Consider the following 503,939-nt stretch of genomic DNA (forward strand, 5'->3'; position numbering starts at 1 on the left):
GAAGGAAGGAAGGAAGGAAGGAAGGAAGGAAGGAAGGAAGGAAGGAAGGAAGGAAGGAAGGAAGGAAGGAAGAAGTCATTTCCCCATTTGGGAACACAAGAAGAACAAGGCAACCATTTTACAAATCTGCACTATAGATCCAAGATGTCAGATGGGCACAGCCAACTTCTCCATTTATTTTGTAGTAAATTAAATAACTGTATATATATAGGATATCCTCACTATATGATTAAATTCGTAGTTATTGTACAGCAGTTCAAAGTAAAAACACTCTCTGAAAAAAATGGTCTAAACAAAATTATTTATAAATAAATAAATAAATAAGACTAAAGTACTTTTTCTATATCAAGAATTTACCAGTGGGATAAAGAAAACTTTAAATTATTTATAACAGCACAATTAACTAGTCAAGCAATTAATAATAAATTTGCTTTTTCTGTAACTTTTATTGCTGAGAATTAAAGTGCATGGGTATTAAGTAAGGTCTTGTTTCATGGCTGTCACAGCTTTTATAGTGCATGAGGAACTACCTCATCTGTAATTTAAGCTTCTATAGCATCTAACTTTTCACTTGAGCCTGCACAGGATCAGCAGTATTTTTTGTATGCCTCTATGAGATTACAAAAAGAAAGCCATTTTATCTTGTAAATGAGTATTTACTCATCTTACAGCAAGTGGTTGAGGGTACACCTTCTTCATTAGCACAATTACTGACCTAGCTATAAATAAATTAACTTTGCATTTGAATAATTTACAAATGTACAGGAATTGCAGAAATGTATTTTGGGGCTGTATAAGTGATCCAGATTTTCTCACAGCCCAGATGTTGGTTCTAAACATTATTCATGTACTTGGACATCCTAATGAAAAGCACAAATGTGGAGGCGGGTGTTCTTAGGCTCTCTAAAAATGTTGGTGTAGTGTGGGAGCAATTACAGGAGAAGGTCTAGAATAAGAACGTCTAAATTAGGTTCAAACTGGGCAATGTGAATATCCCTTCTTTCTCTTTCTCTGTGCCTCTCAAAATTGTAATTTAGATGACACAGACCAATCACTTAGGAGAAAGGAAACCCTCAACTTTCAGGACACGAGGCTGCTCTAGGTACTACAGTGGTACCCAAAATAAATTGGCGTAGGCCTAGAGCCTATATAATACTACTGGCATAGGCCTATAAAAATATTAACCTTGCACTGCTTTTGCACTGGTGGAGGTCTGCCCTAGCCCCTTCAGTCATAGCATCCTTCTGTAGTTTGTATTCTGGAATTATGATCTAAAGAGTCCTGAAGGCTAGAGACAGCACAACCATTGGTTGCTAGTTTCAGACAGCAGCCTCCAAGAACACTGTCCTACCTGCAGAGACCCTGGCAGGCAGCCTCCACAGGCTGTAACTGAAGATCCAACCAAAAGACACTGAGCTAATTCATAGTTCATAATTTCAGGAACAAGAAGACACTCCACTGACAGCATTTTGTAACCTTTAACAAGACAAATCTCTACAGTCTCAGGCTTGCTCATTGCTTCATAAGGTAGACTCCTTATTAAACTGCACTGGAAGTTTAGTGCTTGGAAGGACAAGGTGCTTGTCCTGAAAAACCCTTTGGAGCAAGCCAGCGGCAGTGCCTTTGAAAACCTGTCTTATTTCAATCAGTATTAAGAAAGGATCTTGTATAGTTTACAATACAGTGTAGCTTAGTTGCTTGTGTTATTTTTTCCTCTAACTCTTTCAAAATGAAGGTTGGATACTAGGAATAACCTCTTCTCTGAAAGAGTGATCAGGCACTGGAACATGCTGCCCAAGGAGGTGGTGGAGTCACTGTCCCTGGAGCTGTTCAAGAAAAGAACAGATGTGGTGGCTAGGGACACAGTTTAGTGGGCAATATTGGTGGTAGGTGGATGGTTGGACAAGATGATCTAGCAGGTTTTTTCCAACCTTTATGATTCTATGTTTTTCTGATATAGCCTCACAGGCTATATGCCATTAATGGTCATCCAGGCCACAGCTCTCTATTTCTGTGCACAATTTCACAATGTCTCTACGAAGTCTTTACTTTTTAAGTAAATCAATCCTGTCTTAAAAACAAGAACAAGAGGTCAACTGATTTGTTACCAAAAGTAATCAAATTCTACAAGTATCTGTACTGTTTTATACACTACTTTTGCCTCTAAGGACAGAAGTACTTTTTAAATGTATGTGTTAAAGCAAGTCAGAGGTAGGAAGGTGAATCAACTAGGCACTCACATTAGGATGAGATAATTCAGTGCTTTCATACTGCAGGGTAGCTATTTCATGATCTTTTGCTTGCAAAGGGAAACAGCAGTTCTGATTAAACACTATTTTATCTGTGCTCTTTGTAAACATAACTCAGTGAAGATGACGGTATGATATGGCTGAGTTTCGAAGGTTTGTGCTCAAAAGACATATATCTTTAAGGCTAGTACCTAACATGGATTCTCTTCTAATTAAGAACACCTGTAGGGGCCTGACCAGAACCTGTAGTTCAGCAGCAAAACTGCCGAAGGGCTCTGAAAAGGCAGAAAATTTGTTTTGTCTTTTAACCTAAATTATAAGGGTTCAAACCTGTGCCAAGCAGAGTAGAGCTATATAATTTACGAGGGCAGCTCTTAGGCCCCTCTGAGGTGATTTTTATCAGAGCAATAGCATAAACAGTTCTTTACTTGAACGCTGGGGAAAGAGAGCACTGGGATGCAGTCTGTATAAAGGGAATCCAGCCTGTGCTAGCATCTATGTAGCCCACGGATGTTCAGGTAAGTGTATTTGCATTCCCCAATTTCTTTTTGGAGCAACGGGAGAGGAAGAGGTTGTGCTGAGCTCTTCAAAAGTATGTTAGGGAGGGGATTGCAGGCTCTGGGCTCCATGGCTCCATAAGGATCAATTAGAACACACCAATTTGTTTTCTGCTGTTAAAATCTTAAGCCTGTTAGAGAAGATTTCTTCTGCTTTGTTTGATTCATCGTCTGCCTTGGCTTTGGAAGGGTCAGGAATGCCAAACCTCATGAGTGGTGTAACAGTACTACCCACAGTAATACAAACTGTACTCAGCTGTAAGGACACATTTGGGCCCTTTTCAGCTTGTGTTTTAAAGAAGTCTTATTCCTGTACACAAGCAGGTGTTATTTAAGGGCTGGTCGTTGAGTCAAGTGGAAGACAATTAGATATAACCAGGTCATTATTGAGCATACTTTACAAGTATAAGGAACATATAAAAATTCTTTTATGTGTATGCTATATATCATTAATATAGTCATCTCTGAAAAGATGACTGTGTAGAGCAAAACCCATTAATTATTTTTCTTCTGTTAGGGTATGAGGAGCTTTGGGAGACTTAAATAAAATACTGCAGCTGAATGTTCTTCTCAGCAAATACTAGACAAGAGGTGAGAGTAGCCAAGAAGTATCAGCTAACTAGGAGAAGAACTAGGGCAATGCCCAGATGACCCACCTCCAGAAACAACACAGGCTCTGGGATCATCTGGATTCTGTTTCTGTCTCAGAAGGGTTTTGTTTTTGTGATTTTGAGTGTAACAGTTATAGGAAAAGAGATGCCTTGAAAATGTTAGTGATTTTTGTGGTTGCTTTATTTCTAGTAGTTTCGGTTCCTTTACTTACAACTCTTTCCTCATGTAGGTGCATACCATTACTGTAGTGAAGTGGCACAACCACCACTATGAGTTATTTTTTTTTCCCCCAATGCTTTTACCAGGCAGAGAAAGGAAAATCAGTTCTGAAGTAATAGAACCTGGGCTTTACTCTGTTCTTTCCCCTCATTCAAAGTATTGGAGCTTGTTGTACATCTGATGAATCACAACAACTGAACCAATTCTCAGACAGTGTAAAAGCAGTGTTGCAGTGTATCGATGGGCTGTTAGGATGTATAGGTGAATGCCCATGCTTTTACGCTGCATTTCTTGAGAAGAGGCTAATTTGATGGGTTATTCCTTCCTCTGTAATGAGTCACAATGTTTCTTTGACCATTCTCCCCATCACTTCCATTCTCCATGTCTTGATACTAGCAAGTCTAGACTTTACTTTGCTGTCATTTTGCAGATGCGAGAGAACAGTACTGCTAACAGAGAAGTTTGGATATGTAAGCAGGACAGCATGCTTTACTTGAGTTCCATAGAAAATGTGAATTCCAAAACATCTGATGAACTTAAGACCCTGAAACCATACTTACAGTCAATAACATTTTTATTTAGTGCATATAAGAATGATTTGTTGTGTATTGTTTGCAAGTGCAATGTAGGCAGATACACTTAAGCCCAAGAAAAGTCAGAGGGCACAGGGAAGCAGTCTTGTTCCTTTCTTTGTGCACAATCCAGGTCAAATACAGCAACTTGCCCAGGATCGCATCTGTCTGGCTTTTGAATATCTCCACAGACAAAGATTCCACAGCTTCCGACCTGTTCCAGTTCTTGACCGCACTCATAGGGAAGGGAAAAAAAAAAAAAAGGAAAAAGAAAAAATAGTGCTCTTGTTCAGATTTAGAATCATAGAATGGCCTGGGTTGAAAAGGACCTCAAAGATCATCGAGTTTCAACCCCCCTGCTGAGTGCAGGTTTGCCAACCTCTAGACCAGGCTGCCCAGAGCCACGTACAGTCTGGCCTTGAATGCCTCCAGGGACAGGGCATCCACAACCTCCTTGGGCAACCTGTTCCAGTGCGTCACCACCCTCTGAGTGAAAAACTTCCTCCTAATATCTAACCTACATCTCCCCGTCTCAGTTTAAAACCATTCCTCCTTGTCCTATCGTTATCCACCCTCATGAATAATCGTTCCCCCTCCTGTTGATACGCTCCTTTCAAGTATTGGAAGGCCACAATGAGGTCTCCCTGGAGCCTTCTCATCTCCAAGCTAAACAAGCCCAGTTCTGTCAACCTTTCCTCATAGGAGAGGTGCTCCAGCTCTCTGATCATCTTGGTGGCCCTCCTCTGAACTCGTTTTAATTTTATTTTATTAATTTTAATAATTAATTTTTTTATTTATTTAATTTCTTGTATTTTAATTTGTGGTCATGGCCTCTTGTGCTATCACTAAGCACCACTCTAAAGTGTCTCCTTTATCCCCCCTTACAGTTTGCTATAGTAATTTCACTGGGAAAGACACTTGTAATGGAGATGACTTAGGTAAGCTAGCACTGCGTTGTTCTGTTTGTTTGGTCCAAAGCAGCAACTACTTCTGTAAATAACCGAGTGTGCCCCTCTGCTCTAGTTCACACCAAAGACAGATGTTTGAAATACCCAGAATAGGTAAAGAAAAGAAGATGGCCTTTTATGCTTCAGTAGTTTGGAAGCAGTAAAACTTGATCATTTCCTGGCATGACTCAAACAATCACCATGTTCAAAGCAGGAGCTGTCTTTCAGTTTCTTGGGGACTCTTGGTGTTTCTCAGTTTAAAACTTTAGGAACTTCTCAGTTCTGCCTGCCTTCATCAGATTAGGGAAATGGGTCATCTAAATCTCTGCAAACCTTGACTACCGCAGAGATTCCTTATTACTTATCTCCATCAAGAAGAAAATGTAAAAAGACCTTAAAAGCCTCTGTTGGGTTTGGTTCCCGATGTTGAGTGTTAAAACAGCTGCAATAGTTGGAGTCTGTTTTTAAAAGTAAATAAATAAACAACAACAACAAAAACCACCACAACCCCTACCTCTTTGAAGTAACTCTTATTTTCTTAATTTCTCTGTAATGTTGCATGCTGACTGCTGCAGAGGGAGGGATGAGTATATGTTTCAAGTTCAGCCTGCCATTTGCAGCAGCAGAAGATATTTAATTTAAAATAACCTTTTTCCTGATGAAAAGCTGGAGCACTACCCTCCACTGGAGCACTGTCATTTGGCCTAACTCTCTCGTGCTACTCAGTTATGTCCCTTAAAGTCTAGGGTAAGAAGTGTTTCCTGAAAAATGATTAAGAGGAAGAGTAATTTCTACTCTTAGAAATGTTTTACAACATAATGTAAGAAGTGAGTCAGACTGTAGGTTACCCTTTGATTTAAAAGAAACGGGGCTACAGTTCCAAGCCTAAACATGAGCTTAGTGCTCTCAATGCTCTCATCTTGGTATTCTTCAGAATTTTAAGCCATTATGGTTTGTGACTAACTCTGCAGCTTAGATTGGCACAGTCTCAAAGGCAGGCATTTCCCTACATGTGGAAAAAAGTGGACTCTTTAAATGGGCTTTTAAACCATACTGCAAGAATTCTATACAACAGCTAGAGGCATCGTGTGTAGGCCGTTTAATTTCTTTAGCATTATTATCCTTTTTGTGGGTGTGTGCAAGTACCGTAATTCTCCTTTCAGAAATCCAGCAGAAATTAAGCCAGTGACTTGTTATGGGATCTGTACTGTTTGTTGTACATTTAATGTAATGAGTTTGGTCTGTAAAGAGAAGATCAAGGTCCGATTTCTCTTCTAGGATCTAAACATCAAGAAAAGTAAAAGTAGCTTGTGATTAAAAACATAATATCTGAGTTATTCTATCTAATTCTGATAAAATTGCTGATATTGTGATTGTATAATAGCATAGCTTTCTACTACTTTCAAAATACATATTATATACATATTTAAAAAAGCATGAGTCTAGTTTCACTGGGTGATTATGCAGGTTGTAACACCCACGGTGGCTCACACTTCATTTTCTTTACACCTTTCTTCTCATTGTGAGTCTGCTTAGCTTTGATCCAGAAAGCAAAATGAGTATTTGCAGTAATGAACAGAAAAGGAAAAATATTATCAAAGACAGTTTGGAAGCTGCCCCATTTCTTAAGTTCTGCAGATGGGATCGGGGATGGATATTTCCCTTTGCGAGAAAGGAGAAACAGGAAATTGTGCCTCAGAACAATTTAATGCTGTATCAGACATGCTTTGTCCTTAAAATAAGGTAAGTTACAATAGTTAAGGTACGTATTCATCTTGTCAATCAAAAATCACAGAACACTGTGGACAGATGAACCTGACAGCATTCACCTTAAATGTTTGCAAATAGCTGTGTGTTAGCTGTGCTGGATTTTTCTGTATTGCTTTATGAGTTGTGTCTCAGAAATACCATAATGTAGAAACTGATTATTCTATTTTTTCCCCAAGTCATCTATTCTTTGCCACCTGAGAGACAACAACATTTGTGTAAGGGTTTTCTGTTGCTTTGTATAGGTCTTCATTAAGCAAGCTGGTCAGGTCCCAGTATATGCATGGATCAGGAACAGATCATGCCAAGGAAGTTGTCTAATGTCTGTCTAGATGTTATCTATATCAGGTTTTTTATTTGCATCATTGCTCACCTGACAGTTGTGGTGGTCCTAGTATCTGTCAAAAAAAAATGCATAGATCTCTATCTAGTTTGGGTTTTTTGTTTGTTTGTTTTCTTCAGCTTATTTTCTGTAATGCTTGCATTCAAGACTCACTGCTGTTAAAAGAGAATTGAGCTGGAACTGATCTTGAGTTGAACATCTACTATTCTCTTCCACAATGTGCAAAGTATTTTACACTTCAATAAAGCCTCTTGAAAGGCTATTTGTGCTTAAAGTCAAGGTACTGTTTGAAACAGTTCTTGCAGTAGGACTGGAAAGTGGAAATCTTCCCTCAAGAGCTCCTGTTGGAGAGCCTCTTTCTTGACCTGTACCCTTTCTTGTACCTGTACCTCAAGGAGAGCCCAGCGTGTATGCTGATGGTCATTGTACTGCAGCAACTCTTCTCCCAGTTAGACAGAATAAGTATCTTGCCAGACTGGGAAAACACCATGAAACATCACACTATGATATGTGCTATAAGGAATATGCATTCTGTAATGTGAATGGTATTACTTTTTCATTTAAGATAACTGCTGTGTGTTGGAGAGTACAGAGGTATGCTCACCTTAAAACAAAGTAGTGTGTGGTGGGGTAGCTGTGGAAAAACTACAGACAGCTGACACAGAGAGCAGGAATGCATCTTCAAACACACAAAATCCCTGCAAGTGAAACTAGGCTGTGATGTAAAAAGGCCAAGGAGTCATGCTGAAAAAATACATATCTGGAAATCATCAGCTTGAATCAATCTGCAGTTTGAGGCAGGAGAGGAAGCAGGCTTAGGAAATCTAAGCATTGTCTGCTTCGCATTCCTCCTGATGTAAAGCCTTAGGGAAGGGAATAACTTTCTGTAATGGTGGAGGATGAGCTGGATGCTTCTTATAACGCAGTTGTTCTTGGTTAGCTGAAAAGCTGGCTGCAGTATTACACTGGCTGGAGTCCTGAGGGTTAGGAACTGATAGCAGTTACCAGGCAGAAACAGTGTCTCTTGTGTTGAACTTCTGTAATGTGCTTAGTCCCTAAGAAAATAAGAAGAAATACAGCAGAGAAGGAAATTAGTCTTAGGTTGGCAACCTGATTTAGAGGGATAGGGATTACTATACTGTTATAATTGACTTGAAATGCAGCTTGGTTGATTGTAATGAAAGGACTAGGAAAACTGGAAAAATCAGTTGTATTCTCCAGAAGACTTGTGCCATATTCGAGACAAATATTTCAGTTTTAATTAAAATCCATGCAGTTTTTATATAATGCTGCTACCCCTCTCTGTCATTAGCAGTGTAAAAGTCTAACCTTGTAAACTTCTGTTGAGAAAAGTTCTTCCCTCTTGCCCTTTCAGCTAAAATTCCACATGCATGAAGTAGTTCTTGTGTTTTACAGGATCAAAGCCACACAGTTCTAGTAACTTGAATCTGACAAACTCTTCAGTACTGCCAGGGTCTGTCTTCCTCAGACGCAGCCTTTGGTGAGCACTGCATATTCACAGTAAGCATCAGTTCAGTTCAGGTGGAGCTGCTCTATTTTGATCTATTACACAAATGTCAGTGAATTTCCCTGTTAGATTTGATGTATGATTTCTTTTTAATCTGTGCTAATTTTTGGGCCCCTTGGCAGTAGTACATAGCTTGAAAAATAGTATTAGTGACTCAAAAGCTGTTACCAGGTTTCTGTGGTTTGCTTTTGACTATGCTAAGCATTAAGCAATTAATCTCATGGTCTTAGGCATGGCAAAACAAAACAACCTAACAGATGTGGTTTACTGTCAGTTTGAGAAAACTTTCCTTTGCAGTGAGGAAGATGAAAGAAAAAAAGAATGAAGTAACACAAGCAATATGTTACGACAAAATGCTTCTGTAAGCAGAGACAAGACTCAGTATTTGCAAGCTTTCAACCTGTTTTCCAAGTGTTCTGAAGCACAGGTAACCTGATAGGTCAAATGAAAGAGCTTGTAAGTACTGTACACAACTCATACACATAGATTTTTCTGAGATCTTTCTGAAAACTACATGATTTTTTTTCTTAAAGTATTTTTTTCATTTGAAGTTTGACAGACCTGGTAAGGTGAAAGGTTTTCTTTGAATTTAGTGCCAGGTTTTGTGCAGATAAATTAAATAGCATATAACAAACATTAAATGAACAGTGGGTATTCAGCATACAGCTATCCATACGTAATCAAAGTGATTTTTCTTTTTGTGGATACAGAAATCACACAGCACCCACAGTGCTGGAAAGATCTGATGAGATATGTATGTGCATATGGCTGAAGAACTGTACTGAATGTTTTTCATGCTGCTCAGTGGAGAAACTTTCTGAAAACAATAGAAAAAGACCACAAAGATTTTTGTGTTTGTTCTTGCTCTATGCCATTGTAATAAGTTGTGTATTTTTAATTATGTGAACTAGAATAAACCAGCTATAGTACTATGTCCAAAGTGTTGTTGGATGACATAGGACAGTAGCTACTTGTGTATCTGAGCCAGCCATAAATCTGCTTCATGCGAGTATTTATAATGGGTCAAGCTGACCAAGATCACATAGAAGCCCAGAAATAGACTGACCAATGACCAGCATAAAATGCCAACACTGGGAGGCCAAGCAACAGCTCAGGTGTAGAAAAGCACTTCTATCTGTTTGATGTCATTCTTTGATGAGACCTAGGATGAAGTGTGGGTGTACAAAAGAGCATATAAAACAAAGACTGTTTAAACCACCAAATGGATTGAAGTAAACAAACACTGTGAGGATGCAAGTTGCTTTAAAGATACAACTGTGCCTTCAAATATGAACCAGCCCCAGCACTTCTCCTTCCCACCTGTCTAGGCATATATTCTGATTTCATGAAGGATTGGAAAGGTTACTATTTTTTTTGTGCATTTTTCTTTTCTGATAAGTGATTGGGCTTTAGGATAAAACATTTGAGCAACACACTTGAAAGTTATAAGCAAGTTTCTTGATAATGATAGTTCAGAGAAAACTTAGCAAAATGATAGCAGAAGTGTTAAAGGAAGCCAGGTGAAAATGTTTTTTGCAGAGAAGGTCACAAGTGCTTTTGGATTTCCTTTTAAGTTCTTATGTAATTTAAATCAAAGCAACTGAGAGAGGAAGCACACCCACTTGCCAAGTACTTTCAGTGCTTTTGACAGGTGTGCAGAAGGAGCATAATCTCTGCTACAATTTTTGTAAGCTTCATTAGAATGCAAAATTAAAGACCTGAAGTAAACAAGGCTTGTATATTGTATTGCTTCACTTACCAGTGAAGACAGAGGGATAGAGTTTTCAAAGATAACAAAGTTCACCAGCATTTCATGAAAGTCATTGTGTGACTTTCATGTGTTAGGAGGGAGAAATGTTCCTATAGCTAGTGTTAGAGGTGTGCCCATTGATTTGTTAGGTGTTGCCCATGGTGGTCCTAGTAGAGATCTGAGACAAGCTGCAGAGTCTTCTTCCAACAAGCATTGTGCACCACAAGAAATGCTGGAAGGAAAAGCAGGAGAAGCTAAGGGGGCGGGTCTGATGCTATGGATACGGCTTCTCTTTTTCCAACAGGATTGTTCTACGTTGTTAATAAAGCCATTGTTCCATCTTGCTAATAAGGCCACTTTAAACCAGCTTTTCATAACAGCTCACCAGTGTATACACTATGCATGCTGTAATTGTCCAAACTAACATTTCATGAAGTGTGAGCATTTGGGACTGTCACTAAGGGGAATTATATGTCACAATATATTGAATTGATTTATATGTGCAATGCTTTCTTTCATAGGAACAAACTTGTAAATTCTAGCTTTTTCTCTGAGAATCATTAACTTAAACTCTCTGGAGCAAAACATTCTCTATAACTATTATTTGTACCTTAGCTTAGTAGCTAGCCTAAAGCTTTCAGCTGTCTCACTTCTGACATTGTTATGCCTGTTCTATGGCTTTCCCTCCAGCCATGTCTGTGCAAAGCCTTTTCTGCCTTGCACTGCTCCTCTAAAGGCTGTAACAGTGCCCTCACTGGGGCCTGGGCCATGGTCAGCGGTGCCAATGTGTACCTGGAGGTGGCTATCACTGGGCAGTTTACAGTTCACCCAGAGAAAATCTTCCCCCAGTTGCTGTTAGGAGGTGGAGGGGAAAGAGGATCACAAAATAGGGATCATATATGTATTCATGTGTAGGCTGTATGGATCTAAATCCTGTATAGTTGGGGTTGAGATTTAAGGCCTGTAAGATCACAACTTCTTCATGGGACAGTATTTGTAGTTGGGCTGGGAAGCAGGAGGTGCTGGACAACTTAAGTCAACAAAGTATCTGGAGTACTTAGGTGTATTCTTGGCAAAGTAAGGTTTGAGATTTACAGTGTTATGACTGAAAGTTTTCACAGCTTCCCTACAACATAAATATGTCTTGTGGGTACTATGGCTGTTCACAGTAGTTGCATCTTCTGCTCATGGGGCTCTTCAGAAGTGCATGATGCACTCTTCCCTTCTCTCACTTAGTGGTTTGGAGAGTCTGCTGTATATCCTATGCTAAGCTTTATGTATCTAATGCCAAAGATACTGTGAATCCTTTAGTACTCATCTTACAGCTAGCAAGAAGATGATCATAGTAATCTGTGCTGGAGATTGCATTGTCTGGATGTCATCTTCTCTTCAGCCACTGAAGATTGTGCTAGAAGTACAGTAATTTGGGCTTAGAGGCAGAACTATTCCCATCCAAATCAGCAGGACTGCTCCTGCTGCTAACTAATCTGAAAGCAGAATTTGCTCCTGTAGGACAGCAGTGGGCAAAGCTGTCTGCACCACAGCAGCTTGAAGGTTTTTGTATCTCGCATGGCAGAGAGCCACAGTCAGTACTGAGGCTAAAAGGTCCTTAGCTGCAACTGGATTTGAGCTCAACACCTTTCCCAGTTGTAGCGGGGCCTTCTCTCCAAAAATCAAAACATACTTATTCTACTGGGGAAAGAGCTGCTCCCTCCTCTTAGCTGTCCTTCTATTTAACAATTGAAAATCCAGGTTTTCTCCTACTGTATGAAACAATGGACCCTGCTTTCTTACAGACTGTCGGCAACACCAATTTCCCATTTAATACACATAACCCAAATAAAGCTCACCTATGCTGTTCCCCAAAAGCTCTTCCGCTATCTTCACGTTACTTATCATTCCATTAATTTTAAATAGTTGGTCTCCACAATTACCTCTTATCTTTATCCTCTTAGAGATCCTATTTATCCTGCAGTTGTAGGCCAACTGAATTCAATTCCTGAGCCCTTAGCGGCCTCCACACCTTTCCATGTACCTGTTTACAAGTTACTCCTGAGGGCCTAGCTGTTAGACTAAAGGCTGAGTCCAAAATTAAGTAGATATAGCTGTTCCACATGGCATGATAAAGCTATCAAGCTACAGGAAAAAATAAAGAAGTAGAATGTTAGTTCTGTACAGCCAAGAGCAATTAATTGTATTGAAACAATGGCTAAACCAACTGAATAACAAAACAAAGTTCAACATAGCCAGGAAAAAAAAACAGTGCAACAAACTATTTTAACTAGATAGTGCTGTTCAGGCTGCCTTGCCCTCCTTCCTACTTAAGTAACTGAAATGTAGTCTGGGATTTTGCCAGATAGGCATTGGGGTGGATCCCTCAAGGAAGGAGACATGCACTGTGGCTGCTGTACTAGCACACCTGTGGTTATGGTGGGTGTCTGCTACAAGAGGGTCAGGAAGGATAGCTACTTCAGTAGTAGGAGGCTGAGGAGTGAGCAGAAACTCGCATGTTTTCCAAAAGACTCAGCTGTCCCATTCTCTTGCCTCTGACTCTGCATAACATTATGACCAGATGCTACAAGTTCACAGGGAGGAAGGAGGGATTGAGGTAAGCAACAAACAGCAGCTTCCACATGAGAAGTCTGGCTGTATGGGTAATGAGTATATCATTATTGAGAATAGCGAGGGGGGAATCTATATTTTTCACATGAAGAGGAAGAATGAACTTGTACGTATACACTGCGTGTCACTGGAAAGTAAGGGCTAATGTAAATAACATGCTGCATCAAAGTCATTGCTACTTCTGTCTATACTGTCCACATACCTGGGAATCTCCTAATTCACCTCCATCTGAATTCTAGGGTTAAAGCTGGGTGCCTTTGAGGAAGTATATTCCATAGATTCACCTCGGTTTATGGGGTTTGCCAGGGAGCAGAAGGGAGACAGTAAATGAAGAGTCAGTTTTCTTTCTATGGTTCTCATCCTGTAAGCAATTTGGAAAAGACAGATGAAGTGGCTGCCCTACAGTAACTTTGGTCATTTGTAGTGGAGAAGCTGATGAGGGACAGTCATCAGGAAATAGATTGTAATAGAGACGGTAGATAAGAATGTACTGCAAGATACTACAAATTTCACAGTTAAAATACTGGCTAGGGATCGAACGGTTTGAATTACTTGATGTGCGCTTAATTGTCAGTGCAGGTATTCATTTTCATATTGCTGAGATTTCAGTAAGATTTAGAAAATAAAAACCTATGCAACCCATTTTGCTGTTCTCCCTTTGTTAGCTTGTTGAGCTAAAAGGAGGGCTGGGGTTAGAAGATATATACGGTTTGTATTCATCTTGCTGGATGTATCAGCTGATGCTGATACAATTTTAAAGTCATTCATGTCAGGGAAATAAGATTTTCCACCAAAAAAAAAAAAAGGAATAGGGAAGCTTGTAGACTTCAGTTTCCCACCAAATCTTGCTAGAACAAGTGCTAGTTTGTTTCTCACAATTAAATAGCTTATCTATTCTTGCAGATCCTTCCTTGACTTTCGTTTGATTCCTCTTCAAATTACTTTCTGGCCTTCTGCCTTAAAACTGAAAACCTTTTTCCTCCACCTCTTTATTTTCCATGGAAGAACAATCTTTAAGAGTTTAGGGAAAACTGACAGGCTTCTCCTGATTTCAGTGCCTGCCCTGGTCCAATATTAGCTTCACTAGGAGTGGCCATCTTTGCCTTTTGTGTTAGGGATATGCTTTCTAGACCAAATAACAATGAATAGACACAGTCAGTGCTAGGAAGTATAACAAACCTGAGCGTAACCATGGACTGTGAGCCTATACCGCTGCTAGATACGCAGATTTTAGGGCAGGCAGGAGCTGTAGGGGCATCTATGTGGCATTTATGAGCTTATAACTTGGCAAAACTTGGAATAGACTTCTTAGAATGGACTTCGTTTTTTTTTTTTTTTCCTTGGGACACTACAGGATCCCTTCCTGCTGTTTCCTTCTCATTCTGTTTTTCTATGTATAGCCTACTGCTCTCTACTATAATGTATTATCATAATTCTTTTATTGCTGAAAGCCGATTCTTGGTAAATTGCTAGAATTTACAGACCTTTCCACAGGAAAAAAAAATAGCAAATGCATTAACTTTTTTTTAAATCTCATCCATGTCTTGAGCATGGAATATTTCAGCCCAAGTGGCTGAAATCTTGGAGAATTACAAGCAATTGTTAATACATCTTGTGAGGAAATAAGTGATTAGCAAGCTTATTAATAAGTAATATTACAGGCATTCCAGTAACTGATTTACATTATACCTTATGTGCTGTGTTTGTGTATTTACCTGTTATGAGACCAGTTAAGTGAAAAATACAAATGAGATTTGATTCCCAGGGGTTTTAAATCTTAACTGGTATAGTGCAGGTTGCTTTTGAAGAGTGGTTGGTACATATTTGAAAGCATTATAAAACACCGTACCTGTTTCTTTAACTTCACACCAAATATTATTAATCTCATAAAACAGTAATAATAAGTTTTTTTAAGTATTATCCACAAATTATTTCTCAGTGTTGAAAGACAAGATGGGTTCTTTTCTTCTGGTTCATCATCCTTAATAAAATGCATGTAGGTAAACTAGACCTTCACTGACAATTGCATAACCTTATAGAGTTGTGCTGACTGAAAATAAGCAATTATCCTCCCACTCTCCTTTATTTTGTGTGTGTTTTTCTAATGAACTACAAGGAAAAAGGCGAAGCTTTAGCATATTCTTGACTGCATTTATGGAGCTGAAAATGTAGAAATATCAAAATTATTACATTAGCAAAGGAAACTATTAATCTATCAAGACACAGAATTCATCAAATATATGACCTAACAGTGAGAGTAATTAATACGGAATACCAGATACTCTGGCATGTGGTGTTGATACTGATTTGGTATTGTTAGAAATGCCTACCCCAAACAGTGCAATGGTAGTGGAAATGGTGAACAAATCAATATTGATAAAAGTGTATTCTCTTCTTATCTTAGAAGTGACAGCACAGAAACAAAGGCCAGGGACTCAACTAGAAGTAATGTACCAAGTATATTTTTCCCTCTAGGTAAATCAAGAAACAAATGTTTTTTCCTGATAAACTCTCCAAAGTTAATCTTACTGGTTCACATACCTACCCTGTGCATAGTAATAGAATCAAGAAGACCTGTGTGTTTTGCATACATCTCAAGCCTCCAGTTATGATTTGTAGTCCTAAAAGAACATGGCTTCTTATATAGCCTGTATAATCAAGAGATTACAAAAAGTCTGAGCTTTATTGTTTAGGAATTTAACTTTTAGCAGTAGAAGTGAAAACAGGACGTAAACCAGCACACATTCTGCAGCACAAAGTGTGCTTACGGTAACAATCCCCTGTGGGACTATCCACACTTTTGGGCTAGAGGGAAGTTTGATGGATGAAACAGTAAGTTTTCCTTACTCTTGTCAGCTTCTCTGGTTTCCCTCTGAAAGAGGGAAAAGCTTTGAGCACCTATATGCCATAGCAGATGCAGTGGGGGAGTCATTTATTGCAAGGACCAAGTATTCTTTTAGCTACATTTACTAATTTCTAGTAGTATACCATCTCTATGTACTGTCTTCAAATATTTATTAGCATTATAACTGAGCTACAGATGTTCAGTTTAAAATTGTTGTAAGGAAATTTTGGGCTGGAGGCAAAAAGCTTTCGATTCACAAGTTTTAGGAAAATAAATAAGACATGAAGACAAAATTAGGCCAGCACAAAAGAATATGCAAATACCAGCATGCAAGCAACACTTCAGGAATCTCCTGCAGAGCAGGAAATTACCTTAAAGCTCTTAGAACTCTCCCTGCTCCAGTGAAGTAATGGAAATGGAGGGCAGAGAAGAATTTGGCTTCCTTGAGCTAGAGGTGGCTTTTGCCTGCCTATCTAGTAGTGATCTAGTGACATGAAGTTGTAGTCTTCATTTGTGGAGATACTGAAAGCCTAGCTGGACACTGCTGGACAACCTGCATAGCTGACTGCTTAAAAAGGGGACTGGGTGACCTCAAAAGGTCTCCTCCAACCTCAACTACTCTGTGATTCTCTAGTAATGTAAAAACATGTCTCTACAGCAGTTTTCAAAATTAGATAGAAGGAAGTGAAGCATGCACTCCCAAGAACAACTTCCAGAAATGACAACTCGAGTTAGATAGGGCTATACATTCTGTTTTCTCATAGATTTAGAGCTGCGTGGGACATGAAGATTTTCTGTAAGTGCTCAGGTCTTAACTGTATGCTTAACAAGATTTTTGCTCTGTTGTAGCTCTGGAGCTCTAAATAGTCATTTTAAGGTCTGGTGACTGTATGATTGAAGCAGTATAAAAATGAAGCACTGCTTACTTGAAGGAATTATGTACATGCATAAATCCTTGAAGAATAGCCTCCAAGCTACATGTGTTTGCTGTGGTACTTGGCTGAATCTAAGACAAGAGATTTGAAATCTTTAAATGGGAATGAAGTGTACAAGGGACCAGGGAGTGAGAATCCAACGTGCCTTGGGAAAAGAAGGGTAAGGACTTGAATCTGCAGCCTTTAAAGACTTTCATATACCTTTATTTTATGCACATAAATAATCTTTTTACTTCATTGGAGTACCTCATATGTAAACCTAAATGAGTCTGTGTGCAAGTAAAATGCATTCAACTGCTCCTGCAGGGACTTAGGCTGCTTCTTGTGGAGCAGAATTCCTTGCAGGCTCCTATTACTGAGTTTAATCCTCTGTGTGAGAGCATTGTTATGTGGCAGTGCTGCAACCCGTAAGCGTTCCAAAGCATTAACCCATTCCTGAGAATACATTATTACAGACCCAATGGTAAGCATATACAAAGAAGGAGAAATGAGCCACCAGTCTATACGCTAACAGATTTAATAAAAAGGAGTTTTCAGTCATGCTGCAATAAATATTGAGAATATTCAGTACAATACATCGATCTTATGCTGATGTGAAGCCTAACCAGAGTGTATTTTATCAAAATTATAGCCATTACCAGCAGTATTTCTTGCTAGAGTTACACTGAAAAAAAGTGAATAAACTTCAGTAATTGAGCCTTTACTTGAAATGTAAAGCATATGATATAACAGATTGCTGGAACTGATTATATAAGAAAACGAAACTGAATTGTCTTACTACTTTGGAATATTAACAGCAGCCACTGTATGAAGAAAAAGAAATTTCCCAGGATTCCACTGTCAGCAGTTTAAATGCATTCATCATTAATTTTATGTAACAACCATACAAACAACTAACCCCAGTTGGAACAGACCTAGAAGATGGGTTACTGATTGTGTTGATATATCTCACATTGGTTTTTCACTTGAATTTTGAGAATTTGATTTTCCCTGGTATTGCCATGCTAGTATAAAAGTAAGGGCAATTATTACATCAAACTTAGAGCACTTGCCATCTTCCAGGTGTTAAAGAAGTGTTATATTAGTTTAAACTCCAAAATGAACATTGAATGAACTTCAAAAGAAATAATTTTATAAGTACATTCTAGCTTTTTCATTCCAAATGACTTGAAGTAGAGAAGACAACAAAACAAACCAAAAGCCAAAGGCTGTTGTGTCCTGTTCTGTCATTTAGTCATGTCTGCTACCAATAGCCATTACCACTCCTGCAGTCTTTCTGTCCATGCTCCCAGTTGCGCTAGTCATTAATTAAACCTAACATGCAGGCTGTATTTAGAGCATCCGTAGGGATCATTCAACCCTGAACAGAGCTACTTGATCATGCCTTCATTCCTGAAACCAGTCTGTCCACTGAAAGTTGCATTGCTAAACAGACCTTCCTTTTCTGTTTTTCTCATTTCTCTTTATCTATTTTACATAATGTTTCGGTGTTTTCATTTGTTTGTTTTTTAAAGTAGCAGTAATTTACAGATCTGGTTTGTAAAGTAAAAGTAATCTTAAATCTCAGGAAGGCATAGCGCTGGGTTGCAGTTGTTTAGGTTGTGTGCATTTTTAAGTATTCAAATACCCCATAATGTTTGACTATTTTTTTTAATTTAACAAATGTTTTACAGACAAAACTTAAAATATATCCAGTAGTTTACAAAAGCATAATGACAAGGCTTATTTAGAATTGCTTCTATCTGTACAAAAAAGTGAGAAAGTCAGAGATGCTAGTTTTTAAATTAACTACCTGAACCATGTGATTTAGAAAAGCTTCCAAGGAATGAAAAGTATGTTTAATCTGGTAATGACTTGTTTGAGCTGTTGCTACCAAAGCAGCATAGTCTGTGTCACTTTCTCGAGAGTTTCTCTCTCAAATCCACTTAACTATTTTTTCAGTAACTTGAAAAAATTCTCCCTTACACTTCTAAAGCAAAAATTTAAGGCTGAAATTTTCAGAGTTCAGTGAAGCCCAGGTGCCCACCTACTGAATTCTAGTGGAAACAAAAGGAGTTTTAACAAGATGCTCAGCCGAGTGTGATCCCTTTCCAATTGGCTATATATTTTTGGCTTTACTGCGGCTGTAAGTTAAAATGGATCTCCACAAGTTAGTAACTGTCAGTGTTGCACCTTCCTGTCACTTTGATTTCCCTGCTCTTTCCCCCCACCCCTTAAAATCCACTGCAAACACTGGGAAGAAAAGCAGAAGGGCATATGCAAAGGGCTGGCACCTTCAGTATCTGGGGCAAAACCCACAGAAGTGAGCCTAATGCAGCTCTTCTCAAGCACGTTATTTTTTTTGTTCTGAGCTATGCTTCTGCCTGGGCCTACTGAGGTCTTTTGCCACATGAGAAACTTGCAGCCAGTGCTCAGTCTGGCTCTCAGGTGCTGGGTTCTCATCAGGACTGCAGTGTGTCCTACATAGAATGGATAGACATGGTTAGTATCTGAACACCTCATTTGTGTCATTAATTCACTCAAGAATTGAGAAGGAAGATTACCTTCGTACTTTTTGTCCAGCCTCTGTTTTAGAAGTTGCTCTGCATTGTAGCTGCCTAGTGGCTATGTTTGATGTCTTCTTCATTTGTTACAGGGAGGAGATCTCATTCATAGCTATTGTAGGGTTTTGTGCGCTGTGTGGTGGTTTTATGTGGCCTGTAATTGGCTGTGCACTTTCAGTAGCTTTATATTTATCTGTAGTTAGCATGGAATCTTTCAGCATTATAATGCAAAGTATGCATTTTTTTTACTAGTTTCTCCCAACTTAGTTCATCTTTATGGGATTTGATAAGTTATATCATACAAAGCTGATAATATAGCCATTCACCATTTCTTCTAGATTCTTCATTGGCAATAGATGATTTATTACTTGTCAAGTTTGGGATTTTTTTTCTTGTTATTTTGTAATAATCCTGCTAATCTGTTGTCATTAAATCAAGATTGTGCTGGCAAGTGTGATAACCTTTATCTGTTAGCACAGGTATTTCTCTGTTCTTATTTTTCTTTCCTTCCACTTCAACATCACTTCAAGCTTGTAGCTTTGCCTCTTACAATCAAAAGAATATAAAAATTTATAACCTATTTCCTGCTGTAGTACCAGTGCTCAGGTCTGAAATCTGATATGCTACCATCATAACTGTGGGGCTTTTCTGATTTGAGGACTTGAAAGTTTGGTAATCCAACACCACTTCAACCGCCTCTCTCCACCCCACAAACTCAATGTTTCTAATTCATATGCTAATAAATGCCAACATGAATCTGAAACATTATTTGTTGTCAAACAATAATAAAAAAGACTGTAATTTCCTTGTATTTCCCATCTACACTAGTGTGCAGTCCTATTTTAGCCCCTTGTACATCCTCCTTGCAAGAAGCTGTTTAAATATTTGTCATGCAGTAGTAACATTCAGTAAAGGAGGCAGTGAATGTAATAGCTCTGTGTCTTCAGACCTGTAGCTTGATTCTCACAGATGCCTTCCTACATGGTATATGGTGCCCAGCTCTATGAAGATCACTTGTCTTCAGCCCATTGTTTAGGGCAACTGTTCTGAATGGCAAAAATTCCTATATCAAGGGAAATCAAATGAATGTGTGTACATATTTGTGTGCTTGTTTGCTGTCTCACAAATGCATACATATGCTGTACTACACCATTTTTTATGTTGAAAAATAATACATATAACTCAGTTAACATTGATCCTGCAGAGCTCAGATCTGTAACTAAGATTAAGATGCCTCAAAGCTGAAGAATTGCTCAGATTTTGCTTGGGCCTATTTGAAATAAATCCATGCTAACAGAAATTTTCTGTCTTTCTTCTTCTGCCACACCCCCAAAGCACTTACAATATTTGTTTACCTTGGGGCTTGGGAGGGAAGCAGTCTCTCCAGCCAAACTGCTTTGTTAGCCTTTAATCAGTTATAGGGAGGAGTCAAAGTTAAAACTTTTACCTTTTTCCATGACTGATGAATTCCTGGCTTCTCTTCATTCTTTGTTTCCTACCTATCAAAACATGTGGATCCAATGTTTCCAAATACAAGCTTTGGATCCAGTGAGCTCCAAAGGTACACGATGGGCTCTGAGGCCCATACAGCAATGGACGTTTCTTTCATTTTAGGAGCTAAGGAGGACATCAAAGCCTGTAATCAGGAGCCCGGCTCTTGGATTAATCTGCTTTTATGAAAATGTTTCTAGTCTGTTTCTAGTGGCGAAAGTCTAAAAAAAGGATATAAATTGATCAATGGATTTGAAAGGTTGATAGATTCTTTCTTTTCTCAAAACTTCCTTTCCCAAAAGCACAGGATAGCTTTCGAAACTGCAGTCACGATCCCTTCATGCTTCTTAGAGGTCAGTCCAGTCTGCAGCAGAACTAGCACTTGTGCTGTTTCCATCTTCTTTCCATTTTAGTCATGATGGATTGAGAGCCTGAAGCAGCGCCATCTTAGTAAAAGTGTTGGCAAAAACTCCTGCTCTTTGACAACCTCTAAAACTGCCTTAGTGAGGACAACACAATTTTTGGTCCAGCTATCTCTTAGTAGCAGGACAGGTAGGACCTTCCTATTGACAGGTGCTCGGGCTTAATAGCCAGTTAAAAATGATAGTCATAAAGCTGGGGAAGCAGCTGAAAGAATCAAAAGAACATTTCTAAGTGAAGGGAAGAAAATGTTTTCTCCCCTGGAAGACATTTCCAGTTTTACCAGTAATCACCTATCTCTTCCTGATCATTAACCAAACTATCCAAAACTGAAGTCCATTGCCTGTGCTATCCTCCCTGTCCCCTACATCCAGTCACAACCAATAGCAGTGAGAAGCAGCTAAGAATTCCATTCCTACAGAGCCCAGTTTGCCCTACTGCACTGCCTTCAGCTCCTGTACTGGCCTTGGGATCTTTGCATTGTGTTCTGGTACAAAACATAGATGTCCTCAAAATATCAAACTGCCTCTTCTTAAAGAAGTGTTTTTTATGATTTTAGGATTATTGATTCCTTCATCTTGAATCTTTGGAAATGCTGTCACGAGTATATTCCTTCAGAATAGGAAAAAAGGCACCATATATTGCTGCTAAATCTATCAGTCTCTATAAACTTATTATGAACATAAGCAATTTGCAGTGGCCACTTTTAATTAAGCTGATTGAAGAGCCTGCAAACAAATACGCAGTTTTGAATATATATATTTGTATATGTGGCTGTCAATTTTAAAAATGGAAGACAGCACAGCAAGTTGTAAACTATACAAGAGCTCTAACCAGGAGTCAAAAATTGTACTTTCCCTTTGGCGGTGGGCCCAGAGTAACCATATTTTGATCTCTTGGCATGAAACCATGTCTCTTACAGTTTAATTATTCTGTGAATGACTAACACTTCACCAAAAGCTTTATTTAACCACAAGAGAATGGATGACCTTCAAACAAATCATTCTTCGGTATCTGAGAAGCTGGCTGGAAACTACCGGACACATTGCTGAGCTGGGCATTGTACCACTAGCACAGTTGCTTCCTCTTCTTTCTTGTGTTGTCCTTGGGCCTAACCTGACCACTGTCATTGAAGCAACATATCTCTAGATCATTCTTTGTGAGAACAAAGGACTGCACAACCTGGTTACAAACCAGGTTACTTTTTGTTCTGGAGGTGGAAAAGCAGTTCTCAGCAGCCTCTGAGCGGTTCTCCAGATGGCAGTTTTCTTGCCAAAAGGGAGGCAAACTCGGCTCCTAAGGACCTTCAGACTCACCAGGAAGTTGGAAATGCTGGATGCCCTACCCGTTCTGGGAAGCAAGATGTGCCCTTGCTTACCAAATATTTACTTTTTAGCGTTACCCTTAGCTGCAAAGGTACCCTTAGCTGCTCACTGGTAAAAGTGCTGGGGGGGAATCCCAAACAGGAAAGTGATCATTTCCGTGTTCACGTGAGCTGTTTCCTCGCTCACAGAGGCATAAGTTCCAAACATGTTGTTATCATGATCTTTTGATGCTTTCTGCATGGGAGTGAAATAGCTTTTGCAGTACTCGGGGAAGATACATATCTGGTCTGGAAAGCAAGGTAAAAGATGTCTGCAGTATCACCTGCACAATTCGGAAACTGTTTTCTCCAAACTGTGAACAAGCTCACATGCTAGCAGCTTTCTCTATTTAAAAAAAAAAAAAAAAAAAAAGGAAACAGTTTCACAAGGACAGCTACTGACTACCAAAGAGCTCAAACCAGGGAGCCATCCTGTCCTTGTGATTCTGCTGAAGCCCCAGATTTCAGTGTGCTTCTGTCGCATTGCTGAGCTCTATGTTGGCACCACTATATGCAATGAATTACTCTGTTCCCTTTTTCGGTGCTAATCGGCCAAACTCAGCTAATTAGCAACACTGCTGAGTGAAGCAGTTCCAGGTAGAGACTTGCAGAGGTGACTTTGTCCTCAGAAAGCAGTCTAGATTTTGAACATGCTATGTAGGTGTCTTAACGTAAATGTATTCCTTACTTAGTTCCTTCAGCTAGTTGACAAATATGGGCCAATGTTAATCATCCAGACTGTTCTAACAGCACGGAACTTCACTGAACTTCAGCAGCTGTGTTAGTGAAAGAACACAGAACGGTTATATTTCTGGGATCCTTCAACACTGAGCTTCCTGGTTATGAAAAGCAGAGGTATTGCAAAAGATGTGCTTGATAATAAGCATATTAACTATTAAATGTGTACCCTACAGCATAATGTTCTTTCCAATAAAACAGGCACTAACAAAATCATGCTATTCCAGATAGGGAGTGTTGAATAGCGCAAGCTGGATTTTGGCAAGAAGAACAACACAAACAGCAACGTGGCTCATCTTGCTTAAAAAGAAAAAAAAAAGCTAGAAAAAGACATTAACTTTTTAATGACCATATGCAATCAGAACTTTGATCTTGATTCCAAGAAAAGGCACCTCAAGCCTTTAATTGATATCTGAAATGCAGGCTCAGGCATTGGTTTAATAACGACATAGACGAAGCTTAATGATGCTGTCTGCTGCTGGGTATGCTTAGCCTATACCTACCTATTTAGTCTTTGACACCTAAGTCTGTTTGATGCTTACTGATAACCAAGACCCTTATGTTTTTTAAATGTATTGTACAAAACAGATGGTGACCCTCTGTCTATCAAGAAAGGACGTTCCATGATAGGAAGTGTCAGTATGTTTAAACTGCAGTGAACGTTTGTTGTCAGCCCAGTTTGATAATGGTTGACTTTATTAAATAATGCCTGTCAAACTTGGGTTCCAAAGTTCCTGTTGAATATGAAATCAGAAAATAATAAACAAGAGGCTAAGGGAAAGAAGAGCAGCTTGTGTGCACGAGATTTCACTGAGGAGATATCACTGAGGAGATTAACTGGAATTCCCCTGAGAACAATTCTGGTGAAGAGCATGAGATGGCAGAGCAGAGGGATGGAGAGAATGAAAGAGAGGTCCGTGGCCTTCTGAACAATGCAGATCATGACCTAGAAGGCAGTGGACTGCTCCCGTGTGAGCAGAGACATGCTGGATGCCAGCTGAATTCCCATGTGCCCAGATGATGTTCCAGAGCAGCTAGACACTGCCCCGTGCAATGAGACTATCTGTTGTGCAGCGGTGTGCTATAAACATGCAATGCAGTCTGTGTATAGTCCATCTCGTACACTGTCAAACAGATTTCCAGGGCAAAGATGAGTTGCCACCAGACGCATTGCAACTTGCAGTGAGATACACAGCTACAGAGGGCACAGTTTAGCTAGACTGAAGCAAGTAGGCAACCTAGCTTAAGTACCTCCAGAAGTGTTAGCGAAGGACAAAAAGGGAGTGAATATAGTATGACACCTGCTTCGCTTCAAAGAAAGATCAAAAGGGAAGAGGGAAGAATGATGAAAGTAGAATAAACGCTTTGGTTTTATAGGTATGATTAGTTGTTACCAGCTAAACCATTGGTGTGGCAAGTATAGAGCTCATGGGAATTGCTGAAAAAAGTACAGGTAGTACCATTTTCAAAGATCATTATCCTGTTCAAGGTAATGAAAGCTGAATGTCTTAAACTGCACCTGAGGAGTGAAAGTCTAAACGCCATCATAGGTGTACCTAAGATCTTGTCCTAGGTCTTGTAATCATATGATTAACCATCTTTCCTAAGAAAATGCATATCAAGCTGTAGGGGCTATGATGGTCTGTAATTTTCACCGTTGTAAAACTAAGACAAATTACTAATGGTATTGTTGCTCATGGTATTAGTCCTTCTTTGGTCATAGGGCCTGTCCTACTGATTTTTACAAGATACCTGGTGTGTTTCTGTTGATATTCCTTTGACTGGCAAAATAAAACGTGGCGTGTGTCTTCCCTCTACTTACCTATGGGACACATCTTTAGTAATTAACTGCAGATCTCTTTCAGCCATCATTCACCTTGATTCCTAACCAGTTCTGAAATGATCATACTAAGGTTTGCTTTCAAATGAAGTAGCTAATGGAGAGTTCTGTGTGGGTTTCAGGAGATTATTTGCTTTTGCCTTTCAATTACACATTCCACCTAAAATTCTAAATGTTTCAAATATAACCTTCCTGGCCATCCTTCATAAAGCTAACAAACATGGCTCCCAGGGCTGTAGATTTTAGGGTATGGGGTTTTTTTGTTTTTTTTTTTCTGTTAGACAACTATAAAACTCCTGTAAACTAACAGGGTTAGTTAACAGGACAATTGACTGGGTGACAGAAAGGAAGGGAAAGATTCAAGTGAGGCATCGAAATGAGTAGGATGACAGTAAAAGTCAAGTCTTATGTGTCTTCAGAATTCATGCCTTAGATAATAGTTTTGATTTTGATGCAGAAGATTCCTTGGATAGTGGCTGTTTATTTCCTGAACATTTTAAAATATATTCACATCTCCAATCTGTTTTGTATATATTTCAGAAAAGGGGTTGTCTTCAAGACAGATTTACAGTGCAGAATCAGGCAGCCTCTGCCATTTATTATGTAGGAGACAACTCTGGATTTTCTTTGGTTCAATCTGCCATATTACAAAGTGGTGTTCTCTCTAATCGTTTTGGCCATTTTAGGTGCATCTTGAACAGAAGATGTGTTTATTTTTATTTCCCTTGCATTCAGATATCTTTTGTTTGTTTCTTATCAGCAAGTATCTATTCATTGGTCCTGTCTCATTGTTTTACATTTATTTGCATTAAAATATGTGTTGGTCATTACCTCAAGGGTTGCACTTAAATTAGTTTCCTGCATCTAGCAGTTTTCCTCTCTCTACTTATTGTGTCACCTAGAAATAAAATCATTTTCTTGTATAGAAGGTAACTATAGCAGCTACCTGAAGTTCTATCCCTTATTTCTTCAATCAGTCCATTTTTGTAATTAGCTGGTGTGGAAGTCCCATAAGTGTGACAGAATAATTGAAACCAAAATGTTCTTCTCTTTCTGAAGTTGGGGAACTTAGAAATTGGAGAACACACACAGAAGGTTTTTTTTATTCTTTTCTAACAAGAGCTTTAAGAGTGATTTGGATAGAGAACTCCCAGGTTTACGAGGCAGAGCTGTATCAGCCTTCCTTACAGTACAAGTACAGTATATAGAAGGCAGTTCCTATCTAAGTGTATCTTTCTAATGAGCTCTGTGTTATTGTTTTCTCTCGTTGGAATCTCCTTCAGAAAAAGTCTTTGAGCAGTCCTGTTACCCACTCAGTAGTTCTACTGCTCTGTAACCGCAGTGGTTTTTTACTTCTGAGTACTAAAATACTCCACATGTAGGTGTATTTACATTAATTTTTTTCATGTAATATTAAAATCTTACTGTACAGAATGCAATCTCTCATAATAACTTCAGATGTTCAAAGCAAAATATTAAATGATAAGGAGAACACAGTGCAAAAATGAAAGCTAAATTTGGTTATCTAAATTAGGTCTCGATAATTAATGCTGATCTCTAATCTTTGCCTGAGAGGTAAGTAATAAGCCTTCCCAAAATAGTTTTCATCAGATTTCTAGCATTTGGTTCCCCCCTACTATCATATGACCATATAATCATATGATTATTTAACTGAAAAGCCCGCTGATGCTTCTAGAAAGACCTGGAAAAGCAGGATGCCCAGAGGTAGTACTGACATCTTCCTGCACGGAGGAACATCTCTTTCCTCTCTAGCAGAATGTCCCCTTTTGTCACCCACTGTTGCTGTTTCTGCAGGCTGAGCTGCTGCCAGGGAATACATTACTCTCCATCAGCTCAGCTACTTGGACAGGTATAGGTGTGGAGGGAATTGTTTATTCCTGGTGTAAGGAAAGTGCTTCTCCATCACCTGGTAGTGCCTTCTGGGAATCATCAGATTCGATGGTGACAGAACCAGATTAGGACTACCTGAAAACAGACTTCAAAATGTAGAATAAATAGCCTGACTTTAGTTCCCAGCAGTGTCCCAACTTTTCAATTAAGTGTATAACTCTGTCCCAGTTGAACAATTGAATATTTAGTCCTTAAATATGGTTTTGTACGTGGAAAGTTTAATTTGTTTCAGCTACCTGTACAAATAATTCTAATTTACAAATCAGTTGCCTCTGATCTGAATAACGTGCATGGATAAAACAGCAAAACGTGTCTAAACTTAACTTGCACTGATAGAGCAACTTAATAAAACAGCCGGATTTGACAGGCACTGAGTATCTTAGATATCCACTGCTGATAACTGAAGTTTATCATACTTATTCTATGTAGTTAAATGTACCAGTTTTTCGGTAGAAACACAAAGAATATTAGTATCATGTCTGAACAAATCACCTGTAATTACTTCCTGTCAAAACTGACGCAAAAGCAACAGGAAACAAGTTAAGCCTCTTAATTGTTTGATTACTGGATGTTCTATTGTCTGATGCAAGGGGAAAAAAAAAGACATAATTTATTACCACCATCATTTTATTTCTGTAGAGCAGAATTACTTCACAATATCGTCACCATGTCCTCTGCACACTTTGGTGTCTTTTGTTTGTAAATCATCTCAAGGGAACTCACAAAGCCACTACTGGCAGTCTCTGATAGAGGCAGGAATTTTATATAGCTTTTGTGACAAACCTGTTCCCATAAGTGGACTCCTTCGTGGTCAGTTCCTGGTAGCAGTCTCGTGATAAACATCCTCCACGTGTTTTGAACCTCCATGTCCATAAGATCTCACCCAGTAGTCTTCTGTGGCACTGCTGTGGATGATGGGTTTAGGGAATGCTTTAAGTAGACTAGACACCAATATCTTCTTTCCCCTTTGAAGACAGAATCCAGTCATCTTCAGGATAGTCAGTAAGTATAACAGGATATTTAATTTCTGCTGTTATCCTAACTGAGCAAAGAGCATGCCAGCAGACAATGAAAGGGTGAAATATCATCAAATTCAACAGCAGAATTGTAATTAAAGTTGTAGCTGCAGAATAAGAATTTGAGTCTGCTGTGATCTCCATAGCTCTTGGTCTGTAGGTGGAAACTCGAGGGCAGAATTTGGATACCTTACTAATCCAGGAGTCACAGGAAGTCAGCTTTTCCTTCCCCACACTCTGTTTATGAAAATTCAGGGGGATCAAAGAAAAGTATTGCTTGGGCACAGAAGCAGTAAGCCTGGAAATTTAGGACGATATTTTTATATTAAAAATTCATGTGGTCATAAAATATTCTTCCAGGAAACTGGTAGCCATGGTATTAGATGCAATGACATTTTGGACCATCTCTTTCATTAATTCAGAAGTGTTGTAAGATCTGCAGCCGCTTCATTTATGAAGGTTGGGAATTCTGAACATGGTGGTGATGGTGTGAAAGCCTGTTGCACACTAAATGCACTTGGCATCGATAAATAGCTTGCAGCTGGGCTAGCAGTATATATCATTTATTTTTTAAAACAGGCAGTTTGATCAGTGAAGAAAAAAAAATGGACACATACCAAAGTAGTGAGGGGTGCAGCTGAATCAGTGAGGTGTATTCAATACTAATGAATGAAACATGGTGCTAGTATGGTCATCACTCATCTTTAATGACACACAACTATTTTCACGCCATTCAAATATAGAGTGTTAATGGCATACAATCAGAAGAAGCTCAAAAAGAAACAAATTACAGCATTTCCTCTTGAACTGCTCTTACCTAAAGTTGTTTTAGACATTAAGCAGGCAAGTAATAATGTGAAACTGGTAGAGCAGAAGCTAACTTAGCTGTCCAAATGGATTCACCAAATGCCTGTACTTAAAAAGGGTTATGGTAAATTTGTTACACTCCTATTAAGCAATGAATGTTATATGGTGGGTTTATGTGTTTTCTTAGTTTAAGAAAGGAGTTGTATAACTGGAAATGTACTTCGCTAGTGATGGACCATTGTAGCTATAGCCAAGCAACGGTAAGAGGTGCCACCTCATATTAGATATGTAACCTGTGGGTGGAAAAATCATGGTGTCACCCAGAAACAATTTTTGAAGGGAAACAGTTTGGGGTGCAGAAGGGTTTGTCTTAAACCCAGTGCCAAAGCCTGCAGCTGTGTTGGATTTGACATAAAATCTCATCTTGGATAAACTGCAAGTAAACTGATTTATGCGATTATATCGAATAAGACTGGCAGGTTGCATATGCACATTTAAAAAAATCAGGTTCTGTGATAAGAAGCATGGAAAAAAAAACCTCAGCCTACATCTCAAACTGCTTGAAAAGTATTTTGCATCACAGGAGGTTAAAACTTTGTTTAGGGTTTAACCAAATACTGGAGCACTATTACCATAATCTGTTTACTGTCTGGGCAGATGATGATTGCTCCCAGATAGGCCTAAGGGAAATTACCATTTTGAAATCATGAAGGAGCACTCAGTGGCAAGGAGGGAGGAATACTGAACTCACCTGGGACTGAATTAATATTAAGAAATCTGTCTCAGTGGGGTGGAGTGAGTAAGAAATCTTGAACCTTAATAACTCCCCAAGAAGGGTGTTGGTAGCACAAAAGGGAAGGATTCCCAAAGTTAGCCTTCCTGTATCCCTCAAGATATAAGGTATGCAAAAGGACTGAATCCCTGAACATCTGTGCAAAGAATGTAACAGCACGTTGGCTGAATAGAGAGGAAGTCGAAGAAACTTCTGGTATTGCGATAAGTAGATTTTGTGCGGCTCACTCTAATTTCTGTCCTGTCTATACCTGTTTTGTAATTCAGTTATCTGTTTCAGATTTAGTATAAAAATATTTCTGTCTGTTCTTAATTTGCTTGGATTTGAATGACTTCAAGACACTTAACTGGTTTCAGGGTATTCCATCCTTTACAGGCATGGTGAACTTTAAACTGGAATGCTGGACTGTTTTCATAATGTGTCCTCCCCTCAGATATTGCTCCAAGTTATCCGAAGAGTAACTAAGTGTACCTCCACTGAGGTGCATGGGCTACTCTAGTGATGACAACTCAGGGCTGTGTGTCAAAGAACCACCTCTGGATTGGCAGCATTAGCCAGGAAGCTCCTTGATATGCATTAAGATAGTGAAGCCTGTGCAACTAGAAACATTTACTGTTTCCTATCAGTGAATCGTAGCAGCTTTAGTGTATCAGCTGCTATGAACCATTTTCCACAACATATAGGAGCATGGATTTAGGGAGGTCTTAGGGAGGTTTTAGGGACTTGATAGAGTTGGGCACTGAAACATTCACCACTTACTTTTTTATGAGAGAGAGAATATCTTGTCCTAGATGATATTGAGGCTTTTAAAAGTGTTATTATCTTGCTTAGATTTTACTCATGTAAATCCTTTTACACATTTACGTGATGAATATACAAGTACATGCTCCTAGCCAAAGCTGGTAACTGATACTGTAGCAATTCTACCTACAACATCAAAGGTATAAAATAATCAACAATAGGGTATTTCAATATTATGTGTTTTGGTGATTTTCAGGTAATTTCAGGGGATTAAGGAACAAAGTCATAATCAGAAGGGTTTGATTTGTTTTTCTTTTTTTCCTGAACTGCTGCTGGTACCATGCAAATTCACATCCTAATCAGAATTGATCTTCATCTGTCTCACCTTTTAAAATGCCTCCTTAAGATTTAAAGTATTTCTCAGTCTTTATCAAACTTGTTCTTTTGAGGTCACTGTCCTTGTTGAGCCAACAAACTTCCACATCACTTTCTCCCTATTTGCTTACACTGTCTCTTTCTCAGTTCCTTTTTTCTTTTCATCTCATATTTGCATTTTTAAAGTCTACTCCTATTCATCCAATTATACTCTCATCTTTACACCAGAATACCCTTTTCTTATATGATTTTTTTTCTTTTTTTTAGAATTTCTTATCTTCATCTTCCCCTTCCACTATCATCTGGTCTATTCTCTTCATTATTCTAATTTTTGCATTTATTCATTAATATGTCATTCCATCTGCATCTATGTTAAAGTAGTACTGGCCATTACATTATCTTAAATTAATAGGAAAAATTTGTACTTTTCTCCTAAAGAAAAAAAAAAAGCAGCTCTATTTGTTAATGATAATACTGTCTCAGTTTCTCTAACTTTGAAGCACTGAGTGCTGTTCTAGGTCTAGACGAGGAATTTACTAAAACTCAAAGACAGTAAATTCTTTTTAGAATACGTAAATACATCACATGGCTTCTACTTTTGCTTCTCTTTTCTCATCACTAGTTTTAAGTCACTTTTACTGCTTCTACCATACAGCTGCACTAGCATCAGAAATGACAATGTGCTGTTCATTTTTTATTTCATCCATCATTTATAAAGCAGTTAATATCAAATTAAAATGTCAGATTAATGGTTTTTTTTTTGTCTAAAATAAGATAATCTGGACTCCTTTGGAAGAGAGCTTTAGAAAATATTTTCCTTTAGTGTTTCTGTTGGTTAATAAGGCTCAGATTTCCATTCGGATTACAGTGAAAAGAAATCATCTTTGTGGTTTTAAGCAGGTTCAAGAGCCTGTATTTAAACATATATTTAAACTGTCATACTTCAGGGTTATTGTTTGCCAGTAAAGTACATCTGAGTGGACTATACTGCAAGGATACCAATGTCACACAATAAATGTGACGTCTGCCATGTAGGGAACATCAGGCTTCCTGCTTGTAGGCTGCAGTAGGATGCCTATTCAGTGGATGCCTCAGGTTTCCACACAGAGGCAATCATGGATGAAAACCTCATGCTGCTGAATATGTCTGCAATAACTGCACATGAGAAGGAGGCCTGGTGTCTTTCACTGAGGACAAGAGCAATATACCAAAGTTGTTTGTTCTCTCAAACAAGCCTCCATCTAGGAGAAGAACGCTCTCCTGCAAAAGATAAGAGTATAGTTGGCTGATCCTCTCAAGCTGGTAGATCTTCTAGGGGATCTCTATGTACATAATACATGAATATTGAGCCTGTTACAGTGTTTGCCATTGCTGAGGTAATTCTCTATTGCTAAAGCAACTTCTTTTCTCAGAGATGTAATTGTGGGAGAACTCTAGAAACAAGAATCTTAAATTTAGCTGGGGCCTGAATAGTGGGAAGAAGGACGTATGACTGACAAATAGCTAAAACTGCTTTCTGAGAGCTTCAGGCACATTACAATACAGTATGGTTTGTTAAAGCTGAAGAGAAAAGGATGTCTCATAACATGTGTCACTTCCAAAACTGGTTCAATGTATGAAATGAGCTGCTTTGATGTTCACAGATGCTTTCTTTCTGGCATTCTCCCAGCCCAGTAAGACTTCCTGAATTTTCCCTGAAGTACTGCCTCAATGTATCTGCCATCCACCTTTCCAAAGGGGGAGGTGGGAGCAGAAAGCTTTTCAGCACTGCCAATTCCTCCAGGCACCTAACTCAAGTGCCACTTGTCCGTTCCAGATTAGCTTCCATTTTGCCTCTTTTCAGGTCAAACCTTTTAATTTCTACTATTAAAACAGTGAACGTATAATCATATGCTTTTTCCACTCCTTTAATTTTGCCTGAAACTGATTCTGCCCCTTTGGTTTTAATTACTCTAAGACAATCCTGACCTACCTTTAAAAACCCTCTGTGAAGCAAACCCATTCTATTCATCCTAATTGTATTTTTCAAATTGATGATTACTCCTGCCATCCAGTCTTCAGGTACATTTGAACTCTCACGGAGATTTGTAGTTAAGCTCCTAGAAAGTCTTCCCACAGAGTAGCACCTCCAGTTAATAAGAACTCAGTCCAGGTTCAGATGCAAAGGAGCTAGTACACCATTACCCCTCCCCTTCTGTCAGTGAGAGCAAGGCAGTCCGTCTGGTTAAGAGCATTAGCTATTAACTGTGCATGTCTTCTGTTATGATTTTCAAATGTGTACCCACTGTTACATCCAAGGTTTGTTCTGCAGAATACCAGAATTTCAAACCTTGAGGTTTTTTATGAGTCTCTGTATTGTTTTGGTCAAGAAGAATTATTGCTGTAATTCCATTTGGATAAAGGATGCTTACCACATCTTCAACAATTTGTTCACTATGGCTTTTATAGGTATGCAATCCCATAGCCTTCTCCAATTTCTCATTATTGATTGCTAACTCTTGAAGAAAACTGCAAGAAGCAGGGACTAATGGGAGAGAAATTTGCCCAATTTCACACTCTACCTTCAGTAAATCTGTACCTGAATAGAGGTCTTTGGTAGCCAGAAGGAAGAAGAGAAGCACAGAAGAAAACTGAACTTGTAGCTCAAGTGAGACAGGACTGTGCTGACTCCCCAGATGAAGGACACTGCAGGTATTCTTTGCACAGATGCTCGAAGTCCATTTCCTCTCTTACTGCAGGGGAATGTCAGACACAATGCTACTCAATCCATATCTCTTCATCTCTTCAGCATAATTACTGTCTTAACCTTAGGCCTTCCTCTCTCATAAAAAAGAACAAAGCACCCTGGCTTTGTGTAGACAGGTTGTCAATGCGCTACAGAGAAGCATTACTCTTGTTCCTGCAAGAAACCTCATGTAATAGTGGAATTAAACTAGTCTGAAAATGCAGCATCTTCCTGCTAACAGAGAAAGAAAGATCACTGTTAGACTTAAAAACTCAACTGTCTCAAAGGGCTTTTTTTTTTCCCTGCCTTTCATTCTGCCCAGAAATTCAGACCTTTAACAGCCTGTTGTAATGACCATAATAAAAGCACATTTTGTGTTTATTCTTCAATGTCAAGTAAATAAAATAGCCCTTTACTAATTTACCTCTTTATTCTTGAAATGTTAGATTAGTCATTATTAATCCAAATCACTGTTTGAAAACATTATCACTGTCCTCCAAAAGTAAATGGAAACCATCCCACGGACTTCACAGCACACTGAAACAAGTAAAGTAACAATTATTATTCTACTGTTCATTTGTCTATTTTGGGATATACTGAAAGCAGTGTTCTTAGATGTTCCTTCTAAAATAATTCAGAAGAAGTCATTTTTGGAAATTTTTTTAACATTGCAGTTTTAAATTTGCAAAGTCTCTTAGTAAGTAGCTTACAGTTGAATGTCTGAATAAATGTTCTGAGTAAGAAAAGAGAAGAAAATACTATCATTAATTTTAGTTCACGTGCAGCAGTTGAGAGTAATCATAAACTGTCCGGTAACTTTCACAGCAGACATCTCGCTCTGGAAAAAGCATGGTAATCCGTACAGATCTATATATGTAACACATGTATTTCCAGATTTATACCAGGTAACATGAAAATAAATGACAGCCTTTCAATTTGTTCATCATTTAAGCCAGCTATAATGTCCCAACCTTTTAATGAAAAAAGAATCATTTGAGAAGTGTCAATCAAAGGAGACAGAGTGTATTAGCAAGCTGAATGCTGCATACCTAATTCGGTCTGACTGATCTCTGTGAGCACATCTTCTTGTGCGTCAGCTAGAAAGCCATCTTCCTAGAAAGCCATCCTCAGGGCACAGATAGTTTTCTATTTCTGCTGAGCTGCCTTAATCAGTTCAGAGGTGGAAGCTCATCAGATTATAATATTTTATTTCCTTAATTACAACATGTTTGCTCCATTCTTCTCTTGCAAGACCATTTACCCTGATTCCATCTCTGTATTAAATGTTTTTGGATACAAAGTTATTTAGGCTTTAGTGAAACAGAATCCATTTTGACTGTGAGTAATTAAGAGAAAGTGCACAACTGATCCCTGAAAAGGAGCTACACTAGTTTCTGAGCTAATGCTAATTAGACTTTCTTGTAAGGCTGCAGACATTGCTGGAGTAATGATGGCTTAGCTTTGGAAAAGATATTTGTCCAGACTAATAGCTCTTCCTGATAGAATCAGAATTATTATAAACTGCTCTACAGCTGTTAAATGCAGAATTACAATAGTTAGACCCAGTTCATTTTTTCACACAAATTCTAGTCAGGAGGAGTGTGAGAGTGTCAGGTTTTGTTTATTATTCAACAGCATAAATGGATGAACTGCAGCAAAGTGGCATTAGGCTTTGGTTCTTAGTGTCAGTAAAGTCCCTGGATAGGGCAATCTTGTATGGCTGGTTTGGTCTTCTGGAAATGGCCGTGATCTTACTTTTCATGTTGCACAACTTGATTTAAAATACATCTTAAAGATTCCTGTAAACATTTGCAAAGGTCAGACTAAAATGGCAGGATCAATCAAACGTGAGGCAGCTTCTGCAGTGTGATGCTTTATGTCTATGGCCATGTCTCAGGAATTCCATGGAACCAGTATCAGTGGTTTCTGGTGGATGTGCTCTAGCGTTGCCTCCAGCAAGAAAGCTGAATACCTGAAAAATTGAATAGTTACCTATGTCACAGTTTGAAGAGTTAATCACACAACACCCCTTCCTCCCCTCAGGAGGAAGGTGGGGAGGGGAAGGAAGAGGGAAAAAAAAAAACAATTGAGATAGAAAAGACTAATTTATTAAAAGGAATGTGAGATAATACAGAATAATTAAGAATAGTAAATCAAAACAAACCAAAAATAAAACCAGAGGGGAGAGAGAGTCAGTACAAGTCTTTATTGGCAGGCCCTCCAAGGCTTGCCTCCCAAGAAAGAGCTGTTCCTGTCACCCAGAATCGGAAATCATGTGGCGGCTCCTGGGAAATGCAGAACATCCCAGTGTATCTTCCTCTTGGAGAGTCAGAACTCACGTGAGGCTGCTAGAGAAACCAGGGAACAGCTCTGCAGTGCACTGTCCCTCTGCACCCAAACAGCCTGTTGCATGATGTCTTGATATGGAATGCTGATAAAACCAGGATATACTTGATTTTCAGTCGTAAGAATGAGGAGGAGGATGGAACTGGCTAACCAATGTTGTATTTAGTGTTGCAAAAGTGCATAAATATAGTGCTGCCATCCCTTTCAGCACTCTCTTATGAAAGATCAAAGAACTCATTGCTGGTTTAGGCTTGTGTTCAGGAAGAAAACACTGAGTTTCTAACTAGCGTTTTGTAAAACAAAGTGCCATTTTTGTAATAGGCATCTCCAGTTCCAGGACTAGAGCACTGGAGCTGAAATAACATGTATTGCAAATGAAGTTTGATAGAATTTCATATGATACCAGTGTGCCGCTCTAAGTAGAAATTTTGTTTTTTTTCCCCTGTAGATCTAGAACCAAGAGATTTTGGTGGATTTAAAATTAACAAAGTTAACATAAACACAAAGTAATAGTAAGAAAATTCTTCAAACTTCTGAAAAAATGCAAGTACACATGCTTTTGGACATATCACAACGTATGTCTGTATTTGCACTTGGTTCTGTTCCAGTTTAACCTGGCAGGCAGCTCAGCACCATGCAGCCATTTTCTTACTCCCCTCTTAGTGGGATGAGGGAGAGAATCGGGGAAAAAAAAAGTAAAACTTGTGAGCTGAGATAAAAACAGCTTAATACAACAGTGTAAGCACTGCTTGGCAACTCGAACATCGATGTGTTATTATTTTCCTCTCAAATTCAAAACCCAGCACCTTTTCAACCACTAGGAAGAAAATTAACTCTATCTCACCTGAAATTAAGAAAGGTTCATATTATTTATTTTCTCTTAGGTATTGTTTTACATATAGTGGTAGTTTGCTTATACGTTTTACTTCGAAATTTTTGGGGAAGATGCCTGTACTTAATGTATCTGCAGACAGTAGGCTAGTATATGTGACTCCATTTGGCTCCTCCATGCATGACAATATGGACGACAACAGTTTGATTCACTAGATACTTTTGCTGGTTCCCAGTTAGACTTCTTCATATAGCTGGTCTACAGGAGTGCACCCTAAAGTACATTTTTCTACAAAGTGGTCAAACAAGAAGAACTTGCTATGAAGTGTAACTTTTTAATAACACCCTCCAGGCCCAGAAATGAAGGTAAAGCAAAGAGGCAATGTATTTTAAAAGGCAGACAGTACATCATTTCTAGAGCATTTATAGTGCATACTTTTCTGCTGCTTCTGACAGTTGAAAGCACCGAAACATGTTGCTTACAATGAAAGAGATAATTCAAAGAAGTAAAAGCTAAAACAATTTTCTTGAGGGTGTAAGATAGAAGAGAGCCTTTCTTCATTGCAAGGATCTCTATGGGAAAGAAAGCAAGCCATGCCAATTAAGTTACAGCTGTCCACTACTCCTTCATCATAGATAAGAATTTTTTAATATATTTTTCTCATCCATTTTATTTTTAATACATTATTGAAACTGTGGAACTTGAGAAATGAAGTTTGGAATTTAACCCAGATATTATGGAAGTGAGCATATTTTAGCAGTTTTGAGATAAGCCCTGCTTTTTTCAAAGAGTCACAGAGTATACAGATACTTCTCAGCATAGTGGAGAGATCTGAAAGTCTCAAATAGAAAGAACCAATGCAGTCTTGGCTCATAATGAATTCAGTGTGTATGAAGTATTTAATTTTTTTTAAAAAAGCAGACTTATATCGTTACAGTGTTGCATACTTGACAGAAATCAAGATTTTCTTTTAATGTGTATGCAGTGTACCTAACAAATGGATATGGCTTTCAAAATGCCTGGCTTTTTGCTTCTATGATTCTCCAGAAGTGGCAGAATCTGGACAGGATGGGAATGCTTGGCAGCGTCCCTACACACACATACCAACTTTGTGTCTTACCAAGCTCTGCCTTCCACTGTCAACACTCTGCCAAATTTGGTGTATGATCACCACCACGTTTTTCAGTAATGATGAAGGACATGATTCATCGATACCCTAGAGCCTGTGCCTCACTCTTAGCGTATTTGCATTCCCATTGATTTGAAAGGGCTGCTAAGCATGTGAGTCAAGGCAAATCCTTCCCTGTGTAAGCCTGGGAACATTCTTTAAACTCCTGAATTGGAGCCTGACAAAGCTTAAGTACTGTGTTCCTCTATAAACTTGTTTAATCATCCTTTTCAGTGAACAGTGAAAACCAGCCCTCCTTTAGGCTCCGTAGGTGACCGTGGGAGATTATTGCCTTAGGGTAATGGAAACCAAGTAATCTTTCTTCCACATTCTCTTGGAAGTTTACCAACCACCAGCACAATGGGGGGTGGAGGGAGGAAAGTCACATCCCATTGTCTGAACAGGACTCGCTGTTCCCTATTGAACATTAGTGTACATTTTTCTAGGGCTTAGGGATTTATCAGATGGAAAGCTGCTTTCTGCCAAAGAAGTTCTGAGTGTATGTGTAGTGAAGAAAATTCTGTCATTTATGTATCATTTTCCTCATTTTTAACTACTTCTGTAATCATTTCTACCTTGTAGTCTGTGGATGCTTTGCAGTAGTTAAGACTAATCTGTATTACATTTTAGCTTAAAACATCTCAGCAAAGTAGTCTTGCTCTAGATAGCTCAAAGTGATGCACAAAAACTTTTAAACCCTTTTTAAAGGCATAAAACCAGTGTTGAAGTAAGTTCTCTAAAATAGCTCTAGCAGTCAGCTTTTTTTTTTTTTTTTTTGGTGGGAGCTTACTGGTATCTGGTTTTGCTTCTCCAAGGACATGACAGTGAAACAAAAGGAAAACATTTTTTGTTTCTTTTCTGAACTTATATTAACAACTCGCTTTCTTCCACAAACAGAAGAGAGTTTCAGGACCACATAAATATTATTGCTAAGCTTTAAATGCCCTGAAAACAATGTCAGGCTAAAGCAAACAAAGTCCTCAGAGGAGAAGCTTTGTTTATTAGAATGTTGGCTTTAGCTGCACCATGACAGTGTGTGTCACTGTGTCAGCACCAAATAGGAAAACCTTCTCAAACCACCTCTTCCTGTGTGATGTTGAAGAAAAACTGTTTTAAAACTTAATTCTGGGAAGATTATTCCTCATCAGTACCTCGGGAGCAGAATGCATATGTACTCCATGTCCCCTGCCTCCCTGGACAGGCAGTGTGAGGTGCCATGTGACAGCAGTCTCTGGTCAGTCACGTTGGAGGCCTGTGCTGAGGAGAGCCAGTGAGCTGTGGAGACAGAGCTTCAGCTTTACATCTGAGCTCTTATCAGCAGTTTTTCTTACAGATTCCTCTATTCCTATCACTATTTAGTTACAATTCCACCTTAACTAATGCTGGTACTGATAAGACGGGAAGACATCAGCACTGATTTAACTGTTTTAAGAAATACATTTCTTGACATTCTAAAAAGAAATACTTAAGTGGCAATTTGGTAATGTCCTAACACTGACATGACTTTTCTACAGCTGCGCTGGTAATGGCAATGGGCGGAAATGAAGAAATAGTCTACTTTAAAGGGGAAATCTGCCTTTGAGCACCCCCTAAATTCAGTTATGATGTGATATCATATGATGTGATCAAATAATGTGATCTCCAGCATTAAACAGCAGTGGTCAGTTGTGAACGTGTCCCTGTCTTGCAAACATCGCTGTTGACCAGATAATGTTAGCATAAGGAGTGATTCTGTTTTGCCTCAGGAGTTCATTGTTCCTGTGCTGTTATGCAGTGTGACTCAAACGGTGTTTCAAAAGAAAAAGATACACTACTTTTTATACACCCCACTCTCTCCTGCAAAAATCAGTTTTCTCTGCATTAAGTTTTGGATTACGTTGAAAACTCACAGCATTACCCTCTGAAAAAGCAGCCCTCTGCTGCTTCTCTGTTGGCAGTATCTGGCCCTTTTGCACTGCACACGCCTCAGTGCTTGACGGCCCCAAGTTCTGTGAAGTGATTTGAAGTGTCCTCCTGTGAAAACAGCAGCTCTGGTTTTAGGACTACAGCACTGCGATAATATTGGTTTTACTAGCTCAAAGTTCAATTTCAGTGTAATAATAAATAAAAAAGCCCTGCTCATACAGCTCTTTAAAAAGAAACTGCATAGATAGCAGCTCATTCTGTTGAGGGAAGTGATTACAGGCCATGCAAGTGAGGAAGAGGAGAAAGAGGGAAATGACAAGAATCAGACACTGCTGCCCTGCATGATGAATTTGGCACTCAGCACTGTGTAAGTGGATGGATCTGCTCCTTAGGGGGAGGGGGCACATGACTGGCAGTTCTTTTTCTGATTTCACTGCTTTTTAGAAGTGGCAATAACCAAGACTATTTTCTTCTAATTAGTGGTACCTGTGATATTGTTAATACTGTCTATATTGATGGGCCAACATTAATATGCCTTCATTTTAGGTAGGGAGTATAAATTACGTTAAAACAGAAATCCTCTCAGAATAACAACAGGGAATTCCAGTCATTCCTATGCTGTAAATTTGACACAGTCTGTATATGCATGATGTTATCCTGGAGTTGGACTGTCCTGATAGCTACTTCTTGGTTGTTTGCGATAAACTTGAGATACGCTTGTGAGCAGGTTTTAGGATCGGTATTTCCTAGAATCTGGCCTCTGCTTTACATGGGAATTTGGCAAGGAGTCAGCCCCAACCAGGTATGCCTGATTTAGTGGTTGGCAGCCCTAACCATGACAGGTTCTGTGATTCTATGATTCTATGACCTGTGTAACCCTGAGCAGTCTCTTTTCAAGTAACAGGCTTGCCTAAAATGTTCCCAGCTTCTTTGCAAAGTATTTTTAAGTACTGACTTGAGTTTTAGCTTCTATTTAGCTTTAAGAAACAATGTCTTGGAGTTCCTTCTTTTCATTATATATGTTTATTTGCCAAAGGATGCTATGTTGTGCTTCAAAAATTAATTCTCAGTATTTTAGTGAATTGGAAATTAGGTAGATTAAGGGCTTTAAAATTTTAAATTTTATTTGCAGTTAATCCATCAGATTTGTCTCTCACATATTTAACCTTTAATTAATAGAAAAATGATTCTGAAAATATTAATGAAAATACACCATTACAGAGTTTTACAAGCTCTACTTTATAACTATTCATTATAAAGAACATCTTTTGTCTGTTTACCATTTAGTTTTAAATATCCTTTTCCAACCGCTTTACCAACAAAAGGTGTGAATTCAGTCTTGTATGTTTTTCTTGAGAAAGTCCACGATTATTTCATTGGTGGTACCATGGTGGCACAACACTGTGTATATAGGTATGAATTTTCAGTTGTAAAGGGGAAGGTAAGGGATAAAGGAAGGGAAGGTTATCTGAGAGAGGTAGAAAAACCTAAATATTATGAATGAAATCAAGAATTTTCAAGCGTAACTTTTTTTTTTCAATTTCAGTGTGGTCAAAACTGGCATCAAGCTTTCTTGAGGCTTTTTTTGCTTCCCTTGAGTTTGGCAGTCCATTTGTTATCTCTGTAATTAATGCTATTCCAATCCAGCCATTATTTTTGTTCTACTCGGTTACTGGCATTCCCACTCTTGAGTCTTCTCAGAGCTCTCTCAATGCCCTTATACCTGCCAAATGCATCATCTGACATGTCAGCAGAGATTCATGACCATGTCCCCTCTTCCACAAGCAGTCTGTCTAGCCCCATGCTCATTTGAGGATGTGGTTTAAATCTCTGTTCCTTTTCTAACAGAAAATGGGATATGTTCATCACTGTTACTCTGTCCCGATGCTATAGCTCGATCGCAGTGGAGTTCTGTTTTATATAAGCCATCAAGTGAGGCTGCAAAATCATACAGCTGAAAAATGGTAGTGGAGCAGGGCCTCCCCATTTCTCAGCCACTCTTCCTAGCTTTTAGCTGTGTGTATGTGAAATTACATGACCTCCATGTAATTTCAGTGGTATTCATCTCCGATTTTCACATTTCTTGTCATTTGAGCCATGTTCTGTGCATGACTGTGCTTCATTGCTACGGAGACCAGTCTCGGGGCAGGTAAGACTGCACTGGGCAAGGGTTCTGAAGCAAAAAGGGCCACAAAAAAAGCTCTTTTTAGGGCTTTTTGAAGCCAGGAAAAGCGCGGTGCTCGTGCTGGGGGGCTGGCAGCTTGTGGGCGGGCTGCCGACCTAACAGGGGTGGAGCTGGCACTACCCACTCTTAATCTTATCTGTGACCTTGACCTCTGGCCGTTAGGCTATTAGTAGCTTTGGGGAGGGCGGGAGCTAGCTCCTTCTCACAGATCACGCACAGCTAGCGAGGTGCTTAGCTGCTACAAAGGGAACGGGGGGGGGGGTGGTAATCAGTGCGTGAGCACAGCCCACACTGCCCATACTGCGCTGCAGTGGGTGTGAGAGGTGGGTCGAGGAGCAGGGTGTGTAAGTGCTGTCCCTCTTTCGTCAGGAGACCTGCTCTCACATTCGCAGTCTCTGAGACCTCAAGTTTAAACGTAGTCTCCACCAGGCAGCGGGCTCACCTCAAGAAGACTGTGGCGACCCAGACGGAGGGCCTGCCCAGAGATGTAGCAGTGGAGTTCTGTTTTATATAAGCCATCAAGTGAGGCTGCAAAATCATACAGCTGAAAAATGGTAGTGGAGCAGGGCCTCCCCATTTCTCAGCCACTCTTCCTAGCTTTTAGCTGTGTGTATGTGAAATTACATGACCTCCATGTAATTTCAGTGGTATTCATCTCCGATTTTCACATTTCTTGTCATTTGAGCCATGTTCTGTTCAGGTCTCAGGCTGCAGGGAGTGCCTGAGACTGCAGCTGCCGGGGGAGGGTGGCAGGGATTCCACCTGTGTGAGGTGTGAGCAGGTGGATGAGCTGCTCAGCATGGTAGTGGAGCTCAAGGAGGAGGTAGAGAGATTAAGATCCATCAGGGAATGTGAGCAGGAGATAAACTGGTGGTGTAATTCTCTGCAGGGAAGACACCAGAGTGATACCTCCCAGACGGTGGCAGATCCTCTCGCCTGCCATGATCGAGCTGAGGGAACTGGGAGGAGGAATGGAAACAGGCCCCAGCTCGGCGATGTAGGCAACCCCCATCCCGGCCTACCTCAGTTCCCCAGGTGCCTCTGTGTAACAGGTTTAAGGCCCTGGAACCTGAGAGAGAGGTGAGTGAGGATGCAGGAGGAACTCCGCCTGCAAGGTTGCCAAAGTTGCCCAAGGTGAGGCGGTTGGCTCCACGCCTTGAGACTGCCTCTGCCAGGAAGGACAGAAGGGTGATTGTCGTAGGCGTCTCGCTTCTGAGAGGAGCGGAGGGCTCTATATGTCGGCCTGACCCTACCCGTAGGGAGGTGTGCTGCCTCCCTGGGGCCCGGGTTAGGGATATCTCTAGAAAACTCCCCAGTTGGATCCACCCCTCTGATTATTATCCTTTATTAATAGTTCAGGCTGGCAGCAATGAGACTGCTGATAGAAGCCTGAAACTTATCAAAAATGACTTCAGGGGACTAGGGCAATTACTTCAGGGAATAGGAGTACAGGCGTATTTTCTTCTATCCATTCATTGACAGAGAAGGACACTATAAGGGGCAGGAAAACCCATCTCATAAACACGTGGCTGAGAGGCTGGTGCAAATGCAAGAATTTTGGATTCGTTGATCATGGGGCAGTTTACTCGGCACCAGGCCTGAGGTCTGCTGATGGGTCTGGCCTGTCTCAAAGGGGAAAACACATCCTTGCCCAGGAGCTGGCAGGGCTTATAGAGAGGGCTTTAAACTAGAGAGGAAGGGGGAAGGGGATAAAACCAGCCCTGCAGGAGGTGTGCCTAGGCGGGCATCCGGACTAGGGGTGAGGCAAGGGGCTCAGCTGAAGTGCGTCTATGCCAATGCCCGCAGCATGAGCAACAAACAGAAGGAGCTGGAAGCAGGCAAACTATGACTTAGTTGCCATTACGGAAACACGGTGGGATCACTCCCATGGCTGGAGTGCTGCGATGGATGGCTACAAGCTCTTCAGAAAGGATAGGCAAGGAAGGAGGGGTGGTGGCGTGGCTCTCTATGTTAGAGACTGTTTTGATGTTATTGAGCTTGCAACTGGGGAAGACAACGTTGAAGCTCTGTGGGTTAGGATCAAAGGAAAGGCTGACAAGGCAGACATTGTGGCGGGGGTCTGTTATTGACCGCCTAACCAGGATGAAGAGACAGATGAGGCGTTCTATAAACAGCTGGCTGAAGTTGCGCGATCACCAGCCCTTGTCCTCATGGGGGACTTCAACTTCCCTGATATATGCTGGGAATACAACACGGCGCAGAAGAAGCACTCTAGGAAGTTTCTAGAGTGTATGGAAGATAACTTCCTTCTGCAGCTGGTGAGAGAACCTACCAGGGGAGGTGCCCTGCTAGACCTGCTGTTTACAAACAGGGTAGGTCAGGTGAGAGATGTGGAAGTTGGGGGCTGCCTTGGACAGAGCGACCACGAAATGGTAGAGTTCTCAATTCTTGGTGGAACCAGGAGAGGGGACAGCAAAACTGCTACCTTGGACTTTCGGAGGGCAGACTTTGAATTGTTCAGGAGACTGGTAGGGAGAGTCCCTTGGGACTCGGTCCTGGAGAGTAAAGAGGTCCAGGAAGGCTGGTTGCTCCTCAAGAAGGAAGTCCTGAAGGCGCAGGAACAAGCTGTCCCCCTGAGCCGCAAGATGAGCTGGTGGGGAAGGAGACCAGCGTGGATGAAGAGGGAGCTTTTCCTGAGGCTCCAGGAGAAAAAGAGAATCTACCTCCTGTGGAAGTCCAGGTGGAGTGGTAGGTATCTGACCGTTTCCTCCTGAATCATGGGGGGTTTACTTCGCTCTCCGTGATTCAGGAGGAAACGGTCAGAGACCTACCACTCCACCTGGATTGCCACAAGTCCATGGGGCCAGACAAGATCCACCCGAGAGTACTGAGGGAGCTGGCAGAGATAGCCAAGCTGCTTTCCATCATCTATCAGCATTCCTGGTCAACTGGAGAGGTCCCAGAAGACTGGAGACTTGCCAATGGACTCCCATCTACAAGAAGGGTCGTAAGGAGGATCCGGGGAACTACAGGCCTGTCAGCCTGACCTCGGTGCCAGGGAAGGTTATGGAGCAGATTGTCCTGAGGGAGATCATGCGGCATTTGCAGGACAACCAGGGATCAGGCCCAGCCAGCATGGGTTTGTGAAAGGCAGGTCCTGCTTGACCAACCCGATCTCCTTCTATGATCAAGTCACCCGCTTGGTGGATGAGGGAAAGGCTGTTGATGTGGTCTACCTAGACTTCAGCAAAGCCTTCAACACGGTCTCCCACAGTATTCTCCTGGAGAAACTGGCAGCCCGTGGCTTGGACAGGTACACTCTTTGCTGGGTAAGGAGCTGGCTGGAGGGCCGGGCCCAGAGAGTGGTGGTGAATGGAGTTAAATCCAGCTGGTGACCGGTCACGAGTGGTGTTCCCCAGGGGTCAGTTCTGGAGCTTGTCCTCTTCAATATCTTCATTGATGACCTGGGTGAGGGCACTGAGAGCACCCTCAGTAAGTTTGCAGACGACACCAAGCTGGCAGGAAGTGTCGATCTGCCTGGGGGTAGAGAGGCCCTGCAGAGAGATCTGGACAGGCTGGATCACTGGGCTGAAGCCAATGGGATGAGGTTCAACAAGACCAAGTGCCGGGTCAAGTGCACTTTGGCCGCAGTAATCCCAGGCAATGCTACAGGGTTGGGGCAGAGTGGCTGGATGGCTGTGTGGAGGAAACAGACCTGGGGGTATTGGTTGATGCTCGGCTAAGCATGAGCCAGCAGTGTGCCCAGGTGGCCAAGAAGGCCAATGGCATCCTGGCTTGTATCAGAAACAGTGTTGCCAGTAGGAGTAGGGAAGTCATTGTCCCTCTGTACTCAGCCCTGGTGAGGCCCCACCTTGAGTACTGTGTCCACTTTTGGGCCCCTCACTGCAAGAAAGACATTGAGGCCCTGGAGCGTGTTCAGAGGAGGGCGATGAAGCTGGTGAGGGGTCTGGAGCACAGGCCTTATGAGGAGCGGCTGAGGGAGCTGGGATTGTTCAGTCTGGAGAAGAGGAGGCTCAGGGGAGACCTCATAGCTCTCTATAACTACCTGAAGGGAGGTTGTAGTGAGCTGGGGGTCGGCCTCTTCTCTCTTGTAACTAGTGACAGGACGAGGGGGAATGGCTTCAAGTTGCACCAGGGGAGATTTAGGCTGGACATTAGGAAGTACTACTTTTCTGAAAGAGCGGTCAGGCGCTGGAATGGACTGCCTAGGGAGGTGGTTGAGTCATCGTCCCTGGAGCTGTTCAAGAAACATTTAGATACAGCGTTGAGAGACATGGTTTAGTGGGGTTATTGGTGGTAGGTGAATGGTTGGACTGGATGATCTTGTAGGTCTTTTCCAACCTAGCTAATTCTGTGATTCTGTGATTCATCACTGTGTATCTCAGCTGAACTTTACTTTCTCCTCCATAGCCATTTATGCTTAAATTCACACTCCCACTTGTGTCATTACAACTGTAATTACCATCCAACTGTGCAAAGCATTTTTGGGCAGCAACGTGCAAAATAAAGCTACAACACCTAGTAGTACTGTGAAATGCTTGTAGTGAAGGATTTAGAAATTGAGGTTTTTCCTAATGTAATTCATAATCCTCCTGGCACTGAGGGCTTTAACATGCTTTTTCATTGCAGAATACAAGTGGAACAAATTCTAAAATAATAATAAAAATTATGGGAAAAAAAAAAACCAAAACACAACAACTTCAGTACATGCCAGCATTTCAAAGAGAGATGGTGTACTTTTAAAGCTGATAGGACCCTGAAGGCCAGCATCCATCTTCTCCCTTCAATTATTATATATGCCATTATCAGGCATAGAAAAATCAACACAGCAAAGTTTAATCTAACTCTTTTGTGAGTTAGCTGTGCTCCCTAAACAGAAGGCTAGTTAACAATAATTTTGAGTCTTCCTGTTGGTTTTACATTTTCCTGCTGGTACAGTTATCTTAAAAACAAGCAGGCATAAGAAATATTCCATTCATAATTTGTTTTATCTCTGCAAACAGCATCCATGGTGATTCTTTTCCTTGAGAGTTCATGTTCTCGTCTTCCCTGTGAATGATACTTTGAGGTTTGAGTACTACGAAAAAGAAGAGGTGAGGTATCAACAACATCCTCTGCTGTCCATACAAGCTTATGTTTCTGAAGCATATCCATAGTAGCTCCTAGTAACTCCTCTTCCACTGTTGAAATTGCATAGTCCCTCCTCAGGTATTCAAAACAGGTAGAACAGAAACTTAAGGATACCTTGGCTTTCCAGTTCCACCTGCTGATGTTGGAGGAATTGCATTCATTTAAAATTTGTCATTTCCACTTCCATGTGTAACAGAGGTGCCAGAAATGGGGAACTGCACCCTAGCTGCTGACTGAAATCTAGCTTTAGAAGAGCTGTGCTTTTATGGCTCATTTAGGTCTTGGTTATACATAAATACTGATAATCGTTAAAGCAGAGGATAAAAATTGGCAGGGACTGACATAAAAGATACTGACTTTCATTTTCTTACTTTAGTCTGTTCATTGATTCTTTCAGATAATGTCAAGGAGAATATTGTTAGTTTTTTCCATTCTATTTGAGAAGAGGGTGTAAAATTCCTCAACATGTAAAGAGATTACATTAAAGTCAATATTTCCTTTTCAGCAAGGCGGGTCTGTTCTGGAATCAATCCAGTTTTCTTTTACAAATACAAGCCCTTAGAGGAATTTTCAGTCCATTCCACCTAGCCAGCTAACACAGCTTTGTTTAATGTTTTGAACCCTGCATGGCTCCAGCAGAGAATATCCCGTATTTATTGATACAGAGGCTTTCTGTGGTTGGGAACATGAGTTCTTTGTGCTCAGCAGTCTCACCCTAGTCATGTGCTGGAGGAAGCAGCTGACCACAGTGCCTTTTCATCTCATTATGCCTTTTTACTATCTTGCCTTAAAAAGTCTTACAACCTTATGAGATAGGTCAATCAAAAATCTATGTTCTACTTGCTTATTATAAGAATTGAAAGGCTGAAGAATAACTGGTGTGACAGAGCAGTGTGAACTGTATGTTTGACAATTCATACAATACAGCAGATGGTCTGGGTCATATCCTCATATTCTTTGGTATGAAGATAGACTCTAAGTGTGTCTCTGTATACCACAGAGAACAGGTGTCTTCAAAAGGTAGGAAGGAAAGAGAAAAATAAACACAAACTTTCCAGACAGGAACAAGGTTGTGACACGCTGTCCTTACTTTTAGTATCTTCCATTTTAAATCTTCTTGCATCCCTGCCACAGCAAACCTGCTGAGTCTCAGATCCAGTGAAGGGTTTTGGGCTGCCTTAGGCAGCAGGTCTAGCAAATTGTGCTAGAAGAAATAAGAACACAGTAAAGTCAGAGTCATTTAAAGAAATGAAGTTTTCCCAGCAAAAGTCTTGCTGTGGATAAGTCATACTAGCATTTGCTAGCTTTGCAAAACTAACGGAACATCTACAAGTCAAACTGGTTTCTTTCCAACTGCAGAAAAAAGTCTGTGTGAGGAACAAATACTTCAGTTGTTGCTGCAGCATCACACACCTTTTTGCTTATGTCTTTTGATGTTTATGTAACTATAAGTCTACAGCCAATGAAGAAGGTTTTAACTTCTTTTCAATAAAAATGTCAGTGCATGTTTAAAAACAAAAACAAACAAACAAAAAGAAAACACAAACAAAAAGCCAAACCCCTTCCCACCATAGTCTAAAAAGTTCTGAAACAAACTTCTTTAAAATCTGTTTCTTGTTCTGGCATGCTTAAAAAAAATAAATCACAAGCTTCTGTTTAAATGTATTTCCTGTCAATATTTACACTAGTGCCATATTTAAAATTACACACAGCAAGTCATTGGCATTAATACTTCTGCTTCAAAACCTACACGTGCCTATACACGTATATATGCTGTCCTACATACACTGCCCTTATGGGGGAGTATGTACATGCTGTTGTAAGGGAAGAAGGGTAAGAACTGTTCTTTTAACAACAACACAGCTCAATATATTTTCCCTTTTTGTCCCATCTTATAAGTAAAGAAACTTTCAAATGGTCCTTTTTGGTTGGAGCAAAACCAACCAGACCTACTTCGAATTATCGCTCGAATTTCTACAGACGAAACCAATTAGAACTTAATAAACAAACCTACCAAACAAAAGCTTAAACAAGATCACCCACTTCAGCAGGAATATGGAAAAAAAGCATATATAGTCTCCGCTAAAAATGCCATTTTTACATACTGCCCTGAAGTAAGTAAACTTGGCCTTTAAATTCAATGCAAACAAGTCGTTGTGAGGCACTGAAATCCCCTGGAGAACATCACTGCCTATTTCCAAGCATGAGCTTTAATCTTAGAATCACTACTTACTTGTGGTGATACTTAAGCTTATCCAGATGCTTAAATATCTTCACTTATGTCATTGCCATAAGCAAAGCTTCTTTCTGTGTCAGTACCCAATTTCACTGTCCTCTGGGAATGAGTACCTACCAAACTGCTATACTGAATATTGAAACTACAGGTAAACCTGCACAGTAAAATTAAATACATGTGATTATATAGTACATTGGTAAGTTCAAAACAGAGGAGACAACTGTCAACAGGTCATACTTTGACATCCAGGCTAGGAAATTATGTAATAAGGAAAGAAAACATATTCTGTGTGATTCCCTGATATTTCTTTTCAGCAGTTTTTGTTAGCATACTTCTAAGTAAATCCTCCTGTTGTAAAGCTCTTTTGTTCCAAAGAAATTTGGTAAAATCTCTCTGCTTGACAAGTAGGCCTTGCCCTGTTAGCCATTCTGTATTTCCTCAGGGTTAATTCTGCTACTCACTATCTCCATGAAAGTCTCTAACAAACTGAACAGGTAATGGTCAAATAAGAAATAGCACTTCTGACTTTGATTCAGGCTCTCAGAATAAATGAAAAGCAAGAACAAAACCTGTAACAGTAGTTTAAAGAACAGGAAATAATGTAAACCACAAAACCAGGTACACTGGCACTCAAATTGCCCTGAATTCTGCTGAAATCCTTGGACCAACGTTATAGATGTTTGTGAATGAAGGAGGAATTTGATTCTTCAAGCCATCATCTCGGCTGCTTCTTCAGACATCAGTATTTCAGACATAAGAAAAGGTGAATTTGGCAGGGACTTTTGCTGTAATGGCACAAAACAATTTTGGCAGCAGATGGTGACAATGGAAGATGTGTCAACACCTTTAACTACAAGCCTTCCAAGCAAATTTCTCTTGGTTAAGCGTTTTTTTTCATTATTATTGTTCCTAATCCCCAGCGGATACTTCCCCAAAGACTCTTCGTTCAGCTTACAGTCAGAAGCAAAATATAAGAACTGAAGCCTTGTACAGAATGGGTAACTTGACATAAGAATGTAAGCGGAAATGAAACATAAATTCTCTTTTTAAATTAACAGTGTGTAAAAACTTCTTTCTAAACAAACTACTTATATGTATGCATATATGCCTCCTTATATATGTTTTCTATCCCCTGCATGAGTTTTACAAAGGGAGAACGGGAAATCAGTGTATGAGATCTCTCAAACTCTACCCAACCTTGCACTTCTCTTTAGGCCTGTATCTTGTATTCAAAACATAACTCTACATCCTTTCTCTTCCGTTATTGTCTTCTGTGGCAACACAACTAGCTGACCTAAACCCAGATCTGATGACCAAGTCATCAGTTCTGTAGAATACAGGAAAGGGGAACAGGGTTGAAGCACTCTTCTGAAACTGGAGATGTATCTAGACAGAACCTCATCTTGAGAGGAGCCCTACTTGAAGCCCTAGTCTGCTTTTGCAGCATTGTACCACAAACACATCCACATCGCTTAGCAGGATACATTCCCATACTGCAACCAACATAAGAGCATGTACTGTTCAGTTGTACTCAAAAAGTGCCCCATGAGAAAAGAGGGGGGAAAAAAGTGAGTTCTTTTGTAAAATCATGGTAACATATCACTCTGTTCGTAAATCCTGAAGAATCAATCTGCATCTGCTGTGTGCATTTGTGTTGTTCCAAGCTATCAGCACTCCCGCAGTGCTGGCTTCCCAGCTTTGTTGTACAAGCTTCCCTGCAGCACAGAACATTGTTCCACATGCTTTACAGGGAAGCGTACTTCTCATAGTGATGTGTGATTTAAAAGTTTTTGTTCTTGGTTTGTGAAACTGAGGTATAGAAACTTGTACTTCCCTGCAGGGGAGTTGGAACTAGATGATCTTAAAGGTCCTCTCCAACGAAAGCCATTCTATGATTCCTTCAAGTATCTATGTACATGCAGCTCATGTACTAAAATATACGATTAACACTAGGGAGAAGTAACCTAACTGCAAGATATGATGTACCTTATGGTAGGCATCTAATGACCAACGTCAGAATCAGGTCTGTATTGTATTTGCTGTGCAGAAATGCTGAGAGAATGAGCCTGCTTTGAGGCAGAAATTATTCCAACTACCATAAAACAATCTGGGACAGTGTTGTGGTGTAGGACCTCCAAATCACTTTAACAGTCTCCAAACCTTGACCTGAACAGTGGTTCTCAGATAGCAATGAATATTCATTGAGAAGTCATCTTATCTGGAAAATCTTGTTGGTGGTAGTTTTGTTATTGTTTTGTTTTTCTCCATGCCTTTAGTTTTAGGGCTATGTGATTTTTTTTGAGACACAGAGATACCAACTTTCTTCCATGTTATGTGCATGTTGTGTTTTTGGTATTTAAAACTGTCTTTGTATTCCAAGGATATGCCGTCAAGCAAAAATTTACTTTGGAAGGCTATTGGGGTGAGATGAGAGTTGGGCTGAGGTAGGACTGCGGGTAGGATTGGCCCTGGCTCTGCCAGGCCAGACCTAGGGCAGCACAGATGTGCCAGCCAGCTCAGCAAAGGGACGTGCTTGGAAAGGATTAGGTGGATTACTTCAGCTCAGTCACAGGAGTCTGTGAGAAATATGCCTCCTGCACCAGGAAGGGGGGAGGTTTGTTGCAGCCTGAAGCCTGCTAGGGAAGAATCACTTGGTTTTGGAGGAAAAACATGCAAATTTCTCAGAAATAAAAAGGAAATAGCTTAAATCATACGTGACGTGTTCAACTGCACTTCAGCCTTTGAGTAGGCTTTCTATAAATGGCCATTACAAAGTAAGCTAGTTTATTTAAGCAGCATTTGAGGCGAAGAGTTGCTGTATGTTCTGGGTCTTACATTGTAAACCAAAATGTCTGCTGAGCCACGGTACTGTTCCGGTAAAGGTTTTAATTTACATAAGGCATTATGTATGTTTTTTGAGTCCTACAGCTGTTAAAGCTTTGTTGAGAAATCAAATATATTGTGATCAGGGGCTGCATGTCGCGTAGGGGACACGTTTATCACGCAGATGCAAGTTTTACTTCAGAAGCAAGCCTGACGGGACTCGCTGCGTTCAGTCAGTCAGGCCAGTACGTATCTTTCCTGGAACGGTCCCGGGGTGACAGACAAGCCGTGCCCCCCGAACACCACGGTTTCCCGGCGCCGCCGGCACTTCACTCAGAGGCTGCTGAAGGAAGGCCCAGCCCCGATGCAGGCCCAGCCGCTGGCCCCGCCGCCACGGCAGCGCCCAGGCCGCCTGCAGCCGGGCACGAGGCTGCCGGCCGGGGGCACGCCCGGGCCCCGCTTCGCTTAGCCGCCGCCCGGGGGGAGGCACAAGGCTGCCAGCCGGGGCTCGTCCGGACGATCCACCCGTCGCTCCGTGATAGCCGGTATCGCCCGGCAAGCTCCTCTCGGTGCGAGCGGCACGGCCGCGGCACAGAGCGCGGCCTCCGGGAGGCTCCGACTCCAGAGCTGCGCTCCTCTCTGCGCCGCCGCCCGGCCCCGCTCGCTTGAGTGATGAGCGCAAGGCGCCGCAGGGAGGGGAGGGGGGAGCGCTACGCCATTTTCGTAGCTGGTGGCGGAGCAGGGAGGGGGGAGAGAGGCGCGGGGGAAGGGGAGGAAATGGCTCCGCATTGGGCCGGGCAGGCTGCGGGGACGCGATCCGCACGGTGCGTAGGGGAGAGTGTGGCGAGCGCACTGGGGGTTGGCGTAGCGGCGGTTGGCGAATAGCGTAGCGGCGGCGGCGGCAGGAGCTGCAGGAGGAGGAGGAGGAGGCGCCGCGGCGGTTTGGTACCGAGCGGAGAGGGAGATGCACACGGCACTCGAGTGAGGTAGCTATAAAACCCCATTTGTTTACATTCCCTCCCCCACAAGCGGCCGGCGCGGCGGTGCGGGTGGCGGCCGGCTCGGGCCGGCGGTGGCGGGGGGGCCCGGGGTTGCGGACGAGGAGTAGGAGCCGGCGGGCACTAGCGGACACCTCCTTCCCCGCGATGCGGAGCGGCGGGCGGGGGGCACGGCGGCGCGGCCGCCTCGTGACGTGGCGGTGCTGGACCCGCCGGGTGGGCGAGGGGCTGGGGGCGGCGGGGGCCGCCGTGCCCTGAGGCGGCCGGCAAGAGCCCGCCCCGAGCCCGCTCTCCACATCCTCGTGGGGCGGCCACGCGGCAGGTAAAGCCGCCCGCCCGCAGCGGGGGCGCGGAACGCGGCGGCTGCAGGCCGTTGCAGGGGGCGGGGGGCGCCGTCGGGCCCCGCAGCGGCTGGCCGGGCCCGCTGCCCCGGGAAGCGGTGCGGCGCTCACGCCTCGGTGCCGCGGCTCGATACCGCTTTCCTCGCCTTCCTTCCGAGTGTAAACGCGGGCTGGGAGCGCCCCGTCCCCCGGAGCCGACTGCCTGCGGCCACGTGGAGGCCCCGCGGCCGGCCGCGAGGTGCTGCTCTCTGCCAGATAGAAGCGCACGCAGATAGGTGTGAGAGCGGGCTGCGGCCCGCGGGGCACGGCAATGGGCCCTGATGGGTGGGGGCGGTGAGTGAGGCAGGCTGCATCCTCCTCGGCCTGAGGAGGATAGCGTTAGTAAGGGCAGAAGCTGCAGCTAGGCTGTGCAACCCCAAACAATCAAGGTAAGGTCGAGGGGAGGCAGGAGGTTCTGTCTTTGGCTGGCGTATAACGTGCACGGAAATTAGGAGTTTCCTGCTCTCACCTGTGCCTAACCTGTACCCTGCCATCAGTGGATGCTTAATGCAGAGAATTTGGAATAAAGCTGTTCCAAGAAGTCTTCTGTTATCTTTTGTCTTTTTTGCTTGGTGTAATTTCCATATCTGCTCATTCTTAATCTCATGTTTCTGATGTGTAAATACTTGAATTTATAAAGTACAAGCAATTATTGTGCTGAAAATAATTTTCTTGCACTAAATGTATATCTGTATAACAGTAATTTGTTGTGTTGTTTATTTTTTTTAACAATATGTCACGTCATAGTACTGGGGGAGCCTGTGATAGATGAAGGCTGGTACAGCCTTCAGAACTGCACAAGAGGAAGGCCTGGCTTTCAGAAATGTGGAAGTGATTGTCTCATTAACAGCAGCAGTTCCTGGGGAGTGTTCTTGGGAGTGTGTCCTGGTGTTCCTCTGGGTAGTAGTAATGGATACAATGACATTAAAGTAAAAAACACAAGAAAATGGGTCCTAAGAGTTTCCAAAAAAAAAAAGTGCACACTAGGGTTTTACTTAAGAATGAACTTTCCACTGGATGTGCAGAGGAATAGGAATTCTCTATGGACTGGTGAGACATGCTGCTCTAATTCCAAATCAGATATTAGGCTTACTGACAGTTATTTCATAGGCTGATACTCTCTTATGGCTATAGGAGAAAATTTTGTGAAAAAGATCAGTGGTTCCTGAAAACTTTAAAAAAAAAAAAAAAAAGTGATGTAAACTTTCCTAATCAGGTTCTAAAGTAAATGTTTAAATTGTTGTATTGTCTTGTAGGACTTCTTAAACTGTTTCCAAAGCATTCATATATGGGAGGAAAAAAGAAAGCATGCAGCCATGCAGTGTATTTAGAGAATAGGGCCTGTATATAAGCCACGAATAAATTGTGTATGTTCTATGAAATTGGTGGCAGTTCCATATGGATGTCTGCGTTAGTGTCCACTGAAGGTGCATGTTGAAGAATTGTACACAGTTTCCTGTCTGGAATAGGCAACATGAAAGGAGAATCTGCCTGAATAACTTTCTCCAAAACAGTGAAGTTGTTTTATTGAATATGCCTTGGTTTCATGCAGATTTTCTGTGCTTTTCAGGCTGTCTTAAACAGATGCATCCCTAGGACAACATATATCCACATAGAAAAGTAAAATCAGGTTACAAAAAGCAGTGCATATATATTCACAGGCTCAGCTATTGCACGTTTGTTTCTCCCGTTACAAAGAAAAAAAATTCCAGTGAATCATGGTAATTGGAAAGCAAAGGTTCCAGAACACTCCCCATAAAAAAGCACAAATGCCTATGAGGATGATCTTTGTCTCTTCCGGTGACTGGTCATGGTCTGATTTGAAACTTAAGATTTATGTGATGTCGCAATATGCATTTTCTAAAGTTACATCGAGGGGAGGCAACAGGATATTGCTTGCATATGATACGTGGGTTTTACACATTAATAAATCATTCCCTTTGAATATTCAATAGGAAACCTTGGTAAGATACAAGCTTTGTGTAGTTTGACTTGGGCAAAATAAAATTTATATTCACACATGGGAAAATTCATACATTACAACCTGGCATAGATTTCTTTTATGGTCTTCACTAAGTAAATCAAGCAGCTGTTATTAAGCTACTTACATTCATAAGAGATCATCTGCAAAACAGTAGCTGGTCCAAGTAGGACAAAGCTTTGAGGTGGTACACAGATCACACAGGAGTTAAGCTTGGGTATATATACAGACCTAGAAGATGTATGTTTGGGTTTGTTTATTTTTACTGACCTGGTTTAATGTCATTTGGTCATGATTTTGTCTTCTGTTGCGAGTTCACTCTCATCTTTGCCACAGTCTTTACAGAAATGGAAGTTAATTTGAATATATGATGGACGTTTGATAAGATAATATTGCTTTGGAAATAGTTACTGTTTCTTTTCATCAGATGGAATTACCAAATTAGAATTACACAAGCCACTTAAAATCTGAGCTTAGTAGAAGTTTTCCTGTAAGCTAAGATGTGGTGAAACTTACGGAAAAGGTCATGGTATCTTTACAGACCGCAGTACGGAATTGGGGTATGAGCAACAAAATGATATCAGAAAAGAAATCTTAATGCCATTTTCTTCGCAGTTTGTCAATCAACTGTCAGAACATCTGCTATGTTGTGTTTCAGCCTGTTTCAGAATTGTCAAATGAATGTCAAATTCTGACTTTCTTCTTAACACACCTAAAAATGTCATCAGAAGTTTCCAAGAAGGAAAGTTGAATTACGATTCTATTGTCCTTGTGGAGGTATGCTTTTCATAGAATTGAGCTTTATGTGCAGAACGAGTTCTGACGGTACTAAGAATTTAAGAAATGCCTTTGGGGAAGCTATTTCTGTTCTAATTTAAAAAAAAAACAGTATAATTTCCTCTTGTTCTGTGAGAGTCCAACTTAAAGAGCAAATCCTTGAAATATAATCTGATTATATGGAGAGTATTTGTCTTTGGGCTGCTGAAGTTATCCTAAATGAGGACTAGTAATTTTACATTGCTGATAAGGGCTTAGCGATGTGGAAAGAATTTAGACTGCTTTTTCTTAAATTGCAGCTGAGATATTAAAGTATACCTAATAATGTGTGATAAAGAAATATGTGCCAATTAGATGAAGCTAATAAAATCAAATTTTAAGTTTCCAAACCTGATCAAAATACTCATAACAATGTCCTGCCAACATTTTAATCTCCTAGGTGAGAGAAGGATGTGCTCTTCTTTTGTACAGCTGTTTAGAATATTCTATGTGATACTGCATCGGTACCATTTCTCCAAGGTTGTTTTTGATGTAATATAAATCTGAGGAGTAAAGAAGAAAGGAAAAAGTATATATTTTAAGTCACTTAAGTTTTTTGTTACTACTTATGCCAGTCCAGTCCCTGTGCAGATATTAATGTCCACAAGCAGGAAGCCAGTGTGAAAGATTGCAAAGATCATGATTTCCTGATGTTTGTCTCGAAAGCATAAGAAGGAGGGATGTTGAAATTATATGTAGGGTGTTGTACCCGTGCTGGTGAACATACTTTATTACATTAGAAATGTTTACATCTTCTGGATATTACATTGTGGTGCCTCATCTTCAACTTTCCATTTTTTGACTTGCCCCTTTCTGCAGAGGAGTGACTCAGCTGTCTTTTCTGTCTCGGCCACTGCTGACCTATGAGCTTCATTCTTATCTCACTACCACATTTTCTATAGCTTGCTGCTTCCAAAAACAGTATGATGAGAGTGAAGAGAGTCTGCTCATTTTACTAATGCAAAATTAGACTGCTGTGGAAACTGATTAACCTGTTACGGTATTCATCCCGGGTAGTCTGTTGGAGAGCCTGCATGTAAGAAACAGAATCATAGTATCACTAAGGTTAGAGAAGAGCTCCAAGATCATCCAGTCCAACCATCCAGGAATATTTCCCCACTAAACCATGTCCCTTAGTACAACATCCACACAGTTCTTGAACACCTCCAGGGATGGTGACTCCACCACCTCACTGCACAGCCCATTGCAGTGCCTGACCGTTCTTTCAGAGAGGAAATCTTTCCCCATGTCTTACCTGAATCTCCCATGGTGCAACTTGAGGCTGTTCCCCCTAGCCCTGTTGTTAATTATGCGGGAGAAGAAGCTGACCCCACCTCACTAGAACCTCCCTTGAGGTAGTTGTAGAGAGTGATAAGGTCTCCCCTGGGCCTTCTCTGGACTGAACAATCTCAGTTCCATCAGCCTCTCTCCATAAGACTTGTGCTTCAGACCTCTCACAACTTTGTAGCTCTTCTCTGGGTATGCTTCAGGGCCTCAGAGTCTTTCTTGTAGTAACAGGCCCATAACTGAACACAGTATTCGAGGTGTGGCCTTGAACATCAGCAAAATGAACCTCACAAGCTGTAGACAAATTTGCTTGTGTTTGTTAGAAATTTTTAACAGTTGAGGAAATTAGTAAATTGAATCTCCAGTGGTTTTTGGTTTGTTTTTGGTTGTATTTTTTTGTTTGTTTCTTTGTTTGTCCTAAGCAGCCTAAGATACTCCTAAGAGTATCTCCTAAGATACTCCTTGTTTTTACAATTGTAAAAAACTACATTTGTAGTTCCCCCATCTTTACTATTCTTTTTTTGGTTGGCTGTTCTCAGTAACAGGTGTAAGGTGTGTACAATTTGGAGGCATTAACTAGAGATAAGTGAGAAGAACATAAAGTTCTGAACTCTTAAGAGGTACAGAAAATTGTAGTCCTCATACATTCAGTCAGTGCTTGAGTGACGATTTAATTTAGTAGTCACTGGTATTAGGTAGCTAAATCAATGTTGAATTAAGATAGCCTGCGTAATAATGGAAGTTATTGAATAACAGTGTTCATGTCTGAAAGTCGTACATCAAATGAAGTTCTGTAAAAGTATTCATTTTCTAAGATAAAAAGTCAGTGTAAGATACAAACTCTTCAGTTTGTGTGAAGGAAGTTCTATGCAAAAGTGCAGGATTTGCATAAAGTTAGAAATGTATTCCAGCAGAGATCTTGTTCACCAAATTTTGGCTCAGCGTTTCTGCAGGTTGTTTACTTTATTTCTGAAGTTCCTAATCACAGCTCCTAGTAAACATAGTAATAAAACTTTTGTTCCTAATAGGTGCTCCTACAGTATTGCATGTAAAGGTCCATGTCTCAAGGTGACTTGATCTTTACCACACTCATAAAATGATCTTTGTGCATTTTTATTGCAGCTGCATTTTTATTACTGTAGTGCAATGATTATTAATGGATGAAAAATATGCTTTCATTACTGGGGGATAAGTGGAAATGATAATGATAATTGGTTTACAGCTGATGATAAGATATCTATAATTAGTTCCTCTCCTAACCAAGCTAGTTGCTGATGATAGAATACAGCCATACGTAGTTTGGAGCATCGAAGCAAAACAAAGCAAAAATATGCATAATCTTCTTTAAAGTAGTCTCTCATAGATGTTACCCAATGTGATTCTTGATGTGGATTTTTTTGGAAAAGTAGTTAAATCTTTGTTAATTCTGATTTGCATTTTAAATAGTACTGTAGCAGTGTATCCCAGAATGTGGTTCTGATGTTGTTCAGAGTTGTAACCATAGGTCATTTACACAACTGAATGCTGGATTTAACTCGCGTAGCAAAATGACAGTAGTAATAGCACAACCAAGTGTAATACCACTGCCAAGGGAAAAAGCAAACAGGTATGCATCTTATGGCTAACCATGTCTTACTGTATCACCACATGCGCTTCTTCATTCGTACCAGGTACAGAACAGTACAGAAGAGCTTCCTTACTGTCAAGTGGAATATTGTACTCTGTTTTAATGAGTGGCTGTGCTACCTACTTCTCAAGGCTCTATGTAATTTATGTAATGCATCATTGTAAAGGAAGGCCTCTTTTCATCAGGCTCCACTGCCTTGATAATTGCTCTATGAAATGTAAGCCATATCATTTTGGCTGTATTTGTGGCTAGTTTTGCTTGCAGAGCATTTGCAGGAGCATTTATTTGTGACCTGAATGTCTGTCTATAGAAGACAATATCTCAGCCTAGAAGTACATTTCCAAATTGTACTAGCTTACATAAAAACATAACAAATGTATGACTTGACTGTAGTCCAGATAATATTGTATCCTTGCATTGCTACACTTACGTGCTAAAAATAAAAAATAAAAATAGTCCCTTTTATGTAATACTTGATGTGGTGCATAAACAGGCTAGAGTTCCAGTCATTCCTGTTCTGAACTGTGCATGAGGCAATTGTCTAGCAGAGGTGTATTGCCAGTGCTTGGATTGTTCATTCTCAATGCTTTTATACCATATATTTCCATTAATTTCAGTAAATACACAGTAGTTACGGTAGTAAATATGTACAGCATGTAGCTTTTTAGTCTAATATGCTCATACCTAATTTCTTAATACTTTATAACATATTCTGGACTATTATGTTTGCATGTTATCAAAGAAAAATAGCTTTCATTGGTTCATGTGGTGAAACTTAATTTTTTTTTTGCACAAAGTTGTCTCTGAACTACCCTTAAGAAATTGAGTTATGTTAATGTGTAGCATACGTTTATGCATCTTACTCTGCAAGATGCAGTCCCAACGAAAGTTCATTCTTAACATCTCAGGGCAAAAATTCTCCTGCTGACTTTTACTAATCACATTAAGTTCAGTAGTTGGGAGAAGAATGTGGGGGGGTTTATGCTGACTCTTGGAATAATGGATTAGGATGAGATGCTTTACTAAGAATGCAACAGTTGTACCAAATTGGTATTACTGCTGCTTTGTTTGTGTCAGACTTTGTGGATTGAATTAGTTGCAGTAAATCAGTGTCTTTTTAGAACACACTTGGTCTTCTCGTATTCCACATAGAAACTGCTCATTTGTCAGCACTAAACGGCTACATTAGTCTAATGAAGGAATGTATTGTGGTACTTCTTAGCCTTTGATGCATGAGAACACATCTCATAGCCTAAAAGTTCTACAATTTAAGCCAAAACCCCTTTAAAAATATATGGATTTAATATTTGAATGGTTTTTTTGTTGTTGTTAATTGGACAATTGACAAATCAAAATTATGTTTTAGAAGAAGATAATGTACTGCTTCTTAAAATGAATAAAATTGAAAAATGCAAATTGTCATTTTGGAGGAAACATAGCTTCTACAAATTCATTTTCTGGAATTTACTCTCTTACTGCTTCTTGATTGCTAACTGTGAATTTGGAGTATGAACATGAAAGAGGCCAAGGATTAATCATTTTAGAAACAAGGTATTTTCAGTGGGAAACAAAGAGGAGTGCATTGTTCTTCAAATGAAAGCAATGTATTTCAACTATGAAGAAAATGTGAACTTTTCAGACAAATCCTTGCCTGTATCTTAACAAATATGTTATGTAGAAGTTCCAAGCAGTGAATGACTAACAGTGGAAAACTGTACCTCGAGTGCTCTGCTGTTTTGTAGTCTGTATGTGCAGTTGTGCTTTTGTGTTTTGTTTTCACTTTTCTTGACCATAAGCAAAGCTTGATCCTTAACGTTTCTTCCTCACAGTCGTATTACTGGTAACACACATTTAAAATGTCACATATATATTATAAAAGTTAAAAGTTGGGTATGAACAAATATGTGTAGTTTAATCAGAAACTGATAAATAGTGAATTTAGCAAATCAGATATGGAATGGGAGGGAGTATTTCAACCTTCATTATTCAGGACATCAGGTTATGAGATTTTCTGTTTTCTGGAGATTTTTCAGATCAGGAGCTGTGCTATAGCTGCAGCTAGTTTTGGATGCCAAATGCAGGTTTCAATGCCAAATAGACAGCCTACCTACTGAAGTATTTCAGTTTCATAGCCTGGCAGCTTGATAGGAGATGGCATATTATTCCCATGACTAAATACCTTAACATCTTCAATGACTAAACTGTTATGCCTCTAGAAATACAAAGAGCAAAGCCTCAGACTCCTTAACAGGTCACTTAAATGTTAGGTACCTTCAGCTGTGGTTAACCGTGGAATCAAACGTTATGTCTCTTTTTGAGATTAAGCTGTCAGATTGGTAATGTTTAATAATAATTTGAACTGAGCTACTTCGAATGTTAAATGTAGAATACATTTGGAGGTGTAGATGGATGTAATTTTGCAGAAAAGGTGTTCAACCCTGATCTTACATTGTGTGTTACATTGGGTAGCTGTAGTATGATCAAAGTGAAGTGTTTTGTAACATGCCTATGAGTGCTCAGCAGTCTGTGGAAGAGGGTAAAGTACTGTCAGTTACAGTAGCCAGAGGAGAGGGAAAGAGGGAGGATACTTCTACTGGAAAATGCTGACTCCACTGTCCGTGGAATAAAACATGTTACAGAAACTCATCTTTACATTCTGTGAATGTTAAGTATTTCTGACATGGAACCCGTGGAGTGATGGTCACGACCCGCTAATGGCCCCTGGAATTTAGCGGCAGAGGCAGTCTGCTTTTCATTTGGTTTCAGCTAATCAGTGGAAAGAGCATAAAACATCTTTCTCAGAGAAGTCAGGTAACACGGTGTCAGTGGTAGGCTGCCAAACCGTTTCCGTTACTCAAACAGTGGAAAAACAAAAGGAGGCTTTTTATGCTACTCTGTGTGGAGTATGTGTCGTCGTAGTTAGGATGGGCCTTTCTTCCAAAATCCTGGATTTGTTTCAAGATACTCTTATAATCACTCGTGTTAAATGTTAGAGACAACAAATAGCCCATTTCTGTTGTTGTTGTTCCCTTGCTTTTTATGCATTCTAAAAAAAACAAACGTCTTCTGATTTCAGGTTATGGGGAGAATGTGTCAAAGCAGTGATAAAATGTGGTATTTATTTATCACAGCTTTGAGAAGTAATGGAACCACGTAAACTGAAGAAAGCTGCCAATAGCAGGGGAAAAATAACATGAAGATGGAAGATCTAAGTGAAGTAGAAGAGAGTAACATCCTATTGATCCCACTGAGAAGGATGGTGACTGCAATAGTGTTGAATCAAATCAGCAGTTAGTCCAGAAAAATCTGTATAATTTAAATTAAAATAGAGAAGGAACGGTGATGCTCAAGGAGGTGATAGGGAGCATCCATATTTCAGGTGCTGGAAGTAGAGCGTACAGAGTAAAAACAAAAGCCAGCAACTGCTATTAGATCAAGTTAGAATGCTACACAGCATGTTCTAGGCAAGGTGCCTCTGACTGTAATGCAGTTTTTCTAAAACTGATTGTGCAGCCTTACTCTTCACGGTATCTCTCTTGCTCCTTTGTGTTGCTGCTAGACCGTATGTGCACTTGTGAGATGATGGACACAGGGAAGTACCTACAGACAGCAGTATTTCTAAGACAACTTTTTGTGCTTCCGTTTATTTAAAATTGCTTAACTGAGAAGACAACCCTACTTGCACTTTAGATTAAGTCCATAAGGGTTCTTCTTCCTTTCTCCTTTTCTGTCTCTAATATTGCAGTATAAATACTGTTGGCACTAAGTACAGTGCTTTTGTTCAGTCACCTGGAAGCTGTGCGCTTGCAAAGTTGTTTTAATAACTTGTTAAGCAAAGATCATAGTTCATTGTGAGTGATTTTTTTGTTTTTAAGGCAATGATTGTTTCTGTCAGTTTGAGTGTAAGTCATCACACAGTCCTGTAATGGGTAGCCCTGCGGAGTTGTAACATTAATCTTGGCTCAGATGAATAAGTGCTAGGCGTCATGTCTTTTGTTGAAGTCTACTTGGAATGGGATGGAAATGGCACATTCTGATTCAGCTGGCTAATCATTAGACTGATCTTCCCGTTGAAATATGTACAACTATTTTTTGTCACAGGTCAGGCAGGTTAAATGTTATTCTTGAATCTGCCGAGATGTCTTTATGAAGACCTATTTGCTTTTAGATTCTGGAAATGATCATTAAGCATTGTAATCTGGCAGAGCACATATGAGGGAAGCATGCCTCGGTCCTATTTTTCAATGGACTTTTGTACTTGGTGGCTTTTGTGAATGACGATTTTTAGGAAAAATGAGATAAGCTATCAGCTTAATACTAGACATATTGAATTCCTTCTTGGACCGTAGCTGCAATAGATTGTTTTAATCGTGATAATTTAGGAATTAAAAGCATATCAAAGATATGCCTTTATGCCCTTTAACATCATGCAAGTATTCTAGGGTACTGTAAGGATGAGATAGATAATAGTGGTTTAAGTTATAGCAAGAATAAACTTACTGCCACTGGTCTTAACTAATTGTAAACATTATTATATTCTGTGTTGAGGAGAGAGTTAGAGAAGTTTTTCGAAAATGACTTTCAGTATGAAAGTTGTTGATTTTTTGGTGTTATTTGAGTACATTTTGAGGTGGCCAGTTGTACTCATGCTGTAGCTGACGTAGGCTGTTGGGCTGCAAATCAGCCAGCTCTGGTGCTGCCACCAAAGGCAATGTTGCTTTTTCTTTTTTTTGTACGGACTGCAGTGTTTGTGCAGCTGCACAGTGAAGCAGATAGGAGAAGTAATCTGTCTTGAAAATAATCTTTTTTTCTTTTTCTGAGCTGTTTTTCAGCAGAATCTAATTGTACAGCTGCACAGTGAACAGATCAGCAAACAAATCTACTGGTATACTAAAACGGTTTTATGGGAATGAATGAATGAAGCAGTAGGGCAGGGCAGGACTGCCGTAGGTGCAACAGCATCTTAAAATATTTGTTGAAGTTCAGCGTTAGTTCTGACAAAAGCATTTGCTTATTTTCAGCGGAAGAATAAAGTACTAAAATGCAAATATACCTGGTTATTGTTTTCAGGTATTGCATTCTTACAAGCTCAGGCATTATGGAACCTAACCAAACAACGGAGTGCTGACACAAGATGATGCCAGCTCCATTGTAAATGTTGTGCATTAATAATGTGTTGTAAACTATATGAAGTTTATATACAAAACACAGGAAAGTAACTCACAGGTAAGCAGATCTGACACTTAAAGAACTTGAGTTGTTTTGATGGTTTTTATATTATTTTGCGCTATGAGAAGGATCCCGTATTCAGCAATTCATTACAAGTAATTGTCCTTTTGAAGAAGGCAGCCTGGTTATTTTCTGTTTGAAATAAAACAAATGCCCCTTTCTGTACAACTGAGCTACTAGATGACAACTGCGTTAATTTGGGATCATTTTCTAGTGTGCTTGGGCTTTGGTATTTCAAATCCTTCAGATTTCCAGTTTTGAGAATGTGTTCACAATGTGTTCAGTTATGCATAAATGCTTTCTGTGCTATATGTCTTATCTGGTATTAACTTAGCAAATATGTCTTAGATCAGTTAGGTGATGGTCTGTTCCTACAGAGTGCCCCTCCTACTGGGCTGTAGATTCTCAACTGAATGAGTTTCACTTACGTCCACCAACCTGTTTCACTGAATTTGGAGAGGGAAGAAAATACAGGAGATGGGTGAGAACTACAAGTTAGAGATTGTGAACTGTAACTTCTTATGTCTGTAGAGTGTTTTCATGTTTGTGTATTCAGAAGCTCACATCAGCAAAAGACTGTTAAAATGAGACTAGTATCTGTTTAAGTAATTTGTGGATTTCTTGAAGTATCTTTAACAGGAATACTTTGATTTCTTTTTGAGATACATTTTTTTAAATCCCTTACCTTGAAAATGAGTGTTGGATGAGTAGGAAATGACAATCTGGTGTTTGCTTAAAACTGGAAACTTAGGAAGTGGAGAGTAGTTTATGTGAATTTTTAGATCCCAAAGTTTGTGGACAGAGGAATAGTGTGGAATGTTGCAGGTAGAGGAGGTCGGGGGGGACTGCAGACATCTCTTTTGCATGTAAATTTGAGTAAACATCTGCAATGTGAGAGAGAATTTTAAATTCTAGGAAGTGTAAGAAAGTGCCTTTATGTAACCAGTACTTTTACTTCAAGAAATGTGTATCTCACATATATAGAGGAAAAAAAAAAGACATTTCTCATACTGCTTTTACTCTGAAAAGTTGTTACTAGAATCTAATGACAGAGGTGCTTCAGTGTTCAGTACTGAACAAAGAGAACATCCTTTTGGTAAGTTTGGTAAGAATATTGCTTTGTCTTTAAGTCCGTTTGTCCTTCTCAGTCCTCCCTTGTTTTAGCTGTTGGTGTCTGTTTGGTGTCTGTGTGGTCTGCAGCTTCTGGAGGTTGGTAAAGTCCTGGTAAGGTACTCTGGTCATGGCAGCATTCAGACTGAGTGCTCTGAGGAGTCTAGCTGTCCTTCAAATCGTTTTTGATTCTTTTTCAGATAGTTTCAAGAATTTGATCCTCTGCGGATCAAATAAAAAGGCAAAATGTTGTTGCAAGAAAGCATGGAAAGAAATTTAAAAGAGAGAAACTTAAATGAATACTTGCAAGGGCAGAAATCCAATACATTTATTTCAAATGTTTCTGTTAATTAAAATTGTTGGGCACTTAGACTAGTCTGTGTTTATATACTAACAAAAATGCTGTTATGCATGGGTTGTGAGCACTTCAGTGATATACCCAGTTGTCAGCTGAGCTTAAATTTTATCTGACTGCGTTATTGGAATCCAAGGGTGCTGCTTTAAGTCAAACCTAACTGTCAGACTAGTTTTCTACTTTCAGTGAAGCAGTTGATGATAAAAATATCCCCCCAAATAATGTTCCTATTCCAGGCTTTAAATGAAATGATGTGAAAGTAAACCGCTACAGTTACGAAATGGAAGACCGGTTGAAATGGTAGGGACTGTGGAAACATTTCAGGAATTCAAGGGAAAATGAGTGAAATAATACCCACTTTGATTAGAGGTGTATTTAGTGCAGTAGAGGAATGCCATTGGGAACAGTGTCGCGTAAGAGATGGTGTGAGTTTTCCTTACAGAACAGGTAACTGATGCTGATGTACTGCTCAGGTTCTTTGACCTCAAGCCTCCCATGTAAAAGCTTTTGTCTGTAGATGTGCAGTCTGAACTGCATCAAATCAGAATGATTTGCTTGCACTGAAAGAGGAGACAATGGGGTGTGTTTGGCAGCGCCATTTGCATTTCCTTAAATGTTAGTGGGCATGGCAGAGCTATCTTACCCATTGTACATGTGCATATTTATTCTCACTTTGAAGAGTGACTTTGGGTGGGGTTGTCCCACCGCCTGAGCACATCCCAAGAGACTTGCCTTGTTTTTGCTGGCAGCACAGCCCAGCCCAGCAGGTGCCAGTAGTTCCCGCTCTGGCCTGCGGGTTCTGGCTGCTGTAGTTTCTGACCCAGGCCACAGCTCAGGGATGTTTGCTCGTGTACCTGTCCCTGCTTGGTGCCCGGCCGTCCCTGTGCTATTGAGGAAAGGAAGGCGGGCAGCAGGAGTGCGTAAAGTAAGGCCAAGGCTGGCAGCCGTAGTAGCTGGAATCTTTTCCACCTTTGTAGCCTTGTCCTCAGGCTGCCTTTCCATGGTCTTTTGAAATGATTCAAGGGTCTTAATGTGCTTCCACTGAGATGAGCTGTATACAGTTCTGTGTCACTGAAGTGTGTCAGATTTGGACTTCTGCTTTCTGGTGTTATATACGTATGAATATTGATGGACATCTTGCCTGGTGAGAGCTATTTATAATTGCCTAGCTACTAAAGAAGCTTGTGTAACAAAATAAATAATCTATTCTTATTAGTTGTTCTATTAGAGACTTCTTAGGATATGCGTGTTTGTTTTGTAAGCATCTTCTGTAAGATAAGAATTAAAATAGGAGATACAAAAGACTATCTTAGACTTAAAAATACTGTGCCAATGTTATTATTCTATTGAAAATAGACATCTAAATTGATTTTGAAATAAGTCTGATAATGCTCAGCTCTAGAATTTGAGCAATGAATCATGATCATAGATTACAAACTTTTAACCGTTAGGGCATGAAGAAAAGGTACCATTCAAAGTTAAATACTGCAATTAGACATGCATGACTGAAATTTCAAAGTAATGTGTTAGTAGTATTGTATGAGACAGTCACATGAAAAAGATCATGAGGTTGTGATAAGGATTATGATCATGCTTATCATGCTTTAGTCATGAATTTCCTGATAGAGACATTTTAATCTGGATTGTGCTGCTTTAAATGAGAATAGATTTGCTTTGCTTGTTCTGGTTATAATACATTATGTGGCGAAGGGGAAGAAAAAGTGGCCTGCCTACAAACATAGTATACTTTGGGCAACTGAATTTTGCTTATAGTTGAGGTTGTGTTTTTGGTACTGAGAAACTGAAGTTAAAGAAAGACTAAACAATTTACTAAAGAATTACATTATGCTGCATGCGCTTACCTACTGCTGCACCATCCAGGCAAGCATGTGTACATGTTCATTTTTCTCCCAGAGCTTTCACTTACCTTGGGTATATCTTAACTTCTTACTCCACCCCTTGAACCTGCTCTTCACATTGAGTAACGTTCCACATTGTAAATCCTCAGTTGATGAAAATCAGCGTATTCCTATAGAAATGCGGAGCTCTGCTGATCTGTAACCAGCCGCGTGCCTGATCCTGTACCTTTACATACTGCCCAAGCGTTTCTGCTTACAAAGATGACGCAAGTCATAGAGCCCAGGCACCCAGCCTGTATGGAAAAGAGCACGGGTCTTTATCTCAAGGCTTTGGAATGAGTTTCCAGGCAGTCGTGCAGTCTGAGGGTTGGCTCAGTCCAGTGATTCTTGGATAGAGGTTTGTAACCTGTTTCTTTCTGCTCCATCGGCAGCAACCTCTGTACTTAGCCATTTCTCAAAGGACAGTGGAAGAACTTCCAGAAGGCGCTTTTAATGTTTCTTGATTAATCCCACTGTTAAATAGACTATGAGTGGGAAAAAAAAAAAAGACTGTGTGAAAGTCTTCACAATAAATTTTGGGGGTGAACTCATCCTACTAATCTTCCCGGAAATGTTTGTCACAGTCCTGAACTCAGACTGCAGTGATTCCAAACTCCTGATAGAGGAGCTGGTTATGAAGGTGTCATATAAATGATTACCCATGGATCTTTCTGATGTTCCTTGAATCAGTTTTGATGCAGGTGGCTCCAGCTGACACATACTCTTCTGATCTTACATCTATTACTAGGCCAGCATTGCAAAAGAAGATTCTGTCCTTTTTTTTAATTTTATTTTTTAAAGCATTTAACGCTCCAGAAAAGGTGAATTTTCATCTTTTGTATTTATAGAGGTTAATGGGAGAAAAGTTCTTCCCCAGTATAAAGTGTTAACACATTTATTTGCTATATAAAGTTATGGAACGGCAACCCTTACATGTTTTGAGTTCTTTTAACTGTCGACCTGTTGCAGTTACAGATTTTTGTGATGTCTGTGCTTGTACAGCAATGTGATTGCAAGTACTTCAAGTATTAGCCTGATGCTTTGCATTTAAGAAATGAAAATGGATTGAAAGTGTTGGTGGTTTATTGTAAAGCAATTTTCTCATCGGTTTCACAGAACACAGCATCAGGGCTAGAGAAGGACAAGTACATACACCGTTAGTTGTGTGAAACTCAATCGCATTTTAAGAGAGACTGATCAGCTCACTTGGCATCCGAAAGTAGGGTCAGTCATACAGTTGTAGTTGAAGCGCACACAGGGAGCAGAAATTGCTTTCAGTGTAAAACAGGATCAAAGCATACTTGACCTGTTTGCCTCATACTTTGCTGGAGTGTCTTGGCAGCATCTGGATGTATAAAAATCAGGGTGGATGGAGTCCTGTGCTTATCCTTCCTCTCAGCTCTCATTTCCTCCTCAGTCATATTGAATATGTAAGTAGTTATATGTAAAAACCCTACTTCTGTACTTATTTATTTATTCATTTACTTAGTCAGCAAACTGTTTAAATTGATTGGGAAGCTCCGTACTTCTATCTTCTTTTTGTATGTTTCTTTCTTGAGCAAGGGCTTCACAGAACTCTAGGGGTTGGAAGGGATCTCTGGAGATCACCCAGTCCAGCCCCCAGCTAAAACAGGTTCCCTGGAGTAGGTTGCACAGGAATGCATCCAGGCAGGTTTTGACTAGCTCTAGAGGAGACTCCACAGCCTCTCTGGCAGCCTGTTCCAGCACTCTATCGCCCTCGCAGTAAAGAAGTTCTTCCTTATGTTCATATGGAACTTCCTGTGTTCCAGTCTGTGCCTGCTACATGTATCTAAGAGAAATGTTGTAAATGATGCACATTTTACTTAGTCTTGTACAAAAGGGTACAAATGAAGTGTTGCTAGAAAGCCTTGGCAGTGCTTGAATCATGCTTTTAACTTGTATTTTAGAGAATATTCTCTGCCCAAAATAAGTGTCTAGAACTTTGACATCATAAAATGTAGTTCTTGGTTTATCTTCAGCTTTCTAGTTTGATACGATCTTAAAGTAAACTTGGATCTTTTTTCCTAATGTTTCTTCTGTAATAATTATTCAAATATTTGCATTATTTTTGTTAGCAGATTTTAGAAAAATAAAGCTAACATTTTGTGAAGTAGTGAATTGTTTTCAACTCTGAATTCGCCTTAAATCTGGTGCTGTGTCTTCATCGTTACCTGATGTTGAAAATTAAGTTTCTTATGCTTAATACAAGGTAGAAAATGACATGGCTTTGATGTTGTAATTTCTGAAAAAGAGTGCAAATTACTTCGAATTTGAGTGTCGGCATAACAGTATTTTTCAAGTTATGTAGGGGGCATCCTTTTATATAGAACCTGATTTTTAAATCAACATCCGCATAGATCTTTGAGATCAGTAAATTTATGTAAGTAAAAAGTACTGAAAATAAGAACAACATCCATTAGGAATACTGTGAAGTTGGTTTATGTGAACTTATTTTGAAATCACTGTTCACCGATGTAAGTTAGGAATTGTGCAGTGTGTGTTTAGTGGAAGCAGTTTAGCAGCACGTAAGAGAACAAATGATACTTGAGTTTTCAAATCTCTTCCCATTATCGCCATAACTAAGAAAATACAGACTATGATGTTATTTCAAGACCTTTTTATTCTTTGACTTATGCTTTATTGAGATTTTTCAGTATTACCAGTTATTGTAGGTGCAGATGCTTCTGAAAACGTACACAACAATGTTCTGTTATGACTGACTGTAAATGCTGAACTTTTACTTGTAACTGCCTCCTGTAAGTGTGGCATACAAGAGTGCATATCTAAAATACACAGAGCCTGTCATCTTACAGTTGGATAAGAGAAGTACATTAATACAGTACCGGAAGTAAAAATTGTTATTCTGTTAATGCTAATATCTAGAATGATTTGAATCATTCAGTTGGTGCAAAGAAGTACTGGAATGACCATAATACTTACTGTTTTTACACTTAACTGCTTCCCCTTGTGTTTCTTGTAGGAAACAGAGATGAAGGTACACATGCACACAAAATTTTGCATCGTTTGTTTGCTGACATTTATCTTTCATCAGTGCAATCATTGCCATAAAGATGGGCGTGACCATGGTCCTGAAGAGGGACATGAAGACCACCATAACTGCTATCAGATCTCAGAGACACCGTATCACCAGAGCGCAGGATCAGAATCCATGCCGAGTAAATTTTCAGCGTCAGAAGCTGAAAATGAACAGAAATACTACATTGAAAAGATTTTTGATCGTTATGGTGAAAATGGAAGATTATCCTTTTTTGGCCTGGAAAAACTGTTAATAAGCCTTGGTTTAGGAGAAGTAAAAGTAGTAATGATAAATCATGATGATATTGGCCATGATCATGTTTCTCACCTGTATGCTTTAGAAGTACAGGAAGGGAAGCATTTTCACTCTCATAACCATCCTCATAGCCACTCAGATTCAGAAAACCAAACCGTGGTTGGTATGGCTGAAAAGAAAAATCATAAATGTAACTCTGAGAGAGATGCAGTGGTGTCGTCTATAAAAGGTGATGGTAAACGTATTCATGACCAGAGTCACCATCACCATCATCACCACCCTCATCCGCATCATCATCTTGCCCATAATGGTACGCACCATCCTCGTAATGATTCAGTTATTCATAATGAACACGGAGAACAGAATCATGGACCTTCCACAGAAACAAACACGACACAGGATCAGCGTGAAAGAAAACAGCGGAAACAGAAGAAGAAACGAAAGAAAATCAGTGAGACTTCAGGAGATAATACACAAGATTGTCCTCCAAATCATCACCTAGGTGATCAGTGTGAGCACAATCGTGTTCATAAACATGATCATGTACACGATGCATCTCACTTTCATGTGCACCATCGTGAACACAATGGCGATCGTTCCACTAATCACGGACATCAGGATTCCAGTCTAGGTGGTGAGGACGGGCATCACCATACCAGCAAGCGGGAGGCGCCCTGTAAGCACACGGGTGTCAGAAAACACACTATTTCAGCACGTAGTCGTAAGGATCATAGTGAAGATGAACGTGATGGTGAAGAGGTGAGTATGAAATGGAGAACTGGTAGGTTCACTTTCACTGTCATTAAAATTAAATAATTAAATAAAATTAAATAATACTTGAAGATGCTTAGCCACAAACAAAGCAGAATGAACTGTTTGTTCTGCCTGCCGTCGCTCATCTTTCTCAGGTTATCCTGCCTATTTATCTCTGTTTAAAGGGCGTACTTAAAGCATTCTGACATACCTTGCTTACAGGTGGTCGTTTTTCTTACTGTTGTTTTTTTTTCCTCCAATATTCATGAGTACTTTTTTCCCTTTCTTATGTATTTTGGACTTTTTGCTGAGTCTGAGACTATTTACATTTTTGGAAGCTGCACTGAGACTTCTTCCTAAGAGAGGCACATGCATATTTTCCAGTGTGCTTGTTTCTTTGTTCTAAAGGATTGTAAAGCAATGTAGATGCATCTTCTGTAGTACTGTGCATGGTGTAAGCTCTTTCTTCCATTTCTCTTTTCAGCATCCAGTATTTCTTCCAGGTCCATAAATTTACTATCCCTATCCCCTCCCAGTTTGCAACACAAGCAGGATGGTTTGATATCATGGTTTTAAATATAGCAGTATAAAAAGGGATGCAGTGAGTGATGAATTAGTTTTTAAAGTAAATTTAAAAGGGAAACTCTAAACAAAGAGTGTTAATGGATAAAGAGAAATATTAGAAAACCTAGCTTGGATTGATTTATGTTCTTCTGTTCCTTTTTTTCTTGCTCTTTCTTTACTGCTTGTACTATGTAACTGTAAAGAATCAGGAAACTTGCTTTCACTGACATTTATCAAAAACTATATAGATGTTTGGGGGCTGAGTTGCATAATGCAGATACTCTTACAGTTTGTTCCTCTTACAAACTACTTAAATCAGCTTAGGCTGATTGAACATTGATGGAATGTTTTGGACCAGAGTTTTGCACTCCTTCTGTGTGTGTTCTGAAATCATATGCTATATTTTCCACAACTGTAGATTTTTTTAGTGAAATAGTTGCTTTCATATTTAATTTGTTCCATTTGCTTGCAGTGCTTAAATGTTACTCAGCTGCTACGACGCTATGGTCTGGAAACCAGCTCTCCAATATCTCCCGAATTTTTTATATACATGTGTCCTGCTCTGCTATACCAGATTGACAGAAGGCTTTGTATTGTACATTATGATGAGCTTGAAGATTTTATGAAAAGTAAAACTGCATCAATTGAGAACGAAGATAAAACAGGTGCTTCAGGTAGGTGTGTTGTATCCAAAGCCTTCTGATTTTTTTTTTTGCATTGTCAATATTAACTTTTCTTCGAAGTTTGAAACATCATACAGCTTAGCATTGACTGCAAAGTAAAGCAATGTTTAGAAGAAATTTGAGATGGTATGCTCCATTAAGTCAGTAGACAAAGCATAATTTTTAGTGGCATTGTAGCTTCGCCAAAGTAAAGAGGACTCTGGCAGATACCCACTAAATTGGGCTGCCCAGGCCCCACCCAGCCTGGCCTTGACTGCCTCCAGGGATGGGGCTTCTATGGTATCTTCTCTGAGCTACCTGTTCCAGTGCGTAACAGATAGAAGCACTTCTGGAGATCAGCATGTCTGCCCACAGCTTGGATTCTTTACATCATGTAAAATTTTATGACTTGTTTTAGTGTGGCTGATATGGCCCATACATTTGTCCATAACTTGAAAAGTTACAGTTACACTGGCACGAACTTTCTCCTTAAGTTTGATTTGTATATATTAGTTTAGGAACAGAGAACAGTACTTTCATTAGTACATTCTCTAGAAAAAGTGATTAAAGGTGTTTTCTACATTATTAAGAAAGATAAACTTGTTATACATTAATCTCCTATAGTGGCACAGTATGTTGTTAACTGCTAAAAGATTGCTGTAAACTGAATATCCTTTGTGTTTTATGTGGCAGCAGATCGTTTGTTTGTGGGTAGTCTCACTGTAGTAAGTTGACCCTTGTCTTGCCTTACTACCAAGAGGATTTGTAGAACGGCTTTAAGCATTTTCTGCCAATTAAAATATGGAAAATGTGCATAAAACTGTCACCTTGCACATGTTTTGAATCAGTTTAATTAGAAAGTTTATGCGTCTGAGTGCTTCTTTTTAAAATAATGCATTTTCTTTCTCTGTAATGAGGAAGAGAGTTGATGAGTAGCTGAACTTTTGAAGAAACTTTAACATTTTAAGAGACTTAATTTGCAAAATAAGCGAGCCTTATTGTGGACAGTAACATACCATGGTACCTGGTATTTTGCATATAAGCAATATTAGCTAGTTAATTGTAAAAATATGTAGGTTTTTTAACTTACTAATTTGGTTTTGAAAACAAGCAGTAACCTCTGAAGAAGGTCAACTCGATGAGATGATGATAAATGGTGAAATCTACCAGAGTCGTGTATACAATGTTACTAAGTAGAATGAGGCTTCAGGTGATGTAATAACATTTTTGCTTGTTAAGGAAGTGAATCAAAAAATAACAAATCTTAAGTGGTATTTGAGGATTGTGGAAGATGTGCTTGCCCCAGCTCATGTAAAAATTCTTTACTCCATACTTAGCACATAGGCCTTTTTAAACACGAGATATTTATGCTTTTCTTTAGTTTTACTTAAAAGCTTTCCAAATGTATAATAGACCAGTGCTGCTTCTGTTCGCTTATGCTAACCTGTAAGATTTTTACTAGGTCTCTCACAGTGCAGTTATCTAAAGCAAAGTAACTTAATTAAATGATGACCAAAAGCTTATAAAACCATATTGAGTTTTGTGCCTCTTATTACAGATAATTCTGTAACATTTTCTGTTAGGGAAGTTTCAAAGTCTTCTATGTACAGCTGAGTTTTCATAGTGTACTGATTGGAAGAGGTCGCATTATTATAATAGAGCATTTCTACACAACTTAAAAGGAAATATATGCCCTGCTGTGAATCAAACTAATCTCTTTGATTACTAAACTTATGGACACACCTGAGAGAGCAGGCAGAGGGCTGTATGATGTGTGTCATTTTTCCTCTTTGCCTTTGCCTCACAGCCCCATCTGTTCCACAGCCATCCAGAGGCCACATGGACTGTCCAGCTGCTGACGTGCAGTCAGTCAGAGAGGTTGATCCTCCACGTGGTGTAACTAGTACAGCTTTTTATTTCACTTTAGTCTTTCAGTTGGAATGATCTAGAGTCAGTAGGTAGACACATTTTTCAGATTGGGAAAGAGAATCTGTTTTCCACATCTGAGAAGCACTGTGGTTCTCCTAAGTTTTATAATTATTTGAGAATGTATGTTGCTGTAGTTACTGGACAAACTGACAGTTGTGTTTTTTCTTTTCTAAGTTCAGTTCACATAGATCTTAAGATCTACTGTTGTCATTTGGTTGACTGAACAGATTGATGCTGCCCTGCATGCTTAATTCCATTCTTCTGAAGCAGGGCCTGAAGTTGTAGCAGCTTGCTGTTTGCATGAATGGTGGAATTACCATATATATTGGCAAAGGTCTTTTAAGTGTGCTTGTACTGCGTATTTATAGAGTAAAACTGTATACATCTGAAGTGAAACAAGGTGGTTTTGAGAGTATAATTGCCCCAGTTTGTCTATCAGTACGATAATAAATACCTGAACGAGAATCTAGCCCCTTACTAAAGGAGCTGCACGGAAAAATGATACAAATAAACACTGAGCAATTTTTTCAAGCCAGGGATCAGTTAGAGCTGCTGTTGAAAAGTATTTCAGATCACATTTATCCCGTAAAGCTGCCTGTACAGATGCCAGCATTCCCTTGGAGTTTACCATTCTGTGAATCTAGGAAAGCCGCAGTGGAGCCTTTCTTAAAGGTTGCAGATAGCTAGCCTTTCTCAGCTTTCTAAAGAGGCTACCCTTCTATCTTTTTAGTCTGTTTTAACTTACAAATAGCTGTGCAGTGTGGTGCAGAGCAGCCATTCTTCGTTTGCTACCCACTGTTTGAAAGGAGGCCCCTTCCAGAGGAAGTTGTTGGATCACCTCCCTCTTGTTTTTTCCACAAATATTTTATGAGCCAGTACATAATAATTTCACTTCATTGACTGAGCCTTAAATAGTATTCCTTGTTATACCCCAAGGTCTTTTATTACTTCTGAGCTCTTGCAGTGCTTGTAATATTGCATATTAGTTCCACTTCCATAACATTTTAGTGTTTCGGTCACTACGAATGTTTGAAATCTTTCAATAAAATTTTGTACAGAGTTATTAATAGTACTTTCATCTCAGGATTTAGCTTTATCAAAATCGGTTTGTATGTGTATGTAACTGTGGGGTCATACCCTGCTTTTGTAGGTAGTACTTTTTGTGTGACTCAGTAGCAATCTTTTGCTGATAATTTTGGATCCGTACCACTTTTAAGAGTTTAAATAGCTCTTTTAACAGCTTCTGAAGCTGATGGCCAAAGTCTGAGAGGGGCACAGATTCTGTATCCTCATTCTCATGTGCCTCATCTTAATCATGGTGCTGTGTTTAGATACTGTATCATTCTTAAAAGCATGTAAGCTGTTCAGAGATGTGTTTGCCAAATCTACGCTGTGATAGATGAAACTTCAGCCAGTTCACATAATCTCCATTTCTGGTGTCCATGTAAGGCTGTTGGTCATTTAACTTGGCGCCTAATATTGTAACACCTGTGTCTAGATTGGAGATTCAGTTTCTTGCCAAAGGGCTGTAATTTTAATTTGGGCAACTTGGACATGCACTTTATGATTTGGTATTGAGTTACATCATTACTTGTCCCTGTCTCTTTCAGCAGGGCTTGTTTGTTGAGTGTACATGATTGAAGTGCTCTGGGGATGAATCAAGGTTGTGTAGTGACAGTATTTTTGTCTGCAGGGTCTTGCTTCCACTCTAGATCTACTTCTGAATTCCTGTTTTTCCGACCTCCAGTTCTTCACTTCCGCATCTGATTGCAGGCCTTGCCTTTTCACCAATTCCTACTTTCTTCACACTGTCAGTGTCCATTCCAGTATATACTGCATGCTTTCCAAAGCTTTTTCCAGTCAGTTTCTCCTAGTGGATATGTTCTTATAACCTTTGCATTTGAATAGGATTGTTTCCTTTTCTGCACTGTCACAGGACACATGCACACTTTGTATGAATGAATATCCTAAAATAAAATCTAAAACATCAAGTGGTGGTGAACCAGACAGGCTGCGGCAGCCAAGATTCTAGTGGCAAAACCTTGTTAAATCTGATCTGTTGCACTTCTGGTAGAAATAGAATTCTTGGGACATTTGACTACTAACTTAAATATTTCATTGAGCAGCTGCAATATATAATATTCCCTCTGCTCTTCTCCTCTCCCCACACCTATTTCCCAAGGTATTTTTCCCTACTTGGTCAAAAATGAGTGGGCCTTCACAAACATTAAAGAAGTCATATCCTGTACCTAAGTACAGAGATGCTAATGCTTCTAAAATCAGAAGTTGCTGACTTTCCTTAAAGTTTACAAATTGGTAGACATTTATGATTGAATGAAGCTAGTAAGAAAACTGGAAACACCTGAAACATTTAGGCTGAAACTTGAAAGAAATAAAAAGTTCAACTTGAGGAAATTGTGTTCGCAAAACTTCTCAGCCCAGGCAGTTAACATTTGTACAATGGGAGCCTGTAATGAAAAGTTGTAGAGATACATCTTTGCTCGCTCCATGCCACTGTAATATGTTACTCTCCATAGTGACACTGATAGTTTTCTTGTTCAACTTTATTTACTATATATATCTGACTCTTAGTTTAATAAAGCTGCATGTAAATCTCTGTTTCATTTTGGAAGTACGTTTATTTTATGTGTATTGCTGTGATGTCATTGAAAAGAGGCTTCTCATTAATTTTGCAGCCACCAACTATTCCTATCTTTGAGACTGTGAAACTTAAGAACTGTACTGTTGGAATCAAACAGTTTTTACTGTTCTTTGAAGTTTCTATGATGGGACAAAAAAGAAAGTATTTTATTAGGGCGAGATACTGATTGCAAGAGGCATGTTTCCTTGTTCATAGGATCTCTTTCTTGTGTAATTCCTTCTTTTCCATGTCATAAAGCAATTTGCATGTCTCCAACTCACAGGGTTGTGTCAATTTTAACTTAACCATTATCACTTTTTCTTCTAAGGACAACAACAACAAAAAAAACCATTCTGGTTTTGTTAGTAGCAGCTGCTTTCAGCTCTTTAAGCTCTTATTTTAGCATTTGTTTTTAAGGTTCCTCCAACAAAAATTGAGCATAACTCTTTTCTCATAAGTAAAAATGTGTGCTTCAGAGCACCGCATGAAGAGAGTGGTGTGTAGCTGAACATGTTATTTCTACCAAAGGGGAGAAATATTTACTCCAATTTAAATTTCCATCAGATTCTTGTTAATACCAGATGTTAAACATGAGTGAGTGCCTGCAAAGTCATAGCAAGTTAAGAAAAATAGCTGAGGTTTTTTAGTTCCGACATGAAATCATCTGCTTTCTATGTTTCATTGGTGGGCTGCAGAGCTAAGCTGGGAACTTAAGTCAGAAGGACTAGACGGACTGTTTTGTTGTTAGCTGATTGTCTTCTGGTGTTTTTCAATCTTGTGCGTAGCGATCAAGTCTGCCTAATTTTTGCTGTGGACTTGAATGCTGTCTTCATATTTTTCAGCATATTTTTCTTTTGAATGATCACACAACTTAGGTTAAAGGAGAGTCACCTTCTTAGGAGATAGTAGAAAGTCTTTAATCATACTTAGAAGTTTTAGAAGTATTGTTCTGATAACCTTTCTGTATCCATTTCTTCCCACAGCCTGGGTTTGTGGTATCATCTCTATCACCGTCATTAGCCTGCTTTCCTTGCTAGGTGTGATCTTGATTCCCATCATTAACCAATGGTGCTTCAAATTTCTTCTAACTTTCTTGGTAGCTCTGGCTGTAGGAACAATGAGTGGAGATGCTCTACTCCATCTTTTGCCACATGTAAGTATTGCTTTTCTTACTTTTCATTCTAATTTAAGTGCATATAGAATTTAGAAATGCTTGACAAGTACTGACACACAGACGTTCACTGATGTAAACTATCGTAGGTACGTTCTGAAACAGCATTTGAGTCTTGTCATTAAAAACAAAGCAGATTTCTGAAAAAAAAAAACCTTATAAAATTGTAGTTGTATGTTCATAGCCAAACTTCTTTCAAAATGTTTTAAAACACCTGAGACGAACAGGAGTATTTTAAACTTAGCAGCATTACTGTGTCTTGTCAATTGATACTTCTGTATCAGTACGACCTAAAAGTATTTCAGGGGATTCAGCTTCCTGATTACTAGCTTTTGGGGAGAAAATAACTTCTAACTCAATCAAGAAACTGTCCAAGCCACTGGGAAGGTAAGCATGTTTTCATTTGTGGCAGTATAATGTAATTCTTTGAAAGAATGAGAAATATTTCCTATCTTTATCCTTTTAACAAAAAGAATGATGTTTTCTTTGTGTAAACTTTAATACAGTTTATTTGTTGTTGTTGTATTCCAAAACTGGCTTAAGACTGAAATTGATTGGAATAGTTAAAAACATGAGGTTTAGTTTTTAGTGGGAGTGCAGCAGCTGTAATTTGTGTGATGTTCCTGAGTGCTCCTCTGATTTATTTTTCTTTTACCATAGTGACAGAAAAAAGCTGGAAATTTTTTTTTTCCCCCTTTCTAAAAATTAACCAGAAAAATATCAGAGTAATGAATAGTCTAACAAACATTTTCTGTGGTAAGATGTGTTTGTATGAAAAGAATCTTTTAAAGCACTGTTAATAATACTTTTTGGGCGAGGTTACACATTTTGCCTTCTAAGGTTAGAGCTGTGTCAGTCTCCAGTTGCACCAAGTCACACTGTGCTCTTACTTTCTTTGTAGTCACATGGAGGCCACAACCACAGTCACCACCATGGCCAAGGTCACATGCATGAACACAAGCATTCTCATCGACATGCCCATGGACATGGAATAGAGAATGAAGGCTTTCTGGAAGAAAATGATCCAGTATTGAAAGGTCTTGTAGCACTTGGAGGCATTTATGTTTTGTTCATCATTGAACACTGTATAAGAATGTACAAGCATTACAATAAACAAAAGGTATGCGGTAAAATTGCATGCTATTTTAAAAATATTTCAGCTTCTGAGTTTTGAAGGAATTGTCTGTGTGATGACCGATTACTCTGAGCATGTGCTGCTAATCCACATTCTATTTGATTTCACGTGAGGAAACCCCTTCTAAAAGTGGTTGCATTTATAACAAGGTAATCTGGGAAGACAAAGTAGGAATCTGATGGGGGAAGAATCATCTTTTCAGCCAGATGTATTTGGAAGTAGACCCAAGCAGAAGAAATTACAGCTCTATCTCTACTCTCTTTGCAAAAATAGGAAGAGAAATACATAAGAGGGAACTGATAACAGAGCAAGACAATTCCCTGACAATTGACAAGGAATGTAGCTGTACTGCCAGTTGATGGTGCCAGTGTAATAGAGATACTCACATCAGAAAATGCCAAAAAATTGCAGACGTTCTGTATTATGTAAATAATCTGTTAAATTGTATCTTGCATCCCAGATAAGAAAGGATTGGATTTTTAGGTCTGGAAGTAAGCTGTATTTATGATAATAGAATAAAAAGAGTTTCAGTACTTGAGGGCGTATGTGACAATCATTGAAATTCAAACCATGAAAGAGCCATGTTGTTTCAGCAGTCATTATAAATTTTTATCGTTTGCTTCCATCTCTTGACTTTGAGGAGGAAATGAACTATAACGGTTTCTTCCCAAAAGAGTGAACAAAAATATCAAGTTCTTTGGTTTTGTATCAAACTTGCTGCCTCAGCTGGACAGGTAGCAGATGATTTTCTGTGTTGGAGGAAGCGTTTCTTAGATCTTGTGATAAAGAGATAAAAGCTATTACATTGTGTGTGTCGTCTTTGAGGTTAATTAAATAGTTAAATCCCTTAGGCTGCTTTGGCAAATCTGTGATCACTGTTGTATGGGCTGCGGACAGGGAAGTAGCAAGCTTTTATCTAATGGAAAATATGAGGAAGTTGTAGGAGTTTGAAACTTAAAATTGAACAAAATAGGAGCTGTTCTTGCCATGTGCTTGCTCTCTTGAAGAAAGTAAGCAGGTATGATGACTCTGCATACATATGCTTCTTGGCTATTACGGTATTCTTTGTCTCTGAATTGTATTCTGTTAAAGAAGTGAAATTGTGTGTGTTTACTAAGATTTTTGACAATATTTCAATTTATTTTATTTCCATCAATGTCCTTTTATAAATCAGATGTTAAATCTTTCCTGTTGCAGAGTAAGCAGAAATGGTGCAAGAATAAACCGAGTGAAGAATCACCAATTGGAAGGAAACTTTCAGATCAGAAATTAAATAATAGACCAGATGCTGACTGGCTTCAGCTCAAACCCCTTGCAGGTAGGCATTTATTTTCAGCATTTTCTCTGTGAGATTCGAAGTAATGACATGTAACTTGTGGCATGTAGCATGTAACCTCTTGTACAGTTGCGCTCCTATTATGCAAATCATTGTTAATAAGACTTAAGAGGCTTTCCCTGCACTGTATATTTTGTTTTTCTTAGATCTGAGAGCCCTTCCTAATATGCCCTGCAAGTGGTTCTCAGACTGTTGAAGTAGTCAGGGTTTTGGGTGGCTGTGATTCTTTGGTTCTGGGAGGAGTTTTCTGGTTAAGCTAGTTCAGCCCTAGTAAAAACTAAACCAAAAATTAACACATGCGACCTGAAGGAGGATAATCTGTTACACTTTGAAGATTCCAGTCTCTGACCAACTACCATTTGGCTGAGAAGGCCAAGCAAAATTAATTTCTTCTGATAAATATAATCAAGTGTCTCGAGTATTTCTCAGGTATCGAAAACAACTTTCACATACTGTGCCTTCGTGATAATCTGAATGCTCATGCAGTATACACCTATATGGAATGCCATAGCACCTGTCTCGAAGGGATGAGAGAAGGGGAAGAGCTTTGCTTCATAAACTTCCCGTTCTGTTGCCAGAATGGCTGCTGAAACTCATTTGTTGATGAAGAGTCCACGTGCTGTATTTGTACCAATGCAGTTTGTTCATTTGCGTGGTTTATAGAAGGAAATGTTAGGTCTCCATTCAACCAACTTAAAATGAGATTTGGAGAACTGACATAGAACGGGAAGATTTTTAACTGTGAGCATGGTGATACATACATTTGAAATGTCTTCATTTTCCTTTAATGAATGATAGAGGAGTTTTGCTTCTAATGATACAGTTTCATAGCACTGTTCCTCTGAAAGTATATTCAGTAAACCATTTGCAATAAAGGCACTGGAAGCCTCTGCTGAATTTGAATTTGGACTGCAGCGCCCCTACCACAGACACGAATGGTCGTTCCAATTTTTTTAAACCCTCCAGATTATGTGTAAGAGCCTCTCTATCTAGAAGTTGTCTCGGACACTTTTTAAAAATTCCAGTTACTGTTGAGTTCTACTTACATTTCTGTTGAGTTCTGTTAAACTAGTAAATTTATTGTCTAGAACTGTGTTTTTGTTGCTTTTTGTTTGTTTTCTATAACTGGTTTTGTTTCCTGGAGCATAGATTGCCAGTTTTATTTATTTATATTTCAGAAATATCAGGGGACTCAAAATTCATGCACATACGCCTTCTACATCATTTTTTACTTTTATTTCTCTGTAAAAATAGGTTTGAGTGATTGCAAGCAGGGTAATGAGCTACATAAGAGGAGTTTACTGTATGACACCAGTGTCTGTCCCAAAGATGTATGCAGTACAGAAACTACTTGAAGATCTGTTGTGTCATAGTATGCTTCAGTGACTTTTGTACGATGGAATTGCATGCACATACAACATTGGTATAGTCCTGGCAACTTTCCTCATCCAGTGTTGAACCGTATATTTTGTCAGTGGCAAATTTACATGTACAGTCCTGTCAGGCTAAAACTGTGGATGCTGCCTTACAGTGGAGACTTGTAAATGCTGTTTATGCAAAGTACTGAAAGACAGGGTAGTGACATCGGTATATTTACTTTTGGCAGAACGTTGACCACGCAGTTATTAGATTGGACTGAGTTAAAACACTGTTTTTGCTTTCACAAAGCAGTTAAATTTTTAGCTCAGAGGTGTAGTAGGTGCTGGTGATATTTTAAATAAGAATTAATGCAATGTTTCTCTCAACTGACTTCAATGTAGGAGCAGATGACTCAGTTCTATCTGAAGATCGACTTAATGAAACTGAACTGACTGACTTAGATGGCCAGCTGGAATCCCCTCCCAAAAATTTCTTGTCTGTAGAAGAAGAGAACAACATGCACCATTCTCACAACGATGTCTTACATGCTGCTCAAGAACACGATCTTCACGACTTAGAGTACGACAGCCATGGTGAAGATAAGATGATAGCTAGAAAACACAGTCACCACTGGCATCACAAACATTCCCATCATTCCCATGGCCACTGCCATTCTGGAAAAGACCTGAAAGATACAGGGATAGCTAATATTGCTTGGATGGTAATTATGGGAGATGGCATTCACAACTTCAGTGACGGCTTAGCAATAGGTGAGCAAAACCACTGAGCGTTTCTCAGCAGTTTCTTACCTTGAGTAACTTCGGTAGTATTTTACTTATCAGTGATCACAGGGAAGATTTCCAGTTGTCTTCTGTGGTTACCAGCACTGTAAATCTCCTTCATAGCAGGAATTAAAAGGTCGTCAGTCATAATAACCTTCACTTTGTTAATATTAAGTGACTGATTCCACCAAGATTACTGTAATGATATTAGCAACAGTAGCAACCTCTGTCAAATAAAGATAGGTGCAGACAAAACTCCTTATGGATTAAGGAGTACCTGTAATGCGTATTTATTGTTTGGTATTGTTTAGTATTTGCCTTAGAGTAAGAAACAAGAAGTGCTTTATAATGATATTTATTTAGAGTTTTACTTATTTACAGTAATATTCTTTGATATTACTAATACATATACAGTATTTGTAAGTAATGAACTGTGAGTCTGGTTGTCATGCCATTCCCCCTCCTCTCCTAAAAAAAAAAAAATACTAAGTGAAGCATTATTTTCACTTACAGTTAATATAGATTAATTTCCTACACATTTGGCTAGAAATAAAACAGAGAAATTAGAACAATTACAGATTTCATTAGCTTATTTAAATCAGTTTTGATTCATATAAACCTCTACATGTGATTTTTAATTTATGAGTTATTTGTTTTACTAAGGTAGCTACAAAGAACATGCTGGGTTCTGAACTACTTGCAGAAGGGACATATTTACCTATTTGCCTGTTTTAAAGGACAAGGGATAAGCTACTTAGAAAGGTTTTGAGTTAACAATGAATTCTTCTACAGTATCTCCACTTTTCTCCATACGATTTTGAAGTGAAGCAAATTCATTACAAATCTTGTTCCATTTTAATGTTAAACACGTAAAACATTTTGGCAGTTGCTTCTAAGGCCTAACGGGATCATTATGCCATGTGCTGAGAGCTTCACTGTATTAAAATTCCATTTCTAAATATTCCTGTGTCAAGCCAAAACAGCTGATTCTTGAGTACACTGTAGACTTTAGACTTTAGAAATGCTTGTATAAATCTTTGTAATATACCAAGTTATAAGAAATCTATAGGTTTCTAAGGGAAGTTAAATTTTCTCTCTGTCTTAAGTTTGTGCCTTCTCTTTCTACTTTTATTTTTTCTGTTTGGCCTTTTCTAACGTACAGAAGTTTATTGTCAGTTTTCTCATCTCTAAATTATTTAAGGTACAAACTTAAAGTCAATTGAACTAAATTAGTTTACACAAAAGTTACTTCTAAAAAGTCTTACACAAATGTTTTTCTTCTTATTGTCTTCCAGGTTAGGCTTGCTCATGTTGCTGATACTGCATTAGAAATAGGCATTAAAGAACTGTTACATGTTAGTTTGGATTTCCAACTTGAAAAGGAGAGCACTAGACTGTTCTTCTTGTGCATTCTTAATTACCCTAGTGTGCTTGAAATGCCCTAAACATGTAAAAGTGGTGCTGTTTATCTGCTTGCTGCCTTTCTGTCTGTGTTCTCTTCTTTCAGGTTTTGCTGTTCAGTTGAACTAGGTAATAAAGTATGCAGCATTAATGCACACCCAGGGTACTTCCAGTATAATCAAAAAGTATTAGTGTGTGTGTTTTAACAAAAAGGTGTAATCTTGGCAATTCTGTTGAATAAATTTCCTGATTTGAAAATAGTAACATAGCATTTGTATCTTTTTTTCTTTCAGGAGCAGCTTTTAGTGCTGGACTGACAGGAGGAATTAGTACATCGATAGCAGTATTTTGTCACGAGCTTCCCCATGAATTAGGTAACCAGTTGTATAAAACTGATACTTCATACAGCTGAAGACTGAGTGCATGTGTGTAAATGCTGCTGTGACACTCCTCCTGATAGGCGTGATGCAAGGCAGTTGCAGCAAGGGTGATCAGAACTTCAGAGAGTGATTTAGCAGCGTTGTTTCAACGTACATAATGAGACTATCAAGATCAGTTTGACAGACATTTAGCTACAGCGTTCTGTGAAGTTTTTTCAGCTTGCTTAAAAATGTATTCAGGAGTACAGAGGATACATTTTTGGTGTTACACCTCAGCATTCTGTATAGAGTTTCACACTTGTCCGTTGCGTTGTCTTCAAAAATGTTACATATCCTATGACATATTACAGAAAGTTAAATGAATTAGCAGAAGTCTTTGTGTAGATGTTCAGAAGATGCTTTGTACCAATTATCACTGAGTCCAGTAGATGTGAATGGCTATTTGGATAAAGCCTGTAAGCATTGTTGCTGGTGCCTTTGACTCTTCTTGCCCCTAACTGAAACATTGTTTCTTGGATGCTAATGATGATGAAACCTCTATTTCTGTGAGCCACAATCCGCATCACATGAAATATTAGTGCATCGCGAGATTTACAAAAGAGCAGCCAGAGAGAGGAGCTCTTGGTTGTTTTTTTTGTCCATAGCCTGAAATGGTGCCTGATTAAACTGTGTATGCTATCACAGTTTGCTTACTTGATAAGCTGCTAGCCCTGAACAATCAAAGGTAAGGTCAGGCTTTAAGACACTTGCTGTGTCTTAAACTAGCACAATGATTCAGCACGAACACGAAATCATGTTCTCTGAACGTAACTGTTCATTTCCTAGTACCCTGTTACTCAAATTAATTGTCACCTTTTGTGGGAACTAATGCCTCCTGATCCTCCTAGTGAATTTGAAGAATGTAGATAATAGTTACTGATCAAAACTAAAGCTCTATGTTCGTGTGCTATCACCTACCTTTTTGAAGTAAACACAAGTCTGTGCACACATATTCTGCAGGAGGACCAGATCTAGACTGCCCTGTTTGCCTTTAACAGTTAATCACTATTACCTTTCTACCATTCAGTGTGATGAATTGTTACCTTTAAATCATATTTTAAGCAAGGACTTTCCGCACACAGAGGTGTTACAGTAGTTGTTGTGTCCTATTGCCCGTCTTCCTTTGAGTCTCTGTTGCAGCATTTTACTTTGGCAATGCCTTGGGTTGCTGATAGTAAATACAGGATAATCTAGCTACTTGCTGTCCCAAGGAGCACTGATACTAAGCCACTGCATTTTCTCTTCACTTCAGGTGATTTTGCTGTGCTTCTTAAAGCTGGTATGACAGTAAAGCAGGCTATTGTGTACAACCTCCTGTCTGCCATGATGGCTTACATAGGCATGCTGATTGGCACGGCGGTGGGACAGTATGCGAATAACATCACCTTGTGGATCTTTGCAGTCACTGCAGGCATGTTCCTCTATGTGGCATTGGTTGATATGGTAAGATTCTATGATTATGATTGTTCTTTTTGCATTCCAGGTGGGCCAACTGTATTATTTCCCTGGTGCTAACCAAAGCGGTTGACATTCTGAAAATCCCTCTTCCCTCAGCTGCTGTGGCCAGCAGCTCCCAGTTCCTAGCCAGGTTTCTCTGCCTCAGTGGTATCCTTGAAGCATTAGTGAAGACCACTGAAAGAGAGGGTTCAGTTTCTGCTGAATTTCCTGGTATCGGCAGGAGCTGTCTTGCAGCTTAGCAAACTTACCTCTGCAATTACTGCCACACTGGGCTCAGGAAACTGAGTGTCAGTGGAGCTTCCAGCTTCTTGCCTTTCAACTCAACTCAGCGTTGGTTCTGGAGGTCCTGTGGTAGTCCTGCTTACCACTAGGACCTCTATGACCAGGACTCATGAAAGCCAAGCACTGATCATCACTGTATTATTTTCTGTCAATATTAAGACAGCCAAAAATGGGGTATTTCTCTTCATTATGGAGAGCTTTAATTAGTAAATAAGGTAAGTCAGTCCTTTTGAGGTCTTGCTGAAGAGAGTGGCTGTATAGTAGAGGATAACTGTTCTTGCAAATGTAGATGTTCTGTGATAGCCTGTAATTACTTGATACCACTGGCATGTAAGTTTTGTGGCTGGTATTTTTTTTTTCCTTTATGTACTTTGACTGAAGACAGAATGTATAAAGGAAGGCAGTATTTTTATTCTTTTATTCTTTGTCTTTTTCCTTAGGCACAGTAGCATCCAATACAGTCTGATCTAAATAAGAGCAGGAAAGCCTCTGTGTGATACACTTGAAACCACACCACATTTTTGTTCTGATGTTTTCCTTCCTCTCAAAGAACCTCTTTTCTGACAGCTAATAGGAACAGAATTTAACCTTTTCCTAGCTTAGCTGAGGCCCACTAAGGTGCAATGGACCTTCTGGTATTCTTGCATCTGATTGAAGTTCATCTAATTAGGTATATTCCTGTATTTATTTCTAAAAAATAGTTTTCTCCTAGTAGAGAGGAGGTAGAACCTGAATTCAGGACATTTTAAATCCTTCAGGCTTTTTCTGTGACCACTGCTGTCACTTGATGTGGAGAACTATTGAACTATTTTCTTACTGGAAAATAAATGTATATGTCATATTTTTTTGTTTCTTGCATCTCTGACAGAAACTATACATTTTCAACTCCAATAAGGTGTTGGTTTTTGTTTGTATTGACAGGACCAGGCTCAATATATGGTCACTGAAACTGGTCATATCAAGAGCTTATAAAGTGAAAAGTTAAGTGAGTCTACCAGAGAGATTAATAATTTTCATACCAGTATATTTTTTTATATTCAAATTTTCAGTGGATCAAATTGTCAGTGTATGTATCTTTCTGAAATAAATATAGTAATGCAAGACCAGATGGCTAATATATTCATCTTTATAGCTGATCTGATGCTCTGATAATTTGTCAGTGTTTGTTGTACAGTATTCAGATATTTGGAATAACCAGAATAGTTAGAGACCTGTGCTGTGTACTGCCTGAAGTTTCTGTTTGTTCTGTAGAATGTTTTTTTTTTTCCTTAAAATGATTTATGCAGAAACTGACAAAAGCGTAAGGTAAACAAAGGAAATCCTTTAAGTTATTTTTGTCTTGCCTAGGTGGTTTTGTAAGGCACTTTGGAAGATTTATTTTTACATCTTCCACGTCTGCATCTATTTGATGCTTTTGTCAGTACTATTTGACCTTTTCCTTATAGGTGAGGAATAGCCAGAGCTTTCAGAACTTTCTACAGATGTGCATAAAATTCATCCTGAATTATCTGTGGCATACATGATCGTTCCTATTATTCCCATGCTTAAAATGTATGTGAATACGTGTAAAGCATATAACATGATGAAGGGCTGAGTTAATCAGCCAAGTCTTTATAGCAATGTAATTACTGTTTGGGGCTCAAAAAAAAAAAGCTTTTTATTATGTTTATTTGAGCATGGCTAGCTTTAATTGAGTAAACCAACTTGAAACAGCAGAGCTCAAAGAATACTGGGCTGGTCCTTAGCCTGATAAATTTGAAGTTCAAATAGACGCATAGTCCTGGAAGAGCTCTAAAAGTGCCCAGCAGAAAGACATTTTCAGTTTGTCTAGTAAATACATGTGTTTGACGCTGTTTTTCAAAAACACAGGGATTGGATATAGTTTTAACTATGTCTTGGTGGATTGTTTTTATAACTAAAACCTAGGTTGTTTATTCTTGATCAATAAAAATAATCTTGTAAATTTGTCAGTAATTAAATAGAATAAAGGTGAAATAACTTTTTCTAAATTACTTTTCATTTTAGCTTCCAGAAATGCTTCATGGAGATGGAGATAATGAAGAGCACGGTTATTGTCCTGTGGGGCAGTTCATTCTGCAGAATCTAGGTCTGCTCCTTGGATTTGCCATCATGCTGGTGATTGCCCTCTATGAAGATAAAATTGTGCTTAACATCCAGTTTTGACCTTGTTCTGGTAATCACTGTGGATACAATATTATTACTGTATGGCTTTGAGTCTGCACTGTTTCACTGTATGCACATTGCTTAGAGGAAAAGCAGTGGCTTGCACTACTTACTTACACAAGTACAGCATATTCATTTCTGTGTAGATTAACTGCTGCTTTTTTTCTGATTCACATCAGATGAGGCTGCCCAAATGCATCTTCTAAACTCCAGTAACAGGCAATTTGGAAATAGTAAATACCAGAAATAAATGCCAAGTTCAATGTGCTGCTTGCTTATATAAAAAAATTACAGTGAAGGATGTAGGATTTAGGAAAATACCATTTCATACTACATTTGAGAGAACCCAGAAAATTTTACAGCTGAAATTCATACCTATGCAAGGAACCTGAGTACACATTTAGTACCACACAAGTCTTAAGCAGAAGGCATATATATGTATATATCTTCTTCTGTCTGTGCATATATATGTGTATATACACATAGTGCTGGTTCCTCTGCATAGTGGTGACTTTTTAAGTATTAAATCTTAACAACAATAGATGACTGGAAACCACTGTGCTGTCTTAAATTTTAAGAAGAAAGAAGCCCAAAACCTTAAGGCTGTTTAAATTCCCGCATTTTAAACTTCATGTGTAAGAAGGCAGGCTGTTGCAATATACGCTGCAAAGTGCTATGTCCTGTCAAGCATCACTTTGATGATGTTTTCCTGACAAAAATTTATTTGATGTTTGTTCTTTGATATTAGTAGGAAAATGCAAAATGCAGTAGAATTAGTGCTAGCTTGGGGAAATCCCTGATGTTGGAGTTATTGAGCTATTCCTGGTTCTTTTCTACAGATGCTAAACATGTATCGTGTGCCACTTGCAGCATAAACTACTGAAGAATTGTGGCTGTGAATGTGTGCAAACTCTTAATTTAATAGAAAATCAATATGGGTTTTTTCGTTTTTTTTAACAGTTATTTTGGAATGTTTTCTCCTATGTTAAAAAAGCAAAAGTACAACAAACATGCTAGTTACTGAACATGGGCACAAAGGTTAAATTATGCTATGTGCATGTAGGGTTACTTACTGTACTCTGTTTCTACAGTGCCTCAATATCAGACATTGTGGCACCAGCCATTTCTGGTGGTCAGGTGTAAGCAAGAAAATTGCTACTTCCAGCATAAATGAGTTCATTTCTATGATATATATTTTTTTTTTAACAATTTTGGTATTTGATTATTGAAAAGCAGATGTGATGGATCTGTTGTATGTGTGATTTGGAAGGATAGACTGAAAATGTGGGCCTTAATATGCTGGGAGCATGTCCTGGATCAGATTTTCCTGGAGTGATTATACTGCCAGACATGAGTTAGTTCTTCTTGTACCCATCCATCCCCTTAAGAAAAAAAACAGTGAGTTCTTGAGGAGTGCAAATTCATTCTGCAGTCTCACTCATAAGCATGGAAGTAGCCTTTTCTAAAACATCCAGTTTGCCGTCTCCTTTGTGTCTGCCAGGTAAGCTGTTTCTTGACAATGTGCCGTAAGTTTTGTTTCAGTCTGCTTGGTGCCAGTGTAGCTGCTGAAACCGTACTGATCCTAACAGCTTAAAAGAGCACCAGCTGGTATCTTCATTCCATTTCAAGTTTGTGTGTTTCTTGTGGCCTGTTACTTTCTGAAGCTTCTTTGGTCATTTTAGTTTTTAACAAGAGCAGCTTGTATATTTTAAAGGTAATGGTTGGTTCTTGCCAGTATTTCTTCCTAATGCAGTATCAAGGAACAGTATTAAGGGTCCATTTCAAAGTAGAGCGCAGTTTCTTCAGTGAAGAAGCCAAAGCCCAGAGTTCATGCATGCAGCCATTTGATGCTGAGAAGTCAGGCTGGTTGGTTTGTTTTCTTCTTTAAATATGTTTACTGTTGGACCCTAATTAGCAAACGCACTGTTGTTAGCTTCAGTTTGCTGAATTTGTGCAGTGCAGAGATCCTAGGTGACTCTTCTCTGGTGCTCATGCTGTGTCCCTGGGTACCATTTTCAGAGACTGAAGTCACTGGTTAATTTCTGAGGATCCTAGTTTAAACAACTTATGTTGCCTATGTATTGAACTGACCCTTAATTTTAATTTTCTGTTAACTCTGTCAAGTATAAGGGGGCCATGTCGTCAAACTGATGTTTTTGTCAAATCATTTTTTTAAGAAGTTTCTTTCTTTTAATATTTTTCAAATGAAAATTTCTTTATTTCAGGTAGTATATTTACTTTTGTATTAGTTGGAGTATGGTTTTAGCTTAATACACTGCCTATACAGGAAAATAGTTAACAACTTCCTTTCAAGACCATCTTCAGACAAGGGAAAAATATGGTCTTTCAAGGCAGGTACTGCATTTTTTTCCTTAAATACGTATGTTGTTTTTCTTTCATTTTGTAGTATTTATTACAACTTATGAAGGGCAGTGTAACAGCTGTGACTTCCTCTGTAGATTTTCCACCAGTACTGAATTCCAAATTGTTATAATGTACACTTTTAAGTCATGTTACAGACAATCTGAATTCCACTACATTTCTACTCGGTTTGTACATTCCATTCTGCTGAATCCAGAGTCTCATCTAACTTGTACTTGTTGGAGGGCATGTTATTTGTATATTACAATGCTGTCACTGTGTGACATCCCATATGAATTTTGATGTAGATCACATTGCACTCAATCTGCTGTGATTACGCTTAGAAATATTGTAGTTGCTAGATGCAGTGTGATTTTTTTATTAAAAAAATCCCCTCCTGTTAACAATTGAGTCTGTTTTCAAATGTGATTATGGTCCTATGAGATACAGCTGAGCTATCAGTCTTTTTGTTATAACTAAGTCTTTTTTTTTTTTTAATTTTATAAACTGGAAAAGATCAAATGCTGTTCTGTTCATTGTCAACAGTGTTGTGTTCATTTTTATGTATGTTCCTTATAAATAAGGAGCCTTCAAAAAATAAAATTATTAAAGGAGCAGATACTCTTGTTGGCTTTCATGATGTTTTATTGTGCACTTTTATATTGTATATTTCATGAAATGCAAAATGTAGTTTTTTAAATGCTTTCATATGTACGTTATGTCGACTTCTGTTTTGATATGGCCTTTCAGAACTGACATGCATTCCTTGTAGGTGATCTAGAAAAGGAACCTCCATTAATTATGATAGGTTTACGAATTAAGCTGACATAACAGTGCCACCCCCCGTTTGATCCAGTGTTCTTGCGGTTTGTCGGAAGGGAGGGTCATTGCAATGACAAAGTTGGTGGAATGGCCAGTCGTTGATAGGGTCCCTCTTCTCTCACTGGTCTTGTACACTGGAGCCAGGTAACTGGGTCGCTGTGGAATGTCTGTTTTCTTACAGGGCTTTAGCCATATCTGCGGCAAAGAATAATCCTTTTCACATCAGTTAAAAAAAAAAAGGGGGGGGAGGTGGGAAACATTCTTGGCAGGGCCAAAGTACTGTTGACAGCAGTGTTTGCTTTTTTACAGATAGTCCTGAAAACATGGGTTTTGTTTACTCTTTTCTTAGCAGATTGCTTCCTTTCAGAAAATCTGCAGCACCAACTATAGTGTTGCCATTGTTATTAGTAGAGGACTCTCAGCTCCTCTCATGCAATTTCTATTTCAACAAAAATCTTTTTCAATGCCATTAACTTTCAAGAATTACCCTCTTGCTCCCTTCAAGGCTACAACTTCAGTATTCATTCCACAGAATTTGTTCATGTATAATACTATAAAAATGTTTCTGAATGAAATATACTGACCACAGGTACTGTATCATAGAGGATTTTCGGACGAGATTCTCCTAGCTTCTTAGTTTCTCTGTTCCAGCGTGCTCCATCCAAGAACAGTCCCTGGATGTAGACCCCTGAATCAGTTGTATATGAGAACGTGTTACATAAAAGCTGAAAGTGTTTTCTAGCTGAGAGCAGCAGCTGGTGCAGCACGCTTTGCTGTCAGCTGATTAATTGTGTGGGCCTTGGTCAATTTTTTGTGTTACAAATGACAATCAGATACTTACTTTTAACACAATCTTTCTTATACGGCATTACAACTTTTTATAATTACAGTTCTGTAAAGTTTTAGAAAGTTACAATGTCTAGCAGTATCATAGTGTATCCAGTCTTGAGAGGAGGGAAGTTTAAAAAAAAAAAAAAGTGAAAGTACAGGACAGTATTTTCACATTTGTCATTATAATCTTTTCTGTGTATAGTATACATTATGAACTTCAATCAGTTTTTCCAAAGGAGGAGATCTGATCATGTCTTAAAGAGTCTTTTGGTAGGTAAACTTAATTGTTTCATTGCTTGTTTTAAATTCTAACTCATTTATACCTTTAAATTAAAGGATTAAAGGTTTGGGGTTGTTTTTGTTTATATGTTAGTTTTTAAACACATATTAAAAAGCAATAATTCTATTGACATCATCATGTCATCAACTCTTCTGAGTTGAAGAAGTTACAGCAACATCTGTTTTTCCTCAGACTTGCACTTTCCTGCTGTATAGACTGAAAACTGTAACTTAGAAATGCAAAAAATAAAGCTGTCTGAACAACAACGATGGAAAGTTGATACTGACTAGGTGATGTTTTCTTAGGCAACCTGCCAAACCCCTCTTTGTACAACTTCCAGTCAAACCGATCCTCATGGAAGTATTATAAAGAGGTTGATGTATCTTTAAGGTCCTTTCCAACCTAAGCCATTTTATTAAGAACTGTTCAGTTTAATCCTTCATTTTTCTGAAGAAGGGAAGTTGAGAAAGGCATCTGTGACTGCAATCCTGGGCAATATACAAAGTAGTTTTTAAGAATGTAGTTATCTACTGCATATCCTGATCATATCCATAACCTATTTTACTATGGCTAGCTAAGCAAGCACAGCTAGCAGCAAATAGTTTTGCCTTCACTAGTTTAGGAAAATCTTGAGACGTGTGTTACTGGGGGTTAAAAAAAAAAAAAAAAGAATGGGCAAGCTAGTATTGCTTGAAAGTTTTAGCTGTCATGGGAAGTTTGGGGGTAAGAAGTGTCCTCTGTTGGTGATATTCTATCCCTATGGGCAAAAACAGAGTGTGCTAATCTCCTGCATAGTATTTTGCCTCTTCACTATTTTGTGCATCTCATGGGGAACAGTGCATATCTGTATGTTATGTTTTCTGACTGACTGAATTCATTAATTACACAACTCTTGAGTCTGCAAATTCATATTAACATCTGGATTGCGTTTACTTACCATCTTCAGGAGCAAGTTCATATTCCTTATCTTCGAGCACTTCATAGTCAAATGCTAGCAGGTCTATTGGAATAGTGTACTTTCTGGCATAGTTCTGCTGGGCACCCGTTAAGAATGCTTGCGTGAAGAAGAATCCTGAAATCCAGAAGACGGGTGGCATTCCATTTTCATACCACAGCTGCAGCACCAAAGAGAGGTGGGAGTAGGGAAGCTTTTGTTTTTTGTAGCATTTAGAATGCAACTTGTATAATAACAGCCAAAGTAATTTCTGCTTTCATGCATCCAGGGGTGACTTGTTTATTTCAGAAAGCAGTGGTATTTTTTGCACTGCTCAGCAACAACTAAAACACTGGTGTGTTATATCAACACTGTTTTTTTCCTAAAGCTGACACTGAAGAAAATAAATAACTGTCCCAGATGAAACCAGAACTCATGCAAAGGCATATTTTAGTGTTTATGGTCTCATAGTCTTATTAGATGATGAACATAAGTCACCTTCAGTTGACTGAGGTCCCTAAGCCACAGGACAGTGCTGAGCCTCGAGGTTACTTGCTTATTTAAAGTCAGTTTTGGGGATCTGTAATCTTACAGGTGAAGGGACCCCCCTGCTTGTTGCTCAGCCAACTTCCTTCTACTGAAAGCTATTATTTGACTTAAACGTAACAGATTTTATGTTATAATGCTTTGCTGATTGATTAGAAAAGGATCTCAATAGGATCTCTTAAGAGTTCTTCTTTATTTAATTTCACTACTGCCACAAAGATTAATGTGCATGTTAAAAGGTCTGTAGTAAATTCACTTCAGAAGGCCAATTCCGGCATCTGTCATACAGCGCTGCTGGGACACTGCAGCTCGCTATGTGTTGTTAGTGTGTGTAAAATGTAGTGCTTCATTAGATGCTGTGATGAACTAGTGACTATACAAAACAGGTGCACAAATGAACTGAACATTATTTGCCAGTTATTCAGTGTAATTCACACGTGTGTTCACTTACAGAGATGCCACCTGGCATTGAGAGACAAAAATAATAAGCAGCATTCAACAACTCTATGTAACTCTATGTAAATGGAGTGTGCTTACCTGTAGGAACTTCAGTCTACTTAGGAAATCATTCACATAGCTGCCCAGAGGCTTGAGGCTTGGGTAGGACTTACTCATCCATAGTCCTGGAATTTTGCCTTTCAAAATGCTGTTTACCACTTCTTCCAGTTCAGCAGACATCACTACTAGCCCCTAAAATAAAGAGAAGGGAAGATGGCAGAATACTTTTAACAGCTTTGCTTTAACAATTAGCTTTAACATAGCTCTTTGTCCAACAGATGTTTCCTCCTTGTAGCTAAGTCAGGAGCAGCGCTGAAAACACAAATGGACATAATGAATTTTGTTTAAAAGTTACAGTGGTCTGAGCCAGTAGTTAGGCGCTGGACTTATCAGAAAAAAAGGGCTACAGACTGTTTCAGAGAAAAGTGCCAGTACTGGAAAATTCCCCCTCATCATCCCTCCGCAGAAACGGTCTTCCCAGAGTACTTGTTACTGAGTATAACTGTTTTTATAGTATTTATTATTTAAAGTTTCCTTGAAACAGGAACGTTGTAAGTGCCTTACTCTAAATTGGCAGGCTTCTCAGCCTCTGGGTTGGCTTCTGGAGGGACGGGGTGGAGGTTTTTTCTTCCTTTCTTAAAAAAGTAAAAAAATCACCTCATCAATCTTAACCCACAATAGGATAAAAAACTATCCAGACTGACTTTTCTTTCCTTCCCCCTTGTCACGGAGTTATCTCTGGATCTATGTCTGTGGCAGGGGGACAGCAGGCCCACACGCCCACCAGCCCAGAAAGGAAAGAAAGAAAAGAGAAAAAAATAAGTGTCGGCAGTTTACTGGCTGGCCGGGACAGGTCCTGTGACTAATGAGGCAGGGGACCCACAGACCCACGCCCTGGGGAAAACAAAGGGGAAAGGGGGAAGGGAAGGGGAATAGTAGACGGGTCTAATACAAAACAGCAGCAACGATCTGAGGAGGAACATTAATTTATTAAATATGATACTGGAACATACCAGAACATTAACTCTTTAACTCCAGGTGCTTTACATGATGTTATGATGTGGAATACCAACAACAACAAAAAAATCACAAAACCATGGCACCCCTACCCCCTCTATTTTGCACAGCTGTAGCTTTTGATTCCTGCTGAAAACAAGCACTAGCTTCAGACTGCAATGGCTTGGTCAATTACTGCTGGTAAGGGTTCCAGTTATTTGAAATATTGAGAGGATCTACCTTCATCTGTGAGAGAGTGTGAGCCAGCAAGGTACAAAAATAAATATAAACGTAGGTATTGCTTGTCTTATTTGCTAGCAAAGCTACAGCTAAAAGAACTTTCTGATTTGGTTTTTCTAGGCAGGCACACTACTATTTGTATGTTCCATTGTACTCCCATCACTTTTAAGTAAATAAACTTAAATAATAAAAAGTAAATAAGTGATAAATTAATCAGATCTGTTTGGAATTCAGACTTTTAATGCTGACCTGAATCAGGCTTTGGGGTCAATTCTCTAAGGTACTTGCACTGACAGCTCAGTATCCTTACAGGTTATCTTTGTCTCACCTTTATTGCTTTCTGGATGTTAACACAGGAGTCGCGTATCGTCTGCAGTAACTTGTTAAAGCGTCCCATCTCTTGGACAAGCACAGTATTCATGCTTTGAGTGTAAGTGGTGGGATATTTTCTCATTGCTGCTTCAATGTCAAAGTCTGAAGGAAGTTTACTCAGGATGTCACCTGTGACTTCATGAACAACATCATCGGTGGATTTTGTGCCACTACCAGATGTCCGAGACTAAAGAGAAAAAAATTAAGGCTTATTTGAGAAATCACTTAAGAGAGTGAGTAGTTAAAATACAGGAAAAATAAAGCTGTTACAAAGGCATTGTTTAAAAGATTCTTACACTTCCAATTCTCTTCCCTGAGAATGCATTTGTATCATTATTGCAAGAAGTGATTAACACAGAACTATTGGGGGTTGGTTTCCTACAGACTTTTGTCCCTTTCATTTTGTTTGCCAAAATTTTGCTGCCACTGTAAACCAAGGTTTCTGCCCAAATCTCTGAAGGAGCCACCAATGCCATTGGCTGGCCACCTGCTGTCAAACAACAAAGAGTAGTGCCAAGTTCTGTCTCAGTCTCACCCTTGGTCTCTACATTCAGCTCTTCATTTTTCTCATGAGACTTACAGGAACTACAGATTGTACCTGGCTTACAAATTGGTCTGAAACTGGCCAAGAATTTTGAAAACTTGAAAGCTGGGGAGAGTGGAAGAAATGTAAACTGACTGTACAATCACAGAAGCTGTGTTTCCTTAGGAAGCTAAGCAGGAAAAAATAGAAAAGCAATCCTTAAAATATTCTCAAGTGAAATAATAATTTCACCAGAAGGAATATACAGAACAGTAAGGCACAGTAAAAACTGAATTAAAAGAATCTGAATGTAATAATGTGTAAATAGAGGAAGAGGCTATTTAAGAAGGTATCTTTTGGTCTTTTTACATACCTGTGTAAGAAGAATGTTGTCAAATAGTAGCTGTGTTTCTGATTGATCCTTGGTAATATCAGCATTTGCATTCATTCCAAATATCTCTGGGGAAGGATTCAGTGGGAGTGTCTTTGTATATTCAATATAGCTTTCATGCTGGAAAAAGTAAAAAAGGGAAAAAAAAAACACTTGAGAAGCAGAAATGGCCAAACAGCTCATGACAGGCCACAAGCTGTATTTCAATACCACTGAAAAACTTTCCTCGTGGACAGTATCTAAAGTAAGATGCTATAAACAGATGTAGACAGGAGCTGACTGCGCCTCTCAAATTCCTTTGGTCCATTCACTTCCTCTGAAATCAGGATTGCCCTTACTGAAATAAGCTTTGACATTTTTTTGGACAGCTGTTGCAAGAGACTCCAGGCCCCTTCTGAGCCCTCTGCTTGCTGAGCTGCCCCTGTAGGTAGGCACTGCTGACACTTGGCGTAACTCGCCTGTGTGATGAGCTGATTACTAGGTCCTTTCTACCTCCAGCAGCTATGAACAGCTAATTCTTATGCCTATTTTATAATGCTTTTAACTAGAGCAGGCTAGGTTTCTCTCTTCTTGTCCCCCAAGTGTGTAGACTGCGCAGAGCAGTCAGTTTAGTTAGCAGAAGTAGTTTGGGGTGGTTTTTGTTCGGTTGTTTTTTTTTCATTACTTCCATTTCTTACAAGTCATTGAAGAATGGCCCAATAGAATGTTTGAGCAGTGAAGCACTAGTCAACATGAGCAAAGGTAGAACTATTATATATTTTTTTTTTTCTTAATTAGGCTATTTATTTTTTAAAAAGGAAGCTGTTTGTAATTAATTGCTCTCAGACACTTACGTCTCCTTCAGGAGGAACAAAATAAAGGCCACTTGAATCAAATTTGTAATCTCTGTTTATAATGATTTCTGATGAGAAGAATGTGTTCAAAACACTACGGAGTGTACGCCGATCCCAGTCATCAGTGACTCTGCCACCATAGTTACATTCCCCAGTCATATAGCGAAGGGCATCATATGGTACCTCCTAGAGAAAAAAAAGAACTATCTGAGCCACAGCCTAGCACTTACCCTGACAGCCACATTGGTGTTCTAATTGATTTCTAAGTGATTCAGAATTCTCTTAAGAAACTTTAGAAACTGGTATTTACCTCTGATAGTTCATGCTTGTACCATGGATCTCCTGATCTTCAACTGCTTTAGTAAGCCATCAAATCAACAACCATTTATTCTTTAGAAGAATGGCAGCATTAAAAAAAAATCCATACCAATGCAAATGGAAATCCCTGAGTACAGATTTATGAAAAACTTATCCACAGTGATCGGTACTTGTTTGGCTGTTATTTTAAAATAATTATGTGTACTGTGAGAGGGCAATAGCTATGCTGTATTCAGTCTTCAGCACTGCAGTGAACAAGAAACGGATGCGTGCTTCCCAGCAAGCCTCTTGGGCTAATACAGAGACACAGATTGTTTTGCTTTTGAGAAAATAATAAAAAAAAAGATTAAAATACTAAGGTTCGGAGCAGCTGGACTCTTAAGAGCATGAGTGGAAGAAATTGTGAAGATAAGAGAGAAATTCTCTTCAGAAATTCAGGGCAACAACTAGTGATATGATAAGGACTGGGATAAAGAAAACCAGCTGGAAAACATACAAAGCAATGTGGTAACTATATACAAGGCATTAAGCTTTCAAAAAGAAAAATACTTCTCTCCCAGCTAGGCAATGTATTTGCTCATAAGATGTCATACAAGAGGATATTCCACCCACATGCAGTTGACACCCCTAAACCACCCACCCTCAGCACATCACTTGTTCATTCTGTATCATTTTGCCTATCAACCATACTGATAACAAAAAATACACCAGGCTGACAGCAGTTTGACAATAGCACCCCTAGCAATACCTTTAAAGGGTTCTGGCTATTGTAGTTTGCTTATGAAGCTTAAACACAAGCGTCATGTTGTCTGCTAGCAAATTGCAGAGACTCTTGTACAAAACACTGCTTAGCTCAGCAAACAAAGAAGTCAGTTGTGCTAAATTTACACAAATCAAGCTCATGATTAATCTGCAGTACTCTGGAGTCTAGTATTACCCTTATGACTAAGTAAGTCACAGTTACTGACTATTTCAGTGTGATGTTTCACAGCCTGCAAAGACATCTCCAAGAGCTGAACCCACAGCATCTACCTAGAGATGGTAAGATTCTGAGAAAAAAAGGCAACAACATGGAACATAATCTACTATGTTTTGCATGGCAGAAAGTCTAAACTGCAATCTGAAAGCTTCCCATGTAAGTTACATACTGATCATGACACACCGATCTCTTAAAATGTACACAGTGCTGCAAATAGACTTACATTGCTCAGTCACTGGCCCCTACTAAACTGCTGCTAAGGGACCACTCAGCTGCCTTGGTACGTGCACTAACTGCTCTAGGCAGTGTGTGAGAAGCACACTTGGGGCTCGGGGAGGTTGCTGTACCTCGTACTGGTTGAGGAAGATGTGCAGTTGCTGCACGCTGATGCGCAGATCAGTCTCATTGAACTCATATGGAATGTTCCAACCCAGTGGCCCAAACTTCCGCCTTTCTTGCACCAGTGCGTGGAAGAAGCAGAGGCCGTACAGCAATGTCTTGAACTCAGCCTTCAAACCAAATACAACTACATTACTAATTAATATGTACTTTCAATTTAGAGTTTCATTTTTCCTCATGTCCTGTGCACAGCAGTGCTCTCTCTGACTCACTCACACCCCAGCAGCTCCTGCCTCAGTAACATACTGTTTGTAATTCATGAGTAGCTTTTTTTTTTCCAGGCATACAGGGGCCTTCAGCAGGAAGTCATCAGATGTTCTTTTAAGCCACCGTGAGCCTTCAAAGCAATTATATTTTTAAAGCTAGACTCCTCTGTGTGTGTGTGTGTGTGTGTGTGTGTGTGTGTGTGTGTGTGTGTGTGAGATACATGCCATTCCATAAGACCTTTCAACTCTTTTTACACTGTTGTATTATAAAACGGTGTACAGACAGTGTTCCTGTGTTCTTTCTCACGAAAGATTTCAGGCCTTTAAAGAAACCTGCAGGTAGGAAGCTCAGGTTTGGTTTCTTTGCAATTGAGAATATTTTAGAAAAGTATAAGACCTCATTTAAAAGAGCTATGCTATTTATTATAGAAAAATAACGTAAAATATTTTTTCAGTCAAATAAGCTTGCACACAGAAATCTAACCCTGAAAACAGTGGTTTCTAAGTCTCAATAAAGGTGGTAGGAATTAGGAAGGGTATTTACATACGAATTCCGTAAATTACATTGGGCCTCTCAGGTCAACAGAGGAACCAATTTTATGTTTCAGATAAAAGCCGTGCTAAAAACAACCTTGCAGATTTGCAATGGCAAATAGTGTGCTTTTTACTTTTTTTCTTAGAGAGGCATATTACTAATGCCATGCCACGAAATCACCATTGAAGAAGTAGGAGATGAGTAGTAAAATAAAGTTTACTCTGCTGCTGCCAATAATCAAAAGTAGTTTACTAGCAGTGAAAGACAACTATTTAATTCGGTACATTTTTTTCCCCAGAGTTTACATACACAGTCATGGTCCTCTTTAACTAACTGCTTTACTAAGTAACACCACCACCACTGCATTACTAACCGTTTTTTTGCAGCTGTTGAAGAAGTTAGGGTCAGATATTGGATCCATCAGGTACGAACGAATTATATTGGCCCGTAAACCTTTTGGTGCTTCGTTAGTCATTTTCACTCCATTCTGAAGTACGGACACTGGAAATGTGGGAGACGGGTAACTGGTGAGCCAAATTCTGAAATCTGGATGCGTCGTGTCAGGGTTAAGCTCCTAGAATAAACACATGTGAAAGCAACAAGAAGAAATGGTAGATTAACATACATCTCCACTGTCATTATGAAAGCAATTTTTTTTTTTAGGAACTTGAAAAATATACCAGTGCAATGTTTAATTTCTTAAATGCTTGCAAATGATGATGGTAAGATTCACAATTATGACAACTTCTGTTCCACTGGATGCTGGAGCAGTTTTATTCAAGGCTTCAGAATTTTGAGCTAAAATTTGTTCTCCATTTGTGTAATACATGAACAAAAATGAAAGCAGATTCTGCACCTCAACAGCAACAGAATGTGTACTTTGCACATTTACTGTTGTTATAGTTCTTCTCAGAAGGGCTATAATAATAATATCTACACATCAGAAATGTATTAAGTATACTGGCAGATGGGAAGCAAGAAATATACTCTAGTACTTGTTTGGAAACCTGTAGCTGTTCAATTGTAAAATTCTTTAGCACGCTGCTTTTTTGCAGCAGTAGGCACATGAAGAAAGCTCTTGACCTAAGGAGGCTGCTGTAGTGCTCAATTTACCATTGAAGGAATAGGCCACATCCACAGTATTTGTGGGCACTTCCTACTGCAGTAGGTAGAAGGAAAAAGACAAAACCAATGCAATGATTCTAGTTAATTAATGGGAATCATCATGAAGTATTGTAGGCAGTCTGTATGGATCAGACATACTTTCAGAAGTATGGTGAAGATAATAATTATTTTTACCTCACAGACTCTTTCCAGTGTTGGCATCCACGAGCTTGCTAGATGGCAGTTTTGCAGAACTATCCATGTTCCTTCCTTTACTGCCTTGTCTATCATTTTCATGGCGATTGGGCCTTGGCCTTGACCAAGTGACAGAGAACTAAGCTTTGTGTCACTGTATCCCTGCATATATAAAGTACACCATAAGTAAGAATAATAATGTATAAATATAACACATTTTCTGGTATGAGAGTTCACATCTATACGTATTCTTGAAATACTTCATGTATCATATGCTTTAAAATACAGTTTAAAACTTTTTTTCATGTCACTCCAGTTGACTGAAACCTCTGATCTATCATCTGCCAATGAAATGCTCCAACTACACATCCATTTAATTCTGAGCTTTACAGTTCTAACAGTTACAAAATACTCCTGAAAACAGGATGCTCTTCAGGGATGTAGACAACCTGCTATAAAATGGAGGATGCATTTACAGCTTGGTGGCTGGAAATTTCATAGAATCATAATCATAGAATGGCCTGGGTTGAAAAGGGCCAAAATGATCAGGTAGTTTCAACCCTCCTGCTGTGTGCAGGGTTGCCAACCACTAGACCAGGCTGCCCAGAGCTACATACAGCCTGGCCTTGAATGCTTCTAGGGATGGGGCATCCACAACCTCCTTGAGCAACCTGTTCCAGTGCGTCACCACCCTCTGCGTGAAAAAATTCCTCCTAATATCTAACCTAAACCTCCCCTGTCTTAGTTCAAAACCATTCCCCCTTGTCCTATCACTATCGACCCATGTAAACAGTCATACCTTCTCCTGTTGATATGCTCCCTTCAAGTACTGGAAGGCCACAATGAGGTCTCCCCGGAGCCTTCTCTTCTCCAAACTAAACAAGCCCAGTTCCCTCAACTTTTCTCTCAAGAGCAAAGAATTCTGGCAGTCACAGGCAAGCAGTGCAAGAAATATACCTTACCAAAACCTAGCAACTTTATATTAACAATATTCTTTTACAAGAGAAATTTTTTTCTCTTGTAATTTATTCTACTGGGATTTTTTGTTTGTTTTAAATGCCATGTATGTTTGTATTAAATGCCATAATAATAATAGTCAAAGCCAACAAAAATCCACATTTGAATTCTGAGGTGTAAATGCCACCCACGATCCTAAGATCCTATATTACTACATTGTCTGTCAGTTAAGTTATAAAAAAAAGAGCATATTATGCTTATTCGAAAAAACACCCTTTTCAGATATGATTCATTACAGTGAAAGTTTAAGCCGTTATCTTTTTTTTTCCATTTTCCATTTGAAATTACACAAGCTAATTAAATAGATCAGGACATCTCAGCATTATAGAATATACCAAAATATTTAATATAAAAATACTTCCAAACAATAGACAAACGCTTCCTAAAAACAATCCACCTGCATTATTTAATGTTTTGTGTTAAGGAGAACCATGAGATCAGTTTCAACGTGTTTTGAAGCACCTAAGAACAGGTTTCTGAGCTTACTTTGGCATTTCAACTTTTATTTAAATAGTTGTTCATAGAAACATGCAAACACACACACAAATACATCATCTATCTTAAAAAAGTCTAGAGATACTACAACACCTGATCATCAGCAAACTTAACGAGTGCTGCCATGGGGTCGGCACCAGGAGAAAGTACAAATATCAGTGGTGCACAAGAGTGGCTGTCAGAAAATGCTCCTGACAAATCAAATGGAGGTGGCTCAATAAATGGGCGGCCCAGGTTGTGAATGATGAATTCCTGCACCATTGGTATTATCTAGAAAAAGGAGAAACAGAATTTGAATATCCTATTTATGTATAAGTATTAATATGTTACTTTGAACAGTTTAATATAAATGACAAGGAGAGTACTGCAACACAGAAAATTAGGCACAAGTAAAGTCCCAGAGAAATCATGATTTAGTATGTATAAATTGAGGCCAAAATAGTCTCATAGCTATGTCAAGCTCTAAGATGGTTGAAATAGGAAGTCCTATACAAGTGACCCTTAGTATCATTTCTGTCCCATATCTGGACAGACTAATGTGTTGGTATAAGAAGCTAGAATTCTTCCTGCATGCACTCCATCTGTATCATGGAGAGGATTTAAATTTTCAAATCTCCTAATTGAGTTTGTTTCAAAAGTGACAATATCCTGGCTTAGGAAGCTGCTGTGTATGACAGCGTTCTACACACTGGTCTTTTGATTTCCTACTGAAGTTAAGCAGGCTCAGTACCAAAAATGAGAGACAATTTATAATAAGACAGTTTGAAGCTTTGATCCTGTAAACACTTACAGATAGATTTCTCTTACATATCACTTTGTTTTATCTGTCTGTTGTTTGGTGTACCTCAAAACACATGCTGAATATTGTATAATTACCATTTCACCTTTAAAGAATTCCAACAGTATCTGCAAACATAGTACTAAGATTTTGATCTCTGAACATGAAATCCAAGAAATACAAAACATTTCAAAAACACCAATATTAGTTCAACAATTTTTGTTGAAATCAATGTATTTTTAATTGTTTCAATGTAAACTATATGTGAAATTGCTGAATTTCTATGAGCTTTTCACTTATATTTTTGACATTTCAATTATAAATTCTGTAGCTTTCATACTGCATTAAAATCATTTCAGTTAATAAATATACGGTGTGAGAGATTACATACATATGACAGGAAACAACAGCAGGTTAATTTCTCAGTTATCACACTCTACACTCACCTGTGTTTTTACTTACTTTAAAGCCCACTCTGCTTTACAGGTGCAATGTGTCACCAATTAGTACAGTACCTTAAATTGAAGAGCAAGAAAGTAGTGGGCTCTGAGCTGTACTCCTTGCAGGCTGTAGAGATGGAGGTGCTTTTGAAAGAGCTTGTTTCGTCTTCAAGGCTTTTGAGTGATTTTAAAGAGATGTATGACTATGAAAACCGTTTAAAAACCTTCACCAATTGGCCTTTTGTAAAGAACTGCAAGTGCACTCCAGAGAATGTAAGTCTGAATATGGATGCTTTGACTACATCTTATTTTTGGTATACTACGTGACTGAATGTGAAGTCACTTGCGTTAGTATGTTCATGTTCAAGGAAAGTTGTGAACCTCTATTCAGCCTGAGATTAAAAGCTGAATGCTCCATCCTCCCCCTGCTCGGAGGTATTGTAATAGGATGACTGCAGGTTTATGTGTTCAGCTCACTGGTCTAGCTTTAATTTTTGTTTTTGTAACTTTTTGTGTTGCATGGTGTTTCTACTTGCAGATTTTTGTTTCTGAAATCTGCCTAGTATTCATCCAGCAGGAAGGAAGAAGTAGCAGAATGATTACCACTTAAATCAGAAGTTAAAATCATTTTAGTTTTAGAAAACTTAATGCTCATGTCCCTGCAGATTTCAACTTGAACATTGAAAAAAAGAGACCATGCTTCTGTTTTGGCACGTATATCAAACATCTGGGCTAGATCTCAGCTAAGTCATGCTACAGGAGCTCTCTAAGATGTGAAGCTTGATAACTGAAAAACTATTTTTAGTGTTCTCACCAGATGTGATTCTAAACTGACAGGAAGATGTAGTACTTTACTCACATAGTTCATATTTAAGGGTTCTCTGTGGCCATGGCCTTATGCTATGTTTTTTCTCTGAAAAAAAAATATATATCTTTTTATTCCTGGCTACAGCAGGTCTCACGCACTGCTAGCAGAATGCTTGTGTAGGTTCACTAGCTAATCACTGAAACAACAAAGGTACTCTAGTAGCCTGCAAACATAACAACAATGCAAACAACTATGCAGAAATCTGTTCACTACTCCTAAACTATTCCTTGTTCCTTTACTAGTTGATGATTTCCCTGCTTGCAGTTCTTGCTCTTAAAACTTTTTTCAGCTTGTTCTGCGCTGATAAATATGGTGGGGAAAGGCATTATTGCAAGTTCTCTGGAACATCTTGATGTGAGTATGAGCAGTGTGTTGGATGAAGCTCTAAACTTCTGAACTGTCACTTGCAGATGGCAAAGGCGGGCTTTATCCACTGTCAAAATGCAAATGAACCAGATGTGGCAAAATGTTTCTTTTGCTTGATAGAACTGGAGGGCTGGGAACCAAATGATGACCCATGGTAAGCACAGGTGTAACAATGTTCTTTATGTATTCCTCCAAATTTCCTTGACAACATCCCCTTATTCATTACAAAATTAGCAGTTTCTCTAGCGTTTCACTAAACTGAAGCCTACTGGAAGCTTATCATACCTTGTACCTTGTAATACTTGTTAATTATACTCCATGCAATTTTTCATTTCTCTTTTTTTCATCCAAAGAGAATGTTTTTGATTCAGAAAGCAGAAGATGGTTTCTCTCAACATTGTAGAGTCAGTCTAAATCTTGCCTTGTACTCTTTCTCACTCACAATTCATGTAACTAGTTTTTATCTGAGATCTGCTGAAATCTTTTTCAGATGTTTTCTGTGAAATACCTCTTCCACTCATAGATAGAAATACTGAGGAGACCTGTCCAGTTTTTTCATCTTGAAGTGTAACTTTCCTGATTTTAGTATTTGTTCTTATTCTGGGCTTACACTGCAGGGAGGAACATGCCAAACGTCGCAGCTGTGGCTTTCTATCTCTTACTAAGCGGTTTGATGACCTGACAATGGAGGAGTACTACATGCTAGAGATGACACGGCTAAGAACCTTCCTTGTAAGTGTTAACCAAATAATGTTAAGATGGAAGGCTAGACTGTTTAAAAAAAAAAAAAAAATTCCTTTTTTAAGATAGTTGAACACTGGGAAAGGAATGATGGTGTAATGCCAGAATGGGACTAACTCTGAAGTGATAACTAACATGCATTACTGACTAAGAAACCTGCACCTATATCATTTTCAAAACCTAGTCTATTGCTCATCTTCTGGAAGAAAACTTGGTTCCATTAGAATTGTTTGTCCAACAACTCAATACACTAGAAAAATTATCTTGGATGTGATAATCTTTCCTAGAAACTACAATTAGCAGCTCTATCTTTCTCAGAAAGGAAGTATAACACATGTACACAGACATGTGACACGACAAAATTTGGTCAGACTGCTGCTTTTTGTCTAGCTTTACACAAAATCACTGTCAAATTACGCTGTGAGGCTTTCAAGCTTATTTCAAATGATTCACAGTTCTAAGTTCTAATCCTCCCTACAGTATTTGTGCAGGCCATAGTGGTGACATTTACCAAAGCACATGTAACTGAGCTGTTTTAATTAATGGCCTTTGATATATGATCTCTTAATCCTATGGATAATAATAGAGAGCCAAGTGAGCTAAAATCTCTGATGGGGCACAATTACTGTTCCCCTTATTCTTCATCTAACCTCTCGATGGATTTACACAATAGATCTTTATCTTGCTGATAATGTTCAATATTGAAAACATACCTGGTGGTTGTCAAGATTTTATCAAGTATAAATAACATGCAAATACCTAAAAATAGGAACAGTCTGCTTTAGCGGAAACAGTCTGATATCTCAGGTGGACTAAGAGTAAAAGAGATATTACCTAACTATACATGAGGAGTGGATGATTTAGAGCAATTTTCCAAGTACAAAAAGGGTCTGGGTTTTATGTACAGAATTCAGAAAACTAGAGGTGGCAGGCTCAAGTATGGACACTTTCTCCCCAGTAATGCCTTAACTAATAGCTTAGAGTGCTACCTGCTAGGGATAATCCACAGAAATCTGCTATCTTGAAGCACTGATATCCTAATGTATTTTTCCTGAGAAGGAAGATCAATTTAGTTTTCTTCTGTGTAGAGAGGCATGAAGACTCTCTCCTGGACGCAGTTTAGAACATAGCTCAACAATGGGCTCATGACATGCATGTATGCTAAATATACCCAAAAAATGATCACTGAACTGAACACCACTGGCAAGGCTGGTGGAAGAATTTCTGAATGAAATAGCAATATGCATATGAAGTATCTGACAAACCACTGTGCACTGTTCAGACAGTGGTACTGGTCATCAAAAGTAGACTTCTAAGCTAGGATTACTAGGAGATTAATGAGTTCTTGAGGATCTAAGTTCCGAACCAATTTGAATTGGACAGTTAAGTTACTCAGCTGAAAATCTCAATCTTCTGCTTTGCTTTAAGTGCAAAACTGGCAGAAGCATAATAAACTCCTTTGAAGAAGAAGTTGCCGCAACTAGGAAGCGTCTTGTGGATAACTTTGTCTCCAAACATCAATATACGCCACAGCTGCCAGTGCCTCTCCAAGCTGATCCAACTTGCCAGCCTTCTGAAAGTTCATACTACCAGTCCAAACAAGTCCAGAAGTAAAGTGTAATGTCTGACTCTGACATTTTTTATCTTCTTTATACAGTAAAAATATTTTTATTCTTATTTAAATACTAATATTAAGCTGAACAGTTGTGTGAGGAAGTGTAGAGAAATTTTTAGTAGACTCTCTAGACCAGAAGTCATAATTGTTTATACTCCCGTCTTTCACAAAATGCTTTGTCAGGGCTAGGCATGGGCTAATACTAGTCCCAAAAACCTGTGAATATATGAAAAATATATAAGCAAATACTTGTATCTTGGTTTTAGTAGGCTGATTTTTCTTGAATAAAGATGAATAATGGTGAGCACCTGTTGCGATCTATGCCATATTCAAGCCTTTGAGCTAGACAGTCCAAACAGTGCAGCATAAAAATACTTTCCAAAGAACAAAATGGTCTTGGGTGTCTGCAGTATTTACTACTTAAGTGTCTATGCTACTGTTAAATTATCTTCCTAGAACAGTCTAATTGACTATAGATAGTGACATTAAAAAATCATGCAAGCCAAATTGTCAGACATATTAAAAAAGCAAAGTCTCTAGGCTTGTAAGACAACCTTGAACTGGAAATGCTCAGATTTTGGTGTACACACTGAAATTTAACAAAAGCTGAAGGCTTATCCTTCTGTATTAAGAAGTCTGTTCATTGCGCTTTCAATTTTCTGGGAGGGGATGTGGCTGGTCCAGACTAACCAGAGGTATATTCCATGCTGTATTGTCATGTTCAACCATAAAAGTTAGAGTAAAGAAGGAGGAGAGGGTATGTTTGAAATGATGGCATTTGATTTCTACCTGGTAAACAGACTACTTCAGCATGAGCTTTCACAGTCTTACCCTTCCAGTTCTCTCCCCTATCCCATAGTGAGTACTGAGCAAGTGGTTGCATAGTGCTTAGCTACCTGCTGGTGCTAAACCACTGCAACTCGGTTGAAATACATACTTGCACATTCTTTTGGTTTCTAAAACACACATGGATTTCTTTTCAATAAGATGGCAGCCTTGTACCTACCTTGTCAGGTCTCAGACAGCGAATGACAAGCATCCTTTGGAACTCTCCCAACTTTTCTTGCCACTCTGCAGGAAAATCCTCATGCTGAGGATCCTAAAAACATATGTATTTCAGTTTTCTCTAGAACATTTGTGAATTACCAAATATCTTAACTTGATACATCAATTCATGATGTACTTCTTATTAATTTTCAGGAATGGGACTGATTTAAAAAAAAAAGCATTAAACATAAGGAAAAAAACACACTAAATATATCTAGGAAGTTTCTACTGCAGTAGAGAAGTTAATAGTTTTAAGGTGTTTAAAATACAACAATCCCAGTTCTTCCCTTCTCTAGGAAGAAAGTAGAAGAGTGATAAGATGCAGGAAACCTGAAACTGTATTCCACCTCCTTCCTGCATGTTGGAGCTTAATTATGATGGTAATCTCTTATTTTGCAATGATAACCTTATCAATCGAAATCACATTCTATATTACTTGATAATCAGGATTTAGGCTGCATCTCAGTGAAGAGAAAATGGAAAGCTGAGTCAAAGAATGCACTGGAACTTATTCTGTAAATGGCTTATGAATATTCCAGCTATATGACAGCACTTACTAGATTGGAATACCAATAAGCGTGTGGTGTATGTTAACTTACTAAGTACAGCACTAGCTGGCCATTGGTATTACAGCTGTGCTGGGGAACCTCTTAGGCTTGATTGTAGAGGTCTGGGCACAGAGGTATGCTGGCAGACCTGCACGAACTCCAGATTCTGAGCAACTTTGATTTAGCAAATCAAGTCACAATAGAGCTTACATTTAGCAAAGGACCTGGACTATGACCCTCTCCTTCACCCATCTGCATAACACTTAAATTAAGATTGGAATCCAGAACGCTGTATTATTTTTCAATTAAAATATGGGGAAAATAAGTACCTCACAATTAAAAGTATAACAACTAGTGAGCAGTTTGGCTAGAAATGTGCTAGTTTGATGTCACTGAGACTGTTAAGAAACACTAAGGAGCAAAGGCTGCACTGAAGACTGTATTGAGTCGTGCCACTGAAGAAAATTGAGTATAACAAGTCACAGGCTATTTAGCTGTATATTGATATACTCTCCTCATTTAAGGAATGGTAAGAAAAGTGGTTCAATGGACTAGCATAAACAGACAGTATGATTTCAATGTTGGAAGCAGTTATGGTCAGGCATAGTTACTACTGGAAAATAGTAGCTTTTAAAATCCTTTTGAGGCCAGACTTTTTTCAGTGGTGTGTGGCAACAGGAAATGGCCACAAACTGAAGCAGAGGAAGTTCCGCACAAATGTGCATAAGAACTTCTTCACGGTGAGGGTGACAGAGCACTGAACAGGCTGCCCAGGGAGGTTGTGGAGTCTCCTTCTCTGGAGACGTTCAAGACCCGCATGGACACCTACCTATGCAACCTGGTCTAGGGAGCCTGCTTTGGCAAGGGGGTTGGAATCAATGCGATGATTTCTTGAGGTCCCTTCCAGTCCCTGCAATTCTATGATTTGATGAGGAACTATGTGTATGAGCACTCAGTGTATCAAGAAGAGGAGCAGTATGGTAAAACAATCACCAAGTAAAGTTGATAGTAAGACAAAGCAAGTGACAAAATGTGGACTGAAATTCATCTAAAGAGCTTAGACTTTAAGCAAACAGTAGTGAAAATGTATAAAGAAATCATTCATGCCTATCTGTCACTCTCCAAGCTGGAATAGAACACAGGTCTCCTAAATCCCACCTGAGTGTCTCTACAAAGTAACAGTTGTTTTTGTTGTTATTGTTTTTTTAAATTTACCCAGAAAAGCTGAATACTACATAACAGTACAAAAAGGCATCCTCAAAGCATGGTGAACAAAAGGATAGACTGACAAGACACAGTGGTTGCCCTCAATGTAACAAATTTCACTGTCACCTTACTTCTGCATCTTCTGCTGTCTTTTATGCCAGCCCAATTCAAATCATAACCTGCTATTCAGAAGCAACCTGACAAATTGGCAATAATCTACCACTACACACCATTTGCTTAAATTCATACACGCAGGAACAGATGCTATAAAATGACAACACTTTATTTTCCCTGAATAAATATATTCAGTGTGTTAATTAACTTATGAAAGCAAGCAATCAGGAATGTTAACATACCAAGCTGTCATATACCAATTTCCATCCATCTTTAAGTCGTATAAAATCCTTACGAATGTTTGTGAAGCATGGCAAGTCTTCAAGCCGACAAATTTCATCCCATGATTGTGGAGGAAGCCAGGTGCATGGATTAGAGAAGGGATTGTCCAAACCTATGCCACCAGTCAACAGAAATTTCCACTCATCCTCATTAATCTACAGAGAAAAACACTGTTCTCAAAACTAAATAAATAAAATCTAATCACTTTAGTACATTCTATAGGAAATCAACACACTTACCTGATTTCTTAGACTAGTTGAAAAAGATTCCTACCCAAAGCGTTTAGTGTATAGTTTTCAGTTAAAAATGAATTTGAAGAACTTAAAAACTTAAGATATAAGATGATTTTAGAATCCATCTGCATTCCTAAACTGGAGGAATTAACAGTTTTAGACAAAGCTGTCTTTGTTAGAGTCATTCTTAATTCCCAAAATTCTGAAGTGGAAAAAGCAAACAAACAAAACAGAATCCATCCTGGTAATATTTCAGGGAACAGTGCAGTTTGACACCTTTTTTACTATAATGCAAGTCCAAATATGAGAAACAAGTATCAGTCCATTTCCTGTCTCATTCCTTTCTCAATATTCCTTTATCTCAGAACTTTGATGGCTTGAATTGTGTAAATCCAAGTCACTTGTCCATTACTGTCAGCTCTTGAAAGTATTCATTTAAATGCTTCCATTATACTGTGAAACCACCAAGCAATTTTAAGTACTGCTTTGCAGATAATGAGGTTAAAACAGGTGTATTTCATCATGAATTAAAAAGGAAAAAAAAAGAAAAACCCTAGTAAAGAAGTATTTTGTAATGAATTACTAAAAGTTAATAAAATTCAGACGGTACAAAGGTTTGCTTTTCAGGAATTCTTTGTAAAAATTAAGAACATTTAACACTTTAAGTGAAAAAGATGAGTAATTTCTTAAATTACGGGTTACAATTTATTTTATATGCTTTTAGAACTCACAATACATTATAGTAAAATTTTGTAAAACATTAACCCTAAGAATAATGTAGGCTGGACTTAGGTTTAAATAATGTCTAGAAAAACTATTATCATCTAGTACAGTTTTGCCAGATCTGTTTGCCTTATATTTATTTTATTCTAGAGAATCTTTTTCAATTCTTATAATTATTTATTAAAATCAAATACAACAATATTGTGGATTAAATATTATTATTATATATAAACTTATTTTCCTATTTTATCCTCCGAATTCATATGGCTGGTAGTTTGAACATGCAATCTAATATGTATCAGACTAAACTGCATATCATTTTTAATTACTTACCAATTTTTCATATTTCAGGAGATTCACAGTTAGACAAAAAGAGAAGAGCAGCTTGTCCTTTTCAAACAGTGAGCGACAGATATTGACATAAAGTGAGTAAGTGAAATGATCCTTGAGAATCTTCAACCTACAAGTGTCAGGAAAAAAAACCAATCTTCTATTAATATCATACTTAAAACCTGTGCATTTTTGAAACCTATTACAAATAAATTGGATCCCCTTTGTTCTAACAAACTCTCAATCATTAAATGTGTGTATCAATTTGTGACCAAATAATAAAAACCAAAAACAACAACAACAAAAAAAGAAAACAACATTACGACTCCACAACACATTTTTGGAGGAAATGAGAGGTCTCCTTCGGAAGTGCACAAAAGAACAATGATCTTAAAATTCATTATGAACAAAAATATCATGGCCGAAATCCAAACAGCTGATTTTTAATCACCTTCTGAAATCCATTCCCCATTCTACAGACACTATGATGCAAATATATGGAAAAATTATGACTATCAATAATTCTTTTTTTTAAAAAAAAAAAAAAAGGAGGCCACCTATACAGCTTCGGTGGTCATCGTTTCAGCAAGATGTAAGTTAGAATAGTCAAAATAGCAAAAAAACCCATTCAGATGGTTGGAAACTGAGTGCCTGAATTTGCATGATTATTTCAAACAAAGAAAAGAATGACGAAGAATATAAGAATCTCAGCTCAGAGCATGTAGCGAAAAGCATCTGATTAGTGGAGACAACCCAAGACAAAAAATCCTACGTGAATTATTAACTGACAGAGTTTTCTGTTCCTTGGCAGGTCTGCCTTATTACGTCTTCGCTGGGCAAAACTGTGAAAATGAGTTTACACTAATCATGCCCTGGGAATGCATACTGTTCAGCTGGAATTCAGGTCCCATATCTTTATAGTTCTGCTGGCACAAAGTTTTTGTTTCAAATAAGATAAGTAAAAAACTTTTTTTTTTTTTTCTTATTGCTCACTCACTTTCATTTAGGCACATAGGCATACAGGGCTTTTTTTGAGACAAGAACATGTAACATTTAAAGTCAAAGAGATAGGTGTATAGAACACAGACTATCTTATTTGCAGAAGGATAACTTGAATGTAGTTTCAAATATGATAGCAAAATACTAACTCTGACTTAAATGCTTAGCATCTTTGATAAAACAGGTATGCTGACCTTAAACTGTACAGACCTTGACTAAATTCTAATGAAAAAATAACCTTCATAACACAGTATGCCATTAAAACAAATGCTATACATTAAGTACTACCTTTCCAGGTACTATTCCTTACTTGAATTTAGATAAAACATAGACTGTAACAGGTAATTCAGAAATTGTAATTTGCAACACTAACTACATAGGAGAAACTACTGCAGAAAAGCTATTTTTTTGTTCACTGAATGAGCATTCAGTTAGCTAAGCAAGAGAAGCAAAGCTCTGCACATTTAATCCACAGATCTCGAGATCAAATAAGCCACTAAAGTAGAATTTACTAATTAATGTGATGGAATACTGAAAAGATCTATTAAGAAAATCTCTGTGTACATAATTCACTTCAATGTTATATTTTGAATAATCCTAATGTGATCATAATTGTGATGGTGATCACATGTAAAATAAATCCAGGGCTTGTTTTTATTAGCTCTACAGCCAAGAACCCCCATCACAAGACTTCATTCTCTCTAATCAGTTGTGTGAAAAAATTTCTTATCTGTTTCTGGAAGGCATACAAAGTCAATACGTTAAATATAAAATTAATGTGAGTGGACCATTTTAATCTATCTAATACTTTGCAATTTCACACATGGCCTAAGTTAGCAATTACTAAATACAAATATTGGAATATGTTGCACTTGTATTATATCATACCATTCTGTTTCTATGAATAAATTATCTTCCAGAAAAATATCTGGCAGATATATAAAGAATATTTCAAAATGCAATGCCTGACACAGCACACCTTGGAGAAATGGCAGTAACTTTTCTAGAGTAACAAAGAATACATCACCAATTACAAATGGCAAATGATCACTCTTACCTTGTTTGTAAATCTTCTGATTTCTCTGAGTTATCTATAGACATGATGAAAAGGTTAATAAACCACATGAGAGAATATTGATACATAGGCTCAATGTTGGCTAGATCAGTAATAGAAAAAAACAAGATCGATGAATGGACAGAAATAGGACGATAGCCCATACGAGTGGCATCAATCTTCTTTTCTGTTTCTTCAGCTACAGATTGTTTTTCAGAAATCTCATTAGCTAGAACTTTAGAAGAAGATAATATCTTAATAGCAGTCTCATCCTCCAAAATATTTCCTTCTGAAGCTGAAAGAACTTCTAAAATCTTGTCTTCTATTTCTTTTAGTTGCCTAAAATAAAATACAAATTTTTTGCATATTAAAATCAGTCATTTTCTGCTAGTTTCCATAAAAGAAGATAATGTGTAGACTCTATTCATGTTATGCAACTTACATAACAAAACCTTTTTTGTTCTTGTTATTAAGTATTGGCTTAAATTTCCGAAAAATAAAGCTAATTTCAGACTAGAAATGGACATTGTTCATGTAAATGCAAAGGAAGAAAGCGCCACATTTTGAATGCTACACATTTCATGTTTTGACCTATGGGAAAAGATGTCTTCCACAAGTACAATAATTGCAAACCTAGCATATAATGAAAAAAATCTGTAAAACATCAACATTTGTGAGGACAGCAATTCATATGTTAATAACATCTTGAAAGGGACATATAAAAACAGACAACAGGATCAGAAGTTTGCTTATCAATGACACATCTCCCTATTTAAGTTTTTATTTTCTTAAACTGCAATCTGCTTCTGTCCCTAGCAAGGGAAATTATCTTGATACCTTTTATTCGCAGCCCCTTGAAGGATGAGGGCTTGTTTTTCTCCTTCAAGATCTGGTCTTTCTCTTGCAACTACAATTCCAAGAAGCTGATCCTGCATTCCTTCTGAAGTTATCATGAAATTCAATAATGTTACCTGTTAGAAAAAAAGACGTTTTGAGAGGTGACCATATGCAATGTTTACTCATTTACAGGATGAGGCTTGTATAACATCATGTCATACCAAAATTTGAGAGTAAATGAATTGCAGATGAGGGTTTAAGATTGTGTGTTGGAAAGCTAACACGAGGATTAACTCACAAAGTTAACCATAAAACTATTTCATTTCATTCCTCGAAATTACACTGACTCTAAATATTAATGCTTCAAATGACTGGTCCATGTAACATGAATAAACACTTGTACATAACAGAACGATCTTCCCATTTGATACCTTTATGCATCAAATTGCTTTCACAGAGAGATTTCTAAGAATGGAAGATTCAACTTAACGTACAAGTTCTGTAAATAAATTTGTTAATGTTTGTTCTCCACATCTGTTCAATCTGAACATCCCTCTACAAAAGGGATGCTGTCAAAGTATTTTAGAAAAATACAAATACAGACCACTTTTTAGAGTTTTAAGAAACTTCTTACTTCTTATTATAAAATCTTTGAAATTTTCATAAAGTAAGTGGTAACATACACACTGGAGTGTAGTATTGCCCCTGCAGCATGTATTTTCCCCCTTTAAAGGCCCTGTTCACATGTAGTTTGTGCTCTTGTTATTGCCACAGATATTTGTACCTTAGAAATAGCATAATGTCATCTTCTCTCTTTCATGAGAAAATAACAGTAACTGAAAAAAAAATTAGACTTAAAAAAAATATATTTATTAAAAGAATTTATGTGCCATTACATATTTAGAACTGATCCAATAAATGACATGCTCTGGTTGAAACACCAAAAAATGCGTAATATTTTACATGTGAAAGATAAAGAATACATTACCAGTAGAGGCTAGAAAACAGTTGATGCATGTAGTTTAAAACCAAGAAAATCAACTCATCAGTTTAAGACTGATTAAAGTCTTGGCTTGAAGGAACTATCTTATAGTGACTACAGATTCTCTTTCGGCTTTTTTGGAAGGCACAGATGATCACTGACTTGTATTTCAAAAGAATGTTCACCTTGAACCTCACAATTAGTTAGGGTACAGAAATACCTGTAAAATCAATTTGTCTTAATCTTCTTCCGCTAATAATATCAAGTTGTCAAAGACTTTTTTCTATAAGCTTTGCTTGCAAAGTTAGGAGGGGTAGTATTCTAACTTTCTTAAAATACATCATTAATAGGTATTTGTTACAGTAAGCCTCATTTGAGGTTCTTTCACTGCTTTTTCACACAGGAATTTTGAGAAGAAGTTCAGTTATATATGACACCACGAATCAGTAAGATCTTCACAAGCATTGTGGCCTACTTCTTCCCCATCTTCTCTAGCAATTTTAATACTGGTAACCTAAAGGGAAATAGAAAAGGGATCTAAAGTTTATTAACAGAAGGAGTATTTCAGAAACTCCACTTCCATTCCTCAAAGCAGAAAGTTTGCTGCAAGCAGCTGTGTGAGATAACTTTCAGTCAGAGCTGCCGTGCTCTGAAACACGCTGGTTCAGATACCTGAGCCTCTGAGGATTAAGCACAAAGAGCTGTCTACGTTCCTCCTTATTCTCAGAGGGATGTAATGATATTTTTAATGGACATGAATAAGACAGCTTTCCTAGAGCTGAAAATTATGGGGTTTTTTAGTGCTTTTTTAATTACACAATTTCTGATAAGTAATCTTACAAATGGAGAAAAGATACTCTGAATGGCTAATAACTGCAAATATATATCTGTACTGCAAATACATGTAATATATTCTATACGTGTCTTTGAAGGCTTCACTGTATAAGACATCAGAATTCATTACAATCATTTCCACAAAATACGATAGCCAAATCAATAACTATTTTCTCTAAACTCTTTTTTCATTAGCTAGCTCCAGGGTAATCTTCAGGTCTTCAGGACAATTACACCAATGGGTGTTGCAATTATGTTCAGATCAAGATATTTAAATATTACTTTTCAGCCTACTTCTTCCTGTCTATTAGCCAGTTTAGCTGGCTAGTGTGCAGCTAAGTGTATATCCAGCAATGTCACAGAGCAAATTGTCCTTGTTAGAGCAATTAACAAGTGACTGCATGGAACCCAACTAAAGATTCATCTTTACAAATATCTCATATCCTGGAGGTGGAAAGAATTCTGTATCAACTGCTGATTGGCAACTGGGAGATTTTAATTCTATTAAATAAAAAAAAGCTTAGGAAATTATTTTCATATAATTTTAAATGCATTCATACTCTAAGACTAAATCTTTTGGAAGCTCTCTTCCTTTTATATTTCATCTTCTTTTCTGAACCTGAAACTAATTATCTTTTTTGAGAAAAGAACTGAACAAAAGTTATTCCGTTTCATGCAGTTTTGTTCATTTTTCCTGCTTTCAGTACTCCTTCAGAGTTGAAACTTAACTTAGTCTTCCACGTTGCTGAATATCATGTTTACCAAGTTTCATTTCAAGATTCTGCATTTCAGTACAGTGTTTAACCACAGTGTAAATTTGCAATATTTTTCTATTAAAAATTCTTTAAAAGCAGTGGTGAATAAAAAGTGCAATACTTCTCTCAAGCAATTTTGAAATGAATAAACCACCAATTTCATTCTTGAAAACAGGAAACACTTTTTTTTGTTCCTTGAATATAAGGATCGTTATCAAATACAAAAATCTGGAAATAATTTTTATATATTTCATAAACAAGGCACAACATCAGAAATTAACTATACAACAAATAAGAATCTTGAATATGAAAGTCTAACTAGATTTTGCATGTGATGTGAATGCTATATTAAATCTCTGTCTACACTTTTGTAATAGAGGTTACTGAAAAGCATCAAGAGATACAGACAAGAAAAGGTGTTAAAATAAAAAAACATTTTCTTAGAGTATGAAAATACTCTTTTCTCCTATTGCACCTATTGCAAGGTGAAATATTAGATATGAGATATGACACCAGTCTTCCAGCAATACCAGAAGGAAATAAGTTGGCAAGTGGGGAGGAATCAACAAATGCCAGAAAATCTTCCCTATTGTAGCCAAGGAATCATTCTAAAATTAAAACAGAGTTGTACATTTGCTTTCAAAATTCTCACCTTTACAGATATTTCAGGAAGATAATGGGGATTTCTCAGCTTAGTTGTAATATAAAAGCGGAATTCAGGAGCATACTCAATAGTGGAGTCTCCGAGGCAAATGCATATACTTCCTGACTGCTTAAACGTCTGTTTGAGCAATAGTGGCTCTAGAATAGGATCCAGTTCTTCTCCAATATTTTCTAGAAGCACTTCAACATAACATAAGAGTTACTAGGGCTATCTTGCCGTTTATGTTACTTAATGACTGTTTTTTGCAATATGCACATTATTAGTAAGCAGCGTGCAAAAAATAAAAATATTAATCAGGCAGTATTTACAGATATGCTTAATATTTCTTAGAGCATTCAGCCAACTGAAAACTGAATTAAAGAACTGTACCCTTAATATTTTTTCCTAATGTTATATTAAATTGCAAACAAGCAACTGAAACTTGTATTACTGCCGCCAATGGATTAGAACAGCAGTTTAAAATTACCATTTTTAAAAAGGGACCAAATCATATGCCACATGCCACCGAAAGAAATCACTTCAAGTATCCAAGTCTGCTTCTCTTTCACTTTAAGTCTATGAGAATCTCAAAATCATGAGAGATAATGGAGAATAAACAATCCATTTCTTTACTTGAACTCCAGTTATCCATTAAAAATGGCTGCAATTATCATGATGTATTCTATTAACTAACTTACTTATGTTTGAGGGTACAACAGTACAGCAGCTGCAGTAAAATTACTATACAGGATAGAGAAATCATTAAGTGATCCCAGCCTAGCAATCTGGTAGTTTATACTCTTAAAAAAACATAAATAAAAACAACATTCCTTTTTAGAAATCAAATGATTGTAACGTGAAAATAAAGATGTGATAAATCTTACAGAGCAATTAAAAGATAGCAATTAAATTGAGGATTAGAATCATTTTCTCCTGAGAATTATCTTATAACCTGAATCGAGGGCATCAACTATGATAGTTCTAATTTGATTCCAAAACAGAACCATTTGACACTCACTGGCGTTCCATTTTTTAGTTAATTGTGCCCTCTCCAGGTTCTTCCACAATTTACACTTTCATTATTCAATAACTTACCAGGGCTGCCAAACTGAATGCAATTTTCCAGCGTTGTAACAAATTGAGGGTCACTGAGCTTGATTACATGCAAGCTATTGACTTTTTCCATATTCTTTATCCATTTATTTGCTTGACCCTGAGGATCTATCATAAGAGGCCATCTTCTTGCATTACTGACGGGAAAAATACAAATTTCAAAGCTGAAACATAAGCTCTTCAGTGTTACCTCAAAGTAGTTTTTAAAGCAATATTTTTCCTTTTTACATTAAAACAACAGCATGTAAGTCCGAAATCCTAGTAGGCATGTACTCAGCTATAATTTTTAGTGGATTAAGAGGAAACATGACTCTTCAAGTTATTCGCTCACAAAAAATTATTTCCCCCTTTCAACGAAAGTACTTAGAATAATAATTCTTAAATCCTAGAAAGATTAATCTCATTTAATTTTATAATACTTTCAAAATAAAAGGATCGCTCTGAGTTTTGAAATTTTGAATAGCTTCAGTATAGTAGAAATAAGTCAGGATTTCCAAGTGAACTAACAGAATTTTCGATGCAAGAGACTTTTTATACTTCAAAGATATCACCTTTTAAACCTAATCCTAAAGCGCAATGGACAGGCAGAACTTCCAGATTTTATTTTTGCCAGACTTAATAACAACTTTATCAGCTTTTTTTACAGTATTCTTTACCACATGTAGGTACATTAACCAAAGAAGGATTCTCTAATAACAGCCAACCACAGAAGGCTTCATCGCTGTTAAGATCATTTTTTATTGATGAGAATGCATAAGCAATCACTGTGTGTATTTCCAAAAATATCTCTGAATAGCTCTTAAATTCTCCTTTTTAATAAAAAATATGTGTACTGTTATAAAAAGCTGGAGTTGCGTTTTATATTCTCCTTGAGGTCGTAAAAAAAATGTAGGCATATACATATATTGACAACCATAATACGTATTTTCAACCTGAGGTAAACTTATCTCATATTTCAAAATTAAGAGATATCATTATTTAGTTTTAAAATGCTAATCATCTTTTCCTTAGTTCAAAGAGAATTTTGATCAAAGCTTTATAAAAGTGATGTGATGGGATGTACTGTGGAACTGTTGGATTCATTAACATTTGTCAACTTTTGAGCCTAAGTGATTGAATTATTAATACAGTAATTGCTTACAAAGTTACTTACTGCATTTATAATCCTAGCATACCTCTGCAAACTTCAGCAAGAAGTTTTGCTTCCAGACGTACAATCAATTCTAATTTTAAAGTTTAGTGAAAATATGTTGAGGTTTTTAGCTAGTGAATTATTCTTTGACATCTGTTTAGTATTGCACTCACAGCACCTGCCTAATTACCAAAGCTGAATTATTAACCACACATCTACGTTTCTAAATGTTAGCTTAATATACAATATTAGTTAAGCGTGAAAATATTCACTCTGCAGTAAAAGAAGTATCCAGTCACCAGTGTTACACAACATTAGCCTCCTCAAACAGTGAGAAGAATTTTCACGTAAATGGTAATAACAATTAAAGATTTGTATCAGTAAGTTCATGCAATGCAGTACTGCAGAGAAGATGTTACGTACGTGTTATATAGGTACATGCTAACAGATTTGACAGCCACTAGACTGGTTATAAGAATTTTTTATTCTTTGTACAGAAAATACAGAGCCAAGAGATGTGAAATGAAGTAAATGGGTAGAAATCACAAACAGAACACCAATCAAAACAAGGTGAATTCAGCTTCAGTTGCCCTAAGAGCAACACCTAGTAGCTGAAAATCGGTAGCTATGAATTGGCAAGCATACTGGAAAGAAGTGACAGGTTCTTCGTCTAGTCATAACAAGCCTGGATGTTGTGCTATTTGGCAAAATACTGTTTGTCAACAAGTAGTTGAGATCTATAACATCTCCAGTGAGATCTGAGGGAAAAAGTAAGTTATTCTCAGAGAAAGATTTATAAAATAATCTTCAGTAGCTCTGCAGAACCACCCCTTGGTAGTAACAGATAGCAGGTTTCTTTAAAATTAGAAGAGCTTTAGTTTTTGAAGGATGATTGCTTCCATAGCTACTGATTATACTACAATAATAGAATTCAAAATTCTACTCTTTCAGTTCTTGCATTGTTCATGATTTTGAAATAGTGATAAAGCCAAGCTTGAGAATAGAATGTTTATCACTTTTCATTTCTTTTGTGAATAGCTTCTAGTTACTCGATCCACGGTAAAGTATTGGTCAACAACAAAAATGCACTGTCATAAATACTTGGCAGATATATATATTTGAAGGTTAATATAGTTTTTTGGTTTTTTTTGCCCTGTCTTTATGCATATCGGGAGAAAGTCCAAAGCACAGGTGAAGCACTTTAGGATATCTCAAACTGAAGAGTAATCCAGTATGCAGCATGTTTGTGAAATATTATGGCATTGTTACAGCAATCCACAGGAGTTAAAAAGGAGGAGAGTGAATTCACAGATTTAACAACTTTACTTTATAAAGGGTATTATTAGTATTTCTTATGAATTGAAATATTACAGTCATTTATTTATTTTATAACTTTGATGGTTAAACCAGCTATGCAATTTAAACAGTAGAAAAACTGTCCACACAGGTAGTTAACAGAAAAACACGTTGTAAGAAAGCATTTAAGAACAATTATCCATTTTAGGATTTATTTATTTTACTTACGAGATAATGATGCCATTATCAATAGAAAACGTGTCAGAGGGTAACCCAGCAATATTCCAAGCTCTAATTTCCACTGGCTCTCCCAAGGTAGTTGTTAAGGAAAAATCATCAGAACAAGGAATGTTTTTGGCTTTACATAGTAATGTCCAATCTTTAGTTTGCATCTAGACAAGAAAAAAGCAAACATTAACTAAAGTTCTGCCCATTTACAACATTTCCAGAACTATTAAAAATGCATTTTTCAACGCATTTTCTGTACTATGTGCTGCAGACAGGATCACTAAAAGTCCACATTGAGAGAAACTCATGCTTCTGTATAGGATGTCTAAAAACGTCACTAAAAATGCTATATATGAAATACACATTTATTTGGTGAGAGATGTCTCTACATATCTCTTAGGAATATCATCTGCACTAGAATTTACACGTCAGGAACACAGTTCAGAACCCTTTACAATATTTCACCAAAAATAGTCCTACTTTCCCAGACACAAAGTGAGAGTTACTTAAAATGCACTTATAAGAATAAAGCAGAAGACTCTAAAAATTATGTAAATGGGATTTGTAAAACCTGCATCTATTTACATTCTAAACAATCTCTATAAAGATTTAAAACAGTAATATCAAAATATTTATGTTATGAAGAAAACAATATTTTGTAACAGTACAAAATTTTCTAGAGAAAAATGAACAAAATAAGTACTTTGATTAAAAATGAGAGAAACAATAAGTAAGGTTTATATCCACATCTAGCGTTCAAATGAGATGCGTGGATTTCTTTTTTTCACTGAGAGTTACAAGCACAAATTGTGCTATATAACAGAGCTACTTTTTATATAGAATTAAAGAAAGAGACACTAATTCTATCTTCCCTGAAAGTAAGGATAATTAAACCACTCAGTGGAATAGAACTGACCAGAGCCATGAGGTATAAAGTTACTGGCAATTACTTTGGAGCAAAAAAAAAAAAAAAAAGCCAAGTATGAATACAAGTCTGAATGAATAATCTCCCATAAGATTCTTACACACAAAACTCAATATTCTATGATGGTTTCAGTTCTATGAACTCTATGAAAAATAATTTCAAAATATAAACTTTATATTAGAACAAAAATGAATTAAATTTAGATTATTACAAAACACATGGATGAAATTACAGTGCATATTACTTTTCTGTAGCTGGATGTAAATGCTCCTAGGTAAGCTACAATTCCTGATGAAATAAGCATATCTCCAGTCAAATTGATGTACTGCCTTGCCAGCTCCAAAGCAGACTCATTCCACCGAGTTTTCTCACCACCAAGGCCTCCAATCAATTCCTCTGCTCGCTGCATTTTTTTGCAGCATAAGTCGACCTTAGGGGAAAAAAAAATTGATTATATTACATGATCACTTTAAAGATAAATATTAAAAGCATTCAAAATTAATTTTTCTGTGCAGGTGTTTTCTAACACAATTTCATGAAACATAAAGAAAACATCTAGTTACAATGGAAATGTTTAAAGAACAAAAACAATCTCACTACCAGCACAGGGAATCCCATTAAATGTCAGCTGTGTTTTCATCAAAATTAAGAAAGACAACCAACGTAAAACATGCAATTCATAATAGCTCCAAATGTGACATGGAAAGTTTTAAGTCAACAAAATGATCTACATGACATAAGAAAATCAAAAACACCTCAAGGAGATCACTGTCTCATTAAAGCAATCAAATTACTTTAATGTTATTTCCTATGAGAAAAACATCCTTATGAATATATAATCTGCATTTCTGTTACTGCAGGTTTTTATCTAAAACAACTTTCCAAGTTTTTTCCAAGTTTTCCAATTTGATTTAACAGGCATTTAATCTGGCTTTGTTTGAGTTCTTTGCTATCTAGTATGGACACATTTCAAGCAAAGAGGAAAATGTTGCCAGCTCTCATTGCTGTTCCAATCCCTTCTCTCTCCTGCTAACCACAGCAGCCAATTTACAGTATGCCAGTAACAACTGCTCATGCAGTTTACTCCTTCCTTTTTCTTCTGAACTCTACCCTATCAGGATACATAAGAAATACACAAAGAGATGAGTTTAACTAGAGACAAGAATTCAGGCTCCATTTCAAATTCTGATAGTATCCTTGTAACAAAACATTATGATGTTGTACTACAAATCTTAAAAACATAAAATAAAAATACTGTCTTCTAAACATTGCCTGTCTTTGCACACATAATAGCTATGCAGTCAAGAACAGAGTTTACCATGAACAATCTCAAAATTGTTTTGGCACAGACAGTTTAAATGTACTGGTCTGCAAGTTAATGATTAAGCAAACCCACTGAAATGACAGAAAATTAACCACTGCCTAAGAAAGCAGATATGAGTGAGGATGCAGGAGAGCTGTGTCAGTAAATTCATAACGTCTGCATTTTTCATTACTTTAAAGCATTCATTCCCCATGCTTTGTCCATTCAAAACTTCAAGACCATAACACTGAAATAAAAAGATGCTAATCTAGAAGACAACATATTGGCAGTTAAAAAGAAAAATACCATTTGATAAATTTCAAATAACTCTGCTGAAAAATCAGTGGAACAACAGTTCATATTTTGCATCATGTACCTGATTTTCTAAGTCAGCTTTCTCCTGTTTCTTGGATTCCAGTGTCTGCTGGAGTACAACCAATTTATCCTGGACTTCTTTCAGGTCAGCTTGTTTCTTTCTTAGACCATCCATAGCAATGTTTAATTTTCCTTCAGCTTCATTCAACTTCAGCTTTTTGGGTGCAACATTTTTTATCACTCTAAACAAAGCCAAAGAATAAATTAAACACCTGAAAGTTACACCCTCATTCCAGAATTACTACTAAAAAAAGTTCCCTTTGTTTCTCCTGCGTTAAACGTCAGCAACTCAGTAGTTACGCAACATTCTGTTTTTCATTATTCGATAGAAAGTGAAGACAACTGGTATTTACTTCATTATTTCTGTGCTACTACTGAATGACTTCAGCAGTTTCTGGAAAATATTCCATAATAACTAATACCTTAAAGTGAAAATGGTTATCCTTCCAAGCTGTGTCTCATTTGATCACAATTTAGAATCCATTACAGATGGATTTATGCCATTAGAAACACATAACTGTATTGAGTTACCTATACATGGCACACATGCAAATAGCTAACCCACAAAAAAATTAATAGCTTTTCATATCCAAGGATATATTTTCCAGTTTTGAGGATTCTGGTGTCTTCCACTGATATTTCAATGAGGAGAACACTGGAAGCAACACAAAACTGAAAACATACTGCATATCTTCCCAAAAAAGAAGACAATGTACGTAGCTGAAATGAAACAGTATTCCACAAGTATCAGCATCATAATTAATTAATCCTCTCTCTTACTTTTAAGATGCATATCCTCTTTAAAGACCACATTTTTAGTTAATTTTCTCTCAAAAAATAGGTTACCATAACGTTTGAAGTTGTTCTCAAACGCAACACTCTACCAAGTACGCATTTCCTAGTATTTTAGTCATTGACTAACATTCTGTCTAGTGAAGGCATGCACTACTTACCATGACTCAAATTTCAAATTGACTTTAGTCACCCAATGGTGATTTACTGCTAAATGTGGGTTCCAGATATATCAAAGAAGGAAACATTATCAAAACTACATATATTTTTTCAGCGCATCAAAAACAACATGCAATATAAGGTATCCTTGGGGCTTGATATGGGTCAGAAACTTCCAAAGACATTTCAATAATACCTCTGTTCACTATGCAATACTCTAAAAAGGCTAACTTTATTTGCTAACTGAATAGAATATAAATAAAAAGGATTTAGGAAAAAGGATAAATACACCTCAACATTGGATATTTTCTATGAATGAATCTTTATGACTGCTTATTTGCACAAATTTTGCATTGGTAAGAAGTAATACCAAATCTCTTTTGGTGTAAAAAAAATCATTTCTTCAATAGAATTTATTTTAACTATTGTTTTTATATATACTTACTTATCATAAACATCCATGGCTATGACCCATTTGCACAGACCCTCTGCTGCCGTGGAAGCATTTCGAATCTTGTCTGGTACAAATTCAGGATTTGTAAGGTACTGTTTTCTTATGATAGCCATGTAAGCTGGGGGAATATTATCCTTGTCATATTCATGAAGAGACTGAAGAAATCTTATGTCACCCAGAAGTCTCTTAGCTGGACCCCAGAAATCCTCAATTTTTCTTCCAGAACCTGTTGGATCTGGAATCCTATCTGCCTTGATACCTTTAAGGATGCATATAGCTTCCATTACAAGCTTGACACCAGCAGGAGGACTCTTCATAGACTTAACCACTGTAATATCCTTACAAACAAACATACAAACAAATAAAACAAAACAAAGAAAAACGTCCAACTTTTAGAACTCTGAACATAGGTTTGAATTAATTCCTCTATTACAGCAGAAATAATAAGCCTTTTTCTGTCAGGATATTTTTCCATGTACATTTACTATTTTCATTCTTGATAATTTGAAACATATTATGATCTCAAGTTCATACCAAAAGCTTGTGTAGTTCATATGTATATACAGCTCACTTTCATTTTGAAAAATATATATATATATTTTACCACTCTTTTTCTCTCTTTAAAGTGCTATGGATGTTAAACTAACATTGACTTCTAAACAAAAAGACATGAAATCTAGTCAACAATCAATTTGGAGGATTAAAAAAAAGTCTCATCGGTAACTCATTTTTATATGTACTTTTTCTGCTCCTAAATCATCAGTGGGCATTGCACTTCAGTTACGGAGTTCAGATGTTCCACCGTTAACCTTGAGTTCAGACTCTATCACAGTATTTCCAAACTTACAGAATCGATTCAACAGTGGATTAGTAGATTTAGGGTAACATAAGGTAAAAACTGTCTCCAACCATAATGCTCTCCAAGTACAAAATTAAATAAGCAAAGTTTAAAATGCAAGTATAGAAATATAATGTAAAAGAACAAAATAATTCTACACATACAAGCACAACTAATTAAACAGAAGTTTAGTAAACTAAAGATTTCTGTAAGAACACTCCTTCTCAAAGAAAAACTCTGCATGGAAATTCAAGTATTCTTTCTACCAGCCTTTCTCAGAGAATACATACCTTACACATTAAAGGATTTCTAGAATCTCACCATTGTCTTGCCAATTGGTGTTAGATTTCGACAGTTTGCCCATGAGTTTTTTTGAGTTCTGAGACCTTGGCAATTTGGATAGAAAGACGTATCTTTCATGTTCTGGAAATTTTTACTCATGCCAGAGAAACACAGAAATGATTAGACTAGATGAAAATATAAAGAAAATAATTTCTTTGCAACAGTGAACTACAGTTGAAGGAGCTTTAAGCTTTGTTTTAAGACCAACAATTCCAATCATGCAAGTGCTCAAGTGAGAGAAAGGACAGCAGACAAATAAAGCCAGGGAATTTCAATGAGGTAGTCAGAACAGGTTGATAGAACTCCCAGGAAAGGAAGTCTAAGAGAACAAATATCAAAGTTAGCCACTCCATGAAATGAAATTAAGGACAAAATACAAATTAACTTAATATTGATGAGGGTTTTGAGTAAAAGACTATTTTAAAGACTAAATGCAAACTATTTTGCAGCTAAAAGCAAAATGAACTCTAAGAAAATTTCTGTAACTGTAAGACTAACTGTAAGAAAAGCAAGAGAATTGCTGTTTGTGAAAAGAGGGAGATATCAGTACGTGATATTAAATGCAAAATGTTAATGTTCTTTGTACGTGGTATGATGACAAGCACACTTTATCAGACTTTATCAAAAGATAAAGAGTTTACCAAAATTACAGATTCTAGCTCCAGAAATGCAGTATTTTCATTAATGAAATGAATGATGGAAGAGAACGATACTCATTTCAGCAGTACTGAATTATGTATAGATCTGTTTCTCTAAACAAGGAACTTACAAGCGCATTTATGCATGTGGGTTTGTGGGCACAATATGCAACATGTGTCTTGCTCTGATTACCATCAGTGGAGTTACGTGCAAATCAGAAAGTCCAGCATAGGTACTCTAAGGTCTCCTACCTGCACTTTTTATTTGTTTTTGTCATGCTACTTAATTACATTTTGAGGGAAAACCTCTTACTCCCCCACGTTCCCACTGGATGTTCCTACTCCTTTTTTTATTCCTTCTATATTATTATACACCTTTTTTGATACACTAGGCATTCAAAGGAGCTGAAGAATTATTAACTGGCCTTCAAACCACGTTCTCATTTCATTGTTCACAAACATGCAAAAGCCTTGAAGTGACTAAGAAGTCATCTACTATTTTCACAAACCATGCCAATGATCTGACAATGACCTAATCTAAAACTATCTAAATCTGTAACAACAGTAGCTGTAGATAACAAAACATTTGCTTTCATGTAAGATTTCCTTGAAAGTATTTGAAAATCTTGTTTTTAACAGTAGCAGAAGCACGCAGTCCATCCTCACTTTTACAGTCTGGGAAAATTCCTCTCATCCCACTATGGGCAAGGGAGAACTGGATATCCATAAAACTAGAAGTTGGCTGCTTTGAATTCCTATGTCATACTCCCTTAAAATGAGGAGACATAGAATCTCAATTCCTAGACTCTGAAAGACTAGATGTAAAAATATTAGTAGACAGGCTGAAAAGTTCTGAATAAGAAAGTGAAAAGTATACATATCTTTTCCTAATTTGACTAGCTGAGTCAAAATATTTTTATAGCTTTGAATTTTGAAATGTCTAGTATAATATTTGATCCTGTAATCCACAAAAACAGCTTTATCGTATTTTTGCTACAGAATACAGTAATGTTTTATTTTTAAAACCAAAAGATCTCCAAAAGTTTAAAAATTATGAGAATTTTTGTTAGTATAATGTAAAATCTGAAAAGTAGATAGCTTTTGTTTCTCCAAATACCTCTCTAGTGCATAAATATGTACAGTTAGATGTACCTGTGCAGTGAGAGTGTCAAGAGCAGCCAGAGCAGCTTCTAAATAAGGCATTGCTTGAGCTAAGTCAGCATCACATTCATCTTTGATGGCTTTGGCAGCCATAGCTTGCTCATTTGCCACTGCTTCATCAGCTTTCACAATTTTTTCAGTTTTGGCTACTTCCAAGGATTCTTTTTGAATAACCACCATCATCTCATCAACTTGCTTGCTAGCTTCTCGTAACTGAGGCTGCAGAGCTTCCAGCTCAGACTGCATGCAGGCGACTTGAGATGTAGCAGAGTTCAGTTTCTCCAAGCCAACTTCATATCTTCTTTTCATTTCCATCACCTTGCTGAAAATACAATAGCTCTTTATTATAAAAACATTTTATCAGTACTCGACCACCGCATTCACTGGTGCCCATTCCCCAGATTTCTCAATACATCGAGTAACCAAATACTCCATCATGCTTGTTTTATCTGCTCAACAAATAACAATTATAGCAGGAATTACTTAAGCCATAGTCTTTAACTGCTCCACTATGCATACACAGAGATTGGTTTATAGATAAATATATTATCACTTCAATATAAGTGAGCAATTATTAAGCTACTGCCAACAGAGTGCCAGGAACTACAAAATCAAGATGATACAGTAGTTAAGAGAAAAGGAAAGAAAAGGGAAGAGATTATTATTTGAGGTGAGCCTGGAATAGAATTAATATAATTGAGAAAATACTTTTAGTATCAGAATATGAATGTGGAGTATTTCACAGCATGTTGGTGAAACTGAGAACTTGTCTTAATTTTTATGGCAGAATCCAATTAGTGGGAACAAAAGGAAAGCAGAAGAACTTCCTCTCACCAGACATGAATGAACAGCTGCACAGATGTGCAGAAATCCTTTCTGAATGAGCACAGCACAGCTGTTGCCCACTACCAAGCTGGTGGCACCTATCAACTCAGAAGCTGATTTCCCAGATATCTTTCTTACGGCCTCCATTAAATCTCAGAGGAAGCAGGCAGTATCAATTATTATAATTTTAATTATGTTTTATTTTACTAGAAACAATTCCTTGTTTTGTTCAGATTAGCTACAGAAGATAGAAAATAATATTTTTTGTGAACTTGGGTTCTGTTAGTAAAGGATGCATAAATTCTTACGTGCGCTTCTTTTCAAGCAGAGTTTTAAAAGTGGAGATCAATTCCAAGTATGAAGTAGGTGTAACATAGTTGTGTCTTTGAAGCTCCACATGGTATAAATCAGATAAAACAATGGTAGATGTATGGAAGCTTTTACACATATCAATACACCCACTTCGAGTTTCTTCTGACATTTCAACATCTTCCAAGAAACGAGAGGCAACTGCTTCTAATGCATCTTCAGGCCACGTCTATAACAAATGAGTAAACGCTTCTCTTATTCAGTACTTCACACTTATAAATATCAAAACGTTTTAAAAAAAAAAAAGAATCTTTATCCTATTTCATAGATGAAGATACTGAGACATAAAGAAATGGCCTGTATCATCATTATAGAAGAGGACAATAACATATCTAGAAAGAACTCAAATTCCTAGAGATTTAGTTCAAGCCCCCTGTCTTATCTCATCTAGAGGAAACATTGTTACTTAAAGGAAAATCTCACATTTTCAATATGTCCATATTGGTGTAAGGTTGTTATTCCTCTTTAAAAATTCTTTTCAAGTTGCAGTAGGACCTTTTAAAACTTGATAGACTACACTTTACGTATTGTATCTAGAGTCTTTAGCATGGCACATCCAAAATACAGTCTTATTGCAGAGTAATTGGGAAAAAATGGTGGTCTGCATCAAAAAGTTTCAAACTTTTTCACTTTCAAACTTTTTTGGGGACACAGATTCTGGTAGTACTTGTAATAATAGAAAACAATTCATTTTTAAATCTATAATGTCTACAGTACTATGTTCATTCAGTTATACTCTTATACCACAATCAGACATTTATTTTATTGATGATTTTGTATTCTTCCTATATTAGCTTTTATTACAGTCAGGTTTATTCTAAGTCGGTAAACAATTTAAAGCATAACACTAAAAAAATCCAAGGTATTTTTCACTGCTATCTTAATCAGAATTACTTGCCACAAAAATGGCTGAAGTCATGTTTCTATTGCATTTCCATTAGAAAATTAAGCCAAATAAAATTTTTCTTTTTACCTGAAACCAGTCTAGCGTGCAGCAGTTGACAAGAGCAGGAAATTTACGAAGGCGATTACGGAAAGCATCTCCAATTGGACTCATTGCCAATACTATATGAAGCTGATCTCGGCAGCGATCAACAAACATATTAAAAAGAGCTATAGGGCTACCATCCGTTTGTTTTGTCCTGTCCCTCTGGCGATCTATTTGACGCATTTGTTCACAAATTTCTTGTTTCTCATCTACAGCAAAGAGGTTTGGCACTTCGCCTGCATTTAGTAAGTTGTTAATGTCTTCCAAGAATGACTCTTTTTTTATCTGTGTATCAGTGAACAAGAAAACTCCCTGCATTTCCGCTTCTGTAGATTTCCTTAGTATGTCTTTTAAGTCTTTGTGCCATTCATTGATACCATAACTTTTAGTTATTTCAACCTGAAAAAGGTTGTACTCAGCCATGTGGGCTGCTAATCGAGTAAGAGATTGTCGACCACTCCCTCCAACACCAACAAGGAGGGCATGGCTGCGAGGCTGTTTCAGAATACGGGAAATTCTACAAATATGTTCTATAGCAAACTGGAACAAGACTAGCTGCATTGGCTTTTTGCTTAAGTTATTAAACTCTTCAAGATGACTCTCTACAACTAATCTCAGCTGATCTGCATCAGTGATCTCTCTATATTTAGTGTCATCTCTTTTAGGGTCATGAAAATCACAAAACATTAAGGTACGCAAGTCATCTTCTTCCACTCTGCCATCACTATTGGAGTCCAGATTTTGGAAAAGTTCATGAAAGTCTTCATGCAAGTCTTTATTCATAATCTCTTGGATAAATCCAACAAGCCAAGCCCTATCAGGATTGTCCACCAAGCGATCGTAATATACTCTAAGGACCTGTATGATCAAAATAATTACATTTTAGTAGTTGCTTCTGCTCTTGAATTTATATTTATTTTAATAAAGATAAACCAAATACAAATCAAAGAAAAAAAAAGATTTCAGAATATAAAGTATCTTAAACTTTAAAACGTAGAAATAAAGAAACAGATATTTAGAATCAATTGGAACAGTTGAGCCCAATATTATTATCTTGGAATTAAAGTAGATACCTGTGTGGAAATACATGTGTATATATATATATATATATATTTGCTATGCACATTCTAATAAATGTTATGTGTTTATTAATATATAAATGTAGAAAAGGCTGCTGCAGAGAGGTAGGAATTCTGATCTTTCTGATACGGAAAAATAGGACAAGTTATGGGTTTGTATTTCAGGAAAGAAGACCGCAGCTGGATAATAGAAAATCTTTTTAATTAATAAGATGGTGAAGAACAGGAATGGATTGCCTGGAGTGGGTTGTATTTGTACTCAGAGAACTGTAAAAAGCTTCTAGAAAAGCTTCTTCAAAATTTGCTATTGTTCCTTTCTTTATGTGATCCTGCTTTGAGGAAGGATAGTTGATGGGCTGACTACCAAAGATCTCTTCTGTAGTTACTTTATGTTGATTCTATAAACTACTGCCAAATATTTTAAAAGCAACAATTACAAACAACCTTGCTTTCCTTTAATTCCAGAGGAAAAATAAATAAAAAAAAAAAAGCAGCAATGTTTCACTTGAGCTCCTCTAAGGTGTCTATTCTACTATCACTGATGGGAAGCATTTGCAGAAGACCGAAGGGTTGGAAGTTTCTTCTAAAGGAAGATCAGAAGAAAAAAATAATAATAGTAATAAAATAGGGCTCAAACTTCAGATCACTAAAATTTCCAGGACTACTTGCTGTTATTTTCATGATTAATTTGTCTTTTTTGTGAGGAGGAAGGAGAGAAGAAATGGAAAGGACTGTGTAAGCATTCAAAGGAGCAACCAGAGACCACATAGTCGCATGGAAGTGAATCAACAGTCAACTTGTCTATGAAGATATGATTCATATTTCCATAGAATCACAGAATGGTCTGGGTTGGAAGCGACCTCAAAGTTCCAATCTGCATGCCACAGGAGGAAGGGTTTCCAACCAATAAATCAGGCACTAGATGAGGTTGCCCAGGGTCACATCCAACCCAGCCTTGAAAATCTCCAGGGATGGAGCATCCAGAACTTCTCTGGGCAGCCTGTTCCAGCACCTCACAACACTCTCAGTGAAAAACCTCCCCTTACCTTGTTTAAACCAGTCTCCCTTGTCCTATCACTATCTACCCATGTAAGAAGTTGACTTCCCTCCTGTTTATAAGCTTCCTTTAAGTACTGGAAGGCTGCAATGAGGTCTCCCCACAGCCTTCTCTTTTCCAGGTTGAATAAGCTCAGCTCCCTCAGCCTGTCTTCACAGAAGAGGTGCTCCTGCCATCTAATCATCTTTGTGACCCTCCTCCAGACCCACTCCAAAAGCTCCACATCCTTCCTGAGGTGAGAATTCCACACCTGGAAGCAATACTTCAGATAGGGTCTCACAAGGGCAGAGTAAAGGAGGACAATCACCTCTCTTGCTCTGTTGGCCACCCTTCTTTTGATGCAACCCAGGATTCTGTTGGCCTTTTTGTCTAAAAGAACATGCATAGTGCTACTGGCTCATAAAATCATAGTATTAGCTAGGTTGGAAAAGACCTACAAGATCATCCAGTCCAACCATCCACCCACCACCAATAACCCCACTAAACCATGTCTCTCAACGCTATATCTAAACATTTCTTGAACACCTCCAGGGGCGGTGACTCCACCACTTCCCTGGGCAGCCCATTCCAGTGCCTGACCACTCTTTCAGAGTAGTAGTATTTCCTAATGTCCAGCTTAAATCTCCCCAGGCACAACTTGAGGCTATTCCCCTCGTGCTTCTCCAGGAGAATACTGCGGGAGACAGTGTCGAAGGCTTTGCTTCATGTCCAGCATTTCATCCACCAGGGCCGCTCTCAAGGAGTCCTTCTCCCAGTCTGTACACATATCTGGGACCTCCCTAACCCAAATGCATCTTAAATACAATTATTTCTTAGTATTATGTGATTTACCTCATGAACCCAGAGACGTTTCATCATTCCTGTAGACTCTGTTGTTTCAGGCCTTGACAGGCAAACACCTTGAATAACACGTGAAAAATCACGGAGATTGAACAAATAGTGTGATTTGGCTGGGGTAGGAAGTAGATTCTTCATAGCTTCTTTATACATATGCATGGTTCCATTAATAATTTGCGGAATCAGTTCTACATATTGTGATGGAAAGCTGTAACTGATAACGTATAAAAGGTGGTAAGAACAGAGTGGCTCTCACAATTCTATCACATGCTAATATGAATTAATAAACAATACAATAATGCAGACTTCGATTTACTCCTGAGTCCATGCCAGTTTTGAAATTCTGTAATTACATAATCATAAAATCATTTGAACTGGAAGGGACTCTTCAAGGTCATCTAGTCCAACCCCATTGCAATGAATAGGGAACACCTACACTAGATCAGGGGGCTCAGAGCCTGGTTCAAACTGACCTTGAATGCCTCCAAGGATGGAGCATCCACCACCTCTCTGGACAACCTCTTCCAGTGCCTCACCACCCTCACTGTAAAAACTTTCTTCCTTATATGCAATCTAAATCTCCCCTCTTATAGTTTGAAGCCATTTCCTCTTTTACTATCTCAACAGACTCTGTTAGAGAGTCTGGCCCCTTCTTTCCTATAGCCCCCATTCAGATCCTGGAAGGCCACTACTAGGTCTCCCTATGAAACCTTTTCTTCCTCAGGCTAACAGCCCCAACTCTCTCAGTCTGCCTTCACAGAGGAGGTGTTCCATCCCTCAGATCATTTCTGTTGCACTCCCATGAATGTGCTCCAACAGGCCCACATATCTCCTGTACTGAGGACTCCACATCTGGAGACAGTACTCCAGGTGAGGTCTGACCAGCACAGAATATTTATACTTCTTCATGGGCAGTTTTACAAATATTAGTTCTCTTACTAGATTAAAAGACTAACCTTATCTATGAATCAAATCTAGTAACCGTGGTACATGCTGGAAAAATTGCCTACATTAGACATAAACAATTATACCCTTCCCCCCCTCATATTTTTATGACTAACAACAGCAACAGAAAAGTTGGTCTAATAGTCCTTGCTGTCTTCCTTCTATCTCCCTCTCAAAGGGTCAGAAGCTGTCAAGCATAAACCTAGTCAAGAAACAGGATATTACAATTTTCTGAGACTTTGCTGTTAGAATGGATAGAATAATGGAAGTTAAATCAATAAAAATATAAAAAATTCTAATAATACAATTTAAAATTTTGCAGCAGTGAAAGGCTAAAGATAGAATAAACCTTGTCAAACCAGAGGAAATTTAAGAACAGATTCTGGTTCTGTTCTTTGAACAATTACTAATCAAATTCTATTTACACATCAAAGAACACTGTATTAATAAAATATCTCAACTAACTTACTTAGCCTCAGCTAATCTAAAACTTCGTTGGAAACTTTAGAAGAATAACTTCTCCACTATTTCAGCATGATCACTAGTTCAGTTGGAGTAATGAATGCCACAAAAGGCACAGGATATAAAAGATGGTCATTTCTTTAAAAGAGAAAGTTCCTACAAACATCTTTCAGATTTCCTAGTAACATAATTTTTTTTTATTTTTTTCATACAAAAAGGTCTCTTACCATATAGTCAGATGCCACTCTAAGATTCTAGAAAATATTGTGTACATGGATTCATCATCAAACTCATTAATGGTAATTTTATTGAAGTGTCGCAAGAATCGTGGTGTTACTGGGTTTCGACCACCACCTAAGTATTAGAAAGCACTACTATTGTAAATAACAGAAAAAATTAGAGTAAAACAGTAAAAGCCTAGCAATATTTTTTTAATATTCATCTTTCATTCAACTAGCAGTGCCTCACTGAAAAGTACTTCACCACGTCCTAAACTCTTGTGAAAAACAGCATGCAAAATAAAGACTGAAATGTTCAGGTTATAGATAAATAGACCTGAAATTATTTTAACCACATGTCTGTTGCAGAAGAAAGTTTTTATCATAAACTCTATGTGTATATTCTTGATTTTGAAAGCATCCTCATGTAAAAAAGCCTGAGAAAGGAACAAAGGGAAGCTTTACAGAAAAAAGCGCCTCCAAGATTTGGCCAAAATGAAAAATAATTTCTAAAAAGTAAGATGTACAATTAAGTTGGGCTTTTCTTTCACAGTTTCCCTCTGTTCAGTTCCACAGACTAATGGTTTAGATAAAGTGCTTTGAACTGTGGATGAACACTGCTGTCCTGGCTTCAGCTGGGAGCTGATATTCTTTTTTTCTTCATAGTGTCTGGTATAATGCTATGTTTTGGCTTTAGGAGAAAAAAAATGTCGATAACGTATCAGTGTTTTAGTTGTTGCTGAACAGTACTGCACAGAGCCAAGGACATTTCAGTTTCTCAGCTTTTCATACTGTCCTACTAGTGAGGAGGGCTGAGAGCACACAAGAAGTTAAGGAGTAGAACCAGGACAGCTGACCTAAACTGGCTAGAGGATATTCCATACCAGGTGACATGATGTAGAAAAACCTGAAGAGGATGGGGGTAGATGGCAGAGTGTGCAGCTGCAGCTCAGGGATTGCTCTGAAAGTAATGTCTCCCATTTTATTATGCTGGCCCACAACATCAGAGGCAGATGTTGGTAGTATGGCAGTAGAGGTTGAATCTGCCAACCACTATCCCGTTACATGTTGTTGCCGTGCGACATATGGCAGCAGAGGGGCAGTCTGACAATGGCGTCTGAAGTGGAAGAGCATATAAAACAATGGTATGTCAATGAACTCCTCCATGCAGAAAAAATGGCACCCACTGACATTCACTGATGCTTACAGAACATTTAAGGTAACCAAACAGTGGATGTGAGCACAGTGGGGGGTGGATGGCATGCTTCAGCAGTGGTGACAGCCTGTCACCTCTGCTGATGCAGATTTTTATGAGCATAGGGCGCAGGCTATTCATTGCTGGTAAAAATGCACAGATAATGGTGGTGACTGCATTGAACAGCAGTGTTTTGTACCTGAGAATTTCCTCTATCAGTGTTACTGTGCTCTTTGTATTTGTTGTATTTTCCATAGAAATAAATAGGAGGCATTACTGTTGGAGCACACTACATATATATAGTCAACATGTAAACAGGCTATGAGAAAGATGACCTCCGTACATCATGTGATTTACTTCATTTTTGTGCCAAGTAAAGTAAGGTTTATTTGCTGCTATTTTTAAAAGTTTCAAAGAAGGTTTCATTAGCCCAGAAGATTATCAAAAATACTGTCCAGATACACTCTTGTCTTCCTACAAAGCAATATTTCTTCCTGTTAGGCTTGTGTAGTCACTTTGCTGCTCTTCAACCACTTTAATGTGACTCCTGCTCGTGTTTCCTACAAGAAAGTCCTATTCCTAGCCATAAAGACTGAAACTAAAGCAATAAGCATTTAGCATTTGAAAACCAAAGAAACAGGGAAAAAAATGTACAGTATACATCTCTTACCTGGTGGTCCCATTGCACAAACAATCTGAATATCTACAAGTTTAATCATTGAGCAGTCTTTAAGGTCATACCAATTCCAGTGATCTAACCACTGTCGTAGTAATTCAACAGGAGGTTGAGCACCATAGACCTCTCGGGCTGGCATGTTTACATCATCTACAAATACAACCTGAAAAGGGAAAACAAAGGAATTTTGTATTTATTGATTTTGCTGAATTGGTATAGTACACAAGTACAACCTTTTGAGAATCATCACAAAGTTCTTACTGTAGTTGCTGTCAAATTAAATGCAAAACAACTTTAAAAGTAGCTGTGCCAATTCTGAAGACATTCCAAAACATACTTACAGAGGAGAGAGAATCTGTATTTCTTTTCTTGTATCTGAGAACATTTAATGAAAGATGGCAAATACTTAAGCCTTCTGTGCCACTTATTAGCCTTTTCTTGTTAAAATTCAAGAGTCAAGAAGAGCCATGAAAATTTCAAACTTCACTTTGACTATCAAGTCTATTAAGCATTATATCATTTTTAGCACTGCTATTCCTAAAGCACATGCCACCGCTGATCAGGAAACATCTTCACACAGCTAACCTAATACAAATAATGCAAGTTCTAGAAACACATTTATGCCTTTTATCCCTCTTTCTTCTCTTTCTTTAATTGATATGGAGAAGAAATTTGGTCAAAATGAAAACAGGTTAAGCCACCAGCCTTTTTCTTATTTAAAATTGTAATCTGAGCAACAAACTGAGATGGCTTTGAATTAGTGATCCTTCAAAAGAAACCTGACTTGGTTCCTATATCCATTTTTTTCACTCCAGAGTTCTGTTTGCGTCTCCATTGACAGATGCCCATGCAAATGAGCAACAAGGGTGAGCAAGCTTCTTGTCTCCATAACATAAAAAATCCAAATCTACAACAAATGACAAACCCTTGGTAATTCCACTTTTAGATGTATATAAAACTCAGAGACCACAACACTCAAGAGCTGTCAGCAGCACCTTACCCATAAAGAACTCTTGTCTTAAGAACAGTGTCACAAAATATGGAGGAGGAAGTATGATATGCTGTTCACCGTTATTCATATCATATATATCTATCATATCCTTTTCTTCAGTTGATTAAAATGAGATGCATATTATTGGTGAAAGAGAGAAATAAGATAGGAAAATTCTGCATGTAAATTAGAAAAATTAGAACTCCAAGGGTTTATCAATCTTTCTCAATATCACTTGAGAAAATAACACATTCATATATTTTTGTTTGCATTTAAACTCTTGCTTGCATACAGAAATGTATCAGTTACCATTCTTTTCCCCAGAGGAGGCCCAAAAATTCCTTTTCTCCTTTTATCCAGCTTTGACATTATAATATTCTGAGTCTGAGCTGCCGTAGTTTGTGCTGAAAAGTTAATGAGCAGCGGCTTATAGACTTCTTTATTCAAACTATTTAAAAGGAAATTCTGGAAGAATTGAGGAGAAAGTTAAAATACATATGTAGACAAATGTTAAAGCAATTTAGCAAGTAGCAATTAAACAAGCAATTTGTGCCATTTTTATTTCATTTAATATGAGAAAGTAGTAATTTATCTTTAAGATAACACTTTAATCATATTTCGTCAGATAAATCAATATTCTTGAATAATTCAAAATAATAATGAACTTAATTCAGATAAAAATTTCTACTTCACATTATGGACATTTTCATGTATTCTAAAAAAAAAAAGAAAAAAATGCCCAGTATATTATATAAATTCAGTATGTTAGTATTTTATGCAAACAAAACACTTCACCATATTATTGATTATTAATTAATAATAATAATAATAATTACATATGACTATTGATTTATAATACCTGTGCTAATCCACACCAAAAAATGCTAAGCTAGCCACAGGTCAAAATACTCATGCTTAGTTTTGATGAGTTTCCAGGAATATTTCCTTCAAAGGGCATACAAAAACAAATGTAAAAATAAGTTTTATGGTCAAGACTGATCTTATTTTACAATGCTAGCTACCTTCCAAAGTCTCTTTTTTATTAGTTTAAATGTAATCTCCAGAGGAAATCTGGATCCAAGTCACTGTTTTGAGTAAGACTGAATAGGATTCATTTCTTACCCACACATAAGTAAAATCCCAGGGTTCTAAGTTATCCTTTCAGACATTGCTACAGAGCAATGCTGCATATAAATTAATGTCTCTAGTGACTTGCTTCATCTCTTATCAACAGATCTTGGAGTTTTCAGACCTTATGATCTTGTAGTAGAAATAACATCTAATTTCTACTTTTGAATGAAAACAATGAACTTCTGCATGAAAGTATAATAATGACAATATACAAAAACCAGAGCAATGTAACTCAATAAGCACATTTCTTTCTCTTTTTATCAATACTGAACTCCCAAGAAATACTACATTCTTAACTACTACTCCCAGAATTAACAAGGCAGTAAAAATGCACCATATTCTGCATTATGAATAAATGCTTTATTTATGATTTATTGTATTTCTGCATTTCCAGAACAGTTTTTATGACCACACCTTGTTCCAGTCTTAATCTTTTTTTTTAATTATTTCAGAATAGTAACTTAAAAATTGAAGTAGGTTACATAATCCTAAGTCAGTAACTTAATTTGATGATACAAAAGGAAGAGAAAATTACAGCTTCAAAAACATGAACTGAACTTATTTATCTCCTTACATAACGTTCAAGTCTTACTCTCTGCAAAACAAGTGTACACAGGTTTTGTGCTGATGGCATGAATCATCGAAAGCATAACTCTCTACAAAAAGACATGATGGGGAACCGGCTTCTCTCTTATGCATCATTTAGAGAATCTCAGTTAAAAATGCAGTAATGACTTTGCCATATCTCCACTGAGTTAGAACACTTTTTTCCTCAAAAATAAAGAATACTTTACCGTGGATCTAGATGGAACACAATGAAAAAAGCTGACTTGGAAATTTCCTTAAGTGAACCTCAACAGCAGGACCACTATATTGCTACAGTTCCATTACTTATCAGGTTTTAATAGACTCCCAGAAAGATTGACAGCATCAGGATTTAACCCACCAGTATCTGTCCGATCTATCTGAAGATTAAGTTATCTAAACTTTTTAATGTCATACATTAGAATTCTTATCTATGTCATCCATACTATTTTAAAAATATTTTGAAAAAAAAACTATCATTTTTCTTCTTTCTTTAGCTTAAAAATCCTGAAACTAGAACAAGTATTACCATTTTGCCAAAAACATTTTTTTTCAAAAATAGCAGAAATGGCATACCACCAAAAACTACAGTCAGTCTAGTCTGATTATCAGCATCATTTGTATTTCTTTTTCATTTTCTCCCAAGGACAAGGATATAAAGAGTATTTCACATTCCAGAGAAAGAACACTATTATTTTGATATATTTTTTAAAATTTTATTTCTTAATGTGCAAATGTTTTTTATTGTAATGAACATATATGCAGCCAATTGATTTTTTAAAGAAAACCGCCTGGGACGATTTTGACAAGCTGATTTTCCCTTCCCACTACAGTCTGTTTCTATAAAGAATTCTTTACTAATACTGCTTCTAATTTTTTGCCTTCAGATGTCTTTCAGTGACAAAATTTTTGTTCTCCACTGTTTGCTAATCCATGGAATTGCCATAGTATAAACGGAATAAAGGTTATTATCTCCTAAACTTTTCCACAATAACAGTGGCACACATTTTTGCTGCTTCTAACTCTAGAACATAAATATTTTTTTGTTGTTGTTTTGACTGGATGAATTAGTGAATAGTTTTTCGTACACCAGTGTCTCTGTGGACCATGCCAAGTATATGCGAAATATAATCACAATGCAAAATAAATCAATAAAGGAATAAAATTGGAGAGTCTTGTTTACATGGTATTAGCAGCTTTTTTCACTGGATATTTGAATGCTCCTTAAGAATGTAGTCTCTAAGTGTGAAGAAAAATAAAGATAAAATAAGAAAAAAATACCACACCTACATAACTTCTTTTTTTAGTTGCTCATAATTTCATTTCATAATATCCAAAAGATCCATGTCTCATTTTCTTCATGTCATCAATTTACTCCTCATCTAACCCCTTTCAATAATCTCTAACATCTGTTTTAAAAGTACTTACAGTGATATAGGTACTTTTTCCGGTTCCTGTTGGCCCCACAAATATAGAAGGCTTTTGATGCACTGTCAGCAACTCCATCAATGCCATATATCGAACTGTATCCAGAGTTGGCACTATTATTTCATTAAACGTCAAATCCTGAGGTATAGGAGGAGCTGATTTGAGCATTTCCACCCAAGGTTCCCAAATTCCTGATCCCTATTTTAATTTATATGAAAGTCAAATTTTTATAATAGAGAGGGAAAAGCAGAATAAAACCAATGCAAATAGAAATATCAAAGTTATATGAATTAATGAATAGAGTTATCAGCTAATTTTAAAAAGTATTGAAAATAATTTCACAGGTTTCAGTATTATAAATATATAAATATAATATAAATATTTTTATTTAACTTGGATGCAGTGCAGTACTGCCAATTCAGACTACTTACACAGAAACATCATGCTAGTGCCTAAAGGGTACATTTATTTTATTTTAGTTTCTGGAGCATACTAGATAGAACTTATGCAGTTTTCTTCTCATCTGGGAGAGTCATATCATAGATTAATATCTCAATCTCAAGGAAAAGGGACAGATGAGAAGGCAGAGAAGTAGATTTTCTGCTAACAACTTCTCTACAACAGGCAATTACTATGGCAGCTGAAAAGACAGGCCTTGATACTCAAAGTCCCAGACAGAATGCTGGACCTTACTTTGGCTCATAAAGAAGGACATCCTGCCTATTCTGTGACAGAAACATACAGAAGAACAAAAAATAAATTACAATAACAATACACACCTTCTAATATTCATAAAAAATTACTTGACAATGTAATATTTGAGGCCACATCTTATTTTGCAGTCCTCACCTTTTTGACAAACCGATAATCATAAATTGTTCCTTCTGTTGGAAATGGGACTGTGAATGCCTTTGAAGCACACTGATCAATACTGCTCAACAATTTATATTGCTCTCTTGTTTCCTCACTAATTGGTCCTTTAAGCATTTCTCGAACAACTTTGTCAAATTTCAGACGATCATCCTCCTTACAGCTAGCTCCTACAGACCATATCAATGAAAATAAAAAAATACCCTACAGTTGGAGAATAAAAGAAACAAATTCAGTACGTGTAAATTACAAATCTCTTATTCACTAAGCCAAATAAATTTTTGCTACAGATCACAATAGAATAATACTTGACCAACTTAATTTTATGTATAAAGCTTGGGACCATGCTTCTGGTAAAACATATAATGCCATTTATGGTAAATAGAACACTGTTTATGCTGACTATCAGCATCTGATCTCCTTTGCTGTGCAGCAAAATCCCTGACCTACTCAGTGCAAAGCCCTTATTTTGAGAAAATTCAAGCATAGATTGGCTTTTATTAGTCCCAATTTGAACGTGCTGATTCTTTACATTGAACATACTGCCTACCTCAAGCCAAGAAAAAATGTCATCGTCATTCATAGCTTTAATTTTGGCTTCATCTGCAAATTCATCCATCATGCAGTCCATCAGATTCATTAGGGATTGAATTAAGTTTGTATCTGAAGTAGGAGATAGTTCCTGAAACGAAAGAAGAAATGCTCTTGATTGCAGGTATGTTTTACTCAATGAAATTAGAGAGTGGTTGGGGTTTTTTTGGTTTTGTTTGTTGTTTTTTACTTTTTTGTTCTTATGCCTGAAATACATTCAGAAGCAAGTTAATCCTTTGAACATCTTGCTCACAAGCCTTCATCTTAACAGCAGTTATGAAAAATAAAAATAAATTGATATTGTCCTACTGAAATGATTTATTCCTTGGAAGTAAAAATAATTCCTATGCTCTTTGTTTTTCAGAAAAGCTCTTTACCTCACCTTTGTGTGTTTCCTAATAAACTCAAGACACAGAGGAGCCATTGCATCAAACAGGCCTACTATAAATTCTTTATGAGTAGAGCTGATTCCTGAATGCATTGTATTTAGCCAAGACATCATTAATGGTCTCCAGCCTAACATATGGGGCTCCATATAGACCATACCACACCTCGAAACCTAGAAGTAAATGAACAAGGTACATGTTATATTAAGTGATCTACAAAGTCTCTTTTCAAACTAAAAGAAAGAAACTTTAAACATTACAATATTCAATTTCTAGGATTATTAAAAGATAATGAGAAGATAACACCCAGGGAGGTGGTGGAGCCACCATCCCTGGAGGCATTCAAGAAACATGTAGATGTTGTACTGAGGGACGTGATTTAGTGGGAAACGTTGGTGATAGGTGTGCAGTTGGACTGGATGGTCTTGCACATTCATTATTTTTTCTTGTCACGCTTTTGCAAGGATCGGGCTCCAAACAGTTATAGGGTCCTTGGAGAACACACATAATCTCTCACATCATATTGTGAGATTATGAAAAATTTGAAGAAGAAAACCAAGATGCAATGTCTTCCACCCTAAACAAACATCAAATAATTATTTTTCTCAGTTAAGTATATCTAATTAAAAAAAAATTAGAGATCTTCACTTTACCCTCCATAATGAAAGATAATTGTAATCAGCAATTGAAGTACAGGTACTTACAGTAGCAGGAGAAGCAACTTCCAAATCCATTGGTTCAAAAATAAGGCTCATTTGCTGTGACATTGTGATGATCTCTCCACTCATAAGGCACAACTTTTTATTATCATCAAGCACAGTATTCATATTCTCAATCCATACCGCATCCACTGGTCCATCAAAAATTAGCCATTTCCTATCTGGAGTCTGGTTAAAAGATAAAAAAAGAATAGAAAAAACACAGATATTTGTATTTTATTTTATTATGTTCACTGTAAAAGAAATATTTTAGAACTAAATTTTTTTTCCACAAAAAAATTAAAAATATTCTAAGTACAGAGCTGTATTCAATAGTTTCTGAAATTACACGTACAATCTGTGTTCACAATTTAGGTGTATTACTTTGAAGCATATACTACAGATAGCTATAGAGGGTTAATATTTTTTACTAGAAACTTTCAGTTATACTTGCAAAGCAGTATATTGCTTCATTTAAACTACAACACATTCAAATACTTATGACAAAATTAAACTATTAATGCAAAAATACAAAACATCAGTAATACATATTCCACATTCACCATGGAATTCAATAGGTCTAACTTAATATATTATTTTACCAGATAAGTAAATAGTCTAAGGTATTCATCATATTTCTTACGCAACAAAATACAAATCACTTCTGCAGTTCTACAAATACTACTAGAGATAGTGAACTTCACAGCAGTTAACTTCAAAACACTATTAGCTCAGTGAAGTTTATAGTGGTTAAGTGTCAGATGCTACCATCACTAGCAAAAACTCAAGTATCTGTCAAGTAGATACATAGAATCATAGAACCATTTGAATTGGAAAGGACACTTAAAGGTCATCTAATCCAACTCCCCTGCACTGAACAGGGGCACCTACACTAGATCAGGGTGCTCAGAGTCCCGTCCAGCCTGTCCTTGAATGTCTCCAAGGATGGGGCATCTGCCACCTCTCTGGGCAACCTCTTCCAGTGCCTCACCACCCTCAAAAACCTTCTTCCTTATATCCAATCTAAACCTCCCCTCTTTTAGTTTGAAACCATTTCCCCTTGTCCTGACACAACAGACCCTGCTAAAGAGTTTCTCCCCTTCCTTCTTAAAGCCCCCCCTCAGATACTTGAAAGCCAGTATTAGGTCTCCTCAGAGCCTTCAGGCTCTGAACAGAGCTTCTCCAGGCTGAACAGCCTTCTGTTATTATACTCAGTCAAAATGTTTCAATGAACTTTAATGGAAGTTCAGACATAAGCCACACTCAGGAAGCAGTTGCTTCCACAAACTTAACATCAAAACTAACATCAAAATTACCATATACATAAATATTGGAGATCTGGATCCAAAACAGACAAAATAAGGTAGTACAATATGGTAAAAAGATTAAATGTTCATTTATCTGTAATAGATGCAAAGAAAAACAACAAAATTTGTTTTTACATAAGGGCTTCTGAAACACAGATCTTAATTTACCAGCACCCAAAAAGTCACGTGCATGGAGCAAAGCAGAACTAAAACAAACTGTAGTCTCTGCATTCAAATGATTAAGCTTATGAACCCTACAACGGTTCTCAACATAGCACAGAATTGAACTCCTAAATGCATGTACTGAAAGGTCATTTTTCCCAGAATTTTTTAATGCTGTTAGCACTTACTTGGGAAGAAGCAAATGCTCTGAAACTCACTGCTAAGATGCCATCTGACCATTCATGTGAAACTGGATCAAATTGTCCATATAGCTGACCCATTGTTATGGATTTGGGATTTAAAACTGTGACCTGAACTTTGTTTTCATCCATCAGCCCCTAATGGTACAAAAGTAATAAAATCACATTAACATTAAACATATCATTTGGTATATCATGTTTTATTTTGAATTTTAAAGATTTATTAAATCTTCATAAAACCTTCATCAAGTTAGAAAAGGAAAAATATCATAAACATTACATTTCAAAGATGGTTTTCAAGTGTATAAAGACAATTCTCCCAACTTTATCACATGTAGCTGGAAGTATAATTTTAATACTGAACAGTGGCTTGATATATAAAAATGGATTTTTTTTTTTAAATTTAAATCTTAGTGAATAGGACATTAGGCAGTCAGTCAAGATACCCAAGATCTATTCTTACACATGCAGGGATGAAAACAGGTCAAGCTCTTTCTCTGTCTCATTTATTCCATGTTTAACAAAGGAATAAGTATGATTGCTCTGGTAAATTTCTGAGATTGACATCAAAACACCACTACAAAGAGGTTTTTTGTTTTATTCACTTCTTGTGTTTTGTTTTAACTTAAACCACGCAAAGATATCTGATTTTATTTTTTATTAACTGAACTGATTCTTTTCTTGCATACTTGTGATTAAACATGATGTAATATTGCACAAATCATAGATTAGGTGGGTAAAAACTACCATAGGACTGAATTTCAAGCAAAAGTGACTAATTGCAAACACTCATTTGGCCAACTTACTGGACAGTGTGTCACAGAATTAAAAGTTAACTATTGTTATATTGGACTGACAGACAGGAACAGAATTTCTCTTACATACCTAAAACAAAAGCTTCACAATTTGAAGTATACTAGAGGAAACAAATAAGCAAATAAACGATCATAAGAATACACTTCTGTTTGATGGCAATGCTAAATCTAGTCAGCCTAGTCTTACTGATATCTGCACAAAAATACATGTCCACCTAAGGAAATTAAGGAAATAAAAACATTTTGCTAACGTGTTGGGTTGCATGTTTCTAGTTAGTAAGCATGATGAAATTCAGTGTCCTGAAGATCGTGTTTGCTTCAAAGCTATACTTATTCTTACTGACAGTATCTGGAACTCTTAGAAAATCCTAATAAAGAAATTAGATTAGACCAGTGTATCTAAATAAACAAATGTTTTTTTAAAAAGTCCCACTTTAATTCTTTTTGAATAATAGAATACATCCTCTCATCCACAAGATCAACAGAATTCAACTGACTTAATCTCCCCTCTGATGTGCAGAGGTTATCACATTTCCACGAGCTGATGACTGGTAATTATTTTCTTCCCGATCCAAATAAAGTTATTTGCAAAAAGAGGGGAAAATGGGTATGGATACTGCCAGCCTCAAAAACAGTATATTTGTTGCTGGGCTGAAAGTGAATATTCTGTGAAGAGGAAGACATGAAATGAAAAGTTTGAATGTTCACCAGTCCAGGGACTGGATGTTTCAGTTCTTCCAAGCTTCTCAGGCATGGGTTTTGTCTTCCTCAGCAGTTCTGACAATCAATCTGCATAAAAGCTGAAGATTTCTATGTGATAAACTTTCAAAATCTAGACTGTTAAGTCCTTGAGGCTGGGAGCAACTGATTACTTTTAGAAGTATCATTTGATAACAAAACTTTTTTACAAGCTTCCATGAGAATACATGATACGGAATAAACAAGAGAATAAGCAACCTGTCAGAGATGTTCAGATTCCTAACTTCCTCTCAGAAACCACGAATCTTAACTTCTCATGTGATGGTGTCACAACTATGATACTTGATCCCACTTATATTATTTCTCCTTGAAAAAAGTAATTGGTTCTTTGAAACATAATAAGAACAATTAGCTGAAGAGGAAATCTTTCTCCTAGCTATACTTTTATAAAAATTCTTCTTACTTCCCATCGCTTTTGGAAGGCGTGCATTTCAGAGTTTTCTTGATTCATAAAAATGACCTTGGGGTTGGCTGCATGACCAAGCCTATCATGGATTTACAAATTCTGTGTATTTGTACCAAAGCCTATAGTAGGTTTTTGCATGATTGCAGCTATCCTTCACTGATATATATAGCAAGATTGCTGTGCACGGAATTAAAAAAAATGGATTTTCTTTACATTTTCACATTCACTTTGCACTGTTATCTGACAGCACAGTGTGGCATTTTCTAGGACATAATGCAGTGAAAAACTGAAATTATGAATATGCCTAGAAGCAGATAAAAGAACTAAATCATTTAGCAAAAAACATATACCGCTGCTAGACTCCACTGATGTATTTTCTAGAAGTATCCCTTCCTTACACTTCCCTATACTACATGCTAATAGCAGGTGGTGCTACGAAAATATGTCTTACTGAGAAGAGATACTTTTATATGAGTAAATGGAGATTATAGATAACTGCATCTTCTATGGCTCAAACATGACCATGACTGTAGGACCTGTGCCAACAACTGGAAAGTTTATATGAAAGGAAGAGAAAGAAAAAGGATGAATTTTATCAAAAGGATGATCAAACACTTGCTCTTCTCTGTTTCCATCCGAGCACGAGCACTCTGGTATAAATTGGGAATATGTAGTTTCTGGCTTTACATGGATGTATTATATTCTTATCAGAAGCCTTTCAAAACTTTGCTGATGAAGATCAATTTGTTTCGTGTAATTCTAAACAGAATAATCTCTTTCAAAATAGAGTTTAAAAGCTCTCATGAGTAAGTTGGAAAGCTGGTACAAAGCTTTCACAAGGGACAGTGTATCTTAATTTTAACTAGCTAACTAATTCCCTGTCCAATGTCATGAAAGAATTCAGATAAAATTCCATGTGTAGAAACATATGAAATATGTATATCTAAAATTGGGTCACCCAATCTTATATAAGTTTGAAAGTACAGCTTCTCAATCAATCAGTTTTCCCTTAAACTTCCCTAGAGATCCCTCGGGTAAATTCGATATTTAGTACAAATACTAAAATATTTTTATAAAATTTGTTTGAAAATAGATTTCACAAGAAATATTTATAAAATATGTTTAGCTACCTTCTCGCATATGTCCCCCAGAGCTCCTGCCAGAACTCGATATGCACAAGTTTTTCCACCAAAAGGCTCTCCAACTATCATAAAGCCATGACGCACAATCATCATCTCATATATCTGCAGGATCTTCATAGTAAATACATCAGTCATTTGCAAATTCATAGCAACGCAGTTTGCTCTGATGGCTTCCAACAGGTCATTGTAGTCTGGTTTTGGCAGCCTCACACCAGGAAACAAATCAGAGGTAATACCCTATTCAAACAATTAATTGAGAAGTACATTTATTTCCACAGTCATTTGGTTTGAAACTTGTGGAATTAATCCTTTGTCCTTTAAAATTAGGCAAAGTGATATTTATTTTGATTAAAATATAATTTGATTTAATTATGAACGTCTCATAACTTTGTCTAAGCCAAAACTTTGTAATTTATTATTGATGTTTATTTCATGAGCCTTTTTCATGTAATGTGTGTACACAGAAAAGGATTTAATTACCTGTTTAGCTTCTATCAAACTACTTCACAAAACTTTTATTTACAAAGCAGAAAAAGCTTTCTCAATAACCAAAAACTAGTTAACAGAAATATAAATTAAAATGCAAAGTTTCCGCATTTTTGCTTACAACACAACAAGAAAAATACAAAATAAGTTGAAGACAGAACAAATGACAAAGAAAAATCTCTGGATTGTCATTTCATTAAGACAGACCCAAAGTATGAATCCTGAAAGCAAACATTACTTAATGAGAATTCAAAATAAAACTTATTATTTAGAAATGACAGTAACAAGAATTTCTGGTGAACTTAAAATTGCATTAATTTGACATGTTTCCTTTTACCAGGCAACACTGGTTTCCATCTACCATGTGCCTTAGTTTTCATTTAGCATTGTTAGCTTCCACTGTTAAGATGTTAATGACCATAACACCTGACCTTAAAAAATGCGTATTATTAAACTGTATGAAAATATATATTTAACTTTCTGTGCTACCAGGGACATACTTTCTAATTGATCATGACAAAAAGAGGGCTTTTCTAGTAAAAACAATCATACTTCCAAAACAGAAATATCAAACTATGTTCAAGGTGAGCAACTTTTCTTTTCTGAAACACGTTTAATGTAAAATTTCATGTTCACCTCATGTACTTTTCTTCACGAATTCTGTTAAAGAATTAAACAATATACATACTTCTGCTTCAGTATGGTCTCCTATGCCTATTAGATTTTATAACTAGAATTATATATATTTTCTTTTCTTTTTTTTCATTATTTTCTTCTTACAAAATGGATGACAAAACTATGGGGAAATGGAGGGACACCATAACACAATAAACTAGTTAGTACCAATGTAAGTTTTACTGCCGGGTAAAAAATGTTTTCTTCTTTACAACAAAGCAGGATCAATGTTACAATTAAATACTGGGGCAATAGGCACAATGTAGAATAATACTCAACATTTGGAATTAAAGAAATATCTGGACTAAATTTTAAAAGTTTAAAATAAAGCAAAGTGGCATTTTTAGTAAAACAATACATAGAAAGAGCGTACAATTTACACGCTTTTACAGAAACACAGAGGAGTTACTGTATATCTTAAGTCAAGGGTATCTGGCTACACTGGAGACATGAACAATGAAGGCAAAATCTGCAAAATGAAAATGAATGAGGAAGAACATGACTGTTTATACATTTCTGCCAAGCATGACACATAAATGAGGGAAGAAATTAATATTTCTGACAGGAAAATGAACATCATGTTTAAAATTTAAAGATGAACTTAAATCTTATAATTCCATCTGTGTCATGGTTTTGTGATTTTCGGTTATTGGTATTCCACATCATAACATCATGTAGTGGATGTATCTAGTTCTCAGAAGAGAGGGCTACTACAGTCCCCACGGTACTTTTCTCCTCTGTTACCATTTCCAGCCAGAGGGAAAAGATAAAAGCTCGCAGTATAAAAACTTGCAGATCACGAGACCTCGTCCCTTTTTTTCCGCCGTCTCTTGTCTTGGCAGCACCTCGCTCTCCAGCCGTCTTATCGTCGGTAGTAGAATAAGGCCTACCTTGATTTTGGGACATTCTCTCTCTCTGTATTGGATTTATCAGCTTAAATTGTAATTATATTGTATTATAGTGTGTTGTTTTGCATTCCGATATCTTATTTAGTAAATTAGTTTGTTTCTCCTCAGATTGTTGCCACTGTTCTTTGCTCTCAGGGCCATCTCCTTACCCTTTTCCCCTTTTCCCTTTTCCCGGGGCGTTGGCCCGTGGATCCCCCATCCCCTTCGTCACGGAACTGGGCTGAATGCCCGTAAACCGTTGACAATCTGTATCTCATATTTCAAACAAAGCTACTTTATTCCAGAACTAACATAATTATGCTATTAATATTCCCAAATACTCTAGGCATAATATACTGTTGATCCTTAAAACTGCACCATCAGGAATAACTAATTATGGCAACATGCTTATTTGTCAATGCTTTTCCTTGTAACAGACATGTATTTTGTATCGACATAATCAGCTACTTAAACTCTTAGCTTCCTTCTACTGTTTACAAGTTGATAATGTGATGCTTCCTAGTTTCATCTTGTAAAATTGGTCCTATTTTTGAGATACGCCAACAAGCAAAATGTATTAGTATGAGCAATACTAATACAACAATATATATTTGTCACTCTATGAAAGTAAAAAATGTATAGTATTACTCATAAACATGCTTAATTTCTGTATACAAAATCATTAACAGTGCTATTTTTGTTATTAAAGAGAGAAATTTAGAGAAACAACTAGTGAAGATGCTTTCATTTTCCTAGACAAATTTTCTAAACTTATCTCCACTATTTTTAAACATGAAAATATGAAATCTCCCCTCATTTACGTGTCTCATTTTCAGGAAAAGGTCTGTAATGTGAGCACAGCTTTAACTGGAATCAGAGTATCAGCATCCAGAGACATATGTTCGGTTTCTAATTCATTACTTTGCCGTATAAATTTGGACAAGCCAATCACCCTTTCTGTACCTCTGATTTCTAGTTTTTATTTTTATTTTTATAAAATTCCCAAAGGAAAAAACTTCCCTATTACTTTCAGGGATGTCTTCTTACAAAAATTCTCATTATATTTAGCTAAAAATTACAAAAAGTAAGTATGAGATACCAAAAGTGTAATTGCAACTAACTTGACTGTAAAAATACACCCATTATTGTTCAAAAATCTTGCAATAATTCATGCTCTTGTGAGTGTATAACAGCACACAAATTCCCATGGCTGTAAATGAAGAAACAACATCTTTCCACTGATGTTTAAAAACTTTCCAGGCAGCTATATATACCAGCTCAGATCCTTTCTTCTTTTTCTAACAAGTCACAGAAACCACACAACTACGAAAGAAGATCCAATGACGTTGGGAGCTCATTTTTGTGTATGGTTCAGTCAGACATATATTCAAGACACCTATGCAGCAGTAAAAGATCTGAAGTCCAATCCAAAAGGCACATATTGTGAGACAGAATGACTGTGCTGATGCATCCTACAAACCAGGGCCGCTAGTTACAGATAATTTTCTCCACCTCACTTTGATACTGAGATCAGCTCAGAACAAGAAACAATGTGAGCAACTCCATCTATTTACTGTTTCATAAATGGCTTAACTGACAATCCAAATTTTGTATTATAAAAAGGAAATGATTTGTACTTCCCTATTTCCCAAGAATATTTATAAGATGCTATTTTTATATAGTCTATATTCAAGATTTCAGAGTATGCCATCACTTCAACCAGTAGACCCAGATGCTCAATGTATTTGTAATGAAAGAACAGTTAAGACTGTTTTAAAATAATTATGGGCTAGACTGAAGTCTTTGGGCTATTTCTCTGATAAATCTGTTGTATAATATTAGTATTTCTAACAAGTTTTTTTGAACATTACTGAAAATCTGTATTTTTTACCTCAAAAAGTGGTAAATCGTGAGACAAGAATTTAGGCAGGTTGACATCTGTAATGGATCTAAGTAGCAAAATTTCTTCATCTTCCAATGGATATTTCAGCTAAAAAAAATATTAAAGAGTGTTAGTTCTTTTTATAGATTCGGAAAGCCAATGTTAAACACCTGTTTTACAGAACAGTTCTTCTTGTGCATCTGTGTTATTATTCTTGGCAGGTGCAGGTCCACAAACAATAAGATATATTCTGAATGTATGTTTATATTTTGATATCAGGGCTTTTACAGTGGCTTTCTATAGTCAAGCCAATTGAATTTATTTTATGCCCACTTATGGGTATTATTATAAATTGTATTTTTTTCCTATACCATTGAATTCTTGCTTTATAATGTGCATTTATTTTCTTCATGAAAGGAACAATTTTCCCTTTTTTGAGGTAAACCTTTAACCTTCAAAATAGAAAGTCTAAAAGCCTGCACAGAGATATGTCCACCAAAAGGATATATGATTCTGTTTGCCATGATACAGAACTCATTTACTTTTTTGCTTTGGGGGGGGGGGGGCTGGGGAGGGAGGGCAAGACTGATAATTGGAAGATTAAATGTTAAAAAAATAAAATAGAAAAGAATTATATATTATTCTGCCTAAATTAAAAGAACTGAATTAATAAAAAGACATTTTTGATGTCATTCATTCACAATGCACATCAAAACAAAATACTGTATCCTAAACAGTTTTTCTTAGAGAGACGAGAGAGACCAGAGTCACATTTGGCAGACAAGCCAATGAGCTAGGGGAAGGTGTTAACCTACTATGGCAAAATCATCTAAGGGTGTAAACAAAATAATGCAAAGCAGTGGTCAACATGCCAAATACAATTCACAAAATTTGCATTGAACTAGAATTCTTGAAAGATAACTAGCACACTTAACATGCTTGCTATACAGAGCTAATTGGTGATCCACCCATGAACTTCTTGAATTCTCTCGGCTTGCTCCCTAAAACACACGCTTTTCATCTCAATGTGCATCACTGAGAGCGTAATTGCCATTATATACGATTGTGTCCCTTCTATTATGAAAGAGCAAGTTACTGGGTTACAAAGAAAATTTAAGAAATCATTTACCTTCAGGTTGCCTGCAGCAGTAAGTACTGACTTCACAGCTCTCATTCCATAATCATAATGGTGCTGAGATGACAACTGCTCAGAGCACAGACGGTACGTAGCTACAATTTTTACAGACAGAGGTCGTGCAGAAACAAAACCACAAGAATACAGAACTATCTCTGCAATCATGGCATAATCAGGAACCATCATAGCTACTGTTCTGAAGAGAGCCTATTAAATACGCAAATGAAAAAAATCACATTTGAAAAAATAACACATTCTTATATATAACTTTTTCTACAATTACATAAAATACTACATTTCCATTATTTCCTTCATAAAGCAGGAGCCAATTAAAGTTAACTACCATAATTGTGACTACACTGTAATATGTTTAATTAACAGTTTTCCATAACTACTCAGCAAAACGTTACCATTATGACAATTCATGGCTGTAGTTCTTCATTCAAGATTAAAAAAAAAAAATACAACACACAAAATGCCACAAGCTTTAGAAGGAAGATGGGAGTGCAATTCAAATACGATAAATAAGGTGCTGCATTCAGGCTCATCTAACTAGCATTGTTTAGCTGCAGCCAGTGCTTCAATTTTACCATATTTTAACCAAACAAGTATCAGAATATTTTCAAACAGACAACAATTTTGCTGCTTTTCACAGTTTATCAACAAGTTTTCCAAATTATACTTTTTCTTTTACAAAAGTAATGTTTTTCAACCTTCTATTCATAGTATGTGCTAATGAGTAAACTTCCAAGGAGTTCTGAGGAATATTCACAGAAGGTTGTACAGCATCAACTTATCAATATCAATACTCAGACTTCTTTTCTTGCTGTGGACATATGCCAACTGTATTTAAGGGGTAAGAAAGGATGTAGCAGTCTTGTAACAATCACTCAATAATGAACTTACAGAAGACAGAAATCTCGAACATTAAAAACACTACAAACAATACATCAGGTCTTATCTTGATTCTTTGTCAGAAGTAAAAAGAAATTAGTCAAAGATCAATTTTTTATTCAGTATGAAGATATTACTTACTATAACACTATAAAGTGTTCCTTTTATTTTCTCAACTTTTAGGTGTGCAGTCAAAAAACATTAAGCTTTTTTAAAATCAGTTGTTTTTCTTTAATCTTGACAGACTGATAGACCTTAAAACACTCGACAATTTCCCGATGTATTTAAATTTAGATTATTCCTATTTTTAGACCTGATTTTCTTTAATAATTTCTTTTTCAGAGATTATTTTTACATTAGTGTAATATAAAAAAAAAAAAACAGTTTAGAAGACCTGAAGTTAACTGATATTAAATATTCTTAATTTTTGTATTTGACAAAAAGCTATGTCTTTTTTCACTTTCTGTGTTATTTATTAAAAACAATAAACTGCCAAATGTTACAATACCTTAAGATTGTCAGGAAGCTCTGAACGCCCAGCATAACCAGGATTCATGGTAATGAAGACAGCACATGTAGGGTTAAGTTTCAATTCTGTTCCTTCAAATACTAATATATCAGATCCTGAATTAATGCCTGTAAAGAAATAAGAATTACTGTCGTTGTTAGATTTTTTTTTTTTTTTTGCATCTTTGTCATATGTAAAAGAGAGTTACGATTAAAATAACAGCTTACCTCTTTGGATAGTAAAAATCTGCTGAGCAACCACAGAGAGCACTTCCAAATCAATTCTGTTGAATTCATCAAAACAAGCCCATGCTCCACAAGATAACAAACCCTAGAAGAGACAGACATAAGATTAATTGATTGTTGCCTATCTATTTCGAACATACCAGTGCTGATCAAAATAATTCAGTAATGAGAAAAAGATTTAATGTGCAAAGACAGAGCTTATATTCATGAAGCAGGGCACTAAGGTCTAATCAAACTCAGGCCAAGTAGCAGAAATCTCTGAAAAGAACAGAAGTTTAAAAAGTAAGTTTGCTTGGGGGGGAGTAAACAAACTCGTACAGTGTGAACTGAAATCCTATTTCTTCTGTCATATGCAAAGTGCTATCAAATGCATACATTTTGCATGTTTTACCTTTACAGTCAGTATTTTGGAACTGGACAAGGGGGAAGATTTCATCTCAAAACAGGCCTCCAAAAAACCTACTCATTCTTTTCTTTCATGTCTAAGCCTGTCAGGGTTCACAATGACAACAGGCATCATAAGGAATTCTGCAGGGCTAAAATCAACCATTTTGTTTACAGTACGAATGAAAATTACTGTCTTTTTTTTTTTTTTTTTTTTTTTTTTTTTTTACAACATATTATGGCATGACATGTTACCCAAAGTATAACTAAAGAGCAATTCTCTTTTCCTACAGTTCTTGTTAATTTATAGTTCGTTTTTGATCTGTGCTCCCTAAATGCTAACGTAATGGCTCTGCTGCACATGTAGTGTTTAGACAGAATCTTGTGATTTGTTAATGGTTGTTCTAGAATTCCTGTTGAAGACACAGAATTCTGTTTTAATCATTTTACAGAAAAAAAATAGTTTTGCTTATTTGTTTGAATTTTTTGTCATGTTGAATTTCGAAGCCATGCCATGTGGTTCTGATGCCACTTAACACAAATGAAAAGAAGAACACCAGAGAGAAAAGCATAATTGCTCTATTTTTGTACCATTCCAGTCAAGAACAGGACATTGTTTGGAAAGGTCCAGATGCCATGCAGAATATATTTTCATAAGACAGAGCTGTCTACTCAGGCTAATACCAAAATAAATACGTTTTATTTGTATAATATAATAGTTCTTATTAGTTTATATTTAGAGTTTAAATTAAATCCCAAGTCCCCTAAATTTGCAATCAGCTGTTAAAAATATTCTCATTTAACTGGCATCTCTGTTGTCCATATAGAACAAATAAAATTATTATGGTATGTTTCATTTTTAAAGCACAGAAAAAAACATTTTGATAGTTCAGGTGGATTCTTAGCTGAAGACAGACCTATATGCACAATACTAGCATTATATAGTGACCTGGAAGTGGAAGAAGTTACATTTCAATTACCAATGTAAATAAAAGATTTTAATGTAATTGAAAATATGACCCTCAAGACTTTTCCAAACCTTAAAGAATTTTCCTAATGCAATGTAATCCAATCCATCAGAACAGTTGAAAACCACACACTGCTTAGCTACAGCCTTTGCCAAATCTTTTGTCGTTTCTGTTTTTCCAGTTCCAGCGGGACCTTCAGGGGCACCTCCAAGATGTAGGTGTAGTGCACCAAAAAGGGTTCTGAAAATAAAGTAATAGAAAAAGAAAAAAAAAATTGTACTAATTTTATGCTATTTGTCTAGCTGTTCCAACTTTTACCAGAAACTCTTAAAAATTTGTTTCATGTCTGTATTTTCCTCAGATTGTACAGTTTGCTTGCTTATGGTAGCTGTAGTCTACAAATACATAGTGATGTTTTAAGTTTACTAGAAGTTAAAAATAGAACATAGCTTACTATCCATTTTCAAACTTTAATTCCTCTTGTAATTTATCACTACCCATAGTATCACAAAAGATTAAATTTATTAGAAATTAGAATATTCATACAAAACTAATTCTCATCAATTAAAGCAATTCTAATTATGCCTACTAGAACATCATAAATATAATCCTGAAGTCACCCATTTTAGGACTAAAACATCTCAACTAAACAGATTCTTGCTAGCACAGCACATTTACTAACAAGTGCTTTTACCTGTAACATCTGTCTGTAAGTGGAGTAATAACCAGCCTAGGCGTATTGCCAAGATATTCATATCCATATCTGAGTCCAGCATTGATCATTCTTGTTTGAAGATGCCCTTCCTATGAAAAAAGGCATTGATTTTATAGATGAAATGATTAAAAAAAACCAAAACACGATTCCTCAAATTTGTAAATGAGCACAACACTTTTAAAACAATTGTTACATTGCTCTGAGACAACTTGTGATTCAATTAAACAAAAATATCACCATTTAATAGGTACTACAGTATAAACACAAAAAAATTTTTCCATTAACTTTTATATAAAAAAAAGAAATCCTACTAACCATATTGCTGAATAAAACTATCTTGTTTAGCTACATAGAAAGATAAAGGTCTTCCTAAAACAGAAACAGAAGTAATTGTATCACAGAATCTCAGGAAGGTTGAGGTTGGAAGGGACCTTCAGTCTATCATTCTAATCCAACCTCCCTTCTCAGGCAGGGTCCCCTACAGCACACTAAGCAGACTTGTATCCCGACAGCTTTTAAATATCTCCAGAGTAGGAGACTCAACAACTTCTCTGGGCAGCCTGTTCCAGAGCTCAGTCATCCTCACAATAATGAACTTTTTCCTCGTGTTCAGTCAGAACTTCCTGTGTTTCAGTGTCTGCCCACTGCCTCTCATCCTATCACTGAGCACACCACTGAGGACAGTCTGGCCCCATCCTCTCGACATCCTCCTTTCAGATACTTATATACATGGATCAGATCCCCCCAAGCCTTCTCCAAGCTGAACAGGCCCAATCAGCCTTTCCTCATATCACAGATGCTCCAGTCCCATCAACGTTTTAGCAGCCCTTCACCACATTTGCTCCAGGAGCTCCAATGACCAGTAGTTGAATTTATAGTGAAACTAATGGCAATAAAATAGATTTTAATTTTAGGTGTAATGTCTTCTGTAATACAGGAAATCTTGTCCTGACAAATGCAAATATATTGTATACTACCACCATACAATATAAACATTACTTTTCCAAGAAAAGTAACACACAAAATAATACTGATAATACATCAGATTAAAATCTTCAGTTGTTATCCCTAAAATATTTTGTACTCTTCAGAAATAACAATAATGGTGTTAATAATAAAAATAGTGTTTGAGTGAACAACAGCAATCTCTCCTGCAGATTCAGCCAGTGTTCTGAGATTCAGCAGTGATGAAAAAGTGATTTTCATTAAAAACAGTTTTTACTTGGCTACTAGCCATTTTAGTTAGCAATCCACAGAATTGCCAGTTAAAGGTATGTTCTTATCAGCAGAAATTACCACATTAGAGTGACTATCCTCTGTGTCAGAAAGCAAACAAAAATTGAAAAGCTGTGAACAGAAATTACCTTCTAATAGGATTAAGAGGTCTCACTTACCTCCCAGTAATATCTAAGCTGACTTAGCCATTCGAAGTCATTCTCATCTTTGATTTTCTTGCTTACTAGAGATGCAAGAACATCTCTAGCATGAACATCAAGCACAACAAGTGCTCCAAGCGTCACTCGATTCTGCTTAGACAGCTTTCCTCGCACCAAGGTGACAATGTCCTCAATTTGCCTATTATTCTGATCCAGAAAATCCTCTAGTGCCTGGAAGAATTTTTACAAGTTAGGCAACTGCAGGTCTAGTCTAGGGCATGAGGATTTTTTTCCTTATATTACTCTTATTTCTCTATATCAAAATGTTCCTTCTCATTATTATAATAGTAAACTATGATTCACAGATATAGTTCATCAGGGCATTTATCTGTTTTTGTATCTTGTTTTTTTATCTGTATCTTGATCCGATTTTTTTAACGTTACAGAACAATACATGAGACATCAGTTACACGTATCAGGAAACACAACAGCATACTTCTTTTCTTTCTGGAATACAGGAATTACGCCTTAGTTTTTTATAAATTTCACATTAAGAAAATGAAAATGACATAAATTTTAAAGACTGGTTTATATGTATACAATTCATTTCTGTGCTTAAGGAACATTACAATACTAGAAAAACACATTTATGTTCTACAGTAGTTAGGAACCGTCTGGTTACAATCTACGTTCAGTTAGTTTAATCATTTTCATGCTCATAGGTTGCAGTAAATAGAAAGGGTCCAATTAAGGAAAGCACTTGTATCAAAATTGAGAAGTGATAAGTGCCTCACTAAACTGAAATAAAAAAGAAAGACATTGGAAGCTGGAAATTGTTAGAGTTCACTACATAGAAATCCATATCTTCTGCACTCAAATGCATGCTCTTTTAGAAAGCTGCATTTACTGAAGGTCCGCAGTAAGCTTGAATGCTCTGAAACTTTACAGAAAATGTAGAGACTACTGCTATTTGTCTGGAAAAAAACTTATCTACATCTGTTTTAGATTTTTTAGATTTTTCTCCACAGTAGAATATTGTTCCTCTTCACATACACTGGCAGCGGTAACCACCAATGGATTCTTCTTATTTTGACATCTCTCATCCTAGCTAATTATTTCCCAAACATTAAGCTTGATTAAATCACCCGCTTAGAATTATTTATTTTTAATTTATGTATATAAAGGAGCAAACAAAGTTCAAAATCACTTCAATTTCATGAGTTGCATCAAAAGTTCCAATCAGGACAGCATCTGAAATACGTCACTCAAGTCAGGGATAATAACCCCTTTGCTCACCACCAAGCTTTCCAAGCTTTCAGCAAGCAAACTTTTAAAAACCTGAGATATTAGTATGTTCTCAACTTCCATTTCAGTATCACTCCTTACTACTATGCTTCTGACTATATATTTCACTGAAAATGAACATGGTCCACAAAACATTACTCTTAAAATTTATGACACTCTTTTGTTTCTTAGTTCACTATTTAATAAAAACCTTGTACCTTTATACAGTTATCTGTTGGAAACACTTAACTAAAAAATATTTGAAAGAAGCCTGTGTGTGTATGCACGTGTATGTGAATAAATTTTAAATCTTAATGAGTGACTTTAAATAAGATTGGTATCCTGTCCCCGAAAAGACTAAAGAGCTTCTGTTAAAAAAAGTTTTTTGTCACTGTGTGCACAGAATGCCTTTGATGTCATCAAAAAAAATATGCTGTAGGTAGGATGCTGTTTATTTTGCCCAGGATAAAGCTGCAACTTCATGCAGAACGTAATATTTCTGGCCTCTCATGTGGTCACTGACTACCTGTCATGTTTCTTATGCTTTAGTAGAAAATAGGAATGGTATAGATAAAGAATCTTGAATGTTCTGAGACTGAGAGTTCTACTTGTCAAAGATTTGTGACAGACTGCTAGGAGATGCAAAACTTCCCAGTCCTTCACTAAGTACAAGTCTCTTTCCCCAGCAAAATGAAGATTCTTGGGCTGGGGCCAGATGGGCAGAACTACCACTACAAAAGAATTTGAGTAAAGCCTATAGAAGTGACAGGTTTCCCTGAATATCCAGGTATAGAGAAGGCTTAATATATAAAGCAAAAGAGCCTTGTCCAGGCTCAGAATTGTGCAACAAACATTCCCAAAACCAAGTGAATTTAATCATTGTTTAACTTCCTCTTTTTATTCACTAAAAACCTCATTAAGATGATGCTGGCTTTCATTATCTTAGAATCTAAAATCTGTAAGTTTAGAATTTGTTTCTCCTTCCTGAAAGATTTTCACCAAGAGAGGATAAATGGTGCAGTATGAGGAAGCCTTCTTTCTTTCCCCAGAGAACTGAAGATCTCCTTTACTACTACAGAAACAAAAATGTTTTAAATCTTTTTCAAATCTTCCAGTCTGTTGCAATACTTATTCCTTGTATTAGAAATACTGTCCTCTTCTTCCTTTAGTTCCGTCCACTCAGAAGCTTGAAAGACCCGCTATTATCAGAAGCTATTGCTTCCACTTGTGAATAAGCAACAAATTTTATATGGCCTTGAAATACTCCTCCATATATAAAGTTTAAAGTTTGTGTTTGTGGTATAGTTCAGCTATATATGAACAGTGAAAACACCAGAACACAAATATTGCAGAAGTTTCTCCAGTTGATACCATCTCACTGCAAAAATTGGTAAGAGAAAGTATAATGAAATGTCAAAAAGATGCAATTTTATGTAAATCCTGATGCCCCTTTCTGTCCTAACATCAGACAATGAAAATCTAGTTGCCTCATCTGGTAATGCATATCCAGTAACAATTCTGGAACATTTCCCAATGTAACAGGTAAGAGCATTAATCCTTACTGATAAAACAGAAGAAAGTTTTTGCAAAACACATATCCTGAATTAATTCAATCTTAATTCAATGCCTTAGGTACCTTTCTTCCCACAACCAAGCTAACAGATAATATGTTCTGTACTAGTCTTGTATTCATTATTTGACAAGAGTGAGGATGGTACTTATCTTCTGTTAGTCCTAGCCCATCTTTATAAAAAGCAGTAAACATTTAGGAAGCTAAGCTGAAGTTCTGAGCCAGAGACAAACTGAATCTATGCTAGTTAGCAGCACCTGAAAACACCAATGACCTGTTTTCAGAGAAACATGTAATATACATGTTAAGCTACACAGAATGTACTCCTATATTGTGCTGAAGCATGCCTACGTTCAATAGGAAATATTAACTTTGAAGTCTTCAAGAATCACAGCTCAAGTGCACCTTTAAAGCAGATATTAAAAAGATTAATTATTACACTGAGCAGCTATTCATTCAAAAAGATTATCATCAAAGGCTGGATTTACCACTGCATTACATCCACTTGACAAAATTTACATATACAGTGAATATTCATACCTTTTGGCCATTTCTAATAGACATCTCTACCTGCATCGTCCAGAAAGTTTGGGATACACAAAGGACTGTTTGTCCAGGCCACTCTCGTACCCAGTCAACACGTGGAGTTTTGGGATAAGCTTCAATTGCATCCTCAATGACCTAGATAGGAAAGAAGGACGTTGTAGCTACATATGAAAATAAGTAATGGTTAGCTTCAGAATTAATTTAAGATAGGTTGCAATAGCAAGAATCAAAAATAAATCAGCCTCAACTTTATGACACTGACATCTTGCAAGAAAAACCTCTCCAAGACTAAAAAAAATGAAAACATAATGACAGAACCAACTGATCAGAAAAAAAATTCTGAGAACTAATTTCACAACACATTCTAATATGATTCAGGCCACTGGAAACATAAAATTTCCTACCTCCATCTATAATGGAACTAGAAAACAAGCACAAGTACAGTTTAGTTAGAACTAACAACTCAAACTGCAAGTTCTTCTTAAAATTCAGTTATTCTGCTAAAAATTCAGAGCTTTTAACTTTGCAGTTCATATTATTTAAACTTATATCTAACTTCAAGTACATTTTCTAATAACAGAATGATTAATCCGGTTATTACACAATGGATAATCACAATGAAATCAAAACTTGGAAAAATCTTTCTGTCCATACTGTTTTGTATTTTTTTCTTCCTCCCATTAACAAAACCTGAGTTAGAACACAGCAAAAGCTTCAGTAAATTTAGATGTCTCCTCAGAAAGTCAGTGTACTTGCAAGTCTCTTTACTTTTAACAATCTACACATAGAATAGCATGAATAACCCATTATGGAAAAAATGTATCTGTACTGACATCACAACTATGTAAATATTATGTGTTTCAGATCATTATAGAAGTTTTACAGTAGAGAGTGAATATAGACAAAGGGTGTTTAACCATTTCTTATTTATACAGTTCACTTTTCCCATGTCTGATATGCAGCAAGTAGGTGAATTTATTCACTTTTATTTCCTGATATGCTATTAGTGTACTTAAACCATCATACTGTTCAACAGCGTTATGAGAAGAGTGTACATTTGATTACCTCACTTGACATTGAAGAGGAACAAAGAAAATGACAGAGATAACAAAATACATGACACGATGATGTGATGCTGTGAATACTAGAATAATATAACCTGAAAAGAAGAGTTAGGAATCTTGATTAAGGTAGTCAGAATTAAGAGGAATGTTAAAAGGAATATTAAAAAATAAGGGTATACTTTCAGTTGAATCTTGTCCTTTAATACCACAAACGGTGGAGAATAACCTCTGACAAAAGAATCCTTGGGACAAGTGCTTTTCATTTTAAAGAAATCTAGAGCATTATAAATCCAGAAAACTGACACCAGATTATTATTATTATTATTTTAAATTTTAAAAAGGTATAACCTGAATAAAATAAATTCATTGTTTTAATGTTCATGCTGTGCAAAAAATAAAAAGTGATTCCAGTATATGTGAATATTAACTGAAGAAATCAAGGCTAAATGATATTAGCCTAAAGAATTATTAAATAACTTCATTAGGAAATGAGGACCAGAAATATCAAATGCCAATATGCCTAAATACATTATAACTAATACTTCCAAGTATCAATCACAGATAAAGGACAAACCAAATTGCAGTTGAGGTGACATGTAATCAAGGTGGTTTTCTGTCTCCAGAAAACACTATGCTTAAATACTTTAATTCAACAGACTACTTGATATTTGCTTAACTTCAAGCAAGAGTTTCCATGGACTTTATTTCTTAAGATTCCCAAGACTCCAGCACCAAGACAAAATACCACAGAATCATTTAAGTTGAAGAGGACCTTTAAGATCAAGTCCAATCATCTACCTAACTACCAAGTCCAACACTAAACCACATCCCTATGCACCATAGACACATTTCTTAAATGCCTCCAGGGATGCAGACTACATCACTGCCCTAGGCAGCCTGCTCCAATGCATTGCCACTCTTTCAATGAAGAAATTCTTCCTAATATCCAATCCAAACCTCCTCTGCCACAACTTGAGGCTGTTTCCTTGCATTCAGTGAGCCATCTTCTCATGTCCTAAATATAGCTGTTTTTGCATTGGATCCAACACACAGCACAACTAACACAACTAAGTACTTTTAGTCTTTAAACAGCTACACATCAATCACCTTACTATTTTTGTCATGCTTCAGCGAATAAAAATTAAAAGCATTAAGGTTTGTTACCTTGTGGACAGAATTCAGCATAGCTGCCTCCAGTTCAGCAAGCCATCTTTCAACTTGACCTCTAGCTTCAGAGGTTGAAATTGTCCGTGTGAGTTTCACAGTCTCCCCTTCACTACTTTTAATGTGTGTAATATCTAGCAAATCAGTAAACTCCACTCTTGCAATTCCTTCAAAACACTTTTTCAGGTGAGGTTGTACTCTAGGAGGCAAAACTAGTATTAAACAGCTTCTGACATTATTTCCCTTCCAATCTTAGAAAAGTAGATCTAACTTTTCAAAAAAAATGTTTTTGAAGAAATTACTTAAAAGATCATTTTAAGTTTAATAATAAAATCATTATCCTCAACAATAATTCTTTTCTATTACACCTACAAGATGCCTACTGCACAATTTTTGGAGGATCGATCAAAGATGTAAAATATTCCTTACGTTTTCTGTAATATATAAGCTAAAAAAGACAAATAGGAATCCTTTCTTTAACAGCTGTTCCACCTAGAGTACATGAAGTTTCATTATTTATGCCTTCCCACAGAACTATACTAAACATTAACAAATTTAAGTAAAACAACCCTATTCATTGCGTTGTATGAGTATTTCTTTGCAGTGAGATGTCTGTTTATTATTTTAATTCTTATCCTTGCGTGGCCTTGCACTGGACACTATCAGGTCTGCACACTGGAAATAAAACTGCAGTGTACGAATCCTACCTGACGTTCAATTTTCCACTGGGACAAAAAAAACAGTATGTTATTTTCACCATTAATTATTACTTGGACTCTTGATTTTTCTGAAAAACTGTACAAAAAGGTTACTAGTTTAGAAAACAAAGATGAATTTGATTACTTGCATTAAAAATCACCCTGCATTTGCCTAATACAAAATCTAACCAAGTACATTCGTAATGCCATAGCTGTCAGTGGGGAAAAAGAAAGTTACAGGCTCAGAGAAACAATATGACAAGCCTGTCTGCATGCACGAGTCACAAATGCATCTATTAAATACTACTGTACCGGGCAGGATCTTTGGTCTCTGAAAGAATCTCAAGGAGTTCATCATTAGATAAAAAAAAGAATCTGGGGAAAAACAGGCGCTTCTTCTCTAGGTATTCATTAAGTCCCTTGAGAATTATCTCCAGAAATTCATTGCACTTCCTCAGTTTTTCTAACATCTTGTCTATTGTTACTACTGTCAGCACATGTTTGTCCTGAAAAAGAAATTAAACCAAATAAAAACATTAATGTCTACTCACACAGCACAGTTTATAATCTTCAGGTTCTGGCTTCACTGGAAAAATAGTTAGGCAGTTGGTATTAAACTGCATTGTTCAAACATTAACTATTTCTGAAAATAATTTTCAAAACAGAATCAATTCATTAGAGTGACTCCTGTCATTTTGTTGGAGCAACAGTAATCTATCCCAGCCTATATAAAAGGATTATATAATTAAGTAAAATGAACAAGGAAAAGATTTTGATGGGTTTTTAAGTGTACTTTTATGGCAACAGTAGTTACACACACTTTAACTGGTAATCTATCAAATTACAATGCAAAAAAAATCTCTTTTACATATAAAATACTTAAATATATACACAAGATCCTGAGTTGAGACGGCAAAATTCCAAGTAGTCAGCGCTGCCGCTGTCTATAAGATTTCAGTACTAACATTAACTAGTCATATGCTCTGAAAAAGACATTCTCTGATCCTATTTACTAGCTAAATACATATTGAAAGATTTTTGCTAATATGAAAAGTTATAGATTCCTTAGAAGTATCACAAATTATGTTTTTATTTCTTTTTACAATAGCACCTGAATAACACATATTAAGATACACTACTTGATAAACAGTTTCTTATATTTTGACATAATGTTAGCAACATCTCTTAGCTACTGCTTTTCAAATTAACACCTTAAGTGAAAAGAACATAAATGCTTAAAAAAAAACTACTGCATGAGTTGAAAGTTGTTTCAATTAATACAAATACAAAAAAAAAAAAAAAGGGTTTTGCAAAAGACCTGAAGATCATCAAGCTAAAAAGCCTGAAAGAAATACCACTGTCTCAACATCAAACTCTAGCATTTAATATGCCTTGTGACCAGTTTATAGGCTGACATTAAATTTTTTAAGCCACTCACCAAGTATGGGATTTTTGTAGCAAAATGAGAGACACATTTCAAAGTAGGAAATGCAGATTTGCAGATTTATGACAGTGGAAGTCAAACCAAACAAATGCTTCTACTCAGTTCCTGTGTGGGCTTGGGTTCATGTATGACTGAATTTATTCTAGTACTGTTCTGTTCAGGCCCAAACTGATACATTACCTGACTTGCTAACCATGAATTGATTCAAACTTGCTCTTGTTGCAATACATAAAATTCTACAAAATCCTGAGAAGGGAAGGGGAAGTGATTAGCCCTGGAACACAATTCAATAGCTTTTCCTTTACCACCTGTGTTTCCCTGGAATTTGATTGAGGACACAGAAGAGAAGGAAACAGAGCTAACTAGAAATCTTAGTCACCACTTAGGCTCCCCTCTGCATTGTCCAGTGAGTCTGTACCTGTAAGAGCACTGTATACTACACAAAACCAGGATTAAAGGGGGAAAATGTAAGAACATAAGTAACTAAACAATGAGAAACAGCTAAGAAATTAGTAGGGAGTATTTCAGGCTAACCAGTCTATCAAGGACATGTAAGAATTCCTGGCAGTAGAATATTGCAGCAATGGGAGTAGAAACTATTTCCAGTAGGGAAAGTTTTGTCAGAGTCCATTACAAATTACAGAATGTTTCATTCAAAAAACTCCTGATAGGGTTTGCAGAATTACACAGTATCACAGGGGAGAACCGTTGGTCATGCTGCAGGGACAGATGATGAGAGGCAAGAAACAAATTCCTCATAGGGCAACAATGCAGATTTGATCGAGCAACCCGACTGCAGCTCGGCTTCAGTTTGGCACATTCAATAACAAATTCCAAACTCAGCTTCAGTTCAAAAACTCATAACATTTTGAAATGATTTGCAGTTTGCATTTAGCTCTGGTTCAATTCCCTGCTCATGATACAAACATGCTTCTAATCTACCAAAAACAAATAAAGAAACAACAACAACAAAAACATAACTGTACGCTTATCTAATTAATTTTCATATGTTGTGCCTCTCTAACATCATAATCAGTGCTCTTTTGTACATGAAATACATTTACCTTCTGTAACTTCCCTCTTGCATCATACCAAAACAGAACAAAGTTAATTAAGTACTTATATTTTTCATCTATACATAGATAATTAATCTGTCAGCATGAAAATGCAGTTAATCATCTGTTTTATAAAAGACTTTGTAATGCATAACTAGTGCAACAGAGAAAGGTATTGTTCCCTTTCTCAGCATGTTTATAAGTGCAGCTTGTTGAGAAAATCAAAGCCAGCACCATAAACAATTCTTCCTACATGGTTATTCCTTCATATGAGAAAAAGGTAAGTGAGGAAAAAAACCCAAACATTTTATTTCTCAACACAGAATTCCTATTTACAGTTCTGCTAAGGCATGGAGGGAAAAAGGGAATGCCCTTACTCCATATCTTTCAAAACTTCAGTGTTCATTTTTTATTGACTTGAGGAAAAAAAACTGTGTCACAAAAACTATAAATCAAGGGTATGAAAACAGTTCTAATACCCTGCTAAAAGGACATTACTAACTTTAGTTTTAACACATTACACATTGCAGCCTTGGATTTTTCTTTTCTTTATTCCTCAAAAGAAATAGAAATGCTTCTGTATTCTAGTTTTTGGGGACTCGTTTTTATTTTTTTAATTTAAGACAAGTGGAAAATAAATCCTTTAATCCTCATTAATGCGCTTTGCTTAAATTCAATATTTTAAATTAATTAATAATATATGATTATTCAAGTTACTGTGGAAAAGCTAAGGAAATAAAAAAAGTATTTTGATTCCACAAGAATTTTATAATACAGTGGCATATAAATGGAAAAAAGCAGACTCAAGTTTGCATTATTATTTAAGAAAGACCATTCATACTGACTGAGAAACAACATTCCTCTAAGCTATAAAATAGAAAAAGTGTGTTAGTGGAAATAGAGTGCCATCTTCTGGAACATAAGGCCTACTTGTTTAGAGAAAATAAGCTTCAGTTCATTAAACTACTCTTCTGGCATTTATACTTTCCTGCACAAACAAAAAAATGATTCTGTTTTCAGCCAGAGATAAGATACATCACATTCAAAAATAATTCACAATTGATTAGCACTGAATATTTAAATTAGAAGATTTTCTTAAAAAAGATAATTTAGCAGACACAACATTTAGAAATATATTACTCAACACAATTCTGAAATTCTTGCCTTTTTATTATCACTATTTTTACCCGATTCTTCCCTAGAATTAATACTACTGATCTCACATTACCTTGATAAGTTTCTGATCTTTCTTCTAAATGAGAAAGAGGAAGAGAGAAAGAGCATGAGGGGCAAGGCTGAGGAAGGAGAGTGCACGTGCAGAAGGAGAGAAAATGCAAGGGAGAAAAAGGAAGGGAGAGAGAGAAGGACAGAAAGTATACAATTTCATTGATTCAGCATTAGACATCATGCCAATTGCAGTACAGCATCAGGATCACCTTACAGGACTTCTTCACCTTAGTTAAGAGAAAATTAATGTAAAATTTAACTTCAGCCGGGAACTACTTGAAGTGCAATCAAAGAACAAAACAAAAAATAAAACAACCACCACCCAACCGAAAACACAACAGACCCAACCTCTTCTCCGTAGTGACAACTGGACAACAAGGAGCAACAGGTACAGACATTTGCTTGGGATGTTCATCTTAGACATTACAAAACACAGCATAAAAGTCTCAGGAGGTAATCTCCAAAGAATCCCTGTCCTAGGAGGTTTCCAAAACTTGGCAAAACAAAGCTGTGGCTCGCTTGATCTAGCGCTGGCAAATGTTCCACTCTGAGCCAGAAGTTAGACTAGTTGAACTCCAGTGATCCCTTCCAAGCAATACTTCTATAATTTTATATGAAACAATTCTAAAAAATCATTTAAAAAAGAATCTAAGAAATGGAGCAAAGAAGAAACAGAAAACAGATTACTGTGCTATCAGAAGCAATTTTCTAGTACATACTACAGATTCAATCCATATTCTTAAGACATTGACACTTACCTGAAAAACTGATCTCATTAAGTCTTTCCATGTTTTAAACACAGTATTGAATTGTCTGCTTTCCTCAGGCATCTGAGCCATGATGTCAGGAGAACTGAAAATTGGCTCCAAATAAAGCCAAGTAGCTTGAACCTTCAGCCATTCATCCAGGATCTCCTGTAATAACAACAGCTTTCCTTCCCATTCCCTGTGGAACAGTATTAGTTCAAATGCATGAATTGATGCTTCCAGAACATTTCTCTCACACTGTTAAGACCTTTCTGGCAACTTGCATATTCAGCAGGCATACGTTTTAAGACTGCAATGGAATATCTTATTCATCTACCTGGTTTCCCGCATAACAAAGTCCACACTTGTTTCTGGAACAGGATCATCTGTGTGTGTTTAAACTATTTTTTTTTTTTTTTTTTGCAAGATTGATTGTAGGATTTCATAGACTAAATCTAACAAGAAGACTAACAGTAGCAGTGAATGAACAGAGCATGCACTTCAGCACTTAGTCTACATGGACAAGTTCAATTTAATTAATAGAAACTGTGTATTTAATCAGGTTATTGGCATACACAGAAGCCCAGATTATTACGTCTAATTGTGTGCTAGGTGCAAAAGAAAGCCATGAAAGTAACATAAACTTTAAAATTAAGCCACAAATGTGTAGCTATTGTCCTAGGAAGGCATCCGGCCTTAAGTAAAAGAATTCAAGCAATAAGTAGTCCAAGGCCAATAAGTAGCCAATTTAAGGCACTTAAAGCATCACTTATTATTTCTGAATTCAAATTCCTAATGTGTATGTTGAACATATTTGTTGATAAAGACTTCATTGATATTATTGCCCAAAGTACTTACATAATTTTATAATTCAATAGTTAGTCCACCTTCAGTCATTTAATCTATCATTTTTCTGAGTCTCCTCAGTTTTTTTGCATCATTTAAAATCATTAACAGCAAAATTTGATAGTTTTCACTATCTCAGCAATATCACAGACATAATATTATCAATTCTCTAATGTCATTAGTATTTCTAATATGTTGAGACAGACAATTTGAAAGAATTCTTTACAAAACCAGTGCATCATTTTGCAATTCTCAGATCACTGTGCAGTGCAGATGGAAGCATTATAAAATGTGCACGCTGTTGAAATATGCATTGTATAAAACAACACAATAATTTTCTCAACAGGACAATCATACATGGCCTGCACAGAATTCAGTAAAATGATACACGTGAAAATATACCTCTTAATTCACTCATTTACCTACTACAGATTCTAACCAACAGCTATTCTTGCATGTACTTTCTCCATTCTGGAACTCCCTCTTTCATCTTTTATGGATTGGCGTTTGTATATCATACATATCCTTTTACCAAAGGCAGAGAAAAATGCAGCTTTCCAAGAGGAAGTTAGACAGTCAATTTTGTTATACCAAAAGTATGCAAAATTGAAACCAAGGAATTTGGAAAACTCTCTCACAGGAATCCAGAATTCTGCATGCTTTGTTAGGCTATTGAGAAAGCAACTATTGTGTAATCACCTAGATCTCCAAGATGGAAGTTGTTTTTATACCTTGTACTATTACAAATGCCATCAGTTACAAAAAGAAACTTAAAAAAATTAAACATCACAAAAAAGAACACCAAAACTCAGATGAAACTACCATAGTGTGTTTACTCTTTTCCTAAACATAATTATAGTTAAATAGGTAAAGACAACCATTTTACATTAGTAAGGAACTATGCACTATATACTTTATACTGTAGTGCAGTAGTAATAAGAAAATTAGTACTTATTGGAATGTATGTGTATATATGTATAAGTATACATACATATTCATTATGTGCTGAAATCAGAAACTGCTTTTTTGCATGCTAATGGGAGTTTGGAGGTACTTTATACAGCTAGATAATTATAGCCAAACTTTACATGAAAGATATTATTCTTCCACAATATGGCTATGCTTGAGAAATTCATGAAGCAGGTAAAGGATTTATTGAAGAAAGAGACAAAATCACATTTAAAAAAAGGGCTTAGAGATAAAAGTACAGAATTTTTAACACATAAAGGTAAGTTTTGGACTTTAAGTTTCTGCATTAGAATAAAAAAAAATCTTCCATTCCTTCCCTAGAATTTGTCTTGTTTACATTTTTCTGCATCTCCCTTTAAAAAAAGCTAACATTTTTAATTAACATTTTTAATGATTCAGCAGCTTTAAAATTTATGTAGAAAAGTTAATCAAGATTTTCTTAGTTCACAGTCTTTCCTTCTATAACTCAAATACATAGTATTTGGTTAAACAAAAGTAATGTTACAATGTATCTGCCTACCTTCGGTACCACAGCAAGTCAAAATTTTTTGCAGCCTCTCCAATGTATTAGCACTTTTAATTAAAAGTAAAAATCATGCTTAAATGTAAATAATGCTTTCTTTGGCATGGACAAAAGCCTTAGCCCTTTAAGATAAGATTAATTCACTGCTTAGGGAGGATAAAAACAATTGAAGGCCCTATATTCTTGATTAACCAGAATATATCATTTCTTTTTGGTAACATCACTTAGTGACTTTCTATTGGAAAACAAAACAAAACAAACCCTTACCTTATTCTCTTTTCATAATGCTTAATGAACTGAGAGCCTCTCATAGTCTGCGTTTTGACAATGTGATCATCCAGTAACAACTGAATATCATCTACAGATGACAAAATATGGGTTCCTGTTTCTCTGTAGGCAAGAAGAGTGAACTCAATTTGATCCCATTCAGAAACCATTTTTGTTAAAGCTTTCTCAAGAGAATATTCTTTGCTAGCTGTTTCACTGATAGTTTCAAATTTTTCTAGGAATGGTTCAAGGTGCAAATTAATGTAAGACAAAAGATTCGAGTCTTCAGAAGGAGATAAAGGGAAACCGGCAATTTCTGACATTTCTTCCCAGTGCCTTTCTTGCAAGCCAGGATTGCAAATCACCTGAATTAGAGGAATGTGGCCTTTGAATTCCTCTACTTTTGATTTAACCTGTCGTGTTATTGCTAAAGCACATGGACAATTTTGGAAAGTTTTTTCTAGCTTATACAATCCATGCCAGTAATTTCCTACGTCTCCCTCTACTTTGTCTGGATCCACTTCCTTAAATGACCCCTCCGTCCAGTTTTCGTGTTTTCTGTTGAATTCAACAGTCATTTCATAGAGACGTAGATAAGGAGCAAGAAGATTCCGGATTGTTCTATGCTGAGGGTACTGAGATACCGGCCATCCAAAGGACTCTTCTTCTGCATTAAATTGATCAATCTGTTGAGAGGCAATTGAGGTATGAAATATAAACCAAGCTATACGTGCTTTACCACTGGTATTAGAGAGGTTTTCTAATGTCTTTGACAAGCTTCAAACTAATTTCTGAGTTACTAAACCAGTCAATTATATAACTGCTGCCACTGACTGCAGTTAAAGCAATCCTTAACACTGATAACTCAACATTTATACTTGTCAATAGAGGAGTACAGCCAGAAGTTTAAAACAGTACCTGGACATTCCTCTATAATTTGCACCAGAACAGAGGCTATAACAGACAGGAAGTAACAATAAGCATCAGAAATTACACTTTACAGAATATAGATATAGAATCTATGCAAACCCACACAAACTTAATCCACTTCTTCATGCAAAGTACTAGTTTGTTAACTCAAGGCCATATTAGCAATAATTTATTATGCTCAGTAAATTTGCTGTTTAAATCATAAATTGCATAAAATGCTTCAGAGTTGAATAGGAAATTATTTTGCTACTTATCAGTAACTGCATTACTAATTAAACTCTTGGCTCTGACAATACAAATATTAAACCTTACAATTCATCCTATTGGACTAGTTTAGACTATAACCTGTACCTTTTCAGCAGCAAGATCCAACTTTGTATTTAATGCTTGAGCTTTCTTCAAATATCTGTTGACTTCTTGAACATCTCCAAATGTGCTAAGTTCTTCAACCTGCTTAAAATAGCTTTTCAGGTCCTCCACAAATTGTTCACACCGTATCTAATTGAAGCATATTACCAAAAAAAAAAAATCAGAATAAAGTTAACTTTCTGTAAAAAAAAAGGAATAACGATTCTGATTCACTACATTAGGACACTTCCCACTTGCAGATATGCAACATCTTTGCATATGAGATTTTCAGTATCTATTCCACTCACATTACACAATTTGCCCTGAATCCTACTACTAGCTGCAATGACTTATTAGGCTAAATGACAGAAGTGGCTTTGGTTTCTCTTTACTATACCATAGTGTATAGTCAGACACAGAAATTTCAGCTTTCTGTGATGGACATAGTTGGTATGCTAATAATAGAAAGCTAAATTCAAATATCTAGCATAACACAGATTACAATAATAGGATGAGCTTAATCAAATGACAGATGAAGCTAAACATTTTCACAGGACATAAGTTTAACTTGTCTTAAAGCCAGACAGTTCAAGGACAGATTTTTTCCTCATATATACCACTTGACCCCAAACATGTCACAGCAGGTATCAGTAGTGGTCAGTGTCTGAAACCAGGCATCAGACCATGCAAAGCAATAATCTGTTCCAAGATAACACAGTCCATGCTGCACATTTATTTGTAATACAAAAAAAAACTTAGAAGCTCCTTCTTTGAGCATACTGCATAAACACAGAAACTCACTATCTCAAAATATGCATGATCTAAGACAAAATAATGATGAGACTAGGGAGCACAAGAAAGCCAAAGCAGATGGTTATACAGGTAGTAACCCTGACACATCAGCAACCTAATAATTAGCAATTCTTGTGGACATAGCCTAGTACTTGGATAGTGTAGCAAACTGTAATGTAAAAGTCTTGTAAATATAATGGAAAAAAAAGAATGCAGCAGAGAAAAAAATACATGTTAAAAATAAAACAACAACAAACCTGAATTAAGATGTAATTATGTTATAAAACAGACATATTTGCCATTATGCTAACAGTGAAATCACACATAAATTAATACATTTTATTATTATTTTCTTGGGCCTGTAACATAAATTTAATATACTGCAATTGACTCCAAAGGAACTTCTCAAGGCATACACACGTCTTTAGAAGAGCTATCTGAATTTTACTATTTCATATACAGACAGTCTTCATCAACATCAACAAAAATTCTGTAACCAAACAGCTTTCAGAAAGCAAAATACGAAATGTGGCTTGTATTTTATAATTAATGACGTGTGAAATGTGAATGAGTGGAAAACAGACAAAAAATTAGTTGATATTGACAATACTATTAAAAAATATATTGAAAGCTTTTTCTGAATATATGAGAAAATAAAAGGGGTTACTTCATCCAATAATCTCATGTTATATACGTCACTTAAAATCAGTAACCAAAAGGTTTTAAAAAATGTCATTACAAACCTTAAGACCATCTTGAAACTGTACTGTTTTTTCCTCAATTATCTTTCTGTGCTCTTCAAAGATATCTGGCATTCGTGCATACCACTGAAAAACATTCCTGTTCAGTCGAATGTCTGCTGGTGAAAAGCTGACACACTCTATCAGGAAAGCAATATAATTTAAAGCATCCACTAACTTCTGCTCCAATTCAAGCATGTCTTGTGTTTCCACTTTTTGTATACAAGCCTAAAAACAGAAATTAAAAGGAAAGATGTAATTTATAGAATTTAATGCCAAAACAAACAGCAAATATTTAAATCTTTCAAAGCTAACTTTTTACTAGGAAAATTTAATAAATTTAGAAATACATGATACGAAAACTTGTTTACTTGGAGCAGCATGGTACTATCTATTTTTACAGTGCACAACATGTGAAGACAATTGCCTGACTAGATATTTTATTGAACAAAACTCAAAAGAATGGCTGATATAGTACGCACAAATCTTGGGACCAATGAAAACCAATCCAGACAGCTTACTGTAAGCAGTGTAAATTTGGGCAAAATGCAGGGTGCTACCAACTTAAAAATAGTAAAATAAATATAAAGAAAGAAGGGCACGCTTCAGAAAAGGAAGCATTGGATGGCCCAGTTCAGATTAGGTCTTCCTTAGAAGTAAGAATATAAAGAATATTGTCAGTTATTGTACTGCTCATTGCGATTAAAATAAAAATTACACTCTTATTTCAAATCTCAAGAGTTGGCAGTAAACTGTGCTGATAAGTGCGTACCACATGGAATGCTACATGTAACAGAACTGTAACACAGCTCAGTTTAAATGACAATCTGTAACAATGCTTTCTGAAAGCCTCTGAAAGAGCTGCATTAGTAAAAATCTCACCAATTTGACAGATCAGGAACATAACAGCATGTCTAAAAACTGATATCTATTGAAGATAAGGAAAATTTTAATATGACACAATGTGAAATTATTGGAAACAGTTTTAGGTAGAGATAAACTACCCATTAAATCTACGCTTCTGCTCACTTTTAATAGCAGTTTTTATGCATCAGAATATATTTATTACTATGGACCTAGAGAACGTTGATCTATTAAAAGAAAATCCCAAACGGAGACTGATACAAACTTCCAGCAATTACATGGAAGAACTGCTGGAAGGAGTTTGATGCTGGTTAAAATATTGCACATTACATGTAAGTATGATAACTTGTGAATTTATACCTCCAACAGACACGTGTAGTATTATATGTATGTATTTTAAAGGTACTATATTCTCAGCACAGATTTCAACTTCTGAACACATTATTTTTTATTCAGAAAAAGATACTGCTCTTATATTCTGTGTTTAGCTTCACTGTGATAAAGTTCAAACCACTCAGATTCAAGCCTAGCCAACCACTCAGGTACCCAAATTATTTTAAGCACACATCACATTCCACACATTTAACAACAAGCACATACCTCAGAACTTAACTGAACAGCAAGAGACTAAGACACGTTGTTTTAACTGTGTCTGCAAGTGCTTTGCTGAACTGGAGCCTGAATACATCAAAGCAACAGTAGGGTTTTGATTACAGAAGTGGTATTTGTAAGAGAGGAGATGGGATTTTAGTTATCAAACTGTAAACCCTAATCTACAAAATTTTAAATGATAATTCAACACAGCATGTAAAGGCAAAATTACTTTATACAACTTGCCAGTGAGTGCTTTTTAAAGGTTTCTTGTCAAGAACTAAACACACATTTAAGCTCCTGCCACACTACTTCTAATGCAGGCCAGGATGGCATTAGCCTTCTTGGCCTCCTGGGCGCACTGCTGGCTCACCTTCAGCCAGCTGTCAACCAGCACCCTCAGGCAACTCTCCAGCTACTCTTCTTCAGGCCTATAACTCTCCATGGAATGGTTATGACCTAAGTGCAGGATCTGGCAACTTAGCCTTGTTACATGTGATTAGACTGGGCCCATCAGTCTAGTCTATCCAGATTTCCCTGCTAAGCCTTCCTAATCTAAAAAATATAACAATCCCACTTAATTTGGTAACTCCTCTGAACTTACTGAGGACGTACTCAAACCCCTCATCCAGATCATTAATGAAAACAATAAAGAAAGCTGGCCCCAAGACTGATCTCTGATGGATGCCATTGATTATCAGCCACCAACTGGATTGAACTACATTCACTAGGACTCGTTGAGTCCAGCCATGCAGCCACTTCTTCACTTGGTGAACGATGTAACTGTCCAAGAAATGAGAAGCCAGTTTCTCTGGGAGAACACTGTGGGAGATGGTGTCAAATGCTTTACTAAAATCAAGGTCCACAACATCCATAGATTTTCTCTCATCTACTCAGCAGTTCATCTTGTCAAAAAAAGAGATCAAGTTAGCCAGGTAGGGCCTACACTTCAGAAACCCAAGCTGGCTGCTTCTGATCACTTGATTGTCCCATACATGCCATGTGATAGCACTCAAGGTGATCTGCTCCACAATCTTCCCTGCAATTTAGGTCAGACTGACAGATGTATAATTCCCTAGATTCTTATTCCTGCCCTTCTTGTAGACTGGGGTCACATTTGCTAGCCTCCAGTCAAACAGGATGCCCCAAATTAGCCAGGGCTGCTGGTAAATTATCGAAAGTAGCTTGGTGAGGGCTTCCACCAGCTCCATTAGTATCAATCTTGTCCAGTTCCAAAGACTCAAGAAATTTCAAAACAAGGAGAAGCTCACTTAAAGCTTCCCATTGAATTACAGGGACTTATCTCTATCACCATTTTCCAACTCAGGGGGCTGAGTACTCTGAGAACAATTGGCCTTAGTAACAAAGACTGACATATATAAGGCATTAAGTACCTCACAGGATGCCTATGATTGATGCAGTGAATTAATTTCATGAATTTCTGTTATGTTCCCAGAATCTTTTTTTTTTTTTAAATTCCAGTCAAATCAGCAGCTTTTTTTGCCAATTTCTTGTCAAATCTGATTAAGTCACCATTATTTTTCCTTATGACATGGCTGACAGAGAACTTGTACCAAAAGTGTCAGCTCTGCCATATTCTTGTTCATTCCTTGTGCTCACATTATTAGCACTATTCTCAAGATGCAGTTTCTCTATGGAAATCTTTTTAAGCCACTTGTCCATTTTGTGGGAGTTAGTTAAAACTGGACAATATAATCTGTAAATCCACTCTTCTGTGGATTTTTGTGCCATTGTAAACATGCAAACTGCAATGCATTAATTATAATATGCTGAAAGTGAATGAATGAGTGAGGGTGCTACGGTAACCCTTCACACTGTGGAACATCCAATATTCCCTCAGAACACATACATACACAGCACGAGACCTTCTGACATATGGACCAGTTGAGGGCATCAGTGTAAATCTATATGTTAGATACTGGTAAAGCTAAATTTCTTCCTCAATTGTTTAGATAAAAAAAAAATAAATGTAAGTTTTAATATTTCCTTCATGCACCCCAATGGATCATCTAGTGCAGCCCCTAGTCTGCACACACCCCACTTGGGAGATCACTGCCTTACAAAGTTTTGGTCCCTATCAACAGGCACTCACTTTCCAACAATATCACAGTGCAGATGACTGCAGAGACAAAGGACTGTTCCAAATGGGCAGTCCAGTTACAAGTATGATGCTTTGGTGAGGAAGAGTTTCGATGTTTGTGAAAGAGCCAGGCTATGACATTTGGCCTCAAAGCTAAAGATGACATGTCCTTTTTAATTTTGTAACAGATACATCACCAGTGACTTCAAGAGGGCCAGAATCACACCCATTAAGCACACAGCTTGCATATACTACTACTCAAGGACAGAATAATAGCATTCATAGCTATTTTTGCTTGGGCTCGTTAAAGATAAGAGAGTACCTTAATTTCCATTAGTTCTTGTGTATTAGATGGAGTAGTAAGGGCCTTTTCTGATATTCTCTCAAATTCATCACTTAGTCTGAAAAACAAACGATTTGACAGGTGCGTTTTGTTTTAGCCATCCTTAAACAAAGCACATACATCTGAAACAGCAAAAATTAAATTAACATATGCTTTAAGTTTTATGGAGTTCAACACTGGAAGCAAAACTAAAACAAAAATGTATTTTGAAATGTGTTGAGTTACCTCAAACTTATATCCTGATGATCCTTGAACATTTTTGCAATAATTTTTTCACAATTATTATCTGCTCGCTTTGCCAAAGCGTTTATTAATTCATCACAATGCAGTTCAAACATTCCTAGACGGAGATACTGCAATACAAATTTAAGTTATCCAAATGTTGAACAGCTTTCACCTATAATCATTCACTATCTTCAGAATAACATCAAGGCTCTAATCTAGGATTTCACTCAAGCCAAAAAGGGCTCTTAAATCTTTCCAGTGAAGAAAAGAAAAAGTGCATACTTATGAATAACTTTTCTTTGTGCATGTCAAATTGTAACTAAATCTTACTTCTATCATGTTTGGTCTTGACAATCTACTGCCTCATACAGGAAGGGCATCTATTCTCTGTAAGGAGGCAGTGGTGTGAATGTTGTCTGGTGACATTACAGAGTTTGAGATGCATCTAAAATACAGTAATCTTGTTTTTCTCTTAGAAACACATGAACGTGTAATATTCCTTAGAATTAAAACAAGGGGGCTTTGCCTCCCAGTGAGTCTCAGAATCCAGTGATTTCTTTGATTAGCGTGCAAGTGAGCTTGACTTCCATACGCAGGAGCCCTTACAACTAGTAAGTACTAGTTTCTCCAGAAGTTTTCACTGAATGCGAGAAGCAATTTACAGAAAATCACTTAAAATTTCAAGTTACTTTTCAGAATGTGATAATAAAGAATTATTACCACAGAACATCCCTATAGAGACAAAAAGAATGACATTAAGGATCATCTCACATACTTAGATGACTGGAAGGAATATGGGGGTAATCAGATCCACACTACCTTTTGTGCTTTCACATCTGGAAGGAGCATACTGTGAAAGCCTTCACAAGGCCCCCAGTGAATATCTACCAGGATGCTCCAAAAGTAATGCCTCCTGTTTTATTAAACTGGCCCATGGTGTCAGAGGTGGATGTTGGTGGTATGGTAGCAGAGTGTGAACCTTCCCGTCAATATCTCATTACATGCTGTTGCCACATGACAGACGGCAGCAGAGGGGCAGTCTGACAAAATGGCATCTGACATGGATGTGCATATGAAGCAAAGGTGTGTCACTTAAATCCTCTACACGGAAAAAAATGGCACCTACTGACATTCACGAATGCTTACTGAACATTTATGGAGACCTAACGGTGGATGTTGGCACAGTGAGGTGCTGGGTGGTGCGTTTTAGCAGTGGCAACAGCAACAGTGGGTCATTTTTTACAAGTGCAGCATGTAGGCTCTTGTTCACTGCAGGTTTAAAAGCACTGTTAATGGCGGTGACTATGTTAAAAAACAGTGTTTTGTATTTGCTCTATTTGTATTTCAGAATTTGCTCTATCAAATATTGTTATTGTGCTCTTTGTATCTGTTGTTTCCATGGAAATAAATAGGAGGCATTACTTCTGGAAGGATCAATGCAGTAAAAAGCACTACGTCTCACTGAAGCAGGGCAAATATAACACAGAAATGCTAACTTTTGAAAAAAGGGTTTTTTTTCTCAAAAATTAATTTTATTTCACTTATCTCACAATTAATTATTATCAATTTTGACTAACTGTTCTCAGAGGAAAAATCAACATTAAAATTAGGACTATTATTATAATTTACCTTTCCAGAAGTGTATTTTAATTCTTCACTGAGTTTCTGATACTTTATAATTTCCCCTTTCATTTCTTCAAAAGTATGCTCCTCCAGTAGGAACTGATCAGTATCTTGTTCAGCCTGTTTGTTTATCAGGAAGCTGTACTTCTCATAAAGCTTGACATGTTTCACAGGTGCAGCACTTTCTTTGATAATTTCTTCTCTGATCATCTTCTTATGTTCATCCAAGATCTCATCAAGGATTACAGGTTTCAAGACAGCTGATGAGGACTCGCATTTTGGCTTTGGAAAAAAAATAGAAAAATAGGATAAATGAATAAATAAACAACAATCAGAAGGACACCATATTTCCAATTTATGCTGATTTCTGTAGATTGGTTATACTACAGAAGATTAACAGGATGGAAAAAAATTAAATGCTACTTCAATTTTCTCCTAATTAAAGTTTGATTCCAAACTTTTTTTTTAATTTCACAAGTATTCACCTAGAACTATCAATTTTTTTTCAATCTTAAGTTATGGAAGGTTATCTCCAGCAAGTGAAGAATCAGAGCTCTTCATTCAGGAACTCAGAATTCTAAACAAAACTCCACTCTAAACAAACTCATCAACAATTCTAGTCTACACTGACTTTTTTCCTGAGTCGCCAGCACAATTTCAATTTTGCTATCAACCACTGATTCTGTAACATTAGAAATGTGGAAAGCGCTGTCCTGTAACACTCCAGACGCTATAAAACCTTGTTCTTGTGCATTTAGACATGCTTGAGATGCTTCTCATTTGTCTTCTTAAGGGTTATTGATTAGTATTTTTATAAATAGCAGTACAGCTATTCAAGTTTCTGGCAAGACAGAAACTGCTTTAAAATTATGGTTTCCATTTTTTAAAGGACAGTCTATTCAAAAGATTCTAGATTGAAAATGACAATAACTTTTCCAGTGTCAAAATAGAAGGCCTTTTCTCGGAATTCTGCAGAAATGTTTTAAAATTTGAATGCATCAATTTTGTTTGTAGTATATAATACATTTGTAGTAGCTACTGTAGGAAAAAACACAGATGAAAATAGCTGATGGCTTTTTATTTGCTTAGTGAACAGTAACTGGGTCTTTTAGTAAAAAAAGATGACTTCAAAAAGTTCAAAATATCCCCGAAGTGTATTACTGTATTACTGCGAGTTCTGACACGAGGACTATTCATTAAAATACTCAGGAACTAAAACCATGAGTATTGTAATTTCTTACCAACTTAGAAAATAATTTGGTCTCCACTCTTGGTATATCACTGACAGCATTAATCATAACAGCATAAATATTCAGAAATACATCCTCATAGTCATTAAAATCAGGTTCAAATTTAATACAGTCATTCACAAGGGTTGCCCTCAGGATGAAACCTGGGTGTTCATAGGCTCGAACAGAATTCTAGCAGGAAAAAAAATAAAAGAAAAAAAAAGATTAAAGTATTATTTAACCAAAATAATGCAGAAAATGTCAAAGGATCATCAGGAATTACTCAGGACTTTAACTGCACATTATAATTACTAATCCTATTAAAAGTACTACTGCAAACACAAAGTATGTCTCTGATAATAAATACCTGTTTCACATGAATTCTAAGATGAAATACAGTATTGTTCTTAGTGGACATAAGAAGTATCCTCTAAACACCAGCCAATAACTTTTATAAGTTGCTTGCACAGACTGATGCAGAGTAGTTTTACAGCAGTAGCCCCCAGCAGTGTATGAATATACAAATACAGGTACAGCAGTACATGCATCCATCATCTGCACCAGTCACTGTGGTTCTACTTATCTTGAAAAAAGTATTATTTCTAATTTTATTTGCTAAACAAGAATCTGATCTGAAAAAACTTATCTGAGAAACACTGTGAGCTATATTTGCAGTAAATAGTCTCTTTTGCAGTACAGATTCCTATGTATCCCAACATGAAAAGTTTTATATGCTTTTGTCCCTGGTGGTGTAATTTGATTTTATATGGTACATTTAATCTGAATTAGGTATTGCTTAACTTTTCTGTATCTCTGATATCTTTTAACTATAGTAAATTTTAATTAGGAGACATAAGGAAGCATTTAATCATTAAGTAGCTTAGGATAACCATTAGGAAGCATAACATTAGAGAATACACACATATTACTGATAATAGAAAACAGAATCATGGACATCAAATCTCACTTAATTCAAAAGTACACAAAACAGCGTGGGGAAGGAATAGGAAAGAAAATCATATACTCTATTTCCGCAGTATGATCGCTTACTTAGATTCTGCATGTATTTTTTTCATCAATATTATCTGAAGCTAGAAAAAGATTCAAAGGTTCAAAAGATAAATTCTCTCTCTCTCTTTTTTTTTTTTTTTTTTTTTTTTTTTTTTTTTTTTTACACAAAACACGTAATAGACACCTACCGACAGTAGGGAAGAAAAGCCTTCAACACAGATGGAGATTATACGGAGGTAGCACTAGAACACTGCAAGATGTACATGGCATTTATACTAAATAATTTCTACTTTAAGCCTAACTAACTACATAATGTTCCTATAGGTTACCAGATTTAAAATGTCAGTATTTCCTTTCTGAAATAAGTTGTTGCAGCTTTTAAACTCTATTTAATAAACACTGCAGATCTAAAATAACACATCTTTTTTCCTCAAGAAAGCAACTGACACCAGAATTCATATATTTTTTTTTTTCCCCAGAAGCAAAACAAACGGGAAACAAATTGTAGGTACAAGGATAGGCAATGCTGCTAGTACGAGTATGAAAGAGTACTTACTGCTGGTTGAACAATTAAATCTGTGAAGTCCTGAATTGATTGTAAAAGTAATTGTTGCAGTTGACGAGTCATTAAGGTGGCAGCACATCTGAAGAAAGACTCCAATTTAGCAGTGCTGGTATTGCTGGGTACTTGCTTTCTTTTGTTACCTTGGTAAAAGATATTCTGCACTTCTAGAAGCCACCTAAAGAGAACACAATATTTCCAAATTCTTCAAGTGATTAGCACGAATGAACCTGTGTTTTTAAGTTAATTGCTGTTCATTAACATATTGCAAGCATTCAAAGGATGCTGCAGTATACTTGGGAAACCATAACGTAATAAGCTCATATAGTAGTAGCTTTAAATTCAAAGGAATCGTGTATCTGAAAATGTTATCTACTACTATGGAACCATATTTAAAATAAAAGATATCATGACAGACAAATCCACTGTCTTGCATTAGTCTCCTATTTCTCAGGTCAGCAGAAACAGAAAGCCTTCATAGGCAACACACTTAAGTCCCAGAGGCTGCACAGTTCCTTACGCATCTCTGAAACCTTTGTAAATCTCTGTAGATTTTAGATGTGAAAGTTTTCCATAGGGAATTCTGCCCACCCATCCTTAGCCAACACCAAATTGGCTCTGGCACCGGAGAGAAATAGGAAAGATGAAAGCACAGAAGTGTGTAGCCTTCAGTTAAGAACACAAAGATATTTTCAGTGTCAGGAAGAAATGAAAATAGTTAAGGCAGTAACTAACACAGTTACAGACAAATGCTGAAATAAAAACTTTCCATACTATGAAAAAACAGACAAACAAACAGACAAGAAAAACCACAACCCTAAATATTTGGTAATATAGTAATTTCAACAGTTGTTCTTCTTAGTTAAAATCTAAAATAGTAAAAAAGCAGTAGTAAATAATTGTGGGAAGCAACCATTGGGGGTTGGACTCGATGATCTCTAGAGCTCCCTTCCAACCCCTGCAACTCTGTAATTATTGGATAAAAATTGGATGCATACAAACAATACAGCTTGGCTACAAGTATCTAAAAATGACCTAGTAATTACATTGCTTCTACTGCAGTATATTGAGCATAATGACAAGAAAATTGCCCTCCTTTTAGAAATATTTCTGGATGGATATACAAATACTATGGTATTCAAACACTTTGTTTTTCAAAAACCCTTTTATACTCTAATGTCAATGGATGTCATTAATAAAACAATTTATCTAAAATCCTTTAGATGACTCCGGTTTCAGAAATGGTTAAAAAGTGAGAGTATACAAACTGAAATGCCAAGCTCATTAACAGAAGTTCTACACAGGTAATGTTATTAACCTAATACAAGGACAATCTCAATTACTCCTATCCATAGGAGGCACTTTCTTTCTTTGATGTAGAGATGGAGCAAGTCTTACTACATAAAAATTCCATCACAATTTACTTTTTTTAAACGTCATAAATTACTGACAGTAGCAACATTGTACTTTTTCAACTTATCTCTTCAGAATTCAGTATTTTAGCTGTTTTCAGTGGCCGGAAAACTGGGAAAGAGAAAAAACAGAACAGGGAAGCTTTAAAAAGCAGACTAATCTGAAATAGCTCCAACAATTCTTTGAAGAAGAGCAAGTAGATGACAAGGGAGTCCTCAAAATAAAAGCTTTTCTCAAAATACACTAAAATACTGATAATGTCCCACTAATCATCTACTTTTCAATGAATCTGTATCCTGTAGGAGATAAAAACCAAAGCACAACACACCAAAATTCAGAGCAAGAAAACGATACAAATCATAGTAAGCTCAACATTTACAAAAATATTTCATTCATTGGCCTCAAAGCATTTCAAAACACTGTATCTCTTCACTGAATATGTATTATTAAAATTGGTCATTCCTTCTCTCTCCGCAAAGTCCAGAATTTCAAAAACACCCAAAGAAAAAGATTTCCCTGTAACATAAAATATATGGATACACTGGACCATACTTCCTAGATAGAACAGCTTTGGATTTTCCAATTTCCTGGATGACTTTGATCTGGAAAGATGCAAGTTCCTCAGCCTCCTGTTTATTGTGAAATATTTCCGTATCTAGAAGGCGAAAATTTCTGAAACAGAATATAATATGAGTATTTTAGAAGTATATTCACAGTGCCTTATTATTTCCATAAAACATTTTTTCATATTTCAAATGTTATTTTAAATGTTATTTCAAACATTTATATTTTATTTTCAGAAATCAGCTTCTATTTTTTTCAGAAACACCAAATGTAAGCACTGCAGTACTATCCGTACACATAATCTTAAATAGAGATAACAATTACTACATTTGAGTATATTAAGAAGTATTTTCAGAGTTAGAGTCCATGTATATATTTGATCCCATACTGCACATGGGATCAAACGTTAAAACTTCTAAATGTTTTAAACAGTGATCTTTTCTAAGACTTGATGGATTTTTACAAATATTATGAAATAATGTAGAAATATATAAAATAGTTATCTAAACCAAGCTTGGAAGTAATTGCCGGTACTTTTATTTCTTAAAGAAAGAGTTTAATTTTTTCTGTTCCTTAGCAGATACAACAAAACCAAGAAACCCACTCTGGCAATTCATTACAGCACTTAAGAGGTCAGTTCATTGTCTTTTTCATCACCAGTCAAGAAATAAGCAAGCAGTTTGATCTGCCACAGGAAGCAGAAAATAATGACTCAGCTAGTGCCTTTTTCCTTTGTTAATCAGATTTGAGGATGGAAAAACAGCAACCTTACTCTTCTTGGGAGACAGACTGTTTTGAATATTCCTGACTAAAAGGAAAAAGCTTCTACATTACAAAAAACTAAAATGACTATTTCAAAAATGGAAGCCTTTTTCAGACATGTCAGAAGCAGGAAACTTGCCAGACTGTAAGATAACAAAGAGAAAAAAAGGGAAAAAGAAAAAAAGAAAGCCTTAGAGAACATAAGATTACAGCAACTCCATTCTGGAGCCTTTCTGTACAGGGGACATGGCGGCTCAAACTGTAGTTTCAGTGGAAGAGCTATAGAAAGAGAATGACAGACAATCACAAATTGCCAGGTCCAGATGGCATTTCATCCAAGTACAAAGCTAACAGTCTAACTTCCATTTGCAATTTCTTGCTTATTAATGCCTAGACACATTTTTTTAAAAATAATTCCCTGTGATTTCTGGAGAAATACAGATAAGAAATCTTGACCTGTACAAAGGGAAAGTTGGCAGAAACTCTTTAAAGCATAAAGTCAGAGGTCACACAGACAAATACAATATGTTTGGGAAAATGGCTTTTGAACAAAGCCATAATATTCATGATCTGCATTCAGATGTAGATATTGTACCTGTCCCAGATTCAGTAAGCCAATCTGGAAATCTTAAGATATCACCATCTACTATTTCCTTACACGGATTCTGAAATCATTGAGCATCTGAAAACCTAAGAGATATAGATAACACTTACTTAAATGAAGTCTCCCATAGGTTCAGAACAGCTAGCATTGAAGGATTTATTGCATGCAAGTTTTCTTTTATGTAACTGTATGCTGATATGAAAGACTTTCTCCAAGGTTTTGGGACTACTTCTATTCTAAAAAGCAAAACAAAACACAAACACACATAAAAAAAAATACAAGAAACAGAGTAGGATGAACATAGTTGTTCTAAGAACCAAAATATTTATACATTTGCGTTAAGATAATTGTTTTCCATCTCAAAAATCTTAGATAGCTTAAGTAGCTCAGACGATAAATCTGGCTTTCTATTCAGATAATAAAAATACTGTCAACAAATACTGGTCAATGTATATTAAAAAAAGAGAGAGAAAGAGAGAAATATTGGTCTTAGGACTTTTAAGAGATCTGTAGCTTATTCACGGTTCCCTATAATTAGAATATAATTAAATCATCATACATATATATATATAATCAACTAATGAATACAAATTTTTCTGTAGTACACTGTGTCTAGGTCTACATATCATATTCAATTGGTAAACATTTATAAAAAGGCTCTATATTCATGAATCTACTTCGTCTGCTTTCAAACTTTTAAGAACATAAAGCTATTTCGGTGAGGTTTTTTTACATATGTATAGGGGGTTTTTTTGCTTTAAAAACTTAAACATGGTCATTCCCCATTTTTTGCAGACAAGTGAATTTTACTATTAAAATACTGAGTACTACAATTAAAGAAATAGATATTGCAACCTTTACTATTTTTGTTTTAACTTGTATTACATTGCACATTTGTAACTACTGTTTTTCACAGAATTAGCTGCACAATTCCATTCAGTAATCAATGACAGAACTATTTAGTTTTGCATAGACAAAAACATACCTTATGTCCTCAATTGCTTGCAACTGTTTCATATCTCTCTGAATGTTCTTGCAGTGATATCACAAAATAGAGTACAATACTTTCACCTGTCTCAGATCCTTATACTTTTCATCAAATCTCAAGATTGATAATGAGTTTCCAAGCAAAGGAAAAGGTTATATAGAGATGTGACTATGCAGACTCCACATCAGAGCACTATGGATCTGCATGAACACCTTTCATTTCCTCTTTAAGTGGTTTCTGCATATTCACATCATGAAATAACCTTCTAAATGATAATGTCCTGAAAGTATGGTGGCAATGAACTCATAATTAGAGCCTAAAATACTGCTTTGTCATATTGAACATCAAGCTTGGACAACAAATCTGATCAGAGGTATTTCCTAAATCTGCACGTGAAACTATGTAAACTGCACCAACAAGGAACTGGTAATTCTGATATAAAAGTTTTATCCACTTCTCAATTAATCTGTATCCTATAGGAGATTTTTAAAAAATGGCTTTAGGAAGTTAAAAAACTTTGCTGAGTTTCCACATCTACCTGACATATTTCTCTAGAAGAAAATTCCATGTTTCAAGTACTCTTAATGAAAACAAATCATTTTGCCAATTATTATTCTAGTAGGAGAACGCTGAACTTTGGGTCTAGTAAGCAAGGATGTGACATAAGCTTACATAAAAACTACTGAGATGTCCTACAAAATGACAGTTCCTAGCAGGCGTGGAAGATCTACAGTCAGAAACTGTAAGATGGCCTCTTATCAGGGGATACAGTAACTATTTAATTATACATTACTTCTCTTTCCAAGATGTAAATTGACTTGGCAACATCCATTACAACCACCTTTCTGTATACTTTAATGCCTGCCATTTGGTATTTGAAAGCATATACCTCAAACCACCTCAAGCATGTACCTCAAAAAGCAATGATTTGCCCTTCCGTATCCTATTTTCAAATGCTGCGGGATTAAATGTGGGACTTCTTACCAGTTAAACGCTGCAAAACAAAACTAATTCCAAACAATTATTCATGGTAGACACATTTTTTCCAAGTTTTTTTTTTTTTCTCAAAGAAGTTGTATAAACATTACTTGAATTGAGATAATTAATAACTAAAACATATTTACTTCTACTGTTTTGCACAGCGCTCAAGCTATCACTGAGCAGCACTACTTCAGATTATTCTTTATGCATGTTATTCTACATCACCGCTCTCTAGTCAGTGTTTTTGAATAAATATATTTTCTTACTCTGCACGATGAGGTAGAAGAGAATCCTTCCTCTTGTCTTCATCTTTTTCTCTGGTGTCTCTTAAAACAAAGTCGACTGAGAAAGGTGTTAAAAAAAAAAGAAAAAAGCCAAAACAAAAATAAAAAATAAACTTAGCAAGGAAATAAAGATAAACAAAATGTCCAAATGGACAACTCATTGAGATGAATGGTTTTACTTGGAAATACATGAAAAGAGATTTAGTAGAAAGTCATACAATTAAATAGGGGTTTAGAAAATAATACCTTGTTAAACTGTTGGAAGATGAAAAATACTGAGTAATATTAGCTTTCACTATTACAAAGGTAAGAAAAACATCATATTCTTTTCATTAAAGAGCACCTTTACCATCTAGGAGAGCACTTTATGGTAGCTCTCTCACGTATGGTAGCTCTCAGCAGTGACCAGCGCTCAAGAACAAACACTTCTGCGTATTATCAACTTAGGATATAAAACAAGAGTAAATATTAAAAATCTACCTATAGCCTTCTTTACACTCAGAAAATAGTCTTCTTTCATTTCATCAGTCAGTGAACGTATACTTTCATCAAATGCTTTCAGATGCTGTGGAATTAGAACTAAGACACGATCCAGCCAGGCTTCATCCAGTGGGGCTACATTTGCCGTATCAATTCCATGGCGAATGTAATAGTAGTATTTCTGCAGGACAGAAGAATGCATTGGTCAAATCCAACGATAGTAATTACTAGTGCAGGTTTCAGTGAAGCATGGGCTTATTTTGTAAAAATAAATGTAATTAGTGCCAAGTGCTTTTTTGTTTTCATAATTCTGTCATTTTATCAATCATCCTGTCTATATTTACAATAAATAACTGGCACTGTTTTAAATTTCATATTCTTGAAAATAGCCTTTCCCTACCGCAATATCTCTCTCTATTGGTGTAGAGGAATCCACTCTTGGAGGCTGGTTTTCACTAAGGGGTTCTTCAGTGAGGTCCTCCTGCCTGACATAAAAAAAAAAAAAAAGAAAAAGAAAAAATCACAACCAAACATCACATTCTATAGATACATTTTAGTGGCATAAACACTATATAGCCATCCGACACATCAGGTATGAATAAGCAACACAAAACAAATGTGATTGGCAAAACTTTACAATGAACACAAAATATTTTGATTCAAAAAGAACACCGAAGCATGCAACCAAGTTTGTAAACAACCTGCTAAGGTTCAGATTTTAAAGTCAGTGATATAATTCATAGTCACATAAATATTTTCTTTTGATTTGTAACCTTCAAAATTTTTGAAAAGACTAAAAAAATGGGTACATCAACAGGAGAAGGTACGTTTTTGAAAGATAAGTAAACTCACAATAAAATGTTAACAAGAGCACTTCTGAAACGTTCCTGGCTTTTTTTCAGATGACTGCTGCTCTGCAGTTTAGAAGTTGACGGCTCAGCTTCGTTATCTCTAGAATCCTGTATCTTGAGTCTCTTACATCTTGCCTTCAAATATTCACCTCACAGAAAGCACATTTTGAAATTAAGTTTTAAAAAAAGTTCAAAAGGCATTACACATTTGCTTATGTTTCTGAAAGACTTTCTTTAGTAGCGCCAACTACTGTTAACCTTACCAGATGGATACTCATTTTTTACAGTAAACTCATCTGGCTCATCGTCTTTCTGTTCTTTACTCAGATGGAATGAAGGACAAGTCTGTTGCCATGGTGGATGAGACCTTGCCTGGAATAAATATTTTATGTTTTAGTTTTACACTTATTGTAAGTGCTACTAGCGCTTCAAGATATTTTAAATCTAAATAAATAAATAAAAACATAACCTAATATATATTAGGAACAAGGCAGCATAAAAATCATACAGTAAACTATTACCTACATGCTGCCCTCAACTTCAAAATGTTCAGCCCAGTAGAGATGAGCATACTAAACTTACATGCAAATATTTGTGTACCCTCTAGTTTTCTACTTCAAATGCCTACAAATTTGTTCAAATCTCTACTTTCAATGTTTTGAAAATATTGAGATATATTTCCAAAGACTTAAATATGACTAATACAAGTATATAATGCAGAGAACATACACATATTACACTTCAGTATGTTCTGAATTCTTTATATAACTCTGCCATGCACATACTTGAAAATGAAAACTTAAAAAAATCCAACAAAACTACCTGAGGTAACTGTGGTAAGTTCACTGTCCTTTTTGCAAACTTCCCTTTGACACTTGGACCGGCCTTGGGAAAAATCACAAATATTTTAATTACTATTAATATTAGATTTCTGGGAATACTTAGGCTTGTAAACAAGCTATAAATCCATTTTCATCTCCAATCCGTAGATTGCTCAGCAAGTAATGCCTCCTATTTATTTCCATGGAAACTACAACAGACACAAAGAGTATGGTAACACTATCTGTTAGAACAAATTCTCAGCTGCAAAACACTGTTTATCAACACAGTCACTACCGTTAGCTCTGCATTTTCACGAGCGATGAACAAGAGCCTGCATGCTCTGTTCACAAAAACCAGCACCAGCAGAGGTGACCGCTGTCATTGTCGCCACTGCTGAAACGCACCACCCACCCACTCCTCACTGTGCTCCCATCCACTGTTTGGTCTCCATAAATGTTCAGCAAGCATCAATCAATGTCTGTGGGTGCCATTTTTTCCACATGGATGAATTCAATTCTATCTTTGACACCATTTTGTCAGACTCCCCCTCTGCTGCCATCTGCCATGCAGCAACAACACGTAACGGGTCACTGGTAGGAAGGTGCAAACTCTGCTGCCATACCACCAAGATTCGCCTCTGACATCATGGGCCAACAGAATAAAATAGGAAGCATAACTCTCAGAGCAGCACTTGCACAATAATTTTTGTACGTACAATTTCATGTCACTTCTCCAACTCTTTCTAGCCTGTTTCCACGTAAAATTTAACTTTCCCAGATGCCTTTTACAAATCACAGCCTGGAAAAATCAATTTTATGCTGGGAAGCATTTGAGGTACATTTTTGCCAGTGTAAACATTAAAGTATTAAAAGATACCAAGAGATAATACAAATGTACAGTTAGTTTTTTAATTTAGATTTGTCAGTTAACACATATTGGTCCTTTATCCTAACCCACAAACTTCCATTAAAGAGTGCCCAGTACTCTCTGCCCTTCCACGAGGCTGACCCCTCAGCATCTAACAGAAATGCTGGCTGTCCAAAAGCACCCACTGACCATGCCCAGAATCCTGGCGAGCGTGTTTCAGTACAGCACCTCACTGTGCGCAAATATGGCAGGCTAGCTGTACAATAATTTAATACTGGCTAACATGAGCACCTTTGGCTGCTCTTCCATTTGTCTTCTGCTTCAGCATGGCACCAGTGCCCAGCATCACCCACACTGCCTCTCCTCATGCAGCTGCACTTGCAGTAACGCTGAATCTATGCCACAACTGTCCTCACTGTGCTTTGTTTCTTATGCAAGGGTTGTAGAGCAGAGAAAAGCAGCAGAAGCTTGTGTGAGCGTACCTGAGCTACCCTTCCACAAGTCGGCTTGCAGTGCAGCTGCTGTGCTATAGGACTCTCTCAAGTTTTGGACACTTACACAATTACAGGAATTTTGCAGTGAAGGATAAACCGTAGTGATTCACTTGCAAGTCAAAAAGTCAAACCAGGTTCCAAAGAAAATATCTGTCAAAATTCAGGAATTTGACAGAGTGATAAAGTATGTACAGGCATGCATACCAGCTGTTTTTAATCCGTTCATAAACCAGCTTGCTGTGCAAATACACAGCCCATCTTGTGAAAGAGGAGCAAACTCACTCCAGCTCTACAGTGCCCCTAAACATGACAGGATATTAGGAAAAAACTTCTCAGACAGAGCGGTGAGGCACTGGAACAAGCTGCCCAAGTAGGTGGCGGAGGCACTGTCCCTGGAGGTGTGTTCAAGAAAAAGGTAGATGTGGCACTGAGGAACACAGTTAGCGGGCATGGTGGAGATAGGTCAGTGTTTGGACTAGATGATCTCAGAGGTCTTTTTCAACCTTAATGATCCTATGACTCTGTTCTCCATGGAACAAGCAGTTTCCTGCCTACATTCCATCCTCCAGCCTCCTAACTATCCCACATCTACTAGACCCTGGTTTGTCAGCAGCTTTCTTACTGCTGGACCAGAGTCAGAGTCACTTCAGCTGGTTCTGAGCTTTGAATATAGACACGCTCTTCATTCTCCAGTAATGAGACTGATATTTAGAACTGCACTAACACCAATACTCCTTAATATCTTCATCAATTACATTGACAGTGGCAGGGAGCGCACCCTCTGCATGTTTGTAGAGGGCACCAAGCTGTGTGGTGTGGTCAACACACCTGAGAGATGTGGTAATATCCAGAGAGACCTAGATAGGCTCCAGCAGTGGACCCAGGTGAACCTCACGACATTCAACAAACTGCACCTGGGTCATGCCAATGTAGCAAAAGGTTTTTTGTTGTTGTTGTTATTTGGTTTTTTTTTTGGTTTTTTTTTGGTTTTTTTTTGTGTTTTTTGTTTTGTTGTTTTTTTTTTTGCAGAGAGTGGTGAGGCACTGGATGACTTTTGAGTTGAATGTCTGATTGTAACTCTATATGCTCCATTTGAAAATTCCCAGATAATGTATTTATGTTGACCGAAAATGGTGTTGCAATTATAAACAAAAAAAAATTTTTTTTTTGCGATCTTTAAACCTGTTCTTAAACTCTTTTATCAGAATGAAAAGCGCAGATACATATTTTTTTTGCTGTTTAGCCAACGAATCCAACCGCGTGCAGTTACTAGCTGTAAGCGAAGCCGGCACGGCGCGCGCCCTCCCCATGCCCTGCTCCCAGCGCAGGCAGCGTTAGCAGCGCCCCGCCGCTGTGCCGTTGCTAAGCCCGATGGCTGCGCTGCCGCGGCCGGGCTGCCCCAGACACGCCTGACCGGGCGTAATCCCCTGCTAAAGCAGGTTCCTACCGCAGGCCCGATTCCCCGCTAGGAGTGACTAACAGAAACCCGAGTGTTTTTTTCTACAAGTAATAGGAGTAGAAAAGTTAATCACATGCAACGTTACACGGATTTTTTTATTTTGTTAAAAAAAGCGAAACATTCCACGCGGCCATCTGTAACCCCGAGATTCCAACATCTCTAACGCGACTCTGCAGAGCAACGAGAGCCACTCAGAGCCCCGCGGACCGGACAAGCATCAACACACGCCCTGTCATACGCACCTCAGAAGAAAAACACCCAATATAAGAAATACTGGTGAACCTCGAATCCACCGGAGGAAACCGGCGCAGTTACAAGGACTTAACGTTGCTTCGAACAAACTCCGACTGGAAGAGCTCACGGCACGGACGCCGCACCCCTCTTCCCCCGCAGCCGCACCGGAGCGGCACCCCCGGCCAGCCCGCAGCCCCCAGGAGCCGGCAAACTGTGTCAAAACGGCGCCGCAGCCGCTCAGCCCCGTACCTGCTCGGTGCCCATGTCCGCTCGGAGGGAGCGCGGCCGCGCTGAGGAGACGCCGTTGCCCCGCAGCGCCGTGCACGAGCGTGAGGGTTGGGCGCCCCGCGCGCAGCAAAGCTCAACGGCCGCGCGCGAGCGGCACGGGGAAAGCGCGCGGCCCCGCCTCTCCGCCCGCGGGCGCGCGCGCCGTGCCCCGCGCTTGGAGCAAATGGTCTGTATTGAAGAGCGCGTTTTACCCGTGCTTTGTTTGTTGCATTTTTGTTAGGGCGAGGCCAGGTAACCCAGACGGCGGCGTGAAGATGCAGCCAGATCCCGCTCCGAGGGCAGCGCCGTGGCGTGGAGGCTGCCCGCAACAGGTGCCGCTGGGGAAGTGCAATTTACTGGCTGAGCAGCGGGGCGGGAGCACAGCTGTGAGGGCTGAAGCTGCTGCAACGTATCTTCAGCTACAGAAAACTGAATTTAAACTTTATTCACTGAGATTTCAACTTTATTTATTGAGAATATCTTCTAGTAAGATGTAGGTGATGCCCTTTTTGGTGTAGCAGCTTCAAGAAAATAAGGGGGGCTTAAATTGCTCTGCACTGTACTACTTGCTGCAGTTTAAGCAGGCATTCCTTCCTCATTTTTAACTTAGCAGATGAGGGAATGCAGCTGCTTGTGTCCAGGCAGAGCTGTGCGACATGTACTCCAACTAAACATAATAGAACTCAGCTGTGCTTTTAAAAGTATTCTCAATAAACTAATCTCTGAACTCTTACCTGTCTTGCAATTTGAAATCAGCCCATCCTTTGCACAACAGATCTGTTTAAACAACCTGCTCCTGCCCTATGCAAGTACACAAGCAATAAACAATCTCTTTCAGTTTCACTGGTGGTGAATAGCTGATCCCTGCATTATTAAGCTGATGCGCTGACCAACGCAAGTAAAATACTATAATTGGTGCAATGCTGTAATGTTATGGAAAGTACAGCAACAATAGTAGGGTGGCACAATCCCAGGCTGCAGCAAATGGGAACAAGCCCAAATGCAGCAGCCATGGATGCAGAATCACAGGAAGGAAAACTGCTTACATTTGGAAGGTCTCAAGTAGGCAGGGATCTCTACTGAGATCCCCTTGCCTCCACTGCCAACCCTTAAACGAGGTCTGGAAAGGGGTGGATCCTGGCTCCATCCCTTCCTGTCACTCAGATGCATTGTTTGCACCTGAGCTCCCCTGGGTTGGCCCTGTCTTCCCACCAGGTGCTCCATCACTATTTCAGGCTGTGACTTAGCATTTTCCACTACAATTGGTATCATCTCTAACATTTTGCTGTGATCAGGTTTGGATTTCAGTTGGATGTGAGGCAGCTGTTGGAACATGAAGTAATTTGTGTGATTTTTAAATGGGTCTTAGAGTGCCTTCATGCTAGTAACTCCAGAAAGGTAACGCTGCAGTGGGCTCAGCCTGCTGGAAAACACCTGTCAGCGCCCTCTGAGCCAGGCCTGTTACTGGGGAGCTATATGTGGAACACTATGGCAGGCTCAATGCTTAGTTTTAAACTGAAATCTCAGAATTTTAAAGTAATTTCAGGAAGGTTTAATTTTCCCTTCTGCAGAGGCACCTGTCAGTGCCTTTTTTCATTTTAAAGTCCTGATTTACTCTCAAGACTATCATAATACTTAAGTAAACATGAGTACTTTGTGGTCACTGTAGGCATGCTGACTTACTGACTGGCTGTAAATTGCATCCATCACTGGAGGGCAACTGTTGTGTCGCAGATGTTACTGGGTCAGAAATCATCCTTTATCTTCCCGTTGTATTGCGATTACAATAAAAGCACTGTCATAGCAAATGATTGATTCATTGACCACTTTATGCATTAGACTAACCAGCTAAGAATTTTTATGCCATAACTTGTGTACCTGCTTTTGATTAAGGATTTTCATTATACTTTCATCACTGCAAGGTGGCCTGGCAGTTCAGCTTTGTTATTTACCATTGATAGGTAAACTCTCAATTCACTGATTTATCTTGTATTTTTTCAACATCAGTATTTTTCAAATCAGCTGCCAGGTTCGTAAGGCACAGGATGATTCCGATTCCTTAAAAAATTGCATGCTTTTATCTTGCCCTGACTTTACAATGTATTTTTTCCAAGCGTAACTTACCTTATTTGGCAAGAGTACAATCACAGCTGTCATGTTAGGAAGATGAACAGCTATAATCTAGACTATACATTTTTCTAACACCTCCTTTCTTAGACTAGAAAGCCTTTTGAAAAGGCAGAAATCTCAAGCTGTCTCACGTCACTAGTAGTATTAAACAGGTTTTTTTGATGTCTTAAAAATAAGTAGATGGAGCAGCATTCTTTAGAAGAACTTTCAGTACAGGAAACAAATATTCAAATTATTTCTAAACTTAATGCTGTAAGCAACACTGAACTAATGAATACACTATTTCTTTCACCAAAACGAAAGCCCATTTGTGCTTTTCTAACAACGAGGGTGCTTTCATTTCAGTGAAATGTGCCTTTGTAGGAAATAGAGTATCCATGTCACAACAAGTTGCCACTTCTTTTGAATTTAACAAGTTTCCTAAAGGCTTATATTTCCAGTTTAGCCTTCTACTTGAAAATTAAACAGATGTCCAGTTAGTGCCCTAGGAGGCTAATATTTGTGTAATAAACATTCTATTTAAGTTTACATGGTCATTCTGCAAAAGCCATTAGAATATATCAATTACCATCTTCATTAATTATCTGGATGATGGGGTAGGATGCACCCTCAGCAAGTTGGCAGATGACACAAAACTGGGAGGAGTGACAGATGGGGTTGCATTGCTATCCACGGGGACCTCAAGAGCCTGGAGAAATAGGCTGATAGAAACCTCGTGAAATTTAACAAGTGCAAAGCCCTGTATCCAGGGACAGACAGCCCGAGGAACCAGTATCCTCAACATCAGGGCCCACCCAGCTTGGAAAACACCTTTGCACGAAAAAAGGAGAGGTTCCCTTGCTGCAAAGAAGGTAATGGTATCCTGAGCTGCATTAGCTGAAGTCTTGCCAGCAGGTCAAGAGAGGTGATCATTCCCTCCCTTTCTGGAGATAGAAAACCAAGCAGACATGGTCTGGGAAACCAGCTCTAGGTGGCCCTGCTTGAGAAGGCTGGACCAGATGACCTCCTGAGGTCCCTTTCAAACACAGTTCTGCAAGGCTGTAAAAAAACGAAAACACAATTTTGTAAAAAGGAGAAGTTTATTACCATTTTTTTTTAATATAAAACAGTCATGAACTGCATAGAAATATGTCTTCAGTCATCTTAAAATGTTACGCATCACTCACTGGATTATCTCTCCAGTAATATGGCAGGAAGCAAGATGGGCTAAAAATTGTCTACAATGCATGTATTTACCTTCAACCAAAGCTGTGTGTGCATAGTAATATTTTTAAAATAAACTCAATGCACTGATCCAAACAAAATTTGATTCAACGTATATTTTGAAATTACATGAAGTACAAACTTCAAAACTTAAGTTCCTTGAATAAGACAAATTTTCATTAACTTAAAGATAAGTTAACTCTAAAAGTAGTAAGAAATGTAAACATCAGATAACTTGATTTAAGAACTTAAGGAACGATAACTTCTTCATAAAGTGCTATAGCATATACCTTCAGCTTTATTTTTCAAACACTAAAAATAGAAAACTAGTAGAAAGACTTCCACAAGCTCCCCAGTTACAATTTCAGGTCAGTGATAATTTTGGAGAATTTAAGAGTGTAACAATTTTAGAAAACATTTTTTTACCTTTGACCATTACAATTTTGACGTTTTCCTCTTTATCTTGAGTGAATGTTAACTGCATAGTAAAATAGTTTGTATTTTTAATTTGCCCAGTTCAAATTTAGACTCCATGCTAGTGAGGAAAAAGAAATAATTCTCTAACTGGGAAAGGCCAAGGACTTTGAAAAGTAAAAGGTATAGGGTGCCTGGACGCAATCCAACAACTACCTCCAGCGAAGTCATTTAATAATTGTAAATGTATATATATTATCATTACCACCATAAAAACTGCATAAGAACACAGAGGAAAATCAGTGCAGTTTGTTCATACTTAGGCATCTGAGCTTCATCCATGCTATTATTTCATTTCATTTATCTCAAGTCTTGGAAATTTTTTTACTTCTGCCAAACAAGCCGAAGACACCGCAGTTGACTTTCCACAGAACATCACCCAAAATGAAAGACAAAAGTCCTGAATCTCCCCTATGCTTTATAGCGAAAGCTTGCACTAAAATCTATTTGTAAAAATAACAAAGTTGTTCCTTCCTTTTGTGAAGAAAGCTAAAATACAACCGTTTACCAATTATTACCATTCACTTCTCAGTCACACAATGTTCCAAAACCTCCATCTGCTTAACTATTGTTAGATCTGCAGCCGCACTTGAAAAAGATATTGTGATATTTTAGTATATAAAATAAACCAAATTAAGAAAGAATAAATCTGGGATTTTCTAATCCTCAGAGCTTAGAACTACTTTTGCCATTTACTTTCAAAATATTTATTAAAATTTTAATAGATCCTCTACACAAACAGAGTTTTAGCCTCAGTGTTATGATTAGGATCTTATCTTGTCAGTTTTTCAGTGGTAAACTGTTAGTTTCAGGCTGTTGAGACATGATTGGTATTTGCTCTAAGCTGAAGTTTGACTTATGTGTTATTTCGCAGAGCCTAGAAACAGAAATTGAAAGGGATATAACTTGAACACATAACAAACCCACTAACCAAAGCAAATAAAAAGGCTTAAAGTAACTATTGGGTAGTTTGCCTTTAAATAGTAACACACTGCAGTCCATTTCTCAAGGCAGGCATGAAGCTAAATTATGTGAATAACAGCACTTGACAGAAAAATCCACTGCACTTCTACATTAAAAAGGCATAATGAAAAGCTTTTAACTGCAGCTTTACTGGCAAAAAAAAAGTTATTTTCAGTTTATTCAGTTATTAATTTGAACTTAAAAAGGGCATTTCATTGCTTCGGGTTTATTTTTTGGTTTTAAGATAAGGAATAGATCAACACATGTAGACAGTACTACTTCAGATATTTTATGAAAGCAAACTAACATGTATCAAATAATCACAACAGAATGGGAAACTTATCCTAGCAAAGGACCACTAACACAAGGACTGACAATCTACCCGTTTTCTGTTCAAGCATTACACACATCCACAGGAAACACAGGAAAAATGCCACACTGAATATGCATTGCAGTCGCTAGGTGGACCAGATCTGTAAGACAGAAACATTTCCTTAACTACTAATGATACCAGAGAAAAAGCAGTTTTCCAGATGGCCCCAGCAAATCAGTCATATTCCCAGAACGCTGCTTTTAGCTGTCTTTTAAATCTATGAGAATGGTCACAGAGAAGCCCACTAAGACAGTTAGATTCAGTTTCCCTGCTTAGATCAGCTCCTACAGGCTAGTCATAAAAATGTACATGCTATTCAACCACTGTTCAGCAAGGCTCAAAGTTAGGCAAAAACTCAGGAAAATGAGTTTATTTAAACTCACGTTCAGGCTTAATTTGGCATCATTTTTGGATTAAAACTTAAAAAGTGCAAAAATAATTATACCTTCTTAAAAAAATAATTCGTTTTACTGGTGCTACAACTCCAATTTCTCAGGAGTTAAATCCATTGCCAGCAATGGATAGAAAAGGAAACACCAGAATAAAGAATCAAAGTGCATTTTCAGTATAGCAACACTGCACAAATCGGCAAGCCAATCTTGCATTCACCGCTGGAATAGATTACACTAAATCCATTTCTGTAAAAGTCTATGTTGCGCATTAACATACAAAGTCTGTCATGAAGTCTTGGGGATACTGCAATGAGTCATCAAACCGGAAGCGTTTGGAGACTGTACTACTGTCCTCTGGAATGTTTTCTTTGTCTTCCTTGTCACTGCAAGTACCATTACAACTGGATTTCACGTTCCACTCTTCTGAGCATTTTGTTGCATGTCCTGGCATCAGAGATGGGCAGCAAGATTCTTCAGGGCTGCACAAGAGTATGAAATCCCCTTGCCGCAACCAGAAATGAGAGAGACAGGCTTCTGCTGTGGGTCTTTCCCTTTGAAAGAGAAAGAAAGAAACTGTTAGTTGCTTATGTTAATGTCAGAAATACCAAAACTATAATTAAAATATATCTTAGAACTTCTCAGCATACATGAGAATTGACACTACAGAATTCATTGTGCTGTTTTTCCCACCCCCACTGCTGCTGCTAAAAAGTGCATTAAAACCTACTACGGTTCAGGATTAAGTGTTGGCAACATGCATCTAGATTTCAGTTGATAATTTCCCCTGCTGGATGTCCAAACTGATAAGCTTTTTATCAGAATAAGGAACAGCCAGCATTCAGTCCCTTGGAATGTTTTCAGCATTATTTTTGTATATATGCTTGTGTTTATGCCTTTGAAGTTCCACGTTTCATACAGACTGTTATAAATAGGCTAATGAATATTCAGGCATGAGGTTTTCAAGAAATCCAAAGGACATGTTGTCATCAATTCTATCAGACATTTTGCAATGTTTTACTGATGCAATTCATCATAGACTGGTACAAATTCTTCCAAAATGTATTTACTTCCCAACAGACCTCAGATTTAAGAAGTGATTCCTTTGGGTAATCCAGTATATTGCTACCTCAGCCTACATCATGTTTTCCATTGTTAAGTTCTACAATATCGGAATTTCTTTTTTTTTTTTAAACTCAGAGAAGTCTTATTACGGAGTGACAATCTGAGGACAGATTTTTCCCTCTTAATATTCAAGAGGAAATATGCACCAAGAATCAGAACTGGAAAAGAATTACTGAGCGTATAATGAAGACTGAGATGCCCAGAAGAGAGAAAGGAGAGTACTAACTGTGGTAGAAAGCCAAACATTCTGCAGGCCCACATTAACATTTACCAAAGCAGGCTCTTCATAATTGCTTCCTTCATAATAGGGTTTCTGTGAGTTGTTGTTCCAGCTATTGACAAACCCTCTACATGAGACAGCTAAATAGAAAGGATTGTTCATCCACAATTCTGTCTACATATGTTTACACGGAACCCTTACTTAAGATAGAAAGTTCATGGATATCATCTACTATCATCACCCTTTAATATCAAGGAACCATTTTCTCAACCAGACTGTTCAACTCCTGCTTGCTTGCAGGCTTTCTGAAGATAGAAAATATTGCAATACATAGCAATATAAAAAATAATACTTCACAAAACTTAGAGGAACACAACTAGTGACTTGATTAAACATTATTCTCCAGCATACATACCTTTTACTTTTTTGTGTGCATTTGCTAGTGCAACAGATAAAAACAAGTCCCCATTTAACACCATATCGCAACCACAGAAACAGTTAATGCCTATCATTTTCCCTCTCAAAGACCATTTTCTCAGAGTTCAGCTACTTTGAAAGGCCTTGATCGGTATCCAAACTCCCAAAGAATGCTAAGTTATGGAAACATGCATTAGAAGCAAGAAGTTTGTGCTTTTGATTGAGAACCTTTTTTTTTTTTTTAAACAACTGAACATGGTAAAACACTATACGTATACATGTATATATGTATTCCTGAAGAAGACACATACAGTCATAAGACCACCAGGTTTTGATATAAAATATATTGAAGTTAAAAGCTTCATTAAAGATGTCAGTAAACATCCAAGCGCACATCAGAAGGATTACATTTTGTCTTTCTAAACTGTGTAATAAAATGTTAGGTTGTAGACAAAAGCCTGAGCTTTCCAGAATACGTTTCATAACATTTGTGAATAGTCAGTCCACTGAATGAAATATATAAAGTCAAAATTTGAAAGTGAGCAAACTAAAAGACTGAGCCTGACTACAATAACAGTCAGACAGTGAACTAAGGATCCTTTACCTACATTACAGAAAAGCAGAAACCTACACTTATATATCCAGCCGATAAGACCAGAGCATTGTGAAATATGAACTGATCACACCAATAATGTTAATCACCCAGGTTAACATTCATATCTTCCATGTGCTCGCAGACATAAAAGATTATTGCCTGAAGAGCATATTACTTACTCAGGATTTTTTATGAGAAGTTTTTGAATGAAGTCTTTGGCAGGCTGTGAAACTGATGAAAACGTTTCTTCTGAATAATCCACATTCACTTGAGATATATTAAGGAAAGTTTCTTGATTATCAGCTCCCACAAATGGAGATTCTTGGGTCAGCAGCATGTATGATATTACACCTATGTTCCTGAAGCAAGAACACAATGTAAAAGCAATGTATCTTCCCATACTTGTTTACTGTAGATCAAACATCTTGATGTATGCCACACTCAAAGAACTAAAACAAATTCTATGAGAGCATAGATGCATGTACACAAGCATGGATGCATGTACACAAGCATGGATGCATGTACACAAGCATGGATGCATGTACACAAGCATGGATGCATGTACACAAGCATGGATGCATGTACACAGACAAGGAAATTAATCTATATCCCCATGAAGTGATCATTTTTTTGTTGCTTACTTTCAATAAGCCTTTCTTTTCCTGCCATTGAGACTGTTACAAAAAGGAAATATGTAACTTTTACACAGTCCGTTCTTGGAGATGTGGCAGTTCTGAAAGAAAGAACTCCAAAAAAAGTTCTAATTTGCACGTAAATAAAAAACAGCCATTATTTCACAAAAATTCTGGAAGTATTAAAGTCTGAGATGCAGTCCACCTTTCTACACAAGCAATTGGGATCTGACTTGTGTTACAGTATCCTCTTGCTGAGATGTTTTTCCCTAAGAACATGAATGCGAGTACCATACAATCTCATTTATTCTAAACCTTAGATGTATCTTTGAAGCATGAAAAAATTGTTTTGTGATCTGATAGTACTCATTACAGTGTGGAAGTATGCAGCTGCCACGTTCAAGATTCTCAGCAGAGGGCCAGCAGTTTGTCTTCCCACAAGAGCAGGCAAATTAAGTAGTGAAAAAAAAGTCATGAACAGATTTAATTACTATTATAAGTTGAGAATTTGAAAGAAGTAATTATATCGTTATAATTATAACTGAATTTGCATTATTTAAATATTCATTAAGACCATATTAACACGTTATGCTTTTAAGGAAGTATCTCAGAAAGCTAGCCCTTACACTTACATAGTTCATTAATAGGCCACAAATCTATACTTAGGAAAATTAGGTTTTTTGTCTCATTTTTATGACATTGTATATAAATTTATGTTGGTCTAAAGATAAGTGTTATGTTAACTTACTTCTTAACGTTCCCATAATAAGATTATTTAATGATACAAAAATGATGAGGGAGGACTGTCCCAGAGCAGTTAATAGTCTGGGATAACATGTTTCAGGTAACTAATACCTCAAGTATGCTATCAGATAATTGCCACTATTTCCTTAGAACAGAAGAACACTGTGTGTTCAGAAGCCACTTCACTCCACAGCAGGTGTGCAACAGAGCCATAGACAGAAATTTGTGTGAACTCGTTTGTATCTGAGCACTCCTTCTCTCAGCTCCCCCTCTACTGTTCATCCCATCCACAGAACAGTATTCTTGGAAACCAGATAAAGCTGCATCAGAGTCTGGATCTGGCATGCAGATTGTTAACTGGTCACATCTATCTCAGTAAAACAAATTAACACACACAACCTACCACATATCCGTGGCTGTGGTAATAGGGTCATAGTTTAAGATTTCTGGAGCTATAGAAAGAGATAAGGGGAAAAAAAAAAGATGACATTTTAATAGGCATATTGTTCAAATAACCTTGCATCATACACTACATTCCTATCAACTTTTCTGTCAACTTTTGCTAACCATTATTAAGAGAGTAAGCAAGCGTGATGTTTGAGTAATCAGGTTTTTTTCTTTTTCAGAGGATGAAAAACATTATTCCACTTTGATTAAATACTGAAATTTAAGTGGTTCAGACTGAAATGGTATTATATGGCTTAAGACCTACTCTATCCAAGTCCCAAGATATTCCCACATCAGATGCACGCACCTGCAAGACTTTCTTAAGAGAATTTCAAGTACACAGCATTTCACAGGGAATGCATAAAGTCTTCAGTATGTTAACACTGCAAAGCCAGGTGACCATGCCAGTTTAATGGCCAGCAGCTTTCAGCATAGGTTAGATACCATGCTACTCACCACAGATTCATCTGCTATTAAAAAACAGCTGTAGGCAATTCTATTTTTTTGTTTTTAAAAGGAAACCTGCCCCTTAGCAGGCTAAGTGTTAGAGGCAGTTTTTCACTTCCCCAAGAGCGTTTTGATCTTAAATCATACTAAACAGCACTTCTAATTCGCATGATTGTGTGTGTGCTGTTGTATTAAAACTCTAATCACAAGAACTGTCAAAAGATCTTGTTAATTGAACCTGTACAACTATTCAGTTGTAGTCTACAGCAGAACACTATGGCATGAAATAAGGTGTGCTTATTGATATAGTTTGGGGTTTTTTGCATGCAAATAAGTTAACTTCTCTAAAGAAAGAACTGCTCAGAACATCACGCTGCTTTGTGCTGCTTTGTTCTCCAGTAATGAATGAAAAGTCAATCAGCATATTTCATCAACTGTTATTTCTTGCATCAGAAATCATGATGCAACTCTTCTATACCGAGATATTCTGTCGTTCCCATGATTTGCCGCAGTTCACTACTATTCTCAATCTTCCGAGACATGCCAAAATCTACAATTTTCACATCACCAAGAGGATTGATGCTGCTCAGCAAAATATTTTGAGGCTAGAACAGAAAAAAAAATTCTCAGCTCACAGAATACCAACTTCAAAAAAATAACATTTCAGTTTACATTGTTAATTTTTATTTACATTACTGAATTTTATTTTTAAGCAGTTATTTTATCTCTAGTACACTGCGTTTTCTCATCTTTGCTACGTATTTAACCAATTATTTTGATATCAAAATATTAAGTTGAAGACAAAGTATTAAGAAAAAGTCTGATGCAGCCTCACCTTTAAATCCAGATGAACAATATTTTTTTCATGCAAGCAACAAAGTCCTTCAAGTATTTGCCTTATAAGCCTTATAATATCACTTTCACCAATTCTGTCATCCAGATCTGGGACACACAAGTTAAAGATTTCTCCTCCAGCAGCACTGAAATAAATTCAGGAATACCGATGCATTAAACTTGAAAGCTCAAGCTTAAGTGAGAAAAATTTTACATATAGTATCTATATAATTTAATGTATATTTTTTATCAGTAGCTATTTACTAAATATTCATCCCAGAAGCTGAGAAAATAAGGCTTTTTTCCCCCCCTCTTTTTGAACGCACTCATCCCAACACATGTCATGTAAACTCAAAAAAAAAAAAAAAAAAAGGAAAAAATATCTGATGATGCTTTTTCTTCCTTCATATCTAACTACAGCAGTTCAGATGGTGAAATAGAATTTTGTGGCTGAAGTGCTCCTAAGTCTTTCAAAAACTCAAACTTGCTACTTTGAAAGCAGACCTGAAGATGCTTGAGGATGATCAGATCTATCGTCAGTTACTAATAGAAAACACCTTCACAAGTTACACCTGAAATTTCTTCAATTAATTCCATAAATGATTTGAAGCAAGAAAATGAAACAACGTTCCTATTCTCTGATTTGGGGACTAAAACTTCCACTACATGCACCAACTATAACGCAGTGAACAAACTGAGTTGGAGGGAAACATCTCTGGAGCAAGAGGAAACTGCATACTCGCTACCACAGACCTTACCATTCAGATGGAAGACTAGATATCAGTCCTTTCTGTCTGGGAGGTACAAGAAATAAGATCTAGCACATTGACCATGATGAAATACAGTTGCCTGGTCAGTCAGTGAACAAAGTCTTCAACTCTTGTAGACACAGAATACTCTGAAATACAGGGACTTAGCTCTTAGTCAGTTTGACATCTACCACTTCCAACAGAGATGACATTGACTAGATTTTTTAATTTATTTACTTATTTAAGAAAAAAAAAAAAGCATCTCAGTATGTCTTCCTCAAAAAAGGCTGTTGTTTACTTACAGAACCCTACCTTTAGCAAAGCATAAAGGAAGCATGGAAATAACCTTGTGTAATCATCTTGCATGCGGTTTCTTAGTTACACTCTACATGTTGCCACAGTGTCAGCTGCGTTTGAAATCATTACTCAGCCTGCTCTAACTGCCTGAAGCTCCCATCTCAAGATGAAAGAGCTATGTCAGAAACAGATTGGTAAGTATGAGTTCCACCTTTAGTAATGTAATAGTCTATAAAAAGGGAAGGATAATGGACAACCTGGACTAACCGTTAGTAACCTGCTGAAGCTATGTGAGGTGTCAGTAATGCCTTACCTAACTGCATTTGTGACAAAACTGAGGTGAAAGGAAGACTTCAAGATTAGGAAAGCTTTCAGCACTCTCCCGCAGTATTCCTGTACCCAAGTTACAACATTTTTATTATCTGAAAGGGTGAACCAGACACGTGAAGAGCTGAACAGCTTCACTGTTTGGGGCACTCGCAGACAGCGAGTTGAATGCAGCAAAGAAGGCTAAGAGCACCTTGGGCTGCAATAACAGCAAGGAGGTTGAGGTAAATAACTCTGCTCAGCACTGTAGAACGCAGCCTCCTGTTTTTGGCTCCCCAGTTCAAGGAAGTCATTAAATAAGTTCAAGTGAGAAACCAAGTAAAAGAGCACCAGATGAGCGAGCGGTAGCATATGCAAATAAGGTATCTTCAGAAAAATAACCTAATGCAATCCCACATAACACCAAACCTTGAATTTAGAGGTATAGCTCAGGAAATCTCAACTGACAGTTCTTTGAAATTACTGGACCAATACACAGCAGCAAGCCAAAAAGTCAGCATACATTCGGTACCATCAGGAAGGCTGCTTAAAACAATGCAAAGCAGCAACATGATGCTCCGTATAAAACCTTACCACGCAGTTCTGGTCTCTGTATCTTCAAGCAGTATATAACAAGATTACTGAAGATACAGAGCAGGGCAAACAAAAGGGCAGACAGTTGTTTTACAAGGAGAATCTGAAGAAACACTGACTCCTCAAGTTTGGGTAGAGGGTTATGGAAAAGCCTATGAATGGTGCTGACAAAACAATCAGGGTCAGTGTACAGATAAATAGGAACTGTTTATCAAATCCCACAGTATGACAACGAGGAGGCACCTGATGAAACGAGCTGACTGAATAGACAAAAAAAGTAGTATTTCCTCACACAACAGGTAACAAAACAGGCAGCCCAGGGAGGTTGTGGAGTCACCTTCTCTGGAGATATTCAAGACCTGCCTAATGCCGTCCTGCATAACCTACTGCAGAAAACTTGCTTTAGCAGGGGGATGGACTCAGTGATATGGAGAGCTCCCTTCCAACCCCTATGATTCTATTACCACAGAAGCTGACAGTATCATTGTGTTTTTTAAAAAAAAAAAAAAAAAAAAGGATAAAACAGGTTCACAGACTCTATGTCCATAAACACATACTGAAAGGAACAGGCAGTGATGTATCCTCAATACAACACTTGCGGTTGCTGGGACTGTACAAGGAAAACAGACTGCAAGAAGCACACATGCTCACTTGTGCCTCAGCTCCTCCTAGAGAGCGTGTGCTACAGCCATTGCTGGAAATGGCAGGGGAGTAGGCCACTGATCTGATTCTACAGGGCTTCTCTTTGTTCCTCAATGAACTAGGATGGATTTGAAAATTTGTTCAGTTGCTCGGTACCACGATAAATTAGAACAGCTGCCAGATTTCTCCCAGCAGCTGAATTCCTCCATTTACCTTCAATCCTCAGAACAGAGGAGTAACAACCTCTGTTATGGAGCCTTTGAACTAATATTCAAGTCTTTAGAAGAAATTTTATTCCCTCTACAGATATGGCCTTATTTACACAAACTGATTCTTGCATCTTCCAAAGAACACCATTAACACGATACAACAATGGCAAGGACTACACGTAGCAGGAAAAATACAATGAAATGGGAAACACTTAACTATTTTATGAGCAAGAGACTCAATTCTTGCAATTCTTTGAAAGTACAACTTGAGAGTTCTGACAATAATGGGAAATATATATATATATATATATCTGTATATTCTGCTACAGAAAGACAATTTAGAAGTGTGACCAGCCCTCCACTTATCCCAGCAGCACTAAGAACATTTACTTCCAAACACTACTACAAAGCAGATCATTAGGACTAACAGCAGCGTAGTACAAAGAAGTTGCTTCATTACAGAACTCTATAATAAGCAAGGCAGAATTAGCAGAGCTGAAGTAGAGGTGACAAAAAAAAAAACATAAGTACAGCTTTTTCTTAATGTTCTTCTTAACTGGTTCTTAATATGAAGTTCAATACTTGTTATCTGGACTGTCTTCTACATTGTTGTTTTAGTCCTCACTAAGGCATTGGGGATCATTTAGTTCTAAGGGGAAAAAAAAGTTCTTTTTTTCCTTCCCTTTTTTCCTTCTCTTTTGGAGGACAGTTTAGCCACATTAAAAGGAATTTATCACAACACGTGCAGATCATCATTGCTTCAAATATTTTGTATGCAAAACTTAAATCCTATTTAGAAAAAGCCTTGCTGAGTTCATTTCACCAACTGCATTTTTGTTTCTTACATTTCAAACATTTAAACATACAGCCAATATGATGAACAACTCAAACTAATTCCCATACTAGAAGACTTGTTTTCAGAGCTTGTGAGTAGCCACAAGGGCACCTGAAAAGATACATGAGTTTTGGAGGAAACAGCTACAGAAGTTAAGTAGTTTTACAACAAGAAAGAACACCATAGAAGCTCAGAATCCACAAGTGAACTGCCGTTTTCAGTCACCAAGATATTTCACGCAGTCAGTGAAGCACAGAGCGTGAACACGCTCAGCTTCTCTGAAATCAGTACTTGGTTTCAGACAGTCCTTTTTTGGTATGATTTGAGACGCTTCAAGGCGCTATCTTCCTTTGATGGGATTCAAGAACATTCTCTCTGCTCAGCTTGATAAAAGAGATTCTTTTAGAAAAAGAACTAAATATCACACCCCAGAATTTGTGATCAGGCTTTATATTAGGTTCATTTCACCAGAACATCAAACAAAAGTTGGTGCTGAATGGAATGACCTGCTCAAATTAAACAGACTCCTGACTGAGATGGTATTTTGGTATCTAAAGACACAAAAAAATTCCAGTTTGAAATGAGTGAAAGCATCTATGGAAATGAGTTATGCAGTGATGAGAAAAAAGGTTGATTTTTTAAATTTTAAACAGCAATCTATAAAAAAATTTTTATTAGTGGATATTTAAAGTTTTGAGTAAATAACTAATATAGGCTTTGGTGTATTTTCTTGCATGTTTCTATTCCATAGTCTGACACAGCTCATTAGCTATGAATTTCACAAAACACATGTCCAAAAATAAAGAGTGAAGCCACAGCAACGGATCCAACTCCTGACTTTACATGAGAATAAATCATATCAAAAAGGCCCCAAGACTTTAATAAATATTAGAAAATTAAAAAATCATAATGAAATATTAGCATAATGTATACAGTGTAGTGTTGCCACTCTTACAGGTGTTCAGACAACTCAAGCAAAAAGCAAATATATTGACAGGTTTTTTAAGTACCAGCGTGAGACACATGACGAAGGCATACTTACTATTCCAACACTAAGATGATTTCATTTGCTGTTTCATAGACTTCATGAAGATTAACTATGCGAGGATTAGATTTCATTAATTCAAGCACAGCAATTTCATGAAGAATCTCCGCTTTGCAGTCTTGACCTCTTCGTCTTTTCTTTAAAAATTTAGCTGCATATTCTTGGCCTGTGGATTTAGCTATACATTTTCTAACCACACCACATCTTCCTCTGTGAAATAAAAGGAAAAATACATTAGGAGTTAAAATAGAAAAAGTAATTAAATTGTCATTTGAACTAAAAAGGCTTGACACTCTCCCATTATTTTTGGAGTTTGCCACCTCCCTACAGGAGCAGCAAGGAGGTCAGGTCAGGCTGCTCAGGGCTTTGTTCAGGTTGGCAACATTGTTGAAAAAGCAAACAAAACCCAAAGTACACACACACAAACACAGAATAGCACACGCAAGACACAGTAGCAGGACCTACCAGCAGCGCCTATAGGATACAGTAGAACAAAACAACGATGAAAAGCAGAAAGAATGTAGAGGAAAAGAAAGCATAACTCCGCACTAGGGTTGGGGCAAAGTTCTTCCAGGCAGAAAACTTTAGTCATAAAAAAATCCTTCCACTCACAAATCATGCAGTACTGCTAAAAATTCATATTAATGCACTAAGCTTAGAAATGTCTAATCAGAAAAACACCCACTACTTAGCATTCTCTTTTCCAATTACAGTTAGACAAAGTTAGCTGCTTTATTTCCTGGCCAACTGTTTAGGTATGGAAAGAAAAATGTCTTTTGGCAAAGATCTGTTTTTAAAAGAAAACCACATACTGTAGTTAGAACACCCGGCTGACCTTTTCAAAAATTAGGGGAAAAATGCAGTTTTTAAAGCCAAGTTATAAACTCCTGAAAAAAGATATAAAAAAAAACCTATTAGTTTTATAATCCCCAGTTCTGCATTCCCAGAAATGCCTAGCTGCATATTTGCAAAGTGTTTTCAAATTATACAAGAAATACTATTAAAACAAAGAAAAAAAACAACCGACACTAGAAGGGCTAAAATAAATTGTTTAAAAACAGCTACAAAACCATTTCCAAAGAAAAGCACCTACATCTGTGGCTTCAAACAAACACCACTCCTCCATGAGAACAAAGCAGGTGAGAGGCTCAGCACCAGCTAGAAAGCCTGCTCTTTTTCACCTATTCTAGCTTCTTCAGCAGGGGAGATGGCGCTGTGGTGTGTGCTGAGCCTTTCTTCCGTTGCGAAGAACAAAACAGAAGAAAGCAAAACTGAGCAAAACAGTGCCAAAAAGGAACATCTGTGACACAAAACGCGTGTCTACATGTTTTTCTCCCTTAAAGTCTAGGCTTTACAAAAAGGCACCCGCTTCGCTCTGAACAAAACAGATCATGACCATGTTAGATGCAGTTTGTGCGTATCCAACTGAATCACAGAAGATGCACAGCTGACTTTTATTCATATTGCTGCCAGCTATTTAGAAATAAATTCAACAAAACAGTGTCTGTCATCATTTATTTTAACATCAATTAGATTTCTGTCTTTTATTTCTTATCCAGTAAATTCAGAAAGGCAAATAAGAAATACAAAAGAAAAAAATCAAGAGGCAAGTTATTTAGAACCTGATATGCGTACGCTCCTCATTTTAGCAACTCTCTGTAAGCCTGAAATAGGCATGCGCTTTCCCAGCTGTTAAATGAGCTATTAGTGCTGAGCGCTTGAAGTCACTGAGCTGAATTTCCTAATATACTGAAGCTCAAAGACAATCCCCACAGCGTACAGTCACATTTTAACACCACACCATGCCATCAACCACAGAAGTTTCTCTAAAATTACGGAAGAGGAACTGGTTGAGTTTCAAGAGAACAGGAAGACCTTTCCTGAGAGTTTCTGAACATCTCGCTTCCAGCAGCTCTGGGTACAGCAGCTTTGAAGGATCAGTGCTATCTCCAGAAGAAGCCTATGATATATGAATTTCCACTTGTTTGTATGATACTTGTAGCATGCTAATTATTTAATATTTAAAGCTACGAAGGGAAAAATCAATACACATCTATTAAGGTGTATAAACCAAAAAACAAGCAGTACCTTAATAAATAAATACTTTAAAAGCCTAGTAAACACTATTAGTATATCTCTAGTACACAAAAAGTTTCCCTCCCAAAAAATACTGAATTGGCCATAGAACTCCCTCTTCAGTATAATGTCATTTTCTGGCTGTTAATCACAGAACAGCTTGGGTTGGAAGGGACCTCAAACATCAGCTGGTCCCAACCCCTGCCATGGGCAGGCTGATCCCCACCAGCTTAGGCTGCCCAAGGCCCCACCCAGCATAGCTCTGAATGCCTCCAGGATAGGGCATCCACAGCTTCTCTGGGAAGCTTGCACTGTTTGCTGAGTAAAGAATTTCCTCCTAACATCTAGCCTAAATTTCCTCCTCTTTTAGTTTAAAGCCATTCCCTCTTGTCCTGTCACTAATAGACCATGTCAGAAATCTCTCCCCCTCCTGTTCATAAGCTCCCTCCAAGTACTGGAAGGTTGCAGTGAGGTCTCCCCGAAGCCTTCTCCAAGCTGAACGAGCCCAGCTCCCTCAGCCTGTCTTCACAGGAGAGGCGCTCCAGCCCTCTGAGCATCTTTGAAGCCCTTCTCTGGGCCCACTCCAGCATCACTTTGTCCAGTCTGGACTCTCTTCTCTGCTTCAATCTGTACAGACCTCAGGTATTTCATCACTGACTCCATGTCCTTTACCTCAAACCATTTTCAGCTGACAGCATCTTCCATCCTTTTACTCCTACTTTCATAGCTTTCCTGTCATGCCCAAGTAAACAGAACAAATTTGCTTAAAGGCAGGATATACAGGTGCATAAACAACTCATTAAAATGTGTATAGGAGCATTTGCTCATCATGTAGATAAACAAGGTTTCTAAAGGAAAGATAATTAAAGACAAAGACACTAAATCTTTTTTTAAGTAAGCAAGGACATGGAAAAATAAAACTTCACTTCTAAAAGCACCTGCAGACAAGTTAACGTACACACAGAACTGTTCAAAATTGTTTTTGTTAGTTAAAACGTTATTGAAACCGCACAGAAGTTAACATTCTGGTTGAAGTTATGAAGTTGTCATATTACTCAGTGTCTCAAGATATGCTGAGTTTCAATAACAGCTAATAGTGATCTCCCAAATGAGTAATAAAAAAAGCATCACCAAAACTCTGAAACTCTCATGAGATAGCACCTCAACAGAAAAGAACAGGCTGGAAGAAACAAGTCTAGCCAAGTTTTCTTCATTGAACTGTTTGAGTAGTGGAATTTCCCCAGAAACAAAAAAATAGTTAGATCTGAAGTTAGATCTGAAATCTTGCACTAAAGCAAGCGCAGTGCTTCCCCCCTCCTTACTGCCTGCAAAGCAAATGCAATGCTGTAGTGGTATATTGCGCAGCTGAATGTCAAGTTATTTCCGTATCTCAAGTTATAAACCACAGAAATTCAGCTGCTTAAAAAGAAGCCAAGCCATTCACGCTGAGGACAGAACTACTATAACCCACCAAACAGAACCTGCCTGCTTCACGAGTCAGTGCTTTCAGCACCAAAGGGCCTAAAAGATAAGGGCGTGGGAGGACGAAAAGGGACTTGGGAGGGTTAAATAGCAAAGAACAAAAGAACAGCTTAAAGGAAGATGAAAATTGCAAGTGAATACACACAAACTGTTAGGCCAGAAAAGCTAAAAAACCGTATTTGGAAAAGATACTTCCCCACTTCTGATGCTTTGCATTTTGGCACTTTTTTTTTTTTTTTTTTGCAAATGTCTGCTTTTGCATGTATAGGAAGTATTAAAAACTGAGTCTGGGAATTCAAGCAGAAAAGATGCTTTTGTTTGCTTTCGACATCACTTCACATCACAGGTATATACGACCTGAAAATCCGGCATTTGAAGAATACCAGAGGGCAGTCCATGTAACTGATTCTATAGATCCTGGCATTCAGAAGTAGGACTGACAAAGTGCCACAAATAGAGGGAAGTTAAGAGCTACAATGTGTACTTTTATGAAGAGTATGAGGTACAAACTTGCTAGTAGAACAATACAGATGAACGAGATTACAAAATTATGCCTGTCTAAACTAGAGGTAGGAAGGATCACTGCTCAGCACCAGAATACCTAACAAGTTAAAAACGACCCATGCCACTTCCATTCAAGGAACTTGGGAGCATGACTATGCTATTGTGTTCACATGGGTTTATACACAATTCCCTGAATATTTTCAAGGTATGAATTAACCCAGTGATTTTAAATAAGCATTAATTCAGACGTCTTTAACACAAATACCAAGAATTTTTTGGATTACTTTTATTTGTCATTTTACTAATGCAAACAAGAGTAAAGGAAGCAGACCACAAAATTACTCCCGGTTGTTAGAAATGCAACCATAAAAGGTCAGTGAAAAAGAGGTCTTTGTTTTCTGAACTTAACAACAACAAAAAAAACAACCCTCGACCAAACAGCCAGCTTCAGCAGCTCAGAAGCGCCATTCTCTGTCTTGCAATACTACTCTAGGTTATCTCTTCTTGAGTTTATATCCCTGTAATGTAGTGTGCAAACAGATAGGGAAAGGGGAAAGAAGGACACAATCTTTGACTTACATTGCTACGAGAACAGTCTGAGCCTCTCTGCCATGGTTAAGGCTGGCATGCTGTGTCTCACTGTACCTTTACCTCGTTCCTACAGAAGCTGTAAGATGCTGAAAAGAAGGGAGCAGGGAAGGCGGGTGGGGAGAATCATACTTCGTTCCTCATCCACAGCCATAAAAGTTCGCCAGAAAGCAAGTCTATCACTGCACACAATTCTTCTGCAGCAGAAATCCCTCTGACTAAAATAAACAGGAGCAGCCTTACCTTCCCAGCTCTTTGGACTCAAGCATGTAAAAATTGTGGAAATTGTCCATCCTGATTTGTGTCTGCAGAGACATGGCCAACAAGCCCGAAAGGCTTCTGTTCTCCAGCTTTCTCCTGGACATCGTTAGGAACAGGTCTCTCCCTTCTGCCAGTCACCTGTTAAAGCAACCGAACAGTGAGTTTGGGCAATTCCACAACCACCGTGCAAGGAAACATACACAGATCAGGGCTTAGGTCTATCTGAATAGAGCAGCCTGAAGTTTGCTTAAATGTGACCAGAATACCACACATTTAATCACTCTACATATACAATCAGAAAGGAACACTAAACAAGAGAACCAACTGATGCCAAGAAAAACAATTCAGAAAATACCTAACTTTTTTTTAAGCTGTTTTAACTTAATCTAACTAGATTACTCATTCATTAGAAATCCTGAGGAATGGACATCTTCTTCCTGGCAAGTTCTGATCACTCAGAACCAAATGATGAGTAAGTCATCTTAACAGACCAGAATAACGGCACATTCAGAAAACACAACCACACATACTAATTCTACTACTGATTAAGAAAAAAAAAAAAAGCAGCTATTTAAAAGCTAAAAAAACAAGTTTGGGCATTCATATTTACAGGCCTGAAGCATTTCTTCAGGCGTGATGCAAAAGCAAAGCAGAAAAAGGTTACTGAAGGACATCAGCAGCCTTAACTGATAAAAGGTAAAGGGCAGGCTTACCTTTGTTAGCAATAGTTAAAAAAAAAAAAAATAGCTTACAAGGCAAACTATAGTCCAGACACAGTTGACAACCATTAAAAACACTTTCAGTTCTCAAATGACAGCAGTGTGCTCTCAGAAGCTTCTGGGGGAGCACCCAACCTTGCTGTGTTTCAGATACAATCCTGCACCCATCAAACCTTGTTTGAACAGCCAGTTCTTGGAATGCAGTAATTCATACTGGAACTGTTCTGGGTATAAACCATGATTCATGCTTTAGCTCTGGTAAAGGAAAAAAAAAACAACAACAAAACCCACAACCATCCAGTCCAAAGATACATTTGTAAGTAGCATTTGATAAGCTGAAAGCTTACCAAAGATTCCCAACACAGGGTAAGCTGCATGCCTGTGAATCACCTTGTTTGTAACAAACCAGGGCTTCTCTCTCCCCAGTTGCAGAACAGCCTACTGGGTCAGAGACCGATTTGGATGTCTCAAGTTTTACATCACCGGACTGTTCTCTGAGGTGCACGCACCGAACGCAGCCCAACAGTTACCTCGCTGCTGCAGGACTTCAGCACAAACACTTGCATTAGGGACAAGTGAGCTAATTAAGGGTCAGCTACTGCTTAATGTAGTCGGCAACATTTCATTATATCGCTGCTCTTAAGGACACGATTAAGAAGAGCTTTTGCCTCACACTAGATTAACTTTGCTTCCCTGCTGAGAAACCATATCTGCCTTCAGCTTGGAGTCATCAAGAACACATAAAAACACAGCGGGCAGAGAGCCACAGCTGGGCACATAACGTCCACGGGAGAATACGGACAAACTTTTTTCAGATTTAGTTAGCTACGGCTGCATTATTAATTACCAGAATTAGAAGCGATACCGGTGCAACACATCGCACCAAAAGCCCTGAGGAACACACAGAAGACTGCACGCGAGCTCGCAGGCTTCCAAGCGACGGGAGCTGCGTGGGCTGCCCGCGCCGGGCGGCAGATCGGTGCGTTTCCCGCAGGGCCGAGCCCGTGCGGCGGGGCGCCGGGAGAGCGGCAGAGAGCCGGGCAGGCGGCACGGGCGCGGAAGCCACCGCGGGGACAGCAGCAGCGCCGCACCGCCGGCCCGGGCCCGCGCTGCCCGCACACCGGCACTCCGAGCCCGCCCCGCGCACAGCCCCGAGGCAACGCCAACGCACAGACGCGGCGACGCGGGCGCTCGGCCCCCGAACGCAGGAGGGGCGCGGACCCATCGCGGCACACCCGGACAGAGCTCACCCGCCGCTCGGAGGGCTCCTCCGCCTCAGGCCTGCCGATCGGCCGGGTCAGGCCCTCGGGGCGCGGGACGAGCCCGATCTCCTCACAGGCGGCCCCGCGCCTCAGGCGCTACCGCCGGCGCTCTCCGCAGCGCAGAGACGCGCACCGGTGAGCCCCGAAGGGAAGCAGCGCGACGCGCGACGCTCGCCGCCTGCCTGCCGCCCCGCCAGATCCGGCCGAGCCCGAACCCGCCGCTCAACGCGGGCGCGCTCACCTCTCCCCGCAGAGCCCTCACAGAACGCCGCCGCTCCCACAACGGCCGCCGCAAACGCCCCGCGCCCCCACCAACCGCCACCCCGCGCAGCCGGCGTTTGAAAAGCGCAGCCCGGCAGATGTGGCTGCCCCGGCGGCGACCGCTCTCCCCGCCCCCTCGCTCTGGGGAGGAGCCAATCCCCGCCCGGCGGGTCGAGCCGTCTCCGCCACCATTGGTCAGGCACCGTCGGCCCGCGGAGCGCCCCCGCCCGGCTGACCTCGCACCTCCGCGGCGGACGGAGCGCGGCGGCAGGTGCCGGCGCTCCCGCCGTTGTCCTGGGCCCGGGGCTGCAGGGCTGCCCGCCCCCAGGGAGTAGTTTTGTTTCGCCGCCGCCCGGCAGGGCGAGCCGCTCCTGCGGGCGGGCTGCGCCGATAGCATCGGCTGGTCGGGCGGCCGTGGGGCTTATCGGGTGCCGGTAGTAGCGGGATAGCAGGGCCGAGGCCGCGCGGCGGTAACGGTCAGCGGCACGGGGCGCCCGCGCGGCGGCACCTGCTAGCACCGAGACGTGCTTTTCTGGTATAACTTCTGCCCGCCTCGCCTTCCACCGCTGTTGTGAGCGTTCTGAGCTGTGGAAGTTTTTCGACAAAAGCAGTCAGTGTCCCTCAGAGCTCTGCCATCCTGTGTAGTGCCACCGTGGCCCCTGCCTCCATTACAGCGCGGTTGGAGACGGGTGGGCTAAAGAGAACGCAAATACAAGACGTAGGAAAGATGGGTTTTGCTGAGAAGCGTTGTGCGGTGTGAAAAGCAAGCAGCGTTCCGAACATACCGACTGTTCCACGGGAGAAAAACTAAATGTTCCCTGCAATTAAGGTGCTTTAGGTTATTACAGCACGTGGTGCCAAAAAGCAAATGACGTTGCTTATGTCTGTCTCCTTAGTCTGTGTGTCCTTACAGGTCCTTCCAAGGGCAGGATCTGCTCTACTCACCCCTTCAGTCCTAAGAACCAAATAAAGAGTAAAATGTTTTGTGACACGGGCATATTGCTGTAGTCTTGGTTATCTGTTTATATCATAATGCCATAGAAACATGTGGCACTTGGAGAAGGCTGTAATTGGCAGGGCTCCACCCTGAGGACTTTGGAATTTTAATTAGAGACAGAGAATGGCAAAGGGTGGAGGAAGGGAGATGGCAGCGTGAAGGTCACAGCAGTGCAGGATCATCAGCTACGCTTGTTACTAATGCATGCATTTGGTCATTAGTTGCTATTTCTTAATTACCCCAAGTGTGTTAGCTGCATGATTCCCATACTTAGCACTAACTTCTTCTCTTGCTTTCCTTAGTTATCACCAAGGTGGCTTTTTTACAGTCTTTAGAGGCTGTCATGCACAGAACTATTTCTTGATCCATTTTTCATTGCACGGAGATGTGACGTACAGCTCAGGTTCAGAGCCACGGGCCTTGTAGGAAGCCAGCCTCCGAGCATCAGCAGCAACTTCCTGCAGCGTGGGTGATCGCTACTGTACAAAGTACATGCAGTTGTTTGCTTGGAGGAAGAGCATGGAGCTGGCACGCCAGAGTACCACATAGGGGAGGAAAGCCAAAAAATGTGCTGATTCCATGCCTCTTGGATTATAGCATTAAGCTGCCTGTCTTAGGGGTGGTACTCCTGTACTTACTGACACCAACTGTTGTTTCTCTCTATTGTGATAACATAATCCAAAAAAAGAAACAATAACAACAAGCAAGCAAACAAACAAACAAAACAAAAAACACAAAAAACCCCACCATGCTACAGAGATTACCCGTGCCCCAGGCATCTATGAGAGCACCTTTAGCTCACTGATCCCACATGCTCAGCTACAACATGAAATACTCAAAGCTCAGAATGCAACAGACCCCTCAGAATCAGCATGCTATCTCTTGCTGTTCCTGCAACGTTCAATTTTGGAAATGATCTAACCCTTGAAAACAGACACTCTCCCATCCCACAAGAATTACCGTTATTGTCATTAATACAGACTACTTAAAAAATCTTTTTTCCCCCCTGCCAAAATCTCTGCAAGAGTGCCACAGCATTTGCACACGCGAAACAAGTAAGAAAAGGCAATCCTCAAAGCAACAGGCAAACAATCTGTATTTCTGGGATTGCTTAGCAGAACTGCCTCAGCATCACCTGGCACGAGCTTTGTACAAGCCCCAGTCCTCACACTGAGGGAAAAACGTGCAGTTGCTCAACACACGGCGCCAGTTATCAATGATCTGGGTGAAACTGTCTTAGGAGTCTAAAATTGAGAAGTATGACAGAGGCTCTGAAAGGTGTTCTCAGAGCCTCCTCTTTCCCCATAGCTCCCCTTTAATGATTTAGGCTAGCTTGCATCATGCTTCTGCTAGAAGCAAGAGATAGCAAAATTACTGTCTAGAAAAGTTTTTAAAAAATAGAAATATATTTCAATATTAGGTTCCAAATAATGTTCATGAAAACCATAGCATAGGGGAAGTCACACAGTGCCATTCAGCCATTCAGGAACAGAAGTCCACTAGGCCTGTGCCCCAGGGAGGGGAACTCTCACCCAAGCACTGAAGAAAGACCAGGGCCTCCCACAGCAGCTAGTCTCACCTGTTACCAAAGCAAGAGGAAATCTTCAGTGGGAGGCACCAGTTTTTATGACAGACAGAAAAATATCTTTTTCCCTGAAGATATTTTGCTATGGAATTACAGTGCTGTGTATTAAGCCACTGCCATAAAGTACGCTGCTGCCCATTCTAGTACTCCATTCGAAAGCAGAGAGCCTTTTGAGAGGTGTGGGCATCTTCAGCGTGTTGACTGTAGTTTAATTTAGGATAGCCTTTGTTTCGAGTGTAGTTCTAGTTCAAATTCCATTGTATTTGGTGAAGAATCCTTCCTTTTTCTGCTACAAGTGATGGTTTGTAGTATACCAGATTCCATAGGCCACCAGAAGTCACTTAGAAAAGGGACATGAGAGAGTATTTTGTGATTTCTCTAGAAGTTTTAAACTGCTGCAAACATTACGATATATTCAGAGACAAAAGAGTTGATTTCCAAAGTGGATTTTTTAAGAAGATTTATTTTAAGTGATTCACGATGAAACATGGTCTTAAACAAAATAGAGATCAGTAGGAAAATAAAATTATACACAGAAATATCTTTTCCCCAAATGTTTTTAATAGCAGGAAATACAACAGAGCAGTCCTGTATTCAACTGAGTAGATAATTATGCATGTCTGTGAGCAGTCAAACATTTTAGTACAATCCTTGAAGCCAGGCATGACAAAATGCCCGTCATACTCTCCACACATTTCGTAACCACTCTCCCTGCCTCAAAGAAAAAAAGTGAAATGCGATGCAATGTAAATAGAGAAAAGGACATACACCATCTTAATGCTTGAAGCACATTTTCCCCATTTAGTGTTTTGTGAAAGACATATACCAAATTCAGATGAAACAAATCAGCTTGTAGAAAGATAGAAAACCTTGGTATTGTATTTGATATACAGTCTTGTGAACACTTAACTGAAACGTATGGAAAAGATTAAAAAATACACCACATGTGTTCTACTTAAAGCTTAGAAATAAATATGCACTCTATATTCTCAGTGCCTGAAATTCTTTAAAAACAAAGAAATTGGTATAAAATTATATCAAGTAATCATCAAAAATGAGGGAGATGCACCTATATACCTGTTAGATTCTGGATGCCTGCATCCCCACTACAAAAAACTTGTAAAACTATATGCGCTTTCAAACATGCTGAATAACCCAAACCATAGCCTAGCAAGGGCACGAATATTGACTGACCTGGGGGTACCAGTACTCCACACCACATCCCTCAGGAATTTGTTTTTCTCCAAAGTATTTCCTTTCCATACCGTACCAGCCCTTACAAGTATAAATGTTCAGTCACTGATACAAAAAGCAGCCTTGCTGATCAGGATTTGTGAATGCCCTCAAGGTTATGTCATTCAAAGGAGAAAAAGCATCTTCCTAAGATGATATATTTACTTAGTATTATTATAATTATTCTTCTTCCCTGCAGTGCTGATAATAAACAGCAGACTCCTGAGTGTTGCAGACTCATTGCAGAAAAATGTCCTGCTCTATAGAACTACTGACTCAATATGGTCCAACGTACTAAATATCTTCTGTTGTAGGACTTAAAAGTTTATAAGAAACTCGTCACCTCAGTTACAATACTGAAGAAGAAAACTTGTAAGGAATTCTTCTTTTGACTTTTATATCTGACTTGGATATCCAGTAGTCTTGGCTTTTTTTTTTTTATTCTGGTAAAGAACTAGGTCTGCTTTTAAGTAGAGGACCAGGTCCAGAAATTCTTCTTGTCCTCTTTCGTGTTCTTTTTTCTGATAATATCACTAAACTGTGAATAAACTCAAGACCTGCATCAGCTTGGCCAAAGCTAACAAGATAATTGAGAATATTTTTATTATCTTAAATAAACTTTAGAAACTTCATATCACTCCTGGAATGATAAACAAACACAGAAAACCCTCTTTGTAGAAATTCATGGTTCTTAGACAACCATAACACAAGACTCAACCATTAAAAGAAAAAAAAATAAAAAACAATCAAAGTTTTCACACAGATAAATGTTGGGGGGTTGACCCATCATATTTAAAATGAAAGGTACCTTTACTAGTGATGATTTAGCTTCTGAACTGATACCGTTTCTCTTGCCAAATGCGGCTAGTAATAAGTACAATAATTATTTGTAAAACCAATTAAGGTGGACTTATTTTATTTAGAAGCCTTCATTTTTCTGAGAGCAGTCAAAATAAACAAACAAATAAACCAAGAAAAACACTGAAAATATTTTCCTGATTGTGCGCTTTAGATTTTCAAAACCTAAAATAATTTGCCAAAACATGTCTTCCAATGTTGTAACAGTAACCTATTTCATGATGAATAGTAATTTTTTCCTGGGTACATTATCATAACCTAATTTTTAAGCTAAAAGTATCCCCTTTTGTATGTCCAGTGGTCAGCACAGCTCACTGTCCCACCTACTATTTGCAAAGCCTTTTCCTGTCCCTACTTCTTTCAGTTGTTTTCACTCAAGAACGGTTCTATGGCTCCATTTTTTTGTTGTTGAATTTGCTGCATGGAACTGCCATATCTTATCATTTACTGCACCTACAATTACTTCCCTTCCTTGGCATTATTTGTGAGGCTTCAGAGATTTATTTTCTTATTCATACAGTAATCTTTTTAAAAATAACTCAGCTGCAATTTCTGTCTGCAGTCAGCATGGCCATTAAATAAGATGTCTCTGCAAAGTCTTCTTTTATTGACCACATTTACACAGTTATATGAGTATTTCTGACTATCAAATTGTAATGCTCCTGATTTAAAATGAGAGCTTTTAAACAGTTGACAGAATATGTGAGGAGGTGCTTCCATCGCAAGCAACGGAAACATGAAATATCTTTAGGATGAAACCAGTTGAAGGGCTGTATGACAAAGCCTTCCTTTGTGGAAGGCACAGACCTTACTACAATAAAGAATCTCTGCTGCCATGATCTCTGGGTCCACACTCACCTGTGTCCCTGTAAGGGCTCGTGCTTCCACCCAACAGCCTGAAGCAGCCCACGGCAGTTGGACATTTCTGGTGATAGAATACATTGCAAGAAAAAGCCACTGTCTCATAATGAACTCCGTAAATCCAAAGTCGAAACATATTTGACCCTTGGATACATAATCAACTCTCTGGTTTCCAAAAAACATAACTTGGATGAAGGACTTGAAGGTATTCTAAGTAAATGTGTGGACAACACTAAATTGGGAGGAACTGCTGACTCCCTCAAGGGCAGAGGCCTTGCAGAGAGATCTTGACAAATCAGAGGGCTGGGGAATCACCAACAGCATGAAGTTCGACAAGAACATGTCCTGGATTTTGCAGCTGGGATGGGGCAGCCCTGGATACATGTACAGAGGAGGGGGCAAGAGGCTGGAGATCAGCCCTGCAGAAAAGGATCTGGGGGTGCTGGCTGATGGCAGGTGAACCTGAGTTAGCAGTGTGCCTGGGGCCCAAAGGGCCAACTGTATCCTAGGGAGCACCAGGCCCAGCGCTGCTACTGGGCAAGGGGAAGCGGCTGTCCCCTCTGCTCTGTGCTGTGCAGCCTCACCTCCAGCACTGGGTGCAGGTTTCGGTGCCACAGTACAAAAAGGAAATAAAACTATTAGAGAGCATCCAAAGAAAGACCACAAAGATGGGGAAGGGTCTGAGGGCAAGGTGTGTGAGAAGCAGCTGAGGTCTCATGGCTTGTTCAGCCCAGAGCAGAGGAGCTGAGGGGAGGCTCTGCAGCTCCTCACAGGGAGCGGAGGGGCAGCGCTGCGCTCTGCTCTCTGCGACAGAGACAGGGCCCGAGGGAACGGCATGGAGCTGCGTCAGGGGAGGGGCAGCTGGGGGTTAGGGAACGGTACTGCCCCAGAGGGCATGGAATGGGCTGCCCCAGGCAGCGGGCACAGCCTCGAGCTGCCGGACCTCAGGGAGTGTTTGGACAGTGCTCTCAGACAGAGGATTTGAATTTTGGATCGTGCTGTGTGGAGCCAGGGGTTGGACTCGATGGTCCTTGTCAGTCCCTTCCAACTCAGGAGATTCTGTGATTCTATATTGCTTTAATCTTTTTTCTTCAGTTATATACAATGTGAGAGGAGCTATGATCTCATCAGCTCTTTGGACTGAAGGGGGCTGGCTCTTCATGCAAAGGAGACTGATCTAATTTTGGATGGAAAAATAAACCACCACCACAATCTCACTCTGATACAATAGCTGCAGTCAGTGCAGGCGGTCAGCATTGGTCTCAGAGTGACTGTAGGATTAAGTGCAAAAAGGAGAGGGCTGCCAGCTTTTGGAAGGCAGCCTAGCATAAGGGAGACTAGTGTCCTGTGGAGCTTTTTAGGTCTATACATTTAAAAACTGATTATGTTGATGTCTGCAGAAAACCATGTTAAATTAGTGGAACAATATACCTCCTCAGTGCTTAGTAAAAGCCCTCTATGTAAGACAGGGCTTTTCTAGTAGGGGCTGATAGATGCATTTTTGGAAGTTAAAAAATCAGGAAAAAAACATAACTTTCATTATTCATTAGCTTTTTTGTTTGTTTTTAAGAAATGACGGTATAGAAGAAGCATAGCTTGGCTCCCTTTCACATTCACCATATCTTTAAGAGATTTATCGGAATACATCTATTGTTAATTTGTTTTTTACTGGTTACATTTGCAATGTACTCTGACTGCATCTGGTACATCATGGAAATAAGTTCAAAATGCCTATTATCAATTTAGAAGGAGACTAGTTAATGAGTGTAGTAATTCTTTCACATAGTCCTCAAGCTATGCATTTTGAATATATATAGATACTACAATGGGCCGTAGCCGTTCCACAGGAATCCTTGACTGTCATCCTTTTACATGTGGTCAGGAGGAATCTAAGTAGTGCCAAACGAGTCATTACAATGCCACTGTTTTTAAAAAGAACTCTCAAATTAATCATTAATCATCATTAAAACACCATAAAATACCTATGGCATAATGTGGCTCTGAGCAAAGCAGAGCCCTGAATGAAGTTTTAACCCAAACAATACCTTTCTTTACAGTAAAATTATTTAAAAAAACACTAGAAACGTTTTAATAAAACTCTTTTCATAGCAGTGAGCATTTGAAATAGAAGTCCAGTGCATATGCATGAGTCTGAACTGAAAAAGCACTGTAAAGCTAATGATCTATTTGAAAGAAGTGCAAAAAATAAACCAACGCACACTGGGAAAACTGTGTGTTTATATGGTCTGCTTTACAATTTTGCATATTAGTCAGCAAAAGTGGGTCATAATAAGGCTTCTACTCTTACTGGATTTACAAGAAAGTTCTCCCCTCAAACCACTATTTACTTAACGTATATTTACTTTTCCTGAAAGCAAGGAATTTCAACTTCAACACATTAAATTCTTTTTTATTGTAAAATATTTAAGCAAAAGGCTAGACGAGTCCCATAGCAGCCACTGTGATCACGCTAATAAAATTTTGAAGGTTTTTTACTTGCAGTGGGTGAGCTAGTTAACCCTTAATACTTCTGCACTTCTTTCAGACTGCATAGTAAAGCCAAAAAGCAAACAATTTAAGACGCCAGGTTTGAGCAATTACTCTGAAATTTCGCTTGGAGTTCAATACACTTGCCTAGAGGAGGAAGAGATGAGAAGAGAAAATGACAGCAGTGGTTGAGTATTATTACTTCAAGGTTAACAGTAACACTTTTAAGGTTAAGTTTATAACCTTATGACTGGAGATCATACTTATTAATTCCCATTAGTGCTAATATGAATAAATTATCCCCCTCCCACCCGCAAAAAATTCAGTGGCAAGAAAAATGTAACTGCTAGTACAATTTGATACAAATAAGTTTCTATCACTGAAAGTAATTAACTTGCTTTATGCTAAAGGAAATAAACTTACACAGGTTATTCAAACACAGCTACCACAGATTCCCCTTTTATGAATAATTTCCTCAGTCCACAGACAGTGTGCTTGCAGATGTCTCCAAAAACCTCTGCAGTTCACACAGGAGTAACTCAGTTAACATCTGCAGTTAACACTGCTGTGACTACATTTAGCAACCAGAGGATACCGCTGCTAATGCTTCTGATGGAAGCTCTTGTTGTTGAGACTTTAAAAAAATAAAAATACATAGGAAGCCTCAAAACTGTTTTCTTTCCTGTAATTTTAAACTAAGCAAAATGCCAGTCTGCTGCTCTGGGAGTTTATCTCACGCCAGAAACTTTGTCTGATGTCCTGCCAGCACGCTGCTGCCTTGATTTTCAGTTTCCCTGAAGATTACAGGGGACGCAGTATATGTAGATAGATTTCACCCTAGATGCTCTCTAAGCAACGTTACCACCTTTTTATGATAGGTTTACAACATGGACAACCACAATTATTTGAAATGCAAAAAAAAAAAAAGGGCAAATATTTGATGAATACCAAGGAAAAACAGCAGGAAAGCAGGGTGAGGAAAAGGTTTGTTTCTGATCAGCAGACTGTGTTAAACTGAGTTTTATTTTGGATCGAAAGAATACTTTCAGTAGATAACCTGCAACTTGCTGATGGTGCTACTTACGTAACTGACGGCAGTCTCCTACCTGCTGTGTGAAAACACCGGCACCGCTACAGTAAGTACTTCTGGCTTGCAGACTCTGAACTGCTTGCTCCAGTAGGCACCACACTGCACCAGTTCAATGATTATGAGCTTTCCCAGTGTATTTAGGAGCGTTCTGGCCAAGCTGATGAGAGGTAGCACCAGGCGCACAAAGAACACCTCCGCTTGCTGGGGGCTGAGACTTGGTGCAAGTGCACCCCAGAGGAAGATTGCCATGGTCCCTGGGGTGCTAGGCACCACACAGCAGGCAAGGGCCTGCCAGTTGCTTTTTGGCTAGCAGTGCACGGCTCACCTTTCCAGCAAGCAGGAAGCATGGGCACCTAACTTCAACTTTTGAGGGTGCTTCTCCAGCCAGACTTCCTGTCTGATGGAGATAACTGCAGATGAAGTCCGCACAAGTTTTCATCACACAGTAGCTGAAGAGAATCTTTTGACTACTTCTTGAAGTCAAGCTTTTTTCCTCCCTAAGTGGAAAGCTCCTTAGCACTGTGCAAAAGCTCTGAGGAGACACAGGGCTCTCAAGAAATGCTTTTTCGTTTTTCTCCATTCTGGATCCTTGTGCCTGCCACAGGGCTGCATAAGCTAAATCGTCGTGGTCACCAGCTGTAGTCATCTGGAGGACATGAAAGTTGGCTTCCACATGGGATGTGTTCAATGGAAATGGCTTCCCACACCAAAGGGAGAATATTCCACTCAGTAGCCAAGAGATGTGGGGATCTCAGAGAGCTCAGGCTTCATTTTCTATACATCTTCCCTACTAATCTCTTCTTGCCTATATCATCACATACAGCTGACCACGTGCTCGAGGCAGCATGGGTAGCTGTACCTGGGCAGCTAACTTCTCACTTTCAAATAACATTTTTTGAGAGTCCTCCAGGCAATGCTGGCAGCAAAAGAGCAAGAAGCAGCTTCTCCTCAGTCTCTCTGGGTCTTAATGCTACATGGATTCCAGACTTTTTTTTTTGACAGCTGCCGCAATGGTGATCCAGCCACATCTTTACAGAATAATGGATCATTGTGATGATTTTGTATGTATAAATACAGAACAAATGTGTGCAGAAAATATATTTAAATAAAAACTGACAAGATGCATTTATTGTTCTTGATTTGTACAAAAGCATAACTTAAAGGCAGACTAGTATAAACTTACTTTGTGCCAAATATTATAAGTTTTCATTCCAAAGAGTTTCTGATTCAAAACTTCTAGATACAGTTTCCACCTGGGAAATCTCTTTTTTAGACCACAGATAACACGGTACTGTAAATTCAAAATTCTTCAGTCCTTCAACCAAGCAAAAGTTGTGTTCTGCTTTGAGTTCCAGAGTTTTAGCTACTCAGTGAATGGATCATGTGAAACATGAGCAATGCTGGAGTGACATGATGAAAAATCAATTTGCCTACTGCTCATCTGTATTCTGAAAAAAGATGCACGTTAGCATCTGTGACATGCAATTTTAGCAAAGATTGATAAATATATGTCTAAAAGTAGGGAGACATGATTGGATTCTGCTTTGCTATTTCATGCCAGCCAGAAGTAGTGCAAGAAAACCTATGTTACTTGGGTAATGGAGTCCCAAATGTCATGCAGAAGCTCAATTATTCCTGAAATCAAAAAAGGCTTTCACTCTGATTTTGCAAATGGGTTTTCCTTTGCACATGTAATGTTTGCTCAGGAAGCCTGAAGGGTTTCCTCAGTCTTTACTGCCTGGCTGCACATAGATTTCCAACTTGGAGGGTGGAATGGCAGTCTCTGCTGACAACACCTCCACTGACGTTCACCTCCATAGAAAAACACTTCCCCAGGACCAAGCAGGACACCTCCCTGAGATGCTCTTTCAAGAGTCTCCAAAACAGGAAAGTTAAGTTTACTTCAGAGGCTACTTTTCTCACAAAACAGAGCGTGCTGTGCTTCGGCGCTATCACGAGTGCTAGTGCAAAACTAGATTCATGCTCTTGTCGTCCAGTATCCAAGTGCAACTTCCTGGAATTTAAAAAATGTGGATGCACTGTGTCGCAGCAGCTGTACAAGAAAGAGTGTGCAGCTGCATTAGTGTTCCACAAAACCATCTGGAGGAAAGTACCAAAAATAGATGCAAGTAAGCCTCATGTATTTCAGCAAAATTAAGCATAAAGAAAGTGGTGTCCATGCAGTGTTTGATAAGCTATAAAAACTCTTTTCAAATAACATTTGATAAGAAAACTATTTATCAGTGAAAATGAAAGAAAACTATCAGTGAAATGCAAGACTAAGAGTAGTTTACATCTTGTGGGAGCTCACTGATATGTGCCAGTGGCATTATAACCAGTAGGTCACCTTAAAGTAGGTTACTCGTGGATTTCCACATGAGCTAGTGTTTTGTGGTGCTGTACAAATAAAAAGTTGTGGGGAGCTTATGAAATGTCTGTATTAAACTCCACTGCATTAAGTTATCCAATGCATGAAAAATGATCCAGCTGCATTTTAAATAAATGCATATTACAGTATCACATATAGTACTATAAAATTATTACTTATGTGCACAGTCCTGATATCTAGAGACATGGCACTGTGAAGAAAGCCTGGTTCCTAAGTGTTTTTATAGATACTTGATAGTGATGCAGTTTGCTGTCAGTCAGATCATAATGTCCCTTCAACTTTGGTACATTCAGTGCAAAATATTTTGGGGAGTTTTTTACTCTTATAAAAATAAAAGGCATTTTTTTCCCTTGAGAGTGCTTAAAGAATAAACACTAGCAGAATGTCTGTTCAAGCATGGAAAGTGACAAAAACAGAAAGAGCATTTTAGTTTGCTTGTTTCCTGTTTACGCTCTAAGAAACATAATATAATGAACCTATAAAAATAAACAGAAGTCACTGTGTTAGGATTTTTTTCCCGATATGCTGTGATAAATTGCTAGTTTCTTCTTAAAATAGTTTCCATGCAGTATAAATAATAAAATCAGTCCCATTAAGTTATTCAGTTCATTATAACAGCTCATCTTTTGTTATACACACCACTGGCAAACACATTTTCACAGACCTCCTAAATGCAAGCCATTGTTGTTGCATCCTTTGCTGACTTTCCTTCCAATTCACTTCTGCCCCAGGAACTTAAACTCTATGGGGCACCCCATGCAGGCACTCATTGTCTTAGGTTTATCAAGTACTGGATATGCTGTTGTAACACATGGCATTAAGTAATGTACCTTCATGAATATTCTTAAAAAAAAAAAAGTATATTGTATGATTTTTCACTGATTTACTGCGTAGGTGGGGCCTGAAAATTTTCACATTTTGACTTGTATTTTCTATTCAGCAACTTTGGTGAAATCCAGTTTTCAGGTACATGTCAATTTTGCAGTAGCCAAGCTGATCACAACATGGGATCACACATTTCTTGTTTGCTCACAACATAAGCATAGGAAGTTTCACCATCCTGAAAAAGCGTGGATTGCAAGATTTGGTTTTCCCTGCACTTCAGGCACACTCCAGATTCACTGTAAAGAATTCTGCCACTATCACAATGCTTTTTAATTGCTTCATAAACTCTTTCATGGAACCTCATTATCGGAATGGCAATCCGAAATCCAATATAAATGTTCATTCATTCTTTGAGAAGTCAGATCCACAAAAGTTCAAAGAGCTGGGCACTGTGGTTTGTGTATCACTCAAGTCCAAACGTACTTGTCTCTTCTACTGCCGTCAACAGTTTTTCATACAGCATAGAGAATGATGGATAAGGGGGAAGGTCCAGACGATTGAAACAAGTGTGAGCCCTGAGGGGAAAAAGAGCAGGTAAAGAAGTACATTATTTTAAAAGTTCAAAAGAAATTAGGTGGACTGATATGTGCTTGCGTAGAGATGACCAAATAGCATTCTTTCAGGAGACTTTGTTCTCTCAAATGATGATTTCCAACTGAACAAGTAGTGAGGTTTAATGTATATTTTCCTGATTAAAATAAGCCAATGAGAAGCATTCATTAAGGCATTCAGAAACATACTTACAGCTCAAAAGACATGGGATAAATTTTACCCATTAAATGTGCATGAGAAAAGAATGCTGAAACACAATACAATTCAAGTAGTCTGTCCTGGAACCTTGGCTTTAAATGTATCTTAAAAGAAGTTGGTTTTTTATATAGATGATACTTGAATACTGTATTTGTAATCCATTGCAGGATGATGAATATGCATAAGTTATTAGACTTGAAATATTATGCAATATGCTAGATATTCAAGGAAACAATCCCATAGTAATTGAGGACAGACAAATTGGATCTTCTTCCTTGCACGTTTCCTCAGCATGGATTGTGTTTCTGGGAAGATGTTGTAAATCAGCGCAAGCACTATCTGTGCATCTGACCTTGCAAGTCAACGACCTTTAGAATTACTGTTCGTAATTACATAGAACTATGCAAGTAGCGATAAAACACCATCCTGCCTTCTTAAGAGAAAAAACACATGGTTGGTTTCTTTCTCAGTTTCCAAAGTCCATCTTTGATCTGAATCTTGAGACCTCTTCCAAGGAATAAAAAGGGAAGTAATATGTTTCTTCTCTTGGTAGAATAATGGGTATCATCACTTGGCCTTAGGGCAAACCAAGGATATTACTTTCTAAAATGCTATAGTGGATGAGCCTGTTATAGTGAAATAGAGCTATTAACTTCACGGTTTCCTGAGAAGAAAAATGACAGGAAGACAAGCTGGAGGAGGTATCTTTTCCACTTCGAAGCTTTTTACCAAAGGCTCATTTTAGACTGATTTTAGAGGATGAAGATCTTTTTGTATTTTGGCAGGTCTCTGTTTAGAAATACTTTATTCTTTCATGATAAAACGCATCTCACAGTTATTTAAATACAATGAATCTGGCAAACAAACTTCTTCTGCAGTGACCTGCCCTTAATCTCTGTGGCCCGTATTAAGTATAAATGCGTAACATGAATGAAAGGTCTGACCTAGGTCCTTCCTCACAATGAATGCTACTCCTCGTTTAACCTAACCACTCCCAGAAATCTGTGTTTACAACAGACCTGTAATAAGCTTTCTCTAAGCCAGAAAGTGCTGCCTTCCATGGGACCAAATGTATTCATTGCTGTTTCAAGTGACTCTCCACTCCCAACTATTGGGATGGTACATGAGTGGGCTAATCTAGTTTGTTAAAAACATGAGGCCATTACAAACCCTCAACAAAGGGGAAACTCAGCAGTCTTACAGTGTCATAAATATATCAGGTTGAAGAAATGTACACACAGTAAAGAAGGCATTAAAAACAGTTGAAACATCAAATATGTAATCACTTAAAAAAAATGTTTTTGAATTTTGCACCCCCAAATATGGTACGCTTGAAAGTACAATGCTAGTATATGCAGCACAGTGGAGAGAACATTTCCCCAGCATGAACTCCAGAGGCCCAATAAAAATTTCTTCACTCTGCCATCCCACTAAGGGTCTTGGAGGAAAGCTTTCTTTGCGTTTCTGTTTTACCTTTCCAAAAACAAAGTAACAGTGTATTTTTTCTTTTTCTGTAGAAGTTTCCACTTAGAAGAAAGAGGCTGATTTAGACCCAGCAGCAAATGGAAAACTGGAGCAAAGTGTCTGGAAGGGCTTAGCAATCACAATAAATTGTGGAAGAGTCTCGTGCAATTTGCAGCTTAACCACATGCTTCTGCTGCATGAGGCTGGCAACCACTCATTAGAAGTATGGATCATGCTGTGTGGGCTGTAAAACCACAAGTTATGAAAGACATAGCATATAATTAGCAAAGGTTTAATAGCAATTTGGCATATTATTTATATTTATTAAGAGAATTGAGTTTTATCTTAATTTTGAGGGCAATTTTGAAAACATCATCACCTACTTTGGAAAACCAAGTCATTAAAAACGACAAAAACTTAAGATCTCGGACTACTGGGGGAATGTACATGTTTCTCACCCTCGCAAGAACCTTATTAAGGCTTCAGGAAGAAAGGTTATTTGTTATTTTTTTTTCTTTACCTCTGGACAGCATTTTCCCACTCCAGCATCTCAAACCATGTGGAAACTAGGTGTCCATGTTCCTGGACTCACATTTGAGGACAACATGAAAAATATCTTGGTTCCCGAAGTCTAGATTTCCAGTTAAGCTCCACTTCATCATAATTTGAAAAGTATTACAGTAGCAAAATCATAAAATCATAGAATGGTTTGCGTTGGAAGGGATTTTTAAGATCACCTGGTTCCAACCTCCCTGCTATAGGCAGGGACGCCTCCCTCTAGACCAGGCTGGCTGCTCAAAGCCCCATCCAGCCTGGCCTTGAATGCTTCCAGGGAGGGGACATCCACAGCCTCACTGGGCAACCTGTTCCAGTGTATCACCACCCTCACAGTAAAGAATTTCTTACTAATATCTAGTCTAAATCTACCCTCTTCCAGTTTAAAGCTATTTCCCATCGTCCTGTCACTACCTGCCCTTATAAAAAGTCCCTCCCCAGCTTTCCTGCAGGTACTGGGAGGCCGCTATAAGGTCTCTTGGAACCCTCTCTTCTCTAGGCTGAAAAGCTCCAGCTCTCTCAGCCTGTCCTTGTAGCAGAGGTGCTCCACCCCTCTCATCATCTTTGTGGCCCTCCTCTGGACCTGCTCCAACAGCTCCATGTCCTTCTTGTGTTGGGGGCTCCAGAACTGGACACAATAACTCAAGGTGGGGTCTCACGAGAGCAGAGTAGAGGGGCAGAATCACCTCCCTCGACCTGCTGGTCACACTTCTCTTGATGTAACCCAGCGTACAGTTGGCTTTCTGGGCTGCAAGTGCACATTGCCAGCTCACGCTGAATCTTTCATCAACCAACACTCCAAAATCCTCCTCCTCAGGGCTATTCTCCACCCAGCCTGTATCTGTGAGTGACTTAGGGCCGAAGTCCAGCAGTAAGATATATATTATTTGCATGAATTATTTGCGTGAATCATCATATGCATTATCACTATCTCCTATGTAATATGCAGCAATGACGGTTACCTGGAGCACAATCAGTTTCTCAGCAAGTAAATGAATTGAAAGAATAACAGTCCCTCTCTTCATTTAGTATAATATATAACACAGTGTGAAAGACAGGAGTAGAAGTGATATCAGGGATAGTAATAGTTAAGGTAACCTCATAATAATGAAACTTTTCAGGATCTTTTATGTGCTACTGACTTACTAACATAACATAAAGTGATACAAGCTAATCAACCTGCTGATCATACAAAACTGGGAGGATTGGCTCTCACACCATAAGGCTGTGCTACCATTCAACAAGACCTGGACAGACTGGAGAGTTGGGTAGGGAGGAACCTGATGAGATTTAAGAAGAGCAAGTGTAGAGTCTTGCACCTGGGGAGGAATAACTGCATGCATTTGCAGTTGGACTTGATGATCTTGAAGGTCTTTTCCAACCTGAGCAATTCTATGATAAGTACAGGTTACGGGATGACCTGCTGGAGAGGAGCTCTGAGGAGAAGTACCTGGGGATCCTGGTGGACAACACATTGGCCATGAGCCAGCAGTGTGCCCTTGTGGCCAAAAAGCCCAATGGTGTCCTGGGGTCCATTATAAAAAAGTGTGACCAGCAGGGTGAGGGAAGCAATCCTCCCTGTCTACCCTGCCCTGCTGAGGCAACATTTAGACTACTGCATCCAGTTCTGAGCTTTCCAGGTCAAAATAGACAGGGATCTCCTAGAAGGAGTCCAGCAGAGAGTCACAAAGATGATTAAGGGCCTGGAGCACCTTCCCTATGAGGAAAGGCTGAGTAACCTGGGTCTGTTCAGCCTGGGGAAAAGGAGTCTGAGAAAGGATCAGATAAATGTTTACAAATATCTAAAGGGAGGTGGGAGGCAAATGATAAGGCCAGGCTCTTCTCGGTAGTGTGTAGTGATAGGACAAGGAGTAATGGCCTAAAACTTGATCACAGGAAGTTCCATACTAGCATGTGACAGAACTTTACATTAAGGGTGACAGAGCACTGGAACAGGCTTCCCGGAGAGGCTGTGGAGTCTCCTTCTATGGAGATATTCAAGATCCGGCTGGACACCTACCCTTGCAACCTACTGTAGGGTACCGGCTTTAGCAGGAGGTTGGACTCCATGACCTCTTGAGGTCCCTTCCAAAACCTGCGATTCTTTGAACCCGATATGCCTCACAGAAATCTCACTATTTTGATCCAGCAGAACTGATTACACAGGAATCAGAAAAGTGTACATTACATAAACATCAAATGAATACTTTTGTGTTTATATTCACAGCCACTTAGACTACAATCACTTACCTAGATAACTGAATCAGTTGCCTTCTGTGTCTCAAAATAAGGAAGAGATGGGGACGGGTATTTTTGTGTGCTTTTAGCTGTGTTGTACTTATTTTAGATACAGAAGAAAAAAAAATCCACTGGCCTGCTGAACTCTAGCTTTTGCCACCCTCATGCCAAGCATTACCTGAGTGTACAAGCACTCCGACTGAAATCAAAAGGACAATTTGCAAGGTGTAACACTGCTGCAAGTGAGTGATGGTGCCTGAACACAAATGCATTTGTTATCTGAAAATCAGCAAGAGTCAAAGAGTCCTAGTGCAACATTCTCAGCAGATCCAGCAGTGTGTTTACACACAGAGCTTGTTTGGAAACCTCTTCAAGGTTTGCTATTCAGGGTCACTCTTAACAATGTCTCACCTTCCAGCCAGTACTAGTTGGTGTTTGTACTGTAAGTCTCTGAAGCTGGTGAGACTCAGGCTGAAGCTAAGACTGTACACAGGAACTAGATACTTAAAAATGCGAATACAGCTTTCTGCTTAGGGCTTAGTCCACTTAAGCGTAAGTGTGGAAGATCATTTATATTTTTATGAGATTGAAGTTCTACACATGAATGTCAGGAATTGCTAGCTCACAACTGTAGAAGTTTGTCATATACGGTTAACAAACAACTTGTAGTGCTGAGTTATTTTAATACTCACATTTGTATACGTATGCTAAAAGCTATCCACAGAGACAGAAATAAAACTTTCCCTAAACAGCAGAATTGTAAGTTAAACTTCAAGTTCATGATTCTCCTACATTTGAGGAGCTGGCATTTCCCTCTTGCTAGCTGAACTAAACGTTATAGTTTATATTGTCAACAGGTTGCTCCATGTTGCTCTACAGGAAGTAGTTTAAATCTGCTGTTCATTACAATTAGGACTCTGCATAGCCTTTTCAGAGGAAATTCTGATCATCCTGTTCAGGCACGTCCTGACCTTTTCCACAGTGCAGTGTGTGTTTGTTAAGACCAGGGATTTCAGTGTTAGAGAATATAGAGATAGGCTCCTACAATCCATTTTCTTACTTAAACTTACAACAAAAGTAATTTGATTTTGAAGTCACAAATAATTTTAAAAGAAAATTAAAGCTTTTTCTTTTTAAATATAATCAAAACTAGCTCATAGGTTGTAATAAATTTTTATAAAGTAGGCTTATCTGACTACAAGGTACTATTAAGCCCCCAAAAGATATCGAGTATTTGTTTTGAAATACCCATTTCCAGAATCTGCTTGTAACTTAAGCTGGTAAGATGGGTTTGTCTAAAGGCCTCCTGCTGTGTCTCTGGATCTCACGGTGCCATCTCTGTTTCCTTGACTTTAAAAGTGTGGTTCTAATGGTCCTGCAGGCAGGAGCCAACCCAAGAGATGTCCTTGCCTCTGACATTTAGCTGGAGGAAGTATCTAAGGGCTGTTGATCAGATATACCCTCCCTGTGTTGGACAGCCACCTTGCAACATTCAGGAAGTAAATACTTGCACATTTAACCAAACAAAATATAACAAATCAAAAATACAACTGATTATCATTCTAATATAATTTCTCATCCAAAAAAGCATTCAAATATAGACATCAGCCACAGTTATGTTGCCTTGTCCATTCTATGAGGAAAAAAAACTGATTTCAAAGAAAAATACATGACGGTGGAATAATGAGGATGTAAGTTTTCATGTAAAGCAAAGCATGTTTGCTTATTCACTTAAAGCTTGTTTATCTGTCATCCCAGTAACTAATATTCCAAAGTAACTCTAGTATTAACATCACTAGTGCAATTTTTACACACGGTTGTACCTTGGAAGGGCAGTGATCTTCCCCCACTTCTCTACACAGAATCTTCTTGGCCCATTGCTTCCCCTTAGAGAGGCAAACCCTTCGTAAGGTATGCTGGATGTGCCTGTAACAAACTGCCAGCACAAACAAAGGAGTGAGAATACTGGATACACAGATGGTGCAAGTTAGGAATTTATTTATATCAGCATGCTCACTGAAGTCCAAATGCTTATGTAAAAGCATTTGCAAAATAAGGAAATTTGTGAGACACAAGTAATAAATGTTACTTTAAACACAGGATAAAGGAAAACAGGTCGTTTCCTGATACGGTTCCAGAAGAGACAACTTCCCAGATTAATTTCCTTCGAAGGGTTCTCTCTGAAAGCCAGGATAAGGGTAATTATCCTACATAAGTACTGTAGAATAAAACACTATTAATATCAAGTTATTTTAGCTTAGGCATAAGTCTTTATTTTCCTGCTGTTTTTATTCTTTATGAAGAGAAGCTAAGAAAAAATAATCATGTAGGGTAATGGTTTTGTGTAAGGCCTTTTTGGCCCTGTGCACTTCAATATCACTATAAACAACAGTAGATACTATAAGAAAAAGACTATATTCTGAAGCAAAGTGCTTACATAGCTAAATCCTCCTTCATTCTACTCATATGGGCAACTCAATGATCAGATGTAAATTTAAATAAGAATACAGACTGTGAGCTTCACTCACTTAAAATTATTACAAGTAAGTATCTGATGCTGCTCAGGTTAGCATCATCATTATTTTTGGGTATCATAAATCTAGGTAAAACTAATTTAGCATCTAATTTTAGAGATGCAAACAATTTCTATTCAGAACAGCTGATTTCTTACCTGCAAAAGTCTTAGTCGTTGTTCATTGTTGAATCTTTCCACAGCAGCCCAGAACCACCGAATTACAATGTGATTATCATGATAACCTGTTAAAACAAGAAGACACTTTATGGCTTTAATGCTACAAAAGTGGTTGAGAGGACAGTGAATAAGTCTTTCCTAATTTGGCCCTCATCACTCTAATGCAGCATTTCTTAACGACCTGCAGCAAAAGGCAGATGATAGAAAGCACCTCCTGAAATATTTACAAATCTGAGAGAATCAATTTACCATGACAAAAAGAAATTAAATCTCTTTTGCACGCATGCCTTTCATTAATCCATCACTAACAGGAAAGTCAATTCTTGAAATATTCCAATGCTTTGCTGTTTATGTCTTTAAAACCGCAACATTTCTCTCGAAGTTCCCCAAACTCCCCAACCAGACTGCAGTCTCTGGGATTATTTCTCATCTTCTTGAAATAAGAAAGAGTTGAAAATAGGTAGACCCTACTAAGACCCTACCATTTTTATTTGTCTCCAGTGTCTGAGTTGTACTCTGGTAGCGTGCTTGTGAGTACAGCACTGGAGTACTGTGCTCTTTGATGCTGTCCAACAAATAGGGTAAGGGGAGAGCTGCAAGGGGAAGCAATGAAGCAAACTGAAATGGACAAAATAACTTCTAATGTAAATTGAACCAGAGAAATACAGAAGACGTTGAATACACTGAAGGTGTATCTCACAGGATAATACATTAGAGTCTTGGAAGCTGGGTAATTCCAAGGCTCCCAGGACACTCAAAAAATGATGTTACCTCCTCTATATTCTGTATTATTTCTCCAGTCACTCAAGTCAATTTCTGCTGTTCCAGCTATAACCAGTTCCAGTTCTCTTGCATCAAATACAGACACAAGCCTTGCATCAACCACCTGTAAAAGAAAAAAGGCTCATCTCTTACTAAGCCATTTATCAGGTAACATTTGTCTCATGAATAGACAGAATTCTTTTTTTTCTTTTTAAAGGCAAATACATGGACTTTACTTCTTAAGCTGCAGCTGCAGCACTGGAGGACCACAGTGCTTAGGGCAGAAACTTATTGGCAAATAATACTGAATTATTTCAGGACAAATAACGTTCAATACAACCAATTTAACTGTTTGTGATACGGCAGGTAAGATATAAATGACTTGAAATACATTCAGCTGTGATATGCTGAGTATAGCAAGCGCTAAAAAACCACAAAGCAGAAACAGACTGCTCACTTTAGCACCGCTAATCATACAAATAATGATCAGAAGTATTTCCCAGTTTTAAAAAGTTACATAACCATAGAGTTGAAGTCAATGACTAGCACTGATTTTTGCACACACACTGAGGTATCTGTAAGGGCACTTCTGATTATACATGCACCAGCTTTTTGGGAGTACTTATTTGGGAAATGTATATATACGAGGATAAAAATATTTAGGGAGAATAAAAAAGAAAGTAAATTTCAGCTGAGATTTTTTTTACCTCATAGAAACCACGAACTAGACTTTCTGTCTGTTGTACAACTCCTCTCTCAATTCTCCATTTTACCATTCTTTCTATATATTCTTTCTTGTTTTTTTCTGTGACTGGAATATTGGCACCCCCTGGCTTTAATTCCCGTTCTGTGATCTTAGAAGAAAACAACCACAGCATTTTTAAGACAAAAGAAATAATTACAACAATTTAAACCTTTAAGTTGAATAATTCCTCAAAAGCATTAGTGAAGACTCACTTTAGCAAATTGGAATGTGTGAAATAAGAGAACACAAAATAAATCTTTTTTTGTTGTTTTTTATTAAATTATATTTAGTGCAAAGTAAGAAGAATAAGCACAAAAAGAAAAAAAAATCTTTACAAAGATTGAAGTAGCAAAGTCTTCTAAATAATATCCCAACAAAGGTGTTGCAATGCTTTTGAATGCTAACTCTCCTGCAATTAAACTTAGGGAAACTAGCTCCAGCAGAGCAATTGAAAATGTTGATATTTCAGATAGTTTCCAGAAAATCTCCTTAACCAGAAACACACGTTTGACAGGTTCAAAATAATAACTACTTCTGAAATTTCAACATTGTTTTCATCAAACAGAACTTCATAAAAACAAGTTTACATCAGCATGGAATGACAGCCATTTTTCTGTCCAAGTAAATGCTTATCTAGCAGTAGAATATAAAGAAGAAAGAAAAAGAAATTAGGAATCTCGCACACCTGCCCAAAAACTTCTTCATTTACAGTAAATGTGAGATCCAGGATATCATGTATATCATTGTCTTTCATCCACTGCAAACTTTGGTGAAACTCCTCATCAAGATATTCCAGGTCACTCAAATCACAGAGTCTGACATAAACAAAAACAAAACACACAAATACAGATGACAGCAGTAGTGTGTGCTCAGCAGCCGAACTCAGAACAGTCCTGCAAAATAGACTGAGTGATGTCAGCTATAAGAAACATAAACAGAATAAAGAAGATGCTATTTATTTCAAATCTCCCTTTATTTACCCAGCAATAGCAGCTACTGTATAATTCGAACTGATTTTATGCATTTACAAAGCCCCAAAATTTATTCACTTCTTTTCAAGCTTAAGGTGAGTCCAACTCATATTTCCTGTAAAGAATATTTTGAAATTATGAAGATATACACATTGAAGAGACAAAATCTTCAAATCAGAGAAGAAACTGTAAGTTTTTAGTAACAAGCAACTACTATCCTTTTCACTTATGGTCCTCTGGTCCCTTCACTGTGCAAAGAAGTCTGTTCACATTGTTTTCTTATCACAAAAATAGCTTTTTTTTTCTTTAACTTCTGCCATATTTCCCCACGCTTGGTCCTTATTTTACAAATCCAACCTGTAAGCCAACTGCCCTTGCTATCTCTAACAGTTACTTCTCCATGATTTGAACACCTGAGCTTCTAATAATATTTAATACTGGAGTAGTAATTTCTGCAGTTCTTCTTAATTCTGGGTAACAACTTGTGCTGTGAAATAGCACACTGGGGCTAATCATATGTAAGCTGCTTTTCATCGGTAGGGTTTTCTGCCTGCTCCCATTCTTGGGCATGTAAAAAGTCAGCAAGAAGTCCTGTATTTTTATTGGATGCTCAAGTGTACTTGAAGTGACACCCTGCAGTCTCTACCTCAAAGCAGATGGATTGGGCACAATACCTCATCCGCAGAGGTAGTTTGGATGGCTCCTAAGCTCTGAGGAAAGCAAAGATCTGTGGCTGTGACAGGGACATTGCACAAAACAGGCTACATACAAAAGCAGTCACGTCATCATCTTTCACTTAACTGTTTGGAGAACGACAAAGTTAAATAATTAATTTAACTTGGTAGTTATACAATATTAGGATTAAAGTCCATTTGGGGCAAGTCCTCATCTTCATTAAAATGATACTGTTAGCACATAGGAACTTTAAAAATATACATGCAATAGGAGTGGATGCATTACTCCTTACTATTAAAATATATGATGTTTTGAAGAAACATGCCCATCCTTGGAGACATTCAATGTCAGGCTGAACCAAGCTCTGAGCAACCTCATCTAGTATAGGTGTCCCTGATTGTTGCAGGGGATTTGGACCAGATGACCTTTAAGTGTCCCTTCCAACTCAAAAGATTCTATGATTCTATGATATCCTTCCAGGCTTCTCCATAACAGCTTTGAAACAGAGGACAAAAACTGTAGTGCCTTAAGTTCATTAGGCCTTAACTTCCAGACCTGCTGAGAAAGTGCAGCTCACATTGTTTAAGCCAGAACAACAGTAGCAGTTCTGAAAATCCAGTCTGAAGTGTACCCAAGTAAAGCTCCTCAAAATGGAGACTGCCAGCAATCAGAGAATTCAAGTCTTGCAGTCTAAGTTAAGAAGTGATTCACATCCTATCTTATGAGTCATTACTAGACAAATGAATAACATCTCTATTAATATCTAGAATAAAACCACAGCATTTCATTCTACTAGCTCAAATGTACCATTTTGTAAAGAAAGCTGATAATATTGCTAAAACAAATAATACAGATCAGTATGAAATTAGTATGAAGAGCATTCCAAGTCACTAGTATGAAGAGTATTCCAAGTTACTTAGGTAACTGGCTAACACCATAAGCAGCAACAAGTAACCTTTTAAAAAAATGCTGGATTAAAATGAAATGACTGAATTATATGTAATGGCCTGTCATTCCGAGGATAAGATATCCATACACAGAATAGTATTGTCCATGGGCAAGGAAGCAAACCAAAAAGGAGACAGAACAATTCTACTCACATTCGGAGGAGGGCTTTATAAAAGGGTCGTGTAAAGAAGGCATCTAGCAAATATTGGTGTATCAGAGCAAGACCAAGGATTCGACCACTAAACCTGAACCTAGAAGACAAAGAGTTATGATCACTGTACTGAGACTTTGTGATTTGTACACTGCTCCGTCATCAAAACTTATTTATACATCCAAACAGCATTTTCAAATCAGATAGCTATGTCTAAACTATGGTGGTTTTGTTTTTTTCTTTTTTTTTCCTGTTTCTGTGTTCTCAAAAGAGCACAGAAAAAACATATGCAAGTTTGCAGTGTGGAAAATCCCTCAGATACCTAAGTTGTAGCTTCTCAGAAATGTCAAATCCGTACTTAACCCAATCTACCTCTGCCAGACTATGCTCTTTATAAGATATCTTACAAAATGATAGTAACTGTTTATTTTCTTTACACACCTTGTCTATGATTAACTTGATCATGTGCCACTGGGAGGCTGAAGGTTCCTACACTTCCCCAGACTGATACTTGTCACTGTGTTTCTTTATACAGTGACTTTTTGCTCCCTCTTCTGACTGGTGTTTATGGACCTCTGTATGTATTTTCATAAACAGAGGCCAGAAGCTTTTTATTTTACTTAATTTTTTAATCTCAGTGCCTCATGACAACACAGTCATTGTGTTGACATCTCTCTTTCTTCTTGTGACTCTCTCTTTCTTCTTGTCTCCATTTTGGTGGGTATATAAGGAGGATTGGGGGGAGTTTGATAGATTTGAGGTCATGACATTGAAAAAGGAGTGTCTTGGCAAATCTACTTGTGAGAATTATGATCTATTGTGAAAAATCCTACAGAGCTTTGGAACTAGATTTAAGTTAAGAAGTTCATTTTTTTCGTAAACCTTATGCATGCTGAGCCACGTTTTACTTGGAAAGGTTAGGGTTTTATTATACCCGCCTGTACACAAGCTCTGTGACACACAGGGCTTTCTCCTTCTGTGTATAACTGCTTGTCCCAGATGCATTTTTCAAATCCCCCCTGAGGCTGTACAAGGCTGTACTGTCACTGGCACCAGCATGCCCAAAAAGAGTGGGGTAACACCTCCATCACCCCAGACAAGGTCTCTGGTCCTTCACTGCAGAAGCCAGGGATACATACAAAGTGCTAGCAGAAGCTTCCTAACACCAGTCCGTTCTGCTTTTCTCACATGCCTTTTACTGCTGTTGTATTGGAGTTCAACAGGAAGGCTGCTTCAACTGACTGGATGCAGTCAACATTTAACTTTCTATTTATTTTTAAAACTAATGAGATTCCTCTCAGATACTTACTCTTCATAAATGGTTTCCAGCAAGTAAGAGCCCAGTACCTCTCTGTCCTACACAGATGAGCAGTTGCCACTCCACTATTACTGTAATCTAACTACTTACATGACAGAATTGTCTGTTGATATTCACAGAAAACCTTTAAAAACTTTCAGAGATGCCGTGATTTAAACTGGCTTATAAGTGTGAAAAAGAGATTAAAAAATCCTTGCCAACTATTTTAGAAGTATGCGTGCACACAGTACAGTCTTTGCTTGAGAGCTGTGTAACCATCAGTCCTCCCCTTTACTTAAGATACCTCCAGCAGATAAACAAATATACAACACCTGTTTGAAATCTCCCTTAATATTCTTAATTGACAACAAGCCAAAATTTCATGCATTTTTTAATGCACAAGGAGTTAATTTTGATTTCATAAAGTGACCGTCTGCTAAAGTACAAGAAACACAGAATGTTGTGCTGTGAGATAATTCCACAATACATGTTCCAAACCACACTTTTGCTGACCTTGTGAGAAATAAGATCATTTAAAACCGCCATGAGAAAAAACAAAATGAAGAAATTCTATAGAAATGCAATTACTTTGCTGCCGGTTAAAAAGATTGAATTATGTTCTCTAAGTCTGAGCAAATACAAGCATTCTCTGCAAATGGGAACAGCAGCAAAGACAAAGATATCTGAAAAGCAAAGAAAAAAAAATTCTTACCACTCATGGTGATTGTCTACAAAAGCAGACATGGGACTTATTTGTACTGTATAGGTATCGTTGGCTGAATATTCAAATAAACCATAATAAGGATTGAAGAGCTCTCTAGACACCAGGAAAAAAAATTCCCTTGAAGGCCCACTGTAGTCCAACCTTTAAAAAGAAACATGACATTACTACACAGTGTTTATTGTGTGCAAAGGAACACTTTTTAGTATTTACATTCTTTACATTTTCCATTAAAATTTCCTAAGATTTTAACCAGAACCCTTATCCGGCAGATTGCTTAATGCCAAGAGATGTGAAGTCCTTGTGAGGATCTTCTGAAATGGAATGACTTGGAGGACTGGAAGGAAATGCTCTAAATCAAAATTTTTGGCTCCAGCTGTAATGTGTTGTTTTTTTTGCCATGAGAATATAACCAAATAAATGGAGGTGAGGGCAAGAAGTGTCTGAGGGGAGGCAGAGGAAACATGGAAATAGGCAACATTAGATCTATCTGCATCTGACAAATTAAGAACAAAAATGGAAAATGGTCATATTTTGTCCATGCAGACTTGCAACAGTAGGACAGTTTGAAGAATAAGATTTCTGTTTTTCCTAGCAATATAATCTGATATTACTTAAGTGATTTCTCTTTCTTGGTCTAAATTTTCTTGTCTGTCTTCCAAAGCTGAGTGCACTTAAATGTCTTTTTGGAGAGTGTATTTCCTTTGTTTTTGTTGGTTTTTTTTTTTTGTGTGTGTGTGTGTGTGTGTGTGTGGTTTTTTTTTTTTTTGCTATTTCAAGATTCCAGTACTAATGAACAAGGAATCTAAATAACCTCCTCTTGAATCATAAACAAACTCACTGCTGACAAAGCACTAAGACTGATTTTTGGCATTATGCTGTCACCAGTAAAATGAGTTAAGTACAAAGTTAATGCTTTGGTAGAAGTAGAAAACTAGAGATTTTTCTGAGGGGAGGAGAGATTACTATAGTCCTAATAAACAGATTTTCTATAGCTTGAAATTTTCATACTTGACTTTTATGAAGGTCTTGCTTTAGCGCTAAGACAACACACAGACAAAACCATCATAGAGAAAGTCAGCTTTCACGTCAGATTCCTGCTACTAATGTTTTGGCTCATGAACTTTAACAGGAGATAGACACAGATGAGAGTTCTTTGTGAGGATGACACTGTCAGGAAAATAAGAGCTAGGTACCATTATCAAGTTGAGGACAAAGCCTCTTTCTTCTGTTGAAGGAAAAATATTTTCCCTTCAGTCATTTGGAAGCACTTAGCTTCTGTTAAGCTTCCGAAGCAAAGTACTGAAACAGATTCTTACCCTGGCAAGAAGGGCAGATTCCATCCTCAATTTGCAGGAAAAAAAAACCAGTTTGATACCATGGACAATTGTTGGATCTTAATCTTGGCACAAATACCAGATCAAGAAAGGGTTGTCTGGAAGACTCTTACAAACTTCTGGGATAATTAGACTCACTATGAAAACTGAAGATGGAACAGAAACTGTGTGCCTGACTATCAGCCATTGCATACAGCTCCCTTTGTACATGGTGTTACTGTGAGTCATGTTAAATAAATCAATCATGAAAGTCCTGCACTGTCAGTCAGATTTATCCCACAATTAAAGGCTTGGCACAAGGGTGAGAAAACTTCATACAAGAGGTATGCAACCACACAGCAGCTGCAACTGTAGGGCATTTGGATATTCAGGAGCAGAGAAATATGTTGTTGGCAACGTGACTCATGTCTCCTGGGAAGCGCCATTAATATTTCAGATTTATCACTATAAACACAGCTTCTGCTAATAGTTCATAGAACTTAGGGAAAATAGGTTTAAGAAATCATATTTTTTGCATCAACATTTTTTTCACTTTCTCCAAATAAAGTATGAATGCAAAAAACATTAAACTAGCATCACAGTTACATGACAGTAGAAACTGAAGGTTCAATGAAGATAACAAACATTATGAGATTTACAAAAAAATGTATGAATGGCAACTATGTCTGTGTTAATCACTTAACAATATGTACACCGACAAAAGTTACTCAGAAAATTTTAATCTGTGAGGATTGTATTTCCCATTACTTCGAGTCTTACACCTCTCTACCAAGAGGAAAAGCAATGCAACAGCAAACTTCCAATGAATTTTCTTAAAAAAGGGAGAAACAACTAGGAAAAGATTCGCCTCCAGTATTCTCCTCTCCTCCACCCTGACCTGTCTTTCTACACCTAGCCAAATGAATAGTTCAGTGTGATACATATCTTTGCACCATCTCTGATGAAACAATACTGTTTGCACATACCCTTTCTTCATTCACAAACAGATTTGTAAATAGAGAATTGACGTAATTTTAATTTATTCTTAATTAACTCATTATTTTCCATTAAGAAGAGAGTCTTGTTTAAAGCTAGATATAGTGGAAACAGTATGTGTCACCTCCATTTCCAGGTCACTCTTCATCTTGCTGTACTAAGTGATGAAATACAAAAGTCTGATGAAAGGAGACAGTCTATCTGGATCATTCTATCTCATGTATGATTTTCAAATTTTCCCTTCCATTTTTAAATCTGAGTCGAGGCTGTAGCTGCAAAAGTGAAGGCCGGTAGGGCTGTGTAAGACAGACCTCGTTCCTGCATCCCCACCCTGCTCCGTCAATACAGTGTAATCTCATCCTGCATCAGCCTCGTCATTCCAGTTCTGAGTTTTTCCTCAGACAGCCTAGTGATATTATTTATATGAACAAGTCCACACTTGGCTCTCAGCTGTCAACCAGTCTTTATTAGCAGTAAGTAGTTGAGGGTAAACTTTGACCAGTTTTCAAAGTAATCTAATCTTGTACGAGATGTCTCTATAACAACTTATCTATTTTAAAGACTTGCACATTGCACGGCAATAGCACATACTACAGCATTCCAAGAGCTGTGTGCTGCATTTTCCTAAATATCAGAGAACAAAATTTTGAACTTCTTCAGAAAAACATTCATTAAATGTGTTCATAAAAATATTTGTGCCTAATGCAAAAGGCTTTAAGAGGATATAAAATAAGAGACAAAAACAGGTAAATAGTACATTGTTCCACTTACACTTGCAAAGAAAACCTAACCACATCTTGCCTAGTAATGTGCATCTCACAATCTATAAGACATCAGATTTTCATCAGATATAGACTGAGCATTGTTTGAAGTGACTTTGTAATGTCAGGAATATCTGTGTTTATTTGACAACTGGCAACAGCCTAATTGCTTTTATTTGTGATGCAGGCCCTGGCCTAGAAAGACGATGCGAGCCTCCTACAGCAGCGAGGGCTTTCAGCTCCCATTGCCTTAGAAAGCAGTTAGGGATTAAGCATTTAGCCTGTTCTGGAAGCATTCCCTCTCCAGCAAACAGCAGCTGTCTTTTAACAGGCACTAGAGATACAATAACAGCACTGACAGAAAAGAAATATGAATAACACAAGAAAGTAGTTTGTTTTTCTCTTTGCTTTCCCAGCAACACTCTGAAACACACTAACTATTGTGAAAATTCACATAAACACATGTATTACTTCTGCAAAGGCAGGATGCATTATATTTCACAAGGCCTAAAAAAGTCATCCTGAACAGCTGTATGTTCTAGGCTTGTATATGCGGCATTTCCTGACCACAATCCTTCCTCTTTTCACTCTAGACCACAAAAACTTCAGCGAAACAGCACAGCTGCAAGACAGTTTTGAGATTACATTTACTTCCCTGTTCTACTTACCCTTCTTCCCCAACAAATGTGACATACAGTTTATTTCTCTGCAGGTCTTTTCTTGAGTAACCCATAATCTGATTAAAGGCATCTTCAAGCAAGTGATCTCTCCTGATTATTAATCTGAAAAGCAAAACAATTTTGAAACATTAACTCATGAATATGAACCACACTTGGAAATATCTACTTACGCTACAAGGTACAGGGTGACTTACTAGAGCACTGATATCCATTTTGCTGGATAATTTGATCCACATCAGGCAGCTTCTCTCTGTCAGAACCCTGAAGAATCTACTTTAGATTTCAGTAATATGCCTTGTACAAAGAAGTGTTTTGATTTTTCCACCCTATTTCTTTCTTACATTAAGGCCACAATGGGAAAAATCCTGAAATGAGCATTTTCAGTAAGTCTAAAATTCTTTTGCAAGGCTGGGCCTCTGAATTAGTCTTACCGTAAGCAAGAATCTAACTCTTTATGTAGAAATCAATCTCTTAAGAAGGCAAAAGATAAAGCTGTGTGAAGGTCATCAAACGATAACTCAAGAACAATAACACCCCTACATTATCCCTTGTGTAAGTGTGATGGGACAAGAATAGAAGGAACAGTAATTGTTTGTCCAAAACCAGACTGAGGCATCACACATAAAAACACACTGTATCTTTTAATAGAAAAATTGTGAAATCAAGGAGGCACCACAAACATCTGAAATAAGAGGTGAAAGAATCCTACTTACTTAAACAGTTCATCCTTTGCCAAAGAACTGTGTTTAATTAGTTTCCTGAAACTTGGCTTGTCTTATATTCAAATACTGTCTTATGCATGTGTTTGATCAGTCAGTCAGACCCAAGCTGGGAGGTGTGCCCCCTACAGAGGCAACTTGCCTCTCCACATGCCATCTTGCAAAGCCCTTGCTGGTCTTACTGCTAATGCAGCAGTCAGTGGTTGCAGTGTGCTAGCCTGCAGAGGACACGTGAGTGGAGAGGAGGCAGCCAGGAAATAGCAAGTGCAACAAGAAAACCCATGCGGTAGGAAAACTGCATGGTGCTATGGTTTGAAAGAAAGGAGCAGGTCAGCATGTGCTTGGGAACCCAGGGAAAACTGTTCAAATCCAAACTGCTCTGCATTAAAAAAAGCCCAGTGTGATGGCAAATGGGTCAGGAAAAAAACAAGGTGCAAGAAATGTAATAGATCTCACAGGTAGCAAATACCATTCTCTTATACCAGCTATTTACCCACATATTTATGACAAAATCTTCATAGATGAATCTTTAAGCGTTTATGACTTAATTACTTTATAGGAAAATTATGTTCGACTTCTGCTTCTTAAGATTGTCTAAACAACACCACTTAAACCCTATTTCAGTTGTGGAAAATTTTTAACAAGGTCACATAAACAAAGTTTGAGCTCTGCATAAATTCCCGCAAAACATAAGAAGTGATTGGCTGGGGAAAACACACCCCTTATTCTAACAGAAGAAATGGTTTTAAATAGTTCTAGCTCCTCATAGTGAAGGAAGACAATTAGAATGTAGACTTGTTTGGGAGGAAGTGTACTTTCTCATTACAGTTGATCTTGATTTGCCTAAACTATGCGAGTTTTTTACCTGGTGCAAGACTTCATGATTTACAAAATTATGAAAGTATCTCTGATGACGATGATCCTTAACGTAACAGTATGTAATCACATGATGACCAATCAAACAAAAGAGGAAAGACTTTATCTAAGCACTCTTAAGAGAAGACCTCTTTACTGGCAACTATATACAAAAAATAAGCACATCTAATTTTTCCAATAGAAAAAAAACAGGGGAAAACATAATTATTTGTATCACAGCAACTGCTATGATGGAAGAGTTCAGAAGCCTCCTCTTCTGCATACTCTTTCCCAAAGCACTTTTTGTCACTGTATTAGTAATATTGTTCATATAAAACTATAGTTGGAGTTGATCTAGAAAAGAAGTGCGCAGAACTTGCTGTATCGTCTGCTATGAATCACATGCTGTCATTAAATCTCTCATGACAGGCTTTATATTTCCAGAAGTGCAAGGGTAACCATAATATCTGCATTCCTTCTAATAGGAAGAAGCTTGCAGACATGCAAGGAAAGGCAAGGCAAGCTGTCTGAGCAACAAATCCAGTTTCATGAGATTCTTCAACATACTTCAATTTCCCTGGGCCTTGTCCATATCCTTTAGTCTCCAACTTCCTGTAAAAGTTTCTCAGCTTAGCTTCAAAATCTCTTTTGTAAGGAGCTGGAGCTCGGGCATTGGCACGCTGAGTACCTGCAGGAAGCAATAAACAAAGAATGAGCTGTAGTGGCATGAACTGATTAATGTCTTATCATCTACTGAAAAGACTCTTGAACAGCAAAAGGCATGGTATGTGTTTGGTTCAGTCACCCTTGTGAATGAGTAAAAGCTGTGTATCTTCAAATCTGCTCTGTATCCAAGACTTCCTGATTGCTCATTTCCAATAGTATCAAGTTTCTAAAGCACATCTTAAAAGAGCAAATCCACATGAATGCAAAAGATTGATTTCAAAAAACAGCATGATCAACTGGAAGGGGTTTTGTTTGTCAAGAACACTTTACATCTCACCTTCAAAACAGTTCATGCTCATGAAATAAACATTGTGCTCTGTTCTGTTTTTATTATTCTCAGCAAAACCAAGACCTCTGAAATGAAGTATAAAAATTATCATCCACTGCACTGCTGTTGAATATACCAAGTCAAAGAACTTCTGGAAATTCCCTAGTGGAAGTTTTCCCTTGGGAAAGTACAAGGAAGAATGGAAACAGTACCGATTTTCAGTTTGTGGAACATTTTAATTGTAACTGTAGAATCATACGTGATGCTCATCTAAGTGAGTTTATTTTTGAGAACTCATTTTTGAGGGACGAAGCTGTTTGCCAAAAATATTACATACCTCCTGTGTTTATAAGTCCAGTATACACAAATCAGTTGCTCTGCCTGATCTATTCTGAATATTACAACCATTAGAACTTCCACTGTCTCTCTGGATAAATTACTTCAATTGATTTAATTACAAGAAAGTGTGCCAAAGAGGCAGTTAGTTAACCCTAGCCCTGCTACTTTCATCTTCTCAACTCTACTTTTTAGTACATTAATTACTTCCCTGTGTGGGTGTGTAGACATTTCCCCCAAGAACCTTAGAGGATGTTAAAAAAATTTCTCCGCCTTACGGTATACGTAGGTTGCTGACTGCTTATAATCATTGGAGATCAACTAACAGGTCCACAATACGCAAGAAATACAAACAAAGATCTTAGAAGCGTGCGTTTCAAATGTTATCATTTCTTACATGAGTTTTGTTTTGTCTGTCTGTACAAAACTAAGCCAATACAAAAACATTATGAGTGAAGACACGATAACATTTCCAGTTATAAGACAGAGAGAACATGCATCCTTTCAGCCTTTGCTTGCAGAGCCACAGCATATATTCTGAGATGAAAGGCAAGCAGAGCATCCTGCGGAAGTGGCTGCTGGAGGAAGCCGCACAGTCAGTCTCTCTGCAGAGACCACAGAGTGCAGGCAAGATCAGTATTAACACTGCCATTCACTGGTGTTCAAAAGACCTGTCTAACCAGAAAGACACTTGCCACTTGTTCTAGGCTCAGAGTGACACATGGGAGAAATAGCTCCACAAAGCAAGTGTCAGAGAATCCTCAGAGCACCAACGGCAATATGAAGGACTCCTCTAGAAAAGCAAATCATGGTCTTTGATTAAGTGGTTATCCTACGTTACTGAGAGCACAGAGGGTTTCTAACCATACACTCTCTCAGCTGAACTATCTGGAAAACTTACAGAAATTTGAAACTGTAAACAGCCCTTTAATTATTGGCTTTTTTCCCCTACTTTGTTTACTCCACTTTGGGTCAAAATAGGCATAAAAATGTAGTCACCAAAAATGCAACAAAAGCTTACTTCAGACTTAACCCCTGAAGGAAATTATTGCTAAGAGATACCAAAGAACATAAATCTGGAAATGCATTACTTCACGACTCAGAAATCAGCAGTGCATTATTCTGACAGCACATGACAAGTTCTCATTACAAATCACATGCACATGCCAAGAAATTCCTGGGCAATTATAGTGATTACTTCTGCGTTGGGAACAAAAGATGTTAGAAGAAGAGCTAAAAAATGCAAGTGATGTGATAATCACATTTGATTTTCAAAGAGATTATATTCTAAAACAGATATAAAGAGCAGCTTCATGATTATTCATCTTTCCCAAAAGAGAAAGTACAACTGATAGTGACTGATCTAAACAACGGATCCTTAATATGCAACCTCTTGCAGTACAGCACAGCCAGTTTAGCCGATGGGAAAACAGAGCCTCCATAGAAATCATGGCTCATTTATAATTCCTGATCAAAAAAAGATATAGGACTTCATTTGTACACCAACACAAACATGCACTCTTGCAGACAAACAGGGAGATTCAATGGTCACTGTATCTTTTTCTATGCAATAGAATAGACATTACAGTTTTAAGGAGAATGAGACTAAAGCCATCACTGTTCATCCTTTACTGTGTGCTATTTCTTTGAGAAGTAAGAGGAGAATATCACATGTTAAAGATTAAACACATTTTGAAATACTTCGTTGGATTGAAACTCAGCCCAGTATGCTTTGGTGCATGTAGTAATAACAAAGAAATTACAACTCTGAAAAGGAAAACTGTTTTTACTCCATAAGAGACTGCCAGGTTTACAATTGAAAGTAAGATGCATACATGCAGGTTTTCATTCTTACTTTCTTTGCAATGAAGGGAAACACTTCTATCTAGGCCATCTATGCATCCACAACATCAAATATATATATTATATAATTATGGCAGAATGCCATAAGATTATTAGTATCTTAGGATAGTTTCTTTAAATTAGGACAGAAGGTCCTATGCCCTAGCAGAAGGACAAGCTACCACTCAGGACATTTTTATGTCCTTTTAGTCTGGCTGCCTGAAGAAGTATAGCTTTTTGTCCTAATGACTGTGGACAGGGAAATGCCCATAAAAACCACAGTACCTTCGCTGGTGAAATGTTCTTATTGTCTGGAACTACCCAGGGTTGGTTGCATCCCAAAGGGTTTCTATATTTTTGTTCTCTGATTTTTAGAAGTCATCCTAAGCCACATCTGATAAACTGTAGTGATTTTATTCAACTTACCTACTACTATATTCTTGAGAAGTCTAAGAATATTGACATTTGTGAATTTCACTTTACTGTACTTGGTCTTCAGAGGTAAAATGGAATTTGTTACATTCGAAATAGTTTAGTTTTTACTAGCAACATAATTAGTTAACATGTGAAACATCAATTTCATTCCATTCTGACGTGCACTTCCATACAGCTGCAAGACGCTCTTTTTTGACCTCACGTTAAGGGACAACAATCTGCCTTTACATACACTTGTTATTATTTACTATCCCACAAACAGTGTGATTTCAGTGTATACTTACTAGATCTCATGTTTTTAATTTTCTAGGCATTGGGATCTTGGCATTAGCAGTCATTTGGTTGTTTCACATCAGTGAAGAACAAGCTTATATGTTTTTACAAGTCAGAACAAAATCACCGACTCTGAAGCTGGAATACACCCATCTTTTCTACTGGCAGAACATCTTGTGAGCCCAAGGCAAAGGTTCATGTTTGATAGTCAAATTCAATCACACTGGCTGGTTTTGCTCAAAAATAGGACTAGATCTTTGTTGTTGCTGGAGCAACAGAACTTGGATTTTCAGAAAGGAGGGAAGTCATTATGTGCAGTATAACATAAACTTAATTATGGGACTGGCTCTACTGCAATATTTTACAGATATCATTATTATGAAAGTTCTGCAGTGGAGAATAACAGCAATTACAAGCTCACTCCTTCAGCTCATCTAACTAAAAGCTGGGAACTGCAAAGGGCAACATGCTAGGATATAATTTCCAAATGCTCGGTTTTAGGCTGCTGTGAAATTCAATTTGGAAAGCAAACAAAAAATTACAGTCAAACTATTTTTGGTTGTCTCTGTTCTTTGACTTCTGGGAAGGCAGCAGGAGTGTGACATTGACTTTACTGATCTAGGACTGACCTTTACTTAGTATGAGAAATAGTTTCTTATAGACGCTGTGCCTGAGCAACTTACCTGGAGAGTTCTGGGGTGAGGACACTGGTGAACCTCTTGGGGACTGGCAATAACTAGGATGAAGTAAGGCATGTGGCGGCACGTATGACATTATCTCCTCTTCGAACAAGCTTGTAAATAGGAGCAAATTTAAAAAAGCAACACATTTATTTCCATGAATAAAAGATATCTTTCGCTTTCTAAATATAAATATCTATCTAATCTGTTTTCTTTGTTAGTTACTCGTGTATTTCCACTACGCACATTTAAGCGTCACACAGAGTCTTAGAATATTACTGCCATTCCGACTGAAACTTAGTGGAAAGCAATAATGACTACTTTTGTGAGATATTAGTATATATATAGTATGATGTTTGTTTTCAAGATTAAAATATACTTGCTCCTTTTGTGTTTTCACTTTTTTTTCCCATTTGCACTCTTATTAGAAAAGGGCAAGCAATGTTTAAATTAATTATGTTTCTTCTAAGTTTGTTCAAGGAACAAATACCTAGAGCCATTCTTCGCATGAGGTTTTTATTGGAATTTATATTTTCTGGTATTTCTTACATTCATTGTCTTGTGTCATTCTCCTCGAAAATAAACACTGATGCTGAAAATGTGATAAAATCTAAACCGCTACTTCAATCTTGGATTAAATGAAGAGAGTGTTAAAATGATGATTTTTGTTAAGATGATTATTTGTGCTGAATATCAAACGCGTTTAGAAGAACAAACATTTTATTCTTAACATTGTAATATCATTCTTAGAGTGATGCACTGTATCTCATTCAGCTCCCAAAAACACAGCTTTTTGAGTTTCTTTGCTAGCTGCTACTTAATTTTTACTGAAGTACTTGAAAAAAATGTACAGTGTTCCCAAGCAATAAAAATATCAGAAATAATGATTCCACCCAATTGATCACTAGACCTCAGAGTTCTTTACAAGATAATTATACCACTCCTAACCCCTATACAACTAAAGAAACAGAGATACAGAAAGGGATACAGTCTTTCCCAAGGACATCCAGCCAGCCAGCATACAGAACTCAGGTGTCATGAACCTGAGGAAGACTGACTCATTACAATTAGCAAGCAGTTTTATCAGGGTTTCTTAGAGGAGTCAGGGCAATACTCTGCAAGAAGATTTTGTTAAAAGTAGAAATCTACAAGGATTAAATACAGGTAGGAAAAGAAATTCTAGTATCTTGCTACACCATTATTTTAACACAGCCCACCTTAATTTTTACACCAGTTTTACTCACAGTAACAATAAACTTGCAATAACCCAGTCCAGTTCTGAGGTTTAACATGTAACATTTTAGGGAACTAATGGATGCACAATTAACATTTCATCATTAATATGTCCTTGAAGCAATGGCATTATTAGTTTACTACTAAAATGAGAAGAAAATCAAAGCAAAACTTTTCAGTTAGGTATTTTTAGAAAAACAAAGCCAGAACAAAACAAAAACCTAGAGAAGAGAAATAAATTATGAAGAATATGCAGTTTTTCTGGAATGGCACCAGCTCCTTGACTTTTCTCTTAAAGACTAATTATACAGATAATTGATTTCTACAAAGGAAAGATTGAAGTAAAAATCTTGAATTTTCTTTATTTCACTAAAGTAGTACACAGTACTGACTGGAAGGCTCCTCAACAGCTGCCACAGCATATTCCACACATGCACAGAAAGCAGCAGCGCCTACCTGAGTAACATGACAAGGTCTGCATCACTGGACAAACGCACCAAGCCAGGCGTTCCCTCTGTCCGGATGAACTGGATCTTCTCCCTGCATAAGCAAAAAAGAATTACAAAATATCTGTTTGCAAATAAGGCACCAATGTACAACCCAGTAGAAAAGAAAAATTACTGGGTATATCACAAAAACCTCTAGGCTACATTTCTGTATTTCAGAAACCATTTTTTCCCTGCCACTCCATATGCATGTGAGAAGTAAAATATTACAAGCAAAAAGCTAATTTGTTCTGAAGAATGATTCTTGTTTCCCTCACTGATTCAATGCTTCAGGTACTACAGCCATGCAACCAACAAAAATGAGCTCTTCAAGTTCACACCAGCTATGGCCCTGAATTCAAAGCAGTAGGCCAACCCCTGTGAGAGGATGTTACTATTCAGAAAGTGAACTCTTTGAAGCGGCACTGTCTATTTTGAACCTTTGTACAAATGTAAGCCATATATTACAATGCTCACATATGATTTCAAAAGTGGGATTTTCAAAACACTTTGCATTTAGCATATCTTCCAGAAAACCTTGCACTGTTTCTCCCTCTCTACTTCACCCAAGTACCCAACCCTCCTCCTAAACCCAGTCTGGACACTACTGTGGAATCTATGCATCCTGAACACTGTGTATGATAACACGCTCTGTCTGGATTGTTGTGATCTCACTCTGGATTTTTAGTATCTATATTGAATATAATGATTTGGGTGATTCCTGTTCTCTCTACAGTCTGTAGAGCTTTTTCCTGCATTCTAAAATGAAAAGACATCCTATTCATTTTCTATCATTAAAAGACAGAATTTCTCTCTACCATCATCATCATATAATTTGGACTCACTGTTAACAAGGAAAAGAAAGCCAAATGCAAAGCCTCATAATAAAAATTCCAAAGGACAAAATCAAACAAACAAAAAAAAGCTCCACATAAGAACAGCAATACTGGCTCAGCTCAGAGGTCCATCTACTCCACTGACAGTGACAAGGACAAAAGCAATACATACAGTCAACATTCTAACAAGGGTGAAGATGAGTGCTGGGAGCAGCACGCAGTTTAAGCTACAATATGCATTTCTGGAGCACATAATTTCACGCACAAGTTTCATCCAAAAGGTCAAGCCAAATTCTTGCCATCTGTCCCAAAAACACTGTGCAAAAGACCTTCTCAAACAATGAACCTAACACAAATTTCCTGGCAACTTCCACTACATATACAGCATATTTGAGGGTCAAAAGGGGCATGTTCAAGCTTGCAGTGCTTGCAGTGGTGGCTGTAGCAGGAGTGTGTAATTCAGTGTTTCCCTATGAAGACAGGCAGCGAACATCAAGTAACCACTTCATCAACCCTGTGGTCCCAACCCATCCAGAACCAAGATCAGTATGTTAGCCCCACAGTTTCACCAGCACAGTGCTGAGTCAAAGCTAACACACACTGCCCACGTGGAACATGGCCCCGTCATGCCCAGAGCAGGAGCGTCTGGACAATTCTAGAGCCTACTCCAATTTATATCAATGCCCAAACAGAAAGGTTTGAAGAAACGAATGGTGGATTTCAAAAGACATCTTAGTATTCAGTTAGCAGCAACATCAGGAATCAGAAGAACATTTTCTAGGTTAATGTTTGCAGCCCTCCAAATGAATGTAATCGATGACTTCTCAGGAATTACCACTGAGAACTGTGATCTCAATTACAGTTTTTAAGTATATGCCTTTTATATCCTGTTAGGATACAAATTACATGATTGATGCCTTTGCCTGAACCCTTTTACTTAATTTTATCTTCCTTTTGTAATAACACATTTCTTCTGTTTCCCTAAACCTTATTTCAGGGAGTTAAATAGGAATACAATAAAGAAATATTGGCTACAGCTTTATGGATATGTTATCTTTCACAGGCCGAAATTCTACAATTTGTTATGTGCCACTGCCAACTTTAATGACAGAAACTAATTTATATTAGCATTTTGTATTAGATTGGGAATAGCAGACTCCATAAATTTTAATACCTGAGTGAATGATTCCTGGTAAGATCTGGTTGACGCTCTTGTAGAATTTCAAAGATGTTAGGCTGCCGCAAAAATGCAACAATCTTGTCATTGTAAGCTGAAAATACCAACAAAAATATTGTACTGAAACAACTAAATACTAAAAGACACAATGACATTCCTTCTTAGTTTTGAACAACGACCGTGAATTTCATCTTCACAGTTATTAGTTTAGCAGTACTGTGTTAATTTATATTTACTGTGTAAGGTTACTCATAGTGCTATCATAGGGAACGCATTTGATTATGAATGAGATCTGATTATGACAAATCCTTTCCACTGTTAATTACATTTTATCAATCACACTCTTAGCTGAAGTCAAACTAGAGTATACATTGCTAGAATAACATCACAAGGATCTTAGTTTCCATTGCACTGAGCCATTTTCAGTCATAAAAAGGGAATGTGAAGTGACACAAAGTATGAGACATTGCTTACTATGCTATTATAAATTAAAATATGAGTCAGGGCAATGGAGAATCCAATATCTTATTTTATAAGGTTGTGTTTAGTAGTGATGTAGACCAGCTTCTTTCTTCAACTACCTTCAGCATCTCCTTCCAATCTGTTTGGTGTCACTGTAATCTCTATAGGCCTTTGGAGAGATGTGGCTAGTATAAGAGGGATGAACTGCCCTCTGGAGGTGCCGGATTGCACTAATAGACCAGACTGGGCACCTAATTTATAGATGTAGATATAATGTCATTCATCTCATCATCTGTATGATACCTGAGACGTACAGAGCTAGGTGAGAAAACAAGATGACTATAATCATAGACATTATAGAGTTCTTACATGCTGGATGTAGGGTAACTAGGTGAATATTTTTAATCTCTTCCTCTGAGAAGTAATAGCCTTCTGTTGTTATTCATACTAAGATCCTGATTAAGTTTCAAAAATGCAGTGTTTCCAAAAAGATGGCTGTATATCGAGGCTCCTTCCCAAACCTTAACCCATACATGTTTGTGTGCTTACAGTAACATTATCTGCTGGTGGGATGTGGATTTTCAAGACTTTGACTAGACCACATATATTCAGGCCAAGTATGCTATTTTAGCACTAAAGCTCACTACATTTATCAATGCAAATTACTCAAAGATTAATGTTACTCTTTTTGTTCTTTTTAACTTTGCAAAAAGATAGAAATAAAAGCTTAAAGATTAAAAGATTAAAGAACTTATAGTTCAATGATATCCATGCATTCTTGATATTAGTCTTAGAATTTTAAGACCATGTGAAAATAAAATACTAAACTTTCTTCCATTTTCAGTGTGTAACAAACACTACTCAAAGCTAAATGTACTTCTGATGGTATAAGCATTTCCACAGTTGACTTACAGCCAACTCATATTTGGCCATGTTTCTCAAGTATCATATTTGACCATGTATTCTCAAGACAGAAGTAGGCTACAGTCATTCAGGAGCCTTCCAAGAAGAGCTGATTAAAGCTAGAGTCAGAATTAGTGAAAAACTATTCACATATAATGAAAGGAGTACCTATTTTTTTTGGTGTCTTTTTAAAATGTATTTTCTTAGCTAGTAACTCTTTCTTAGTATTCGTTTTTCTAAAGAGATTCTAGGACACATTCAGTGTTGGTGGTGTTCAATCCAATCTCAAACATTAAACAATCAATGGAAATACCCATATTCTAATCCTGGCTGAGGGAACTGGGATTGTTTAGTCTGGAGAAGAGGAGGAGGCTCAGGAGAGACCTTACAGCTCTCTACAACTACCTGAAAGGAAATTGTGGCGAGGGGGGGTCAGCCTCTTCTCCCGCATAACTAGCGATAGGACTAGAGGGAATGCATTCAAACTGTACCAGGGCAGGTTCAGGATGGATATTAGGAAAAAATTCTTCCAAAGAGCAGTCAAGTGCTGGAACGGGTTGCCCGGAGAGACGATTGAGTAACCTTCCTTGGAAGTGTTCAAGAAACATTTAGATGTGGTACTAAGAGACATGGTTTAATGGGGAAATATTGGTGGTAGGTGGACGGCTGGACTGGATGAGCTTGGAAGTCTTTTCCAACTTCGGTGATTCTATAATTCTATGATTCTATTCTAATTCTCACTTATTGCTGAGCCTGTAGCGTATGCACACCATGTACACAGCAAAGGGAAGGATTTAAATTAGCAGAGATTTTCAAGTAAACATGGCACAGTACAAAGATCCAGTTACAGTCAATCGGATTAATTCATCTTGATTTAGCACAACGTGACAGCTGTTAGATTCAATAAGCTAAATTCTCTTCTTGGTAGCATAGAAATCAGTAACTTTGCGTGTATGTAACTGAGAACAGAAGTTAAGCTAATGACTAATTCCAAGCTGATTAACATTTTATGGAATCCTGCCAAAAGAGATACCCAGAAGTTCTACAAAATCACTTGAAATACCCGATTAGGACACAACCTCCTGGCTTCAGCTCTCCCTGTCACCACTTACACTAGTGGGATTAGGAAACTCAGCACAAGTAGGATTTTTACATCAGTTGTTCAATTCTGCATAGACACTTTCTGTTATTATTCCTGCAGGTTTCAACTGGACAATTAGACAGAAGTAGTTCTAACAAATGGTAACTTCCACCCACCCCCACCAAATGAAAAACACAACAGTGAAGACGGATGTGACACAATCAGTCATGGAGTACTTCTCTGAAAAGAGGCCATATGCTGACGTACCCACTGGAACCACATCCTGGTACTGAGCTCTGCTGACTGTATTAAATGTGCTAGACGGTCTTGGTAGAACTGGTGGTCCTGCATGACGAGAGTCCTCTCCAACCTGAAAATGAACAAGTAAAAAAAATCAGTGTTTCTCTGTCAGCATATATAGCTAGGTATACAACAGAACAGTATTTAAGTGAGTGCTCATATGACTTAAAATTAAACATACATATAAATTTTCTGCTGGATCAGAATTCCCAATCATCACTGTAGGAGGGATCACCTATCTTGTAAGAGAATTATTAGTAAAACATAATTTATTATATCACACATGAAAAATCAAAACAATTTATTTCCAAGTTTATTACTATTTTTAAATAATAGTCTCATTCTGAACAGTAAATTCTCCTCTAAAATTCAAGTTGGGAAGTTTTCAGAGAGTAATTTTGTACTTCATGTACATCTTCATCCATATTAAAAGTTATGAAGATCAAAATGCAGTTCCTTCATTAGCACCATAACCATGCATGAGCAGAACTTCCCTAAACTTAAACTGGAAAGGATTTTGTGGCTGAAACTGCAGTATAAAGGATAAAGAAGTGAGTTCACATTCAGCCAAGGCAAACGAGTCCAAAACTGGTAAAAACATTTCTTACAGTCATTCAGGAGAACTGTTGTGAATTCTATGTGTTTACCTTCTGAAAGTGAAACATATAACATACTACTATTTTTTAGTGCAGAACCATAATGTAAAATTGTTCCTGATAGCATATGTGATGCTGGGTCAACTTCGACGATTTACTGTATGCTGAGGTTTCAGTCATTTCTACTGTATTGTTATTTTGTATTTTATCTACATAAGGCATTTTGTTCAACCATTTTTTCATTCTCTTGGACCTTTATGTTTACTTCTCTATCCCTCTACCTATAGATAATTGTTACTATGTGAACTACACTTCCACTTGCCAAAGAACTCAAAAGATTGAAGTGCAAAAGATAAAGTAATTATAAAGGTTTTGCTAAATCCAGACTCTGGCATCACAATGAAGTAAAAGACCTGAAGTACCTCTCAAGATCTTTGTGTACTCTGACAATATTCACTCTGAAAAAAATAATAATAATAATAATTTCCTGTAGGCATTGTGCTGGAAAAGGAATGACATTATTACTAGCTCCAGCTTCATGCTGCAGTTCAGATTTAGCTAAAAAGGCATTCCTTACGCTGGCTATTGTTTGCTTTAGAGCATCTCCCTATAAAAACTGGGTCAATAGCTTCATAACATCAAAGTTTGTGGCAAGGCAAATCCAAATAAAGTATTTTGAGATTTTTTTTCATTAAGTACATATCTTTCTGCAATACCATACAGTTCCATGATACAATGGCTTTTAAATAGCTGCAAATAAGTAATGTTTAATTCATAAGGGCTGAAGAAAATGTGCTCAGTCTCATACATATGCATATAAATAAACATCATTACATCATCAGTCTCAGAATGGGAATACTGTTTTGAATTGCTTTGTTTGAGACTTCTATATCATGCTATACTTATATTCAAAATAGAACTACCAAATAAATATTTCTGAACTAGCATTCAGAAACACAGATTAAGCAATTTCATGTATCTAATCTAGATGGAGTAGGAAATTCAGGCACAAAATCAGCACTGTGTATATGCAATATATGTGCAGACTTCCTGTAAGACAAACAACACTTATGTTGCAGTATTGACAACTTCAGCAGAACAGCTGATGTGTCTCTCTCTCTATTGTGAATGCAGCTACTGAAGTGCAAAAGAAAGATAATCTGAGTGTCAATTTGATAAAGCCAAGAAAAAGATTATTTATGTTCTTTTATAAATCAGTAAGAACAGAAAAACTTGTTTTATCTTGTGAAAGGTCTAAACAGCTATATGAAGACACTTTGAGCTGTCTTGTCTGCTGAAAGACATCAGTGCCTACATCACATAACCACAATGAAAGATGATGCTATTTACAATCATTCATAAAATATACCTTACATGGAGGGTGGCCATGGAAAGTATCCTTGGCAATTAAACCACATTCATACAGGAAATGATAAGATATGCAACCAATGGTAAAACATCCCCTGCAGCTCAGCAGAAGCTCTGATAGAGAAGTAGCAGAGCAGATTCATGCCTGCACTGAAACAGATGTCCAGCAGAACTTACTGTGCCACAACACTGAGCTAAAAATAGGATAAATCAGAGCATCTCACAAGTCAGTATAACGTGTATTATCTTTTAATTCCTGTCATGTGATAGCCTTCCTCTGAAAAGAGGAATCACAGCCAACAGTATAGAGTTTTAGTAACAACTACAACTAAAGTTTCAGCCATTGTACATAAACTTGCTCATAAGTAAAAAGAATTTACAGCAACAAAATGGAGATTGGTGAAAAAGGTCCTCAGTGACACATCAACAAGACAGTCTTTTCCACATTTTACTGTTTAGAAAGTAGAGATAAAATACTACATAAGTACATACAATGGTCTGACAAACCCATTTGCAGGAAGAAGGCTTTTTACACTTATTCATATTGTTGCACAATAGTTGTATACACGTGCATTTTTTCCCCCTATTTGCACAGTAATAACAACATAGTTGGCAGACAGCAGGCTTGACAGCAGTAAGTATTTTGACAGTAAAAAACAGGATACAGATAGTGATAACCTGTAATCAGATGCTCTCCTGTGGTTAAACAGGGTTATTGCAAATTAAAAGTAAAATTAATACTTATGGTTTGTTTGTTTTTTTTTCTGAAATCGTGTACTTCAAAAGGAACAGTGAGGTTCCTGTCTGGAAAATAATACAATAAATATTTATGGCCAAGTACCATCCAGTTACAGAGCAATGGTGTTCCTCACAACAGCATGGAGTTGTGAGGCTCCCAACCAGGGAGCATGGTTGGAGGCTCCCAACCAGGGAGAAGAGGCAGAGCAAACTTACCTCACCAGCACTGTGACTGCGTTGCCTAGTTAAGTGCTGCCGATGGACTAAAGCACTGGTGGGCCTGCTGCTCTGCAAGGGAAGCCGAGGGTCAATGAACGTGGTCGTGCGGGAATTGTGGTCAACGAAGAAAGCCTCGAGAAAAAAAAGAAGAAAGAATTTATAGTCAAACGTTTGTGTCACAGGATGACTCAACAACCAAAGAGTTAAATGTCTAAGGTTATTGTGTATTCAGGCTCTAGGATTCAGCCTCTGATGTCAGGCTTTGGAAATTCTTTTTCATGTTGCTGTGGCTCACATTACCCTTCAGCAGATGAAGGATAACAGTTTTTCAGCTCACTGGAGAGAACACAGACTGGTGCGCATATGTAAAGTGTAAAACTGCATCCTATGATGCATCATGATTACAGGCCAAAGGACATTTTTGCCATCCTCATGTTGCAACTATTCTAAGTCCATTAACCTGAAAAAATGTCAGTTGGGGACAAAAAGAAGGTGGCAACAGAAACTTTTAAAACAAGCAGTTGGTGAGAACTACCACATGCTGGCTCGTCTGTTGTTTGCTGAAAGCAAGGTCACAGGAGCACATATCCCGGAAAATGAAAACCTCCTGCACTTCTAGTCAAATTCGAACCAAAAAGAGTTTCTAAGCCCTGAGATTTAAACTTTTTCCAGTATTAGTGTTGCACTTGGAAACCAGCACTGTTCTATTTCAACATACTTCAGCTTTTTTTTTCAGTCACAATGCTGGAAATGTGGAAATGGCAAAAAAAGATCCCGATTTTGAGGAGAAGAGTTACAAGAAAGTGACATCTGGTTTGAGGAATTAAAGAGTCTGGACCAGCAGAGAGGTGGTTGGGTCTGCTGGAGCCATTTCTATTTGTGATACCACTGAGGTACTTCGACCACAGTTTCATAAACAGTTCAGTCCTGTGGTGTCAGCAGAAGAAACATTCCTATCTTCCCTCACCCTGACCACTTGTTTCATCCCTTGTGCACCCCTCCTGCCTTGTGCTGGCACAAGTGTTTGTGCGGCCACGCAGTGAACCCTGCTGGGGAACTGGTCCAGGCCAAAATTATTCTCTTTTGTCTGTTTCCCTGCTTCTTCTTCTAACCTAAGTCAGCCCACCAGGGACGAGAGGAGTGCTGGATCTTACAGCAGCCTACGGTATTCATCAAATCATTATTATTCAGGCTGCTTAGTATAGACAGGATAGAGAAAATGGAATTCTTGTGATCAACCATGAAAGTAAGTAGGCAAACCAGTGTGCCATGCTACATGGTAACTAAATATTGCTGTGGTCAGTGGTGGGAGAAAATATTAGTATTTCCAAACCCCAACAAAGAGGAAGTGTATGGAGCTGGAAATTATGGCCGATGCCTGGCTGGAAGAGGCAGGAGGGACACCAAACCTGCAAGACCTCAAAAGCATTTCAAAAGAGGGCAGCAAGCCTCCTACAGCTGTGACACTGATGGCCTGAACCTGTGATCTGTGTATGCACATGTTGAACCACATCACCTGAACACTGCAGAAGAATTCTCTGATCTGTTCAAATGAAATAGTTACAAATATTTAAGTGAAACAGCATTCCACAATTCACAAACGACAAAGCATATCAAAAAATTACAAGTTTAACTGCAGTGTTTGAACCTGATGCAGGACTTGTTTACCTTGACAAACGACGCCGTCACCTGCAGCACAAGCATACCTATTGCAGAACATGAAACCAGAGGGAAAGCAGAAAGAAAGCCATTCCAAAATTTCAGTTTGATGCCTGGCAAATGATTGAAAGAAGCTGCTGCAGTGTGTCCAGGCTTTCTGAAAAATTTGCTCCTGATTTATGGGTTTACTTCACTTACTAACAATTGGTTGTTCTGTTTGTTTTATATTCGTGTATTTATTATTTTTTTCTAGTCTGGTCTATGCATACTGTAGCACAGCTGTGAATGCTAATGCATGCTGTATGCATAGCTGTGAAGCACATTCACCAAAACAAAAGTTGATTTCATTAAGTCAACACCATACTGTAAAATCACTTAGGAAAAAAAAGTACCAATTCAATAGTGGAAGAAGTACTATCTGCAGTTGTTCTAGACAGTTCTTTGATTTAATGCAGTAATCTAACAATGTATGTAGTGCTCTTCAGCATTACATTTAACTAAAGAACTAACCTTAAACACCAAGTTTAAGACAAACGTGTCTTATTAAATAAAAATGCTTGCAGGTCAGCTACTAGCAGCCTACTCAAAATGAAGCAAAAAATACGACTTTAAAGCTTCAGTGAAGATAATCATTAGAGCCTCAATGTGGACATTGGCACACAGCTCAAAACACAGTGTATCTCTCAGTCTCCTTTGCAAAAAATTCCTCTCATAACACCTGTCTAATTACAATTCATGAATCTATGACGCTTGAAGAGAATGACATAAGGTGGGTAGTGCAAAAACTGTAGTTTATCCATTAAACACAGACAATTGCCTAAGTTACCTTTCAAGTTAAAGTATATGATGCTTGCTAAAATACCTTTCTTCCTATTCAAGACGTTAATAATCAATTACAATTTCACGGTAGAAAGAAAAAAAATACCATCTTATAATTTATTATCATTTATTTGGGATGAGGCCAATGGGATGAAGTTCAACAAGATCAAGTGCTGGTCCTGTACTTCGGCCACAACAACCCCAGGCAATGCTACAGGCTTTGGGCAGAGTGACTGGAAGTCCCTGGAGACTTTCAAGGCCAGGCTGGATCAGGCTCTGAACACCTGATCAAGCTGTGGATGTCCCTGTTCATTGCAGGGGAGCTGGACTAGGTGACCTTTGAAGGTCCCTTCCAAATCTGAGGCTTCTACGATTCTATCATCTGTAATGCCAGTCAGAAATCCTGATGCATTGGACCCTCAGGGAAGAGCTGTATGCCAAACAGGTTTTATCATCTGAAGGGGATACACGGAGGAGCCAAGGAAGAGTGGGCAACTGAGCTTAGCAGAGCAGCTCTGAAGGGAGTTCAGAAGTGAGCAGGCCCCATCTGAGTTTGAATGCCTGCAAAGGGTTCAAGCCATTGGAACTACACTGACATCAGGGAATATGAACTCTACTGCTCCCTGTTGCATTAGGGTTAGAATAATCACTGTGCCTTGTGAGCAACACCAAGCCTCTTACTACAATATACTTGGAGATATAAAGAAAAACATTAGGAAGGAAGAGCAAGAAAGAAGACGTAATTATGTATTGTGGTATGGCTAATTTCCACTTGCTTCTCTTTAGCTTATGCTTTAATAAATACAGGTTTTGTTTGGTCTCATCAAACATGTTTCCACATACTGGCCATCATTCTTTCAACTGCTGAATAAGCCTTCCTACTGGTCACATGCACTGTTTGTGACAAAGACAACTCAACATAAAGAGCATGAATAACACTGAGCTTAATTCAAAGTGAAGAAATCCCAGTGGGGATTTATTCAGTGCTTCCCCTCACTGATTAATGTTTATCATAACCTCACTGTTAGCAAACATTACACATGAAAGCCAAAGGTCTAATTTTCTAAATGGGGCACCTATTTAAGTCAATTGAAATTGTCATATTCTTCAGGAGAAAACCGGCCTCTGAAGGACCAAACAAAAAAGGAAGTAGAACAGAAAAGAGTGAGAAAGGCAAATAACAAGGTTAATATAATTGCACATCCCTAACAGGGTTTCTAATGGAAAAATACAGTTCTTTCTGAAGTTAATAAATACAAGATGAAAACAATCCTCAAGTTCTTTTTCTAGCCTTCAGTAAAGAATCTGTCTGCAATCTTTTCAAGCATCAAGATCATTATTTATATGGACAGTGTACCAGGACTGATAACATAAGAACTGGTAAGTTTAGTGTGCCTGTAGTCCTAATTAGAACTTCTCACACAAACTGATAAGTCTTATCACTTCCTCACATGTTAGTCATAGTCTATTTTTAACCTTCCTATCTTCTACAAAGAAAACCATATTCTAGATAGCAAGGATACATTAGTTTAAATTTACAAATTAAAATTACATTACTACTGTAAAAATGTGTCCGTTATTCTCTGATTTTAAAATATTTTATTAGAACTCCAGAAGCTATATTTGTTTTGAAAAGCAGCAGAACTTGCAACTATTCAAGAACTTCATTAATTAATGAAACTTCCTACACAGTTTCTGCCTGGTTAACCAATACATAGCCAACAGAGTAATCATCCCTAGGGCTATTGCAAGTGCACTAACATTATCTCAGAAGCTGAAGAATGCTGGAGCTTCTTAGCATTTGGATAGAGGATTCACCTAGGAAAACTGCTAAACATTAAAGAAAAAAGACCAAATAATGCATGCTAATAAATTTCAGTCGAGATGCTGAGGTTGACAGTTAAAGAAGAAAGCGAGTACAAATAGCCCAACAAGAACTCAAAAAAATTCCATAGATAAAAAATTAAGAAAGCTTGCATTTAAACTTTCTTCTGAGTACAAAGGCAAAACTCTAAAGCACTTAACTGAACTGCTTGTATTTGCACACTGGATGATTATTTTCACAAGAAGTTTTAAAACATCCAGGGGAATCTAAGTGACATATTTCAGAGTGAAAAAAACTATAGATTTATCTGTATCTATAAATATTTCTTATACTGATTAATATTTACTTATCAGTCTCCTTTTCCTCTCACATAATGTTTTGCCAGCATAGATAAGAAATTCCAGTCTTCTTGGAAAAAAGGAAAAAAATGCATCTTTATGTACATCGGAGAACTATGTGCATTTATGTTCCTTCTAAGAACAACAAGATGAATCCTAACATTATAACATCCAAAAATCACACACTGAACAGATATATATGTGTGTCACAGTTACCTTGCCCTGATGGTCATGTTTCATTTCCCAACCTCTTGGCAGCTCCAGCTGTTTGTTAGCAAACATGTTTAGGAAGCCCACCAAATCCCGATTATGCTGGTAGCGCTCAAAATGGTGGGTGTCCCGACGGACTTTGGTGATCATGTGCTTCAAACACGTGTTATTTGTAAACATGCGGTAGGCACTCTGAAAAACATGTAACAACAATAATTTTACTACAAAAGACAACATTTCCACTCTAAAAAAATGATCATTTCCAACTATGCAGAAATTGGTCCTCCTTCTGTGGTTTTGGAGTAAGTGTTCAATGTTTTGTTTTTATTTTTACTTAATGCATATGGTCTTCAGCAAAGTGTACAATACACTAATCTGGACTCCATCTACAACACTTGTCCCATGAACTGTGAATAATTTTGTAACATTAGAATTGCTTAAAAGGTTAAGATTGCATAGGTATTCTAAGATTTCTGCAATAACAAGTCAAACATAGCTACAGAAGAGTCATAAAGCTGGTAAGTTTTTCTGCAGAATAGAGAAATATGCTTGTAGTACTTACAAAGTAAGTTGGAATAAGTTACACATAAATCCACAGATTTTTCAAAAAGGGGGAATGAAAGAACCGTATAATTGCATGCTCATGTGCAATTTAATAAAATTAAAATGAAAGAGTAAAAAGAGAGCACTGAGGAACAGAGAAAACTTTAAATAAAAGGGAAAAATAAACGGTTTACACTGTTTTACTCCAGGAAGAAATAGCCCACCACACACCAAATCTTTGTCTCAGAATTGGCATTAGACAGAAGCTAAAACATAGGTCCTTCTATTGTAGCATGCTGCTATCTAAAACACTCTGTGCTCCTACCTTTTTTCTCTGGCCAGAGGTTTCATCTGCCTCTGCCCTCTTTCAAATATTGCAGATAAAGATGCATAGTCCAAGTGGAATTTTTCAGATACAAACAGGCATGCATATCAAAACTAAATTAAAACTGACTATAATTAAAAAAAAACAACTGGATAATTTACTAGTGTGCTTGCAGACAATAAATCATTCATCCTATTACTTCCATTCACAATATGCATTCCTCTTGTGAAGGAAAACAGGGAAAAGAGAAAAGGAAAACATATACTAGGTGTCTTCTTGTTCACTGTGATCTCTAATGTATTTTCATACAAATCAGGTAATTTGGGGGATAAAAATCATCCCATAAGCAGCAAAATGACCGTAAAATAGAAGCTTCATTTTCATTAAAAAAAAATGTCAGCCTTTGAAGAACATAATAATAAAGCTATCTCTTCAATAAACAAGTGAGTTTGCTATCCTAAAAAAAGATGCACAGCTGAGTAAAACACAAAAACTTACAAAGTCTAATGCCAAGTGGGACTTCTCTGACAGCCCACCAACTGCAAGGAACGATGACAAGCGTTCCAGTTTATCCAGGTTCTCTATGTACCGATACCTTACCATCAAACAATGAGCAGTACCTCCGCATGCAAAACACCTATATATATACAGATGTATTTATGAAAGTCCTTCACCTGTACAGACTGTACTCACAGGGTTAGAATGCAGCACTGTAAAGAACTCTGGGCTGATAAGAAATTTCACAGGGGGAGACTGGAGCAACAAAGTAAGTCTGGATCTGGAGGTAGAGTGAGGCAGCACATTCTCTCTTCGAAAATCTAACAGCAAAGTGAATGACAATTCACAACTCCAGTAATAAATATTACCAAAACACTACTACAAACAACTACATTGATTACAGTCACACAAAAAAGAAAAACAATGCATATACAATTGTATTGGTTTCATTACCCACATAAGCGTACCCAAAATTCTTCTAATATCAGAAGTTGTATTTAGAAGATCTAATTTGTTGCTTTTGGTAAAAAATCATTTAATAATAAAATAATTTAAAAACCCACTTCCAATTATTTGGGTTACCTAGCACATGCCTATATATAAATTGCAAAGAAGGTTCCTGTGTCCAGCCTACAATGCTATATTATAGCTGTATGCAGACAACAGTTATTTTATAAATGCTGACCAATGCATACAAAATGTCACTGTACACTTAACAACGTTCCATTCTTTCTTCCTTAAAAAACAAAATAAATTAAAAAATCACTGCCAGTAACACAACTCTGATCCTGATACAGTACTTAAAATATTTAAGCAGCGTATGTAAGTTAAGAACAGGTTGCCACAGAAGTACCTTTCACATTCAACTTTCAGAAACATTTGGGTCTTTTCCTAGCAACTGTTGAAGTGTACTGATTTCTCAACAGTATTGGGAAGTGACAATACATTAAGCGTAATATTTGCCACAGTGTTACTCTCCTAATCACCTTTGAAAATCAACAGCATGTTTGGATGCACATTTTAAAGTAAATGAAAAATTGTAAATTCAGATTGGGTCTCCGGTGATTTTACTCCAAAATGTTTGTCATCTTCTACACATCATTGTTTCCTTCTTCTACATACCACGGTATTTGTACAATTCCCCATCAACATTAATCACATAGAACACAGCTACCATGGATATAAAAGAAGAATAACCCAAAGGCAGAGAAAGGAGAAGAAAGGCAGTGAACAAAACTCTAAGGGAAAAAAAATAAGAATAAAATTTAATTTTTGTTTAAAAAAAAGAGGAGGAAAGGAACAAAGAGTGAAATTCAAAACTTGGATGACTAAATACTATGGAAAAAAAAAGAGAATGAGGGACACAAAGAAGTTCATTTTGCACAAAAGAGAAAAACAGAAAATGGAAAGGTAGTAAGTTAAGGGAAAGTACGTGAGAAAAAAAAAGAATTTGAAAAAACAGTTCTTAAACTGCACACCCCCAAGCGCTCCTATGTCTATGGAGTGTCAGGAATGTACCACAAAGATTCCTGAAGCTCTGCCTGAATACCTGGGCTGGGAGTGTCATCCAGCTCCCTGGTACAAAACTTGGGTGCGTAACGATCACTTCTCACACCCTGGAAGATGCTGGGGCATGCTACTCATAGGTCCACTGTCCTACACAGGTAGTCTGGAAACCAGGATGTGACATCTGGGTGGATTTTTTCTGCAGTTGAGAGGCTTGCTAATTTAGTTTATGAAAGGCTTATTCAGTTGAATTTGCTGAGTAGGGTTTAGGCTGAAATTTCTTTAAATTGATTTGTTAGAGGCACAACAAACCATCCAGCTGCTTCTGCAAAGGCCCAAACAGGCACATGCACAAAGAGAAGGAAAAGGCTAGGGTAGAAATAGAGAAAAAGAATATAAAAGGGGCATTTGGCTAAATCACAGGTCCTGCAATGACCAGAAATTCAAGAACAGTTAGCACTGCTTGGGCAATAGATGACCTTAGAAAGGAGGATTATGGAGAATATAAAGAGAATCCGCAGACAAAGAAAAGAATGACACACAACTACACAAGAGACTGGATGACTAACAAGGTAACTTTATACATTCATTAGTAAATTTATAGTGGGAGTATGACCAAGGACAGAATTCTATAGCTAGAGGAAAAATGAGGAATCATGCTGAAAGCACATTTTAAAAAGATCTTTCCTTATGTCTTCATTCGGAAAGTTAACACCAGGTAGATAATCAATAACTAACTAAAGATCAGGAGAAGAAAGAATTCTAGTCCTTTCTTGTCCTGTATTATAACATTACAAAATGTGGCAGCCCATAAAATTTGTAAATGGTGACCCAGATTTCCAGTATGTCCTGCCCTACATCATTAACTAAATCACCTGCAAGGTGAATGTTCCCTTTAGTGATTTTATTTATTTTTTACCTGTATTAGAATGGTGAAAGTCAGTCTCCTCTCCAGCTCCATCCACTGCACTTGCATGCTCTTCAGGCCTGTCGCTAGTCATTGTTCGGCGGATGCTCTGATACCTAGGGTTAGAAAACTGGACTTTATATGTAGCGTATGGTAACTGTGATCCAACTCTGGTTCTGAGGGACTCTAGTAATAAAGTTAGGTATGCTCCACTTTTCTATCATGTAGGTTAACATATGTTGACCTCTCTAATTCTAGCATTATGAGCATCTTGAATTTCTGAAAATCATTTGCAGATTTTCGTTAGCTGTTAAACACAGGTGAAATATGATAGGTTCAGAAGCCCACATGCAACCTAAAAGGAACAGACACATATAAATAAACATATATGGCTAGCTGCAGTAGCAAGTGGTACCTAGTCTTTGTCTTACAAAGGTCTTGCAGAGATAAATGAAGTTTTGCAAACACACAATTCACAAACAATACAAGTAATTCTTACCGGCGATTCAGCTGTTCCATTTGCTGTATGGAATTTGATCTCTGGAGAATCTGTGGGGCTGGAGGGGCTGTGGGTCGCTGCCAAGTTGTTGTCCTGTTCACATGGTCAACATAAAATATCCGTCCATGGCTGTCAATTCGAGCCTCCCAGTCTAAGTAATAATAAAATACTGTGAACTATGGAGAGTTTGGGGTTTATTTCGGCATTTATTTTACCTTTTTTTAACATCTTTTACAGGATGACTTCAGCACAAGACTTTCTCACTGAAGGGCTAAGAGACATGGCTTTTCCCTGATTTTATCCCATAAGTCAAACTCTCCACCACAGTTAAGGTTCTATGGAATCCGTATGTAACAGAACAGAGAAATGAATAGAAACAAGCCCTCAATAAACAGTGATTGTCCTAGGAAAAAATTGAAGGTATTTAATCTAATTATCTTGGACTAAAGCATTTAAAGATGAGATCTCTGAAGCTTATTCGAGTACAAAAAGCCAATGCCCAAATATCAAAAATCTTGTAAAGCTTGACACCTGTCACTGTTTTTCCCCAGCTAAAAGTAGCAGTAATAAAACAGATTCCAGTGCTCTTCCTGGGTGTTACATGTATCTATGTTAAAAGTAAGCAGAGGTGCCCAAGAAGATGAACAATTCGAGTTATCAAACACCTTCATATACTAAATGCATGTTCCAGAATTGCAGATCCTGCAATTATCATAGCAAATTCACCTTGTTGTGCAAGCAGTAACTGTAATGCTGGTTTTGCTACACAAACTAGAAACAACATTAAAAGTCTAGCACAAACCTTGATGGTCACCTGCAACGGGTATTACAAAAGGCCAGAATATGATATCAGTAACTACTGTAAAATAGGAACCATTGTTTTGTTAATAATATCTAACATGCAGTCATATTGAAAAAAAGATGGCAGCATGAGATCATCTGAATGCAGCACTTCCCCTCTTTCCATATGATTTCACAAAAAATGTGCAAACTATTTAGCATGTCAGCTAAAAAGAAACCCTTAAGATACCTTTTAACCTCAAAAGAACCTTTAACCTCAAAAGGTTCACAGAAGAGACTTTCTATATTTCAAGTCCATGTGGAAACATCAGTAACTGCAGGAACATTTAAAAAACCACAGGCAGGGCAACCAATTCTAAACGACCGCTGCTTTGCAAGGAAAGAGGACACAGAAATATCTTTACAGCGAGGAAAAAAAAGAAATGAAATTCTACTGTCAACTACTGAATAGCGACAGCCTTAAAACCTCAGGCTGCATGTGTGTTATGACTTACGTCAAAAACTGGAGGTAGCTAAGTGGCTCACTGCATGACACTGTCGGGTCTGAGCTGAATCGTGAAGAAGTTAAAAAAAAAACAGGTTTTGAGATAAACAGAACATGTCATCTCTGCACAGCTGCTGTGTATTTCAGATGACCATGATGCAGTTACTCTTATTTCTTTATGGTGCACGATCAGAACAGCCTATTAGTGATTGAAGTATTATTATTGTAAATGAACTATGTTGGAAAGTAAATTTGGTGTAAGAAAAGCAACATAATAGGATAGGAATAAAGAGAAATGTTTAAAAAATAAATTTCAATTCCAGGACAAAATAAATGTGTTGACGTCATCTTTCTCCAAATCCACATAAAAACCCACAATTTTGCATTATGTTGTAAATTAAAAGTTCAAAATAAACAAAGTTGCATCAATGCAAAGGCTATGGATTCATCACAGTACTTGCTATTCAAAATGTAATACATTTCAAAGTTATTCCAAACAAAGAAAAAATAATTTAATTTCTAACTCAAAAAACAAACATTTCAGCATTCTCCAAAGAAGCTTTAGTTTTTTCTCCCCATAAAGAAAAAAAAAAGACTGAAACAGATGCTCCAGAGCAACAATCTCATTTCAAAAAAATCAGTATCTATCTACTGATGAAATAAAAATACATACATTCCATTATTCTGCTTAAATTTCAAACCCTTAAACACTGTATAGCAGTGGACTGTTCTCTGGTGGTGATTATATGTCCAGTTCCAACACAGTCATAACTTCTGTAATGTGTTTGAGGAGGAAACGAAGTTTTGCCTTCATTCACCCTTAAATACACAAGTCTGAACAATTGCACAATGGGTCCTAAAGTAAATAAAGCACCTCCATCACTATTGTGATGGACAAGGATATCTTCCCAAACTGTTGCTAGCCAACAGTGTTACAAAGAACTTAGCTAGCTGAACCACAAAATTCTATTTATTCAAGAGTGTGTCATGTTATTTGTTGACTTTTCCTCAGGAATGTTAAAGCATAATGTTACGTGCTCTAGACAGACAAACTAGGTATGCTCTGTTCTAGAGATCTGTTCTGGGCAGAGATTCGGGGAGAAAAAACGAATCTTGGAAACAATTAGTATTTAAGATTTCATTCACATTAACAGATGAAAGATTACCATAAATGTAGCATTGGGCTTTGATTTTAAAGGTGTGTATGCTGGTGTGAAAGCATGTATGTGCCCATGCATGACTGCATAAAATCCCAGCAAATGTCAGAAATGTTAGAATTCCACACAGTCAAACCTTCTCCATTAATGTATTTTCCCAAGCATGTATTTTAGCGTACAGTTTGCTTCTGAAACTCAAAACCAGGGTACCATAGAAGTTATCTCTATGCATTCCAAACTTATTATGTCTGATCTTTCATAATATTCTCTCTCCTTTTCAGTATGAAAAGTGATAAAAATTCAAATGAAGTATATGTCTCCCAGGGACTATTTTGTGAAAAATAATTCTGGTTTATTGAGGCAGCAGTTAATTAACTTCAGGATCTGTGCAGAGGACTGATTTGTTATGTGCACTGCTTATAACAGAACCAGCAGGGAGCAAAATATTCTCATTACTCCAACATTCCAATACATGGTTCTATCTGTGTTCTGCTACAAAGCTCTTTACAATCACCCTCTCCAATTATCAGGTGAACTCAGTCCCTTTCCACACAGTGGACTGGGTTCTATTCATTTTACATTAAATACCCGAATTCCTGTCTTCTTTAAAATCTTACAGCTTTGCTGCTGACTTCACTGGATCAGTTTCATTTTTTCTTTCTTTTGTAAAGTCATTTCCCCATTAGTTGTGTACATTTATTTTTAATCCTTTCTGCCTTTTAAAGTATCTAATACTAAATAGATCAACATTGCTCCAAGTTTAAACAGATGCATCAGTCCAAAATTGGGAACAATGTATTTTCCATATGTATTACAGAAACAACAATTCCTTGGTCAATTTAGCTCATCCAACAATTGCATAATATCCATGTTTATTTTAATTCAAAAGCTTTGACAGTGTCACAGAAAATGCAAGGAAAACACGATTCATGTAATCTGTGAAGACAGAAGAATGTTATGCGTTTCTTTGTAAATCATTACCGTACATGACATACTCATAGATTTGAAGTGCTTGATATCTTGCCCCCTGAGTGCCTCATAAAGCCTGTCACCTCATCTTCCTACTCACTTGCTCTGCATTTTGAAAAGGCAGCATCACACCTTCCTAATACTCTGCAAATTTCGCTTAGCAAGTCTGTATACATCAAGTATAATTATCATCACATCTCTTGATAGTTTGCAGACTGAGCACAATGCCTTCCATGGGAACAGCACTACACTTAATCATCATCCTTCCTCATTTAGAGTTACTCAGATGTTCATTTGCAGTTCTCACATTTAAAAATGAAACATTACAAGATCTCATTAATGGCATTCTGGCAGCTTATCCCTCCATTAAAGTATGAAGAACCTACTTGGTGGTAGAGCCTCGTCCACTCGCTGGTACCGGCTAACATCCTGACGTACTGAAGGCAGTGACCTCAAGGGCTGATGGCCATTGGCTTGAGCACCTAGAATCAAAATGCCCACAAATTATGTCTCAGTCAATGTGGGGAAACCCTACAATTGTCTCTGAAGTGAACAAGACATGATAAAACTTCTGCAGGACTATGATGTTTCAGGATATACCTAAGAGTCATTGGTTTTTCTGGCAAAGTCAAGTCTACAGTTCAGGGTGATTTCTCTGGCATAATCTGCAGTTCTTGTCCAGAAAACATCACCTCCTGCAACACACTGAATCTTCCTGCGAACAAGAGAAACCAGAGCACAGACAGCCTGTGTGCCCAAGCCGTATCCCAGCAAAGGACATGGCCATCAAAGAAACCTGGTCTGAGGTGAAACTGTTCATTGATTTTCCTTGCTGCAGCAACGCAGATTAGCCAGGATCTGACTGATTACTAGGATCTGACTCCTAGTAAAGAGTCTTAAATGTCTAGAGAATGATGCAAAAGAACATACTGTATTGTATTTCGTATTTTAATACCAAAATTATTCTTTCCAAATCAAAAAGTTGCTTATGGGGGGAAGAAATGAATAGATCTATGATTTTTCTCCCACCAACAGGTATAACCATAACCAATACAGAAGTAAACAATAGTAAGAGCTGCCCAGTATTTTCAGGGTTTAAGGAAGATAATTTATTTGTCCTTGCCTCGTTCCTCCCCTCCTTTCTAACAGAATCACAGCTAGTGTTCTCTGAGATTTCTGGTGCAGTATTTGGCACTCAAAAGTGAAAAAATAATTGGCACTTCAGGATAATTTATTTTCAACAAACTTTTAGGATAAATTGTTTTACTACAAACATATTGAGAACAGGATGTACTCCAAAGACAGGGAAGTTAACCCAAAACATCTGAAATGTTATTAAAAAGATGCATCCAGAAATCCAACTTGGTTGCAGGCTTGATTTGACTCACTTCAATCCCTAAAGAAAGGGAATGGGTGATAAGTTGTGAAATTTGCTTGAAAAAAATCTACTATGGACATAAGTAAACTTTCAGTGATTTTACTGAGACGCAAAATCCTCAACTGTTAAAATAATTTTTACAATTGGGAAAAGCTTTACAGTCTTGAGTAATGCATTTTTCTCTGCCCATGGTTCCAGCTGTGCAAGGATGTGTCTATATGGATAATGAACTGCAAAAGGTAAGACAGTAGCTGAGGTGTGACTAAAATAATTCTTTTTTTAGATCTTATTCTTTAGCTATCCTTATGTTTTAGTGCTTATATATATTTTCTTCCCCCTATAAACATGCCGAAGAAAAGATCCAAGTACGAATTCTAGATTGCATTATGTAATTTTGGGATCCACCTACGACCTCCCAATTACCATTTTGATCAGCAAGCAAGATAATATTGTGAAATTCTTTCCTCCTCTTCATTCTCCTTCTCAATACTCTCTCAGGAATTAAAATATATCCAATTTCAAAACAAATATGTCTTGTCTTGAAATATTTCATGTTTTTGTTGTTGTTGTTACATCAAAACCCCTGAGAGTCTCTTAAACAAAGCAATGTCTCAAAGGAAGAAAAATCTTGAAGGATAATGAAATTGAGAAATCAAGATCTTTATTTTCAGATATTTGTTTTTAAATAATATTTTTTGACTGCAGAAAGGTCACTTCATAAAGTGACTCCTACAGTTGTTACCTCCAGTAGCTCCTTCAACCTCTGCTGTGGCACCCTCACATGCTGCTTGGGCTCCTTCTGTTTCTTCCTCCTGAGACTGGCTACTGGCAGCTGCTGCCTGCAGGCTTCTTCTTCGCCAGATTTCTTCTGCATCCTCTTGGTCTTGTAATTCACCTGCCTCAGCCTCCTGTACTTCCTCCTGAGGTAACTGTACTGCAGGCAAAGAACCAGAAGTGCTTGCAGAGTCCTGTGTTTCAGCAACTGGCTCAGTCGTGGCCGCATCAGTGGCACAAGCTCCCTCTTCCTCTTCCTGAGAAGAAAAGGCTGGAGTCTCAGGAAACCTGGCACTTTCAAAAGAACAGCGCATTTCAACTGAGGAACGCCGCACAGTTGCACTTTCATTGCAAGAGCTGTCTGCCCCTTCCACATCACTCTCCCCTTCCTGCCGGGTACTAGCCTCACTGACACTTTCTGTGCGAGCAGGATCACTCTGCTCAGTTTCTGATGACAGCTGGGAAGGTTCAGACCCTTGATCAATAGATTCTGTTTCACTAACACCCCTTCTGCTCCGAGCAGCAGCATCGGCAGCTCCGGCATCTGTACTACTAGCAGGCTGCTCTGCCTCCTGCACAGCACACGAGTCACTGCCAGCCTGGTCTGTCGGTGTTTCACTTTGAGAACCTTGCAGGGTTTCACCTTCTACTAACTCTGATGGTGGAAGCTCTGGGAGACCCTCTGGCTGGTCATCAGTTGAGGGCAAAGGAGCTTCAGAGGCTGAAACATTTTCATTCTCTGGAGGCCCTTGTGTTACCTGATCTGATGAGTAACTTAAACCATTTATTTCAACATTTCTTGTAGCACCATTAAGCATTACTAAGCCACCATCATCTTCCAAAGAAGATGGGAAACCCAGGTCTTGATGTAGCTCATGCTCTTCCTCATCTGAGTCAATGTGAAGCATTGCATTAAGTCTTGTGTCAGTAGGGAAGCTGCTCCTCAGTTTTGGTGAGGCTCCACGTGGACGCTCGCCACAGGCAGACATCCCAGGTCTGGGATGATTATTGTGTTCTATTGCATCCAGATAGTCATTCAGTGAGTCCTGGCGACCTCTTGCAGGTGACGATCTTGAAGCACCAGAGGTTAACTCATCCGGATCTGTTTCCAGTGTTGTGCTAGTCCTTAAAGAATGTCTCTGGATTGTTTCTGCAGAAGATTCCTCAAGGACTGGACCATTGGAACACACTGTGGATGTATCGTGATGTCCTGCTAGCATGTCCTCATCATCAGAGGGGCTGCCCAAGTCTCCATTTACAGAGTTCACTCCTAGCAAAGTGCCAACTGTTTCTGGTGAAGCATCTGTAGAGACACAAAGATTGAATGTGAAACATGTAATGCAGCCACAGTCAGCTCATTCTACTTTCACAGCATTACAGAAGTGATATAAAAATACACATCTTTCAAGATGTAGGCTTATTTCAGTCAGACAACTAAGTGAAAAAAATACAGTTAAAATAATGCAGATATCTACAGCATTGTAACAGCAACCACAGAATTTTCTCCGTACAAACCTATCCTAGTCTTTAGCAAAATTTCACAGGCATAAAATATTACTCCCATTTTGATTTCAAAAGACACAGCATTGCCAAGCATCTTGCCAAACTGTCTGTAAAACCAGCCTCACAAAAAAAGGAATCCGTTTTCTACAGCATCTCTTATGCCAAGCAGTGGGATTTATATAAAACCAGATGTCCTTAGCAGCATGCAAACCAACATCCGAGATCACATTAAAAATCACAAACTGTGCACGGATATCAAATTCTACACACAACAGTTATTTTGAGTAAACTCATCAGACTTTTCCACTGTAAAGAATGGGAATCTACCCAGATATATGGATGAATGTTGGTATTTTGGAAATATAATCTCCAAAGTCATATCCAAAATAGCTAAAATATGAATCCCACAAGCAAAAGGCAATAATAGAGGCCCCATAACCAAATGAGACACTTGATTTTCATAGATAATCTTAGAAATACAAATATATGTAAATTCTTTCCATATAACTATTTGGAGACCCAGGACACTGTCAAATTCTCACCTTCATGAACAGAAGATGTGATTTCCACTTTGAACTGGAGATATCCACTTACATGATCTGCTGGGAGCCTTCTGCCAAGATTATAGCTGAGAATCTGGTCTCTGCAAAAACAAAGGTATTGTTGGCTTTGGGTTGGTTTTTTTTGGTTGCTTGCTTTTTTTTTTTTTTCAAATTTTAACTGGTTTTATTTTTCCAACATTTTGTATCAGAAGTGCTTATCAGGTAGAGTCAGCGTGACAAAAGGTAACTTCTATTACACTTTTAAAATTAACCACATGCACTGGTTTGTGTGGAAAAGCACAAACATCAACAATGATGTAACATGTTGTTTGTTAACACATAAAAGAGCCTAACAAAAGACAATTTATATTTTTCAAATATATATTGTGCTCCAGGAATTCTCACACATTTCTAAATCTGTTTTTAATTCCAAAACAAACCGCACTGAAAACGATTTTTTTCTTTACCTTCTCCTTCCCCCAACAAAAAAAAATCTGTTTTATTATTAACAAAAACCTTTTCTTTTTGAAAGCCTTCTGCCCCCTTGTGGATTCTATTGTAAAACAAACAAACAAAAAAGCCAAATAACTTCTTCAAATTTTAGTTCTCATTCAATAAAGCACTTCTGTATCTGCCTAAACACATTGTTATTTAGAAAAGCTTTTAGAGCTCAGATTTCACATCAAACATTTTAAGTGTTATTGCACTCAGCAGCACTGAGACTTGATTAGGTACCTGCATCAGCTTTAGACTGATGTCTAAAGCTTAGTATATATAAGATCCTAGATTCTTACTATGCACAGCCAGAATTTACAGCCCCAATCACCTTCCACACATCTGACACAGCCGAAGAGAGAGGAGGGGACTGCTGAAAACCTCCATGGGAAATCAGTGCTATTTATGCAATTACGTTTGTACTGGTACAAACACCTCTCCTCTACTGACAGCATTCTTACTACAACAAGCGACAGACTAAAAGGCAACTACTGAGATAAACCGCAGCAGTTCAGCTGCAAACATTACTTTGAGCAAAAAAACGCCCTGAGTGGATAACTTAAGGCAAAGCAGCCTCCCCATATTGCTCTACAGACCACATGACTTCAAATTATCACAGCTGTGTTTCCCGAATCTGTGTCACAGATTCACTGCTCAGTACTCCAATTGCAATTCTTCAGTTAGACTTGGGATTGTCCTCAGAAGACTGCGGGTTAAGATTTCCACATATTTTACATAAGGTTTACAATGCCATAGGCAATACAAGATTAGAGAAAGCCATGACATAAATAATGTCTGCTGCAAACTGAGCTAAATCAATACTTGATCATTCTTGTGCTCATGTATGGTATTTTCCATGGAATTTAAGGAGACATTGACCATCTCATTATGAAAACTTGTAAGCTATGCCAACAGCTAAAGGTAGGACAGAATTCTACTGCAATCTGCCTAAAAATAAGTTCTAAAAAGTTCTGGTCTTCATCTTTTCATTCATACTGATATGTGCAAAGGCAAGTCAAGCATACGGTGTACCGTAATTCCTTTGACTTTACTTCTGTATTTCAAGCTCACACTTCAATCCAGTAGAGGATTTCAGTTTTTACTGACATCATAAAAATGAAGAGGAAGAGAGTGAATATGTTTCACTTGCTTGACCAAAAATAAAATAAGAGAATGATAACAATTGATTGTATATGTGGTACAGTTCTACTTCCAGTCTGCATTGGCCACTCCTTTCCTTTGCAAGACTTCTGGTGCAAGATTGTCTGTCTTTAGGATATCTAGGAAAAAAGGTACCTGACAACTGATTGGTATGAAAAAAACCATAAATGGGCAAATAAATTACAGATAAATAGGCAAAAATACCTGTAAGATTGATTTAACGTTACTTTTAAGATCAACACAGCAAAACAAAACTGAACACTTAGCTATATTCTTGCTACATATTTATTATACTGCTCTTCCTATTCTAAGCAGAAGTATGGAGAAGAAAACAGGAAATGTCTTCCAGAATTTTGGTTTGAAAAAAACAAACAAGAACCGATGAGCATAGCAAACAGTCAGGCTTTACTTCACACTGCTAGGAATCCCAGAGTATATTCCAAAACATTTTGGGATACAGCATGGAAATGAATGCCCTGACCTAGGTCTTGAAATCAGTATCATTCTCCTATTTTCGAGTGTCTAGTAGTGTGCAAATTTATTAGAAAAAGCTGCTTTCTCCAACATATTGTAAGTTGTTGAAACTCAGAGATGAAGCATTTCTTTAAGTAAAATTAAATTGTATGCACTTGAGAGGAGCTTTTTCTTTTTTTTAAAATAAATTATCAGAAGACATCATCAGAATTTTAAGCTGCTCTTACAATTTTATTCTTACTTTACTTACCAGTGTAACCACCACTTTGGAAACTTAAAGCTGAAAACTGTTTTCAAACTGAATTTGCTTTTCTCCAGTTATGCAACTTGTTACTTTGATGAGAATATCTGTGAAAAAGGAGGCCAGTTGTTTATATCCTGCTTTTTGTGCAAAAGCTTGGTGATACTGCCATTCCCTTAAACTCTCAAGGAAGAATACAGACATTTTCTTTTACCATCATTTCTCATAGGCCTCATTCGGAGGCCATTTAAGATTAATGGCAACTCATTAGCTTTGAGTTAGCTCCTATACAAAATACACTGGAACAATTCCATTCCTCTCTTTGTCTTTTGAGGAATTATTTTTTCTAATTTTTCAAACAAAACATACAACTGAGAAAAGATTCTGACAAAACAACACACCCTGCACTTATTGCTTTCTCTTCAATGTAAAATTACACATTTGCATACACTGCCATGTCTCTTGCAGACCTCCAACCATTTGCTTCACACCTGCAAAATATCACAGTGCCTAAGTACCAAGTCTCAGACTCTTTCAAGCACGTATGGTTTTCCAAAGGCCTACTTTGATCATCCACTTGACTGTACTGATACCCACTCCAGTAATCATCTCGAAGTATAAAACATCTTAAAAATTTTCAAGTGAGTTTCTTCTTTAAACCATAGTAGATAGCTATCCAAAAAATTAACAATTTTTTAAAAATAGTACTGTCGACAAATTTTGAGTCCCATCAGTGCTCTATTCATAGCATGAGGCAATTTTAATTTGTTAGTACCACCAGCACTGAAAAATAAAGATTCACAGCCTTGCAGTCCTGACCAACTCGCTGAACAGATATTAAATCTCTCACTGTTAAACTGACAATCAAAAATAACTGAGTTACAAAAGTGAGAAAATAAAACTTGCTTGTTCTAAGAAATTTGCACACAATTATTTAGTATTGTGATAATGCTCTGATTCTAAGTCGGCGAGCCATATGGTAAAATTTTTGTGACGGTGACGATTTTTTGTGTAAAGATACCAGAGTTGGAAACAAATTACAGACAAACATATGCAAACACACATAATACATTCAGAATGGGGTGAGAAACACCACCATCTTCCAATTAGGCAGGAAGGATATTAAAATTCTTATTATATTTCTTAATACAATTGCAATACAAATTGTGACTGTGCCAATAAGCCAGAAAAGCTGCTCTGTGCCAGCATCCTAGATGATGAGTCTCCTTCAAGCATGAGGAATGTATTAATTTACCCAATTGCATGTCTCTCCAACAGTCTCTGAACTGGTATGGTTAACTTCCCAAGAAAGCGTTTGATGATTGGACGACTCTTGGCAAATTTGTCTTTAACTTCGATTTCCAGGACATCTGTTAGAAGTGCAACAAAAGAATATTTCTGGAAGGAAAGAACACATTTGACATGATATCAATATACCTTTATTCAGAAAGCGTGTATGCAATTACTACTAGCTTGCAGTGAACTCTGACAGCATTAATTGAGGACTACAGCGGTTTCCATACTGTAAAATAATGTCAACATCATTATTAAGTACTGTATTTTTGCATACGTAGCTAGCCTCTCAGAAAGCAAACACCTTTTTACTGTTCCTAGAAAATATATTCTCAGTAAGAAGCTGCACTGGATGAAAGCATTTTGATGGTCCCATTCAGAAAGGGGAAAGCAATGTTTCCTAGTGGTTGCTTCAAGATGGATAGTAGAAATCACAAAGAGAAGAAATCTTCACTGTACACCAGTAGAGTATAGAAGACTAACAGGGTAAATGCAGAAGAAAGGAGGAGAGTTTCATTCCAGTCTGTGTTTAGTGAACTTTCCTTCCAACATCCTGTTTTCTGGTCATTTTTTGTATGTGTTACAGGATATCAGAAGGGCAATTTATAGGCCGTATTTTCATAAGCATTGAAAATAAAAAAGGATAATTTTCTATAGATTTTCACCTCAAAGTTCAAAAATCTTCCCAGTAAGCTCCAACAGTTTTTCCTGAACTTGGGGCCTTTATACAAGATGGCATTAATGTATAAAAAGAATTGTGATGTCTGGTAAGATCTCCCTTCCACCATCCCCTAGGAGGGAACACTGTCACAGTCACTCTCTTCAGCCGAGCATCAAATTTCCTTATGTTTATGAATAATTCATACTTGACATCTGTGCTGCTCTGCCAATCCTGAGTGAAAATGGTCAAGATTCAACAGTGGTACTGGGCACATATGTGAGCAGGCATGTCAGCAGGGATGTACATATACATGTAATGTGATGATAAATTCTACCAGGAAAGCAGACCTAGGAACAAAATATATTTTTTTCCCTCTAAATTTTAAGAAATTTCAAACAAACAAAAAAGCATGGGTAAAATCTACTGAAAAGCCAAAGTCATCTGTTACACTTTCACTGTCTGCCACCTTTAAGACCTCTGAGAAAATCGAAAGCTGAATACAACAGAATGAGCATCTAGTTAGCTAGATGACAATGCACTGAATCAGAAACAATAAAAGGAGCAACTCTTCAGCTCAGCTGTAGACATTGGCTAAAAATACTCAAAAACAGTAATTAAATTAGGTCAGGAATTAAAAAAAAGCATTATCATGCTGGGTAGAGCTGTGATAAATATGACTTAAAATTTGTGTCTCATTTTGCTACAAAATTGCACATTATTTTGCAGAAAGGAGTGGATGTAAAACTGGATCAATTCTGCACCACTAGGACAGCATATGTAATGAGATCATAAGCTGGTATCATCAGAGATTGCTACAGGGAAGATACAGCAGTTAAAGCAAGCTGACGTAATGCGTGCACCAGTGAACATTATCACTTTTCTAATAATCTTCTAAAAGCAAGGAGAACTGAAGGAGAAAAAAAGGGGAAAAAACAAGAATAGTTTTTCTTCCTATTTACTGAGTAAAGAAATAGATAGAAAGATGAGAAATCTATTTAGAAATGAAAACTCCCAGTTTTTAAGATCTTAAGTTTTCCTCAAGTCCAGAGTCTTTCCCACAACCAAGTACCCCAGATAGTGCTAATGCTGGCCCTGCTCTGTTCTGCCTGCTTGTTTAATTATAATTGGATGGAAGCATCCTCTAAATCCTGCTCAATTTTCCTAAAAGAATACAGTGACATTCAAACACAGCATAGGCATCTGCTCATTAGAAAACATGCACAGATCAAGAAAGCTGCTAGCCAGTCCTGATACATTTACAAACTATTGCCTGTTTCCCACATAGACTTCAAAGATGTGGCCTTGCTCTTCTACGCTCAGAGAGTTATGGGCAGTTAATGTTCCTTCTCTGAGACCTGCTCAGCTCACCCAATATAAATAAATCTGAAAAACTGGGTTCTGTCCAACTGCCTTCTGCCCCTACTCCTTTCTAAGCAGTGCTGTAATGCCTTCCCAGGCTTTCCCTTCTGCAGCAGCACATACAAAGTATAAACCAAAGAGTATCCACTCTGCCTGGCAAAACTGAATGCTTGCCACCTGCTGTGCACAATGAGGATATCATTTTCAAATGAGCAGTCATTGCCATCACTAGGCATAAATGCCCACATATTGCACCTTTCCTTAAAGAGTCATTTCACAACATACGATTCATTTTAATTAATTTATTTTTTGCACTTTCAAGTGATCTATTGGACTGCTGACTGACTCCAATTCCTAGCAGACAAGCGAATGAAAAACCTCACAGTCATACAGCTTAAACACAGGGCATAAATGCGCAGATGATAGCTGTTTCTATCCAACAACAGGGTTCCTAAAATTACTACAATTTCTGTGTCAGTTTAAATAGCTAGCTACAAAATAAGCTCCCAGACCTTGGAGAGTAAAGACTGATGCATAAGGAGAAAATACAAGTCTGGTACACTGCATCAACTTGCAGACAGCTCTCAAAATGCATACATTACCTCTCTGTGCCAAACAGGGTTAGTTGTGTTACTGATGATAGTCGATCTTCTTTCCTGACCATGATGAGCAAACGTAGGAAATGTACTTTTTTTGCCTGGTTGGATGGACATCTTTAGATAAGGATCGGGGTTGAAGAACATGCCTTTTTTAAGTCCAACTGCTCTAATATCTTTAAAACAAAACGAAGAAGGAAAAAGGAACAGAGTGAATGAAATCTAGTTCACAAAGCAAGGCATTTTTAAAATATTACCTAGGAAATCAATTCACATAAAACACTAAATAAAGCAGTTTGAAATTACTCATAGAGTAACTGGATCCAGTGCACAGAAGATGCTTGAAACAGGAAGTCAAGTGTTTTCCCAAGACAATATACAGAGGAAAAGCCAGGACATCCTCATTTACATGTTGCCTTCCAGTCATTTCTAAAACAAAATTACAATGTGAACTTTAAACTGAAGTACAAATGTTTCTCTCAGTATGTAAGGTATTTCTACCCTAAAACAAACCAAGCTATCAGCTCACCATACAGTAATTGCTCTATTTCTGGTTGAAGGGAAGTGGCTAAGATTAAAAAACCTGTACGGGAGGTAATGCAGTGAACTCACACTTTCTCAAAGCTTAGAGTTTGAGAAACATAACTTCTAATATTCATTATCAAGGTTGTTCTGGATTATGATGCACACTTCCTCTCAACTTGGGAATAAGCTATCCCACATAGAAGGAGGCGGCATTTTCTGAAAATGCTTTCTTCCTAGAGAAACCTCAATATCACAGCCCCTGCAACTTAAGTCTAAAGTAATACAGAGAAATTCTCAAAACAAGGCATTCCAATTCTTTTCCTGCACAAGAATTATTTAACACACAAATCATAAAAAAGCAGACCTGCACATCAAAGGAGTATAGCACAAAACCTAGGAAATAACATCACTGTATCATGGTTCAGATTTGACTTGTCACAATTTAAAGTTTAACATAATTTTATATTTAGAGCTACTGTGCTTGTCTGTTACCACAGTCACACAAGCAGCCAGGACCAGAATGTTCATCTTAGCTTCAAAAATACTTACTTTGATGAAAGATGTTAGACAATTATCTTTCATCACAACTTGCAAAAAACAGAATGTTCTCTGATTTGCAAAAAAATATTCATTAAAAACAAAATATAGTAAAAAAAAAAAAAAAGACATTAAGATAACAAGAACAAAATGCAGACTCACCAATTCTGGATGAGCAACCAAAAAGATTCTTGGGAGCACCTTACAGACTTATAAGTCAATACACCTTTCAATTGAATTTAGGGGACTCCTCAAGTTGAGTCATAACATTCTATTAAACACTGTAGCTTTTTCAGATTTAACAAAACAATTATTCTTATAGAATGTATTGGTTCTATCCTGATAAATGCTGCAAGACCATATCAAAACATTTTCTTCAGCTCTAATCTTACAGCCTCTAAATGTTTCCACTCCCAGCTATTTATTTCGAAGCAATATTTTATGTCTTTACTCAAGTTGAATATGCTATAGTCACACAAGATTTCCTGTGGAATAAATCAAAACAAGTGTAGCTGGTAGACAGTATCCCTCAGCTATTTTTCTGTATTTCTTATTCCTTTCATAAAAGTGATAGAATCAGCTTGCATTTTATTTAGAGGCTATATATTTAACTTATTTTTCTTTGCTGCACAAACTAGAAATTTTGCAAATTTCTCATGCTGAGATCTATCAAATCAGTTTCTTTCCCTCCTGGAAATTCATGATTGTGGCTTGTTTTCAAACACAAGTTGTAAAGAAATGACATCTTTCAAGCCACTAGAGTGTGCTCCTACAGAAGCTAAGGAAGAAAAGCACTTTATTTTTAACATTTTTTAAAACAGCAATTACTTCTTTTTTTTTTTTAAATACTTTGTAAAACATAGATTTCTGTGGGGGGTTTTTCTGTTGTTTTGTTTTTATACCTGATAGTGTAAAGCTGACTAACTTCCGAGAGTGCTGGGCTCCAGATCCACATTCATCCGTGCCTTCTACTCCCATCTGAAGAGGAAAAAGAAGTAACAAACGACATATATTTTCATCTGTTTTATATATGCTCAAAGATGATTATGTAATTAGAAAGTAGTACACAGCAGAAGAATTGTACCAACTACTGCCAATTACCATAGACAGACAAAGCTGCAGTATCCACTTCTAGGAAAGCATGTATTACTTATGCCACATGTTGTTAATAAACTCATCCTTGGAATCGTCCAAACAGAGAATCAATCACAGAAAGGGAAACCCTATTTTCTCCTGGGTTTCACTTTTGTGAAATAAAATCAACAGTGTGGACTGGCAACATGTATGAAAGCATGAGCTAGTCAGTGACAGCAGGCAGAACTTTTGTCACTTTTCACAAGAAGGCAATTTACTCTGCAATAAAAAATGGCAAAGAGATCAAAAAGTCTAAAGAAAGCCTTCAGATTAATGAATGGAAAGTTTTTCTAAATAGAGAATTGCATTGAATATATAAATATGCATGTAATCGAAAAGCTACGGAATCTGCACAGATTTTCAGGTTTGGTTTCTACAGAAATCCCTGAGTAGCTAAAGCACAATTTCAAAACTCATGTATTAATGTCTAAATAGCTACACCCACTGAAAAGTCCTTTCAATTGACAGAAGAACTTCTCTCAAGGCAGAGATGTGCGTCCAGATGAATAACCTAACATAAAAACATCAACAGAGCTATATTTAAAGTCAAATGGTTCTTTACATAGGCAGAAGAGTTCTTCCCAGACAGAAGAGATTTTACACAGTCTGCTGAAAAAGCTTCATCTAAACACTACATTAGGGATGTGTATTTGTGATAAAATAGGAAGTCACCTCATCTATTGAACAAAATAAGTTGAAAACAAACTTGTACACCTGTGCATAGTTGAAGTACACAAAGCAAGTTTTAGCACCCGAACAGTTGTCTGAAAGCAAAACTAGAAGCTACAGGACTAATAAACTATTTCTGGAGCAGCGGTGGCTGGACCTGGATGTGCAATCCATGAAGAAACCACTAAAAAGTCAAAAGTCCTTTCAATATTGCTTTTAGCATTATCATTAGCTTTCAAACACTTCTCACAATGATCTGCAAACAAAAGCAAAATCAGAATAAGTGGTATGGTGCAACTGATACTGAAGAATTTCTTCCACTGTAAAATTCTCACACTTAGCATATAAGAGCAGTCAAGTTAATAAAGTGACAAAGGAACCACAATGACATTGATGTTTGACGTCCTCATCGGCTTCAGCAGTCTCATGAGGGAACAGACTGTGACAGGAAGTCGCATGGCTCCAGCCCAGCTCACTTCCTTTTTGCATTCCTGCAGTCATGATTCACTGTCATTTTCAGGGACAAGCATTTCTCATGAGTATGCTGTCACCTCATCACCGAGCACACAATACCATTGCTCCAATGGCTTTATAATTCTTCAGCAGCAACAGCTGGTAGTAAAATTATGAGGGCATCACAAACGCAACAGGCTGAATTCAGTCTGAGCAGCTCTCTGCATCCTGAGGAGACCTTGATTTTTCACTAGCTCAAATGAACACAGCACAACATTAACTGCTTATCCAAAAATAAGACTGACTGACATCCCTGGTTTAATATGCTGTTAGTTTGAATTAAACCAGAAACATTATTCCCACTATACCATGCAATGCGAAAACTTAGCAAGATCCAAGTCAGCAGGTAACTTACCACAACTTAAAAAAAAAAACAGAAGGAATGGGCATGCCATGGCTCTTTGACCACTTCCAGAATCAATACTGACAACAGGTTAACTCCACAAGACTGACCACTGACTCAGAAAGACAGGTCTTAGATAACTCCCAAGTAAATAAATGCATATTCAAAGACAGAAGTTTACATGTTCTGTAGTGTAATGAGTCTTGAAAACACACCAGTAGCTTACATGACAAGATCCAGAAAACATACACGCTTAAATGGTTTCTCCACTACTTTTAGATGCCCTTTCTTTTCTTTCTTAAAAAAAAAAAAAAAAACACTTTTAAAACATTCAGGATACCTTGCAGTATGAAGTTTATACATTTATATTAAAGATAGTTGCTGTCTGTAGCACACTTTCTTCTATAAAGTATCAAGAGTTCATATGCCTGCCTGTGAACCTATACTGTTCACAGAATAAGTAAGCGATGCTGTCAGTTAGGTCAGTAATTCTAAGAGAAATAAAAAACATTTGGTATAATGAGATAAAGTTCATGATAGTATATACAATATTATATCACTGTAAGATTCACCTGTATATAATATAAAATGCTGAAAAAGTGCAAGATCAAATTAAAAGAAATCAGCTTGATTAAATTGTACTATACAGTTATCTTCAATGCTGTAATTGTCAAGACACCATCCTGACAGATATGATCTTAAATATTTGTCAGCTAAAATCAGTGAATCAAATGCACTAAGAAACTTTCTGTCAATTTAATATCTAGTCTGTTAGATGAATTACTTCAATCAAATGTACCTGGGTACAAGTTTGGGATGCTCTTCTTTCAATAGGCATTCACATCACTAAAAAGAAGACTTTAAAATTTCTGTTATTTCAAAACTACAAGTCTCATAAAGAAATTGTCAAGAAGGCAACAATAAATCTTGAAAGTCAGAATTATCCAGATTTTGGTGTTATATGAACACTCCAAAAGTTCCATAATTTCTGCAAAAGCAGAGTTTTGTACAGTCTTGCTTTTTTTTATACTCATAATTGCTATCTCAGTAACAATTTCGTTTTTAATGTTAGCAAATAAGAAGTAGAGACTTCTGATAAGAAGTCAGTTTGAATTAGATAACCAGTGTGACATATAGTGTTAAATTACATAAAACTGGCAGCATTAAAATTGAAAGCAAGCAAAACCAAATTGTTAGTATAAAGGATTTCAGTTAAGCACGGTGATTTTAAATTTCATTTTATAATGAAAAATTTTATAACGAAAAATACAAAATCAAAAAAAGCACTTTCTAATTTTGGTGATTACAGTCAAAACTTTCTTTTTTTCCTCCACAAAAATTGCACTTAATGGTGAAACAACAGAACTTATACTGATACATTTGCCTGGCGGTTAATATCTTACATAATTACAATGAATAAATAGGCTAAACTTACCATCACAGCAGGGTTCTTCACAGTGATACATGGAGTAGTAGCTCGGAGGGCTCCACTAACACCATGGTAGTATTTAAAACAGATCTTTATTTCAGCTGGAAAACAAAACAAAAATCACATCAAATCCTTTGTGACTGACAACAGGCAAAAGAAAATGAAAGGAACATGTACAGGGAGTCATAGCTCACTTCTGTTCACAGTCTGAGTCATATCTGCTGTAGAAGCACACAATAACTACAAATGAACTATGTCTTCTTTTAAACTGCAGAGAATCAGGATACAGATTCAGGATATATTTCCATGGTCTGTAATACAACCCTATTTGCTGTAAGGTAACTGCTCTTCCTCTGAGTTGATTCTTAGGATATGGAAGAGAAAATAAATGATTAGATCATCTCCTGTGATCATTATTGTGCTCTTTGTTGATCTTCCTTCATTTCTCAAAATGAATGTTGACTTATGGACTCCACAGCTACTCACAGTACCTAGCATGAGCCTCACCAAAGTTGAATGCGGGGGATTATTCTCATGGTCTTGCCAGATGCTCCTCTGCTTATATATCAAAAGAAAAAAAATACATTAGAGCTCTTAGCCACAGGTTACTTGGCAAGTTCATGTTGAGATGTAGGATACACTCATCAATTTTGCATGCATGGCCTGTCTGCCTTTCACTCTGAAGCCAGCAGTATCAAAATTAATATTATTTGTTTGTGCCCAGATTGCTAGATTGTTCTACATAGACCTTTGATTGCTTTTTTTTTTCCTTTCCATTCTAAGAATGCTCATATTATCCAAAGATGAAATCAGTAGGAGCCCTAGATTTATTTTCAAACCACCAGTGAAAACATTTAAAAGCACTGCATCTTCTATTTACTCCTGCAGAGCACCACCGGTAAGATTTCCCTTTTTGTGTGACCCATCAAACCCTTTACTACCATTTAGTATGCCAATCCAAAAATACCCTTGATCTTGGTAAAACAGGAGAATAAATAGACATAACTTGAACATGAGATAAAATACCATAAAACTCAGGCTCATAAAGTTCGGATTATGCATTTAGCCCTACTAATATTCTGACATTCTGGCAGGAGTGGAGATTCAACTATAGTTGATTATTATGGAAAGTTATGAACATGCTGTTCAGTTTGCTCTTGAAAGCTGATTCTGTATAAGCTGAATCTATCATTCAGTGATCTGTTTTCAGAAATACTTCAGCAGGAAATTAAAGCAGTTGGTCAATTCCTCTTTGTGTATTCTGCAGGTTCTATTTCTGGCTACTTCAATATACTCAGTTATGAAAAAGGCTTACCAAGACATGTGCTACTAGCATGATTCTTGTCAGACTTTGGTAGGAGTCTCATGATATGCATATCTGAAGGAAGCTGGAAGCAATTCATATTGGAACAAAGGAAAGGTGAAAGTTTCACCACGCTTCTGGCCACACTGAATAAAGTTTTGCTAAATTGCATTTGCGGCAAACAAAAGAGAATTACATTTCACTGAAACGTGATCTTTCCACTGTTGTTCATCTGCATTCTTCCAACACAGCAGAACAGCTGCCCTTGATCCTGTGAGACTTTCCCTGTCTGGAACAATCTCCCCATTTTGGAGTTGGGAGACATAGTTTAGTGGGGTTGGTGGTGGTAGGTAGATGGTTGGACTAGGTGATCTTGTAGGTCTTTTCCAACCTAGCTAATTCTATGATTCTATGATTCTATGATTTTCCTTCTCTGCTGGGACAACTCTTCTGTAGAAGGTTGATGAAGGTTTACCTCTGAGTACAGAAATGACCACAGCCAGACAGAAATGGTCACAGGCAAGTGTAAATTACAGCAACCAGGTTGGACAGACCAGGGGGTGTGCATGAAAGTCTTGGCAGTTCAATTCCTCTGACTTGGTTTAACGGTATGTCAGTAGCATTAAAATATAAAACAGTGTGTACTGAAAAAGTTTTTGAGATGTACAGCATGATTCCTTGAGGGCTGAGGTTCTTTGTCACTGCAAGATAAAAGGTCCATTTATCCCTACTCAGAAGGATTAAAATCCATTCTGCAAGTCTGCTCAACCAAAAAGGATTTTTTTTTTAAATTTCTAATTTGCTGCAGTTATAGCTCAATATTAATTTACACTCTTCCTCCTAGTACAAAAGATGCACCTCCAAGCTGGCCTTCAAAGGCAAGTGCGTGGCTCCCAGCCCACTGGGGACTGAGGTGGCAGGGAGCTGCTGATCCCTCTTCCTCACAGGTGAGTTCACACACACCATCAAAACAAGATCATCTAGCCTGCTCTACTTACTATAAGCATCACAGTAAAATTCAAAACACAAGCAGGACTTCTAATCTCCTATAACGGTCTACAAGGCCTACAAACTATAAGTCAAGACTTGCAGGCTCTTCCTATACTCAGAAACCCATTGACCTATAAACAACGCTTACATCCAAATGGGCACACGAGGATTTCTAGCTCACGTATAATTGGAGTTTCAGCAAATGTGCTGCTAACTTTCACAAGTGCTTTCCAACTCCAATGCTCAGCTTTATTGAGATCCAAACTTTACCTGCAGAGGGTTTCTGGAGATGCTGTTTCCTCAGTCTGTTGTCAGTGACTACACAACTACCTTCTCTCAGGTCATCGCTTCAGAAAATAAGTGAGCAATGGAAAGGCTACCAGCTGCTGCTTCTATCTGCAGATAGCCCCTAACATGAACAGAAGTCCATTATACAATCTCGCTACACTGGCATGTACATTCCCCTAAAAGCTGAAATGTAATCCTGCAAGTTTTGGATCCTCCGATTTCTTTCTCTCAAAGAGTTTCTATCAACATATAGTATGCTCCAATACATGTATGTGGCTGGTGGTAGAAGAAAACAATTCAAGAAACAGAACAGACAACTCCTCCCATACAAATGAAACTTAAAAAAAAAAAAAAAAAGCCTTTAGGCCTAATTGCTTGTAATGATTAGAAAAAGCAGAGCATTTAAACATATGACGTCTGGAGACTTCTGCTCCCCAAGAAAAGCAGCACTGATATGGTTTGGGCTTTGTACAGTTCTACACACAGGAACTCTGTCAACAGGATTAACGTAGGAGAAGTTGTGCTTGAAATACAGCATGAAATTGAAAAACGGGCTGTCTGGGACATGCATATAGACATTGCTAAAGTGAATAAAAGTTTGCAAAATCTTTTCTTGCACATAGAAAGAACAGAATTCCCTCACAGGACCAGAGACAGCTAAGCAGATTTTTCTTCTCATAGCTAATAATTTTTAAAACTACTCTTAATACTTAACACAGAAAGAAATCTCAGAGGGATCGTGCCAATTCAGAACAGCTGAGAATCTAGCTCTTTGACATTTTCTCTACTGTGTTAGAAGAAAAACTGTGACTTGAATATTTGTTCTTCATGTCGAATGGATTCCTGTGCTCCAGATATATTAAAAATAGATGTCTGTGCCTGCTCCTGACAGAATGTACATCAACCTATTATGTACAAATAAGGCCCTATAAGTATAAAGAGCTCTTCAGAAACAGTAAATTTCTGCAAACATGACCTTAATATTGAGAAAGCTGAGTTCAATACATATTAATATTCAGGCTTCCTCTCAACTGTTCCATAGTATAAAGGGCACAATAGCATACATCACTTACAGAGTTTTCTTACTTTCCTTCAATCATTCTGCCGATTTGTTTGGAAATGTTTGCTTTTAAGTTGCAAATTTGCTCTTTTATTTCTTTCCTTCCCCACTTCTTTCCCCAACATGCTTATCAGCTTGCCTTCTTTGAGATCTGTACTGAAAAAGGTAGCAGCAGTAAATCCAGCAAAGGGAAGACACTTGTACTTGACCACACCCTATTTGCTGTGTTCTTGATTCAAGAAAGATGCGGCCTCACAGAACAAAAAGTATTTTCATCCATGGGAAAAAGTGACTGTACCTAGCACTGTGCTCTTGCTGCCACACACATCCCATTGTCTCTGACGTTTCTCCAGACATCACACAGACCGCAAGGAGTTCCTACAGCCACCAGACATTTCCTCTTCATTTAAAAATAGGACAAAGTGAAATTGGGGTAACTGTGAGTGTTTGAAAGATATCACACGCAGCCATTTAGAAGGGATACATGTTAATTAATCTGAACACTCCAGAAGACTGTAATCTCTTCTTTTAAAGCCAATAACTGTTATCATTTCATAACCACAGTTTTATAGCTCAGATCCATTATATAAAACTTCTGGAATTAACAAAGGTTTCTGGGACTCAAAAAGTGATATTTGAATTTCAGAAGAACTCCTGCATGAAATTATAATGCTGTGCTTCCCTCTACGGACCATGCACTCTTGTCTCTTCAATAATGCAGAGATCAGTTTATACCAAGTAATAGTTTGCTTTTAAACATCAGTAATTCTCCAAAGCCCCCGCTTTATCTATGTGTTTTCTGCCTTTATCTTTGCCTAACAAAAAATGCTTTCGGATAAAAAAGATATATGGAATACAGGAATTTGGAGTACAAAAACACAAGTGTAATTCTAGAAGAACACATTCTTTCCAGAAGATCAATAATTCAGGAAAACAAAAATACTCACTTTGAGAACAGTTTGCTTGGGATCAAGAGGTGGACTTGACTATGGACACTACTGCACAGGTTATCCATGAATGTGAAACATGCTGTAATTAAGCAAACCAAGCAGATAAAAACTCCTTGGTATAGCGGATGATGGCCGAAATATAATTACAGGGAGGCCTGACAGGTGGATTATATCACAGTCCCACAAACTTGCTGGGCAAACGTCATGTGCTTACAACGGTGGAAGCAACCACTAGATGGCTGGAAACATATCCCATGCCCCATGCCACCACCCAAAATAGTACCCTGGGTCCTTAGATAAGGTATCTCCTACCTAACTGAAACTTCTGTATCAGAGTTGAGGTCATCACACACTCCACTGAGGAGGGATGGCAGACACACCTCCGAAAACTAAGGCAAATCCTCGCAGGGTTGCAGCAGTCTGATGCTCCCTGCCAACCACACCGGAGCTGCCTAGCTCCCAGACACGGCAGCTAGATGTGGGAGTCACATGCCTGAGTCCATGGCTCTCTGCAGATCCGAGAATACACCCTCAAACATTCAATGAGAAAAAGCCGACATCGCAGAAACTCATTCAAAAAAGCACGGAAACATGTTTTCTAAAACATTTTTTAAAAATTCTGGCACTGGAACATATTAAGTCACTCATATTCAGTCTTCACAAATGCATAAAGGGAGAGGCAAGCCAGGGAAAAAGCACTGGGATAAACTCTAATATTTCCCAGCTAAACACATCCACCCAGTAGACAACTTTAGGAATTTAAAAGTGTTCCACACATCCTGTCAGTTGAATTTATTTTCCTTAGCATTACTGCCATGAACACAACCTTCTTGATCAAATATTACACATTCTATCCTCTGCATCATTTTAAGTAAGGACCTTTTTGACTACTTCCTACTTATGACAGCAAACAGGAGAGCAGCAGAACATGTGCAGAAGCAGGCTGACTCCTGGTACTTGCTGTATCCATCAGCAGGTATATCAGAGTATTTTACAACAGCAGTGATAAAAGCCCTCAAAACTGACCTAAGCAGAACCACAGAGAGCTTTATAGCTAAACTAGTAACAGTAACATAAGATTTCTGTCCTCTGGCAGTATCTCTTTACTTAACCTGCTTCAAAGGCAACTTACAAAGCAAGATCTGCTGACGTAACAGCCTACCAACCTGGCCTGCCACTCGCACTCACTTAGCAGCAATTCTGAGACACTTATTTACAGTCATGAGCACTGTCTATTACATTCCACTTTGGCCAAGCATTTAATTATAATCTAACCTTTATAATAAAACACTTTGGGTATTATGCGCTTAAGGAAGTCAACGAGGATTGTCATAAATTGTAAAAAACCACAAGACATGATCCTATTTCAACTGCGATATTCAAAAATAACTGCTAAGAGACAACAGATATAAATAGCAAAAGTATAATAAAAAGTATTTCTAATTTGGTGAACAGGTTTATAAATAGGGCTGCAACAATAATCATGAGAAACATGGCCCAGTCAGACTACTGAGACGGTACTGGTTATATGCTGCCATTCAGACCCAGGCCTCCATGTCAGGAAACTATGACCTTTACAATTTAAATTGAATGCTCAAAATATATACACTGGGTAAAAGTAATTATTTATTTTGATAGAGCACTCATTAACACTGACCATTGACCAGCACTTTGGTCAGAATATGGAACTGTGCTATCTCTGGCAGACAGTAACAACTCTTCAATGGAGCACCTTTAAAAACTAAAAGCACATCAAGTTCAATTACAAAACCTGTTTTTCTTCAGTCTTTCTTTGTATTTTTAAACAAACAAAGAGGGCTGGGAGTTCACTCTGCTAACCACAAATTACATCAAGTTTCAGTCTCCGTTCCCTATTTTTATAAAACTTATAATTTTATTGAAATAAGGACTGAATACAGAGAACTCTATATAAAACTTCAGTTGTAACATGATACCAGTGTAATGCAAACACATGTATCATCACCACACTGAATATATCTCAGTCATGCCACAAAACTGAGATTTTAAGGACAAAATCGAAACAGTCTGTGCGGTTACCACATCTGAGCACTGCAGTGTGGCACCAGAAGGGATTTAACCACAACCATCCCAAGAGTGATTTGGAAATGACTGATGTGACGAGACTGGCAGTGTCTGGATGAATCCCAACAGCTGCCACTATGAATTATTGTTCAAGATGTGAAGAAAATATATGCAGATTGATATGCTTATTTCTATTCACAATAATGACTATGACATCAAATGCTATAAATAACAACAAACACATTACACTGCAAGTAAAGTAGGTGAAGGTGTTTCTTGCGGATACTGTAATTAATACACATGGGACCTTGGCTATAACTGATAAATGTAAGTCAGCACGACTCCATGGCTCAGTCCAGGAAACACAGTCTCAAAGGAGGCTCTTAGCCCGTGCCCATACTAATAAACTCAGCAGGATTATGGTATGAATTAAAATACAAGCACAAAAACAACCATATCACACAACAGTCACGAGCACCTCTGACACTTCTACCCATGTGCTGGGGAAGGCTGAGGCTGTATGGACACAAGCTGTACTGTGCCCCTTGCTCCAAGAGACAAAAATGGGCCCCGGCCTGTTTTACCTACTAGGACATCTGCAGCTTTTAACTCCTGGGAACTTTGCACCTGCAGAAATTCATAAGCACTGGAGTTACTTGTTGCCTGACAGCGACCGTACTATACTGAATCTCCCTCCTGTGGCACTTCCAGCACAACCTGTCTTTATTGCCCATATTGCAGACTTAGAAGCTGCAGTTTCTAAATGAGCAGCAGCTTGCACCAGCTTGTATCAGCTAGTCTGCAGAAAACTCAAGCTTCCTTTCAAATGCTTTTTCTATCACCAAGATTTCCCCACAAGTCAATCCACTCTATCTTTCTGCTAGCTCTGTACTCCATAAGGAATGCCATCACCTCTGTCTCAACACACCTAAAAAAGGACACCCAGAGAAATTCTCCATCATGTTACCAGCACTCCCGGAGCAATTGCAGCCTCTTCTGCACTAGACAATTACAGTCTTGAGTCTGATGTCATGATAAATATCAGATGACCATACCAAACACAAAAGCATGAAGCTGTGTTGCACCTTCCCACTGTTGCTACCAATTCATAGTAACACACCTTGAACTTGTCCTTTCATTTCACAGGAGAAGGAAGAAAACTGTTTGCAGAACTGTGGTCACGTCTAGCAATCCTTCTGTAGTTGATACAGCAAACAACTTGAGGCAGCAATCTAGTGAGTCACTGTTTTCCTTCCCCCACATCTAAGCAAACCTCAAAGCCGAAAGTTTTAAAATCACATCTACTATGTAAGGAAACACCATCTCAGGCACACTGATGCTCAGATTCACCTTGTTGAGTTTCTAAAGTGAGAGATTCTTTTCATGCTCACAGTGCACTTCTGTTCCATTCCCAGGTAAAAGAAAGAGGAGATCCTGCCTCTGCAGTCCAGAGCCAGTCACTTTCTCTGGAGGTGACAGCTTAAGGACACCAGCTGCTTTTGACAGTGAGCTGGACTTGGAACTTATTTTCCTTCCTTTTTGCACACACTTCTCCTTCCCCACTCCTCAATCACTCCCCTCAGAGGCTGCATTTTGGGAATATATTAACTTCATCTCATTATTTCACTGTTGATTCCTTTGATTCTCTCCTCTGCATAGAGTCTATGGATTTTTTTGTGTGTCAATTTTTGTCCAAAACATTTGAGATTTTTCTTTGATCATCCTCGCTGGGCTAATTTGGGGGAATTAATGCCTGTTTTTAGTACGAAGATGATGAGATTCTCCCCACCCTTCTTTCTGTGGGCTGTCTGATTTGAACAGAGGAGATAGCAAGCTATGCATTTACAAGTTATTTGCTTGGGAAGTAGAAGACTGAATCCGTGGGGAGTGATTTATGAGGAAGAAACTGGATGACTGAAAAACTGAGTTACAGGACTGCAGATACATAACAACATAAAATTCAGGACAAAAGCTTGAACAAGGCTTAACTTAAAACAGAAGCAAAAATTCCACAGACTTCAGTGAAACTATTAAGAAGTTTAAAATGATCCTCATAGAAAAACAGCTTCCTAAATTAAGGTGTAAGATGATTTTCCTACAAGGTACAAATTTGAGTATTTCAGAGAGATTCTAAGGCCCAATCCAGCCAACTCACACAGATTAACATTAATGGAATTAAAATGGAGATATTCCTGCTGCATACAAATTATTTGGATATGGCTTGTTAGCGAGACTGCCATTCTCTGCACTTGCCCTGCAGAGATCTTACATTATAGGTAAGATAGGCAATATCCCTGAGTTCTGACACTTCCGGGGAAAAACGCAACTGAATCCTTTGAGATAACGTGCATGCTGATTGATCTCAACTCATCATTCAACATTAGTTACTTCAGTTTATTCACTTTTCTTGCAAAAAAGGCAATTTCAGGCCAGATTCATTCATCCTGGGCTCAGGATGGACATCAGTTTGAATATGAGTCAGCAAGAGAACTCACTGCAAGTACAGCAAACCAGCTAGCAGGCTGGGTTAGGAGGAGTGCGGCCAGCAGACAGATGAAAGTTATCATTCCCCTCTACTTGGTGCTGGAAAGGACATGCCCGAAATACTATGTTTTGGGTCCCTCAAGTTCAAGAGCATGAAGAAAACAGAGAGGGGACAGCAGAGGGCTGCAAAGATGGTTTAGGTTGAGAACAAATGAGCAATGATCTGGCCTTCTTTAGTCTGGTGAAGAGGAAGTTAAGGCAAGATCTAAGTGCCGCCCACACTCTGAGATGTAATTACACAGATTATGAACGCAAACTCTCTCCAGTTCTATCAGAAGATTTTAAAAGGTGCAATGCCCCCAAATGTAAGCTTCAGAGATTCAGACTGGATGTCAGCAAATGTCTTTTTTAACTGGAAAAAAAACTATCATTCTGGAAGCATCCTAAAGCATGTATTAAATATGTGTCTTTGAAGGTTTTCAAGACTGTGCTTCAAAAACCACAGCTGATCAGGTGAAGTGCCGGTGGTTGCCCCACTTTGAGCAGAAGACTGGATCTGAGACCTTCAGAGGTCCTTTCCAACCAGCATTTCAATGCTGTGATTAGTCTCCCACTCAGTTTAGTTTGATCTATTCACATATTTTGTCCATCCTTTTCCTGCAGACATTGTTGCTGAATCTGGGATTGTACTTCCAGTTGTTCCCTTCATTCCTAGTGAAGCACTGTTGAACTGATAATGTTCTGCCGTATGTCATTACTGAGAGGAGTAAACATGACAAATCCCAAATTCCAAGACCTGTGTCTGATATATTCTGCCTCTTGGAAACAATATTCCTGAACACAAGAAATCTACAACTGAAAAGTTCTTTATAAAATTTGGAAAATAATGGCAGATTAATGGATAAGAGATACCTTAAGTCCAATAATCAAGAACATTTTTACTGGGAATACTAACTATTCCATCAGCCTCCCACTCTTGCTATGACAGTGCTACACAGAGCACAAGTTATATCAGCAGTATGGTGGGTTAGAGCCTAACAGAGGAGCTATATTCATGCCCACAGCTGGCACAGGCTGGGGATCATCACTGCCTACAGAGCACAATGATAACCCAAATAGCATTGTTATTCCCACACTCATCTGGAGCTGCACAGCAGCGGCAGCTCCATGTGTCTGTACTTGAACTGTGCAACAACCTGCTGCAATTGCCCGAGCTATGATTTAGTGATCTGAGGACGAGAAAAGAATGGCTACATATAATTGCATCAGAGATGCTTCTCCCACTAGAAGCTGAAAGGAAAAGCTGCTGAGCCAAGTGTCACACATCTGTGGAGCTTTTCAGTTTGGAAAGTGGAATTAAAAACTTGGTTAAGCACATCAGTGCAATTTTTGGCCTCTCACTAAAAGCACAAGTGTCACTGGTGAAAGATTTATGTGCCACGCTATGTGCTGTAGCAACATATGCTCATAAACATTCCTTTTCACAGTTCTCAGCTGCTTCATAATTGCTTGTCTTTTCTTCAAAGTATGGCAGCAAATATCTTAATTAGTAAAGCTAACCATGATCAAGGAACACATAATTTGCACTCTTGCACTCTTTATATCAGTTGGTTGCAAAGTGTGTTGCAGCTAACTTAACACTGCTAGTTCTAGGTTACTCACAAGAACTAAAAACACTGTTCAAGAGCCTCACCTTCACACATTACAGAGCAACACATAAGTTTAAGGATACAAACAAATACCCGGGAAGCCAAACTGCTGGCACTGACAATATTGATACAGTGTATGTATAAGGGCTGCTCCAAAAGTAAAGCCTTCTATTTTATTATGTTGGCCCGTGACATCAGAGGCAGACGGTAGTGGTATGGCAGTAGAGGCTGAATCTTCCCACCAATATTCCAATACATGCTGTTGCTGAGCTACAGATGGCAGCAAAGGGGCACTCTGACAAAATGGCATCTCACATAGAAGTGCGAATGAAGCAATGGTGTGCCACTGAATCCCTCCACGCAAAAAAAAAAAAGGCACCTACTGACATTCATCAACACTTGTTGAACTTTTATGGAGACCAAACAGTGGATGTAAGCACAGTTAGGCAGAGGGTGGTGAGCTTCACAGAGGGTCACCTCCACTGGCACAGATTTTTACGACAGTGGCATGCAGGTTCTTGTTCATCACGGGTGAAAATGCATAGCTCATGGCAGTGATTATGTTGAAGAAATGTTTTGTAGCTGAGAATTTTCTCTATCAAATAGTGTTATTGTGCTCTTGTACCTTGTAGATTCCGTGGAAATAAATAGGAGGCATTACTTTCAGAGCAACTTACGTACAAGAACGAAGAGGCAAGGAACTCTTCTAACATAGATTTTAATTTACTTTAAGACTACTGCCTTTGGCACCAGGAAAGTTAATTATTTTCTTTGATCCTCATTATCTTCTTGATCTTCATCTTCAGTTCAACCATTTTTTTTTCTGTAGTAAAATCCTATTTTGATTTTATCCTATTATATTTGATTAAAGCTTTTTTTTCTTGTTAAAATATATGTGTTGTATAATGCATAGATTTAACTTGGCAAGATTCAATGATGGCTTCTAGAAATAAAAACTTTTAGTAATTATTTATAGCACAGGGGGCCCAGCCCAACATCTTTTGAAATACATGTATTGCCGTGTATCAGTTAATGAGAAGAAAAAATTCTGCCAAGATTTACAGTTAGAAGCACTGCAGTGTACACTGAAGTAACAGAGTGGGTGTATATGTATATTCTAATTTATGAAAGAAGACATTACTGTGAGGCTAAACAGGTGGTAAAACAACTCACAGCTCTTTTGGGGCTGATTGCCACTTCGATGCTACACTTTATTGGGGTTTACAACAGGCTCATATACAACATTCTAGAATTAAAGAATCCAATTTCTTAAGGGGATCACATACTTAAGATAGTAAAATAACAGCTTTTCATTAAAGAGCCAGAAAAAAAAATCGAAACAAAGAAGCACATAACAGAGCAGCTTAACTTACTGCAAGTCTTGGTAATCTAATGAAGCAGCTTAGCACTCTGATTTGAACCTTGACTACCAAGAATTACTGCAGAGCTCTGCTGAAGGCTTATTTCAGTCACACTAAGACTCTCAATATTTCAAAACTGCTCGGTGGATTTCCCAGCATAATGAAACTTCAGCTGAGAAATCCTAATGCAACAGGACCGAAGGCTGGCAATTCCCAGAGATAAATCTAACCTTAATACTAAAAAACATTAGCAAATACTACCACCTTATTATCCTTTTCTTTATGTCCATTTACTATTAATGTCTTGTCCAGATGAAATTTTAAACTTCCTGGGAAGGGATTTCATCTTCCAATGTGTACATACTACACAACATTGCACAAGGCAACTTCTTGTTCTCTTGAAGTGAAGTGCACTGTCCAAGAACATCCCTTGAACTCAAATGCACTTCTGAACTCAACTTTTTTTTGTGTCAATATTTCATGATTTTTTTTTTGTAATATACTTTTTGTGATGTGCAGCAAACACATTGAAAAATATGCTACTCCTTAGAGAAATACAATCAAACCCTCAGGTTTGTCAGTTTGACAAAATGGCCATCAAGTGCTATACTGCTGGTTTGCCTTGACATAATCAGCACATTTGTCCACTGGATAAATAGGTACTCACATTCCATAAAATAGGGACCAGGTTCAATTCGCCATACAATTTGTCCTTTTTGCGTGCCAGTCACTCCCCGATTCTTGGAATCCCAGAAATTGGCTGGAGAGTTCTCATCTGTAAGAGGAAAAAAAAATATATAGTCACATAGTATTTATAAAAGCAAAGTATTGGGGTTTTTTTTGTTTTTTGTTCAGTTTGAGAGGCCCAGAAACACACACATGCATGCAAAAAAAAAAAAAAAAAGGTTAAGCTAACAAACAAAAGCTAAATGGCTTCTCTTTTACAGTAGATAGATAGATCACTTTATGCAGACCTAGCAGACATACAAAGAGTCAAAGTAAATATACGGTTTCCTGTAAGAGGCAAACTGCCAAGATAAAGCATTCAATTCCAAAACTTCTCTACCTTAATAGACAGGCTGATGGGAATGTACAGTTGACTGCAACTTCATCATGGAGTTGCAACACCATTTTATATGATGTTTTTGTTCTGTCCTGTGAAAATCTAGCACTCATTCCTTAGCTGTGATGTATGGAACTGCAACTTGAGGTATCAGAACTTGCTTTATTTTTTAAATTATTCCTACATTTTGGGAACTGGAGAGAATATTTTTATACAAACACCAAAAAATATGACATATTCCATTTCCTAGCACACGTTATTACCTACTAGTGAGCTTAAGTCCTAAAGGCAGAACTGTCACTTAATAAGCCGGAAACACAAATGAGTGAAACAAATGAGAGAAGTAAATTCCAAAGAGGAGAGCTGAGAAGCAAAGTCTCAAGTCTCTCTCAAGTCTCAAAGCAAAGAAGTAAGTCTCTGAAGATCAGTTCGGCAGTGTCAGTATTTTCTCTTACCTAAGAAACTTTTTTGTCCTAATAGCAACAAAAACAGGTCATGGGGTTTGTTTTTACTTACCAGCCTGTGTTCAGAAACTCAGAATGCTATTTGAATGAAACAGAGGGAGAAGCTGTTTGAAAGGGCACAAAGGTTATGATGACCCAGAGGAAACTGACATAAATACAACTTCTTTCGTACAGGAAGTTCCTTGGAAGTAGGCATCATAACACGTTAAAAGTGCATTTATGAAGTCACTTCTTAATCAGACAAATATACCTCCTGCCTCAAATACAAGATCCTCATTTCTTCAGTGGCACCTAATAGCTCTGACTCTTAATAAATAAATAAATAAAATTCCTGTTTTGTTACACAAATTTGAATGCATTCTGCAATCTTAAGAAATTTCACCAAAAACATAAGGCTACTGTAGCTTTGTTCAGGAAGCTCTTATCCAATCAAGCACACTTTGTTTGATAAGAAGTCCCACCTAAATAAAACTAAAGAATTGTCACCTACACTTTATAAAGCCATACACTATTTATGAAAGAATAATCAACAATGCAGCTTTGTTACTCTTAACTTAAAAATACACTCCAGGGCAGAACCTTTCTCTAACCCCCACCTGACCCTCACCTGCCACAGCTCCATACCGTTCCCTCAGGCCCTGTCACTTCCACCAGAGAGCAGAGCAGAGCACAGCACTGCTGTGAGGAGCTGCAGCCCCCGTGAGCCTCCCCTCAGCCTGCTCTGCTCTGGGCCGAAAAAAACAGGGACCTCAGCTGCTCCTCATACACCTTGCCCTCAGACCCTTCTCCTTTGTAGCCCTCCTTTGGACGCTCTCTAATAGCTTCATGTCCTTCTTACATTGCAGCACCCTAACCTGCAGCCAGTGCTCAAGGTGAGGCCGCATAGCACAGAGCACAGCCAGTCAGTCTTTTCCCTCAGCCGGCTCTTTACCATCAGGCTTAACTTTCCATGAGGACTTCATGTACAGAAATTGCTCACACCATAAAGGCAAGCACACAGACAATATTAACTCACAGTACGCACGCTTATCTTCATTACTGCAAAAAAAAATCAGAGCAAAGAAAGTTGCATCTTAACCACACATTTCTTTTTCTCAAAGCTAGATAAATCCTAAAAGTACAGCCTGCAAAGCATCCCAGGAGCCTCTACATGTAGATCACTATATGTAGCTTGCAGTAACACTAACGCAAGCAGTGTTGAGCTGGTTGGGCTTTCTTTGTTTGTTCCTGGGTTGGTTTTCTTGTTTGCTTCTTTTCTTCCAGAGACATATCTCAAGCTTCCCTAAAGTGCTAGTTTAATGTCCAGCATATTTCCATTAGTTTCTCCTTCGGACCACCACACAAATTTTGTTATCTAAAAAATCACTACCAAAAGCAAACATATTCTTAGAAAATTCCAGGGATATTTCCAACACAAGTAGTTTTAAATTATTCAGTGTTCTCATTATGTCTAGGTAAATAAAGATATAATAAACGGAGAAATAAAAAGTTCCTCTTACATGCTCTAGTTCTTCTCAATGTCTGCATTTAATCAACTGGAGAAAAGTCTGTTTATAATTCTAGATAGAAGGACAGATAATCGCTATATTATAACCATAAGCATGAACTCTTTGAATATTTTCTTTTTAACAAATCAAGAAAGTTTGAAGGCATGAAATAAGCACTTATTAGTGAGACTTCCAACACTTCAGCTACAAGCAATTGTTCCTTGTCTTTTAAAATCAATAACTAGATAAAGTCAATGGAAATCTTTACAGAGACATCAGTGAGGTTCAGAAAAGGTCCTGCATGAAAAGCACACAAGGCAAGCATCAAATTCTGAGCTGATAGTTACAAGAAGGCAGCACATTTTCTAACAACATAATTCAACACTTGAAGTGCCTAGATTTTCAGTGCTTTTATCCAGAAATAGTCTCCTTTGCAGTAATGAAGACTAAATCATTGATGCTCTGCCCACAGGCACACTGCCATTGCAACAGAAGGTGGTGGAGATGGATGGATGAAAAATGCTGACAGATCTCTGCCTGACAGCAATCTACTCCAATTACAAAATTTATTTTGGACAGCTTTGATTTTCTCCTGAAACAGCTGATTTTTTCTACTTGTACAAAGTTATTCACATAGGGAGAAAAATTATTGTTATTCTGTTACGTATACGAAAAAATAACTTCAAAGCTCACGACATGGATTTTTAAAAAAAGGAACCAAACAGCAGAAGAAATCAAATAGAATGAAAACACTGAAGCAGACAATAGTGCAGAAATTTGCCTATGAACACTGGAATAAAAAGGTTAAACTGTGATAGTCTCAGCAATACTCAGATGTGTGTGTGGAGGGGTGGGAGGGAGAACTGTTTGAGAGCCCAAAACGCAGAATGCCAGAATTACCACTACTTCATCACTCCTCTTCTTGAAAACCTAAATATATTCCCCAGGGAACCTCAACTCCAAGACATTCTCATCCCCTTTTAGCTGGTAATTGTTGCTGTTTGTGAAACTGGCTGCTGTTCTAGAATCTGGGCCAAAGAGTAGATATAAATATCTGTTCCCAGAACATGAAATACGCAAAAAAATACCGTTCTTCTGCACTGGTATCTTGTCAAGTTGCTGTACGCTTCTGAAAGAAACAGAACAATGGAAGATCCGCAGTATCATTTTATCTTCTGTAAACACAAAATATTACAGAAAGTGTCTTATTTCTCACCATGCTGTAAGCCCTGTGAAAATTAGTAAATGGGAGAATTTATGATGCTCCGCAATGAAAAGTGGGTCATAATAATAAATATCCCTGTATGGACTCTACACCGCCTGGTGCTCTTGGAAATCACTGTGAAGCAAACATGTTCAGAGTAATAATGTTTTCTCTTTCAGAATTCACTGTCTTTACAAAACCGCTCATGGTAAACCAGGTACTAACAGTACATGTAACATCCCCAGCTGGCGCTGTCCGTGCCAGCAGTGCAGTTCTCCCCATGTCTCCAGCTTTGCCCTAACATGGCTATGGGTGGGATGCAGCTCCTCTCACCATCTGTTAATTCAGTAAAGCTACGTACAAGTACTGAACAGCTCAATGAAAGAAGAAGGCATCATTTTAACATAATGAGTTTGCACGACAAAATGGAACTCATGCAAGAGTAAGAGACACAAGAAGATCCCCTACATTCATGACTTCTCTGTACTGGGAGTCCAGCACAGGCATGTGGCCCCACCAGTGCAAAGCAGAGGGTAAGGACCATCTCCTAACACTTTCTTACACAGCCTCAGATGTCAGCAGCCACCTTTGTTGCAAGGACGCATCTCTGGCTCCTGTTTGACTTGTTCAGAAGGACCTCCAAGTCTTTTTCTGAAAGTCGCTTTGCAGACAGTCAGCTTTGTACTGGTGTCAGGGGTTGCAAGACTTGGTCATGACCCTCTTGCTCACCCGTTTCTCCATCCTGTTGAGGTCCACCTGAATGGCAACACAACTAGCTGGTTTATCAGTTGTTCCTGCCAGTTTTGTACCATCTGCAAGCTTGCTGAGGGTTTGCTCTGTCCTATCTTCCAGGATGTCTAACAGCACAGGCCCCAGGATCGACTGGTATATCACCAGTACTTAGCCCTGATGGATTTTGTGCTGCTGATCACAATACATCAAGTGCAGCAGCTTAGCCAGTTGTCAGCCCACCTCATCAGCCACCTATTTAGCCTGTATTCCATCAGTCTGTCTATGCAAATGATATGAGACAGCACAGAAAGCCCTGCTAAAGTCAGTATCTGACATAAGGAGCCAGGAGGCTTCTGTGGAGTTTAAATTTTGTTCTTTGTGTCTCACAATTTTTGATATTTTTTGATATTTATGTGTAAGGAAGAAGGTTTTTCACTATTTCTGTCTAAGAAAAAAGATTTCTACCTGAAATCCATCACCTCAGAGGGTCACTTTGTATAGTTCAAACTAACAAATAAATAAAACAGATACCAGTCTTAAGACAACAAAACAAGTTAAAAAACATGAATTTCTGCTGGTGGTTACTGAAGCTAGCCTGACAGCCCCAGAGCACAGACTGCTCAGGTGCAAACCAGTGTTCATTTCCAGTCCCAGCTTATGTGGTCATTACGTTGAGTGATAAAAGGCTTGTCTCCATGAACACAGAGGACTTTTATTCTTTAAAAAATAAATAAATAAATAAATAAATAATTACAGAAGTTACAAACTTCTGTTGTGGAAATATCTTGCATTTATTGCACAGGAAAAAAAAATGTTCCCTACAGCGATCTAGTAATATCAAACTTTTGTCTGCTTCTCTCTTCTCTGCAATATACTTTAATAACCGCATGCATCAGTACAGGTTATGGAATGCCCTGCTGGAGAGGAGCTCTGAGGAGAAGGACCTGGGGATCCTGGTGGACAACACGCTGGCCATGAACCAGCAGTGTGCCCTTATGGCCAAAAAGCCCAATGGTGTCCTGGAGTGCATTATAAAAACCATGGCCAGCAGGTTGAGGAAGGTGATCCTCCCCCTCTACTCTGCACTGCTGAGGCAACATTTAGACTACTGCACCCAGTTCTGGGCTCCCCAGGTCAAAAAAGACAGGGATCTCCTAGAAGGAGTCCAGCAGAGAGTCACAAAGATGATTAAGGGCCTGAAGCACCTCCCCTGTGAGGAAAGACAGAGTAACCTGGGTCTGTTCTGTCTGAGGAAAAGACTAAGAAAGGATCAGATAAATGTTTATAAATATCTAAAGGGAGGTGAGAGGCAAATGGATGAGGCCAGGCTCTTCTCAGTGGTGTGTGCGACAAGACAAGGAGTAATGGCCTAAAACTTGATCACAGGAAGTTCCATACTAACATGTGGAACACCTTCTTTACAGTAAGGGTGATGGAGCACTGGAACAGGCTGCCCAGAGAGGTTGTGGAGTCTCCTTCTATAGAGTTACTCAAGATCTGTCTGGACGGCTATCAACACAATCTGTTGTAGGGTACCTGCTTTAGCAGAGCGGTTGGACTCGATGGAAGTCCCTTCCAATCCTCACGATACTGTAATTCTGCGATTCTTATAGATGCTTTAATGCAGAGCTCCGAGGGAAGGTAATTCTAAAGAAATTCAGAATATCACTGAGAAGATTTAATTATATACAGTTCTATATTTTTCATATTTCAATATTGTATATGGGTCTTCTAATTCACTGCTCTTGAAATCTATGCAGCTCAGCTCAGAAGAGATCAATCATTTTGGTAACACCATTGTATCCCCACATAATTCTGTGGAAATCTTATTTGGGATTTACCTCTTAAGCTAAGCTGGAAGATATTTTATGTAAAACCTTTTTAAGTGCCTGTATTATATATTCTTAATTTTAAAAATTAAGTTCTGATTGTCAAAATTTGACCCCTTCACATTTTTTTGTTAATTTTAATAAACTCTTGGACACTGAAAGTGATGTGTTACCAAGGCGGAGGGGGTTGTACACTCAGCCTACTGATAATTATAAAGCATCATTCTAAACATTATTTCTCTTATCAGATGTTCCCTTACTGTGTCCCTCAGAGGAGCGGGAAGGCTTGTGGATAGAAAGACTAAGTATAATTTTATCTCAAGCTGAGATTCACTGATTTGACACCCGTTTCTCTCCTAAGCATACTGTTTTAAATTATCATCCCCTAGACATTTTACTATATCATTTTTCTCAGTCTTTAGAAGTAACAGGATTAGTAGTTAGCAGTAGTTAACCTGCAGTGGAGAATAATTCTGAATTGAATTTTGAGCCAAGCATCAGGATGTTTCTATGATAGCACTTTCTGTGTAAAACAGGAGCCTGATTTCGATGCATGTTACTTGCATGACTTTCAAAATCTCAACCCTGCTGCCAGTAAGTGCACTCCACTTTTTGTTGTGAGCAAATGGTTCCAAGTAATAAAACAGACGGTCACAAAAATGTAAAGTTAACAACACTATAACAGAGAGTACTATGTATCTTAAGCAACTGACTGGGTACAAGTTTATAACAGTAGATTTTGTGCAATATTTTCGCTTTGGCACTGTCTAATTATTTTAATTCTATAAAGCAACTAAATAAATGGACATATTTAAAGAAGATGACAAGTTTTATCACCTGAGGCCTCACTCCTTTTCTGTAAAGTCAGTAAGCAAATTAGCACTTATAAGCAGAGTGTTTGTTGCAAACCATTATTACAATAAGTCACATTTTAGCAACCCATTTAAAACACAGCTACTGTTCTGCGACCAAATGTTAACTCACTGTATTCAGCTTACAGTCTGCGATACTCATTTAAGTCCCAGTGTCAGTCTGTGAACAACTCCCAGGCTTTCTACAGGAACCACAGGATTTCTCACAGAAGATAGCACTAGTGTACACAACACAATGATGACATTAGATCAATACTTTGTAGCACCTTCTAGCCTTACCTGCCCATTCCAAAGGGTATCTGTGGATCCTAAACTGCATACCTCCATTTGAATCCAATTAACAAACTACAGAATTCAAAAAAGACCTGTTTTTACAGGATGGATCCTAAAAGTAGCATTCTTGTTTCCAATCACAAACGGTATTTTCTACAGAATTTGCCTTTTGGAGCCAGGTTGTGCAGCTCAACTCTGGACACTTCAGCTCTGCATTAACACTGCTGCACAGTCACTGCTTCTCAGGCTGCTTCTCTGCTCTCCCTCCTGTCATTGTAAGGAGAGGATTTCAGAAGGATGTCCTCAAACTCCCAGGCAGTTTCTAGCAGTTACATGCAACTGTCTGCCTCTTCCCCTTTAATCAAGGGTTTATCTCTGTTCAAATAGCCAGTGTTAGAATGTATCAAGTATTATGTCCTTCCAGCAAAGCTATTTGCAGCCACTCCCATCCGGAGGGTACAGGAAGCATAAACCCCATCCTCCCCGCACTTCCTTCCTTGCCCTTTCCATGGGAGGATACCAAAGCACAGACCACAGTCCATCCAACAGGGAGAGGCTAGTGTACACAGAAGGATTTTTAAGTTCTAGAGATGACAGCAAGGCTGGCACGGTGACGAATGCAGCAGGAGCCCACGGAAGTGCGGACCAGCATTTACTCAGTACTTCACTTGCCCTGCAGTCCAGGTATTTTTGAGAAGAGCAGACTGCTTTTAAGTAACAGCAGCTGGGGTGAAGCTACTCTCAGCCCAGGATAACTGGCCACTGGGAGCTCCTGAGCAGGAGGATGAACAGGTGGCCAAGCGCAGTCATTCCTGCTTCTCCTCTTGCAGGCTGGTAGATGCCACTCCAGCATAGGGCTGGGACAAGGCTCCTCTGTGCCAGATGCTCTGACTGCCCCAACCTCCCTTCCTGGTGGATGTCAGCAGCTCCTTCAGTTCACAGCAAGGACACAGACAGTGCCCCAGTACTGCATGAACAGACAGGGCACTTCAAGGCCATTTTATAAGTAGGGTTCAAGCACTGCAGCAGATGCCCAGACCCACTCCATGGTCTCAAGACAGAGCCCTTGGTGGCACACGGCATTTTGTGAAATAAGGCGTTCATGGAACTCTATGTTAAAACTCTCAAAGCAAATTTTATTTTTTCCAAGTGAAAATTGGACAACAAAAAAACACAGCAAGAAAAATAACACAGGAATACTTTCTTCTGCTGAGCTTGAAGACTTTCCAACAAATGTTTCTAGTCCCAGAAATTAAGACAGACTTTGTGCTAATAAAGAACTGAATGCTGCTCTCATGTTTTGTGTTCCTGTGAGCACCTCAAGGGGAAGGAACACCAGAAGCAGGCTACTGCAAGAGAAATTTAAAACTGTTGCAGACTCAGTGGCTGCAAAGCTTTGAACGCCCACAGAGCAACCCCCAAAAAGGTGAGAGGAATGAAGTCCTAGGGCAGTCCAGTTGCATCCACTCAAGTGTCCCCCGTGACTGCCTTTACACCGAACATAGTATGTTGCTGACAGTTACTGCACTGTACCACTTGACACAGCAAGAGCAATTATTCAGTTTTTGACCGGTGGTTGACAGGACTGTGAGGGACGAGCTGTATTCCTCTCGCATCTCCCTCCTACTTCAGCTGTAGAAGCTGAGCAAAGACGAAATTGTAACACACAATCACAAAACCACATCCAAATGCTATACAACTAAAACTTCTTGCTATTGAAGTATAAATTGGCAGAGTAGTAAGCAGTGATCCTTGCTCCCATTTTCATACAGTCTTCATCCTGAGACCCTAAAACAGATCATTTCCTACTTTTTCTAGAATTATATGTATCATTTCCTTCTCTATGGACACAAGGAACACTTCAGCTCTAGGATCAGAGCAGCTCCATGCACCATCATGCAATGTAGGTTTGTGAAGGGCAGGTCCTGCTTGACCAACCTGATCTCCTTCTATGATCAAGTGACCCGCCTGGTGGATGAGGGAAAGGCTGTTGATGTGGTCTACCTAGACTTCAGCAAAGCCTTTGACACTGTCTCCCACAGTATTCTCTTGGAGAAGCTGGCAGCCTGTGGCTTGGACAGGTACACTCTTTGCTGGGTAAGGAGCTGGCTGGAGGGCCGGGCCCAGAGAGTGGTTGCGAATGGAGTGAAATCCAGCTGGCGACTGGTCACGAGTGGTGTTCCCCAGGGGTTGGTGCTGGAGCCTGTCCTTTTCAATATCTTTATTGATGACCTGGATGAGGGCACTGAGAGCACCCTCAGTAAGTTTGCAGACGACACCAAGCTGGCAGGAAGTGTCGATCTGCCTCGGGATAGCAAGGCCCTACAGAGGGATCTGGACAGGCTGGATTGCTGGGCTGAGGCCAGTGGGATGAGGTTCAAGAAGACCAAGTGCCAGGTCCTGCCCTTTGGCCACAACAACCCCAGGCAATGTTACAGGCTTGGGGCAGAATGGCTGGAAGACCATGTAGAGGAAACTGACTTGGGGGTATTGGTCTATGCTTGGCATGACCAATGAGCATGAGCCAGCAGTGTGCCCAGGTGGCCAAGAAGGCCAAGGGCATCCTGGCCTGTATCAGAAACAGTGTTGCCAGTAGGAGTAGGGAGGTAATTGTCCCTCTGTATTCAGCACTGGTGAGGCCACACCTCGAGTACTGTGTCCAGTTTTGGGCCCCTCACTGCAAGAAAGACATTGAGGCCCTGGAGCATGTTCAGAGGAGGGCAATGAAGCTGGTGAGAGGTCTGGAGCACAGGCCTTATGAGGAGCGGCTGAGGGAGCTGGGATTGTTCAGTCTGGAGAAGAGGAGGCTCAGGGGAGACCTTATTGCTCTCTATAACTACCTGAAGGGAGGTTGTAGTGAGCTGGGGGTCGGCCTCTTCTCTCTTGTAGCTAATGACAGGATGAGTGGGAATGGCCTCAAGTTGCGCCAGGGGAGATTCAGACTGGACATGAGGAAATACTACTTTTCTGAAAGAGTGGTCAGGCACTGGAATGGGCTGCCCAGGGAGGTGGTGGAGTCACTGTCCCTGGAGGTGTTCAAGAAACGTTTAGACGTTGTGTTGAGGGACATGTTTTAGTGGGGTTATATTGGTGGTAGGTGGATGGTTGGACTGGATGATCTCGTAGGCCTTTTCCAACCTCGCTAATTCTATGATTCTATGATTTGAAGGTACTGCAGCAACTCAAAGGATTAATTAACCACAATGCCAGACAAGAGAAAGACTGAAAGAAATACACAAGTTTTCAGACATATCACAGAGCACAATGGCAGGAATAAAGTGCAATTTCACTCCTTGGTATTCAAAGTAAAGACATCATTTAAATTCAAAGCGTTCAAAGACAAAAATAAATCGTTTCACCCATCTCTTTGGCAAAAATTCAAAAACATAACAATAGGAAGGAAATGACCTCAAGTTTAATCTCTTTCCTGAAAACTTTACTAATCCCCTTCCACAAAGTGATGCACATTCCATTCTTGCTATGCTTCAGGTTTTGGTTTTCACATGTGCAAGGCCTACAGTCCCAGTGCTCCCCCCATGACATGAGCTCCCGAGCAGCCCCAGTCACAGCAGGAAGCCCAACCCCATGCAGCCCTTGCATGCAGTGCTCGGGTTGTCTGTAACACATAGCCACACAGACAGGGAGCCACAGGGAGTGGGAATGTCTCACACTCTGCTAAAATGGCCACTCGTTCACTGTAAAATGCAATGCCTGGTTTCCATGTGTGGACCTGCATATTTGGGTTCATTTGGATTCATTTTGTTTCATCTCTATTTAACTGAGATTTTTTTCTCTAAGGATATGACTACATGCTTTCCTGACGCTATTTTCCTCTAGCTACAAAATTAAAACACAAAACATAAATGTAGTTTTTCCAACCTCTGTTAACGTTGGCAGATCTCTTACAGAAAATCTCTAAGACCTATCACATCCACCAATAGGAAGAGGGGTGCTACTTTAATAGAAATTAGATAGCCATTGCAATCATTTCAATCCATTCAACTCCTCCTATTTGTCCCCTCATATTGTCCTATCAATACGGAATCTGGCTCAAACTTTCATCATTTCCATCCCCAAAAATATCTTCCCACCTCCTTGTCCCTGCGTACCATGGCAGAGGCCCTGCCTGCATCTGATATCCCACCCAAGTGCTTGTCATCTCCCAAGCCCCCCTTCTACTTCCCCCCTCTCCTTGCCTTCCTTCCTGGGTCTGCCCACAGCTCCTAAGCCCTTGTCTTCCTCCATGCAGATGAAGGAAATCCCCTGTTCTCCCATACCTCTTCTCATCCTGACTACTCAGAGCCACTAGTGAATTTTTTTTTTGCTTGAGAATAAGTTGCTCTGTACAAGTAGCTATATATAGGGAAGATAAAACACAGGATAAAAGGCCTGGTGAGCCAGGAGAAGCAAAAATGAACATAAAAATATTTTTTGTGAGGGAAACCAGAAATAGAAGCTACCTAAAGCCCAAAGGAACACACAATAGTGAGAAAAAGGAAAGTACAAGTTAACACTTTAAAAAGAGGATGCATTTCAGGACAGACAATGTTGACAGACAATGTTGCCAGCATTGCACGGATCAGGTAAGAAAATGCACTGTTCCACTAACTGCACAATTAGTCGTTCTGCTTGGCCTCCTGCAGACTTATTCCCCCAGTAAATCTATCTTCACAATGACCTTAATCCCTTCTCAATATGCTCCTCCTTCTGATAGACAAAATTCACCACGGCATCCACAAACACATCCCCATGCTCCCACAACCTACTAGCCTGAAGAGAAGCTGTAACATCTGCTGCCCTGTGTGCAAAAATATACACAATATTTCTCACTTACAGGGTGCTTGATTGCAACCTTTTCTTCCCAATCACAGATGTAAAAACTAAGCTCCTTTGTTTTTCCTGGTTTGCTATTTAACAGCTCCTGTGTCAAGGCCATGTGAATTACAACACACAAAGTAAAGGTGATTACCACCTGCTTTTACTGGTAGTAAACCTAACAAAAAGGAAAAGCTCTGTGTTTACAAGTCTCCTGATGGCCTGTTAGCCCTGGGTGCGAGACACAAGCGGAGTGTTGAATAACCATAAAAATCATTAGTGTGCTAGATGATAACAAAGACGAATTAAAAAAAAAATCTAAACTTTTATTTCTGTGTCATGTTCAATCTGCCAGCCCAGGTTTATTGTGGAATGTTTTTCATCATTTTCCCTCTTGACTACAGCCGTATATGGCATTAGATAAAGACTTATTTGCTGACAGTGCACGAGCTGCTAAGCTTGCTTGAGCTGCATGCAGAAGAGGATTGCAGCTCCTTGGGAATAAAGGGCATGCACTTTTATCTGCAACCACATACTCATCACAAGTCTTTGCCAGAAAAACTAGAAAATATAACAAAGTATTCCTAATGCGAAAGACATACCAGCAAAGCTGTGCTTTTGTCAATGCTGCCTATCCTGACCTCAGATAAATTCTGTTGGTAGATAAACACTACCAACAAAAGCACAATTTTGCTAGCACAGCTGCACTTACAGAGAGGGCTTTCTCTGGTGTGACTGGGTAGGTACAGATCTCAAGTTATCTCACAGCCAGAGGAAGAAGTGAGATGTCATTTATCTCACGGCCTTTGTGCCATTTTTTACGGATAAGCAGCATGTGCTCATGTACGCAAGTACCCGATGCAGAAAGATACCAGAACTGCTATTGTCGGGCTTTTTTTGCTTTGGTTTTTTTGTTGCTGCTGTTCTTTCGCTGGTTGGTTGATTTGCTTTGCTTTTTTCCTGATAAAACATTTCTGAAAGGGAAACAACTAAAACCACTTCAGGAAGGCCCAGCTAGTTGTGGCAGCCGGTCCCTCTGGTCAGCAGTCCCCATCTTCTACCGCCTTCACAGCCCCTAAACAGGCTCTGTCATAAGATCATTATTAGCAGCCAGTTACCAGCAGAGACTCTGAGGGACATTTCACTCCTCTTTCCCTCACTCTCCCTTCTCTGTGAATTCAAGCCCCAGGGTTGTCCTGTCTGAAGCACCTCAGCCATGAGCCACAGGTGACAATGGGGACCTCAACAGGACAATCACTGCTCTGAGGGGCTACACACAGCATGAGAGATGCCACAGCAGTGTGTTTTGCAGTGTCAAGCTGGCCACCAGATCTTGCTCTGGGGAAAGGATCTTCCCTCTGAACTGACTTACCTACAAACCTAGAATTGTCACCTCCAGGGGCGGTCTCGGCCACGTAGGGAGAACTCAGCCACGATGGGAGAACTCAGCCACGACATGACCTCAGGTGCCCACACCACCAACAACCAGGTGGTATTCTCTGACAAGGGCACACATTTCAGGTTTCTGAGGATTGCAGTATTTGGGCCAGGCAAAGTTTGGGCAGCACTGAGCAGTCCGTGGTAGGGGAAATGACACTGAATGACCAATGATGTAACCATCTCTTCAGGGTTTAATTTTGGTAGTCTACGTCCGTGTGGGAAACAAATGGGCTTGTAGCTAACCTTCAACACATGTAGTTTTCCTATTATTAACTTACTGTAAAAAGAGGTTTTTCTTGTGGAACCATCAAGTAAACACAGCTTCCATAACAGAGAAGATTTAAAATAGAGTCAAGATGACTGTGTTCTCCTTTTACTTTTTTTGTTTGCAAATCTAAAAATAAAATTCCATTTTGAATCATTGTGAAACATACATCTGCCCCATAAAAGTCATACACATCACTGAAATGCACAAATTTAGAAAGCAGAAGAGATCTTTAAAAGAGATCTTTAAAAGAAACACGTTATTTTTAATATGCTTTTTGTAACTGCTCTAAGTTTCTTTTGTTCTATTTCTATTTATGAAATTTTAAAATCAGATACCAGCAAACAATTATTTGGCAATTGTTCACCAAAACTCACAGAAACATTAGGCCTTAGCATCAACATTTTGCTGGATTACATTTTGCAACACACTTCATGTTGCATGTATACCTTCTGCATGAAGCAGAGTAGATTTATTACCAGCACAAGTATTACTATGGATCTGCAGGGTCACCCAGAACACCTTCTATTTTCTGTTCTTCTTGCTGCTCATACAGTAGAAGCAACTACCCCACTTTACAAAGGACATATCTTAGGCAAGTATCAAACCTGTTACTGCCTGTATTATAAACTATTAAACTTCTTGCCCTAATTAGCAGGAGCCACCCTAGTTCTAATTAATAGAAGCCATCCCAATTCCCATGCCCTACAACTTAATAATGACGTGAGAAATCTAAAATTTCACCTCAATTTTGCAATTTTTTAATAAGCAATACGCTTATCTCCTTATTTCATCTTCTCATTGCAAAACTGAAATTATGATTTATTGTTAGAAACTATATTTTATTAACAGGTTACAAATCCTCCAAATTGCTAGAAAGCAAGAACTAGTTATTGATCACCATAATCAACAATAATTTTACAAGTCCCACTGCACTCTACTCACGGTGTTGCAAATTTCTTATTTCTGCAATTATATTCTATAAAACACAACCTGAATTCACTTTAAAATTATCCACTAATGTGTTGGGTTTTTTTTTCCCATTCATATTCTAAGCCATGCATTACTGCAGAAATGTTTACATTTTAGCAAGCGTGAGCAATCTAAATCAGCACTAAAGCTGAGCTCAGACACTGCAGGTTGGGACTTCCTGTGGGCAACACCTTGATCCATCAGGCTCTCCAGGCACTGCTGAGATAAAAACACCAACCAATCCTAAACAGCTACATCTGAAAAGTAACTTCAGGGTTTTTTGCCCCTCCAAATAAAGGAACTCATCAACACAAGGGCCATGCCATCAGCAAGAGCTTGCATTTCTAATCCTGAACTCGTAACTTTCAATATAAGAGCCTCTGACCCAAATAATTAATTAGATACATATAATAATAATTCCAAAAAAATTCTGGAAAAAAAATATTTAATTGTACATATGCAAACTTCAAACAAACTAAAAGGCTAAGTTTGGTAAACTTATTTCTTTTCTAGAACAACTCACATCCCACTCAGAAGAAAGTAGACGAAATGAAAGGTAGTATAACTTCTTAAAAACCCCTGAAGGCACAAGGCATCCTAATGAGCTGAACTCCGGCTCACAGGGAGCTCTCAGCCATGTAATAGGAAGGAGGTGCTCCCTCACCAGATGGCTTGCTCTGCTGATAGCCACCAAAGAGAATGAAGGCAATCACAAAATAGGCTTAGCTGACTAACTGTTCATGGATGCATGCCCTGTACTAGCTATGCTGAGCAGTTTTTTGTGCAGGTGAAAGCTTCAACTAGAATCAGCAAATGATTTTATATTAAGAAATATGTATTAAAAAAAGATTAATTCTTCATTTGCAAGGGTGTAACATTCAGACCACAAAACATTCTGAGCTACAGAGACAGCATCACCGAAGAGCTGACCCAGCCTTTGCACATGATGATCCATCAGCAGATTTTATGGCCAGCTAGTTGGTGGTTTCATTTTGCTGTTGATAATAAATCCCTCCTTTCGGTTTCCCAAAGCTCCATTTTTGTTCCTGGAATGAATCAGCAAGGGGGAAAGTCAGTGCCAGACACTCCCCAAGGATCCTGAAGAAACTAATTTAGCCTCTCCATCACTCCTGCAGTTTCAGCCTTTGTTTCACTTGGTGTTCATTTAGCCTCAATGCTAATTTTTTATTAATATTTATTGCTGGGGGGGTTGAACTAAAACAAGAAGCCCTGGATGTGGCATTCCCACAGGTAAAATGCACAGGAAAAATAAAAGAGTTGTGTGGTGGCTGACAGCTATGGATCCAGGAAATCAGTTCGGCTTTTGCCTCTTCAAATGGTTGATGGTTTGAACCCTGGAACTATTATGACAGAACAAATATAACTGGATTGGATGCCAGTAACATGGCACCCTTCAGCCATATGTGGAGGCATCATCAATGAAAAGAAAGGAGTAAGTCTGCCTCCTGTATCCTCACCTTCCTCAGCTTTGCTTTTGACTGCACTGGATTATTGCTTCAGTTTCAGATGTTGTCCAATCAATATTCTTCTTATTTCAGCCTCCTGACACTCATGGCATCAGTTAGCATTTCAATCCCCATGTTTGAGTCCTTTCCCATATCTAATACAGAAACATTTCTTAAAATGCTTTTTTTCCTTGCCAGTTCCAAGTAATTTCTCACTGCCTTTTACAAATCCTCCTAATTTCTCAATTGTCAATAAAATATGTCTCTGCAGCACACATCACCAAAGGATCTTGTGGGATTTAATATTCACTTAGCAGCTGTTGTTATTTTTTCTTTTTACATTTACCTTAAATATTATGAGCTGCTTAAGCATCAGTGCAAAGTATTCTATTGTTGTCTTTGACAGTACTCATTTCTAAGGGAATTTATTAGAAAGCCAGAGAGCTTGCTGGATTGGAACGCAGAAAGATATTTTTGAACAACGCTCTTGTGTCATTTTTCAACCTTCCAGCCATTTAAACCAAAGTGACACACCCTAATAAAACAGAGAAACAGCCGAAGAATATGGGTTCAAACTCAAGATAGAAACAGGAGCCAATGCTTCCCCCTCTTTCCTTTATTAGAGTGAACTCGTTAGCTTTTATACAGGGGACACCTCTGCGCAAGCAATTTCTTCTTTCGTTTTTACAAACCGGAAAAACATCTAGCTCCAGTAAAGCACTACTATTTTATTTACATGTAAGTATGTTTGCTAAGGCATCCAAACGGCTGATAAGCAATGCAGAAAAACCACAGAGGAATAATAATAGGTCAGCATAAAGAGAGCACATCCATGCAAACAGTGTGCAAAGGAAGGCTGTTCAAGGAATATGCTGAATCACTCTCTTTATCATTGCTTTTTCACAATTAGCAGTTATTTTCCTGCCCTGATACACTTTCCATCTCCTCCTCACTGCCTCTCGATGGCGAGATTTACTGGGAGTTTCTCCATCTCTTTTAGACATTGTGATGAGGGACATGGTTTAGTGAGAACTATTGGTGATAGACGGACAGCTAGGCTGGATGATCTTGTAGGTCTTTTCCAACCTTGGTGATTCTATGATTATATGATCTCATTGGTTTTCCATCACCGAAAAACTCCTTCAGGCTTTTCATCACAAATGAGTTTATCCTAAAAAAAACTTAGTTCTGAACTGGCATAAAAGTAGACCTAAACATTAGAATATTTCAGAAATTACTGAGGTCATAGCTATTATTTGCCTTCAAATGCACTAAGATGCTTTACTGTTATAAGTGGTATTCTGTATTCCTAGCTCTGACGGGATTCCTCCTTGAACTTGCTTCCCACTTTTAATGTAAAGATTCGGTTTAGATTCGATATAGCTATTAATAATGAGCAGAATAATTATACTTGATAATACAAGTTCATTATGAAACCCAGCAAAGCTTTTCTAAGCATTTGCTACTACTGTTACACCTGAAGTACAGTATTTTAAACTTTCTCAATGACATTCAGGTACACATTACTCCTTTACTGATAGATGACAACAAACAGCACTGAGTCAAACATCCAAGGAAAAAATATCCAAGGAGCAAGCAAGCAATATACCAATATGTAAAGAAAACAAACCAAACAAAGGGAGAAAAAAATAAGAAGCCTAAGGCTCTAGAAGTAGATGAAAATATTTTAAAAAAAGAAAAGTAATAATAATAATGTTCAGATCAGTTGCATTAAACTCGTTAAACCTAGCCCTGCCAACACAATTTGTGAACTGAGTCCCTGGGACACAATTTTCAACTGAATTGTGGTTTCTGTACTTTTGTGTATGTCATGTGCAACTGATTACTTGCAAATACAGACTAGCCCCACTCAATTTGCCCCCCTGTTGATCTAGTGTTAGCAGGCTGACAAAACAGAATTTAACCGCACAATTAAGGAAACACCGTAGACACCAGAAGACAGTTTTTCTGGATGAGCATATGACTGAAGTCTGACCTAGTTCACTTTATAGAAGCACAACATGTTTTTCTCATTCCTTTCCACCAAAGAATATAGTGTGGTTACACACTGTACTAATATTCAAGCAGACACAGGATAACCCAGAAATAGTTCAGGGGAGCAGCACATTCTAAATTTGCAGATACAATTTCAAAGACACTATTTTTGCAAAGTATACAGGCACGGGAAATCTAATTTGTTCTCTTCTGCCTCAGTGCCTACAGATCTGCCACGTCCCTGGCCTGATTCAGGTCCCTTGGCCTGGAGCCTGCGGCTTGTTTACTTGGCAGAAATTCACACGTTTTTGTCGGTTCTTTGCTGAGGAGACCAAACATGTTTTGCCACAACATGCCCGATTGTTTTTCATAAAGGTTAGGAGGTAGCTGCAGCTACCACACTCTGGATATGATCCCTTACGCCTTGACGTAGAGCCACAAGCAGGTAACTACGCTGACCTGCAAGTCAACCTTGTTTCAAGCAATATTTCTCTTTGTGTGTTCCTTAAAATTTACAATCAATAATTTCTTCATATTCTTCAGGACAAAAAGATCTACTAATTCAACACATATGTTCCTATAAAGCATGAATATTCTGCCCTTTTGGCAGCCCATATGAGGGACACACCAGCTGCTCCATCTCCATGTGGCCACAGAGTCCCAACCTTGCCACCTTCACAGCAAAACAGAATAATTATATAAAAAACTAACTACTAAACAAAATAGACATTTTTTTAATATTGGGGAAGCACAAAAGGTCACAAATCTTCATAATATCTTGGAGAAAAACAGTAATATATATGCCATATGACACATTTTCACAAATAAACCAAATATGGAAGTAAAAAGCCATCACTATCCTAATCCTTCTCAGAATAACAAAAACATGTCGTCCTTCTTCAGAAAAGGATTTCTACTGCATTAAATGCGTGGCCAGGCCCACTGTGGAACCTGCAGCTGCAGCTCCTCACAGGTGCTTCTCTTTCACTCCAGAGGGCACATTAAAAAGTTTTCAAGCAATGCTTCACAGTGCAGTGGCTGACACTTGTTCTCCAATAATGAAACTGCAGTGCATCTATTGCTCAATGCTGTGAGTTCCAGATAAACACTGACAAAAACTGGGAAACCAGAGTAAGAAGCCAGTGTCATCCTCAGCTTATTCCCTGTGCAGGGGCAGCAACTTCTCCAGAGCACTGCAGTTGGGTTTTCATTTTGTACCTGCAATTATCCTGCTCTCCTGTTTTGAGATGCCTTACATGCCATTTTGAACTGATTAACACATTATGATACCACCTCATTCTTTCTTTTCTGCTTGAAAAAAAATAAATACTGCTACACATGTAATTTCTACTTTCCATTCCTCTCACGTACCACTGGCTGTTGGCCACCTCTTTATGCAAATACGTGACTGCAGCAAAGGTTGTGCAAACAACCTTTTATCCTCCCATTGTTCTAAATCCCCTGTAACAAAAAACACCGGCTGTTCAGCAAATCCCTCTTACTGTTCCACCACTCCACAAGGAAGATAAAGCTCTCACTGCTCTGAAAATAACATATGAAGTCTAGTACAACTTCAGGAGAGGATCAACTCCCATGCAGTACCCTGCGCTCTCTTCCTTCTGTTGTGATCTGAATGAAATCACATTTTTCCAGACAGCCTAAAAACCTGACAGTATATGTCATCTGTCTGGGGATGTAGTATTCATTGCTTGCAGGTAACACAACAAAGCAGGGCGAGCTGGCTAATTAGTGCTGGATCCAAACTCAATAGTTCAGACCTGGTCCAGATGTCAAAACTTCTTAGAAGTTCAAGGTCATCTGGTTTTACTTTTAGTTTGGCTCCTTACAGACAAAATCCCAAATCAAGAGGTTTGCTGCGGTCTTCCTCATTTTTGTCCCTAAATAACTGCATAATTCTTGGGAAGCCAAGAAAATCCCAAAGGCTCATATACCTACTGCATCAGACGTATATATGTTACTAAAATGGTGTCCTCTTACTTTTTTTTAAACTAAGCATTCAGGATTTCCACCAGCTGCCAATGCAGTGAATCAGCAGAGCCTCACGAAGAGAAAATCCCTCCTGGGACTCCCACACCCCTGAATGGATACTGGGCTGCGGGCTTTTTATTACCAAGCAAACCCAGCTGCCTTTGCCTGCTCTGGACACTAAGAACATCATCAGAAAGGGCTCAAAAATTAGTATACAAATGTTTTGTGAGCAATGAAGTAACAAGAGAAGCACATTGCCCATGCAGCCCTCAGCATTCGAGAGGCTATTTTAAGAAAGCTCAGTAGTACTCAGCTCAGCACCTTTATGTTACACTTCTTATGTTATACTCAAGTCCAGTTACAAACTCAATTTTGCATTAGAGATTTTGACCATAACTACATTTCTAACACCAACGTTCAGAAGCTCTTTCAGGATATTTTTTCTGAAATCCTTTTGGAATATGAAACATATAGAATTTATTTTCAGAGAATATCTATATATCAGTATCCACAGAACTATCAAGGGCGTATACGATTTTGAACACAGCATCCTCTATTCACCAGGCAATTTATTTCAGGAGGTTGACTCATTTCCTTAAAGCTTTTTCAGCTATCTGTTGTGACTGAAAAAAATTCTGAAAATTTAGAAGTCCTCAAGGAAATGAGCCAATACATCCTGGAAGAAATGCATCCAATACACACACAATAAGATAAGTCAGTCTTAGATTTGTAAAGAAATGAGCAGGAGGAAGTTCCAAGAAAACTTTAAATATTTTAGGCAAAACACAATGTTTGTTTCCCATCACAGTAAGTTTCTTTATGTACACTTTAAAAGCTGCACGCTATGGTTAATCAGGAAGTTATCATTGGTTTTTGGTTTTTTTTTTTATTTCCCTAGAGAAGAACATTAGATGAAAGAAAGCTGAAATATTTCAATTTCCTCAATATTTAAATTATCAAGAACAATCAATCAATCAATCAAACAAATCAAAAGCTGCCATTATGCCTCATGAGACCTTGATTTCATATCCCTAGTGCATACCTCAGGAGTATAGAGTCCATGGTCAAAGTACACATCTCAAGACAGAGCATTTCAGTGCAATGCACAAGACATCACAGAACTACCTCCTGACAGAGCTCTGGGGATGCAGGCTACCTGGCAGTCCTCAGCCAGAGGCAAGGAATCAAGAGGTTCCTACCTTGAATGGTCTCCAGCAATGTAATCAAGTGAACTCTTGGAAATGACCAACTCATTGAAAACAAAAATGACCTGGAAAAGTTAACACAATCTTTCCAAGAACTACTCATATGCCCAGGGTTTCATGTCTTGGAATATTTGAAATCATGACAGGATCAAATGAAAGACCCATTTGTCAAGCAATAAAGCTTTCATGAAACAGCTTTTATATATACTTGTGAAGAATGAAGCCTGTGATTCAAGTATTCTCAGTATTCTCCGTCCTTACGTGGAAAAAAAGCAATTTTTCATTCAAATTTTTCTATGCCATTGTTTGTCAGACAATTTAGCGGCATGACAATCCAGCATAGGTGTCCATGGCTGGACATGCACCAAGTGACAAAGCACACTCATGTGCTCAGCTGGAAAAGATGCTAAGCGTCTTTTTTTCCTGTGGGAGGCTCATCCTCCATGCACAAGCAGCTCCTGGAAATGCAGTGTGGACACGGTGTGGTATTGAGTCTCCCCACACATGCCATCAGTAGCAGCCAGCTGTGAGAGATACTCCTATTGCTCCCAACCCACTTCTGGAGAATTGACCAAGTGGGGTTCTCACAATGGAGGCAAACTGCACCCCCAGTCTGCAGCACAAAGACAGTCTTCAGTCAGATTCAATCATAAAAGCAATCTTGATTTTCTCCATTACTTTTGACATCCTTTACAGCTTATATCCATGTCTGTTCAGTCTTTCCAGCTGACTGCCTTGGTCTTCATTTTTCTATTTAATGATTTGTCTGTACCCGAATATCACTTCAGCCCCATGTATAGTTTTTTCCCTTTCTTCTGGTGAGCCAAATGAAGAGGTTTCCAAACCTCAGCATGCCCCGCTACCATCCACTAACTCCTTCACCACAAGTTCTTAAAGTGTTGATCCCAATATCTAGCAATATTTCCTTGTTTCAAAGCTGTTACCTCACACAGTAAAACTAAGGCACAAGCAGCCTTCCCATGACATAGTTTCTTGTCAGAACTGGGAATCACCATGAGCAGGCCCGCAAGCTGCCTGCAGAGCTGCAGAGCTATGCTCTGAGGAAAAAGCAGCCACTGAACTGCACAGAAAGTCAGGCTGGTACGTTCCCAAAGGAAAGATATAGCTAAGTTAGATGGAACACAACTACTCTCAAATTGGTGGGGTATCCTGGGCTGCATCAAGAGAGGAGTGGCCAGCACAATGAGGGGGATGATTGTCCCCCTTGACTCTGCTCTTCTGAGGCCCCATCTGGAGTACTGAGTCCAAGCCTGGGCCCCCCAGTACAGGAAGGATGCCAAGCAGTTGGAGTGGGTCCAGAGAAGAGCCACAAAGATGATCAGAGGGCTGGAACTCCTCCCCTACAAAGAAAGGCTGAGGGAGTTGGGCTTGTTTACTTGGAGAAGACAAGGCTCCAGGGAGACCTCATTGTGGCCTTCCAGAGAGAATAGAGCTTACAAGCAGGAGGGGGACCAACTTCTTACAGTCTGATAGTGACAGGACATGGGAGAATGACCTTAAACTAAAAGAAGGGAGATCTAGGTTAGATGCTAGAAAGAAAATTTTTACTCAGAGGGTGGTGAGGCACTGGAGCAGGTTGCCCAGAGAGGCTGTGGATGTTCTATCTCTGCAGGCATTCAAGGCCAGGTTGGATGGGTCCTGGGCAGCCTGATCTAGTAGCTGGCAACCCTGCCTGTGGCAAGGGAGTTGGAATTAGATGATCTTTAAGGTTCCCTTCAATCTAAGCCATTCTATGACTCTAAGTGTTTTTTAAAGGCAAGGCAGATTAAACTTGATCATCTTCATGAATTATCCTACTCAGATTCACTCTCACCTTACCAAAAGAAGTATAACATAAAAATGCAAAAAGGAGCAATACAAAGGTAGAAGGGGCGACAGAGTGAGAAGGTGCACATGTACTCTATAAACTGACAGGAATAGAAACAGAAAGTGTGTGGAGATGGAGGAAACAAAATAATTTCCTACTGTTTTGTTTGCTTACAGAGTCCACAATGTCATTAACCTAACATTTGACAGAAATCCACAGATTCTTCCAACACAAGAAACTTTGTGGAAGGAGCAGGACTGTGATTTGGAGAAAGAAATCAAACTAAATGAAAAAGAATGTATTCTTAAAAAAATAAGTACAATTCTCCCCCACGCACTTCCAGAAACACTCTATACATTCAGAAGATATGATAGAGAAGATCCCAGCCTTCATTTGTGGACTAACAACAGTCAAAAATCCAGCATTTGTTTTCAGGTTATGTAGCTTATTACCAGGACGTTAATTTTCAGAATGAAATTTCTCAGCCTTTGTCTGGGTAAAATGTGGAGTAATGGTAAGTAATTCAGATCCCTGAAGAGTGAACAAGCTGGGCCCTCAAAGAGTTCATCCTCCTCCACTATTGTGAAATGAAATACTTCAACAGGGTCTTCTCATCCTTAAAAAAAATCACAAGACTCAAGTTTTAGGCAACTGGAATTTTTAGATGAACACCCTTTATATCCAACCACTAAAACAAAGCTTTCATTTGTTTGCAATGTCTAGAGTTTTCTAGTGAGTAAATATCTACAAGATCGCCATGACATTAGTAATTAGTCTTGAGGAACAAATAACCTACCTCAAAATAATTGATGATTAATTTTCTGGCTAAACAAAAGTCTGTTCTCTGTTCGAAATCAAAATGTTATCTTATGCTGAGGTTTGGATTAACTGTGTCTAACTGCACAGCAGCCCTAAGTAAAAAGACGTTACCCAATCGCATCATGAGCAATAGCATCATGATTATCTATTCTTCATTATCTCTCATGAAGCAGATGCAGAAGACTGAAAAAGGAGCTTGGAAGATTGCCCAGAATCTTTTCAATCCGCTTCACCAGGAGATAATTTAGAATTTCAAGGATAAGTTAACTCTAGAGTAATGCATGGACAGCTTTTTCCCATATTAACAACCAGGAACATTGCTACCCGGTCTTCAGAACCATCATGTAATTTTCAGAGTAATAGGAATGACTTTTTTCCTCTACACATTCCCTAGATCTTTCTCTCCACCCATACACTTTTGTAGGTCTGCAACATGATGAATTATTTATTAAGGTTTAAGATTTCTCTCTTATACAAGAAGAATGACAATGTATTTCTTTCTAATCCCAAATCTTTAAACTCATCTCACGAGGATGAAAGCAGATGAAGCCAAATCTACTCACAGCAAGTACTAAATGGCTGCACTGATTAATCTGGATAAGAACAAAGCTAAAAGAAAAAAGTCTTGTTCAACTCTTTAGAAGCTGTTCTATTTTACCAGTGTGCCAAAAATCAAAGTCAATTATATTAAAATTATCACTAGCTGAAAATAAAGGAGATATAGGTCTCAGAAGTAAAAACCTCCTTCTCTCAGTGTTAACAATCAATAGCAAAAAGGACCACAAAATTGTGTAGGCTAGTGATGACAGAGAAGCTTTTTTAATTTGTGTAAATATCTTGAAAGCATGTCACATTTCCATGATTCTTTTAGAATTCTTATCAGAGTATTTTTTAAGAACAGTAATTCCTTGGGGACTTTGCAAGCCAACAACAGAACCTAGAATTTGAATGCAACTAGAAACAAAGGCTTACCAACTTGTCTACTCATAGAAATACAAGGAAACTCCAAACATAAATAAATAATTAGAGACAGCATAATTCAACTTCCACTCCTACTACAGCAGTCTACAAACAATATTCCATCACATCCTCTGTGCTGGTTTAGCTGCTGCATGCTGTGGCTAAGTGGGTCTAATGGAGAATTCCAGTGTAAAAGAGAGCTACTCTTCTCTAGCTACCTCTGCTGCTCTCCTTCATCCAATTCAAGAAGCTAAACCAGCACAGAGCCACTTGTTCTCTTTGGAGGGTAAATTCCTTGCATGTTTAGCTGCCAGCTGTACTGACTGGCAGAGCAGTACCAGCCAACAAAGGGAGCAGACATGCTGGGCTGCAAGAAAAGGAGAAAGCAAGACCAAAGCGAAACCACATTCTCAGTCACTATTGTTGATAATGTGCATTGGGAGACATAGTTTAGTGGGGTTGTTGGTGGTAGGTGGATGGTTGGACTAGGTGATCTTGTAGGTCTTTTCCAACCTAGCTAATTCTATGATTCTATGATTGTGCTCCTCGATTTTTTTGTAACAGTAAAATGGGTTCCTGTAAATCTCATTTATGTTACTCTTACGTAAATCCCTATATTTGCTCCTCGGAACCTGGACTTAGCATTTCAGTGCACAGTTACTTCTGCTCAGCCAAGGGGCAGAAGAGGGTAGCACCTAAAACAATAATCTCCACTAATCAGAAAGGTGATAATTTTTATTCAACAGCTTGAACACGAGTGTATTCAATTAAGTGTGCTGTAATTAAGACTGTTTTGTAAAATCTAAATCTTAGGTGCTGATGATTCAGAACATCAAGCTGAACGAACAACAAATGTCATAAATTCATTTGAATAACTGGCTAAAATCCCAGTGATGTCAGGAGGGTTGTGCTTGCTTTTACTTGCAGAAAACAGATTACTTTTTCATTTTTAAAGCAAAAAGGAAAATGCACTTTTCATCCTATTGCTCAAGTATTTTACAAGTTAAATATTATATCAAAGAAATGGTGTTGTGGGCTTTACATTAGGTACTACCCCATAAATAGTAACTTCAAAAATCTTATCCATTGTTGACTTCAGTAGATTATTTCATCTCTACCAGTATCCTGAAAACAATCGCCTTTAGGTAAAACTACTGAAATTCAGAGATGCATCTATGTTGATAAAATGGTCAAGCAAATCTTCCTTCTCCCTGCAGGCTACCATCTGCTGAACTATGTCATGCATGAAACTCTATATACAAATGAAACTACAGTGAACATAGACAATCTTTTGCTTCCTTTTTTCAAAAGGCCATTATTGCATATTTATCTTAGTGGCAATGTTATGTGTCTAGTATTGCACTATAATGTCCTACTACATGTATTTCATCTCATAAAGTCAAACTCATTTAGACTTAATTGGTTTCATATGCGAGAAAGCACTTCCACATTTGACAGTAAAGATGAAACATCGATTAAGGTCCTGATCTTGCAATGCACTGAATGCCTTTAATTCTTAGCTCCTTTCAGGAGCGACACCTGACAGGTCCAAGCTGTCAGTTAGAATCTGTCTAAAGTTATCATGATGTGCAGCTCCACTCATGTAAGCCATATTAATAACCATAAGGAAGCTCAAATTCTCCAAGAAGGAAGAATTCATAAAGCACAAGAGTGCACATCATATCTGTTAATAAAAACTTCTAATGGCAACTAAATAGTTAGGATCAGAGAGCTACAGTCAGGGAAAATCGCAAACTAAATTTCTAATCATATTTTCTGTAAGAAAAATTGATACTGGTGACCTGTATCCATCAAACCTCCATCTGTGTATGGTTAAAGAGAGCTTGATATTAACAGCAATGTGCAGCAACAGATCAAGCTCAAACTCAACTCTCAGATATTTACTTAAACAAATATCCCTTGTCCAGTTCCCTTAAGATCTGACTGTGATTGTCACCTCCATTATTATATAAGTTATTTTGAATATGTTCTATAAAATTTCAAAATAAGCCCCCTTACATTCACTTAATCCTTTCTAGTATGTATCTTGCTCCCTCCATGCAAGGTAACGAACTTTTGCTGAATCTTTTCCTCTTCTCCCTAGCGCAATACATGGGAAATAACTATTATTTTTATAGGAACTGTATGTTTAATTTTTGCTTTACTGCATACTGAGATATAAAGGATTCATTTATTCCAAGGCCAGGGCAAGAATGACAAAAGCAACGAACATAACAATTTTTTTAAAACTTCCAAGGACTGCTAACACATCAGCAATGTAATGAGTGATTAGTGATTTGAAATCAACCAGAAGATCAAACACTTGGACATGAACTCTTGAATGACTGCTAGACAAAGGAGGCCAATTGTGAGAAGAGAGTTTGACCAGACTTTGGAACGAAGCTCTGAGATATGGGATCTGCTATCCTAAAAACTGGCTGACCACCAGAGTGAGAGCCCTGGAGTCCTGAATGCTGCTGGGCAGAGAGACAAGAAACACTGCCAATGCAGACATTTGCAAGCTTTGTTTTTCCCAAGGAGTAAAAGCCAGCTAAGCAGTCAGTGTAACTGCATTCTTGTAACACCTTCACCCCACATCAGCACATCTCTTGTGCCAGATGTGTCTTGATGGGCTTGCCGGAAAAGGATGCTGACTACAATCGATGCTGGCACCTTCAGTAACTTCCACCAGTCATAATTTAAGATCTTGCATATCCAGTACCAGCATCTATTAAACAGATGTATTGAACATATTCACCAATAAACTGTTGTGTCCCAGTATGCATGTTTCTCACCTTTTTAAGTGATACCAGTTTTAATTACGCTCATCACAACCTTAATGTATATATTCAACACTCAGGTTGATAAATCTATGCAGGTGAAGGAGCCAAGAACTTCATTAAAAATTTAAATGAGGAATTCTAACACGGTGCATAATGCAAAAGTAATCCATAACGTATTACTTACATGAAACAAATCAATAGTTGAATTAATAGTTTTCCAAATTATTTCAAAACTAATACTTGGCATGTTGATTTGATGATAGAAAACAGCTCAGCAAGTGTCTTTAAAAAATGAAAAATGAGAGCCCCTTCCAAACAAATGTAAAAAGACACACTAACATAAGGCAACATTATGATAAAATGGAAGATTATCAATTCAGAAACATACATTGTTTAACATTAACCAGTGTTTATATTTGCCATCTTCCCATCTGCTGGAACAGCCACTTGCCATCAAAAAGGCAGGGTGGGAAGCATACTGCTTTCTCTCCAAAGGATTATAGATGTTGTCACACCAAAACCTTTTGCAGTGAAAAGATACTGACAACACAGCTGAAAGAGTCCTCCCTGAAGCTACATTTGTCTAGTTTTGAGGTCAGGGGTATCTCAAAAACTTGAAACACAATTAACTGAAAAGTTTAGATGTTGTGGTAAAACTTAATCACAGCTTGAACTTCTTCCTGATATAAATACCATTTTAAAATATTCCATTTTGCTTTTTAATCAGGAAATTAATTCCTTTCTTCTTAAACACAGCAAGCGTCTTGTAATTCAGTGAATGTATCTTCATAAGGGATCTGCTCTATGCAAATACAATACATAGAGAAAGCACCTTCTATTCATTTTCAGTTTTTGCAGTAAAGAGGAGGTATTGTACTACCCTTACTGTGATTTCTGAGCAAAATTTATTGGATTATAGCTGAGGAGGAGAAAGTACCAAATTCAGTGTTGGGAAAAAAGTAGCTTTGTATGTGGCTCAGGCTCTATGAAGAAAGAGCAGTGAAAGATTAAAATGCCACACCTAGAGGGAAAGCTGGCTTCTGAAGACCCTTGGTTTGTTACTGATTTTTGTTTTAATCACTGTGAGCCTCATTGCATACAATTTTACGATTCAATTCCTGAATTAGGCTGCCTCCTCTTTCCACTAGCCCACTCAAGAAGTGCCTTGCAAGCTGTCACATCTTTCCATAATATTACTAAGTCATCAGCAAATGATGTATTTCAGGGCTGATTTTTCCACATACTACTGCTTATCACAAATATCAATATGAAACAGAAACAAACTGATGTCAATACCAGATGGAGGCCAACATGAACTCAAGTTCCCTCCTTTAGTCTTTCTTAGGGTTTCCTAGGAGGTTAGCTTTACTATATATTTAATTTAAGCATACATCTACCAAAAGTTTCACGGACATCTCAGCATACCCAGGTATGTCTTTTCCAGAGTTTTTGGAGCCCGGCTAGTTTTGTTTTGTTCCGGTTTTTATAGAGAGAACAAAACCACCATGGTGTTTAGATATTCAGCTGAGACAATGGAAAAAAAAAAAACAACAAATCCCCACAGGCTGACTCACAAAGAACACAAAGGCAAGTTCTTGGAAGTCTAAGCCAAAGCTTCTACCAAGAACCAAGCTGGGTAAGGATTGACTCTCCTATACAGAAAGGCATATCTGTATTTTAAAAACTTCAGCAACAGCCAAAACTAGGAGTAATCACAAAATAATACTGCTAGCTATGCAGAATAACTAGCCATAAGAAAGTACTGTTCAGATTTTCAAGTAATCATACTGCTAAAAACCAGGAAGGGGAAAAAAAAAAGAAAACAAGAAGTTAATAATCAGTCTTTTCCAGAAGATAATGAAGTTATTATTTTCTACATTTTCTATAATGGAAACCAGAGAAATCTGTTGAGGATAAAGTATCTTAAATTTTTATAATCTCTCTGTCTAATTGAAGCCACTATTTTATATGTATTAAAGGCAGTTTACATGAAAGCTTTTTTCTTTTTAATCTCGTCTGACGTGAAATGGAAAAGCTCCAACCTCCACTACACTAGGAGGCTTAGCGCAAATGTAGATCCCATCTAAATTGTCCTACATAGCTCAGGATCAGGTTTTTCTTTCTTTCATTCCTTGTTATTTTTTAAAAAGGCTACTGAGAATCCATGCTGTAGGTGTAACAAAAATTCAAGCAGCCCGAGTGAACTAGCAGAGGGAAATAAAGATAATGACCTTTGACAACCAGCATTTTAAATGTGCTAAGGCTCTCTAGAAAAGGGGCATGCATCTCATAATCAGGACTCTCTAAATTAGGGCAAAAATAGGCCAATTTGGAGTTAATCTACTAAAACCAAAGTAGGATTTGCATCTCTCCCCTGACTTTTTATTCTTTATTCTGTACTTTCTGAATTCTTTAAATATGAGACTTCAAGGCAACCCATAAAACTCATCAAGATGTGGCTTCACTCAGCACCTTATTAACCATGGTCGCTCCACCATGATACCTGCTTGGACTGCAGACTCAGGTAGTTCTCATTCTGCTCATCTTTAAAAGAGTTCTCACTTCCCAAAGACATGGTATGCTGTTGCTACAATAACACACAGTGACAAGAAAACCTGGATGCCGCACAGTGATTTGTTTGAGCTGAAAAACTTTCTCTCCTTTTTTATTTCAGCTGGGTCCAATATTTTGTGCAGTCTTCCTCACTAAAAGTCTTATATTAAAAAAATAATAATAATAATGACATCAATTGAAAGATTTAGATAGAATTTCAGTGGGCCTACAATGAAACCTTTACACTCACTGGATACCATAGAAGGATGTCTGTAAAACTCCAGTACCTTACACATTGTTTGGAACAAGCATTTAGAACAAACAAGTACAGTGTGAAAGCCAGGTCAGTACTGGACAAAGCAAACTTCACAGAGCTAAGAGGATGAAAAATGTATTTGTTAACTAGTGTCATCTATTTCTTCAAAAGGTGAAAGCTTTCAGTCTAAATCCAGTGGTGCTTCAGAAAAAGAAAAAACAGAATTGACCTCTTACTTTTCATTAAGATAAAAACACTGGAAATTGGCCTTTACTCTTCAGATCAGGCACCTCCACTACAAAGCTCCACTCTGAACTTCATCCTGTCCTGTCACTTTCACTTGATAATCCTCACAAGTAGGCCTGAAGATGGTAGGAAAAGCCCATTCCAGACAAACTCAAAGCTGAATTCAAAATGATAAACCTGTATTTTATATTCAACAATTTCAGGTTTCGTGCAACAATGCTCAATTTACCCAAAGAGCTAATACTCAGAAATACTATTTCTCTCTTTCATGTAGTCTCAGTGGGATACTTTTCTGTGCTCATACGGCTATACTATCTACATTCTCCACAGATCTCGCCTGTGGAGCTAAAAAGCTGCTTTAATAGACCTTCAAGGACAAGATTATTCAAGAAGTGCTACCAACACATTAAGGAATTGAAGCAGTATAAAACCTGAAATAGTCAGGAAAAAAAAAGATGCTTTCTTCCACAGAAGACAACACATCCCTCACGCACACTTTTCATTTGGTAATCCGTAAGAATACATTTGGAAAACAAAGAGACGCTCAACAAAGGTACTCCTCAACAAGAAATCATACCAGAGTTCAGCTGCTAAAGGTGGTGAAATCGGAAGATATGTATATGGGACTATAGAATGAACCATCAAACTGATGCATGAATCTAAAAACATTTCTAAAATACAGCATTCTATGTGGATTTTTTCATACTGAAGTTCAACTGCTTGCATTGAAAAACTAAATATCAGAAGTTATCAAAGAGGAGTATCCTGAGGACATGACAATGAATGACTGCAATCTTTTCTACAAAACAGTATCATTTAGGTTGGAAAGACCTTTAAGATCATCAGTTTCAACCATCACCTAACACTCCAAGACCATCACTAAACCATGCCGTGTCTATACCTGCAGAGACACTGATTCCACCAACTCCCTCGGCAGCCCATTCCAGTGCCTAACCACACTTTTTGTGAATAAATTCTTCCTGATATCCAATCTAAACATCCCATGGTGTGACTTGAGGCTGTTGCTTCGCATCCTACCACTTGTCACCATAGAAAAGAGACCAACATCCTCCTTGCTGCAACCTCCTGTCAGGTAGCTGTAGGTCTTTCCTCAGCGTTCTCTTCTCCAGACTGAACAGACCCACTTCCCTCAGCCGCTCTTCCTGTCTCTTGTCTCCTAGTCCCTTCAATGGCTTTGATTGTCTTCTTTATGCAAACTCAATCAACCCAGTATCATGGGAGAGGCCCAAAACTGAACACAGTACTTGAGGTGGGGTCTCACCAGTGCTGAACACAGAGGGACAAACAGTTTCCCAGTCCTGCTGGCCACACAAGTTCTGATGCAGGCAGGATGCTACTGGCTTTCTTGACCACTGAGGCACATAAACAAACATATTTGTTCCCCATTTTTTTTCCACAAATGTGGAAAAAATCCATATGCTCTGAAAAAAAAATCAGCCCTTCAGAATAAAATTATTCTGTTTTTCTCTCCTTAGGCTTTTCTCTTTCTAAAAAGAAAAAAAAAACATCTATTTTCATAAACATTTAAAAGATCAAATATTTCTCTTTAGTTGTATTACACTGAGAGAAAGCTCCACCTACTATTCCCCATTGCAAGCTAATTATCCATAAACCTCCATATACCACGTAGCAAGAAATCCAGTGACTGACTATTGACAGTTTTATGATCAACTGTACCAACTGATGTACCTGCAGAAGTGAATTTATACAATGATGTGTACAAAATCTTTGGGGATATAGCAAGCAGTGAAATTCCTAGTATGCCACTGCAACTTGAACCATGCAGTAAAGCACAGAAATAACTGCTTTCTTGTGATAGAAAATAATGAGACTGAATTGAATAGAAAATAATGAGAGTTAATTGAATATATTAATGAATGAAGGAGATGGTTTCCCAGTGTGTCATTTTCAATTCCTTTTATAATGGATGTACTCCACAAAATTAATTTGAAGTGACAAATTTACCTGGATTGCTCCTGACCTTTGACAGATCTCTCTGTACAAAAGCCTCAGCTCAGAATGATTTTCATTTTCAGAATTTCCCCATCTGTTCATTTACAGAATTGACAACCACTCTTTCCCCTGTCCAAACAGTGATGCAGCTTTCATTATAAAAGCTAATTGTACAACCCGTGTAAAAGAATTCACAGGATTGTGCTTTCAGTTATGCAACGCAGGGTTTTTGTGTTTTTGGTGATGGTGGGTTTTGGTCGTTTTTTTGTTTATTTCTTAGTAAGGTCAAAATATCTGCCTTTTTCTATTCCTAGATCCCTGAAAAATAGCACTTTGCTAGTAGTGCTGGGACACTTCAGGCACAGCATCAGGCTGGCACAGACACAGAGCTGTCCTGTGTTAGTGACTGCACACAATCTGTGTTGCTTTTAGTAGGCAGTGCCAGAGGACAGCAACTTTCAAAGTTGCTAAATGGTTTCCATTTGAAAGAAAGACCAGAATGGATAACTTTAAGCAACTACTTTAAATCTTAATAATGTGTTTGAGAACTGAACTTCTATTTTTCAGTATATTAACCTCCTCCCAAGAAAAAAAGGAGTGTTCTCATTTTTCCAAAGTAGTAAATTTACATCCATTATTATGAGGGACTGAAAATCCTGGATTATACCCTACAGTGTTTTGGACCAATTTGGTTTTCCTTGTAATCGATGTAAAAGCACACAAGTGTCTGAGAAACAAAGCCTGCAGGAGCAGCTCCTAAAATACGTGCACACTGCCTTACAAAAAAATAGTCTGTATGTTATCCCTATATCTTATCTAGCTATTTAAAAATTATGCAAATGAAGGCTTTTAGATCACACACTTAAAAATGTAAATGTTTATTTTTAATTATGCCAGATACTTAAGTTTATTTAAAAAAGGAAAAAAAAGATAGACAAAGTATGTCTACCAGGCTGAATATACCCTTGCCTCTCAGGTTGCGTGAAATGTGTGATTTCATCCTTCAGAATGATGTAGCCAACAGTCTTAAAGTTTCTGTTCAGATCTATTTTAAAATCAGTAACAAAACTCTCACCTGTGCTGATGGATTTCAAGTGGCAGAGAAGAAGAAAGCTAGGTGTTGAAGGAGTTTCCAGATCTTTCATTATTTAACAAGAAAACAGGAAAACAAACACTTATCTCATACTCTGGTATTACACAGTAGTAGTATGCGATTTTTAGGCCAAGAAGGCCTAAATTTAGCTATTCTTTATAGGATTATAAGAAGCTGAATTTTGTTTTGTGCTTTATGAGCTTGACAGCCTGAAGGCAAAAACATTTTTAATTATGAAAGTAGGATAAAATCATTTACAACCGAAAATGAGACCTATTAGAATTTCATAGAAGGGTGCTAGTTCAGAGTCTTGAAAGCCAATCCTGTAGTGCTATGAAATAGTTTAACTTGAAAGAAAAAAAAAGAACGGAAAAAGAAAAAGGAGAGAAAAGTTTCTTTCTTCTTCAGAGGAAACTTACAGCGTATTTAAATCAGATTTTTTAAGCTTCATTTAGTAGTCCATGCATTTTACAGCACAGACTACACGTCAGGCTGCTAATGCTATTGAGAAGATTCATGCCTGTTGATTATGGAGATGCATCATTTAGATAGTTTAAATGTTAGTACATATACACAGCTCACTCCAGGAAAAGCTCATGCAGCTTCTCCAGTAGAGCTTTTATGATCAGGTAAGCATGGAACAGCACAAATCAGTACTGTCCAGTTTGCAGATCTGCAGTAATTTGGGAGAAAATTTAAAAAAAAGAAAAAAATCAGGCAAAAAGGATGAGAACTGGAAACAGCCTCCCCCCCAGCAAGACACATGAAATGATGAAGTAATAGGACATCTTGGAAAAAGCTGGACAAAGTTCCTGCAGTCAGACCTGTTTCCACCAGTTTCTGCTAAATCTGCTTTTGGTAGGTTAAATTGACAGTTTCTTCCGAAATCAGCAGTTAAATCAGAGAAGCAGTGCTAATTTGACACGGATCACACAGCCATCTCTGTTACTAAACATTGGCTAAATTCAGAGAGTAATTTTACTGCACACGAACTGGATGACATTATAAGGAGACCAAACCCCATGGGCCTGTGATGCCACCAACTAAACACGCTCCAGCTCCTAGTCCTTTGGACAGCTCCAAGCCATATACACAGCAGGAATATCTGGATCCTGGGCTGTGGTTAAACACAGTACAACGCAAAATCCCAAATTAAATATTCTCCTGATGTCAGGGTCACAGCACAAACTGCTTTGACCTACTGATCCACACCGCTAACTAATGCACACACTGCCCACAGGCCCTTGCCCATCATCTTAGAGCTCTCCTCAGCTCCCTCCTATGAAATATATGTTCCTTCCTACGTTTCTCTTGAACAGCACAAGAAAGTAAAAAAAAAAAAAAAAAAAATTCTTCAGAAGATTTTCTCCTATAAGGATTTTTCATAAACAGAAATTCTCACTCATTCAGAACTGATACAGTTTCTGTTCTAAAAAGAATTGACGGAAAAACCTATTCACAAACATTGAGAATTTACTTGTCCAGAAAAACGTATCACCATTGGACAGTTAGCATGTCAAATTACATGATGAATACAGTACTTTCATTTTTTCAACTTGTAAGGTAGTCTGCAGCAAAAGTAAACATCAGAAACTGTATGCACATTTGTTGCTTAAGAAGAACACATTTCACCCTCTAGTAGGTCACCAGAAACCAGATCTACAGAAATTAGAATCATGGTTTCCCATAGCTCACCACACTAAGAAAAGCAAAGAGTGATCTGAGGTGATTCACTGCAATCTTCTCTCAATTTTATCTTTATATTAATCATGCAGTGTGCCAGAATGCATATCAGAAAAATGGAAAATGACATAAAAAGAAAAGCAAGAAGCACAGGAAACACAGAAGTACTACAGCAAGGTTCCAACTTACCTATGTGATAAAGTCCTATCCAGTCAGTTGGATCAACTTCTTCTTTAATATCCCAGAAAATGATGAGGTTTTGAGATTGCCCCAAGGTGTATTCATACATACTGGCTGTCAAACTAGACCTGCTATCTGAGGTCACTAAGTCAGTGTCACTGTTGGCACGTTGCAAATTCATGTTCTCAGCCATAGTGCCCTGAGATGCCAAACTCTGCAGATTCTCTGGGCTTAGAGTATACCGGAGCTGCGGGTTACGACGCCGCACAAAAAGCAGATGTTCTCGCGCTGAACTGGCCATCTCTTCTTCACTTTTATGAATTTATGTGAAGAAGTTGCTGTTCAGAGATCTACCATGAAAAAGAAAAAAAGACACAATTAAAGGGAGTAATCAGGTTATTCAGTCAAACATAAAATGTAGAGGTCTCAGTGCAAAAATGTTTTGATCAGAACTGTTCCTAAGAAATCTAAAATGGACTGAGCATATCATTTACTTACTTAATTTACCACTACAGCCACTTTAAGTGTTATGTAAATAAAAAATAATAAAAGCATGAATCATTCATGACAAAACTCAGACTTAACTACGTATCATGAAATGACATTTATAGGCCAGAATGCAATAGAAAGCAAAGCATCCAAGACCACCTATCAAGCACGTGTAGCCAAAGAAACAAAATGAAGCCTGGCAGTAGCCTGAGGAGTGAAGAAATAATACCTTCTACCTAAGAAATCACAGCAGTTTATCATGTACTTTTACTATTGTTTGTTTCCAACAATACTTGCTACGCAATGAATATTTAGAATCAGAGAAATGCTAAAAAACTATTACAGTTGAACATATCACTTCAGTAGAAACATTATATCACAGGCCTGCACTACTGTAAATCATTTTGTGAGGATTTTATTAAGATAGAATGTCTTTGCTGAAATGTCACGCTAATGTCATCACACCATACCTCCACACACACAACCTGCATCTGATTATCTGTAATGAGCGACTAATCATATTATTGCTTGAAAACATGCCCTCACATTACTCACAACTTGAAACAAATCACCAGAAAGGAAGACAGAAACGGGAAAATATGAAAGCAGAGAGAACAGCTTGCAGCAGGATGGAATCAGAAATGAGGAACCTCTTGGCATAGAAGGGGATATGAAAACTCCATGTAATACTTTGTGTGTCTTTAACCAAAACTGTTTGCCTTTTTCAAAAAGTTATAGTTTGTATGGACTTATTGTTTCTTCATCTTACTGAAGAAATAAGTGTCTTCAACTGGCAGAACCATTTGCTTTGAAAAGAAAATGAATGGTCTGTTAATCTGTTTTTCAACTGAACCTTTGAAAATTATCTTGTTTACTGTATTCACCTGGAATACAAACAATGCATCTTCTATCTTCTACCCATACACTCTTCATTCTGTAAATACTTCACCTTCTCGACATTTCTGACAAGACTGCAACTTAACTAGTGTTAACATTAATTTTTCCACTGCAGTGTCTCCCATCAAGGATGTATAATGTAAGCTCTTATTTCTAAACATACAAATAACCATATCTAAGAAAAATGTGTGCATGTATGCACACACAAAAAAAAAAGTAAATGAGACACCTGAGTACTATTCTTAGGCTCTCTCCCTTTTCTATCAGGCTAATCTAGTGTGTTGAAACCTTGCCCACAGCAAGGGGGTGGAACTAGATGATAAGACCCCTTCCAATCCAAGCTGTTCTGTAATTCTATTCTATGATTCCACATGTCACAGCCTTCAGCTGTCATACACAGATACATTTGTTGTCTTAAAATAACCTGAGCATTGTCAGACACCGTTGAATGTCAGCTGCTATAGCGTTCCTTGTTTCAAGCAAGTAAGCTTCTAATTTAGAATTAGGTAGAGTCCACTAGAAACAACTGGATTGGTTGGCCACACCCACAGTATTCTAACTGTAATTAAATCTGCAGTCAAATACAGCTATCAATTACGTGTCTGACAACTGGTTTATTAAATAGAAGCCATTGCCTGTAGAGCTCAAAAGACATTTAGTCATTAAAAATAAAATCACCTACGGCACTCTGAGATCCCAAGACAATGATCAACATAATCTTAAAATAAATAAGCAAATAATATTTACAGGGTTTTTTTTTTAATTTTTCCTATTTTTTCTTCTATCTCCACATGACTCTCCTAAACTTGTGTCCTTCCTTAACTCATCTTGAATTTTCTTTTCAGCACAATTTCAGCGTACAAACTTTTAGTGTATCACAGATTCTGTCATGGTTTTATGATTTTCAGTTATTGGTATTCCACATCATAACATCATGTAGTGTATGTACCTGGTTCTCAGAAGAGAAGGACTACTACATTCCCCAGGGGACTTTGCTCCCCTGTTACCGTTTTCCGGTCAGAGGGAAAGATAAAAACTCGCAGATCACGACACCTTTTCTCTTTCCGCCCATCTCTCGTCCCAGCAGCATCTCGCTCCCCAGCTGTCTTATTGTCGGTATTAGAATAAGGCCTACCTTGATTCTTGGACATTCTCTCTCATTGTATTGATCAGCTTAAATTGTTATTATATTGTATTATATTGTGTTATTTTGCATTCTGATATCTTGTTCAGTAAATTAGTTTGTTTCTCCTCAGATTGTTGCCGCTGTTTTGTTCTCAGGCCCATCTCCCTACCCTTTTTCCTTTTTCCCTTTCTTGGGGTGTGGGTCCGTGGGTCCAGATTCTTTTCCTTTTTCCAACTTTCCTTAAGTTGGAGATGTTTTGAAATATTAAAAAAGCTATTTTGGAAACAAAGTTCAACTCAGACAGCTGTATGTAATTCATTACATACAGTATGTAGTTCAGCATCAAACATTACAGAAAAGGAAAGAAAGAAAAGTTCAGTCTAATAATTTTACATATACAGAAGTGAAATGGAGATTACCATATTTACTTCACAAAGTACACAACATGGTCTTCCCTGGCATGAGCAATGTTTTGGCTGCATATGCAAAACATTTCATTTTTGGTGCTGGATGTCAGCCAGGTTCAGTATCTCATTCTCTGTCCTGTTCCTGAGTACTTTGCCTTGGACACCAACATCAATGGCAAACTTTGTATAGCAAGCCTTCTTCAATGAACGTTGGGCAGTTAGTGCCTTTGTTTCTCAGTGCAGTGTGCTATTCACTAGAGCTGAAAATATTGGGCAAGTAGGAGAAGAAGGATAAGTAAGAGATGTTCACCAACTTCCTTATGACTCACAGAAACCCACAGAGATCAGATCAGCCTCAGCTTTCCCAAGCCCTTAGTGAGGTTAAGTGCCAGTGGACATCATCAACTCTCCAACTAAGCTACACAATCTTCCTACCCTTTTCTTTTTTCTTTTTGTTCTTTCTTGCAACAGGATCCAGCTAACAATACATGCTAACAGCTATATTTTACATTTCACAATGAAAGACAGAGACTGGGAGAGATTAATTAGCAGATAGATAGTGCACAATCAAGTTAATTTTCTTCTGTCCCACATCTGGAGTTTTAACTTGTTTTTAACTACTGTGTACAGTAATTTTACAACAGTAAAATTACTGCAAAACAAGTCTCATACAGGAGGAGTATAAGTTAAAGACAAAGTTTTAATAGGAGGGATATAGAAATTTCTTTGAGCTGCAGAGCAGTACACTGTACCCATGGCAACACTGACATTTGCTGGAACATATTGAAAATATATATCCAGCAGATGGACAAACTCATCCATGTATAAGCACACATGGGAATTAACTTTTACTAGCTACAACTACCCTGCAGTTAGAAAGATAAGAACAGCCTGAGAAAAACATTAGCTCCTATCTAACAATCAATTTTCTTAAGTCCTAATTGTTGTCATTTTGGCGAAACATGGACACAACAATAATTTCTGAAGATAAAGTAAAGCAGAAATCTAAATATTGGATGGCTGTTCAATTTTTACTTATAAATCCAGGTGTCTAAAAAAGTCATGATATAAATAATGATTCCAACGAACACTGTAACCTAAAGTAATCAAAATATATGTGCAATGAATAAACTAAACTCCCATGCAAATGAGCTCCTACTATGGAAAAAAAAAAAGATCAAAAATTCAAGACTCATAAGCTTCTCAAATTCAGTGACACAGGCTGTAAAGGGGATCCACTGTCAAACAAAACTCTGCTACGTAATAGCTCACAATAAGCTGGGAGGTTCATTAAGGAGGCTTGTACAGAAACGAAACTGACACTTATATTTTAAGAGGGGAAAAGATGATTGCCATAAACCCCAAACTATAAGGAGACACAGATGAGAAAAAAAAAAGAACCATTAATTTAACTACTTACAGTTTGAAAATGAGAAGAAAACCTACCATGCTGTTTTGCCGCCTACAGATTGAATTGCTTATCTGACATCTGGTTAACAATTCCTGATGCCCGTCACTAATAACTAACAGTACACTAACAGATACACCCCAGCAGAGACTGAAAGTCAGAATTATCCTCCCACATTTACCTCCTGCCAAGCGCCAGTGAAACACTGCTTGCATCCAGGCTGCTGTGCTGACGGCACACCTAACAAGCTCTGTGCACTTCCCTGACACAAAGGTGCAGGTGATGAGGCTGAATGTGATCAGAGCAAGAACTGCACCAAATGCTGGACCACGTGGGCAAAGAACACTGTTCAGTAAAGTCAAGTTAAAAAATGGAAAGTGAATCTAAAGCACATGAGAAATAGAGGCATTGGAGAAAGTAGTGGAGTATAATTTCAGCAAATTATTTCAGTTGAAAAGTAAAACCTGTACCAAAGCTGCTTATCTGTATCAGGGCTTTCTTCAATACTTCACAAGAAGCTTAGAGAGAAATAAGACTCATTTCATTTTAATTTCTCAGTGGCACGAGTTCAGGATTATTTTTATCTACGTATACCTCTGAATTACTAATCATAGAGGGACCAGAACTGGGAAGAATAAAGAATTTTAAAGGTTCCATTTGATACACAAAATACAGACAGGGCAAATCCCTTTGACTTCAGTCTTCTTCAGTAACAGAAACTCAAAGGCAACATCAAAACATTTTTTATACAGTCAATATTCAGTAATTTTAAAAATACATGAATGAAGGTCTGGGAATTCCAGCAATTGAACAAATTTAAAACAACACCATACAAAACAAAACAGAGTTCACATGCTGCCTTGTTTATCTTACTCATAACCATGACTCATTCCTTGTTTACGTAGAGATCCTTTCTGTGGCTTACAGGTCTCACTGGCAGCCTCCTCCCACAGCAGCTACTGCAGCAGGCTGGAAGGGCTGGCCTTGAGAGCAGGAACCACTACAGAGCTGGGGAGCAAGGGAGCTGCAGGGCAGCAGCAATTAATGCCTCTCACCTGGGTCGCTGTGAGCCATGGGCTGCCATGCTGCACCAGCAGCACGTGGCACGCAGCAGGGTGCTGGCTGGCCCAGGCTCAGAAGGGAAAGCGCTCGAGGAGAGCCACAACAGAAGTTTGAAGTGTAGGGCTCAAACTGACCAGACTTGAGCTGTAAGTGGCTGAAAAAAGATTCTTTTTTCTTCAGTAAATTCAGAATTATTTTCCCTCTCCACAGACTTCAAAGCTAGCCAATTGTTTGTTCTTCTGTAGCTCTTTCAGCTGATATTTGCATTTAAAACATGCCGTACATCCCCAAACATCTATGGAAAAACTTTCTTTTGATGCTGGCTTTGACACTCACCGCCAACCCCCCAAAATCTGCGTAGAGCACTTCACACACCTGCCAGGAAATTCAAACACTCCATTTCCAATTTTCAAAAAAAGTCTCATGGCAGAGAGAGATGCACTGCAATTTCTTCCACAAAAGCTTTCAAAATATATTGGGAATTTTAAAATATAGTGGTGCTAATGTGCTGAAGTATACTGAAGCATATAAAAAACATGCACTTCTTTAAAACAAAATTTCTTTCAGTTAGCAATTAGTGATGTGTCTGATAATATCAGGAATCCTTTTAAGTTGTCAAACCTATCTTGAAAACAAAGCGCAGACGCCTTCTTTCTGCTGGCTGGTGCAAGGCACAGCCACTGGGCCTCCCCTCTCCACTGCCAACTTGTCATTTCCTTACAAACTTTAGTTTGCCTTTATACTGAAGTATTGCAACTAATACACCCTAGAGAAGACTTTTTAGTGATTTTTAACATGGCAGGTAGATGAGAAAGGGGAACCATTTTTTTTTTTTTAAGGAATTTTGTTGAACCCATGTTCCCACTCCTCTGCTGTGAGAGCTGCCGCAGTAGTGCTATCTGCAGAAAGAGAATATGGTGTACAGCAGCTAGACACATGCCTTTGAACCTGTTCTCAAATACAAGACACCAAAGAGTAACTCACGCCCTACACACATCTCTAGATGGGTACCTAACTGTCAGTACCTCTGCACATCCACACTAGGATAGGATAGGACCTTCCCACTTGCTAGAAGCTCTGCCAGGAGCGGCATAGTTAGAATTCACTGTTGGCTGCAAAGCCTGCCTGGAAAGATGGGTGAAGGTTAACCACATGGTTAGCTCATGCCCTTAGCCAGTCTGCACAGACCGTGCCCTTCTGCTCCTCTCGCACTGCTCTGCCAGGGGGCCCTGACGGATTCCTGATGCACCAGCTGCTTACTCAGCAAAGACACGGGCAGCTGATCCACCCTGAGATAAACGATGGACTTGGTTACTCTTCAGATTTCCTCCCAGGCCTATTTTCTAGTATTTCTGTGACTATGTGAAGACACAGACTTGGTTTGGGAAAAAAATAATAGGCAGATAGAGATGACACAAAGCATTTTCTTTCATACAGACAGAAATGAGATAAAAGATTCATCCTTCTGCCCAGAAGTCCTTCAGCATTTTTCTTGCCATTCCTCCTGGAATATTTCCAAGAATTTCTGCTACAAGTTTCCTGTGATCCACATCATGGAATTTCTCTCAAAAGGTATTTTCCACTGTTGGATTATTTGGACTTTCCCCTGCTAGCTAACACATTATCAGACTGGCGGTAAGCTAACGCATCTGGATGCTTCTCATTCAGCCAGAGAAACACAAACATGTCACAACACTCAAATTCAGATCAGCTATTTGTGATCTCTACTTTTCTCCACTGTTTACCAAGTAAAGGGTACTAAGGCCTCTCTATTTCCATGTCCATGGCTATATTCTATGGCTTTAAGATGATTTAGCACATGAATTAATCAACATGTGTCATGCAATGGAAATGTTTTGCAGTAGATCAAGAAGTTCAGTATCTCAAAAAATATAACCACCATTATATTACATAACTGTGCAGTGCTGACCTCTCACATCAAGGAGAAAGCTGAGGAGATTCTGGAGCTAAAATGTAATTACAACTGTTCAATATTGCTACATGGAATGCTGAAGCCTCACTATATCTGCACATTTTAAACAATAAATTATCCAAGTAAGTGACATGAACAAGGCCAGCAACTGGTATATTGGAGGAAAGATAAGAACATTATATATCTAGAGAATTTTGGATTGGAGACATTCAAGATCAGACTGGACCAGGCTCTGAGCAACCTGATCTAGCTGCAGGTGTCCTTGTTCGTTGCAGGGGAGATGGACTAGATGACCTTTGAAGGTCCCTTCCAACGTAAAAGATTCTGTGATTCTAAGAATCAAAAGAATGAGGTATGTTACAAACTTGAGAAATCACATCATTCCACCTCTCAAGCCACTTTTTAATTACAAGGATATTGAAATATTTCAGAAAGATTAAAAGGGAGAGATGTTTCTCTCTTTTCCTGAGTTATTCTAACTTGTACATTGACAATTTGTACTCAATGTTTTTCCTGAGTAGCCAATTCTGGATATATCTTTAATGTGTGGTGTTCTTTTACAAAACAAAAGAAGAAAAAATTTTCAAAATGATACAAAATTATCATCATAAACCACAAAAGCTGACACTTAGATCCAATTCAAATATTTAAACAACTATTAACTATTTTTTTTAAACAAAGTTAAATTCAAATGTACATTGATTCAACTTTATGTTAATTGGATAGTAACCATCTTGAAATATGAATTGTTATATCCAGAAGAGCAAAGAGGCAAGTTAAATTCTGAAGCATATTATTTTTCTGCTGATCTGCTTACATTCTCTAACAAAGCCCGTAGACCTCCATAACAGGAGGATGACCGGATACTTTTCAAAGCAGCATAGATCAAAGCAATTGCAATGAAATTACTCATCTGTGGAAACTGTATTAAAGTATCTTAAGGTAAAGCTACAGATTATTGTGCAGAAATTTCACAGGGATATTTCCATACAGAAAAGGGGGGGGGAGGGGAGAGGAAAGAAAGGCAAAGTGCAAATGCACACTTGTCTCCTTTGACTTGAACCTCGTGACTCAGCTCAGATGTTAAAGATCAGCTCAGATTACAAAACCACTGTATAATTTAGACTGCCAAAAACCTTCCCTAAGGCAAAAAGCACACCGTTCAGCATAAATATATATACATTTTAAATGGTCTACGCAAATCATTATACAGCCAGAGAATAGTTCAGTTAATTCACAATGTAATAGAATTTCTGTGAGACTTTTTCAATGCATTTTTGTACCATTCATTAGGAAAGCCACTCCTATACATGTTTGTACCTAGCTAGGAAATAAGTATTTGTCACTTCTCTACGACTTCAGCTGATAAGTAAGGCTTACATCTTCCATCCACCAACTGTGAACCCCTCACACAGTGAGGAGTTACTCCTCCAGCACATTATGGAGATCCAGCTGCCTGAAGGGTTCCACACGCCTCAGCCAGGCATGGTGGTGATGGGATGACAGTTGGACCAGACAGGCATGTCCACACCGCAGCCTAGCCCAGTCCATCCTGCAGCCACCCCCTGCCCTGCACCATCACAGCGGGAGCTCTTCCCTAGGTGCGCACACATCGTTCAGCACCAACCAAACATCAGTGTGTGATTAACACTGTTTGGGCTGAAACCAGGAGACGGGGAGGGTGCAGTGCAGTACTAACTCAAGTTATGGCAAATAATTGTGTACATTTTGATACACTGGTTGAACACAGCCCTGTGAACAGCAAAAAATATGCAGCCATGCTTTCCATTTTGATACAGGAATATGACAACAGGTGTCAAGATAGCTGAAAAAACTGCCAATTTTTTGCTTTATTTGCAACTCCATTTTCAGTCAACATAAATAAATCACGGGAATTTTCAAATGGAATGTACAGAGTTGCAATCAGATATTCAACTCAGAAGTGTGATCACATCTCTTTACCAGACTTTTATGAGCCCCATCTTACCAAAGAAAAACATCCCTCGCTTCAAAATCATGCCTTATTCATGTCATCACTTTTTGCGGTATGTACATTTGTGAACAACTGCCTCAAGGGTAAAGTACAGGCAGAGTAAAATTTTAACAAAAATCTCAGACAAACGCATTGAGAACCCATAATGAATTGCAGTCACTGCCATCAAACCAGATGCTGATATATTAGGTTCACAAAAACAAAGTCAAATATCCCACTAGTTTTACATTTTTGTTGCTCTCTCTGTTTTAATGAAAAATATATTAAAAAAAAAAAAAGCTTTTTAACAGTGGACTGTTTGATGAATGAAGAACTGGCTGCAGGATCAAGTCTAAAGAGTGGTGGTCAATGGCTCAATGTCTGAATGGAGATTGGTGATGAATGGTGCCCCTTTGGGGTCAGTGCTGGGGCCAATACTCATCAGTGACATCGACAGCAAGGTTGAGTGCACCCTCAGCAAGTTTCCTGATGACACCAAGCTGTGGGGTGTAGTCAACACACCAGAGGAACGGGATGCCATTCAGAGGGACCTAGACAGGCTGAGCAGTGGGCCCAGGTGAGCATCATGAGGTTCAACAAAGCCAAATGCACGATTTTGCACCTGGGTCGAGGCAACCCTCACTACAAGTACAAGGCGGGGGATGAAAAATATGAGCACAGCCCTGCCGAAAAAGACCTGGGGGTACTGGTGGATAGCAAGCTGAACATGAGCCAGCAATGTGCCCTCGCAGCCCAGAAAGCCAACTGTATCCTGGGCTGCATCAAAAGAATTGCGGCCAGTAGGGCAAGGGAGGTGATCCTGCCCCTCTGCTCTGTGCTGGTGAGGCCTCACCTGGAGTGGAGTACTGCATCCAGATGTGGAGTGCTCAGTACAGGAGAGACACAGATCTGCTGGAGCACGTCCAGAGAGGGCCACAAAAATGATCCACGGAATGGAACATCTCTCCTGTGAGGACAGGCTGAGAGAGCTGGGGCTGTGCAGCCTGGAGAAGAGAAGGTTCCAAGGTGACCTGATAGCAGCCTTTCAGTATCTAAAGGGGAGCTACAGGAAAGAAGGGGACAGACTCTTTAGCAGGATCTGAGGTAACAGAGCAAGAGGAAATGGTTTCAAGCTCAACAAGGGCAGATTTAGGTTAGATAGAAGGAAAAAGTCTTTTACAGTGAGGGTGGTGAGGCACTGGAACAGGCTGCCTAGTGATGTGGTGGATGTCCCATCCCTGGAAACTTTCAAGGCGAGGCTGGATCAGGCCCTGGGCAACCTGATCTAGCTGTGCCTGTCCCTGTTCATTGCAGGGGAGCTGGACTAGATGGCCTTTAAAGGTCCCTTCCAACTCTAAGGATTCTATGATTCTATAACCTATCTGAATTTGTGCTGACGGGAATTATGGAAAGTCCATGCAAGTCCTCTGCTGTGGCTGCCAGGCTGCGGCACCCAGCTGGGCTGCAGATATACCCTTGTCTTGTACTGCAGATACACACTAGGAGGCCCATGGCCTAAAACTCACTCCTGCCTTTCATCTGAAGTAGGAATACAAAAGCCACACAAAAATATAAGTGAAACATATCAGATACACACCTATCCTCCCAGTATATTCACATAAAGAAATAAAACATGACTGGAAATGTTAGTACAGTCACACACAGAAGTGGCTGTAATACAGAATGTATTACACAGCCCTTCAACCCCCTCCAGGACTGGAAACCATTTAAATCAAGTTCATTTCTTTCAGTCATCTTATATGTAGCAAGACCCCTAATAAAGCTGTCGTTCAGAAATGAGACAGAGACTGGATGTGCAGATAAGCAGCAATTGAATCTAGCCTTGCGTGGAAATACAGCCATGAGTGAATCACTCCACAATATTACTCTGCATAATTTTAAAATCAGAATCCCCCACTGCTACAGATTTGATCTTCAGTGTTCACGACACTGATCTATCTATTGCTAGTTGCTGTTGATCGCTGTCCTGAAGAATTTCCCTTCAAGTACTGCTGTGGTTGCTCTCAGTTTAGCCTTTTGATGTCAAGGCACACAGTCCACTTCAAATACAGCCCATTTAAATGTCTACAGCAGAAAGACATAATATAGTCTCTAACAGAAGCTACTTTGCCATGGGATGAGGAAACATCAACGTAACTTCTCTGTGAATAAAACACAAAATGCTCATACTAACATTCATGAAGCTGGGAAGAACATATTAACTACATGAAAAGAAAAGCAAGCAGCTCTCTTAAAACTCCCTCCTATCTTTAGGACATTGGGAGCATCATCAGCACCAGCCCAGAGTCCCTCCCCAAAACAGATTTGTTCCCCCGAGGCTTTTTTTTTTTGCAACAAGAGATGGTGAAGACCAAGATACAGAACTTTTACAACACAAGTCAGCATTTGTCTGCCCAGAAGAAAGAATAAAATGCCAAAAGTCTTGACACCCAGGAAAGAAAAACTGTTGCTTTGAAAAAAAGAAAGGAAAACTGCCAGACAATTCAAAAGGCCATTTATTAAACAAAGCACTTGACAGAACAAGAAGTAGTACAATTATTTACTACTTAGTATCAGAGCACTTCTGCAGTTTTGTTCCAAGTCTCTGCAATCTGTTCTGATACAGATACTACTCAGCGGTGTGTCATCCAAGAAGGACAGCTGCAATTAGGCTGCACCTAACAGAGATTGTTCTAAGTATTTATTTGGCAGTTTTTAAAAAATAATATACATTCTATGCAAAAAGCAATTACAAAAAATCTATGCCATTTTAAGCTTCAAATCTACTCTACACTGTTGGTTCCAGCCAGTCAAATATAATACAATCATTCCAATTATCAAAGCCTGCATAAGCTCAATTTTCTATCATGTAAAATAGATTTCATTCTGTGAAACAGTATCGAAACACCCCAGAGCAGGTTGACTTATCACACTTAAGAGATTCCCACGTTCTCAGGAAACACAGGAGTGCTTTGTCCTTTTCAAAGCAGCACACCCCTTCAGTTCATCATGTCATTTATTCATTTTTGTTACAAAGGGGATATTATTAACTTGAAAAATAGCATTTCTGTGTGTAAAATGTATTCATTGACTTCAAGAATTCCATTACCAAAACATGCTAGAAGGCTAAAAAGAGAATAAAAAAAAGACAGCCCACCCAGCTGTAGAGAATCATTTCCCTGATTCTTCATGTTTGCTAAGTTCCACACTGGTGCACTGAGCAGGGGCTGGAGTGGAAGATGTCTAAAATAAACTCAGTTGTCCCCTTAAAGAGCAAAAAGAAATTAAAAACAAAACTGAACACTTTGTGTACCTGAGTCTTACAGATACACTATAGGTACAAACAGTAGAGCAGGAAAAGAGGAAACTATTGTAAAATTGACACATTTTGCTGCAGTGAATTTAAATTGTCCATCGGTATACGTTCAAGTTTCTGTTTGCCCATCCTTTTTACTCTTCTGAAATTTCAATGAAAATCATTTCACCAATTCCACTCTCCCGAAAAAGGGCTGCATTTCCATAAGGATTTGAGGATGCTCTTTGGCTGGAATACAATGTCAGTACATTTCTGCTTGACTACAGTTTAATGGAACTTTTTGCCTGGAAATGTACAAAGCAATCGTTACCAAAGATGTCCCTGACACTGGCAGGAGTAGGAGAACAGTTAGCCAAGCCAGCTCAGAGGTAACGTCCTTTGCTTGCTGACTGTGCAGTGTTATGCCCTTAAGGGCATTAGCAAAAACATTTCAACCCTATCATGTTTTGCACAGCAGTATTACTAGACCCATGAGGAATTTATTTTAATCACTTTTTTTTTATTATTCCCTGTTTTCACAGCAGTTGAAGACACACAGGAGGTCATACCTAAAAGGTAACAATTAAACCACATGCATACCTACAACCATACAACAACACTTGTACTTTTTTTTTTTTTACAGCTGAATGTACAGCATTACCTGTGTAAATAACAATGCTAAAATGCAATACTGAATGTGTTCAATATATTAAGTTAGAAATATTGCAAAAATTCAAAGAGCTATGAAAGGAACCTTTGCAGATGGAAAGCGCTAAGGATTTTCTCCTGCAGAAAACTCAAGGGAAAAATAGTTTAGAGCTGTAAGGACCTCCGCTATGACAAAAATGCTACTCCTGCAGTAATCCCCATACACCACCAGCACCTGCGGGTATAACCCAATATACGAGGGCTGCTCTGAAAGTAATGCCTCCTTATTTTACTACGTTAGCCCAAAACGTCAGATGCAGATGTTGGCAGTATGGAAGCAAGAGGTTGAACTTTCCCACCAATATTCCACTTCATGTTGTTGCCGTGCAACAGATGGCAGCAGAGGGGCAGTCTGACAAAATGGCGTCTAAAATGGAAGTGTGGATGAAGCAAAGGTGTGTCACTGGATTCCTCCACGTGGAAAAAATGGCACCAATTGACATTCATCAATGCTAGCTGAACATTTATGGAGACCAAACAGTGGGTGTGAGCACGGTGAGGGGTGGGTGGTGCATTTCAGTAGTGGGGACAGTGAGTCTACAGATTTTTATGAGCACACCATGCTGACTCTGGTACATCGCTGGTGAAAATGCATAGCTCATGGTGGTAACTATGTTGAAAAAGAGTGTTTGTAGCTGAGAATTTCCTCTATCAAATGGTGAAGATGTGCACGTTGTGTCTGTTGTAGTTTCCATGGAAATAAACAGAAGGCATTACTTTCAATGCAACCTATGTACATTTGTCCATGTCTGTTCTGTGCTCTCTTTTCAAAAAAAAAAAACATTACTTCAGCTAGAATGCAGGCCACTAGGAAGTTAGAAATAGCAAAGCTATCATGCCTCCTCCCCCTGGGAATACAGATTACAATACATTATTTAGTTCAGTGATCCCATACGGTAATTTTTCCTCTTGCAGGATTACTGCTGCTTTGCACAGTTTCTGCACTAAATAAAACAGAAACCCTCCAGAATCTAAATGAACTATTAATGGAAAAAAAAAAAAACAATACAACGTGAGCTATATAAAGATGAGGCCTATTATGAATTAATACTTTTATTATTAAATATGCATGAGTTTTTAATAAGTAGAGCTAAAAATAGAGACAAGTATCAGAGGATTTCTCCAGGCAGTACAATTTTCATTCATCTTCCTTCTGCAAAGAATTGGGCCACTGCTAAGAGGACTCTCACTGCACATTTTTACACCAATGTCATTGGCCCTAATTCATCATTGCACAAAAAAGCCTTTGCGATCCAGGCATAAAGGAATCTGAAGACTTCCTCTGTCTATCCAAAGTTTTGATGTCATCTACAGCAAACTGAGTGGGGCTCCATAGGCCCAGCCATCCCTCTGAGAGGCACGCCTCCCTCAGCTGCCTGGCCCCATCCCCAGTTTGGGGATCCATTAGTGAGAATCCATTTGAAAGAAGACTCCTGCATCAGATAGCAAACAGCAGCAGATCAAACAACTCGAGTTAAACAAAACTAAAACAATTATTTCCATCTTTACTTTCTATCTTAGTGTTTCCTTTTTAAAAAAAAAACATATGTACATTCTCCTCATTCCTTCTTCATCCCAAAGTAAAAAATGTAAAATTAAACCAAATGTAACAAACTGGAATATTGTTTGCATTTTAACACTCACTTCTAGCATGAAGTCACATTGCAGACACAAGGGAACAAAAGATTTTACTAAAGGCTGTGCTATTTGTGGCTCCACAAGCATGCAGTGGAATGCAGCGCAATTCCATATAAATCCACCCCAGGGCCAAGGTGCCGCAGCACCAGGAAAAGGAAGGAGATTGAAATTAGTGTTTATAAATACAGGCAAGAAATCCTAGTTCACAAGGCACCAAAAATATAAACAGAAGATAATCTCATCTGGAGGCCTACATTTGCTACACTTCAGGTTGGGGAATTTTGAAGGTGTTTTGTTTTGTGTACTGTTTTTAAAATGACCTTGGTGTATTTACATCAAAACACGTATCTTTGGTAAGCAGTTGATTATGCTAAGAGGCAACAGGAAACAAAACCAAAGAAATCGTAGCACACTGCATCCTAGTAGGACTGTAAAACACTGAGATCCTTTTTTTCTTTAAATAATTCTGGTTTGATTTTGAATTTTCTCTATTTCTCAATGTATAACAACAAAAATGCAATTTAATGTCCATGAGACATATATATTTAAACAACCAAGCCTTACAGTAGAGCCAATTTTCAATTTTTTGTATGGATAATTATGCTGCTTTAAATTGCTTTTATTGAAAATAAGATTCTTACATTAACTATCATCATTTTAATCCTTTTTCAGGTCTGATAACATGACAGTGATTTTCACTTGGCTTACTCGTTGTGAAGACGATTTGGAATCTGAGCATTTTATAAACATACAACTGCTTAAGCTACTACTTCAGAGTAAAATTCACTTAATCAATGCTCACATTATGGGCGGAGCACACTTCTCCCTCCCTAAAGCTTCACTGTAGTAAACACTCAATATTTATGTGGCACACAATTGACAGAATGATCAGACACATAGATTTTTCCCATATTTCAGAAATAATTAGTCTTTTCTCACCCTTCATTATTTTACACCATCTATGGACGCATTTTGTGCTTTAAACAAACCTCTCTCCCCTGAACATCCAGGATCCAGTTTTGCTTGGTTATTTTTTGTCAATTTTTGTTTGTTTGGTTTTCCTCAGCTACATAGTTAAGGATTTTTCAACACCTACAACGCAAGGCCCACTTGTACTTTTTCCTGTGCTTCTCCAGAATAGGTAATCCCTCAAAATCTGCTCTCTCCACAGCGGCAAGAAGAGATTCTTCTATAGCCTTCCAACCACACGCAGTCCTTGGCAGTGCCTCGAAGGGAGCCCACTGCAGCATGACCCACTTCCTCCAGGCATTCAGTGTAAAATCCGTAGTCTGGCATGTGTTGCCAAAAGGCCAAAGATGTCAAAATCTCTACTTGGATTCCTAAATTTGTTGCAGTATCATATGCATTATTTCTTGAATGCAGTATAATCTCCTTTTGCTTGCCCCAGGTAAGTATCCAGCGTTTTCAGACATATTCAGGGAAGACAAATAAATGCAATTAAGGAAGTAATGTAGCAAGAGCAAAAGTTCTCTAGCTGTTCAAACCTTGTGTTTAGGTAGACTTCAAAATGCTGTTAATTTGCACAAACCTTATTTCTCATTAGAGGATGAACAATCATGGTACAAAGAAGCTTACTAACTTGCTTTTATTTTTACAGAGTACTTATTAGTGCTCTGTACAACTCCCACTTTACAGAGCACGAAGACAAGGTGCAGAGTCAACTACTCAACCAAAAGTACAAGGTTGCAATGAGCTTCCAGCCCATGATCCAGCCTCTCCTTTAACACACGGAAATGCTACAGAATAGGCGTACTGTCCCATTAAAACATCTAGCTTTAGCCTTCTGTTGATAATTTGCATAATTCCAACAGCTACAGAGACAAAAGGGGTAGAAGCATTTTGCTGACAGAACCTGGCCCCAGAGGACAGTAATAAGATCACGTGAGAGATGGAAATATAAACATACAATCTCAGCAAAAGGCAGTTACATTAAAAAATAAAAATAAAACCTACCCATACTGGTTGTTTGTTTTGTTTTCCTTGTGAATGGAAACATTCCTCAACTGTCCTGTACTTGGAAGTTAACTTCACAGGGTGGTGACCTTCCCAAAAAGCAAGAAGCAGTGCAGCCTTCTGGTTAGGTAATTCCACCGCCTCTGTGTCAGCCTCCACTCATGTCCAATTCACTGTCACTCAACCTCTGCTGCAAGTTATTACTAAGAGAATTAAGGAATTAAGAAACGAATGCCTGCATACCAATTGTACTTCATGGTTTGCCAAAACTCTAATGCCATTATTCTGAAACACATAAATGAAGTCTCCTGTGATATAGGCTGGCTTAGCAATAGGGATCAATATTAGCTTAAGGACCAATATATTAACACCTCTTGAGAAAACAGGCAGCTAACTTTGTAGTGTATGTAGTTACAGATTGCTTTGATTTTGAATCCTTTATCTAATAAATTACATGACCCTGTGATTACAGTCATTATCACTCATTTGCATTGTCCCTATGATGCAATTCCCAGAGCTCAACTTTAAAGAAAAATAAAATACTGGGTATAGGTAACTACCCTTTCATGAGGCTCCTGAGTATTAAGCTTAAGCTATGTTTCCTAAACAGCAGCAGCAGCCTGACCAAGTGGAGGATGTTGTCACAACTTCACTAACACACCTATTCACGCCATAACGTATTCATAAACCTCTGATTAAAATACTAACAGATCTCACAGCTGCCAATATCCAACTCAAGAAGGATGCTGAAACTGCTGAAGAATATCAGTCATTAGACAATGCAGCCAAATTACTGAAAAACATGTTATAAAACAATGCTTCAAGAACCGAGAAGCTGAACACTTATTACCAAAGCCAGGTTCCATCAGTACATTTTTCAATGGCTTAATATAGTCCAAATTAACATTTTTTTTTTTCATTTTTCTATACTATATTTACTATGAATCGGTACAAACCAGGAAGCCTCCCCCTAAGTCACAAAAACCATCAGAAGCAGTCATTAGCTATTCTTGCCATCCCAACCACATCTGGTGACAACACAGGTCTGGTGCTGAGGCACACTACCATCATATATGCTGAGCAATCTGATCGCTTTTTCATTCAGAAAGCTTCACTCAAAGCCTTCCATAACAGTCTGCAAGATGCCAGCACATAGCAGCAACGCAGCTACAGTAGAGAAAGCAAACACCACCTCAAACAGACTGCTGAGAACAGCTCAGCCAACCTCTAGTGCTAATACACTGTAGGCTGCACCAGTTACCTGCAAATTAACAACCCTGTCAGACGTGGCAAAAGTTTTGAATCCAAGTGTCACTCCAGTGGGTCGCTGGTTTGTGATCAGTAATAGGAACTCAATGGAAATTCAAAGGTTTCCAGTAGTACTGACTGCAGAAAACAAAATATGCTATTTCTAAAGTTACCAACACAAATATAATTATTTTAAATCCATTTCTCTTTGGTCACAGACATGGAATGTCAGCTATGCTGTTATCTATCAGATGCTGTATCTTGTCTAGAACAAAAATAGAACCTTAATTATAAAACACGCTATTCTCAAACACACAAATATTTTCTAATATTTCCTCCTTTGCTATAAAGCAATGAATAATTTGCTTTATACATGCAAGAAGCATTAGCTTTATAACTGTGCATCCAGCCTAATACTGAGCTGAAAGCAGTCACTCTCTGGCGTTGACCTGACATCACCATCAACCGTGAGCGCATGGACACATGACATACACTCACGCCAAGTGCTCTCCTTGAATATGTAACTTTCTGAAACACAATACTCAGCTTCTTGGCATTTTCTAGAAAATTAGCCCCCTAAAGCACTGGCTTAGCAATATTGATCTGTACTGCAGTGGACTGGCATGGTAAATTTGGATCACTGCTGTAACTGTGCCTCTTCCTTAATACCTTATCTTTTAGGTACAGTTCCTGAAGCAAATGGGAATAGAAGAGCCAGCAAAGGGTACTGAGAGTGCAAGAGCATGCTTGTGGTATTAGGACATGCAACTAGATCCTTCTGATATAAGGGAAAACCCTAAACTAATATGCCATCCTTCAAAGCAAACTGTCAAACACGTATTTTACAATAAATAAGGAGAAAAGTATTGCACAACTAAGGACAAGCAGCTTCAAACCTGAAGCACTGCATAAGCACAGAAGATGAAGTTTTAAAATTTTCTTTCTTTGCTATGAATTTCAGAGATGTTTGTGCGATGTACTTAATCTCTCAGATCCTGAACTAAACCCAGCAGCAGCCTCAGGCTGCATGTGTGTGTCACAGAGGGACAACTCAGTCTGGTATTGTCCTTGTGACTCACAGAGCACTGGACATCAACACAGGGAAGCCAGTGTTGCTCTACCAGAGCTCAGCTCTGATCAGCAGATGCGCAGGGAGCAGATGCTCCATAGAAGCAAACCAACAAGCTGTTAAAATGTGTTAAGAGCACCTTTAGTAGTTGGATAGACCATTTTGCAGAGGGAAAGGCACGGTAATTAAAAGATCAGAGAATACTGACACAGTTCCATTGAGGAACTTTCTAGAGAGTCAGAAAATTAAATCGTTCCCATTATATGCCATGTCATCAGCCTTTCAGAGCTCACTAAATTCAAAGATTATTTATTTTTACTCTTCCAGTAGCTGCACTTGTTCTCCTGTGTACACCAGGGAGCACAGAGGGCCTCCTGCTCCCAGCAGGTCAGAGACATCAGTTTTCATGTTCGAGCAATATACTCAGAAAAGCTTACCAAGACTTACAGAGAACAATGCCCAAGTCAAATGCATTACATGTGCCTACAACCCCACATTTAAACCAATATCCTGTTATGAATGTTGTAGGAAATGTATGATTGGGTTTTTGTTTTGTTTTAAATCTGGCAACACTACTAGAAATTCTTTCCAGTCCCCAAGACAGTACATTCTGCTACCTTCAGGCAGGATTTAACTCAGAATGCACTACAATAGGCAAAGAAATTCCTGGAGATTAGATTGCTGCACATATATGACATAGATGTCATAAAGTGTTGTAAAAGCAGGTAATAGAAATAATACGATTCAGGCATATGAGACCAGAAAAAAAATCCTGAAAAGTAAACGTTTCCTTAATGCTAAAAAGCGTAACTTTGGATATTGGCTACTTTTAATAGGCAAGAGCTGAACAAATACAAGCATGACATGAGCTTCTTTAGCTGTTTTACATCTACATGCAGAGTAAGAAACGTTCCGTGGCAAGGCACAAATTTGTCTTCCAGCTGTATTTGGTGCATCACACAGTAATATACAATGCACTGTTAACCAGTAAGAGCGTGAACAGTGAAACAGCCCTGCAGGTCCAGCTACAGTCAATGGGTATTCCCCTCCCACGTGCAGTGAGTGAGCTCAAGCACACACACCAACGTGCTGACCGTGTAAACGCTCACATGACTTCTGCTGAAATTAATGGGAACCTCCCTGCCATGTCAGAGTGCTTGGGATTTGGGCCTTATCAAACAGCTGATTACAGCAGGAGGCAGAGCAGAAGATGCCATTTATCTTAGGTCCTTCAAGTAAGAAAACATTCTCATGTCAAAAAGATCTAAAAAAATTGAGATCTCATTTTTCTTAATTACAGATGAAAACAAGCACAGAAACAAATCTAATGTAGGAAATTTCGTTTTACTCGCTTCAAAATTCCATTTTGAAGAAAAAACTTCCTATAACCACTGCTAAGCTTATCCTTAGGCTTAAAAAGATGTAGCTCCGGTAGCCATTTCTCCTTACCCATAACTCATGAGTCATTATCAATCCATTTCAGATATGACTCAACTCTTGAATTATTATTAGTCCTACAGTGGAATATTCGGCTTCACACAATCAACTTTCTCATAGGCATTCAACAGTTTCTTTGTGGTTTGGGGTGGGTTTGTGTTTTTTTTATTTGTTTTTCACTTTCTGTTTCTTTGTTTTTATAAAATGAAGCATTACCATTTCCAGTTAGTCAACACAATGGTGTAGGCACCCAATATTTTGAAACGGGCAATTGTTTTTGATCGTGATGAAAACAGAATTAGGTGATATACTGGAAATACGAGATGTATTTTATATCTAATGTCAATCTCACTCAAAAATAATAGATACAATAGAGGCAGGAACTGGTCAGAGGCAATCTGTGTACAATGACACTTATGAAATAATGAGACTCCCAAGAATAGATCTCCAGTTTTAATGTTATTATGTTAAATAAACATGAAAACCATAGAAATGACTGTTTACTTTCACAATGGATTTTTCATTACTTTCTGGGATTGAGAGCAAGTTCTTCCTTTGCTACTTACTTCAAGGATCCTTTCAGAATGTGTCATCATCATCTTAACTATCCCTGAAACACCTTTCAAAGAATGATACACCAAGGAAAGGGTTTAAAACCTCCCAAGACATTCAGCTGAAAATTGCCATATAAAGATCTCCTCGTTTCTCCTTCAAAGCGTGCATAATGACAGCTTCTCTAATTGGTATCTGATAGGTGTTACTATTGTATGGTCCTTAACTATGTGAATACTTAAAATGAGTTTCAAACCATATATGAAAAAAGAGTGAAGGGTACTGTCAGAGTTCATATTGTTGATCTTGTTACCACTAACTCAATATCAGGTTTGTAAAACTTGATGACAAAACTATGCATAAGCCACTCTGCCAGGAATACTCTTATCCAGAGCCATACTTTACTTAAAAGAAAAATTGTCACCCTCCAATTAACACAGGATTTTATTAGCAAGTTGTTTGTTAATTTGTACAATTTGAATGCAGTCAAGGAAATAAACTAATAAAACCACCTTGAAATGCATAATTAGGCATTTAGAAGTAGAGTACTCCAGAATACAGTGTATTTACAAAAGTAGACATAAAAATTAAAAATTAAAATAAGCAATTAATAGGATGAGACAGCTTGTGACTCATTATCTAACAAAGGAAGCATGTCAGGGAACAAAAAAAAATCAGAAGACTGCAAGCATGACATTTTAAAGCTATATACACAAGTCGTTTAGTTTAGTTATTAAACACCACAGGGTGATGTGTTTTGAAATGGGACACAGTCAACTAAGAGAAGAGAAAATGCCAGTCAGAAAAGCATGGCCAACATTCAGGTAAAAGCACCCATATCTGAAGATAAGTCACAACCAAAGACACCCAGTAAGGAGAGAAAGAGATCCCTTTGATGAAGCTTCTTCAGTAAGTTTTCTTGCAACCGCTTTTTGTGTTTTCCACAAATATTTATCCTTGTCAGTCTTTGCAGATTTGATGCAGACTGGTCTCATGTCTGCAAATCAGTAAGGGTAACGGAAGAAAACGTCCAGAAATATACTTAGAAAAAAAAAAATCACAAATCTCACAGTCCACCTTTATTTGAACATTTTCTTTTGCCTAGCAGAAAATTTTAATCCGTGAAAGTACAATAGATTGAAAGTAAGCATTTGAATAGACAGAGTGAAGTTTATTTCTCTGTGGACTCTCAAGTACTACAACACAAAATTGTTCTTTAAATTCAATACTTAATCTTTTCTACTCTCAAATATTTTGGCACTTCGGACAAAGCCCACTTTACTTATTTGAACAAACCCACTTTTTTTTTTACAACAGCTTCTTATCAACCAAGAACTATTCTTCTCTAGCCTTCTTGAGAGACCAGCATAGAGGACAGTAAGGTGCCGCTGGCCTGGCCTCTGTTGGCCAAGAGGGTGGCTCTGCCCTGACCACATCAGTACTTTGCCCAAACTCTTCTTCTCATACTGTGAGAGTAAGACAAAGAGTTGGGATTACACAACTGCAGTCACAAAACACACTCCATGTTCAATGTCTTTTGCATTCCCTTTCTTTACTTCTTTTCCTAAAGACAACAATCTCAGATCTTCTCACAGACTATATAGGAACAACTTTAGTGATTAGAAGCATGGAAAAATGTTATTATGGTGATCGAATGCAGGTTCCTGAGGGCCTTTGATGCAATAAAAATAGATCATGTGAGTTTAAGGCTAATTGCACAGCCCTTCCAGCATTCACCAATGATACACCTCCCAGCACTGAAGTAAGCAAAAGGAAGATTTGTTTTCATCTGAGGTCAGTCAATTATATATATTATCTTTTCACATACAAAGAAAAGTAGAAAAGTAAGCAGTCTTATTTCTCCCAAAGCATTCACTTTGGTAAAATTATCAGTGATGCCCTCATGGACCAGCAAAGTTAGCCAAAAATAATGCAAAACTAATCCAAAAAGCCTAATTTGGAAAGACTGCCAAACTCTCCCTAGTAAGACATTCTCTATTTTTGTCTCAATATCTTTAACAGTTTTTTCCCCCAACAATAACTACAGTGATTTTTTCAAGTCATAGTGAATATTTGTAAAACTCAAATCTTTTTGCAATCACTGGGAAAATAAAACTGCACAGCACCAGGCACTCTCAGGAGGGAACATTCCTCTCGGTATCCTTTTCTCAGCTATTTAAATTTAAACTTCTAAAAGGTATTTCCCCACCACAGAAGAAAGAATCAGCGTGACCTTAATGCTCTTTTATGCACAGATATGTGCTGCAACCAGCAGAAAGCCATCTTTACTCAATGCTGTTCTTAAATTATGCAGCTTTTCCTGCTGCAGATAGTAAATCATTCATAAGTTTAGCATCAGTGACTTGGAAATGAATTATTAGCTACAATGAGCTCTGAGGTACCCTAACAATGTATGAGCAGAACCATTAGGAAAACAGTCATACATTTTTCCCTTTCACTAAAATATATTTAGTGAACAGTCCAGAAAAGACTCAAGTCCCCCAGTAACCAAGGCAACCTGACCTGGTACGCACCTGATTTCTGTGTCAGTTCTACATTTAAGCTTTTCTGCTGAAAAATGGAAAAGATGCCCGTGTTGTGCAGACACACAAACACATTTATGTGTATGTACACTTATATATAACAGTGAAAGAGTGTGCATATACATACATATATTTATACAAACACACACAAAGTATATGAATGAAAATTACCACCACTGCAGATTTCTTTTTTTTTTTTTTTTTTTTTACATCCCAAATATAAAAGTTTAACTAAATCAATAATTAAAACGTAATGGAATTGTATACAGTCAATGCATCTCAATGTTTTTCATATTTCACACCTTCCCTCAAAGGATTCCACTCCACCACAGGAATACTGTATTGCCTCATTACGACCCTGACGCTTCAAAGAAATTTGCAAGTACAAACCCTTGCTCCAGTTCAGCTCATCTACCAAAAAGACATGGATCCATGTTTACTAATGTAGTTATTACATTAATTTGTACAATCCTTATGCAGCACTTAAACAAAACTCAAAGTGTTCAAATTCAGTGGTACGTGGGTACAGACTCCTAGATATTTTATACAAATAACAACCACCAACACATCGGTGAAAAAAAGGAGCTCAAAACAGCAATTTGTTAGAGCTGAAGCTCCAAAAATACTTACAAGTGTTTAGGTTAATCTGTCTTATAACATTATGTCATTTCTCCCACAAAAGAATTATTTCTGAGGCGCATAAAAACATTTGTGGAGAACTAAGCATTCATTCCTTTTAAGAGGGATGTGCTTTTACCCTAAATTTCCAATACATTTATCACATTTGATATATGATACCTGTTTGTTCCAGAATTAAACAGAAAGCCATTTTCAGCAAGTGACTAATACATAAATACTTGTGATGGGTGCTACAGCACTCTTCTAACATTACTTTCAAATATATATATATATATATTACTTGTATTACCAAGAATTACATTATAACACTATCATTCTTCAACCTTTACCACATGCTAACAACCATTTTGTGGCAGAAATTCACAAGATGATGTTGTAATCTCTATCAGATCTACATATTTACAAAGCCTGTGACATCGTAATATTTCAGCGACAATTACAGATTACACATTCGCCACTGGCAAGTCATCATAACATCTGCATTCACTGGTTCTTATAACAATGACAACATACAAAAAACCTACATGAAAACAGACAAGTATCGTGGATAGATCATCATTACATAAGAAAAAGAAGATCCTCAAAATAAAGACATCCCTTGAACATGTAGTACTGGAGCAAAATATTACACAATATGAAAACAATCTGTTTCCACAGGACATAAAAATATGTGGGAATAAGTTGTCTGAATAAAATGAATCTGATTCAAAATGTTTAAAAATCAAAACATGAAACTAAAGAATTCTGCTGACAAGCAAGAAAAACTTTTATATTATTTCTAAGAATAGCTTTTAGCTGTATTTTAAGAATATGTAGATTGGCACAAACGAAAGTTAGCTCAACTGATTTTCCATGGAGTCATGCCAATTTATACCCAACAAGGACCTCGTACTTCACTTGTTACCTCTGTGAGAATGACCTTTTTTCCAGTGTTTGGATATGCCATAGTTTACTCCGGGTCAGAATTCAATTACAGCTGCCTCTTACGGCATCCAAAAAGCAGAGGTAGTCCCAAATAATGTCAGATTTTGCTTGAGAAAAGACTCCTGCTCTGCACTGAGAAATTCTTTCCACAGCTTTCTTATTTGCACTCACAAACTATTGACATGGAAACTTAACTTAGGAAATCCTGAACTGCTTAGACTTGAACAGAAAGCAGAAAACAGAGTGGGGAGGTGGAATAAAGCCATACATATATTACACAAGTGAATTAGATTTCTTCAGCACTGGTTAAATTCATTAAGCTTTCAGAACTGTGGGGCTTTTTGATAGCATAATATTTTTTCAATGTTTTCAAAGGTAAACGTACTTGTTTACATAGAAGTCATGATGGAATCTCATTTTCATGCATCTCAATCTTCATTCCCTGTAGCCATGACAAATTGTAGGAAACAATCCAACCTTCAAGTTTTAATTTATATTCTGATTGAACAGCTACCTAAAAATTTGCTAGCCCCACATACATTCTTGAAGTGGCACACTCACCACATACCTGTGGGATTGCACGCTAGCCTTCACTTAGTGTGGAGCCAGACATATCAGGATAAACTTTCCTTTTCCAATCCCTTACAGTGACAGAAGCACGATGGCAGCAGCCTGGGCAGTGGGAGCCAACTTGAAGATAATAATAAGAATTTTAAAAAGCCAGCCAAGTTCTCTAACAGGTAAAAGCCAAAGCCAGGATGGCCAGCATGCTTTGGAAGATGGGGTATACACTACAAAAAAAAAAAAAAAAAGTCAAGCAAAATCATTACTGACTAGAATATCCATAAGCATCCTCTTTGTGAACTTCCCTATTTGGATATCCTCATGAAAGGCTACACTTAATTTAGAATGGCCTATCCAGATTCAGTGGACTTGAAAAAAATCATTCTGACATTCCAGGAACAAACAGTTGAAGCTCCTGGTACCCTCCAAGCAACTACTTAGAGTCGCTTTATTCATGTGTTAAGATAATGAGCAATGTCTCCAAGCAGAAATTGAGCAAGGTGCTCTACCTGAGCATACCTACCAGAATGTAAACAAAAGAGAATTTAAAAAGAAAATGAAATGAGAAGCACAGAAGAATCTCAGAACAGTCACAGATTTGCTGGAGCCTGTGCTTTGGTAAGCAGTGGGCTCTCAAGAAATCAGTGGAAACTTATGTGTATCGATCCAAGAAATAAACTGGCATCTTCTCTGTAAGTTTGCAGGTGCAGGGCACTCTGTTTGCAAGACGAACATTCTGACCATCCTCCTGCTAACCAACAGCACGCAGTTAACAACACAGATAGAAGGCCAGTCTTTTCCTTAGCAAGGCAGAAGCCTTTACTAGCATTTTTTCAGTCTTTAGCAGCTTCCTGGTGTTCAGTAAGCTTATGAAAGGCCAAGAGTACCTTACAGTCTGAGAATATATTTGGAAAAATCTTTAAAGCTCTGACTTGCAGAATCCACTCATAACGTTTTCCTGCCATCTACCAACTCAGCCCTCAAAAGACTAGGTGTTAATTACACTTCTCTAAATTGACCATCAGTTGTTTTATTTTCTTCTATCTTCTCCCTGTAACAAGAAAAAATATTATATATGACCTCCTGAAACACTGCCTCCTTATACAATACTTCAGCCATGCAATATTGAATGCCAGTTGTGCAAGCCTGCTTACATAAAAGAGGATATGCGAAGACTCACAAATAAGGCCACTCCGGAGATGGAAGTGCTAGGCTAGTCACAGATATTGTGTAAAGCAGGCAGCTGAATTCATGGCCTTGTCTAAATTCTATTTCTGTAAGGCTTCTTTTTTCTGTTTCCTTAACAAAACTTAATGAAATCTTAGAGCAATACAGATTGGGAGAGACCTCAGAAGGTAATTTGTGCATACTTAGGCAGAATGAAATTCACTCCCATGAAGGAGGTGAAGAAGACTGGCATATATTTTCAAAAATTTTAATTCTGTAGCTTTTTTTTTTTTTTAAGACTTAACTATAATAAAAAAGCTTACCCAGTATCACAAAGGAACACACTTTACATACTCTTTCACCAATAAGTGCTCACACTACAAACTACTACACAACCATCACTCCACAAAATAAATGCCTTTTATCCTAAAAAGCAGTGAAACTGGAATTATTTATGATGATTGCAAGGCTGTCCCATAAATCTCGGTGATGCAGGAACTGTACAGCACAGTGAAGCATTTATGCCAGCACTGAAAGAACGTGCAGACTTACCAGAAGTAAAATTTGGGATTTAAAATTTGACTGCTTAGGACAAACGAAACTGTAATGGAAAATAATCAGGAAGAATCAAAGTACAGAAACCAAAGGAGACTGGTGAGTGAGCAGTGGGTACCAAATGAAGATGTATATCATTGAAACTTGGACTGGAATTGGAAAATGGTAGACAAGAGTCGATCAGAAAATCTGGATACAGAACCCAGCTCTCCAAACCAATATGTAAGTCCTCTCCTCAGGATGAACAATACTGTTTCAGGTTAAACTCTAACTCAGTATATGGTGAGTTGAATCTGAAGCTGTTCTTGCAATAGCACTATCCATGAGCCTCAATAAATGCTGAAACAGAAAGCTGAGAAAGGAGATCAATGCCACAGAATGACAAGCCTCGACAAAATGAAAAAACAGCATGAAATAAAGATTAATATAACGTGATGTGAGGGGTAATATGGATTTTCATTCAATGAAAGGAAGCAAAAAGAAAATGAAGAAAGATACTGACAGAAACAATTATCCGGAATCTTGGAGATAAAAGAAGCAGAACCCATTTTTGAAGGATTAGAAGCCATATCATTGGCAGCAGGAAAAGCAGAACCTAACACAAGAGTGACTTCGATTGATTCACGGTCTGTTCTAGTTACTCAGAAATTCTCATGAATTTACTATAGACTACGATCAGAAGCCCAAAGTTAAACATAATTCCTACCTGGAAAAGGGAAAAAAAAAAAGAAAAAGAAACCAGTCCTTTTTTTTTCTTTTCTTGTTTCTTTTTTTAAACAGATTTCAGAAACCTTCCTCACCCCCAAATGAATCCAAGACTCCAATATTAGCAAAGCTGCATCAATGACCCGTAATCCCAGATTGAGAATCTCAGAACCAGCTATAGAGAAGAAAATAATTTTAGTGGAAGTTATAAAAGATTGGCCACCTCCCCTTCTTTCACACAAGTTGGGTTCATTTGCACACACAGAAGTTCAAAGCTAATTAGAGTTTATCTTTACACTGATATTCACTACTCTAATATCTTCCAACACAGTAATTTTAAAAAGAAACAAAATAAATTGCCAATTCCTGCAGCATGCCTTTTTTATCAGACTACTGAATTATCCAAAATTTCTGTTATTCCTTAGAAAGGGGTCATATCTTCTCCACAAAATAAAATTGATAAACCAGGGGAATAAAGCGAGAAGAATAAAGTAAAGCAAACTCTGATACCTTGATTACGTATCTCATTAATTATACACATTTAATTAAAACTTTAGAATCACCAAATTTTTCAGAACGGTTAAATATTTCTAGGGCTGAACTCTGAATTAGATTTCACATTCAGCTGCATTACATCGTAGTGTTTTACTAAAGTATAATTCAAAATTCCTCCTCGATCAAAGTTTTTAGTTTATTTAAGAATGTATTTAATGTATTTTTAATTACATGTATCCTATCTGGAAAATATTTATGGTGTTATCTTCAACTTCACAGCCAATTTATGTTTTGCTGAAAATAAAGCAGTAAGAGACAAAGATGACTTCCTCTATGCTGAATTAGCTGGTGCAGTGATGGTTCTTCACTAATGTGAAGAATACAAAATTCACAAGACTTAAAAGTCTTCAATCCAAGCTAGTTTCTTAAATCTAATCCTCCAGATGCAGACTACAAAACACACGAATTCTGAGGATCAGCTTCTTGTAAACCCCTAATTAAACAAAAACATCCACTGCTTTCAGCTAACAAAGACAGTTTCCTTGTCCAGAAATCTTGACATCTTTGGCGTTTTCCTAAGCACGTGGAGCAACTTATTTTGCACGCTGTATACAAATACAACACCAGAAAAAAATACAGAGTTAATCATATTGTGCGACGCAGCATCTTGGAGCAAGGAGAAGCATGCCAGTAACCACAGCCTGACTTTACAGCACTATCACCTTCCGCTCATTAACCACTCTACACCAAACACATACGTCCTTGGTGGTATGAACCAAAATGAGCCTAGGGTGTATTTAACTGACCAGCAAAAACAAAGCCACAAAAATAAATAAATAAAGCTTTTCCTTTCCTTCTTCACCTCCTTAGGGTGACACAGCATGAGTGAAGACAGTTCATGTGAATGCATTTAAACACTGGGGCTGTAGTGAGAGGGTAATAGCATCGACTAGTGCACCAGCAATCACATATGCCAAAAAAAAAAAAAAGCAAGTATCTGCAAGGCTTTGAGTTGTACAGACACCATCACCAACACGATCCAGCTGCCATCAAGCAAAAATATTCAAACTGACGTGATCCAAGTCAGGTACTTTCATCTAAAAATTGGGAAGCTTTGGTAGACCCTGTTTCCACTCATGTTTTAGCTGCTACTGGCTTGCTTCCAGACAACATCAGCTGAGTTGCATTTTTTCAAATGAGAAAGTTAAATCAACAGGATTGGAGTTACTAATAACTGGCAAATGCTAAAAGGACACAAAAGGAAAGCTAGTTCAAGGAATGACAGAGAAAATAGAGGAAAGCAGAAAGAAAATTAGGAAAAATATGCGGGAAAAAGACAAATGACTGTTTTGTACTGCTGACTAAAATGACTATTTTAGTATTGATTGCACTAAAATACAAGTTCTGATCCTAAAAGATATAGAAATTGCCACAGACTTAGATTCCGAGGACATAATTAGGCCTATCTAATAGGCTTTCCCACACAGCACAGGCTGGAGAACTTACGTATCCAGACCTGCACCTCAGCTCCCCAGAAGCCATGTATTAACCAGAAGGAGTAGACAATACAATACATGAAGCCTTCCTGGCCAGGACAACATTTGACATTCTTCTGGTGTCCATGAAAGACCAAACACTGCACCTCCCCCCGAGCCTTGAATTTGCATGCGTGCACTGCTCTGTTCACACACACAGTTGGGTTGTATGCACTCTTCCAAAACTTGGAAAGTGCATTTTGCCAGACATTATGTGCACATACATGCATCCTGAGGTGTTCTGAAGTTGAGCCAAGAAACAGAGAACAGACCACAGCTGTCCAGGTTATTCATGCAGTATATCTTCTGGCACAGAAGCAGACACATAGCAGGCTGCAGGCTGGTTAGATGGTTTTGGTAGTAGCATCCTTCTGTTTTTATTTTCCTAGTAATATCATTCTTAGCCCTACCCTGTTACTTTACAAGTTCTTAAACTTAGAAGATTATACCACTGCCATTCTTTTTGTGTAAGCAGACTCTGCACATCCATAATGAATGTACTGGAACTTTGCACAAAAATGGTCCCAAAATTAGAGCCTAAATCAACACTTTATACAGATGCAAATGGAAAGTCAGAAATGTTGGAGGGGAAAAGGTGTTTAAACTTTTTCATACACTGGATATGATATTACTCCTGTTTTTTTTGTTGTTGTTGTTGTTTTCCTGTTGTTAGTGGTCGCAGATTTTTGTGGGGGTTTTTTGTTTGTTTTTGGTTTTTTTTTTTTGTTTTTTTTTACAAAACAAACACGCGCCTTTAATTCTATCAGCATCCTAAATACTCATTTCAAGAACAGTAGCATCATTTCCAGCATCTTAGCCAAGCTGAAAGTTTGCATTAACACTCTCCTGTTTCATGGAGATTGCTTCAAAGGCAGTCATTGAAAATTGCAGTGCAGTTTGGACCAATTCCATGCTGGCACCATGGATCATGCCAAGTACTGTTCCCACTTATCATGAAGGACTTCAAGTATCTGGGAAAGGAACTAAAGGTCTGCTCACATTTTCTGAGAAAGTTTTCCTGTAACTGAAGTGGGAAAAACAATCAGAAAATTCTGGGAGCTGCTTATAATATTAGATAGGCATAAAGTGGTATGACATGCTGGAAATATAGGGCAATCACCACAGAAGGACTTAAAGGTTCTGTGGAAGTCTATCCAGATAGCAGGCATACAAATCTGCCTTCCTTACAGGTTTGCTATATAACGAAGATACATTCAATTTGTGTTTTTTTCTTAAGCGTATATGTTCCTAGCATGTTTCATAAATGTCATCCTATCTGCTCTATGTCCTACGCTCTCACAGTCATACACCATTTATTTTCCCCCATTATCTATTTTTTTCATTTTTGAAGTCTTTGGGAGTGCTGTCTGCATTAGCTAACTGAAGAGAAGACTGAGAGGTCATTTGTTTACCATACGTAAGCACTTGCTACCAGATCTCCTCCTCAGTAAGACCTCTCCAACCTTGCTGATAACAATGCAAAAGGATCCAGTGGCTAACAATTAATGCTAGATCAATTCAACCTTGAAACATTCTGCAATTTCCTAGCACTGACTGCAGCTGAATAGTGAAACAGTTTACCAGGAAAGATGGAGGGCAAAAATGCAGGGCTCACCCTCAGGCAGAACTTAATTTCATAACGTACGATGAAGACCTTATTTACCTCTGGAAGAATTTATATAAAGGTTATGAAAAGAGTGAAATTAACATTTCTTTCTGGGGTCTGCATGTTCGTTTCTGCAAGTCTCATCTTTGACTGGTTCTTTGTGAGCCCTAGGGAGAAGGCGGTATCTCTTGTTAGCCAAATCATGTTCCTTGGTCACGTGTTCTGAGGTGACATGCAGCGTGTTTTAAATAAATACATAAATAAGCACACATCACTTCACCAAAATAAAACAAGTTGCCAGATCTGGTGTAGGAACAGATTATCTCACCCAGTCAGACTGTCAGATCTTTGTTTTCCATTTTTATGTGTGTTTTGGCTGCGGAGCAGGAGCTGAATAAAGGATTACTTTGCATGGATCAGCTGAGGATATCACACTCAATAGAAATGCCCTGAGCATTAATGACCACTGTTTCTCCTGCTTTCTGAGTCACGCAGCTGTTCAGTCAAATGCCACTAAAGTGACCGTAGCACCTGCCTGAAACTGAACAAACACAGGCTCACTGATTTGCTTGAAGAGCTATCGATCTCAGCAGATTTCTGTGGTTCATTTACCTTCAGAGACCACATATAAGATAACAATCAAACAAAAACTGCGTAAGCAATATGAATAAAACGGAACCTGTGCAAAATATTAGTGTTAATATACATGGGCAGCAAATAACAAAATAATAGGCGGAAGAATGACATCTTGAGTTATAACATACTAAATTTAGCTGACTGTTTTCAAAAGCAGTTTCAAAGATGAGGAGCTCCAGTGTTCATTCTCTCTGTACAAACAAATTTCTCCATTCCAACAGGAACTCCACAATCTTTTTTTTTTTTTTAATTATCTAAAATGTTTTCTTCAAAGGAAAGACAAAATTGTACAGGAACCTGCTTTTAGAAAATATTTTTTTTTTTCATAGAGATAGGGCTGACTTTCCAAAAAGGAAGGAATTTGACTTTAATTTTTCATCATTTGTAATTGCAGCTCTCCTCCAGGCGTCTGATTAAGCATCTATGCAAACTGAGTGTGCACTTCAGGATTCTGCCAAGATGGACTGAAAAACATGCTTCAATACTTGGATGATTTGGGATTTCATCTTCAAAACAGTTCAATTCTTAAATATACTCTGCTATAAACCACAGTCAGATTTCTTGCTTAGTATTCAAATTTGACCTATAATTCTTTGATAACTTTTTTCAGGACAAGGACAACATCTTCCTCCGTTGTGGCCAGAGTCTGCTGTAATGCCACTGACCTTTAGAACTACACTTCTACCACAGAAGCAACTATCTTGTGGAGTCTGATAAAGTACATGACTCAATTCTGACTAAAAACAGATTATGCAAAACTCTTGCTCTGCACTAAGCCTCTGGCTATAACATTCATAAGAAAATAAGGAAAAAAGTCTGAGAGAATAAGGTTCAAAATGAAGCGTGCAATATCCTCTCAGCGCCTAATAACTTTTTATCAGAATCACATATGAAATTTAACTTTTGCTTTGCACTTCCTATCTCATCACTAGAGATCAATTATACCATATACATTTATTTTTTTTTTACAATGAACACTTTCTTTTTATGAAACAGAGTTAAACTAAATTACCCTACAAATCTGAATACTTAAATTAAAGCCAATTTTTTTCCTGCAAAGTGCATCAGACCCAGTGTCCAAATGTCAAGGGTGCTTACTAAACCATTTATTTCCCCTTTTGCAAAAGAAAATTATTTTACGTAAATTCCCTCACAATTTCTTATTCTGAAAACTATTATTGACATAAATGCTTGATAAAGACATTAAAATGCAACCGTGTCTCTATCAGATAATTAAACATACACATTTTCCCAAACAGCTACTTACATGTAAATTTAAAGACAAGCCTAGTACAGTCATGCTGTTAGCACAAGTTCATATGGTTACCAAGTGCTCCTACACACCTAACAAGTGCCCTGAAGAAAAGAAGCACGACACAGTCCTCCTATATTTGAGCCAACATTATATTAAGTTCTGGAGTAGATGATCCTCAGAAGTTAAAACACTAAATTAAATTTTCAAAAAAGAACATAAATTCTATTGTGCACGCTAAGCAAACAAAACAAAAACTTGCCTATTACAATCACATTCTGGATGAACTCTAACATTTCTTTTCCATCTCCTTTTTATAACTAAACACCTCTGAAGTCAACCAGGAAATTCAGTAAGGTCCAAACTTGCCTCTTTCAATCACAGCCAGTGATGTGAAATTTGCTGCAGACTGAATATTTCTAGATTAGAGTCAAGGAAGTATAACAATGTACTTACAGAACCAGAAATACATATACTAAATACCACAATTATATATTACAATAGGCTTTTGCCTAAGGCGATCCACCAAAACTGGAAAATATGATTTTAAATACTACATACTGGATTCAATATATGGAATAGCTAAAGGTACACACAAATGTACTTAAAATTTAAGAAATCAAGTGGTATACCATGGCTTTGGTGTGACTGACTCTTGACAATACGAAATACTGTATTCTCTGACTGTAACAATAACAGATTCACAGTATGGGAAAATCAGTCTCTTTTATTCAGTCTGCTTTTACGTAAACATCCAAACACACTACTGTATATGAACAATATGTTGTGTCTACGTAACCAGAACCCATTTTATTTGCTTTTGAAAGAGAAAACTATCATCAACAATCATCAGCTGAAATGAAGAAACATAAAACTAGAAGAAATAATACTAATAAATTGCACTGTTTAATCATTTTTTGTCTATTAAATAAAACTGAAATCCCAGTAACAAACAACAGTTCTGGAAACCCTTCAACAGATTAAAGAGCAATTTAGCAAACAAGTTTTAGCAGTCATTTACCTCCCTTTATACCTTCTTCTTATTTCCTAGTAGTCCCTAATTGACGAGACCTGACTTCCCACTGTGCTTGCATTTATTCTTAAAGGTGCTGGCCCATACTAACTAACCTATGTATCTCACCTCCACAGTTTTATGAGCTAAGAAACAATTTATTAAAAATAAAACCCAAAAGTTACATCACTAGAGCATCCTAAGACTGATTTGCTTGCTTGTAAAACTAATGAAAAAGGAAAGCAAGAATTTTCAGTGAAGACAATTTGCAATACAACAAAAATTCTCCCCTCCCTCAACATGAAAAAGTTTTCTTAAATCATAATAGCACTGTAAGTGGGCAGGCTCATGAATACAAGTGTAAGACTGCTAAATTATCCCTACTTACTTTCCTTCCCAGTGGAGTAGCTACTGATTTTTTGCTGTTTTTCTCATAAAACTTATTCCTTATTCTGAAACACTTCATAAAGCAATCACGTTGAACGGTATAAAGCTTTTTAAAACTTCTCTTAACGAATCCAGAGGCATTTTAACAAGTTTGGCATTTCTTTTGGAAAATAATAATACTTATTGAAACTAAACAGATTGTATTTAATTGTCCATTAAACATTGCAGGGGGAGGAACCACAGATGTATTACTTAGTTGGACTAAAAATTCCTACAGTGTGACTCTACCTATATCTTTGCCCTTCTGCAGGTCATGATGAGTCACTGTTTTCTGGAAGAGCAGCCATAGCACCACCTGCAAATTGTCAGCGGGCTGAAATGTGATTCAGTTATCCAAATCTTTTATCTACCAGGGAACTCTTGCCTTATGCAGAACTACTGCATGAATACATTGACATAAAAAGGTATTTCCAAAGCAAATATAATTTAGCCTCCACACTGAAAGCAAAGCGTAAAGATTAGTTTTTCGATTTTTAAAGGTGGTGTCGGAGAACCAACAATCCCACTTATTTTCAGTTACATTCCGTGTCCTCCATTTTCTCCCCAGCCTTTTCTCTCAGTTTTCCTCTAAGAACTGGTCATGAGCACAGCCATTAGTTAAGTACATCCTTGAAGCCCTAATCACATGGGCCATCACGCGCTGCCTAAGAGAAAACATCTAGCATGCATGAAATACCACCCACCGTTCTTGTATCTTCAAATTTTCAGGCCATCAAATTATCCTCAGGTAATTGCACGACAACACAACAACAGTCACTAAGTTCAGATACAATAACTATAAAACATTGCAAACATTTCCTGTAACCTTCAATGTTCTCATTCTGACAACAGTATCAATTCCACAACTGCAAAGCAACCCAGAATTTCAGCAGTCAGCAAAAAAAACAAGACTTGTCTGTCCTGTCCTGTCATCTGCCCTATGAAGAGGCAACAAATATATATACGTGTATATAAATTAAAAAAATGCATGTTGAGTGATCTAATACCAGTCTCATGAAATGTTAACAAGCAGAGATCAAACAGACAGACAGAAGAGGGGGAACTAAAATGCACCAGCAGCATGATTACGTTGATCTTTCTCCCAAATACATCTCTCACAAATATAGAGGTAAACTCAGTCTGCAAGCAAGAACAGGAAATTACTGGTATCAGTTACAGCCCTACTGTCTCAGAGAACACTCTCTCTCAGGTACCTGATTAGCTTACCGGTAGGAAATTGATCTTAATAGTCAGAGCTGTTATTTTCAAAGTGCATTTAGTTTCAGACATTGGAGCTACCATCTCAAGTCTGAAAAAGGACGTGCACGTTTAAGAGCCCATCTATTCCCCCACATCCATTCCCAAGTCATATCAGCTCACACAGTCTAGGCTATATATATACGTGCCACCATCACCCCTAAATCTTGCTCCACTGGTGCACTGTTCTGAAGCATTTCTAAGTATTGCTATAATGGAATTTACATATTTTTGGTTTCCACAATACTTTATGACAAGATAGTTATGGTTTCTTTAAACTTGTCCCATGATCATCTTCCTGGATGCCTCCTAGTTTTTACATTGTCTGAAATAATGAAAGAAAATTTCTATTGTTTCCCCACTTTTTTATGATTCTATAGATATCTGTACTATTATTCTCACTGTTATTTTTTCCATTATAAAAAAGTCTACTCAATTTAATTCTTCCTCCCCCCCTTAAACAACATAGGAAGAACAAAGTAAGATACTGTAGTGTAGTTACAAGTTTCAAGATAATGTTATCTCAAAGAGTCTTCCTGAACCACAAAAGCAGTCACACCACAAAAATAATGGCAGTTTCCATTTCAAAAGTTAAGCAATAAGACATATGGTATTAAAAACAGTGAGCTTTCACTCCAGGATCTTAATGAAAACCAATGAAATTGCATGGATTCATTAAGCCTTGCAAAAAACTTATTCTTGCTTTAATTGCTATCCTTTTTAACAATCCTAAATGCTTTTGTTTTCATCAGCCTTTCATGAATCAATCCACTGAAATTCATTTTCAAAATTCCCTTCCACCAATTCATTTATCTATTTTTATATTTCCAAGGTCCCAAATACATTGCACACATCCCCCACCCCCCCATCTACTCTTTTCCACCACCCACAACAGAATGGGGGCTGAGTCACTCAGCAGGCTCCCATGGTGCAGAAGTTGCACTTCAAGGCCCCGTCTCTCCTCCTCATGACCACTCACGTGCCAGAAGAAAGCTGCTTTGGAGATCTCCTTTCTACCTGCAGTATGTCACTATCTCTGCTCTCAGCTGGACACTTAGAGCTTGCTAAGGGAAGGCGAAAGGCAGGAAAGGCCCCTTAGCAGGTGGAATTTTTCTTTATCAAAAGTAAGCAGAAGTAGCAAGTCCATCTTGGATCACCTTCAGTGTGCAGTGCAACTTATTTGAAAACCAACTAACCGACCAAACCAAAGATGCCCAAGGTAGTTTAAAAAGAACCCTTTCATATAGCGCTTCAAAAGCACTAGGAGCATGCACGTGGACAAGGTATTTCAACTGATGTGTAGTCACTTCCAGATATGGATCAGTGATCTCCTGGAAATGCTCAACTGCCTGCTAATACTTGTACCAACTGCTTTGAACAGCAGACATTTCTTCTCCACAGTTCAACAGCGGCAAAGAAAGAAAACTGGGAAGAAAATAGTAGCAACTGTATAGCAACCAGCAGGCAGGCTACTTTAATACAACTGTTAATTTGGTATTTTGCAGCTATTTTGATCATAGTAGGAAAAAAAAAAAGGAAAGAAACAAACAGAATCCTTGATAATAGCACCAAGAAACTCACCTTCTAACTGCATCCATGCCAGTTCTGGCATTTCCTTCTTTTATTTAATATTTCTTTTACTTCCTGTATCTTACATTGCGTGCTGAAATACAAGGCATTTATAGAGGGCAATCTGCCTTTCACTGTAGCACATTTTACAGTCATATACCGCTGGTTTATATGAGCAATGGATGCACATCCAACACACGTATGTACACATACATGTAATTCTCTTCCAGACAAACTTAAGGGTAAATACTTAGTTTCCTTTTTACATGCATTTTTTTCTCTTCCTCCTTCCATAAAACAAATTTTTCTTCTGAATGTGTTAACAGCAGTGAAAATAAGCCGTTAATTAGCTACTGAGTGCAACTGTAGAGCAATGAGTGTTAAATACCAAGACATAACAAATATTTACAACGAAACTGTGACGCATCTTCAATTTTGAAAGAATCTGTTCATCTCTCATCAAACTGCTTGTCAGATTCCACAGATTTCTGAAAGAAAGGGTATGGGTATTCTAGTTTTACAGACTGACTTTTCTTGTGAATTATATACCTGGTATGTTATTTTTCAGGGTAAAATAGCTGCAGCTCATTAGGCATTACCCAGTGCTAAATTCTCACCAAGTTCAACAGAAATTTCTCATGGCTTGCAAATCTGTGTTTCAGATAAGACAAGCACAGTGAAAGTGCAGCGAATAAATCCAGGCAGACTGAATAAACAAAGGACACTGACAGAAGCTAATGACTGGAAATCCTTATACATTTACTTCTTAAATTCTTCTCTGTGAGCAGCTGCCCTACAGAAGATCATCAGATACGAAAGCCAAAAGCATTCGATTTAGATCAAAATTCAGAATTTTAGACAAAAGCACATTTCAGTGGGTTCAGTTATGACAGTTTTTAGCCCATCTAAATTTTATAAGTGTTGATGTTGACCATAAATATTCAAAGCTAACAAGTAAAGTAGAAGTACAAATTGGTTTCTAGCGGAGGGATGATATTTTTCCAAAATCTCAAGTAAATATAATTGCCTGTGTCAAGCTGTTCAAAGAGCATATGTTCTAAACCACCACTGTCCTAACAGAAAAAGAAAAGTGCTTTCATTATTTAGGAGTCTTAGGAGCACCACTAGCATGCAGCAACTATTTCTGCAACACTTTGCAACACTTGCGTCTGCATAAGTACATATAGATCACTGATGTTTACTTATTACTCACGGCCCTTGCTTTTGATAAAATTACTTTTTAAAAACTAATAAAGCATCATGGAATACTTCCAGAGTGGTGATCTGAAATTACTGTATGCAAGAAGCATTTTTACAATGTTATAAATTCATTCTCAGCTCAGAAATGGCTTTAACAATGTCATGTTTTTGCTAAAAAAAAAAAAAAAAAAAAACTTAACCTAAAATTGGTATTATGTGTGTGGGCTGTATTTTTAACTCTCTGAAGAGACTAAAAAAAACCCATGAACTAATCTTAATCTCCTGTGGCTCAGCTCTCTGAAAAACCTATAACATGCCAACCGATAAAAAACACATCCGCACCAACTGATTTTGTAAATTGATCCCAGTCACTCCTTGCTCCATCTGCCTTGGTGCGTATTTTGAAAGAGAGCATCCCTTTTTTCATTTGTGGAAGAGACAGAAAGAAAGCTCAAGTGAACATTCCTCCTTATTGCTAACACACTAGCGTTGTTGGAGGCGAAAGCAAAAGCTACTATGTGCCATTCTTTTCTGATGCATGGGAGCTAGTATTTTTGGTCTCTCATAAACAATATTTTTCAGAAAAGTTAGAGCTCTGGCAGAGTTCAGCAACTGACCGAAAAGGTGACCATGTCACCTGCTACAGACCAGCTGAATCCTCACCGCATCCCTCACTTTATAGCCACAACCCTCAATTCTAGAAAATGCCTAATAAAAAAAATATATATTAAGCATATTCAAACTTCAGCTAACTCTCCAGGCATCCATCCTCACTAAACAAAAGAAAACGAACAACCAAGACTGTGAGAACGAATGTGTAAGCAGAGAACTACAGTAGTCCAAAATTACTGAAGGCCCAGGGAGCTGCTACAGTGATGAGAACTGCAGTGAATCCTGAAGATGAAAAAATAAATAAAGAGAATGTGAATGAGTGAGAAACAGGGAGCGAGACAAAAAAAAAAAAAAAACCATCAGTGAAGGAAGGAAATCAGAAGAAAAAATGCTTTGGGACAATAAGGATGATAAGATAGGAAAGTTTCAAAGAAATGAATCAAAACAATAATTTAAAGATAACATACAGGGCATTTCAGAATATATAGTCTTAAAATGCAAATTATTCTTGTTCTGCAGTTAATTGATTAAAGGTCTGTGGCTTTGTAATTAAATAGGCACATACACGATAAGTAAAGTAAAAATAAACTCACAATCTGTTACTACATAAAATCACTTGGACTCTTAAAATAAGCAAGTTTAATTTTAAATAATCAGCTCCGTAATGGTTGATCTATCATTCAGGAATAGGAGGATATGCCAGGTATAGTTCTTTATAGAACATTATTTCTATGAAGGAAAGATACTTAAGAAGCTCGTTAGTGTTTGGGGAAACGTTACTTTCCTATCCTAAGCCTCAGCATGAAACAGGAGGACGTATTTGGTATTCTTTGGGTTTTATACTGCCACCAAGACCACTAGCAGTATCTGTAAATCAAAAGCAATAGTGAGGTCCTTAGCAGATTTAATGGGAGTTGTTTCATTAAATAAAAGCACAGTTTAGGCTAGCATTTTTTACAAGGTGCTTTCTGAAAAGGAGGTAAGAACAGCAAGAGGAAGTGTTTCTCATTGGAACAACGCCTGGCATGAAAGAGTTTCCCTGAGTTTGGAAGCTTTTCCAAGACTTCAGATTTCACCAGGTTAATTTGGAACAGTGTTCAACAGCTGAATCTTTACGACCAAGAGCATTTAAATCCCCCGTTCCTTCAGCCTTAATCGTGGACTTTGCTAACTGCAGTGCACCAGACAGGCACATCCATGGAACAGTTCCCAGCCCTACTCATTCTTTCCACAGTGATTGCCTGTACAAAACTTCTCTTGCACTGTCTGACAGGAGCAGTACTATAAGCATTTGTAAATCTTTACTTCTTGTGTCCTCTCCATGCATGAATAATGGATAAAGGCTTAAACCTACTCTATATTTCTTTACCAATAAAAAAACAGCTTACAATATTACACATTCAGTTCCTGTTCAGTGTGAAACAGGTAATGCTTTGCTTCCCTCAGTAAGCTTTCTGGCCATGCTATGTAATACAAACTGTAGAGAAGTAAAATATCACCTGCAGGTGAAAACGAAGCAGTACCAGCCAACTGCAGCTCAGGACAGTCACGCTCTAGAGATCGCATACGGGCAGTTTTTAATTCCTGGTAACTACTGACAAGAAGAATCACAGATACATGCACTGTAGACATGATGTTACTGAGCTTTTAAGTGAAGAGCTACAAAAAATGCAAAGTATAATCATGTACATTTACATTTTAATCAGACAAAATGCCTTCAATAAAGTCCAGTTAGACCAAACGCTAAAGTTTTGCAAAGATAAGTACGTGAAATCATACAAACACCCAGTGAAGAAACTATTTCATAGGAAACTTGGAAAGTAGAATATTCATACTGGAAAGCTTTTTCTTCATACACAGGAAATGTGAACATAACATCCAATATTTTTGCTATTTTTTAAGTAAACTACATTTTACAGTATTTTTAAACTGGCATTGCACAGATTGAAGGAAAAACTGATCAGATACACTAAACAAAGCAGACTCTATTCCTTTAATCCATTTAAACTGTATTTGGCCTGCTTTATCAAGTACAAATCAGAATAGCCCAATTAGGAGCTATGCCCATTTACATTACCTGTAACAGGCTTACAATTCTTTCCTTCTTTAGTAAATCTCAGCAAGTTTGGAAGTACTCAAATAAGCAAACAAACAAACAAAAAAAACCACAGTAGTGTTATACTCAAGATCACCTTCCCATCTTTAAGTCATTAAGTACAGAACTCATAGAGAAGACTCATTTCTTTTGTACAGAATGCAAATCCTCTTTAATTTCTCCTCCCTTAGAAGATGCCATTTCTAGGCTTCAACATTCATTATTGAATTCAGGTTGTCAGCCTGAAAGTAAATGATAATAAATCAGGTTTACAATTAAAATATATGTTGGATAGGGGAGGAACCAAGATGTAAGTCACACACAACAGCAGGAAGATTAGAATCAGAATCAGTTGTAACAACGTTGGGATTCTACCCTCCCTGACCCTACTATTCTACACACAGGCAGAGTGACTTCACAACTGATTCTGTATTAACACAGAATGATTATAATACTGATTTTTCATTGGGCTACTTACATGAGTAAGTATTCATTAATTTACATTAGAGTTGTGGACTCAGATCAAAATAATTATTTGACAAATAAGGCTTGCTGCAGATGGGTTGCAGCCTATATCGCGTCATGAAACATATTCAGTAGAAAGCTAAATCTTCTACACTTTCAACATTGCTTTGTTTTCCAAACAACACACGACCAACTAAGAGACTAAGTCAGTATGTTTTTCCTCTGGAAAGGAAATTCAGATATATTACTTATTCCAGGATTTTCTTAAATCTTAAGTATTCAGAAGACTGAATTCCTCATTATCCATACTTACGATGATTATTTCTATATTATTTCACATATCAATATATATTTTTATATAAATATATAATCAATACATATTTTAGTCCAAAAAGTCTTTGTTTGATATACAGCTAGCCACCACTTATGCATTAATAGAGGGATGTCATGAATTTCAAAATCACACTAATCTCTCAGAAGTGTTTGCATGTTTTGGAACCCGAGATAAAACCAAAAATTATCCCAAGAAAGATTTGAGAAAAAGTATCTCTATTTCTCCAGATTGAGCAATTGAGAGTTTGACAGTTCTTCTGGTTTTATCCCCCACAGCAGGCTCCATTTTTTCAGGTGGATTTTTACTGAAGTATTGGAAAGAAAATTGCTTATTTGGTAAAAGTAATAACACAAACTTTGGAAAGGAGACACAGTGAGAGGCACAAAATCTGAGGCTTAGGTTTTCCTTAAAGAAAATAAACTGTATCCCCTTATCATTGTAAACTGAGAAAAGCATAAAGCAAGCCTTTAGAGAGGTACACATCTCCAGACTTCACATTCTTATTGCCTTGGCAGCTGACTGTTTCAGTTGGTGTTGTTCCTATCACGATGAGGCAAACATGTCAAAATCAACCAAGACAAATAAAACTAAAGCGATCTTCGGAGTGCATCTAAACCAAAGGCTTTTCCCTATTAACATAGACTTAAATATGGGATTTCTAGCTATGTCTTTGCATATAGTCAGTATTAATATCAGTCTTAACAGAAAACGAAATTACATAAAACCAAAAAATTCTTTTAAAACAGTTAATCAGTTTCTAAAATTATATAATCATAGAATGGCTTAGGCTGGAAGACAACTTAAAGTCCATCCAGTTCCAATCCTCTGCCATGGGCCAATTGCCACCCACTAGATCAGCGTGACCAGGGCCCCATCCAACCTGGCTGTGAAAGCCTCCAGGGATGCGGCATCCACAGCTTCTCTGGGCAGCCTCACTGCCGTCATTATGACAAATTTCTTCTAAAAGCCAAAGGTGTTTTCAAGACCGCAAGGCAAAACTAATGCAAGACCAACCTCAATACAGTTAAACAAAAAGAAACACCCAAATTAAACTTAGGAAAATAAGGGAAAAATTTTAATCAGCATTAGTCCACCTCTTAGAATCTCAACTTTCCTATTCATTATGTAGGCCCAGATAAATAAACATCAGAAAAATAAGCCTTCCAGAACTTGCCGTACTTGGTGTGTTTTACACAATGCCCAAGAGGGAAACAAATATACATATATATATATATATATATATAGGTTATATTTGATTAAATACATTTAACTGTTCTGTGCAACTGGACCAGTGATGTTAAAATTATTAAAGAACTGGAAATTCTAACAGTTCTGGGGAACTCTAAGGAGTGTGACAATTTACACTGTCTGAGAAGCAGCACCACTGTGTTTCCAGTGGCACTCCACATTAACCAAAAGTTTTATAATGAAACTGTCACACTTAGCAGCCCAATAGTACACATACTTAACCGACTTCAGAACAGGTTTGTAATGCACACTTATCCAAGTTAATGTAATGTCTTTAACTGTTGAGCTAGGTTTAAGTTATGTTTTACTAAAGATCCTTTAGTTTTAAAGAATTTAAGGCACCTTTCCAAAAATGAAACAGAAGTGGCATCGAAGCTACACACAGAGATTATCAGCTGAGCATTTGAGACAAACACATAATGTAAAACAGCTATGAACTCCGACATTTATTCTAGTTCTGATACTTTGCTACACAGGCTTACAAGATCATCACACCATTTTTGCAAATGGACATCACTCGGGAAGACATTACCCAAACTGTGAAGCTATTTGTTCTGTCAAACAATGTATACACGTGTGAATGTGCATTCATGTATACATTTATACAGTCCCCAGTCTGCGGCTTTCCCTGAGCTGTGCTTCATTTGGCCCTGCTGACACCGGCCAACAACTCAGCAGGTAGCCACTACGAGTACAGAGCGTGTGACCGTGGGCAGGTCCGAGGTGAGGCTCCGAAGCTGCTCAGACAGCCGGTACCACCACAGCCTGACTTCCCCCCAGGCCAGGTGTCACCAGTCTCACAGAGCCCACCACAGTTAGGTTCGTAATTTTCCTATGCAGTACAAATATTTGGGAAATTATTTCTTTGATAACAATATTTATGTTCATGTAGACAATGTAGACATTTTTATTAGGCCAATCAATTAGAAGCATAAGTAATGGTTTTTATGTAGCTCTGGTAATATTTTAAAGAGAAGATGAGTTCACAATCTCCACTCTGTTATTTCTTGTGAGAGAAATAACTGTTTTCTCAAACTACCAGCTTGAAAGAGATTCAAATCAGTAGTGCTGCAGAAGAATAATATTATCAACCAAGCAGAATAACTCATTTGAAAATAAATCTTAAATAAAGAAAATATGCAGCTCAGCATGCATTGATTTTGAAGTTGGAACACTGTAGCCTAGAACTATGAATTTCACACTCTGAGGGAACAAAGAAACACACAAGGATGGGAATTCACTTCTGTGACAAACACTATCCAAAGGGACCCACAGCGTCTATAACCTTTTGCTGCTTTTTTTTTTTTTAAACCAATACTCAGCATCTCTAACATCTAACTTAGTGAAGCCCTTGCTATGGGGCATCTAGCAAACGACCACCTGTGAATTGCTTTCAGCAGGATTCTCGCAGATCTCCCAGCTCCCTGCCACACTGCAGCTGGTCCACCCCCACGAGCACAGGCAGCTGTGGCTTTGGCCATTGCGTTTGTTCCTGACAAACCTCCTTCTTACCGTGGTTTACTCTCTCTGACAAAAGCCAGTCAATGCATTTATTTTATTCTCCTTTTTTTTTTTTTTTTACAGATTCTATTTGTCATTCCTGGAGGAAAATGAATTTTATTGTTGGATGCTTCAGGCTCATCTAATTACGATACCAGCCTTCAGGGAATTTTTAAACTAATGACATTCTATTTGTCAAGCACAGAAACTTTTAATCTGATTTTGAAGTGGATCCTAGCCAATGGATCCTGGCCACCGCAGCACTTAACAAAACACATCTGACTGTCTTCCTTGCAATATTTAGGTGGGCCCATTACGTAAACGTTAATTGTTGCTTCGCATCTTTCTCTGGTGGTCAGCAGAGGGGCACAGGCATACCAACAATGTTATTAAACTTTTTACGACTAAAAGTCCAAAGTCAAAGTATATATGTGTATGTGCAGCTCCTCAAAGGAACAGAGGCATGTACCTTATGAAATTTGAACCAGATAATCTGAACTATACAAATAGCTCCCAGTTTTTCTGCTCATCTCATGATTTGTTGTACGGCAGCACAAAGAAACACCAGCTCAACAACAGTTTCAAACATTCTGTTCTTTATCTTCAAGGGCTTTTTCAGATAATTTCCATCATTAACACAAAGAACAAAAATCCAAGCTACAAATTATGGCACAGTGACTTACTATACTGCCCCCTCCATCCACCAAGCGAACCACTCAGACCATCAAGCCTCCACCTTTTGGTACTTCCTCAATAATTTGAATGGACAAAACACAGTATTTTCACCACTAATTTGGGCTTAACTACATTAATCAGGTCTTTTGGACAAAGAATGCATGATTCACAGGGTTCACATTTCAATTTCAAAATAATTTCAATTAGCATACCAGCCCTCTTCAAACATAAAAATAATTAAAAGAAAAAAAAAAAGAGGTGTGACACAAAACTGTAAATGTAAAATGACACAAATGATCAGGATAGTAATCATAACCATCTACCTCCAAATCAGATTTAACTATCGTCACTTGAATTTTCTCCCCAGTACTGCAGTGTATCACGGGAAAAATCAACACCTCTCCCCAAGTAAGACAGAAAGATATGAAGGCTACAACTAGTCATTTGGCTGGGGATCTAAAGTGATATACTCTGTGGAACTTTGAAGCATAATAGCAACATCATCAAAACAAATAATAGGATTCCAAAGTGCTGGAGGGGATGACTGAAACATGTACACTTGTAGCACAAACAGCTTCATCTCAAATTAACGGTCCAGAATTCACAGCCTGACTGCCATCTTTAACACCAAGACTCGGAAGTTTTACCAAGATGCTCAGAAGAGAGCACGCTACTGTGCTACCTTCAACATATCACCTCTATGTTTCTAACGCATATGATTCTTTGAAAGTGTTACTTGAACTCTTCTATGAGTACTACAGTATTTTAGTATCATGGGAGCCTGCTCACCTTACATACGTACCAGAAGGGAGGCCCAATTCCATTCAAAACTGGATTTCTACAAAATGAAGTTAGTGGTCCAGGCACCTTTCAGTCTCCATACCCAGATCACATTGAAATGCACAGTACGCTCTGGATGTCAAAAAGCCCACATTACGAAGGGTGATAGGATACCTGAGGACAAAGGCCAGCGATCTCAACCCACTAAGAGGCGCCCTAGCAGCACTTGTCCACGCTACACAAAGCGTTATCACTGCTTTTGTTCTAACAGCCAGAGAAACAGGCATTTTCAACCTTTTCCTTAACATCACTGACCTTCCAGCTATTCACAAACAAGCTGCCACAGTGGAACATCACAGCAGCCTCCTATCGCTGTCTATATAAACTGTGTACTGTGTACTTCAGTGTCAGCAGAAAGGAGCTAGAGCTTTCCTGAAGACACTAAACTCAAATATCAATCTATAACAAGAATAGTTGATCACATTCTTGTCAGCCTGCAAGAACCCAGGTACGGTTAGACAAATACCTTGGATAGGGTCATTAGCATCAGAGTGCCAACACACAGGCTTCCAACTACGCAAGAGTACATCTCCTCTCTTTTTAGGCTGGAGGAGGACGTCTAAAAAAAAAAAGTTCAATTCACTTATCCACTGGCCTTCTTTGAAATACCATATGACAATTCACGTGGTTTATTTATCAGTATTTCCACCTGCTGGGCCATGAAATTAATACTCTTCCTAACAGTAACTTTGCTTCAGCCTCTCTACCTTCAGAACATAACCAGAAGATCAGCAATGGACAGCATAAAAGTGGCACTAGAAAGAGGCTGAGGCACTAGAACATCAACAACATCACCCTATAGTGTGAAAGGCAGCATGGCTGGCTGTGCTCTTGAATGCAGGGTTTGAGCATACTAATTTTAAGCACACATTTACATCTCATTACAATGATTAAAAAATGCTACACAAACAGGTATTTTGTCGCTATCTCCTTATGTTAGTACCCAGTAGTCAATGGAACAAAACCTATACCCTAAGCACCCTGTTTCTGTATGTCTGAAGGAGTTTCTAAAAAAAACAAAACCAAAAAAAACTGAATTGGACTAAAAAATATAAAATGGAAAATGAATTATACTTAATAATTCAAGAACACAATAAGCACATTCAGTCCCACACTCAGAAAGCCCCCTTTATTTTGTGGTGTACTGGAGCTCTAGCCACAGCTTAAAGCATATTGGCACACAGACCAAAAAAACAAACAAACAAACAAACAAAAAAAAAAACTCCTGTTAATTCTTTCAGTTACACATTATAAAGCGGGCAAACACTCCTTCTCAGGAAATTTGACAAAACAGTATACTGTTCTGGCTGGCAGCCGCTGTTAACATCACAAGGTTCCTTAAAGGCACAACACTATGAATTTAACAGGTTTGAAAAAGCACCAGAAGTGTAAAACACGGTAGTGCCCATTAGCCAAACTGACCTTGAAAATAAACAGCAGGATAACAAAGCAGCTCTTTGAGGAAGGCAGAGAGTCCTCGTGGAGAGACGTAAACGAATGGAGGCAAACCAGTTCTACCGTGCCTGCAAGACTGACAGCAATGCCACAAGCCTGCATCTGGAGCCTTGAAGCTGTTTGTAAAGCCAGGTGAGCAGCGACCGAATCCTTCTCAGCTACAGCTCTGTGAAGCTGAACTACTTCTATGCACGGCACTAAAAATGGTCCCCAGACGTACTGTTATATGAACTCCACGCAACCTCCGAATCTGCTCTGAAGCAACGCATTTAAATTCCAGCATAAGATATAAATAAGGTGAGATGTATAAATAGGCACATGCTCACAGAATAGCATCCAGCATCCATTGTGGTATCTCCAGCTGACATGAAAGCATCTGCATTTTTGAACAGCAGCTGGGACTGAAAGGAAGCATGAGGTTTGTTCCTTTCATATGCTAATAATGACATCATACCTCGTGGCTGGACCCTGCCACCGCACATCTTCCACACATCTTCCTCACCTACAAGGAAGACTTTTCCAAAGGAATCTAAGAATTGGGGAAACTGAGGAAGCAGCCCTGGCATTGGTGACGTGCAGCACGGTACGGGCCCTGCTGGGATTACAGGTACCAGAGAACCAGAGTTGGACCCCTCATAAGCATTCCAATGCAACGCTGTGTAGTGCAATGACTTTGCCACAGAGCATCCTCCAAAAATGGAAGGATGTTACAAACACACCCTGCGTGCTCCTGACATCTCTTCAGCAAATGAAGAAAAATTAAATTATGTAACCCTTATTGTCTATAGACAACACGCTATGCATTTTGGCACTACACGGTCTCAAAATGATTTTTCTGTTTTGTTCTTTTTGCAATTCCCTCAAAGGTTAGGAGAAAAAAAATCAAACACCGAGCTAAGAAAAAATAGAAATGTCCACCATACACCAACAAACAATACAGAGAAAAGCCAAAGTGGGAGCGTAAGCCTATCTTCCCCTACTGTCATCGTGCTGTACGTTTTGTACGGGAGAATACGAAGGAACGGTAACATTTCCTGCTCTAAAACCACCATGCCTGAGACTGCAGTGCTCCTTCTTCCCCACCACGGATGCCGCTGGGAAGAACAGCCCTACGCACGCATAAAGGAACCGATCAAACGGCGAGAAGAAAACGGGCGAGAGAACCCAACGCAGCGCGCCGAGCGCCCGCCGCATCCTCCCTAGGGGAAGCGAGTTTCAAGGAGCCAGCCCGAGAGGCGAGCCCGGCGCTGGAGCGAGCCCCGCGGGGCTGCGCAGCACCCAGACGCCCGCTCCTCTCGCCCGGAGGGCACGGAGCGCGCAGGCCGCGGGCCCCACACCTGCCCGGCCCCCGCGGGAAGCCCCACCGCGGCCCGGCCCCCGGGGCCCGCTCACCTCGCCGCGGCGCGCACTGCGGCTCCGCTGCCCGCGGCCCGCGGAAGGAGGGCGGCTCCCGGCGGCAGCCCGAGTCACTCCGTCCTTGCGGCAGGCGGCTCCCGCCCGCGGCGGCGGCCCCTCCGCGCCCACGGCGGGGCCAGCGCCTCCCCGCGCAGGGGCGCGCACCGCCCCCTCGGCGGCGGGGCTGGGGGCTGGGACTGGCGCCGGGCCGCCCCTCGCCGGCCTCCGCTTTCGCGCCGGCCCCTTCCCCGCCGTTGCCGGTGGGCGGGGGGCGGCCAGGCCGGGCTGAGGCCGCAGCCCCGCGGGCCTGGGCGGCGCCGGGAGCGGGCGGCTCCGCGGGGAAGCCGCTGCCAAAGGCGCCCGCCCCGCCGTGGAGGGCAGGGGTCTGCGGCGCGGCGGCGCCCAGCGGAGAGCCGGCCCCCGGTGGGAACCGCGGCGGTGCCGGAGAGAAAGCCCCCCCCGAGGGGTAGCCCTGCAGCTGCTACATTGTTACCGCGATTTATGAGCTAGCACGCCCATTACTTTCTCTCATTTCTTTCAGTCTTCGTACAGCTATTAGCGTTAGCAGGTATCGGCGTCATCGACGCAGACGAGAGCCATCCCTCATCCTCGTCTCCCTTTCAATTACCCTGGCTATCTGAAAGCAGCTTGGTGCAACCAGCACTACGTCTCGTGTTTTTCATCCATTTACTTGGTCTTAGTCCATCACAGTGACTTCCTGAGCTGACTTCCATAGGAAAACGTGGTTACAGAAACATAAATGGAATGAAAACTTAAGGCACACACTGTCGCATCCGAGGACCAATGCTGCAAAACACTGCAGAGCAGCCCAACAGAACCGTGGCAATGCCAGTGACAAGAAATACGGGCACGCACGGACTTACTGCTACGTGCCCCAGGTCCTGACACACCTCCTGCTTTTCTTTCTTTGCTCAGTCTTAGGAGAGCAAAATCTTCCCACAATCATGGCACACGGCAGTCCCAACTGCCATAAGCTACAGCTGTTTTCTTTATCAGATGGCTACCAACCCATGGGCAACTTAAACAGGCTGCTTTAGAAACTGTTCCTTTAGAATAACAAGCTGGCAACTATATTCATTTATGTCAAAATACAAAGGTGATCTGTATAGCCTGTAGTGTATTCTCAAAGCCCTGGGCTTGAAATCCTTTCCCTGTGGAAGCCCGAAGCATTTTTGTATGGGGCTTCAGTAGTAGGAAGGAATTTGCTCTTCAGCTCCGCTGTTCGATGGGAGACAACTGCTCCAGATACGTGCATACACGGCTGCATTCCAAAGTAGGTCAAACTATGAAAGTCGTTAACATTCTTCCATCTATCTGAAGCTTTTACACTTTCTCCCAGCTATTTTCTATGTATGACACACATACTGGTGCTTACAACACAATCAGCACATGCTTACAGTGCGAATGACCAGTGCCATTGATGAGTCGCGCACAAATTCCCCCTGACTTTTGATACTAAAGAGTACTGCTCTGACGTACCATTGCAATAAATCCCTTTAGATTAAAGTCTCAGATGTGAATGATCATTTATAGGTCAGTAGTGATTTGGTCATTCATTGATACATCCCCCTCTTCAGCGGTACTCTCACTTGGCATGGACAATACAACACCTATTCTACTGCCCAAAGCAAGATGAAAAGGGAAAAAGGATGTGAAATGCCAAGAATTTCAGAACATTTTTAACTATTTGTGCTTTGGTTTTGGTTATCGTGACATTTTTATGATGATGAGAAAGTGAGAGGACGAAACCTGTTAGCTAATGAATTATTCTCAGTGGATTTGCGAGCTGTAAGAGCCCTCTGACATGTGACACAATTGGAGGCTCTTTAAGTTAAGACTCTTCATCTGTCAAATTAAAAAAATACAGAAGTCATCACTGGATTTTCACATTTCTCTCCCCTTGAGAAGGCTTTTGCACCCCTCCCAGAAAAATCCAATTTTCACCAAGTAAAAATGTTAACATGCATGAATCTTAAAAATCCCCCACACTTCCAACAAATAGAAAAGGTGGCAATTACAACAGTAGTAAAACATAAAATATTTGTAGAATTCCAGCATTACTACTGTTCAGTAACTATAAATGCACCAATTTCTATGTTTCTGTTCCTGGTACACTCACACCATCCCCAATGCTACGTGTACAGCTCTTTATGAGCACTTCCCCTGCCTTCGGTAAGGCTTGGAGCTATTTCCTATTTTCTCTGCAGCTGAACAGAATTGGGCACACAGTAGAATATAAAGGCACGTCAGAGACAAATTGCTGTTTCTTCTGTCTTCATAGGTGCTTGTACAGCTACATGCATGACGCTGCTAAGGAACAGGGTAATTTTCAGAGCCACGCACTGAGGAAATGAGTAGCTAACCTTCAACAGACTCAAAAAATGGAGAACAACAGCTGGCCCTTCTGCAGCAAACAACTGCTCTTTCTCCTCTTCCTTACACTACTGCCTTTTTCTTTTCCCTTACCTGGATGCATTTCCTTTCTCCTTCACTAAACAGTTAATACAAAAGAAATTAATGTAACAGAAGCTCAGAGGAAAACAGCTTTGGCCAAGTGGGGGTTCCTACCCTGTTCCCTAGGACTGTAAAATCCTTCTGTAAGAGAGAGATGAAGGCACAATGAATGGCAGCACGCTACCAGCCGAGAAATATCAGTATAAAGGTAAGTTCAGTGCATCAGAGGCAGAGCTCTTATCAGACGAAAGTTACAAAAGTTATTCTACTCTCATCCACAGATAAGGATTTAAAAATAGCTGAAACTGTACAAGAGCACTAGAGCTTTCAACAAATATTTGTGCTGTTCATTCTTGGAAATCGTTTCACCAGAGAAAAAACAATTTTCATTCACCCCCCAAAATGACTCAGTAAGAGAACTGTGAAATGTTACAAACTCTACAAATCTTTTACCATAAAAATAAATTAGACATCTGCAATTTCTAACTGCTACCCATTACATTCTGCACATGAGAACCTACAGCATACTCATGAATGCATCCTCTATAAAAAGAGATTTTCAGCTGCTCTAACTTCAGTGACATAAGAGGACATAATTCAAATTATTCTTTAGATGACAGTATTAAAAAGCAAGCAAGACACATGCTGCCTGTCTGTATTACTTCACTCCTGAAAAAAATAGTTAGGAGACAGGTACTGAAAAAGCAAAATCTAACTTTTCAGCAAACATCAAATAAATAGAACTATATTCCAGTACTTCCCATCTCCTTTCTTTTCCTGTTGACTATCACTTTGAGCAAAGAATGAACTGATGGATCATTTCCAAAGGTCACCATCTCGCACTGTGTGATCTGCAGCAGAGTGCATGAAGAGAGAGATCCTTAGAGCTAGTAACATTCCTATACAACAGTTAGAAGCATTTTAAGACCAGAAATGTACATTATGTGAAGATTTTGCATTTTCCCAGTAACTCACTTATCTGAAAGACAATGGGCCAAGCTGAATACACAAAATAAGAGTTTTGTTGTTGAGAGCATTAAAAAGACAAACAAAAAAAAGGCTAAAAGGGTCAAGTGGAAGAACACTGACATGGGATGGAAATGCAGTGTTGCACAAGACTTTTGGGCAGATTACTGTGCAGCAGGTGAAAGCAGTAATTGAAAAATCACCCCAGATGCCAAAATCTGCGGAACGTATTCTCAGCCTGTCCTGCCTCCTTTGTGTCACACAAAAGACAATGAGAGCACAGACCATCTGCAGCCCCCAGCTGGGGATTTTGGTGGTACAAAGGAGTCCCTAAGTGACGGAGGAGCTGCACAGCCCACGGGAGGCCGCACGCCCCTGGAATCACAGCAGTGAGAGGGGGAGGCCGCAGCACAGAAAAGCATGACTGGATCTGCTGCCCTAGCCGCCTGCAGCTGGTCCACAGGCCCTCGAGGCTGTTACCATCTGCTATCATCTGGTGCCAGGACAGGCATACATCCAGCCAGGGAGACAAGGGGCTTCATGGCAGCTCTGCACCCTTCTGTGCACTGAGCAAATCAGGCCATCTGGGCTCATCTGGTCACAGCACTAATCTGCAGACCCTAATCTGGCAAAACACCCCTAGGGTATAGCTCTGAGCACTTACCTGAGCTGCCCCTCCGGTACAGAGGACCCAGAGTAATATTAGTATATAAAACAAACAAATTGCCAACTTTGGATTTAGTAAAATTTAAACCATTAATGAGAGGTAGTATATTAATGACATTTATTAAAGCAATCTCCTACCAATAACGTTGTATTAAATTAGAGAAATAATCCTTAGGTACCGAAATGAAATTTGCTGCAGTTCCTAATACTTCCAGATCCTGAAACGTGCATAAAGATCACAGAGTTGTGGTTAAAGTTATGATGATAAAAGTAATTGTCAGTTTCTGTTGGTACTTGCAGAGATTTAATTTTAGAACTGTACCCTTGGGCGAGTAATATAGAATTAGATCCATACATGCTGCATCCAAAGTCATACCAAAAAGTCACTTGTAAAACACACTTTCAAGATCTTGCTATTTGACGTATAAATGTGCCTGTCAAATCTGCAGAGAAAGCCTGCAGTACTTGTAGGCTGTTCTGAGATAGTATGTTACAGTATCAATGGATCACGCTTTTGTAAAAATCAGGACGCATCCATAACTGAAGAAAATGAACACTTTGTTCTTTCGCAATATTCTCGCTGAAGGAAGTAAAAGGAGTCTGTGGGGAAACAGTCCAACAACATGCTGAGAAGACAAATGATAGAAAGATTGTGACTGTATCAAGACATTAGTGAGGCTGAAAAGGGGATCACAAAACCGTTCCGGAACCCTAGAGAATTTAAAGATTTGTACGGACAGTAGCGGAACAACTTCTGATTTTCCACAGTGCAGGGAGAGCAGGAAAGGCTCAAGCAGGTGGCACAGAACTGCCACATCACTGATACCACCATGTGCTCCTCTTCACATTAGCCTACACCTCTCTAGACAAATAATGGTTATCTGAATTACGCATTTGGCCACTAATTTGACTAACAACCTCTTTAAGAGTTTTACCCTCTTCCACGACAGTGATAGTTACCACGTAGATGCATTTAGTAAGGAAATAAACCATACATTAAGTAGGCAAGCAATGAATTTTCTTTAAATGACTTGAAGAAAGCAGTCTTTTCTCTGGCAACCAAGCAGCAGAGTACCCTAGTGACATCAACTCCTTTTGCATCCTACATAGGTTTGAATGTGAAATTAGCAGAGCTGGAAAATGCCCCTGCAGCTGAGGCAGAAATACTACATACACTTCTTCCCATACATGGAAGCTTCTCTTCAGGAGATGCCCGTGCTTCATTATTCTTTGTCAAACAGGGTAATATGAATATACTTCTCACTAACAGGCAGGATCAGCAACAGAAACACAGCATATCACAAACTGGGACAGAACCATCAAACACTGAAGTCACTGCACAGAACATATAAACTTTAATGACAGAAAAATAAAGCCACTCTGAAAGCCTGAAGAATTGACAAAGAAGCTTTTTGCTTGTGCCTGATCCAGCTGAACCTTTTTAAAGTCCCATTGAAAATAGATACTTGATATGACTTCCATCCACAATAGCTTTCTTATCCATTATACTCTCTTCCATGTATGAAAGTACTATAAGTCCATAATTAAGAATCCAAAGAGTGGTGTAAAATGGAGATACTGGGACTGTCATTTTGGCTAGGAATTTTATTCATAATGGTGAAAATTACTAGAGCTTCCCTTTCCCCAACTCTTACGCCAACTTTATATTGAAAAGACTTTTCTTCAGCGACTACGTAATATACAAATGGCAGTGACATTAAAAAAAAAGCAACGGTGTTTAGTCATTTCTCCCTCTGCAAGTATTACCATAACTATATCCTGCACCATAACAAAGATATCTGCAAAACCCTAGCAGCCACAAACATAATCTCACTCCCTGTTAAGACTCAAATCCAAAGGAAGAGTTTGTATTTTGATGCTTTTACCTTCTTGTTACTGCAAGGTATTACGTAACTCCAATTTTAGTTTTTGCCTGGCATTTTTTCCTCAGCATTACAAGGAAAGATAGCAGAAGCAAACCATTAGACAGTAGCAATGGCAACACGCATTCCATGAGAATGTAACCTAACATATTCTATTTTTCCAATATACTAGAGGCTACATGACCACTCTGAAGTGTTGCAGCTTAGCCATTCCTAATATACACTCATTTTATTTAGACACTGTGCTGCTCCACTGTGTGAACCAGCACTTTTTTTCAAAACTAGCTGAAAAACAGACACGGGAATAGAGGCATGTAGGTGTACCGCTTTCTTACAAACTTTACATAAAATATTACACAAATTACTCTGCTCTATGGTAGAAAGATTTTACTAAACAAAACTTGAAATTCTTACCCTGGTTTCCAATAGTAGTTGTATATATTACAAAAAAAAAAAAAAAAAAACCACAAAAATTATATTTCTGAGACTCATAGATTCTGAATACCTAGATCAGGTGATGCTGTAGTGTAGTGAGCACTCCAACCAAGAGGGGTGACCTCAGCCACACAACACGTAGAAACAAATGCTCCAAACTGAAGTCACAACATGGAGCATTAACATGCCACAAAGAGCCTGTGCATTATGCGTACACTTAAATTCAAACACAAACATAACTGTTTAGCTGAAGAGGAACAAATTTAAACATGTGCTTCAAGTTAAGCCAAACGACATTGCATATCAGTGAAAAACAATCCCATTGCATTAAAACTGCTTGAGAGAACAGAGTGATGACACACGGATAGGAAATGACAGCAGCAAAGAACGTGTAGAGTTAGCAACCATATTAGAAATTTTCTCACTGACAGTGAACAACAAACAAATATTTGGTTTTACAGAGTAAGTAAGCACACAGTACAGAACGTAGGAAGTAAGGCCCAAGTAAGAACTTCAGATTCAACAGCCCAACTCGCTGCTGAGTTTTATGCCCAAATCACCATCAGCCTGTGGTACCTCTAGAAAACAAGTGGTAGCGTACACTTTTGAAAATGCTCAACATTGTCATCTGCACAACAGTTGATACTGGAAACGAGTGCTGAGGCCTTGCAGGTGCTTTGGGAGAGCAGAACAAAAAAAGGAGGAGGAGAACTCTTGAAACAAACATTTCAAATTCTAAGACAAGAAAAAAATATTTTGAGTAAGAGCAGTCCAGAGGGTCTGCACCAACTCTGTAAAAAGCACCGCATGGGGATAAACGGAGAAAATAAATCTCTACAGTTATTTACAGCTTTAAATACTCTGAAGCACAAATGACAGCTCTGCTAGGATATCTGGAGCACAGGTTGAACAGATCAAAGTCACTCGTATCCTGGCATATTTGGATCAGGAATACCTGTCAGGCTCTGGCTGAGCTCACATCACTGAATCAGACAGCCACTTAAACCCCATGCAAGATGTGAGGCTGATATATGATTCAGAGCAGGAATCCAAGCAAGAGCATGGCAAAAATTCGAGGAGTATCAATAGCTCACGTAATTGTTTCTCTCAACCGTTTTCATAAGCAGCATTATTAAGCCACACATTAAGGCAGCACACTATTCGACATTTCCAGTTGGCCTTGCCTACTTTGCTTGACAGAAAAATTAAGATGCCTTCTGTCCGTGTGGATCTACTGTAGAATTCCCAGGATTTATCACTCCTGCCACATCAACACCCCTCTGTGGTTGGTTGTTTGGGTTTTTTTGCTTGATGAATGCAAGCCTTAGCTTTGTGTTTTACTACAACAGCTGTTTTACAAGGCAACTTTTGAGAAATGAAATGCTACCTCCTGTCTGCTGGCAAGTCAGACTGAGTGTGTTGTGCAGCATGGAGCCAGAGATCTTTAAAGCAAGGTTGCATAGAGTGCTATCCTAAAGATATGCTCTCTGCCATGACAGAGAGCAGTCTACATGTGCAAAAATACGTCTTGCTGTAAGGACTCCACTCCAGGGGACAAAGATGACATTATTTGACCATAGATACTGGAGAATTTTGCTCATGTGAGTTTGTCTATGCAAATGTCCTGGATGTCATAGGACGGACTACTGCAACGTGTATTCTGCAAAGCAAGCATTTCTAGTTGTTGTTTTTTGTTTTCAGAAAATAGGGGAAAGATAGCAAATCAGATTGGAATAGCTAACTTATTTCTAAGTTAATGTATCTTAATAAGGATGAGTAGAATTCAGCTGAAAGCACTGGGAAAAAAAGAATGAAAACTACTTAGCGAAGCCTTGACGACTAATTCATGGTACTTCACCACATCATTATCAAATGTGTCTGCATAACATCAGTAAAGTATTATTGCAGAAAACATCACCACCACATAACAATCTTATGAATAATGAATGCTATTGAGGCATCAAGCTACTACTTCTATATGATGTTATAGCACGACTTCAAAAAAGGCAGGTAGGTTCTCATAAATATAAGTGAAGGTATAAATTCTGAAAACAAACAAAAAAACCACCCCCAAAATGTTCCAGTAATATAACCAATAAACAATCCTTACGATTACAACTTGACATTGGAGAATATCGTTAGCAAATATTTGTGAAACTTCTTAATTTGCCCAAAATTACACACAATTTGGACAAGATTGCTGAAGCCAGTACTCATTTCAAGTATTAGGCCCATTTGTTTCTGGGAAGCATTGGGTAAGACATGAACAAAAGGTGGCAGGAAAAGAAATATTGTTTCTCCCACAGTAAGCACACTAATGTAAAGCTTAAAAACGAAGCAGAGGCACATTTGTGCCCAGACCTTTGAACTGCACCATATGGTTGAGGATCAATTAAGCAAAGATTTATCAGTCCCTGATTGGAACGCATCCAGGACTCGCTATTTCTCAAGTCTTTGAGCCAGAAGACTAGACAACCAGAACACGCAATTTTCTGGGCTCATAAAATATCACGTGCACTTCCAAGTCCTTGAATCAAATGAGGATAATATAACATGCTCTCAGGTATGCATTTCTAAATTTTAGAATAAAAACATACCGGTGATATAAAAGCTACAAAAGGCAGTTTGATGTTACAGCTTTAGCCAAGGTAACATCTCACCACCATGAAAAAGGTTGAGGTCCTAATCCTTACCAGTTCTCCTCGAGCATCTGCTTTGGCAATTGCTTAATCACGTAGCAGAGATTGTTTGATTCACTAAAATACCAGAAAAAGAACCCAGCAAAAGCGTGCATTTTATTGCTGAGATGGCAAGTTGAATGTGTTCCCCATGCAATGCCATAGGCACAAGATCTGATTCGGAAGAGAGAAGGCAGCAGGACAACTTCTGTTTGGAAGCATAAAGCTGTTACTTTGAAGTGTAATCTAAACGTGATTGTTTTCTGCTCCCTGGACACCCTGCTTCTGCTTTTACCCGTATGTTTTGCTAGTTCATTTGCATCACACACAAGTGCAGCCCTAAATTCACAAACAACAGAGAAGCCCATGAATTCAGATCTACCATTACCAGGAGCTGACTAAGAACTATAAACCTTTAGAATGAATCAGGCAAGAGTTTTATCCAAATGAATATTGGAGAAGATATCAACATCTAGAGTATACAATGGTGTGACTACATAGGAAGAAATGTAACTTTTTCATTCATGACTTTATGATTACATATATTTCAGTTATTTGATACTGGACTGTCATGGTTTTATGATTTTCGGTTATTGGTACTCCAAATCATAACATCATGTAGTGAATGTACCTGGTTCTCAGAAGAGAAGGACTACTACATTCCCCATGGCACTTTGCTCCTCTGTTACCATTTTCCAGCCGGAGGGAAAAGATAAAAGCTCGCAGTATAAAAACTTGCAGATCACGAGACCTCGTCCCTTTTTCCGCCGTCTCTCGGCACACCTCGCTCTCCAGCCGTCTTATCATCAGTAGTAGAGTAAAGCCTACCTTGATTTTTGGGACAGTCTCTCTCTCTGTATTGGATTTATCAGCTTAAATTGTAATTGTATTGTATTATAGTGTGTTGTTTTGCATTCCGATATCTTATTTAGTAAATTAGTTCGTTTCTCCTCAGATTGTTGCTGCTGTTCTTTACTCTCAGGGCCATCTCCTTACCCTTTTCCCCTTTTCCCTTTTCCCGGGGCGTGGGCCCGTGGGTCTCCCGTCCCCTTTGTCACGGAGCCGGGCCGAACACCCGTAAACCGCTGACATGGACCTAAACCCAGATTCAATATTACAATGAAGTAGGTCATGACTTTTTCCCCTTCAGATAGAAATGTCACAAGAACATTGCTTACAATTAAAATTCTAAAACAGGATTTGGCACTAATGAAGCCAGTCTAACACAAAGCTTTTATGAAAAATTGTAAATGCTTCTTTTAAATTCTATGCAATGATCTGTGGTCAAATTCTGCTTTTATAGACAGATGGTAGCGTTTTTTCTTTGTTTATTATAAAATGTACTTGATCGCATATATGCATTCCACCAGAAAAAAAATGAAAACAATTTGCAATATTTTAATCCAGAAGGCTTAATTCCTTTGCAGTCGTCATCTCAATGCAGCAACAGATTTCACTGCCACTACTGCTACAAAAGGATTAGACCATCTCTGCTGATATTGTGTACTGAAAAAAACACTGTAACTGAAGGGTTCAATCAGAGGCTGTTAGAAGGGTTTTATTTGTTTCTAGTTCCATTTCACAACTTTCACCTCATCATTGCAATTCTTATTTTCATACACATTGGAATACAGCTCATTCTACAGTAACACTATAAAACATTTCTATAGCGCTGCTTTTCCATGTTCCCAGTTGGGTGAACACCATGGAATAGCAAATAATTTCCAATATAGCAAGCATAACACGGAACAAGTAGTAATACTTTAAACCAATTTGAACCATAGATTTAGAGCAAAATGTCTATTTACAGCATCTAAGTTTTCACACAGTTTACGGAGTAATACTGGGGCACTGCAAATGATGGCCATTCTACTAAGCAACTTTTCTCAATGTGGTCCATTAAACTCTGACTAGAGCAGATGCTATTTCTTGATATGACAGATTAATGCAAACTTACCTTAACAGAAGGGCTCAACAAAAACCTACCTGCTGCTCCGGTATTGATCTTTTTATCATTATTGTTTTACACACAAAGTATATAGTTCAGTATTTTACTTCAATTACTTCCATTGAAACAGCCTTTGTACACCCTGATAAGACTGCGTAGGAAGCTGCTAGACAGATTCTTAGCCAGGTGCATATCGAGGGACAGTATTATGTGATCTAGTTGGAGTTATCCGCAAAACAAAACCTTGGCTGGAAACCAAGAATTCTGCTGTCAGACTCTCAAGCAGCGTCCACTGATGTCAAACATTTGACATTTGGCCACCAAGCTCCAGTTTGCTGTTCTACAGCACAAAGACACGTTCTTACTAGAAACTATTTGCACTGTTTATGTTCAGAGCTTTTCTACTTCTTTTCGAATTTACTGGAATGCATAAGGAGGAATACAGTGAGGTTATATGCTCCACCATTTCCAAATCCTTTTAAAAATCCAAGGACCAGACACTACTTCAGGAAGAAAATCTATGGAAAACGTATTTTTTTTTTTTTTTTTGCAAGAAGGCAAGTGAAAAACAGTCAACATTTAGGCAAATATTCTACTAAATGAAAATGTTACCGCGTATACCATTTTATTTAAAATATTCATTAGAAAAACTACAATAATTCCTGACTTTGTACATCAAAAGTCAATATCATAGCTGCTAAATCACAAAAATAAAAAATGTATCTGTGTGAGATTTTATTTTGCTTTTTGTAACTGCAACTCCTTACAGATGATGAGGCCACCATCTCTTGTTTTGGATACCACAAGGACCTAGGGCCATGGATTTACCAACACGTGAACCAATAAACTATGGCGAAATCATTTCTAACAGACTTTCTGCAGGACATCAGGGCAAACAACCACAATGCTACCTCTGACCACAAATGCTCTAAGGAATAGTGATGCCCTTCAAAACACGCAGTGACAGTTCAGCATATACCGCTTTGGTGGACAGAGTTATGAGTTATGATTACAAAATATAATGGATGAAAAACCTGTCCCATCAAACTCAGCTAGTAAAAGCTACAGACTTCAGTAATAATCAAGATTTCATTCAGTCTATATTTTGCACTGGTCAGTAATCTTACCCGCACAGGTAAAAATCTGTGCTCATTGCATCCTACAGTCTATCACTTATTTAAGAATATTCCAACTCTGAGATCTTCCTACATTTCTGACACTACCTTCTTGAAAGCACCTGTGTATTTCAAAGTGTCTAACACAAATAAAAGAAGAGGATACGACTCCCAGATTGCCAGCATACCTTCCATGTAGCATTAGAATTCTATTTGACTGGAAATCTTTTACAGTGAACAATAACCAAGGGAAATGGAGGTCCCAGTCCTTTTCAAGGACTAGAATTCCTATGCTATCAATGTGAAGTACTGGCAAGTAATTCAAGGCAGGCAATTCCAAATTTGATCATAAATTTAACAGCAAGGAAGGTTCTCCTTCTGCTTTCCAGTTTGGCATAAGGTTATTTAAATTTTCCTCCTGTAAATCAATTCATTTAACAGCAGTATTCTGTTTTCATCAGTATTTAAAAAAAGACTGTGCGTGGGTTTTCCATAAACATTCCGTGAGCTCAATTACCAACTGCAGTTTGGAAAAATTACACTAGAGCTTTGGCTGGTGCGAGCACAAAGCTGTACCCTCAGCAACAACCTCTAGAAAGCAACCCATGCACATAGATCTTGCTTTTACACACATAAAAATGGTTATTTCTGGTTCTTTTATGAGACATTTTCTTATCTTTTTGAGAGAGATTCAGAAAACTGAGGTTTTACTCTGATCCGCCAGGGAGCAAAAAGAGAAAGTCTCGTGACTTTCAGTCAGTTTTATCTTTCCCACCCACTGGAAAATGGAAACAGAACAGCAAAGTTTTGTGGGAGCTGTAGTACATTCCTTCTGTTCTGAGACTCCCAGTGCACTACATGATGTGATGATGTGCAATACTGATAATAAAAATCATAAAACCACAGCACCTTTCCAACGACTAAAAATTTAATCATTTTAGTAATAAGAACAGAAGAGAAGCACAATTCTGGGAACTACATTCCCAAAGACTTTCCCTCTTGTTAACTGATGAATGCCATTAAAAAAAAAAAAAAAAAAGTACTTCAAGTCTAGCTTTGCAAAAAGGAAGCATAATGAGAATGCAAAAGGCCAGTGTGAGAGCTGCCAGTATCAAGGATGAAGTTCTGCATAAATAACAGTGCATGCATTTGCCCAGCTGACTGGTACCAAACGCACAAATAGAATCTCCAGTGCTAGAGTACTTCTTTGTGTTCAAAAATACCAAGAGAAGCACATCAACTTCCTCGTGGTGTGAACAGGCTCTCTAAGGTCAACCTGAACAGCAAAACTTTACAATTCTCTTTAAACAGTATGTATCCATCAACACTTTTTCTGAGCAGGAATTAGGAAGCTCATCTCAGTTTGACATAGTGTATTACAAAAAGAAAATCCATCAGCCATTAAAGAAACAAGATTTGAAGAGAGAAACAGTATTCTATAAAGCAGTATTTAGGGCAATTGCATTTTAACATAATTAAATACTGCACCTCTGGAAGTACAGAAAACCCTGCACTGTTTGCAAATGCACTTAAGCCTTTTAAGCAGACCATCACCTTTCCATAAGTACAGCAACAAAAATGACAGTCATTAGGGAAAAATTAAACAATAGTAAAATAAAGCTTAAATAGATTAACTTCAGGAGATTCAAAAAATTAAGTAGTGATCTATTTTGCTATCTTAAGTCTTTAATGGAAATTAAATTATGCAGATAACACATGTAGTTATCTAGAGTAGCATTATTAACTGTTACTGTTGCAAATAGTTTAAAGAGATAATGCTCAGACTCTGGTGTGGAACTAATATTTCACACTGCACTACAGCATACTCCATTAGTCCTACAAGGGTACCAACATAAGGCAGATGCTAGTGGTGGAGGTTATGCTCTTCCTTTTTAACCTACTCACATAGACCCAGGTTCAAATCCCCAGGTCCTGTCACTCAGTCCTAAAGGACTTCTATAATTTTCCAGCAGATAAACAATGCTTTTCCTCTCGCTGATGAATGAATCCTGCACACAATGGACATCAGAATTGTGAAGCAAATTCTCTGTTTGTGCAGGCATTTGGCTTACACAGTGTGTCAGTCTGCAGCTCCCAGGATCTGGGCCATGATCTCCAAAGCTATGCAGCAGTCTGGCTATTTGCAGAAGAATAGCACCACAGTTCAAAAAGGACACAGCACAGATTTATTATATAGAACGGCAAAACCACTTCCAAAAACACATGCTGTCTTTTTGTTATATTCATAATTAAAATGTTCCCTACAAGGGAACATAAGATGTTAGTCAAAATGTAACGTGTCCTTCACAGAAAGCACGATGCCTCTACTTCCTATGCATCTCTTATCTCATTTTCTGATCGGTTTCTACTACGCTGTTGTTTCTACGTTCTCAAGCAGAAGTCTTCCTTCCAGTAACAAACTGAAAATAAAGAGGGACACCAGTCATGTCCCTCTGCCATGTCAGCATATTGGCAGTTCAGGCAATCTGCTGGATATGTCACTGGCATTAAAACAAGAAGCAAGCCTTTTTACGGAATTTAATTCTATTTATTTAGAGCTTTCAACTTTCAAATTTAAAAAATAAGAAAAAAAATATGACTAAGAGCACTGATATTGGCTTAGCAACTTAAACCTGTGATATTACATATTCTGCTATATTGTATTTTCAGGCAGGTAACCAAAGGCCACCTCCCTTCCTAAAGGTATGGAAGGTCATAATATGGAAAACCATTAAAAAAAATTATAAATTTTTCTGTTTTCATATGATGTTTTTCTCACATTAAAAACTAACATTTATTTGCCTAAAGCATGAGAAAAGACGGTTTTACGAAGAACAGACTTGGTCTTTAATTTTCACAGGTTTATGCAATTGTTTCTCCTCTTTTTTTCTGAGCTGCACAGATGTAAGGAATGTTACTGTTCATAGGAGTATTACCAACAATGTTTAAAATGGCTTCAAACACCTTGTAGATTTCACTGCAACCTGCTTACATGACACACTGTTTCTCAGCAGGAGTGTAGGCCACTGTTCTATGTACCAAATATTCTGGTATGATTTTGTTCGATGTCAGTGAAACATGTGCAAAGACTGCAAATAAAATAACGGAGAACACTTTGGTCTTTCCAGGGCTATCATGTTCGAATGTTTCAGATGTGATTAGACTTGTCAGATGTGTTTAAAACTGAAATTTATGCACTAACTTCATAGAATCATAGAATGGCTTGGGTTGGAAGGGACCTCAAGGATCATCAAGCTCCAATCCCCCTGCCGCAGGTAGGACTGCCAACCTCCACATCTAATACTAGACCAGGCTGCCCAGGGCCCCATCCAACCTGGCCTTGAACACCTCCAGGGAGGGGGCATCCACAATCTCTATGGACAGCCTGTTCCAGCACCTCACCACTCTCATAGGAAAGAACTTCTCCCGGATGTCTAAACCTAAATTTTCTCTCCTTCAACTTAAAATCATTTCCCCTTGTCCTTCATTATCTACCCTTGTAAAGAGTTGACTCCCCTCCTGTTTGTAGGCTCCCTTCAGGTACTGGAAGGCTGCAATGAGGTCACACTGCAGCCTTCTCTCCTCCAGGCTGAACAAGCCCAGCTCCCTCAGTCTGTCTTTGTAGGGGAGGGGCTCCAGCCCTCCGATCATCTTCATGGCCTTCCTCTGGACCCTCTCCAACAGCTCCCTGTCTTTCTTGTACTGGGGGCCCCAGACCTGGACACATTACTTCAGATGGGTCCTCACAGAAGCAGAGTAGAGAGGGACAATCACCTCCCTGTCCCTGCTGGCCACCCCTCTTCTGATGGAGCCCAGGATACCATTTGCTTTCTGAGCTGCAAGTGCACACTGCTGGCTCATGTTAAGTTTTTCATCCACCAGGACCCCCAGGTCCTTCTCTGCAGGGCTACTCTCAAGGATTTTTCCACCCAGTCTGTATATATGCCTGGGATTCCTTGCACTTTGCTGTGTTGAACCTCATTAGATTCACCTGGGCCCACCTTTCAAGTCTGTTGAGGTCCCTTTGAATGGCATCCCTTCCTTCCACTGTGTCAGCCGCACCACTCAGCTTGGTGTCATCAGCAAACTTGCTGAGGGTGCACTCAATTCCATCATCGGGGTCACTGATAAAGATGTTAAAGAGCACCAGTCCCAAGACAGACCCCTGGGGGACACCACTCATTACTGTCCTCGACCTGGACATAGAACCATTGACCACCACCCTTTGTCTGTGGCCTTTCAACCAATTCCTTATCCACTGGGTGGTCCACCCATCAAATCCACACCTCTGCAATTTGGAGATAAGGATGTAGTGGGGGACCATGTCAAAGGACTTGCACAAGTCCAGGTAAATGACATCGGTCACCATCCTTTTGTCCACCAATACCGTCACCCCATCGTAGAAGGCCACCAGATTGGTTAGGCATGACCTTCCCCAGGTGAAGCCACACCGGCTGTCTCAGATCACACACTCATTCCTCATGCGATCTAGCATGTCATCCAGGAGGATCTGTTCCATGATCTTCCCAGGCACAGAGTTGAGACTCACCGGCCTGTAGTTCCCCAGGTCCTTCTTGCTCCCTTTTTTATAAATGGGAGTGATGTGACCTTTTTTCCAGTCACCCGGGACCTCACCTGACAGCCACGACCTGACAGCAACTTGTCAAAGTACAAGGACAGTGCTTTTATGTGACTCCCATATTTTTTTAGTTCAGTGCCTGAAAAGGGGGAATAACACAAGAAGGTCTAGTGCCACACTGGGTTTGACGTGCTAAATCCCTGAAGAAAAAGGGCTAGACTGAAATGCTAACAGGAAGTAATGAAAACAGAAACTGATTCTCCATTCCCACAGTTCAGGAAAGCAAGAATGAGATCAAAGTGCATTTTCTATTTCTTGTGCTCCCAATTTCTTAGCACTGTACACAGAAGTTAAAAATATTACATCACTGCACTTTGGCTAATATCTTCTTGCTGAAGTAAATCTGTGTGCCATAAAGCCATTATTTATTTAAAGCAATGGGATTTCCACTTACTTAATCCTAAATGAGCAGATGTCATCCCACATCTTGTAGACTTCTCAGAAATAAGTTGAGTGGCAAATTGACATTTTCCAGATATTAAATGTCCCTCGGTCAAGTGCACACTGTTCTCCTTCTTCGTTTACAAAAGTGAGAGTTCATAATAGGAATTAATCTTTCACTTAGTCATCTTATTGGATCTTTGTTCAACTGAATTAATAGAACAAAGATTAAAAAAACAAAACTTTTAGAAAAGTTCAACGCTTCTCATATATTTACACACTAAAAATACTAATATTCAATACTGCAATATTCACTAAGATTTGAGAACAGTATTATTTGCTCTGCTCATAAAGAAGTGGGGAAAGGGCTGATAGGTAGTTTTGCTTCCAACCTTTTCAGAGAACATTACGAACCTTGATAACCAGAACATTGTATACAATGTATTTTAATTACTGCAATCATATGCCATTGAAAGGAAAACCAAAACAGGAGAAATACAAAAGTTGTATTTTGGCAGCACTTCAACTAGACACTTCTTATCTGCCTACAGAGACAGAACACTGCTGCAGCACTTGTATTTATATTTCGACTATATCAGTGTTCTGAACCACAGGTATCCAGTTTTGCTCTAAAGACAAACCACATGTGAAAAGCAGAATGGGATCTCTATTCACATATTTGTTCACATCTATGCAAACACAGACTTTTTCGGCTTAAAGATTTCAGTCTGGGCTCAACAGTACACGTAGCCCAAATATATTATAGGAGAAAGCCATCAAATGGGAAAGAAAAGTATCTACTTACTCAGTGTGTCCAATCGTTCTAAAGATATTAATGGTTATTACAGATCACTCAGACAGGAAAATAAGCAGAAGAAACTGAAATGAAATACAGATATCTGAATTCTGTTTACATACAAATGATCTCAATAACAAGAAAGTCATCTGAGAAACGAAACACCTGCAATCACCTCACGTTTGTTTTCCTCATGATTCACAAAAACTATCCCTTGGACATCATGAATGGAATTTGTTTGCTTACCGAGAGGTGTCTGGTGGCCCTCTGGGCATACTAAAGTATGCCTTCCAGCTTCCCTTTGCCATTCTGGCAGTGCACAGGACACCACTTACATTTTGCATGACACCTGTTCTTCCCTTAGACTTTTCCCAGGACAAACAACAACTGATCTAAGCAACCAACAAGGAAAGCAGACTTATAGCAGTGATCACAACAAACCACAGAGCTGTGGTTCTTCCTCCCATTAAGGCATCCTCCTTCACAGAACACTAGTCTGGATGCATAAATTGATCCTATTCAGATTTGATATATTCCACCTCTCCACTCAAACTTTCAAGTTCCACCTACTATTGAAGCATTTACTCACACCGCTGAAGGAATTCAAAAGAGAAGTCCATGTACTAGTGTTCGTTCTCTGATTTACCTTCATACCAAAGCACTCTGGGGAAGCAAGTAATGGAGATTAAAAGAACTATGAGAACAAGCACTACGTAAGTAACGGTAGCTCTCAGATTTCACCTTGAACAAAGACTGCAGTTCCATTGCAAAGCAGTAAAAAGAATTCAGGAAAGATCAACAAAAATATGGAGAGAAAAGTATTTTACATATGTTGGAGTAAGACTTTGTTGACTAATGACAATTGTAGCATGCAGTCATTTACAAATATATGCCAAATATAAGTCAGACTGAAAAGAATACATCAATTATCAGAATAGTAAAAATGCTATAACTAAAAGGAATGACTTTACAGGAAAGCAAAATGTAACAGCACTTTTAAGCAGAAAGCTCTATTGGAATATGCAAAAACTTTCTTTGAAAAACACCATTCCCTGAAAAATTTTGAATACGTGACCTGGTGTATGTCACACAAAGCACAAGTGTTTTGGTAAGAAACAGAAGTACACCCATCTTCTTGACCACCAGGTAAAAAACATGCTTATCTCCCCCTTCAGCTTCCAACCTTGCACAGCACTGATGATTCCACCAGGCATGAATGCAGACAGCAAACTATGGCGGACATGATGCTGACTGGGAGAAAAAAGGAGGTCTGTTACCATCATGGTGTCTGCCTCAAATCTTATTGCCATATAAATACCATTAGAAATAAAAGTAGATATAATTTTAGGTTGTTTTGAAGACTACCATGAAACTATCTGCAAGTTGATCTGGAGTAGAAAAGGACCTAACATGTATAATTTCAGCTTTCAACTTACAGTTCTTTGGTCAGTTTTCTTTTTAAAAGTTTACTGCAGAAAGCATGCTACAGACAGTTTGATGTATACTTCTTACTCCTACATTTTTATGCGAAGTTACTCTTATTGAACTACACAGCAACTTCGGAAAGTAAAATAACTGATGTGAATTAAAAGCTCAGATCCATCTGTTGTTTCAGTTGCAAACTAAATTAAGACTAGCTTTTGATCTGAGTTTGTCACAAAATTCAAACAGTGCCTTCAGAATTAACTATCTGTCAAACATTGTCACCTTACCTCAGCTTATGAAAGCATCTCAGAAACGCAGTTTTCATCTGACCTACATATCAGTTGCTCTTTTATGTTCCTACTTGGCATACACAGCACTCTGCTGCAATAAGGTAGCATCCCTACATTGCCATTGTATCAGTGTGCTCTGATTAACAAGCAGCTTAAGTGCAACATAAATACTATACAATAAAAGAATATTATTTAGAACATTCAATGCTATTTATGCATCTCTTCTTCAGGCAAAAAACTCAGGAACGACTGAATTTATCATTATTTATCTCCTTTTGCCTAGTAATCTTTGTACTCCCTCACATCCCATGTTTCTTCACCATTCCCCTGGCTGCACCCCCACGACAAGGCTTCCTGGCACAGATGCTCCAGGGGAGCAGCGCCAGCTTTACATCAGTTGAGAATCTCCTTTGACACACACATCAGAGACTGAGTGCAGTGCTGCCTGCCTTCAGCAGCACTCTTTTTGCTCAGGAAAGCTGCAACTCTTCCTCCAAAAAAAAAAAAAAACAACAGTAATGCCAAAAGACCCTTAAGATCAAACCAATTATATTCATCAACAGAATGCAAAATTATCGGCGTTAACAGCCACCAGCTGCAGTCGCATAAACGCGAGATGCGCACTCACCGACTTTCCAACACGGTTGCTCCCTGCTGCCATCTACAGATAGACTTCAAATTGGAAAAAAAAATCTGACTTTCAGATATACACGTAATACAGTCTCAACAAAGCCTACCAGCCAGGTGACCGCAGGCACGCATTACCTCAGCATCCTAGAGGCTGCAGATGGCAATGAGCGCAGGTGAGCAGCCGGCAGAAGGCATCTGGCTGCTGCCTGATTGCCCCAGCTGGAGCTGTGCAGTGTACCAGAGGAGGTGACTTGTACACAGATGCCCCTCAGAAGCCAGGTGAGCTGCCGAAAGTGAAAGGGAAGTTGTAAATCTGCAGAATGGCTATCTAACGTGCTTTTGCTTGAGTCCTCAGAATACAGAATCATAGAATCATTGGGGTGGGAAGGAACCCTTAACGGCCGTCTAGTCCAGCTCCCCACCGTGAGCAGGGACACCTCCAGCTAATGCTGGATGCTCACAGCAGTGTTCCTCGTGCCTCTTCTCCCCATTTCACAGCTGCATGCTCCAACCACGACCCTACAAACCCAGAGACCCAAGCGGTACGTTAACACCTCGGGTGCACAGTGCAGACAGCATAACTCAGCGAGACCTGCACCAGATAGCCGCTTGCTCCTCATGTATAAAACGCTGCTTGCTTATCGCACGTTTAGGATGATTCACGTGAGACACAGCAGCACGACCACACAGTAAAGGAGCTCTCAGCCTGCAGACACAGAGCAGCCTCTGTGTGAAGGCTGGAATCTACCTACCCTTAAAACTGACTGTAACCCGCTGAAACATTAAGAGCGCTTTACCGCTTTGCTATGGAACACGCTGGGCTTCGAGTGCGATCCGAGCACCAGAAAGGAGCGCCGCCTCGTGACAGGAACGCACTACGAGAATCTGCGCCTCACGCTCCGCCGCCGCGACGGTCGGCGCGCGACGGGCGGGAACTGCCCCTCCCGGCGCGCGGCCGGGTGCGCATGCGCGGCTGTACGCTCTGCTAGGCGCGGCGGGAGGCACGCGCGCGGTCCAGTCTTTGCAGCCGCCATCATTTCCTCCGAGAGGCCTCAGAAACTGCTGCCAGCCGCCCAGCCGTTAGCCCTGAGCAGGCCAGGGGAGCGTTTGTGGGAGAGAGCACCCTGCGGGAAAACTGGGCCTGCCCAAGGGCTCTGCTAAGTGCCATGAGGAACACGGGGGAACAGCAGTAGAAGCCCGATACAAGCGTTGGTAGTCTGAACATCCTCACTGTCACTAAGCAGGCTTAGCTGCCTACTTTCCTGAAGACTGAAGGCAAAAAGTTGTCAAAGTTACTTAAAAAAAAAAAAAAAAAGAAATACTGCGTAGCTATTTTAAGCCTTCTTAGAAACCAATTGAATATAAAACATTTTAAAAGTCATCCCAATCATTAAACAATCATTACCTTTAAAAGAAACCTTTAATCACCCTAATTATAGAATCACAGAATGGCCTGGGTTGAAAAGGACCTCAAAGATCACCTAGTTTCAACCCCCCTGCTGTGTGCAGGGTCGCCAGTAAACGCCCGACTTTTCTGTGGCATTGCCTGGTTGTGTCTCACACTGCAGGCGGCAAACCTGCAGCGGCAGAGAGGGGTGGTGAGAGTGAGGCATCAGCTCATCCCAGCACCGCAAGTGGCACAGGGCCCAAGCAGATGGACACCAGCAGAAGCAGCCTCCCACCAGACAGGGAAACACTGATGTTTCTAGCAGCGTGGCATGGACAGATAGAGTTGAAGACTGGCACCTTTTTGATGTTCTGGCTAATAAGCTATTGGAGAAGCTAGTCCGAAGTTCCCATATTCTTTCCTGCAAGATTGAAGCATACTTGGTATTTCTGAGCAAAACACACCAAATGCTTGTGGCTACAGCTGCAAGAACTGTGCTTGTAAACGTGCAGCTTGGCAGGTATCATCTTGTGCAAAGTAGGTTAAAAAAAATTATCTTCAGTGTCAGGCAAAACTGAATATGGTTAAGGTAAAGAAGCAAAGTTGGAGATGGTTACCACTTTAGAGGAGGTGTGCACAAGTTAGCGTAGAGATGATTTGTATCATTTCCATTTTCAGGAGTGAGAGTGGACAGAAAATACAGATGTTAGAACTGGAACATGACACAGCCAGACTGGTTGCCGTGGAAAGGCAGCACAGCTGCCAGGTAGAGACTTTTTCCATAGCAACAACCAATATTGCATTTCTGGGGGTGAGCCAATTACCTTTATTTTTTTTTTCTGAAGACAGCACGGTATGACATATTTATAGGAAAAGAGGAAAGAAAAAAAAAGTATTAGCATTTGGCTGTGGAGCAGGAAAATCGTTATGTTAAGTGCTGAAGGGGACAAGCAACAGTTCTCCCTACAGAAAGACTCCTTAGCACAGGTGAAGGCTGTGCTGTCCGGGGCTACATCCAGAAAACAGATTCATGAAACACATACAGCTATTTTTTGTTTGTTTGAAAGGATGGGTTGTTTGATGGATGGGTGGGAAGTGGGAAGCCCAGGAAATGGCTTTCTTTTCCCCCCTCCCCAAAAATACTTAGCTTAAAAATAATTACCCAAACACAAAGCAAAGAGCATTTTTTCCACGAGAGTCATGGTTACATAACAAATTTTGATCCTTCTGGCTAACCTAGTTAGTGGACTGGCTTCAGAAGCATTCCTGTCTATGTGCTTGTGCTCTGGACATTTCTAATCAGACAACTGGTAAACAGACTTACTGCCTGTAAGCTGATACTGGCTGGGAGTAGACAAAATGCTCCTGAAAAAGCTTTTTCATTTGGGTAAAAATAAATCTGATCTGTTGTTTCTGCACAATTGGAACTGCTTTCTAAGGCACTAGAAGTTGCCAGGTCAGACAAGAAGACATTTGTTCTTTGTTTGGAAGAAGTGCACAAGTCAACAATATCCTGCAAACCAAGCTGATCCTGACTCAATATGACCCAAAAAATAAAGAAACTGAGCATCAGTAGTTCCTTTGCAGTGGAGCTAAACAAAAAGAAAGACCAACTCCACACTGAAATCTGACCAGAAGATCAATAGCAGCCACATTAATTGCAAGGCCTTTCCTGTCCTATCCCTCTCTCTCTCCCTCCTATATTAAATACAGTGCCATAGAGTCCCATTTTTCCCCTCACACCATAGTTTTTATTGCAACATTTACCTACTTGTTGATTTAGTAGATAGTTGATTTAATGATCAGCTGTGCCAAAGGCTGATCTGTTTGGTGATTAGTCTTCTCCCATTCTTAATAGAGAGTAAAACTTATGTTTCAACTTGCACCCAATCCCAAATGGGAATCTAGGCTCCTCTGCAACTCCATCACCTGCTTGTTCTCCTTTCTCCAATGAAGAACAAGTTATCTTGACTTCAGGCTCTCACAGCACAAGAAACAAGGACACGTCTTGCAGATACTTGTAGAAATAGTTCCAGTGTAGCAGCAAGACTGAGAAATTCAGGAAGTTTTTGTTTGTTTGTTTGTTTTCCCCTCCTTCAACAATTTTTAAGAGATAGAATCTTAACTGCTTAACTGAGAGAAGCAGAAGCAATAAAAGAGCAGTATCTGGATAATGATGAACAGGTAAGCTTTCTTGACCAGTTCCCTAACAAAGCTGACCTGACACGAAGTTACTGGAATTCTTGTGGTGTCTTCTGGGTTATCTTCTGTTGTCTACAGCACATCCAAAAAACTGTGTCAAATAGTTTGCACAGTGAGATGAAAATGTAATCAGAAAACCAACGCAAGGTGCAAGTACAGAACAGGCAGCCCCAGCTAGACATGGAGAGAAAGGGAGGGCAGCAGATGGAAAACAGATGTCAGGTGAAATGCTAACAGTGTGAATATGTGGTGAGACACCTGTGGAAGCATTTTATGCAAAGGCAGCACAGTTGTAGAAGTGGTAGAAAGACTTTCTGAATCTCACTTAAAAAGGCGCTTCTCTAAGTCTTGAAGTATCTGCTCCAGGAAGACCTGGAGCAACAACATAAAAAATAAATCTGTGTATCTGACTTTAAATTGGTAAAACTCTCAAGCTTGCCAAATTATTTCCAGTAAAAATTGGAGATCTATTATATTGCAGATTTTCATTTGTAGCATGAAAATAATTCCTAGAGGATATTACTTTTTTCTACCTAGATACTAGAAAAAATGGGCAAACATATGAAGAAATGTAAAGCAGGAGCAGAAAGGAAACTGAAAGTTTGTTATAGAATCAGAATAGGTGAGAGTAGTTAGCAATAGAACTACAATTCATCAGAAGTAGCAAGGTGGTATTTCTGTCTAAGCACGAAGTAACCCTTTAAATCACAAATATAGGCCTCTCATGAGGTGTGATGTACATTCTTGATCTTTTCAACTCCAATTAAAGTGTTTTTTACTTTTGAGATTAAAGTTTCGTCTTTTATGTGATTAAGAGAACTTAAGTAAGCTCAGGGAAGCTCTTACAAGCTGTTTGGTTTTTTTGTTTGTGTTTAAATCAGGCTTAGGAGGCTGTCTTAATCAAATAAAGAGAAGTGGTGCGGCCAACTAAATTGCCTCAAGCTGCTCACGTCACTGCCAAATCACATTCACCTCCATCTTCTGAGAAGTCATTTGTCAATGCATCACCTCATCCTAGCACTACTTCACAGCAGTAGCCAAATTATTATAGTGTGCATGGATTACTATAGTAGTTTGGGGTGAAAAATCTAGGGTTTTAGATTTTTATAAGGCATTAACCAGCATAGTAAAATAATTTTAAAAAAAAGTAATAGAGGGACCTTGCTTGAGGTTTTACATGCTGCTTATCAGTTCAAGTATTGTTCTGTGATTGGGAAGAGAGCTTAATAGCAGGAGACTGCTTCTACAGTGCTTATTCTCTTCTGGCAAAGTTAATCTCAGCTTCCATTTCTTTCCCTCTTCCCAATCTCTCTGTATTTTACACTGTGCTGAAGAAATCTGTGTTAATTGCCCTTCTAGAAGAGGGGCAACTTCAAGAGAGCATTATGGTGAGCACCTATCCATTGGCACAGGAGAAAGATTTGAATAAATGTTTGTTTGCCATTTCACCCTTTCTCCCACAGCTCAAGAACACAGCTTGCATTAACTGTTCTCCCTGCAATTCTAACTGCCACTGCCTTCCCCTGATCACAGACTAGAAGAAGCTCGCTGCTGGTTCAGATCAACATTTGACAGCCTGCAGCTATAACTTGTGAAAAACCACCAGCCAGTGAACCTGGAAGAGAGCATCTCCAAAAAGGTTTTAAAGCAAGCGCATTTATTTCAAAGGGAGAACAAAGAAAACAAACTGGGCAAAGTACTTGAGACCTCATCATCAGTTAGAATTTTAGTTACCTAAATTTTATTTCGCCCTTTAAACAAATATGGAAAACAGACTCCTCTTCCAATTCTAGTTTAGTTTGTTTACTCCTCCTTTTCCAAAGAACATGCTTAAGCAGCAAAAAAATTACACGTACAAGATAGCTTCAAGATACTGTTTCTATACTTAGAAAAGTAATACTGCACATACTCCAGGTTTTGTTGATGCTCATAAATCAAATTTTTGACTGAAAACTAACTCCCACTATATTTTTTCTCTGTACTCACCTGTTTCAGTATTTATCCTTCCTTGCCTTCAAATCTTTGCAGATAGCCTTTCAAAAAGCCACGCTTACCTTGTTTGTGTAGATTCATCAGCTGTCTCCATAACTGCCAGCTCTAATATAGCTTTGTTAATTGCTTTCTGAGAGACTCATATATTAAGCTATTAAAACTTTAATCCCTCTTTTTAAATTTTTTTTGGAATCACAGAGATTCCAAAATCCACTATCAACTTCATTAAACATTTCTGTCCCAGAAGAAAAGGCAACCGGAGCTTCCCACTTGGACCTGCACAGAGAGCAGGGTAAAGACCCACCTCCAAGCTCCCCAGCAGGAATGCCTACCTGAGCTGGCCAGGAAATGAGCTCACCTGACTGGGTGATTTGCAGCCCAGAGCTACCTGCATGTGCCACAACGTGGGGAAACTTCAGATGCCACCAGGAGACAGACACCCTGCATGCACCCAGGCGCTGGAAGAATCAGGAACCTACCTAATCCAAGATACTTCTGTATCACTGAGAAGGCCTTGCAAATAAAGGTGCTCGCTCATTGGGCACTCATGGGTAGGGAACCTAGGAATAGTTGCTTCAGTTGTAAATTACCTCATACCTCTCACCCTCATTACAGGGATTGTTTTGTGTGTATGCATGAGTGACAGGCTTTCTAACAGAATTATCCTTTTGACTCAGATGCTTTGCATCATGAGGCTTCAAAGCAATTATTTTTCACGTATCACTGCTGTAAACTATATGCTGCTAATATGTTACATCTTTGCATTCATCACTTTTACCAGTTTTCAAATAAGGCCTGGCAGGTGCTATCAAAACAAATCTCAGACTGGTTTGCAGAGGGGTCACGTGAATTGCTGAAAGCAGTCATACATCTGTGGCTAGATGCTGACGTGACCAGGACAGGGAGGAACTGGCCAGACTGGCTTCTTCTAATGATAAATGGTGTCAGGGTCACGAGAGAACAAAAGCCTTGGGCTATCTTAGCAGCATATAAGGAATTCCTTAGGTGTGTGACGTTATACCTTCATAAGAATTAATGGAATTTGTTTAACCTCTCTTAATATGGAACACAAACTGGGAAAAGAGTACTAGAAGTAGGTGGCTTATGTTGTAATAAGTTGAAGATGATTTTAAAATTGACAGCTTTTGTGCTTCTTTGGATCAGCTAGCTACGTCATGGCTTATTCGTCCACGTGGACCTTCCAGTGTAACCCAGCTTCATTACAGGTGGTGTTGCACTCTGATCTGCTGCGACAGAGCTGACTGCCATCTCCTTTATGACCAGTGGTATTACTTGTTTCTATGGGATCTGTACACATTGTTGTCAATACTTGTTTAGTGAGGGAAGTCTTGTGTACCTCTGGAACCTGGGAATAGCCCAAGGATGCAGTGGTATTAAGTCACCTCGCTCCTACAGAGATTTGGTCCTAAACTATAACTTTACACGATAGTAGCCTGGACTAATTATTAAAGAACTGATCTTAAAGAGATCTCCTTGAAGCAGATGGATGTTGTAAGAACAAGGGTGGCTGAGCAGTGTTAAAGCCAGCACGCATTTTTCATTCACCTGATCTTCATTAAATTGTGCAGCTGAAAAGCAGGTTTATGCAGAATGACTTCAGATTCATCCCAGTCAAACCAGTTCCTTCAGAGATCATCTGGCACTTACACTGCACCTGCTGCTTACACCAGCCTAGATGATTTAGCATAAACTGTGCATCTCCACCTCCAGTGTCCCCAGGCAAACAGCAGCCAAAACTAATCTAGTTCTGCTTTGCATTAACTCAAACCGCAGGGTAATCACAGTTGAAAAAGTCTTTTGGAAGAGCTCTTACCATTTAATGCCTTTGTTTTTTAATGAATGAATCCTTACTGAATGCTTAAGTAGGTTGCCTAATGAGGGACAAATGATTGTGACCACCTTATGTAAGAGAACAAGCACACTGTAACTGCACTGTATGGCTTGTTAGCAGGGTAACAGAGCCAACCATCCCCAGACTTCCAACTGCAGGAGTTTTTACCAAGGTATCATGGACCTGAAGGGCTGGTTCTTCACACTTCCCTTGTTCCAGAATCCTCTGCTCTCTTCAGTACAATTTCATCTACAGTTATTTTACATATTGATAGGTAGAGTCTGATTATATGCCTGTAGCTATTAAACTTGGTATTTATGTTTGCACAGTAACATTCTATTCTAGATTGAACACATACTGTTGCTTCTTCTACACTTGTTTGGGTTTTCGGGAGAAAAACATTAAGACATAGCGTAATTGTAAAGTATTACTGTACCACAGCCCCTCATACCTTTAGCACTACCTTAAGGTTAGGCTATGTCTGCCTTAGCAAGTGATGCAGCTCTGGGGGTTGCACGCAGAATGAAATAGCTGGTCCAAATGTCCAGGATGTGTTTAAGCTAGATTTTTACTTTTGATTTGATAACACCAAATTACAGGAGAAACTGAGAGATAGCTCATTAGCGTTCAACCCAGAACTCGCATTAAGAAGAAAACTCTGAGTTTCCTTTGTGCTAAGACAACCATAATGAAGCAAATGAAGCAATCATACTGATGAAAAATGAAGGATATAAATTAGAAGCTTGTATCCCTTTTAAAGGGGAACAGCACAAAATAAGCTATTTGTTTACAAAAGATTTGGGGAAAACCACCGTATAAAATCCATTCAAACATCAAAAGTCCATAATAAATGTGATCTCGTAATTCTACCCTTTATACACAGTAACTGCAAAAAAGATGTACAGTAAATTAACACTTTGCTGCCACCTGCAGGATCAGTAGTTGAGGTCTACATTGCTAGCTTTTCCATAGTGGTTGGTAGTTGCTACACCTGATAGTCACATGTTCTACTATATTCACAGTATTCAAAAATTAATCTTCCAAGCATTGTGGGTTAGCTTTTTTTTTGTTATTTTTTTCCTATCAATCTGTGGCCATCAGAGAATATGGGTAATTAGTAGCTTTCTACAATCTTCAATGCAGAGAAGTGCAACTAAACTGGGATCACTCCGTTTTTAAAACAAGCAGTAAATGCTTTCATGGGCAGTCTCTTAAATATGCCTTTAGTGTCTTACATAAAATATCTCTTTAGCAATAAAAAGCTAACAACTGCCATGGTTAAGCCAAGTAGTTTAGCAATGTATGCAATAATCGACTTAAACGGTTACTAATTCTTTTAAGTCTATTTTATGAAATACATAAGCAATAAGGAGTCTGAGTGTTCTAGACTCAGTTTTGGAAATCAGTAACACAAAGGGAAACTGTATACTGGAGCTCTAGCTTCTGTTTTCAAAGCATTAGTTCAGTGCCGAGTGCTGAGGACTGTACTTCCTGGGACATGACAAGCCTTCTTCACGTGAAGAGACAGGAGTCATTCACTGCAAGAAGGAAAAAATCAAAGTTACAAGATGTGAAGAGGCCAGTAAACAACAGGGAAAGCTTCAACAGAGAATTTTTACACCAAGCTGATACAATTGTGTTACATTTGTACACAAGTGTCAGCTCCAGTTCACATAGCAAACAGTTGGCTACCATGTCACAAATGGTGATGAGGTAGCACAAAGAACAAAACAAATGAATTGGGTGATGGAGTCATTCTCTCCCTTCTGCATTTTTCTATAATTTGGGCTGACATATAAACTAAAAAAAAACATTTTAGTTATTTCTGCAAATTTAGCAAGGGACTTGGATTTGGGCAGTGTTGCCTAGTTAATCTGGTAAACTACTTCTAGTAAACAAGCTGTGCTTTTCAGAGTTGGTGAGAATTTCTTGGTATTTCTCTCTCATCTCTGTATTCTCAGTATAGCCCAGCACTTCCCCACCAAAGTGGACATGCAACATACTGTTATGTAACATTTGATCTGAGATAAAATTGTCTTAGCTTTAAAATTAGCATAGACAATTCCACGAGCCTCAAGCACTGATTGGAGTGTGAAGCATAAACACACACAAAAGTGAGCTGAAAGTAAATAGTAGTTAGTTGCAATCACAGAATCATAGAATCGCACAGGTTGGAAAAGACCTTCAAGATCATCAAGTCCAACCGCAACCTAACCATGCTACCCTAACTCTAATAACCCGCTGCTAAATCATGTCCCTGAGCATCACATCCAAACGGTTTTTAAACACATTCAGGGATGGCAACTCAACCACCCCCCTGAGGAGCCTGTTCCAGTGCTTAACAACCCTTTCTGTAAAGAAGTTTTTCCTGATATCCAACCTAAACCTCCCCAGCGCAACTTGAGGCCACTTCCCCTTGTCCTGTCACCAGTGAGAAGAGACCAACCCCGCTCTCACTGCAATCACCTTTCAGATATTTGAAGAGAGCAATGAGGTCTCCCCTCAGCCTCCTCTTCCCCAGACTGAACAGCCCCAGTTCCTTCAGGCTCTCCCTGTAGGGCATATTCTCCAAGCCCTTCACAAAGCTTGCTGCCCCACTGGTACTATTTTAGTAGCGTAAATAACGAGTGCTTGCGAGGCAATGGCATGGCTTGTTTTCTACTCAGCATACTTTTTCAGCCTTATTTTGCTGTAGCACTGAACCCTGCCTATATATCCATATAGCTCTATATTCTTTGCTGTTCTCTCACGAGGTTGGGAGGAGCCTGCTTCTACCACCGTGTGCCACTGCTCAATTGTCAGAACTACTTAAAAATCCAGACCATTTCCAATGTATGTTCAATAACAAGCTATATGATATTATTAATTTTTGCTGTTCAGTAGATTTATTATTTTTTTCCCTAAGGAAGAGTAAACAAGCATCATTAACTTCAGAATTTTTATTAACAAGTTCAGGAGGACAAAAGTAACATGGATTTCAGCAAAACAGAAATCAACCTTGCAGTAGAACAGCTGCCAGGAATATGAACTCCTAGAAATACTGAACACTTAAATGATCTTGAAATACCGAGTTCTCCATCCTGTAGCGATTAGTATGAGCCCATTTCTTTCCTCTATATTATAGTACAACCTTGCTTGTAAGTATCTGTAGAATTGCACATTGTAAATTTTTCTGAAGATAATATTGGGTTTCTGTTTTCACTGTTGGATTCTATACAAAAGATCAAATATCAGATTACAAAGCAGCTCATCAAAGGAAACATGCTCAAGTTTGTCAGCCTTGTGCTCAGAACAAACAGTTCCCATCCATATGTGATACAGTTCAAATGTCAGAAGTAGAAAAAGTCTATATACAGCACACAAACTATATATAGCACAAGCTATGTCTTTGACCATATACAGAAAAAGATGTATACAAAACCAGTTTCCCCAGTACTGCATGATGCAAGAGTTAATACAAAGAGTATCATTTCTACCTGCCACAAACTTCATCATACAACTGCATACGTATACAACATCTTTTGAGCCATTCTGGTATTTCCACTGCTGTGATAAATAAGTGACAAGTTAAAGGCAGTATCTCTTCTCAGGTCTGTCTGATCAGTTTCTATTCCCTGAAAAGATAATGAAAAGTTATCTATATGCAAAGATGGTATGAAAGTGAAACTTAAGTAGCAGTCAGAGTGCAATCTAATCACATAGTATTACGTTACACAGGCATTCAGGTGTACAGAAACTAAAGTAGTACTTCTTACACCCTCTCTCCGTAATGAGTTTCCACCTATTGTTAATCATTAAAAAACTATATTAATGATATACTAAAAAAAATTAGCTGTAAATTAGGTAGCCAAATTATAAAACAGGAAAGTACTATCCGAATTTGTCTTTGTAGGTAACATATTTGTTTCTATAACCAGAATATGAATGCTGCTCTATCTTCTACGTGGTCAAAACAATGCTGCTTTGAACTCCTAGTGTCAACCATCACCAACATTTCTCCATTTACCCATCTTTCCTGTCTTCTACATAAACGTGTAAGTTTTCTATCTGCTCATGCCAAAGCTAGGCAACAAACATCCACTTCAAAATACTGCATGCAATATATATTAAGTTTAGCTACTTATTCAGGTAAAGTTTGGCAGCCTTTTCTTGCTGCTAATTCAAGCCTATTAGTAAATCCCTCAGAATGTACATCTTTGAAATTAACACATGTATAATTGTGAATTAGGTAGCAATCAGGTCTGAGTTTCCAGTGTCAGAGAATTCCAACACAAATTGCTTTCAACTGCACAGATCTTACACACTTAACTATGGCTGAGAAACTAACGTTGACCTGACTATTTGTTGTATACAACTTACAAAGATACAGTACCTCCAAGGAGAGAGGAGGAAGTTCAAGTACTTTTTGGTAATAGTGGATCGCCAGATGCAGTAGCCCCAGCTGGTGAAGGCCACGGCCAAGGTTGTAGAAAGATTCCTGACATGGCCCACGTAGATCCAAATAGCGGTGAAGGAAGGAAAATCCCTGTACACATTTTATGTACATTGTGAATATTCCCATTAAGAAGATAGCCACAAAATATACTGGAGAAAAGGTGTTTTAATGTGTGTGTGTATATGTTTGACTATTTAAACTTTTGATCCATGCTTCCCCACAAAAATACATGCAAGTTAAAAGCAAAAAAAAAAATGTCACATTTGATTGCTGAAACTGTGAAAAACGAGCTGTCAGTCTAAGCACCACTGATGACAATAGGTAGTTATTTTATTAATAGAGCAAACCGTTATTTAGTGTAGTGATTTATGGCACTAACTTAGTAAATATACATGTAATATATACACAGATAGACAAACATAAGACCGATTAATGTTCAGAAGAAAAAACTGTCTTAAAAAACACACAACCAAGGGACAGGCTAGAGCAAAATTAAAAAATACACACATTTATTAAAAAGTCGCCTTTCTCCATCAGTTGTTTTTTGTTGCTGGTAGTGTTTTTTGAATTTAAAGAAAGCATCTCCTTTCCTTAGATAACAGCAAGAAATAATTTAATTCTACTTCTTGCTGGCTCCATGAAGTACACATCAAAAGTACTAGTTCTGGAATGTAAGTGTATTCTTGATCTTGATCTCCATGTCAGTATTTACACCAATACCAGTTATCAGGGCAATTACCAGCAGATCATTTTATAAAGTTGTCAAGAATAAACATCACTGAGTAAAGGCATGAAAAACTGGTCTATTCTAAGCAACAGGCAAGAGTTCATGTCACTTGTTGAAGTCAGTACATGTTTTACTGCTACACCCCCACAAAATTTGAAAGTGTGCTCAAATCTTGGAATTCCAGTACTACGCTTTAACAAAGTGAAGCACTCCGTAGGTGTTAAGCTTCCTCTGATTTTGGTTCAAAATTTAAGAATATGGTGATGTATTTAAACTACGTGACCAGCAGAACCCCAGGTGTTCATAATCTGCCAACCTTAGCCTGAAACCCTGCTCCTCTGACATGGCACACTGTGGAACACACACACAAGCAGGACCCAGCAGGGATTATGGGCCTACTTGGGTGCTGATGCTCCAGAAGACACAAAACAGGGCAATGCATAAAGTAGACTGGTGGACAAACTGGTCTCATTAATATGCTGACATGCTATAACATGAGAGAAGGCATTTCTTTCCTCATCTGTAGGATGTCACTGCCTACCAGTTCGTAGTGTTATGATCTGTTCATTGCCCAAGATTTCTACTATGCTATAAAGATGAATGGCATTAGGCCAGAACTGCCTTCAACACGAAACAAAAGGAAAAAATAAAGACAGATACAGTATTATATTAAAATGCAGTGTTTTAATTTACACTGAAGGAGTCCTGTGGGAAACTCAGGAAGGATAGGAAGAAGAGAGGAATTCAGAAGGGAAAAAAAATGGAGCAGTTTTTCATCCTCTCCTGTGCAGAATTTTACATTTCTTTCTATTATTGCTTTGGAATGCGGTGGTTCCATTACTAATAGTGGCCTTTCTTCCAGGGACCATGTTGGTAGTCAGAGAAGACTATCAACACGAGGAATTAGTTCAGACACTAGCAGCTAATGATCTTGCTCCATGTCACCAGCACATTCCTGTGGCTGAATTATTAATCAATACAATAGGAGCAGGAAAGCGTGTAAAAATAAAAAGTGTCATAAAACCAAATTAAGAGAGAAAAACAGGGAAAAGTATCACCAGAGGGTAACAAATAGGACACTGTTCAATTACATTGTAAAGGAGAACGCAGCAGTCCAGATAAGAAAGACAAGCTGACTACAGAAAGAAGTGGCTGAACATACTAAAATTAGGCCAAAGTTTACAAACTTAAAACGCCTTAAGTTGTATACTAACATAATTGGTCTTGTTTTAGGAGGATCTGCAGCTTCTGTCAAAATCTAAGTAAAAACCATATTTCTACCCATTTAAGAAGTCATGAGAGCTTAAGGTCCTAACCATATTCTGCTGACTCTGAGCTCAAAGGCCACAAGAATTAAAAGAAATTTCAATTTAATGAAAAATGCTGAAGGAGAGTACAGGGAATGACTTTCAAGACTCCGTTTGGGAATAATCAGCCTGTGGTTTGTAACTGGATTTGGCAGATGGAAGAAAAATATGAATAAGAAAGCTGAAAAATTGAGGGTAGCCTAAACTGGAGCTTGAGAGATCTTTGGAAGGAGAGCTATATAGACACATCAAAAGGAGGAAGAGAAAAAGATGATAGAAAAAAAACTACATTTAACACCTTCTAAGTCTGGAAAGTTTTCTTAAAACTATGGAGATTATGAGACACGTCCATTTAGGGTACGTAGCTCAGATCGTACTCTACAGCACTTCTTCAAAGCCGAATAACAAGTTTAACAGAGCAAGAAGGAAAATCAGGAATAAAATCCAACCCATAGCCATCACAACTGGAATTAGTTATGTTTCACATACATTGGTGGCTGCTAATGTAAGTAACCATTGTGTAAATACCGTAGAACAAGCTACCTTTAAGTAAGAGAAGACGAGATTCAGACGAAACATAGTTCAGAAGCATATACACCTGTATTTATGTTTCACTATTTCTCTTTTGAAATACCATATTAATTAGAAGTTATTTACACACAACATGTTGTAGTCCTACCTGTCTATAAATACAAAGCCAGGACACAGTATAGGTAAAAATAATCATACTAACTTACCTGTACCAGAAGAGCATGCCTTTTCAACACGTATTTCTGAGAAGCCATGTGGATGAAAGTTAAGCCAATACAAAGACTGTACAGAGGTTCATCTGGGTTTGAACGAAAGGCTTGCACATACTGTCCTAAAAGCAAATATCAAATTTAAAGTGTGAAATAAGAAAAAGAACAGTTTAATACATCTGCTTAAAAGTATACATGAAAAAAATACCACTAAGAAATCATTACATTTTCAGTACTCCTTGGATTCTGAAGAATACAAGCTGCGAAGTAAAAATGTAAACAAAAAAGAATCAGACACAGAAAGCAAACAAGGTCCTTGCTAGGATTTATATCTTGAAGGTGTGGAGAATTACTGTTATGCACAGACAGGTTTTGGAAATTCAGTTTCATTATTTTGGTTAAACTGTCTGTTTATGCAACTGGAATAAAGAGAGAACAATTATTCCCCAAAACATTAAATACTGAAAAACAAACTAAACAAAAAAACCCACAGTATTATTTAAAAGCATTGAAAAGATAAATGATGTAGTGAAATATTACTGTCTCAAGCACAGTGTGACCCTTCGCCCATGACTAAGGCTTTCATGCACTACAGTGAAAACAAATAATTGTTGCTGCTGGACATCTATGGAACATGTAGATATAGGTTTTATTTAATATTTTTTAATTAAGAACCCAGTAACTTACAAAGGAGACTGCACATGAGCTACTCACTGCTTCTTTACAATATGACTTCCTCTGAGACACAGTAGCAGAATGCTCCATCTGCAACACATCTCTATTATGATGCTTGGAGTCATCTTAAAACAGTAGGCTTACTTCCAAGGCCCATTTAAGACATCCAACCAACTTTATTTGCTGTTTAAATTGGTCTGTTTTTGTGTTTCTTGATCTTTACTACCATTAGCCCTCCGTTATCTTTACAACTGGGTTATCTTTGCAATGCATACTAAACTTGAAAAATCAACTTATTTTTTATTAGGAAAACTTTACTGATGCTTTGATTTGGGTACAAAATAATCAAAGCATTGGGTTAATACTATGAAGCCATGTAGAACTTTCTGATACACGAAAAAATGACTTTAAGAAAACAGTTTTTTCTCTGTTAAAAAAAGCATTCACTTATTAAAATTAGAAGATTAATGACATTACCAAGAGCATGCTTGAAACTGCCAGATACAAATGCATTATGCCCATTTAGGACACACAGTGCATGATTATCAGGATTTTTCAGCATTAGGCGGAGACAAAAGCGATGGTGACGGACATCCTGAGATTGCATAGTAACTTGATTGAAGATGTTCCACAGCTGAGGTTTATTGACATTTTCCATTACCATTATTCTACAGAATGAAAACCATACAAGAAGTTAGTAAATGCTATACAGTGAATACAACATCTGCAATAAATACAGCTTAAGTGACCGAGGGAAAGCTGACGATGAAAAACAGAACCAAGGGTTCTGACCAAATCAAACGACCTACTTCATTATACGTTATTTCGTAATCAAAGGCCATCAGAAACTCCTTCTGCTTCCGTAGGCTTGTCAGTTTCAGGGAAAGCTGGAAAGCATTAGCCTACCTCCTTCAGAAATCCAGCACTATGACTACAGCCTTGGTGGAAGTAATTGGAGAACAGATTGTTCTGCCTTCTCAGTTCCCTACCTGATATAGTTGTATGCTTTTCTGAAGTTCTTGTCCAGAATTGCAGCAGAAAGCCCGAAGTATTCCAGCTCCTTGCGCTTTTGTCTATCATCGTAAAATGAGTAGTATTCCAATGAGGAATCTACTAGTAGCTCAGCCTCCTTGTACCGGGAGAGGTCACACAGGGAATATATAGCCTTCAGGAGAAGACTCCACCAGTCATCCTTTGTCAAAACACTCATGAGAACAGCAAAAATCGCTGAAAATATTAAAGTCAGTAAGTGAAGAAAACTGAAACAAGAAACTCCTTAAAAAAAAAAGTGCATACATCAAATTGATCTTTTAAGAAAAGTCTCAGCATTAACAGGAAAAACAAAGGTAAATTATTTACTTTTCTCTGTTTAAGAGCAGTTTATAAAATAAAAGCAAAAAACAGGCAAAACTTGGGAACCAATGGCAAGGAATACACATTCTGAGTTGTAAACGTAGCACAAGAATGCATTACTTTTCATCTTTCAAACAGTGCTTAAGAAACTGTAGTCTGGTTTAATCAAGTGTTCAGTTCAAAAATCACATGGCTTTTAAAACATATATAACATATACATATTTCCATTATTTTCTAGAGCCGCATGTATTATGTATTTGTGCTGAGGGGAATGTTGGACCATATGGTCTCTATATGTCCTTCTCAATTTAAATTATTCAATAATTTCATTATTTTTCTCTGAATGGGCATTGTTCCCTGAAGCTACATTACCTCATTTTTGCTGCCTTCCCAGTCCTAGAAACACAAAATTTGCATGGATTTAGCATGCAAAATAGTAACATTTGTTTCATTTTCAGGATAAAGAAGTTAATCTCGTTGCTTTGTTTTTAATAAACATTTGTTACCTTTTGCATCACAGTTTGCTGCCTCCTGGTCATCATTGTCAGAAATTTTATCCCTTGGCACCTTAATAAGGTAGAGGTGTCTCTCTCCAGACTTGGAGCTAGATATCAAACACACCTGAGCTCTGCTCATTGCTACCTAGAAACAAATTTAAGGGCAGTATTTCAGATTACATTAATAAATCCCATCTCAAAAGCAGCGTTATGGCCATTCTCACGCTGCCTGCCAAAACAGCCTGCAGATTAGAAATGCTACAATAGAGCAAGATTACGTGAGATAACGTTCCCAAAAGGTGTATTATCTCTGCACGGTCTCATAATTTATTGCAAACTGGGCTATGCAGAAGAAAGATGGAAACTCTTCAAGACTTTTCCTGGGATTGGAACATCCCCGTGTATATTCAAATCAAAACTGTTTGCAGAGAGGCATAACAAAAATGACACCATTCTGTCAGTATCAGTTTTAGAAGGATGTGGACAGCCAACTATTCAGATAGTGTAATAGAATAGCAATGGTTCCAACCAAATGGATAAAATCAAGGTGGTTGTTAACTAAATGAATTCTTCCTTGCTCATTAAATAACAAGATAGATAACATAATTCAAAATGAAGTAAAATACAAACTAGTATCTACACAAAAGTAAATCTGAAAAAAGCATTATGTTGACTTCTAAATAGGTAAGAAGCAACTTTAGTACTTGGCATGTTCTCCGCATATTCAGAAATAGGGAGTTGAAATCAGTGTATTGAGAATTATACTCACAAACGATGTTCTGCTCCAAAGACTACAGGAAAAAAAATGACAGTATTATGGGCCCCTAGCATTAATAGGCTCTCCGCAGGATTTTTATCCAATGAAACTACGAAAACGCTTGCATACCAAAACCGCTAGTTTTCTTCCTGAGTTTGTCTCTTGTGTTAACCCAACTCACAGCTTTCCAGTTCGGTAAAGCATAACTGCAAAGACTGGCTTACCTTCAACAGCATTGCCAGCATCGTCAGTAAAGTGTCTACGTAACCGTACATTTTGCCTTGGGAATACAACAGTGTAGAACGATGGAGGAGTAATTTTAATTCCTAGGTAATATCAAATATCATTATTCAACCACTCACAAAGAGAGAATTTATGAAACAAACAATTATTAACACAATTCAGAATTAACAGAACTGTAAAATCTAGAAAACTGCATGTGTCAGTCTCTGGTCCTACACCATTAACATCTTTGAACACTACCACAGTCTGTCAAATATCATATCCTAAACTGGAAGCAAAGAAAACACCTTGCTCACCTGCTGGGCAGCATTAGCATCCTGAGCCAGTGTATCTGGATCATACATTTGTTCCAGGGCCTCCAGAGCTTTCTCAGGCCGGCCCAGTTGCTGTTGTAGTGTTGAAAGTGAGATTCTTGCATCCAGATGCAACGGAGCGAGATCAACAACCTTAGCATAGCTCTCTGCAGCACGCTCCATGTGTCCCAAAGCCTTCAAGCACTCTAGATATACCATACACAACACCATACACTTAAATGGCAGAAAAAGAAGATTAAATGCTAGCAAAATAGCTAACATACTTTCCAGGTGCTCTTCCAGTTAAAGCCACTCAAAAGATGTATTACTGAAGTGAAAATATACAGAAATAAGCACTGATGCATCTATAGGTCCACTTAAGCATCATCAGTTGATACAAAATGGAATGCAGAATAGATGTTGTTCATTTAGATGAAAATAAAGAATTCGTAGCTGAAGGTAATTTCAGTCTGCAACAAGAACAAAACCCTCATGGCAGGGTTGTCATAGTAAACTCCAGTTACAGTTTTGCAAATACAAATTATTGTTCAACATGCATATCTAAATTCCAGTGATCTTAGATAAAGTACACTGGAAATGCTCAGCACCGTGCTACCATCTCTCAGTACCACGTTTTCAGCAGCCCTCCTTCCTAACCTGCATGCCGAAGCCAGACGACAGCCAAGTTGTATCGTTCAGAACAGACGAGGGCGCTCAAGAGAGGCAGTGCTGAGTTGTATTCTCCAACATCCAGAAATGCTTCCGCAACGTCCAAATACAAGTCACCCATTTCTTCCGGATTTTGTTCCACCAGAGTGGTCAAAAGAGGCTTTAAAAGCAAAAAAACAAACACAACACTAAAACCCACAAATAGTCACCAACAACACTGCTTTAAGATCTGCTTTTGGGAACTCCTTTTTATGCAGTTTGCATTTTGAGCCATACTTCCTTTACTTCAACGTTACTTTAGAAGTGCAAAATAAAGATCTGAATTTCACAATTGCTGAAAAAGTCACATTTCACTTTTCCAGACATTTTACATCCTACTGATCTGTATCTTTCATAAGAACATTCTTAAGATTTATTAGGGCTTTAAAGCAAAGTCAAGGTCAAGGTATGTTCCTTAGCGTTCCAGACTTTGCAGCGTGGTCCCAGGCCTAACACAGCCCACAGGCTTTCATTTACTGTCCCTTGGAAATACTTCCAGCTGAAGGCATAAAATATAAAGACAAAAATAGCATTTCTACTATTAGAGGTTTGCTAGGCGTCTGTCTTGGAGCAGGAGGAAAGCAAAAAGAATCTCCAAAGCCCTCTCAACGACCTCAGTCATATGAAGACAGGAAAAATAATTTGCTTTGTTAATTTATCCCCTGACTTTTGAGTTTGTTTGTACTTACATTGAGTGGCTCTAGGATGTTCAAGTGTACCAAGCACACCATCAGCTTGACTGTGATGTCTATGGGAACCCCTTCAGGTATACGGCAGCTAACTTTCTCCACAGCTGCGAGAAGAAGTAAAAATTTCTCTCTGAGCCCTTAAGTTTTAACAATCATTTCACAGAGTCCCACATCCTCTCCAGACTATATGGAGCTACAGTGAGAAAAATATATTCTCAGACTCTAGCAACTGTTGGTGTAGACCTACCCTCTCCCCCTTCTTTTGTAACTTTTGTGATAGCTGGAATAAATTCTTTCTCATCTCTCTGATCCTTACCATTTTATCTGAAAGATCAAGCCCTATCAGTCCACGTTGACTTAAACAGCAGAATTTGTATGATGTGTTCAGAGTGTTCCCCCTCTGGGCTTGTTTTGTAAAGCTTTCCTTTAGCAATTTAGGCACCTGTACCCTCTTCTCCTTACTTTCTCTAGGAAATATCCTGTATTAAGCTACTTTTCTCTATTAAACTAAGTGCTGCGTATCAAGGATGTGGCTGTATGTGTATACAGTTAGATACAGATACCTACAGAACATTACATAGCATGTAAAACAAATGCAATCTGATGAGAATGAAAGCATGAGAAAAAGTGCTAGCAAACCGGTACAAACTCCACTATTGTATTCCCTGCACATCCAGTCACTAAACTTCCAAAGCACTCTGTTTAAGTTCTCCTTTACCTTAATTCTTACACTGAACATTTTAAGCGTGACCACTAAAACCCGATAAAACAGTGATTTACAACTTAAAACTTCCCTATGACCTTCTACACCCACATACAGTTACAGCAAATCACAGCATGCAGACTAACTCTGAACATCTTAACACCCAGCATGAGAGTAAGTACTCACCTACTGCTAAATTCACACAAAATGAAGAATTTTATTTTCAAATTGGGTAAGTCCTGGCAGAATGTTTCGACTTTGGTGGCTGGATGTGTTAAAAGTAAATTCTAGGTACAGAAGACAGTACAGAAGGAACCTTTTCTTGAACAAGCCCTATCCCTACTATAAGAAACTTTTGTAATTTTCCTGTGATTCCAACCTGATTCCTGAGTATATGATCAGTTCATAGACTTGTACTAGATTCAGCAACTCAACTACTTACCTGCGACACTTGATTCAGCAACTGGGTCACCTTGGTTGTCAGTCACTGCCTCCTCACTTTCCGGAGTTTCTACCACTGCTGCTGTATCATCTTAAAGGGAAAGAGATTATCCTCAGTAGCACCAGCTAAGCCAAAAATTACTTAATTGTGAAACCACACTTGACTGGTAGCTTACTCTTTTTTAAAGCTGAAAAGCAAACATTCTTTTGAAGAACAGCAGAGCAAGAAGCATTCAAAAAAAAAAAAAAGCTGTAAAGCAACAGATGGTGAGGAATCAAGCTCTTGGGTAGTTTAGCAGCCTTGTCTTAATAAATGACATACTGCAGGTAATGGAAATACTGTGTTTTAATTCCCACGCTTGCAGTTTTGCTCCTTAAAAATTATCTGTTAAAAGTTCCTATCAGGACAGTTGTTCTGAACACCATGTTCACTGATCATCTATATCCTCATCTGCTCCATTAAATTAAAACACCAGCAGAATTATCTTATACCTATGATGGGTTTGGGCTAAAACTAAAACAACTGACTGTTCAATTACACAACAGACTGCCTGCTTCAGAGCTGGCAGGCGGTGAACACTCCACAGCCCAACAGAAACATCTTTAGACTTGAGCAATGGCTTTCATGAAACAGATTTCTTAAAGAGGACCTGTTTTATTCAAGTCACAATAGCAGACTAATATCTCTAGATATTTGTATATCACAGCATTTAAATGTTTAGGAAAATATGTAGCATTTACAGAGTTTTAGTTTCAGGTCAAAGCTTGATATTCTTGAAAATAGATAACACAAGGTTTATCTGACTTTTTTTTCAGAAGTTATTTAGCTAGCAGGAATAACTGGCCTGACATGATCACTCAGAGGAATGTTTAGAACTTTAAAAGGCTACCAATTGCAGGGAAAGTAGTCCTTGTCTCTAATGAGTCACCAGGGCTAATTGGACATCAGAGTAACTCCTTAGAGAATGTTGAGGTCATGCAATGTAACTCATTAAAAACACTGAAGAGTTTGAAAAGAGAAAAGCCTGTCAATATGCATCAAAACATATCCATGAGTTGAAAAGGTAACGGAAAGAAAAATGTCACACTAGATGAACAGGAGAAAAACATCATATTAGATGAACAGAAGGGTCATACTAACCCCTTGTTAACTACGTACCTTTTTTCTCCTCAGCAGGACTTTTTTCGGATGCTTTCTTTTCAAGTACAATTCCTGCAAAATCAGTAATAACCTAAGACAGAAGAGTAACTCAGATCATTTTAAAGATTTTAAGGATATATGGAATAATCAGCCTACATGGCAGCTCCCTCAGATATTACAGAAGTTGTCAGAAGAAAGGCAGGGTTTGTTTCACTTGTGGTTAGCTCACTAGTATAGGGTTTCATCACCCTATGTCTATTTTTAGACAACTTAGATCTAATCAGCATCTCCATAGGAAATAAAAGTTATATTCATCATAACTAGAAAAGTTTTGTTTTGTTTAAACAACATTTTTAGCTTCTTTTTATACCTTTAAGAAAATAGATAAAGCAAACTACCAGATAAACAGCTAAGTTTTCCACAGATCTTTCCAAAGTGCTCCTAGCTTTACTAATCCTAATACAATGCAAGGAAACTGCACAGGTCGTCTCAGCTTAAAAAAAATAAAAATTCACAGCTACCTACAGTCAGCTATTTTACAGCCCTCATCATACATCTTAACCTCAATAAAACCAGCACAATTCAACACTAATTAAGGAAATTAAAGTCAAAGACAGACTAGTCAAGACATTGACTTGCCAATAGGGGGCTAGAAGAGGGGAAACACAGAAGCAGGAAAGACTGTTGGTCCGAGACTCAATGCCATTTGGCACTTTCATTTGTGAACTGTAAAGTAAATATTTAGGTAATAATTACTGTTGCCAAAACAAGAGTGTTAAATAAACACATGGCCTTCAGTTTACCAGCTCAGATACAGATTCAGCTGTCTAGGAACAAGAAACACTATCACAGCAAGAGACCTGAGGAGAACCATCAGAAAGAAACACAAAACAGTTCTACAACTGAGTACTGCATTCATAAATCTAGTACCCAAACACTGAGTACACAGAATTAACTGTTTGATTTTTAAACTAGAAAGAGGTACAGTCAATAGAATTGTCTGCAGGCTTGTGTAACTGACAGAGAACTAAATAAAATCTTATGTAGGAAAAAAATGAAGAAGGAATTTAATATCACCAAATAAGAATATTTACAAGGAGAAAGTCCCAATTACTAGAGGCTCTTCACTCTATTTGGGAAAGTATAACGGCAAGATCATTATGATGCTCTTCTCAAAGCCAGACCAAATCAACTAGGAAATCTGCCTCAGAACAAGAGGCAATAACAACTAGAACAAACTGGGAATAGAGATGTGATGTGTTCTTCTCCAATTCTTTGTCTCAGAGTTGAGTTCTAGTGTTCCGGAATGTGCGCCTGATGTTTAAAGCAGAAATTATTAGTTATAACCCAGGTATACCAGGTCAAGTACAAGCGCCCGCATGTGAAGCATTAAGCCATTCAGTGCCACTCCTGTAACCTTCACCTTAGAGAATGCCCTTTGCTGGTAGTACAACAGACACCCAAAGCAGCTCGTACTTCTCCTCTGGCTACTGAAGTTATTGTAGTTGTAGAGAAGGAGAGAAGAGACCCCAAAAATGAAACGTGGAACAGCAAACAAGTCTATCAGCCCCAGTGTTAACTTCAATGTTGATTACCACAGATCTTCCAACTGGAAGCAACCTGTATCTGATCAGCTCTATTAGTAGAGAAATATGACTATATTTAAGCACTATAGGAGTATAAACTGCCCATCCTGTGTGGCAGTTGCTGAACACAACAGACAAATGCATGCAGTTCTCCATACCGCCAATGCTTTGTCATACTGTTTGGAGGAAATATACAGCTCAGCTGCTATATTAACATCTTCCATGGAGACAAGGCTCTGATGTTTAGTAAAGGCTTCTTCTATGATCTCAATAGCAGAGGCAGCATCATTGGCTTCATAATAACTCCTATAAAATGCAGACATGAGATACTAAGTATCTCACATAATGGACAAGACATACCTTGATCACAAGCAAAAGATTTTTCGTATTTCTTTGCTTTTATTTTTGTTGATCAGCAGAGGTTGCTCCAAAAGTAATGCCCCCTATTTGTTTCCATGGAAAATACAACAGAGACAAAGAACACAGTAACGCTATTTGATAGAGCAAATTCCCAGTTACAAAACACTATTTTTCAATGTAGGCACCATTATTAGCTCTGCATTTTCACCAGCACTAGACAAGAGCCTGCGTGCAACACTTGTAAAAATCTGCATGGCCACTCAGAACATGACTCATCTTTCACACAGTTGTCATCAGTGCTGAAATGCACCACCCACTGCCTCACTGTGCTCACATCCACTGTTTGGTCTCCATAAATACTCAGCAAGCATCAATGAATGTCAGTGGGGGCCATTTTTTCCACATGGAAAATGGAAGGAGAAAATGGAAATTGAGGAATTCAATAATACACCCTTGCTTCATCCACACTTCCATGTCAGACGCCATTTTGTCAGACTGCCCCTCTGCTGCCATATGTTGAACAGCAACAAAATGGAATGGAATATGGGGGGGAAGGTTCAGCTTCTACTGCCACACCACCAGCATCCACTTCTGTCATCATGGGCCAACATCATAAAACAGGAGGCATTACTTTCGGAGCAGCCCTCACATATTCATTAGGGAGGGTAAATTACAAAAGACAGTGAGAAAGATGGTAGTTTGTCTTTCCTTACAACTTTTTACAATTTTAATGTATTTAAAATAATTACCAATAATCCCCTCTATGATCTACCTCTCACCTCGAGCCATGTATCGACAATGTATTGCATTAACCTGGTCTGACAGAAAACTCCAATAATCATATTGTTACAAGTCTTGCATTTTTTCAGTGCATTTCACAACCAAGAAAATCAAGGCTTATCTACTGACTCTGAAACAGTCCAGTGACATCTTTCTACAAGTTATACATGAGAAAGCTGAGGTTTAAAGTAGTTAACTTACTAAGAACTACAAGAGTCACACATTTAACCGCTAACCTACTCCATCTCAGGCTAACTTCTATAACTTGATCTGCTCCCATTTGCAGAAAAGGGGAAGTGGAAGATTTCTACCTACTACAGGAAAAAAAAAAAATCAGAAACTATACATATTACTGTGTTGAAGACTGCATTTCACCTTGAACATTTTGTTCCATTTAGAATTCCTGGCAGTAAAATTCTGAGTCTCTAGTGACACTATACAGATACAAAAATGTACTGTATTTGTATACAACTGTATACTATAGGAATTTCTTTTGGTGATCGTTGTTTGTATTTTACTCTCCTACTCTAAGAGAATACAGCACTTCCGAGATGATGCATTGACTGTGCACAGGATAATTCCCCCATGTCAGGCACTGGAAACATCACAGTACATAGGGGGTACATGCTTGCATGTGTCATCCCCAGCAGAAACACCCGCATACCCTTACTTTAGCTGCATACCCAGCTTGAATCGGTGAAAAAGCTTAGTAATACCAGACTTCGAGAAACTCTGGAAAACCAAATCATATCTTATTTGAAGTCCAACTTACTTCGCCATGTCTCTAGCCAACTGCATAAACCGCTCTCCATCAGATGGAGACAAGAGATTCAAAATACGCCTGTAGCCGTCCATTGCCAACTTATGTTCCCCCAGCTGCTCATACAGGCTTGATCTCTCCCATAGATAACGCACATTGGTTGGGTCATACTTCAAAGCTGCAACAAGAAAAAGCATATTAGCAGTCAAGCTGAGAATAAAACAACAACAGATTTCATAGTCACATACTCCACTGCCAAAGCCCTGGCAAACATCAGTAGTTTCTAAGTAGGTAACGGCTAACAGAAAAAGCAGTATTTACATCCTGAGGGAAGCAAACCAGACTGCAAAATAAGAACATGCTCCTGGGGAAATAAATTTAACTAAGACTCTCTTTTTCTTCTCCATAATCATAATGTGACATGACTGACAGAATGTCAATGGACACGTTATTACACGCACAAGCTTTTTGTAAGAAAGGACATCCTACGTTAAGATCCGTGAATCTTTTACCAACATCTAGACAGAGGTACCAGAATCTTAGCAAACTGCAACAAACTAAACTGGAAAGCGGAAGAAAACATAGTGATTGCCATCAGCACCTAACATTTACTTTAAAATATTAAAATCACTGCTACACTACCTTTTGCATAGCAAAAAATAGCCTGTTTAATATTGTCCTGCTCCAGTGACATCTCTGCCAGCCTGACCCATTCCTCAGTATCACTAGGGTTTAAGTGAGCCGCAATCAGTTCAAACTGTAATGACTTCTCCATATCACCCTGGTCTTCATAGATCATGGCAAGAGTGGAGAAGGGCTCATGGGCAAGAGGAGCTACAAAAAGACAAAGAGAACAATTAAAAGCTATTGTTTTAAGAACTACATGAAAACAAGTAATGCGTCTTTCTTCAAACTACAGATATCAGAGCTATATGAAACATCAACGTCATTGTTTCAATTCAGAAAACAAATCTTGCATACAAGTTTCCAATTCCTTTTATATAAATCATTAAACAGGCTGAATGAACCTCACAACAACTGTTTGCAGCATTTTTTCTACATCAGAAGTTATGCCAATAGCTCTCTATATTTTCCTTCAAGTTCTACAAAGACAATAATATAAAGCTGCAGACTTCAGGTGCTAGTTTTTTCCCAAAAGCAAAACAGTAATGGAAACGTGCTGCATACTCTTAAATTTCACTCTAGTTACACAATGACATTCCTTGTGCCAAGCATATTCGTCCCCGGGGAAGCCACACTGAATTTCCTGATACACACGGCGATTTCATCCCATTCTTGAAACCAGAATCTTCTACCATTCTAAAATACCTTGTCGAATGATTTCCATGCACATCAGAATAGCCTCCTCACGTTCTCCTCGTGCAAACCTGATATTAGCTTCTCCCATTAGACCTCTCAACGCACGAGGAAGTTTGCTGCGAGGCCTCTTCTCCTAAATGGAAAAGATAAACTATTTCTATTGATGATTCAGTTATGCCTAAACCCAGGAGACCTCGGTTATTCTTGTGCTTTAAACAACCAAACAACAAACTATTAAAGCGTGAGCGGTGTTGAAATGACTGACCAAGGTATTTGCTGATTTTCGTAACTGATGGAGTAACTCTGATATCTAACAAATAAAATCCAAACACTGGAAAAAACTCACTTCGTTATTTCTAAAAGTTTTCAAACAGCAATCTACAGTAATTTAAAAAAAAAAAACAGACTAGGCACATCAACATAAGTAGAAGTATCCTACACAGCATTATTTTCAGACAAGACTCTTAGCAATAGCTAAGATCATGCAATCCAGCATTTATTTACTATACTTCATGAAATTCAGAGAAGTTAGGTGAAGGTTTAAATACTTGCTTTCATCATTTTCTTGGTCTCTCGGTTAAGTACCATCTCCAACACAAAAACATCTCCAGCTGTGGGTTGCTCAGTAGCTTCTTCTTCCTCTTCTTCTTCTTCTTCCTCTTCATCCTCCTCCTCATCTTCATTTTCCCCAATCATGGACGCGAAGACCCGATGAACAGATTTACTGACGCCATCTGCAGTTTCTCCTGGTTGAGAAAGTAACAGAACAGGTTTATGACATACTCAGAAGTGTGCAACATTATCAGGACAAGCACAGAGAAAACAAAATTCTTCAGAATTAGTAGCCTACTTGAGAGAGCTATTCTATAAGAAAAAGGCCTTCAGAGATGTATATGACTTTTATACAGTCTCTTTGGTTTTCAAACACTGCGTGAGTTATTCATCACAAGTGCTTAGTATCCCACAGCTACTAACATTTTTTGGATATTTGATAAGAAAGCACAGGGGAACACACAGAATGAAGCAACAGTTTATTCAACACTCTTCTTGATCCACAGAAGAGAAGCAATTTTCAAGCTCTGAACTATGTGGATGGAATCAAGCCTTTCAGCTGAACAGGCTAAGTGAGCAGACAATTACACTGAACAATAACGCAGCGGTCAATTTTTAGAAGTAATTTAAAGTAAGAGCTTCTAACCACTCTATTCATGACAGTGAGTGCCTATTAACCCATGTAAATGCAAAATCCAGATTATTAACATAACTCCAGAAAAATAAATAACAAAATTATTTAACGTAAACAAATGTATAAAGCTGTATGTCCAAAATAAACATGCTTAAAGTACATGGTATTAAAACCTTTCATTACTAACTTAACCCAGGGTCATAACTGCGCACAGATCTATTTCCATGCAAAAAGGACTGAAAGCAAATCATTTTCTGTATGTTTCTCTTCATCTGCTGGCCAACAAAACATATGGTGTTGAAAGGTTAGAGCTAGGAGATTGGGCATCTAAAGATTTGATAGAGGTACACCCACAATATAAAGCTGGTACTGAAAAATAAATCTATTGCCAATAGACTAGAGGGATTTGGGGGTACTACACCTGGATTTATACATTTTACAGCCTTCTAGATGTCATAGATTCAAAGAATCAGAGATTGGCTTAAGTTGGAAGGGACCCCAAGGATCATCAAGTTCCAACCCCCGTGCCACATGCAGGGTTGTTTTTATACATTGCTGTTTTTATTCTTATCTGATATATTATTCAATATTCAATGCTGAATATTCAATATTCTTATTCAATATGTTGTTGTTTTTATTCTGACTTGGATATTAAGTGTCTAAAAATCAAGACTTCTGCTCCTCCCTGATTCAAAACAAACAATTTTTAATTTCCCTTTTATTTCAGCTCTGAACATCAGTGTATCAAAAGTGATTTGAACAATCTTTTCTAACATTTTTTCTTCCAAATATCTTAAGCCTCATTCTTCCAGCAACTCCTTACATAGTGATAAATATTATCAATGCATCCTTGATTCTACAGACTGCTCTCGAGACTTCTGTGTTCTCTGTTAAAAAGAGCAGAAGTAACGTTATGTTATCAGAATACATTTTCTCTTTGATAAAGACCACAACTATGAAAAGACATGTAACAAAGCGGGTGGAATACAGAGCAGAAGACCGCGGCTTGGAAGCATTTCAGAGACATCAGCTAAAAGAAGGGGTTGGTAGGGAACCGCACACATTTGACTCCAGCCCCACCTGTAGCATTCTGTTTCTGTCTTTCTAGGATAAGGTCTAGCCATTCTTTCAAAATCAAGGCAACACTACGGCACATACTGTGTGAGACAATTTACTTGCCTACTTTCGATATTTAAAGGAGAAGAAAAACAAACAACAAATAAATAAACAAACAGAAGAATTATAAGAACTTGCAGCGAAAGTAGAAAAAGAATCAAAGAATACCCAGAGTTGGAAGGAACCCATAAGGACCATCCAGTCCAACTCTGTAAAAGAACCAACTCAGAGACATCAAAGACTGCATTCTGCTATCTCACAGCACCGGCAGTCCCATGAGATGTGCCCAGCCAGTGCATGAAACGCACCATCTAAAGGTGTCTGAAGCAGACTACAGTGCACTGAGGCCGGAGCTCAATTCCAGAACCCTAGGCATGGGATCACCAGGCAGTGATACAAATGAAACAAAATGCTGCTCCTACCACTTCCTGAGAGTCCTTTCATCATGCAGGAATCCCAAAAAAAGTTAGTGTTACTTTGGTATCCTTCTAAGGAGATTTCATTACCATCCAGGTAGTCAGGAATATCCAGCAAAAAATAAGAAGAGAAGTAAACCTGAATCCTCTAATCAGGACAAAGAATTAAAAAAATAGTAATAATAATAAGCAAAAAAAAAATAGAAAAAATAACCTCCTCTACTGAACTATTTTATTTTCCTTTAGATTACAGTGAAGAAAGACAACACTCATGCAGCAGAATTAAATAGCCAAGAAGGCTAGCAAAGATGAGCACAGAAAACCAAAACAAAACACAGGCAGAAGACTTTCTGAAACACGTATTTGTAACTTCAGGTAGAGTTAACGATAGAGACTACCTGGTTACGAAGCCAGGAGGATTTCCCAGAAAAACGACGATGACCAGATTCAGCCCCTTTACATCAGTGAACAAATTTAAAGCCTATATATGCATAGGAACAAAGGCATACACTCTAACAATGCACTTCAGTACCCATAGGCTCAACAGAAACAGATTTTTACAGGAAGTCAGCGAACAAGGAGCAAATGCTTTCAGTCACTTTTAGAATACATTTTTTGCTGAAACCGTCACAGAGACATTTACCGTCTGTTTCATCCTGACTTTGGGACTTCCCAGCCGCCTTTCTGGATGAAGAAGGAGCATCTCCATCGTCGGCGTTTTCCTCACCAGATGCATTCTCACTGTCCTACACACACCAACAACATTAGTTACCAGCTTTGCCACGTGCCTCGCTCCTGCTCCCCCTGATGTTCAGGATTCGCATTCAGACCACGGGTTTCAGCTTTTGTGTGGCAAGTGACACAGGTGTGCTAAGTACTTTATTTTAACATAAACAACTAAACAACTACCTTAGCAACACCTGCTTTAGGGCATTCACATTCTAATAAACGTGAGGTGACCCAGGTGGTGACTATTCACATTACTGCCGACTGTAGAGGCCCTTGTTCAGCGTATAAAAGAAGGCAAAAAGAAAAACATGTAAGGCGAACTCTTTCGGAAGCCGGCATTTTTTAAACACAGAAGACCGCAACTGTACTCCTCAGAGCAGTACGAGGTTGCTCTCGGGTGGCACTCATCCCTCGGTGCCGCATGTCCTGCCGCGGCAGCACAGCTCTACTCCGGCGGCTGGGAATACAGAGCCCGCGCTCCGACAAGAGACGGACAAAGCAACTGCTGCACCCAGAGCTTCTCCGAACACCTCGCTCTGCTCACTCGAAGCCGCAAAGCTATCCCCCTGTACCTGCTGCCGCGGGGAAGCCAGCAGCGGCACACACTGGATGATGTCCCCCCAGCACCCGCTGGCCGGTCCCGGGGGAGCGTCTACGCCGCCCGAGGTACCCCTGCCGCGTCCTCCCAGCCCGGGGCCCCTCGCAGGCCGCCCCGCCCCCACTCCCGCCCCACCCGCGGCCGCCTGACCTTCTCACGGCTCTTGCGCTCCTCCCGTCGCCGCTCGAACTCCTCGAAGGAGATCTTCCCCTCCAGATAGTCGATCAGCTCCGGACTGAACCCCGACATCGCGCCGGGACGGCCGCGGGAACCGCTGCGGGCGGAACGCGGTGCCTCGGCTATGGCGCCCGCCCCGCCCCGCGCCCCGCGCTCGGGTTCCGCGCCGCCGTGGCCCGGCCCGGCCTCTCAGCCCGTGCCTGCGGGGCTGCGCGCCGAGCTCCGCCGTCCGCCAGGAGTCGTGCTGGTTTCTCACGCTACCGAGAGGCTCCGGCGTTGACGGAGCGCTTCTCCACAGTGCAAGGGCCCTTTGGGGTGGGGAGGCGGCTTGAGGCACTCATCTCCCCCCGCAAACCGGTAGACTGCTGGTAAAAATAATATCTAACACCCTCCCCGCCAATATCGCACAACGTCTAGCTCCAATAAGCCGAAAGGTCACATTTATTTACCTATTTTGAACAAGGGCAGGTGGCACTTCCCATTTATTCGTACCTAAACACACCCAGCGCTGCCCCCAAGCACCACACGTGTGGCAACAGACAGCAAACGCGCGGATGACAGCGAGGCGACATGCCTCAGGGAAAGAATGTGGACAGAAGCGATTTTTAAACTGTCAGGTAGCAGGGAAGAAGGCAAAGCAGGGGTATTTTGCTGCGGAGGTGACCACTTTGCATGAAGTCCAAAAGTTAACACCTGAAAGAGATGGGGGAAAAAAGGGCATGAGGCACGCAGAGAAGTACTTAGTGCAGCGCCCCAGCTCTGACCCACGTGGATGCGTGGCAGCACTGGCTGAAGGGCCCCAAAGTTGCATGCAGCAGGCCTCTGCTTCCAGACACCGCTCCAAAGGATAAAGGGAACTGTGACCTTCCTGAATTACACAGAACCAATTCCACCAGTGATTCAGCACTGCTGTAGCATATGGCAGAGCTACAGCATCCCTTCTCAAGTCCAGTCCTAACCTAGTTGTCATGCGCAGAACTCACTATAAGGGGCTTTTTTGTGTTGTTTTTCGTTGTTATTGTTTACTGAGAAAAACTTGGTAAAAAGAGAAGTTAATATTAACAGCTGAGTGTCATCTTCACTGTTATTCATAATAAGAACAACAGTGGAGCTGTGCTTACAGTTAAAGAACGGCTGTAATTAAGCAGACCTTAAAATCCTAAGCTGAACATTGATTACAAATTAATCTCTTTTAAACACTGGGCAAATTACCTACATTCTTACATCCAAGTCTGACTGAAATCTTCACCTATTTATAAAACAGGAGAAAACAATTGCTAACCTTTCTTCAGAACTGGCTGTATTCACTGACTTTCAAAATTAGCTATAAAATGACTTATTTGTTACAGGGTATAGCTGTGCATAGATAAAATAGCTGAGAAGCACCTGCTATAAATTGAGGCTGCATTTATTAATAATTCAAGTTCGACCCTCTTCAATTTTATTTCATATTTATGGAGAAGTGTGAATGAGTTCACATTACTTTATTCAACCTTCAATTTTAGTGGTAGAAGTAAGGAAAACGGTATGCACAGACAGATACAAATACCATATGCTTTGTTAGTGCAGCATCTTACGTATAAATGCATTTTGATACATGCATGACAGAAAACCAGTAGTCTCAATTTATAATTTTACTAATACCAATTACTAAAGAAAACTCACCTTCTCTATTATCTGTACATTTTCATCATTATTCTCCACATGAAAATAAAAATAAGAGCACAGGCTACATAGATCTGCACAAGCACAATGTATTCTGTTACAGAAGTAGTAAATACCTCATACATCTTAGCCTCATCAATTTCAAAACAGCTTCAGGCATGAGTTAAGGTGTCACACAATTTCATCTGAAGAACAAGTTGTTTTTATGTTTCAGATGCAATGGAGAATCGCTTGAAATCCAAGGATTTCACTGGCTTACATATAAAAGCATCCTCTTTTACCTTGCTCAGCAGCATCTTTTAGCCTTTGAAGTCATTTGGAAAAGAATTTTTCCTTTCTTCATAATCTGCAAACGCAGAAGCAATGGGATCTGAGTAGAACATGACTGGCCTTGGTCCTTCATTGTTCACAGTGAAAGTAGCTGGGAACTTTCTGAGATCAAGACCCCGGCCTGAAAAGTATGCCTGGAGCGTTCTGAAAAACTGAACATATTTCATAAGTGAAAATCAAGCATGCCCAATGGATCAACTACTTCTGCTGAAACAATCCCCTCCTATACGGGATGAAACCATCTATTCTGATCATAAACTGGTGTGATATAGGCAATATAATTCAGACACGTCCAGCCTGTCCATGGCTTATACATCTTATGCGCTGTTCCAAGATGACCAACATTTTACTGGTAGTCTATGCTCCCCACTGAATCACAGAGGATTCAAACAGTAACCTTTATAAAGGAGACACAGCAGAAGTCTTGCTGGGGGAAACAGTACCTTTTAGAGAAAGCCTAAATAGAACTGAATGTTCTCTAAGAGTTAGCAGCGGTGGGCAATTGATTTGAATTGGCCCTTTAGATTGCTTAAAAGTAGAAAAATGTAGTCAATACTCCTTTAAACAGTGGCAAAAACTGTGGGAAACCAATTTTTTCCCTCTCACAAATTCCTTATAAGATCTGGCAAATGTTACCTTAACCATATTTTCTTAGCTGTAATTAATTTTCAGATCTTTAGCCACTATTCACAAGGATGCGTCAGATGGAAACGTACTTAAGATGAAGCATGTAACTAGCAGTGAACTTTCAAGATAAACATAGTAATAGTTCTTCTTCAAGTTCATAAAAGGAGCAGCTGTGTAATCAAAATACATTTTAAAAAACTAAAACTGCTGAAGATGTAAGGAAGTTACGTGCACTACTGCACACCGAGAATGCATCTTCAGTTAAGGAGTACATGAACACTGAATAATGCTCAGCCACTTGTACTTACTGACTACATGAAGTGCATGGTTACTAAACCCTCTTGCCATTATACTTAATGGACAAAAATTATTGTGATGGAAAACAAAACAAAAAACCCCACAAAACTTAGACTGTCTTTCTTGCAGCATTTCCTTACCAAGTCTCTGTTTCTAGGGTTATCTAGAGGTTTCCATTTTTCATCTGGTTCGAAAGGAGCACATTTTGCCAATCCTCTGACAGCCAAAATTGTATACAGTCCCAGGAGCACCACTTTCCACATGTCGAAGAGATGAACGGACTGTCTGCAAGAAGGACAAAGAATCAGGATGCTTAAGTCCTACAGAACTGTCACCACCAAGAAATAAAGCAATCCAGAGGAGTTCTGGAAATAACTCATCCATGGCAAGGAATATCTGCTTGCTACAGATTATATCTGTGTGCCATTAACTTTTTAGGTTCTATACTAATGTACTAGGAAGTAAAGAAGTGTTTCCCATACCAAAGCTATTTCTAGATACTGGATTCTTTCTGAAAGGGACCAGTTTGACACTTAAGAGAAGATATTTGGATTTGTAAATTTACATTTGTAATTACATTACAACCATTTTCACTGGCTGAATAGTTAAATGGGCTCCAAGGATAATGCAGAACTATGGCCTGAGATCCAGACAGCTCAATTTTGAAAACTGCATGAAATTAGAATGTACTACATATATTAATAAGTGCAATAACAATACAGCCTAGTATAAGATACTAAAGAACAGTTTCACACTTTGACTCAAGAAAAAAGATAATCAGATTCTACCTTTCAACTCTTTTTAAAATAAAGCTTACCAGTGAATTTAGTTCTGGCTTGCCCCTTCTTGGTTAGTCTCCTTGTGATCTGTGAATGAACTGATCTCTGCACTTATATTTCTAGTGGACTGTAGGTGGGTGTCAATGACGTTAGCAGGAGTTCAAAAATACAGTAATGATTCCATTTCCATCCATGACATAAAGACCCTTGAGAATTTCATCCTTAATACTCTTAAGACCTGTTGCTATTGAACAGTGCGGTGCAAATTCCTCCTCCTAAAGCTGTATTGCAGAAAATTGGTGATAAGCATAGAAGAAGTTTAAAACAATTTCCAGCAGAGATAGCAGAGCTGTATCAAAATACCAGTTTTAATTAAAAGTAATTTATGATATCTTCAGAAAGGTGACAAATAATTACAGCTGGTAGAATGGTTTTCAAGCAAGATGAGATATGGATCATTTTCTTGATGCTGGAGAGAGAGAAAAGCAAGGTCTGTTTCCAAATTCATAACATTTTAATGAAAGTGTTGCTTTCCTACCCTGATTTTATTGGCAGTCAATATCCTCCAGTGATACTACAAGCTAAGACAAAGACTGCAAAAAAAACTATGCTAATTTACCTTGGCCTTATTTTGTAGCATCCTCTGTGTCAACACTGCTCAGTTTTTTTGCCTATACATTCATTCCACACTTCTCTCTCCTATTTAAGTGATATTTTGGTTAATATAATAAGATGGATCTCTAAAGAGACATTTTAAAACTAACATATTTTGTTAAGATCTTTTTCCTACCCCTAATTTCATAGGGGTAAAAAATTCCCAGTAATATTAATTTCATAATTGCAATAACCTATACAAGTATAATTCATACTGCTCAGCTTGTATATTATTCTAAACCTTATTCTAAAGGTTGAAATTTAAAAAAATAATCACTGAAAAATAATTATTTAAAAAAAAATTCATCGAACCCATCAGTTACTCTTGTCAAAACAGAACTTCTTGATAATAGACTCATCAATGGTTCATAGACTCATCAGTGCCAGAATAGCAGTAGCAAGAGAGGCACCTGTAAGAAAACACAGGCCTCAATGTAAGGAAACTTTCTTATTTTCTATTTTTTCAGGTAGTCACTAATTTCCAGTTAAGTTTTGTTAGACAAAAACATGAGTTTTCATCTTCTCGCTAGCAAATGGGATGTATGTCATTTTTCTACCTGAGTTTCAGGACTGTAAGAACAGTTACCAAATTACTGAAAGCATATCTTTTCATCATTTCTCCTGCAAAACACATACTTTGACCAGTCATTTCTTGTTGAAAAGTAAGCACGTCTCTTCATCATGTTAAAGAGAAATATCTTTGCATTTGCATAACCTTACATAGTTCCAAATTTCAAGCCAAAACTGAAAAATGGCATAAGCACACAAATAGCATCAGTTTGCATAATGTTGCAATACCAGAGCATCCTTACTTTGACATTTTCTTCTAAAATCAGTGTAAAGAAGTACAGTATATCACTCCACTTGAAAAAAAACTTTGGTTGGTATACCTGTTTTGGGAACTATTTCTTGCCTACTCAAGTCTACATATTTAACAACCGTTATGCCATGATCCTGTGCATCTCAATCCCCTCTCTATGAAATGAGGATTTCCCAGTGAAATAACATCTATAGGCAGGTTTCATCCTTCTCATTAGATATTCACATGGTGCGTAGCTCAGCACTAATACCCCACAGCAGTCTTCTGATTTCCTCTTAGCTTTATGTAAAAGATGCTGCTGCTACAATTATTTAAACCCACTTATTTACGCTGCTTTTATTGTGTTTTTTTTTTGTTTTGTTTTGTTTGTTTGATTTTGTTCCCAAATGATGATGTGTCTTATCTATATTTAGGGGTTTCAAATTAAATACCCTTAGTCTTCTGCTGAGTTCAGGAAAGATATGAAATAGAAATTACAGGCTTAAAACACAAAGTACTCTCATTTCCCAGTCCACCTGCCCCTAAGATCAATTCTAAAGAATCTTAAAAATGAGCTACCTCTCAAATTCTGAAGAACTAATTTTTATGCCATTAAAAAAAAAAAAGAGAGAGAGAGAAACATCATAATCAGACACAAGGAGAATTAACTCTTTTTCTAAGTGAGAGAAGAGCAGATGTAAAATTTAATTGTAACAGGAAATAGCAGTTCGGGATTTTACTATGATAATAAAGTAATTTTGGATGTTTTAACAAACAGATTTAAAAAAATGCATGACAACATCCTGATTTCTTTCCACACATAGTTCAGTTACTCAGCAGCCAATTTAGAGCCACCATCTCATCTGGCAGGGACATCTTAAGGTAGAACACCTCTAATTGCTTATGATCAAGAGAACCTAAAATAGTTGTTTGGGATTCTGTTTTCTTTCTCTCCCCTAGATAGGAACTGGAATGATTCTCTGTCCACAAAACTTGCTTCTGTTGAGGAAGATTTCTTAATCTTCATCATGACTTCGATTGTTGTCTGTGAGTCTTTGGTTTCTTTTTGCTGAGACTCCAGTCTCTGTAGCCAGAAACTTGGTTCAGAATTTTATTTCTGGTGCTTCCTGAATACATTCAAAAACTGAGATATACAGAAACATCAGTTGATAACATTTCACCAAAGTGGTATTAACTTAAGAAAACATGAAAATCTGCAGTCTCGATTCCTCTTACACTTAATGTATAATCACTTGGGTAATGCACATTTATGCCCTGTGTAACATACACTATCAACACCTTTAAAGTCAAGTGGTGGTTTATTTTAAGACAAGAAACATATAGCTAAATTTGAAATTCCACCTAAATTTAGTCATGAGCAAGACGTTTTCTGCTAGAACTCTTTGATGGTACTCACTGTTAAGGTCAACAGGTCTCTGATCAGCTCTTTTCATTTACTTATCATCAAATAGCACAGGTGTACACACACAGCTTTGCTTTCCTCCACTCCCCCCTTGGTAAATGCATGTCCAATGCCACATCTTCGTTAGTCAGAGCCCAGTAACGCTTCAGGTGGCAGGCAGTCAGCACACAGCAGTGGTAAAGAAACAGGGATGATTCAGTTCTGTTGCCTAAATAACAGTTTTTCCTAACCGAAATCCCACCAAGTTCATTTTAGACCTATTTATCTTAGAACTGTTTCTTCTCTACAATAGTTTATAATACTTGACTATCCACATTATTTCATTCCTTAATCATTTCACCAGTTTGAACATCTTGTGGAGCTGACTTCCTTTTTTGTAAATCAGCATTTTGATACCAGCTATTTACCTAGTGTTTCTACTACATAGTTTCTACTACATTGCCTTCTTTATAAATTTTAAAATATCCCCCCTTGGACTTCTTATCTTAGTTTTGACATCTTTGCTTTACGCCATGATCACTGCAATAGCAGACACCCCTCATCACTGTTGGAGTGAAGTTTGAGCAGGCTGCTACAATTTGGTGTCAGTCAGAATAGCCATAAAGCAGATTGGTCAGTGCTGTTTGCTGAAACCTTTCCAAATGTCCAATGGTGACATGATCACCTCTCCTCACAATCCTCCTTTCCCTCTCAGGAGTGGTCACAAACTTGCTAAATCAACAAGGAGGAGAGGTATTTTCCTCTAGAGGTAACAACAGTAAGGGAAGGGGAAAAAAAAAAGCTTGATTTACTGTTTGGGCTTACATTTCAATTCCTTATTTAACTTAAACAAACAAATAACAAAAAGCCAGAACAGCAGCAGTTTTATTCCAGCCATTACTTTGTTTTTTTTTCTCAATTCTTTCATTCATTTGACTTACTCAGAAAGAAAGCCATGGGGGATATGCAGTATATTTAACTAGTAAAACATGCTGAGGACATCTGTAAATTTGCAACAAGTGTTATTGCTGTAGGACTGTTATGGTATCCCCTAGCAGAATTTAGACAGTTAGGCTGACTGATGAAGCATGTGGATAAGCAACAGACTCAATCAGAATGTATTTTCTGTAAGTTGTCTTAAAAAAAAAAAAAAGTCTATAAACTTGTATTGTTACTTTCTAAGCTAAAAGCATTTACACTAAAAATTATTTGATCTATGACTGTTTAGACTTACTGCTGGTTTTTTTTTTTTTTTTTTTTGCCAATACCTTGCAGTTCTTTCAAAGTCAAACATAAGTAGTATACAAATATATTAATACACTATTAGTACACTTACATAAACTGGACTAAATTGATTCCTCCTTGAAGAACAGTAGCTAGTTTAACAAACACTTTCTAAGCTAGATGTCAGTGTCCTGCATTTTTGAATGTGGTCAAACTTAAACACTGGATTGTTCTCAAATTGCCTACATAGAAGCACACCTTCAGTATATCAGAGACTTAGAAAGTTGCTATACTAATGACATAGTCACTGTGGCACGGTAATACTCAAGTATGTTTGAATTACTTTCCATGCTCACTGTACTGCATATTCAGTCTCATGCAAGTTTCCTCAAAACAGCAAAAGCCTTGTTCTAGAATGAGAGGCAAACTTAAAACTAATTAGTTTAGTTACGGAACAAATTTCATATACACGACGTTGTATATAGATCACATTATTCAACAAATATTTTTCCATTCTATTACATTTCCCATTCAAGATAGCAAGGCAGATGTAAAAGCGTAAGATGCACAAGTTAAGATATTGAGACAAGCTTCATCAAACACGATCTTTACTGTCTTCTGTTTAAGATGCAAAAAAAAAAAAAAAAAAAAAGTCCACTATGGAAAGTAATGCTCTAACCACAATGTTTTTGTTCATCGATTTTATTTTCTGCTTAGAATCCCAAGTATTACAAGTTAGAAGGAAAAGCACCAAACTGCTCCACATCTGTACCTGAGCAAAGACTAAAGGCAAATGTTCATCACAACACTCATTAGCGTGTTTGTACAACAAAAGCACAGGTAACATTCACAACACTCCACAGAGCATGATTGGTAAGTGGCACTTTTTGTGAATTACCGCCATATGTACTAATGCAACCGTGTTAGAACACCATACAAAAATATACAGAAGTGTTTATTTAGCAAAGCTTATACTACACAGTGTACTTTTATACCATGCACACTAATGTAAAAAAAAGACATTAAAGAAATATGAATTATACACGACAGACATGGAAACCATCAAAACCTGAAAGTCCCAGCGCAGTTCTCATTCAAGTTGCCCTCAACTTCAATGAAAAAGGACCAGAATTTAAAAGCACAGTTTTGAATGACTGACATAATTGGCTTTCAGTAATTTAAACATTAGCTGAAGATATTTTCCAAGGTTTTCTCAGCATCTCAGAAGACAAAGACTTTGCTCAAGCTTATCACACACAGCAGATCTACGTGATCTGATAATTCAGTTATAACTCTTTTAATAAGCACAATAATTTATTATACCATTATCTAAACATTTATTGATAAGACCCTGTCAACAACTCTAGAAACCTGTAACTGTTAGAGTTAGCTCCACTTTAAATACTAGGTCTACACTAGCTACATAAGAACTCAAAACAGAAGAAGAAAAAAAAAAAAGGTTGCTTAGTACTGGTAATTTCTCAAAAACTTACACTTTTCAATGCTTTAAGTTTGTGTTACCGTTTTCCATTTAGAGGGAAAGATAAAAACTCACATATCACGAGACCTTCTCTTTTTCCGCCATCTCTCGTCCCGGCAGCATCTCGCTCCCCAGCCGTCTTATTGTGGGTAGTAGAGTAAGGCCTACTTTAATTTTGGACGCTCTTTCTCATTGTGTTGGATTTATCAGCTTATATCATAATTATATTGCATTATAGTGTGTTATTTTGCATTCCGATATCTTATTTAGTAATTTAGTTTGTTTCTCCTCAGATTGTTGCCGCTGTTTTTGCTCTCAGGCCCATCTCCTTACCCGTTTTCCCTTTTCCCTTTCCTGGGGTGTGGGTCCGTGGGTCCCCCACCCCATTCATCACGGAACTGGGCCGAACACCCATAAACCATTGACAGTTTGCTTACTAAAAACAACCCATCAATCCCTGGTTGGTTGCCCATCACCCAAAGTAGGTATTCTGCCCAACATTACTCTGTCCTTGTGCTTGGAAAAAACTGCTAAGGGGCAACAAAGGAATTTAGTTGTGCATTTTTTCTAGATTCATCATCATACATAAAAGCCTTAAAAGTAGCATGGCCCTCTCAATGATTTCCACACTAGTATTCCTGTAGCCAGGAAGTCAACTATTACTAGGATTACTGGAATAACATCAGCACAGAACAAAGAAGAAACACACAGGTGACTGAACAAAGTTCTAACAGTCCTAAACTCACATACTACAAGGAATCAGTAGGGCTGACAAAAAAAAAAATCACATTATCTGTTGCTCCGCAAGAAAAACAGCACTGTGGCAGCCAGATTCATGTTAGAGCTCAATAAAAGAAAGTTATTAACTGATTTGTATTGCTACAAATTACTGTGATGCGCTGACATGAAGTCATTTTGTGTACACATCTCAACATCCACAGCCCACTGACAGTCTCTGAGATACGACATCTTTATTCAAGAACAAGTTTTACTTAGTACTATTACTGGAAAAAAAAGAATTTGGGGGATTTTGTTCAAAATATACAAACAATCCTGCAGAAGTGGCTTTTCCTAAGTTCTTCATGTTAAAAAGTAAGAAATTTTTTTTTTACTACATAAAAGCAAGATTTTAAGACCTTGAATATTTCTTTTTGATGATTTAAGAACAGAATGCATAAACTTATTTTTTCAAACTTAAACATTGTTCTTAAAACATGAAATTCCTTATTCAAATGTCTGAAGCTCACAAACAAATGCCTCCCTGACCCCCAATTCTACCCAAAGCACTTTGAGCAGATGTTGATACTTAATGGCTACAATAAAGTATTTTGCTTGAGCTACAGTTTTGAAAAAAATAAACTAAACTAAATTTGAAAGATTCTGACAAAAAGACTTAGAATATGAGACATATCTGAGACTAATTTTTCTTCCTTATTTTTCTTTTGTCATTATGGAAAGAAATGAGAAATTAAGGTCAGCTAAAGTTTTCTGTCTTTGAGTGGTGTGATTCCAAACCATAAGTACATTGTACTTCTCGTAAATCTCAATGTCTGTAAATGTAGTTTAAAAAAAAAAGTCAAAAATTACTTTCCCCTAACCAATTATCACTATGATCCACACAAATATTTTTGATTTCAAAAAAGAAAAATAAGGCTACAGAAGTCCACAGGCTACAGTTAGTGTGTATTCATTCACTGGTTTAAGGCACACAGTTGTGGGTTTTGTCCTTTTGTGGTGTTGGTGGGTTTTTTTGCTTTAGAAAGATACAAGTTTAAAGTCACAGTGAGGATTTTCACATTTCAGTTTTGGTCTGGCACTAATTATGTATCTCATGTCTACTTTTGTAAACTTCTGTAAAATATTTCAGTTGTCATGTACTGGTCTCAAATACTGTTTTCACACTTAGAGTGACACAAATGGAAAACAGAAGCCTGAGTTGATCCCAGAATAGTGCTTTTAAAATTTAAAAAAGCTAAACATCGAAACACTTAATATATGCCTTGAAGTAATTTAAGAATTTGGAGGAAAACGAAGCCTTCATTGGTACTTCACCAAACATGAAAAACTTCAGTAAAGCAATAGACTGCAGGACAGATGCTGTGTATCTTCACTATATCATCTGCAGTGCCTACTGTTACTGCGAACTTCCAGTTTCGTGCTACAGCAGAAGGACAGTGCAAACCAAGGATAACTCTGTACGGAAGGAGCAACTGGAATGATGTGCTGCAAAGTAACAAGCTTTTGTATACCATTCCTGAACTTCAGAGACAGGAAATTAGCTCTGATACTACACATTTCGTAGAGAATTTAGACCACAACCCATCAATAACTGTAGAGAGATCATACTTAAAAAATCTTTTATAATAGATTGAGTTGCAAAATCTGTATGGATATTAGAATGCAGAATGAGACCCTAAATCTTAAACCAACTTAAAATCTAAATGTCACAGCTTTGACTCTGGTTTCCACACTACAACGCCATGAGCACATATTTGAAGCCGTTATGTGCTTAGATATCTGAAGAACTGAAGTAGTTGGCAGACTCAAGTAAAAGATCTTGAATTTTCTAAACACTTACATTTATTTTAAAAAATTGTAATGTTTACTAACAAGATGAAATGTATACTAATTATTTAATCTTTAAATGTCCCAATTAGAAATTTTGAATACATTCTTCCATAAATAAAATATATATATTTGTAATAGGTTTGTCAAATAAACTTTAAGAGATTTAAGTTATTTTACTACGAATACTAGCTTAAAGCTCTAGCTCTAAGAAAAGGTAAAAAAACTATTTTACTTTAACATAAAAACGAACTTGCTTTTCAATTGTCATTCACTGGCACACATTTCCAGAGGTATGTAAGAGCACCACATAGCTTTGGTGACAGAAACACGTTTCCCCTAAAGGTATGGTGATGGAAGATTTAAAACCTCTTACAGGACAGTGCTAAGTGCTTATAAAGACTAGTTTGATTAGCTCCCCCCAAAAAAGGAGATGTAAAGAGCCAAACCTGAAAATTAAGCAACTACGATTCACCATGATATGTAAAAAAAACGTTGAGTTCAGTCTGTTTTGCAGCTCACAGTTTTCTACAGGCTTGGTGACTTAAAACAGCAGCACAGTTACTGTACATACAACATAACTGCCTCCAAAAACATTTTCAGTAGCTCAGAGCATTAAAGGTCTATAAAGGCTGCTCTTTTTCTCAGTGTAAACAAAAGTTTTCCCTTATCAGCACACTCATCAATGTACTGAACTAAACTTCATCAGCTCAATCAAAAAGGCTTCTCAAATATTAATTTTATGCACAGGCACATAATTAGCTTTGATCATCCTGTCAAGATCTGAAGGAGATATATCAGATTTTAGGAAAAAAAAAGCTAAGTGACAGGTTTACAACCTTGTTACTGCCAAACAGATGGAAAATTAGACTTCATATCAGGTACCAACCTATAAAATAATGCTTTTCGTTGCCCCTTGTCTTTTTGTTTTAAGTATCAAGGTATTAATTTTTAAAAAGAGTGACTTTAAGGGTGGCCCAGGTAGTTAAAAAGTTCTCTTTGGCATTGGTTCTCTTCCCCATTCTTCCTGCAGTACATTCCAACTACACTTTTAGGTTTGTTGATTTTATTTTAACTTTGCAAATGAGTATTTTGGAATAAATTGCTATATGTGTCAGCTCAAAAGAAGAAACCATCAGAGTAGAACTTCAAGTATTACAAATAAAAATAAATGGAATTTCAGTTACTGTGTGGTTGTTTATTTCTTTCCTCAGGCAACAAAAAAAAAAAAGGACAAATACCCTTTTCAGATGATGCAAAAATGTGACATACTGCAAACAACTTTAAATCAGTTCTGAAAGTATCACCATACTAGTAGTAGTTAAGAAATAGCACTTTTTCCTTACCTTACAAATACAAATCTTTTATGAACTGATAGCTACAGGTATAGCTATTACTGCAGCATAATAAGAAAGATTCTGCTTCAATTAGTGACATTTGGTACTCTAGGTTGTCTTTTTTTTTTTTAATTCCCTTTCTAATAGCTTACAAAAACATAAGAGAGACACACATTCTTATTTTGATTGTATCCTGACATATGAGCCAAAAATTCTTTGTTTTACATGGCATGATCTCCATATTGTGGCGAATGTCCACAGTGGTTTTGCAAAATTAGTACCTCAACTTCTGAAAAGGAACAGAACAACAAACTTGGAGTGGGAGCCAGCAGAAATCTCCCTTTACAGCACAGAGTTCTAAATCATCATGAAATAGCTAGTCTTGATCTTCTCCAGTAACTCTAAATAGTTTGAAGACTGAAGAGTAAATTGGAATTTTGATTTAAAGATATGAAGAGAATGTATTTCCCAAAAGCTGTTTTATAAATGTAGTCCTCTCATACAAAAGCATATTGTAATATTTACCATATTTTGTCATACAGTCAATTAAAAAGCCCTTACAGCGGGTTAGCCTATATTTCTGCCAAGACTGTAAGGATTAAAGTAGCAGAACTAGAAATCCGTAGAACAGAAGCCTTTTCTCCAAAAGTACGATCATACTATTTATCTGAAAAACAATTTTGGAAATTTATAAAGTCTTTTCTTAGAATTGGATGAATTGTCCTCCGGATTTGTCCTAATCCCCTCCACTTATTATACAGGGAATCTAGTTGAGATTAGAACCATCATCTCTCAAACAGCAGTTAGACAGTCCTCAATCACTGCACATCTCTTGAGAACATGTTTTTCATCTAGCAATGACAGACAAAGCATACAAAATCCAAATTTGCAATAAGACTTTTCTTCCCCCTGTGAAAGTAAATAACTTTTGGAACAGGAAACATCAACAGAAAAGCAATAAGAGTCTTTCACCTGGGTTCTCAGACTAAGGATTACATCTTTCCTTTCCTACCTACACCTTCAAAATCACTAAGAATCACTACACAACATTTTGTAACCCATTTCATTAGGAATGATGACAACATCAACAAAATTCCCAGCTAACAAAAATACCATTAAATAAGCAAAATGGTGTTATTCTACGATACACTGCTTGCTCTCCTTATTTTGACTATTATTTTATTCCACCAACAGCTCCAACAAATGGGTTCATGCATGAAGAAGTGATAAAGATGGCAAACCAAACTCAGAAGCAAAATACTGTAGCAGGCCAAAGGGACCATGAAGGCCAAGGAAATGATCTTCCACAGAAATCAGATTTTACACATTTCACAGATGGCCTTTTACCAGCCCCACTGCAGTTCTGTCACTACCCTTTACACTCACAGCCACTTGAAAGTAGGGAAACTACTCCATTCTTCTATGTCTGAAAAGTAACTGTTAGGCTAAATCAAGCTACAAGTATACATGGACGCAAATTATCTTATACACATATACTGTGGCATACATTGGTTGGACAGTATCAGGATATAATATAGTTAACGTTTCTGATTTACAAACACTATGCATGATCTGATCTTGTTAGTAAAATGTTGAGACTAGAAGGTCAGTGCATAGGTTACTGACAGCAGTAACAGTGGTTTGGTTAACTACTAATAAAAGCAGTTCTAATGACTTAGAGATAGCTTGAACTGCTGACTTGTTTATAAGACAGAATAGGTTCATTTTGGAAAGCCACTGTGTGAATTAATAAGTCTTTTCAGGCAGCTCAGATGAATTGACTCTAAGAACAAGCTAGAACTAACTGAGGCACTTTAGGCAAGAATAACAAGATACAATAAAATCAATGGGTCAGGCTCTACTACTATAGTACGAATATACTCAATTGACAGTAGGTAGCAGATTTCCTGTTATTATCCATGTTAGGTAATCAAGCTGGTATAGTAATTCCATATGAAGATGACAGGTATCTCAGATAGTGGAGACTGCTAACACAGAAGCAAGTAGTAGCACTCATCTCTACACGCAATCAATATCTCATTTTAAATAACATAATGGTTAGTGGGATTTCTTCTTTTGGCAGAACACATGCCCTGGAGACAGAATTCCTTACACACAGCTATTCTAGGCATTGTTGTAAATGGCAGTCACTGTAGCATCTAGGCACTAAGATATTTTTTTTTAAGAAGAGCTAATAATAATGGTCAGTATTTTATACTACTAAGAGCTCGTCCACACGAGAAAGCTAGCACAGTATAGCAAGGCATGGATTTACATTGTTGTAGCTATTTCATATTAAATTACTCTATGGACATTTACTATGAGATGACGACGTTCCATTTACAACAGGAAAGATCCCTGCCTTGGCTATCTGGAAACTGCAGTATAGCAACTGTTCTGTAAACTCACATCATACCTCAAAATTTGCTCCCTTCTACATATGGACAAGGCCTAAGGAGTCATTTCTGAACTAACAAAATTTCAGAGAAAATTGGCAATGTTTTAAAATAGCATTACAGACAGTTGTTTATGAATCTGCTGGTAACCTTCCACAATAGAAAGCTACACAAAGTGTCATTGTTTTCTCATTGTCACATAAATGAAAATGTTTAAGACTTCCAATAATCTCCCAGACACTCATCTAACAGTAACTGAACAAGTACTTTGCTAGAAATAACAGCTCTGTAGAAGCAGTACATTCTGGTCTGACTACACGCAACGGTGTCAGCTTTTAAATGTAGCATAAAATGATTAAGAGTATACTTGGCTGTGTAGTATTCTGATAGTCACAGTGTGCTTGAAGTTTATTGAGTTTAACCAGCATACTTCAGACCTGCAAGAGATACAAGTTCAGAACATACACACTGTACAGTGTACTGAGTAAAAAAAAAGTCTATTTCAACAAATTAATACAGTGAAATATCGAAGTGTCTGCAAGGCAAACAGTGTTGAGATGTTACATTAATACAATTCACGTGCTTACACACGTACAGAGTTAATTCACTTAATTTTCACAGTCAGGAAATGAACACCATGAAAAACTTTCTAAGCAGCATGAACAGAACTATAAACTTTTTGTAAAGTAATCACTTTTCAGTTATCTTTCCCAAATAATGCAAGTTATGTTAATCTAGGCATTCCTTTGTTGAAATTTGTCCCCTCTCCGTTGTTACCTTCTAGGCTGCACTGTTCTTATATAAAATGAATGTTACACAATACAACACAGCAGGTGTAGAAGAAGAGATAAAGTTACGAAATGTGGTACTTTGTATAAATGCATTCGTCCGAAAGCCAACACTGCAACAGACAAAGGGAGTGGAACTTTGGTTGCGATCTTCAAGAGTTTACTGTAAGAATATAAAGAAAAAAATGCCATTTTTGTGGTCATATGTGCAGGAAGAGCCCAAATACCATATTTCATTTTCTTCAGAAAAATAATGTATAGATTTCAAGAATATGCAATTTTTAAACAGAAAAAAAAAAAACAGGCTCAGTGGAAACTAACAATTGATATATAAGCAAGAGAAATTATGCAAAAAGGCTAACAAAACGTCATTTAACAATATTATTACGTCAATTTAGAAATAAATTCTCCGTAACAGGAAGATGTAGCATTTTAAATCATTTGAGTTAAAAGTACTGGTCAAGAAGATAAACTACACTGTTTGTTATTAAGCTTTCATGGGACAATAACTAATTTTATGACTGAGGAAGAACTGCACAAGCAAGTGCTCCAAACAAAGCACAGTATGGGCACATTTAAAAAATTCTCCCATAAGGGAGTATTACGAGAACACAACTATAATGGTTTAAAATCCACTTATCCTTTTAACTTCCAGATAACAATTTTTAAGACACAGTAGGATTCTGTAATATTTAGAAGGATTAAATGAATTGTGAATGAAAAAATTCACTGTTAAAGGAAGTCTTTATGCAACTGGTATTTTAGATATTAAATACTTTACTTTAGTCCACATGGTAAATACAGGTGATTTTTCTCCACTTACCTGAACTACAGTCATTGCATGCTTTCTACCTAGTTCTTAAGACTTAAAATACATAAGTTTATGAATCTTTGTGTAGTTGAATAATTACATGTCTATGAAGCACAAATGAAGTTTTAACACACAAACTGAAGTGATAAGAAATAAACAGTAAAACAACTGGGGATTGGGGTACAGTACCTTGATTTCACTTCCGAAGTACTTGAATTCATGAGAATTTCTAAAATGCATACTAGTGTAATAGCTGTAGCTCGACATGGATCAGGGTCAAGCCTAACACTGTACCTGCAGAAGAGTGAATTAGTTTTAAAAGCATGTTACTTCTTAACTAGGCTACCAGATAAAATCCAATTTGGAAGCAAGGATGTGCTAACAACAATGAACATGAATGCATACAGCATCCCAAGCTGAATTCAAATCATTTCTAAATCATTAATTTCTTCAACATACCATTGGCTCTCTTAACATCTACTTATAACTAAAGCCAGATTGCACAGAAAGAATGGTTACAGTTAACGGAAGTCTTTGATGCTATAATAAGGTAGATAACCTGAAGAAGCAAACATTTGCAATTGTGAATATCTTCAAAGGTTTGGATTCTTTTCTTCCACCCTTACTGACCATTTAAGAAGTTACCTGAGATTTTTTAACCAATAAACTAAAGATGGCAAGTTGAGCAGCACAATCCATGTGAATAAATTGAGTATTGTAACATGGATCTTAAGACTGTTAGCAGCTTCAGCAGTTGTACTGTTCAAGAGAGACTGCGTTGCTTCTGAAGTACTGTCTATCAAACTCTGGTTTCTGATCGTGCACCTAATGGAATTCCGTGACGTTTCTTTTGTGCAGTCTGAATCCTGGAGAAAAAAAAAAAAAAAAAAAGCAAGAAAACACACTGGCTTGACAGAAACCATCCATAGGGACAAAGAGGGAAAAGCTATCCCTACAGTAGCATACAAACTCTGGTTCAGGGAGAAAAATTGCAATTTATCCCTCAAAAAAGCCATCAAAAGCAAAGATCAATAGCTCCACTTTAAAGTATCTAGCAATTTCTCTGACACTAATAGATTGTGTCTTTGGAAGAAAAGAATAGAAAGATATCTAGGAGAGTAGAGATATCCTGACACCACTGCAGTGATAAGAAATGGAGTTCCTGGAAAGAGGAAGAACAGAATAAAAGAAATAATAAAGCATGTGGGTGAAAATCACAGATGATCATTCCTGGAAGAAATATACAGGAGGTAATGTAACTGGGAGTAAAACATGAGCTCTAAGAATAAATAATAAAGATGAATTAGTAAGTTGACAGATGCTCCATTCCAATGACTGAAAAAACTACAAATGAAACATAAAAAAGACTATTTGGATATGGAAGAAGAGCAGGAGAGAGCTTAAAACTGAACACCAAAAAAAACCACCCAAAAATTCCACATAAGTTTGTCAAAAGCATTTCCTTGCAGACTGCTTTTTTAACTGCAAAACTGAACAGGTAGATATTATATGCAAGTATGCACACACACTCTGTATACTATACATTAAAGTAACTGAAAAAGGAACAAAAATCAAAATGCATGAAAACCAGCAATATTTTGCTTCTTCTCTCCTTTTTAAATAGTTCCCAATTTACTGGAATCTCGGTCCACAACCAACTAAGAAATCATATATTTCACCTCCTGATTAAAAAAGAAAAAAAACAGTCCCAAATTCCACAAGCTACCTGTCTTGAAAAGATACTTACCTATAGTATAAATTATCAGAAACCTAGTTTATGCCTAGAAATTAAATTTATTTCTTTAGATAAAGTGTGTAAAATCAAATACCAAAATTTAGACAAAACTCGGAGTTCTCTATGTATTCAGAGACAAATTATTCCTCCTAAATGCACTTCAGACAAGCTCACACTGCAGTGATCTTGAATAGTGACTGCAATAATCGTACATCACAGAGTAGGATACTTGTGTCCTATATTTCCATTGTGCACACAGTAAGCAAACTGCAGCCGTTCAGTTATCACAGCACAACCTAATACTGCCAGGGCAAGATGGTAACAATTCATAACGAACACGTTTGCCAAACAGTTTTTGGTCATAGAATTTTGAACAGAAACAGGAAACACACTCACCCTATTCAGCACGTTTTGCTCTGCTCTTACATTCACATTCAGTTTTATAACCTGTAAGACAGATTTCCTTTTTTAGTAAAGTTGCTTCACATGAAATCTGTAGTATACAAGAAAAAAACTAATGGGGCTAATTATTTATTAACTTTTTAATAGCCAGGGCCTCAGTGGAGCTCTCTCAGGTTCAAAGGCCAAAGAGATATCCTGTTCCTCATGCTGTGCTTTCTGCTGCCACCTACCTATGTCAGACCACCTGCAGGCTGCTTCCTTTAGTACCCTTAACTCTCAGCCTTGTGCTCCCAAGGCTTCCCTAGAAACTAACCATAGTAGCCTTTTTAGCAACTATATAACCATAGGGTGAATCAGATACCTAAGTTAGATACTCTGATGCACCAAAGACCATGGAAACTGAATAGCAGGGACTAAATATGGATCCTCATGGCGCTAGCCAAGGGATCAGATTAGACATACAATAAAACTATTCTAATTCAATAGAGCCACATATCCATCTTCCTCCCTTTACTTCAGAAGGATCTGTGAAGAGTATTCAAGATAGTATTCTACAGAACATTCCAGGACCTTCTTTCACTGAAGCTTTTGTTCAAGGAAGTTATAAGTCTTTGGTTTTATAACATGACATATCCATAAGATAAAAATTGCAACTAAATGAATTATTGTAGCATGCATATAGGATCGCAAATTCCTTTGAAAGAAGTATTATCAAAACAACAAAATCATTCTAAAAAGCAAAAGACAGAGTTGATAAATTCAAAAAAGACATATTTCAAGTACCTAAATTGTAACATTTCTTTTAAATATACAACACGGTAACCTTCATTTTTTGCTTTTAATACTTTTAATTCAAAACACACAAAATTCTGACCTCACTAAAAATTCAAAATGTTTTTCAGTACCTTGAACAAGTATTGAAGATAAATAATGAACAGAGCAAATGCACCACAAGTGGTCCAGCTAACCAAAGCAAGGGACCCCACCACGCAGAGTCTTCTGGGTGTAATCAATTTAGCTTTTGAAAGTACAGTAGGTCTGAAAAAAAGACAGAACCACCATCACACTTTGTAGTTTTGATGTCATTACAAGATATCTAACAATTACTCTGTTTCATGAATGACTCAAAAGAATACGCTGCTCCTGAATTAAACACTGGAAAAACAAGGTTAGACAAACACATATACACCAACTGGTATATAAACTACTTGACAAAAAACCTTCATCAAACAAACAAACAAAACTATCTGACATCTTCCTGTAACCAACACGTTTTTAGTTACTAGTCTGTAACTAAGGCATTACTTCTACTTCACTTGGGCAACACATAGGATACTTTGGTGAACGTAAAGCATTAGGTTATCCTAACTCTAGATCTACATCAGTCATTACGTTCTTCTAGTGAGACAAAGAGAACCAACACTGTATTATTACTGCTGCCCAGCTACACATTCAAAACGACCCCAACTACAAACATTAATACACTGCAGTGTTCAATGATAGCACAGGAGCATACAGCAGTAAGCTTGCAAGATTAATTTTGTGACATTCTTCTCAGACAGGAATTTCTGCTTGCTCACAGAGTGAGAGACACAGGAAAGCTTATTTTGAGTCTCAGCTTTCCAGAAGATATGACTAAGAGACAAGTATGAACCTGAAATGACAACGATGAGATGACAAGATAGGAAAATGGGGACAATGCAACGGGGAAGATAGATCAATGTCTGTAATTTCTTGGAATTTCACTGAACATTCCAGGATTAAAATAGACAGTGAAAATGGGAAAAAAAGTGTTATTTGGAAAATACCATTTTAAAAGCTTTTGCAACCAATACTGAAAATAACCACAAAGAGAACCATAGAATCATAGAATCCTTAGAGTTGGAAGGGACCTTTAAAGATTGTCTAGTCCAACTCCTCTGCAATGAACAGGGACAAGCACAGCTACATCAGGTTGCCCAGGGCCGGATCCAGCCTTGCCTTGAAAGTCTCCAGGGATGGGGCATCAATCACATCTCTGGGCAACCTCAGAAGAGTACTTGACAGGAACAAGAAACTCCACAGACAGCTAATGACAAATTATTTGCTGCTGGCCATATCAGAACTTTTCCAAATACTGACCCAAAGCCAAATGAATACCATCTACTTAAAAGAGATTTATAAATCATCATCTTTTTTTTTCCCAAGAAATTCAGGACTGGACCAGAACCTGTATCAGGTACTAGAACCATGTATGGTATTAAAAAGTCATTTAAGTTCCCTTTTGGTGATGCGTAGCAAGGAATACGAGGCACTTCTCATTCTTCATTAGTACTAAGCACTAGCAAATCCAGATGTCTAAAACCAGGCAGAATTTCATCTGTCCAGCCATTCACACTGAAGCAAACAAAAATGACCATGTTGCAGACATCTAAAAAAGTGTAATTAGAATATAACATTGTTTTACCTAGTCAAAGTTAACCATAATGAAGAGAAGATTCTCAGAGATGTAGAGAAAAATACTCCACTCCAGTAGGCAATGCCTGTCCCAAAAAGAAATAGAATCAGGGACACAAGGGGGAACCATGCATCCTGACTACTCAGTACAGCAGCATCCACCTCTGGTAGCAAGAGTGAATCCCATATCTCTCTAAACCAGTTAAACCTGCCAAAAACATGAAAGCAGTTATTACTTATCACTTCCACTTGCTCTTACAGTAAGACATTTAATCAACCACACTTCTTACTACAGCCTTTCAGACAAAATCAGTCAGACCATAACATAATAATCCTCCCACCAACAGTTATTCTAAAACTTCTTGTTTTAGAAGCTGCTTAAAAAAAAAAACAGATGACGCAAACTTACCCCTGCAGAAACACAATAATGCTTATAATAGGTTCTACTTTGTAGGGTTTAGCTGTTCTAACTAGTTCAAGTGAAAATTCTGAACACTGGCCTAGAATCAAGAACAGAAAGCACCGATAATTATTATTTTGTCATGAACTTTAACAAAGACTATTCACAACAATAAGCAAATTCAGGAAAAAATTTGAAAGTTCACTTTCAAGATAACTGTGTCTTATGACAATACTGTAAGTCAGACTACTGCATCATGATTGGACTTGATATCATAAGTCTTTTTCAACCTAAACGATTCTGTGATTCTATGATCAGAGAGCCTTATTCACTGCATCATTCATATTCAGGTACTATGGCACAAGAGCTTGCAGAGGAATTCAGTTTGTTACAAATACCAACCTGAATTTAAATGAAAATGCATTTTGTCTCAGGACATGTCTAACAATCAGTCTCCAAATCTCATCTTTATGCAAGATTAAGTTATTTTATGCATATTAATATTATATTTTAAACTTTTACATGCATTTCTAAGTAGTTTTCTATTAATACTAAAATATGGTGCAACACACTAATCACAAGGAAGGGACTGCAGAGTAAAAAAATAAAAAAAAAAACCTGCTGGAACACAACCATGGAAAACTATCAACAAACTATAACTGAAGCTAAAGAACATATATCCAAAGTATTTGCTCAAGCTCAATGATACTTGGCTTAAAAAAAAACAAAAAAACCACAACTGCTAAATCTTCAACTGTAAATTGGAGAAGTAATTTCTTGAAAACACTAGAAAAAAAAATATTTTTCTAGAAAGCTACCTGTCAACATCAATGTAGTCAGCTGTCCTCCATAGGTAAGGAGAATATTAGAAACAACATAGACAGGAAGAGCGCCAGCATGGAACCTGATTATCTGAAAGACAAGGATAAGAAAATCATTTGTATACATACACTCACAAAAATTAACACAAAGCCAGCATGACAATTTAACTGGAAGATCTATCCTAAAATATGCTAACAGTTTCTTGTTAACATGTACAAGTACTTGATAACTGCTATTAACAATTAATGTCATATATGGAAAATACTCTCATAAATGGCTACTCAAACGTGTAAGAACCAAGCTATAAACAGCAGCCTTTTTTTTTTCCAGTCATGACAAATACAAGAAGAATAGATTAGCATGTTACTGGTAATTCAGTAAAATACATAAGCAAACCCTAAAAGCAAAAGGCACTTTCCAAGCAAAACCTGCATACAGTTACGAATCCTTTCAGACTCAAATTTCACTTACGTTTTACTTGGCATCCACCATACAAAGTTATGAAATAATATCCCTTTACATAATGATAGTACAGAAATTCTTCTAAAATGATAACAAAATGAAAAATCCTTGATATAATCGCATATATTCAAATACAGAAACTTGCCAGTAATATTCCAGCGCCATACTTAGGTGCTTGGGAATTTAATTACTTTTCAGAATCGGAAAATTGCAGATGGGTGGTCTATTCTTACTGACACCAATGTAGAAAAGTATTCCTCATGGATAAAGAAAGAAAAATTGTTAAAAAGTTACAAATTGAGCTAGTTATACTTTTTTAACCCTACTTTTGGTTCATGTAAAATGTTCAAGTTTTATCAGTACTGACACATTAGGCAAGACAGTCAAAATGACTTCCAGTGCCATCCTTCTGTAGATACTGGGCTAAACACAAAGTCAAATGCTCAACATGTACACTACACTCTTTGGAGCTAGAGTGATTTTCTATTCTGAAAATGGGGGCATGGGATGGGATGCCTTGCCAAGAGACTGTTTTAACTTGTCCTTGAGTAGTGCTCCTCTTGGCATCAAGAAGGGATTTCATGTGCCATAGTAGGGAAGAAATGAAGGAAAAACTTGTACTGAAAGCCCTTCTTACTTGTCCGAGAATTTGTAAAAATGACGTCTTCAGAATTACCTGCATAAAAAAAGTTAACAGATAATTTATTGTTATTTTGCACAATGGCAAACAAATACAAAATACTTAAGAAACCAACTTAGCTATTAGAACATAGGAATCCTGTAATTAAAATGTACAATAGCTTACTACCAACTTTTTTTAAACAAATACTTTAATGTTTTGCATAAAGAAGCATAAGCCCAACTTTCAGTAGCTCTCTAGCTTTGCAAAACAGTTGTAACAAGCACTACTTTTACAAAAAGGCCAAAGAGAACTTTAGATTTGCTTAGTATTTATTTTGCTAGAAACTAGCTATGCGATTTGAAAGACTGAATTACACAAAAATTACACATCAATACAAATTAGCTATAAAATAAATGTTTCTTACTTCATACTGACAGTCTGAAGAAGAGTAAATACTTAACACTGGAGACCTGCTCTCATTTTCAGGCTGAGCAATGTGTAGTTTTGCAGGAATCTCAGTAAATGATGGAACTCTGCAAGAGAACAACTTAACTGGTAATTGTTTTCCTCATAATAAAAAAAAAAGTTTAACTTGCCTTAGTCTTCAGCAAGTGCACATAAAACAAAACTAGTTCACCAAGAGAGACCACAAGCCATGAACTGAATGGTATATTGAACTTGCTTATTCACAAGGAACCATAGAATGGTTTGGGTCGGAAGGGACCTTACAGACTGTCTAGCTCCAACCCCTCTGCCGTGGGCAGGGACACCTTCCACTAGACCAGGTTGCTCAAAGTCCCATCCAGTCATCCAAGAACTACTTAGCATTCTCAAGCCACTGCCTTCCAGTCTATCAAGGGGCGAAGTATGAATGAAAATGTGCAAGTTTAGCTAACAGTTCCTCATAGAAAACATGTAAATACGCTAAATGGGTAGGATGGATTTTCAGGAAATAATTCAGTCTGCTGTGAGCATTAAGTTTTTGGAGTAGAAAATACAGGAAAAAAAGCCTGAAATTCAATCAGGTTGTTCAACTACAATTCATGAGTGACAAATATTTCAAGGCATATCATTTACTATTGTCAGGCCTATACTACTGAAAGAGCTTAGGGCTGCTCTGTGATCAAAAATCTGGATTACAGGAAGAAACAAGTATCCAAAGCAAGCTCTAGTCCCCACTTGTGAGAGGGTCAAACCTTAAAATTACCAGGAAATCAAACATTCATTTCCAGAAAATTAGTAACAACTATCAAACAAGCAACTAGTTTATTTATTAGTAGACATTCTGAAGAAAAATCAAAACAACTTCTTTGTCAAGAAAGGCAGACAGGTAAATGAGAGAAACACATAGAAGCAAAGCACTTGAGTCTGGAGAACTTGTCTCGTGTCAGAAATATGCCCACAGTGGAATGCTCAATCTCTTCCAAAACATAACAAGAAATTACAATTGTTAAAGTCCTTACTTAACCACAGTTACTGAGTCTTCATGTGACCACGGTATATGAAGTCTGTAAACGCTAGGTTTTCTTTCTGAAAAGGAAGATAATTACAAACAAAATTCATTCAGAACAAGATGTGGCAAGTGTCTGCAAAAATTAAATGAAGAAAACTTAATAGTCCCACTGAATACAGACAGAACATCTGCTAGGTACCACTTCCTCCAAATGACACTCAAGCACAAATACATACTCACTGCTTACCAGTACCGCTTGTTTACATCTATCTATCACACTTGACCTGGTATAATTTCACCATATGACTTTTAAAATGCAAGTAAAACAAAGGGTGGCCTACGAATAACCATACAGAAGCATTTTTCTTGTATTTACATTGCAATTAAAACTGCAATGCAGTTCAGTGCACTTAACATTGAACAAAAATGAGTTTTTTTTAAACATATGCTGTTACAGAACAAGACGAGAAGACACTGACATTTAAAAAGGAGGACAGTTATGAGAAAACCTCTGAATTTCACTTCTAAGCTATTTCCTCAAACTAATAAAACTTTTTTCAGGGTATGGGGGGGGAACAAAGTCCTTAAGCATCCCATTCTGTTTCAGTTACTGTAGCTCAACACTCAAATTTGAGTGTCAGGATTAGTCAAGTATAATACCATTGAGAAAAACTTTCAATGTAACATAGAAAGCTACATAAAATTCAGCTTCCCTTTGCTGAGAAGCAAGAAAAAGCAAACATGAGGACTAATTCCCCATTTTCTCTGAACTTCAAAAAAAGTGGAAAATGAAAAATGGAATGATGGAACAATATATTCTGGATGTTGTCTTCAAGCAAGCAGAGGAAAAGAAGGCTATCAGTAGTAGTCAACATGGATTCACAAAGGGGAAACCGTGCTTGACCAATCTGATAGCCTCTGAGGATGTCATGACCAGCTGGGTAGCAGTGGATGTTGTCTACCTTGATTTCAGCAAGGCTTTCAACAATGTCTCCCATAATATCCTCGTAGGTAAACATACGAAACGTGGGATAGATGAGTAGACAGACAGTGAGGTAGACTGAGAAGTGGCTGACTGGCAGAGCTCAGAGGGTTGTGATGAGCAGGGCAGTCTGGCTGGAGGCCCGTGACTAGTGGTGCATCCCACGGGGCCAGTACAGAGTCTGGTCTTGTGTAACATCTTCATCAGTGATCTAGATGAAGGGACAGAGTCCACTCTCAGTAAGTGTGCTGATAATAGAAGCTGGGAGGAGTGGCTGACACACCAGAAGGCTGTGCTGCCATTCAACAAGACCTGGACAGACTGGAGAGCTGTGTGGAGAGGAAACTTATAAGGTTCAATGAGGGCAAATGTAGAGTCCTACAACTGAGGAGGAATAACCGCTCACATTAGTATAGGTTAGGGGCTGACCTTAAAGAAAAGAGCTCTGCAGAGAAGGACCTGGGTGTCCTGGTGGACAACAGGTTGACTACGAGTCAGCAGTGTGCCTTTGTGATCAAGAAGGCCAATGGTGCCCTGGGGTGCATGAGAAAGTGTGAACAGCAGGTCAAGGGAGGTGATTCTCTACTCCGCCCTGGTGAGACCACAGCTGGATTACTGTGTCCAATTATGTGCATTCCAGTTGAAGAAAGACATGAAACTTCTGAAGAGAGTCCAGCAGGAGGTCACAAAGATTATTAGGGGCCTGGAACATCTCCCCATATGAGGAAAGACTGAGAGATCTGGGACTGTTCAGCCTGGAGAAGACTGAGAAGAGAGGATGTTATCAATATTTATGAATATCTAAGAAGCAGGAGGCAAGTGAATGGGGCTGGGCTCCTCTTGGTGGTGCCTAGCAACAGGACAAAGGGCAATGGGGACAGACTGGAACACAAGAAGTTCCACACAAACACACGGAAAAACTTCTTTAATTTGAGGGTGACAAAGCACTGGAACAGGCTGCCCAGAGAGACTGTGGAGTCTTCTTTAGAGATAATAAAAATCCACCTGGATCCCTTCTTGTGTAACCTATTCTAGGAAACCTACTTTAGCAGGGGGTTGGACTAGATGATCTCCAGAGGTCCCTTCTGACTCCTAAGATTCTGTGACTCTGTGAAATATTAGCAGACATTTGAGCAGGTTATAATAATACTGCCTAGACTGCAATGCCCGAGCAGACTTATATTTCCACAGGTTTTAGTCTTGAGAACTTTCAACAAGGTTTGTGATATAAATTTATACTTTTGAACACATATATTTACCTATCAGTGACTGACAGTGGCTCTCTATGTGTATTTTGAAAGCTTGATATACCTAAAACATAAAAAAAAACCCACTTAGTCTCCAAACAGCGGTTATATGAGCTTAAAAAGTAAGCTATTCTTACTTGGTTGAAGTGCTGAAGCTGTACATTGTAAAATAAGCCAGTCAAATTTAATAGAATTTTGCTTGAAGAAAGCCCTGTAAAGAACGTATTATTTCGAAATATTAGATACCAATAATTTGAGAACTCACTACATCTTCAGATCCTTTTTCCCCCCAAGAGATTTACGTGCTTCTATATGTGTTAGTCAAAAAAACACTTTTCGTATTTCTTTGTTCCTAGTAGGAGCTGTATTAACTTTCGTAAAAACAATTCCTCTCCCAAAAAAACAAACTAACAAACAAAAAACCCTGACCACTGGAATTTGGGGGAAAAATTATTATCCAAAATGATAGTGATATTAGTTTTATATTTTTTCCAAAAGTAATATGATACACTTACCAAAGGAAAAAAGATTTGTTACAGGAAGCTGTATTGTTCTGGAATCCTCTTTGAAGAATTCACAGTCCAAAGTAAACTGCAATTCAGAATATTCAGTACAGATCTAAATTCACCACAAGACTAAAGCCTTTGCTCTAGCCAAGTCCTATTCATAGGCTCAGACAAAGTACCAGACACAATTACTGAGATGTCACTTTTCCACTCTCCATTGATCAAGAATGGCAATTAGTTTGTTCTTGTACACAGCAGTACAAGTTTGGATATCTTAAGCATAACTTGTACAATACTCTTGTTTTCAATCATTTGCAACAGTCTTCAAAAGATTATTCAAACAGCTGAGAATTATCAGAATCCAGTTCACATTTTTTGTTCAAGGGTGGGATGGGAAGTGAGGGGTGTGATGTTGGAAAGGAGAGTGATCTGTCTCAATTCTGTGTACTGTTGCCTAAGCAAAAAGAACCTTTAGTTTGGCTCCCAAAGTTTAATTACATAAATCAAAGAAAAGCATGCAGCAGATACAATTTTTACCATCGCTAATACATGTTTAGCTCACTTAAAAATTACTTTCCACCACACTGTAAGTTTATCAGCTGTTTTCTCTTCAAAAGCAATTTCCATGATTTTTAACACTGAACTGCAACTCAGCAGGTTGCACTTCCCAAATTATCTGTGAGATTCAGAAATATCAAACTGCGTAAAATTCAGTCTACCACATTTGCGGTTCAAAAGCTTGAAGGGGTGTCTGCACCATTCTCCCCAGAATCCACATGTGGTACCTTCAAATATCTACAGCATTCTCTGCTACTCTGGATAAAAGAATTGATTACACTAAAACAAATATTCAAGAATGCAAGCAGAACATTAAGAAAAACATGCAAGAACTTTCAAGAAGAACTCTAAGAACTGGTTTGAGAACTGTTGCTCAGCATCTTTCAAGTACTATTGATGCTTTGAATTTGGCAGTTTATCAACTGCAAATGTTTATTAGCTTAAAAAACTTAACAGAGTTAACCTTCGAACCACACTGTAGTGTAAGTCTACAGTTTGTCAAAGCAACTTAGCACATATTTAATCCTTTATCTTCCATCACAGGATCTGAAAGCTATGAACACTCTGAGCAAGCAATTTCCATGTTTCACCTTTTTACCTTATTGCCAACTGAGGGTGGTACAAGAATGACAATGTGGGACAAAGAAGGATAATCTTCAAGTTTCAGTATTACAACCTTAAAAAATAAATAAATAAAAAAAGAATGAAAGAAAGAAAGAAAAATAAGAAGCATTACTAAACATAGCCCTTAGCTCATCAATTACCAGATGTCCACTTCTTGTATCCCTTCCTCTGGGATACAATTGCACATTCCAATGCTGTAAACAGAACAGCTATTTCTCACACGACACAGAACAACCCACCAAGCACCTCTCCCTGCTCCAAGGCAGGTACAACGCTTACCTTGATGGTTGGAAGTAACTCAGCTCTCCAGGATAAATCAGTAGCTTCCAGACTGTAAAAATCCATGCACATTAAAGGATGAACATATCAATTAGCTAGGCACTACATTTTGACAGTGGATCAGCTTTCCCCCCTCTCTACATAGATTCTCATTTATGAATTAGGAACAAGTCTGAGTCTACTGCAGTTGGCTACCACAGTCATTTATCAAACTATAGTCAATCATTTCAGATATTGCAAATCTTGTTCTTGCAAAAACAAATTAAGTAAAGCTCTAACTTCGTCACGCACAACAATCAGAAATTAGTAACCACGCAACTGCCAACATAATGAAAACTCTTAATGAGCAAATGCAGCATCAACATTGAATTAACACACAAATTTTAACATGTGTTAAACATCAAAAGAATCCTTGGCTCCTATGGGAATACCCAAACCATACCGTATACAACAACAATTTTGTGTGCAAAACTAGTGTGTATTTATATTAAGTTACATAATGAACAGTAAGAAATTCATTCAGTCACTTAATATATTATTTTCAGAATACCAGGACACATTTTTTTCTCTAAATAGTGCTAAAGGATCTGAGGACAACACTGATTTTGCTGTGGATTTTACGAGGCTAGGTTTTAGACAGCAGTCCTGTACCAGGTTAACCTCTATCTGATGCCAGTCCAAAGTTATATAGTAACAGCCAAACACACTCCAGCACAGATCCCAAACAAATAAATACCACACCAGCTCAAATCTATCTGGAAGCTTTCCCTAAATCTAAAGAGCAGATTGAATTTATGTGGAGATAACTTCGGAGAGGGAAGCTAAGCAAGTGTTAAGAGGAGTTTCTTTAAATCCCTTTTTGCAATTACTGTAATGACCTGATTCAAATAATAATCAAATAATCACCAACTAATCCATATAACAACACAATAGCAATTCTGGAATATGAAAAAAAAAAAAGACACTTCAATTCACTTTCTAAGGGCTTAAAGTAACATTTTATGCCTTTGTCACAGGATTCTAAAGAGATGTTACAAACACACAATTTAGGAATCCAATAGAGCACAGAGCAACAGGAACAACTTTTTACTGCTGTAAGAATCAAAAATACAGCTTAAAGAAACTTCACTCATTTTATTCTTCATTCATACAGCTATTCTGAGAAAGCATATTCTTTCCTGTTTTCTATATGATACAGAAAGCACACGTTACTGACAGCAATAATTCCAGGTATTTTATAGGCTCAAAAACTCAAATGTAGTCCTATAAGATCTATTTAAATAAAAAACAGGAAGTGTTTATACTCACCATACTGAAGAATCACTGTTCATACAGCCATAAATCCAGCTACTTGTGTCCTGTAACAGCAATACCAGAAGAAAGTATGCTACTGATGTGTGAATTTATAAATAGATTAAAAATAGTAATTCTTTATTTCAAACAATGAAAGAGTTTCAGTATACCAATTGTTTTAAAATTCTTTGATAGAAGAAACTGGTGTAATTAACTTAAAAAGAGGAACAAACTTTCACCTTCATCTCACTCATCTTCTGCTCAGTATGTCTGCAATGGCTATCACTATAGCAACCAAACTCTCTTAAGGATATTACATGCAGAAGTGCAAAAACAAAAATGGTGACAAAAACAGCCTCCCTCAAACTTCAGTTGTTTTTAATGAAATATACCCATTGTTTTCTTCCATTTCACAGAAAAGTCAGGCTTCTACATTAAGAGAGGTTAACGTGAAGTCCGATATCATCATCTTCGAATTCCAGTTGCGGAAGGACGCAACATGAATGTGAAAGGTGTTGCTTCTTTTTTCAGAAACCATTTTACATTTTGTTTGTCATATTCTCTTGTTATGAATCAATACATTTCTCTAAAAGCAAATCTAACATTCAGCAAATACAAGTAAAGATTTTGAAGCTGTTCCTGATAAGAACAATTAGAAAAGCATTGAGGATATACACTCTTTTCCATAATGATGGTCTGAACCTCTCCTTTTGCAGTAAGACGGGCAGGATGGAACAGAAAAGCATCTACATTTTCTTGTCACTAATCCAAAATAGTCTTTCTAAACATATATATTTATCCATCTCCAGTTTTCCAAGAGATTACATTCCTTCTTTAAAAAAAAAAAAATTTAACGATTTCAAAAACATATTGGCAGAAGTGATACATGTAGAACTAAGAATACAATGCATACTATCACCTCTCAAAGAAAGAGACAACTGAGAAGGTGCTATACTCTTAGCTGCCTCTCATTCACTTCCACTGCCTAGGGGAAGATTTCTGTAGAACTCCTGGCTCAATTAAATGTTACCATGGGAAAGCAAATCTAAAACAGCCTTCCTGATTGATAAGTATGGCTGAATCCTGGCAACACTGAAGATAATTTCTTCATCCAAAACAATTAATACAGCTACACCAAGTTAAAGAAAGCAATCTGGGGCTAGCAGTAAGAGAGCCAGAAACAAGACACTGAAGTTCGGGTGGCATGGAAGGTTTCAGACCACAAACACTAAGCATGACATCCTAAGACAAGAAGGACAAGAAGTACATCTGACGCAAAGCACAGGCTGTGACTGTAAGCGGATGTTATTAATTTCAACTACTATTCATTAAATTGTCTTAAAACATGCAGTGAATCCAAATTAACATCATACAAATCTACAAATAAATTCCAGACAGAACAATAAGTATCTTCTCACCAACATACTGTTTTGACAGTAAACATGACTGTATGATTCTCTGTGGCTTGCAAGAGGAAATGTGAAATATTTTCCATCAGAATCCTTAAAAGGAAAAAAAATGCTTGTTAGTGAAAAGGACAAACATAACAACACAGTGAAGAAAAACATTACTTACATTGTAAACCAAGTAAGTCCATTTTGAGGTTTTTACTTTAATCCACGTGAAAGTTCCTAAAAACAAGTAAGTTTTTATATGTCAGACTGAAAAAAATATTCTTCCTTATCTTCAAAATCTCACCTTTTTCTTATTGCCTAAATCTTGTCTCTTATCTATAAGTGACCTTAAATTTTACAAGCTTTAATCCATTCACAGGCTTGCTACTTCTTAGAATTATATGCAACAGTTATTGTCAGTTACACAGGAAGTAACAAAAAAAAACTGGAGGAGCCAATTACTGCATAGTAGCTGCAAAAGAAAAAGTCTATGGATTAAAAAAAAAGGCTCTCAAGAAAACAAAATAAATAAACTGAATAACGTAAACGTAATTTAATGTCTGTCACCCTTTAATCTAAAGCAACATTAGAAACATTCCAAATTCTTTTTTCCATCATCCTTTCAAGAAAACTAGTAGAGAAACTTATGTGAAAGCAAGTCAAAGATGAGCTGAATACCACATACAAGAAAATAGTAGGAGTTTAAAGATACACCTGGAGAAAAAGAGTAATACAATAAGGAACAGATTGGATATATAAACTACGCAAGTTGTTATGCAAGAAGGTTAATGTTTTTCTTCTTTGTAACCAGAATAAGCCAAATTCCTCCCATGAACAAAGTGACACGAGCATGTCAGAAATGTGAAGGTGTAAACATGAAATCCAATTTAAACATATCCCTCTTTATTACTAAAAATCTGATAAACTGAGCAAACAGTACAAGAAAAAAAAACCGAGAAAATTAAATTAATATTCAAGTCTAGTAGAATTCCAAATATCTTCAAGGATTCTACAAGCTTGCTGGGCACCTGTTCCAGCACTTGACCACCTTCCTGGTAATTTTTGCTAGTATCTAACCGGAATTTCCTTTGTTGCAAAAAGAATCTACTGAAGATATCTTAGTATGTTTACTGATGATCTGGACAAGGGGATTGAGCACACCTCAGTAAGTTTACAGATGACACCAAGCTGGGAGGAAGTGTTGATCTGCCTGAGTCTAGGAAGGCCCTACAGAGGAATCTGGACAGGCTGGATCAATGGGCTGAGGCCAACTGTATGAGCTTCAACAAGACCAAGAGCTGGGTCCTGCACTTTTGGTCACAACAACCCCAAGCAATGCTACAGGCTTGAGGCAGAGCGGCTGGAAAGATATATAGCAGAAAAGGATCTGAAGTGCTGGTCGACAGCCAGCTGGAACATGTGCCCAGGTGGCCAAGAAGGCCAGTGGCATCCTGGCTTGTATCAGAAATAGCGTGGTCAGAAGGACCAAGAAGGTGATTGTACCCTTGTACTGAGCTCTGGTAAGGCTGCACCTCAAGCGCTGTGTCCAGTTTTAGGTCCCTCCATACAAGAAAGACATTGAGGCCGTGGAATGTGCCCAGAGAAGGGCAACGAAGCTGGTGGGACAGGACCACAAGTCTTACAAGGAGCGGCTGAGAGAACTGTGATTGTTTCGTCCAGAGGAGACTCAGGGAAGACCTCATCACTCTCTACAACTACCCAAAAGGGGGTTGTAGTGAGGTGAGGTTGGCCTCTTCTCCTAGGTAACTAGCAACAGCACAAGAAGTAATTGCCTCAAGTTGAACCAGGGGAGGTTCAGGTTAGAATACATTTTTCCTAATATCCAAGAAACAGAGGTAATGCATTGGAGTAGGCTGCCCAGGGAAGTGGTGGAGTCACTGTCCTTGGAGGTGTCCAATAAAAGAGTAGGTGTGGCAGAGTGACTTTGTTTAGTGGCCATGGTGGTGATAGGTTGACAGTAGGATTAGATGATCTCAAAGGTCTTTTCCAACCTTAATGATTCTTCTACCTGTTTTATTACCACTGTGCATCTCCGAGAAGAATCTGGCTTTATCTGCTGTCTAATCTTTCATTAGGTAGATGAAGACAGCAATAAGATCTCTTTAATCATTTAGCGTGAACAAACACAGCTCACTCAGCCTCCCTCGTCATGTGTTGTGCCCCAGGAGAAAATAATTTTGATGATCCTCTGCAGGACTCATTCCAGCATGTCAATACCTAAGTGCTTTCTCATAAGAGGGTGGCCAAAACCAGAAACCAAAGTTCCAGCTATCTCAGTAGCTCTGCAATAGTTTACATTTCAAAAATTTCTGAAATAAATGTTTTTTCTCAGTTCAGTCTTCTTCAGCTGAACCAGAAATACACCTGTGCCCTACAAAAACATCTTCTTTGCTCCCAAGAATCCATGTGCTCAAGTTTTTCCATCTTTTAACTATGCATTCTTAGCAGTAACAAGGAAACCACCAGTAGGTGATCCATTTTACCCTGCTACTTTACATCATTACAAAAAGGAATTCATTGATGAAGTAGACCTGAACATTCAGAATTTCCTTAAGTAGCACAGATTATCAGGGTGGCTCTACAATACTCACACTATCTCTCTAACAAGAATGGGATGTAAGCATACGTTATACTGTGCTTTTAACATCCAGTTATTCCCAATTTCTGTGACTTTCTATTGGACATCTTGGTGTAAGTGTTAATCTAGCTTGTCCCTCAGAATCAAAGGCATATAAAAATGACATGCGCATTTTTGCTCCTACCAGTTTTAACCTATTTAGTGCTGGAAACCAGACAAACACTGACAGTTTATGTCTAAAATCTATATATTGTTTTAGCAATGTCTGAAAAAGGACAAACATTATTTTAGTAGCTTGTTGGTGACAAGATCAACTCTTAATCAAGGAGTATCACTGAATCCTGTTCAGCAGAAAAATGCTGCACACCTGTAAGTTCTGTGAAAGCTTCAGGATTTTCCTCAAACATCTTTCCAGGGTGTCTAACAAAGTGGTGATTCAATACAGACATTCTCTTCTTGGGATCCTCAGTTATCTTAAAAAAAAAAAAAAAAAATTAGAAAAAAATTCACGATCAGTAGAAATACAGCTTAGGGGTGTTTTGTATCCTTGCTTACTCTTAACACAAGGAAACCACTGTATTACTCACAGAATCATTTGAGTTGGAAGGGACCTTTAAAGGTCATCTAATCCAACTCTCCCTGCAACGAACACGAGCATCTACACTAGATCAGGCTGCTCAGAGCCTGCTCCAGCCGGACACTGAACGTCTCCAGGGATGGGGCACCCACCACCCCTCTGGGCAACCTGTTCCAATGCTTCACTACCTTTACCTTAAAAGACTTTTTTCTTATATCCAATCTAAATCTCTCCTGTTTTAAACTGAAACCATTTTCTCTTGTCCTATCACAATAGGCCCTGCTAAAGAGTCTGTTCCTTTCCTATAGGCTCCCTTTAGATACTGAAAAGCTGCTAACAGGTCTCCCCTAATATTACTACTGTTATTATTACTATTACTTAATTAGACACATGTACCTTCTTCCCAAAATATCATACTTATAGCAGAGTTGAAAATTCTTGAGTTTATATTTACTTGTCTGGGGTCACAAATCTAGCTTGCTACATCTCATTTAATATTTTTCCACCATCCAAACTGCTGTAAGTCTATGCTGGGCTTTGCTTTTGTCCTATTTTGCTTTTCCCCAAATCAAATCACAGAGACTAATGTTTTCTCTTTAACACTGCAGACATTACAGTTGGTTTCTGTAAAGTTTTACCCTCCAGCACACTGTCAGTCAACTTCAGAACAACTGTAATGCCTTTCTGACTCTATATATCTCATATGAAAGTGAGCATACTTAAGAAACCAGTGAAGTCTGTATCGTAGATTCTCAACAAACAAAAAACAAACATCTGTAAGCCTTCCTTTTTTATCTCTGGGACTCTGCTCTTGCATCTTTCCAACCTCTGGACCTTAATCCCAATTTCTGTTCATTGCTGCATAACATCTCAGAAAGAGAACAGAGTACAATAGGAGATTCCTCAACAGTTTTCAAGAAGCGGGATGCATGATATTTACTTAGAAAAGAAATAAGTGATGGTAACTAGAGACAAACAGATTAGCTTTTCCTTGTGCTAGTATTGTATTTACATTCTATTTTTGTGTTATTTGCCAGCCATTACGACAACACACGGGAAAGTTTGAGTAGTATTTTGCCTGAGTTAAACTACCGCAGTTTTTCACCCTTTAGATGTGAGGTATAAAAGAAGAGTCAAACACACTAAGAGATTCCATTCCAAGCCACACACTAGCAAAATTTGTTTGTAATGATGCAAGGTCAACTAAACATACTGCATTACTGAATAAAAGTTCAGTCCATACTCCAGCTATGAAGCATCAAGTAGTAACAAAATTAATTATAAAATAATTAAAATAAATTAAACATTGAATTAGTTCTGTCATGTTGGGCAAATAACATAAAGGATCATACAGGATTTTTTCAGTGACTGGTACCAGAAAGGTAACAACTCTCTCAGCATGACACAGAAAAAAGAAAAAAAAAAAATCATAAGTGAGCTTCCTATCTAATAGGATGTTATTTGTTCCGATTAAGCATTCTGTGATGGAAGAAGAAAGTATGATAGAGATGACACACAGGATCACATATACAAACCTGCCTTGTGTTTTCATCTATGAGATCAAAAAAAGCCCTAATTGTAGCCAGGATCAATTCCTTGCACCTGGAAAACAGAATAAGTTAATTTAAATCTAGAAATAAAATGTCCAGGGGAATAAAAGTGGTAGAAAGAAGCAATATTAAGCTGACACAACATTACTGCATAGCGTAAGAAGAATAGAGAACAGAGATGTTTGGTCAGCCAATTAGCCTTTGTCTGATTTGCTTACCACACTATGGAGAGATGGTCTGTTGAGGCCCAAGCCCTAGGCACAGCTGAGCTCTGTTTGGAGAAGGAAAAGACTTAAGGCACTCTTTTGGTATTCAGTATTAACAAATACTAAGCAATTTTGTTGTTTATTTTTTCCTTATTTAAATCTATTTGGGTAATTAAGAAGATTTTCAGGGAAAGGGTTTGAAGAGAATTACATCTTCAGTCCAAAACTTTGTTTACTTCAGCAAGGGTAAGAAGTTGTAAAACACAGTGACTAAAGAAGTCGTAAAACACAGTGACTAAGGAAGTATCTATACTAGATAGCAGAGCCTAGTGGTGAAAGGGCAAATTACATTAAAGAATAAATTTACCAAAAAGGTCTTCAAAGACTGCTTCTATGACTAATCTTACTAATTCAGTAAGCGATCCTGGCATACTAGAATAGAAACATGCCAGTGAAGTCTGCTGCTGAAAAATCAAGGACATCCTCAAAAGAAAAGATCATGAGAACATGATGCAGAAAGAACTGTACAGTCTGGAGCTATTCATTTGGACAAGTGCATGTACTGCATTTAGGAACTAATATAAAAAACCTCCCATAAATAGAGATTATCACCAAGTTGTATGACTTCATTCAAGTAAACTATGAAAAACTATGAATTACAGCCAAGAAGAAAAAAATAAAGCAAAACAAATAACTCCACCACGTTACATTAACATTGTATGAGTTGTTATATCAAGATGACATGATAATAAAGAATTGGCACCACTCTACATGGGATCTTATTCAAAATTCTGGTCACCAACACTCAAAAGAAATGAAAGTGCAGCAGATGCAGAGAAGGGTTACTAGGACAAATGCAGAGTTAATCTTCTTAGCCTAGCAGAACTAGAGCTGAGACTATTTATAGATAGCCTTCTGCACAATGAACAAGGAGGGAAACACTGACCAAATAAAAACTGCTGCAGACAACATTTCAAGTTGATGTCAGAACAAACCCATTTAAAAGCTGGCTTACACACTAGATGAAAGATGGAATCTGCAAATTTTCTTTCAAACCCTACTGGGGAATGTTTTCCAGTGCCTTTCATGTAGGCAACAGGTAGATAGGAAGCACGGAACCATAAACAAAACTACTTCCCTGATGTTGCTTGATCGACATTGGAAAGAGATAGATGCTTGTAAAAGCAAAAGGCTGGACTAGATGATCCAGTTGATCCTAAGTTCTTTCAAAACCAAAAAGTTAAGCAAAAAAAAAGGCAGCTCAATGACAGAGTTGTCCTTTTGTAATCAAACAAAAGTTCTACTCTGTACTCTTATACTCCATCTGTTAGTTTCCACATACACACCTCTTGCAAAACGCAGGAAAGTAATAAATCAGTTTAGAACAGGAAAGTGCAAGAAGGTGATGAAAAGAAACAGTACCAACTGACAGTTGACTTGAAACGACCCCAACACACACTCTTTCAATAGACACTGATTTCTGCTACATTAACTATTTAGGGTACTTTATGTTACATACTTTTTCACAAGTATTACTCTTATATTTCATTTCGCTACAGTACATATTCAGCCTACAATCACATCCTGACACATGCATTACATAAAAAGCTATTTAACATAGCTCCATGCAAAACAAACAAAAAAAATAATTTGCTTTTTTACCACAACAGATAAGGCGCTGTCAAGTTGTCTCAGTCTTGGTAGAAAAGCCAGTCCTGAACGAACTTGGTAATCTCTGAATCCTCCCGCCACAGAAAGGGTAGTTAAATTTCTTAAATCTGGGGCCTTTAGAATCCAATGATTGTTTACAGCTGTATAAAAATCTATAAAATACATTACAATTAATCATAATTTCCACACATCTATTTTAAATACAAAAATACCATAAAAACATTCAGCTAGAAGTTTCTGTAAGCTCCCCTAAAGACATTCAAGATCCAAGTATCACTCTTGATTCAGGAAAACTATCATTTTAACCCCAAAGAGGTAGTTGGGAAAGACAGATATACTTTCTACATTAGCTGAGCACTTATTTTGTTACAGTAGCAAAACACAGGTTTATTTTAAGTACAGCCATAGTCCAGAAACAGCAAGGAGGAAGCGTAATAGTCAGTTGTAGAAGAAAAGATTGATACAAACACAATAAATCAAATTCAGCAGCCAGAGATAATCCATTTCCTTTGGGTGCCATAAAGAACACAGAAAATAAATACCTATTCTTTTCCTTCACTAATTCTTTCAATATCTACAAGGAACAATTTTCACTAAGCATATTTTTCATCAGCACAATTTAGTAAAATCTATCATTCTAATAAGTTAACAGTACATAAATAATGATTATACTTTTCTTATGGAGCAGAAAATACATTGCTGCTTTTACACATTGATGAAAATACATTATGTAAAATATATGATTATATCTGTATTCAGTATTTGTTCTCCCTGACTTTGAGGGCAACAAACATTAAATTTAACAACTTCCACAAAAAGAACTCAATTTAGTCAATTCATTTGATATAGAAAGTCATTTCAGAGGTCAAGTTTTACAAAAAAGAATGAATGTCATTCTCTGCAGAGCTTACAAATTTAGTTACGTGCTCTACAGCTTATTAAGTTTATATTTAGACTTCTGGCCCCTTCACAGGAGCTCAAATCCAAATCCAAAGTCAATTTTATATCACACTTTTAGTGGCCGAGTGCTCTCAAGCAACCATCATAATAACAAAGGAATAGATTAATTACAGTAAACAGAACAGTACATTTTGCACACAAAAGCTGCTGCAAGGCCACAGCAATTTGCAGAAATCTCACCTGTTAATGCTTGAGAGAATCAGTAAAGAAATAAAATGTACTTAGGACCAATACAATTCTTACCAGTAAGATATCTATCCAAAGGCAATACAGGTGCAACATGAGGCGTAGCTTGAGTAATGAGGAGGTTTATAAGTTCCGGCTTAAAATTCTTCAGGGTAAGCAATGCTCTTGCAACAAGACCACCCATGGAATGACCTACTATTGCAACACTGGTTGGTGCAAATTCCCGACCCTTAAGCAAAGACCAAAGGGTAATTAGCATCTCAAGAACAGATTTGACATTAAAATAAGTCTCCTTTGGCTAACAGTGTCCTTTTTTTCCCCTCAAATTCACTTGCATCCCCTCAAGGCTAATACTAATTAGTATCAACACAGGCTAGTAGAAAACTTTTCCAGGGAAAATTGGATGGAAGGTGATGCTATATTACTATTCTAATAAGCTAGGGAAAATCAATGCTCTGCTACAAAAAGGCACATATTGCACATGGAAGAATTTATTTTGAAACAATATAAAACCTAACTCAGGCTTTGGGATATCACAAGCAGTATAAATCTATTAAAGACGAGCATTTCTCTCCTGTGTTATTAACATGTTCAATACATTATGAACTCTCCCTCCCTTATTCATCATTCTTCTGTTTCCAGTCAGAAAAGGCAGATCAGAATTCCATTCAAAAATAGAAGTAAACTATTTAGAATATGTCACCACTTACCCTGTACAACTTAAGAATTACTTTTAGGCATTCATGCACAAATTTGGTCTGTCGTTGGAGAGTACCACCATACAAGGCAACCAACTCCTCATTAAAGTTGACACTGAAGAAATTAAAATGATACTTGAAGTCAAGATCTTCTGCTTTTCTAAGAGCAATTGAGCCAAGAGAACGTACTAGGAAAAGAAATCGCACCAATTAAGCAGTGACCATTAGACTATCCTTACATCATAATTAGTACATAAACACATAAATACGTGATACAATAATAAATGCTATACTAAATTCATAATTAATCTCAAGTCTTACATAAAAAAGAGGATGAAAAACACATCCAAAAGCAAATATTTTTCTAAATGCAATCCCATCTGTTTTACAACAGCTGATTTGAATATATAAATAATTAGAACGAAGTATCAGCTGGCCAGTACCCAATTGCAAAATGAAAAATGTAAAACTTATTTCCTGTTTTTGTAAGAATTGTTCCAATACTAAGAAGTATTAGTAAATACATTATAATTGAAAGCTTACAGAAGAATGTGGAAAAGAATAAATCTGATGAGGTGGCAGAAAAGGTTAGTGAGCTACCAAGAACTGCTGCTCACAGCAGCTGACTACACAGACACAACTTCTAAAACAAACTGATACAAGATCAATGATTATGCTCCTCTTCCTGAGCACCTCACTTGTTCCTTATCACCAAGAGGGTGAGAATGCAAAATGCAGAAATTCTTCAGCTCTGGAGACAATGCTATTGCTAGGGTTTTCTAAAATTTCTTGAAGGCTCATCAACTTTCAGAGCAACATTTCCAGAGGAGGGGAAAATGAAAGCACAAAGAACACTTTTCACACTTGAAATCTTGAGGGAGAAAATACCCTGTTTACAAGGCCTTGCTTCTGACGTGTCATCTGCCCGGGCTGCTGCTTAGTACAGCATTCATAGTGCAGAGCTCTCACTGCATTCCACATCTGCGACAGGTTCCTAACTAGAACTCAGGATCTCTAATCTCCCAGTTTAGGTTCGTTACCAATATTTCAACCAGACTATCACTCTCTACTCAAAATATGAATTTTGTAAATTTTAAAAGCTTAATTTTAGTGCCCATGAAAGATAAAGAAATCATCTTTCAGAAGTGCCCAGAACATACCAAAGGAGAAGCCCAGCAAATGCAGCAGCAGGGCTTCTGCTTTCATTTCTCAGCAAACACGAGCACAGTTTCAAACAGTATGAGAACAACAGTCAGCAGCAACTCTGCCCTGCAGCTAGGCACCAGGCTTAAAACGCGTTGTCCCACAATAAATTCTAAATCAAATAGGAATTTTCATGATAAATCCTCTTAGAGCAAAAAAACAATAATCTATTCTGAGCCACTGATGAAGGCAGAACAGAATTATTTTAATGAAGATTCTGAAAAATGAGCACAGCTTACTGCCAGTCTCCCTAAATCAATTTCTCAAAACAAAGAATAAATATTTAGAGGCCCTACTGCAAAGCAGCACATTATCTGTGGCATGAAACAGTACTGCTACTCACCAAACTTGTTCTTTGTACCTCACTTACACTGCAAGTATTGTTCCATTTCCCGCACAGCAATGTTCTGTCACATTTTTAGAGACAGTATTATCTCACAGAAGCTTTGCAATACATTATGCACCATCACAGACTTCCATTTGGTGTCTCCCATAATCATGATATTCATAACCTCCTTTGGACATTATTGTCTCTACAAGGCTGTACGCGTTTTCAGAAAGTAATACATTTTGACTGCTTGAAATTGACCACAGACTAATAAGGATTTTCCATGCCATAAGCTGACTGGTCATTACGACGCCCAGTGATACTATTTCAAATAGAAAACCTCTTGCCATCACCTAATGCATAACTATGGGAACTCTGCAGACGAGCTGTAAATTAGCCAAAGGCTCACCTTGTTTGTAACTGCCAGCATTTCCGGGAAGAAAGAGAATTGGAATGCCTGTCAATACCAGATTTTTGTTTTCTTCAGCATAATTCCCTTCTCCATAGAGATAGAGCTCATACGCTGGATATCGTCTGGCTGTTTTCTTCGGTAATTTTATTTTCTGTTGCAAAACAAAAACACAGCATGGAGTCAAAATACTATCTTCTAGGACCCGTGAACTCAATACAAAGAAGGCGGCCCACACTGGGTAACAAGGTGAAGGGGCTCCAGCCTTACTGAGAGGCTCAACCAAGAGGTAGCTGATGCAGCTTTGATCATCAGCACGCTCTCGTTAAAATCCATCCTGCATGGAAACATAGCCAGCTGTTGGTGTGAACATCAAGACCGTGTGGCCTGGAAGTTCATCAGGGCACAGAAAACTATGTAACATTTGTTTCTGAAGGCAGATTTAAGCTTAAAGGAACCGAACAACCTGTCTGTACTGCTGCAAACAATACAGCGGCTACCCAGTCAGTTAGGTAACTTGGCTTACGTTTTATGTAGTGTTTTAAATGACGGTCTGCAGAATACGGAAGGAGAAACTTCCATCGGTTTTGCTTTAAATAAATAAATAAAGGGATAGATAAATAAATCAGGTACCAAGGACTTTGTTTAAGTAGGTATTACTATGCACGATGAGCAGCCCAGCTCCTTGAAACACTTACTAACTTGAACAGGCTTTAAGCGAACTGCAAAAGACTGCAATTACGCATCTTCTGCAGTTCCACACTCTCCAAGCAAACCACACCTTGTGTCTCAGTTGAAGAAAGTGTCAAAATGTAAATGCTCCTCCCAGGACAAGACATTTGAGAGCAGGAACTGGGACACCTGTGTGATGCAAATTATTCCTAATGCCTCCAAATGATTCTGGAGTCGTTTCCAATATCACACAACTCAGAAAAACCTTGCGCTACCTGCTGAACCAAGGCTGCATCTCTAGAGTGTGACTATCAAAGTGACTGACCAATGACAGCTACTGTGTGAGGTAAACCACAAAGGCAGCGGGAACTGTCTCCAGTGATTTTTATAGAGACATAATCTGTAAAGCGAATTGAAACAACAGCGCTAACCACGTGAATGTGGCTAGTCAGAAAAAAGCCTGTCACAAGCTGAGGGGTTTTAGTCTTCAGAGTCAGATGGCTGGGCCACCGACACGCAATCTGGCCTTGTAAAATCTTAAGAGCCAATGTATAGCCAACTGACATCTTAAAACGTCGTATTTCTTGTATTTAAAAAACCAAACTATCTGAAAAACCAACCCACACAACATCTAACCTAGCAAGTAATTTCTTCACAGCACTACAAGTTCCCAAAGAGCAAAGAACTAAACCTCTTTGAAACTGAAGTATTGAGTAAAGCTTAGAGCCAGGAGTCATGGCTCTCTGACACTGCTCTGAACCAAATAAGCAGTCAGCAAGAAAATACCTCATTAACTCCCCTATAGACATCGGTTGGTTTGTAATTTCAGGTTTCCAAGATAAAGATTAACATTTCTAGAAGTGCGAATGTGTCAGTTATAGCTCTTGCTTACTTATGTTACCATTCACAACACATCACAATACATATTTTAAAATATGTATTAAGACACAATTTTTGTCTTATGGAAACATTTTATTTAACACAGCAAGAAAAAAATTAAACTCAGTTTTGCATCAGAAAACATCTCTAAGGTCTCTGTTGAGTGCTTTGCCTAAATAGAAGCAGCTCTGCCTCAGTTTCCTCTCAGCTGTGCCTACAGGGAAGCTGTACTCCTCCTCCTCTCCTATCACTCTTCCCCTCCCCTATTATTCCCTGTCTGTCCCTCTTTAACTGAGGATGATTTCCTTTCTCCCTCAGTCTTCAAACTGTTTGCCATTCTGGCTATCCACAACCTCTCCTTACGGTCTTTGATATAGATATGTAATAAAAGATCAAGATATATCTCAGATTTTACATAATGCATATAAATACAGACATATGTCACATTATAAATACACACAAATAGTCGTAATTCCTTCACTCTGAACAAAAGACACTGGGCTCTGCTCAGGGCTGACATTTTCAGATCACCCATACAACCCATACAATCTCCTTTCCCTGTTTTCCAGCACCTCACCTTAACAACACCACAGTCCCTCTCCCATGCCTTCCTACTGCTCCTTTTTCAAAGGCAGGTTTCGGGGGGGGGGGAGGGGGAAGCATAGCCACATCTTTACATTTAGTTAAACAAGCCTTCATTAGTAAGCTAAGTAACCTTCCCAACCGACCAAAAAATCTGTTCAACTGCTTCTCCACAGCACCATTCTGGTTTGTCATCTTCTCAAAAGCTTTCAGATAACATAAAAACCAAATGAGCTATCTTCTTTGGGTCAACGTCCCAAGCAAAAACCTACACAAACCACGGGAACTGTACAACCACAATATTGTTTTTTTCTTTCCTGCAATTTGAGGTGCCCCACTATCACAACAGAATGGTAACAGAGGCCTAGCGTGAAGCAGGCAGCCCTGTTCCTTGCAGTGGTTTTCTATCTTGAATTCCCAAGACCTCAGTTACATAATCTGTAATAAGTTACAGCAACTTGTTACAATGTCACTGTAGGCTTCCTTTTTCACCTTGCTTCTAGGGAAATCAGGCTTGCATAAAAAAGCCCTCCATATCAACTTCAGAGTCTCTCACTGAGGTGAGCCTAGCAGGACAAGCATTGGTTAAACTCAAATGTTGTAGTTTACAACTCTAGGGGAAAAAAGAAGAAGAAGAAAAAAAATCCATGCCAATATTATTCTACGTGGTATTAGCTCAACTGTGAGCTATTAGGCAGAAAAAAATGGATTCCAGAAAATCAAACTCACTGTGCTTCAGTGCTCAAAGAACTGTCTATTGTGTAATGCAACACCCGCACCAGAAAGAACAGGCACCTCTGTCTGATAGTCCTGCCCAGAAGTGTCACACCAATGCCAGCACTGCAAATGCCACATGTTAAAATCGGAACAAACAACACCTCCAAGAATAAACAAGTAGCTGAAAGGTATGATGACTTCACAAACCCAAACAAACTGACATTCTCCCCCAGAAGCACTGCTTTCCACACAGCCAGTTGCTGTGAGAGGCAGTACAGCCGGATGTGATGCACATGGCCCCACGTGGAGCTGCTGCCACTTCCCTGTCTCTATGCTCATTCCAGGCCCCGCACCTCTCACAGCACAGAACCCTCATCATGAAGAATATAAGTGCTGATATGGCGAGTAAACGCAAAAGGTGTGTGCTGGCAGATGGTAATTTCAGGCTACCCCTGATAATATCAGCCAGATTTTGTGGCCAGCAGGGCGAGGGAGGTGATTGTGCCCCTCTACTCTGCCCTCATGAGGCCCCACTTGGAGTACTATGTTCAGGCCTGGGGCCCCCAGTGCAGGAAGGATGCCAAGCTGTTGGAGTGGACCCAGAGGAGGGCCATGAGGATGGATCAGAAGGCTGGAGCACTTCTTCTGTGAGGATAGGCTGATGGAGCTGGGCTCGTTCAGCCTGCAGAAAAGGAGGCTCTGAGGAGACCTGATACAGAGACCTTCCAGTACTTAAAGGAAGCTTATGTGCAGCAGAAAAATCAATTTTTAACATAGGTAGGTAATGACAGGACAAGAAGGAAGAGTTTTAAGCTAAAAAAGGGAAGATTTAGATTAGATGCGAGGGGTCAATTTTTCACTCAGAAGGTGGTGAGGTGCTAGCACAGGCTGCCCAGAGAAGCTGTGGATGCCCCATTACTGGAGGCATTCAAGGCAATGCTGGATGGGGCCCTGGGCAGCCTGAGCTGGTGGGTGGCAACCTGCCCACAGCACGGGCTTGGAACTAGGTGATCCTTGAGGTCCCTTCCAACACAAGCCATTCTGTGATTTTGCTAGTAACTTTCAATTGCTGGCTTCAGATAGAACCTGAAGTAGGCTCTGGCTGCTAGGAGACCTGAAAATTTACTGCATGATGTTTAAGTGTTTGTACTTGCTTTGTCAGTGCGGTAGAGTAAAATTGTTTGAGCAACTCCCTTCTGGATGCCACCATGGACATTACCTGACCACACCAAGGTTACCATGTGCACCTTAATGGATCTAAAATGAATGTGCTGCTTCAGTGCAGCAGATTTCCAGAGAGACCTTTACAAAGGTTCTCAAAAGGCTTTGTCAGCAAAGCCCCTGTCAGGCGCACAGCCCTCCCAGCTGCCGTCAGCGCCCACCTGAGTGCCTCTTCGTGCCGACCTGAGGCACAGGCTCACGGCTGAGCCTCCTCCTCCCTTCGCACGTAGCCGCTCGGCACCCCGCAGAGCACGGGAAGGACTGAGAAATGGGAATGAGCCTTGGCCTGTGCAGGCACCGACGGCCCCGTATCGCGCTGCCGGAGCGTCTGGACGACCCCTTCCTCCTACAGAGGCGGGAGGAGTCTCTGACTGGACTCACCGTGGCCACAAGTAACACACCTATAACTACCAGTTCGAGAAAGAAGCAAAGATCTTTGATCTTCTTTTGAACAGGTGACAGCGCTAAATGTAACCCTACAGGTAGACAGACCAGTTTTCTCTTGCTGCTCGCGACACACGTCAGGGCACACTGCCAGGGCACCGCTGCCCAGCCCCACAACTCGCCCAGGCAGCCGCCCCCTTCCCCACAGCGGCTCCTCCGACAGCGCCACGCCGGGCACACGCGAGCTCAGAGAGCCGCCAGCAACCGACTCTCAGTCGGCTCTTCCGCGGCTGCCTTCGCCCGCGCGACGAGGCTGAGGAGAGCCGCCCCCGGGCGCGCCCCAGCGGAGCGCTGAGGCCCCAGCGGCCGCCCCGCCCGCGCGCTGCCGCCACCTGTTACGCTGCCGCCCCGCGCAGCCCCCGCTCACCAGGTACTCGGGGTACTCGTACATGTAGGTCATGCTGCACCGGTTCTCCTCGTAAACGAACAGCACGTCCCGTACCCCCAGCAGCACCAGCGCCGCCAGCCCCCCGTACAGCACCGCCGCCACCGCGGGCAGCCGGCGTCCAGCCCACCCCATGGCGTCCCACCGCGCTGAGGCGCGAAGCGGCGCGGAGGCCGCCTCCCCCCCGGCCTGTCCGCGCGCAGGCACGGCGGGGCGGGGCCGGCGCCGCCCGGGAGGCGGAGCGGGCGGCCGCCATCTTGGGAAGGGCGGCCGCTGGTCCGCCCGCCATGTCGCGGGCGTAGCGGCCACGGCGGGGAGGTATGGAGCTCCCGACTCCCTTCCACAGCCGGCAACTGCAGCGGGCGGCGAGCCTCACCGTCCCGGTTACCGCAGGAGCGGGGCCGCTTCCCGTTCGTTAAACGAAGCACTTGTAACTTACTGTGTTCGCACACCTCACCAGTCGCTGGGTCTCAGTCCTCGCGGGCCGGCCGGTCCCCGCTGCGTGGCACGCCGAGCTGCGTGGGTCGGCGCTCGGCCCCTGACAGAACGCGCTGCAGCATCCGCGGCGCGCGCCGAGAAGGAAGCGTTTAGAAACGCACTTTCAGCACCGTCCGAGCGCTGAATACTTACGTGCTTTCCCCTCAAAAAAGTAAAATTCACTCCTTTTTTCCAACAGTATTTGTACCATTTTTATTTGTAAAAATAACCATCTGAATGCATATCAAGAGTAGTTTACAGGTGGGGTTTCTCGTTACATTAATACAGCATTCAGTAGTTGAAAAAAGTTAACAAACTGTGCTTGAGAAGGGTCGGGCTGAGTTCCATCCGGGGAACTAAGTCCTTCCTCGTGGGATACGTGACATTTACCCAAGTCCTTCAACTTACAAAAGAAAACAATACCGACAAAACCCCACCAAAACAACGCAACAACATTTCATATTATTTATTACAAACGTTATGCAAAATATAACACTGGCACCAGATTCGTATCACCGTGGTTTGTAAAGATATATTGCACATGCTAAAGCATAAAATATGGGACAAAACCTACAAAACATGAGATATTGGCTTTAATATGTAATCACTGCATAAAAACGCATAAAATCACATGTATACACGCACTCGGATTGTCACTAGTTTCAAACGCCCCTTCCTATAACACTGATCTAAGGTTTACTTTGTGTAATAAGAAAGCCTTTTCAGCACTGCAAAAATTATGCGTTATTCCTATAGAAATTTAGCGTATTAATTTTCATTTCAATGCAGGTAGAACATACGAAAAGAAGAAACACTTTGTACATTCAAAGAAGGTTTGAAATGAAAATTTACTGGTAATATATTGCTTCTGTAACACTCAAATGAAAAAAAAAGACAACTTTCACAAAACATTTCCATCATACGCAAATATAAAAAGGCACTCTAATATTTCTTACAGGACTAAGAATAAAAATCACAATTTCTTTTTAAATCATCCTCAAGATACATAACCGAGTTTCTCAACAGTACAACGGATAAACAATTCGTTTCATGTGTTTGTTCTCCTTTAATAATCTGGCAGTGGTTTACTGCATAAAAGTACCAAACACATTACGGTGCCCTTTTAGTAGCGATGAACAGAAATCCCCTGAGCTATTTCACAGCAATTCAGGCAGTCCGGAGGTTGTAACTCAGTATCTATGAGAGAGACACGGATCCAATCCTGCCATGGATTCCACCCGCAACTGTGGTTAGAACACAGGATGGGACCATCCTGATAATAAAGCTGGGCAGGCTGCTGCCCCTCCCAAACACTCACTGTTTGGTGCAGATACAGAAGTAGTCCACGTACTGCAAATTGCAGGATTCGGGGTTAAGTGCAACAATTATGTATGATCAACCCTACTCTTGTAAAATGTCCACAGAAAGGCAAGGTAATTATTTACAAGAGTAAAATTATTCCCATGCTTAAATACCTGCCCTAAATAACTGATTTACTTCTACAAGCGATAAATTATATTACAGCTTAATGTACTGACATACAAGAAAAGGGATTCTGGCAACTCAGGTGAGATCTAGGGCAGGCCAATACTGAGTACTTCTAAGGGTGTTGCTCCTGTCACTTCTCCCAAGAACACTACACTCAGAACGTGGCTTTCCCAATGCCCTTAAGATGCTAACAGATCATACTTCTCTATGATTTCTGGAATATTACATACTTATATCATCACTGGGTTATAAAAATGATTTATCAATTAAGTTTAGATTTGATTCCTAGAAGGTTCAAATTAATTCAGTAATCACTTATGCTTCTGTAACATTGCATCCATCACAAGAGGCAGCAGATACTGCACTACCTGTTACCAGAGTTAGGAGGTATTGCAAATACACAAATATTTTCAGTAACTGTATGGTAGCAAGTAAAAATACTGAATTTTTTCTTTTTTAATGCCTGCTTGAGATAATACAACATCCTCCTTGAAAAGAGGACCAGTTTTCTCCTAATAAAACAGTTTCATATAGGATAACATATCTCTGCATTTCAGGGTTAGACTTATAATTAATCTCTGTTTAAAGTAAGAAGAAAATGCTGCCTGTCAGGCATGCGGCAGCCATTTCCCATTTGTTCATTTTAAATACTGTCCTTCCACAAAACAAAATAAGTAAGTTGTGGGATTTCCATTCATTTCTAAGCAGACATCACTGAAAACTAACAACTGATCTCTTATTTTCAGTGCTTGAAGTGAGATGGTTATTGCTATTCTGCAGCTTTTACAAGCTAAAACTTTGAGTAAAGTCAATCATAAAAATGTTATTCTGCGCTATTTCTGAGGAGGAAACCACAGTTTCAGGTGCTCTGTCATTCTACCGCAGAAAAGGCAGGGTTAAGGGAAAACATCATTTGCCTTCATAGAGCAGGACTTTTTGTTGCAGTTTTTGGAAATGAGTTATTGTTCAAGAAAACAATGCTTAATTTTAGCAAGGCAAAATAATATGTAATTTTTCTAACTGAAGAACTGGAGTCTGCTGACAGCTTTTAAACTGTTCAGTGGAACATGGCTAAAAACTGCAACTAAACTAGAAATCCCTACTGTTCATTTACCCTGCCAAAAGCGTACACTGAAGCAGCAGCTCTTCTCACTCTCCCTGCAAAGACTAACGCCTGCAGGCATTCTGAGTGTGGATCACTGAAACTTTAACATCTTACTCCATGCTATATTACCCTTCTCCTCTTTCCTGTAGCTGTACAGTGTTCTCTCACTTGTCTAGCAATGTTTTGGATCCCTTTCTTATGCTCTTAAATGATTATATGCATTTTACCAATATAGCCTGTGGACTTGTATCCCAAGATGGGCACACTTCTCAAGTGCATCAGTCCCTTCTTTCCACTCAGGCCATCACTCTTGCCTAGATTCACATTTCATTTTGCATTATGCCGAAAAATATGCACAAATACTATCAAAGAGAAAAAGCTATAGCTATTTTTCCTGGGCATTTGTTTCATTTCAAATAAATATAAACACATTTACATTAAAAGCATATGAACATTTTCCTTATCCTGGGAAAAAAAAAAAAAAGAACAAACCTGTGGTCAACACACTGTTAGTTACAAATGTCATCTTGAAACCTGTGTCATAAAATGTAAAATTCACTCAAGACTAGTCATTACCTCAAAAGTTTATATTTTTGTGGTTTAGAAAAGCTACTTCATTATGTCACTCACATTTGAAGAAAAAATAAAAGCAATAAAGTCTTCCATTTATTCACTGAAGCATTTTGGTCCTCTTGGTAGAGCTGGTTAGTTTGGATAGGTTTGTTTTGTTTATAAAGTCTCATTCTTCCTTTTGTACATCTGTTGCAGAAGAGGGTCGGGGTCCATTTGACCTAGAAACTTTGGCAGAAGGAGTAAACATATTCACAAAGCTGACATTGCTTTCAAAGCTGGTGACAAAAGGCTCTTAGCGTGCATCTCCAATCCCCTGCCTGGTACATTTTTGTGGTTTCTCCTGTTTGGTATTTCAACTTTTGGTGTTATGCTTTCATTGCTTTACCTTTGTTCTGTTAACCCAAACAGTGGCAGAAGTATTTTAAAAATCAATACTGTCTACAGTAAAAACAAGTTATTTCAGCATAGGAAAGAAAAAAATTCCATTAAAGTTGGCAAATCATCATAAACCATTACATACACCTTTGTCTACACCTGATTTTTTATTTCTGTTCTGATACTAGATTCCTGGTTAGTAGCTCAGGTGACAGAAACTTCTAATGACCTTAATTCCTTAATTCTGTAGTGCAAATCAACTGTACATGCTTGTGCTGAACTGGGGGCAGAGGGGAGGACCAAGTTAATTTCATTTTCCACAAGTGGTTCCACTAACATCAGTGGGAAATATGGTAAGACAAGTAGAATTTGGCCTTAAAGGGTTTATATTTTTCTAATTGTGTGCTGCAACTAATAACTGTAAAAAAGTGCCTTCTGTACGTTTAAGTGCTTAATGCATGCAGAATGTAAAACATTTCTTTTCCTGTAAATAAGTAATACAGGCAGTTTTAAGATTTACAACTTTACCTTTGGTTTGTGTAAAAAAAAAATCTAATTATTAGAGCCCCTGAAACTAAGAAACAGACAAAGAGAGAAAAGGGATGATGCTATGAAGGCTACGCTGGAAATACGTTTGTGTACTAATAGTACAGCTAAAACACGTACTTTTTACAAACAGTTCCCTGTTTAACTGTGCTGTCAAAAAGAAAAAAAGGCATTTTCTTTGTCTCTCAGGTTTTTTTTGTTTGTTTGTTTTTGTTTTTTTTGTTGTTTGTTTTCTTTTTTACTTGAAGTAAGAGGTAGAGACTTTCCACAGGGGCACTTAGGGCCTAAAGAAAACACATGAGGAAGCTGAAAAGCCACAGAACAGTAATGGGAATACGTTCCAGTAAATCCCCCCAACTTTGTTATTTAAAGGCGTAATCCTCATCAACACCACAAATCTTTCAACACCTACTTGTTGAGAGTCATAGTTAAGAATATTGCAGTGGGATTTAAGCTGTTTTAAAAGATGGGGGAAAAAAGCTGAAAGGAAATAATAATGAAATGATAATGAAATAAAAGTTTTTGAATACCAAGAAGTCAAAATGTTTCAGAATCAGAATCATTTTCATTGTACCCATCCTCTGTTTCTATGTTATTACTCAAGGGCTTATTGTAAGAGTTAATGCCACCCATAGTGGAGCCATCGCAGAGATGTGTCCTGCCCAAACTGTCTTTTTTATAACAAGCGAAGTTGAAAGCCGTCATTGAACTGGAAGGAGAAAAAGGCATCATGGTAGCCAAAATGAGTGCCAGGCAGTCAGCCACGTCTTTGTTAGGAGCGCAAGCCAGGGCTGGCGTATGACCTGGGCACAAACGCAGACAAGGCAATGGTTAGTACTAAGGGTACTGAGAATGGCACTGAGCAATCCTCATATACATCTCTAGACGACTTTGTAAGCAGGAGATGTATGTCCAGTTACAGTTACATGCCAAGCAGCAGGGGTGTGTTACTTTTCTTAAATTAGACATGCTGGGAAGTTACACACTTCATGGAGCATTTAAATCACTGTGACCACAAGCACTATTTTTTTAAATCACGCAGCAAACAGACTCCACAATATAAATAAAAGCACTTGCTAAACACAATTCTACAGCACAAACAATATAATGAATACAGAACACAGGGTGTACAGCAACAGAGACAGAAACTGGCTTCAGTTTCTGTACAGATGAACAAATCTCATTCTGAGAACAACAGCTTTCATTAAAACATGAAAGATATTAGTTTAATCATATTCTGAAGTAATAAGCAAACAATTTTAAAGACTGGTCGGTTGAAAACTCAACTGAGAGAACAATTAATTTGGGAATTAAATTTAAGAGAAAATAATTAGATCAGCAGACGTGGTACACATACAGCAAGTAGAACTATATGGCTATTTTTCAAAATTTGCATTACAGTAGAAGAATAATGACTGTATTCAGAAAGCATGGCCTGTATTTTAAATGTGAAGTTAATCTAATACAGATGTCAGTAAATCAAAGAACAGAGGAGCTATCAAGTTTGTCTTCACTGCAGTTGAACTTCACTCCTGTTCATGTGCTTCCCCAAATCAGCTCTTCACATACACAAGTCTTGGAAATGGATTAGCTAATTACACTTGCTAGCTATCAGTTTTACTGGTTGCCATGCAGTACTCCAGAACTTTCCAACAACTCCTCTATTCTAAGTGCAAACAAATTCTTTTGCAGATTGCTGTATTTTAATCTCCACTGACACCTTACTGCCTCAAGTAAGCTGGAAACATCCGCAGTGGGTGAGTTTGAGTACCCTTTTGCAGCAAACTACCACACTTAGGCATCAATAGCAGTGAATAAATACTCTAAATGGAATTCTCTCTTCTACTGTGTTCCAAGTGTAAGTATTCTTTAGAACTGTACTTTTACTAAGATTATACTTAAATTTATTTCTTCTAAACTGTGTAAGCAGTTACTCCTAGAAAAATTAAACACGTATCAAATTTAAATTTTATTTTCACTCATTACATACATGCAAATTGGCTAGATCTGATGTACAATTTTAACTACAAAAACTATAGTTTAGTTAACTAACTATAACTAACTGTAGCATAGTTAACTACAAAAACTATAGAAGCTAGTCTGGTTTGTTTTCCTGTCCCCTGCCTCTAAATGAGGTTAGGGCCAGATGACTTCAGTGGAACTCACTCATGCAAGTTTATCTGGTAGCGTTTGGTTAACAATAAATACTCACCACTCTGTTCTTTTCATCCATAGACCTCAAATGTCTTGCAATAATGACTAAGTAGTATTATTGTTGCTTTACAGATACAGCAAGATGGAAGTACTGAATTGTTACATTAATGCCATGAAGTCAGTATTTTAAGAGAAAGCAGCTTATTTCAGGAAGACATTTTAGAAAAATAAATAGAAGCACAACCCTCTATAGGCTCTATAATGTTTAAGGAAGGACTTCATTGAGATCTGAAATAAAATTATCAGATTTATTAACTAATCATATATTTTAGGAGGCAACAGTAATTTACTCGCATCTTGGCTTAGGTCAGACAATTGAAAAGCAATTGAAAAAGTTTTGCTCTCAGAATGAACCACGATACAATCAAACAAATGTTGATGGCTTTCTTCCTACCCATTAAAACATGCGCTGATTGAATGCATAATCCTTAATTCTTCTGCAAGGAGTCAGAATTATCCGGTGCCACTTGCATGTTTAGGAAATTCAAGTTACCACTGCACTCAAGCATTAAAAAAGACTAGCTGTTGACAGTACATGCAAAATGAACAGTAAAAGGAACCACTGTGATGTTGAGAATACATTTCTATATTAAAAAAAAAGTGTCCTTTTTAATATAGATACTCACACAGCTCATTGTCTGTTCTTGGAAGAATATAAGCATCAATGATGTCTATCAGCTTTTAAGTCTATTGCTTCAGTCTGTGGTAAAATTACATGTTAGGTACCTACTGAAGATTGTCCGAGTGCAGTATTTACTTACCATTTTCATCTACCGCTAGGACACATGCCCCTTTTGCTAGTAACTCTTCAACCACCATCTTTAAGCCGTTACGTGCAGCAATATGGAGAGGTCTACAAAATAAAACAACAAAGTTAAGGTTTAGTTTAAAATAATTATTCTAAGAAAAGTTAAGTTGTTCCTGTTTTGGAGCAGCTAATGGGACAGGAAATTGCAAATTGAAGGGGAGGAGGGAGGTGAAAAAGGCTAAGGAGGAATGGATTCATCTGCAAGCACTGAATCAACTGCCTGAGCTTGCAGTTAAATCTTCTGCTCTGGGAGTCCTCCATTCCAATCAAACACTTGCAGCTGGAGTAAGAACACTGATGGTTACAACTCTACTGGTAATGCGTAGTATGGAAGGCAGCTGTACCTAAAATACGACCTCAAATAATTTGAAAAATTAAATGCACCACCTCAGATTGATTAGCTTTACAGTGAATCTTGAAAAAGGTAGAAAATGGCTACCTTTGCAGATAGATGTATGCTTACCCACTCACACTATCAAAAGACATTTTGATACAGTGTTCAAATAAATGACCTCACATTTTTCACCAGATCACATATACAATGAGCATCAAAGAAGTCAAAAGTGAGAATGCAATATAAACCTAGTGTTTTCAAGGGCAAGCATTAAAAAAAAAAATAAGAAGAAATCTAACTTTCTTGTTATCTGGAAAAAAATCCAAGATATGAAATTGAGAAGCTAGATCAGAATCTTCTGGAAAGTCAGCTGAACTTGAGAGGATCAGGCAATACTTACGTCTGCAATGAATTATTTTTTGCATTAATAAGGCTCTGTTCTTGTATCTTGTCAAGTATTAACAAGGCACATTTTTCATGACCCTGTAGTTGAAAGTAAAATAACTGTATTAATTTAATGAGAAGTTTAAAATTGAGGAAAATAAATGTTATATACAAATGTGAAATGTAAGAAGTTAATTTAAAATACAGAACATGTTACTCAGTTTATAAGGATCTGTAATACGTGAAATGTAAAAGCCCTAAGACACCATTTACAAACTGTCATTACTAGAATGCTTTAGCATATTTACAAATGTAGGCATTCACCTGTCTTTCAACCCTCCACTCATGTATGAACCCACCTTCTCAGCTTTCAGGAAGACGTGAATTTCTCTCAAGAGAAATTATTCAGCTGATTACTACAACTCCACAATAATAGAGACAGTGCGGGTTTAATCTCAAAAACTAATATGGTACTTCCTAGATCTTTAAATCCCTTCTGTGTTACTAATAAATTACTATAAAAGCCCTTTACCATCAAAGCTCTGTGACAATGAAACTTAGGCAATAACACAGACCAGAGCCTTATTTCTGATACTATTTCAGCATAGCAATTCTACAGCCCTGGCAGGTGAACAGCTGCCTGAAGGACCTGGATAATTCCATGAAGCTCATGTGTCCACAGAAACTGGAGTGACACTATCTGGAATCTCATTTCTGAACAGGAGCAGAGGAAAAGTCCTGGAAGAGGGAATGCCACAGACGCTTTGTTTTTATTTTCTGCTAAGACAGGCAACAGCGGTAGCAATTGGAATCAATGGGAAAAAAAGGGGGGTGGGGGGGAAGACACCACCACCAATCTAATCAATGTCTCCACTTTTACTGCTGCAGAGTTCAAGATAAAATTTTGAGTCCCTTCCACAGAATTCAGAGAATAAGAATAAAGAATAAGTACAACTGTTTTTTTCGTTGTTGTTCCCACTGACCCTATGTTAAGCTATTTTACAGTAATATTATTTGGTAAAAATATCAAAGGATTTTCAATTATTTCTCTTAGTGTCACTTACTTATGTTTCAGCTGTCTTAAGAGGCATCCATATTTCTCCATTTACTAAGCCTTGAAACAGACTTTAAGGAAGCTCAATACAGTGTTCTCACCACAAGTCTGACCATCACATTTCCACTGCAGAATTTTTTTTTAGGAGGCACACCCACACGAGAGACTGAAGATTACAGAAGCACACAGTGGTCTTCAACTTACTTTACTGCTAGCCAAGTGCAAAGATGTATTCAAGTCCTTATCTTTTAATGTCAGGTCAGCCTTGGCAATGTTCACCAAAAAGTCTGAAATTTAGATCAGAAATCAATGAACAAATGCAATGAGCAAAGGTGTAAAAACAGAGGAAAATATTTGCTGTTTTTTCTTATGTGCTAAGCCTTGATGCAGTGTAAGCTTTATGAGCATGAAGCAAAAATAATGATAGACAGACTAATCTTGTGCAGTTAATCTGCAACCAAAGGCAGACCTCATATATAAATGAAGATGAATTTATGCTTGACAGTTTGAGACAAAGTGAACTTCCCCATTTGCAGATCAGAAAGTTCCACCTGAGTAACCTCCTGAGAATAACTCTGGATCTTGCTCTGAGAGGACTATGTGGATATAAAGAACTTAGGGTGCAGCTTGTGCTGTCTAAGCTAGAGAAAAGAGAGTTCTATTAAGCCAATATAACTGCAATCCTTATGTCCTGGATCAGGTATTCTAGCCTGGAAGAGACGGGACTCCCTATAACATAAGAAAAAAAGAGATAACACTTAAATCTTTTTCACACATGCAGTTTTCCTGCCCCTTAAAATCAAGGAAGTAGTCAGGAGAAAAGAATTACTACTCCCTTCATGCTGTGAGTGTGTTACAATGAATTCTTTGGAGGAAATAAAACTCAGGTTTGTTATTGTAAAGCTTCACAAACACTGCTGAGAAACATTACTGAGAATAAATATTTTTTAAAACCGTGTAAAAGCAGCTTCTTACAGCCCTGCATAGAAATGCTTTCTCTTCCTTAGTTTTCCCAAGAAAAAATAATCACCTACTTGGAATCGGTAACCGCAGTCACGCTCACCCTGAAGATGAGCTGGGGCAAGGATGTACTTACCGACAGCACCGACATGACCGTTTTGAGCTGCCATCATGAGAGATGTTTTCCCTGCATGATCCACAGCATTCACTTGTGCGCTGTGACTCAGGAGGAGCTGGAGGCACTCCACATGATCCGCAAAGGCTGCTGCATGAAGGGGCGTCCTGTGGGGCAAAGTCACACAACCACAGCTGTTACTTAAGAATTAAAATATTCCTATTTGTTTGCCTGGAAGTGCAAGACGTTCTGAATTTTTTTAAACATCATCACCAGAGGAAAGCTATAGCAGCAATATCCAAAACAAGTTAAACTATATTTACAGTGTCTGTCCCAGCAATTTTAAGTATGTATATACATAAGGTGAGATTATCAATTTGACTAAAGATTTGGCTGAATGTATATTTCTTGCTGTACCACTATGAATTATTTTATTTTGCTGCACAGCTGTTTTCAGTTACGTGCCCTGAGAATGCTAGCATAACATTACAACTTTTAACAAGATATTTCTCTATTTGTACATAGCATCACCTCATTTAGCACATAATATAAACGTGTTTAAATATTCAACAGAAAGAAAACAGGTTCAGGGAAACAGCCTAGAGCTGCACCCTTCTTAAAGAAACAAAATACTATTTTCTTAATAGCAAAATTGAATACTTCATATCTCAGTTGCTTTAAGTCAGCCATCACATAACTTTGTTGCAGCATAAGCTGCTGTCTGAAAGAGTCGGCATTACAAGTCTTAGCTCAACTGCAAGGACTATTTCCAGAAATTCAGAAAAGAATTATGAAAAATAAGAGATATATTCATGACAATGAGAAGCAATTTGTTTCAGAAGCTATTACCTTCCTTTGTCATCTTTGCAATTGACAATGCTGGCATCGATGGCTCCAATGAGCAGTGATGCACAGTTTTCGTGATCATTGATTCTGAAAAGATATGACATTTTCAAGAAGATAAAAAGTCTACATCTTTACCACTATCCAATATTCATTTACTTCATTTCCCATTAATATTACTTAGGGATTATTTATAATTTATCCCAACATACCTTTGCCTTAATCCTTTCAGTCACAATTCTGACCATTCATCATCTCTTCACTTAACCAAACTGCATCTATTGCTATGGATTTCCACATCTAAAACAAAGCTGATCCTTCAATTCCCTATGCACCAGGCTAACTGAAACTGCAGTACCGAACTAAGATTAAAACCTTAAAACCTTTAAATTCTTTAGTCTAAACAAGCACAGCTGAACTGAAAAAGCACTCGGTCATATATACCTACATATAGAGAGATTTATTCTAATGTTTAAAGTATTGAAATGTGCAGATCTTCCAACACATACTTTTAATATTTTCCTTGGATGTACTCAATACTCTCCTGGTCACTGGCAATTTGTCTTATTTTGTTACGAAAACAGTGTATAGTAACATAATGACATACCATATTTGTCTAATATGGCTAAAAGACACACGTCAGCCTAGCACTTCTTTCATTTTAGATTTATGTGCATCTTTAAGTCATGTGTGTTTTGAGGTGGGTTGGAGAATTACATACTTGTTTAAAGGAAGATTTTTTTTCCTAAATAATTTACTTTGAGTAAAACAGTGCTTTGTAACTGTTTTTATTTCTCTAATACATCATTTTTGTTTAATTATGTATCACACTTGGAAACTACCAACATTTCTTTTCTACTTTGCAACAATTTGGACTGTAGAAGAAAAGTTTACACAACAGTAACTCTCATCATTACTTCTAGAATATATTAATTCTTCTAATAGTAGAAGTTCATAATTCTGTCATTCTAATAGCCCAGGACATGGCCTAAGAATGGAAGAACTATGGAAATTCCACTCAATGCCAAAAAAATGCATAGGTCTGTAGTGGTAAGCAAGGGAAAAGAAACTGGAAAAGGAGCCAAAATACAGCTATTTAAATACATGTCAGCATTTCATGAAATGGCGCAGATGTATTAAACTTATGTAAAAATACTCTTTATCAGGCTTCTTTTTCTCAGCAGAAGAATAAGCACCATTTAATGAACAATTTTTAAAATATTTGCTCTTGCAAATAATATAAAATAAAAACAGCTTTCTACTTATATTACTACTTTTTCCAGGCATATCCCAAAGCAAAGCATCAGCATTTGTTACAGAAGATTCCTACTTACACAGCACAGTGCAATGGAGAGAAGCTATTACCATAGAATTTGCGGAAAAATTTTTGTTCCAATAGTACCTCTATGCAGTTTTCATGACCTACAAGAGATAGATATTTCAAGTGCTGCACAAAGCAAGGAATTAACTCATTTCCTAGTAGACTTATAAGGATTATAATTTAACACTTTAAGCACATTAAGGTCAAACACATTGTGCACATAAGCTTTCATGTGACAGAATTATAAACGAAGAGTTTTTTGTGGGTTTTGGGTTTTTAATAATTGTTTCTTGTTGTTGTTTTTATGGGTTGATTTTGTTGGTTTTTTTAATGGCAGCGAGATAGCTCCACCAGCCCAATATTAGCCATCAATGAAGAAAAAAAGAAAAGAAAAAAAGAAAAAAAGAAAAAAAGAAAAAAAGAAAAAAAGAAAAAAAGAAAAAAAGAAAAAAAGAAAAAAAGAAAAAAAGAAAAAAAGAAAAAAGAAAAAAGAAAAAAGAAAAAAGAAAAAAGAAAAAAGAAAAAAGAAAAAAGAAAAAAGAAAAA

The 503,939-nt window shown here is 38.2% G+C and overlaps 9 protein-coding genes across 32 annotated transcripts in view; 2 read left to right on the forward strand and 7 right to left on the reverse strand.

Moving 5' to 3' along the window:
• SLC39A10 (solute carrier family 39 member 10) lies at positions 53,167-92,362 on the forward strand. 2 transcript variants are annotated; one of them, XM_021400120.1, is made up of 10 exons: positions 53,167-53,302; positions 70,999-72,069; positions 73,100-73,301; positions 78,843-79,012; positions 79,932-80,150; positions 81,363-81,483; positions 83,262-83,630; positions 85,337-85,417; positions 86,715-86,905; positions 89,228-89,386. In XM_021400120.1, exons 2-10 carry the CDS (start codon positions 71,008-71,010, stop codon positions 89,384-89,386), a joined length of 2,574 nt encoding a protein of 857 aa, XP_021255795.1. In that variant the 5' UTR covers positions 53,167-53,302; positions 70,999-71,007. The 2 variants fall into 2 exon arrangements, with proteins under 2 accessions (XP_021255795.1, XP_021255794.1); XM_021400119.1 differs by lacking the exon at positions 53,167-53,302 and adding an exon at positions 64,504-64,631 and having other exon boundaries at positions 89,228-92,362.
• On the reverse strand, positions 92,375-196,655 carry DNAH7 (dynein axonemal heavy chain 7). 7 transcript variants are annotated; one of them, XM_021400114.1, is made up of 64 exons: positions 196,504-196,652; positions 193,201-193,263; positions 192,642-192,750; positions 192,380-192,527; positions 191,928-192,012; positions 191,528-191,708; positions 191,030-191,105; positions 188,905-189,030; positions 187,417-187,536; positions 185,446-185,629; positions 183,891-184,070; positions 182,656-182,931; positions 181,027-181,154; positions 180,781-180,859; positions 176,906-177,130; positions 175,374-175,520; positions 174,093-174,778; positions 171,500-171,686; positions 167,328-167,521; positions 166,318-166,516; positions 164,084-164,224; positions 160,708-160,920; positions 159,293-159,402; positions 158,670-158,838; positions 157,229-157,331; positions 157,002-157,129; positions 155,594-155,806; positions 154,474-154,572; positions 150,523-150,771; positions 147,401-147,550; positions 145,750-145,932; positions 145,042-145,218; positions 144,619-144,750; positions 144,048-144,272; positions 143,199-143,336; positions 140,364-140,519; positions 139,058-139,226; positions 137,202-137,328; positions 135,562-135,781; positions 132,580-133,452; positions 131,546-131,775; positions 130,404-130,734; positions 127,425-127,771; positions 126,030-126,210; positions 124,583-124,780; positions 123,426-123,589; positions 120,752-120,906; positions 119,666-119,856; positions 116,443-116,576; positions 115,609-115,944; positions 113,556-113,682; positions 112,227-112,421; positions 110,076-110,168; positions 104,355-104,531; positions 102,750-102,911; positions 101,824-102,024; positions 100,658-100,819; positions 99,014-99,199; positions 98,163-98,300; positions 97,223-97,453; positions 95,698-95,850; positions 94,618-94,795; positions 93,154-93,257; positions 92,375-92,764 (listed from the first exon to the last, which is right to left on the reverse strand). In XM_021400114.1, exons 1-64 carry the CDS (start codon positions 196,516-196,518, stop codon positions 92,558-92,560), a joined length of 11,964 nt encoding a protein of 3,987 aa, XP_021255789.1. In that variant the 5' UTR covers positions 196,519-196,652; the 3' UTR covers positions 92,375-92,557. The 7 variants fall into 7 exon arrangements, with proteins under 7 accessions (XP_021255789.1, XP_021255787.1, XP_021255786.1 ...); XM_021400112.1 differs by having other exon boundaries at positions 124,595-124,780; positions 143,199-143,396; XM_021400111.1 differs by having other exon boundaries at positions 143,199-143,396.
• LOC110400323 (baculoviral IAP repeat-containing protein 5.1-like) lies at positions 105,603-110,068 on the forward strand. Its single transcript, XM_021400122.1, has 4 exons — positions 105,603-105,752; positions 106,758-106,867; positions 107,331-107,445; positions 108,883-110,068. The coding sequence occupies exons 1-4, from the start codon at positions 105,615-105,617 to the stop codon at positions 109,066-109,068; spliced, it is 549 nt and encodes a 182-aa protein (XP_021255797.1). The 5' UTR covers positions 105,603-105,614; the 3' UTR covers positions 109,069-110,068.
• Positions 199,712-219,472, reverse strand: STK17B (serine/threonine kinase 17b). The gene is made up of 8 exons (XM_021400121.1): positions 219,325-219,472; positions 217,085-217,240; positions 212,189-212,401; positions 207,516-207,660; positions 207,159-207,285; positions 206,190-206,238; positions 204,590-204,769; positions 199,712-202,607 (listed from the first exon to the last, which is right to left on the reverse strand). The coding sequence occupies exons 2-8, from the start codon at positions 217,204-217,206 to the stop codon at positions 202,325-202,327; spliced, it is 1,119 nt and encodes a 372-aa protein (XP_021255796.1). The 5' UTR covers positions 217,207-217,240; positions 219,325-219,472; the 3' UTR covers positions 199,712-202,324.
• On the reverse strand, positions 227,100-391,768 carry HECW2 (HECT, C2 and WW domain containing E3 ubiquitin protein ligase 2). Of its 5 annotated transcripts, none has more exons than XM_021399234.1 (29): positions 391,641-391,768; positions 341,734-342,074; positions 305,946-306,053; positions 293,157-293,251; positions 289,965-290,040; positions 288,007-288,176; positions 285,347-285,489; positions 281,721-281,821; positions 279,644-280,978; positions 277,910-278,005; positions 274,113-274,263; positions 273,626-273,729; positions 271,396-271,520; positions 269,841-270,026; positions 264,981-265,115; positions 262,030-262,132; positions 259,314-259,410; positions 257,275-257,358; positions 255,589-255,698; positions 251,593-251,713; positions 249,440-249,553; positions 245,690-245,842; positions 243,682-243,780; positions 241,621-241,750; positions 240,898-241,044; positions 240,200-240,314; positions 239,408-239,493; positions 238,560-238,672; positions 227,100-232,244 (listed from the first exon to the last, which is right to left on the reverse strand). In XM_021399234.1, the coding sequence occupies exons 2-29, from the start codon at positions 342,023-342,025 to the stop codon at positions 232,133-232,135; spliced, it is 4,701 nt and encodes a 1,566-aa protein (XP_021254909.1). In that variant the 5' UTR covers positions 342,026-342,074; positions 391,641-391,768; the 3' UTR covers positions 227,100-232,132. The 5 variants fall into 5 exon arrangements, with proteins under 5 accessions (XP_021254909.1, XP_021254910.1, XP_021254912.1 ...); XM_021399235.1 differs by lacking the exon at positions 391,641-391,768 and adding an exon at positions 346,977-347,038; XM_021399237.1 differs by lacking the exons at positions 341,734-342,074; positions 391,641-391,768 and adding exons at positions 311,765-311,875; positions 313,209-313,597.
• On the reverse strand, positions 419,954-443,451 carry GTF3C3 (general transcription factor IIIC subunit 3). 2 transcript variants are annotated; one of them, XM_021398938.1, is made up of 20 exons: positions 443,114-443,451; positions 442,280-442,382; positions 439,471-439,664; positions 438,928-439,051; positions 438,241-438,432; positions 437,611-437,776; positions 435,857-436,004; positions 434,131-434,203; positions 432,973-433,062; positions 431,828-431,931; positions 431,088-431,259; positions 430,434-430,636; positions 430,119-430,220; positions 429,147-429,282; positions 428,277-428,514; positions 427,765-427,955; positions 426,610-426,734; positions 423,776-423,928; positions 422,880-423,017; positions 419,954-420,941 (listed from the first exon to the last, which is right to left on the reverse strand). In XM_021398938.1, exons 1-19 carry the CDS (start codon positions 443,210-443,212, stop codon positions 422,895-422,897), a joined length of 2,736 nt encoding a protein of 911 aa, XP_021254613.1. In that variant the 5' UTR covers positions 443,213-443,451; the 3' UTR covers positions 419,954-420,941; positions 422,880-422,894. The 2 variants fall into 2 exon arrangements, with proteins under 2 accessions (XP_021254613.1, XP_021254612.1); XM_021398937.1 differs by lacking the exon at positions 419,954-420,941 and having other exon boundaries at positions 422,328-423,017.
• C5H2orf66 (chromosome 5 C2orf66 homolog) lies at positions 444,610-452,572 on the reverse strand. Of its 2 annotated transcripts, XM_021398939.1 has the most exons (3): positions 446,877-452,572; positions 446,200-446,344; positions 444,610-445,287 (listed from the first exon to the last, which is right to left on the reverse strand). In XM_021398939.1, the coding sequence occupies exons 2-3, from the start codon at positions 446,320-446,322 to the stop codon at positions 445,105-445,107; spliced, it is 306 nt and encodes a 101-aa protein (XP_021254614.1). In that variant the 5' UTR covers positions 446,323-446,344; positions 446,877-452,572; the 3' UTR covers positions 444,610-445,104. The 2 variants fall into 2 exon arrangements, with proteins under 2 accessions (XP_021254614.1, XP_021254615.1); XM_021398940.1 differs by having other exon boundaries at positions 446,200-452,572.
• Positions 456,370-491,393, reverse strand: PGAP1 (post-GPI attachment to proteins 1). Of its 6 annotated transcripts, none has more exons than XM_021400582.1 (27): positions 491,236-491,393; positions 485,897-486,050; positions 483,969-484,144; positions 483,316-483,487; positions 482,104-482,264; positions 480,454-480,506; positions 480,221-480,287; positions 478,476-478,581; positions 475,691-475,746; positions 475,534-475,617; positions 474,131-474,180; positions 472,823-472,874; positions 472,518-472,595; positions 471,371-471,446; positions 470,993-471,066; positions 470,868-470,919; positions 468,637-468,703; positions 467,598-467,706; positions 467,189-467,227; positions 466,086-466,179; positions 465,277-465,367; positions 464,878-465,075; positions 463,337-463,469; positions 462,426-462,476; positions 460,940-461,160; positions 460,484-460,588; positions 456,370-459,646 (listed from the first exon to the last, which is right to left on the reverse strand). In XM_021400582.1, the coding sequence occupies exons 4-27, from the start codon at positions 483,440-483,442 to the stop codon at positions 459,508-459,510; spliced, it is 2,283 nt and encodes a 760-aa protein (XP_021256257.1). In that variant the 5' UTR covers positions 483,443-483,487; positions 483,969-484,144; positions 485,897-486,050; positions 491,236-491,393; the 3' UTR covers positions 456,370-459,507. The 6 variants fall into 6 exon arrangements, with proteins under 6 accessions (XP_021256257.1, XP_021256253.1, XP_021256254.1 ...); XM_021400578.1 differs by lacking the exon at positions 491,236-491,393 and adding an exon at positions 490,779-491,004; XM_021400579.1 differs by lacking the exon at positions 491,236-491,393 and adding an exon at positions 490,801-490,934 and having other exon boundaries at positions 483,969-484,071.
• The window catches only part of ANKRD44 (ankyrin repeat domain 44), a 113,436-nt gene continuing 100,956 nt past the window's right edge, over positions 491,460-503,939 (reverse strand). For 4 of the 6 annotated variants that reach the window (XM_021400574.1, XM_021400573.1, XM_021400572.1 and 1 more), the window contains 7 exons: positions 503,407-503,494; positions 502,079-502,162; positions 501,251-501,396; positions 500,359-500,441; positions 499,117-499,199; positions 498,336-498,427; positions 491,460-496,163 (listed from right to left, as the gene is read on the reverse strand). In XM_021400574.1, coding sequence (XP_021256249.1) covers positions 495,898-496,163; positions 498,336-498,427; positions 499,117-499,199; positions 500,359-500,441; positions 501,251-501,396; positions 502,079-502,162; positions 503,407-503,494 — 842 coding nt within the window. In that variant the 3' untranslated portion in view covers positions 491,460-495,897. The remainder of the gene's footprint in view (positions 496,164-498,335; positions 498,428-499,116; positions 499,200-500,358; positions 500,442-501,250; positions 501,397-502,078; positions 502,163-503,406; positions 503,495-503,939) is intronic. The other 2 variants (XM_021400576.1, XM_021400575.1) reach the window with 1 other exon arrangement.

This window comes from Numida meleagris, chromosome 5 (assembly GCF_002078875.1).
Source record: "Numida meleagris isolate 19003 breed g44 Domestic line chromosome 5, NumMel1.0, whole genome shotgun sequence".
NCBI classification, from domain to species: Eukaryota; Metazoa; Chordata; class Aves; order Galliformes; family Numididae; genus Numida; species Numida meleagris.

Coding starts and splice junctions, on each gene's coding strand:
- HECW2 (XM_021399234.1), bottom strand. CDS start 342,025: ATGGCCAGTTCAGCGCGAGAACATCTGCTTTTTGTGCGGCGTCGTAAC. Junction 270,027..271,395: donor CAGTGCTGCATTCTAACCCT/GTGAGTACAGTC, acceptor CATGTTTTTCAG/AGTGCCTACCGCATGTTTAC. Junction 262,133..264,980: donor GCAGTCACAGTGCTGGTGAG/GTAAGTTTGCTC, acceptor GTTCATTTTCAG/GTTGGAGAGGACTCTCGTCA.
- LOC110400323 (XM_021400122.1), top strand. CDS start 105,615: ATGGAGGTGCTTTTGAAAGAGCTTGTTTCGTCTTCAAGGCTTTTGAGT. Junction 106,868..107,330: donor GAACCAAATGATGACCCATG/GTAAGCACAGGT, acceptor CTTACACTGCAG/GGAGGAACATGCCAAACGTC. Junction 107,446..108,882: donor CACGGCTAAGAACCTTCCTT/GTAAGTGTTAAC, acceptor CTTTGCTTTAAG/TGCAAAACTGGCAGAAGCAT.
- C5H2orf66 (XM_021398939.1), bottom strand. CDS start 446,322: ATGTGGAAAGTGGTGCTCCTGGGACTGTATACAATTTTGGCTGTCAGA. Junction 445,288..446,199: donor ACCCTAGAAACAGAGACTTG/GTAAGGAAATGC, acceptor AAATATGTTCAG/TTTTTCAGAACGCTCCAGGC.
- STK17B (XM_021400121.1), bottom strand. CDS start 217,206: ATGTCCAGGAGAAAGCTGGAGAACAGAAGCCTTTCGGGCTTGTTGGCC. Junction 212,402..217,084: donor GAGTCCAAAGAGCTGGGAAG/GTAAGGCTGCTC, acceptor TTTATTTCACAG/AGGAAGATGTGGTGTGGTTA. Junction 204,770..206,189: donor ACCACAGCCACGGATATGTG/GTAGGTTGTGTG, acceptor TTCTTGCTTCAG/GAACATAGGTGTAATATCAT.
- SLC39A10 (XM_021400119.1), top strand. CDS start 64,593: ATGAAGTTTATATACAAAACACAGGAAAGTAACTCACAG. Junction 73,302..78,842: donor AGATAAAACAGGTGCTTCAG/GTAGGTGTGTTG, acceptor TTCTTCCCACAG/CCTGGGTTTGTGGTATCATC. Junction 83,631..85,336: donor CAGTGACGGCTTAGCAATAG/GTGAGCAAAACC, acceptor TTTTTCTTTCAG/GAGCAGCTTTTAGTGCTGGA.
- DNAH7 (XM_021400111.1), bottom strand. Junction 187,537..188,904: donor CTATGGGAGACTTCATTTAA/GTAAGTGTTATC, acceptor ATTCTGTTTCAG/AAATTTTCGCCTTCTAGATA. Junction 144,751..145,041: donor TTATTAGGAAACACACAAAG/GTGAGGTAAAGA, acceptor CTTTCGTTTCAG/GAACTATCTCCTACTTCAGA.
- GTF3C3 (XM_021398938.1), bottom strand. CDS start 443,212: ATGTCGGGGTTCAGTCCGGAGCTGATCGACTATCTGGAGGGGAAGATC. Junction 428,515..429,146: donor AGCAAACTGTGATGCAAAAG/GTAACAAATGTT, acceptor TAATATTTTCAG/CGATTTTTGCTGTTCTCATG. Junction 427,956..428,276: donor AAAGCATACAACTATATCAG/GTAGGGAACTGA, acceptor TTCATTCTGTAG/AATAATGGTAATGGAAAATG.
- PGAP1 (XM_021400578.1), bottom strand. CDS start 490,931: ATGGGGTGGGCTGGACGCCGGCTGCCCGCGGTGGCGGCGGTGCTGTAC. Junction 480,507..482,103: donor ACAGCGCCTTATCTGTTGTG/GTAAAAAAGCAA, acceptor TTCTCCAAACAG/AGCTCAGCTGTGCCTAGGGC. Junction 468,704..470,867: donor CCACTGTCAGTCACTGATAG/GTAAATATATGT, acceptor CTTCCTTTTCAG/AAAGAAAACCTAGCGTTTAC.